General features: G+C 34.0%; 18 protein-coding genes and 2 long non-coding RNA genes across 36 annotated transcripts; 10 read left to right on the plus strand and 10 right to left on the minus strand.

The window, feature by feature from the left end:
• Positions 1 to 9,285: 9,285 nt before the first annotated feature.
• On the minus strand, positions 9,286 to 132,338 carry LOC101893028 (sodium/potassium-transporting ATPase subunit alpha). Of its 8 annotated transcripts, XM_005185688.4 has the most exons (11): positions 51,226 to 51,633; positions 46,357 to 46,417; positions 30,214 to 30,294; positions 27,251 to 27,382; positions 26,913 to 27,179; positions 24,383 to 26,164; positions 24,100 to 24,315; positions 23,055 to 23,149; positions 12,203 to 12,377; positions 11,903 to 12,135; positions 9,286 to 10,116 (listed from the first exon to the last, which is right to left on the minus strand). In XM_005185688.4, exons 2-11 carry the CDS (start codon positions 46,366 to 46,368, stop codon positions 9,996 to 9,998), a joined length of 3,114 nt encoding a protein of 1,037 aa, XP_005185745.1. In that variant the 5' UTR covers positions 46,369 to 46,417; positions 51,226 to 51,633; the 3' UTR covers positions 9,286 to 9,995. The 8 variants fall into 8 exon arrangements, with proteins under 8 accessions (XP_005185745.1, XP_019893098.1, XP_011293419.2 ...); XM_020037539.2 differs by lacking the exons at positions 46,357 to 46,417; positions 51,226 to 51,633 and adding an exon at positions 132,209 to 132,338; XM_011295117.3 differs by lacking the exons at positions 23,055 to 23,149; positions 46,357 to 46,417; positions 51,226 to 51,633 and adding exons at positions 20,118 to 20,212; positions 132,209 to 132,278.
• An 88,432-nt stretch (positions 132,339 to 220,770) lies between these two features.
• On the plus strand, positions 220,771 to 224,789 carry LOC131804305 (uncharacterized). The gene is made up of 2 exons (XR_009343069.1): positions 220,771 to 221,156; positions 224,600 to 224,789. It is a non-coding gene; the product is annotated as an uncharacterized LOC131804305 (long non-coding RNA).
• A 232-nt stretch (positions 224,790 to 225,021) lies between these two features.
• LOC101894880 (transcription factor cwo) lies at positions 225,022 to 274,783 on the plus strand. 4 transcript variants are annotated; one of them, XM_059126973.1, is made up of 4 exons: positions 225,022 to 225,608; positions 270,084 to 270,207; positions 271,360 to 271,681; positions 271,744 to 274,782. In XM_059126973.1, exons 1-4 carry the CDS (start codon positions 225,547 to 225,549, stop codon positions 273,270 to 273,272), a joined length of 2,037 nt encoding a protein of 678 aa, XP_058982956.1. In that variant the 5' UTR covers positions 225,022 to 225,546; the 3' UTR covers positions 273,273 to 274,782. The 4 variants fall into 4 exon arrangements, with proteins under 4 accessions (XP_058982956.1, XP_058982957.1, XP_011293704.1 ...); XM_011295402.3 differs by lacking the exon at positions 225,022 to 225,608 and adding an exon at positions 263,482 to 263,627 and having other exon boundaries at positions 271,744 to 274,783; XM_020037769.2 differs by lacking the exon at positions 225,022 to 225,608 and adding an exon at positions 269,313 to 269,498 and having other exon boundaries at positions 271,744 to 274,783.
• A 2,655-nt stretch (positions 274,784 to 277,438) lies between these two features.
• On the minus strand, positions 277,439 to 279,571 carry LOC105262011 (uncharacterized). Its single transcript, XM_011295403.3, has 4 exons — positions 278,872 to 279,571; positions 278,679 to 278,811; positions 278,362 to 278,566; positions 277,439 to 278,302 (listed from the first exon to the last, which is right to left on the minus strand). The coding sequence occupies exons 1-4, from the start codon at positions 279,398 to 279,400 to the stop codon at positions 278,084 to 278,086; spliced, it is 1,086 nt and encodes a 361-aa protein (XP_011293705.3). The 5' UTR covers positions 279,401 to 279,571; the 3' UTR covers positions 277,439 to 278,083.
• A 4,627-nt stretch (positions 279,572 to 284,198) lies between these two features.
• On the plus strand, positions 284,199 to 286,347 carry LOC101895150 (GDP-fucose transporter 1). The gene is made up of 4 exons (XM_005186350.4): positions 284,199 to 284,423; positions 284,507 to 284,711; positions 285,327 to 285,845; positions 285,964 to 286,347. Exons 1-4 carry the CDS (start codon positions 284,338 to 284,340, stop codon positions 286,177 to 286,179), a joined length of 1,026 nt encoding a protein of 341 aa, XP_005186407.1. The 5' UTR covers positions 284,199 to 284,337; the 3' UTR covers positions 286,180 to 286,347.
• A 3,791-nt stretch (positions 286,348 to 290,138) lies between these two features.
• Positions 290,139 to 299,538, minus strand: LOC101895322 (protein cutoff). Its single transcript, XM_005186351.4, has 4 exons — positions 298,925 to 299,538; positions 294,880 to 295,027; positions 294,608 to 294,809; positions 290,139 to 290,416 (listed from the first exon to the last, which is right to left on the minus strand). Exons 1-4 carry the CDS (start codon positions 299,442 to 299,444, stop codon positions 290,207 to 290,209), a joined length of 1,080 nt encoding a protein of 359 aa, XP_005186408.3. The 5' UTR covers positions 299,445 to 299,538; the 3' UTR covers positions 290,139 to 290,206.
• LOC131804349 (uncharacterized) lies at positions 297,281 to 298,918 on the minus strand. The gene is made up of 2 exons (XR_009343098.1): positions 298,676 to 298,918; positions 297,281 to 298,612 (listed from the first exon to the last, which is right to left on the minus strand). It is a non-coding gene; the product is annotated as an uncharacterized LOC131804349 (long non-coding RNA).
• Positions 299,539 to 305,249: 5,711 nt separating the features above from the next.
• On the minus strand, positions 305,250 to 319,152 carry LOC101895847 (uncharacterized). The gene is made up of 4 exons (XM_005186354.4): positions 318,507 to 319,152; positions 315,163 to 315,310; positions 314,902 to 315,103; positions 305,250 to 305,949 (listed from the first exon to the last, which is right to left on the minus strand). Exons 1-4 carry the CDS (start codon positions 319,009 to 319,011, stop codon positions 305,740 to 305,742), a joined length of 1,065 nt encoding a protein of 354 aa, XP_005186411.3. The 5' UTR covers positions 319,012 to 319,152; the 3' UTR covers positions 305,250 to 305,739.
• Positions 319,153 to 326,406: 7,254 nt separating this feature from the next.
• On the plus strand, positions 326,407 to 330,602 carry LOC101895493 (decapping nuclease DXO homolog). Its single transcript, XM_005186352.4, has 4 exons — positions 326,407 to 327,089; positions 329,886 to 330,018; positions 330,084 to 330,288; positions 330,355 to 330,602. Exons 1-4 carry the CDS (start codon positions 326,564 to 326,566, stop codon positions 330,547 to 330,549), a joined length of 1,059 nt encoding a protein of 352 aa, XP_005186409.2. The 5' UTR covers positions 326,407 to 326,563; the 3' UTR covers positions 330,550 to 330,602.
• Positions 330,603 to 330,926: 324 nt separating this feature from the next.
• Positions 330,927 to 332,580, minus strand: LOC101895673 (large ribosomal subunit protein uL1m). Its single transcript, XM_005186353.4, has 3 exons — positions 332,256 to 332,580; positions 331,875 to 332,184; positions 330,927 to 331,622 (listed from the first exon to the last, which is right to left on the minus strand). The coding sequence occupies exons 1-3, from the start codon at positions 332,450 to 332,452 to the stop codon at positions 331,026 to 331,028; spliced, it is 1,104 nt and encodes a 367-aa protein (XP_005186410.1). The 5' UTR covers positions 332,453 to 332,580; the 3' UTR covers positions 330,927 to 331,025.
• Positions 332,581 to 342,070: 9,490 nt separating this feature from the next.
• LOC101891289 (uncharacterized) lies at positions 342,071 to 380,579 on the plus strand. Its single transcript, XM_059127023.1, is given in 19 exon segments — positions 342,071 to 342,648; positions 367,512 to 368,128; positions 368,191 to 368,342; positions 368,430 to 368,690; positions 372,327 to 372,481; positions 372,544 to 372,812; positions 372,966 to 373,131; positions 373,199 to 373,381; positions 373,462 to 373,590; positions 373,593 to 373,823; positions 373,886 to 374,075; positions 374,950 to 375,176; positions 375,250 to 375,571; positions 375,632 to 375,893; positions 378,044 to 378,164; positions 378,219 to 378,289; positions 378,291 to 378,465; positions 378,582 to 378,611; positions 378,614 to 380,579. Coding segments are annotated over 18 exon segments (5,319 nt in total). The 5' UTR covers positions 342,071 to 342,648; positions 367,512 to 367,543; the 3' UTR covers positions 380,404 to 380,579.
• On the minus strand, positions 345,241 to 350,772 carry LOC109613195 (myosin heavy chain, non-muscle-like). The gene is made up of 2 exons (XM_059126995.1): positions 349,968 to 350,772; positions 345,241 to 345,287 (listed from the first exon to the last, which is right to left on the minus strand). The coding sequence occupies exons 1-2, from the start codon at positions 350,770 to 350,772 to the stop codon at positions 345,241 to 345,243; spliced, it is 852 nt and encodes a 283-aa protein (XP_058982978.1).
• Positions 380,580 to 385,058: 4,479 nt separating the features above from the next.
• On the plus strand, positions 385,059 to 391,538 carry LOC101891117 (uncharacterized). The gene is made up of 2 exons (XM_005183064.4): positions 385,059 to 385,215; positions 390,414 to 391,538. Exons 1-2 carry the CDS (start codon positions 385,171 to 385,173, stop codon positions 391,458 to 391,460), a joined length of 1,092 nt encoding a protein of 363 aa, XP_005183121.1. The 5' UTR covers positions 385,059 to 385,170; the 3' UTR covers positions 391,461 to 391,538.
• Positions 391,539 to 398,674: 7,136 nt separating this feature from the next.
• Positions 398,675 to 444,317, plus strand: LOC101890597 (transient receptor potential protein). Its single transcript, XM_059127036.1, is given in 17 exon segments — positions 398,675 to 398,915; positions 404,264 to 404,547; positions 416,738 to 416,978; positions 417,066 to 417,208; positions 428,113 to 428,174; positions 428,177 to 428,313; positions 431,258 to 431,434; positions 432,422 to 432,656; positions 432,720 to 432,872; positions 435,029 to 435,174; positions 435,239 to 435,606; positions 435,668 to 436,025; positions 438,739 to 438,967; positions 439,123 to 439,279; positions 439,407 to 439,567; positions 439,641 to 439,804; positions 443,494 to 444,317. Coding segments are annotated over 16 exon segments (3,507 nt in total). The 5' UTR covers positions 398,675 to 398,915; positions 404,264 to 404,413; the 3' UTR covers positions 444,136 to 444,317.
• Positions 444,318 to 454,821: 10,504 nt separating this feature from the next.
• LOC101890253 (cardio acceleratory peptide 2b) lies at positions 454,822 to 468,672 on the plus strand. Its single transcript, XM_005183059.4, has 5 exons — positions 454,822 to 455,244; positions 465,698 to 465,874; positions 466,511 to 468,040; positions 468,121 to 468,346; positions 468,400 to 468,672. The coding sequence occupies exons 1-3, from the start codon at positions 455,166 to 455,168 to the stop codon at positions 466,738 to 466,740; spliced, it is 486 nt and encodes a 161-aa protein (XP_005183116.1). The 5' UTR covers positions 454,822 to 455,165; the 3' UTR covers positions 466,741 to 468,040; positions 468,121 to 468,346; positions 468,400 to 468,672.
• Positions 467,926 to 468,640, plus strand: LOC101890943 (kinetochore protein Spc25). Its single transcript, XM_005183063.4, has 3 exons — positions 467,926 to 468,040; positions 468,121 to 468,346; positions 468,400 to 468,640. Exons 1-3 carry the CDS (start codon positions 467,926 to 467,928, stop codon positions 468,638 to 468,640), a joined length of 582 nt encoding a protein of 193 aa, XP_005183120.1.
• A 1,654-nt stretch (positions 468,673 to 470,326) lies between the features above and the next one.
• Positions 470,327 to 478,791, minus strand: LOC101890089 (probable cytochrome P450 304a1). Of its 2 annotated transcripts, none has more exons than XM_005183058.4 (5): positions 478,595 to 478,786; positions 474,018 to 474,269; positions 472,134 to 473,008; positions 470,732 to 470,876; positions 470,327 to 470,666 (listed from the first exon to the last, which is right to left on the minus strand). In XM_005183058.4, the coding sequence occupies exons 1-5, from the start codon at positions 478,686 to 478,688 to the stop codon at positions 470,482 to 470,484; spliced, it is 1,551 nt and encodes a 516-aa protein (XP_005183115.1). In that variant the 5' UTR covers positions 478,689 to 478,786; the 3' UTR covers positions 470,327 to 470,481. The 2 variants fall into 2 exon arrangements, 1 of the variants encoding a protein (XP_005183115.1); XR_009343089.1 differs by having other exon boundaries at positions 470,527 to 470,666; positions 470,732 to 470,899; positions 478,595 to 478,791.
• Positions 478,792 to 492,191: 13,400 nt separating this feature from the next.
• Positions 492,192 to 500,005, minus strand: LOC101889924 (probable cytochrome P450 304a1). Its single transcript, XM_005183057.4, has 5 exons — positions 499,785 to 500,005; positions 494,118 to 494,369; positions 492,873 to 493,747; positions 492,623 to 492,767; positions 492,192 to 492,560 (listed from the first exon to the last, which is right to left on the minus strand). The coding sequence occupies exons 1-5, from the start codon at positions 499,876 to 499,878 to the stop codon at positions 492,376 to 492,378; spliced, it is 1,551 nt and encodes a 516-aa protein (XP_005183114.2). The 5' UTR covers positions 499,879 to 500,005; the 3' UTR covers positions 492,192 to 492,375.
• A 3,556-nt stretch (positions 500,006 to 503,561) lies between these two features.
• On the plus strand, positions 503,562 to 508,135 carry LOC101890769 (endonuclease III-like protein 1). The gene is made up of 4 exons (XM_059127115.1): positions 503,562 to 503,828; positions 505,253 to 505,885; positions 507,078 to 507,248; positions 507,313 to 508,135. Exons 1-4 carry the CDS (start codon positions 503,703 to 503,705, stop codon positions 507,784 to 507,786), a joined length of 1,404 nt encoding a protein of 467 aa, XP_058983098.1. The 5' UTR covers positions 503,562 to 503,702; the 3' UTR covers positions 507,787 to 508,135.
• A 4,014-nt stretch (positions 508,136 to 512,149) lies between these two features.
• Positions 512,150 to 576,008, minus strand: LOC101889065 (rho GTPase-activating protein gacU). Of its 6 annotated transcripts, none has more exons than XM_059127113.1 (10): positions 574,932 to 576,008; positions 549,365 to 550,306; positions 524,263 to 524,471; positions 524,008 to 524,196; positions 523,563 to 523,804; positions 523,292 to 523,491; positions 518,871 to 519,014; positions 518,598 to 518,764; positions 517,856 to 518,535; positions 512,150 to 513,957 (listed from the first exon to the last, which is right to left on the minus strand). In XM_059127113.1, the coding sequence occupies exons 2-10, from the start codon at positions 549,615 to 549,617 to the stop codon at positions 513,519 to 513,521; spliced, it is 2,523 nt and encodes an 840-aa protein (XP_058983096.1). In that variant the 5' UTR covers positions 549,618 to 550,306; positions 574,932 to 576,008; the 3' UTR covers positions 512,150 to 513,518. The 6 variants fall into 6 exon arrangements, with proteins under 6 accessions (XP_058983096.1, XP_058983095.1, XP_058983094.1 ...); XM_059127112.1 differs by having other exon boundaries at positions 524,008 to 524,199; XM_059127111.1 differs by having other exon boundaries at positions 524,008 to 524,202.
• Positions 576,009 to 576,716: the final 708 nt, after the last annotated feature.

Below are 576,716 nucleotides of genomic sequence, written 5' to 3' on the forward strand. Positions count from 1 at the left end.
TTTGGGATTATTAGATTCCGTAAGGACAACTTCGGAGCCGACTATACTCATTGGAAGTCACTCATATTCCGTTAAAGTCGTTCAAACACCTTTGAAGTCGTCTTGGCCGCTTGAAAGTATTCTCGACTTCTTTGGAATTGTTGAGACCCCTTTTAAGTAGTACTGACTCAATCAATATCATCTTAGTTCCATGAAACCGTCTAGAATCCATTAAAGTCGTTCAGACTCATTTGAAGTCGTCTAGATTCCATTTAAGTCGTCTAGACTCCTTTGAAGTCGTCTAGACTCCTTTGAAGTCGTCTAGACTCCTTTGAAGTCGTTCAGACTCATTTGAAGTCGTCTAGATTCCATTTAAGTCGTCTAGACTCCTTTGAAGTCGTCTAAACTCCTTTGAAGTCGTCTTGACTCTTTTGAAGTCGTCGAGACTCCATTAAAGTCGTTCAGAATCCTTTGAAGTCGTCTAAACTCATTCCAAGTGGTCTAGATTCCTTTGAAGTTTTGTAGGTCCCATGAAGTCCTCTAGTCTCCAAAAAGTCATCTATGTTCTATGGACTCATCCTGATTTCAACGATGACGACCCAGTAAAGTGCTCCATTGAAACTTCCGTGATGTCGTTCATTAATACTCCTTTAAAGTCGTGCCATAAGACCACCTAAAAGCCGTCCATTGAGATCCTCTTAAAGACCTTCATTAAGACTTTTTTTAAATCGTCTATTGAGATGCCTTAAAGTCGATGATTAGTACTCCTGTAAAGTAGTCCCTTGAGACTGTTAGTAGTGTTCAGAGACTCCTTTATTAGGCTCTGCTTAAGTCTGTTCATACCCCATTACAGTACACAGTTCGAGTCCCATGCCTATTGAAACTATTCCAAGTTGTCTATTGGACTCTAGTTGGTAATTTGGACTCATTCCATTTTTGACTCTCCACAATAGCTGAATATTAAAAAACCATTAATCTGATATTTTAGCAGGCTCTATTGGGAATACATCTTTTTTGTCATCGTCAAGATCATGTCACACAATTCCTTTTGATGTATTCTATGGATTTTTTTTTATTCAATAACCCTATTTATTTATAATTTTTTCCGCGTTTTTTCTTTAGAGAATGCCTTCCTCTATGGGAGATTGCATTGTGATTACGTTTAAAAATGTCTTTATAAATGGTAATATTTAAATATTTTAAAGTTGTAGCTTTAATTTGTTAATAATAAACATGCAAACATACACAATTCGTGATGAAGAGAATAAACAAAACATATTTTTCTATTCATTGGCTCTTAGAGGAAAATCAATAGTAAAGCTTTCATGGTGATAATTCAAACATTGTATTTTAATTAGTTTAAATTGCTGTTATTGTTGTTGATTTTATTTATCATTTGTTAAGTAGTTTACTTTGTTGACAGTTCTAAGTTTTTCTTTCTTTCATGGTTGTCCTTCTCATCGGTTGTTCGGTTATTGTTGAGTCCTTCGGTAGTTATAGTTGTTATAGTTGTTTATATAATGTTGCCTTCTCAGCTGTATTAAGAGCTGTGTTTTATAAACTTTTATTGTTGCATCCAGTTCACGTTTTTCTTCACTTTTTGTTAAAAGAAAATCATAATTAATTCGTTTTCTTGTTATATCATTGATGTAATAGCATGTAAAGTAATGTTGTTGATTCTCGTCGTTCAATTTATAGATTATTGATGTGTTGAAATCATTGTTGTGGATAAATGGTTGATGATTTTCTCATCCAGTAGTTTTTATATATAAATATATATGCTGGTTTAAATGTTATGTAAAATATTTTATTTTATTCGAACAACAGTCAAATTGTCAATTAACGAAAAAAAAAAATTATTGCATGTAAGTAAAGTGTAGCCAGAGAGTTTCCACCTATATTAATATATCGTGTTGAAATATTCTTTTAATATATATTTTGATATCTGTATGAGATTAATATTGTATTTCATCTAAATCATCAACTACATAAACATTTGAATTGTGTATATTTTTTTGCATAAATAATAAGTTGTTATGTTGCTTCTTTTTCTTTTTTAATTAAGAAACAAGAGTCCTGATGTTGTTTGACTCTTGAGTAAAATTTTATTCGGTTGGCGTCGATTCAAAGCAATAAATTTTTTTTAACTTTAATTTTTCATGTTGTCAACTTCTAAGTAATTGAATATCTCTCTAATCATATTTGAAACTAAATATCTTAAGTTTTCCTTAGTAATTTTTGTTATATTGTTGATATTTAATATATTTCTTAAATATTGATAAATATGAATGTTGTTTTTAAATTGTGTTTTTTGCCAGGAATTGGCCTTCCAGAATTTATTTTCCTTTAACTCCATGTTTTTTTTTTTCCTTTCAACATAAATCATTTTTTGCGAGTTTCTATTTATGATGGATGGCTGTGAATAGGGATAGCATTCAATTTGATATTATATCCAATCCTTAAAAAAATAATTCTTGTAATTTAACAATCCTAACATATCTTAATGTCATTCGTATAGACTGATCAGATTCTTTTTGTTCCTTCTACTTTGTGTTTTTGGCTTATGCTTCTTGAGAACTTGCCTCTGAAATTTTCTCCGTTATATAGTTCTAATAGGAAAGTCTTTAAAGGTTTCCAAATAACAAGAGAGGGATTTGATGTCACATATGGAGGAAGTTGTTCATTTAAGGTTCCATTTAACACCCATTAAATTCCTCCATCGAGTCTCTGCAAATTGTCAATATCGAATTTTATTGTGTCTCCTTCATATTTAGACTTGTATAAAGAGGCCCTTCAATCCCCTTGTGGATAAATGAAGGTCCCATCAAACTCATCTATAGATACCGCGCATATTCAGAGTACTTTTAAATAGTATAATGAATCCCTTTTAAAGGCGCATACCGAGAGTCCTTTTATATTGTTCATTGGGACACCCAAAGAGACTCCATTAAATTCTTCTAAAGGTGTCCATTGAAACTTCATTAAAATCTTAATAATGACGCTTCTTGATCCTGTATTACGAAGCTTTTTAAAGTCATCCTTCTCCTTTAAAGTTGCCTATTGATACTCTTTTAAGTCGTGTTTTGAGACAACTTCTAAGAACTCTTAAATGGATTTCAAGAGTCGACATTAAAACTCCTTTAAAGTCGTATATCTAATCTTCTCAGAAGTCATCTGTTAAGACCCCTTAAAAGTCGTCTATCGAGACCACTACAAACAGTCTATTAAGACTTCTTCAAAGTAGTATTTTGAGACAGTATTATAGTTGTCCATTGAGACTCCTTTAAAGTCATCTTATATTACTTTACTTAAGTTATCTATTGAGACTCCTTTAAAATTTTCTTTAATTTGGTTTCCTACAACCTTCAAAGACGCCTAAGGACACCTTTCTAGGGATACATGAGTCGACTATTGATTGATCTATTAATCGATCTTTTGTGTGAAAAAAAAAAAACTAAAATTCGGTTTCAACTTTTGTCTGTGGCGAAAATCGAAAGTTGACTTTTTTTAATCGATTTTTGTCGAATTTAATACGAGGCTGTAATTGGCTCATTATTTTTTTATTTTCTATACTTGTAAGCAAAACATTAGAAATTAGCATCTATGTTTGCCTCTAAATATAGTCTTTGGTGTAAAAAGTCAAAATCGATTTTTAACTAAGTTCCCAAAATCGAAAAATTAACTTTTTTTAATTTAAAACCTTTTTTGTTTTTGACTTCGTATCCCTAGACATTAAGAATCCGCCTTTGGACGTAGCAATTCTTTTTAAACTCTTTTTTCTTAAACACTCCTTACATAAACATCAAATTGTTTGTTCACCTCCATCCAAGGCCATCCTACTTTCCGATCTTTTTGAAAGTAATTATTTAAAAAATAAATAAATTATATTTATTTGCGCTCTCTGATTTTGCTGAGAGGACCTTAGAGAAATCATAAAATATTTTGGTCATACATATTTATTTAATACTTAATTCTAATATTTTTTCTTAAAACTACAAATATTGAATGTGTTGTTTTGTCAACATTCAATTGGCCGTAATTCAGATGGTATTGTCGGCGTGTATTTTCTGTATGGTATCTTATTATATGACAGGTTTGAATATATATTTTGAATAATATGGTATTATATTTGATATTATAATATTTTGATATAATATGTGGTTATCATTTCGGGTATTGTTAATATTTTGAATATTGTTTTTTTTTATGTAATGAATTACTTCAAAGGATCTAAGATGTTGTCTGGATCCTCAAAATTGGTATATAAGTTTGTCTGTATTTGTCGTACATTTTTTGTTAAATAAATATTTGTTATATTTTAATATTGTTTCAATGTTGTTGAATTTGTCTTATATGGATAATAATAAGAACAATAAACATGCATTTTTAAGTTTGAATATTCTTATGTTATAAATATTAATTACATTGAAACTGGACTGTCTATGTCATTAATTCAATGTGTATTTTTATTTTCCAATATAAAGCCCCTATTCATCATTCATTATATCTCATTCCATTTCTTTCAATACTGTCCCATTCCATTATATCATTCACCGTTTTTTTAGCTCATTACATTTTCACTTCTCTTATATCTTCTTTTCATTTCCTTCTCTTTGAATTCTAATAATTTAATTCCATTCCATCAATATACTACATTTCGCTTCTTTCAATAAATTTTGAAATCGGTTACATTTCACCTTGACCAGCTGTTTCATCTAAATCATCTGTTTAATCTGTTTAACTACCGGTAAATACCCATTAGGTTTCTTGATGATTTATTAGCTTCATTTACCATGGATGTTACTCAATTATGTTATGTTCCAGAACCTGCATTACATTGTCGTTCACTAGAATACCGTTGTCGTACACCAGAACTCTTAGGCAAATTTAGGAGAAAACACACTAATATGGCTTTTTCTTTTACTACTTTTACTTGGTAGTCTTATACGTGTAAAAGTAGCAGCATTGTTGCCAGCTCCTGATTAGATGTTATGCTGATTTTTGAAGGATTGACATATCAGTTTAACATTTTTGCTAATTTCTCGTTTCTTTATGGGGACACAATATTAATTAACAATCTTTTGAAATAGTTTTATTAATTTCAGATCAGTTTCTCAGTCATAGATGTTAATTTCTTGTTTCCTAAAAAAGCCAATTCATTAATTGTTTAATAAAATTCCATAGTTTACGTTATTTGCCAAATTAATCCGAAGATTTATTAAAACATGCTCGGTGAATGTAAACATGATTCTTTACCGGCAAAATCGTTATATCACAATCCATTTGTGGTTACATACAAAATATTTATTCAGGTTACCGTAATTATTGATCAATAACTATAAACTTCAGGTATATTTTCCGAGGTCAAATCTATTGTGAACCTTCAATTGTAGATTTAACAGGAATAACAAATTGTATGTAAACGTACTCTAACTGAGGGATCTAGTGATCGATAATGTAACATCGCCTATATATTCAATTAATTTCCTTAACCTTTTCAAATCTCAAACTTTGCATAGCATACTTTTAGGGGCCTTTTCCTAAACTTCTTCACATCATCTTTTAACTGATAATAAATATTTTTTTTGTAATAATTTATAATAATAACAATTGTATGTAATATTGCATATATTGAACTCTCCGGACTACACTAACATCAATTTGTGTTTGGGGGTGCTAAATCACTAAGTGTAAGTAATATTGTGGGTCCCGTGTTTGGGACTTTATTTGAAATATATGTGTAAGTTTTAAATATTGTTGTGTTGCATTTTAATATTAAGTTGCAAATAATGATTAATAATTAATACGTATATTGATAGTTAAAATACATTCATTCTGTGTCCATTTCGCTATTTTTCCATTCCATTTTGGCGGTTTAACTTGAATTAACTTGAGAATAACTTTTTTAATTATTCACTTTTGCTTTCATTGCATTTCACTTTTTCACTTGGGATTGCCTTTAGAATTTCGTCTTTCATTTGGTTGGAACTTTGTCTCTGCATTTTTCGCTTTGACTTCCTTGATTTTTCATATCATTTGAGTTTTCGTTTGTTATTTTATTTTTTTCTTTTTTGGAAACTTTATAAAATATATCTTCAAGAATAAATAATTTGAGTATCCAACTCAGATTTATCTTTTCTCCTTAAGACGAGAAGAGTTGAAGTCATTGCTTCAAATGTCCCATGGTTTTTTGAAATTTTAAAACGGAATTTTCTTGGCAAAAAATCCACATGGTGTTAACGTCTTCGATGTTATTTCTATATTTTGCGATAAGAAATGTTCATATTAGGTTTGGCGGTAAAAAATCAGAGTAATCATATATGAAGTCCAATTAACTCCATATATTTTCGTAATGCTTTAAATTAATTATTGAATTGTAAGTTTTCGTCAATGGCTTTAAAATATGAGCCCACAATCGTGTCTATGGTTTGTTATTTCAATTTTGGAATAGAAAAATAGATTTTCGAAATTTAGAAAAAAAATTGTTTTCTTATTACATATTTTTTTAAATATTGTCCGTAAAGGATCACTTTTAATGTATGTTTGCATTTTTAATATTTAAAAAAAATTGTAGTGCAGCTTTAAAAGTAATCATCTTTTATTAAAAGCTCTCAACTAAGACGTTAATTAAAGGAACACCATTATTTCTTTCTCACTTCAAAGGTATTGTCCAAGGGAATCCTTCTTTTTTACTTTCCCTAACTTTGACCACAGTTTTTTATATGTCTCATCAGGTATTAATTAACTTGCTTATGTTAATGTCAATGCCAAAAATGACACTAAATGTATTAAATTTTTATCACTGATCCCAGGAATGATGTCTGGTGCTTTGAAAGGTCCCTCTCTATCTTTCATAAATCTCATTTTTTTATAATAATTTCTGTTTGAAAAGAATTTGAGCCATCGACTCCTCCACAAGAAAAATACAATTCCCAAGATCTGCATTCAAAATGTTATAGGATCTACACCAATGCTGGACCTTGATCTTGAAAATATGAGAAAGGCCTAGATAAAAAAAGAACATTTGAGAAAAAGTTGTGAACGAAAACCCGGACATTTCGGAACACAGACAAACAGACCATGGCAATACCATAAAAAATTTACAACATTGCTTACAGTTCAATACATTAAAAAACTTGAAACGATATACCCTCTTTTTTCATTCCATTTACATACACAAATCGTGTGGTAATAACAAGAATTACAACGAACGGGCAGACTATGGCTCCCCCCGTACCATAGTAGAGGGTATACAAATGTATCATATCTGGTGGCACCAGAAAAAAAGGAAGAGAGGGGGAATGTTTAGTGTACACTTTATCCAACTACCTCAATTCCTACTAATCTTCAGTCAAACGTATAAAGGCGGACTTTTTTATACCACCCAAAATATATCATTTAAACCGAACGTAGGAATTGAGATGGTTGCTCAGAGTGTGCAAGGAGCTTTCACATAGTTCCAATCAAAAAATGCCTTTTTCCAGGTCCTAACGGAAAAAGTTATGCCAACTTTTATGAGACATAATCAGTTTCAAAACTACAGGGAATATCGCATACCAGCGTTATAAAAATTGATTTAAAACAACAAATATCCACTGTTAAATAGAGACCCTTTCATTAAAGCATATTTTTGTTTAGAATTTAAAACTCGAAATTAATGATGTAATTAAATTTGCTTCTTTAAACCTTTAAAAAGAATTAATTATCTAAGATTGAGTTAGATGTCCTTTATTACAGCTTATAAAATGATCTTCAGAAGTTTATTTGTATATGTGAGCCAGAGATTTCGAAGCACATTAGAGAAAAACTTTCTCGATTACCTTTATTCCTATTAAATATAAATTCAGATGATGACTTAAGTGAGGACATTATCTCCTATCTGCCTAGAGACCTTAAGACAAAAGGTCACATAGGAACATTTTAATTGACATTGACAATGGAGAAAAAAATCTGAAGTTGCTTTTACACCAACATGAAATACAGTATGGTTCTGTAATTTTTATTATAAAACAGATGCATTTTTCTTTTCAAATCTGTAGATAATATATTCTAATATATTCAAAACAATTTTTCGATAATAGATCTGACATCTCTTCGGCAGCATTGGAATACTTTGGTTAGCATTGAACTCATTTTTCAGACACAGTGGCCATAAAAAACGCAAAAGCAAAGATAATTTAGGAAATCCAATTTGATACTTTCTGATATCTTGTCTCCACCCCAAAGGGGAAGCACAACATTTTGTCTCCACAATAACAGACTTCTAATTAAAAAAGAGTCGTATGTACTTAGAGGATTATACTACACAAATCGAAATTGAGTGAAGAAAAAGGTTAACATAGTTTTTCTTAGGTTTTTTTAGTTTTTTTTTTGTTTTGTTTTTATTTATTTCATTTAATTTAAATCTTATTTATGTTTTATAATTTAAATTTACTTAATCGTTTAAATAATTATCTTTCTCTTTTTTGTTTTCTTTAATTCTGTTTTTATTAAATAATAATAATTAAAATTAAAAAAAATCTTTTTATTAATAATAATTAGATTTGCTGGATTTTGTTTTGATGTCACTATTCTGCGGGTTTAGTGTTTGGGGTGGCGTTGATGGAGAAAGTAGGGTAGATTGGTGGCTAGCTTTGTTTTGCAGGGCCTAGCTTAAAATAACTGGCCCCTTAAAAGGGTGGCGCATGAGTTATTGTTTTTTAGGCTGTTCTACTATTATTAATTCCAGTTTATTTAATGTTCTAAATTGGTTTTCACTCCAAGGAGCCGTCGTGAGAAATGGTGGAAGGATATTATAAGGTTTTTTTTTGTTTCTTCTTTTTCATTATTAAATATGAAACAAAAACAGAAAATTCAAAAAAACAAAAACTAGTTTCTAAAACATTTAAAAATTACTTAGCATTTTCTTTTAGTTGTTGTTACTAATGCTGTTTGTTGTTGTTCTGCATGTGGTTGTTGTCTGTATGTATTGATTTTACAAATTAATTAAAACTGTTCATTAATTAATAGTAATAATAATAATAGATTTAAACTAGATTTTTAGTTTCTTTTTTTGTTTTTGTTTCTTTTTAACTTTTAGGGTTCTTGTTTTTTCTTTCTTTTATTCATTTATTATTAATAATATTCATCATAACATAGAGGCGGCATACAAGAATAATGCTCCTACTTATTCTTCTAAAAAAACATCTGCATCTTCCACCAAAATAGCGTCTTCCTTTTTTTGTTTTGCTAATCCTTCTCTCTGACTTTTTCACTTTAGTTAGGGTCTCTACATCCAAAAAAACAAAATTTATAAAACATTCGTAGTTGTGTATTCTTTTTTTTCAAGATAGATTCTTGGGTTTCTTCTTGATTTCAAAAATGTCATTCTATTATTGATGATGTTCATTTGTTGTTGTTTTGTTGCATCTTAATTTTAAGTTATAGCAGTATGGTTTTTGTATTTTCTTTTTTTGTATTTTTCTCTAAAAATCCTCTATTTCCTTTTTTTATCTCCTTATTTTTGTCCTTTTTTTCTTTTTGTGTTTTAAAGGGGGCAGAGAGGGAGTTTACTTTTTTGTTTTTATTTTTGTTTTTTGTTTTTATTATTAATCTTTATTTATAATAATTTAAATAACACCAAACATCGAGAGCCATATGTATTTATGTGTGTGTAAATCGTCGATGTTTCCATGTGGTTTTTTAATTCGGTTTCCTTGTTGAAGAAGCTGATTTGATTTTTCTTCCATTTGTTGTTGTTCTAAAAGATGGTGACGTTTTTCATGGTGGTTGATGTAGTTGATTTTGATGTAACAAAGTTGAGTTTGTTGAGGCTTAGCGGGCGGGAGTGGTGGTGGTATGGAGAATAGTGTAGTTGTTTTTTTATTACTTCGTGGATGGCAGCAGAGCTGGATAACTTGAAATGGATGAAGCAGCCATATAACAAAAATAGTATATGTAATAATATAATGTGTGGGAGTGTAGTGGTGGTGGTAGTGTTTCTTTTTTGTGGAGGAGAAGGATGTTTGCTGATTTGTTTAATAGTAGGTTTCTTGTTCCAACCAGCCTCCGGGATTGCGACGCAAGTAGAAACGTCTAGTTTCATCATAAATGAAGATGGCCAACATGAATGGAATGGCTGGGAACCACCAAACGAGTCTGAAATAAAGCAAAACATAGAAATACGAATTAGTAATTTGAAAAACGAGCAATAAATAACAATAATAAAAATATGCTATGACGCTAGCGGCATTAACTGCGGATTTTAAGAATATTTCCTTAAAACTTACAGCCCTAAAGGGTGGATTTTTAAGATTAATTGGAAGTTATAAAATGTAAAATATTTATGAAGAAATAGCAATCATAAAGACTTGATTTTTAAAGGACTTTTTAAAGACTTGATTTTTTAAAGCTTGAACTTCTAAGAAAATTTTTCAAAATTTAACCGCCTAACAGTCGCCTTCGGGGAACATATTACTATCGGAAGTAAACTGCGGATAGTGTAAAGATATACTGGGTAGCTACGAATTGAATAAGCAGTCGCGGACAGTCAGCGACATCAGTCCCTTCACAAGACAATGACGGCAGATGCTGGTGTGGACAACTTGCCACCCTCGGCCAACAAAGCTACAAAAGCAAAAACGATTCAAGATAGTCTGGTACCACTAGCAGGACGGAGCGGCCGCGAAGCCAGGGAGAAAACGACCTTACACTTGACATTGTTGACGACAACAGATCATTTTGGATATGGGACCGTTAAGGCTGAGTCAGGAAAGTATCCCTACAGACTTCTCGACAAGCCCTCTGTCTAATGAGTAGTCCAGGCCTTTACCTGAAGCCAGGGGGTGGACTCCCAAGAAAGACGACCAGACACATTCGCCTGGCAGAAGGCTATCGAGGTAGAAGCAGGACAGAGCGGCGTCTCCATTGACAAAATAGAAGTGTCACTAAGGTCTCCCGACACCAAATAAGGGATGAAAAGGTCGATACGTCGATGGGGATCCATCTAAGTCCATGGATAGGGAATTGATGGATGTATTATAAAACAACATTATGGGAACTCTCGATAAGAAGGATCCTCACAAGCACAACAGTGGTGAAACATTGGTCTCAATAAAGGCGACGGCTGTGGGAAACCCTAATCAACTGGAAAGGTGACTTCGAAGGAAACTGTAACAGAAAATCCTTCGATGTGCCTCTGATGTGCCAAACCGGAGGTAACACTCCCAAGCAAGGGAAGGCGAGACTGTGGTTAAAACTTGGGAACCGCAGACCACAAAAAGGCTGCAAAGAAGAATAGGAAATCAAAGCCTCTTAAAGCCTCGAAATTGATTCAGCCGATTCCATCAGTTGGTTCATCAACGTAACACGTTACTACGGAGAATGTGGTAAAACAACAAATGGGCAGAGCAAAGTCAACCACTACAAAAGCAAGAGCGAGCGGACATAAGGGTGTGTTGTCTGCTGAGTTGCCGATCTCGCTGAAGGAGGCAGCATCAAAGATGACAGTGGCTGTGAAGAGGTTGCGGTCTGCTGACAAGCAGCAACCCAAAGCGAAGAAAATGATGCAACAGTCCGCCTCGTATGGTTTAGTGACGGCAAAGAATGATAGTGGGTAAATGTTTAATCCACAGGATATCGTTTATAAGGACAAAAATGTTCAATCGACACTTAGTGACCTAAGTACTCAATATGAGTATCCTATATATTATATTAACATAGTGATTTAGTTTTAGGAAAATGTATATGCCATAGAGGAGCAATTCTGTTTAAAATCTAGACTCCAGATTTAAATCGAATTTGTGTTAATGAACGGGTAATTTCCTCGGTGAAAAAAATGTATATGTTAAATATGATCACATAGGCCCCATTTTGTTATCTTTAAGATTTTTCTCAAGCTGAGCAGCCTTGATTGTTTTGTGATTTTCTTTTTCTTTATACTTACTTGAGTGGGTACATACGAAGACCCTTCTCCATACCGGGGCAGTATGACAAGAAGGCAGCCAAAATGGTTTCGAACACCAAACCAAAGTTCAAGGCCCAATTTCTCATGCCTTGTTGGAAAATGGAGTTTCGTCGAGTCTTGCAAATAATCAAATCAGCCCATTGTACAACCACAATGGAAACGAAGAAAGCTGTATGGCAGGTGTATTCCAAAGTTTTGCGATCGCGATAGGTCTGCAACAAAGAAATAAACAAAGATTAGACTAAATCCAAATGCATAAATAAAATTCTGCAAACGTACCCATTCTTGACCATAGGAATCGGTTAAATCATTGACAGCCTTGGAATCCCACATCTTACGGATGCCGAACAATGTCAGTGGCAAGAAACCATTTTCAGCCATGATGACAAAGTAGACAAAGAAGCCGGCAGCAGCTTGGATCATACCAATTTGACCGTAGGCCATGGAAATCAATCTGTTTGATTTTTACACGTAATTGGGGAAATAATTGGAATCATTAATAATTGTGTTGAGATTAAGCATATGTATATATATTTTTTGTTATAAGATTTATGTTTAAAAATGTGTTAGTATTTGTTTTAAGTAAAAAAAGGTATTTCTTTCACTTTATCTGGTTAGTTTTGAAATGAGTTTAGAATTTAGCATTTTTTTTATTAGTAAAGGAAGGAAGTTTTTATTTCAAAAAGAAGAAAATATTTTTAAATTTTATGTTAAAGTATTTATGAAATATTTAAAGAAAATTTGTTTTTTGTAATTTAATACTTTAACATTACCTGAATATTTTTTTATTTAATTTTTGTATTATTTTATTGTATGCAACCAACACCAATTAAACAATTTTGGTTTTTTTAGAAAATGCTAAATTTTCTTTAGAATTTTGAACAAATGGTGGATTTTTTTTTTGTTAGTGAATCAATCGAATCGAATTTGTATTACAGGTGAGAATTTTTGGTTCTGTTTGAGGGGGTGGTGAGTGAACAAGAAAATTTGCTACACTTTGTACAAAGTAAAAAAAAAATAGTTAGAGTGATATACAAAGTTCAGAGTTCGACAGAGCGAGTTACGGGGTGAAAGTATTTAGAAAAAAGCTTTTTAAATATTTTCTTTAGATTTATTTTTCGACTCTTTCAAATTGTATGCGAAGCCTTTACTTGTTATTTTTCTTACATACAAAGACATGTTTAAAATATACACTAGGACAAGGGTGGCATTGATTGAAAGAGTTCCATTTTTAAAGCATTGTTGTTAAAAGCTTTGTTTTTTTAGTTTAAGTGAGGAATTTGTTACAAATGCGTGGTGGTGCCATTAGGCAGCGGGCGGCTTTAATTAGCGGCAAGAGCAAAAACAAAATTTCAAATGTTGAGTACCATATTCATTTTTTCTTTGAACAGTAGAAATGTAGTATATTTTTTTTTTTGGTTTTGTTGGAATTTTGTTTTTGGAAAAATAAAAAAAGCTTGAAGATAATATAACGGTTTCTCCATCGCGAACAAATCATGTTTTGATTAAGAAAAGCGATTTTTAAATTATTATTAGAACTTTAGTCTTCATTAAAAATTTGCTCGCCATAGAGAAACGCTTTACAAGAAATAAAGGTGAAAAAAGCAAAGCACGTTTAATTAAAGCAATAAAACAAAAAATGTGATGATTTATTTTAAATATAGAAAATATAAGCTTGAAATATTTGCATCATGCCATAGGTGTTTGTATTTACATTGAGAGATGGTGAATGAGTTTTTTTTACTAGAAAGCTTTTCATGCCTTTCATATGCTTAGAATTAAAAAAGGTAAATATAAATAATAATAAACAATGTAGATGATGAACAACAAGAAAAAATACAAATAGTAGAAGAAAAAATCGTGCAATTTATTTTTGTACATCTCTACACCCAAGAATATGGGCGAAGAGAAGATATCCCATTTTTTAGAGCTTTATTTTCTGTGTATGAGCTTTTTGACTTGTTGAAATTGAAATAGAAGGCATTTGATTTACTTACGCTTAAACCTGGTCATTATTTTTTCGTATTTTTATAACTCTTAAAATAGTTGATTGAAATAAAATTAAAACAATCATCCAAAAAAAAAGAAGAATATTTTTAGGTAAAGAAACGTCTCAAGGGAATATAGAGCCTATATTTCTATACATCAACCACACACAAAAAGAATACCAAAGGTGGAATATTGAAATTGATTTCTAAGACTAACATCCTAAGCTTAAATTCAGAAACAGATAATATTCATCAGGAGAGCAAAAAGGAAATATTAATATTCCTTTCTTATTTATTCCGAAAAATATTTTCTGTATCCTTCTTTGAAATATATTGGAATAATTTGTTCAATTCAGTGTGATGTTACTAATTTTATCTGAGAGTTTTTATTTTAGTGTTAAAAACCAAGAAGAGCCTAAAAATACTAAGAATGACATTTTTAAAACTAAATTCCTAAATTGTAAGAATAAGATTATCTAATATACAATTTTGTAAATGTTTGCAACTATGTATAATTTTGAGAAATTTTGCCTATAAGTGTATGTTGATAGTTGAATCATGCAATAGAAGAAGGAATTGGAACTGTGTAAAATGGACTTTACTTTTAGGAATTTGACGAAAAGTACGTGTTGATATCAACCATATTGGCGTTCATTTAAATTTACAATAACACACATTACGAATGGCGCCTAATGTGGTAAGGAATGTGTTCCCAAAGAGCTGGAGTAAGTATTTAAATTCTAATTGAATGTATTTTTGGCAGATTTTAGCTACGTCGAGTTTCCTAAAATATTAAGAGCTGAGAAAGTATTTATTTTAAAGTTTACAGAAACAAATCCTCCATAATATGTTTTATGGATGACTGGCGCCCAATGAAAAGTTTTAAACAAATGGTTGATTTTAAAGGGACTTATCATGTTTATGTCCCTAAAAATATTTATAAAAACTATGTAAAAAATAAACAAATAAAAATAGATAATAATTTAATAAAATATCTAAATTTTCTAAAATTCTAAAGTTTTTTTACAACATGGGGCTTTTTCCTGAACGAAGTCGAAAACACTTTTTTTCTAATTTTTTATGTTCTATGCTTTTGAGTATACATATATAAATATAAAAATAAAAATTATCAAAAATATTTTGTTTTTTTTTTTAAATAAAATATTAAGATTTTCTGAAAAAAGCTGCAACAAAATATTTCTATATTTTTGGACTACGCGTTGTTCACTACTTATATTAAAAATATTGTATTTTTTATATTTTTGTTGCTATGCATTGTTGACTGCTAATGTAACTAAAAATATATATTTTTAAGGGGGGAATTAAAATATGTATTTCGCTATATAACCAAAGCTATGTATGTAAAAAGATTTTTACCTAATAATAATAAGTTTCTGGTTTTTTAATTTTCTACCCAATTTATTTTTTCAATTTTATATAGACAGGAAAAAACATTTAGAATTTTGACACCCATAAAGAAAATGAAAATTGAGTGAATCGAGTTATCAATCTTAATCCAATATAGTAACCAATGAAAATTTAGTTTCCATAAAAAAAACATTCAGAAAAATTGGTGCTTGTTATGAGAAAACAGATTTGTTGTGGTGGAGAATGAAGAATGATAAAGAGAGAGAGAGTAAGAGAGAATAACATTTTTCTGTAAAAAAATTACATGTAGAAACCAATTTTGGATTGAAAAAAATTTAATTTAGAAAAATGTAATTGTTGTTATTTATGTTTATATTATTGTTTTAATTATTGTAATAGATAAGAATTCTCTTTGTTTTACGTTATACAGAAAGTATGAAGTATTTTTTTTTTTTTTTTTGGCGGAAGATATCTTTTTTACAACTTATGTAGACAACAATTACAGTTTTTTTTTTTTTTTTTTTTTTTTGATGAAAACCATGAAAAACTTGAAAACAATGTTTTTTCCATTCAAACAATTAGAAAATATAATGAATATGAAAAAAATCTGCGAATGAGATTTTTTCGTTTTTGTTGCTGTAATTTTAAAGTGTCTAACGGTCAAGTTGAACGGAACGACAAATGAACAAAATTTCGTAGACACATAACTGAAATCAATGAAAACGTAACGGGGGAAAACTACAAAACATATACAAACAAAAGTTGTATTTGGTCTATTTTTGGGGGTGGGGCAACTGTGTGTGGTTTTTGTTTTGTATGCCAATTTTCGGGAGTTGTAAAATATTTTTTCAATTTAACTTTGTCTTTTTGTGGTTCGACAGGGAGGGTGTGACTGAGGCTGTGTCAAACTTGTATGCCAATTTCGTGGGAAGAGATTTTGAAATTTATTTTGTTTTTGGGTTTTGTGTATTTTTGCGGTAGTGTATTGGTTTTGGATGTGAATTTGAGTTTTTTCGTTCTCGAACAAAACAATATCTAAATTTAACAATGCAACTAGAGAACACTCTAAAGTAGGCAACTTTGTTTTTTGCAACAAAAAAATTGGTTTGATTTTTTTGGAACTAAGTTGTAGTTGTTTGTTTTGTTATTGTGTTTATTTATGTTTTTGTATTTTTTTCTTAAATTTCTATAATTCTGACCTGCGATTGACCAAGTTATCACGATAGGGATCTCGGGGTTGTCGTTTCATAATGTCACTCTCAGCTTGCTCATAGGCAAGTGAAATGGCCGGTACCTTTTTTTTTTGGGTTATTGTGGTGGTTCGTTTTGTTTTGTTGAATGTTTATGGTTTTCAAGTGTTTTGATTTTGTAAATGATAGTTTTGACGTTTCGAGTTGAGTTTTATCATTATTAATATTTGTATATTTATAAAGAGAAGAGTAAGGTAATAATAAAACAGTGCAGAGTTGGTTTTTTTGGTTGGTTGATTGGTTCGGATAAACATTATAGGTAAAAAGAATTTCAAGAAAAATGTTAAAAGGAAAAAAATTCATAAGAAGAAAAATAGTATAATTAGAATGGTTTCTAATTTAAGGGGCGTGTGTTAACTGGTTTTCAATTTTGTTTTTGGTTTTTGGTAAAAGTTTTCAAAAATTATTAAAACTAAATAGTTACTATGATAGTTTGTTTTTTAGGAGATTTTGCAGTTGTAGCTAATACTTATCGACTTAAAAACGAAGAAGTTTTGGTTTTCATTTTATGAGATTTTTTCTAATTTCTAATAGTATGTGAGTCTTAGAATTTTATAACGATTTTAATGTTTAATAATAGCCTTAGATAGTTTCTAAAAATTAGTATTTCTTTCAAAATAATAAAATTTCAAAAAAAAAAAAAAAAACTATGTTTATGCATTCTTTTGTTTAGGAAAAAGAAACATAAAAAGAAATATTGTTATGACATCACTATAAAGGAACAAAATTAGGAGACTTGCACGAAAATCAGAAATGAAGAACCCAAGACGAGAGATAGAGGTAAATATGTTTGAATATCAGGGAGTTGTTTGTGGGTGTAATTGTAAGATATGAAATATTCATTGTGGAGGTATATTTAATGAATGTTGTAGATGTATTACTTTTTATCATTCTATATATAGTCTAAAAGTATATATCATATATTATTTGGCTAGTTTACCTACTATGGTCGGTATAAAAAACGCTACAAAAGGGAAGACTTTACTTGTAGATCTATATACACACACTAGGGGAGAAGATAATTGTGTGAAAGTTGTCCATACTTTCCAAATTAAAACTACTTAAAATTTAAAAAAAAAGAAACTTGAATTTTCGAAGTACATTTTTTGCGATTGAAATTACAAGTGTGGATATTTTAGATAATATTTCTCAGAGCCACAAACTTGGATTTAAAAAAATATGTTTTTCCTATATTCGACATTTTTTGATTTTAGGAGTATTTTTCAAAGAATTCGTTTAAATTTGCAAATTCCTTCCAAATGGTGGAGGGTATTTAAATTTAGGATCTGTCGAACCCACTGCGATTTTACTTGTTTTTCTTATTCTCTCCTATAAAATATTTGTTTTGCAGTTCAAATTTATGATTTTGAAAATGACTTTCATGGACATTTCCTCACAATTATTTCTCTACACACCTATAGTTTATAGGTTTATATTCGATGCTATTAGAAGAACAATTATAGAAACTGATCCCAAATTGAAGTTTTCTTGATAGTGAAATTAAAAAAAATTAAATGAATAAAAATCATTTCGAACTGAACTTACCTTAACACAATTGTGGATATTGTGAGAAGAAACATTTGTTGAAGCCTTTATAGTGAGATTACTTTATGTTATGAAATACAATGATTTCAAGGCAAATCAAATATATTTGCCTAAAAGTAGAATACATAATTTTGACATTTTTTTAAAAAAAAAAATGTTTAGACAGAGATTTTTATTTTTGATTTTTTGAGGAAATTAATTTTTTGACGAAATCTTTAATTATTTTAATTCATTTGCATTTAACTTTTTATTATACTTCAACAAATGCTAATCTTTTTTGTTATTTCTTGGGTTAGGGGATGGATTTCCTAAAAAATCCATTTTATAGTTACGTTAAAAGCCAAAAGAGTAGACAAATATTTTGAGGCCGAGTATATAAATAATAAATATATGTATATATAGGTATATGGCAAATTCTATATATAATATTTAACAAAATTCGTATATTTTATTCAAAAAAGGCTAAGAAAAATGGGGAAAGAGAGACAGCATGGAAAAAATATATTTTCTTTTACTGATAACGAGCATAAATATTCGAGTAATAAGAGTAAAAACAGATTGTAGGTATGGTTAAATAAGTATACGTTATTGTGGTAGGAGGGAATATACATATTTTTGTTGGGCGGGGTGAGGTTCGATTAATCAAAAAATTTATTGATTTAGAATGGGGAGTTGGCTGGTGAAAGAAATTGGACAGCGCAGCTTGCAATTTGAGAGGAAGAAAAAATTGTATATGAGGCAATTTGGATTTTGCCATAAAAATCTTGATATTATTGAGCTGAGTATAATTATATGTATATATGGTGAGAAGAGAGAAAGACGAAATAGAGAGAAAATTTTCTAGCAAAAAAAAAATATATAGTATGTATGAGAGCTAACAAATATATATTTTCCTTAAATAAGAACATTTTTTAATGAATATTAAAGAAGATATTATAGTTTTTCTTTGTGTTTCTAAATAGAAATTATTTTTATAATTGAATTACTTCATTTTAAGTAAAGAAGTTTGAATTTAAAAAAATGTAACACAAAAGTTCAAAGCAATAAATTAAAGCACAAAAAATTAAGCTAAAAATTGATATAAATTTATTTTAAAATATTCAAAGCAAAACAAAGGAAAGCTACACAAAAATTAAGGTATATATTTTTTAAAAAATATATTGTAATATCTACACAAAAATAATAAAAACCAACGCAAATTTAAGTTTAGAGAAAATAAAAAAATGAAGTTGATAACATAGAATTTTAATAAAAAAATTCAGAGCCCAATAAAATTAATTTTACTTTGATCAAATATTCATTGGCTAACACTAATTTTTTTAACAACAATGTATATATTTTTTAGATACAAAATATCATATACAAAAACTTGAGATTTTTAAAATATAATTTTTTTGGAAATATATATATATATTTCATATATATATTTTTTTAATCGAAAGATCATTGAAATTTTAAATGGAAAAATATCTGTTATTTTGGGCTAATATAAAATTGTTCTAGTCAGCTGTAATTTAATATATTTTCGTTCAAAATATTATAAATGACCATAAGATTATGTTTATTGGGCGAAAAAGACAAGCATAAATAATTAGGATAAAAAGTTAAATGCTCAAAAAAAAATTTATTTTTCAGGAAAATGTACTTTGCTTTTAAGTTAGAAGAAAATAAAAATATAAAAAAATGTTTAACTTTACTCTGTTGTTGAGAGAGAGCTCAAAAGGGAAAAATACGCATTTGTTTTTTAGAAAGAAGAAGGACCCCTTTTGCTTTGGGATTGTTTTAATTTTACTTAACTGGTTTGGGGTGTCAAGAAAGAAATCGAAAAAATAGTGTTTCAAATAAGAACCCCAATGCCCCTAAGGGCTTGTGGTGTAAGGCAAGGGTGCTAATTGTTTAGGCCTATCTTGGTTGGTTGGTTTTTATTAATAAAAATTATTTTAAAGTGAATTTCCTTTTTTGAGATACTTTTCAAGCTGTATATATATATCTTTAAATAAATTCGAATAGAAAACATGATGATGACACAAAGAAAAACTTTACCTTTCATTGACCAGCTTATCGCTAAATGGATTTCTGGGCTGACGTTTCATAATATCTGATTCAGCTTCTTCATAGGCTAGGGAAATGGCGGGTACCTATGTTGTTGTTGATTTGTTTTTTTTTTTTGTTTTTACAAAATATATAACACAAGTTTTCACGCATTTTGGGGTGGTATCGAGGCGGAGGGGAGATGGGTGGTCGTTCAGCGTTACAAAGTTTTTTTTTTTATTCAGTTGATAATTTAGCAGAGAGGGTTTTCGGGTAATTGTACAAGTTTCAGTGTTTGGTATGTATTTTTTCGTTTTGTGGATGGGGGAATGATGAAATAGATGGTATCGTATGGAAGTTTTGGTAAATTTTAATAAATCGCAAAAATCAAATCATTTGTGTTGTTTTATATGAAATCAAACAAATTTTCGGTTCGTAACACAAAACGATTGAACGTAGAGGAGGAAATGTGTAAAAAAAAACAAAGAAATGAAATATTAATATTATTTGGAAAAAAGCTTACTGGGTTCTGCTTTACACAAAAAAGGAACACAGTTAAGGATCATAAAAAATCATTTAAACGAAACTTACAACAAACGCATAGTTCATTTGTTCTCACAAACAATGGATATTTGGTAACACCTAAAGTATAAACCTAACCTATACAAATATGCCTAAAAGTAGGCAACACTTCCTATAAATATTATTTATAATCTTATAAGCTAACTCATTGGAACGTAAATAGTAATATTATTTCAAACATACATACAGAACTATTTATAAATTAACTTAACCTTAAAAGTGCATACAAATTTTATACGGGGAGTTATAATGGGGCATAAGAATAAATTTCATATACTTTGTGTGTATTTTTCAGTTTATAGGTAAATATAAATTTATATTTTTATAAATGATAATTTATTATAAAAAATAAAAAGCATATTTTTAACAGAAATATTTCTAAAAGCCAATGAAAGAAATTTTGGAAAAGTTTCGCTCTAAGCATTTTTGCCTAAGCTACACAAAATGAGTGATAGGCACCAGCTGTTGTATTTAAACTGGTCTCAGATGAAAGTAAATTATTTTAATTTAGCGTTGCCAAAATTGATTGAATTGAATTTATTATTCTGAAGATAAAACAACTGTTCCTATTCACAAACGTTTTGCTTCTTCTAGCTGTACTGTTAGGAAATCTGCCACCTGTAATGGGATGTTCTAACTACGTTTTTATTTATCTACAAATATCAGAAACTAAAAAAACGAGAAAGAAAACCGCTTTTCTTGGCTTCTTAAAACGGAGTAGTTATCTCGTCTTTCATATGGCTTCAACAGTTAGTGCATTTTCAATTTCTTAGCTGTATTTTATGGAAGACTTTTACGAACAATAATGTCCGGACAGAAATGGAATTTTTATAAAAATTAAAATGGTTGAACTTTAAACGTTTTTGGTTTTTTATGTTATGGGTTTCCTATGGGTTTCTTTTACCAAAACAGATTTTATTTGAGAAATTGACTCGTAACTGTATATTAAACATTTTGATTGTTTTATTTTATTTTTTTTTTTTGTGTTTGGATCATTCCGGCCATTTCAAATATTTTTTCTATATATGTAGATAGAAGAATATTCAGTCAAGACATATTAACATTCTATTTCTGGTGCTTATGCCTGAATCTTTTCAATTCTTAATATACTATCCCAAAAACCCTATTTTTTATTTTTATTATTATTTTTTGAAAATACTCAAAATTTTATAAAAATGTATAATTTTTGAAAAATTTAAAGTGCAAACATTTCTAACTACTTAATGTTCTAACAAATATTTTAAAAAATACACACAAAATTGATTTAAAAACAAATCCAATAAAAACCAATTCAATTTCAAACATTTCAATTCATTTAACTCAAATGGAAAAGAAATAATTTTTCACGTTTTTCTTTTTTGTCACAAGTGCAAATTACAGCTTAATACATACTTAGAAGATAAGATGATGACAACAACAAAAATGATGTTTTTTTTATATATCTGCATATATATATAAAACTTATTATATACATTTAAATATATATGATAAGGTGATTTGAATGGAAAAACGGAAAACAAAATGATAAAAGTACAATTTGAAAATAAATTATCTTTTAAGGTTATGTGCAGGTGGATTTGGATTACAACGTAGATGAGAGAATTTTACACCGTTTGTGAACACTCAATGTAGATTCCAAACAAAATATTTTGGAATTACATTCGCATTACCCATACAGTGTCAGTCTTAAAATTGATAAGATGAAACTGAGATGAAATGAGGTGAATGTTCATAAAATTAATATTTTTATTTGTAATTGTTAAGACAAAAAAAGGTAATCCACAACACCAAGTTTAATATAACGTAATATACAATTCGAAATAAAAATTGAGATTTTTGATGAAGTTGCTATGAATTAAGAGGGGTTAGAACTAAATATATATGAAATGCTTTTTGGTTGAGGTTATTTTGTGTGTTTAATATGACCTTTTTGTTGTTAGTTTGGTGTTAGAATTTAAAGAAAAAATGTTGTAGAAAACGGCTTTTGTTTTGCTTCTTGGCACGTTCACACACACATATATGTATTATAAAAATTAACAACATCGATGATTTTTATGTGAATTTACACACACACTTATATTGATTGACAATAGATAATTATGAAGAAAGTTAAAATATTTATAAAATCCAGCCATTTGGTGTTCATTATTTTCTTGGTTAGGGAAAAGGGAACTTCTTTGGAAGAAGACCAAAAGCATGACATTGGTAAATGCCAACAAAATGTTAGGGGGGTTATGGTTGTTGTTAATTTTTTTTCAAGTTAAGACATTTTGTGAGTGATTGAGTGGGACGAGCATGGGGCGAGTTGGTTTTTGGTTAGAAATTTTGTGTTAAAAATAAAACAAATAAACAAAAATGTATAGGCACCTTGAATTGACCAATTTATCGTTGAATGGATCACGGGGTGGACGCTTCATGATATCGGCTTCAGCAGCTTCGTAAGCCAAAGAGATAGCAGGAACCTACAAACGGTTTATATTCAGAACACAACAAGCGTAGTAGAAATGTTCACAGTTTGTACAGGTACACACACAGTTTTCACACAATTTCACAAAATATATTTCATTTTTGTGTATCGGGTATTGAAATTGTGTTGTGGAATATATGTTTGTTTGTATGTTTTTTTTTTTTTTTGTTTTTTGTATGTTCAGGAAGGTAGTGTGCAATTATTGTTTGCAAATTCATTGGACCCCAATTTTGTTATAAAATAAAGCCAGGGATAAGAATCACAAACAGTATACACACACGTACAGGTTTTTGTTTTCGCAGTAGAGTAGAGCACGATAGTATGGTAGCGCAGTAGTAGTGGTAGATGTAGCAGAATTACAATAGAATAAAAAAGATATAATAATGAGTAAATTTTGTTTTTATAAGAACTTAAAAATAATTCTTAAAAATCATAATAATTAACATAAATTAAGAACAAAATATAACAAAACATAAATAATAAATTTCAAATGAATCTAGACCCAACTAAAATGGAGGCCATGACTTATAACTAGCTTAAATATTTCAAAACATCTTCTTTGCTCAATTACTAGCCATTAACGTCTTGGTCTTGCTAGCTTGGTTCGGTCTTCTAGCATTACTTGATTTCCAAAAAAATACAAAACATGTATACCTTTCATTGACCAAATTATCAATGTCTGGATTACGTGGCCTTCTCTTCATGATATCCGCTTCAGGTCCTTCATAGGCCAATGATATGGCTGGTATCTTGTGTTATAACACATTATCATATTTAAAATTTCCATAGAATAATTATACAAAATAACAGTATTTTTTATCTTACATCTATGAACAACAAACCTATATCTCTTAAAACTTTAACTATAAAAATACTTTTAGTCTTAGGCAAACTTTTATATATCAAACAGAAAGGTGGCAAAACAAATAATAGCCTTCTACTTACCATATCAGTACCCAAATCAATGCACAGAATTGTAACAGTACCCAAAGGCAAGGGGATATCGCACAAGATGAAAGCCAAGAATGGTGAGATTTCAGGAATGTTGGAGGTCAAGGTATAAGCAATAGATTTTTTCAAGTTATCGAAGATCAAGCGACCTTCCTCAACACCGGTAACAATGGAGGCAAAGTTATCATCTAACAAGATCATGTCAGCAGCCTAGAGCAAAATCAAAAAGTCAATTAGCTAAACATTACAACATTCCACTTAGCAAACAAGCACTCACCTGTTTGGATACATCGGAACCAGCAATACCCATAGCAACACCAATATCAGCCTTTTTCAAAGCAGGCGAATCGTTGACACCATCACCAGTCACAGCGACAATAGCACCCATACGTTGGCAACCCTCAACAATAATCAGCTTTTGTTGTGGTGAGGTACGAGCGAACACAATTTCAGTATGGTAGCGTAAGATTTCATCCAATTGATCGGAACTAACATCACGCAATTCAGCACCATGTACAACGGCAGCCTTGGCTTCACGTGGATTAACCTCCGAAACGGGAATGTTCAAACGTTGGGCAATATCTTCCACGGTCTCGTTACCTTCGGAAATGATACCGACGGATTTGGCAATGGCCTTAGCAGTAATTGGATGATCACCAGTAACCATGATAACTTTAATACCAGCAGAACGACACTTGGCAACGGCATCGGGCACAGCAGCACGAGGGGGATCAATCATGGACATAAGGCCAACGAAACGCAAATTGTCAATGGGGAAGTTGACATCATCAACGTTGAACTTGAAGCCGGTGGGATATTTATCAGATGGCAGCATATAATCACAGAAACCCAATACACGTTCGCCCAAACCTCCCAATTCCATGTAGGCGTTGTTAAAAGCTTCCTTCATTTCTTCGTCCAAGACCTTTTCTTTGCCGTTGATAAAGATGGTTGAGCAACGCTCCAAAATACGTTCGGGGGCACCCTTCATTACGAGCAAGTAACGGGGATCTGAGGGATCTTCGGTTTCGTGAATTGAGACCTGATACTTGTTGGTGGAGTTGAACGGAATTTCGGCCAATTTCTTGTTGCGCTTGCGAATATTCATGACATCACCGAGGGCCAATTCCATACACTTCAACAAAGCAGCTTCTGAGGCGTCACCGCTGACTTCCTTCTTCAAAATTGGAACGCCTTCTTGGCCGCCTTTGAATTCAGCACGATTGCAGAGAGTGGCAATGCGAGAGAGCGCCTTGAATCCAGGGCTAGTTCTATCGTATTGGACACCCGACTGATCCTCTGTTGTATCGGCCTCAATGATCTGATTATCGAACCACATGTGGGCGACAGTCATACGGTTTTGGGTCAAGGTACCGGTCTTATCCGAACAGATGGTGGAGGTGGAACCCAAAGTTTCGACAGCTTCCAAATTCTTTACCAAACAATTCTTCGAAGCCATACGTTTGGCAGTCAAAGTCAAGCACACAGTTACGGTAGCCAATAGACCTTCAGGTACGTTAGCGACAATAATACCAATCAAGAAAATAACAGCATCCAACCAATGGTAACCCAAAATGAAGGCAATAACGAAGAAGGTCACACCCAAGAAGACAGCGACGCCGGTAATCAAATGAATGAAATGGTGAATTTCTTTGGCGATGGGTGTTTCACCGGTATCCAAACCGGAAGCCAGACCAGCAATACGACCCATGACGGTGTGATCACCACAGCTAATGACGACACCCTTGGCAGTACCTTCAACAGCGTTGGTCGAGAAGAAAGCTAAATTTTTCGTTTCCAAGGGATTCTCGTGAGTAAATTCGGGGCCACGGGACTGGGGCTCAGATTCACCAGTCAACGATGAGTTATCAACCTTAAAAGTACGAGCCTCAATAATGCGAATATCAGCTGGGATACGATCACCGAATTTCACTTCGACAACATCGCCCAAGACTAAATCTTCGGCACGGAGAGTCAATTTTTCACCCTCACGTATGACAGTGGCAAATTGGGGAACCATGTTTTTGAAAGATTCCATAATTTTTGAACTTTTAGATTCCTGTAAATAGAGAAAGAGTGAAGTTGGGATTATTAGGACTATTTGTCAGGCCGGTGGAATTTGTTGAAGGAGAACCTCTGGAAATTTTAATTTAAGAGCCATATAATCGAAGAGTTTCTGGTTGTTTCCATTGAAAATGATCGGAGCGACCTGGATTTTTATGGAATTACATTGGGCCTCCGATACATTCCCAATATCCTAATTTTTCTTAAAAACTTAGTATAGCTTAACGCGAGAAGGTGTTTGAAGTATTTTTTACCAAAATATATGAGCCACAAGTGTATTTTTTGTGAAAAAAAAGTAACAAAATCAATTTCAAGGATTTTGCGAATACTTTTGAATAATTTTGGAAGCCATAAATGTGGATTTTTGTCATTTTTTTTTTTTTTTGATGTATTGGAAGCATTGTTAAAGATTTGTTTTGAAGCAGTATAGACTCAACTATTTGGATTAAAGCTTTTGAAAGGATTCCAATTACAAACACCAAAGTGGATTTTTAAGCTTTGAACGTTCTTCTAAATATATGTTTGAAAAATAATGAGTAGTTTTAAGATTTTTAAAGGTTCATTACAGATATAAACGTTTTTCAAGGATTATCCGAGTAATAATCAAGGATTTTTGTAAGTTTCTTTTATAGAGATTTTTGTGTTATTCGTGGATGTATATTCGATTCGATTATTTCTTTTCGGAGTTAATTTATGGAGAATCTAGTTGATTTATAATAATACAAGATTAAAGCTAAATTTACCTGATAGTATGAGAAAATACCGGTAACTATAACTACAGCTGACAGTACGATACCCAAATATAAATTATCATCGGATGGCTCTTCACTGGTACTGGCTTGAATAGAATAGGCCACAAAACATAAAATAGCACCAATCCACAATAACATGGCGAAACCACCGAATAAATTCTTACAGAATTTCACCCATTCGGGTGTTTGTTTTGGTGGTGTGAGAGCATTTGGGCCATCACGTTCTAAATTTTCTTTAGCTTTAGCATGACTTAGACCCTGGAAGAGAAAAGAAAATTGTATATGAATATGTTATAGTTTTTTGAAGAACAATTACATTCAATACTTACATTTTCAGGATGTGTCTGAAAGCGCTGATACAGCTCCTCAGGAGTGATTTTATGATAATCGATATCTAACTCCTGTTTGAGATCATCTAAATTTTCTTTTTTCGCCCCTTTAGCCGGCATCTTGCGTTTTGTCTGGATTAAAAAAAAATGTTTTTGATTAGTTTTGTATAAATGAAAAAAGTGTTGAAAATTTTTGATATATATTTTTTTTTTAGTTTTAAGGTTACTCAAAGCAATAGAGTTATTTGTAGACCATTTGACCCAATTTTATCATGCCATTTTGGTGTAGATAATTGTTTTTAAATATAGGTGTTTTATTATTTTGATTTTACAAGGTGTTTTTTGTATAAGACCCAAATACCATTTTACATTAATGTATATTCATACCAGTATTATTATTTTGTTTGTATAAATAACCTAAAATTAGTCACGTTAATATTACCTCAACACTTTTTACCGTTTTTTTTTTGTGTTTTGGATTCCCACAGGAAATGCCAACTTACCCCACAATTGTTAAATTTTGTTCAAAGCTTTTGCTTTTTGTTTTAAATAAATAAAAAGTAAAGCATTAAATCCAAAAAAAGCAGTAAACGGAAATTTACATTTACATACATACAAATATACATGGATAAACACACAAATTTTGCTAATGGAAAGCAATTAAATAAACAAAAATGTTGGGATGCTATTTTCAATATCGAAATAAGCACTGGGCTTTTGATTTAATTACTGTCTATTTTTTGGCGTGAGAATATTTCAAAAATGGTTGGTGGAATATGGATAAGGCGATCGAAAAACAGAAAATTTAAAAAAATATGTAAACAAACAACAAAAATTGTCACGTTTATATGGTGGCGATGGTGCAATCATGGCAGACAGACAGGGAGATGAGTTTGCCAAATCAATCTTTCAAATTTGTTTTTATTTTCTATTTATTTATATTTTTAAGAAAAAAGAAGTGACCCTAGTTTACGTTGTTTTCCATTTGCCATTTCGTTGTAGTTTTAATTTTAGAATTTAGGTGAGACAGCCGGGGCGCGGCGGTGTCAGCAGCACCTTCATTTCGTTTGTCAACATATTTAATTCAATTCATACACAAGTGTAAGAGGGTAGCGTACGTAGTGTGGATGGCCCACATGGCGTATTTAAAATCTAATTTTGAAACAACGTCATTGATTAAAAATATAAATTGGCAAGTCCTCTTATCAGTTGTGTGATGAGAAGGCCCGAGAAGGGAGAAGAGAAAAAAGCAAACAATTTGCAAGTTATTTGAACTCAATTGGTACGGGAAAGTAAAAAGCGGATTTAATACATTATGAAGGTCATTATGATACTTCAGCATAAAAAATAACTTTTTTAGGGATTAGAAATGTCAAATATTGTGAATTTGATGGAATATATTTGAAGAGTTTTCAAAAACGTTAATTTTTACGAATTTTGCTTGATGAAACTGGAATTCTAAAAACATGCAATTTAAAGAATTATTTTAAGAGCTATATCGTTACAGAAACTTTTTGAGGGTCCATCAGGGTTCCAAACATGAATAATTTTGTTTCGAAGATCTATCAGAGCTTCATGGGTGGATTTTTAAAATGTTTATTTAATGAACTACCAGATGTGTCAATTAAAAAAAAAATGGACTTTTTAAAAATATTTGAAGGACTATCAAAACCTGTAATGTGAGTTTTTAAGGACTCTTAGAGTTTTTTAAGGACTCTTTTTACGAACATATTAGTGAACTATACTTAATGTTTTTAAAAGGGTTATCCGAGCTTTATGAGAGCAGTTTTAAAGATTTTTTTCTTTGTCCAATATAACTTAAAACATGTACTTTTAAAGATTTTTTTGAGGGCAAAGTAAGGCATTTTTGAAATATTAAATAAATTGTTTTTTGATGGTTATGCGTTTTTTAAGACATTTTTGAAGGGCTATTATGTTTTTAAAGCGGATTTTTAAAGTTTTTTTCAAAGATTAGTATACATTTTAACTCACATTTTCTAATGAATTTGGTGAAGATTTTTATGAGCCTAAAGTGCAGATTTTTTTTAAAGAATTCTTGTAAAGGACTTTAGCAGTTATTTTAAAAAAAAATTTTGAAAGGTAATTTTGAATACAAATTTAATGCTGTTTAAGAATTTTTTCAAAGGAATTTTAGAGATTCATATAAGAATTTTGGAATTTCTTTGTGAAGGACTGTTATAACTTTAAATACCGGAATATTTTAAATTCATACGTGGATTAAAGCCTGGAATTTTTAAAGATTTTTCTTGTAAAGGACTTTTAGAGCTTCAAAGTAGAGTTTTGAAAAAGCTTTTTCTAACGGAAAACTTTTAAAGATTTATTGTAACGAACTTTTGGAACATTAAATGTAGGGTTTTTTATTTTTTTCTTAAAAATGACTATTAGAACGGTTTAAAAGTTTTTTTTTTCTGTGAAGGAATGTAAAAAACTTGAAACGTGATTTTTTTAGATTTTTTTAAGAGCTTTAGGGACTTCAAACGTAGAGTTTTTAAAGACGACTAGAGTAACATTTGTTTCAAGGACTTTTAGATCTGCAGACTTTGTTTTTTTTTTTTAATAAATATTTAAGAAAGATTTTTTAGAGACACGATTTTTTAAGATAAAGGTCCTCTAATACCCTTAATTTTTTTTTTACAATTATGAACTTTGTAAATTTGTACATCTTTATGGAAACTATTTGGGCAATTTATAGAATTATTTTCGAGCAGTATGCAAATCATGGATGATAAATTCACTTTAAATAATTATAAAGTATGCAGCTAATACCCAAAAACATGCATATTAATATTGACAACAAAATAATGTTAAATGGGTCACAAAATTAAGAAAATAATAATAAAAAATGTTAATGAAAAAATAATAACAAAAATACAACAAAAGACATAAAAAAAAAAAACAAAACATAAAATACAAAAAGGAAAAGAAACCAAAAGAATATTTACCTTGTAATGACCATCGGCTGTAAGATTGTCGTCATCGGTTGGTACAACCGTTGCGACCCGATAGGAGTCCGCTCTCCCATGCTATCAAATGAATATATCATATTTATAGTAAAATTTGTGTATATAGATATGTACACATATATTTTATTCATATGATCAATAAGGAGAGGCAGCGCCAACAACAATGATGACAATCGGCAATTGGTGGTACGCGGCACGAATCAAATCATAAAAAGGGAGATCAAAATGCAAAATGGGCAAAACAAGCAATCATAAGGGCAGGCAGGCGGGCGGGCAGTCGTCCATACGGGCATTTGTACGTTCGTTCATTGGAGCGTTTTTGTATGAACATTTTGTCACAATACAAATTTTGTTATTGATCGATCACAACATAAGACACATGAGACAGGTGAGCGGGGGCACACACACACAAAGAATTGGCGCAAAGTATAACAACACATATGATGAGAGTTTGTAAAAATGCAATGAAAATGAAAGAAAACGGAAAAAATAAATTTTAAGAAAAATGTGGTGTAAAAATAAAAAAAATTAAAAAAAGCACAAGTGATGATGACGATGTCTAGGTAATAATAGTGTTATATAATAAATACATTGTTAAATAAATACATTGTTAAATAAAAAATATACTTCATATATTAAAAAATATGGCATATAATAAATATGCTATGACTGTCATATCATAATTACATTGTAATGTAAGTAATAGTAATAAAAATATATAATCTTTATATAAATATATATGCTATGAACCATTAACTATTTGGGAAAAATATTCTAATTTAAATTCTATTCTATTCTATATATATTAAAATTCTTGTAAAATTGTTAAAATATATATACTGTTTTTATAATTTCTGGTAGTTTATATTTCAAATTCAATACCACCAAGTAATCCAATACAAATAGAAGTAAGAAAAGGTCAAGATACATACATACATATTTAGCAGAGCTACGCGCAACAAAAAACGTTCATATTTGGAATAAATGTGAAACAGATCATACCAACTATGATATACCAACTGAATACGCTACAGCGAACTGCTTTAGAGCAGTAATAATTTAGAATCAGATCGAACTTATATTATCCCTATGTATATTTAACTCGAAATCGATTGACACTATGTTTGACGGAGTCGTACTAAAAGACATTGCTGTATGATATGACTACGAGAAGGAAACCTAGTTTCACAAAATGGAAAAATTCAGTAGAATGTGCAAAAATGCATCCAACTTGGGCTTATATTACATATTTGGTAGACAAAACCTGTAAAGTTGTATTAAGATTATATCTGGACAGATCTGGCTAAAATATGGCAGAGGTATTTCTGAGCTGTTCTGATATTACAAATTTGGTGGACCACAACTGTTAAGTCGCAAATTCAAGTCCAAATCTGGACCGATCGACCGAGCTGTATCTGATTGTTGTGGAGTGCATATTACGAATGTAAGGAACTGAAACACCAAATCGAATGAAACGTATATGTAGGAGACTTAGCTATATCTGAATCGATTATCACCAAAGTTGACCCACTTTCTTCCAGGCTGAATTCGATCGTATGTACCATAATTCAATGTAGGCCTAGGCATTTGGTGCACGATGAACTTAAAATTCGATAAAGAAATATATCGGAGCTATTTCTTAATCTAAACCGATATTGATATAATTTAGCAAGGATATTTCTGAGCTGTAATTTATATCTTTCCCGAATATCGTTGTTTTGGAGTTCAAACTACGGTTGTGAGTAAAAAAGTAACACAACACATTTCTCAACCGATTTTGCCAAATTTTACATACTTGCTTCTAGGATCAATTTAGTTGCATGTGCCAATATCCATCTTATTTGAATTCATATGACACATTTGGTGCAAACTGTTCTTTTAGTTCGGACATAGGACTTATATATAAAAATTTTCCGAATATCTTAAATTGGGTTCGTCCTTAGTCCAAACAAATGAATTGTGAAAAATTTAATTTCGATCGGGCAATACATTCGACCTATATTTTGTTCACAAAATACATGGTGAGACAGGCGTACGGACATTCATATATCGATCCAGAAAATTATATTATGAGGATCCTCAAAAGTAACAATGAGCCAAAGACATAATACCCTTGTAAAAATAATAAGAAAATATTATGGTTTTTATAAACCAGATTATTGTTAAAAACAAAAAAAAATCTTTGGTGAAATATTATTTGGGGCTTTATATTTCAAATTTCCTTTCCACGAAGTAAACCATTAAAATGTAAATGTCTGTTTTTATATACATTCTAAATATTAGTTGTCCTTATAATAAGCTCTCCAAATGCTTTTTATACACTCCCAAAAAAAAAAAAATTACTCATTGTCCCCGTACCTCTTGCTATAAATTTCTTATCAAACAAACAAAAAACAAAAACAAAACCATTAAACAAAGACCTTCCCTAGCAACACACCCTACCACCATATATTTCCGATATGACTGTAACGAAAAAAAAACAACAAAAAAAAAGGAAAATCAATTTAGTTTAATGCCTTTGTCCTTGTGCCCATTACATAGTGCGATGAGTCATCATCGCATTAATGGCAAAAGTTTGTTTATTTTTTGTCTACTTTCCCCATTTTCCTCTTTGGGAGTTGTAAATGTTGTTTAGTTAAGGGGTTGGTTTGATAGGGTTGGCTGGGCATTAGATTTATTTTGGGGGTAGGAAGTTATTTTTGTGGAAATTTATTTATTGGGGGAAAGTGGATTGGAGTTTTTTGATATACTCCTCTTTTGATAGCAAAATAATTGGAAAAATGCCAAATGAACAAATGTGTTTTTTTTTTTTTGTTTCTGACGCATGAGCTTTGCTTGCAAGGAATTTGGTGGGTTGCTGCTAAGGACATTGGTTACACAATTGGGTATACGAAATAAGGTACAAAACACTTTATGTAATAGGGTAAAATCTATTACGATTTTTTTTTCCAAAGCAATAAATTTAAAATGAAAATTTCTTTTGGGAAAATTGTTTTAAATAGGAGAAAGTTATTAATTTCAAGTTAAAAATATTTTCCCATCAATAGATTGTGGAAAAACTTTGATGGTGTTGTTAGCCTTATATTTCAAAGAAGTACTTAATTGTAGTGGATTTTCTTTTAACAGCCATTTTATCACAAAAGGATGATAGCTAAGTAGAATACTATGTTAGAAAAACTGATGAGTCAGTGTTTTTTCTTCAAAAATTAGGAGTACTGCATAAGAATGATTATTCAATTCAAACATAATTGGCAGGTAACACCAAAATGGCATTTAAAAGAATAACTTATACTTTTTTAAGTGCAAATTTCCTTTTGCGGACAGCAAAATTTGAATTAAATGAATGCGTAATTATTTTATGCTTCCTCTTTAGCAGCCATGTTCTCGTACCAGCCATAAAATTATAACATAAAGTATTGATGTAGCAGCTAAGTTAAATGGTTTCCCTTTGGGAAACTTGACTCAGGTTCAATTGGAAAAAATTAGCCCTGTTTTTGAATGACTAAATTACCACATGATTTGTCCAAGTGACACACACACATCTACATTCATAAAGAAAAAACTTCTGCCTACTGCTTCAAATCAATTATGTGTACTTTGTTATTAATATCATAAACTAATGAAAACCACAGCAACAACAACGAAAAAACATTAATCATTTCTATGCGTCCGACTGCCTAGACCAAAGGAAAGAAATTGACCAAATTGAAGCTTTTTTGTCATTAAATTTATTATCGCTTGCGTTTTTTTTTCTTTTCTACGGTGTTAATGTCCCGCGACGTCATTGTCATTGAGACAGACAGACGGTTGTCTTCAAATGGAGCAAAAAAAAAAAAACACACACAAATCAACAAAAATCCAGTCAAAACAGCACACAGCAAATAAAACAAAAGCGCATCGACTGACATTCTGACAGTATATACACCATAATTACAAATCATTTATCACAATAAAATGTTCTTGGAATTATATTCTATATACGCATACATACAAACATACACATACACATGCTGAATACATGTGTATATGCAGAGAGACGATTTCGAAATTAAATCAGAGATATTTCTGTACGCCAATAGTACCAACAAAAAAAAATTGAAACAAAAATTCCAAGCTTGTATTTCTATACAAATATAGGTAAATATGTATGTAGATAGACATATTTACTTTTACATTAATAACATGACTGGAAATTAATGAATCATTTATTTAATTTAAGCCCCGGCGAATGTTGACCAAACACAAGATGATCAAGTCTCATGAAAAATGTAGATTACGTTTTTGTGATAAAAGGTTAGCAATTTTAAATAGCTTTCCTACAAAAAAAAAAAAAAAAATGAAAATATTGCGGCGTGCTACAGTCATTGTTCTTGAAATAATAAATATAATAAGTATTACTTGTTTATGTGTGAGTTATTGATCAGCTGGTTTTAGATCTGACAAGGTTACATACATTGTTCATTGAAGAAGTGGGTTCTTAGCTATGGTTGGGATTTCTGAACATTTTTACACATTTTTAAAATCACCTCCACATTTTAACCACAGACAACAGGGTAATATCTACGCTAAATTTCAGGATTTCGTCTCTATTTGTATTATTTAGTACTTTTCGTACAATTATAGTATATATTTCCGAAACCTCCTCCATATGTCCAGGCTACACATGTATATCGACCCTAATACTAAATTTTAGATTTTGAGTTCAACAATACCAAATTGTACCAAATATAGTACTATTTAGTACTTGTAGTACACAACCGCCTCTTTGTCAAAATTCTACCACCAATCGAGATCCCGCTTCATCCGTTCACTGTAAGCCAAACTGTACCAAATTTAGTACCATATAGTACAGTTCGAACACTTATTAGTTTTTATACCTCCAAGTTAGTATTTCCAAAACAACCATCATGTATCAAACTTACTTTCCAACCTTTATTCTCAAACAAAATTTCCAAATTTTCACTTTCTGTTCACACAATACCAAAAGGTACCATTTTTCAAAAACTTCTTGGTATATCTATCCTGCTCTCCATTAGTGACTTTCATTTCTAAATTCTAGCTCATTCCGTTTGTCCACTATAAAGTATTCAAATTGTTGTATATTTTAATACTTTTCGTATCCTTTTAGTACAAAACCCGAGCTTTATGACATGCCTACGCATCAATATGGACCTTTGTGCAAAATTTCATGATTTCACATTTCGTCTGGGCATAGATTCTAGATCAGTCAGCTATTTCACTATCTTCCATATATATAAATAACCTACCCACTTTGAATATCAACATATATTCTAAATGCAAACTAAGTCTAATAACCTAATTTAATTTCTGAATTTTTCCATACATCATTTCATTAGATCATTATTTTTATTCCTTAAACTATAGACGTCCATTTTTCAATGATGTCACAATTTTCAATGCCATCATCAATTTTGCAATGACGTCAAAGAAAACCTAAAAGAAAATATACTACATGCATACATATACACTTGGCTTGTTTCTGTTGGCGGCGATCTGTTCTAATTTTAAATTTGCCCGCCTTAAGAAAAAATCATAAATTTTCTTACATTGCCAAGAAGATGAAGAAAAAACAACAAAATAAACGACATTTTCCGATGACATTCAGAAAACGGATGTTTTTGCTTTGGATTTTTTCTTCTTTCTTCTTTTTTCTTTTCTCTATTTCAATATTTGTTGTCATATTCATAAATAGAGCAAAAAAATCGAGACGTATATACCTACATAGGGGTATAAGGAGTTAAGAGGCCTATTTTTTTCTCTTAATTGTTTTTTTTTTAACAAAATGTCATCAAACAGGGGTAATAAAGAAAAATGAAATAATTTCTAATTTTTATGTGTGTCAAATTTTTTCAGAAAAATATTTAATATTTTTCTCTGGAATATTTCTAATTTATTACAAAAGGTTGTAATAATTTGTAGAATATTGCAAATATACCCCTCCTCCTCCAAAAATAAAACAAACAATATTTCATGAAAAAATCACGTAAAATTTGTTTAAAACGTAACACGTCTTCTGAATTACATTCAAATGTGGGTACTTACGAAGAGTCATAATAACAACAACAATAAAAAAAACCAAAAAATGCGCACTTATTGTAGCGAACTAGAAAAATTCCTTCAGTACACGTGGTAGAGCCAGCAACAACAAAAAACTCATTACTCTGCATAATGACTATGTTCTTATTTGTTTCTTTTTTCTGCTTTTATAACAAAATATTGTTGATTTAGTTTCACTTGTTATTGTACAAAAAATATATATATTTTTGCTGCTGTCTTATTTTTATCTACAAAAGGTAAATAAAAAAAAACGCAAAAAAGAAACATTCAAGGTTTTGGAAAACCGACTCACATAATAATTCTAATTATAGCGCACGCCCCATGAAAAGGCGGTGGCACACGCCGCGGTCTTACAATCACAGATAGTAATTTGTTCAATCCAATTTTCAAAAAAACTGAGATATTTATTTGATTAAATCAACCACTGATAATTAATATCTAAAAATAAAAGCATAAACCAACAAGAAAACATATTAGCAGTTTACCCCGAAATTTAGCAAGTACTTGCAAGATGGGAAGTGTGTAAATTGAATAAAAAAAAAACTGGTAAATGGAAAAACTCCATTAACGTCAAATTTCACGATATAATAAAGGTGTGATATTTTTTATTTGTAATTTATATTCATAAGAAGGGTTGACGTCATTAAAAATGTATCAGAAAGACATTTTTTCCAAAGGAAAACAAAAATAAGAGCTCAAAAATAAAAAAAAAAAAAAATAAAATAAAACAAGGAAGGAAAATATCAGTAAAAAATTATTTTATTAAAAAATATATGTTTTTCTTTCAATTTCAGATTGTTGTTCTGTTTTATAATAATATAATTTTTTAAGAAAAAGATCTAATAGAAAAGCAAAAATGAAAAAACACTTCTTAATTTCATTTAAAAAATTAAAACTGTTTTGATTCAAAAAAAAAAAAAATGTTTTTAATTATTTTTTTCGACAATTTTCAATTTCTTAAAAAATACATATTTTTGTTAGAAATGTTTATTTTTTTGTTTTAAGTTATTCTAATTCTTCACTTTATATAACATATGTGATAATTTTTGTAATATTTTGAATAAAAATATTGGCATGACAAAAATTCTGAAAAAAATCGAAAATTTAATTTCAATTTTAGGCGAATAAATAATAACCGAAATGTTGAGCTTTTGTGCGAGGAGTTGATCCATAGATTTCATATTCACATTAGATCTCTGATTGAGAGAGTTATTCGGATATGCCAAATTCGAAAATCAACGCAAGTTATGAGAGATATAAATACTGAAAATTGTGACCCTTTATTGACCGGAACCAGAAAGGCCGATATGTCCCATCTTCATACCATAAAATATTTAAACTGGCGAAGTTTCGAAGGAATCAATTGCTTATTTTGCATTCCATGAGAGACTTAATTATTCAAAATTTTGAGCCGTTGTGTTGGAGGTCCGATATATTTCATCTTCATACCATATCTTGTGTTGGTAAAAAATATTGAAATGCATAAAATTTGAAGGCAATCGGGCTCTCATTTCACATTTTTTAAGATTTATAATTATTCAAAATGTTGACCCTTTGTGGGGGAGGTACTTGATGAAGTGAAGTGAAGCCCTAATACAAATATTGGGATTTGCAAAAACTTTCTTGTTCTATACCGTAAAATATTTCGCGTGAAAATGGTGACCAGAAAGAGTGGGCTGATATTGCCTAATGATATTGTCCGAACTTTATCTAAGTTTGTTTGTGGACAACATTTTATTTAGAGAATATTTTCATGCAATTATAACTGTAATAACAACTTTATTTCAGAGGTCTGGATGATCTCTGTTTATACAGTCCTACAAAAAATAAGGTTATGGCTTTCTACGAACCCTGACTTTTAATCATCACTTATCTTAACAACCATACAAAACACAAATATTCTATCTAGACTATTTTATCTCATAGTTAGGTAATTTCAGCAATCTCCAGACAAACTGGCACGCATTAAAGATACAACTAAAGAAAAACAGACATAAACACATCATAAATACAAAAAAAAAAATTCTTTCGTTTCATAACCTTGCAACTAATTTTTCTTCTCTTATTGGAAATAGTTTCAAAATTTTACTTTCCAATGTATTCTCTATAAACAAATAATTCGGGGAAAAAGTCGGTGTTTATTTTGTCTTATGTTTTGTTTGTGTTAGAAATAACAAGATTCAACTACTCTCTTGACTTTTATATTGAAAATTTATGGGATATTTACACAACTGGCCCCCTTTGGCTATATTCGCTATTATCGTGAGGCAAAAGAAAATAACAACAAAACTATTTGCATGGTTTTTGTTTTTACCAAAACTAATAGAAACATTGAAACCGAGAAAAAATACCTCTCCACTGTACGTACACACATTTGTTTTGTATCAAAAAATTTTAAATAATTGTTTTGAGTATTGTTGTATAACCTGAATTTTGGCAACATCAGCGGCAGCAGAGAAACAAATAATTGTCATTCAGACAATGTCTCGCAGCCGCCATACGTACATACCTACATACATGTGTACATCCACCATACATAGTTTCTCAACCCATAATTCTTGTGTCTGAAGATGTCTCTGCTGGCTGACGTAGTATTATTACCAAGCAGTTTTTTGTGTTCGTCTTCTTTAATTTGATTTGGGCGAGACTAGACGTAACGTAACAACGAAATTCTGCCATCAACACAATTTTTCTATGAAAATTCTCTTGTCTGCTGCCACTGGTGTGGTGTTATTGTTTTTTTTTTTCATTTTTTTCTTTCATGGGTGCGATATTGTATATCTTCTTTACTGCCCACCCCAACCCATCATCCACGTATAAGCGGACAAGCACATATCTCAATATTTTATGATCTATATTGTTTCAATATTATACAAAAATTTGATGATATACTTTTTTTTTGATTTTCACTGTTTTTATATGTCTGGCACCACCAACATGTGGTAAACAACACAAAGAAATTCACATTTTAAATACCTGTTTCAAAATTCCAAAAAAAATGAATTTTCGTTGTCGTTTCATGCGAAACAAAAATTAATGAATGACAAATTAATTTCAATTTACTTTTGTTGTTTATTTTAATTATGAGGCTTAAACTCTGTTATTAACAAAATGTTTATTTTTTAATCTGCATCTAATTAACGGTAGCTCGACAGAAGTCAAGTTCGAAAAAAATCCTACAAAAACTGGTTTCTATTTCATGGGAAAGAATGAATTTATTCAATCAAATTAATCAACGATTTTTCTAGGACAAACAGCAAAAATAAATGCACAATAAGTTTCCAAAAAAAAAAAAAATATATATTTTTTATTTTTTATAAACTAAAAAATATCTTCTTAGTATAATAAATATGCTAGGTTTTTATACCCTACAACACTATATGTTGGGGGTATTATAAGTTTGATTGGGTCAAAAGTTATGTTACACCTCGAAATATTAGTTCCCGACATAGGAAAATATATGTGGATCTTCCTATCTCGCCGAGATGAGTCTATCTAACTATGTATGTCCGTACGTCCGACTGTGCGTCTGTCCATGTTAAATTGTAATCACTCCACAGGTCCGATCCTCAAGAAATTAAGCATGGAGGAGATGATCGCTTAATATTGATTCAAAATTATGATTATTGTCCATTTTCGCACCTGACTTAGCACCAATACAAATATTGGGATTTGCAAAGGTTGCTCAAAATTTGATGATTCTTTGTTGCCATATAGGGTAAATTAATTTCTGTGAAAATGCTGACCTTTTGTGGGTCAGGTAACACCCTCTCCGAACTTGAATTACGTTTAATAATAATATTGCGATGTGCCAAGTTTTGACAAAATCGGATACTCCCTTCGATACGATAACTCTATCGTGCGCATCAGCCAGACAGTCGGACTAACGGTCGAACAACCCTAGATCGGCTCCAAATGTCCTGAAAGATATTTGGTCCAAAAATACCCAAGGTCTAAAACCGTTATTTCGATGAGACACGTTTTGGCCGTATCAAATGATATATACCCTCTGTAGCCAACGGCTGAGAGTATAAACAGGGAATCAAATCAGCCTGGGTATCAAATGTTTATTTTTTTATTTATTTATTTTCTTTAACGAAATTTAAATTGAAAATATTGCAACAAATACATTGATTTGATATCAAACCCATCTAAACCTGACATCAACTCTCGATACTGCCACGACAGACATTTGATTTGAAAATTTTGTAGCATAAACAAATGATTGTAGTTCATTTATTTATTTATTTTTGCTATTTCTCTTCTTCTTTTTTTCTTTTTAATTTATTTTATTTAAATGTGTTCTACTCTTTTCAGTTTAGTTTATTTAACGGTTTCTTTTCTCTTTTTTTATAAAAAAAGACATATAAAACAAATTCAATACCGGCAGCTGTCAATAACATTTAACTTCGAAACTATTGTCTTAGGAGGCGGACGGCATCGTCATACTGATTCTTACAACAAATGTCTATCATGATGATACCTCTCCCGCCATTGATGTGGACCTAACAGCAATCATTTGGTTTGACCTCCCCAACCGCCGCCTGGCTACTGGGATGCACGCGTCGCTCCCTATGTCTGGGGGGATCAATCTTATCAATTGACTTTTTTGTTTGGAATTTTGTGTTTGACAGAAAAAAAAAGAATTAGAAATTTGTTGTTTCAATTTGTAACTACACAAAATAGGGTTTATTGGATGATCTATCTTGAGAATTTTAGGTTGATTTAATTTTGCAATTTTTCTTTTCAGACTTTGAGCTTGATTATCTGAAAATCATATGTATTTAAATTAAAAAACGTTTTTTGACCTATAAACCCGAATATTTTTGGGCAATATGTTTTGCTTCACAACTTGTGGGATTTTTATTACTTAATTTAATATTTTCCGGATTTTTCACATAATTTTCCAATGAGTGAGTACTCATTCCAAAAATTGCAAAAACCAAAACATGTCTGTTTAAATAAATCTCGTACTGCAACAATGTGTGTGTGTGTTTCAATATAAAATTGTTCGGCATAACTCTGCTTTGTATAAAAGCATTTTTTTGTTTTAGTTCATGTGCCACAAATGGGCGGGGGATTAGAGAATGGGGGATGGGACGAAGTAGAATTTTTTTGTATTACGTTCTCGACTTTGTAAATTGATTTTCAAGTTCATCATTGAAACATAGTTTGGAAAATGTACATTTGTACACATATACATGCACACATACATACGTATAGAATGTACTAATGTGAGAATGAATGATTCGAATTCAAACAAGCACATTTCATCACTTATGGGTGCTGCTGCTGCCGCCCGAGGCCTGTTTGTGCTACTACTGTGTTGAATTCGTCGTCCATGAATGCTGCTGGCAGGCATTTCCATCCATCCGATGGAAGCATTCATTTTTTTTGTTTAATTTAAACATTTAACAGTTATTTAATTATATTAAGCATATTGCTCGGTATGTATGTATGTGTGTGGTTGTGGGCCTCTGTGTTAAATATTCTACCCGCATTCACAGCAGTAGCCATTTATTACAACAATAGTAACCAGGCGGCGCTGAGAGGTTAAATCGCCAACAAAACGTGTTTTAAAGGTCTTTTTCGTTATGTCGACCCCCCACTCTCCCCTTACTGCCCGATTTGTTTGCTGTATGTACATTTTGTCATTCGGGTTTGTGTTGTTGTTTTTCAATGGGGATTTTTTTCTGTTGCGTTTCAAAAATGTGTTTCTGGACATGTCTTGATGTATGAAAAGTAATTTTGTAGTTTTTTTTAATGGTCACTTAAAATATTTTTTTTTTTTTTTTTTTTGAATTTTATTTTAAAGAGGCCAAATTTGAAAAATAACATATTTATTGGGAAACATCAAGCATATGTGGCAAATTGTTTTTTCGAATATTTTATATAAAGGGATGAGAAAGCAAAAATTATCAATTCAAGTGAAAAAATTCAGAGTTTTCCAAAAAGAAAAAAAAAAAACACACTTGCAACGTATTTTGCAAAAGATCCTGGGTCTTGAACCAAAAAGCTCATAAAGTTCAGTTAAGACAACAGCTCAAGCCGGCCGATCATATCATCAATAACATATTTTCTGATTGGATGTTTGAAATTCATGAATATGATCCGGAATTCCTTCGATGAGGCCCATTTCCAATAAAATGAAGAATCTGGTGCTGAAAACCCCAGAAATATTGTGAAGAAGCCTAAAAGTGCAACTTTTTTGGTTAGATCAACAATTACATTGAATGGAACACAAAGAAACAATGGCTTTTTTATGGTGAAGTGAAAATTTTATCTCTCGAAGAGTTGATCTCGAATGGCGCCCAACGTGACGAAGTCGAAGTTCCTATAAATTTATTTATTTTCTTTATTTATTTATTTTGTTTTTTTTTTTATTTATTTATTTATTTATTTATTTTTTTTTTTTGAATCCTTAAGTCTGGAGTCATGATTTCATCTCGGCGAAGGGAATAGCGAAATATTGGTACAAATATTGCAAAGCTTTTTTAAATTCATTTTTCACATTATAAAACAGGAAAATTGTTTTTTTTTTTTTTTTTTTTTTGGAACTGAGCTTTTTTCTTTTTCCATATTTTTTAGAATGTATATCTTTATTATATAAGAAAATATTTGATTTCAAGAGAAAACTATATTTTTTTTATCATTTTATTATATGCTTTGAGGTCCAAAAATATTTTTCGCTCATTTTTCAATGTATACCTTAAATAATCTTCATTTACAAGTCACGAAAATTATATCAGTTTTCAAATTAACCCATATTTCTTATCAATTTAAAGCAATGACCTTCCCTAACAAAAATTATCTTTAATACAGAAGACCTTCATAAATAACACCCTCTCCCCTCCTTTTCACTTTCTGGTTTAATCACCTAGAAATTTCTCAGAAATCAAACACATTTTCCAATCATTTTTCAAAACAAAAGGGCAGGGGTGGGGTATATTACAAAAAAAAAAAAAAAAATAAACAAAAATAAAAAACCCCCAAACAACACAAAAATCGCTAAACGTTAATACCATCAACAAATCACGATCATGATCAAAAATGAAAAAAAATACTCAAAACCATAACAAACATGTTGGCTGTTGAAGTAGCAACATGCCGACCAACAAGATTAAGCGACAAGTTTTAACCAGTTTTCGAACCAGAATAAACCAACTTTCAACAATGACGACAACAGCGATGAAATAACAAAAATAAAAAAGTAAATATACAACTCCCTCTCAATACGAAAAAATATTTGTTATTATTAATTGCCAGAACTTGGGTAGCCGAGAAAATTACGAAAAAGAAATTATCGTTTGGCGTCTAAACCATTAAACTATCAATCACACTAAAAGCACACACAAACAATTGATAAAAATCACATCAAGTAACAAATCTTGTGGAGTGGCTCATATATAAGACCGAAAACGTTTTGCTGTTATTATTATTATTGGTAATCGTTAAATATTCATAGATACGACTGGCTTGTGTTGTTTGGATTTACGTTTTGGAGGAGATCGACAGCTCACAAAGCTGTTGTATTGAGTTTGTTAGGCTGTAAGCCGCACCGCACCACACCTTCACCTCGTACTACTCCCTGCTGTTTGGTCCCAACTGTTTTTTTTTTCTGTTGTTCGATTGCAGCTCAAACACCAAACGCCAATGAATTCATAATAAATATGAGACAGAAAAACCGGCTCAACCCAAGTCACATGGTTGCTAGGTTTCTTCACACTGTCGTCGTCTGGGCATTCCGAGCGATAATCAAAGCTACGACATTTGGGTGGCTGCTTAAACGCCACTTCTTTAGTAATCGAGAAATTTTGGAATGCAGAGGCGGGGGCGGGGAGTGATGGAGAATAGGGATTATTTCTTAGATAAATAAAAAAAAAATAAAAACAAAAAGAAAGCAAATGGCGTCAAATTGGTCGAGTCGTCCACTTCCAATCGAGGGAGGGAAAGAGTTTACCAACCAAGTAATATACCAAAGCATTTGGAAGGCTCTAGAGCCTTAAAATGTCTCTAAAAGCTTTAACATACCCTAAGTCTTCAAAATATATTTTATCCGACCACAAGGTGGAAGAGGGTAATCCTAGCGAACTTATCAAGAGACATCAAACCAATTGATGAGGATACATCAAATAAAATAATTTGATTTTTGCAGGCCTTGGCGCCCAGCGAAGGCTGGCTGGTCCAACTTTTTTAAGTCTCAAACGTTGTTGCAAATATTTTAAAGTCTTCAAAATATCTTTTATCCGACCACAAGGTGGAAGAGGGTAATCCTAGCGAGCTTATCAACAGACATCAAACCAATTGATGAGGATGTATCAAATAAAATAATTTGGTTTTTGCAGGCCTTTGCGCCCAGCGAAGGCTGGCTGGTCCAACTTTTCTAAGTCTCAAACGTTGTTGCAAACATTTTAAGTTCAGGAAAAAAAGGGGGCTTGAGGCGAGGTAAAATTTTAGAAAGGGAACAGTGATGGCTTTGCTGAAGAAAGAACAGGAGGTCAAAATATGTAGATACATGAAATCTAGTAATGTAACTTTTAATGGCGTCAAACGTAGCCAAAGGCGATTTTTTTATTTTAAATGTGAGACCCAAAGAGAAGGAATCTTGAGACATAAACATTAAACATTAAAAATCCCTCGAATTTGGTCAATTATTTCAATAAGGTACCCAAATGGCGCCCAACGTTATATAGCTGATGTTTTTAAATTTCTTTTTATTAGAAATTAAAACAATGAGAAAACTTCAAATCAAATAATATATTATTATGGAATTTCTTTTTTGGAGCACAACGTGGGCAAAGCCGATCTTTTTAAATTTAATATTAAAATAACTTAAACAAGACAATTTTTATAAAAGGGAACCAAATTGCTCCCTACATTATACAGGGTGAGATGAAACTGCAACCAACTTCAGACTGCTGTCATTTCTAAGTTTCTCGTCCAACAGCTGTTAAAATTATTATTATTATTTTTATTTATTTTTTTTGAAAAAGGTTCAAACACCTAGGAAATGGTTTGCATTACAACAAAAAGGCATATTCGTAAATAGCAAAGTGGTGGTAAATTAAAAATGTGTAAAGTGTTTATAAAAATAAACAATTTCAACCGCATGGAAATTTTACATTGGTTGCAAATATTTATTTGTTATCACGCTTTAAATAAATCCATTTTTTTTGCAAATCATAAATGAATAGAATAATGCAAGAGATTTCCAAGAAATTGTATATCTAAAGAATTCTCCGTGGAAAGAAAATCCCCTTTTTTAAAACGATATGAAATTGTGAGTTCTTCTCTGTACAGCATTGCAACTCAAACTTTGCTAAAGTTCAATGGAATTAACAAACGTCACGTGTTGCCATTAAGTTGAGGTGGGGGCAACAACATGAACAACTTCGAAACTGGAATTTTTTGATGAAATATTACACAAAGTAAATTATTTTGATTGCAAAAGCAAAATTGACAACTGTACACATGGAGAAAATATTTTGGTAAATATAATTAAATATATAAAATATTTTAATATTATAATTAATATTTTTCTTATCATTGAAAACAACAATATTTAATATATAAAATATATTTTCTTTCAATATTTAATAAAAATATAATATAAATATATTAAATTATATAATTTGTTATAAATTTCAATATTTCATAAGTATATAATAAAAATCAAATTGTTTTGCCATCGCAAAAAATACTTAAAAATCATTTTTATATTATTTGAAGCAAATTTTTAGTATAAATCTAATATTTTTTCTAACCTTGATACTTATCTCAAAAAATTAACAATTATTTTTTTTTTTGCAATTTTCCTATGTATTTTTTTTATTTTTGAATCGTTTGTTTATTTTTCCATAAAAATGCTCATAAAAATTAAACAAACAGAAACAAGATAAAGAAAAGATAATTGTTAATTTTTCTTTACGAAAAAGGTTGAAACTCTGATACAATAAAAATATATAACAATAAAATAAAATAAAAACATGACAAACAATGAAAATAATGACAAATCAAATAAAAAAACAAAGCATTTTTACTAACCTGATCATTCATTTCGTTCGTTTATTTGTTTAAAAGAAAACTCTTTGCAAAAATAATAATACTGGATTTTTTTTTGGTTGGGAAAGAGAGAAAAAGTAATATGTTGTAGAATGTTATGCAATCGAATTTGTAAGGCGACACCAACAACGAAGTTTGGTAAATGGATTAAAAAAATAAGGAGAAGAAGAAGAAAAGGATAATGTTATGTAGTTTCGGAGCGCATTTATTCTGCATAGGCAACCAACAATTTAAAGGGATTGTGTAACAATTTTAATAGAAGAGACAAAGCAGGAGAAGAGTGTAAACTTAATTTTGCAAGTGAGAAAGAGGGAGTACCTCATAGGCCTCAAAGCGAATTCATTAAAGGAAAACTGATTTTCCACTCCTTTCTCTCTTTTTCTCTCCTAATTGTAGGTGTTCCTTTGATTTCTTTTAATATTTACAAAACTTTTATTCTCTCCAAATTGTGGAGTAATTATGTCAGTAGCAATGAAGGAATGTTGAGTAATTTCAAGGAAAGAATGAGTACACATTCTTGTTTCTGTAGTGAATGAAAATTAATATTCTCTCATTTTAACCGGGAAAACCCCGAATATATTTTATTCCAATAAGAAGATTATGACTTTTTATGCAATGTTTAGTAGAATATTGTACAATTATTTGAAGGGGGAAAATGTAAAAATCTTTAGAATTAATTGGGAGAAACAAATCTGTCCCATAAAAAAATGTGAAACCCTCTATTATATATTTTTATGAGAAGTATTTAACAAATTTGTTATTCTATAAAATATGTCCTATTTATTATTATAAGGTGAGAGAAAAAGAGAGAGACAACTTTATAAATAAATCCCTATTACATATTGTTTAGTATCTATTGCAAATATTTCTTAAGAGAGACAGCTCCTGGAATATTTTTTTATTGCGGAAAATGCTAAGAGAGTCGTTGACGAGACAAAAGAAAGATGACATCTTTTAAGTAATCTCTTCTAATGCCTGAGTATTCCATTAAAAGCAAGGAGATTATTCTCTTAAGGAGCTCAGTAAATATAAAATTTATTTTAAGCTTATATTTAGTAAGTGTGAGGATTCTTTGTGGTATTTCTATATTAAAAAAAAAAAGAAAAAATCGGTTTCTTTGTGAAAACTAATTCTTACTTCTCCATGAAGTCTCACAAGTCAGACAATACAATTTTAATTAGGTTTACCTTGATTGAATTAATGAAAATGGAATGACAAAACATTAGTTTCTTAATTAAACCAGTAAAGAGAGATCGAATGTCGGGCGAGGTCGATTATAAATATTTGGTAGAGCTAACCCTAACTAATAATGCGTACGTATTATGACTTTAAATGGAAGCTATATACAAATATAAACCGATCTGACCGAATTTGAGAGAGGTATTTCTGGGCTGCATCTGATATTTGGTACCAAATATAGTTATATCTATATCTGAACCGGTTTTCACCAAATTTTAAGTACTTGCTTCTAGGCTGAATTCGGTCGTATGTATCAAAATCCACTCTATTGGGGCTGATGTGATGCACAATAATCGAAATTTAAAATCTGATTTACAAGATTTAGAGAAATTTAAGTTCAATTCTTACATGTTAGACCATAGGTATTTATTCAGAAAAATTAATTGACCCTTACAATCAATTTAAAGAGCTTGAAATTTTAAATTGGAATTTGGTATGACCTCCTTGACATCTTTGCAGTCAAAATAATTATTTAAAATTACATGTAATTTTAGTTCAGATCTCGGGGAAAATAATTCTAATGTTTTACATTAAAGTTCACAAATAATGAATTGAAAAAGTTGAGTTTTAAATTCTTGTTTTAAGATTAGATATAAAAACATTTGGACCGGTTTCAATCAGAGCATTTTATCTAAGTTATTTAAAAGAGAATGGGGATTAGAATTGATGTTTTTAGTAATTAAACTATTGTATATTTCATGATTACATATGAAGAGATTTGAGACGGGGTTAATCAAAAAATATAATGCAATAACAGTGAAACTTTTTTATATATTTTCTTGTTCCGTTATCTATTATTTCTTAACAATTTTAGAAAATGTTAGAAAAACAGAACAATATAATGTTAAAGAAACTAAACTACGAACTCCTTTTATGATTATGTAATGTGAAAATTTTCACATCATAAAGAACACTCCCACAGAAGGATAACGAAATGAAAAAAAAAAAAAAAAACAAATCCTAACTAACAACTACTCTTCACCAATTGGTGGTTTCTCCCCATTGGAAGAGAGTTACATAGATTATTTTTCAGAGATGTGAGCTTTGCAAAGGAAAATAAATATATTTATTTACATATAACAAATTTCTAAAATATGACAATTTTATGGAGGAATTACTATTTCTTTTATTTTTTGACGAGGCAAAGTTATAAAAATAATACACTCAAATTGTATCAATATCGCTGTCTACACTTATGCATTAAAATAAAATGTAATTTTTAATTTCTATTAACTAAAAGGGATTCTTTTTAAATACAAGCTTTGCAGTTTTTTTTTTTCCTACAAAACAATCCCTAAGGGCTTGTAAAACGTAACATGGTCATGGAATTGCTCTCCTGGAATGCGTGTATGTTTTGGAATAAAAGAGAAAACTTCCTTAAGGGAACAATAACCCCAACTCTCTGCTTAACTCTCACATAACATTCAGCATCAATTTTATATATTTTTTTAAATATTTCATTTGTATTTACTTCCATTTATTTAATGTACTACATATAAAAGTAAAACGACTAAAATAATTTAAAGAATTTATAGAATGAAAAAAATCCATAAGCGAATCCCAGTTTTACTCCCACATTCTAGACAATATAAATTGTATTATTATTATTATTAGTTTTTTTTTTTTTTTTTTTTGAATACTTAATTTATATTTACTTCCGTTTATTTTATATGCACTATAATTTTTTGAACTGAAATAATTTATTTCCCTATTCTCTTCTATTTCTCTTAATGTATCTTCTCTGCTCAAAGAGAATATTCCTTTATTGAGAATATTGGTCCCAATTTCTTCTTTAACTATTATCTTATCGACAACATTACTTTTTAATTACTGAGTTGTAATTTTTTAATTCCTAATTTCTATTATTCTGGATATTTCCAATAATATTAAAAAAAAAAAAAAAAAAACATCTGCAAATAACTTAAATGTTACTCTTTCATGATTCTCAATAGCTCTGTTCTTAAGGAATTTATGTCTCCAATTGGGACAATATGATTATTTTATGTTAATGTTTTGTTTTTTTTAAGTTTATTTATTTTCCTATTTTAGTTTTTCTGATTTTTTTCTTTTTTCTAAAAAAACAGTACGAAATAATTTCAAAGTTACATTTTATTTCCTATTTCTCTCAAATGCTCTGCTCTTAAGGATTTTATGTAAATATTTCAAAGAAAAATTTCCCTTGTGGCTAAATGGAGCGCAAATCAAATGGAATTTATTTCTCAAATGGGGAAAAAAATATATGTCTCTCTTTACATTTTATATCTTCTTGTGGAAACAAAAAACAACTGGAAATAATTGTAATATTTCTCTCTCTCCGTAAGGTTTTGCTCTTAAGGATTTCCTACTCTTTCAGAGTGTACAAGTTTTTTTCTCCTTACTCTATATCACTTATTTGGGTTGGAAAACCCCCACAATTTTATTATCTCTCTCTCTCTCTTCAACTCACGTGTAACAAATAAGCTTTTGCGAGTGTAAAAAGGAAACTCTCCATCTAAAGAATTTATGAACAAATATTAAAGAGAAGCCAGAGAAAATTATTATGAAATGAAATTGTTTATTATGTCTTGTGTATCGAACAGATTTGAAGGCGATCTAAAACTGAAGAAAACTATAATCAATGATTTATAGGGCAAACACCAAAGAAAACTGGTGATGTGGAGGCAGGCAAGAGGACCAAAATGTGTGTTTCTTTTTTAATTTATTTTTCATCAATTCAGGGCCATAATGGACCGTCCGACAGACAAACAGATGGATGGATGGTTGGTTGGTTGGCCACAAGGCAAGCAATGTTTTCTGCGAAAATCGAACATAAAAACAGTCGTCAGAAATAATAGAATTTTTAACTAAGCATCTTTCCTTTTTCTTCTTCTTGCTACTTATTTCATTATAACTTTTTTAATTATAAAAAAAAAATAAAATGTAAATGTCGGAGAATAAGAAGAAAATACATGGGCGAAAATACAAAAAAGTTAAATTTTTATTTTGAAAAAAAAAAATTACGCATAGAAACAAAATTGGCGCATTTTTTCAAAATGGTATTCAATTTCGAATTAAAACAATTTGCACGTTAGCACTGGTCCTTAAGGCAATACACTAGTTCAATCTAATTGTAAAGTATTTCACATTTTCTTCCTTTTCTTCTTCTTCTTATTCTTGCCAAACCACACGAAAAATGTCCATTTTTGTAAGTTACACATTTTTCTTTTGGGCGACAAGAAAAATTAATCGATTTTTTCGCAAGGACATATTTTGCCTTGAGAATACCACTCTCTTTTCTTTTGGGACGCGCCGACAACGAGAAACGAACCCCTAACGAAGCGAAGCTGCAAGCCAAAGAAAAAACTTAATACCGTTTTTTTTTTTCTTTTTGTTCTCCTCTATTCCTTTCAAAGCTGTTAGCTGTAGGTACTTGAGGTTTCTTTTCAGTGTAGTACCAACACTTTTGTCCGTGTATTGTTTTTTTTTCGTATTAAAATTTGCTTTCGTTTCTTTTCGCTTTTAGTTGTCTCTGTTTTCTTTTTTTTGTATCTATGTGTTTTGTAGGAGAAGGAGATGCCTGTGCGGCGGCTATGTGGTGAACAAGAAGTGAATGTGTGTGTATGTGTTGGTTACCTTTCTGTAGTGGCACTGGTGTTACACAATTTTTCTCGTTTTTATTTCGTTAGGGGTTAAAACTACCCCCTTTTGAGGAATAATTTTCTGTTAGGTAGCGAAACGTTTTTCTTGCGTTTTGTTTCTTATTTCAATAAAAAAATTAAACACTTTTTTAATATTTTTCTTTTTTTCCAAAACTCTGTAAATTAAATTAAAAACATATTTAATAAAATTATAACTCTTTGCTTTGAGATATCCTTTTTTTCAATACACGGGTTGTTGTATTTTTTCAGATTTTTGTTTCTTTCTTTTTTTCGAAATGTTTCAATCGATTTTTTGTGTTTTATTTTTAATTTTCTTTTTAAACAAGCAAAAACTTGTGCTTATGTTTTTTTATTCTTTCTTTTTTAGTTTAGTTTATACATATATAAGATTTTTCTTTTCAATATATATGTATATATAAAATTTTTCTTCTACTTTTTTACAAACAACCCGGAGACGTGTAAGAAATTATTATTATTTTACTTATTCCAAGACCGACCTCTTCAGTACGGTATCAGCGCTCGACTGATATTTTTCAACGAGTTGCGAGTGCTTAAGCTTTCATCACCGTCACACAAAATCGAGACAGCCAGCCCCACACCGTACACAGATACAGAAATTCTCTCACACACAAACACACATGCACAGGGACTGACGTGCCCGTTCTCAGCTGAGCTATAGGAAAAAGCCAACAAGAACACACAAAGAGGAAGTTCATGTTGTACACATAGCTCACACAAATGGGGGCTGCTATGCCGTAAGGCCGCTGTAGTAGAAGTTAGCTAGCCATACTCACTCATGCAAACATGTATCAAAATGTTGTTGTTCTCACACTCTCCAACTATCTACATATCTCTTAGATAAAAATGTAGTTCTCATCCAAAAAAAACCCCATTAGGTGGGTACTTGTCTAAACACACGAGAATGACTACAAAATAATTTCCATATGAGAAATTCTTGCTCTTTCACAATTAGATTAAGTGTGGGCAACTTTGAGGATTTGGAAAAATCGCTATTAAAATAATGTACCATACATCTACAACTTTATTTAAAGTGGTTGAATCCAGCAAAAAATTGGGAGCTGTATGAGCCAAATAACCCATTAAATGATAATGCAAACAAACTGTCATCTACATTACTAGAAGGTTAGAAATAATCAGAGATGGGTATAATGCACTGTATTTTTAGTGCACTAATAATTCCACTATCTCTGTTCATTTAGTGGTAGTGAAAAATTAAATTGCACTACCACTAACCATTTGGTGATATTTAAAAAAAATGCACTGTATTTTTAGTGCAATTCACTTTCACTTAATTTCATTATCACTGTTCATTTAGTGGTAGAGAACTTTTTTATTCCACTACCACTAAATGGTTAGCGGTAGTGAAAAATTAAATTGCATTACCACTAACCAATTAGTGATATTTAAAATAAAATCCACTACCACTAAATTTTAGTGGAAGTGACATTTCAATAGCACTACCACTAAATTTAGTGGTATTTAAAAACATTTCCACTAAATTAGTGCTATTTAGAAAAGTAATCAAGTTTTATGAATATGTACTATATATTCTGGATTGTTGTTCGCTATTCACTTTAATACACATTAATACTTATATACATAGGCCGGTTATTACATCTTACCGATAGATAAAAAAGTGATGTTGTCGGACACATTTATCGTTTTTCGTTATTACAAGTTTCATTTAAGTATGGACTGTCCGATAAGCAAAAGGTCAGACCAGCTTCCCTTTATCTTTTAACGTAAAGTTTACTGAATTCATGTTGCCATATTTTTTATTGATAATAGAGCAATAACAGCAAAATTTTTGTAAATAAAAAATGGATAACGCAAATCGTTTATTTTATATTGAAGAACTGAATTATAAATTTATTTCACGAAATTAATTACAAATTCGCATCTTTTATTATATTTAAACTAAAATGAAGATGCCATTGTGACAAAAATGCATATATTTTAAAGGAAAGATGTAATAATGAGAGCCCGATAATGTGAACTTTATACCTCACTTTTCCTAAAGTAAGGAATAACCAAAGTGGACTATAAAGGAAAGATATAAGAACGGGCCATAGTGTTTTTTTTTGGCTTCGCTAAAATTTAAATTCGCTAAAAAATGGTAGTGCATTTTTTTTTTGTTTGAAAAATCACTAAATTTAGTGGTAGTGCATTTTTTTAATATCACTAAATAGTTAGCGGTAGTGCAATTTAAAAGGGTTAGTGGTAGTGGAATAGAAAATTGCACTAATACTAATTATTTAATTCTTAGTGCACGAAAAATTTGCAATATGCCCAACCCTGGAAATAATGGGCTATTTCATAAAAAAATAAAAAAGCAAAACAACTTATTTTTATACCCTCAGCCATATGCCTAAAAAGCATATCTATCATTTGATACGGTCAAAACGTGATTAATCGAAATAACGGTTTTAGACCTTGGACCAAAAACCTTTAGACCAAAATTTTTAAAGAAAATAATTTACTTTATAAAAAGAGACCATGCCAATATTTTTGTTAGTGCTAGACCATGTGCCAAAAACACTTGGAATAATTATAAATCGTATAAAATATGAAATAAGATCCAGATAGATTTCAAATTTCCCACATCTCGATATCTTTATTAAAACAAAATGTAGTATGATGACGGACCAGAGGCCTGCCCACAAAGGATCGACATTTTGAAAAATCATAACTGTTATAAAATGAGAAATAATTGTTCGAGTTTCTATGAATTTCGTACAGCTCAATATAGGATAAAATCTAAAATCTTCCCCACAACGGGTAAACATTTTGGATAACAAAACGCTCATAGAATTCTTTGTAAGATTTCCTTTAAATTTCACACATCCAGATATTTATTAATATTTTTTAACGAATGGTACCTGAATCACAATTTTCAATAATTATATTTCTCATAATTTGCGAAACAATACAGAGATTCTTGGAGTATCTTAATATGTCTCAAGCAGAAATCTGATGTAGAGAATGGAGAATGTTTTTGTCTCTGACGTCATCCACCTGCAATGATGCTTTATAGAAGATTCTGGCATAACTCACATAAAGACGGCCAAAAGACGTATAACTTTAAACAATTGCTTCTATATAATAGTTTTGAGCTTAACTCTATGTCTTGGGGGTATTATAAGTTTGATTGGGCAAAAAATTATGTAACACCTCGAAATATTGGTCCCCGACATAGGAAACTATATATGGAAACTATGTTTGTCATTCCGTCTGGCCATGTTAATTTGTAACCACTCTACAGGTCACAATTATGGCCCGATCCTCACGATATTTAGCATGGAGGTGGGGCTAGGGTCAGAATATGAGATCGGAGATGATCGCATATTATTTAGGGGTTGGAATGGACCAAAATAGAAAAATGTTCTGATTTTGCAGTTGCTCTACAGGTCACAATCATAGACCAATCGACACGGGGTTTAGCATCGGGCTAGTCAGAAGTCTACCATTATGTTTGGTCATCGGACGATATTTAGCGGGTAAAATAGACCAAAACTTTCATGTAAAAAGTACGAAAATGTCCACTAAACCACGAATATTTTTAATCCTGGCGAAATCACAAATGCACGGAAATATCACTTTTGACCATTACATTGATGCTCATATCCAAGATATCGAACATATAGCAAAATATCATATATCAATGAAGGGGGTGTTAGTTAGACCGCTTATAACTCAAGACAGGACGGCTGGACCGATTTTGACAATTCTTACAAATTCGGAATGGCCTCCTGCCAAAAAAGGATAAAATTTAAGAAAATCGAGTGAAAATATGCCAATAAAAAGAGAATATTTTTCATATTTGACTTACAATATTGAATTTCATGTTTGGTAATATTCACCTTACAATACTCGCAATTATAGTCTGATTTTCAAGAAATTTTGCATGGGAATATAGTTTGGATCGGAATATAGTTAAGATCTGCTTTTCAAGATGTTAGGGGTTCAAATTGCGTTAATTCGACGCAATAATGTTATCATATAAGTTTCTATTTTATAATTAGTTAAAAAAAATCGTCCCATTTTAAACGCCGCATTAGCATCACTGGTCGTATTCAAGTACATTTGCTCAAGCAAAGTTCCCATTGATAACGTCATCAAATGAGAATCAGGAAAAGAGCGCGAGAGTGTGAGCGAGAAATTACATCGATTCCAGTTAAACAAATAGCAGAGCAACAAAAATGTTAACAAAACAATTGTAGAGAAAGAACATTAATTTCTTAGGTATGCAAAATTAATTTCATTTTAAACCCGTAAATATAAAAAAATATACCAAAAATTTTAAAAATGATGTAGCTAATAACATTTGCACAATTATAAACTTTTGAGATACTGTAAAACAGTCATTTTACATGATTTGCAATGGTCCCCAACGCCCCCACAAGAAAAATGTGTCAAATTATCTTTAAAATAACAATAAGGGAGTGTTATTGTGGGGCTCATTTCTTGTTCTCTCTCGATCTCTCATCCCTCGTGTTCCGTATTTGATGGAAAAATTTTGTACAGAGCCTAATTTTCCTACGGTCTTGTAAAAGAAATGTCTGGAAATTTTAGTATAACAAGAACTACAATAACAACAACAATAACCACACTAGCAATAGTTAATAACAAATCTAGAGATTATAAATATGTTTTATTAACATTAAACCACAATACATACACACGCCACAGGCCAATTTTGCCCTGTAATCAATTACTTTGTGCTCTCCAATATCTCCCCCACTCTGCCAACAAATTAGCCTCTTCTTCGGCGAAGAGAATTTGTATTATTTTCAAATGTAAGGCACTGTGACAAGTGCCACCGCACACACATTTCGACAAAAACAAGAGGAAAAAACACAACAATTGTCGGAGGAACAACAAAAACCACACATTAGCACATTTTGCTTCTTCTTCTTGATATTTCATATTTGTATTGCTGCATTTGTTGGTGGCTAACAGAGTAAAGTAAAAGAGAATTGAAATAATGGCGCGCGCAATTTTTTTTTTTTTTTGTGCTGGGAGAAGGCTCTCTTTGTCGAACACACTGTGCAGCAAGAAGAAGACCTTAATGCGAAAATGAGGTATTTCAAAGGGGAATACTAAAATCATGTATACGTCTTTTATAAATATTAGACGTTGCTTTATGGATAGTAGGATATATGGGTCTTCTAGGGGCAAAATGGTATGACACAATGACAAGCCCTTTCCTTTCTCTCTCTCAGAAGTGGCTTAGGTTCAGCTGAAAATAGAAGACACGTGTGTTTTAGAAAATTAACAAAGCCTCTATATAACCCTAATACAAGGATTCCAAAAAAGCTTTATCTGAAAATTTCTAAACATGTGTAAGAGTGGGAAATTTGCCCCCAAAACGCCGATATATATAATATATAACACTTATTTCAAGCTCCGCTGAGTTGTTCCACTGATTATTTTTTATGTCATACTTCAGTGCTACGAGAAATCACCCCCATGAATTTACCTAACCCACGAAAGTTGAGACAAAGACTAACGAAAGTAGAGGAGCTTTACGTGGATATTCGCCAGAAATTACTTCGCCATATAAAGACAATAATTGTCTGGTACTAGGAGATTTGAATATCCAAGTTCCCAGTAAATACATCTATAACTAAATAATCAGCTTCCTATTGCATTATTTCAACTCGCAGCCTTGTGATTTGAATTTATATACTCTGCTCACGGTGCCTCTGTTGCGAGCCTAAGTTATTAATAAAAGTCAATCATCTACATCAACATTTCATCGTATTTTATTATTTTTCGTTTGCCAACGCCGAGTCTCGAACTCAAAACTTTCGGTTTTGTAGTGGAGTGGAAGTAAGAAATTTTGCCTTGTATTTTTCAGAAATATTCCATTATTTTTAAACTACTGGTAATGCAACGATTGGGATTATACAACTTTCAAGTTTTTGCTGCTTTGTGGCATTCTGTGCTAAGTAATGACCAGACTCTACCATATTATTACCAGGCCGGATAAATTATATTACGTTATTTCCCTTGAATCAGACCATCTTTGTTTTATAACCGTCTTCATCAGTAGATTCTGATTTCATAAACCCTGAACGCCGCATTTTCCTTAACCATAGGAAAAATCACGAGCCCGAATTTAGAGAGTTTACCAACATTCGCTTCGGAGAACTGCCCAACTCTTCTGAATTTCGGAAAGCATTTCAAATACCTGAAATAAGGCTAAATTCTCAAGCGCAGACAGTATATCTTGAGGCGGTTCAACCATATCCAGCAAAAATTTGATAACCTTATATGCCACTTTCAACATTTGCGGTAATACCTACCGCAAAACGACTGTTTTTATATCCCATGTTAGGGGTAATTTCAGAATAGAAGCCGCCAGAACTCAAGCGCCGGCCATGGTGTGGTGTGGGCCGCCATAACAGCCGATGGTCGTTCTACGATCATATTAATCGACCGTTGCATCAGAATAAATACCGAATATTATCGCGAAAATATTCTGGAGGGTGTAATAAAGCCTTGGGCACGCAAACATTTTGGCCGGAGAACTCAACGCGCGCCACCCAAGAATGGTTAAAAAATGAGGTTCTTCGCTTCATTTCCAGCGCACAATGGCCACCAAAATCTCCGGATACTAATCCGTTGGACTATTGTGTTTGGAATATTTTGGAAAACAAGGTTGGCAACAAAAAATACAAAAGTGCCGATCACCTCAAGCAAGCGCTTCGTCGGGTATGGGCCAAAATACAGCAGAGCAACATTCGGGCAGCGTGTGACGGCTTCACTAGTCGTTTGAAGGCCATAATTCGTGCAAAGGTAACCAATTCGGACAAATCTAAACTTATTTTAAAATTTAATGCAATTTCCGACATTTTTTGCTTTCAATCAATAAAATTTAAAAAAACAAGTTAAAAAGTATCAGTCGGTATTGCCGCCAGAGATATACCCTCAGCCTATGTTCGATTATCTAAATATATTTTGACTAGTGTTAAGGTTATGTCAAGTCTAAATGGAATCGGATGTTAATTTGGCGATTTATGAGCTTCATGGATACTCAAAATTTCAATACTTTGTGGGGGAGGTACTTGATGGAGTGGACCGATATTGTCCATTTTCACACCTGTCCTAGCACTGACGCAAATATTAGCATTCGCAAAGTCGGAGCAAATTCGGATTAGCCTTTCTCTTTCTGTGCAAAAAATTTGTTTTTTTTTTTGAAAATTTCGACCTTTTGTGGGGGAGGTACCAGAAGGAGTGGGCCGATTTTGTTCATCTTAACACAAGACCTTGGGTTAATATAAATATTGGGATGTGTGAAATTTTAAGACAGTCGGACTCTTACATAACATTTAATGAGAATTGTAATTATTCAAAATTTTGACCATTTGTGGGGGAGGTACTTGATGGAGTGGACCGATATTGTCCATTTCCACACCTGCCCTAGCACTGACGCAAATATTAGGATTTGCAAAGTTGGAGCAAATTTGGATTATCCTTTCTCTTTCTGTGCAAAGAATATATTTTTGGACATTTTGACCTTTTGTGGGGGAGATACCAGAAGGAGTGGACCGATATTGTTCATCTTAACACCAGACCTTGGGTTAATATAAATATTGGGATGTGTGAAATTTGAAGACAATCGGACTCTTACATAACATTTTATGAGAGTTGTAATTATTCAAAATTTTGACCATTTGTGGGGGAGGTACTTGATGGAGTGGACCGATATTGCCCATTTTCACACCTGACCTAGCACTGACGCAAATATTAGGATTTGCAAAGTTGGAGCAAATTCGGATTATCCTTTCTCTTCCTGTGCAAAAAATATATATTTTGAAAATTTCGACCTTTTGTGGGGGAGGTACCAGAAGGAGTGGACCGATATTGCCCATCTCCGAACTCGATCTAAGTTTGACAAAAATATTACGTTGTAGCCAGTTTGGACCAAATCGGATACTCCCTTCGAGAGTCATCGTGCGCACCAGCCAGCCAGACAGACAGACAGACAGACGGACGGACGGACGGACGGACGGACATCGCTAGATCGACTCCAAATGTTCTGAAACGGATTTGGTCCAAAGAGACCTAGGGTCTAAAACCGTTATTTCGACTAGGCACGTTTTGGCCGTATCAAATGATATATACCCTCTGTAGCCATATGGCTGAGGGTATAAAAATGTAAAAATTATGGCGTTTGACTTTGTTGCAGTTTTTTATCTCACACTGTATATTGTTCAAAATCCACGATATTACCTCTCATACTTTCCCCTTCTTTCGTTTGTATTTGAAAGTTAGGGAATTCTGTAGTTACGGGCAAAAAAAAGAGTTAGAGAATCCCATAACAAATGGGGCCTATAATCTATTTTCTAAGAAGTCAACGATTATTGTTCTAATGGGGCTCTAAAAATATTCCCATTTTAAAAGATTTGCTCATTAAATAACCCTCTCAACTTCTTATAAAATATGCAATGCTTTACAAATATTAGTATCCCTCTGAAAAAAATATTCTGATTATAGATGGCTCTTTCTATTTTTAAAAGTACCTCCAAAATGCGGTACTCTAAAATCAAAAATTTCAAAAATCTTCAGGAACATTTTTTAAAAAGATACTAAACTCTCAGGAGAAAAAAAGTATGCAAGATTATCGATTTTAAAAACATTTTAAAAATAATTACTGGATAATAGCTGAGGCTGGCCCTTCCACTTCGATTATAGCTCAAATGAGGTTTCAAACTATTAATTTAAAAAATCACGATCCATGACTATAGTACAAATGACGATTAAGAAAATATTCTTAAAGATTGGTTTTATTATTGATATTCCCTAAATAAGATATACTCAATACATCATCAATTTAATTATGTTGTTCTCTTAAGAAAATGTTTTAAGACATACATAAAATTACTTTCAATATTACCGATTAAAACAGATTCTGATAATCTTACATACATATTTTCAAAATTACTCTGGTATATCTTGAAAACATCCTTCAAAAATCCTCAAATATAGAAACAAAAAAAATTCTCAAAAATTCAACTTTAAATCGAAATTGTGTGTTTTTTTTTTCAAACACTTCCCTTTTAACCAGTGTCCAAGGATTAGATAACAGAAACCCCTGTATCGCTTTCAGCTGGTAAAGACAACACACATTTGTATTTCCTTCATTGGAATGTGACTAAACAGTCGAAATAAAATCGTTCAGGTCATTTTCAGATCTGCTTCTGCGCATTTCACACCATCACAGGTTCAGGTTCACTAAAAAGATAAATGAGAGCGAGCGAGCCTCTTTATGGCGGCGCTTATCTTTGTATCTATCGGAAAAAGAACAACAAAACAAACATGAAAAAGGATTAGGGGTGGTTTTCTTTCTTCTTTCTTCAAGGAATACATTTTTTCCTATGTTTCGTCTTTGGGTTTATGGCTTATGTAAAGGAATTTTTATTCTATGGCCGCAAGAAAATAATCCGGTTTAAGACAACCGCTGCGATTTAAAAGCCGTTAAGAAAAAAATGTTCGCCTTTTGCTTGTTTAACCATATACTGCTGTTCTGCGTTCTACAATGACATTTCAATATTCATAAAAATAGTTTATTATCACTAGATAGGATTGATTTTCATTAGCACTTTTGTTTTATTTCATAAACTCAAGTGTTTATTGGCGGCTATTTTGTCCAAATGGTATTAACCATGAAAAAAGAAAAAAAAAAACACAAAAAGTATGACGTCACACTGCGTCAATAATGATGTCAATCACAGCCCCCTCCGAACAATACAACGAAAGACCATTGCCAACCAACGAACCAGAACCCCAACCACCCTTCTTCGTCACAGCCCAGCCATCATCATCAGTCAATACCACAAACACTCAACGTCTCGATTTTGTTGTCTCTGTGCACTTGGCTCCTCACTTGATTTGCTATAAAAAAAAAAATAAAATATAAATCAAATCATATCTGCCTGCCTGCCTGTCGACCGGTCTGCCTGCCTAACATGGCCTATAAATATTTTCCTTGGTGGGAATGTTTAAAATTGATGACCAGTAGAGAGAGAAGATAAATTTCTTGTTTTTGAATGATCGCAATAAAGGTTAACATATTGTCACAAATGTAAGTGACAACCCACTAAAAAGGATGATTGCATCTCAGATACTGGCTAAATGATTACTACTAAAAACCCTATGCTTAAAACTCAGATGGATAGGATTTTCTTTGAAAAATCGTTAAAGATATTAAAAAAACGACAGTTATAGGTCAAAATTAATAAAAAATTATTTCACACAATTACGACGTCGATGAAATTTGAACCACAATTATTGCTGGTCTTTTGATTTTTTTTTTTTTTTTTGAAATGATTAAGTTTGGCTATATGAAAATATTGCTAAAAATCCACTGTATAAAAAATATTTAAAAATACATACTTGAAGGTGGCACTCTAATTGCTTTCATCTACGATTATAGCTGGTCTCAGATTCCAAAGTTTTTTTTTTTTTAACGAAGCTGACTCACAGATTCCTCTGATGCATAATATATTTACCATAGATCTCCCTGTTGCAGTGTTAAGAGAAATAAGGGTGGCAAAAACGTCAATAAGCAGCTGATTCACAGAGGTCACTTCTATAGTCTAGCTGGTCATTAAATGTCACTACTGTGAAGTAGCTGACCTAAGAGGCCACTTATGAAGATAATCTGACTTTAGGGATCACTACGAGTATTAACCCGAACTTTTTGTTAGATGCCACAATTGTGGTTCAGCTGTCTTCAAAACCTAATCCTATAAACCATCTGATCCATAACAAATGGGACTACATCAAATATCTAGTCAACGACGTCAGAGACCACTTCTGCGGAATATCTGGCCTACAAAGGCACTGCTGAAATGTATCTGACCTTTAAGGTCATTACATTAGTGGGCCTACTGCCCTCAAAGGCTGCTACTTTAGAGTCATAGCTCCATAGACGAACTGATCAATAGATGTCTCTACTATCAAGTAGGTGACTTAAGAGGACACTGCTAAAGAGTAGCTGTCTTATAAGTCCACTGTGGGTATTTATTCACACTTTGATGTCATAACGATAGACCAGCTACCCGCAAAGCTTATGACAATTACAATAAAATGGCTGCCCCACAAATACAACTTCTAAAATTAACTGGTCAATAGATGTCACTACTGTAAACTAGTTGATCTCAGAGGCCATCGTTGTAGAGCACATGTCCTCAGAAGCCACTGCTGAAGTGTATCCGACCTTCGAAGTTCTACTTTATAGTAATAGCTCCATAGACAAACTGATCAATAGATGTCTCTACTGTCAAGTAGGTGACTTAAGAGGACACTGCTATAGAGTAGCTGTCTTATAAGTCCACTGTGGGTATTTATTCACACTTTGATGTCATAACGATAGACCAACTACCCGCAAAGGTTAATACAATTACAATAATGTGGCTGCCCCACAAATACCACTTCTAAAATTAACTGGTCAATAGATGTCACTACTGTAAACTAGTTGATCTCAGAGGCCATCATTGCAGAGCACATGTCCTCAGAAGCCACTGCTGAAGTGTATCCGACCTTCGACGTTCATACATCGGTGTATCTTCTATCCTAAAAGCCTAATACTTTAATGTTACTGATAGGTAGATGTCATTACTGTAAAGTAGCTGCCTTAAGAAGTCACTGCTATTCAGAGACCACCGAGGGTATGAATATTAACAATGATGGCAAATCGGTAGACCAGTTAGCTTCCAACGGAACATTTCGTGGCATTCTGCACTTATTGTACGTTCATAGTACGAAAAACCAGTTGCATTTTACAACTACAGGCATCAACAGTGACATCTATATCAAACTTCAGGATTCAGCTCAATACCAAATTTAGTACAAATTAGTACACTTCGTTCAAGTATAGCACAGATTCTCAGACCAATCTCCATATCTCAATTCCAGATACCATTAGTAATCGAAATATCGAATTTCAGAATTTTATCTCTAACCCTTCATTCAATACCAAATATAGTACTATCTTGTACTTTTCGTACAATTATAATGCACACTTCCAAAGCCACCTCCATATGTCAATTTCAGATACCATAAATAAACTAAACATCAAATTTGAGAATTTTATTTCTATTCCTTCACCTATTGGTACTGTGTTTGGTTTACCCTTCAGTACTTTTCGTACAATTATAGTACATATTTTTAAAACCACATCCTTCTCACAACCCAGACAACAACAATGACATCTATATCAAACTTTAGGATTCTATTCCCTCACAATAACTGCACACATTTTCAAAACAATTTCGATATCTCAATTGCAAATACTAACATAGACCTCAGTATAAAATTTCAGGAGTTTAGCTCTATGCCTTTACTCAATACAAAATTTAGTACCATCAGTACTTTTCGTAAATTTGTAGTACATTTATAAAACAGCGACCCTTAATTCCCATTCCAAGTTTCAACATTTTGCATTTTATAAGTTTAGTACCATGTTAGAACTCATCTTAACCTTAAAGTTTGAATCTCAAGCCCTATCTGTTCACCCAATACCAAATTGTACAAAACGTAGTACTTTTCGTGCACTTGTAGTACCCATTTCCACCTCCTTATCACAAACCTACCAGCAATAGGGATTACAATACAACATTTCAAAATTCCTGGTTCATCCATTCACCCCAAACCAAGCTGGTCGTAATCCAGGAACATTTAAGACAGTTCTCACTCTTGGTACATACAGGGTGAGGTGAAAAAACTGCAACCAACTTCAGACTGCTGTCATTCTAGGCCACTCGTCCGACAGCTGTTAAAACTATGCCAGTGACAGCTCATTATATTGTTTACAAGCGTACAAAAGCACTTTGGTGAGAATTTTCCAGAAAAAAGTTTTTCGTGATGGAATTCAAGCGTGATAGTGTGATATCTTTATATTTGGCTGGAAACACTCCAGCATATAAATGTGAATAAATCTTTTGTGTCTCGTACCATCACTTGTTATCGTGATACTGGTAGCGTAGCCCGACGTCAATGAAGTGGACGGAAGAAAACAGCAACATCGGAAAAATGGCTCGTGAGCTGAATATATCGCAATATTCCATTCGGAAAATATTGAAAAATGAGCTCGGCGTAATATCATTGAAATTCGAAAAAGTGTAAGAACTTACACCGAAACAGAATTAAAATAGATTAAAAAGAGCTAAAGAGTTGTTCCGCTTGGCCGAAAGTGGTGAACTGCCGAATTTGGTTTTCTCCGATGAGAAAACATTCGTTGTCCAGCAATTTGAAAAGAAACAAAATGATCGTGTTTACTTGCCAGAGAGGTCAGCTGAAAATGTGCAACTTTGGTTGGCCACCAGTACTCAAGCGCCGGCCATGGTGATGGTGTGGGCCTTCATAACAGCCGATGGTCGCTCTCCGCTCGTATTAATCGACCGTGGCATCAGAATAAATGCCGAATATTATCGCGAAAACATTCTGGAGGGTGTGCCTTGGGCACTCACACATTTTGGCCTTGGACCTTGGACATTCCAACTGGACTCAGCACCATCGCACTCAGCACGCACCACCCAACAAAGGTTACAAAATGAGGTTCCTCGCTTCATTTCCAGCGCACAATGACCACCAAAATCTCCGGATACCAATCCGTTGGACTATTTGTGTCTGGAGTATTTTGGCAAGCAAGGTTGGCACTAAAAAAATACCAAAGTGTCGATCACCTCAAGCAAGCAATAAAATTAAAAAAAAATGTAAAAATTATGTCGTTTGATTTTGTTGCAGTTTTTTATCTCACCTTGTATAGTTCATATGCCATACTGAATATAAATGTAAACAAGTTAAAAAGCAGTAAGTTCGGCCGGGCCGAACTTTTAATACCCTCCTCCATTTAAAAAATTCTGTTAAAATTTTAAAAATACCGAATATAGCCGTTATATTGGGTCTGATATGAGTATTTCGAGGAGTTACAAACGGAATGACAAAGTTAATATACCCTCCATAGTATGGTGGAGGGTATAAAAAAAATCCTTAGGATACTTAAAATCTTCTGGGGATTTTTTTTTAATTGCTCAATTTTTGATCCCTTTTAACCTCATTTAAAAAATAAAAGGGTTCATAGGCCGCTGTTGCATTAAAGCTGTTGGAGACAACTTTTTAAAAAAAAGCTCGATGGTAAACTCACTTCCAATTTCAGACTACAGACTATTTTTAACACTTTTTTCAAGTCCACGAACAATTTGCTCTTCTTATTGATATAAAACTTCAGATTATTCAAATGGTACAACACCCATTGTATAGGGTTAACACAACAATCTATGGAAATTTCCTTGCTTGTTCAAACCCCGATACCAGTAATAGCATTGTTATTATTATTATTATTATCAATGGAGTTGTTGAACATTTTCATAAAATATTGACAGTTCTGAGATGTTTATTTTGTATTTATAAATATTATGATGACTATTGAAAACAATAAACAGTACACAATTATGCAAACTTGGGGGAAAATGAAATTATTTTAAAATAAAAGTTATTATTGTTATTTAGCAGAAATAAAGTAGAAACAAAATACTAAAAATAAGTTAGTAAAAATATCCACAAACGTCACTTACCTTTCTGAGTGGTTTCAAATGTCCGTGGATAAAGAAAACATTATCCACCCCAAAATGGTTTTTTATTAAATTTTTTAAAATTAATTTAAATTTAGTTATTATAGTTTTTCTTATTGTTGTTATGCTCGTTTCTGGTGCGTTAGCGCCATTTAGTCGCCGCAAGCCTCGAATTATACTAGCCACAAGAGTCTAATTGTTGCCAACCCTTAGTGTCCCCGTGTGCTGCATTAAATGTGTGCATGGGTATTTGTGTACGTACGTATTGGGTGAGAGAAGACCTGGAACCACCATCCAGGTGAAATTTTCTTCTAATGACACTACAATAATTTGCATGTTCTCACATGACCTCACACCATTTTTCTAAATTCTTTAACTGTGTCAGCTAATGTGGCAGCAAAATTGCGCCACAGAAAGTACAGTTAATAGCCAGTGCAAATGTTCCCGACCTAACCTGATCGAATTTTCAAGCACTTGCATGTAATGTCTTATAAAATCTATTCGAAAAGTAAGGTCCAAAAATGGTCTTAACAGATTAAGTGTTTTAAATAGAAAGAAAAAAGGAAGACCAAAAAAAAAACCATAAAAATAATAAAATAGTATATTTTAGCGTTTTTTTCTTAGTTTATAATGGATATATTATTTCTTTTCTTTGGGGCCTTATAGCCATATTTGATGAATAATAGTTTTGGAATTCCAATGGTTTTACCCCGTGTTCATTTTTCAATATTTTCCGAATGGAATATTGTGATATGTTCAGCTCACAAGCCATTTTTCAGCCACTGCGACGCGGGTTTCGAGTCGCTTCTTAACTTTTCGAACCATTTCTGCTGATGTTGCTGTTTCCTTCCATTCACATCATTGACGTCGGGCTACGCTACTAGTATCACGGTAACGAGCGATGGTACGAGACACAAAAGATTTATTCACATTTAAATAACCACTTGTGGTTTTCCAGCCAAATATAAAGAAATCACACCATCACGATTGAATTCCATCACGAATAACTTTTTTTCTGGAAAATTCTCACCAAAATGGTTTTGTACGCTTGTAAACAATATAATGAGCTGTCACTGGAATATTTCTAAAGCTGTCGGACGAGTGGCTTGGAAATGACAGCACTCTTAGCATTTTGTGTAGCAGTTTTGTTATCTCACCCTGTATAAAAGAGTACTGAAATAAGCAGATTCAAAGGCCAGACAAAACGACTAAAACTAGAACTTGGGGCGTAAAAAAATGCTGGGTTACGAAACAAAAAAAAATGCTAAAAATTGTATTTAGCTAGAATTCTAAAATTTTGAGCTTTACGGTTACAAAAAGTTCTAAAATGGCCCTAAACTTCTAAAATTTTACCATTTAGTATTATCTGAATGGATAAAGCTTGGAAATGTGCACTTAATGTGCGAATTGTACTTAATGGTACTAAATTTGAAACAGTTTAGTTTTGGGAGGACAAATGAAGGTGGAGTTCTAAAATTTTATATTAGGGTCTCTGTTGGTGGTAGGTTTGTGATAAATAGGTGATTTTGGAAATATGTTATAGAAGTGCACGAAAATTACTAAATAGTACTATATTTGATACAATTTGATATTGGGTGAACAGATAGTGCTTGAAATCTGAAACTTGTTATTATGGTCACTGTTCATGTATAGCCTGGACATATGGATGTGGTTTTGGATATATGTACTACAGCTCTACGAAAGCACTGATATTTTAATATTTGGTGAAGGGATAGAGATCAAATTCTGAAATTTTATATATGTACGAAAATTACCAAATAGTACTATATTTGGTACAATTTTCTATTGGTTGAACAGATAGTGCATGAAATTTAAAATTTGTTATTAAGGTCGCTATTCATGCGAAGTTTTGATATATGGAGGTGGTTTCGGAAATGTGTACTATAATTATACGAAAAGCACTGAATGGTTCTATATTTCGTATTGAGTGAAGAGATAGAGATAATATTTTGAAATTTGATATTTAGATTACTAATGGTATATGTGTTTGAGATTTGGCGGTGGTTTGGATATGCGTCATTTATTTGTACGAAAAGTACCAAATAGTCCAATAGGGCTGGAATCCGCATATTTGATGTTGAGGTCTCTGTTGGTATATCAAATTGGTTTTGGAAATGTGTACTATAATTCAACGAAAAGTACTAAATGATACTAAATTTGGCATTGGAATAAAGCCGAAATCCCTAAATCCACTGTTGGTGTCTGCAGTCAAGACATGGAGGTGGTTTTGGAAATGTGTACCACAATTGTTCGAAAAGTACTAAATATTACTATATTTGATACAATTTGATATTGGGTGAACTGATAGTGCTTGAAATCTGAAATTTCTTATTAGGCTCGCTGTTCATGTGTAGCCTGAACACATTGAGGTTGTTTGGGAAATGTGTACTATAATTGTACGAAGAGCACTGAATTGTACTATATTTGGTATTGTGTGAACATTTTAAAATTTGATATTTAGATTATTAATGGTATCAGTGTTTGCGACTTGGTGGTGGTTTGGAAATGCAACCTATACTTGTACGAAAAGTGCTAAATAGTATTAACACAATTATTTTACTAGAAAAAGTGGGCTTTTATTGTCTCATGTAAATATTACCAGATACAAAGTTTGAACTACATAACATGGAGGGTATAGTCACTTTGTCATTCCTCAAAATATCTTAAGGTATATATGTATTCGGTAAAACCAATAATATGTATACCTATTCGTGATCCGCATTCTATTTAAAGTGGATTTAAAGTCAAGATCTAGGTTAAAATTTCCAAGAATAATTAAATAACTCTGACACAGACGTTTGTGGTATTCCAAAAATGTTTGGAAAATAGATCCACATTTAATTATAGCCCCCCAGTGCCACCTGATTTTAAGTATTTCGAAGATTTTGGTCTGAACTTCGAACCAAATCAGCTGCAATTTGATATTTCTGTCCTTGAACGAGAGTGTTACTTCGATGAGCCCCCTTTAAGCAGTATCGAATATTATATATATATATATATACCTTAAAACGGGAATAGGGTATTAAAATATATACATTCATACACATGTAAAATTATGTAAGAATTCAAGACACCACCTCCAACAACAGTTCTTAATAAAATAGTTATGGCCATAGAAATCCCTTGAAAGGACATCGCCGTCATATACTGCAACAATGCAATGGGGTCATGACAAAAAAAGTGCAAACTTTGCTCCTTAAGACAGCCATCTAAAACATGCAAGAATAACAAAGGGAAAAAAGAAAGAAACACTAAGTATATTTTTTTATGTAACGTTACTCCTCACAAACACAAGCACGTAGCACTCACACTTACAGCCATCCCAAAAAAAAAATGCTTCCAATGGAGGCACGATGACGCCACAACGAATTTGCACAACAAATTGGCAACAAATGTAAAAGAAAAAATGTGTACGAATGTATAATTCCATTTATAGCCTCCTTTTTTACATTGACCCAAACCTCATATAACGGCTAAGTGGTGTTGCCATGGCAATAATAAAACACACACACAACACTAATACTGCCAAGGAGATGAAGAAGAAGAAGAAGTTTGAAAAAAAGGAGCAACCGTCGCCGTCGCCGCCGCCATGGCAGTTAGTCAATGACACTATATTTGTTATTTTTGCCAAAACGTATAAAGTTCCGCAGTTATGTCGGATTTGTTGTTTTTTTTATTATTGTGGGTAGTGGGGGTTGTGGGTGGACTGAAGTTATATCTTCTTCATTTTTCACCAAGGAATATGTTTTGGTGACAGCGAGAGACCAAATGGCCTAGATTGAAAAAAGGCAAGAGAGAGAGAGAGAGACAAATGGTGAGGAAGAGGGTAGTATAATGATAATGTTGGCCATATACACATACACATGCATATATACTATCAATATTGGGTTCCATAACCTCAACCACACTTTGGGCGTATGATGTGTTTTATAACAGGTGAAAAATGAATAAACGAAGTGGTAGATGAAGTCGGCTTTTAGTACAAGGATAACTCAAAGTGATATAATGAATGGAAAACGGCAAAATATTACCAAGATTAATGTGTTATAAAAAAGATCTAAATTAACATATAGTAAAAAATAATAATTTGTAGTTTTCTATGTACCAAATATGGTACCACATAGAATGAAGACAATGGACCAACGATCTCCAATTGAAGTAGCTAGCGACTTCAGGTGTAGGACCACATAAAAATCTATAAAAAGGATGTACGTTTTGAAAACAATTTTTTGCAAAATGCTGCGTTTTTGGAAATCGTATCTAAATGTATTAAAAATTTAAAACTTTGTATTAGACAAACGGAATGAGCTAGAATTCGGAATTTTGAATGAGAGTCCCTAATGGAGTTCACGGGATAAGTTAACCATTTTCATAATCATTTTATGTGAATGAATCAATATTAAAATTTTGAATCTTTGTGGGTGCCGAATTTGAAAATAATCGGATAATATTATTCAATATTGCTTGTGGGGGAGGTACATGATGGGGTGGGTCGATATTGTCAATTTTCGCACTTGACATAGTACTGATACAAATACTGGGATTTGCAAAGTTTGCACAAACTTAGATGATACATTCTTGTTCTATACGGTAAATTATTTTTTGTGAAAATGTTAAAAGTTGTAAAGAAAGAGGTACCACAAGGGTGGACCCTCTCGGAAGTCGATCTAAGGTTGATTATATTAGGATGTACCAAGTTTGGATCAAATCGAATACCCCCTTCAAATTTTATCGTGCGCACCAGTCAGACAGACGGATGGACGGCTAGGACACACCTAGATCAACTCCAAATGTCCTGAAACGGATTTGGTCCAATATATATATGTATATATATATTTTTTTTAATTCCATTGTAGAAATGTAGATTTCGAATTGGTTATTATGGCTAAATAAAATATCCAATTTTGGTTTGCGCTCGTTTTGTTATTGCGTTCACCTCTGCGGTCAACTGGAACTCTGCTCTATTTATGAATTTTATTAACGTACAAATGCCAAGTATTGAACAATAGCTTTCGAATTTTTTAAACGTCTGCACGTTTTTCACACTTAACAAGCGAAAAATCTTTATCACCTCCATCAAACTCATAACACAAAATATAAATATGTGTAGTGCGAAATTGCCATTAGCGGGTGTGGGCCTGTGTGTCTGACTTGTGGGAGATTAATCAGGGGCGTAAAGGAGAAAATATTTTAGTAAATCTCATGACAAATAATCAACGATTCGAGCACATCAATATATTCTTATCAAAATTTGAAAAAAAATTAAATAATTTTTGGGCGAGTAATGTCCCTTTGTTCAACAACGGCTGACATTTGTTATTACGACAACGTGCATGGATGGACACAGATGTTCTAATTCATTCTTCGCAAATATCATGCAACGGATACAACCGCTTTGGGAATAATCTATTTTTAAGAGAATTTGAAAAGAAAAGAAAATAGCTTCTCTGATAAAATTATTTCTACAAAGTTTATGTCTTCACAGAGTCAACTTATATAAATTTTGAATTTATTTCAATATTCCGCAAAAAAAAACTCTTCCCAACAGAGAGTCTGCCTAAATTCTTAATATCTCCTTAGTTTTATAATAAAAACCACCACCGATTAAGGTTAAGCCTCCTCATTTGGTTTGTAATATTTCACTACCTTCCATTACGATTTGATATGACATCATAAATTGGAATTACAATGGCATACCATTGCACACACACACACACAGACACTAACACTATCAACGGCAAAACATCAAATATACATTTAACTTCAAGGATAGTCTATTTTTGGTAAATAACATTGTTGTTGTTTTTTGTAGTGTTTTATGGTCCTTATACCAAAAATAAGGGCAAATCATTAAAAGCCATTTGTAAGTGTTTGTATCTGTGTGTGTGTCTGTACGTAAACAATCATTTAGAATTCAAACAACCACACCAAGAAGTAATGGTAGAAATATCGTTAGTTGGACTTTATTTCCCATTCCATTGAAAGTCCTTTTTTGTGCGAGCAAGTTGTGAATATCCATCCATTTTAAAAATAAATAAAATAAAGAAAAATAAGATAGAACGTTTCAGTTGGTGTTACGACAGATATGTACAAAGTTCACAGAAAATTGGTAACAGTTTTCAAATTTTACTACACCTTTTCCGATGTAATTCGGAACATTTCAATTGTAATTTGAGAATTTCATTTGTAATTCATAAAATTCCATTCAAAGTTCAATATATTTCACTTGTAATTCGAATTTATCCTTTTTTATTCGAGTTATTCCATTTGAAATTCGAATTATTTCACTTGTAAGTCGAATCATTTTTTTGTAATTCGAAAAAGTAAATATGAAGCCAATGTAAAACATTTTTGCGATTTTTATACCCTACAACACTATGTGTTGGGGGTATTATAAGTTTGATTGGGCCAAAAATTATGTAACACCACGAAATATTGCTTTCCCACATAGGAAAGTATATATGGATCATCCTAGCTCGCCGAGCTGAAGTCGATCTAGCTATGTATGTCCGTCCGTCCGTCTGTCCGTCTGTCCATGTTAATTTGTAATCACTCTACAGGTCGCAATTATGGCCCGATCTTCACGAAATTTGGAATGGAGGTCGGGGTCGGGCCAGAATAGAACCCTATTTCTTTTTGAGATGATCGCCAAATGTTTAGGGGTTGAAATGGACCAAATACTGAAAAAATGTCGGATTTTGCAGTAGCTATACAGGTCGCAATTATAGACCAATCGACGCGGAATTTCGCATGTAGCTAGAGTTTAGGACGGGGAAGAAGCCTACCAATTTGGGTGGTCATCGGATAATATTTAGCGGGTAAAATAGACCATATCTTTTTTGTTGAAAAAATTCAAAAAGAACGGCTGAACTGATTTCCACAGTTCTCATCAATTCAGAATGGCCTCTTGGCAGGGAAGAAAAAACGACTAAAAAAATCTCATAAAAATATCTCTCTAAAGATGAAAATATTGATTTTGTAAAATTTTCTCATATTTTTTCAATTTTGTCATATTGTTGGCATATTTTCATTTTGAATTAAACATTTGGTAATATTTCTACAGCTAACAAAACTAAGTAGTTAGGATATCAGGATATCATATACAGATCGCATTTATGGCCCGATCCTTACGAAATTTTGCATGGGGATAAGATGAGATTCAGAAAAGAAGCCTACTCTTTTTGGAGATGATCGCCATATATTTAGGGGTTGAAATGGACCAAAAACTGCAAAATTGTCAGCAGGTCGTAATTATCGCCCGGTCCTCACACATATTTGAGTGGGGGTTACCGGACATTGCAAAAGCCAAGCAGTTTTGGATGGCCATCCAAAAATATTCAATGTGTGAAATAGTTTGCCAACTTTTGTAGACAAAATACGAAAATGTCCATTCCAGTAACTTTTTGGAGAATTCACAAATAAAGGAAAGACGTACTTCTGACTATTTCGTTAAGGCTGATTTCGTTGAAGAATATAGTCAAATTTCTGTATCTCATACAGATGCGATTCAGTCAAAAACCTATAATAAATGTTAATCTTTTGCCACTTCTGAGAGATTATAGGTCTTTGGGAAATATTGGTTCCAGATCTAGGAAGACCATTTAAGTGCAACATCTACCAATAAATTGGAAATGAGCAAATTAGTTTAAGTTGCTATTATTCGAAAATTAGAGAACGAAACCTGATGGTTTTCTTTTATAATTTGTCACAATATCGTTTATTATAGTGTTGTAGGGTATTCAACGGTCGGCCCCGCTCGACTGTAGCCTTTGCTTACTTGTTTTTTTTTTTTTTTTTTTTTGTTCCAAATTTCAAATGGAATAATTTGTATTACAAGTGTAATAATTCGAATTTCAAATGAAACAATTTGGTTGGAAATTAAAAAAATTCGAATTACAAATTTAATAATTCGGAATTTAAATGGAATGTTACGAATAACAAACGGAATTCTGAAATTACAATTACAACGTTACGATTAATAGATGCGGATCTGAAATTACAATTAAAATATTACGAACTATAATTGAAATATTACGAATTACAAATGGAATTCTCGAGTTTCAAACAAAGTGTTTCAAATTACATCTGAATTATGTGTAGAATTATCATTTTTCAAAATTTATTTTAAAACAACTGAATCGTTCAAAATGTTTACATTTTGGGAAGAGGTACGGAAGCAGTGGGCTAATGTTTTCCGTGATAGCTTCTGACCAAAGTTTGATATGAATTTACTAGGGACCATGTTTGGACTCCATTCATCTAGAGCAGTTGGCAAATGATCCGTTGTTTTATCGCAAAATTGTGTTAAGCGATGAGGCGCACTTTTGGCTTAACGGGTTTGTTTATAAGCAAAATTGCCACATATGGAGTGAGACCAATCCGCAAAAGACCCTAAGCTGGTGGCATCATCGGACCTTATTTCTTCAAAAATGAGACCGGAGCTCGCGCTACGGTCAGTGGAGATCATTACCGCACCATGATCAATGATTTATTGTTTAAAACTATGGATGACATTGATCCGGAGGAGATGTGGTTTCAACAGGGTGGCGCTACGTGCCATACGGCGAACGCAACCATTGACTAATTTAAATCCAAATTTTGCGATAAGTTGATTTCGAGAAGTGGACCTGTCAATTGGCCTCCAAGGTCGTGCGATTATTCCTGTGGGGCTACGTGAAGTCACTGGTTTATGCTGATAAACTAGCAACAATTGACGCCTTGGAGGCCAGCATTGTTCGTGTTATTCGTGACATACGGCTAGCAGTGCTCGAAAAAATGGCCAAAAATTGGACGTCCAGAATGCACTTCGTCAAGAACAGCCGCGGTGCCCATATGCCCGAAATCATTTTCAAATGTTAATGTCACGTATTGATCTTTCGAATAAAAAAAAATTGATTAAAATTTAATTTATTGTGTTATTTTTTACAATTTCAAGTTCTATCGGGCTTAAAAAAACACCCTATACATGAACGAAGTTTTGTAGGGACGGTCAATAAGGAGTGAACCAATGTTGTCCACATCCAAATGTCCTCAAATCGATTTCGTTCTTTATTTCGATCTTCATTTTTGGTCGTATGAAATACTCGCTCGATTTTGAGTAAGGAGTGAAATTTGCTCAAATAAATTCGAGGAAAGAATGAAATTTCCTCAAATTCGAGCGGGAGCACTCCTGGGAGCATATCAGGTATTTATTTATTTGGTTTAAGCCTAGCACAACTATAATGAAATTCATATGAATTAGTGCTAGTGGTATATAGCAGTATAACAGCAGTAGATGGGAAAGAGGTAACATTACATTATAACCAAGATTCAGTATTATAAATCATTTGTAGTAAGAAACATTTTTAGATCATTTTTAAAATGCAGGTGGTTGCTTATAGTCTGAATATTTGGTGGAAGACAATTCCAAAGACATATTATTGGTATTAGGTATTGTTTTTTCTGATTTTGAGCTTTTAAATTTTAGCTGTATGATTCTTCTGCCTCGACTTAACTGAGCGAATTTTATTCGTTTTATTAGATAAGACGGTTCGTTGTTTGTAATAACTTTATGTAACAATATAAGACTTCTGTACTTGAGATAATTTTCAAAGGTCATGTTAAAAAGCTTATACGCCAAATCTGAAATTCGATCATTGCGTTTGTTTTGTTGAATATATATCTTGCAATGTTGTTGAATGCAATTTTCAATTTGCGTTGATCGGCATAGTCACAGCTGTAAACCAGTAAAGAAAGTCTTAAAGTCAGGCGGGGCCGACTTTATGATACCCTACACCACCTTGCTAGTTTAGTAGAGCTCCACATAACAATTAAAAGTTTTTTATGGGAGAATTCAATCATACACGCTATGATTATAATTATAATTTCAAGTTCAAAGGACTAAATATGCCGAAGCATTTGTGTCTTTTAAATTCGGAATTGTATAGCCCATTTGGTGCACAATTAATTTGAAATCGGATAAAAATATATATGGGAGCTATATCCAAATCTGAACCAATCTCGATAAAATTTGGCAAAGATATTTCTGAGCTGTATTTGATATATTTCCCTGAATATCGTTGTTACGGAGTGCATATTACGGTTGTGGATAACAAATATAACAAATCGGATGAATAATATATATTTGCTATAGCTATATCTGAACCGATCTTCACCAAATTTGACATACTAGCTTCTAGACTCAATTCGGCCGTAAGAGCCAAATTCCATCCGATTTGGACAAATATTAGACGTTTGGTGCACAATAAAGGGTAAATCGGACGAAGTTATATATGGGAGCTATATCCAAATCTGAACCGATCTCGATAAAATTTAGCAAATGTATTTCTGAGCTGTATTTGATATATTTCCCCAAATATTGTTGTTGCAGAGTGCATATTACGGCGGCGGTGGACAAAAATAACAAATAGGATGAACAATATATATGGGAGCTATGGCCATATCTGAACCGATTTCGATCAAATTTGGCATACATATTTTCAGGCCTAATTTGGGTGTATATGCAAAATTCCATACAATTCGGGCTGATATTACACGTTTGGTGCACAATAAAAGGCAAATCGGACGAAGATATATATGGGAGCTATATCTAAATTTTGACCGATTATTTCCAATTTCAATAGGGTTCGTCCTTGGGCCAAACAAATGATCTGTGCAAAATTTCATTTGGATCGGGCAATAAATGCGACCTGTACTTTGTTTACAAAAATACATGGACAGACGGACGGACGGACGGACATGAATAAATCGACTCAGAATGTGATTCTATGCAGATCATCAAAAGGAACTATGGGTCTATCTCGTTTCCTTCTGCCTGTTACAAACAAATGCACAAAGACATAATACCCTGACCACCTTGTGGTGTAGGGTATAAAAACTTCAGAGCAGTGTTGGAACGAGGTAAGATTTTGCTAGTAACATGCGTATTTCAATGGGAGTAGCAGATTGGACGGTCCACAAATTAAGTAACATTCCATGTACTTTTCCAGCTGCCTAATTTACGTGACTTGACCAAGAAAGCTTTTCATTAAAAATAATACCAAAATTAGAAGCGGAGCTTACATACTTGATTGTGGTTCCATTTATTTTTAAGGAGTCGACATCATTTTCTTGGTTGCCTCGCAGAATCGCGGAGAGAACCCAAGACTGATCCTTGGGGAACGCCACTGTTCACTGACAATTGCGTGGAAAATTATTTGTTATTGTTATAAAAAACGGTTTGTGTTCGGTTTGTCAAGTAGGATTTGATAAGGCGGCAGGCAGGCAGGCGCAGAAAAGTTAAAAAGTTTTTCAAGTTTTAGTAGAAGAATCGAATGATTTACTGTGTCAAATGCTTTGCTGTGGTCCAAAAGAATGAGAAATGAATGTAATTTGTTATCCATATTACAACTGAGGTCTTCAACAACATTTATGAGAGCGGTTATGCAGCTTCTGTTTTTCCTAAACCCCGATTAATGCTGAGTTAGCAAATTGTTTAAAAAGAGATAATTATTTATTTGCTTGTACATCAAACTTTCCATGACTTTAGATATTAATGGTAGTAGTGTTATAGGACGAAAATCATTGTTAGACTTTGGAATCGGCACAATTTTTGCTTGTTTCCATGCCACCGAGAACACAGACTTAACGAGAATGGTGTTCAATATATATGTCAAGTAGGGAAGAATTTTTTGCAAAATTAGTCTGAGAAGCTTGGGGTTGATACCATCCATACCTTCAGCATTCGACGACTTTTTTACTCTTTTTTTCGATGCCATTAGAATAAGAGCGAGCATGCTTTGCCCGAGAACATTTACTCTTGCTAAGTACTCTTTTAGTTTTTACCATAAAGTTGTTGCTTTTATAAGTATGTGTATTTTCTTAATCCGCAGTTGGAAACGAAATAAGGCACAATATGCTGAAGATCATATCAACAACAAAAACCACTGTTAGAGTAATCTTCGTCTATTTCGAGTAATTAGCCTTCCACTCTAATTTTTTGATCTAAGGAGTGGAGAGTAAGCTTCGTATATAATACACTCTCTTTGAGTAAAAACCAGAAAATCTAAGCTCTCTGGCATAGGTTACAATTTCGAGACTCATCGTATTATACATTTTAGACCCCATAAAGCATATAAATATAAATATATATATATATATATATATATATATATATATATATATATATATATATATATATATATATATATATATATATATATATATATATATATATATATATATATATATACATTTTAGACCCCATAAAGTATATATATATATATGTATATATATATTCTTGATCAGCATAAAACGTCAGTCGTCAGTCTGGCTGTCTCTCTGTAGATATCACTCTAGCTTCCGTATGAAATGAAGTAGGTTGATAAAATTTTACTCAAATGTGTTGTAGGTCTGCAGGACTTTTCGTATTGAATATGACTTAACGAAAATGGCTACATGAGTCCACGTTTTGGTAGAAGGTCCCATATAAATGTACCTGCAGATTTAAGTTTTTTTCTTGGGTGTTTAACCTACTATTTCAAATAGAATTTGCTGTAAATTAGCTGTTAGTGTTCCCATTATGTAGGAAAAATCATTGCAGAGAAGTGTAGATATAGGTCCAAGTTTTGGTATAGACCCCGCATAACTGTAACTCTATATATTCGCTATTTTGATGATTTGTGACACAGTTTCAGCGGAATTGTTTAAAACTTAATATTCAGAGTTCGTAAGAGGTACTACCTTCTATGATAGAAAATTTGCTGTACAGGTCCTCACCTTCTCATAGCCGGTACTTCACAATATTCCGCGTTTTAATGATATTAGCCACATTTTTCAAACTTGGCATTTGCAGTTCATAATAGGCATCACCTTCGCCAGCAGAGAATTGATTGTAGGCCCCACATAACTCCTGATGATTTAATTTGACAGAAAATTTACAATACAGGTCCACATGTTAGTATAGCTCACACATAGCTGTACCTCCCTATACCCCCTTTGGTGGCTTGAAGATTTTTGCCACACCTTTCTCCAAAACCGGACGACTGGAATCATTAAACTGACATAGAATTTGATACTGATCAATAAGATATACTTTATGGGACTCTTCTCGAATAATTCGACGAGTAATAAACAAGAAGACAGAATTTAAACACTCTCTGTGTTATAATGGATGGTATGGAAATCACTTGATGACCTCATAACAATGAACCCATTACATCTTACGAAGGCTATGGACTATTGGAACAAAGTCCAAGACCTTCCATTCCTCTACCCATGGTTACATAATTTCGATTCCGTTTTAATAACAGGAAAAGCTAGTTGATGAGCACATAGTGACTATGATCCCCATCCACCCCCATAATCATCGACCTAATGTTTCGTTTTTTCGATCTTTTTCTCTGCCTTTGATGTGCCTGATGTTGTCTGTCTGTAGCTTAAGGATGACACTCACAGATGCCAAGCGTCAGAAAGAAAGAAAAAAGACAAAAAAAAACACAAAACGAATCATAGCGACAGCAAGTGTCTGTGATCGTCTTGATTTATGCTGATTAAAAATAATAAAACTAAAAGATATCACGGTAAATATGAATGACACGACGAGTGAGAGAATAGTGACAATTCCGACCAGGGCCAGGTCATAAAATTCGTATATGGATGGATGATGTACTTGAATGTGGAAATGTACGAATCACATCTAATCTAAGCATGTATTTCTATGAGTTTTTATTTGCTGCGATGGTCAGTCGTTGGTTTGTTCTTTCATAAATATTTCTTTTAAGGAAGATCTAATTATTGATCTTGTTCTATCCAGAATAAACTAACATAAATTCTAATTTCAACTAAATTTTAGTGACTTTCAGATATGAAATGAGCCAACAAAACGACAACAGTTTTCATTGCCATTCATAAAAAACAGACGGAGGAGGGTGTGTGTGGGTGGGGAATAGATGTCTGTTTTGAGACGAAATCCATTCACAGCATTTAAAAATATTTGGACGGACTGCCGGCCGTCCGCCTGGCTAAGCTGATCTCCATTTGAATGTTGATCATGACCATGGAAAATTAGAATCATTAACTGCTATTTTATTAGTGAGTATTGCTCATTTTGTGTGTCGTGCTGTCCATCCTCGAAATTCAGACCCCACTGCGAAGTCGTCCGTCGTCCAGCTCACACACACACACACACCACCACCACCACATCAGCTAATGCAAACATCACACTTGTTTACAATGGCCAGAGAAGAATGTACCCAGGTTAAGCATTTTTCTAATGTTAATAGAAATATTTAAACATGTATTTGAATGTGTGTAAACAAAGTATTAAGTTCGTGGTTTACAGATCAGTAGGGTGGCAGGCGGCAGACACAGTGTTTCGAACTTGGTGAGAAGGTGCAAAAAGTCCACCTTCTAATTTTAGATTCGTTGCAAGAGTTCGGGTTAGGCCTTTTTTAGTACACAAAATGCACAATTTATCAGTTTAATATTTTTTAATCAAAACTTCATACAACGTTATAAATTTTCAGAGTTCAGTCAAGGATGAAAAATAGGGTGAGATAAAAAATGCAACAAATTCAAACGCCATAATTTTTAAATTTTATTGAATGAAAGCAAAAAATGTCGGAAATAGCATCACATTTTAGAATAAGTTTATATTTGTTCGAATTGGTCGCTTTTGGCACGAATTATGGCCTTCAAACGGCCAATGAAACCGTCACACGCTGCCCGAACGTTATCCTGCTGTATTTTGACCAATTCCAGCAAAGTACTTACTTGAGGTAATCGATACTTTGGTGTTTTTTAATGCCAACCTTGCTTTCCAAAATACTCCAGACACAATAGTCCGACAGATTGGTATCCGGAGATTTTGGTGACCATTGTACGCTGGAAATGAAGCGAGGACCCTCATTTTGTAACCATTCTTGAGTGGCGCGTGCTGAGTGTGATGGTGCTGAGTCCTGTTGGAATGTCAGAGGTCTGCGGCCAAAATGTTTGCGTGCCCAAGGCTTTAATACACCCTCCACAATATTCTTGCGATAGTGTTCGGCATTTATTCTGATGCCACGGTCGATTTATACGAGCCGAGAGCGAGCGGCTGTTATGGCGGCCCACACCACCACCATGGCCGGCGCTTGAGTTCTGGTGGCCAACCGAAATGCACATTTTCAGCTGACCTCTTTGGCAAGTAAACACGATCATTTTGTTTGTTTACAAACTGCTGTACAACGAATGTTTTCTCATCGGAGAAAACCAAATTCGGCAGTTCACCACTTTCGGTCATGCGAAGCAACTGTTTAGCTCTTTTGAGTCAATTTTCTTTCTGTAGCGGTGTAAGTTCTTCCACTTTTTGGAATTTCAATGGCTTTACGATGGTTACGATGGTTTAATCAGCTCATAGTTCATGAGTCAAATAAAAAAAAATGGAAATTAGAAGAACCTATACTTACGATACGTCCTCTATTGCCAGCTCTCTCTTACTAGTTTTATTAAAGCATAATCAATAGTTCATTCTCTGTTGTTATTTGTCATGACTCATTTGACAGATTGTCAAACTTTGGCATAAAATAATTTGTCTTAATTCAAAATGTCGACAATATCAAGATTTTAATTCCACAAAAAAGCAAGAATTCATAAACACAGTGTCAGAAAGGAAGAAAGAGAAAAAATTGCTGGAAAAAGTTTTTCTTGTTTAATTGTTGGGCGAGTCTGTGGAAGAATTTTGTTATTTAGCTTGTCTTACTAAATTATAATATTTATGTCTTCCGGCTATTTAAAAACCAAAGACAAAACTATTTTTTTGTGCAAGGAATTTTAGAATATTTGCTAAGCGGCGGCTAAGTTTTATCTTGACAAATACAAGTAGAAGTTTTTTAATTGCTTTGAAATCAAGGGCAAGAGGAAAAAACTTGAAAAAAGTTACATAACCAAATACTGACCCAATGCAAAAGCCCTTAATAATGAATTCGAATAAAGTTATCCCCAAAAGTGGGAGAGGGAAAATATGCAAATTAAAAAATCGTTTTCCACGAAAAGAGAGTGAACAATGAGAGATTTAAAACAAATAATCAAACAATTATTTTCCAGTTTTTTTTGCCTTTTCAAGGACGCGGCCTCATTGAATATCCTAGAAAATTATTTTCTAGTCTTTCTTCTCACTCTCTCCCCCCACCCTCTACATTGCCTGTTTGCTTGCCCTGTCTCCAGCACTGACTTTTTAACCTTATTGTCATTTCCATGATGATAATGTGAAAATTCATATTTTACACATCACAAGGTTTTCTTTCTATACTCTAAACGAAAAAGAACCAAGAGACAGCAACAACGACAGCGTTCTCCATGAATGAATGATTATTTGAATTTATTGCGCTGATTTAAGTGTGAAATGTTTCTTAATGATGTGTCTACAAAAAAAACAACAAAAAAAAACTAACAAAGATTTCACAGCCGCTTTTTGTCTCTATTAAATTGGATACACCTCCGCTATGATGTTGGTTATGAAACACTAGGGTGGACCTCTCAGGGAATACTATGTAATTCTAAGTGGGAATGACGTAAATTTCATAATATAGGAGAGTATCTTTAGTAGTATTATCCTTTCAAATGTCATGTCATGGTAGTTATGAAATAAGATGTAGGCTTCTAGTAGAGAATATTTCAGCTGTAAGTGATGATGTCGCTCAAACTCCATCCACCCTATTTCGACACAGAGCTCAGCAAACTGGACGAAAGATTTACATCGAATAATTTGCATATACAGGGTAGGATGAAGAAATTGCACCCAACTTCAGACTGCTGTCATTTCTAAGCCACTCGTCCGACAGCTGTTAGAATTATTCCAGTGACAGCTCATTACATTGTTTACAAACGTACAAAAGCATTTTGTTGAGAATTTTCCAGAAAAAAAGTTATTCGTGATGGAATTCAAGCGTGATAGTGTGATTTCTTTATATTTGGCTGGAAAAACACAAGTGGCTTTCGTTAGAGAACTCCAGCATTTAAATGTGAATACATTTTTTGTGTCTCGTACCACCGCTCGTTACCGTGATACTCGTAGCGTAGCCAGACGTCAAGGAAGTGGACGGAAGAAAACAGCAACATCAACAGAAATGGTTCGAAAAGTAAAGAAACGACTTGATCGAAACCCGCGTCGCAGTGGCCGAATAATTGCTCGTGAGCTGAACATATCGCAATATTCCATTCGGCAAATATTGAAAAATGAACTCGAGGTAAAGCCATTGAAATTCCAAAATCTGCATAAACTTACACCGCAACGGAAAGAAAATAGACCCAAAAGAGCTAAAGAGTTGCTTCGCTTGGCCGAAAGTGGTGAACTGCCGAATTTGTTTTTCTCCGATGAGAATACATTCGTTGTCTAGCAGTTTGTAAACAAACAAAATGATCGTGTTTACTTGCCAACTTATTCGTGTCAAAGGTGACCAATTCGAAAAAATCTAAACTTATTCTAAAATGTTATGCTATTTCCGATATTTTTTGCTTCCATTCAACAACATTTAAAAAAAGTGGAAATTATGGCGTTTGACTTTGTTGCAGCTTTACTATCTCACCCTGTACTTCAATTGACTCAGGAACTAGAGCAGAAACTATTTTTTTCATAATCTACACACTTTTTCCAGTATTATGGAAAAATGTTTGGGTGTGGCAAGGAATGCCCCATGGTACAATTGGCAAGGTAATCTCATGATATCATCGATTAAAATTGTTTCTACCCTCCAACTTTACCCTCTTTGTATATTAACTTTGTCACTCGGTTTATAACATCCCTAAATATTCACCCTAGACCCCATAAAATGTATATATTCATGATCAGCACAAAATTCTAGGCCGATTTAACGATGTCCGTCGGTCTATCCGTCCGTACATCCCACATTATTTGACGTGGAGCTTCAAAATTTGGCACAACAATTTGTATTGTGTCTAGGACTGTTGGTATTGAAAATGGTCCACGGTTTCGTATAGCTACTATATAACGGTAGCTCCCGATATTCGGTATTTTGATTATTTTTGCCACATTTTTTTCACGGATTTGTTTACAAAATATTAAGTTGGACTTTTCGCGGATGAAGTAGTGGATACTTTCTCGTGTTTAAAAAAAATTTGAGATGTGATTTTGAGATGTGATTTCTAAAACAATTGCCACTGATCCATCTGTCAAACATTTGGTTGTATCTAATAAGTACGAATTTAGCGCTTCTACACAACTACAACTCTCTAGGCTTTTAGGTTCCCAACATTTCGAAGTAATCGATCATTTAATTGATTTTCAGAAGCCATAATTTAGGGAAGAGATCTCCCGCATTTGATGTTCCTCTGTTGATTTTTACGGAATTCTCTCAAATAATTTTCAACATATCATCAATATAATCAATGATGATAGATGTTGCTCCACCACTAAGAGCATTTTAAATTGATTCCAAAAATGTTACCCAAATTATTATCCCAATTATTGCTTACGACACATAGTCATGATATATACACTCAAAATTGTTTATTCTATTTTATTGCAAGGGCCTGTTTAATTAAAGTTCAACTTATTTTCTATTGTTTTCCCTCAAAAATGTTTATATTTTTTTTAGGAAAATGTGATTTAGTTTTTGAACAGACCTCGCAGATATTGCATTGGCATCCTAATATTTCACAATCCAAACAATCACACATCTTTGCTGTAGTTTTTTGAATTTTCGAGGGTGGTTAGTTCATCCTCTATCCTCAGCATTTGGCAAGGATTACACCGAGCCTTACATATATTTTTATCTTCAAAAAACAACAACAATAAAGACTTCGCTTTAGACAATAACCAAAGTTTAGCTTGGATACAAATCCGATATAAAAATCAAAGCTAAAATTCAGTAAAAGCTTTTCAAGTACTCGAAGAGAAAATTGTTCATTCTTTTCTGTTGCTAAATGAAATTTTGCTGTCTACTTGTTTAGAATTTGTTGTTGTTGTTGCTGTTTTTCACTTTTTTTGTTGAATTTGCAAATTTAAAAGTCACGACAATTGAGGTTTTCCGGACACAAAATTGTGCAAATTACCAGCACTGAGATACAACAATGCCGTGGCTAAAATCATCTTCAGTGATAGTTATTTGAAATATAATCGGGTCTATATTCAGGGATTTTTTTAATAGAAATTGAATATTGTTTATATTTCATATTTAAGGTTTTTTCTGCAAAAATATTGGAGATTAATTTCAGAAAAGGTTTGACATAGTCCAGGGACAAAAATATCTACAAAATCATTGGCTATCCGTAACAGTACCTTTAACGAATAAAAAAATTGGAAATCTTTACTTACAAGTACGTATTTTCTCAATACTTTTGTATATATTAACTTTTCTTAGTTATTTTGGCTTATCGTATCTTGAACAACTTGTTGAAATCAAAACGCCAAGTATCTTCCAGGTCATTGAAAATACATTTTTATCAACCTCTTTAGATAAGCCTTAGCGGATGACGATGATAATAGCGAACTATGTTATGTAACCAAATATTTGGTACGTAGTTAACGACGAAGAGCAGAAAATTCCAATGGCAAAAAAGTACAATATTGTTTGACCAATCAAGACGTCACATCGAGTCGTTAAATTTAATCGATAATTGATTTTTTTTAGAAAAGTTTTAATCAGAGAGCAACTTTGCAGGCATAGCCACAAGAGATATAATCTCGGGAACAATTGGAGGAAAATTTCAACTATTTTCTATAACATCAATTTGTAATTGGTAGAAATTCAAGATTTTATAGATTTAGCTTGGAAAACGTACAAATTATCAAAATTTTATAATAGTAAAGGGTTTAGTTTTGACCCTTTATACTGAGAAGGTGGGTGCTAGTTGTGTCATTTTAGGGTCAACAGAAGATTTTTCTGCTTTTGATTTTAAATTGAAAATACTCGATTTTCATTAAAAATATTGAAATCCATTCGCAAAGGTAAAAATATTAAGGATCTTTTTCAGACAGTAAATGTTGTTATAATAATGTCAACGTTGTAATCGACCATATTTTTCTGGTAATTATTTTCGTCGAAGAATTGTAAATGACAACATTTTCTATAGAAAATATGGAAATTGTTGTTATCGACAATATTTTCTACAGAAATTGTTGTTACCGACAAGATTTTCTATAGAAATTGTTGTTACCGACAAGATTTTCTATAGAAATTGTTGTCATCGACAAGATTTTCTATAGAAACTGTTTTACTTTAAGTCACGCCAAACAAAACAATATTTTCTACAGAAATTTTTGTTATCGACAATATTTTCTATAAAATTTGTTGTTATCGACAATATTTTCTATAGAAATTGTTGTTACCGACAAGATTTTCTATAGAAATTGTTATTATCGACAAGATTTTCTATAGAAATTGTTGTTATCGACAAGATTTTCTATAGAAATTGTTGTTATCGACAAGATTTTCTATAGAAATTGTTGCTATCGACAAGATTTTCTATAGAAACTGTTGTTATCGATAACTTTTTTATAGAAATTGTTGTTATCGACAACATTTTCTATAGAAATCGTTGTTATCGACAACTTTTTTTATAGAAATTGTTGTTATCGACAACTTTTTTATAGAAATTGTTGTTATCGATCTCATCGAAAATTATCGACATTTTTCATAAAATATTGTTATCGACAAAATTTCCTATAGAAATTTTAACTATAACGAAATTGTTGTTATCGTAATATCAAATAGCTCTTAATTTTATGTCACTATACTGACATAAAATTAGCACAAACTTTTGTTTAATTTGTTATGCTCTATCGGAATCTGGCTCTGTCGCAGGTATTGTTATCTTCAATATTTCTATCCACAATTTTGGTTTTAACATATTTGATAATGTATTAAAATAAGACGTCATTTTTATGAGTGATTTTAAATTAACGTCATTCACACGTTTTGCTTGGAAAATAACATGTCTAGCTATAATAAAATGCTGTTCAAAATAAGCAAAAAAGCCATATAAATTTGGCTAGGGATTATTGGTTTAAAATAAATCAAAATCTAATTTTTCGATAATCGCACATAGCTTCCAACATGCAGGGTTTAGAGGTTGGACAATTGGTTCACTTGTACGAATTTGTTTTTGTTATTAATGTGGTGTCAAGTTAAATGCTTATTTGGTTAGACTGTTGATTTTTGAGATATGATAAGTGAAAACGTGGTTATAAGAAATGTAGTGATTACAAAATGTATTAATAGGGGACGAGGTGATATTTTCACATACACTCACTGACGTATATTCTGGGAGGAAATTCGGTAAGATGTATCTAGGACGTTAACAAATTATCTAAAATTTCTAAATATATATCCAATATCAAATTTTTTATGGACACGTTTTGCGAATAAGATAAATCAATAATTCAAATTATGTGCCATTGGACGTATAAGTGTTGTCGTAACTCATGTGCCATATACCCGTTTCTTTAATAAATACATGTATTTGCAATAAGAATTACTATCAAGTTAGACTCCACCTGCATTCCAAAATTAATTCCATTTAAATTTTTATCTTGCCCTGCCAAGAGTCATTGTATGCTCGCCTAACCAATGTGTATCGATAACAATGATAATCTCTTGCCAAATATAATTTATTGTTATTTTGTTTGTTTTCGTAATTTCTTTACACCTACTTTGTTTTCGGTTTTTTTTTTTTTTTTTTTTTGACAAAATGACGTACATCTTGGCCCAAAATTTTATGATAAGAACTGGTGAGCCACTTCAAGAAGTCGTCAGCAATGATTTTGCAAGAGGTAATTTTTTTAGCAACTGTCAATACTCGTCCATGCTCCTCTCTCATGCCCAGCTGCTATCAATTCATCACACAAACATTGAAGGTGATAATCAAGTTTACTAATTTTATTTTTCGTTAGAAACCAATAAATGCTTCGGTGACGTTGAATCAAAACAATGCTTTACGAAAATTATCGATATATTTGATTTATATCATCAATGACGTCAAATTTAGTGGGACGATACCGTTTTTTTTCCTTTCAGCAAATGTACGTCATATTAAAGAAATATTTTCTTTCAATAAAAAACTGTCTTTTTAAGCTGCTAAAAACCGGAATTCGAAAGCATAATACCCTTGTCAAAATAAATTAAGTGAATTCGGTATTTAAACAATATTTCAATCATTCACACTGTCATTTTGTGAAGGCTGGTGTTTATGAAAAAAAAAGGAAACTGGAAAAAACCTGTTTAAACAACTCGGTCTTTTTTAAGTTTTATTTTTGAAGAAGTTATTAATGTGTCATATTAAGAGTCAATGCAGATTGATTACCTATCTACAAATAATGAAATTGTTTATATTAATATGCAAATATTTTAATCGAATAAATAGTAAAGTAGTTCATACGTCATCATTTCATTCAATTAAAAATAAGTTTACAAAATGTATAGAATTTTCATATAAATCGTAGTCATAGATAATATAACAAATAGACCATACTGTTATCGACAGCATTTTTTTTACATTTTTGTATTCGATAAAATTTTCTTTACAAATTATTGCTATCGATAACACTTTCTACGGAAATTGTTGTTATCGACAATACTTTCTGTAGAAATTGTTGTTATCGACAACATTTTTGGGGGAAATTGTCGTTATCGACAAGATTTTCTATAGAAATTGTTGTTATCGACATCATTTTCCATAGAAATTGTTGTTATCGACATTATCGACAACATTTTCTATAAAAATAGTTGACGACATTTTCAATAGAAATAGTTATAATGGACAAGATTTCTATAGAAAAGTTGTTATCGAATCTTCTATCGAAGATGTTGTTATCGACAACATTTTTTGTGGAAATTGTCGTTATCGACAACATTTTCTGTGGAAATTGTCGCTTTAGACAACATTTTCTATAGAATTGTTATTATCGACCACATTTTAAATAGAAATTGTTGTTATTAAACACTTTCTATAGAACTTGATGGTGTCGACAACATTTTCTATAGAAATTATGGTTATCCACAACATTTTCTATAGAGATTGCAGTTATCTATAGGAAATGTTGTTATCGACCACATTTTCGATAAAAAATTTCTATCGAAGTTGTTGTTATCGACAACATTTTCTATAGAAATTGTTGTTATCGACAACATTATTGTTATCGACAACATTATTGTTATCGACAACATTTTCTATAGAAATTGTTGTTATCGACAACATTTTCTATAGAAATTGTTGTTATCGACAACATTTTCTATAGAAATTGTTGTTATCGACAACATTTTCTATAGAAATTGTTGTTATCGACAACATTTTCTATAGAAATTGTTGTTATCGACAACATTTTCTATAGAAATTGTTGTTATCGACAACATTTTCTACAGAAATTGTTGCTATTGACAACATTTTCTATAGAAATTGTTGTTATCGACATCATTTTCCATAGAAATTGTTGTTATCGACATTATTTCTATAGAAATTGTTGTTATCGACATCATTTCTATAGAAATTGTTGTTATCGACAACATTGATGTTATCGACAACATTTTCTATAGAAATTGTTGTTATCGACAACATTTTCTATAGAAATTGTTGTTGTCGACAACATTTTCTATAGAAATTGTTGTTATCGACAACATTTTCTATAGAAATTGTTGTTATCGACAACATTTTCTATAGAAATTGTTGTTATCGACAACATTTTCTATAGAAATTGTTGTTATCGACAACATTTTCTATAGAAATTGTTGTTATCGACAACATTTTCTATAAAAATAGTTGACGACATTTTCTATAGAAATAGTTATAATGGACAACATTTCTATAGAAAAGTTGTTATCGAATCTTCTATCGAAGATGTTGTTATCGACAACAATTTCTATAGAAATTATTATTATCGACAGCATTTACTATTGAGATTTTAATTATCGAAAATACTTTCTATAGACCTTGATGGTGTCGACAACATTTTCTATAGAGTTTATTGTTATCGACAACATTTTCGATAGAATTTTTTTTTACTTTCAATAAAAATCTCCACTGAAGCTATTGTTTCAACAACATTCTTGGTAAAAATTGTTGTTATCGAAAACATGTCTAGGGACTTTTGTTTTATCGATGACATTATCTAGAATAGTTTTTGTTGTCGGTAATATTGCTTGCAGAAAATAAACATTTTTGAGAGAAAATGTCGTTATCGATCGATTTATAGATGAGTGTTTATATGGGATCGTGGGAAGGTACCCCGTTCGTATACTTCTTGACATACATTATATATCATAGAGACTTTCTTGTAATACCCACAAAAAAAAACGTTAAATTTATTCAAAAATTCGAAATCGTAATTTAAAACATGGTACAGTTAATTGAAATTCATATCTCATTTTGATCGTGATAACAAGGATGACGATAACGATGCTGGTCGCTGGCTAATGATTGTCTTCATCTTGAACACGTTTCAAGATGTCAATCATTTCATTAAAGGGGCCGTGTTCGTTCAAGCGATCTACAAAGTTGGCTGCCCAGCTTTTTGATTTTGTCTGGCCAGGCATCGTAGATGAAGATTCTGCTGCTGCCGCGCTGATGATGATGATGGCATGTCGTGCAATTCCATTCATTGAATCATTGAAATGTGTTACAAATCACATACAATTGGAAAATTGTACAAATAAAAAGCCAGCAATCCTCGAATGAGAAACTAAAATTGAAGCAAAAAAACGCTTTCAATATCACAACACGAGTAATGGCTTTATGGACCTCAACAACACGCTACATTCATCGACTGCAGGAAAGTGAGTGGCAACAATGACAACCCGCCTCACACAATCATTTCTCACTACGAAAATTCGTAGACAACCGATCTATCTATCGCCATGGACTGGCATTGTGGAGAATGTCGCGCCAGTGTAAACATATTTCAATTCGTAAAGCAAAACAGTAAAAAAAATACGCAGAGAAAGATTCTTAAATTATAATAAATTTTTATTAAATTTAATGCCTTGTGACGACAATTGTCAGTCAAACACACGGCGATGATAACGACATGAACACACTGTTGCAATACATAAAACATATATGCATACACATGTATGTAAGTATTAAGCGCCGAAGCATTTCCAGATAAAATTTGAAAAGCTTTACGTTCATGGGTTGAATAATCCTTAAAAAATGTAAAAAAACATAGCACAAAATTCGTGTACTTGATTCTGATAGTAGTTCAGAAAATAGTCTTAAAAAGTCCATGATTGTGGGGTTGCGAGAAAAATATTTTTACAAAATGTAGGATTTATATATACTTAAAAGAGCCTAAAGTTTATAGTTGAAAGGTTATTTAAAAAGCGTGATTAAAAAATTCCTTGATTAAGGCTCTGGTAGTTGTTCATAAGATGTTGTTTCAAAGTCCTCGTTTTGTAATTGAAAAATATCCTTAAAAATTTCTTGAAAACTATTCTTAAAAAGTCACGTTGGGACTCTGATATCCGTTGAAGAATATTCTATAGTTTTAAAACCAATATTTTACGCTCGGATAGTTCTCGAAGAAATATGACAAAAAAAAAATGTCATTATTCGCCTAGAAAGTCCTTGAAACGATATTAAAAAAATGAAATCTACATTCGAAGTTATGATAGTTTTTGAATGAATATTGCTAAAAATCGCATGCGGAACATTTAGAGTCCTCAAAGAAATATTCTTAAGAATAATTGTCTGGGATGTCCTTGAAAATTAAAAAATAACAAGTTCCTGCTCCTAATTCTCCTTCTATAAAAATTCTTAAAAACTACATTTGGGGATCGGGAAGACATATTCTTGAATTCCGATGTTCGGGTTTCTGATAGTCCTTAAAAATGATTACCGGCTTGTCACAAACGTTAATTTTTAAAGAATTTTAGAGAAATTTTTGCAGATACATCAAATTTTTAAAGATATTGATTTTTAAAGAAATTTGATGATTTCTGAAAGAATTTTTAGCAGAGCAACAAGTTTAAAAAAAAAAAATAGCTGAGACACCAACCTGGATTTTTTTAAGAAAATTTAAAAAATTTTTGGCAGATTCACAATTTGGATATTTTAAAGAATTTTTAAAAAATTTAGCTGAGCCACAAACGTGGATTTTAAAGAAATTTTAGTAGAGCAAGAAACGTGGATTTTTTTAAAGTATTTTTAAAAATATTAGCAGAGCCAAAAACGTATACTTTTTAAGGAATTATTGAATAATTATAGCTGAGCCACAAACGCGACTTTTTAAATTTTTTGTTAATAAATTTTAGCTGAGCCACAAAATCATTAAAAAAAATGAGCAGAGCTAAAAACGTCGATTTCTTAAACATTTTTTTTAAGAAATTTTGCAAAACCACAAACGTGGGGTTTTGAAGGCATTTTCTCAAGATCTTAGGTACACAAACGCAGATTCTGATTTTTTTCTCTATGTCCTTGGGTACCTTTTAGGGGAAGTTTGGAAGCCTTTCATCTCCACAAATGTGCAAGGATTTATTTAGGACTATTTGGAGCCACAACAGTGGAGATTTCATAACTGGAGGCCTTTATAATGCTCCACCTTGCATTTGTAATGATTTTTAGAGCAATTTAGACTCATAGAACTGATTTCTATGCATTTTCTGAAGAAATTTTAGACTATAGATATTTAAAGGACCTTAACTTCGAAATTAAGGATATTTAAAGGACATTAACTTCGGTTTTTGGGATTATTTAACCCTTAATTTTTTAAGGATTTTGTTTAGAAGGATTCAAACTCAAATTTTATTGAAGGGCTATTAAAACCATAATTTTGTTTTTTGTAGACCATACAGAGCTATAATTATCTATTTTAAAGAATTTCATTAAAGATCTTTTGAAACTGGAATTTTAAATGTTCGCAGACATTTTAAAGCCTTGTTTAACGTTTTAGCGCAGCTGATTAATTCTTCTAAGGGTTTGGTTCTAAAGGACTCTTAGAACCACGAATTAGAGGGTTTCAAAGTCAGATGTGAAATAATCAATTCTTTTAGCCTCTGCCAAATGGCTACAGAGGGAATATATCATTTGATACGACCAAAAACCTGTAACGACTTTGATAGTTCTTAAAATAATTTCGTAGGCCTTTCAGAGCCACACATGTAGATTTTATTCAAAGTTAAAAATGTGTAATTTTTAAAGAACTTTCAAACGTTTTGTTTTAAGTGCTGAAATCCTAAAAAAAATCCACATTTTTATGTTAATTTTAAAGAACTTTAGGATTCAGGATCATAGACCTTGCAAGTATTGCTCGAAGGCTCAAAGTATCCATAAGCGTGGATATTAAGGATTTTTGAGAAAGGATTTCGAAACGATAGTTTTTAAAGTGCTCCAATCGTGAGTGTTTTAAGTATTTTTGAAGACCTTTTCGAATCCAATTTTGATTTTCGAAAGCTTTTTTGAGTCACCAACGTTATTTTTTAAGGGAGATTTTTTAAAGTCCTCTTAGAGTGTTTGCGTGTTATTAAAGTAATTTTTTAAGCATTTTCCAAAGGTTCTTATAACGAAAAACTATTTTGAATAGCCACAAAGGTCCATTTGTATGAATTATTTAAGATTACTACAATCTTTTATGGCTACAAGCTTGAATTTTTTAAGGTTTTAGACTTTGGGATCATTTGCTCTTGATGCCTTGAAATATCCTTAAAATCTACCTATGCAGCACCTTGATGAAATATTCCATACTATTTTATGATAATCCAACAAAAAAAAAAGAGTTTGTAATGTATTTTCTAGGCTGTCTAACCCACCCACAATCATACAGCACAGTTTTCCCATAATTTTCACAAAAATGGAAATTCACAAAAAATGAGAAGAAAATCGACAAAATATGCAAATGCTCTAACGCATAAGAAAAATCACACTACAATCTTAATAGGGGACTACTCTTTAATGAACAATTTTCGCCTGGCGGAACAAGGTCAACATAATTTCATTGTATCTCTCAGATAGTTTAGTTTGTGTACTAATAGTTTTGTTCTTGTTGTTGTGCTACTGTCGTTGTTCTAGTTTACATTTGTTAAATATTTATCATGTTACTGAAAATTGTACGTATGTGTGTATGTATATTTGTGGATAGGTGGGGGTACATATGTACGGAGAATTAGTGCTACGGATGATGATGATGATGTACCATCCCATGTTCACATGTATTCGAAATACAACTATACAAACAAAATAAGGGTGTATATGTGTGTGTGTATTGGAAACACAACAACTACCGGCCGTTGACGCGGAGATGATGTTTGGATAGTTGTAAACTAGCATTGAATTTGTGTACTTTTTAATTTTGTCCATATTATGTATGAAACACCTGAGAGAGGGGGTGTTGGGAGGAGAGAGTGCATTTTGTTAAAAACCACACTCGGCTCCACACCCTAAAAATTAGGTGAATTGAAATCTAATCTTTTTCGGATTATAATTTGCACTCTCACAATGCTGACATTGAAAAATAAAACAAAAACAGTTGTAATGATCAGGGTACAGACATTGAATTGTTTTCTGCTTCTTTTTTATATCGACTTGCTTAGACTGCATACTTGAATTTCTAAGGAATTTTTAAGGCCTATAAAAAGCCTCACACCTCTTAGAGCCAAACTCATGGATTTTAGAAAGGAAGGCTTTTAAGGGTCTTTCAGAACAAAAAAAAAGAATTTTGTTAATAGAACTTAAAGAATTTTTAGAGCCACATGGTATTTTTATAAAACCTTCTATAGCTGCACTTGAAGGCCACAAATATTTTAAGAGATTTCAGCAGAGCCTCAAACGTGTTAAAAAAAAATAAAAAAAAGAAATCTTTGCTGAGCCAAAATGTGTTTTTTTAAAGAAATTGAAAGAAATTAAAAACTTTTCAACATTTTTGAGCCACAAACTTGGTTTTTTTAAGAATTAAAAAAATATTAAGAATTTACAAAAAAAAAATTGAGAATTTTATGGAAATTTTAGCTAAGCCCCAAACTTGGATTTTTTAAAGATTTTTTATAAAATTTTAGCTGACTGAAAAGTGGAATTTTCAATATTTTTGCTTTAAGCATTTTAACGAAATTATGGCTTTGTTTTTAACAACTTTACAAAAATTAAGAATTTTTAGCTGAGCCTCAAACCTGGATTTTTAAAAGATTTTTAATTTCCTTTAAGAATTTAAAAAAAAAATAAATAAAAAAATTTAAGAAATTTTAGCTGAGCAATGAACCTAAAATTGTTAACGATTTTGTCAATTGTTTTAAGAAATTTTAGCTGAGCAACAGAAGTGGATATTTTTATACCCTACACCACAATATGGTCAGGGTATTATGTCTTTGTGCATTTGTTTGTAAAAAGTACAGTTCGCATTTATTGCCCGATCCAGATGAAATTTTGCACAAATCATTTGCTTGGCCCAAGGACGAACCCTATTGTAATTGGAGATAATCGGTAAAAATTTAGATATAGCTCCCATATATATATCTTCGTCCGATTTGCCTTTTATTGTGCACCAAACGTGTAATATCGACCCGAATAGTATGGAATTTTGCATATACAACCAAATTAGGCCTAAATATAAGTATGCCAAATTTGATCGAAATCGGTTCAGATATAGCTATAGCTCCCATATATATTGTTCGTCCGATTTGTTATTTTTGTACTCCGCAGCCGTAATATGAACTCTGTAACAACAATATTTGGGGAAATATATTAAATGCAGCTCCGAAATACCTTTGCTAAATTTTATCGAGATCGGTTCAGGTTTGGATATAGCTCCCATATAAAACTTCGTCCGATTTACTTTTTTATTGTGCACTAAACGTCTAATATTTGTCCAAATGGTATGGAATTTGACACATACGACCGAATTGAGTCTAGAAGCTAGTATGCCAAATTTGGTGAAGATCGGATCAGATATAGCTATAGCTCCCATATATATTGAACTTTAAATTATAATTATAATCATAGCGTGTTTGATTGAATTCTCCCATAAAAACTTTTAATTGTTATGTGAAGCTCTATTAAATTAGCAAAGTGGTGTAGGGTATCATAAAGCCGGCCCCGCCCGATTTTAGAACTTTCTTTACTGGTTAATTAAAAAAAATGTTTTGAGAATTTTTAAGAAATTTTAGTAGAACGTGGATTTTTAATGATTCTTTTAATTGTTTTAAAACGTTTTAGCTTTGATTTTTTAAAACAACTGTTTTAAGAATGGTTAAAAAATATTAGCAGATCACTTGGATTTTTTAAAGAATTTTAAAGAAATTTTAAGTAGAACCACAAAAGCGGATCTCTTAAAAATTTTCCAACGAGGATTTTTTAATCATTTTTGAAGAAATTTTTGAAAGGATTTTTCTTAAAGTCTCTGGATACTACAAACGTGAGCTTTTAAGGACATTTTGGCGACATTTCATCGTCACAAAAATAAGGATTTTTAAGCCCTTTCCAAAGATGAACCTTGACAGACACATAGAAGTTAATTGTATACATTTTCTCAAGAAAACTAAAGTCGCTGCTTTACTTTTTTTTCCATGGTCTCTTGAAGTCATCACCCTGTATTTAAAATGAATTTAAGGGTATTTAAAGGACATTTAACTTGTTCTTAGATCTTTAAAGGTGTCTGCTAAAAAGTATTAATTTATAAACTAATTTTATTTAATAGCTTTTTTATTTAAAACCATAAATTCATCTTTTTATAGACCATTCAGAGCTACAACTGTCAATTTCAAAGAATTTTTTTAAAGAATTTAAATGTTTCAAAGATATTATTGGAAGCGTTTCGCAGACATTTTAAAAGTCTTAGCGATGCTTATTAATTGGTTTAAGGGTTTTGTTCTAAAGGACTCTTAGAGCCACGAATTTGGGTTTTGGAAGGATATAGGTCTCTTTGGACCAAATATCTTTGAGGACACTTGGAGTCGATCTAGGATCCATCCATCTGCCCATCTTGCTGGCTGGCTGGTGCACACAATAACTGTCGAAAAAAGTATCCGATTTGGTCCAAACTTAGTATATCGTAATATAATTGTCAAACATAGATCGAGTTCGGAGATGGGCAATACCGGTTCATTCTTCCTGGTACCTTCACCACGTAAAGTCAACATTTCTTTCTGGAACTTCCCAAGCATCCGATTTTTTTTCAAACTCGGCACATGTCAATATTTCTACCAACACAGGATCTAGTACCTCCCACACAAAGAGTCAAAATTTTGAATAACCAATGATGAAGACATCCAATATAGGATGAACATTTCTTTTACTAAAGGGTTATCCTCATAAAAATTACGATTTAAATTTTTATATTTTACTTTTTTTTCACTGTCTTATCAAATAGTATTCCACTGAACTGATCGATAGTTTTTTATCATCTCCAAAATTCTCCCCTCTAATGCCAGCCTCTTCTCCTCAACCTTCGTATCGTGCTAATAAACCTTAGATGTGTGGGCTGTATTTTTCCTAAGCTTGGCTGACTGGCTGCCTGTTTGTTTCTTTGATTATCGTCCACGAATACGATACGATATCTTTATAATAAATTCCATATAATAATCATTTTTAATTATTACTAATTTAGGACTTCCTAATCAACGCTACTACTACGGTAATGGTGGCAGCATTAAAGATGTCACTGCTGTAGCTTCTTTTTGCTTCTGTGTTAGTGTATGTGTCTGTGTTTTTGAAGAAATTTAAAACAAACGTAAATTAATAACACCCGCATTTTCTTATTCAGATGTCTGGAGGAAAAATTAATTAAGACAATTTTTGTTTTTGTTGATACTAATTAAATTATGATTCATCTTTCTAGTTGTTTTCGTTTTTGTGTGTCTTCACACCTGCAACTACTATCAGGGGGAGGTGAAAATGCAACTCCACTCCAATCTTTACCGGTCGTATACCTCTTAAATCCAGTTTATCTGTTTCAATTGGTTTTTACCGGCTATTTCCGAAATATTTTGGAAAATGTTTAGATTTTCAATATTAATTCTTTTACGGCTGTTCAAACATTTTATGGTGGCGGATGGTTGTTCGTCATGCACGAATGCATGAGAGAATATAGTAAATAATGTGTTGTGTAAGAAGACCAACCAAAATATACAATAGAAAGGAGCCAGGTTCTAACTTTGTTCGGGAAGCACAAAGTCAGATTATCGGCTTTACATACATTTTTATACGAACCAAGTTAAATACATTGATTTTGAGTTTTTACCTTCGATTTTATTATACCCTCCACCTTGGAAAGGAGGGTATATTAACTTTGTCATTCCGTTTGTAACATCCCTAAATATTCGTTTTAGACCCCATAAAGTATATATATTCATAATCAGCATAAAATTCTAAGTCGATTTAACGATGTCCGTCTGTCTGTCTGTCCGTCTGTCTGTCCGTCTGTCTGTCTGTTGAAATCACGATACAGCCCACATTATTTGACGTAGAGCTCCAAAATTTAGCAGAGCTATTTGCATTGTGTCTAGGATGGTTGGTATTGAAAATGAGATATATCGGTCCACGTTCTGGTATAGTCCCCATATAACGGTACCTCCCGATATTCGGTATTTTGATGATTTATGTCACATTTTTTCACGGATTTGTCTTAAAATTGGTATTTGTAGGTCATAGCGGGTCCCTGAGCGTGTGGCAAAACATTGCATGTATAGGTCCACGTTGTGGTATAGCCCCCATATAAGGGTACCTCCCGATATTTAGTATTTTAGTTTTTTTACCACATTTTTTCACGGATTTGTCTGAAAATCGGTATTTTTTTGTCATAATGGGTTCCAGCTCCGGTGGCGAAACATTGTAATTATAGGTCCACGTTTCGGTACCTCCCCATAATCGGCATTTTAATGGTTTTTGCCACATTTCTTCTAATGTTTCTTTTACCCTAAGGTGGAGGGTATTAAAAGTTTGGCCCGGCCGAACTTAATGTTTTTTTACTTGTTTTTTGAATAAAGCCTACCAAACGTTCTTATCATCCGTGGGCAAAACAACGCAGCAAAAATGATAATAAGTATAGTTAGAATGCTTTGATTTGCTACGATCCATATGAAAGGGAGTTTTGGGAGGGCATTTTACAGAATGTTTTGATTTTCTACGATCCCTTTGAAAGGTAGTTTTTGGTGCCTCGATTGAGGGTTAGAATGTTTGAACGAGACACCTTGTAAATCCGGTATACCTTAAAAGCATGGATTCCAAATCATCTTTATGCGAAAAAGTTCACAAAATATGAAAGAGGAATGGGGGTCTTTGATGACTCGCTGAACGATTAAGGTGTTCGGACGAAATAATCTTCACATAAAAGAGTAGTGTAATAACTGACTGACCTAGAATCAACGCCCAGAATTTTGAAATTTTATACGAGGGTCAGTCTTGATGCGTGGGTTTTTGGTTTGAAGGTTGAATTTTTGGAAAAAGGATGCGAAAAGTACTAAAATATACATAAAATTTAATGCTCTGTATTGGACAAAAGGAATGAGCTAGAAGTCTGAAATTTTAAATGAGAGTCACTGATGGAGAGCAGGATATGTGATGCATTTGATATTATGTGAATGGATAGAGCTAAAAACTTGAAATTTGGTATAAAAATCAAGGTTGGAAAGAAAGTTTGATATATGAAGGTGGTTTTGGAAATGTGTACTAAGTGTAGGAAATGGTACTAAATGAAATGAGTTGAAGCTAAAATTTCGAAATTTTGTATTGAGGTTCCTGTTAGTGATAGGTTTGTGATAAAGGGGTGGTTTTGGAAATGTGTGCTACAAGTGCACAATAAGTACTAAATAGTACTATAATTCGTACAATTACAATTACGGTATTGGGTGAAGAAATAGTATTTGAAATCTTAAATGTGATATGGGGGTCATGTGTAGCGGTATTGGGTGAAAGGAATAGACTAAAAAAATTCTTAAATTTGATATTTAAAATCCTTTAGGAATCCTTAAATTTAATTTTGAGGTCTGTGTTGGTATGTGGGATTGAGATAAAAAGGTTGTTTTGAAAATGTGTACTAAAATTTTACGCAAAGCACTATATTTGGTATTGGGTGAAAGAATACAGCTGAAATTCCGAAATTTGATACTGAGGTCACTATTGGTGTCTGTGGTTGAGATATGATGGTGGTTTTGGAAATGTGTATCACATTAGTTCAGAAAGTACTAAGTGGTACTATATTGGGCATTGTGTGAAGGTATAGAGCGAAATTCCGAAACTTTATATTGACGTTTCTGTTGGTGTCTGGAATTTAGATATGGAGGTGGTTTTGGGAATGTGTACTATAATTGTACGCAAAGTACTAAAGAGTACTAAATTTCAGTGAAAGAATATAGCTGAAATCCTCATATTTTATGTTGAGGTCACCGTTGGTGTCGGTTGTTGAGGGATGGAGCTGGTTTTGGAAACGCGATCTATAATTGTAATAAATGGTACTAAATTCCCTAATAGTGGAAATTAAAGAACTGAAATGCTGAAATTTGATATTAAGGTCCGTGTTGGTAACTGAGATTGAGATATGGAGTCGGTTTTGGAAATTTGTACTATAACTGTTCGAAGAGTACTAAGTGGTATTAAGTTGGGTATTGGGTGAAGGGATAGACCTGGAATCCCGAAATCTGATAATGAGGTCTTCGTTGTGATCTGGGATCCAGATTTATGGGTGGTTTGGAAATACGTCCTATTTTTATAAATTTGATTCTGGGTAAAGGCAAAGACCTGAAACCGAATTTTTATATTGCGATAACTGTCTAGAATTGAGATTTGGAATGATTACTAAAATTATACGAAAAGTACTGAATTTGGTATTGAGTGAATGTATATATAGAAGTGGAATCGCGAAATTTTGATATTGAGGTCTCTGGTCGTATCTGGTGGTAGTATTGAAATGCATACTGTAATTGTTTGATAGAGAGATTCAAACTGTTTTGGATATGTGTACTAAACATTACCAAATTTGGTGTTGGGTAAAGAAAAAGATCTAAAATTTTAAAATTGGATATTGAGGTTACTTTTGGTTTCGAGGGTTTACATATGGAGACGTTGAAATAGTTTTGAACACAAAAATTGGATGTGGGTCCAAAAGGTAATATTTTTCTCCTCGGTAAACTTCAAAATTAAAGATTTTGAAGACTTTTTGGTGTAAAAGGTAAACATTTTCTTTTCTTTCCGAAAAAGAAAAACTTGAATTACATACATAAAACTTTGAAATTCTGAAAATTTAGTAAGATGTATGAATTTCTGATCAAAAAATTTTGTCAAACTGAACATATTGGACATTTTGACGAACTAACACGAACTGTTGAAACCAATTCAATATTTTAAGGTAGACTGCACTTGCTAGACATTTTGGGTATTTTGAGTACTTAAAAAGCCTAACACGAACGGTTGAAACCAATCCAAAATTTTAAGCTGGACTGCTCTTGCTATTCAGTAAAATTACCGAAGACACTACATGCCTAAAATTCAAGGATTTCAAGAAATCTTGAACCGAAAATTGGAAATAATGTTAAAGAGAGTTGTGATGTTTACTTTCAAAACGTCAATACACACGTCTTCTCATTTTAGCTCTACTTTCACAACCTGTTGAACTTTTCCTGCAATAGATTTTTTTTATGTTGCACAGGGTAATTATAACAAGACCATTCAACCTTGTAAGAAGGGTCTCAAATGCATTGAATATCTTTGAAATTACTCCACATTCACTATGGAATTTCCCCATTATATTCACAAAGCTACGAGAGTAAGTTTTAACAATTTGTTTTTCAATTTGGCAATAATTTATTTTCACTGTTTTCCCTACCTTGTGGGGAAACTGTAATTACAAATTTCCGAATTTTTTCCCAAGTTGTAATAAAAAAATAAATTTGTTGCTAATAAATAAAACTAATGAAGTGTTTATGAATTTTTTAAACAACAAAACAAGTTGTTAAATTCGCGCACTTAAACCCTAAACCTTGGAGAGAAACTGTAATTACAAGCGGATTGCTAAGCTAGGCGTTTTCGCCCATTTAATGATCATCGACAAAAAAAAAAAACGTATTTGTATAACAGTTCTCCATTGGCCGGCCAGAGCCTTCCCTGTCAAAACAATGTTTGTCTTCATTATTTGAAATAGAAATTTGAGTTACGACATTTGTTGGTGCCGCCGTCAATGGATATTAGCAAAAGCCAAAGCGTCGTTAGTTCGTTCATTCGCCACGTATTTGCACTTGTTTTTTTTTTTCGATATGATTGTAATCTTGTATACAGTTTTGTTATTATTTTGTTTAATTATTGATTTGCGTTTCCAATGAAGTGTAAAATGATCACTCTAATTTTTTTCTGCCCGTTGTTGTTTTTCTGTTCATTATAGACAGATTCCATTTCAATACACTTGACCACTTAACGACGATTTTTTCGACGTTTGAAATTTTGCGATGCCGTATCTGCCTCACCCCCTAACAAACGCTCGGGTTTGGCCACCAATGATTTGTGTTTAGTAGTTTTTTTTTTCTTCTCGTTGTCAGTAATTAATTAGTCGGAGAATAACATTGTCACATGTGTGATAAATGACATTGAAATAAAATTTGAATTTTAGTTTTAAGCCATTGGGGGCCTTGTATATATGTATATATGTTCGGATGTAAACGATTTGTGGAACAGCAAATCAGTTTATAATCATTAAATAGATTTATTTTTTAAACTTTTCACTGGATATATACAGGGTGAGATAAAAAACTGCAAAAAAGTCGATCGCCATAATTTTTATTATTTTTCTTTTTTTAATTTTACCGAATGAAAGCCTTGAAATTGCCAATGAAACCGTCACACGCTGCTCGAATATTGCTCTGCGGTATCTTGGCCCATTGTCGGATATAGCAAAAAAATGAATAAGATTAGATTTGTTCAAATTGGCCATCTTTGGCACGAATTATGGCCTTGAAATTGCCAATGAAACCGTCACACGCTGTTTGAATATTGCTCTGCGGTATCTTGGCCCATTCCAGGCGAAGCGCTTGCTTGAGGTATTCGACACTTTGGTATTTTTTAGTGCCAACCTTGCTTTGCAAAATACTCCAGGCACAATATTCCAACGGATTGGAATCCGGAGATTTTGGTAACCATTGTGTCCAATGGTTGGAATGTCCAAAGTCTGCGGCCAACATGTTTAGGCTTTAATACACCCCCAAAATATTTTCGCGATAATATTCGGCATTTTGTATATTCGGAGAGCGACCATCGGCTGTTATGACGGCCCAAACCATCACCATGACCGCTTGAGTTCTGGTGGCCTACCGAAGGTGCACATTTTCAGCTGACTTCTTTGGCAAGTAAATACGATCACTTTGTTTGTTTCTAAACTGCTGGACAATGAATTTTTTCTCATCGGAGAAAACCAAATTCGGCAATTCGCCACTTTTAGCCAAACGAAGCAGCTCTTTTGAGTCTATTTTCTTCCTGATGCGGTGTAAGTTCTTGCACTTTTTGGAATTTCAATGGTTTTACGCCGAGCTCATTTTTCAATATTTGCCAAATGGAATATTACGATATGTTCAGCTCACGAGCTATTTTTCGGCACTGCGATGCGGGTTTCGATCAAGTCGCTTCTTAACTTTTCGAACCATTCCTGCTGATGTGGCTGTTTTCTTCCGTCCACTTCCTTGACGTCGGGCTACGCTACCAGTATCACGGTAACAGCGATGGTACGAGATACAAAATATTTGTTCACATTTAAATGCTGGAGTGCTCTAATGATAGCCACTTGTGGTTTTCCAGCCAAATATAAAGAATTCCACTATCACGCTTGAATTCCATCACAAAAAACTTTTTTTCTGGAAAATTCTCACCAAAATGCTTTTGTGCGCTTGTTAACAATTTAATAAGCTGTCACTGGAATAATTTTAACAGCTGTGGCTCAGAAATGACAGCAACCTGAAGTTGGTTGCAGTTTTTACATCTCACCCTGTAGTTTGGACCAGGATTGTTTTAACTATGTTTTCAGAATACTATATGAACTCTGAGGAATGTTGTTTAAGATTATTTATTAAAGGGCTATCAAGTCTTCGTATATGGCTTTAGAATGAGTAATCTTTCGAAAAGCCACAAAATTAAATTTTTAACAATATTATTCAAGGGCTATAGTGGATCTGAAACAATGACTTTTTTCCATTATTTTCAAGGACTACGGGAACCCAAAAGAATACTTTTCCAAGGATTGTTTTAAGTTCTTTGGACAAGAATTTTTTTAAGGATATTTTTGAGTCCTCCGCAGGAATAGGAAAATGTGTTTTACGCCTTTGAAAGAAAACTATTTTAATAATATTTCTTAAGAACCGTTCTGATGGTTCTGAACATAAAATTTTCGAACTATTTTTAGAAAACTGCAATAGCCCCGGATATTGAATTTTTAAGCATTTTCAAGGGTTATTGGAGCCCCAATGGAAAAAAAACATTTTTTATAGTTTTTTACCCTACAACACTATGTGTTGGGGGTATTATAAGTTTGATTGGGCCAAAAATTATGTAAAACCTAGAAATAATGGTTTCCCACATAGGGAAGTATATATAGATTATCCTATATCTGATCTAGCTATGTATGTCAGTCCGTCCGTTTGTCCATGTTAATTTTTAATCAAGCTACAGGTCGCAATTATGCCCTGATCTTCATTTAGAATGGTGGTGAGGCTAATCACAAATAGACGAACGGGTCAATTCTGATATATAGCGAAATATATACAATGTGTATGTAAAAGGAAGGGGATGTTATCTATAATGCTTATATCTCAAGACAAATTATGTCAATTCAGAATGCCCTCTTGGCATAAAAGAATAAAATGTAAAAAAAGATGCCAATAATGGTGTTAATATCGATTTTGTAGTATTTTGTGACATTTGTTTTTTCATATATTTTATCGCATGCGATTTTTTCAATTTGACTTAATATTGAAGTGTATTCTTTGTAATATTTTTTCACCTTACAATACAGATCCGGGTTATTTTATACAGATTGCAATTATCGTCTGACCCTCACCAAAATTTTCACAAAGGTAGGGTTAGGCTCAGTAGGGCTAGGCCTATTGTTCTCAAAGATGTCCGCAATATATTTGGAGGTTGAAATGGACCAAAAAATAGACAAAAATTCCTGATCACACAATTGAAGACAATCGACACGCCTGAGAAGAGAGTTAAGGACAGGGAAGAATTCTAGTTTTTTGGATGATCATTGGTTTATATTTAGCTGTAAAATAGATCACAACAACTAACAGCACGACGGAGTGCGTAAATATTGGCCAAAAGTCCCTGTTCAAAATGCTAAGGGCGAAATCTTCCAAAATGGATGTGGGCTTCTAACATAATGTAGTGTTATAGGGTATCACATGGCCTGCCCCGCACGACCAAGCCATTGCTTACTTGTTTTTTTTTTTATAAACAAATAGATTTTTCCATGCATTTTTTATACCCTACACCACAAGGTGGTCAGGGTATTATGTCTTTGTGCATTTGTTTGTAACAGGCAGAAGGAAACGAGATAGACCCATAGTTCCTTTTGATGAACTGCATAGAATCACATTCTGAGTCGATTTACGCATGTCCGTGCGTCCGTCTGTCCATGTATTTTTGTAAACAAAGTACACGTCGCATTTATTGCCCGATCCAGATGAAATTTTGCAAAGATCTTTTATTTGGCCCAAGGACGAACCCTATTGAAATTGGAGATAATCGGTCAAAATTTAGATATAGCTCCCATATATATCTTCGTCCGATTTGACTTTTATTGTGCACCAAACCTGTAATATCAGCCCGAATTGTATGGAATTTTGCATATACAGCCAAATTAGGCCTGAAAATATGTATGCCAAATTTGATCGAAATCGGTTCAGATATAGCTATAGCTGCCATATATATTGTTCATCCGATTTGTTATTTTTGTCCACCGCCGCCGTAATATGCACTATGCAGCAACAATATTTGGGGAAATATATCAAATACAGCTCAGAAATACATTTGCTAAATTTTATCGAGATCGGTTCAGATTTGGATATAGCTCCCATATATAACTTCGTCCGATTTACCTTTTATTGTGCACCAAACGTCTAATATTTGTCCAAATGGGATGGAATTTGGCACTTACGAGCGAATTGAGTCTAGAAGCTAGTATGTCAAATTTGAAGATCGGTTCAGATATAGCTATAGCTTCCATATATATTATTAATCCGATTTGTTATATTTGTTACCCACAACCGTAATATGCACTCCGTAAAAACGATATTCAGGTAAATATATCAAATACAGCTCAGAAATATCTTTGCCAAATTTTTTCTAAATCGGTTCAGATTTGGATATAGCTCCCATATATATCTTTATCCGATTTCAAATTAATTGTGTACCAAATGGGCAATACAATTCCGAATTTAAAAGATGCAGATGCTTCGGCATATTTAGTCCTTTGAACTTTAAATTATAATTATAATCATAGCGTGTATGGTTGAATTCTCCCATAAAAACTTTTAATTGTTATGTGGAGCTCTACTAAATTAGCAAAGTGGTGTAGGGTATCATAAAGTCGGCCCCGCCCGACTTTAAGACTTTCTTTACTGGTTTTATTTTGAATTTTTGTTTTACTTTGTTTACTTTGGCTAGTACATTGAAAACTGTTGAGTATTGGTTCCTACATCTGCTGGAACTCGTTAAATTTGTACAAATTCATTGAGCGGCAAAATAACGTAATACCTGAGTTTTGCAATGAATTAATGACAGCAAGTTTAAAAACAAAACAATTGCAACAATAACAAATTATGACATTTCTATATGGAAGAGTTTTGTAAACAATCATATTGGAACTAAATAAAACTACAACAGCATTCAATTGAACAACAATTAAATTGAATTTTAATATTTTTTTTTTTCAAAATTGTAGGGGACAAAATTTTTGTTAATATGGAGAACTCTCAAACCTGACAATATTTCCCCTATAACGTTTTAAATAGTAAAAATTAGGTCTTCTCCGCGGTACCGTTATGTTTGAAAAGCACCAAAAATTGAATTTCCAGGGATACCATGAATTCCAGTGCGTACTCAGTGACTAATTACGAAAAATCACGTTGATGGGGTGTGTAAAATTTTCCAATTTAGTGATTTTGTTTTCTTTGCCTACTCAAATGTCTATGTCACCTTATTTGCTCAGCCGTCCCGTCACCGACAATGAAATCAAAGAGCAAATAAAAAAATATTTTTTTTTTATCAAAATAACAACAAAACTAAATGATTTTTTAATTGAATTATAATTCAATAAAAAATCTAATCAAGTGACAATGAATTAATGACGATAAACTCTCGAGTTGCCACACATATGAAACCATAGAACCATAGACGGGGGACAAACAGAAACCCACACCCTCAACCACATCCACATCCACAGGTTACTACCGTCGTCCGACAAGTGGAAAATTCTATGGATAGCTAGTCAGTCTCCAACATTTGTGGATAGCTAGTCAGTCTCCAACAACAAATAGTGGCACAAATATGGAAGAATCAGGGAAGATGGAACTGCATGGTGTCGGATCGGGGTTCAAATGGGTACTGGTGCGGATGATGATGACGGCGATGGCGACGAAAAAACAATGCCAACGACACTGAGTCGGCGGGAGCAAACCTGCAACTAAACGATGAGATACCAAACAGATAATCATTGCTCTTCTAGCTGGGATAACCCTGGCGGGGTACCATTGCCATGGGGGATAGAGGCGTAAGGCTTACCGTCATTTAACAATGTTTGGATAGTTGATAAAAAAATGCCGAATATCTAGCAAACACTGTGGGTGGGTTGACTTTGCTGCTCATTAAGCGAGAGATATTGTCGACAAAGATAATACTATTCACAACGATTGCGGAATCGTTTGTTTTGTTTTGATTTGTTGCTATTGCTGTTGTTGTGGTGTGTTCGTTGTTGTCAAGTGGTCCAGACCCACAAAAGAACGGAAAAATCGAGTATATAAATTGCATTGGGGGTAGTTCGTAATTGTGGAATTAAACGATGACAATAGAAACGGCAAATGTTTACAGAAAACACTCTCTGCGAACGATTTTATAGTGGATTTTTAAAGAATGATATGCCTAGGATTATCCGGACCACAAACGAGATTTTTTTTATTAAAATAATGTTAAGGACTATAAGAAAAACCTCCATGACAATCAAGGCCGGAACGTGATATTTTAAGAAAAGTTCTTAAAGAACTATCAGTGGCTCGAAAGCGAATTTATAAAGAAAAAGCAAAATTTCCTCAAGATCTACCAGAGCTTCAAAAGTGGATTTTTATAGAAAATTTTTGACGTAGCAATCCTTCAAGGACCAACAGAGCCACAAACGTGGATTTTTAAACAAAAATTTTTTAAGGACTATCAAAGCCTCAAACAAAAACAAGTAAGCAAAGGCTACAGCCGAGCGGGGCCTACTGTTGAATACCCTACAGCACTATTATAAACGGTACAGTTTATATAGGCGAGATACTCGAAAGAATTCCACAAGATATTGTGACATATAATAAAAGAAAACCATCAGGTTCCGTTCTCTAATTTTCGAATAATAGCAACTTAAACTAATTTGCTCATTTCCAATTTATTGGTAGATGTTGCACTTAAATGGTCTTCCTAGATCTGTAACCAATATTTCCCAAAGACCTATAATCCCTCAGACGTGGCAAAAGATTAACATTTATTATTGGTTTTTGACTGAAACGCATCTATATGAGATACAGACATTTGACTATATTCTTCAAAGAAATCAGCGTTAACGAAATAGTCAGAAGTGCGTCTTTCCTGTATTTGTGAATTCTCCAAAAAGTCACTGGAATGGACATTTTCGTATTTTGTCTACAAAAGTTGGCAAACTATTTCATACATTGAATATTTTTGGATGGCCATCCAAAATATTTGTAATGTTCGGTAACCCCCGTTCAAATGTGCGTGAGGATCGGGCGATAATTACGACCTGCTGACAATTTTGCAGTTTTTTGGTCCATTTCAACCCCTAAATATATGGCGATCATCTCCAAAAAGAGTAGGCTTCTATTCTGACCCTCATCTTATCTCCATGCAAAATTTCGTAAGGATCGGGCCATAAATGCGATCTGTATATGATATGCTGATATCCTAACTACTTAGTTTTGTTAGCTGTAGAAATATTATCAAATGTTTAATTCAAAATGAAAATATGCCAAAAATATGACAAAATTGAAAAAATATGAGAAAATTTTACAAAATCAATATTTTCATCTTTAGAGATATTTTTATGCGATTTTTTAGACGTCTTTTCTTTCCTGCCAAGAGGCCATTCTGAGAACTGTCGAAATCAGTTCAGCCGTTCTCGACATATAAGAAATCTTTCAAGCATATCTTCATTGATAGACATATATATCGCACATATTTTGCTATATATCCGTCTTGTTGGATGTTAACATCAATGTAAAGATCAGAAGTAACCTTGTCATGGCTTTATGATTTCGCCGGAATTTAAAATATTCGCGGTTTAATGAAAAATTTTGAAATTTTTTAAACACAAAAGATATGGTCTATTTTACCCGCTAAATATTATCCGATGACCACCCAAATTGGTAGGCTTCTTCCGCGCCCTAAACTCTAGCTACATACGAAATTCCGTCGATTGGTCTATAATTGCGACCTGTATAGCTACTGCAAAATCCGATATTTTTTCAGTATTTGGTCTATTTCAACCCCTAAACATTTGGCGATCATCTCCAAAAGAAATAGGGTTATATTCTGACCTCAACCCCACCTACATACTAAATTTCGTGAAGATCGGGCCATAATTGCGACCTGTAGAGTGATTACAAATTAACATGGACAGAAGGACAGACGGACGGACGGACATACATAGCTAGATCGACTCAGCTCGGCGAGCTAGGAAGATCCATATATACTTTCCTATATGGGAAACCAATATTTCGAGGTGTTACATAAATTCTGGCCCAATCAAACTTATAATACCCCCAACACATAGTGTTGTAGGGTATAACTATCAGAGCCAATAAGGTGGATTTTTAAATAAAAATTCCTCAAGGACTATCAGAGCCACTAATGTGGATTTTTAAAGAAAGCTTCTCTATGACTATGAGAGAGCCATAAGGGGTAGTTTTTTTAAACAAACATCTTTCAAGGACTATATGGTTAATTAAACATAAATTCTTCAAGGACTATCAGAGCCAAAAACGTGGTTTTCCAAACTAAAATTATTCAAGGACTATCAGAGCCACAAAGGTTAATTTTTTAAGTAAATTTCTGCAAGGACTATCAGATCCAATAATGTGGATTAAAAAAATCTTCAAGGACTATTAGAGCCACCATTGTTGATTTTTTAAGAAAATTTTTGTTAACTTTTAAACAAAAATTATTCAAGGACTATCAGAGCCACAAACGTAAATGTTTAAAGAATTTTTTTCAAGCTTTATCAGAGACACAAACATGGAATTTTAAAGGCAAATGTTTCAAGGACTATTGGGGCCACAAACGTGATTTTTAAATTAAAATTATTCATTGCATGTCAGAGCCATAAACGTGAATTTAAAAAAAATCAGAGGTTGGTTTTAACCGGCCAAAACTTTCCTCATTGAAATAACGGTTTTAGACCCAAATGAACCAAATCCGTTTTCAGACGCCACTCAAAACGTGAATATTTCATGTTCGACTTTAACGAGCATAATGCCATTTACACTTGTTTCCGATGTTAATACAACACACGGGGTATGAATGTTTTCAAACTGCCACCATAATGAAGAAGCTAATGCCGTGCAAAACAATCGTTTTACAACCTTTGTACATCTGCTTGACCGACCAGTGGTAGCTACATGTGATAGACTAGGGCATCGTAAATTATGATTTTCATTACACTATACGACAAAATACATTTTTTTGCTTGATAACAAAAACCCAGTAGATTATGTAGAACTAAAAATAAAATATGTATACTAAATAGAAAGAGGCGACAAGCTCCGACGTTCTCTTCTATTCTAGTTTATATATATCCATGTAGCCGCCAGATTCTGATTTCGTGTTTGTTGTCACAGATAATAAGTGGTGGATACTAAGCTGCTGGCATTTGTTCGGAATACCAATACTCCAAAAGGTTTTTTTTTTTATAGTTCTTCCAAAGGTTTATTGATTAAAAAATTGGCATTACAATAGTTCCCAGAACAATTTTTCGCTTAGAAAATATAATCAAGACCCTTGAAATAACTTAGATCAGGAATAACCTCAAACGCCATAAATTTTACATTTTTTTAAATTTTGAATGAAAGCAAAAAATGTCGGAAATAGCATAACATTTTAGAATAAGTTTAGATTTGTTCGTATTGATCACCTTTGGTACGAATTATGGCTTTCAAAAGGCCAATGAAATCATCACACGCTGCCCGAATGCTGCTCTGCGGTATTTTGGCCCATTCCCGGCGAAGCGCTTGCTTGAGGTGATCGACACTTTGGTAATTTTTAGTGCCAACCTTGCTTTCCAAAATACTCCAGACGCAATAGTCCAACGGATTGGTATCCTGAGATTTTGATGGCCTTTTTGCGCTGGAAATGAAGCGAGATACCTCATTTTGTAACTATTCTTTGGTGGCGTGTGCTTAGTGCGATAGTGCTGAGTCTTGTTGGAATGTCCAAGGTCTGCGGCCAAAATGTTTGCGTGCCCAAGGCTTTAATACACCCTCCAGAATATTTTTGCGATAGTATTCGGCATTTATTCTGATGCCACGGTCGATTAATGCGAGCGGAGAGCGAGCGGCTGTTCTGGCGGCCCACACCATCACCATGGCCGGCGCTTGAGTTCTGGTGGCCAACCGAAGTGCACATTTTCAGCTGATCTCTTTGGCAAGTAAACACGATCATTTTGTTTGTTTACAAACTGCTGGACAACGAATGTTTTCTCATCGGAGAAAACCAAATTCGGCAGTTCACCACTTTCGGTCAAGCGAAGCAACTCTTTAGCACTTTTGAGTCAATTTTCTTTCTGTTGCGGTGTAAGTTCTTCCACTTTTTGGAATTTCAATGGCTGTACGCCGAGCTCATTCTTCAATATTTGCCGAATGGAATATTGCGATATGTTCAGCTCACGAGCAATTATTCGGCCACGACGACCAAGTCGCTTCTTTACTTTTCGAACAATTTCTGCTAATTGTGCTGTTTTCTTCCGTCCACTTCCTTGACGTCGGGCTACGCTACCAGTATCCCGGTAACGAGCGATGGTACGAGACACAAAAGAGTTATTCACATTTAAATGTTGGAGTGCTCTAACGATAGCCACATGTGATTTTCCAGCCAAATACAAAGAAATCACACTATCACGCTTGAATTCCATCAGGAATAACTTATTTCCTGGAAAATTCTCACCAAAATGCTTTTGTACGCTTGTAAACAATATAACGAGCTGTCACTGAAATAATTTTATCAGCTGTCGGACGAGTGGATTAGAAATGACAGCAGTCTGAAGTTGGTTGCAGTTTTTTCATCTCACCCTGTAAGGACTACTAACCGAGTTTTTACTGCAATTTGGGGAAAATTTTAATTTTGTTGTACAGTGTTATTATAAAGCAATCAGTCTGTACAAAAGCATGACCTTTTGTTCTATAACAGTGGAACCTTTCAAACCGTGTACCACTATCTTGAATGAAAGTTTCTATTATTGAAAAATCTGTAAATGGTGTTTTAGTATGGTTAGACTTTTTGAAAACTTTTTCCTTTTAGAGGACCTTTAAAAGGTTTTCCACCTACAGAAGAAGTCCTTTCTTCTGCCAGTACACAATCTTTAAAAGGTCTTAAACTTATAAAATGCATGTATAATGATTCTATCCATAGGTGATTTTTTATCTATAGAAAAGTCCATTGTTCCCTTGGAGATTAAAACCAAGAAAACTTCTTGTCGACCTTCACTTATGCAAGATTCCACTGTGTATATCCATTGTTATTGTTGTTCTTGTTATATGGGTTTATATGTTAATTTCCTGTATTTATGTGAACTTTTTTTTTCTTTCACATGCTTCTGTGATTCTTCATCTACCTTTTCCATAGTTTCATGGGTTTTCCTGCACTTGCGCTGTTTTTTTTTTCGGTTTGTGTTCGTCATAACAACAACAACAAGAATATGTTTTTCCATTTGATAGTGAATACCAACGACCTTTAAAAGTTCTCACTGTGATGTTGCTGGGGGGGTGTACATGTGTGGTGTGCCCAAGGTACAATTGAATTGGATGCGATTGTGGAAGATTTTGGATAAGGTCGCACAACGACGAGAAATTGCATATTTTTCGGTTTTTTTTTGTGAGTTCAATTGTTGTTGTTATTGTTGCAAGGGCACGGCAAGTCATCACCATCACTACATTGGAAGCCAACAAAAAGGACAAAGGCAACAACATTTAAGTACAATATGAAATTGGTATAACAATCGCAAAGACAAAAATTATGTAATTTTTCATATTTTTCAATGGAAAATGGGAAAACAACTAACAGAGATATTCAGTGGAGGTTAAATTGTTTATAATAAAACGCATAGATTGATAACAATGAACAACACAAAAAAAACTACAGGAAATTTCCAGCAAGTTAAGATAGTAAAACTAAATATAAAAGACATGTTTAGCGGCATTTTGAAAGTTTCCATCTAAGTAGAAAAAAAAACAAGTTCCCCCTTTCCACCTAAGTAGAATAAAAAACAAGTTCCCCTTGTTCCTTCCCTAAATTCCAAAGTTTATACTATTTAGTACTTTTTCGAACTTTTTATTATGTATTTGCCAATTCCCCGCCAAGTATCAACCAAACCACACAAAAGTTGATCCTAAAGCCAAAATTTAGACTTCCAACTCAATCCCTTACCCAAAAACCAAATTTAGTAGCATTAAGTACTTTTTAGTACGTATTTCCAAAACCTCCTCCAAATCTCAGTAATCCTAATGCCAAATTTCAGATTTCAAGCAGTATCCGTCAACACAATACCAAATTTAGTACTTACCTTTCGTGTACGAAAGTACGAATTTCCAAAACGTCCTATATACACCAATCGTATACTCCAACATATATTTTATTTCCAAATTTTACGGTTCCAGCTCTATCGGTTCACCCAAATCCAAATTGTACCACTTTTATTACTTTTGAGTACATATAAGTACAAATTTCCAAAACTACCTCTATATCCAACACTCTGATCCTATTTTCAAATTTCAAGATAACCACCTCACCCAAATCCAAATTGTACCAAATTTAGTACCATTTAGTACATATAAGTTAAAATTTCCATAACTACTTACAGGGTTGCCCATATTCGACGGACCTTTGGGCCCTTTGGGCCCATTCCAATCGACGAGGCTTGTCCGCAGGCAACATTCTTTGCGTCAATTGAATTTTGTACGGGAAAAATGCAAATCAATGCGAATAATCCGTTGTTAAGTGGACCGAGCCATGCCCAACTGCTGAGAACGGCGTTTTTGGGATGTTCTTGGGGACCTCTCAACACTGGCTAGTACGGCAGCGATATTCTCGGCCGATCGCCTTGGTCGACTTTTGTATGGCCTCTTCGGATTAGAAAGAGCCTTACCAGTCGAAAATTTTTCGTATAAACGCTTAATGGTGTTCTTAGAAGGCGCACTTCTCACATTTTTAATGTTTTAAAAGCACGTTGGGTTTTCACAATTGACTTCTTCTGTTGAATGTGAATTTCAGAGCGCTCGCGTGGTATTGGTTCATGTTAAAAATCTGCTTGAACTGACGCTTCAAACGCGGTATGTCATTAAGCGATGTGACATCTCTGTCAAAAGTTATGGCGTTGCCAGATGGGTCCGTCGAATATGGGCAACCCTGTACATCATACAATCCAATAGAAATCTCATTTCCCAAATGCAGCATTCCAACTCTAACGGTTCTCCCAAAATTTAAATTGTACCAAATTAAGTACACATAAGTAGGAATTTTTAAAATTTTTTACATACCCCAAACCTAAAATGTAATTGTAATCTTATTTCCAAATTTTATGATTCCAACTCTACCGGTTTTCTTGTACCAAATTAAGTACCATTTAGTATACTCAAGTTCGAATTTTCAAAACAACCTACATACCTCAGTCCTTCAATGCAGGATTCCAGGATCCATTAATTCTTCCAAATTTAAATTGTAGGAAATTTTAATACTGGTTAGTACTTTCCGTATACATGAGTATACACTTCCAAAACTACCCTCTTACATTGACTCTGCTCTATAACCTTGATTCATATACCAAATTTCAAGTTTTTAGCTCTAATCGTTCACATAATACGAAATGGTACCAAATGTTGAGAGTTCTAGCTGTACTGATTCGTAAAATAAAAGGGTGCCACATTTAGTACTTTTTCCAAAAACCCAACCTTAAAAGGGTGCCATATTTAGTACTTTTTCCAAAAACCCAACCATACCTGACACCTTCGGAGTAAGAGTGACCCTTAGCCACCATTTCGTACTTTAACATTGCAGAATACTTTATAACTAAAATAATACTCTTCTAAAAATTTGAGAAAATATAGAAAAGGAGAGGAACTTGCTCCCTCTAATTGAGTTTCTTTGCGAGGTAAACTTTCAAATTGTCAATACACGTGTCTTTCAATTATAAGTCTACTTTCATAATCCATTGGATTTTTCCTGTAATTATTGAATCATTGAAGTCTGTAATAGTGGCCCAGTTGTGGTCTTTTAAAATCAGGGCCGGTCAGAGAGTCACACCTTTTATTTTTTATGCCTCAGCCATATCGCTACAGAGAGCCAAACGTTTCTCATTGAAATAACGGTTTTAAACCTATGTTTCTTTGCACCAAATCCGTCCGTCTGGCTGGCTGGTGCGCACGACAACTCTCGAAGGAAGTGTACGATTTGGTCCAAACTTCGGAGGTGGGGCACTCCGTCTGATACCTCCCCCACAGCCGGTCAACATTTTCAAATAAAATATCTTGTTTCTTAGAAAGAGAAAGGATCATCCAATTTTGCTCCAACTTTGCAAATGCTAATATATGCGAGCTAGTGCTATTTTCAGTGCAAAAATGGACAATATCAGCCCACTTGATCAAGTACCTCCCCCACAAAGGGTCAACATTTAGAATGATTATAACGCTTATACTATGTGAAAAAGAAGTTCGATTGTTTTTAAATTACACACATCCTACTATTTTTAACAGTACAAGATCTGGTGAAAAGATGCGCGGTCCACGCCTTATGGTACCTCCCCTACAACGGGTCAAAATTTTGAATAGTCAGGAAAGATCCTGTGGGAAGATGGTAGGTATCGGATTAAACAGACCACTTGTTTAGCTCAGAGGGGCTCCGCCGATGGGAGTAAAACGCCGAATGCGTCGAGCAGTGGACCATAGGGGGGTAATATAAAAAGAAATGAAACACAAGGGTTTTTCTTAATATATACAACTATTTATTCTTAGTATGGTTGGTGGTAACGATATTACCTTTGGCAACAATATGCCTCTCTATGCACAACGATATGTGCTGCAAACGATATTGCCGGGTGTTGTCTGTCCGAATGACAGCGAAATACTACTTGATGTCTAAAGGAGGCGGCAAAACAAGTGACAACTAATTACTCGTTAAAATGTCAAAGGCGCATTTTAACGAATAATTAAGGACCAAACCAGGGGTCAATAAAAAGCAATATTTAATGCAATTCTAAATTAAACATGCCGACCACCTTGAAACATCAAAGCATGTTTCAACACAATTAAACTTAATCTAATTTAGTTCCGATGGTAGGTACTGGATGCATAGTGCAGTGTGAGCTTTTTGTTCGAACAAAATGTAGGGAATGGAAACGCAGATGAATCTGCAGTAACAGATTCGGGATCCAACTCCGCTACAACGACAACATGAAGCCGCAGATGAATCTGCAGTAACAGATTCGGACTTCAATCAAACTATTTTATTACACGAAATATAATACTTTGAAGCCGCAGATGAACCTGCAGTTACAGATTCGGACTTCAGTCGAGCTACGGTTTTTCCCGAAAGGATATTCGCTAGGCCAATTTCATGCGGAGGTCGTTTTACAACATTGTTTACAGATTTTAATTTCTCTTCATGATTTCCACTGATAAATTGGTTTTTATGAATTTAATTAGGTTCCTCTTCGACATTTGGTGTAGTGATTTTGAACGAACCAAATCCGATTTTTTATTTTGGGCTCCAACCGATGTGGAGGATGTACATTTCGAGGGACGAAAAACGGGGGCTGAAGCTGACAACAACGATTTTGCTGCGCTTGACGAAGTCTTTGGAGTCAGAACCGGAAACGCACTATTCGGTTTTAATGACTCGCGATGTAGTAACGTGTGATGACGTTGACCACACTTTAAACAACTATTCTGACTAGTACAATTTACTAGTTTATGTCCCTTTACCAAACAATTTATGCAATGGTCGTGGCGCTTTACAAATGCAAATCTATTTGCGGGGGACAAATTCTTAAATTTTGAACAAAAACCAAGTCGATGGCATTTCTCTCGACAAAGAGGACATGATTTTCCAATTGAAGGGGAAGATGAACATTTGGAATGAGAATTCCTAGCAGTATTAACCGAATTTGAATTAGGCAAAGGAACCGATTTGTCGCTATAATTTTCCAAACACACAAGCGTGTTTATCCGCTCTGAAAGAAATGTGTCTAAATCTTTCCACGAAGAAAGAGCCGATTTGTTTTTGATACCTTGTTCCCACAGCAGTGTCGTTTCTTCCGGTAAGCGTTGCAGGCAAAGAAAGACAAGTATCGGATCCCATTGATCCGTGGGAACGTTATAAGTCGACATGGAGGAGATACAACGATTAATTCCAACTCTAATCTCTTTCAAACCAGAGATTGTTTCCTTATCGAGAATCGGAAGACAAAATAGCGACGACAACTGATGATGTACCAAAATTCGAGTATTGTCGTACTCATCATTTAATGCTTTCCAAGCGAAAGCAAATCCACGATTTGTTAAAGGAAATTGCGAAACTATTTCCCTTGCATCACCAGCAGTCTTTTGCAGCAAGTAATATAGGCGCTGCACATCACTCAAACGAGAGTTATTTATATAAATGGCGCTAAACAAATCCCGAAAGGAAGGCCAAGAAGAAAAATCTCCCTCAAAAACATTAATATCAATTGGGGGCAATGCCATATTGTGAACGATATCACAACCAGAAGAAATATTTGCGGCCATATTTTCCTGCGATTCAGGAGCCAAAAGTAATTGAGCCGATTGCTCTTGATTTTTATCCGCAATTTTATTTGAATTTCTTGTTAGGCAACGATATTTTATAATTTTTCTATTAATTGTTGCCATCATACTAGAGTAAATGTTAATAGAAACGTTATATTTACTTTCTGCCAAATGCAGATATTCTTTGGTTACATTTTCCGAATTTTCTAAGCGACGCAACGATTTGTTTACCGATTGCCATAATTTTTCGAACTTGCTCTTCCTTTCCTCTAAAAAACTAATATCTAAATCATTATCTTCTATTGCACCTATTTGTGCACCAAATTCTGTCAGAGCGTCAGATGCTCTAATGAAAGTTTGTAGAGGAGCGAAGGCCATACTTATAACACGAAACGCCGAACAAGTTTGGGGAAAAATACAAAAATAAATAAAATAACAATTTTATTTTTATTTATTTAATTAGTCAAAATGACCGTCTATAGGGTGTATAAGTTTACTAAAGGATAAAAAACAACGATCAAAATTTAATACACGATAGTATTAATATTATTCTTACTTGAATAATAACAATAATTTTACACCCAATACCAACTAATATAACAAACAGAGGTGACCGACCAACGTAGTGTAGCTACTCAACCTAAGCGGACACGACAGAAAGAGGAATACACAAAAATATTCTTCCTTCGTTTGTTATGTTCGTTCACTGATCTAACAATGCATAAACAACAAGTGCTGATCAGAGAACGACGACAAAGCAAGCAAGCAGCGGTGGGGGTTCAAACAGTGTTGTTGTTGTTTGCGACAAACAAAACAGAAAATGAATTTGACTGTTGTTACAACAAGAAAAAGAGAATAAATGTAACAACAACAATATGCAATATTAAAGCGGACAGACCAAACAAAAAGAATAATATTGCGATCTTTGCTTTATGTAGTAAAGCACACCAAACTAAGAAATAACAACGACGACGTTTTTGTTGGTATCAACGAAAGAAATATTGAATGTTTTGTTGTTTGAAACGAACCAAAACAAAAAGAAAATTAGCGAACGATTTTTGCAACAGTTCTACTTTTGAGTTTTGTTTTGATTTTGATGCTGCCGAATACAAGCATCCAAATTAGAAGCCGACGATTGGCGGGAAACAAAACAAAAGGGAAAGAGGTGACGTTGTAAAACGACCTTTGTACCCAAACAAAACCGATTGTTTTGTTGGTGTCGCGGTAATTTAATAACGCGAGCTCACTTAAAAACACTGCACTATACGTACCTTGTAATGCAGGATTAATGGACTGTATGTTGTGGTTTCCAAAAGCGTCCAAGAGGGCTGGAATATCCGGCTCGAAGGACCAATGTTTAGCTCAGAGGGGCTCCGCCGATGGGAGTAAAACGCCGAATGCGTCGAGCAGTGGACCATAGGGGGGTAATATAAAAAGAAATGAAACACAAGGGTTTTTCTTAATATATACAACTATTTATTCTTAGTATGGTTGGTGGTAACGATATTACCTTTGGCAACAATATGCCTCTCTATGCACAACGATATGTGCTGCAAACGATATTGCCGGGTGTTGTCTGTCCGAATGACAGCGAAATACTACTTGATGTCTAAAGGAGGCGGCAAAACAAGTGACAACTAATTACTCGTTAAAATGTCAAAGGCGCTAGCACAAGGTTGCAATAAACCGTAGCGCGTACATTTTAACGAATAATTAAGGACCAAACCAGGGGTCAATAAAAAGCAATATTTAATGCAATTCTAAATTAAACACCACTCCTTTTAGTACCTCTCCCACATCGGGCCAAAATTTTGAATAACCATTAAGCTTATATAAAGATATCCTTGGGATAGAAAACCATTTGTAGGTTTCCTATTCGATTATACCTTATTAAAACTGGGCAATATGATTTTCCGTACTTTTTTGAAATTTTTACAAATAATTTTCCAAACATCTACAAATGTATCAAGTCTTGTTTTTCGATTACGAAATCAAACACAAAAACGTTGAAGATAGAACAGCACACCCACTTGATAGTTACGTACAAATTGTCATTTGAAACCACCTTGTTTTCCGTCGTTCAAAAAGCAGACGACGACCAAGGCAAAAAAAAAAAATACTACTCGAAAAGATTTGTGGAACATGATAAGAATGCCGGGCACATTATGCGTTGAAAAAATAATCACAGTTGTTAATAAAAACGAAGATAGTTTGGAGTAGTTGATAAGCTCGAGTGATATAAAAATCAGGGGATTTTCAAGGTAATTGCTGAATTATTTATTTCATAATATGGAAACTAGTAGAACTGAAAATCCCAAAATTTATTTGACGATTTCGAAATATGAGAGATGTTTTATTTTTTGTGTTGTGTCGCAAGAATCAATGCTTTAAAACTATTCGATGGGTTCTAAATGATAATTATCTACAGGGTTCCACTTGAGAATTCAATGACAATTGATGAGACGACTCCGCTTCACGGCCGCCCATGTAATAATTGTGTTACATTTTAAAAGTGTGGGCTGGCTATGGTAATCTTTAGATATTGCCGCTATTGGCACCGCCAGTGCTTTAGATGTCTAGTCTACTCCAGGCTGTAATTGTTGAGGGTTCTCAAAAATTATGAAGGAAAGGTGTTGACACACGCAACGTGCAGTTTTTATATAAAACATTTTTTTTTTTATTAAAATGTAAATAGTAGTATTAGTATTATTTATTCATTTTTTTAACATTTTCACATTGTTTTTTTAAAATTCTTTTTTCTTTTCAAAAACCATCCAAAACTGGTTATTTTCGTTTATGCCTGTAAATCACTCTGGTGGGCCGTAGATCATTTGGTATTTTTTCGTGCAAAGCCATCACCACTGACATCTGTCAGAGATACCTTAAAAATGACATGGCAAAAATTATCCACTCAGATAAAACAAAATAAATTACTGTGACAAACAACAAGTGGCCGTTAATCTCTTATTTTCTAGACTTTTGTCTGGAAACCTTTGTATCCAAACTAAGAAGAATAAAAAAATCTAAATGGTGTGAGAAAAATTTAAAATTTTCATAATGGAAGGGCTTCTTGTCAGTGTTATATTAACACGTGCGTTGATGATAACAATTTATTGCCGGGAAGTTCCATATTTGTATACCCTACACCATATATCGATAAGGGTATTATGTCTTTGTGCATTTGTTTGTAACATGAAGAAGGAAGCGAGATAGACCCATAGTTACTTTTGAGGACCTTCCTAGAATCACTTTCTGAGTCGATTTATACATGTCAGTCCGTTTGTTCAAGTATTTTTGTGAGCAAAATGCTGGTCGCATTTATTATCCGATTGGGATGATACAATATTTGTTTGGCCCAAGGAAGAACCCTATTGAAATTGATGAGAATCGGTTCAAATTTAGATATAACTCCCCTATATATATCTTAAACCGAGTTCGGTTTAATTGACCTGAATTTTGACACATCCGGCCGAACTTTGTCTAGAAGCAAGTACAATAAATGTGGTGAAAATCGGTTCAGATGTAGCTATAACTCCCATATATATGTTTCATCCGATTTAGCGTTAAAGTCCCTCACATGCGTAATATGCACTCCACAATAAGAATAATTGATACAGGACATTAGATATAGTTCGAAAATACCTCTGCCAAATTCGGAGATCGGTTCCGAATTGTATATACCTTCGATATCCATCTTCATCCGATTTTACGATTATTGTCCACCATATATGTAATATCAGCCCATATTGGATAGATTTTTAATATTCAACCGATTTTTTTCCATTTGGTGAAACTCGGTCCGGTATATTTTTTGCTCCAATAAATATTTTTTTACTAAAATTCTTAACAAAGTCATATGATACACTATGCAGCAGTGTTATTTGGTACTAGAGGTACAAAAGCCTCCGTCGAATCAGTTGAAAATCGATTCAGAGTTAGATATAGTTCCCAAATATTGACTACTCCAAAGCAATGATACGCATTCAAATAGGGTTCATAGTTGGTATGACCTACTTAACGTTAATTCCCAATATAAATTTTTTGTTGTGGGTGTAGAGTATCATGAAGTCTGCCCCGACCGACTTTTGACCTTTTCTTAAAGGTTATGTATCAAATTAAGCGGAAGATGTACATAAACGCTCACGTATTTGCTATATTTTAAGGATACACTCACGAATTGCGCGAATATGTGTCAAAATCTCCCAGATTGATAAACGATGTGTATAAAAATTGTCTGTATCTAATTTGTACCCAAATTAACTTATAATTGCATCAGTATCGGCCTTGCTTTACTCGTCATAGCATTACTACTTCTACAGTATTTGTTATAGCTTCACTAAATGCTTTTATTAAATTTTGTATTATCTAGAGTATCGCCATTATCCCGCTTTTTACATCAGCCGTTAGAGAGTTGGAGGTTATAAACCACTATTATTGATTTTCATTGTCAGTTGAAACTTACCGTTACCGTGATACTGGTAGCGTAGCCCGACGCCAAGGAAGTGTACGGAAGAAAAACGCAACATCAGCAGAAATGGTTCGAAAAGTAAAGAAGCGACTTGATCGAAACACGCGTCGCAGCGGCCGAAAAGTGCGCTGAACATATCTCAATATTCCATTCGGCAAGTACTGAAAAATGAGCTTACCCCGAGCTATTGAGATTCCAAAAAGTGCAAGGTCTTACACCGCAATAGAAAGAAAATAGACTCAAAAGAGCTTCAGAGTTGGTTCGCCATTGGTGAACAGCAGAATTTTCTTTTCTCCGATGAGAAAACATTCGTTGTCCGGCAGTTTGTAAACAAACAAAAGGATCGTGTTTAAGAAGTCAGCTGAAAATGTGAACCTTCGGTTGGCCACCACAACTCAAGTGCCGGCCATGGTGATGGTGTGGGCCGCCATAATAGCCGATGATCGCTCTCCGCTCGTATTAATCGACGATAAATGCCGAATATTATCGCGAAAATATTCTGGATGGTGAATTAAAGCCTTGGCCACGCAAACATTTTGGCCGCAGACCTTGGACATTCCAACAGGACTCAGCACCATCACACTCAGCGCACGCCATCCAAAAATGAGTTTCCTCGCTTCATTTCCAGCGAACAATGGCCACCAAAATCTCAGGATACCAATCCGTTGGACTATTTGATGCTATTTCCTGCAGTTTTTGCTTTTATTCAATAAAATTACAAAAAATATATATAAAAATTATGGCGTTTGACTTTGTTGCAGTTTTTTATCTCAGTATACCCTGTATGTTCATTAGCGTTATGATTACTCAAACATTTGAGCCTTTAGGTTTCAAAGGAATGGTCCAACGTTGTCCACTTCGTATCTGATCTAAATCCGATATAAATGTGCCTAATACTACTACTTCGACTACTTCATTCACCTTTACATGAGAAATGTAATAATTTCTGGAAAATTAGGAAATGCGTGTGAGATACCAGATATAATGGACCGAAGTATTCCACTTCGTTTAATATTGAAAAAAATATTGGGATGACCATCCAACATTTATTTTCATGTTTAATCCAAATTTAAACCTTTTGTGGGGGAGGTACCAGAATTCTTTATTTACGTCAAATCGAAGGTTACCAAATTTTAAAAGAATCGGTGTTTCACAATTATATGAAATATAAATATTGAAAATTGTGACCCTTTGTGGGAGAGGTACCAGGAAGAGTGGTCTGATATATTTCATCTTCACACGAGATCTTGTTTTAATAGAAATATTGAAATGTGAGAAATGTGAAGAGAATCGGAGAATACTGGTTATTCAAAATGTTGACCCTTTGTGGTGGAGGTACCAACAGAAATGACCCGAAATATTCCATCTTCACACCAGATCTAGTGTTACTAGAAATATTGGGATGTGCCAAGTTTGAAAATAATCGGATGCTCATTTCGCGCATTATGAGCTTCATGGTTATTCAAAATGTTAACCCCTTTGTGAGAGAGGTACCAGAAGTGGACCGCTTTATTCCAGGTCTTGAAGTGAATCGAATGGTTATTTTCGGATTTTATAATCATTTTGGTTATTCAAAACTTTGACACTTAGTGGGGGGAGGTACCTGACGAAATGGTCCGATCTCTACCATATTTATAACAGATCTTGTGTTGATAGAAATATTGAGATCTACCAATTAAGATGTCTAAGTGGAATCAGATGTTAATTTCGATAGAAAAAAGTACGAATAAAAAAAAATGGGAAATTAAATGGAATTCCATGGAATTCCAAGGAATCTTAATCCAAAAATTTGAAACAATATGGAAGAGGGCGGAGCTTGAACCTTCAATTTCGATTACTTAGCAATGTAAACCTACATAACGCCGCTGTTATGTTCTACTTTCATAGTTGATTCAATTTTCCTATAATGTTTTGTTTTGCACAATATAATATTGTATTGTTTGCTAACTCAAGGAGACCACTCCTAGGGTATTATCAGTTGAAAAAATTTCCAAAATTTCCATAGATAATTAAAAAAAATCCAAGCAAAGAAATTATCTTCTTTTTCTTTTCGCTGACCTACTTCTTTTTCAATTAACAAAAAATGTTCGACACAAGAATGTAAGGGAAAATTCCAAATATTTTATGGATATATTCCCAAATAAAGTAACTATCAGTGGTGTTAATAAAAATCTGTAAACGTAGGCGTTAATTACGGGCAATTTGCATTGCTCACTATGCGCGCCGATCTACTTCTTCAAAAGGAAAAACAGTGAAAACAACAAAAACAAGACTTTGAGAACAATTAAAAGCGTCAAATTATGATTATGCCCTTAAAGACTTAATTCCGGCAATTGGCGACGAAAATGCTGATTCATAGAAAACGAAAATGAAAATCACAAAAGAACACACAAACAAACACCACGGGCGGCTGAGAGGTATGTCAACAACAATTAAGACGCCAGCAGATGACGACAACGCCAAAGAACATATTGAGGAAATACAGAAACCGTTGATTAGATAACAGGACAGAAAAAAACAGACTGAAAGAAGAAACGACAAAGAACAGCAAAGAATTAAATCAATACTAGGTAAATGAACAGCGAATGAAAAAAAAAACGAAACGTGGAAAAACATTAACATACTTTTAGGCGGTAATTACTAAATACAAAAATAATGCCTATCTTTTTGGAGGAGGGGTAGCCACGAAAAACTTCAAATGACATTTTCGTGTCGTTCTATTCGTGTTTGTTACCTAAACTTGAAGGGAAAGGGAATATTAGGAGGTTAAAGTATTAGAACAACAGCTGCACTTGAGGTGGTCATTTCCTTTACTTTTTTCTTTGGTGGTCAATCGTGTATTCAATAATTAGCCATAAAAACCAAAGAACCAAAACTCTTTGTCGCAGGCCAAAAGTGACACTTAGAAGTTCCTCCTTTCCCAACATAGGTTGCCACCACCACCACCAACCACAACGAATACATGCTGACGACGCGCCCCAATGACACAAATAACCGTCAATGTTGCTACTGCTGCTATTCAGGATAGAAAAAAAAAACGAATCGAATTAAGTGAGAGCGAGAGAGAGCAAATTCATCGAACATGACACGAACAAGAAAATACAATAACCGAATCGATACGTGGCCGTGTCAGGGATGGGAAGGTAGGTAAAAAAGTATATTATTTGTTATACCAGGAACGTTTGCACACCCTTCGGAGATCTTAAGACCTTTCCCATACATAAAATATATTCCAAAGAACTTCCTCTGGGATTAGACAATAATCAAGGAGTATTTTAATGAATATCTATGGATAGACATCCTTAGTTTATAAATAGAAGAGCTTTCAGAGGTCTTTACTCCGTCGAATTCATCCGGTCCGTAACCAGAGCAAATAAACCTGTTATTTATGTTCTATATCAGGAAGATATTTAACAGCTTTTCTATCTTTAAGAGCACCTCTATCATTGTAAAAATTCGGAAAGCTTTTTTTTATCGATAGAAGATCTCTGAAAGGTTGGTAACCAGGGCTCATCTGAAAGATCTTCTACCTCTAGATATTCCATTCCTATGATAAGCCTTAAAACTCTTCTTCTATCTCTAGAAGACCTCTGAAAGCTCCTATATAGATAGAAGTCTCTGGAATCTTTTTCATCTCTAGAAAAGCCTCTTGAAGGTATTCTATCTGTAGGATAACTCTTAAAGCTCTTCTTCAATCTCTAGGAGACCTCTGCAAGCTCCTATATTGATAGAAGACTCTTAAAGCTCTTCTATCTCTAAAATACATCTCTATGATATATCACAATAAGTCGCCGGGCTGCTTTTTATATTTCTAGAAGACATCCCTAGTTGTTTTTGGAAGACTCTGAACAGCTCTTCTGTCTGTCTAAAAGCTCTTCTATTTCTTTGAGTGCTAGAAAAGGCCCTTTGTCACTTGTAAACCTCTGCAAGCTCTTCTTCTGAAAACTCATCTATCACTATAAGGCCTCTGAAAGCGACTCCACAGCTTGAACACCTTGGAGAGTTTTTTTCTAGAACACCTCTATTTTGATAGAACCTCTGAAAGCTTTTAGATCTCTAAGCGATTCTTGATTTTTTCTTACCTCCAGAAGGCCTATAACACAGAACACCTCTGAAAGCTCCCCCATCTCTAAAAGATTTCTAAGAGAGATATTAACAACAGATGACCTCTAAAAGTTATTTCATCTCTTAAAGTACTCTACAAACTATTGTTAGAAGGCATCTTTATAAGACCTCTGGAAGATCTTCTGTCACTAGAGAACCTCTCAAGAACGCCTCTGAAAGCTCCCCCATCTCTAAAAGATTTCTAAGAGAGATATTATCAGCAGATGACCTCTAAAAGTTTTTTCTTCTCTTAAAGTACTCTACAAACTATTGCTAGAAGGCATCTTTATAAGACTTCTGGAAGATCTTCTGTCACTAGAGAACCTCTCAAGATTCGTCAATCTCTAGAATACCTCTTTAAGCTCTGAAAAGTATCTGCGAGAGGTCCTTTGAGATGTCTTATATTTCATTGAAATGTTTCCTATCTGAGGAAAACTTCCAATATATTCTCTAGAACACCTCTGGAAGCTCCACTATCGCTAGAGATTTCAGAAAGGCATTTTATCAGCAGAATACCTCTAAAAGCTCTTTAATCTCTAAAATAGGATTAAAATCTCTTCGATAGTTGAAATACCTCTAACGCGTGAAAATCCGTAAAAGCTTCTCTCTCTCTCTTTAAAAACCTCCGAAAGCTTTTCTATCTCTAGAAGACTTCTGAAATATTTTGTCTACCTCGAGAAAGGATATCTGACATAGAAAACTCCTCTTCGAAATCGTATATTTTTAGCAGAATAAAAGCTCTTTTATCTCTAAAGGACCAAGCTTCTATCTCAAAAACATTTCAAAAAACTCAAAGATTTTTGAGTGATCTTCTATAGTTAGAATTTTTTTTTAAATCTAAAAGACATCTTAAAGCTCTCTTATATCTTAAATGGTTGCTTCTACAGCTAGAAGCCACCATCTTTAGAATACCTTTAAAACTCTGAAAGGCATACTATCTACAAGATCCTTCATCACCAGAATACCTCCTCTCTAGAAGACAGTCTTAGAATACCTCTAAAACTTGTCTATATGCTTATAACACCTCTGAAGGTCGCTAAAGATTTCTGAAAGATTTTTCACCAGAAGACCTTTAAAAGCTCTGCAATCAATCTTCCTCTATAAGCTGCTCTATCGCTAGGGTATCTGTAAAATTTCCTAACTCACTAGGAAGTTACTGAAAGCTCTTCTCTCTACGGGACCTCCAAATGGTCTACTGTCTCTAGAAAATCTTTTCTATCGTTAGAAAACATCTAAAAACTCGTTTATCTATAGAAAGCTTGAGAAATGTAGTTTGTCTCCAGAAGATCTCTGAAAGGTTTCGTCTGTCTAAAAGAATGATCTGAATGGTCTTCTTTGCATTAAAGGTTTACTATCTGTGGAGAATGCTGGAAGGCTTTGGGTCTCCGGAAGATTTTGGAAGAGCTTCTACCTCTCAAACAGAACTAAAAGATCGTTAAATATATATAGAAGACACCTTGAAGATATATCTTAGTTTCTCTTTTGAATAGGTATCCAATACATAGTTCACCTTTCAGATGTCTGCTATCCAATAAAAATCTCTTTGTATCGCATTTCTGAAAAAGTACAATTATGTAAAATTTTCCATTCCCGCTCTGTGTGTCAGAAGAGAAATAACACACGATATTTGAATTTGCCCCCTCCATCTTCCACTTTCCACTTCTATGGGAACACGTGAAATCAGATACTAGAACAGGCTGACTGATAGATACAGACACAAGTTATGTGTCAGGTTTTTTTCTCAACTATTCCATAGAGGGTGTTAGTGGGTGGATAGTTCGATTGGATAGATGAACAGATGGGCTTGCGAGGAGCATTTACAGAGTCCGGGAGGGGTGGGAGAAACGAACGAATAAGTAAGTGTGGTCATTACATTTGCATTGAACGTGCCGTGTATTGTATGTGTCAAATATAGGTGATATGGTAGGGCGTGGGCAACGAAATGGGGGGTGGACAAAACCGTGAGTGGATGGTTGTGCGATTTGTTCCGAGTGCATACAAGAGAAATTCTCCAACGATGATATAATACCTCAAAGTGAACTTAACAAACGAATTCACAACTACCGAGGACGACAGACGACGAGTAATAGCTGCTGCTTTCAACGAAAAAAAGAAGAGGAGGCACAAGCAAATTCTCAGCTAAGCACATTGCCAGCCAGCCAGCTAGAATGTTATATAATCAAACAGGCAAGTATCCAGCAAAAGAAACGCTTTTTTCTGTTCCTAAATTCCGTAGGTAAAAGAAAAGCTCTTTGTTGTTATTGTTATTGCAGAGAGTGAGAGACAAACACAACAAGGGTGGTTTTTTAATTGAATTGAAGCTTTTGCTTGGAGCGCATGTCGTAAGCCCCAATTCGCACACATGTACACCATTGGGAGAGTCCCAAGCTCTCTGTTCGAATCAAAATTATTAGTCGAGAAAAAGAGTATTGGAACTTAAGAGTTAAATTGTGAACTTCTCTCCATAACAAGAGAAGAGAATGACACATTTCGTTTTCCAGTCAAAAGTAACTGCCAGCCGCAGCAGCTGTCACCTCCATTGTTATTAATCATATGTCGCGTGTTACACAAACACATTCCAATGTGAGTAAATATAATTCACATACAGAATTAAAAATAGCAGCAATATACAATGATACACTGTCAGAAATAAACCGAAGAAATGTTTTCTAACAATTTTTAAAAATAAAAAAGTGCTATATAAAAGTGCTCCAATGTGAGTAAATATAATTCACACACAGAATTAAGAATAGCAGCAATATACAATGATACACTGTCAGAAATAAACCGAAGAAATGTTTTCTAACAATTTTTAAAAATAAAAAAGTGCTATACTATTTGTCTGTTCCAGAACCTGCAAGAATCTACCATTTTTGTACAATTTTTCGATATCATAAATGGAAAATCTGTTATCGTAGTAAAAAGTTTAACATTCTAGCAGTACAGGGAAAGACCGTATATAAACTACATAAGGTGCATCATATAAACATACTATGTTTACACACTAAATATATAAATTCATACCGCAAAGCCTGTCATATTACTTTAAAATTATGTGTAGAGCCTAAAAGTATGTTACAAATATTCTATAAATGTGAAAAAACACAGAACCTTGTGTGTCTATATGTTAAGACCAAATCACACATATCAGAATCATATGCCCAGCTAGCATTTGGAAGATTGTTTCTGAAAACAATCACTTCGGTGAGTCTTCTTCGAGTCCTTTTGGTGATCAAAAAATCACTTGTATCATCGAAAAGCAACTCGAAAATGTATCTTCAGATAATTTAGCCTGCCAATATAGCTGGAAGGGGACCTGTGTAAAGCCGAGTGCAGTAAAGTGCGCTCGAAGTGACAGTAATCAAAAGTAAATTTGTCTTTTTAACACGTATATAAAAAATTAGTAAAATGGAAAAACTTGTACATATTTTATTTCAGATAGTTGTCATACCAGATACAAAAGCAACGACAAGGATATGAACACAATCCTTCAGAAACATGAAAAATACTAGTGCAAATTAAAATTTTAAAAGCTGAATTATTTTTCATTTAAATATTCATATTATATAAACATATTTTTTTTTCACGGTACATCCGAATATTTAGAAATCACGTACGTGATTCGTAGAATCGCAAAAGCTCATATAAGACTCATAAATAAATCGAATTTAAGACAAAGGTGAATTAAAATAGACTCCTAAATAAATATACATATGAGTGATATATGACACTTAAAAGACTAATAAATTACTTACTAAAGACTCATAAATGATTAAAAAAGACTCGAAAAAGATTCGCAAATTCAGGGTATTAGCACAATAAATGATTAGAAAACAATCCAAAAAAGACTCGTAGAACGATCAGAAAATGGTCGATAAAGACTCTTAACTAATCTAGAGGAAGACTCGTCACGTTTTTTCCCGACAAATGTGCTTTTTTATGATCAGAAAATGCGCTCATATTCCAGCTTTTTATCGCGCTACAGGATCAAAAAAGACTCGAATATGATTAAAAATTTCAAAAAAAAAATGCTGACTCTAGCTTTATAGTACGTTTACGGATTTAGAAAACCCAGTAGGTTTAAATTGTCAATTCCATTTTATATACCTCAAATAAATCTCCATAAAGAAGGTTAACCCAGAAAAAAGCTCTAACGTAAACATGCCATTACTTACAAATATTATAAGCTTGGTTTTACGGGGTTGTTTTAGTAGGAGCACTGCTATAAGTAATCAGAGCCATAACATAGAACCTTCATATTAGAATTAGGAATAAGCGTTTTTGGCCATTAAATATCAATCAATTCCAACTACATATTTGTCGATACGTTTTATCCATATCCAGCAACTGTTATTAGTTTTTTTGCCAACGCACTTTAAATCTAACTTTTTTCATTAGATCAATCTGTGAAACGCCTTTTAATGTTTCATAAAAAAAACACTTGCTACTCGAAATTGTATTAATTTGTATTATCCAATGTATTTGTAACTGAGAAATTCACTGTATGAGCTGATATCACTTTACTGTGAATGCCGTCTTCAGTGAACCAAATATGAAGAAGCATTGTTTTGGTTTTTACACACATACGCACATACTCTAATAAATTGTTTTGAATTATTTTTTTAGGTTGTAGGATCATGAAAGTCTTGGGTGGGGATCCTACCCGCTCGATTTACCACGGGAGAACCTACGCGGATTTTATGCGGCCCAAAAATGATTGAGATTCAAAGAATTGTGGTTATAAGAATTCGAAGATGATTCCCCCCAACAAAATGGAAATATGTACATGCCATAAGATTGTTGCGGTATATAAAGATTTCTGAGACGACAAAATTGAAATGGAAAGCTATAAAAAAGAGTGATGCATATATGGTCTAGCACACCCCAATTAAGTCGCTAGTTAAGCGGATAGTCATGCAGTGCAAAATTTGACACAGAGGTCAACCCCTGTGACGACAAGACCATCACTTGAAATGAAGAAGTTGGAAAAGAGGAGGCGGGATGAGATAGACAAATCATTTTGGCAGAACAAAAGTGCAAAATAAAACCATGTAGGTTATTTAATTATCCCAATTAAATGCCTTGTATTACGAAGCTGTGGTTTAATTCGTTTAGTCCAACAGTTTAGTAAATAATTTGTCAATTGTAGATTCTAAGATCGCCTAAACGAAGACATGCCATTGCTTTTTATGTGTGCTTTGACAAAAGGGCGTCAACCATATCGACGACACTGCATGAGTTGGTCAAGACGAGCAACGCATGGCTCATAACACCACAAACAAATTGTTTATTGTATTTATGTTTAATGTTTTAAAATTTTTATTTACTCAGCTCGCAAAACATATTGTGCAATATTGAATATCCATCTTTCGCTTCAGGGGGAGCCAGAATTCAGGTAAACAATGAATTTCACTTTTCATATTAAACCATGCTTTAACAAAACCCCAGACGTAAACCGAGGTATTTTAACAATTGTTTGGCTTTCTTAATGCTTTGTTTATAAACAAATTCATGATCGTCATACATACATACAAATATAAATACCTTTTGACATACAAAATAAAATAAATCTTAGTAATCATCACTTACTTGCTTTAATAAAAAGCGAGATTTACAACTAATTCTGGGAAAACAAAAACTTACCTCGAAATCCGAACGACTCATAATTTTTGACACAAAAACAATACAATTAAACGAAATGCAGTAACTAAAAGTTAAAAAAGACCTGCCCAAAAACAAAAAACACTTAAAATATTATTGCCACTGCTTCTATTTGAACAAGAAACCAATAATGATGATGGCCGATCGTCGTGTTGGTTGGATGTTGAAGCCAAGATTCAAGATGTCAGAAACAAAAACAAAGCCCAGATAGAATGTTGAAGCCAAAGAACGAAGAATAAAAAAGGGAGAGAATAAAAACAAGAAAACATAAAATAATTAACAAAACATTCAACTGAGGTTCGCAGTTGTATTCTTCAAAGTTGATGAAATATTTAATGTTTTTTATCATTCTAGGCATTTCGAAAGATTTTGTTGGAATTTCACTTACCAAGCAATGAAACAGGTAGTTGTTTTAAATTTCTAAACACTTCAATAAACTTCTTTTTGTTTTTGTTGGATTTTGTCGTTCCACCATATTCTTGTTGTCGACGAATTTTGTGAACAAAGCAGAAACTGTGATAAAAGTCCGCTTGAAGATGGAGTTTAAGACGGGTTTTGTAACTTAACATACCGTTTAGACGATGCATGTTTTTCCGTACATAGTTTTCATGGTAGAAAAATATAGGTAGATGCATCAACGGTGGGGAATAGTGGTATGCCAAAACTTTTAAAATGTGTTTTCAAAAATAAGTAGATTTTTATATGTTTTCTTATACGACGCCAGTCTGAGGTTGTTACAATAAGCCTTTTTCAACAGTTTTAACGAATTTGAATAGTTTTTCATTCAAAATTTTAAATTCCTAATTTGGTTTGACTGTCCCAGCAGATTTGTCGATGCGACTACCTGTAATCTTCTACCATAATAGTTTGTGTTCGTCAGAATTAATAGTAAGAGCCGAGTTTATTCAGGATTTGCGTCAAAAGATAAATACGACGGCATAAAGGCATGGTAAAGAGTATATGAGTAATACATCGTGGTTCAGCTGGAAGATGCGAACACATTTAAACAAACAAAAATGACCGAAAAAGCCTAATGGGGCTCATTTAAAATCGTGGACCTATTTCTTTCATGTGACAATAATCCGTCCAATGAGAGCTCAAAATGCAAAATTCTTTGGGAGTACAATCAGTAAAATACCAAATTTAAAGGGTAAGAAAAAGATTTCTATCCTTCCAGAAATTCTTCCCAAACATTTAAGATACCTTAAATCGCTTTTGCAGGTTATGATATCGATCATAACTCACGGATAAGGGCACAACCCGATTTCATATTTATATAACCATCGTATGATTTAAGCTATTGTTGGGGTCTTGGCCACTTTTTTCATATTTTGGCTATTATTTGGCATCTTTGTTTCTAAGGGGTAGAGAACCACTTCGCATAAAATTTTTAATTTTCAGAGTGGGCCCATTTTTGTCTTGACCACATTCATCAATTGATTTGGCTAAAAATTGTATTTATGCTACCCTGAGGTAGGGAACCATCATACAGATAATTGCCACATCGGAATTTATTTAAGTGAAGTCCCCACATTGGAGTATCCCCAAGTCCACATTCACATCTAATGTGTGGTCAGAAAAGAAAATTTTGTATTTTATTGAATTTGTAACCCGCAAAGAGAATATTTGGTTGGGCTACGTTTTGGTATAATCCTCATATGAATGTATCCCTGATTTCAGCTATGACCGTGGTCTTTGCCACGTTTTTTGACTGATTTGGACTCTATTTGGCATCTTGGCTTTTCTTTTTCGAGTGTCTTGACCACATTTTCCAATCGATTTTGCTGTATTTAGGCTACTTTGTGAGTAGAGAACCATCTTACAGAAAAATGTCAACATAGGTAAATATTTTGGTACAGTCCCCATATAGTCTCCAGGGCCGCCGATCTATAGTGATTTTTACCGATTGGCGGACAACAACACGGGCATTGTTGATTCGTCTTTGAATTTTACTATGAACAAGAACATAGACTTCTTGGGGACTCTAAAGCGCAATCTGAGGTGCTATGGTAATGGGTGTAAAAGCGTAATTAACTTTGACTATTCAGAAATAATTGTGGCCTCCTTCCATAGGTATTTATTTCTATTTAGTCGGATCAATATTTATGTTAAAATTTGTTCACCTTTATGAGCCAGATTTGTGAAATATTATGCTATACAAAATTTGCATTAAGGACTAAAACTACGGGCCGGCAACGCGGACCGGGCCAGCTAGTTATATATATCTTACATACTCACAGGTTCCTTGGTATATTCTTCAAATTTTATAGCATAAATTGCATTCAAGTACATCGGTAATCATTTTATATTTTGAAATTAGATGTATATCCACCACTAGTTTCAGATGCCCTAGTTGAGAAAAATACGATCCTATTAAGTCTTTGACATTCCTAACTGTATGTTCATGCATGTAAACCAGTAAAAAAATAATACATTTCTACAGGAGTAATTTAAATAAATTAAAACAAGTGTTAAGGTGTGGCTTCACAAGCAGCTTAAAGTCTTCGCATGGCATACTCGATTCCTGCAGTCGTTTCCCCTTATAATATGCCATTAATGTGCTTAGCCTTGATATTAAGCTGCTTATGTATTCTCACCTCTAGGCTGGCGGGTATAAAAGTATTTAATATTTAAGCGCTGCCATGATTTAATCAAATAATTCTTGAAGGCAAGTACTAGTGTTTACTTAAAAAAAAAAAAAAAAAAAACAATGAAAACAATTTATCACAATGGGAATATTGTTGTTTATAGGAGCATGCCATGCCGACACCTTCTTATATTTCGAGGTAATTTTTTGTTGTTCTTACTTTTAATATGTTTAGTAATGAATCCCATATAAAAATTTAAAATCGGTGAGAAAAGTTTGGGGTCTTGGCCAGGAAAATCTATTTCTGAAACATTGTGCGATGGAAATTCAGCAACTATTGTTTCAACAAATATTTCCCGACAATAATGAAAAAGATTTAAATTAAGTATCAAATCCCTGCCTAATTATTGTAAATATTTTTTTTTATTTTCCAAACATTTGAAAAATAGGAATTTTTTAAGCAATTTGGTCTGTTCCAAAACTGCAAGAATGTAAAAGTTTTTACTACCATTAATGATTTTTCCTTTATGATATCGAATTGCAAAACTATTACATTATTGGTCTGTTCCAGAACGCAAGAATGTAAAAGTTGTTACTATGATAACCAGTTCTCCCTTTATGATATCGGAGAAAATTGCAAAACTAGTAGATTCTTGCAGGTTCTGGAACAAACCATATTGTTGCTTCTGGAAGAGAGCGATTGTTATATAAAACAACTTAATTTCGAATGACTACAAGTGAAAATTTATGAATCAGAGAAATTGTTTCTCAATTGGAAACTTCACTTTACCTTTAAAGTTTGTATCCGTAGCACTGTTAAGAAGGCTTACGTGCGGATTAAAATTAAAAAGACCTAACTAAAAGTAATATTTATAACAACCTTAATTAATTTCTCTTTGGAACCGACCTGTTATAAACTTCTCCAAAATGATTTTTCAAACAATACAATTTTTCTCTGTTGTCAGATACCTAAGTCGATATTACTAGCATTTTTCATATTTTCCAAAATACGTTAATTTACCTGCATGTTAAGTCTTTCTCAAAATAATAGTTTGGAAATACTAACATATCAAAAGTATTCGGAAATGTACTGAAGATTTTCAAATGTTTAAATGGTCATCCGAATCCTTTGTAAAAAATTTGGATCTTGTAAAAAATGTAAAATCTTTCGTTTATACTGGCATGCCATTAAGTTTGTTTCTTAAACATTGCCGCTTGATGGCAATCCTAATAAATGTAAAACAGTAATGTAACTGTAAAAAAGAAAACGTATTTTTTAATTAGTTCCATGTAGGTAAACCATTCTAGCGCCCTCTAGATGCCAAATACTTTGACTAATTTATTCAAAGCTGAGTGAGCCATCTATATCTTTATTTGAATGATATGGCAATGCCTTTGTTAGTTTCTATTTCATGCTAGCGCCATCTGTTCGTAATGATTTAGAAATTTGTCTTTGCTTTACGGAAATGATGAGTTATTGCCATAACAAAGAAAAACAATATACAAAAACTGAGTTAGATTGCAATGGCAACTAATATTTACTACTATGGGCAGTGGCAGTTCAGGGACTTGAGTACTTGTGTGCATTCACTGGTGCATGAAGGTGAATTATATCGCTAATGCGACTGTCTATCACACTCTTCTATCCCAATTCTCACGTGCAAAGTTTGAGGGATATAAAAGTGAGTTTAAGTAGAGAGATGTGAAGGAAATATGACATCTACCTCCCCCGAACCCCTTTTTAAACCCTTCACTATGTTGTGGAGGGCATATTAAGTTTGTCCTTCCGTTTTTAACACCTCGAAATATACATTTTAGACCCTATAAGGTATATATATCTATATATATAAAAGGAAGTTGTGTTAGTTACTACGCTTATAACATAAGAACGACTGGACTGATTTTAACGATTCATACAAATTCAGAATTGTCTCCTGTCCGAAAAGGATAATATCCAAAAAAATCGCGTAAAAATGTGATATATTAACATTTTCATTTTGACTTTTGAAATGTACAATAGTAATGTTTTATTTTACATGATTTTTTCCATTTTGACTTACTTTTTTCTAATGTACATTTGTAGTGTTTTTTATATTTTATTTTTGAATTCGAATAGTAATACCAATTTATTAAATTGGCTTGATTTCTTGAGAACTGAAATTGATGGCGGGTTACATGGAAGTGTAGTACCGAATTATGTGGTGGCGAAACGGAATATCGAAATAATTTAACGCGGTCACACCAAAGTTAAAAGATAATTACTTTTTCAAAATCGCTAAAAACTCACGAAAAAGAGATCTCATTGCAAAAATTCTCAAATCGGGAAAAAATCGAAAAAAAATTTTCAATGGAATCGAATTTTAAAATAATGACAAACTTTGTAAGGATCTTTAAACATTTGCTGTAAAAAATCAGCGAACAAGTTGAAGATTTTTTCAATTTGTTATTTTTCTTTTATCAATTTTTTTCAATTTGTATTATCATATTGAATTCAGTGGAATTTTTGTGAACAAAATAAATAATAAATTTTCACTACATTCAATTTTCACCAAAAAAATGAAATAAGTGCGAAATACGATGTTAACTGACATCTACCTTTCAACGCCAGGGCCTACATCGTGGTTCAGCTGGAAGATGCGAACACATTTAAACAAATAAAAATTACCGAAAAATCCTAATGGGGCTCATTTCAAAGCGTGGACCTACTTCTTTCATGTGACAATAATCCGTCCAATGAGAGCTCAAAATGCAAAATTCTTTGGGAATACAATCAGTAAAATACCAAATTTAAAGGGTGCAAAATAGTAGAGCGAATGGGACTTTTAGTAAGAAAAGGTTTTATATCCTTCCAGAAATTCTTCCCAAACATTCAAAATACCTAAAATCACTTTTGCAGGTCTTTATATCGATCATAACTCATGGATAAGGGAACAACCCGATTTCATATTTATATAACCATCTATGATTTAAGTTATTTTTGGGGTCTTGGCCGGCCACTTTTTTCATTTTATGGCCCTTATTTGACATTTTTGTTTCTAAGGGGGTAGAGAACCTCTTCGCGTAAAATTTGAAATTTTCAGAGTAGGGCCCATATTGGTATTGACCACATTCATCAATTGATTTGGCTAAAAAAATTTTATTTATGCCACCCTGGGGTAGGGAACCATCATACAGATAATTGCCACATAGGAATTTATTTAAGTAAAGTCCCCACATTGGAGTATCCCCAAGTCCACTTTCACATCTAATGTGTGGTCAGAAAAGAAAATTTTGTATTCTATTGAATTTTTAACCCCCAAGAGAATATTGGTTGGGAACGTAGATTTGGGATGTGCATCCATATGAAATAAATTGTGGAAACATGAACAAATTACAAATATAGGAAAGTAGCACGGGACCGAATATTTGTTTAATCATCATTGAATTATCCTATGATGAAAAGGGGTCTCCAACTTACAATTTAAATGGCAAATAAAATTAATTCCCATCTTATCATTCTGCCCTCAATTATGAGGTGGATAAAACTATTTTTACTTATTTAAATCACGCGAAACGCTATGACATGCTATATTGTTCTGCTATATTTTTGATTTGGCCTCTATTTGTCATCTTGGATTATAAGGGGTAGAAGAAAGTTTTCAATGTAGGTCGATGTTTCGGAGTAGTGCCCATATAAAGAAGGTACCTCCTAATTTAACCACATTTCAAAGAATTTGGCTAATAATGCGTATTAGGGGGGGTGAAAATCTTACACTAAAATTTCAACATATCTACAAATTTTAGAATTTTTATCCATGTTATAATACCCTCTCAAGTCCACCTTTTGGCGGACAAACAGACTGACATGGTTAGGGGGACTTATGAGGACTCTAATGCACAATCTAAGTTGCTAATGGGTTTAAAAAAGTAATTAACTTTGGCTATTCTTAAATCATTCAGCCCTCAATTATGTAGTATACAAAATACAGCAAATTCCAAATTACTGCTCATTTGACTGGAAGATTTTGCTACGATTTTTACCATATTAAAAATTAATTTGATCCTTTATATGGCGATAAGATTGATATACACTTTTTAATAGATTTGTATAGCACATCCACACAGTTGAAGCCCACGGGTTAAAAATGGGTACAGGTATTTTAAAACACTTTAAATCGACCTGTACGTGAATAAGTCAGTCATATCTGTGAATAATTATGCTTGGGAATATATGCATAATAGACAAAAACTACGGGCCGGCAACGCGGACCGGGCCAGCTAGTATATATATATATATATATATATATATATATATATATATATATATATATATATATATATATATATATATATATATATATATATATATATATATATATATCTATACATATATATATATATATATATATATATATATATATATATATATATATATATATATATATATATATATATTCGTGAAAATGAAAATGCGCTATGTATGTCCACGTTTTGGTATAGACCCCATTTAACTGTACCTCCCTATATATATATATATATATATATATATATATATATATATATATATATATATATACATATATATATATATGTATATATATATATATATATATATATATATATATACATATATATATATATATATACTAGCTGGCCCGGTCCGCGTTGCCGGCCCGTAGTTTTTGTCTATTATGCATATATTCCCAAGCATAATTATTCACAGATATGACTGACTTATTCACGTACAGGTCGATTTAAAGTGTTTTAAAATACCTGTACCCATTTTTAACCCGTGGGCTTCAACTGTGTGGATGTGCTATACAAATCTATTAAAAAGTGTATATCAATCTTATCGCCATATAAAGGATCAAATTAATTTTTAATATGGTAAAAATCGTAGCAAAATCTTCCAGTCAAATGAGCAGTAATTTGGAATTTGCTGTATTTTGTATACTACATAATTGAGGGCTGAATGATTTAAGAATAGCCAAAGTTAATTACTTTTTTAAACCCATTAGCAACTTAGATTGTGCATTAGAGTCCTCATAAGTCCCCCTAACCATGTCAGTCTGTTTGTCCGCCAAAAGGTGGACTTGAGAGGGTATTATAACATGGATAAAAATTCTAAAATTTGTAGATATGTTGAAATTTTAGTGTAAGATTTTCACCCCCCCTAATACGCATTATTAGCCAAATTCTTTGAAATGTGGTTAAATTAGGAGGTACCTTCTTTATATGGGCACTACTCCGAAACATCGACCTACATTGAAAACTTTCTTCTACCCCTTATAATCCAAGATGACAAATAGAGGCCAAATCAAAAATATAGCAGAACAATATAGCATGTCATAGCGTTTCGCGTGATTTAAATAAGTAAAAATAGTTTTATCCACCTCATAATTGAGGGCAGAATGATAAGATGGGAATTAATTTTATTTGCCATTTAAATTGTAAGTTGGAGACCCCTTTTCATCATAGGATAATTCAATGATGATTAAACAAATATTCGGTCCCGTGCTACTTTCCTATATTTGTAATTTGTTCATGTTTCCACAATTTATTTCATATGGATGCACATCCCAAATCTACGTTCCCAACCAATATTCTCTTGGGGGTTAAAAATTCAATAGAATACAAAATTTTCTTTTCTGACCACACATTAGATGTGAAAGTGGACTTGGGGATACTCCAATGTGGGGACTTTACTTAAATAAATTCCTATGTGGCAATTATCTGTATGATGGTTCCCTACCCCAGGGTGGCATAAATAAAATTTTTTAGCCAAATCAATTGATGAATGTGGTCAATACCAATATGGGCCCTACTCTGAAAATTTCAAATTTTACGCGAAGAGGTTCTCTACCCCCTTAGAAACAAAAATGTCAAATAAGGGCCATAAAATGAAAAAAGTGGCCGGCCAAGACCCCAAAAATAACTTAAATCATAGATGGTTATATAAATATGAAATCGGGTTGTTCCCTTATCCATGAGTTATGATCGATATAAAGACCTGCAAAAGTGATTTTAGGTATTTTGAATGTTTGGGAAGAATTTCTGGAAGGATATAAAACCTTTTCTTACTAAAAGTCCCATTCGCTCTACTATTTTGCACCCTTTAAATTTGGTATTTTACTGATTGTATTCCCAAAGAATTTTGCATTTTGAGCTCTCATTGGACGGATTATTGTCACATGAAAGAAGTAGGTCCACGCTTTGAAATGAGCCCCATTAGGATTTTTCGGTAATTTTTATTTGTTTAAATGTGTTCGCATCTTCCAGCTGAACCACGATGTAGGCCCTGGCGTTGAAAGGTAGATGTCAGTTAACATCGTATTTCGCACTTATTTCATTTTTTTGGTGAAAATTGAATGTAGTGAAAATTTATTATTTATTTTGTTCACAAAAATTCCACTGAATTCAATATGATAATACAAATTGAAAAAAATTGATAAAAGAAAAATAACAAATTGAAAAAATCTTCAACTTGTTCGCTGATTTTTTACAGCAAATGTTTAAAGATCCTTACAAAGTTTGTCATTATTTTAAAATTCGATTCCATTGAAAATTTTTTTTCGATTTTTTCCCGATTTGAGAATTTTTGCAATGAGATCTCTTTTTCGTGAGTTTTTAGCGATTTTGAAAAAGTAATTATCTTTTAACTTTGGTGTGACCGCGTTAAATTATTTCGATATTCCGTTTCGCCACCACATAATTCGGTACTACACTTCCATGTAACCCGCCATCAATTTCAGTTCTCAAGAAATCAAGCCAATTTAATAAATTGGTATTACTATTCGAATTCAAAAATAAAATATAAAAAACACTACAAATGTACATTAGAAAAAAGTAAGTCAAAATGGAAAAAATCATGTAAAATAAAACATTACTATTGTACATTTCAAAAGTCAAAATGAAAATGTTAATATATCACATTTTTACGCGATTTTTTTGGATATTATCCTTTTCGGACAGGAGACAATTCTGAATTTGTATGAATCGTTAAAATCAGTCCAGTCGTTCTTATGTTATAAGCGTAGTAACTAACACAACTTCCTTTTATATATATAGATGTATATATATATATATATATATATATATATATATATATATATATATATATATAAATATAAAAAAAAATATATATATATATATATTTATATATATATATATATATATATATATATATATATATATATATATATATATATATATATATATATATACATATATATATATATATATATATATATATATATATATATATTCGTGAAAATGAAAATGCTCTATGTATGTCCACGTTTTGGTATAGCCCCCATTTAACTGTACCTCCCTATATTCTGTACTGACATTGTGAGCGACATTGTTCACCAGAATCGTTTCAAATTTCGTATTGATAATTCGTAATGGGTACTATTGTCTGCGACGGAAAATTGGCTACGCAGCTCCACGTCTTTGTATAGCTTTCATATAACGGTACCTGATTTGATGATTTTAGTGAGATTATTCACCGGAATGGTTTCAAATTTCGTATTTGAAGTTCCTAATGGGAACTTCTATCTATGACAGAAAATTGGCTATGCAGGTCCACGTCTTTGTATAGCCTCCATATAACGGTACGTCCCCATATTCGGCAATTTGATGATTTTAGTCACATAAGTCACCGGAATTGTTTCAAATTTCGTATTTGGAGTTCCTATAGGTATAGTAATATATGACAGAAAATTTTCTATGTATGTCCAGGTCTTCGTATAGCCCCCCATGTCGGTACCTCCCTATATTCGGTATTTTGATGATTTTACAAACATTATTTAAAGGAAGTGTTTCAAATTTCGTATTTGAAGTTTCTGATGGGTATCTCAGTATACGACAGAAAATTGCATATGCAAGTCCAAGTATAGCCCCCATATAGCGCCCCCCCCCCTATATTCGGTATTTTGATGATTTTAGTTACATTATTCTCCGTAATTGTTTCAAAAATTTCGCTTTTGCACTTCGTAACGGATACTACAGCCTGTAAAAGAAAATTGCCTACGCCGGTCCACGCCTTCGTATAGACTCCAAAATAACGGTAACTCTCTGTATTCGGTATTTTTATACCCTACACCACATAGTGGTAAGGGTATTATGTCTTTGTGCATTTGTTTGTAACATGGAGAAGGAAGCGAGATAGACCAATAGTTACTTTTGAGGATCTCCATAGAATCACTTTCTGCATGTCAGTCCGTCTGTCCGTCTGTCCATGTATTCTTGTGAACAAAATGCAGGTCGCATTTATTATCCGGTTGAGATGAAATTTTCCAAACAACATTTGTTTGGCCCAAGGACGAACCCTACTGAGAGATAATGCGTCAAAAATTAGATATAGCTCCCATATATATCTTCGTTCGATTTGCCTTTCATTGTGCACCAAACGTGCAATATCAGTCCGAATAGTATGGAATTTTGCACACACAACCAAATTAGGCCTGAAAATAGGTATGCCAAATTTTATCAAAATCGGTTCAGATATAGCTATAGCTCCCATATATATTGTTCATCCGATTTGTTATTTTTGTCCTCCGCAGCCGTAAGATGCACTCCGTAACAACAATATTTGGGGAAATTTATCAAATGCAGCTCAGAAATACCTTTGCTAAATTTTATCGAGATCGGTTCAGATTTGGATATAGCTCCCATATATAACTTGTTCGATTTACCTTTTATTGTACACCAGACGTCTAATATTTGCCCAAATGAGATGGAATTTGGCAAATACGACCAAATTGAGTCTAGGAGCTAGTATGCCAAATTTGGTGAAGATCGGTTCAGATATAGCTATAGATCCCATATATATTGTTCGTCCGATTTGTTGTATTTGCTACCCACAGCCGTAATATGCACTCCGTAACAACGATATTCAGGGAAATATATCAAATACAGCTCAAAAATATCTTTGCCAAATTTTATCGAGATCGGTTTAGATTTGGATATAGCTCCCATATATATCTTTATCTGATTTTAAATTAATTTTGCACCAAATGGGCAATACAAGTCCGAATTTAAAAGATACAAATGCTTCTGCATATTTAGTCCTTTGAACTTTAAATTACAATTATAATCATAGCGTGCATAATTAAATTCTCCAATATAATCTTTTAATTGTTATGTGGAACTCTACAAAATTAGCAAAGTGGTGTAGGGTATCATAAAGTCGGCCCCGCCCGACCTTAGGACTTTCTTTACTGGCTATAATGGTATTTGAAGTTCGGCCTGCCCGATCTTATTGCTTCTTAACTTGTTTTTCATAAAAGCTAATTCCCTGCTATTTTTCCCGCCGGTTTACGAAATTTTTAATTCTTTCGGCTTAACTATTTGTTTTCAACGTGCTAGTTTTGTGCATGTATATGTTTGCATTTACGAAACGATTTTTAAGCTTATAACATCAAATAAGCACGGGTCCCTGTTCTTAAATTTGTTGATCGTGATGTAAGAAAAACGTTTTTGTATTTATTTATTTTCGGATTTGTTGCTGCTGTTTTTGTGTTACACGTTAATCGATTATTTTATTGATTTTCTTATTTACATGCCAATGCTAATTTTTTCTTCGCATTATTTTTATTTTCCTAGGGGAAAATTTTTCCTATCACTTGCTCAACTCTCTGTCTACCTACACATACTATACGCACACAAACAAACACACCGTATATAAGCACACGTGTGAACACAGCCACTTTGCCTTGATTACATGACAAAAATAAAATGCACGTTTCTAGAAGAAGAAAAAAAAAGAGAAATATTCCATTCTATTCTTGTGTTGTTTAGTCGTTAAAGTTCATTGTTATGGATTGGCGTACAATATAAATGCTACATGTGAAAGCTTGCATATTTGTAATGCACATGCATATATATATTTTTTTATTTCTTTATGTACATTTTTGTACATAAATACATGTGCAAACGAAAAAAATATAAATATAATGAAGAATATAAAGACAATTTTATTCAAGGTATGAGTCATATAAGACTGGGAAAGTCATGGGCTCAAAGACCTCATAAAAAATTCTATTTCTTGATTGCATTAATTTTCAAAAGCAAATATGAATCTATATCTAAAAAAGAGGAAAATGTTTGTACGTTTGATTGTTTGTTTGTGATGCATGGACTCGAAAACTGCTCAACAGATTTTCCCATATACATTTTTGAAATTCCACTTGGAGCTGGAGATAAAGCTTCAAAATCGAAACTCCAAACAATTTAGAATTTTTAGGCACATATATATTGATTTATTACAGATACAGTCTCTAAACGGAATTTGGCACAAAAATAAATTTGCCAAATTATATTGAAATCGATTCAGATTTGGATATAGCTCCCATATATATTTTCCCATATATATTAGATTTGTAAAATTATATTGAAATCGGTATAGTTTTGGATATAGTTCCTATATAAATTTTTCGCCTGATTTCTTATATTTGATGCACCAAACACGCCATGTATGCCAAAATTTCAATGAAGTTAGGAATGTGTGACAGAATTTGGCTAACTGTAAAAAACTACACAACAACTTAATTGAGGTTACGATTATTACGGGGAAGTGTGTAATGCCATGTTTACGTTAGAACTTTTTGTAGGGTTAACCTACTTTGAGAGGATTTATTTGAAGTGTAAGTAATGGATATGACAATTTTAATCCAAATCCAGTCGGTTAACCCATTTATATATAAACGTACTGTAAGTTGACATGTATTGCTACCTAGAATCCCTCCAATAGCCTTTTAAATTGAAAACCGTTCCAAATTGTGGAGGGTATTCAAAGATCGACAGAACTTCTTTTTTACTTGTTTTAATTCTTGAATTTGTTTTAGTATACCCTACACCACAAGGTGGTCAGGGTATTATGTCTTTGTGTATTTGTTTGTAACAGGCAAAAGGAAACGAGATAGACCCATAGTTCCTTTTGATGATCTGCATGGAATCACATTCTGAGTCGATTTATGTATTCCGTCCGTCCGTCCGTCTGTCCATGTATTTTTGTGAACAAAGTACAGTTCGCAATTGTTGCCCTATCCAGATGAAATTTTTCACAAATCATTTGTTTGGCTCAAGGACGAACCCTATTGAAATTGGAGATAATCGGTCAAAATTTGGATATAGCTCCCATATAAAACTTCGACCGATTTACGTTTTATTGTGCACTAAACGTCTAATATTTGCCCAAATGTTATGGAATTTGGCCCTTACGATCGAATTGAGTCTAGAAGCTAGAATGTCAAATTTGGTGAAGATCGGTTCAGATATAGCTATAGCTCCCATATATACTGTTGATCCGATTTTTTATATTTGTTACCGACAGCCGTAATATGCACTCCGTAGCAACGACATTCAGGGAAATATATCAAATACAGCTCAGAAATATCTTTGTCAAATTTTATCGAGATCGGTTCAGATTTGGATATAGCTCCATATATATCTCTACCCGATTTCAAATTAATTGTGCACCAAATGGGCAATAAAAGTCCGAATTTAAAAGATACAAATACTTCGGCATATATAGTCCTTTGAACATTAACTTATAATTATAATATATAATTATTTTTATAATTATGATTATAATTATAATTATAGCGTGTATGTTGAATTCTCCCATTAAAACGTTTAATTGTTATGCGGAGCTCTACTAAATTAGCAAAGTGGTGTAGGATATCATAAAGTCGGCCCCGTCCGACTTTAAGACTTTCTTTACTGGTTTTTATTTAGCGAAGCGCATCGGGTTCAGCTAGGTTTATATAAAATAAAAAAATCACATGTATAGACTTGATCTATACCTATTTATGTTTTTCTTAACAAAGACTACATTTTCTTAAACATTCCCATTCTTAAAAAAAAAACATTAAAATCTAAATATGTAATTTATAGTTTTCTAAAAACACTCATTATAGAGCGGAAAATATTCTTCAAAAATAGTGTTTAAAATTTTCCATTATTGGCATGGGCGAATCTTTTCTTAATACCTTTGATAGCCACGATTATGAATATATCTGAATGGAAGTGATCCCCATTGAATTCCTTTTTGTTTCAATTCCATTTTGTTCCTATAAGAAAAAAAAAACGCACTGGTGTATCTTTATACATTTCAAAAGGTATTTTCTAAATTAAACTAAATAAATGGTATAGTTTTGGCACAGAGGGTAATTGAGAGCTATAAGTACAATTTTCAAATAAAACAAGTAAGCAAAAGCTACAGTCGAGCGGGGCCGACCGTTGAATACCCTACAACACTATAATAAATGATACAGTTTATATAGGCGAGATACTCGAAAGAATTCCACAAGATATTGTGACAAATAATAAAAGAAAACAATCAGGTTTCGTTCTCTAATTTTCGAATAATAGCAACTTAAACTAATTTGCTCATTTCCAATTTATTGGTAAATGGTCTTCCTAGATCTGGAACCAATATTTCCCAAAGACCTATAACATCTCAGAAGTGGCAAAAGATTAACATTTATTATTGGTTTTTGACTGAAACGCATCTATATGAGATACAGACATTTGACTACATTCTTCAACGAAATCAGCGTTAAAAAAATAGTCAGAAGTGCGTCTTTCCTGTATTTGTGAATTCTCCAAAAAGTCACTGGAATGAACATTTTCGTATTTTGTCTACAAAAGTTGGCAAACTCCTTTACACATTGAATATTTTTGGATGGCCATCCAAAACTGCTTGGCTTTTGCAATTTCCGGTAACCCCCATTCAAATGTGTGTGAGGATCGGGCGATAATTACGACCTGCTGACAATTTTGCAGTTTTTTGGCCCATTTCAACCCCTAAATATATTGCGATCATCTCCAAAAAGAGTAGGCTTCTATTCTGACCCTCATCTTATCCCCATGCAAAATTTCGTAAGGATCGGGCCATGAATGCGATCTGTATATGATATCCTGATATCCTAACTACTTAGTTTTGTTAGCTGTAGAAATATTACCAAATGTTTAATTCAAAATGAAAATATGCCAAAAATATGACAAAATTGAAAAAATATGAGAAAATTTTACAAAATCAATATTTTCATCTTTAGAGAGATATTTTTATGCAATTTTTTAGACGTTTTTTCTTTCCAGCCAAGAGGCCATTCTGAATTAATGAGAACTGTCGAAATCAGTTCAGCCGTTCTCGACATATATGCGATCTTTCAAGCATATCTTCTTTGATAGACATACATATCGCACATATTTTGCTATATATCCGATTTGTTGTATGTTAACATCAATGTAAAGTTCAGAAGTAACCTTGTCATGACTTTGTGATTTCGCCGAGATTTAAAATATTCGCGGTTGAATGAAAAATTTTGAATTTTTTGAACAAAAAAGATATGGTCTATTTTACCCGCTAAATATTATCCGATGACCATCAAAATTGGTAGGCTTCTTCCCCGCCCTAAACTCTAGCTACATGCGAAATTCCGCGTCGATTGGTCTATAATTGCGACCTCTACAGCTACTGCAAAATCCGAATTTTTTTTAGTATTTGGTCCATTTCAACCCCTAAAAATTATGCGATCATCTTCAAAAGATCACCTCTGTTCTAAATTTCGTGAAGATCGGGCCATAATTGCGACCTGTAGAGTGATTACAAATTAACATGGACAGACGGACGGACGGACATACATAGCTAGATCGACTCAGCTCGGCGAGCTAGGAAGATCCATATATACTTTTCTATATGGTAAACCAATATTTCGAGGTGTTACATAAATTCTGGCCCAATCGAACTTATAATACCCCCAACACATAGTGTTGTAGGGTATAAAAATTCAGAAAAATTAACGAAGAGTTTATTTGAATCTATTTAATTTACTTTTAAAAGATTACTAGCAAGTGCACGCTAAGCGAAAAGTCCTCCTTTAAATTTTAGATTCGTTCCAGGATTTCGTGATAAGCCTTTTTAGTGCTCAAAATGCACAATTTTTTCAGTTTGACAAAAATTTTTAATTAAAATTTCATACATGGTACTTAATTTTCATACTTTAATGTTTTTATATATTATCCAGTTTTTACATTTTTTTGAAAAAATAATAGGAAAGTCTTTACCTTCTGCACCAAAAAGTCTTCCATATCTTTCATTTTGAAGTTCAAAGAGGGGGATATTAGTAAAACCATCGCACAATAGACCCAAATCTAATTTTTCACTGCAAACCTATTTCAACGTCTCCATATGTAAACCCAAAGAACCAACACACAAATTTCAGAATTTCTTTTTATTTATTCCCTTACTCAATACCAAATATAGTAACATTCAGTACGCAGATTCAAATCAATCTACATCTCACCATCCTATACACCAACAGTGAGCCAAAATTAGTATAATTTAGTACTTTTCGAACAATTTTAGTACGCATTTGCAAAACCACCACCAAATACCAACAGATAACTCAATAACAAATTTCAGGATTCCAGTTCTATGCATTCACTCGGGACCAAATTTAGTAGCATTTAGTACTTTTCGAAAAAGTACAATACGCATTTTCAAAACAATCTCCACCTCTGATACCAACATTGACCTTAATATCAAATTTTAGTCCTTTACCAAATTTAACACCAATACAGTGCGCTTATCCAAATCCAGTTCCTTCTCTAATCCACAGACGCTAATAATGACATCCATATCAAATTTCAGAATTTCTTCACCTAATACCAAATTTAGTACGTTTTGAAAATTAAACTACACATTTCCAAAACCACTCCATATCTCAATTCCAGATACCATTATGGGATCCCAGTTCTATTCCGTCACCCAATACAAAATTTAGTACCATTTAGTACTTTTTCGTAAAACCACCATTTTAGAAAATTTTAAAAAAATTTAGTATCATGTAGTTCCCCTTAGTAAATCTACCTTACGTATTTTCAAAACCACCTTCATATCTCAACACTACACACCAATTTTGACTCCTGCACCAAATTTCAGAAATCTAACTCTATCCATACAATCAATACTAAATGTTGTTCCATTTGTTACCTTTTGTACTGTTGTAATCCTTTTTTACAAATATAATTCCAAATTTCAAGACCCAAGCTCTTTAGGTTCACCCAAATCCAAATTTAATACATCCCACAATTATACACAGTAAACTTATTCCAATTTTCAGGATTTTACCTCCACCGGTTTACCCAAATTCAAATTGTACGAATTTTAGTACATTTTAGTAGATATAAGTGCAAATTTCCAAAACTCCCTCCATATCCCAATCCTACCCTCCGACAGCAATCTTATTTCCAAATTTCAGAATATAAGCTCTATTGCTTCGCTTAAATCCAAATTATACCAAAATTAATACCATACAGGGTGAGATGAAAAAACTCAACCAACTTCAGACTGTTGCTGTCATTCCTAACCACTCGTCCGACAGCTGTTAAAATTATTCCAGTGACAGCTCATTATATTGTTTACAAGCGTACAAAAGCATTTCGGTGAGAATTTTCCCAAAAAAAGTTATTCGTGATGGAATTCAAGCGTGATAGTGTGATTTCTTTATATTTGGCTGAAAAACCACAGGTGGCTATCGTTAGAGCACTCCAGCACTTACATGTCAATAAATATTTTGTATCTCGTGATACTGGTAGCGTAGCCCGACGTCAAGGAAATGGACGGAAGAAAACAGCCACATCAGCAGAAATGGTTCTAAAAGTAAAGAAGCGACTTGATCGAAACCCGCATTGCAGTGGGCGAAAAATGGCTCGTGAGCTGAACATATCGTAATATTCCATTCGGCAAATATTGAAAAATGAGCTCGGGGTAAAGCCATTGAAATTCAAAAAGTGCAAAAACTTACACCTCTACAGAAAAAAATAGACTCAAAAGCTAAAGAGTTCCACCGAAAGTGGTGAACTGCCGAATTTGGTTTTCTCTGATGAGAAAACATTCGTTGTCCAGCAGTTTGTAAACAAACAAAATGATCGTGTTTACTTGCCAAAGAGGTCAGCTGAAAATGTGCACCTTCGGTTGGCCACCAGAACTCAATCGCCGGCCATGGTGATGATATGATAACAGCCGATGGTTGCAATCGGCACGCGCCATTCGAGTATGGGTACAAAATGAGGTTCCTCACTTAATTTACAGCGCACAATGCCCACTAATATCTCCGGATACCAATCCGTTAGCCTATTGTGTCTGGAGATTTTTAGAAAGCAAGGTTGGCACTAAAAAATTCCAAAGTGTCGATCACCTCAAGCAAGCGCTACGCCTGGAATGGGCCAAAATACCGCAGAGCAACATTCGGGAAGCGTGTGACGGTTTCAAAGCCAAAATTCGTGTCAAAGGTTACCAATCGGAACAAATCAAAACTTATTCTAAATTTTGATGATATTTCCGACATTTTTTGCTTTCATTCAATAAAAATTAAGAAAAATGTAAAAATTATGGTGTTTGACTTTGTTGCATTTTTTCCCCTGTAAATAAGTTCAAATTTCCAAAACTCCTTTCATACCATACACTCCGACAGCAATCTTATTGCCAAATTTTAGAATACAAGCTCTTTTTTGGTTCACTTAAATCCAAATTATATCAAAATTAGTACGCATAAGTACAAATTTCCATAACTACCCAAATCATACTATTCAATAGAATTCTTATTTCCAAATTTCAGATTCTCCCAAAACTTAAATTGTAAATAAGTACGAATATCCAAAACTACCTATATACGTCAGCCCTACAATGAAATAGTACTCTTATTTCCGAATTTCAGCATTCCAGCTCTATCGGGTTATCTAAATCGAATTTGTACTAAATTTAGTACTACTTACAAATTTTGTATTACTTACTTACCTGTAATACTTACATATCTCAATCCTACTATCCGCCAGTAATGTTAACTTCAGGATTCCAGCTCCATTCGCTCCTCAAAATTCGATTTGTACCGTTTAGTATTTATACCCTACACCACAAGGTAGTCAGGGTATTATGTCTTTGTGCATTTGTTTGTAACAGGCAGAAGGAAACGAGATAGACCCATAGTTCCTTTTGATGATCTGCATATAATCACATTCTGAGTCTATTTATGCATGTCCGTCCGTCCGTCTGTCCATGTATTTTTGTAAACAAAGTACAGGTCGCATTTATTGCCCGATCCAGATGAAATTTTGCAAAGATCTTTTGTTTGGCCCATGGACGAACCCTATTGAAATTGGAGATAATCGGTCAAAATTTAGATATAGCTCCCATATATATCTTCGTCCGATTTGCTTTTTATTGTGCACCAAACGTGTAATATCAGCCCGAATTGTATGGAATTTTGCATATACACCCAAATTAGGCCTGAAAATATGTATGCCAAATTTGATTCATCCGATTTGTTATTTTTGTCTACCGCCGCCGTAATATGCACTATGCAACAACAATATTTGGGGAAATATATCAAATACAGCTCAGAAATACATTTGCTTAATTTTATCGAGATCGGTTCAGATTTGGATATAGCTCCCATATATAACTTCGTCGAATTTACCTTTTATTGTGCACCAAACGTTTAATATTTACCCAAAGGGGATGAAATTTGGCATTTACGACCGAATTGAGTCTAGAAGCTAGTATGTCAAATTTGGTGAAGATCGGTTCAGATATAGCTATAGCTTCCATATATATTATTCATCCGATTTATTATATTTGTTACCCACAACCGTAATATGCACTCCGTGACAACGATATTCAGGGAAATATATCAAATACAGTTCAGAAATAGCTTTGCCAAATTTTATCGAGATCGGTTCAGATATGGATATAGCTCCCATATATATCTTTATCCGATTTCAAATTAATTGTGCACCAAATGGGCAATACAAGTCCGAATTTAAAAGATACAAATACTTCGGCATATTTAGTCCTTTGAATTTTAAATTATAATTATAATCATAGCGTGTATGATTGAATTCTCCCATAAAAACTTTCAATTGTTATGTCGAGCTCTACTTAATTAGCAAAGTGGTGGAGGGTATCATAAAGTCGGCCCCGCCCGACTTTAAGACTTTCTTTACTGGTTTTCGTATACATGAGTACATACTTTCAAAACTACCTCCTTACATCGACCCTACTCCTCAACCTTGATTACCATTTTAAATCTCAAGTTTTTAGCTCCAACAGTTCTCGTGATACGAAAGAGAACCAAATATAGTACATTTTAATACTTTTAGTACAATTATGGTACACATTTCCGAAATAATCTCCACATGTCCAGGCTACGTAAAAACAACCCTAATACCAAATGCCAAAGTGTAGTACTATTTATTACTTTCCGTGCACTGTAGTACACACGTATCCAAAACCATAATTTAGGTAAACTCAAAAATGAGAATTAAATTTATCACTGAATAAAAATGTCATTAACATAACAGTTAAATTGAAACAAGTTAAATAGTATCTGTCGGGTTTGCCGACAGATGTATACCCTCAGCCAATGTACGACTATTAAAAATATTTTGACTTCTGGGGCTGGATTCTTGTTCTATGAAAATATGAAATAAAAAATATTTTCTTTCTTTCATTTTCATAGAACAAGAATTAAGGCTCTGTAATGATTATTCAAATGTTTAACCCCTTATGCAATAGGTTCCGAAGGAATGGGTCAATATTGGTAATTTCATATCGGATAAATATGATATAAATATTGCGACGTGTTAGGTTTGGACTATATCGACTACTTCCTTTACTTTACATGACATATTCAATTTATGGAAAATGGTAAATTCCATATTCATCTCAGATTTCTGGCAAAGAGAGATATATTTAGATGTAGCAAGTTTTAAAAAATCGCTGACTTGTTCCGTAAGTTATGACAGATAAAAAAAATGGAAAATTGTGACCCTTTGTGAGTGAGGTGTGAGAAAGGGTTCACAGATATATATCATATGCAGAACAGATATTGTATTACAAAAATGCCTGTATGTGTGAAATTTGAAGAGTGTTGATTGCTTATTTCGCTTTCTTTGATCGTTGTGTTTTTAAAAATCTTGAACCCTATGTGGGGCAGGTAGCAAAAGAAATGGTCCGATCTCTACCATCTTTATAAAAGATCTTGTGTTGATGGAAACATTGGGATGTACCAAGTCTTGAATGGAATCGGATGTCAAATTCGCTTTTTATGAGCTTCATGGATATTTAAAATTTTGAGTCTTTGTGGGAGAGGCACCAGAAGGAGTGGACCGATATATCCCATCTTCACAACGGATCTTTGAGGTCTTAGTGGAAATAATGGGATGTATGAAATTTAAAGAGAACCTGATAGTTAATTCAGATTTTATTCACGTTTTGGTTATTCAAAACTTTGACCCTTTGTGGGGGAGGTACCAGAAGGAATAGTCCGCTCTCTACCGTTTTTTTAACAGATCCTGTGTTGATAGCAATATTCAGATTTGTCAAGTCTAAACGGAATCAGATGTTAATATCGCCTTTTATGAGCTTAATTGATATTCAAAATTTCGACCTTTTGTGCGGGATGTACCAGAAGGAGTAGACTGATATATTTCAACTTAGCACCAGATCTTGGGTTAATACAAATATTAGGGTGTGTGAAATTTGAAGACAATCGGACTCTTACATCACATTTTATGAGAGTTGTAATTTTTCAAAATGTTGACCATTTGTGGGGGAGGTACTTGATGGAATGGACCGATATTGTCAATTTTCACACCTGACCTAGTACTGACGCAAATATGAGGATTTGCAAAATTGGAGCAAATTCGGATTATCGTTTTTCTTTTTGGGCAAAAATATATTTTTTGAAAATTTCGGCTTTTTGTGGGGGAGGTATCAGAAGGAGTGGACCTATATATATTCATCTTGACACCAGACCTTGGGCTAACATAGATATTGGGATCTGTGAAATTTTAAGACAATCGGACTCTCACATTACATTTTATGGGAGTTGTAATTATTCAAAATTTTCACCCTTTGTGGGGGAGGTACTTGATAGAGTAGACCGATATTGTCTATTTTCACACTTGACCTAGCACTGACGCAAATATTAGGATTTGTAAAGTTGGAGCAAAATTTGACTATCCTTTCTCTTTCTGTGCAAACGATATATTTTTTGAAAATTTCGACCTTTTGTGGTGGAGGTACCAGAAGGAGTGGACCGATATTGCCCACCTCCGAACTCGATCTAAACTTGACAAAAACATTACGATGTACCAAGTTTGGACCAAATCGGATACTCTTTTTGAGAGTTATCGTGCGCACCAGCCAGGCAAACAGACGGACGGACATTGCTAGATCGACTCCAAATATTCTGAAACGGATTTGGTCAAAAGAGACCGTTATTTCAACTATGCACGTTTTGACCGTATCAAATGATATATACCCTCTGTAGCCATATGGTTGAGGGTATAATTTTTAAAGTTATTGCAATGTAGTACTTCAGTTTAATGTTATCTTTAGGTCCCTACACCACAAGGTGGTCAGGGTATTATGTCTTTGTGCATTTGTTTGTAACAGGCAAAAGGAAACGAGATAGACCCATAGTTCCTTTTGATGATCTGCATAGAATCACTTTCTGAGTTGATTTATGCATGTCAGTCCGTCTGTCCGTCCGTCCGTCCGTCCGTCCGTCTGTCCATGTATTCTTGTGAACAAAATGCAGGTCGCATTTATTATCCGATTGAGATGAAATTTTGCAAACAACATTTGTTTGGCTCAAGGACGAACCCTATTGAAATTGGAGATAATCGGTAAAAATTTAGATATAGCTCCCATATATATCTTCGTCCGATTTCCCTTTTATTGTGCACCAAACGTGTAATATCAGCCCGAATAGTATGGAATTTTACACATACAACCAAATTAGGCCTGAAAAAAAGTATGCCAAATTTGATCGAAATCGGTTCAGATATAGCTATAGCTCCCATATATATTGTTCATCCGATTTGTTATTTTTGTCCTCCGCAGCCGTAATATGCACTCTGTAACAACAATATTTGGGGAAATATATCAAATGCAGCTCAGAAATACCCTTGCTACATTTTATCGAGATCGGTTCAGATTTGGATATAGCTCCCATATATAACTTCGTCCGATTTACTATTTATTGTGCACCAAACGTCTAATATTTGTCCAAATGGGATGGAATTTGGCACATACGACCGAATTTAGTCTAGAAGGTAGTATGCCAAATTTGGTGAAGATCGGTTCAGATATAGTTATAGCTCCCATATATATTGTTCATCCGATTTATTGTATTTGTTACCCACAGCCGTAATATGCACTCCGTAACAACGATATTCAGGGAAATATATCAAATACAGCTCAGAAATATCTTTGCCAAATTTTATCGAGATCGGTTCAGATTTGGATATAGTTCCCATATATATTTTTATCCGAATTCAAATTAATTTCGCACCAAATGGGCAATACAAGTCCGAATTTAAAAGATACAAATACTTCGGCATATTTAGTCCTTTGAATTTTAAATTAGAATTATAATCATAGCGTGTATGATTGAATTCTCCCATAAAAACTTTTAATTATTAAGTGGAGCTCAACTAAATTAGGCCGACTTTAGGACTTTCTTTACTGGTTTTGACCTAAGTTAATGAAAAATTGGTTAACGTGTTTTGAGAACGTTTAAAAATTGTAAATAATTCAATCATTTTAGTGCCTACATTTCCATATCAATAGCTCACAATAATTTTCTACAATCTTGATATGAACAATAAATACATTTTAGTACTTTCCCACACCGTCAAGACCTTCGTAATGTAACTTATAATGTTACGTAAACATTTTTTTTTCAATTATCTTTGCCCACACGTGGAAATGTGGTAGGTTGCATTTTTTCACTGCTGTTGTAACTAATTACAGGGGAGTTGCAATTTGTTTTTGTGTTACGAGACAAAGTGTTAGAGTATGATGCGTCATTGCCATTACTTACAAGCTGTTATATTGTGTTTGAATTTATTTAATGTAAATCGTTTAAATTGTATACAGGTATGTATTTCAATGTCAGGCTAATAAATTACAATCATTCCAGTAAACAATTATCAACACCAAACCAGAGGTCCAGACGTCATTAGATTTCTATCAATTCATTGTTTTGATTTGTAAACAGTTGTCAGTGTGCTCTACATCACAGACCAGGAGTATATTAAGTTTGTCATTTTATTTGTACATAAGTGAAAATGGAAAAGTACATAATTCGATTCAAATGGTCGCTTTTCATTATTGCGAAAGGTTAAAGGGATTTCAGAGCCAAGGGAGAGCCAGAGGGGTGAAATCACAAAAACGGAGATTAATTAAAAACAAATGGACAAATTCGTTGAATTTGCCAATTCATAAAAAAATAAATATCCTTAATATGAATATGTATATTTGTTTGAATTAACATGAATTTTTATTATTATAATTTAACTATTGTAAATCTATTGTGAATTATCATTATGAATTGTATTGACCTACTGAATACTCTCGTTAAGTTGCCATTGATTTGAATAGAATATCATTATCGTTGTTACCATGGTAGAAGAATATATGTAGACGCGTCGACACAGCTGCTGGGACAATGAACTAACAAACCAATTTTGGAATTGAAAATGTTGAATGAAAAATTATTTAAATTTGTAAAAATTGTTGAAAACTCGAATTATAATAGTCCCCGAATGACGTAGTATAAGAAAATATATAAAAATCTACTTATATTTGAAAAAAAAAAATTAATTTTTTGACATATCAATGCTCCCAAGCGTTGATGCATCTACCTGTATTCTTCTGCCATGGTTGTTACTCAGTGCAGTCTTTTATATGCTTAACTCACTTTTTTCCCTGACTCGCATCGGTAAGCATCTCTCCTCAATAAACCATTATTTGATGCGTTTTGTAACGTTTAAGAAAATTTCTAATTGATTTATTTGTTCTCTTCTCTTTTCCTCCAATTATTCCTCATTGGCTATGAGGAATAATTTCATCAAGCTAAACCCTAAATACATTCTGGGTTTTCGTTGACGCAGTTTACTGACCTCTCTCTTCTTACTTACCTTCAGCGGAATCCAAACCTACCAACAAAGAGCTATCGTTTTTTGCAACAAGTAAGCAAAGGCTATAGTCGTGCGGGGCCGATTATTTGCTACCCTACAACACTACAATATGTTAAAAGCCCCCTTATATCCAAATCCATTTTGGAAGATTTCGCTTTTGAAATTATGTCATAGAGCACTGCCCAGATATAATTCTTAGCTTTTTGACCAGGGACATTTGCCGCACTCCGTCGTATTGTCAGTTGTTGTGGTCCATTTTAAAGCTAAATATAATTCAATGGTCATCAAAAATGATAGATTTCTTTGCTTGTGCTTAACTCTCTTCTCAGGCAAAATTCCGTGTCGACTGGTTTCAATTGCGTGATCAGGAAAGTATTTATGTTTTTGGGTCATTTGAACCCCTAAATATTTTGGGATTATCTTCAAAAGCGAGAAGCTCCTCTATATCTCCAAATTTGGACTCATCTATATGATTTGCTTGTCTACCATGCTATATTTGTCAATGACATCTGCATAAAAAACCAGAGGTTCGCCTTTTGTGTATTTTGGATTTAGCCTGTAAGTTATTTTCAGCGTTTCGGTAGTATGGAAATATTGGTATTTTCACACAAAAGTAGTGGTCCAGTAGTAGTGCGAGATTTCATGTTCTCTGGTTTCTATTTGTGACCTTTGTTATGGCTTCAAAATCAGGATTTTTTTTTTTTTAAATTTTTGGTCCATTTCAACGCTTAAATATATTGCTGACATTTTAAAAATAATAGGCCTAGCACTTCTGAACCTAACCCTACCGTAATGAAAATTTTCGGACTATAATTTCGATCTGTATATAAAAAACCCCAACCTTTGTTGTAAGGTGAAAAAATATTACAAAATGTGTACTTCAATATTATAAGTCAAATTGAAAAAATTGCATGCGATAAAAAATATGAAAAATATCACAAAATACTACAAAATCTATATTAACATCATTATTGGCATGTTTTTATGCGATTTTTTAGAATTTATTCTTTTATGCCAAGAGGGCATTCTGAATTGACAAAATTTGTCAAAATTGGTCTAGCCATTCTTGAGATATAAGCATTCTAGCTAACATCTCCTTTCTTGGCATATACACATTGTATGTATTTCGCTATACCTATCCGATATAATTACTATCGGCATATACGTAACGGTCAGAATTGACCTCATCGTCTATTTGTGATTTCGACGGGAGTAATGGAAAATTTGACTTTTATTTAACACAAATGTTATGGTCTATTTCATCCACTAAATATAACCCGATGACCATAAAAATTGGAAGGCTTCTGCCCAGCCTTTAGCTCTAGTCCCATGAATAGCGTTGATTGGTCTATAATTGCGACCTGTAGAGTAACTAAAAATTCAGGAAATTTTTCAGTTTTTGGTCCATTGCAACCCTTAGATATTATGCGATCATCTCCAAAGCAGTGGGCTTCTATTCTGACAATAACCACACCTCCATGCAAAATTTTGTGAGGATTGGGCCATAACTGCGACCTGTAGAGTGATTAAAAAATTAACATGGACAGACGGACGGACGGATATGCATACATAGCTAGATCGACTGAGCTCGGCGAGATATTAAGATCCATATATACTTTCCTATATGGGAAACCAATATTTCGAGGTGTTATAAAATTTTGAATTACCTCCACCACTTGGAACGAATTAGAAAATTTTCAAAAAAATAAAATCCCTTGAAAATTCAGTTAAAATGGTTAAAATACCTAAAATCGGAAGGTGCCGATATATGGGGGGATATACGATATTGTTGACCTATATAGACAAATCTATGTCTGGGGGTAAAGTACTCACATGGAACTCCTTGTGTGGATTTTCAGATAATTCCATTGGGAAATGTGGCTAAAATCATCAAAATACCGAATCTCGGGGGTACCGTTATATGGAGGCTATTCGATATCGTGGACCTATATAGATAATTATCTTTCAAGGGATAAAGTACGCACAAGGAACTCCTTGTGTGGATTTTCAGACCACTTCATTAGAAAATGTGGCTAAAATCATCAAAATACCGAATATCGGGGGGTACCGTTATATGGGAGCTATACGATATCGTCGACCTATATAGAGGTATAAAGCACCCACATGGAACTCCTTGTCTGGATTTTCAGGCAATTCTGTTGAAAAATGTGGGTAAAATCATCAAAATACCGAATATCGGGGGGTACCGTTATATGGTGGCTATACGATATCGTGGACTGATATAGCCCATCTTCAAACTTGACTGCAGACAAAAGAGATATCTGTGCAAAATTTTAGCTTCCTATCTTAATTCGTTTAGGCTGTAGCGTGATTATAAGAGACGGACAGGGCTAAATCGTCTTAGAATTTTACGCTGATCAAGAATATATATACTTTGTTCGGTTTAAAAAGATTATTTCGATGAGTTACAAACGGAATGACGAATTTAATACACCCTCCATACTATGTATGGTGGAGGGTATAAAAATTGGAATAAATGTTTATACCCTACACCACATAGGGTAAGAGTATTATGTCATTGTGCATTTGTTTGTAACAGGGAGAAGGAAGCGAGATAGAACCATAGTTACTTTCGAGGATCTTCATAGAATCACTTTCTGAGTCGATTTATGCATGTCAGTCCGTGCGTCCATGTATTCTTGTGAACAAAATGCAGATCGCACTATTATCCGATTGAGATGAAATTGTGCAAATAATATTTTTTTGGCCCAGGGACGAATCCTATTGAAATTGGTGATAATCGGATCAGATATAGCTCTCATATATCTTCAACCGATTCGGGTTAATTGTGCATCAAATGGCCAATATAAGTCCAAATGGCCTGAACTTTGGTACATCCAACATCTAGAAGCAAGTAAATCCAAATTGGTGAAAATCGGTTCAGATATAGCTATAGCTCCCATATATAGGTTTCATCCGATTTGGTGTTTAAGTCCCTCACATATCTAATAAGCACTTCACAACAATGATATTTGGTACCAGATATAAGATACAGCCTAGAAATGCCTCTGCCAAATTTGATCAAAATCTGTTTAGATTTGGATATAGCTCCCATATGAAGATATATATGAGCCGATTTCGGGTTGATAGTGCACCAAATGGTCCTGAATTTTGATACATCCGACCAAATTCAGTCTAGAAGTATCGAGTTTATCGAACTCGGAAAAATCGGTTCAGATATAGCTATAGCTCCCATATATAGGTTTCTTCCGATTTGGTGTTCAAGTCCCCAATATCTGCCCAAAAGTTCTAAATTTTGGAACATCCGACTCCGGAATTCAGTCTAGAAGCAGGTACATCAAATTTGAAGAAAATCGGTTCAGATATGGCTATAGCTCCCATATATATGTTTCATCCGATTTGGTGTTTAAATCCCTCAAATTCGTAATATCCATTGATATAACGGAAATACATTTGCCAAATTTTATCCAGATCGGCTAAGATTTGGTTATAGCTCCTAAATATCCTTACTTCGATTTCAGGTTAATTTTGCAAACAATGGCTAATATCAGCCAAATGGAGTGAATTTCGGGACGTACGTTTCCATTTTGTGGAACTCGGCTCCGATATATATTTTTATACCCTCCTATTCTATGAAAGGTATATTAACTTTGTTATTCCGTTTGTAACTCCTCAAAATAGTTATGTCAGACCCAACAAAGTATATATATTCTGGATCAGCGTAGAATTCTGAGTCGATTTAGCGATGTCCGTCTGTCTGTCTGTCCATCTGTTGTAATCACGCTATCTTTCGAACGAATTGAGATAGAAGGCTAACATTTTGCACACATGTTCATTTTGCCAGTAGGCAGGTTAAGTTCGTAAATGGGTCATGTAGGTCTACGTTTTCATATAGCCCCCATATAACGGTACCTCCCGATATTCGGTATTTTGATGATTTTAACGACATAATTCACCGGAATTGTTTCAAATTTGGTATTTGATTTTCGAAATGGATACTACATCCTGGGACAGAAAATTGTCCGCGTCTTTGTATAGCCCCCATATAACGATACCACCCCATATTTGGTATTGTGATGATTTCAGCGACATTATTCACCGGAATCGTTTCAAATTTGGCATTTGAAGTTCGTAATGGATACTACAGCTTATGACAGAAAATTGTCTGTGCAGGTCCACGTCTTCGTATAGCCCCCATATAACGGTACCTCCCAATATTCGGTATTTTGATGTTTTTAGCATCATTATTCACCGGAGTAGTTTCAAATTACGTATTTAAAGTTCGTAATGGAAACTACAGTCTGTGTCACACATTTTTTATGCAGGTCCACGTCTACGTATATGCACCTATACATCAGTACCTCCCTACATTCGGTATTTTGATGATTTTAGGTACAATACTCACCGAAATTGTTTGAGATGTCGTATTTGAAGTTCGTAATGGATGCTACAGCCTGTGACAGAAAAGTGTCTATGCAGGTCCAGGTCTTCGTATAGCTCCGATATAACGGTACCTCCCTATATACGGTATATTGAAGATGCTACATTATACCCGTTTATAATATGGTAATAGCTTTTAAAAAAACATTGCCTATGTAGGTCGTATAGGCCCCAATATAACGGCTATATTCGGTATTTTTAACGGAGTATATTTTTGAAAATTTCCAAATTCGTTCCAAATAGTGGAGGGTATTTAAAGTTTGGCGCGGCCGAGCATACTTCTTTATAACTTGTTTAATATAATCCTTCTCATGCACTCTATATCAATGTTATTTTGTATAAAAGATTAAAATGTCTTCGTCAAATTTAGTGAAAATCGATTCAGAATTGGATATGCCTTCCATATATTAGTTCCTTCTGAAACCAAACTATAACGGCTCTAAAGCAAAATGTTAATTGCCGGAGCTCTACTAAATATCCATAGTGGTGTAGGGTATCATACAGTCGTCCTTCGAAACGAACAATTTTGAAGCCTTTTTGGTGCAAAAAATAATTTTTTTCTATAAAGGAAAATATGAATAAATGTATTTTCATTAGCTTTCGAATGATACCTATATTGTCGATATCAGTTTAGTAGGTCCGGATCTTGGACCCGGACTTTCGGATCAAATATCTGGGTCCGTCCCGGAATGAGGTTGCAATTACCTACCTCTGGAAAAAATGTCAAGAAAATCTAAGAGTTTTTATTAAACTAGAGCTTAATACTATATTTTAAGATAGTTTTTGAAACTTTCTGGTCGTAATGTCCCACAGGCAAACTTTGTTGCATTGACAACAAAAGCATAAACTCAGTGGTTATGTTTTTTTGTATTCGATTTTCGAAATCAATAATCAAATAATTTCTAAAATTGCAGTGTATTGCAGGTTCAATTTCACCTCCTCTAAAATGTCTGTTCTTGTTCGGCACATTTGAACATGTGCGCTGAATTGGCCGTGAGTTATTACCAACCTGCAAATCTTATATAAGGTAAAATAGAATATCAAATGACGGCGAGAAGGCTTTCGAAGCCATATTGGTCTAGATGCATTTATTTAGATAAGTAATTGTTAATAACTTATTTGAAGGAATGCATGTAACAGAGAGTACATTGAAATGACATGCAAACTATTTCTTTGAAGTGAAAACAAAAACAATAACTAATAAATATTCTTGAAGGTAAAAAAAGAACAAAGTAATGATTAAAATGATGTCGGCGACAAGGCAGAAATTTGATAGTGTACAAGCAATGATAAAATAAATAATTGTTTAGTAATCAGATTCAATAGTTTAAACACAGAAGGTCGTGACAAGTGTGCTTGTAGTTATTTAATTGTATTTTTTTTATTTCTTTGTACATTCACGTGTTGAATATCACATGATTTAAAGCATTACATACTGTTGAATAACCTGTCATCATTCTAATAAAACATATTGTTTGCAACAGCTAATAGACTTATTCTATGGTCTTCGTAGCGTTACAGAGGGGATATATATTATTTGTTACGGTCACAACGTGTCTCATGGAAATAGTGGTTTTAGACCCTAGTTCCCTTTGGACCAGTTCCATTTCAGGACATTTGGAGTCTACCTAGGGGTGTCCGTCCGTCTGACCGTCCGTTTGTATGGCTGGTGTGCACGAAGGGAGTATCCTAGACACATCGTAATTATACCCTCAGCCATATGGCTGCAGAGGGTATATATCATTTGATACGGTCAAAACGTGCCTAGTCGAAATAACGGTTTTAGACCCTAGGTCTCTTTGGACCAAATCCGTTTCAGAACATTTGGAGTCGATCTAGCGATGTCCGTCCGTCCGTCCGTCCGTCTGTCTGGCTGGCTGGTGCGCACAATAACTCTCGAAGGAAGTATCCGATTTGGTCCAAACTTGGTACATCGTAATATCTCTCTCAAACTTAGATCGAGTTCGGAGATGGGCAATATCGGTCCACTCCTTCAAAAGGTTGGAATTTGCAAAAAAATATTCTTTGCACAGAAAGAGAAAGGATAATCCGATTTTGCTCCAACTTTGCAAATCTTAATATTTGCGTCAGTACTCGGTCAGGTGTGAAAATGGACAATATCGGTCCACTCCATCAAGTACCTCCCCCACAAATGATCAAAATTTTGAATAATTACAACTCTCATAAAATGTGATGTACGAGTCCGATTTTCTTCAAATTTCACACATCCCAATATTTATATTAACCCAAGGTCTGGTGTAAAGATGAGCAATATCGGTTCATTCCTTCTGGTACCTCCCCCACAAAAGGCCGAAATTTGCAAAAAATATATTTTTTGCACAGAAAGAGAAAGGATAATCAGATTTTGCTCCAACTCTGCAAATCCTCATATTTGCATCAGTTCTACGTTAGGTGTAAAAATGGAAAATATCGGTTCACTCCTTCAAGTACCTCCCCCACAAATGGTCGAAATTTTGAAGAGTTACAACTCTCATAAAATGTGATGTAAGAGTCCGATTGTCTTCAAATGTCGGACATCTCAATATTTATATTTACCCAAGCTATGGTGTTAAGATGGAATATATCCGTCCACTCCTTTTGGTACCTCCCCCACAAATGGTCGAAATTTTCAAAAAAATGCATATTTTTTGCACAGAAAAAGAAACGATTATCCCATTTTGCTCCAACTTTGCAAGTCGTAATATTTGCATCAGTGCTAGGTCTGGTGCGAAAATGGACAAAATTGGTTAACTCCTTCAAGTACCTCCCCCACAAATGGTCGAAATTTTTAAGAGTTACAACTCTCATAAAATGTGATGTAAGAGTCCGATTGTCTTCAAATGTCGGACATCTCAATATTTATATTTACCCAAGCTATGGTGTTAAGATGGAATATATCCGTCCACTCCTTTTGGTACCTCCCCCACAAATGTTCGAAATTTTCAAAAAAATGCATATTTTTTGCACAGAAAAAGAAACGATGATCCAATTTTGCTCCAACTTTGCAAGTCGTAATATTTGCATCAGTGCTAGGTCTGGTGCGAAAATGGACAATATCGGTCCACTCCTTCAAGTACCTCCCCCACAAATGGTCAAAATTTTTAATAATTACAACTCTCATAAAATGTGATGTAAGAGTCCTATTGTCTTCAAATTTCACACATCCCAATCATTTTATTAGCCCAAGGTCTGGTGTAAAGATGGAATATATCGGTCCACTCCTTCTGGTACCTCCCTCACAAATGGTCGAAATTTTAAAAATATATATTTTCTGCACAGAAATGGAAGCAATAATCTAATTTTAAAAAACATAACGCTAAAAGAAAGCGAAATAAGGATCCAACTCTCTTCAAATTTCACACATTTGCATTTTTGCTAACACCAGATATGTTGTGAAGATGCTATATATCTGCGAACACCTGCTGGTACCTCACCCACAAAGGGACACAATTTTCAATATTTTTATCTGTCATAAATTGCGAAACAACTAAGCGATTCTTTACAATCGATTTATCCATCTGCTATTATAATATTTATATCATATTTATTTAGGTCCGATACGAAATGAACAATATTGACCCATTCTTCAAAACCCACTCCATAGAGGGTGAAGAGGGCTGAGGGTATACATCTGTCGGCAAAACCGACCAAAATTTTTTTTACTTGTTTTATTATCAAATATAGATCTTGTTCGGCCAACTCCTTCTGGTTCCTCCCCAATAAATGGTCAACATTTTCACAGAAAATAATTTACCTTATAGAACATGTTCCTAATCAAACTTAACCTAATCGCAGTCACACAATTGTTCTTATTTATACTAATATTGTATGGAGAATATTGCAGGGCTGTGTGTTCTTTCATTTAAATGGTCTTGCATATATACTGAGCGCATCGATATCTGTGTGTGTGGGTCATAACCTTAACAAATTTGTTATCTCACACATTATCGTATGCGGCAGCGCATAAGATCACTGAATTGTACACATGTTTGGAATGTTTATTTGTATACCCTCCACCATTCTAAGATGATTTAGCCCTATCCTTCTGCCTATCTGTCTGTTGTAATCACGCTATCTTTCAAACAAATTGAGATAGAAGGCTCAAATTTTTCACACATGTGTATTTTGCCAGTAGGCAGGTTAGGTTCGTAAATGGACTATGTCGGTCCGCGTTTTCGTATGGCCCCAATTTTCCACCCAATATTCGGTTTTTTTGATGATTTTAGCTACATTATTCACCCGAATTATTTCAAATTTTGTATTCGAAGTTTGTAATGGGTACTACAACCTATGCCTAAGAATGTCGAATGCAGGTCCACGTCTTCGTATAGTCCCATATAACTGCATCTCCCCTGAAGTTGTTTATGGGTACTACAGTCTACGACAAAAAACAAATTACTTATGCATCTCCACGTCTTTGTATGGCTTCCGTATAAAAGTATAATGGTATTTTTCGAAATTTTCAAGTTTTTTCCAAATGATGGAGGGTATTAAAACTTCGGCTCGGCTGAACTTAGCTTCGTTTTTACTTGTTAATTGTTGGATTTTCTCAGCGCCTAATCCGCTCTCAAAAGTATGTATAAACTATTTTGTACATCAGGCGCAAAAATGGACAATATCAGCCCCCTCCATTATGTACCTCCCCCCAAAAAAGGTTCAACATTTATATATGTAAACAAGTAAGCAAAGGCTACAGTCGAGCGGGGCCGACCGTTGAATACCCTACAACACTATAATAAACGATACAGTTTATATAGGCGAGATACTCGAAAGAATTCCACAAGATATTGTGACAAATTATAAAAGAAAACCATCAGGTTTCGTTCACTAATTTTCGAATAATAGCAACTTAAACTAATTTGCTCGTTTCCAATTTATTGATAGATGTTGCACGTAAATGGTCTTCCTGGAACCAATATTTCCCAAAGACCTATAATTTCTTAGAAGTGGCAAAAGATTAACATTTATTATTGGTTTTTGACTGAAACGCATCTATATGAGATACAGACATTTGACTATATTTTTCAACGAAATCAGCATTAACGAAATAGTCAGAAGTGCGTCTTTCCTGTATTTGAGAATTCTCGAAAGAGTCACTGGAATGGACATTTTCGTATTTTGTCTACAAAAGTTGGCAAACTATTTCACACATTGAATATTTTTGGATGGCCATCCGAAACTTCTTGGCTTTTGCAATGTGCGGTAACCCCCTTTCAAATGCCGACAATTTTGCAGTTTTTTGGTCCATTTCAACCCCTAAATATATGGCGATCATCTCCAAAAAGAGTAGGCTTCTATTCTGACCCTCATCTTATCCCCATGCAAAATTTCGTAAGGATCGGGCCATAAATGCGATCTGTATATGATATCCTGATATCCTAACTACTTAGTTTTGTTAGCTTTAGAAATATTACCAAATGTTTAATTCAAAATGAAAATATGCCAAAAATATGACAAAATTGAAAAAATATGAGAATATTTTACAAAATCAATATTTTCATCTTTAGAGAGATATTTTTATGCGATTTTTTTAGACGTTTTTTCTTTCCTGCCAAGAGGCCATTCTGAATTAATGAGAACTGTCGAAATCAGTTCAGCCGTTCTCGACATATAAGAGATTTTTCAAGCATATCTTCTTTGATAAACATATATATCGCAAATATTTTGCTATATATCCGATTTGTTAACATCCAACATCAATGTAAAGGTCAGAAGTAACCTTCTCATGGCTTTGTGATTTCGCCGGGATTTAAAATATTCGCGATTTAATGAAAAATTTTTTTCGAAAAGGATAATATCCAAAAAATCACGTAAAAATGTTATATATTAACATTTTCATTTTGACTTTTCAAAATGTACAATAGTAATGTTTTATTTTGCATGATTTTTTCAATTTCGACTTACTTTTTTTTAATGTACATTTGTAGTGGTTTTTATATTTTATTTTTGAATTCGAATATTAATACCAATTTATTTAATTGACTTGATTTATTGAGAACTGTAATTGATGGCGGGTTACATGGAAGTGTAGTACCAAATTATGTGGTGGCGAAACGGGATAGATGAGGTGGTCACACCAAACTTAAAAGATAATTACTTTTTCAAAATCGCTAAAAAATTGCCAAAAAGAGATCTCATTGCAAAAACTGTCAAATCCGGAAAAAATCGAAAAAAAATTTCAATGGAATCGAATTTTAAAATAATAGTACATTCTACTGACAAACTTTGTAAAGATCTTTAAACAATTGGGGTAAAAAATTAGCGAACAAGTTGAAGATTTTTTCAATTTTTTTCAATTTGTATTATCACATTGAATTCAGTGGATTTTTTGTGAACAAAAAAAAAATAATAATTTTTCATTATATACAATTTTTCACAAAAAAAAAAAAAAAAAATGAAATAAGTGCGAAATAGGATGTTAACTGACATCTATCTTTCAACTCCAGGGCCTACATGGTGGTTCAGCTAGAATATGCAAACACATTTAAATAAACAAAAATTACCGAAAAAGCCTAATGGGGCTCATTTCAAAGCATGGAACAACTTCTTCCATGTGACAATAATCCGTCCAATGAGAGCTCAAAATGCAAAAATTGTTGGGAGTACAATCAGTAAAATACCAAATATAAAGGGTGCAAAATAGTACAGTGAATGGGACTTTTAGTAAGAAAAGGATTTCTATCCTTCCAGAAATTCTTCCCGAACATTCAAGATACCTTAAATCGCTTTTGCAGGTCCTGATATCGATCATATATAACCATCGTATGATTTAAGCTATTTTTGGGCTTATTTGGCATCTTTGTTTCAAATATAAGAAAGTAGTACGGGACCGAATATTTGTTGAATCGTCATTGAATTATACTATGATGAAAAATATAATATGGACTTTATGGGGTCTCCAATTTACAATTTAAATGCCAAATAAAATTAGTTCCCACCTTACGATAATGGTTGTAAAATAGTAATTATATTTGACTATTCTGAAATCAGTCTGCACTCAATTAATGTGAATTTTTTTTCAGTTTGACATGCTATGTTGTTCTACTATATTTTTGATTTGGCCTCTATTTGTCATCTTGGATTATAAGGTGTGAAGAAAGTTTTCAATGTAGGTCGATGTTTCGCAGTAGTGCCCATATAAATGTACTTCCTGATTTTACCATACTTCAAAGGATTTGGCTATCATAACATATCTACAAATTTTAGAATTTTCTCCATGTACCCCCTCAAGTCCACCTTTTGGGGGACAAACAGACCGACATGGTTAGGGGGACTTATGAGGACTCTAATGCACAATCCGAGGTGCTAATGGGTTTAAAAAAGTAATTAACTTTGGCTATTCTTAAATCATTCATCCCTCAATTATGAGGTGTACAAAATACAGAAAATTCCAAATTACTGCTCATTTGACTAAAAATTAAAAATTAATCGACCAGTACGTGAACACTTATAACAGTCATATCTTTGAATAATTATGCTTTGACAAATATGCATAATAGACAAAAACTACGGGCCGGCAACGCGGACCGGGCCAGCTAGTTTCAAATAATTATCGATTTTTTTTTAACTTTGCACATTTCAATATTCCTACCAACGCAAGATCTTGTATAAAGAAAGGATAAAACAGATCACTTCTTCTGCTACCTCCCCCACAAGAAGTCAAAATTTTCAATAGCAACGAAGCTCTTAAACGCAACATGAGCTTTCGAGCCCCATACTTCTATTAAAATAAGATCTGGTGGAATGATGGAATATATCGGGCCACTCCTTATAGTACCTTCCCTACAAAGGGGTCAACATGTTTAATTTTTAATTGACTCTCTGCGAAATAAGCATTCAATTCTCTTTAAATTCGCACATGGAAATATTTTTTTGAACACAAGATCTGGTGTGAATATGGAATATATCGGACCAATTCTTCTGGTACCTTCGCCAAAAAGGATTGTAATTTCAAATACTTATATCTCTCAAAACTTACAAAACATGTCAGCGATTCTAGTCAAACTTGATATATCTAAATACTTCTCTCAATGAAAGACATGATGTGAATATAGAATAAAGGGTGAGATGAAAAAACTGCAACCAACTTCAGACTGCTGTCATTTCTAAGCCACTCGTCCGACATCTGATAAATTTTTTCTAGTGACAGCTCATTATACTGTTTACAAGCGTACAAAAGCTTTTTTTGGGAAGAATTTTCCAGAAAAAAGTTATTCGTGATGGAATTCAACTGTGATATTGTGATTTCTTTATATTTGGCTGGAAAACCACAAGTGGCTATCGTTAGAGCCCTCCAGCATTTAAATGTGATTAAATCTTTTGTGTCTCGTACCATCGCTCGTTACCGTGATACTGGTAGCGTAGCCCGACGTCAAGGAAGTGGACGGAAGAAAACAGGAACATCAGCAGAATTTGTTCGAAAAGTAAAGAAGCGACTTGATCGAAACTCGCGTCGCAGTGGCCGAAAAAAGGCTAGTGCGCTGAACATATCGCAATACTCCATTCGGAAAATATTGAAAAATAAGCTCGAGGTAAAGCCATAGAAATTCTAAAAACTGCAAGAACTTACAGCGCAACAGAAAGAAAATAGACTCAAAAGAGCTAAAGAGTTGCTTCGCTTGACCGAATGTAGTGAACTGCCGTATTTGGTTTTCTCCGATGAGAAAACATTCGTTGTCCAGCAGTTTGGAAACAAACAAAATGATCGTGTTTACTTGCCAAAGAGGTCAGCTGAAATTGTGCACCTTCGTTTGGCCAACAGAACTCAAGCGCCGGCCTTGACAGCCGTTGGTCACTCTCCGTTAATCGACCGTGGCATCAGAATAAATGCCGAATATTTTCACAAAAATATTCTGGAGGGTGTATTAAAGCCTTGGGCACGCAAACATTTTGGCGGCAGACCTTGCACATTCCAACAGGACTCAGCACCATCGCACTCAGCACGCGCAACTCAAGGATGGCTACAAAATGAGGTTCCTTGCTTCATTTCCAGCGCACAATGGCCACCAAAATCTCCGGATACCAATCCGTTGGACTATTGTGTCTGGAGTATTTTGGAAAGCAAGGTTGACACTAAAAAATACCAAAGTATCGATCACCTCAAGCAAGTGCTTCGCCGTGAATGGGCCAGAATACCGCAGAGCAACATTCGGGCAGCGTGTGACGTTTAAATTGGCCTTTTGAAGGCCATAATTCGTGCCAAAGGTGGCCAATTCGAACAAACTTCGAACCACTTATTCTAAAATGTGATGCTATTTCCGAATTTTTTTTCTTTCATTCAATTAAATTAAAAAAAAAACAAATGTAAAAATTTGTATCTCATTTTTTTATCTCATCCTGTATATCGGCTTACCCTGCTCGTACATCCTCCCAAAAGCTTACAATTTTGATTAACAATCATTCCCATAAAATTGATAATAGATGTTCGATTTCTTTTAAATTTGCACATCCTAATATTAGTATCAGTGTTAGATGAAGTGGAACCCTTCCGTCCACTATATCTGGTAACCCACGCCCACGCATTTTCAAAAAATTATCGTGTATCATATATAAAGTGAAGGTCTATATAGTCCAAATCGGGTACGTTGTAAAGTTTTATATCAAAATTTGTTCGGTGTCACCTCCATAAAGGGTCAACATTTTGAATTATCATGATATCAGTCAAGACATATTTTATAAACCGACAAAAGCTGAGGGTATATCTATATATCTGTCGACATAACCGACCGATACTTGTTATAATAAGATTCAATTATATGCAAGCGTTCTTCGTTTGTAAGAAGATTAATAGTTAAATCATTCCAGACTGATGTTTCTTGACAGTGAAACAAAACACGAAAGTGTGCGAGCTGTTTAAACCAAAGTTGTCAAAAAAGGAACAAAAAAAAAACGCACTTTTAAAGGTTCAAGACTTTGACATTCCTTTCTTTCTGTAGAGAAACAACAAAAATAACATTTAACTCTAAAGTCTTAGTGCCAATAGTCTTGAGATCTCATCTTACCATCCCACCTTCTTATCACCTTAGCATTTAAGACACGTGTCTTGCATTACGTATTCTCAAGCATACTCGTATGTGTTTCTCCTTAAATTGCAACCGCATTGGCAAAGAATGTCTTGTGGTACCACACAAGACATTTGAAAAACTGTTGGAACCCGCCCCGCCCCATATATCGATTTGTTGGTTGATGTATTGTTTGGCACGCCGTCTCCTCTGTATACATTGTTGTTGCTGATGTTTTGTGGTTGTGCCTGCCAATCATGCCACATGCAACAAATAGTCTTTTGTCGTTGCGTTGCGTTGTGACGTTATGTAAATGTCTCATTCATTTCATTTGACTATTGTAATTCGCTTAGAACATGGGCACACACATAATCCAATTCTATTGGGGTTTTCCAGTGTTCCAGCAACTACGTTGTTAGCAAAAACATAGGCAAAGGTTAATAAAATGTTGTAAATTAACAAAAAAAAAAAAAAACAAAGTTAAAAAGCAGCAAGTTCGGTCGGGCCGAACTTTGAATACCCTCCACCATTTGGAACGAATGTGGAAATAAAATCCTTAAAAAATTCTGTTAAAATTTTAAAAATACCGAATATAGCCGTTATATTGGTGTCTATACGACGTGGAGCTACATAGGCATTGTTCGTCATAAGTCATTACCATATTCAAATTCGAAACTTGAAATAAACGGTAAATAATATAGCTAAACTCATCAAAATATCGTATATAGGGGGGTACCGTTATACGGAGCTGTGCGAAGACCTGGACCAGTATAGACAATTTTCTGTCATAGGCTGTAGCATCCATTACGAACCTTAAATACGACATCTCAAACAATTTCGGTGGGTATTGTACCTAAACTCGTCAAAATACCGAATATAGGGAGGTACTGATATATGGGGCCTATACGAAGACCTGGTCCTGCATATACAATTTTTTGTCACAGACTGTAGTTCCCATTACGAACTCTAAATACGTAATTTGAAACAATTCCGGTAAAAATTGACGCTTAAATCATCAAAATACCGAATATTGGGAGGTACCGGAGGTACCGTGGGGGCTATACGAAGACGCGGATCTGTACAGACAATTTTCTGTCCCAGGCTGTAGTATCCATTTCGAAAATCAAATACCAACTTTGAAATAATTCCGGTGAATTTTGTCGTTAAAATCATCAAAATAGCGAATATCGGTAGGTACCGTTATATGGGGGCTATATGAAAACGTGGGCCTACATGGTCCATTTACGAACTTAACCTGCCTACTGGAAAAGTAAACATGTGTGCAAAATTTTACACTTCTATCTCAAGTCGTTCGTGATTACAATCGACAGACCTACATCGCTAAATCGACTTAGAATTTTACGCTGATCAAGAATATATTGGGTCTGGCATGAGTTGGGTCTGGCATGAGTATTTCGAGTAGTTGCAAACGGAATGACAATGTTAATATACCCTCCATAGTATGGTGGAGGGTATAAAAATAGGGATTTCTCAAACCACTGCAGCTATTACATTGGAAGACATATGGCTTTTCGAGGCCTGGTTTGTCCTTTTATTTGAAAATTTGACTCAATCTTCGTGTAGTTCTCCAGCAAAGGGTAAAGATTTTTAAAAACCGTAACTTTAAATAACTTAAATGAAATATTCCCCAGCACTCTTCTAACATCGGACCTTACATTATTTCTACTACCAATATATCATTAATATGGTACATCCCAAAATGTGGATTTTTTATTCATTCGGATTTTACGCTAAAGAAATAGCGGAAATATGCAACACTTTACAAATTTGATCATGTGCAGGCCTATGGCTTCAGATGACGAATTTCATAATTTCTTGTAATCCATGTCAAAGTTCAGTTCCATAGAAAAACTAAGTTGTGTGTGGTAATGTGTGAAGACTGTAATTATGCCAGACATACGTTGTTTGCTCATGAGACTGGTTTTCATACCCTACACCACACTGTGATCAGGGTATTATGTCTTTGCGCATTTGTTTGTAACATGGATAAGGAAGGGAGATAGAACCATAGTTCCCATTGACGATCTGCATAGATTCACATTCTGATTCGATATATGCATGTCCGTCCGTCTGCCCATGAATTTTTGTTAACAAATTACAGGACGCATTTACTTTCCGAACGAGATGATTTTTATACAAATCATTTGTTTGGCCCAAAGACGAACCCTATTGAAATTGGAAATAATCGGTCGAAGTTTTGATATATCTTCCATATACAGGGTGAAATAAAAAACTTTAACAAAGTCAAACGCCATAATTTTTACATGTTGTTTAACTTTTATTGAATGAAGGCAAAAATGTCGGAAATAGCATCAAATTTTAGAATAAGTTTAGAATTGTTCGAATTGGTCACCTTTGGCCTTCAAACGGTCAATGAAACAGTCACACACTGCCGAATGTTGCTCTGCGGTATTATGGTCCATTCCCGGCGAAGCACTTGCTTGAGGTGATCGACACTTTGGTATTTCTTTGTGCCAACCTTGCTTTCCGAAATATCCCAGACACAATAGTCCAACGGATTGGTATCTGGAGATTTTGGTGGCCATTGTGAGCTGGAAATGAAGCGAGGAACCCCATTTTTTAACCATTCTTGGGTGGCGCATGCTGAGTGCGATGGAGTCCTGTTGAATATCCAAGGTCTGCGGCCAAAATGTTTGCGTGCCCAAGACTTCTATACACCCTCCAGAATATTTTCGCGATAATATTCGGCATTTATTCTGATGCCACAGTCGATTAATACGAGCCGAGAGTGACCATCGGCTGTTATAGCGGCCCACACTATCAGCATGGCCGGCGCTTGAGTTCTGGTGGCCAACCGAAGGTGCACAATTCCAACTGACCTCTTTGGCAAGTAAACACGATCATTTTGTTTGTTTACAAACTGCTGGACAACAAATGTTTTCTCATCGGAGAAAACCAAATTTAGCAGTTTACCACTTTCGGCCAAGCGAAGCAACTCTTTAGCTCTGTTGAGTCTATTTTCTTTCTGTTGCGGTGTAAGTTCTTGCACTTTTTGGAATTTCAATGGCTTTACCTCGAGCTCACTTTTCAATATTTGCCGAATGGAATATTGCGATATGGGTTTCGATGAAGTCACTTATTTACTTTTTTACACTATCACGCTTGATTTCCATTACGAATAACTCTTTTCTGGAAAATTCTCACTAAAATGCATTTGTACGATTGGAAAGAATATAATGAGCTGTCACTGGAATAATTTTAACAGCCGTCGGACGAGTGGCTTAGAAATAACAGCAGTCTGAAGTTAGTTGCAATTTTTTTTTATATCACCCTATATATTATTCATCCGATTAGTTGTTTTTGTCCTCCATGGTCGCAATATGCACTCGGTGACAATGATATTCGAGGAAATATATCAAATACAGCTCATTAATACCTTTGCCAAATTTGATCGAGATCGATTCAGATTTGGATATAGCTCCCATAGATATATTTAATCGATTTAAGTTTATTGTGCACCAAATGGTTAGTATATGCCCGAATTGAATGGATTTTGGCGCATACGAACTCAGAGGGCTGCAATGAGTATGATTGAGTAGGCTTGATCACACACAGTGGAAATACAATCAAACTCAATCAGTCGGTCAGATGCAACATGTTCATTCGAGTTACTCAAGCCAAACGAAAAAGTTGTGATCAAACATGTATTGATCGAAGTTTTGTGATCGCAATCAAACAGCTCACATGAGTTATTTGTTTACGAACTTATGTTGAATTGTTCATAACGGGTCGATCATCTATGATGAGTCTGATCGGTTTTATTTATCCTAGTTAAGTGAGTGATTTGATTTGATTAAAACACAAATGTTCGAATTTGAGCGATGATAGTAATGATCATGATAGTAATTTTACTAAGGATTTCATAACTAAAAGATGTCCCCATTAAAGAAACTGGCACAAATTATATTTAACTAGCTGGCCCGGTCCGCGTTGCCGGTCCGTAGTTTTTGTCTATTAACCCATTAGTGGACGAAGTTCCCTGAGCACTATCTTTAAGCGATTTACACCAATTACAAATAAAAATGGTCTAGTTAATTTGTTTTAAAAATAATTTATTCAAAAAAGCTTATGGTTTTGGATTTATGGACCGTCCCTTATAAGGGACGCTGCGCATTGGGTACACTTGGCTTATGATATTCCTTAAAGCAATTTTTAGGGTGGAGACCTTTGTCACACTTCTTACAAGTAAAGTTAGACTTTTTGCCGCATAATCCACAGCGTTTATCTGTTTTTGAATATTCAATAATGTGGTTTCTGCCATCATATCTTGTATCTGCAGTGACATTGCTATTGCGTAAACCTCTTGATGCTGGGGTACCATACGATTCCAGATATGATGTTGCAATTTAGAAGAGTTGAACATGCCGCATCATTGGGATGTAACTTCTTCATTAACAACCATGCATTCACTACTGACCATCAAGCAAATATGCAAATATGGGCCACCACCATCAGTATCTTCATCAGTATCTGCACCATCTATTGGTGGGATCGCGTAAATTTCAATGTCGTGCAACTCATTATCGCCAATAACATCCAATTCAGTCAGTATTTCAGAAACTGTAAGTCTGCACATATAAGATTCATTACTCAATCAGTGGATTACAATTGTACTACGGGCGCAGTGTCCCTCTTAGGGGACGTTGCATTCATAGTCACTTTATGCACGTGTCACAACAATTTATTTTATTTTTTGGGCATAAACTAGTATATTACACTAACTTACAAATAACAATACAAACACAATCATAAATATTCACAGAATCATAACTTTATTGAAATTTTATTTGCCCAGCTCGATATTTTTGTTTTTTCACAAATTGGTTTTCCATATTTTGCACAAAATACAACACACAACTCGCAAGAAATTAAATTAATGGGATAGAACATAATTCGTTGGAGTGTCAGTAACGGCATAGCCTACTTGTTTACAAAAAAAGCGAGTATTGGAAAGTGCTACAGTGCAAAATGTGAGAGTCCCTTATAAGGGACACTGCCCACTAATGGGTTAAGCATATTTGTCAAAGCATAATTATTCAAAGATATGAATGTTGTAAATGTTCACGTACTGGTCGATTAGTTTTTAATTTTTAGTCAAATGAGCAGTAATTTGAAATGTACACCTCATAATTGAGGGCTAATTGATTTAAGAATAGCCAAAGTTAATTACTTTTTTAAACTCATTAGCACCTCAGATTGTGCATTAGAGTCCTCATAAGTCCCCCTAACCATGTCGGTGGACTTGAGGGGGTACTATTACATGTAGAAAATTCTAAAATTTGTAGATATGTTGAAATTTTTGTGTAAGATTTTCACCCCCAAATACACATTTTTAGCAAAATCCTTTGAAATATGCTAAAATGCGAAACATCGACCTACATTGAAAACTTTCTTCACCCCTTATAATCCAGGATGACAAATAGAGACCAAATCGAAAATATAGCAGAACAACATAGCATGTCAAACTGAAAAAAAAATCACGTGATTTAAATAAGTAAAAATAGTTTTATCCACCTAATAATTGAGGTCAGACTGATTTCAGAATAGTCAAATATAATTACTATTTTACACCCATTACCGTAATATGGGAACTAATTTTATTTGTCATTTAAATTGTAAATTGGAGACCCCATAAAGTCCATATTTTTCATCATAGTATAATTCAATGACGATTCAAAAAATATTCGGTTCCGTGCTACTTTCTTATATTTGTAATTTGTTCATGTTTTCACAATTTATTTCATATAGATGTACATCCCAAATTTACGTTCCCAACCAATATACTCTTGGGGTTACAAATTCAATAGAATACAAAATTTTCTTTTCTGACCATACATTAGATGTGAAAGTGGATTTGGGGATACTCCAATGTGGGGACTTTACATGAATAAATTTCTATGTGGCAGACTCCAAAAATGGCTTAAATCATACGATGGTTATTTATGATCGATATCATGATCTGCAAAAGCGATTTAAGGTATCTTAAATGTTCAGGAAGAATTTTTGGAAGGATAGAAATCCTTTTCTTTCCCATTCGCTCTACTATTTTGCACCCTTTTTATTTGGTATTTTACTGATTGTTCTCCCAAAAATTTTTGCATTTTGAGCTCTCATTGGACGGATTATTGTCACATGAAAGAAGTAGGGCCACGCTTTGAAATAAGCCCCATTAGTCTTTTTCGGCCATTTTTGTTTGTTTAAATGTGTTCGCATCTTCCAGCTGAACCACGATGTAGGCCCTGGAGTTGAAAGGTAGATGTGAGTTACCATCGTATTTCGCACTTATTTAATTTTTTGGTGAAAAATTGTATATAGTGAAAAATTATTCTTTATTTTGTTCACAAAAAATCCACTGAATTCAATATGATATTACAAATTGAAAAAAATTGACAAAAGAAGAATAACAAATTGAAAAAATCTTCAACTTGTTCGCTGATTTTTTACAACAACTGTTTAAAGATCCTTACAAAGTTTGTCAATAGAATGTACTTTTATTTTAAAATTCAATTCCATTGCAAATGTTTTTCGATATTTTCCCGTTTTGAGAATTTTTGCAGTGAGATCTCTTTTTTCGTGATTTTGTAGCGATTTTGAAAAAGTAATTATCTTTTAACTTTGGTGTGACCGCATTAAATTATTTCGATATCATCTATTCCGTTTCGCCATAATTCGGTACTACACTTCCATGCAACCCACCATCAATTTCAGTTCTCAAAAAATCAAGTCAATTATTTAAATTGGTATTAATATTCGAATTCAAAAATAAAATATAAAAAACACTACAAATGTACATTAGAAAAAAGTAAGTCAAAATGGAAAAAATCATGCAAAAAAAAAACATTACTATTGTACATTTCAAAAGTCAAAATGAAAATGTTAATATATCACATTTTTACGCGATTTTTTTGGATATTATCCTTTTCGGATAAGAGACAATTCCGAATTTGTATGAATCATTAAAATCAGTTCAGCGGTTCTTAAGTTATAAGCGTAGTAACTAACACAACTTTCATTTATATATATAGATAAGCATACAATTTTTCATTTTATTTGGGTTTTTGGTATGCTAGACTTCAGTAACTTATTTGAAAAAAAAAAAAAAAAACAAAATTAAATTTTTTAATAAAGAAACATATCATTGGTATTTAGAAAACTAAAAATGTTTAAATATTTTTTTTATTTTACAATATTGGTCAAGATTTTTCACAAACTTCGACCTTTTCGTTTACATACACCTGTATAGTTTCTACTTGTAACAATTTCGGTCGCACTATTACAATATTCTTCCATTTCAAATATTAAAAAAGTCAAAATAAACTGTCCCAACTTGATTAAATGGTTGAATAAACAGTGACGCTGAGCGAACTCGATTCAAAGAAGACAATCACGGTTGTGATTGCTCATTTACATTCATGTGTTCGATCAACTCATGTTGCTGAACACATCAAACCGTCTCGAACGCTCATGTTTGATTGTGAGTGAAGTGATTCAAACTGAGCGTTTGATTCGATCAGAAGCGAAAACGGTCATTTCATTCAGATCAAACTAAACGACTGCATCAACAAAAATCATGTAAGAAACCGAGTATGCTTGAATTTTTGCATACTCGTTGCAGCCCTCTGATACGAACGAATTCGGTCTAGAAAAAAGTGTATTGAATTTGGTGAAAATCGCTTAAGATATAGCTATAGGTCCCATATATATGTTTCATTCGATTTTGTATTTAAATTCCTCACACCGCTCAGATACAGCATAAAAATACCTCTGCCAAATTTTATCGAGATCGGTTCAGGTACGGATATAGCTCCCATACATAACTTCATCCGATTTCACGTTTATTGTGCCTAAAAAGCATAATATCAGTTCAAATAGGATGGATTTTGATGAATATCGGTTCATACACAAATGTTGGTAGTAGAAATTAAGGGGAGTATATATCTTCCTATATAAGTTGGTTTTGGCTTTAAATTATAGCTACTTTGATATGCATTCAAAAACTATCATTTTTGGTATGATTTAATTCTCATGAACTCCTGATAAAACGTTTATTTGTTTGCTATCCATAGCTCCACGAAATATGCAAAGTGGTGTAGGGTATCATAATGTCGGCAAGCCCCATTTTTTGCCTTTCATTACGGGTTTATTTTTCATTTCTCTGCTAATGATTTTTATTATTTTTTTTTGACATTCATTACGCTTCGGATTTATCTATTTTCGGCCGAAGAGTTTGTTAAACTTTTACGATTATTTAAACTATTAATTTTGTTTTGACAGCTATTTTTAGCAATTACTTCAACGAAAAACGTGAATGTGGTAGACACAAAACGTTTTCATCCAAAAATATCACATAATGGTCTGGTTAATTTAAGCTTGGCCAGCATCTGTGTACCTATTTATAATACGTATGGCTGTGTTGCTAATTTCAATGTAGACATAGACCAAAAAAAGTGGCAATTCAAAACGTGAGATTTCAAGAAGCTTCTCTTGCCAAAAGCAATTTGAAAACATGTGATTGAAATAAAAACACAAAAGTCCACAAAGTTATTTGAATTGTCAGATAAAATGGAATGCTTGTAAATCATTACTTCAACGCTACCCGATAAAATTGTTTGCTACCGTTCTGATGTCAGAATGTACGCAGGTCTATTGATATGTACGACTGTAGCTCTTAAGAACAAAGAAAAGTTAGAAAAAATTTTTGTACATACATACGTTATTACAAAACAAGTAAGCAAAGGCTACAGTCGAGCGGGGCCGACCGTTGAATACCCTACAACACTATAATAAACGATACAGTTTATATAGGCGAGATACTCGAAAGAATTCCACAAGATATTGTGACAAATAATAAAAGAAAACCATCAAGTTTCGTTCTCTAGTTTTCGAATAATAGCAACTTAAATTAATTTGCTCATTTCCAATTTATTGGTAGATGTTGCACGTAAATGGTCTTCCTAGATCTGGAACCAATATTTCCCAAAGACCTAAAATCTCTCAGAAATGGCAAAAGATTAACATTTATTATTGGTTTTTGACTGAAACGCATCTATATGAGATACAGATATTTGACTATATTTTTCAACGAAATCAGCGTTAACGAAATAGTCAGAAGTGCGTCTTTCCTGTATTTGTGAAATCTCCAAAAAGTCACTGGAATGGACATTTTCGTATTTTGTCTACAAAAGTTGGCAAACTCCTTCACACATTGAATAATTTTGGATGGCCATCCAAAACTGCTTGGCTTTTGCAATGTCCGGTAACCCCCATTCAAATGTGCGTAAGGATCGGGCGATAATTACGACCTACTGACAATTTTGCAGTTTTTTGGTCCATTTTAACCTCTAAATATATGGCGATCATCTCCAAAAAGAGTAGGCTTCTATTCTGACCCTCATCTGATCCCCATGCTAAATTTCGTTAGGATCGGGCCATAAATGCGATCTGTATATGATATCCTGATATCTCAACTACTTAGTTTTGTTAGCTGTAGAAATATTACCAAATGTTTAATTCAAAATGAAAAAATGCCAAAAATATGACAAAATTGAAAAAATATGAGAAAATGTTACAAAATCAATATTTTTATGTTTAGAGAGATACTTTTATGCGATTTTTTAGACACTTTCTTTCCTGCCAAGAGGCCATTCTGAATTAATGAGAACTGTCGAAATCAGTTCAGCCGTTCTCGACATATAAGAGATCTTTCAAGCATATCTTCTTTGATAGACATATATATCGCACATATTTTGCTATATATCCGATTTGTTGGATGTTAACATCAATGTAAAGATCAGAAGTATCCTTGTCATGGCTTTGTGATTTCGCCGGGATTTAAAATATTCGTGGTTTATTGAAAAATTTCGAATTTTTTCAACACAAAAGATATGGTCTATTTTACCCGCTAAATATTATCTGATGACCACCCAAATTCGTAGGCTTCTTCCCCGCCCTAAACTCTAGCTTCATGCGAAATTCCGCGTCGATTGGTGTATAATTGCGACCTGTATAGCTACTGCAAAATCGGATTTTTTTTCAGTATTTGGTCCATTTCAACCCCTAAACATTTGACGATCATCTCCAAAAGAAATAGGCTTCTATTCTGACCCTAACCCCACATTCGTGCAAAAGTTCGTAAGGATCGGGTCATAATTGCGACCTGTAGCGTGATTACAAATTAACATGGACAAACGGACAGACGGACGGACGGACATACATAGCTAGATCGACTCAGCTCGGCGAGCTAGGAAGATCCATGTATACTTTCCTATCTGGGAAACCAATATTTCGAGGTGTTACATAAATTCTGGCCCAATCAAACTTATAATACCCCCAACACATAGTGTTGTAGGGTATAATTAAAAATTGTTTTCCAGCGATCAATAAAATGTATAGGAAATTATGTGTTGTTACAGATGTATACCTTCCGCCAATCTTCGATTATTTAAAAATGTTTTGAGTTCTATTATGATTATTTAAATTTTTGACCCTCTATGGAAGGTTCCCAAGGAATGGGTTAATATTGTACATTTCGTATCGGATCAAACAAAAAAATTTGTCAGGTTTGGTTTGGACTATATTGGTTACTTCATTCACTTTATATGAGATATGTGAACATTTCTAGAAAATGTGCGTGAATTACCAAATATAGTCGACCGAAGTATTCCATATTCATACGTTATCTAATACAGATAAAAATTTTATGCGAAATCATAAATTCCATATTCATTTCAGGTTTCAGCTTGAGAAGAGATTTTTAGAATCTCCGACTTGACAAAGTATTAAAAATTGTGACCCCTTGTGGGGTCACAATCTTTACAATAGATATTGTGTTCGCAAACACTTCTTATAAGAGTTATAATTATTCAAAATTTTGACATTTGAGGCAGGTACTAGAAGAAGTGGGTCTATAAAGGGTGAGATGAAAAAACAGCAACCAACTTCAGACTGTTGTCATTTCTAAGCCACTCGTCCGACAGCTGTTAAAATTATTCCAGTGACAGCTCATTACATTGTTTACAAGCGTACAAAAGCATTTTGGTGAACATTTTCCAGGAAAAGAAGTTTTTCGTGATGGAATTCAACAGTGATATTGTGATTTCTTTATATTTGGCTGGAAAACCACAAGTGACTATCGTTAAAGCACTCCAGCATTTAAATGTGAATAAATCTTTTGTGTCTTGTACCATCGCTCGTTACCGTGATGCTGGTAGCGTAGCCCGACGTCAAGGAAGTGGACGGAAGAAAACAGCAACATCAGCAGAAATGGTTCGAAAAGTAAAGCAGCGACTTGATCGAAACCCGCGTCGCGGTGGCCGTGAGCTGAACATATGGCAATATTATATTCGGCAAATATTGAAAAATTAGCTAGGGGTAAAGCCATTGAAATTCCAAAAAGTGCAAGAACTTACAACGCAACAGAAAGAAAATAGACTCAAAAGAGCTAAAGAGTTGCTGCGCTTGGACGAAGGTGGTGAACTGCCGAATTTGGAATTCTCCGATGAGAAAACATTCGTTGTCCAGCAGTTTGTAAACAAACAAAATGATCGTGTTTACTTGCCAAAGAGGTCAGCTAAAAATGTGCACTCGATTCGATTGGCCACCAGAACTCAAGCGCCGGCCATGGTGATGGTGTGGGCCGTCATAACAGCCGATGTTCGCTTTCCGCTCGTATTAATCGACTGTGGCATCAGAATAAATGTCGAATATTATCGCGAAAATATTGTGTATTAGAGCCTTAGGCACTCAAACATTTTGGCCGCAGACCTTGGACATTCCACCAGGACTTAACACCATCGCACTCAGTACGGACCACCCAAGAATGGTTACAAAATCCACCGCACAATGATCACCAAAAACTCCGGATACCAATCCATTGGACTTTTGTATTTGGAGTATTTGGAGGTTGGCACTAAAAAATACCAAATACCTCAAAATACCGCAGAGCAACATTCGGGGAGCGTGTGACGCTTTCATGGCCATAATTCGTGCCAAAGTTGACAAATTCGAACAAATCTAAACTTATTCTAAAATTTGATGCTATTTCCGAAATTTTTTGTTTTCATTCAAAAAAAAAAAAAAAAAAAAATAAAAAATGTAAAAATTATGGCATTTGGCGTCGTTGCAGTTTTTTATCTGACCCTGTATATGCTATTTATTACCCTATGCCACACTGTGGTATTTTTGTTAACACAAATTATTTGGTTGGCTCAAGGACGAACACTGAGATAATCGGATCAGATTTGAATATAGCTCCCATATATAATGCCGTCAGATTTCATAAGTATTGTGCATCAAAAGCGTAATATCAGTCCGAATCAAATGAATGTTAGCACACACTGAAAGGTTCAATCCAGAAGTATGTCAGGAAATTTTGGTGAATATGGGCTCAGATTTAGAGAAAACTTCTTATATATATCTTTCATTCGGTTGGGGGTTTAAGTTTCCCACATTAGTAATATGCATTTCACGACAATGATATTGGACAACAGATGTCAGATATACCCCAAGAATACTTCTGTCAAATTTCATCAAGATCGGTTCAGATTTTGATATAGCTACCGTTTATATCATTATTATTATTCGATTTGAAGTTTAAAGATGGTGAAAATCGCTTAAGATATACTATAGCTCCCATATATATGTTTCATCCGATTTGGCAGTGCCTCACATTCGTAATATGCACTCCAAAATAATGACATTTGCTACCAGATATCAGATCCAGCCAGAAATATTTTTGACAAATTTTTATCGATATCTAATTGGATTTTAATATAGCTCCCATATAAATCTCCATCCTATTTGTCTGATTGTGCACCATACATGTAATATCAGTCCAAATTGCATGGATTTTTATACCCTCCACCATACTATGGAGGGTATATTAATTTTGTCATTCCGTTTGTAACTCCTCGAAATACTCATGTCAGACCCAACAAAGTATATATATTCTTGATCAGCGTAAAATTCTAAGACGATTTAGCCATGTCCGTCTGTCTGTCTGTGTGTCTGTCTGTCTGTCTGTCTGTCTGTCTGTCTGTCCGTCTGTCCGTCTGTCCGTCCGTCCGTCTGTCTGTCTGTCTGTCTGTCTGTTGTAATCACGCTATCTTTCGAACAAATTGAGATAGAAGGCTAAAATTTTGCACACATGTATATTTTGCCAGTAGGCAGGTTAAGTTCGAAAATGGGCCATGTAAGTGCAAGTTATCATATAGCCCCCATATAACGGTACCTCCCGATATTCGGTATTTTGATGATTTTAGCGACATTATTCATCGGAATTGTTTCAAATTTGGCATTTGAAGTTCGTAATGGATACTACATCCTAAGTCAAAAAATGAGCCATGTAGGTCCACGTCTTCATATAGTCTCCATATAACGGTACCCCCCGATATTCGGGATTTTAATGATTTTAGCGACATTGTTTACCGGAATCGTTTCAAATTTGGTATTTGAAGTTTGTAATAGATACTACATCCTAAGTCAAAAAATGAGCCATGTAGGTCCACGTCTTCATATAGTCCCCATATAACGGTACCCTCCGAAATTCGGTATTTTGATGATTTTAGCGACATTACTCCCCGGAATTGTTCCAAATTTGGTATTTGAAGTTCGCAATAGATACTGCAGCATAAAACAGAAAATGGGCCATGTAGGTCCACGTCTTCATATAGCCCCCATATACCGTACCCCCCGATATTCGGTATTTTGATGATTTTAGCGACACTATTTACCGGGATTGTTTTAAATTTCGCATGTGAAGTTCGTAATGGATACTTCAGCCCATGCCAGAAAATTGTCTGTGCATATAAACAGATTTTTCTTCAAGTTTCGCATTTAAATATTGTAATAACTTATGACAAAAGTTGCCTATGCAGGTCCACGTCGTCGTATAAGCATTCGGTATTTTTAAGATTTTAACAGAATTTTTAACGGATTTTATTTATTTATTTATTTATTTATTTTTTTTTTTTTTTTTTTGTGGAAATTGCCAAATTTGTACCAAGTGGTGGAGGGTATTAAAAGTTCGGCCCGGCCGAACTTACAGCTTTTTTACTTGTTGCACATTCACCTGTATTTATCCTGGAAGCAAATACGCATAATTGGTACTCTGAAAATGCATAGTAGTGTAGGATATCATAACCAACATTTCTTTACTGGTTGTTTCTAGGAAAATTTAATACCAGGTTATATGGAAGCTATAGGAAAATCCGGACCCATGTTGATAATTTACTGCTACAGTGAAGGGCGCCCAATACGAAATTCAAATAAAATATTTCAAGTAAATCAAAGGTATGCGCGCTAGTATTTATATCTCTTATTCTCTGCCATGATTAAAACTTCAATAAACAGAAATAAATAGATTATTTTAAATATGCCACTATACGAAGTTAGAAATAATAGCGTAGAATATTTTGACTTGTTACGATCCTGTTTAAATGGTGTTTAAAAGAAAAAGACCGAAATGACCCCTTTTGGTGACTTGCAGGAGGTTAAAATTTTGAACGAAAATAAACCCAGTATTGTTATCATTAACATGCCGAAGACACTGTATTCGTAAAATTAAAGGATTTCAAGAAATCTTTAAGATTTTACATTTTGTCCGACTTCTATAAAATGGTTGAGACTTCATTTCAACAACATTGCCAAGTTCCAGAAAATCGTATAGTACCATTTCCTTATTAAATTACACAATTTCAAATAATTGATACAAAGTAATTCCGTATATATGTATATGTTATCAGTCGTCCAATGGTATGTATGTGCCGTAATCAGGTTTGTTACTTTAATCAGAGACACGTGTCTGGAATTTACTTCTAAGTCGATACGAATAGTTGGTGTGTTGTGCAACGAAAGCACGATTGTGTCATGATTTAATACTTTTTTCTCTCTCGATTTCAATTGCCATCTAAAGCAACAATAGATTTTGCAATTGAGGCGTTAGTGTATTTGGGTGGAACGAGAAAAATCTTACAAAAAGGTTATGGAAACAAACAAGGTTCTGCGTTACCAGTTGTTTGAGAATAAGGGGTTATTCCTTTAATCAAAAAGTAACCAGTAAAGAAAGTCCTAAAGTCGGGCGGGGCCGATTTTATGATACCCTACACCACTTTGCTAATTTAGTTGAGCTCCACTTAATAATTAAAAGTTTTTATGGGAGAATTCAATCATACACGCTATGATTATAATTATAATTTAAAATTCAAAGGACTAAATATGCCAAAACATTTGTATCTTTTAAATTCGGACTTATATTGCCCATTTGGTGCAAAATTAATTTGAAATCAGATAAAGATATATATGGGAACTATATCCAAATCTGAACCGATCTCGACAAAATTTGGCAAAGATATTTTTGAGCTGTATTTGATATATTTCCCTGAATATCGTTGTTACAGATATTTGCCCATCCCATTTGGGCAAATATTAGACGTTTGGTGCACAATAAAAGGTAAATCGGACGAAGTTATATATGGAAGCTATATCCAAATCTGAACCGATCTGGATAAAATTTAGCAAAGGTATTTCTGAGCTGCATTTGATATATTTCCCCAAATATTGTTGTTACAGAGTGCATATTACGGCTGCGGAGTACAAAAGTAACAAATCGAATGAACAATATATATGAGAGCTATAGCTATATCTGAACCGATCTCGATCAAATTTGGCATACTTATTTTCAGACCTAATTTGGTTGTATGTGCAAAATTTCATACTATTCGGGCTGATATTACACGTTTGGTGCACAATAAAAGCAAATCGGACGAAGATATATATGGGAACTATATCTAATTTTTTACCGATTATCTCCCATTTCAATAGGGTTCGTCCTTGGGCCAAACAAATGTTGTTTGCAAAGTTTCATCTCAATCGGATAATAAATGCGACCTGTATTTTGTTCACAAGAATACATGGACAGACGGACGGACGGACGGACAGACGGACTGACATGCATAAATCAACTCAGAAAGTGATTCTATGCAGATCATCAAAAGGAACTATGGGTTTATCTCGTTTCCTTTTGCCTGTTACAAACAAATGCACAAAGACATAATACCCTGACCACCTTGTGGTGTAGGGTATAAAAAGCCTTTTATTGTTTTGCGAAGCAGAAGTGAGAAGGATAGAGATGCAAAAGTGAGGTTTATAGAGAGAAGTAAAGTTAGGAGGTTGGTCTGCCTAGCCAGAGAATGATTTTGGAAAATTTGTAAATGACGATGGGAATTATGTCTGAGAAGAACGTTAGAGATTCGATCTCTCCCTGATTATATATCTTGATGGTTAACATCGACCATGTGTAAAGTAGATGTTCGATTATCTCTACTTCCCTTCATTTTCACATAGCCTACAGTAAACAGGAACACTGTTGTTCCATCTTAAGGTCAGATATCTGTAGCAACAGGTACCGGTCGGTATGCCCACCACGAGTCTTAGATCAGACCTAGTAAGTGATAAAATGGAGATGACCTTAGATAACATTCAATCGGTCTCAAATCAGACGATTTATACACCGATTGATGGGACTGTTTAACCAACAAGAAACTATTACTCTTCAAAAAATCTCTTATCGAAGAAGTTTTTCAATAAGAGATTTTTTGAAGAGTAATAGGTACTTGTTGGTTTAACAGTCCCATCAATCGGTGTATCAATCGTCTGAATCCTATTACCTTCACCTAATATATTCCAATTAATCGGTAAGTGTAGGATTTGTGCATGACCAATATGTGAAGAGCGCCATCCTCCAGCTTCCCGTAGTATCAACGCACTTGCTGGCTCGAATTGAGCCAAAATATTTAGTAACTGGAAGTTAAGCAGCACATCCAAGGCAGATTAAGAAGTGCTCTTAAGAATTCCGGTTGTCAGTAAGGACGCGGCTCTCTGAGCTGTGGTGAATTGGGACATGAGTGGCCTGGAATTAATACCACCAGACGAAGCACCTATATGTCGGAACAGGTAAGACCACTGTGACATATATCCAGTGTACTGCTTGTGGTCTTCCCTATGGCGTTCATGAATAGAATGTAATGAGACCATTTTTAGTACGCTTCTTGATATTCTTGTTTAATGTTAAACGCAGGTCCAGGATCATACCGAGGTATTTGGAGTACGAGGAGAGGTTTGGATTCAGTCTATTCAGCAGTGACAGCGAAAATCGATTATTCTGCATTTCTTTGTGCTTAGTACATGTTCTCTCCATGCAGGGTTTAGCCCCAGACAATTGTCCAGGGTCTAAGCTTACAACTATACTCGTCTACTTTGTATTAGGTTAGAAATAGTGCCTCGGTTTGTCGTACGAAAAAAAGTTTATTTACATATAGAAAACATTTTGAAGGACTTCTGGACCTTTGGAAGGGTCTTTTGTAAATAGATCTTCTGCGAATAGAATATGTTTTGGTCCCGAAGGTCATCAGAGGTAAAGTGGTCTTTATAAGTTCTTCTGAGTTGGAAGATATTTTAAAGGTCGACCCCGTTAAGAAGAACCCTCAAAGTTCCTCTGAGCTTCGAAAACTTCCCGAGGACTTTTTTTGTTTAGAGGACATGTTGAGTATATCCTGTTTATAAAACGTCACAAAATTTTCCAAACGGTTTTCTGTATTTAGAACACCCCTAATAGCTATTCTGTTTTCATAAAACCTCTCCTATGTTTACCTTTTTAGAAAATATATCGCAGGTCAAAGCTATCTGCAATTAAAATAAAATTTAAAATACACCTTGATCTCTAAATAGCGCCCTATTTCAAAAGATATTTAAAGAGGTTTCTTCGTTGAGAAGACAAGGTTTTCTTTTAGAAAATCTATAGAAGAACGTCCGCGTTTAATAGACTTCACAAAGGAATTTTGTGTTTAGATGTCACCTAAATTGTTTTCTGTGTTGAAAATACTGTTCGAAGGTACTGTAGAGGGTCTTCTATATTTAGAAGACCTTTAGAAGGTATTTTGTCTTCGGTCTCGGTGTTTAGAATATCTTTTGAAGACCATCTGTCCTTCTTTATTTGGAAGACCTTTTGAATGTTTTCTGGGTTAAGTAGACATTTACAAGGCGCTGGGGTTTTAGAAGTCCTTTTGAATGCCTTCTGAGCTTAGAAGACATGGCAAAGGATTTTGAGAATCTTTTTTTTGATGACCTTTAAATATCTGATTTTTTAAGAAGAGCTTTCAAGGTCTTCTGCATTAGAAGACCTTATCTTCCTTTTCGGAATTTGGAAGACCTGTCAAGGGTCAAGGGTTCAGAAGTTATTATTCTGTTCTTAGAAGATCTTTTGAAGGCCTTTTCCGTTTATAATACATTTTGAGGGCCTTCTTCTTTTAAAGGCCTTAATAGGTCCTTTGGATGTAAAGACATGTCGTCTTAGTCTAGATGACCTATTAAAGGCTTTTGCAATTAAAGAACCTGTTTAAGGACCGTGAACTTAAAATATACTATTTTGTATGCTCTTCTATACATTAGTTTTGCTCTGGGAACACGTGAATATCTCAGTTTACACTTCAATTTTTTTTTGGTTTGTTTCCAAGCAATAAAATTTGCCCTTTTTGCACTCTCTCACACACTAACATTTATTAATCTATGTTTGTCAGTCTGTCGGTTTATCTGCACCGTCATTGATATCCGGTTTCACTTCATTGAAACAAATGGTCTGTTCAGCAATTAACGGTTCGGTAAGCTAAATTTAGCACATTTTTTTTTTTTTTTTTTTTTTTTTTTGATTGGTATTATAAATTTAACTCAAATCAGCCATTCAACCACACCCGTGCTCCAAAAGTCACGAAAACAAAACAACAAAAAGAGTTAAGACAAAAAAACAAAACAAAGAAGAAGAAGGGGAATGAAAACAAAAAATGTTATCGTCAGTTTTTAAATACACGGATCACGTGTACAGTGTGCTAACCGGTTCTGAAGTTGTTGGAAATTTTCCACTCTTTCGGTTGTTGTTGTTTGAACGTCAATGTTTACATAAATATTATTGAATGTAATATAAAATAAAATTGTGGGCGAAGTGTTTCGGAAATAAGAGGGGGATGAGTAATAGCTGTCATTGCTCCAAAGAGTAAACCGTGACCATAATTACTACCTCATGTTGTTTTTCTTAATTTTTTTATTTTTTTGTAGTTTTTCGTATTCGTTTTAATTAAAGTTGTCAATTTCTAAATACACTATTTAACAATAGAAGGTCATCGATGTGAGGTGATTATGTGAGGAAAATACTTCTTACTTCTATATCTATAAAAGAGGAAAATGTTTGTATGTATGTTTGTTTGTTTGTTTGTAATTTATGGACTCGAAAACCGCTGAATAGATTTTCCTGAAAATTTCCATATATACTGCAACATCGCCTGAAAGTAACATAGGCTATATACATTTTTGAATTTCCACTTGGAACTGGAGATATAGCATAAGAATCGGAGGTACCTCCCAAAAATTTAGATTTTATATGCACATATATATTGATTGGTTGAAGATACAGTCTCCAAATTTGGAATAAGTAACGGAATTTGGAACAAAAATAAGTTTGCCAAATTATATTGTAATCGGTTCAGATTTGGATATAGCTCCCATATATATTTTCGACCGATTTCGTTCATTTGATGCCTCAAACACAATATGAATGTTCGATTCCAATAAAATTTGGAATGTGTGACGGGATTTAATCCGAAAATAAATTTGTCAAATTATATTGAAATCGGTTCAGATTTGGATATAGCTCCCATATATATTTTCGACCGATTTCATGTATTTGATGCACCAAACACGCTATGTATCTCTAATTTCAATGAAATTTGGAATGTGTAGCGGAAATTAAAACAAATATACATTTGTCAAATTATATTAAAATCGGTTCAGATTTGGATATAGCTCTCATATATATTTTCGACCGATTTCATGTATTTTATGCACCATACACGATATGTATGTTCCCATATATATTTTCGACCGATTTCGTTCATTTGATGCCTCAAACACAATATGAATGTTCGATTCCAATGAAATTTGGAATGTGTGACGGGATTTAATCCGAAAATAAATTTGTCAAATTATATTGAAATCGGTTCAGATTTGGATATAGCTCCCATATATATTTTCGACCGATTTCATGTATTTGATGCACCAAATACGCTATGTATCTCTAATTTCAATGAAATTTGGAATGTGTAGCGGAAATTAAAACAAATATACATTTGTCAAATTATATTAAAATCGGTTCAGATTTGGATATAGCTCTCATATATATTTTCGACCGATTTCATGTATTTTATGCACCATACACGATATGTATGTTCGATTCCAAAGAAATTTGGAATATGTAACAGGATTTTGATTAGAAAAAAATTAGTCAAATTATATTAAAATCGGTTGAGATTTGGTTATAGCTCCCATAAATTTTCCGCCGGATTCACATATTTGATGCACAAAACACGATACGTATTTCCGATTCCAATGAAATTCGTCATGAGTGGCTAAATTTGGTACAAAAATAAATTTGACAAATTATATTCAAATACGCTCAGATTTGATTATAGCTCCCATATATATACTCAGCCGATTTCACATATTTGATGCACCCAAAGCGAGAGAGACAAAGAATTCCGGTTGTCAGTAAGGACGCGGCTCTCTGAGCTGTGGTGAATTGGGACATGAGTGGCCTGGAATTAATACCACCAGACGAAGCACCTATATGTCGGAACAGGTAAGACCACTGTGACATATATCCAGTGTACTGCTTGTGGTCTTCCCTATGGCGTTCATGAATAGAATGTAATGAGACCATTTTTAGTACGCTTCTTGATATTCTTGTTTAATGTTAAACGCAGGTCCAGGATCATACCGAGGTATTTGGAGTACGAGGAGAGGTTTGGATTCAGTCTATTCAGCAGTGACAGCGAAAATCGATTATTCTGCATTTCTTTGTGCTTAGTACATGTTCTCTCCATGCAGGGTTTAGCCCCAGACAATTGTCCAGGGTCTAAGCTTACAACTATACTCGTCTACTTTGTATTAGGTTAGAAATAGTGCCTCGGTTTGTCGTACGAAAAAAAGTTTATTTACATATAGAAAACATTTTGAAGGACTTCTGGACCTTTGGAAGGGTCTTTTGTAAATAGATCTTCTGCGAATAGAATATGTTTTGGTCCCGAAGGTCATCAGAGGTAAAGTGGTCTTTATAAGTTCTTCTGAGTTGGAAGATATTTTAAAGGTCGACCCCGTTAAGAAGAACCCTCAAAGTTCCTCTGAGCTTCGAAAACTTCCCGAGGACTTTTTTTGTTTAGAGGACATGTTGAGTATATCCTGTTTATAAAACGTCACAAAATTTTCCAAACGGTTTTCTGTATTTAGAACACCCCTAATAGCTATTCTGTTTTCATAAAACCTCTCCTATGTTTACCTTTTTAGAAAATATATCGCAGGTCAAAGCTATCTGCAATTAAAATAAAATTTAAAATACACCTTGATCTCTAAATAGCGCCCTATTTCAAAAGATATTTAAAGAGGTTTCTTCGTTGAGAAGACAAGGTTTTCTTTTAGAAAATCTATAGAAGAACGTCCGCGTTTAATAGACTTCACAAAGGAATTTTGTGTTTAGATGTCACCTAAATTGTTTTCTGTGTTGAAAATACTGTTCGAAGGTACTGTAGAGGGTCTTCTATATTTAGAAGACCTTTAGAAGGTATTTTGTCTTCGGTCTCGGTGTTTAGAATATCTTTTGAAGACCATCTGTCCTTCTTTATTTGGAAGACCTTTTGAATGTTTTCTGGGTTAAGTAGACATTTACAAGGCGCTGGGGTTTTAGAAGTCCTTTTGAATGCCTTCTGAGCTTAGAAGACATGGCAAAGGATTTTGAGAATCTTTTTTTTGATGACCTTTAAATATCTGATTTTTTAAGAAGAGCTTTCAAGGTCTTCTGCATTAGAAGACCTTATCTTCCTTTTCGGAATTTGGAAGACCTGTCAAGGGTCAAGGGTTCAGAAGTTATTATTCTGTTCTTAGAAGATCTTTTGAAGGCCTTTTCCGTTTATAATACATTTTGAGGGCCTTCTTCTTTTAAAGGCCTTAATAGGTCCTTTGGATGTAAAGACATGTCGTCTTAGTCTAGATGACCTATTAAAGGCTTTTGCAATTAAAGAACCTGTTTAAGGACCGTGAACTTAAAATATACTATTTTGTATGCTCTTCTATACATTAGTTTTGCTCTGGGAACACGTGAATATCTCAGTTTACACTTCAATTTTTTTTTGGTTTGTTTCCAAGCAATAAAATTTGCCCTTTTTGCACTCTCTCACACACTAACATTTATTAATCTATGTTTGTCAGTCTGTCGGTTTATCTGCACCGTCATTGATATCCGGTTTCACTTCATTGAAACAAATGGTCTGTTCAGCAATTAACGGTTCGGTAAGCTAAATTTAGCACATTTTTTTTTTTTTTTTTTTTTTTTTTTGATTGGTATTATAAATTTAACTCAAATCAGCCATTCAACCACACCCGTGCTCCAAAAGTCACGAAAACAAAACAACAAAAAGAGTTAAGACAAAAAAACAAAACAAAGAAGAAGAAGGGGAATGAAAACAAAAAAATGTTATCGTCAGTTTTTAAATACACGGATCACGTGTACAGTGTGCTAACCGGTTCTGAAGTTGTTGGAAATTTTCCACTCTTTCGGTTGTTGTTGTTTGAACGTCAATGTTTACATAAATATTATTGAATGTAATATAAAATAAAATTGTGGGCGAAGTGTTTCGGAAATAAGAGGGGGATGAGTAATAGCTGTCATTGCTCCAAAGAGTAAACCGTGACCATAATTACTACCTCATGTTGTTTTTCTTAATTTTTTTATTTTTTTGTAGTTTTTCGTATTCGTTTTAATTAAAGTTGTCAATTTCTAAATACACTATTTAACAATAGAAGGTCATCGATGTGAGGTGATTATGTGAGGAAAATACTTCTTACTTCTATATCTATAAAAGAGGAAAATGTTTGTATGTATGTTTGTTTGTTTGTTTGTAATTTATGGACTCGAAAACCGCTGAATAGATTTTCCTGAAAATTTCCATATATACTGCAACATCGCCTGAAAGTAACATAGGCTATATACATTTTTGAATTTCCACTTGGAACTGGAGATATAGCATAAGAATCGGAGGTACCTCCCAAAAATTTAGATTTTATATGCACATATATATTGATTGGTTGAAGATACAGTCTCCAAATTTGGAATAAGTAACGGAATTTGGAACAAAAATAAGTTTGCCAAATTATATTGTAATCGGTTCAGATTTGGATATAGCTCCCATATATATTTTCGACCGATTTCGTTCATTTGATGCCTCAAACACAATATGAATGTTCGATTCCAATAAAATTTGGAATGTGTGACGGGATTTAATCCGAAAATAAATTTGTCAAATTATATTGAAATCGGTTCAGATTTGGATATAGCTCCCATATATATTTTCGACCGATTTCATGTATTTGATGCACCAAACACGCTATGTATCTCTAATTTCAATGAAATTTGGAATGTGTAGCGGAAATTAAAACAAATATACATTTGTCAAATTATATTAAAATCGGTTCAGATTTGGATATAGCTCTCATATATATTTTCGACCGATTTCATGTATTTTATGCACCATACACGATATGTATGTTCCCATATATATTTTCGACCGATTTCGTTCATTTGATGCCTCAAACACAATATGAATGTTCGATTCCAATGAAATTTGGAATGTGTGACGGGATTTAATCCGAAAATAAATTTGTCAAATTATATTGAAATCGGTTCAGATTTGGATATAGCTCCCATATATATTTTCGACCGATTTCATGTATTTGATGCACCAAATACGCTATGTATCTCTAATTTCAATGAAATTTGGAATGTGTAGCGGAAATTAAAACAAATATACATTTGTCAAATTATATTAAAATCGGTTCAGATTTGGATATAGCTCTCATATATATTTTCGACCGATTTCATGTATTTTATGCACCATACACGATATGTATGTTCGATTCCAAAGAAATTTGGAATATGTAACAGGATTTTGATTAGAAAAAAATTAGTCAAATTATATTAAAATCGGTTGAGATTTGGTTATAGCTCCCATAAATTTTCCGCCGGATTCACATATTTGATGCACAAAACACGATACGTATTTCCGATTCCAATGAAATTCGTCATGAGTGGCTAAATTTGGTACAAAAATAAATTTGACAAATTATATTCAAATACGCTCAGATTTGATTATAGCTCCCATATATATACTCAGCCGATTTCACATATTTGATGCACCCAAAGCGAGAGAGACAAAATCTGGCACCAGCAAAAATTGCCAAATAATATTGAAATCAGTTGAGGTTTGGATATAGCTAACATATATATTTCGGCCGATTTCATATATGTTATGCACCAAACATGATATATATGACCGATACCAATGAAATTCAGAATGTGGGGTGGAATTTGGTTACAATAATAAATGTGACAAATTAATTGGAAATTAGTTAAGATTTGGATATAGCTCCCGATTTTACATATTTGACGCACCAATTTCAATGAAATATGAAAGGTGTGGCGGAGTTTGGTGTAAAAGTATTTTTTTTTTTAAAATTATATTTAAATCGGAATTCACTAATTGCAATAGAAATGCCACTCAACTTCAAAAGATTGCAGTTTACTGCACGCTTGGTATTTGCTATGAAATAAATAAATCCGAAGGACAAACCCTTCGTGTAAGTACGTCATGTTACTGCTTTTCTAATGGTTTTGGTTATTTACGCATTAAAGTAGTGCAATAATTTTTTTTAATTTTTAAATTTGTTTTTTTTTTAACCAACATATATTTGTAAATAAAACTTTGAATGCATATAAAATCAAAAGGGGTAGCGAAGCGCACCGGGTTCAGCTAGTCTTCTATATAGCAACACAATTTTAAAAGATTCTCACACTAAACAAATAAAAACGTCGTTAACTTGGACCTCGTCGAACTTTTTCAGTTAAAACTATAATATTTGTTTATAATATTAATTAAAACTAGCAAGTGCAAGCGATATTTCGTCAGCGAAGAAACCACCTAAAAATGTTAGATTTATTCCACCAATTCATTATAGTACTCAAAATGCACAATTTGTTCATATTTTCTTGGACAACATTTCTAAAGAAAACTTCAAACATCGTACTAAATGCAGCTGAAAAGCATCAATATCTATTTTCAAGTTTGTCCTTTGTCGAAAAGGATATTCGAAATATGATTACTTTTTGCACAAAAAAGTCTTTAAAATCGTTGGTTTTGAAATTTACCGAAGATCATATTACTTAAACCCTTGCACAATAATAATTCCACTCCATTTTTTTTGGCCAGTACTATTTCAACGCATAGTCATAATAAAACATGACCACCACCATATGTACATTCTAGAAGCTAGCAGTGACCTTAATATTAAATTTCACGATTCTGCGTCAAATTTAGTACCATTTAGTACTTTTCGAATAATCATAGTACGCACTTCCAAATTTACCCCCTTTTCTCAAAACTATTTACCAACAATGGCCTACTTATCAAATCTCAGAATCTCAGCAATATCCTGAAACCCAATCCCAAATTTATTACCATATTCCTTATCTTCAATCTGGACACCAACAGTGACTTCGATACCAAATTTTTAAAAATTCCGTTTCAATCCCAACCCTCAACGGCACATCTTGTGACATTTTGCGTTTTTCGTACGTTCATAGTTCGAATTTCCAAAACCACAGGGTGAGATGCAAAAACTGCAACCTATTTCAGACTGCTGTTATTTCTAAGCCACTCGTCCGACAGCTATTAAAATTATTCCAGTGACAGCTGATTATATTGTTTACAAGCGTACAAAAGCATTTTGGTGAGAATTTTTGTAGGAAAAAAAGTTATTCGTAATGGAATTCAAGCGTGATAGTGTGATTTTTTTATATTTGGCTGGAAAACCACAAGTGGATATCGTTAGAGCACTCCAGCATTTAAATGTGAATAATTCTTTTGTGTCTCGTACCATCGCTCGTTACCGTGATACTGGTAGCGTAGCCTGACGTCAAGGAAGTGGACGGAAGAAAGTAAAGTAGCGATTTGATAAAAAAAACCCGCTTCGCAATGGCCGAAAAATGGCTCGTGAGCTGAACATATCGCAATATTCCATTCGGCAAATATTGAAAATGAGCTCAGGGCAAAGTTCAAAAACTTACACCGCAACAGAAAGAAAATAGACTCAAAAGAGTTAAAGAGTTGCTTCGCTTGGCCGAAAGTGGTGAACTGCCGAATTTGGTTTTCTGCGATGAGAAACATTCGTTGTCTAGCAGTTCGAAAACAAACAAAATCATCGTGTTTACATGCCAAAGAGGTCAGCTGAAAATGTGCTCCTTCGGTTGGCCACCAGAACTCAAGCGCAGGCCATGGTGATGGTGTGGGCCTCCATAACAGCCGATGGTCGCTCTCCGCTCGTATTAAGCGACTGTGGCATCAGAATACATGCTGAATATTATCACGAAAATATTCTGGAGGGTGTATTAAGGCCTTGGGCACGCAAACATTTTGGCCGTAGACCTTTAACATTCCAACAGGACTCAGCGCCATCGCACTCAGCACGCGCCACCCAAGAATGGTTACAAAATGAGGTTCCTCGCTTCATTTCCAGCGCACTGGTCATCAAAATCTCCGGATACCAATCCGTTGAACTATTGTGTCTGAAGTATTTTGGAAAGCAAGGTTGGCACAAAAAAAAAAAAAATACCAAAGTGTCGATCACCTCAAGCAAGCGCTTCGCCGGGAATGGGCCAAGCGCAGATCAACATTCGGCGTCAGCGTGTGACGGTTTCATTGGGCGTTTGATGGCTATAATTCGTGCCAAAGGTGACCAATTCGAACAAATCTAAACTTATGCTAAAATTTGAGGCTATTTCGCGATATTTTTTTTTTTTTCATTCAATAAACTCAAAAAAAAAATGTAAAAATTATAGCGTTTGGCTTTATTGCAGTTTTTTTTATCTCACCCTGTAAGTATATTGCGAAGTTTATAAGGAATCAGATGCTTATTTCACATTTTTTTAGCATTTGGAAGAAGTGGACCGACACATCCCATCTTTTGTTAATAAAAATATTGGGATGAGGGAAATTTAAAGAGTATCGGGTACTCATTTCGCATTTCATGAGCGTATTGTTTTCCAACATTTTGACCATTGTGGTGAAGGTATCAGAAGCAATTGATCACAACAGTTCTTGTGTTAGTAAAAATATTATAATGTGTGAAGTAGAATGAATTACATGCTTATTTCGCATTTTTGAGAGATGTAAATATTCAAAATTGTGACCAGTTGTGGGGGAGGTACCAGAAGGAATGGACCGATATTGCGCATCTCTGAAATCGTTCTAAGTTTGATAATAACATTATGATGTACCAAGTTTGGGCCAAATCGGATACTCCCTTCGAGAGTTATCGTGCGCACCCGCCTGACAGATGAAGGAACGATGGCTGAGAGTATAAGAAGTGAAAAACGGTTATGTTGGTCCGGGCCATTCTTTTTAATTCCCCCCGCCTTTCGTAAGGTATTTGCAAATTTTCATAAAAATCCGTCGAAGAATACTGCGAAAATCATAAAAATGCCTAATGTAGAGCCTATAGGAAAACGTGGACCTTTATATGTTATACGATATTAAAATACGAAACTAAAAAAAATTCCGGTGATTAATGTCGCTAAAATCCAATACGATATTTGAAACAATTCCGTCACTAAAATTAACAATTTACGAACTTCAAATTTTATATTTGAAACATTTCCGGTGAAAAGTGTGACGCAAATCATCAAAACACCGAATACATGGAGGTACATTTATATGGGGGCTATACCAAAACGTGGACCTATAGACCCAACACACATCTGAATAAAATTTTATCAACGTAATTCACCGATTTTCGGAGGATAGAGTGATTCCCAACACACATCTGAATAAAACTTTAGCAACGTAATTCGCCTATTTTCGAAAGCTAGAGTGGACAGACGAACGGAACGGAACGAATCGAATGTGGGATCTAAAATTTATATTTCGATGATAGAGGATATAAAAATAATGGATTATTAGGTTTAATTGTATGTAGTTATTATTTGGCAATATAAATGTTTGCTGGGAAATTTGTTGTTGGTTAAAAACTATTTAAGAAATACATAGCCCTATATCTTCTCCTCCGATTTTTTTTATGAATAATCTCTTTGTTGCACAGTGCTTTAAAATACGTTGAGAATATATTCTATGTACAGAAGAACTTGACAAGTACACACATTGTCTGCTGTCCAAAGAAGATCCGTAACGTAAAGTGGATTTTTAGAAGGTTCCATATCTTAATAATGTCCTATATGGCAAAAAGGATGAAAATTAGCCAAGATAATGGTTATATAAAATTCTCTGATTTTATTTACTTTCACTTGTTGATAGATAGCGCCTCGTCATTTTGTTTCACTAGTCTACTTAAATTTCACTTTTTGTTTCAGCCTTTTGTTCGTAACTATAGAAATGTTTGTGTAATTAAGAAATTTTCGCTAAATTGTCTAACATCCGTCACCATCAACAGTTATTGCTATTGTTGTTGCTTATTTTTGTTTTTGTTGTTGTTGTGGCTGTTGTCGATTACGTGTCTCATGCAGTCACCATATGTATGATAGAAGAACGTGCAGAACCTCAAAAATAAAAACCGTTATTACCGAAATGGATAGGAAATATAACAATAATCGTTAGACGGAATAGGAATAATGGCAGCATGTTAAGAATTTCCGTTGCCTCAATGTGAGTGTGAGCTATTTTAACGGCTTATTTGCTATTTGCAATACCATAACCACCCATCATCATTTATCACTGGGTCACATGGCAATTTTGTATTGAAAATAAACATAAATGTACGACAAAATTTTCCAGGTGAGACTGAGAAACGAGCGAGATGGACATGTGTACTTTAATAGATGGTGAAAATTCAAAGCTTTCAACAAATATGAAACTTCCAACAAAAATGTTCCCCCGTTTTGTGTCTCCGTGGCAGTTTATACATTTTCCTGTCACTTAAATGTTATTTTATCTGGACCCCAAACACGAGCTTCCCACTTCTTCCGCTAATTATTTCCCAATCCTTCAGCAAGTGCAGGCAGCCAACCAACTGTTTGTTGCGTCCTCTTACAAGCCGACGTAAAAAGTTTCCATTTACATTTTAAATACGACTTTTTACATTTCGTTGAAATGAACCTAAAAATAAAGACACAACAAATTAAATCCCCGCAACAACAACAACAACACGCATTACACAATTGCACACGAGGCGGCACACACAAAACCGAATCGTTCGGCGCGCCATTCTCATTGACTCACTACTCCGTTGAGTTGGCGTCGTCGAAAACGTTAGCTAAAAAGTAATGAAACACGTGTGACCGTGTGGATACGTGACAAATGCTTTAAAAACAACTTGTGGTTGTTGTTGCCGGTCGGCTGAATAGAGGGCTGTGGTCGTAAACCGACGTCCGTCTTCGAGCCCCCACTTCTAACAAAAAAGCACGTTTCAAAATTAAAAAAAAAAATCCAAAAAAACATTTGGCCAACAACTGTCTTAGCGGTCTATTTGTAGCGCTCATCGTTGTAAATGTATGAGCGAGAGTTGGTTTGATGGTGTTTGTGAATGTTTTTTTTTTTCGTACAAGTTGCCTTGCCCCACTTCAAACATATTGTGTTCGCGTGTGTGTGTGTATTGCGTTACGAAGTTTTAATTTCAGTATTTTTGTTGCAAGTCATTGTTTGACGTTTTATTAGCTACAAATTTTTTTGTGTACAAGCCACAAACTTAAAAATAAATTAAACCACCATATGTTTCAAACATACTCTTAGCCTCTAATAGAAAAGAAAAAGATATTCTGCTGAGAAGATAAACAAAATAGGTAGAGCTTTTCTGACAGAAGATTTATGGATCTTATCTGAGAAGAGCTGTACATCTTCTTCCAAGGAGATATTATGCATATCTGCATTTCTTCCGTTAGAAGATCTATATCTGGAAGAAGATCCACAGTACTTATGCGAGGTCTATACGAAGTTCTAAAAATCATCAATGGAAAGATCTGCAGATACTTTGATACTTTGAAAAAAGTACCATATTTTCCGAAAAAATACTGAACCATTATAAGAACATCTGTGGGAAGAACTACTGATTTTATTGGAAGAAAATATCTCTGAATCTTACCTAACGTCAAGTGAAAACATCATTGTTTTATTTTTATAATTTAGATTTTCCGAAGATCTGCATTTCTTTAGAAGGTCTGCATAATATATTCTTTTAACAAATTTACAGACTCTCCGTTTTAAAAGATTTACATATCTTTTATAAGAAGATAGGAAGATTTTCCATAATAGGATCTACAGCCATTTAGGAAAATAGGTTTAGAAGTTTTTTTTTGAAGATAAGAATATTTTCTCTTGAAAACGTGTTGATCATATTCGAAACGACCGATACATATTCCATGAGAATCGTCTTTGAGAAAATCTACAAAGTGCTTCTATAAAATATCGTCCGAAAAAAATCACAAACCTTCAAGTGTTCTTCTTTTTTTATGAGAATGTAGATCAATTCTATCAGAGAATAACTATACGAATCTTCTACCATATAAGTGTAAATCCTGCTTTAGAGATCCTTCTGTAGAAGATGTTATGTGTTATATGTTATATGGAATGTTAAAGTTAATATATCCTTCATAGTACAGGGTGAGATGTAAAAACTGCAACCAACTTCAGACTGCTGTCATTTCTAAGCAACCATCGCTCGTTACCGTGATGCTGGTAGCGTAGACCGACGTCAAGGAAGTGGACGGAAGAAAACAGCAACATCAGCAGAAATGGTTCGAAAAATAAAGAAGCGACTTGATCGAAACCCGCGTCGCAGTGGGCGAAAAATGGCTCGTTAGCTGAACATATAGGAATATTCCATTTGGCAAATATTGAGCTCGTTTTTTTTTTTTTTTTTTTTTTTTTTTTTTTTTTTTGAAATTCCAAAAAGTGCAAGAACTTACTCCGCAACAGGAACAAAATAGACTTAAAAGAGCTAAAGAGTTGATTCGCTTTGCCGAAAGTGGTGAACTGCCGAATTTGGTTTTCTCCGATGAGAAAACATTCGTTGTCCAGCCGTTTGTAAACAAACAAAATTATCATGTTTACTTGCCCAAGAGGTCAGCTGAAAATGTGCACCTTTGGTTGGCCACAAGATCTCAAGCGCCGGCCATGGTTATGGTGTGGGCTGCGATAACAGCCGATGGTCGCTCTCCGCTCGTATTAATCTACCGTGGCATCAGAATAAATGCCGAATATTATCGCGAAAATATCGCCTTGGGCACTTCAACATTTTGACAGCAGACCTTAGACATTCCAACAGGTCTCAGCACGCGCCAACCAAGAATGGTTTCAAAATGAGGTTCCTCGCTTCCAATCCGTTGGACTATTGTGTCTGGAGCATTTTGGAAAGCAAGGTTGGCACTAAAAAATACCAAAGTGTCGATCAGCTCAAGCCAGCGTTTCGCCGTAAATTAGGCAAAACACGCAGAGAACATTCGGGCAACGTGTGGCCGTTTGAAGGCCATAATTTGTGCCAAAGGAAACCAATTCGAACACATCAATTCAAAAAATTTGATGCTATTTCCGACATTTTTAGCTTTCAATCAATGAAACTTGAAAAAATGTAAAGATTATGACGTTTGACTTTGTTGCAGTTTTTTGTATCACCCTGTTGGTGGGGCGTATAAAAAGAAAGTGTGGTGTTCTATAAATAGAACTCTTTTTTCTTTGTACTCATTTTTAATTACCCATTTTTTAATTACATCTGCCAACTGAGACCACCGACATTGTAGATTCGACTCATCTAGAGGCTGTATGTAATTGCAATTTACATTTACACAGCGATGGCCCGGGCCGTCAAACGATTCTGAAATCCACCGACAATTAAGCGAATATTGGATGGTTCCGAAATTTACCGACCCCACCAACATTGTAAGCTAAACATATTTAAGCTTACGATCTCGTCACTTGGGTAAAAAAAGTTTTTTTTTTTTTTTGTAATAAAATTAATTTTTAAAATAACTTCTGGGGAGAATATCCCAGACATAAAACAAGGATACTGATGAGGATTGGTCGCTCTTTCCGAAACCTAGGTATTCCCTGTCTTACCCCCTGGTAAATATTACCATCGTTTTCCACTAATAAACAAACGTTGTTTTTATAAAAAAACAACTATAATGGGATTATGCCTGACCATTTTGCAACAACAAAACAAGCCAACACTGTTATACTTAAAATTCATAAAAAACACGCAAAATTTGGTAAGACGCAAACAAAATTGTGTTTTAAGGTTTATTTATACGAAAATAATATATGCTATAGAATACACTAATGCACTTGCTTATATAAAAAACTGAGTTTTAAGGTTTATCTATACGAAATTAATATATACTGTAGAATAGAATAATGAAATAATGAGTAACATCAGCACAGAATGTACGCGCCCGACTACAAAACCGAAGCTTTGCTTTCGATACTCGACGTCGGCAAACGAAGATAAAAATAAAATAAGACGAGTTGTTGTTGTAGATACATGTCTCTTAAAAACCATCATTATTTATAACTGTTGAGCTGTATAACTAACGTGACCATACGTCCCGCTTTGAGGTTATCTGTCCCGCTGTCCCCAGCGAGAGCAAAAATGTCCCGCTTTCGAAAATACTGGATATTGATATTGATGAAAAATACATGAGTTATTTTTTTCCCCGTGAACATATAATTTATTTGCATAGTTTTTTTCAAGCAACATTAACATTAAAATTAACTCGAAAGATTTTGTAATGCTAATGCTGGAGTTAATGTCGACGTCGTCGACGGCGTCAAATGTCAAAAAAATTGAATCGAATGAAATTTTATGAGAGCAGTTAATCTTAACGCCGTAAGAAATTCGACGCCGAAAAAGTTCAATCTGTTTCAACCTTCAACCGTCGTCGACGGCGTTAACATTCGGCCCAATTACGGTTGTCGTTACTATAGTCGTCGTCGACTTTATGTGTGAGTCGCCCTCGCCGTCGCTTTGATTCAAAAATAGTATTATGGTAAGGCATAGAAGCGACATCGACAGTTTAAAATAAAAGTTGGCAACAATTAAAAAACGTTGGCAACACTCCCTTGTTATTGACAAAAAAAGATAATTTTTTTGGTATTTTGAATTCTAATTTCGACTCTTTCGGAAAAATAAAAAATATAGTGAAAAAATGAAGATTATAAATGCGTTACATATCTTAAGTTCAAGTGATGATGAAGAGAAGAATGTATTAAAAGTGCAGCGGCGAGTGTTAAGGCAGCCAACAAACATATTTGCATTGCCTGGCTCTTGATTGTGTTGTTTCAAAAGTTTACGCCGCTTTTTCAAGAGTTCAATAGTTTCTACTTTCCTTTATGACTTTTTACCATTGTTTTTTCTGGGCGATCGAGAAGCTTCAATAGTAGGTTACATCAGTCTCGTCATCAGCATTGTCCACTTGCTAATTTTCATGAATAGACGTTAGTCTATTACACTTATGTTTTCCTTATTTTCTATTCCAAGTGCACGACCTGGTGGATTCAATAACTTTTGAAACTGCATTATATTCGCGACAGACTCCTCCTAAGGCGACAAAGACATTTGCTTAAAAATGCCACCTCCATTGCTGCTGGTTTCACCCTTGTTGTGCACAAGTTTCTTTTTAGTTTTAAATGTTAAATCTTTCCAAATCTAGAAGAAATTTAGAAAAATATCTAACAAAAACATACAAAAATAATTTTAATTATTATATACTTTTTGCCAGCCATCGGAGTCTCTAATCGGAGGCCCGTTTACATTTAATTTTGTAGGAATGGATTCCCAATCTGAATTAAAATTTGCTGGAACATGACCTTTGGTAAATCCTTTTGCCAAACATGGATTTTTCTCCAATTCGGAAACCAAAATTTCAAATTGTTTTGCAATTGTTATTTTCATGGTCAAATATCAAATACAAAATGCTCACAATATCAACGTCGACTAAAAAATACTAGTCGTCACAATTTTTTACGGCGACAGATATTCTCAAAAATCGACATCACGTCGACTGTTGTATCGACAATGATAATGGCAACCATTTGTCGCTATCGACAAAAAACGACAACCCTAATATCATTATTGTCGCTTCGACTTCATTTTGCGACGCCGACGATAACCGTAATAGGGCCGATTAACTCCAGCATAACAAGGGAAATCACCAAATTAAAAATGCTTATAAAAACAGAAAAAGTTTCTGTCACTCTGTCAGTACCCTAAGCATAGACGCTCTAAATTGTTCTGGTATCTTTTCATCGCGGAGTCGGAGAAGGCGAGCAAAGTCAAACAATTTATTTTCAATGTTAGTGATTGTAACATTACAATAATGCATAAACGCAAGTGTACTTTTAACATTTCTTTGCAAAATAAGTATCCATTTATAAAACAAAGAAGTGGTGAATCAGACGTTACGTGTGAAAAATGTCGTACTGATTTTAGTGTTGGACATGGTGGTGCCAGTGATATTGAGAAGCATATAAAATCGGAAAAACACAAGCTTTCTGATCAAGCTGCCTCTTCAAGCTCGTCAATGCTTTCTTTTTTTAAAAGAACAAATTTGGCGACTTCCAAAGACTTGGATATAGCTGCAGCGGAGGGTGCGTGAGCGTACCACACAGTGCAAGAAAACCACAGTTTTCGTTCGAATGACTGTGCTTCAAATCTAATACAAACATGTTTTGAGCAAAAATTTAGATGTGCCCGTACAAAATCACAAGCTATAGTTGTAAAAGTGCTGGCACCTATGGCGATGGACGAATTGAAAGAACACCTTCACGAAGCCCACTGCATATCTTTATTAACCGATGCTTCCAATCATGGCTCAATAAAATTATTCCCTGTTTTAGTTCGCTATTTTGTACCATACGAAGGCGTGAGAGTCAGGATTTTAGAGTTTCAAAAGCAGCCAGGCGAATCATCTGATATAATTGAGGATTATTTGAAAGAAGTATTATCTTGCAATGATTTGAATGAGAAAATTGTGGCATTTTGTGCAGACAATACAAACTGCAATTTCGGAGGAAAGAATAGAAAAGGGATAAATAATGTTTACGCGAAATTGAACCTATCCGTCGGAAGGCAGCTCATTGGGATTGGGTGTGGAGCCCATATAATTCATAATGCTATCAAAACAGCCGCAGATTGTCTCCCTGTTGACTTCGAATGCATCATTGTGAAAATTTATTCATTCTTCTACATCTACAGCATTCGGGTAGAAGTTCTGAAAGAGTTCTGTGATTCCACCGACACAGAGTATCAGAAACTGTTGGGCTACAGTAAAACAAGGTGACTTGCTTTAATGCCGGCGCTTGAGAGAATTTTAAAAATGTTTCAGCCTTTGAAAACCTATTTTCTGAGCATAGATAAATGCCCTACTATTTTAAAAACGTTTTTCGAAAATCCCAGCTCCGAATTGTGGTTATATTTTTTGCACGCACAGACAGCGATTTTTCATCAAGCCGTGTAGAAAATCGAGGGACAAAACGTGTCTGCAATAGAGTCTGCGAATGAAATTAATCGTCTCCGAGATAACTTAGAACTTAAAGAGAATTCGATTTTCCTTCCTCATTCCGTCCGCAATCTACTGGTAAAATTACAAAAAACTGACGTTGCTGTTGATGAGCAGAATGTGAAAACTGCGGAAGCGGATTTTTATAAGACAAGTAAAGAATACTTGGAACAGTGGTGCCAGTTCAATGCACAACTAGTAGTATTTGAATGGTCAAATTTGAGAAAAGTCCCTACTTGGGAAGACGTACAAAATGTGACGGATTTGCTGATCACACAAAGATTTCTTAGCAGTAGCCAAGATACGGAGGTGTTCGATGAGTTTTCGTTTATTTCCAGTTACGTCACAGTTGAAAAAATCAAAAGCTGGAACGATGAGAATGTTGCTACTGAAGACCGTTGGGTGGAGCTGTTTAAACACTTCCGTGCTAATAATCTCAACTGCACAAACTTTCGCACAATTATTGAGTATGTTTTATGTATGCCTGGAAGTAAGGCACCTGTCGAAAGAGTTTTTTCCCTAATGAATAAAATATGGACAAGTGAAAAAACTCAGTTAAGTGTGACAGTTTTAAAAGCTATTTTAATTACTAAGACTAACATCAACAAACAATGTAATCAGCTCCGTCCCGTTCTGACGAAAAATATAAATGGTCACATTATGTATAACGCATCAAAAGGTCCTGTAAATAACCGATGCTGTTGCTAGCCACCCACATCGCTTCCGATGCTTGGAAAATTGGCTGGGTGGTCCCACTACTTAAGCCAGGCAAACATGTCAGCAAAGACGAATTATACAGGGCAATTTCGTTTTTGTCGCCAGTAACAAAGGCTCTCGAGGCTTTACTCCTTCCCAGCGTCGGAGAAAGCTATCCAGTCCAACCATCAACATATCGACACATATCAGTCGAAGACAAAACCAGAACAGGATTAATGGACCACACCTTATGCTAATATAATAGTACTCTTCAATAAATATGTAAGAAAAAAGCTAATTTACCGAAAAAGGTCATATTTAAAATTGTAAATTCCTTAAACGCCTTCTTAACACATACTATATTTTTTTTTTTTCAAACTATACAAAATAATGAAAAGGCATCCAATTCAGATGTTTTGTTATTTAATGCAAATATGGATTTTATTTCACAATGTAATAGCAATACGACTCATCTGAATCGGATGCTAGTTGTATGCTTCTACCATGGTTATTTTATTTTTCTCTTTTGACATAAAAGCATACACTTGGATAGATATTAAATTGTAATGACCAGCGGGCTGCTGGGCAGTTTGGGAAGTACTTAGTTCCTATGATATGCCTGTGTTAAAATAAGGGTATTTCCTACCTTAGGTTTTTAGTCGGACGTGGTTACTTATTGATTGGTATGACAAAAGTAAATAATTTTGAATTGTAAATGTTACAGAACTAGTCATTACTTTTTGGCTTTCTGGTTATGCAGACATTACTACTAATGCTAAAAGTGGCACATACACACTTAGCAAATTTTTGGGGGGCTCCTTCTTTTAGATTCGACACAATTGTCTGACAATGGAAAACAGCTGAATTTCTTCATCTTCTTCTTTATATTAGGTGTGTCTGGTTACCCTAAAATTTGTAACAATTGTTACTGGAAGTCGTCTGTTAACCCGAAAGTTCTGCAAAAGAGAGCGGTTGGAGAGAGAAATTTTGACAGTTCTTTCAGTGAGAGTTTGCAAATTCTTGCTGGACAAATTTCTTCTTGCAATCACTTGCAACTCTTCTTCTTCTCATTCATCGACATTCAATCAGATATTTTCTATTGTTTGTTTATTTATTTTTGTGCTTTCAATTTGAAAATATTATTTTGGAATTAGCAAGACTAAGACTGGAAATACATAAAGCGCATATTTGGCTGGCTTAAGTCATCGGCTGGCTTCTTCGGAAATGAACAAAGGAGCCTAGGGCCAAAATCGAACTAGGTCAACCTAAAACTCCTTTGTTCATTTACGAAGAAGCCAGCAAAATATGCGCTTTATGTATTTCTAGCCTAATAGTTTTTGGAGAACAACTTTAAAAATTGTGAAAAACGTAAATGTTAATATGTAATAAGAAAATAAAAGACTATTTCCAACATTTTTATTTAAAAAACTTGTAAAGTTAGTATTGCTTCCTTTGTTTTAATTCTTCTTATGGGGGACAATATGGTTTGTTTTGACAAATCAGCTGATTAGTTGCAAGCTTCTGCAGGAATACCGTCTGTTTATTTTTCGCCTTTTCCTTGCAAAAGAGAATAAAACTACCTTACTCTCTCAGAAAGAAGTTGCTGGACAATTCTTGCTGGAAAAGTAACCAGACACACCTATTCTCTTTTGCACTCCAGAAACGTAAAAACAAGAAAATTCTTTGCCATCTAAGATTGTCTAGAAAACTTCAGATGAGTCATGTGACAGATTTATCAACGGCATAACTACCGCCATAGGTTGCACAATTTAGTGGATGAATCATCGGCTCTGAGAATTGCATTCAAGTGAATTTTTTTTAATCTTTTAGAAATCGAAATTAGTCACACACACACTCAATCATATACATACATACAAGCTACATATTCACATTAACATGCCCACCCGAAATTCCAATATCAATGGAAAAAACACAAAAAAAAACCTTATTTCGAAAAGACCTTAAAATGATTCGACTTTACGATGTGAACACTACCAAGTCGTAACGAAATGATTGCTGGCGATCAACAACACGTGACTTTTGAATGAGGCAGCAGCAACAACAACAAGAGTATTGAGAGTCGAAAAACACAAAGATAATGCTATTTTTTTTATTGCTATTATTTTCGAATACTAAAACCGAAACAAAAACAATGCTGCTGACACACTGGAATCGCGTGAACGAACGTATTACGTCAGTCCAAATGAATTCGACGGATGGATAGATGGATAGTTGGGGCGGTACGGCCAAAGTAGCTGAAGTAGAGATACAGAGTAACAATAAAAACGTTTCAACAACAGATACATGCTCTCTCGCTCTCTCGTTTTATAAAAAAAAGACCATACAGCTAACCAAGCCCCCTTTCCCCCATCACAATTGAATTACACACCCACATCGAGCAGCACAATGCGTTTTGTTGGCTCTCCTTTATTCATCACATCATTGTCCGTTGTTGCCTCTGCCCTTTCAATTTGAAGGAGTGGAATAGCATTGCGTTCGTTTTTTTTTTTTTGCAATCACGTCGCATGGAAACACCACATAAAAGCTGCAGTCTTGTTAACGTGAAACGAATGCGAGAAATCCAATTCACAATGCGTGACAGCGTTTTGTTGTTGCCAACTTAACATTTCTAATACCCAAATTGGCAGTAATTGCAATTGATAAAAATAAAAAGGGTTAACAAAGGTTTTCAATTATTCACTTACGCAGCAAGAACTTGGCAGCTATATGAGCTTAATAACTCATTACATGATAATGTAAACAAACTTACTTCTGTATTACTATTAGACTGAAAAATGGGTTATTTAAAAAAAAAAATACAAATTACCACGTAATGAGTAACATCAGCACAGAATGTGACCCTATGAAAGTTCTCAACCTGTTGCTAGCCACCCATATTGCTTCCTAAGCCTATATAATTGGCTGGGTGTTCCCTCTACAGAAGCCAGGCAAGAATGCCAGCAAGACGAATCATACAGGCCAATTTCGCTTTTGTCGCCAGTAACAAAGACTCAGTCAACCACGCCACACTGTTTCAGGATGTGGAGAGTGAGAGGGAGAGCAACCCACCGACAGATCAATGCATTTGATACCGCCAACCACGCCACTTTATTTAAGGATGTGGAGAGAGAGGGAGAGCAACCCTCGGACCAAGTTTGAAATCAACTATATGAGTGGACGCCGTATAAAAAATTCCGAAACAGGAAATCCAAACCCCGTATAGTGAAACAGGGAATTCTCCAAGTTGGGGTGATATCTCCGGAACTGTTTAACATCTACCTTACTGGAATTTCTCGACATCCAGACGGCATAGATATAGTAACGTATGCGGATGATTGTACTATCATGGCTTCTGGTCCCGGTGTTGAAGACGTATGTGCAAGGTTGATCACCTAACTCGCGAAGTTTGCCGGCTACTACCACGCGAGGAATATGAAAATATTCGCCATTAAATCAACAGTCACTCTCTTTACCCCATGGTCTGCTAAGATGAGCTCAGAGCTGAATGTGCAGGTCGAAGGATATACAATACCGACCATGAACTACCCCAAGACCCTAGGGTGTTACATTCGACAGCATGTTCATGTCGTCCGCGCAAGCCACATCTATCTATCTACAGCTATGTGGTCCAGTCTGGTCTGCGAATATAAGTGCTATCCAGTTTGAGAACATCCAGACCTGCCAGATTGCTCCGCTGAGAACTGCGGCGGGGGCCTCCTCATGACAACAGTGGACCATCGACATGAGGAGGTGGAGGTCCTTCACTAATGTCAACATAACCATATGCTTTCGTTGCAGTACCTGCTTGGATGTCATCATGGGAGTAATCCAACCATTATATGTTGGATAAAACTCCGCCACCCCGGCGTGTTAGGAAGGACATACATGACTTAGAGAGGGAGATCCGCCGCTTCGAGACAATACGTTATACCTCTTTATTTGACCTCCCAATCCTATCCCACTCACTCTAGAAGACCTCTGGTTACAATCCGTGAAAGGAGACGAATTTGTGAATCTGGAGTTTGGACTATATCGTCTACTTCCTATACTTTATATGAGATATGTACAAACATTTGGAAAATGTGGAAATATGCGTGAGGTAACAAATATAGCCGACCGAAGTATTAAATTTTCATACTGCATCTAATACAGATAAAGGAAATCGAACAATTATATCCTCATGGAGCTTTATGGATATTCAAAATTTTGAGCCTTTGTGGGTGAGGTACCAGAAGGAGTTGACCTATATATCCCATCTTCTCAACTGATCTTTGGTGGAAATAATGGTATGTGTGAAATATAAAGAGAACCCGATCTCTATCGGACCATTCTGTTTTTATGGAAATATTCCTGTGTTTACAGACATTTTCATATGTGGCAAGTCTAAATAGAATCAGATGTTAATTTCGTGTTTTATGAGCTTAATGGATATTCAAAATTTCGACCTTTTGTGGGGGAGGTACTAGAAATCCACCACCAGATCTTCGGTTTATAAAAATATTGGGATGTGTGTAATTTGAAGACATTCGGACTCTGACATTGCATTTTATAAGAGTTGTAATTATTAAAAATTTTGCCCCTTTGTGGGGGAGGTACTTGATGGAGTGGACCGATATTGTCCATTTTCGCACCTGACCTAGCACTGACGCAAATATTAGGATCTGCAAAGTTAGAGCAAAATCGGATTATTGTTCCTCTTTCTGTGCAATTTTTTTTCTTTTTTGAAAATTTCGTCCTTTTGTGGCGGTGGTACCATCTTAACACCAGACCTTGGGTTGATAAAAATATTAGGATGTGTGAAATTTGAAGACAATCGGACTTTTACCTGATATTTTTTAAGAGTTGTAATTATTCAAAATTTTGACCGTTTGTGGGGGAGGAGTGGATTTGCAAAGATGGAGCAAAATCGGATAATTCTTTCTCTTTCTGTACTGTTAATTATTTTCTTCGAAAATTTTGCCATTTTGTGGAGGAAGTACCAGAAGGAGTGGACCAATAATTCCCATCTCCGAACTCGTTTGGATCAAATCGGATACTCCCTTCGAGAGTTATCGTGCGCATCAGCCAGACAGACAGACAGACGGACGGACATCGCTAGATCGACACCAAATGTCCTGAAACTGATTTGGTCCAAAGAAACCTAGGGTATAAAATCAAAGCGTTTTGACTGTTAAATTCAACATTTATTGTGTTGTGGAGGCAACTAATATATATTAGATTTAAACCGTTTGCAACTCTAAAAAGAAATACAGTACCAAAGGAAACGTTTGAATTTGAAAGAGTTAAAATGAACGCTAAAACAAAAACCAGTAAAGAAAGTCTTAAAGTCGAGCGGGCAGACTTAATGATAACCTACGCCATTTTGCTAATTTAGTTGAGCTCCACATAACAATTAAAAGTTTTCATAGGAGAATTCAATTATACCTGCTATAATTATAATTTAAAGATCAAAAGACTAAATATGCCGAAGCATTTGTATCTTTTAAATTCGAACTTGTATTGCCCACTCTATATATATGGGAGCTATATCCAAATCTGAACCGATCTTGATAAAATTTGGCAAAGATATTTCTGAGCTGTATTTCATATATTTACCTGAATATCGTGATTACAGAGCGCATATTACGGCTGTGAGTAACAAATATAACAAATCGGATGAACAATATATATGGGAGTTATAGCTATACCTGAACCGATCTTCACCAAATTTGACATACTAGTTTCTACAATCAATTCGGTCGTAAGTGACAAATTTCATCCCCTTTGGGTAAATATTAGACGTTTGGTGCACAATAAAAGTTAAATCGGACGAAGTTTTATATGGGAGCCAAATCCAAATCTGAAGCGATCTTGATAAAATTTAGCAAAGATATTTCTGAACTGTATTTGATATATTACCCAAATATAGTTGTTAAAGAGTGCATATTACGGCTGCGGGAGCTAAAATAACAAATCGGATGAACAATATATATCTGAACCGATTTCCATCAAATTTGGCATACTTATTTTCAGGCCTAATTTGGTTGTATGAGCAAAATTCCATACTATTCGGGCTGATATTACACGTTTGGTGCACAATAATATGCAAATCGGACGAAGATATATATGGGAGCTATATCTAAATTTTTACCGATTATCTCCAATTTCAATAGGGTTCGTCCTTGGGCCAAACAAATGTTGTTTGGAAAATTTCATCTCAATCGGATAATAAATGCGACCTGCATTTTGTTTACAAGAATACATGGACAGACGGACGGACTGACATGCATAAATCAACTCAGAAAGTGATTCTATGCATATCATCAATAGGAATTATGGGTCTATCTCGTTTCCTTTTGCCTGTTACAAACAAATGCACAAAGACATAATACCCTGACCACCTTGTGGTGTAGGGTATACAAATACACATGTATCAACTTTTTATTTGTTTTTAGAAAAAATTTCTATATTACACAATAATTTATAGATCAACAGGTAAAAAGACAGCAAAGACAGGCGGGCCGAACTTTTAATACCCTCCTCCATTAGAAAGGAAATTGAAAAATGTACAATATTCACAAATACAAAGTTCAAAAAAAAACGTAGACCTATGCTGTCAATTATCTGTTAGAGAAGGAAGTGCTGTTTACGAACTAAAAACACCATGTTTGCAATCATTCTGATGAAAACTGTGGCTTAAATCGTCAAAATGCCGAATTCCGGGAGTAATGTTATAGGAGGGCTTCATGAAGACGTGAATTTGGGCAATTTTCTGTCGTAGGAGGTATTACCAACTGCGAACTCCAAATTCCTAAGTATAGTAAGCAGGGCTGCCAACAAAATTTCAAGAAAAATTTTCAATTTTTCAGAAGAATAGCGGAAAAAACAGGATTTATATTTGTGAAAATCGGCAACGTATAATTCATTAAATTAAATTATATTTTTATTTATTATTAAAGATGACGATTGTTCCCCGTAAAGGAACCGAACTATTGTTGGACATATTTTTTAAAAGCTCTTGCCAAAAAAAATAGCAAATATAATTACAAAAACTCACATGCAAGATAAAGCCAGCTCCCAGACAATTTGCAAACATTTGGCAATTTAATTTTTTTTACTCTACCCCCTTTAGAGGTGACAATCTTGAAATATGTCATGCACACAAACACACACGTATATGCATATACACACAGCCGTTCATTGTTTATTTTATCCATTAACATATCTGAACTTTGTCACAGACAAAAAAAACACACACACACAAAAAAACTGATTTCATTCACAGGTCGTTAAAATGCTCTTCATTATCCAATGACGTTATTTGGGTTTCCCATTAGCGTTCCCGCTATAAAAATTCCACAAATGATAAATACATTTATGTAGAGAGTTCAGTTGGGCCAGTATTTCACCACACCATTAAATCTTCCACAAATACTTACCTTCTATAGGTCCCCAGGTCTTCTGTTGAAAAATACCAACCAAAAATATTAAGAAGAGTCCCAGGTCACAGATTTTCTGAAGATAGAAGACATATTCTTTAGAAGCCAGGAAAATCTTTGGAATACTCCGGAATACCTTTGGGTCGTAGAATTTGTTAAAAATCCTTCAAATGAAAATCTATTCAAAATAATTTGCAGCTTGTTTATAAACAGAAGAGCATCTACAAGTCGTCGGGTAAACGACCTTCTAAAGGTCTCTTATAGGTTTTATTTCTTCTACAAGTTTTAAATGTAATTTCATTCGTCCCTTGTTGAACTCACTCTGTTGATCCCTTGATCCTTGCAGACATTGTGAGAAAAAAATCGCAATTGACAATAAAACAAAACGGATTAGTTACCCTCCCTTAAGAAAGGTCAATGGCATACTTTTGAATTTTGTCAAGATATTCAAGTTTTATTCTTAACAATCTTATTTGAAATTTCCAATTGGGTATTGTCGAAATTGGCAACATCAAACCGTTACATGTATGAGTTTGATCTCGTACATAATTTACTTCACAACATTGTAAGGGTTTGGCAAGAATGGCAGAGCATGTATGTTAACAAGGTTGCCATTTTTCCGCATTTGTTGTTAAATCAAGTAAAAAGCAGCTAAGTTTGTCCGGGTCGAACTTTTAATACCCTCTACCATTTGGAAAGAACTTAAAAAAATCAAACAAAAAAATCCTTAAAACTACTTCTTAATTGGAAACCGTTATGTGTGGACTATACGAAGCCGTCAACATTTTTTTGTCATATCCTGTAGTACCCATTACGAACTTCAAATACGAAATTTGAAGCAGTTCCGTTATATTAGGGATATACAATATAGGGATTACGTGTACCTGCATACGACATTTGTGTGTGATAGGCTGTAGTACTCATTGCGAACTTTAAATATGAAATTTGTTACAATTCCGGTGAATAATGTCGCAAAAATCATGAAAATACCGAGTATAGGGAGGTACCGTCATATGGGGGCTATACGAAGACTTGGACCTGCATACGAAATTTTTTGTCATAGGTTGTAGTACCCATTAAGATCTGTCAATACGGAATTTGGAAAATCAGTCTTTTTTGACGCATATTCTCAATACTATAAGTAACACCTAAAAATTATTTGAAAATAATCTACTGGAATTTTTACCAAATCCAATGAAATTACTTTTTGGAACCATTTAGAGTAATTTTATCAAACAGGACGTTATAAGAAATAATATTCATTTAACTGACTTTGTGGACACCAATTTTTATATCCTCAGGCATATGGCTAGAGAGGGTATATATCATTTGATACGGCTAAAACGTGCCTCATCGAAATAACGGTTTTAGCCCCTAGGTCTCTTTGACCAAATCTGTTTCAGAACTATTTAGTGAGAAAAGAAACACGACCGCTTCGTTAGGTTGTTATTTCAATTCTGATTTTATTTGAAAAATATGTTCCTTACGTACTACTGAAACTAATCTAACTTAACCTAGACGGAGCCACACAATTGTTCTTGTCTATTCTAATATTGAATGGAGAACATTGCAGGGCTGCTTGACATCTCATTCAAGTGGTCTTGTGCATCTACTGAGCGCATCGATATATGTGCGTGTGGGTCATAACCTTTATTATCTCACAGTAAAAACAACTTAAATTGCAGCGATCATATAAATGTACAACAGAGTTTCTTTTGTTTGCCATTCTCCTTGTAATTTGTCATTCTCCTTGTAATTTCAGTTGCTTCAGTTTTGGCCACCAGCGCACATCCTCCTATAGTTTTATTCGAGCAGTCGATTAGGGAGGTGATGCCGGATATTTTTTTGAATACACCGTTAGAAATATTGATGAATATAATGCTAGGAACACAATTGGAGCGAACGACGAAATTCGTTGTATGGAACACAATACCTACGAATAAAACAGCTGATGAAGTTGTTTACTTTTTGCTCATTTGTTGACTACAATGAATCAGAGAATTGTAAAATTTATTAAAATTTTTAAAATAATTAACATAATGTATATTATAGTAAAAGCTTATCTGCTCGTGCGAAAACGTTTACGGAGAAGATTTTGGGTACGGCCAGTGAACATTAAAAGAAACACCGAAGGATTCCAGAGAATGGCTTTTCTATTATAATTTCACTTATGTCCATCTTCTCTATTACAAATTCACTGATATCCATCTTCACTCAGGCGCAAGTACACAAATAAATAAACAAATTAATTATGTTTTTTTTTTTTTTTATACGAGTAACAGATAGTAGAGTGACCATAACAAATTTTAAAGTAAAAAGTAACTTTATTTACTAAAATACATAAAATTCGTGCAAGTATGTCCACCTTGTACCTTTTTTTCGCCGTTCGCCGGCGTATGAAATAGAAATAAAGCTAATTGAGTTCGCGGCGTCCGACGAAATTTTCGACGGCGCCGTGATTGTGTGCATTTCCATACACACATATGTTTTTTTATTTTTGACTACGAACATACGCCTCATGGTAGAAAAATATAGGTAGACGCGTCGACACAGCTGCTGGGACAATGAACTGTCAAACCAATTTTGGAATTGAAAATGTTGAATGAAAAATTATTTAAATTTGTAAAAATTGTTGAAAAACGCGAATTATAATAGCCTCCGAATGACGTAGTATAAGAAAACATATAAAAATCCACTTATATTCGAAAAAACATTTAAATTTTTTTGACATGTCAATGCTCCCAAGCGTTGATGCATCTACCTGTATTCTTCTGCCATGATACGCCTCGAAAAATTCGTCGTTTGCTCCAATTGTGTTCCTAGCATAAATTTAACTTTCTATATATTTATGCTCTCCCCAAAAAATTAGTTTAATTTGCATAGTGAATGAGAAATGTTCTAAATATCCTTTTGTTTCACACATATCTATAAAAAATTACTGAATTTTGGCGAGCCACTCATTTATAATTTTTCATTAAACCATTATCCACGTCCGAAGACTCTTCATAAAATATTCTTTAAAAAATCCACGTCCCGAAGACTCTTCATAAAATATTCTTTAAAAAATCCACGTCCCGAAGACTCTTCATAAAATATTCTTTAAAAAATCCACGTCCCGAAGACTCTTCATAAAATATTCTTTAAAAAATCCACGTCCCGAAGACTCTTCATAAAATATTCTTTAAAAAATCCACGTCCCGAAGACTCTTCATAAAATATTCTTTAAAAAATCCACGTCCCGAAGACTCTTCATAAAATATTCTTTAAAAAATCCACGTCCCGAAGACTCTTCATAAAATATTCTTTAAAAAATCCACGTCCCGAAGACTCTTCATAAAATATTCTTTAAAAAATCCACGTCCCGAAGACTCTTCATAAAATATTCTTTAAAAAATCCACGTCCCGAAGACTCTTCATAAAATATTCTTTAAAAAAACCACGTCCCGAAGACTCTTCATAAAATATTCTTTAAAAAATCCACGTCCCGAAGACTCTTCATAAAATATTCTTTAAAAAATCCACGTCCCGAAGACTCTGCATAAAATATTCTTTAAAAAATCCACGTCCCGAAGACTCTTCATAAAATATTCTTTAAAAAATCCACGTCCCGAAGACTCTTCATAAAATATTCTTTAAAAAATCCACGTCCCGAAGACTCTTCATAAAATATTCTTTAAAAAATCCACGTCCCGAAGACTCTTCATAAAATATTCTTTAAAAAATCCACGTCCCGAAGACTCTTCATAAAATATTCTTTAAAAAAATCCACGTCCCGAAGACTCTTCATAAAATATTCTTTAAAAAAATCCACGTCCCGAAGACTCTTCATAAAATATTCTTGAAAAAATCCACGTCCCGAAGACTCTTCATAAAATATTCTTGAAAAAATCCACGTCCCGAAGACTCTTTAAAAAATCCACGTCTCGAAGTCTCTTCAAAACTATTCTTTACAAAATCCACGTCCCGAAGGTTCCTCAAGAAATATTCTTTAAACAATTCACGTATCGAAGGCTCTTCAGAAAATATTCCTTAAAAATCGACGTCTTGTAGACTGTTCAAAAAATATTCTTTAAAAAATTCACGTATCGAAAGCTCTTCAGAAAATATTCTATAAAAGTTCCACGTCTAGAAAGCCTTAAAAAAATATGAAAATAGATATAAAAATAAAAAAGCAATAAAGTATTTTTCACAGTGTATAGAGAGGTAGTGTCTCTTTACCTCTCTATACACTGTGTTTTATTTCAGAGATCTCTGCCTAGCCCTGCTGTAAACAATCTTTCAGATTAAGTTGAGAGAAATAATAATTTTTGAAAATTGTTACCGCTTCTATGGGATGTGCTTCGAAATAGATCCAAAACTGGTAGGAATAGTTTGGACCAGTGAAATAATCACTACAAAAGTTATCTTGGGGACTTAACAGCCGCAAAGGCAGACAGACGGATTGATGAACATAGTTTCCAACAGTCTAGAAATGAATTTTGGACATAGCTGTCATATCAGATGATGAACTCACTCTCATGCTTATCCCATTATTTTTTTCAATATTTCCCAAACAGTGGCAACTCTGGTCATACAAAACACGAAATATGTTGTTCCCCGTTACCCAAAACCCCAAGATATAGCAACCTCCCTATGTATGTGTGTTTGTGTATCTATGTAGTTTGTTTGGTCGGTCAACGTCGTCGTTGTTATCGTAGACGATGTCGTCGTGTACTCTCTCCCCGTCGTATGTGTATGTGTGCGTGCATCTGTGTGTTTTGTTTGGGTTTCTTCTTCTGTGTGTTTTCTTTCGTGTTCGTGTCTCGTGTTAATTTTAGAAAAAATTTAATTCATTTCAATTCAGTGACTGGTGGCAAACGGGTGAAGTTGTTTTTTGTAAGCGGAACGTTCTCGTCAAGTCAATGCTGTTGAGAGTTCAAATAATAGTAATAACAACAACAAGTGATTAATTTTATGTTTCTTTTCCTTTTTTGCTTTCTTTGCAAAAAAAAATAAATAAATAACGTGGGAAGCAAAGTGCGGCAAGTGTTGAAAGAGTCAAAAGAGAAAATCATTTTTTGAATGTGAAAATGCCAATGCCAAAAAAAATTAAATAAAAAAGGTGTTGTGAGAGTGTTACAGAAAATTTATTGTGTATTTAAAGGTAATTAAAAATAATTTTAAAAGATTAAAAATGCATTTATTGCAAATTCTGTGACAAAAAATAAATTTGAATAAAAAACCGGGCGTTGCCTCTTACGAATCGAAGAAAATACAAGAAACAAAAAAATTAATTTATAAAATAGTTAAAAAGAACAACAATCATGAGATAACATGACAACAAAGAAATAAATACAACACCAAAAAAAGATACGTTGTTCGTGGTGTAGTTAACAATAAAAATCGAAAGAAAAAATAACAACAAAAACAACATAACAGCAACAGTGTCAATGACGACACCACAGAGCAGCAATAACAACAACACCAATAATAATAAAACGCATGGAAAATTCCAAAAAGTGAAATATTTTTACAAGTAAATAAGTTTTTGTGTAGTTACTCTACGATCTACGAAGGAGAAGAAAATAATAATAACAGCAGCAGCAACAACAACAACACCCAGTTATCACACACCAAAAAAAAATTAAAGAGCAATCCATGGTGCCGCTATTCTCATAGATGAGATACTTATTAAAAAAACACATATTTTCCATTCGAGATACACACATGCACACACAGATACATCTCCGTTCAGCCAGCAATGTAGTCAGCAGCCTGTGTGCGTGTTTGTTCGTGTATGTGTCTGTCGGTGTTCGACTTTGCATGGTGTCATGTCTTCTTGTTGGAATTATAAAATGATCACGTTTTTCAAGTGACAAAGCAAAAAGCCCCACAATATAACACATTTTTGGGAACCTGTCAAAAATTCCAAAATGTTCGAAACATGTTTTTAGTACAATTCAAAAAAAAAAAAAACACAACAGTAGTAATAACCAAAACAGCAATGAATGATGTGAACAAAATGATGTGTGATTTTTTAATTTAATTTTTATAAAATTGAGGGAAAAAAAAGGAAATACAAAACAAAGTTCAAATTGTTAATCTCCCATATGTGTGTGACTCGTGCTCTCTACCTCTCTCTATTTGTGTATTTCTCTCTCGCTCATTGTAGTAAAATAATGCATAGACTCGGCATTCATGTGTAGCCAAACAAAAGCCGTCTAGGTTTTTTTTTTTTTTTGATAAGAGTTTCACGACACGAAGACTACGTGCTGGCCGAATGTGAAACACCAGCAACAATAATAACAACAACATAATATCTGGTAACACATACACCAACAACAGCGGCCTCACTTCATACACTCGTACAACACTCAATATCTCATTGTATGCTATTTGCTTGTTTTTTTTTTTGTTTCTTCTTATTGTTTTTGCCGTTCTTTGTTTTGGTTGTTACAAGTTGTTGTTTTTGTTGTCTCTCTGTGCAATGCGTGTAACCGACGTGTGAGAAATTTACGTGCTCGCCACGTTCGATTAACTAAACATAAACGTGCAGTGAATGGAAACGTTCAGTGAAAAATCACCAATGGAAAAAGTTTTATTGAAAAATAAAAATTTTAATACTATTCAAATTAATAAATAATACCTAGATGCAACCAAAATAAATTAATACCCACCTTTTATAAAATAAATAAATAAAAAAGTGTAAAAAATTGATTTTTTGGTGAAAATAGTATTCGATGTTCGAAAATGCTCTCGATATCGGTTATTAAATAAGTAAAAGTACTATTAGGCAGGGACGTACACAAGGGAGCACTAAAATACTATTATTGAATTTAAAGGCGACATGCAGCTATGACTAATGTGGCATAAGTTGTCAATTTGGGCTCCGTAATATTACGTTTGATTCATCCCACAACGCCAGTTCTGCCACTAAAAGTGGCGCACTGGGCACCACACCAAAAAAGGTGCTGTTCTTACCCATTAATAGTATTAGAATGGGTTAAGGTCGTTTCGACCCTAAGGCCCCTAATCATTCGCTTTACCAGATTCGATTATTTTACATAATTTTTAAATGCACGAGTTATCCTGAGGGAAACTTGGGAGGGAAGCAACTACTAGATGATTCGATTGGTCTTTCGCCCCTATACTCAATCCTGACGATCGACTTTCACGTCAGATCTGTGTCGGTCTTCCATTAAGAGTATCCCTGACGTCAGCCTGATCAAATATAGTTCATCATCTTTAGGGTTACAGCATATATGCTCAAGGTACGCTCTGTAGTGGAATTCTCTAACTCATTTTTTGAGTTACCGACAAAAGTCGGTAAACTTAAAATGCAATGTAATTAAGGAAATTTTTCGTTAAGCTAGCGACGAAATCAAAGTAGTCGTTAAGACCAATATTGCCGACTTTTTATATCAAAAATTTGGGTTTTAAAGTTACCGATTTTTGTCGGTAACTCAAACAATGACTTAGAGAATCCCACTAACGGTTAAATTTGCAGCGTATATATCCAGGAAATATCTCGTTTTTTTTTTTGTAAATTAAATATATTCTAGGTGTAACAAGCCCAAAATATATTAAATAAAGTTAAAGGAACCCTTTGAGAAAAAGAATGGCTTATTCATTGGAAATCTAATCGATAATACCTATAACAAAAAATGTTTAAAAGAAACTTGGGATGCAACCTTAAAAATTAAATATCGATAGTGTGTCATCTCTGTGGTCTAGACTTAAGCCCTGTTCCCATGGCGATTTGAATTACGTTGTTCACTCTCAAAATTACGTATAGAAATTAAATCGTACCTCTAGATATTCAGAATTTTTATGATTTCACCTTTTCACCTGAAATTTTTTAAACTTGGAATTTGAAGTTCCTAATGGGTACTACATCCTATGACAGAAAATTGCTTATACACATCTTCGTATATATATATATATATATATATATATCTGTACCTCCCGATATTCGGTATTTTGATGATTTTAGCGATATTTTTGCCGGAATTGTCTAAACTTTCGTATTTGAAGTTCCTAATGAGTACTACAGCCTGGAACAGAATATTGCCTACGCAGGTCTGCGTCTTCGCGTAGTCCCCATATCACGGTATCTCCCTATGTTTTTTTTTTTTTTTTTTTTTTTTTGATTATTCCAATTGTTACTACGATATTACTATCAGTTAAATTAGCTGACTCTTACAAGTTTTCGAGCAGGGCCTTAAAGTGAATTCGATTTGAAACCAAATAATAACCAGCAACGCAAATGAAAAAATGGAGTTAAAAATACTATATAATAATACATGAAATCTAATTATTAAACAATAAATTAAATTTAAATTTAAATTTTAAAATAATAAAAAAATGAAAATTGTTGAAAGAATATAAATGTTGTAAAATTTTAAATAATAATGATATGTTGTAAATTTTAAAATAATAATAACGCCAATCTTTAACAAAAAATCAATCAAAAATCAACGAATGTTTATGGCAGCTGTAACTATTTATTACAAAAGAATAAAAAATAATTTATTTAAATTAGTTTTTTTTATTAATATTATATTTTTATTTACGCCAATTAATATTTTTTGTTTCTTTTATTTTTAGAAATCGCCAAAATATTGAAGCATTTATACCTAAAGAGTGTTTAAAACAAAATCCCACAAAAAGAAAACAACAAACCTAAACAGTGGCTGTATAAATTATTTTCAAAATATTGCCAAAAAAAAATAAATTAAAATAAAATGTTTAAAGAAAACAACCCACCTGTGAAATAAAATTCAAAAAAAAACAACAATAGTGTAAATTGAAAAAAAGCGAAAAAACAAGTGTTCCATTACCCACAAAAAGAAAGATTATCTACCAAGATACATATGTTTTTACAACAACTAAATGCAGTATATATTTTAAATATTTTCATCAGAGTTTTGTTGTTGACTTCCTTTGAATGAGCATTTTCGGTTGTGTGATACTGTCACCCAAAGACGACGACAACAACAGCGCCATCGTTCTGCGCCAACAAATAAGAAATACAGCAAAAAATACAAACCTCCCCAAAACATAACAACAACCTGTTTGAGTGTAAAAACCAACAAACAACAACATCAGTGAGAACAGAAAAATCAAAAAGAGAACGAAAAAAATATATATCTCTTTCCCCTGTCACGCAGTGTACCTGTAAACATTTAATTCATTTTTTTTCAATTCTGGATATATCAACGAAATTTTTCAACATTCCACCACAACAGCAACACATCTTAAAACCTTTAATAATATCCTCCAACAATCCTTCGTCATCGTCCTGCAACCATTTAGTTGATGTCAAACAACAGAGTTTATGTTCCCGTAGCAGCCACCATCTCCCAACAAGCAACGTCATCTCTTCAAAATTAACAGCAACAACAGCAGCACCTACGCTCAGTTGCTCCAGCTTTACATCTTCGTCATCGTCAAAAATTCCCGAAATTGTCCAGCAAACCAGCCTCACCATTAACGGCAAAATCAGCAACACGAACCTTAGCGGCAAACGCCCCACAAAAATTAAAAACGAAATTATGGAACCGTCGTATTGGGGTGATGCCAATGGACATGCTCCACATTCCGTCAAGTATGAAAAGTAAGTGTTGGTGTTGTTGTTTAACCTTTCCTTGGAATCGAACAAAAATGTTCGAATTGAAATTAATTTGGAAAGCATTTCTGTTTTTTTTTTTCTATGGTATACCTTTTTCTGTTTTTCTTTTTCCATCGTTCTCAATTTGTAGCTGTGTATACCCATGTATTTTTATGTGTCCTTAGAATATCAAGGTCGTCTGGCATCAGAAAAACAAAGAAGCAAGGGTCTATATTATGTGGAAAAAGGAGACCACAGATTTAGTTTTCACGGAATTTTAGGCAACATTTTCAATGAAAATCGTGAAAAGAAGTCAAGAGTCAAGGTAATCATATTGGGTCTTCTTTTGTTCAGCAGGTGGAAGGAAAAAGGTTAGGGGGTCTCGTATTCAATGCCACCTTTTAAGAATGGAAATTTCGGTGTTCCTCTAAGCGATAGGAGACCTTTGGGTCTTTTTCTGTACTACGGAAAACCTTCGACTCTTCTATTTAGTTCTTAAGAAGACTTTCCCGAATTTTTAGTACTAAAAACTTCTGTACTAAAACACATCTTCTTCTGTACTAAGAATAACTTTGGTTTTTTATTTAGTACAAAAAATACCCTCGTGTCATTTTCTTTAGTACCACAGTTTTTCTTATTACAGAAGAAGATCTACGGGTCGATGATCTGTACTAAAGAATATCTATAGGTCCATATTTCAGTGCTAAAGAAGATATGCAGATCTTCATTTGTACTAAAGAAGATGTACAGATCTTCTTCTGTACTAAATTAGATGTACAGGTCTTCTTTAGTATTAAAGAAAATCTATAGATCTTCTACTGTACTAAAGAAAATCTATAGATCTTCTACTGTACTAAAGAAGATCTATAGATCTTCTTCTGTACTAAAGAAGATCTATAGTTCTTCTTCTGTACTAAAGAAGATCTATAGTTCTTCTTCTGTACTAAAGAAGATCTATAGTTATTCTTCTGTACTAAAGAAGATCTACAGATCTTCTTCTGCACTAAAGAAGAGTACAGAAGAATTAGATCTGTACTAAAGAAGGTGTACAGAACTTCTTCTGTACTAATGGAGATCTACAGATCTTCTTCTGTACTAATGGAGATCTACTGATCTTCTTCTGTACTATTGGAGATCTACAAGTCTTCTTCTGTACTAAAAAAGACCTAGAGATCTTTTTCTGTACTGAAAAAGATGTACAGAGCTTCTCATGTACTATATCTTCTTTATTCAGTAGAGTACAGAAGAATTAGATCTGTACTAAAGAAGATGTACAGATCTTCTTCTGTACTGATGGATATCTACAGATATTCTTCTGTACTAATGGAGATCTACAAGTCTTCTTCTGTACTAAATAAGATGTACAGAGCTTCTCTTGTACTATATCTTCTTCAGTCAGATCATCTTCTGACCCAAAGAATATCTTCTTCATCTTCTTCTATACTATGGAAGATCATCAGATCTGAACAGGAGATTTCTGTAAGAAGTCCTTCTTATCATATAATCTTCTTTGGAAGTAGACCTTCTGCTTTTCTAGAAAATTTATAAAATATTCAAAAGAATATGCCCTTTTGCCAAAATTATTTCCATATGAAAACTTTTTATCAGATTTCTTCTTCCATTCGGAATGTTAACGCTAAGCCCCGGTTTTTAATGTCTTGAATTATATTTAAATGATAATTATTTAAAATAACAAACTGCCTAGATATGTATGTGTAAACTTACACATACATATGTATTTGAACCGCTTGATAAACAACTTTCATAGTGTTATCTAGTGGCCGATTGACGTCAGTCTCTACGAGGTGTTATTTTATGAAAAAAAAAAAAACAATGAAGAAAAACAAAAACGTGCCCTATTGACATTGTGAATTAGCTTATAAAACACTGTAATTTCCCCCACTTTGCGACTATCCTCCGCCCCATAACTGAGTCTCTTGTTACTATTTTTATGTAATTATATATCCAGTTAATCAACAACAACAACTATTGAATGAACTTAGGCGTAAAGGTGTTTGTTTGTCTGTCAAATGGCCCTAACGTCTCCGCGCCAAAGAACACCCCTTGAATGAATTAAAACGACAACTTAATATAATTAAAATATTAGAAGTGGAAATGAAAGACTGTCTGTCTGTCGGTTGGTTTATATAAATATTTGAACGAAAAAAAAAAACATTGAATAAAAAAAACGTTTGTCAGGCATTTCAATTTCGATAACGATAACCAACCAGCCAACCACTTGGCTGGTCGTATCTCTACACAAAATTAACAAAAAAAAAAAAAAAAAACATTTTATAGGTTGGGCCATATTTTATTTTTTTTTTTCGTTAGATTGTGTCTGAACTGAATGTTCGCAGCGAAGTATGTATGTCGCGCGTCTCAATGTGGCCCACACATGGGTGCATAACAAAAAAATGTGAATGTGTGTAATCAAAACAAAATAGCACATTCATAACAAATCACGTTTTATATACTTTCGCCCATATACAAACGAACTCCCATATACATATGTACATATTGATGTATGCATATACGTATCTGTGTGTGTGTATTCTGAATCAGTTGTTGTTAAATAAACACAATTAATATTAAAATGTATGCCTGTGTGTGAATGGCGTACGTTCTCCTCTTTATCAAATACCCTACCTTAGCTTACCAACAAATACCCTACCAAGCAAGCCAGGCCAACCAATAAATACATTTACACGTTTTTCTATTCCCTGCTAGAAATTTCTGTTCTCGCTTGCCGTTTCGTACGTAGGTACAATCGTATAAATTATAATAAAAATAATAATAAAAAAATGCCAGAAAATAGCAAACATTCCCCTAGCAGATAACTTTAATAACAAAATACCCGACGACGACGACGTCGACGGACCGGACAACAACATTAACGGCCTGACACGATTGTTGTGATGCGGTATGGATGGCAAAGTCACATCAACTAACCAACCAAACGGCTGGCTGGCTGGCAAACAAAACAAGCCAACCAACGAAAGAAAGAAAGAAAAAACATTATTTTTGTTGATAAGAATCGTTGTTGCTATGTCAGCACAGAATCGAAAGAATTCTCCTAGTCATTCATTGAGATTTGAATTTTTATGGGGTTCTAGATTTCAATTTGATTAGGATGTTGAAACAAAAAAAAAAAAAAAACAAATAATAGGGACTATTGGAAATTAATAAATATGTGGATAGGAAAGTTAATTTAAGATCCCTTGGAACGGAGTTTAATTTTCAGGGATCAATGTTGCCAAGATGTAAGCTTAAGGTCTTCTGTGCCACACAGAAGGGTCTTAAGTCGACCTTAAGCTCTTCTCATCTATTCTCGTATAGAAGAGCTTAAGGTCTTCTCTTTTCGTATAGAAGATCTTAAGGTCTTCTCTTTTCGTATAGAAGAGCTTAAGGTCTTCTCTTTTCGCAAAGAAGAGCTCAAGGTCTTCTCTTTTCGCAAAGAAGAGCTTAAGGTCTTCTCTTTTCGCAAAGAAGAGCTTAAGGTCTTCTCTTTTCGCAAAGAAGAGCTTAAGGTCTTCTCTTTTCGCAAAGAAGAGCTTAAGGTCTTCTCTTTTCGCAAAGAAGAGCTTAAGGTCTTCTCTTTTCGCAAAGAAGAGCTTAAGGTCTTCTCTTTTCGCAAAGAAGAGCTTAAGGTCTTCTCTTTTCGCAAAGAAGAGCTGAAGGTCTTCTCTTTTCGCAAAGAAGAGCGTAAGGTCTTTTATTATCCGATAGAAGACCTTAAGTCTTTTATTATCCGATAGAAGAGCTTAAGGTCTTCTATTATCCGATAGAAGAGCTTAAGGTCTTTTATTATCGCATAGAAGAGCTTAAGGTCTTTTATTATCGGATAGAAGAGCTTAAGGTCTTCTATTATCGCATAGAAGAGCTTAAGGTCTTCTATTATCGCATAAAAGATCTTAAGGCATTCTATAATCGCAAAGAAGAGCTTAAGGCCTTCTGTAATCGCGCAGAAGAGCTTAAGGTCTTCTGTTATCGCATAGAAGAGCTTTAGGTCTTCTATTATCTCATAGAAGAGCTTAAGGTCTTCTCTTTTCGTATAGAAGAGCTTAAGGTCTTCTCTTTTCGTATAGAAGAGCTTAAGGTCTTCTCTTTTCGTATAGAAAATTCTAAGTTCTTCTATTTTCGTATAGAAGAGCTCAAGGTCTTCTCTTTTCGCAAAGAAGAGCTTAAGGTCTTCTCTTTTCGCAAAGAAGAGCTTAAGGACTTTTATTATCGCATAGAAGAACTTAAGGACTTCTATTATCCGATAGAAGAGCTTAAGGTCTTCTATTATCCGATAGAAGAGCTTAAGGCATTCTATAATCGCAAAGAAGAGCTTAAGGTCTCCTATAATCGCGCAGAAGAGCTTAAGGTCTTCTGTTATTGCATAGAAGAGCTTTTCGTATAAAAGTGCTTAAGGTCTTCTATTATCGCATAAAAGAGCATAAGGTCTTACTTTATCGAATAGAAGAGCTTGAGATCTTCTATTTTCGTATAGATGGTGTTTCCGATGGTAGAGCTCAAGGTATTTTACCTTCGCATAGAAAAGCTTAAGGTTGTCTATTTCCTATAAGGGAGATTGAACTATTTTGTACAGAAGAGTTTAAGGTCTCCTTGAATATCACATGCGATCATTTATTTGCTCTTCATTTTGATAGAACACAGTTTTAAGTCTTCTTTTTATTGAGATGGTTCCTTAGAGAAGACCACTTGGTATTTTTTTTATCACAGTCTGTCATGAAGCTTATTACTCAGAGAAAATCAGGAATCTCATTCTATTCACATACGTAAACATCCTAAGATCCTTAATGCATACATAATTTTTAAACATTTTGATAAGACCTTCTCAAACAAATCAAAATAGTCCCGCCATTAAACTCGCCTGATCTTATCTTCAAACTGGCAATAATTAATCAAAACGATTCTAAAATTAAATACACCATTCTTAGAAATTAAAAATAAAAAGGAAAACAAACTTGTGTATCATGCCCTGGCATCGTGATACATCGACACATTTTAATGAAAAATTTGACGAATCACGCTTTATTTGAAATGTGAGTGTGGCGTGAATGACGAAACCACTGTGAATGTTAAAAAATATCACGTTTAGTTAAACGTACGAATACGTTAATTGGGTCCATACGCCGAATGCGGACTCATTCGTTTTGTATAAATCACTGGCATGGACGAATCTCCGGGCACAACGGACGCAGACAAGTGGCGGCAGGCACATACACATTTTTTTCTGGCAACTAGTTAGCCATCGGAATGGCCTAAGGGGCAAAAATGTGTGCGGCGGATTGCACATGTTTTAAAAATAACTCGGATTTCTTTTTCGGATGGTTTGTTATTGAGGCCCACGTTTTTTTTTTCTTTTTCTGTTTTTGTCTTTTTTGATATTCTTTTTTAATTTGTTTTGTTTGCAAACAGGAAAATTGCTTGCAATTCGTTGGTTGTCATCATCATCTCTATCGTCGTCGTTGTTGTGTGGGCACGAGAGTTTTTTGTTTTCGTAATTTTATACACGAGTGAAAATATATTATTTTTCCGATTTTTTTTTTTTTTTTTGTCGAGAATAGATAAGTGTGGGAAAGTTTTGTCACTAAAAGAATTGGGGAATAACTGACATTTAAATTGAGCAAACAATTAATGTAACCCAAGACTTAATGAAATTTCAGCTGTTGAATTTTCTACTTCTTTGTCATTACTGAAAAAAAAACGTTTCTTTTTACCTGTAGGTTTTAGCGATTATATATTTTCGTCGCTTTTCCACCAACAAATCTCATTTACTACCGACCATGGCGCCATGATAAGGTTTTCCTGCAAATTTTAAAAACCAGATGATATATCAAACATTTTTTTTTTTAACTTTTCTGGGTATTGTTTGTTTTCCGATCTGTGATTTCAAACACAATAATTTATTTTGGCAATACATTCGGTAGTCAGCTGGCTTGGCAGGGGAACCTTATACTTTTTCTGTCCATGGTAGAAGAATATTTCAAAATAATTTTGGAATTGAAAATTTTGAATGAAAAATTATTGAAATTTGTAAAAATTGTTGAAAAATGCATTGTGCCGTATAAGAAAACATATAAAAATCTACTTATTTTTAATAAAAAAATACATTCTAAAATGTTTGACATATCAAGGTTTCCAGGCGTAGATGCATCTACCTGTATTCTTCTACCATGCTGGGTCTTATTCCGTCGATAAATTGTTAACGAATCGCACAGCTGGGGTAAAATGCACGCATTCAATATCGATCTCATCGGCTTTTCGTTGATGGTATCGCAAAAACATAGAAATTCCCATTATTTATTAAATAATTTGAATTTCTTTGTATGTTGTTAATCTTAAGGTATGTGTGTGTGCCGTTTATTTGTTTATTATTTTATAGCTCAAAGTTTATTTTTAAATTTCAAATAAATTTCTATTTTCGCCTCGCCCGCCTTCGCATCTCCCCAAAAGCGATTTCCCATTAAATGATCAACAGAAAAATAACAAAACAAAAATTTACAAAAACAAAATTAATGTTCACGAAATGCAAATATTTTTTTGGTTTTATTTTGCGAAACTTATCGTGCTCACGTTTATTCGACACATGCCACCATACACATATGAGCGAGCGTGTATGCAGATGTGGATTTTATAGCTAACAAGCGAATTGCAAAAATAATAATAGAAAGAAAAACAAAAACAAGAAATTTATATCAGAAATTGACCCAAACAAAACCGCTCTAAATTTCGTAAAACAAAAAATTAACAAGAAATCCTCATTCGACCCAATTGTTTTGAAAATATTTCACTCGCACATTGGGCCAAAAATTATGTAACACCTCCCACATAGGAAAGTATTTGTTGAAAAAATTCAAAAATTTTCATTAAAACGCGAATATTTTAAATCCCGGCGAAATCACAAAGCCATGACAAGATTACTTCTGATCTTTACATTGATGTTAACATCCAACAAATCGGATATATAGCAAAATATGTGCGATATATATGTTTATCAAAGAAGATATGCTTGAAAAATCTCTTATATGTCGAGAACGGCTGAACTGATTTCGACAGTTCTCATTAATTCAGAATGGCCTCTTGACAGGAAAGAAAAAACGTCTAAAAAAATCGCATAAAAATATCTCTATAAGGATGAAAATATTGATTTTGTAAAATTTTCTCATATTTTTTTCAATTTTGTCATATTTTTGGCATATTTTCATTTTGAATTAAACATTTGGTAATATTTCTACAGCTAACAAAACTAAGTAGTTAGGATATCAGGATATCATATACAGATCGCATTTATGGCCCGATCCTTACGAAATTTTGCATGGAGATAAGATGAGGGTCAGAATAAAAGCCTATTCTTTTTGGAGATGATCGCCATATATTTAGGGGTTGAAATGGACCAAAAAACTGTAAAATTGTCAGCAGGTCGTAATTATGGGGGTTACCGGACATTGCAAAAGCCAAGCAGTTTTGGATGACCATCCAAAAATATTCAATGTGTGAAGGAGTATGCCAACTTTTATAGACAAAATACGAAAATGTCCATTCCAGTGACTTTTTGGAGAATTCACAAATACAGGAAAGACGCACTTCTGACTATTTCGTTAACGCTGATTTCGTTGAAGAATATAGTCAAATGTCTGTATCTCATATAGATGCGTTTCAGTCAAAAACCAATAATAAATTTTAATATTTTGCCACTTCTGAGAGATTATAGGTCTTTGGGAAATATTGGTTCCAGATCTAGGAAGACCGTTTACGTGCAACATCTACCAATAAATTGGAAATGAGCAAATTAGTTTAAGTTGCTATTATTCGAAAATTAGAGAACGAAACCTGATGGTTTTCTTTTATTATTTGTCACAATATCTTGTGGAATTCTTTCGAGTATCTCGCCTATATAAACTGTATCGTTTATTATAGTGTTGTAGGGTATTCAACGGTCGGCCCCGCTCGACTGTAGCCTTTGCTTACTTGTTTTTAATAGGGTAGAACTAGCGAAAGAGATTAAAAGTCAGCTAAAATCATCTAAATACCGAAGATTGGAAGGTACCGTTATATGGAGGTTATACGAAGATGTGGGCCTGTATATGGAATTTTCTGTCGATGGAGGTTGTATCCATGACGAACTCCAAATACCAAATCTATCGGCTGTATAGTTATATGGGGACTCTACCTAAATTTGGATCTACAGGATGAGATGAAAACACTGCAACCAACTTCATTTCTCATTTTTAAGCCACTCGTCCGACAGCTGTAAAAATTATTCCAGTGACTGCTCATTATATTGTTTACAAGCGTACAAAACCTTATTCGTGATTGAATTCAAGCGTGATAGAGTGATTGCTTAATATTTGGCTGAAAAACCACAAAAGGCTACCGTTAGAGCACTCCAGCATTTAAATGTGAATAAATCTTTTGTGTCTCGTACCATCGCTCTTACCGTGATACTGATAGCGTAGTCCAACGTCAAGGAAATGGACGGAAGAAAACAGCAACATCGGCAGAAATGGCTCGAAAAGTAAAGAAACGACTTGATGAAACCCACGTCGCAGTGGCCGAAAAGTGGCTCGTGAGCTGAACATATAGCGATATTCCTTTCGACAAATATTGTAAAATGAGCTCGGGGTAAAGCTATTGAAATTCCAAAAAGTTCAAGAACCTACACCACAACAAAAAGAAAATAGACTCAAAAGAGCTAAAGAGTTGTTTCGCTTGACCGAATTTGGTTTTCTCCGATGAGAAAACATTCGTTGTTTAGCAGTTTGAAAACAAATAAATTGATCGTGTTTGCTTGCCAAAGAGGTCAGCTGAAAATGTGCACCTTCGGTTGGCCACCAGAACTCAAGCCACCATAACAGCCGATGGTCGCTCTCCGCTCGTATTGATCGTGGCATCAGAATAAATGCCGAATATTATTGCGAAAATATTCTGAAGGGTGTATTAAAGCTTTGGGCACGCAAACATTTTGGCGGCAGACCTGGGACATTCCAGGACTCAGAACGCACCAACCAAGAATGGTTACAAAATGAGGTTCCTCGCTTTATTTCCAGCGCACAATGGCCACCAAAATCTCAGGATACCCATCCGTTGGACCATTGTGTTTGGAGTATTTTGGAAAGCAAGGTTGGCACTAAAAAATACCAAAGTGTCGATCACCTCAAGCAAGCGCATCGCCGGGAATGGGCCAAAATACCTCAGAGCAACATTCGGGCAGAGTGTGACGGTTTCATTGTCCGTTTAAAGAGCATAATTCGTGCCAGTTCGAACAAATCTAAACGTATTGTCTTTACATCACTTACATTTCCAGTTTCTTCAATTTTATCGGTTAATCTCATTTTAAGTTAACCTTTTTGGAGCATAACTGTGACCCCAAATTGGTCACAATAAAGCGCTCCATCTTTACTAACGTCATACCTTCTTCAGGCAAACAATGGCAATTGTTCAAATGTCACTTCGAATGACTCCAAAATTAAAAATTGCGTTCTAGTTGGGAATCCCCTTATACACAGTTCTGCTTAATTTAGGTTCTTTAGTTCATCCCGGTCTTTCAAGTTATTTCGATGTTTTCGTTCTTTGCCTCTACTTCTATCCAACTCTACTAAGCTCGGAAAATCTAGACGGAAATGTTAATAAACTGACGAAAATATTGGTGATGTCATTCGGAGAAGATATGCCTACCCCATGTGATCCTTGGCTTCGACCAAAAATCTAAATGAATTTTAAATTATTGCTCTGTTTCAGAAACTCCAAGAATCTAGGAAAATTCGGTTATCGTCGACAATTTTTTTACATTCTTACAGTTTTGGAACAGAGCAAATATATATAAGATGTACCGAATTTTATGAAATACAAATAACTATCGAAATTATTAATGTCAACATCTAAATTGTCTATAATTTTATCGACTAAACTTTTTATCTATAAAAATAAAACGTGACAATACTTAATTTCGATTCTATATTTATAAGACAACAACATATGGTCTGTGTGTATCTATCCATGTATGTATATCTATAATAATCTATAATAATAAAAAAACACAACAAGAAGGCGATATCAAACAATTAACATACACAAACAAAGAAAATCAAATGAAATTAGAAAAAAAGCTAATAGATATTTTCGGACAAATTTTGGTCAGGAGGGGGTTTTATTTGTATATTTGTGTTTTGATGCGACCTTGTAAAGGACATTTGTGCTACGCACTTGAACAATGAACTAGTTATACAAACACACATATATCAATAGGGATAGATGGGTATGTATTTGTTTGTAGGTTAGTTGTATGTATGTACGTCATAGATGCCCAGTAGTGGCTGATTTCAGCAATTTCAACTCACACGTATTCTTACGCTCTTTTGTTTGATCGCCAATCAACCAATAAGAAAGCAGAAATATGAGTGGGAGAGATAAGCTACACAGGCAGAAGTTTTGTGTAATATTTACATTTAATCGTAATCGAGACTGGCGTTAGTGAACACATAAACTGAAAATTATTGCGATATGTCAATGATGTCTTTTGAAAAGTATTTTATGCTACAAAATGCTTTTGATGATATGCAATGTATTGTATGTTATAAGACATTTAAAAAAAAAAGAAATATAATTTAAAAAAACTGTTCATAAAGACATGAATTTTTTGCAGGGGGAAGAAAAAGAAAAACAATTTAAAATGTATAAGAAATTTTTTATAAAAAAGTTGAAGGAATGGGTAAATCAATATAGAGATAATGATGAAGATATGGTGGAGGAGAATTTAAACTTAATAAGTTTATATATTATAAAAAAGGGAAGGCCATTTTCAGATGGGCCGTTTGTCAAAAATATATTGTGTCAAGTTTTTCAAAAAATTTTATTCATTACTTTTTAATTGCAAATTGAATAGTGATTAATTATTTCTGAAAAAAACAATAATTTCCATTTCTTTTTTTTTTTTTGGTTGTTTGTTATAATTACGTATTTTATTTATATATATATATATATATATATATATATATATATATATATAGAAAAAGAAAAAAAAATGACGACACCCGCCACACATGTGCTTTCGTCGCTATCTCGTTGACGACTAAATAAAATGAATAGAAAAATCTTTTCTTCCAGTGTTATTTCGTCGCTCTCACCAATACTACTACATTGGGCATCTATGATGTACGTGTCTCTCTCTCTCTCTCTCTCTCTTTTGACAAATACACACCTGAAGCTTATATTGCTCTCAATGTCGTTTCTCTTTTGTTGTGGTGTTATTTATAGAAAACGAAAATAAATACGGACCAAAAGGTTGCAGACACAGGAATATTAAGCTTGACTTAATGAATTCAAATGCCATGTGATTTTCTTTTTTATAAGTCATAATTTTAACATGTTTTGACAGTTCAAAGAAGATCAGCTGTATGGTTAACGAAAACAAAACTTCTAAGAAACAAAAGATCTCATCCAGAACCTAAAACAATCTACTAGTTTTGCAATATTTGTCGATATCATAAAAGAGAAAAAGTTTAAAAAAAGGTTGTACATTCGTGCAGTTCTGGAACAGAGCAAGAGTGATTGGAGGGAGAAATTTCGACATATCTTTTTGACAGTAACAGCACTGTTGCTATCGTTAGGACTTGTCGGCTACTTAAATTTGGCGGTAGTTGGCCAAAAAAATTGTTTATGGCCGAGATTATAAACGTTCTAATTTTAACGATTTTTGGTGGTAATTAAAAAAATTAATTAAAGAAACCAACTACAGATCCGTAAGTCGCCCTTTTCATTTAAGACAAATAAGTATAAAGGTCGACCTATACATTGGGCTAAATAAATAAGAATAATTTCTCATAAAAGAGGTTAATCCGGCAAAAGGTTTCAATGTAAACTTACTATTTCTTTTTAAAACAAAACAAGTAATATATACCTAATTTCACCCAGGCTGTGAATCTCAAATACCATCCACCATTTGGAAAAAAAACTTTCAATAAATAACATTGTAAACATTTCGAATATCAGATCTCATAAATTCTCATAGAAGAGGTTAACCCGCAAAAAGTTTAATGTAAACATACCATTACTTTTTATAACAAAACAATTAAAAACCCATAAGTCCGCCCAGGCCGAATCTCTAATATCCTCCATCACAAACTAAAAAAACGTGAACCACTATAACCAAGCGAGGGCGGTACCCATTACGAACTACAAATTCCAAATTTGAAATAATTCCAGTGAAAAGTGTACCTAAAATCATCACCATACCGAATATTGAGAGGTACCGTTACATGGGGGTTATACGAATTATATGCTATTTTCTGTCAAATACCAAATTTGTTACGATTCCGATGAAAAATGTTACACAAATCATCAAAATACCGAATATCACGGGGTACCGTTATTATATAGGGGTTATACGAAGACGTGGGCCTGTATATGTGGAGGTAGTACAGATTACGAACTCCAAATACCAAATTTGTTACAATTCCGGTGAAAAGTGTGACACAAATCATCAAAGGGGGTACTGTTATATGGGGACTATACCTAAACTTGGATCTATATGGGCAGTTCTTTGCGAAGATGTTTTCTACATTTAGGGAACACCAACCATGAATTTACATCAAATTCTTTTTATAAATAAGACTTTAACAGGCAAAAAAACCTTGAATCTGGCGGTGCTATTATATGGGGGTATATCAAAATGTGAATCTATATAGCCCATTTTCAATACCAAAAATTCTGCGGACCTCTCATCTCAACTTAATTTCATCAAATTACTTCACTTCGTTCGGAAACTAATGTGACGGACATATACATACTTTGTGGGGACTAAATTTTTTATTTTGAGGAGTTACAAACGGAATGAAAAACTTAATATACACTCCGAACTATGGTGGAGGGTACTAAAAGTGTATATATTAAAATAGCTTTATCTGTGGTTAGCGCTTATGGCTTTCAAAACATTTTCTTTTTTTTTTGTATTTTGTCCGCATTTATCGAACTTTTTATTAATATATAATTAAATTGATCAAGTTAATATAATTAATTTTGTTTCATATCACTCTAATGAATCTGACCCCAATTTTCGGCCAACACACCGAACAAGAGACTAAAATAATATAAATAAGAATAGCATGATTAATGATCTCTAAAGAAAATATGAATCACTTTTGTTGTCGTTTCCTGAAAATTCATTGAAAATTTCTTAGAACACTTAATGACGGCAAACGTCATGCCCGCCCAGCAACTCATTGAGAATGTGTCAACAGTTTTGAGTACTAATATCTGTGACAGATTAAGAAACCCCGTACGTCATAACACGGTTGTCATTTTTATTTACGTTTTGTATAACACTTTTAAAGAGAGCTGTTTTCATTAAAAGTCAAATTATGTGTCTCATTATTTGTTTTTCGTTTCAGCGGGTTTGAATCGATAAAGATATTTTTTCATAAAGATTTTTTTTTTAATTTTTTGTTCCGATCACAAGTTGTAAATTAGAGTTTTTTGTCGGATTAACCATCTCTCTAAGTTGTAAAATGTAGTTAACTTCAGTGAGCGCCCCTCAGTTTAGCTGCTTCAATTGAACTAGTTCGTCGTTCACCATCTAGTGCAATCGTTCGGATTTGAATTGTTTTCAATAAATCGTCCGTGAGTTATGCAAACTTACGGAAAATTTATTTTTATATGGAGGGCTCGTAAGTGGGCCATGTAGGTCCAGGTCTTCGTGTAGCCCCCATATAACGGTACCTCCCGATATTCGCCATTTTGATGATTTTAGCGAAATCATTCACCCGAATTGTTTTAAATTTCGTATTCAAGATTCGTAACGGGTAGTGCAGCCTGTGATAAAGAATTTCGTATAAAGTTCCACGTCTTAGTTTAGCTCCATATAACGGTACCCTCTTGTATTCGGCGTTTTGATGATTTTAGCGACATTATTCACCGGAATTGTTTCAAATTTCATATTCAAAGTTCGTAACGGGTAATACAAAATATGTCTTCATATTGCCCCCATATAACGGTACCTCCCTACATTCGGTGTTTTGATCACTTTAGCGACATTATTCACCGGAATTTGTTTCAAATTTCATATGGGTACTACAGGCTATTGCCAAAAATTACTTATAGCCCACGTATAAAGGTCATCATTTAAACGGAATTTTTGAAAATTTTCAAGTTCTTTCGGCCTGGCCGAACTTAGCTGTTTTTTTTTACTGGTTTCGAGGTAAAGTCATTTCAAATAAGATTATCCAATTTTGCATTTTTTGTAATTTAACTTGTCAAATTTCATTGAATTTAAAATAAGTTTCCATGTATGTATAGTATAATATTTGTGTGTATTCAACGGATTTATAAACGTGCATTCTGACAATGATACGTTGTCAAATGAATAATTTAAAAGAATTGAAAAGATATGATTGCATGATTCTACCTTCTTAATAGTACCATAAATAAACCTTTCTTCATTTGTTGGTCCTTCGAGCTTGTAATTTCTATAAAATTTTCAATTTTGTGATACTTTGAGAGGAATATCCATGGTTCAATAAAAAGGTAAGGTAGAGCTATCAGCTGTTTACAATTTTTTTCTAAGTGTGCCCGACTTCTGCCAATTTTGTGTATGTATTTATTGTTTTGAAAATGAAAAATAATATTTTCAAAACCAATAGTTGTGTTCCAGAACCTGCAAATTAGTACTAATTAGCACTAATTCTGCTACAACGCGTTCCCGTACTCCAAAAACTAGCAAAACTTGCAGCTCTCTCGAGAAAAAATGGCGCTGAGTGGTGCACATTTCTGCTTGTTTTAGCTACATGAATTTGGCCGAGCAGAAATGTGCATATTGTAAATTTGACATTTAATTGGCAGGGCTAATAAGGTTGAAAAATGTATTGATACATTTCAATAAAGAAAATGATCAACTTGAAAACTAAAGGAAAAACTAATATTTGTCGTGCAAAAAAACAAAAAGAGAATATATGGAGCAACTGATGGATGATTCCAGCAGTGAAGAGCACTGGCTGAATGAGGAATCAGATTATTAATTATTATTATAAAATATTAATTTTAACTTATCGTCTTCAATACTCATTTTTTAAATGTTGGCGCCCTTTTCAGTAAGGTTTCACCAGTCCGATTTAGGCTGTTTACTTTTGGAATTTTGACATTTTATCGCATTTCTGCTAATTTTCCGTTCCCTTATTTTTTGAGCAAACCTAAATGAGAATGACATTTCGAACTGTTCTCTCTTCTGCTAGTTTTACTACTAAAAAGTACTGGAACACAACTAATGATTGGAAGACATGTACATTGCGGCTCGCGTATTAAAGTTATTAACCAGCTTAGCCATGAAATTTAAAGATTGAACAGTTTGGATCATGTTTTTGAGAGAAAATCCGGTCATTTCATTCATTGTTCGCGCTATTTGACTCATTAAAATATGAGGGAAAGTATGAAAAAATGAAAATATAAAATTTTGAATGAGGGCTGTATTTCTGTAGTTTTACGAAGCTTTTCTACCTCCTTATTGTACCATGGGAATATCTAACAAAAATTATATTTTTTTGAAGAACTTAATGGAAACCTTTTTTTGCTTATCACACCATCTTCAAATTTTCTTATCACAATATTAACACTTTGAAAAAAAAAATGAATAAATTTGAAAATAATGACGACAGGTAATTCAAGTCTTATCAAGAACATTATGAAACATACAGACGCACACTTCACCGGAATTTTATTATACATTTGATTTTTATGTAGACACGTTTGTCGTTCGGAATAAATGTTAGAATCTGTCTGATATCGCAACACAAAATGCATACTACGTCAATGGAAAGTGTAGCGCCAATAAATTCATGCTTTGTACGAACGTTTAGAAGTGTGTATGGGTCTGACGTGTTGAAGTATTCTATCTCACACACACGCACACGCTATGCTATATAGTATTTTTAATGGGAAAACAAATAATTTTTTTTGAGTAATTTATGGCCGCATAGTCATGCGACTGGAAGCAAAACAAAAGAAAAACAAAATGTTGAAATCAAATAAAATACTAAAATGAATACTTTCCTTCCATAAATATTTATCTTAATTAATACAAAAAAATATTAATTTAAAAAAATATAACAGAATGAAGGAGACAATGACACAAAACATGACTCAAAATAGAAGTATTATCTTTTATACTTAGGAAGAAGAAAATTAAAAGGAGTTTTCGATCTTTTGAAAGCCCACATTTCTTCTTAAGGAAGATTGAACCACCAGTAACTGCTTACCACACAACACCCATGTTGAAAGAAGTAAGTACTTACTTCTTTTAGGCAATAAAAGAAGTCGTTCCAATTTTAAAACATCGGAAATAGATACGTGTATGTATGTCGGCAAATATCTGTGTACTTTCCTTTCAATAGTATGGAGTTTGACAGTCCGTTTGCAACACCTCGAAATATAAATTTTAGACCCCACAAAGAATATATATTCTTGATCTGCATAAAATTCAATTTCGCTTTAGCGATGTATGTGGCAATCACTCTGAAGTAGGTTGATCGCATTATACTCAGATGTATTTTATCTGCCGGCCAATTAGGTATTTTGGTTGTTTTAGGCCCAATTTTAACAGGAATTTGCTGTTTGTGTTCTCAGCATGTTGGCAAAATCCTTGAATAGAATTGGTTATATAAATCCAAATTTTTGGTAGAGTCCCCACATGACTGTACCTTCAGATACTCCGTATTCTGATAATTTGTGTCATACTTTTTTCACCGGGATTATTTCAAATTTGGTATTTTAAGTTCGCAATGGGTACTACCTCCTATGACAGAAAATAGCCTGTACAGGTCCACATCTTCGTTTAGCTCCCACATAACATGCGGTATTTTGACGACGTTTGCCACACTTTTCACCTGAACTATTTCAAATCCGGAATTTGGAGTTCGCAGTAGATACCGCTTCCTATGACAGAAAATTACCCACACAAATTCACGTCTTCGTGCAGCTCCCGTATAACTGTACCTCCCAATATTCGATATTTTGGTGATTCAACAGAATTATCCTATACTTGGTGCTTAGGGTTCGTAAACGGCCCACAGACAATTGGCATTTTTATATAGCGGTATATTTTAACAGAATTGTTTTACGTTCATCAATTGCCTTCCATATGGAGGAGGGTGTTAGGTTAGATTTTGTATTCGGGCGTGTTCACTCTGTGCCGCCTTTACACATTACATGTGTGTGTCTCTTGTGAATGAAACAAAAGGAGCAATGTCCTGCGAAAAACTAAATCGAGCCACTGAAGGTTGTGAGTATGGCTGTGGTTCCATTCCCATTTTCCCATTTCTTTCCCTCTCTAACTTATCTCAAATAAAATGAACATAAGTTGCGACAAAACAAAAAAAAAATAATTTTTTTTTTAATTTAAAATCATCCTGAAAAATGTCAAAAACGTCATCTAAGATCTCGGGTTTGTTGGGCGGTGAGACAATTGTTCAGTTGATAATCTCCACTCAAAATCTCTGGCACTCCTACTGGAGGTCTCTGTGATATTGAATTCTCCAGAGATTGTCAATTGTCCAATACAAATAATCAATTGTCTCTCGTTATTTTCGATTTCGGGATCTTATTAGCAACAATGACCAAGGAGAATCAATGACTACGTCATCATTATCATAACAGTTTTTGCTAACAGGAAATTAATCTCAAAAGTAAACATTAAGAGATAGTTAAATAAACAATAAAATGACTAAGAAAAGTAAAGATAATGACAAAAAAAATATATATATATATACATGACAAACTCAGATTTTTATATAAATATTTATTTTTTTATAATAAAGACAAGATAAAATATAAAAAATATATATATTTAATTAAATGATAAAAAGTGAAATGAGTGTAAATAAATAAAATGTGAATACTTGATAATATTAACGTTAAGATGGAAAAACAATAATAAAACAGAGTAATTTAACAGCTTACAGTGGCAAAGTTCATACAACAAAGTATAAATATGAGTGTTTTCTTAAAAAAATACGGAGAAAATGTGATACAGGCAAATAAAAAAAAATCTAGAATAGGAGCTTATCTTTGACTCACTGTACAAAAAGTGGAAAAAATAGTAAGAACTTTAAAAACTCTTTGTAGGGTTATTCAAATCACGTTCGACAAAAACTATACAAAATCATTGTGAGACAATATTCTGTAAAGCAGCAGTGACGATTCCATGCAGAATAAACCAAAATAAAAAATGTCAGACTTCCTATTGATATAAAAATCAGGCCTCCGAAAATCTCGCTCGAACTTTTTTAAAGAGTAAAACACACTCGATTTCTAACGAGAGAGACACAAAGAACTGAGAGTACACAAAGAACTGCGCCTAAGTATGTACTCTCAATAAAAACAAACCTGAGATAACCAACTAAAATACAGCAGACATCGGAAGTAAACATGAGAAAATTGGCCAATGATCGCAAACTATTGATTGCAAAAATTATGAAATAATTACAACAATAACGAACGAGAGATAAATATTAAATGTGTGTTTGTTTTTTGTTACATTTGTTTAATATTTTTCACATGCTATTTGGAAAAACCATGATTTTAACATGGAAAAATTAAACCTTAATCCAAAATTGTGTAAAAAATATTAAATTTGATATGGCAAATGTTCAATAAGACAACACGTAAAGGAAGCAACACAAAACGGAAGTAAATACGTTTAACGGTAAATAAGAAACGAATACTAAAAATAATATAAACAACACAAAAAATATAAAAATTATGTGATATTAAAAATTATAACAGTGCAAGACCTACAGTCAGCGAAAATATTTTACAAATAAAAATTATAAACCACAAAGCTTAGGCAGGAGACGTTTACACGTCAATGTGATAGTGCATAATGTGAAGAATTTATACTGCATTTTGGCATTTGTTTCTGTTCTCGTTGTTACTGTGGCATTTAAAAATGCAGGCACGTAGGCCATGCGCCACGCCACCAATAATCAGAATGGTGGCAAGAATAACGAGCGACAACATGTTTTTGTACACGCAGGCACCAACCACATCGCTCCCTGGCTCACTGACTTGCTCATTCACTTATCGTTTCCAGTCAAGTATGTCCATAAATTCCTGAGAAATAAGCGCAGGCATGTAACAGACAATGGGTGGATTGTTGGCTAATGACGATGACGACGATGATGATGATGATGATAAAGCTGATGATGAGCATCATTGCTTCCTCCAGCCAACAACAATACATGCTTTTTTATTTACTTCAGATGACTGAGTTTGTTTTTCAGTAGTTATTGCTGTTGCTGTTGTTGAAAATTAAAAATAACTCAAAAACACTTGAGACAATGACATCAAGATCATCAGTCGTCAGTCTGAATGCCAGACAGTCATCCAGCCAACTAACCAGTTACTCAGTGGCAGCCATCACTTCGAGGCACACAGAAATACACATTTATTCACACACACACACATACACACACGCTTCTGTACAGTTGCGTATAGTTGGGAAATTTGCTTTTGACTTGGAAGCTATAAATAGTTGTCATAAATTTAAATAATGGCAATTTATGAGAAATTGCCAATAAATTAAATTGTTATTAGCTTCACAAGAATTTCTTAGAAAATGTCATTAAAATTGGCAACACCTAAAGTGAGTTGCAAATAGAAAGCAATTTTTAAAATTTGGCGCCTTGCGAAGTGTCATTGTTTGACATTTGGACAATATGATACGATTGTGCATTATAACCTGAACTTTTCGCTTAAAAATTTCTTTATGACTTGAAAGCTATAAATAATTTTCATAAACTAAAATTAAAGCAATTTATGAGAAGGTGACAATGAAGGTTTAGCGAGGAGAGATGAAGGGGTTGTATTTCACAAGAATTTTCCAGAAATTCGACTTTTCGTGACGACGTGGCTACTGAAAAAGTTTAAAATTTATAATTTTTGAAAAAAGTGTCACATAGCCTCTGAAAAAGTGGTACATTTTTTTTACTTTTTATTACAAAGAAAACAACAATATAAAACATAAAATACAATACATTTATATGTATTATTATTGTATTATTATTCTTTCAATATATAATTGCTTTTACAGTAAATTGTTATTGATTAACATTTATTTTTGTAAATATTTCTATTTTGTGGCGTCTCTTCGGCACCTTTTATAAGATCTTTATTTGGATTCCAGTCCTCTAATTCACAGTCGACTAACCTCAACTTCCAAATATCACGTTTAGCGCAAGCACTACTATGAGGCAACATTTTATTGTTTTTTTTTTTTTTTTTTTTTAATATCTAGCGTTGTGCCAGAAAACTTTATATGATTTTGGTTTTGATTTGTTTTGAATAGTTTGAATCCATTAATAAAATCCTCTGGATCGTTTACAACGTCCCACACACATACACTGGTGGCCAAAACTAAAGTAACTGAAATTACAAGGAGAATGAAGGCCCTGTAAATTTTGTAAAAATTAAGAAAACAAATTAGGCACTTAATTCACTTTTTAAAAACTTAAAACAAAAAAACAAAATTCATTTTTATATAAATGTATGGTAAAGTCAATTAACCCTATTTTTCGTGGACAAAACAAAAGCAACTCTGTTGTACATTCATATGATCGCTGCAATTTCAGTTGTGGTTACTGTTATATTTATCGCGTTTTCCTTCCCTCAACAATTTCACTTGTCATAAATCATTTTTGAGAAGTTTTTTTTATAACAACACGTGTTTGTTTTCGTTTTTTAAGTACTACCCAAAAAAGTATAAAAATGGCTAGGAGCAAATACAGTACATGAATAAAACAGTAAATTATCAGTGTCTATGAAAACTAACTATTGCAGAAAATGATTTCCGAGAAATATTTCATAAATATTTCTGTGATTTCTCGTATACTAAGTCAGTTTTAAGAAACTGAATCAGTAGTAACAGTCTATAACGGATGAAGGCCGTGATAACTTCAGCCCGTTCTAAACAACAAATTGTAAGAGAAATAAAAAAACAACCATTTAAGAGTTCAACTGGATTGGTGAGAGAGCTATGATTGGATATAAGCTCGAGATCAGTGCGTAGACGAGTAGTGGCAGCTGGTCTGCATGCCCGTAAGCCATCAAAAAAGCCATTTATATCTGAAAAAAATCGGAACGCTGGGATGGCTTTCGGAAACGATAATATTAATTGCAATCCAGCTCAATGGAAAAATATTTTATTCAGGGAAGAGTCTACGTTTAATATTAAAGGCTCAGACATGAAAAATTTTACGGTGAGAAGACCAAAAAAATATACATTTTAGACCCCACAAAGTATATATATTCTTGATTAGCATAAAATTCTATGTCGATTTAACGGTGTCCGCGCGTCTATGGAAATCACTCTAGCTTCCGAACGAAATGAAGTAGGTTGATAAAATTGTACTCAAATGTATATATATATATCTGCAGGACTTTTGGTATTGAAAATGGGCCAACGTGGATCCTTTTGGTATAGCCCCCATATAACGGTACCTCCCGATATTCGGTATTTTAGAGATTTTAACGACATTATTCACCGAAATTGTTTCAAATTTGGTTTTAGAAGTTCGTACTGGATACTACAGCCGAAGACAGAAAATTGTCTGTGCAGATCCACGTCTTAATATAGCCCCCATATAACGGTACCTCCCGATATTCGGTATTTTTGAGTTTTAGCGACATTATTCACCGGAATTGTTTCAAATTTGGTATTTGGTAATGGATACTACAGCCTATGACACAGAATTCTCTGTGCAGGTCCACGTTTTGGTATAGCCACATATAGTAGTACCTTCCTATATTAGGTATTTTTATGATTTCTATGATGCAAGTCCACGTTGTCCTATAGAATATTAAGGCTACATTCGGTATTTTTAAGATTTTAATAGAATTTTTAACGGAGTTTATATTTTTGAAAATTGCGTGGAAGGTATTCAAAGTTCGGTCCGGCCGAACTAATAGCTTTTTACTTCTTTTTAATAAAAGGGGTACCAAGTACCAACAATTTGCACAAAAATTCAGAAAGTGGTCCATTTGGTATCAACACGAAAAAGTATCACAAGTAGCAAAGCCGTAAATAGTGTTAAAATGTATACATTTGTAGCACAACGGTCATGCTGCATACGGGTCTATATTTCCAATGTAACTAATGTTAGCAAAACACGTAACATTTTAATAGAAATAAAAGTGTTAAAATGTATACTTTAGTAGCACAACGGTCATGCTGCTTACGGGTCTATATTTCCAATGTAACTAATGTTAGCAAATCACGTAACATTTTAATAGAAATTAAAATCCCATATTCGATGGTCCTCGGAAGTATGTAGTACTTGCATCAGAAATTGTATTAAATTATTTTTCAAAAAAGACACCAACATTTCCCTTAAAATCTTTATGACTTAATTTGATTAATCAAAAAAAAAAAAAAATAATAAATAAAATATAAGCAAAATGTAAAAAATCCAATTTATTGACAGACAGACTCAACAATAACAATAACATGCAATGGAATATTTTATCCCCGTTCCATAAACAATCACGGCGTTCAGTATTGAAATGATATGAATTAGTATTAAATAAATACAAATAAAAGGTTAAACACATATGGGGAAATCTTTTGCAGCTGTGTTATGGGCTTACTAATAAGAGAGCATGATACGAGGGGGGTCGCAAAAATTTCAAGGACTGTTATGGATGAGCAATTAAGGGTTTAGAAAATTGGTGATATTTTTGCTAAATTATCAGAAAACCTTTATTTCTTTCTCTAGAAGGCATTGCTGAAGGTGTTTCACGTTTTCGAAAATTTGTACAATATTAACAACCGTTGATGATAGTTAATTTTTAAAATAACTTGACGTTTAATTTTTTTATATTCCCAGAAGATACAATTTTTCAACTGCGAAATTCCAAACAAAAATAAAACTACACACTGGCCCATAGCTCGAATAAGTCCTATTAATAAATAGAAGATTTTTTTTTTTTTTTTTTTGAAAAAATTGTTGCTATTTTGACATTTATAGTAGTAGTTGGCTTTGGGCTACAGAAATTCAGTTTTAATCCACTTCTCTCACTAAATTTGTGTAATGTTTTCAATGTCATACACCGGCGCGAATACGTTGCAACAGCACATAAACATGGTTGTCTCATTCTTTCACAAAAGAGTATAGCTCAGTTATTTTTTCCGGAAACGGCCTTAGAGTAATATGCGTATACGTTGTGACATCAATCATATACCATTGTTTATCCTTTAATTAAAATCCGAAATAATTACTGATATTAATCTTGGAATTTTATGATTGGCTAACTCAGACGCATGGTAGAATTAAGAAGGTAAAGTCATGTTATCATATGTTTACATTGTTTTAAAAATATTCATTTGACAACATTTTACTGTCAAAATGTATACTTATAAATCCATTGTACATACACAAATCCGAGATGGGAACCTGTTTTCTATGTAATGAAATTTGACAAGGTAAATTATAGAAAATGCAAAGATGGAAATGATTATTTAATTGCATGGTAACGCAGACGCAAAAAATAGACTTTCATGAAAATTGTCCCAAAAAATCATGCGTATACGTTGGGCAACACTTATACGCCATTGTGTTAAAGTACGTTTACACTTACTATTTCGAGTGGTTTAAACTGTCAATTTACGGAATGGAAATATGCCATATAGAATCGCCTCCCAAAGGCATTGGATTTCATTTGACATAAACGTGCACTTGAATTTTTTTACATATATAATGTCAAATTTTCCAAATGTAGAAGTTGCACACATCGTGTGATACACGAACGACGTTTAAGTTGTGTAACACATGAGTAAATTATATATGTACTTTTTCGATCACAGCGGGAACTATTTGCATCAGAAAAACATAATTTAATCAAAAGAGGGTCACTCTGCATAGGCCGCTTATTACATATAGCCATTACAATATTTAAATGCGAAAGTCGGTGAATAATGTAGCAAAAATCATCAAAAAATATAGAGAGGTGCCATTATATGGAGCTATACCAAAACGTGGACCTGTACAGACAACTTTCTTTCGTAGGCTGTAGTATTCATTACGAACTTTAAATACTAAATTTGAAACAATTCTGTTGAAAAATATCGCTAAAATCATCAAAATATCGAATATCGGGAGGTTACGTTACATGGGGGCTATACGAAGACGTAGACCTGCACAGACAATTTTCTGTCAAAAACTGAAGTATCCATTTGGAACTTCAAATACCAAATTTGAATAATGTCGCTTTAATCACCCAAATACCGAAAATAGGGAGGTACCATTATATAGGTGTTATACCAAAACATGGACCTACATGGCCCATTTTCAATAAAAAAAAGTCCTGCAAACATACTTTATTTCGTTCGGAAGCTAGAGTAATTTCCACAGACGGACGGACATCGCTAAATCGACATAGAATGTTATGCTGATCAAGAATATACATACTTCGTGGGGTCTAAAAAGTATATTTCGATGTGTTACAAACGGAATGACAAACTTAATATACCCTCCATACTATGGGGGAGGGTATACATATGGATAACGCTAATCGTTTGTTTTATATTGAAGAACTGAATTATAGATTTATTTCACGAAATTGATTAAAAAATCGTTTTGTTTATTATTTTTAAACTAAAATAATGATGCCATTGTAAAAATTGCAGTGACTACCAGTTACTTTTACAAAAAGCATGACATGACTCTGTAAAAAATCATCTATTTTAACGGATACATGTAATAATGAAAACCCGATATGTGAACTTGATCCTTTACTTTTCCTGAAGTTAGGGATAACAAAAGTGGACTATAAAGGAAAGATAAGAACGGGCCACAGTTGCGTAGAGCAAAAACAGGCACGCGTGTATTGAATGAGCAGAATTTTCTCAGAGAATAACAAAATTGAGAGGCCTTCTGCCTGACTCTACAGTGTAGAGTCTACACTAACTCTGCTGTTGAGTATCACATAGTCGGACTTTTTTTCCTTTCCCTACTGGAATTCTGTGCCCTGCTTACTCAATTTTATTATAATCTCAAGAATTTCCTCATACAGCTTAGGTAAATTATATTTTAATTACGGCATTTCCAAACATTTTACAATCATGCCGAGTAAAACTTAGAAATACAAAACAATCATAATGTGTTATACAATTGCACCTGTTGGGTATCAAACACATACACACACATTCACATGAATTACAAAACAAATCAAGAAAGGTCGCCAAATACAGCTACACGAATGAACGAACTACCGCCGGCCGAACGAACGAAACGAACAACTAAACTGCGATAAACGTCATCACCATACTCACGCTTTGGAAAATGATTAATAAGCCAAGTGTGGTTATATCTACAAACTTGATTGCATACATAAGCTACAACAACAATAACAACACGATGTTATTAACATACGATACACTTACAACACAACACATGTTTCGCTGAGTGTATAGTTTTCGAAGCCAAAAAGTGAGCGCAGTGTGAGAGTATACAATTTCACGTAACTTAATCTACGACACCGCCTCAATCTGATATACGAATGCGAGTGTGTGCGTGCGAGTATATATATGTGTGTGTTTTGTTTAAAAATCTCATGAGAGAGTATACACACGACACAAATTCTTTTCGCCACCAAAGAGCCATAGTTCAGTGTGTGTTCGTTTGCCTGTTTTTTGTTTCGATTGTTTAGCTTGAGTCGTTTTTGCCGACGCATCGTTGGCGTCAACGCAACCTATCTATCGATGTTTTGAGTGTTGTTGTCAAGTACTAACGTTTCACGATTACGACACGTGCACACGTTTTTGCAGCAGTTGTATGTTTTTTTGGAGGGGATGGGAGAGGCTTACGAATGTGAATTGGCATGATAAACGAATGAGCGGACGAACGACGATAGAAACGAAGTGTCATGTGAACAAATACAAAACAATAACCCACACACACAAGCCATACCATGTTCTTCGGGTAGTTTGTTGGGGTTTAAAGGGGTTACAGGAAATTATATATACAGACATTCCTACATAAATGCGATATAGAGGCAAATATGTAAATATGTGGCTACACAGTGATGAAAATGAAAACATTTCCACTACGTAGGCGACATCGATTGTTTTGTTTATGACTCTTGAATATTATAACTGGCAATATTTGGTATATGTGTATGTATATAGAATATTGCCGGTTGCAAAAAGAAACAACAACAACAATAATAATAATATTAATAATAAACAAAGCAACCACTTGTATTAATAAGTAAACAATATGTTTTATTATTTTTTTATATTTATTATTATTTATTTACTATTAATTATTGATACTGGAAATCCACGATGCTATGTCTGTAGACTCCAAAAAAAAAATACGTTTAAACCACCAAATAAAGTCGAAAGTTATCTGAAATAATTTTTAAATATTACGTTGTTTGATGTATATCCAATGAAATTGGCAATTTAAATCCACACAAAATTGCTCATATAGGTCATCAGTCATCTGCACATAATACATAACCTTACGATATAATAAAGTTTCACGATTTGTTTAATTATTTGATTGCCCCTAAAAGTATACTTTAGAAATATACAAGGCTAGCTCAAAAAAGTCCACGATGTAAGTCTCTCCGTTCCTTAAACATTAAATAAAAAGCAAAAAATACAAGTCCCAAAAAAATGTTAAAAAGTCCTATGTTTAAAGTCCTATCAAACTAGTTTGGTACAAAATAAAGTCTTCTTAAACAATAACGATCCTAAAACATCCATAATATCCAATAAAAATATTTTTGGAAACCTCGATGTGAAGACTGTCTCTTACAAAAACTTATTTAAAAAAAATCTTAATGGTTTGATGTACCCATCGATAGTCTCGCTAAAACTTCTTCAAAAACTGTGAGATTATCCGAAGATAATACGATTAAAAAAATAAATAATCCAATTATAAATAAATAATAATAATTATTGCTCAATTTTTTTTTTTTTTTCGAAAAAAATCTTTTTAGCGATTCCTCGATAATCCATAGAATCCATGACAATCCGAAGATCATCAAACAAATTCTTTTTATAATTCGCCATTATCCGAAAGTGAAATACAAAATACCAATTCAAAATTCTAAAAAAATCTATAATCAAAGCTTTGATGCCTTAAAAATATTCAAATCCAAATAAAAAATACAGTGACTCTTACATTCAACTTCCAATGAACTCGAGTTCAATCATTGTTCCACATTCAAAAAATATATCAAATCAAATTACCCCGAAAAAAATACAACCACAAAAATAATTTGCAAAGAAATTTAAATATTATTTTCGCTTTGTTTATTTTCTTGCCTTTTTTACCAATAAATCTCGACGAAAAACAACTTTAGCGAGAACAAAACAAACATCACGTTTTCATTTAGTATTCGATTGCGATTTATAATGAAATAATGTGCGCCACAAATCAGAACAAAAAAGTATCCGGTTTCAAAACATGATTTTTTCGATATTCATTCTGAGAAAATTCTTAGAAATTATTATTTTTCAAATTAAAATTCATCACGTTTTTGCATGAAATAGAGACATTTTACGTCAGCGACAAAACTTTTAGAGGTAGGAAGTTGCATGAATCAAAATTTGTAGGTTATTTTTAAATATTATACGGAAAAATATTGCTATTGCTATTACTATCACGAACACAAATCTGCATGCCCTCTATTTCAGTTGTTTTTATATTCAAAACTCTCAAAATTCCAATCCCTTATGAATACAATAAACAAGTTCGTGTTATATCAGCACAATGCTTAATCGTGTGTATACCAGTTCAGAACAGCTTTAACCGCTTAATTTAATTCGAAACTATTCGTTTTCCCCATATCTCCTATTTATTGCCCACTGGTTTTGTTAATTGTTTCAACAAACATACCTAGGAAAATATTTTGTATTGAGCTTTCGCAGGTGATTAGGCCAGGTGATAGCGTTATGACATTTAATTAGGTGTTGATAGCCCTCTTAAAGGTCTGAACCTGAATAAATATATATATATATATATATATATATATATATATATATATATATATATATATATATATATATATATATATATATATATATATATATATATATATATATATTGGTATTTGTGGATCATAATCGGTTCTAGCTTGTGTGGCGTGTTCGTAATGGGTTGTAGCGGAACATTGCATGTGTATGTCCACGTTTTGATATGACCCCATATAATGGCCCTACTCACTTTATGGTTTTAAAAGGTTTAACTGCATTATGCAAACGGTCCTACTGGTATATGAAGTTTAAAGTGAAACACGCTTGAATTCAGATACTTTTATATAAAAATGTTTCCTTTACCCTAAGGTGGAGGGTATGAAAAGTTCGTCCCGGCCGAACTTAATGTTTTTTACTTGTTAAAGCTCACACACTTACGTATGTTTGTGTACGCGCGCACACACACACTCATTATATGGTGACACGTGTAGACAAACTACTTGCAAAAAATACATATTTGAAAGAAAGGAAAAGGAACAAATCTAAAGGAGCCATAAACTGAAGATATGAATGATAACACGTTTACTCGCGACATGGAACACGTGACACGATCCCCTATATTACTTACAAATTGTTTTGAAATACCTGTTGGTGAATAAAAACATTAGGTATTCTTGGTTTAGTGTTATTCCAAGGCAATCATCAAATGAAAAATGTCCACTGATAGTCAACGAACGTAAAGCTGGACACCGATTTAATATATTCTTATAATTTCAAAATTTATTGCGTAGAATACCCCGTATTGCGAATCATAACAAAAATCTATATATATAAAAGGAAGTTGTGTTAGTTACTACGCTTATAACTTAAGAACCGCTGGACAGATTTTAACGATTCATACAAATTCGGAATTGTCTCTTTTCCGAAAAGGATAATATCCAAAAAAAGCGCGTAAAAATGTGATATATTAACATTTTCATTTTGACTTTTGAAATGTACAATAGTAATGTTTTATTTTGCATGATTTTTTTCAATTTTGAATTATTTTTTTCTAATGTACATTTGTAGTGTTTTTTATATTTTATTTTTGAATTTGAATATTAATACCAATTTATTTAATTGACTTGATTTCTTAAGAACTGAAATTGATGGCGGGTTACATGGAAGTGTAGTACCGAATTATGTGGTGACGAAACGGAATAGATGATATCGAAATAATTTAACGCGGCCATACCAAAGTTAAAAGATAATTACTTTTTCAAAATCGCTAAAAAATCACGAAAAAGAGATCTCATTGCAAAAATTCTCAAATCGGGGAAAAAACGAAAAAAAAAAAAAATCAATGGAATCGAATTTTAAAATAATAGTACATTCTATTGATAAACTTTGTAAGGATCTTTAAACATTTGCTGTAAAAAATCAGCGAACAAGTTGAAGATTTTTTCAATTTGTTATTCTTCTTTTTTCAATTTGTATTATCATATTGAATTCGGAGAATTTTTTGTGGACAAAATAAAGAATAATTTTTCACAAAAAGAAAACAAAAAAAAAAATTAAATAAGTGGGAAATAGGACGTTAACTGACATTTACCTTTCAACTCCAGTGCCTACATCGTGGTTCAGCTAGAAGATGCGAACACATTTAAACAAACAAAAATGACAGAAAAAGCGTGGAACTACTTCTTTCATGTGACAATAATCTTTCAATGAGAGCTCAAAATGCAAAATTCTTTGGGAGTACAATCAGTAAAATGCCAAATTTAAAGGGTGCAAAATAGTAGAGCGAATGGACTTTTAATAAGAAAAGGATTTCTATCCTTCCAGAAATTCTTTCCAAACCTTATTTGCCTTATTTGGCATCTTTGTTCCTAAGGGGGTAGAGAACCTATTCACATAAAATTTTAAATTTTCAGAGTAGAGCCCATTTTGGTCTTGACCACATTCATCAATTGATTTGGCTAAAAATTGTATTTATGCTATCCTGGGGTAGGGAACCATCATACAGATAATTGCCACATCGGAATTTATTTACGTAAAGTCCCCACATTGGAGTATTCCCAAGTCCACTTTCACATCAGCTATGACCTTGGTCTTGGCCACGTTTTTCAACTGATTTGGCCTTTATTTGGCATCTTCGCTTTTCTATTTCGAGGGTCTTCACCACATTTTCCAATCGATTTTGCTATATTTAGGCTATTTTGTGAGTAGAGAACCATCTTACAGAAAAATGTCAATATAGGTAAAAATTTTGGTATAGTCCCCATATAGTCCCCAGGGCCGCCGATCTATAGTGATTTTTACCGATTGGCGGACAACAACATGGGCATTGTTGATTCGTCATTGAATTTTACTATGAACAAGAACATAGCAAAGACATAGAAGTATAAAGATGGGACAAGACAGAGTCAAAATATTGTCACCAGGTGTAAATACCTCTGTTGCTACGATATCATAACAACATAATCACCAATGTTAAGTTGTTTTAACAGCAAATGCAATATTCAAATGTCAGTGAAATGCAATTTTTAGTTCAAATTTTTGGTTTACAGAAAATTTTATTCTTAAAATTGCTCTGTAAATATAATTTTTATGCTAACATGTCACTGTTGTGATCAGCGCATCTATATATTTTTCACATTAACTATTTTTCCATTATGCATTTTGTCCAGTCTTTACCATTTTAGGTCTTTGAACATAGACTTCTTAGGGACTCTAAATCTGAGGTGCTATGGTAATGGGTGTAAAAACGTAATTAACTTTGACTATTCAGAAATTATTTTGCCCTCTTTAAATAGGTATTTATTTCTATTTAGTCGGATCAATATTTATGTTAAAATGTGTTCACCTTTATGAGCCAGATTTGCGAAATATTATGCTATACACAAGTTGCATTGAAGACTAAAACTACGGGCCGGCAACGCGGACCGGGCCAGCTAGTAATTTATAAAAGAAAAACAAACAGAATAGTGAATAACTATTGGCTTTCTTTGACTTTGTCAACAGTAGTACTGACAAAGAGTAGACAAAAATGTTTTTTCCTATGAAGAATCCCTAGTGAGTATTTTCAGTAGGAAGTAAGTAGCGGCACACGGAGACATTAGTATTGGGGGACGTGTTATTTATTTCTCTCAATTTCCTAAGAGAAGAAGATGACTTTTAAATATACCATTTTTTAATTTATCATTAAAATCATTCGTTGACTCCACAATATATTAGTTGTGTTCCAGTACTTTTTTACTAGTAAAACTAGCAGAAGAGAGAACAGTTCGAAATGTCATTCTCATTTAGGTTTGCTCAAAAAATAAGGGAACGGAAAATTAGCAGAAATGCGATAAAATGTCAAAATTCAAAATTTCAAAAGTAAACAGCCTAAATCGGACTGGTGAAACCTTACTTAAAAGAGCGCCAACATTTAAAAATGAGAATTGAAGACGATAAGTTAATATTAATAATTTATAATAATAATTAATAATCTGATTCCTCATTCAGCCAGTCCTCTTCACTGCTGGAATCATCCAAAAGTGAATACATCAGTTGCCCCATGTTTTCTCTTTTTGTTGTTTGCACGACAAATATTAGTTTTTCCTTTAGTTTTCAAGTTGGTCATTTTCTTTATTGAAATGTATCAATACATTTTCAACCTTGTTAGCCCTGCCAATTAAATGTCAAATTTACAATATGCACATTTCTGCTCGGCCAAATGCATGTAGCTAAAACAAGCAGAAATGTGCACCACTCAGCGCCATTTTTTTCTCGAGAGAGCTGCAAGTTTTGCTAGTTTTTGGAGTACGGGAACGCGTTGTAGCAGAATTAGTGCTAATTAGTACTAATTTGCAGGTTCTGGAACACAACTATTGTTAGTGCTCCACAAAGTTAGAATCTCGACTCCTACACACATGTTTTTTGCCGCCTCACGAATTATATTTTGGTATAAAACTTACTGTTTTAAACTGTTTTTCATCTTAATTTCCGTTGATTTCACAACTATTAACCGAATTTACAAAGAAAGAGGAAGTAGAACCTATCAGCTGTCATTGGGAGAAAAATCAAGTTTGTAAACAAAAACCAGTAGCGACAAGGCAACACATAACCTCAGCCATCGTACAGAGCATGGTAGAAGAATACAGGTAGTCGCATCGGCACAGCTGTTGGGACAATGAACTGTCAAACCAATTTTAAAATTGAAAATTTTGAATAAAAGTTCATCCAATTAGCAGACATTTAAAAAAAATGCAGATTATAACAACTTCCGATTCGTGTCGTATAAGAAAACTTATAAAAATCTACTTATTTTTGAAAAAAACATGTTAAAATTTTTGACATATCAATGTTTCCAAGCATTGATGCATCTACCTGTATTCTTCTACCATGGTACAGGGTAATGAAAGAGAGAATTGTTAAGTGGATTGCCCAGATAGAACGGGAACGAAAAGATGCAAAAAATTTAAAAAAACTACTACCAAATTGAGATTATAAAAGAGAATGAACATTTTTTTAAAAATGGTGCAAATTTTACAATTTTTATTGATATCCATGGTAAAATTAAGAAGGTAAAGTCATTTCAAATAAGGCTATCCATCTCTGCATTTTCTGTAATTTACCTTGTCAAATTTCTCTGAATAAAAAACAGGGCCCCATTTCTGATTTCCGTGTATACAATGGATTTATTAATATAACTTTTGACAATGAGATGTTGTCAAATGAATAATTTTGAAAAAATTGTAAACACATGATTGCATGACTTTACCTTCTAAATTCTACCTTGTTTGATATCATAAAGGGAAAATTGGTTATTGTGGTAAATAATTGTTCATTTTTGCAGCTCTGGAACAGACCAATAGCATATAGCAGGTTCTGATGCTTCTGATTTAAATATCAAAAGCTCATATTTAAAAATATCGCGATTATAGAATTCTTTTTCACGACTTTAGCTTAGAGGAGGTGGGCTAAAAGCATAAACAACAAAATTTCAAAATTGAGGAATCTAAAAAATTCAGAATTTTTGGTTTGATTTTCAATAGGTTTCTTCAAAAATATTTTTAGAAAATCCACGATTATTGTTTCTAGTGTTTATATCCGCATGTATATATTTTAAAAATATTCTTGAACACTAAAGCTATACCTTTCCTTTTTCTTAAAAAAAATTCTCAAAACTCGAATATAACGAATGAGAAAATGATTTTAAAACATAAGGATATAGGATTATGGTATAAAAAGTGTTTCTTTATACAGTTTCTCTTTTGTCACTCCATTAATTCAAAAAAAAAAACGTCGATTTCGTTTTCTCAAAAATGTATTTTTTTTTAACTTTTATGCATGTCATCGCCAACATCTATTTATTATATCAATAAAAACTCGTCTAGTCTAATCGATTATCACGTGTTTGATTAAACGAAATTATATTGCGTGGGTTTTTTCGATTTTTAATTTTAATAATTACTGAATTGAAGTAGACACTTATAACAAACACATAAAAACATAACATAAAAAAAATTTATGGAAATGAAAAATAATCGAATTTCATTAATTTTAATACAAAACGCATGTTTCCGCCGTCAAATTAATGGTAATCGACAGCTATTACTATACATGTAAATGTGGCCTGAATTCAAAGTATTTTTATTTAGGGATTTGTGATGTTCTTATGCCATGTTCTCTGCCTCATGGTATTTTGTTTGCTCTGCAATGAGAACATGGTATTAGCATTTTTATTTCGATACATTTTTGTGCAATATAGCGTTACCAACAATTCGGCTTAGCGTACACAAATGTTAAACTTCGCATGGCAGAAGAATACAGGTAGATGCATCAACGCTTGGGAGCATTTATATGTCAAAAAATTTAAATGTTTTTTCAACTATAAGTAGATTTTTATATGTTTTCTTATACTACGTCATTCTGAGGCTATTATAATTCACGTTTTTCAACAATTTTCAGAAATTTAAATAATTTTTCATTCAACATTTTCAATTCTAAAATTAGTTTGATAGTTCATTGTCCCAGCAGCTGTGTCGACGCGTCTACCTATATTCTTCTACCATGCAACTTCGTAAACATAAAATGTTTATGTTAGGTCAATATCTTGAAATCCACCAAATAATAACGTTTTAAATTCGTCCCATTGTAATATTTTCCAATTACAAACATTCACATTTTTTGTATTTTTTCATTTATATTTTCCATACACGAAAAATAAGTAGTTTCAATTGTCAACGTATTTGGGTAACTTTCATATAAATACTTGTCGACTGTTGTGGTCAAAAGTAGCCTTCTTGTCCGATATTATGTAGTCTTTATCCAATATTTTTTCTCTTCGCTTACTTTTCGTTCAAAGCATCCATTCACAATAACCGCGTTTACAGTTTTGGTGTTGATTACTTATTTTCACTCTCGACACTCGTTTGTTTATGTATGTATACATAAAACTCAATAAATTTCAATTATTATTTATTTACCATTAGCTAAAAGATAAGATATGATAAGATAACGAAAATATGGTCACGTTATTTGACAACTCTGCTGGAATATGAACTCATTCATGTGAAATACATTCAAGTGATTAGATTCGTTACAGTTTTTTTTCATAAATTTTCCTCTTGTCAAATCAATTTCAAAATAACATTTATTTATGGTTCGTGTGCAAAACCATACAAGCAAATATTTCCGTGAATGGTTATTTGAGTATATATTTTTTTTTTTTTTTTGCATTTGACTCAGTACTGGATACAGTAAGCAATTCCCAAGACCTTTCATTTGATATGCTTGGCCGGATACATTTATTATTCTCAATAAGTAAATTTTGAAATTCCAATTAATTTCAACCATATTCAAGGTATTCACGCATATTCTCACATGTCACGTGAATAACATGAAAATTATGACTAAACATGGCGTGTTGAGGATGTTGTTGTTGTTGTTGTTGTTGTTTTTTTTTTTTTTTTGCTTGCATTTATCGCAATCACGATTGTATCTCGATAACGTAAATAAACAAAACAATTCATCCATCCACCTAGGCGAAAATCCATTTTCAATGATACCATCGACCTCAAACAAAACGTTTTTTTAATCATGTTTCGTTTTCTTGTAGTTGCTATTGGTCTATTTTAAAACCACAAAAGATACAAACGTCTATTTGAAACCACAAAAACAATTGTTTATCAATGCAGGTACAATAATAGTCCAACGTCAACAATATTTTGTAAAAAAAAAAAAAAAACAAAGAAAAAAGCACACCAGTGGGGGTGGGGGTAGTTTGTTTTCTTTTCGGAAAAAAAATAATTGAAAATACCCAATAGATGAGAAACATTGACATCATAGTATCACTCATTTAATTCATGAAAAATGTACGTTCAATTCTGATGGTATTTTTAACACAGAATATCGATGAGACGTCTTTTGCAATCGAGTGACAGCACTGTGGATTTGTAGTGGGAAACTAAACATAGAAAAGAGAAGGTAAACTCATGCAATCGTATGTTTTGCATGGCAATATAAAATTCCGATTTTTTTTGAAATCCAATGTTAAATCGAAATATTTTTGCCTTTGAAAAACTAGAAATATTAGTTGTGTTCCAGAACCTGCAAATTAGTACTAATTAGCACTAATTCTGCTACAACGCGTTCCCGTACTCCAAAAACTAGCAAAACTTGCTGCTCTCTCGAGAAAAAAATGGCGCTGAGTGGTGCACATTTCTGCTTGTTTTAGCTACATGAATTTGGCCGAGCAGAAATGTGCATATTGTAAATTTGACATTTAATTGGCAGGTCTAACAAGGTTGAAAAATGTATTGATACATTTCAATAAAGAAAATGATCAACTTGAAAACTAAAGGAAAAACTAATATTTGTCGTGCAAGAAACAAAAAGAGAAAATATGGAGCAACTGATGTATTCACTTTTGGATGATTCCAGCAGTGAAGAGGACTGGCTGAATGAGGAATCAGATTATTAATTATTATTATAAATTATTAATTTTAACTTATCGTCTTCAATACTCATTTTTTAAATGTTGGCGCTCTTTTCAGTAAGGTTTCACCAGTCCGATTTAGGCTGTTTACTTTTGGAATATTGAATTTTGACATTTTATCGCATTTCTGCTAATTTTCCGTTCCCTTATTTTTTGAGCAAACCTAAATGAGAATGACATTTCGAACTGTTCTCTCGTCTGCTAGTTTTACTACTAAAAAAGTACTGGAACACAACTATTATTAAAAAATTGATAATATGGATGCAGAAAAGATGGAAAAATATGCCTTTTATTAAATATAAGTTGTAAACTATATATTTCATAATAATTTGTCAGCGTATTAATCCCAAGAAACAAAAACAAACTCGTAATTGCTCATCATCTGTTGGAGAAGAGATTCTAGGAGCCAGAAAATATTTCCATGTATATGCGAATATTGTGGCTGTAATTGTCATTACGTAAACAAAGATCAGCTGATTGACATTTTATAGAACTAATCTAAACAAGTAGGATTTGAAAGTTGGATTTAGAAATCGAGTCGATCTAAAACATCTACTCCAAATGGGATGAGTTTACTGAACTCGGTAAAAAGGCAAACGTATTTTTATTGCACCACATTGACGAATTGATGGATATGCAATGGATTTCGCAAATTTGCTGGATTTCCACTTCGAGTACTATTCAATCTGAATTTCACGTGCAGTGTGAATAATGCATGAGCTTGAGCAAATAAACCGGTAAGCCATATTGTTTTTGTTTGGTGTTATATTATCAGGCATGTCACAAGAATTAATTCCCATTAACAGAATATTTTTCGCAAGTTATACTTCTACAATGTTTTCTAATGATGTGTTCTGGCACAGACTACATATTTCCACTTTTCAGATGCAAAAATATTTCGATTTAACATTGGATTTCAAATCTTTCATTCCCCTAATGTTACCATATTGAATATATAATGTTGCCACATTTACACTGAATTCGTAGTTCACTAAATCGTACGAAATCTGCAGAAGCTAAAACAAAATTTTACGATTTTGAATTGCGAAATTCAAACTATTTCGATACGATTTTGTGACATGCCTGTATATTGTCAACCCATTCGATTTTACATTGAGATCATATTATACAAACAAACAAACAACACTTTTTTTACTCATGTATTTCATAGCATAAATGTCGTCCATGTATCACACGATGTGCCCAACTACTACATATGTAAAATTTGACACTACATATGTAAATAACATATCGATATAGCCTTAAGCCAATAAATACGACATTCTCTCAAACACAACAGCTGAATGATGCTAATGTAAATGAGCTATACATCACTATCTAAATGGTCTCTTTAAATTACCTTCAAATTACATGGCAACACTATTTTTTAATGTGATCATATCCTATATGCAGCACTAATACTTGGGATGACTCGTATATCGTTTAATATCAGAATCCTCTCGTTTTGTTTTTGGCCACTTGTTTTGTTGTTGCCAAAGATTAAATAATTTTTCTTTTTTAATTTTGTCGTTGTTTTCTCTTGTTTTCACTTTGTGCCTTGTTTTGTTTATGTTGAGCGTTGATTTTAAAAGCTAAATACACAAACACACCGTACAACAACCAAGCACCCAAAAAAAGGGGGCGTACGACAGACCAACACCCGTTTAACTAGTCACAACCAACAATTTCGCGTCGGCGGTACTCACAGTGACGTCAAAGGCGCTGATCATTCAAATATTGTCTGTTCATCGCCGCAGACATGCAGCAAAAACGTGTTTCTCTGATGAGGCAAATTGTCATCCGCTAGCTGAGGTGGTGGTTGACGATATTTGATGATGCTGGCACTACTATTTGCTAACATGACACATATTTGCACATGTTGATTACATTCATACAGAGCATAGGGGCCCGATTGTTTTGAATGTACTTTGGCCTCATTGTTTTTGCTTTTAAGCGGTTGCAATACGAAATTCTATTCTATTTGTTGTTGGGAATTAAAATAAATCAGATTACAGATTAAAAACAAAAAAAAAAAAAAAAACAAGTGAAGTGAAGAAGAAAAGATGAATTTTCCAAGAGGACCTAATAGGTAAGAGCTTAGAAAATGAAACTTCATGAGATCTATAAAACCCTACACCAATACATGACAAAGACCTAAAATGGTAAAGACTAAACAAAATGCATTTTGAGCAAATGGTTTGTGTCTATACTATCCAGATAACAGCTCATGACAGGACCATGTTAATTTAAAAAACCCATTTATAGAAATATAAGACAAACAAAAATTTGAAAAATCCGAAAATTGGGTTTCAAAATTTTACTCCATAGACTTTCCCAGTTAATTGCATATGGCCTAAGCGGTTTTAATCGCTTAACATTGCTAACTATGTTGTTACGATATCATAACAATAGAGGTATTTTTACAGGGTTGCCATACCTTGACTCTGTCTTGTCCCATCTTTACACTTCTATATCTTTGTACATGAGTAACATGACGTTTACCCAAGACAATTTGTTTCGAATCAGAGTTGTATTTATTAGGTCCATTGTCTAGCATTATTATGATTGAAGTAACATTATCGAAATTTGTGACCAAAAAATGAAAAGTGCACACAAATGGAAATCAATGGAATTGACATCGAGGTGTGGGGTTTAATAGATAGGCTCGGTTTTTTTTTTTTTGTTATTTGTAAAGGCAGGATAAAACAAGTAAGCAAAGGCTACAGTCGAGCGGGGCCGACCGTTGAATACCCTACAACACTATAATAAACGATACAGTTTATATAGGCGAGATACTCGAAAGAATTCCAAAAGATATTGTGACAAATAATAAAAGAAAACCATCAGGTTTCGTTCTCTAATTTTCGAATAATAGCAACTTAAACTAATTTGCTCATTTCCAATTTATTGGTAGATGTTGCACTTAAATGGTCTTCCTAGATCTGGAACCAATATTTCCCAAAGACCTACAATCTCTCAGAAGCGGCAAAAGATTAACATTTTAATTGATTTTTGACTGAAAGGCATATATATGAGATACAGACATTTGACTATATTATCCACCAAAATCAGCGTTAGCGAAATAGTCAGAAGTGCGTCTTTCCTGTATTTGTGAATTCTCCAAAAAGTCACTGGAATGGTCATTTTCGTATTTTGTCTACAAAAGTTGGCAAACTATTTCACACATTGAATATTTTTGGATGGCCATCCGAAACTGCTTGGCTTTTGCAATGTCCGGTAACCCCCTTTCAAATGTGCGTGATGATCGGGCGATAATTACGACCTGCCGACAATTTTGCAGTTTTTTGGTCCATTTCAACCGCTAATATATGGCGATCATCTCCAAAAAGAGTAGGCTTCTATTCTGACCCTCATCTTATCTCCATGCAAAATTTCGTAAGGATCGGGCCATAAATGCGATCTGTATATGATATCCTGATATCCTAACTACTTAGTTTTGTTAGCTGTAGAAATATTACCAAATGTTTAATTCAAAATGAAAATATGCCAAAAATGTGACAAAATTGAAAAAAATATGAGAAAATTGTACAAAATCAATATTTTCATCTTTAGAGAGATATTTTTATGCGATTTTTTAGACGTTGTTTCTTTCCTGCCAAGAGGCCATTCTGAATTAATGAGAACTGTCGAAATCAGTTCAGCCGTTCTCGACATATAAGAGATCTTTCAAGCATATCTTCTTTGATAGACATAAATATCGCTATATATCCGTTTTGTTGGATCTTAACATCAATGTAATGATCAGAAGTAACCTTGTCATGGCTTTGTAATTTTGCCGGGATTTAAAATATTCGCGGTTCAATGAAAAATTTTGAATTTTTTCAACACAAAAGATATGGTCTATTTTACCCGCTAAATATTATCCGATGACCACCCAAATTGGTAGGCTTCTTCCCCGCCCTAAACTCTAGCTACATGCGAAGTTCCGCGTCGATTGGTCTATAATTGCGACCTGTATAGCTAATGCAAAATCCGACATTTTTTCAGTTTTTGGTCCATTTCGACCCCTAAATATTATGCGATTATCTCCAATAGAAATAGGGTTCTATTCTGACCCTAGCCCCACCTCTATTCAAAATTTCGTGAAGATCGGGTCATAATTGCGACCTGTAGAGTGATTACAAATTAACATGGACAGACGGACAGACGGACGGACGGACATACATAGCTAGATCGACTCAGCTCGGCGAGCTAGGAAGATCCATATATACTTTCCTATGTGGGAAACAAATATTTCGAGGTGTTACATAATTTTTGGCCCAATCAAACTTATAATACCCCGAACACATAGTGTTGTAGGGTATAAATACGTTCTGCCCTACCTTGAATTCATTGTACCATGATTGTACCATGGTACAATGATGTCAAGGTAGGGCAGAACTACCATATGATTTCAATTTTTTTATTTTCTTGGCCTAATACGTCATCATTTTTTGTTTATGTATGTGTTTTCTTTTCAATAACAAAAAAATTGTTCAGAAAACATTCAAATTCGGGTGTTTTCAAAATGTTCATTTCAACGCATGCATCCACAAAATCTAGATTTTTTGTAGCGAAATAATCCTTTAGAGTCATATAGTACATGATTTTGAAAAGAAGTGTTGACCTTTCATTCAGTTATCGCGGTTTTCAATTATTTATTCAAAATAAATGCAACAAGTTGTTTGATTTTTTATTGTTTTGATACTAATTCTGACATTACAAGCCAAACAGGTAGACCTCAATACTTGCAATTTTTTCGAAGTTGACCTACCTTCTCTTCATTGTACCATGTGTAAACCTATATTTACTGAAAATTTTATTTAGGTAAATAGTATACTAACACTGCGTTTACAATGAACAAGACAATTAAGTTAATGTAAATTACATTAATTATCAATAGACATACTAAGAGAACGTCATATTTAGAAATTGTAAACTTTTATATTAGGATGTAATATATCCTTCGTTTAGTTTTTCCTATTGTTATTAAAAAAAATGATATTGTTTTTCTTCGCAATTTATTAACAGCTCTTATTGAGGACAATTTGTTTTGTGACAGATAAAAGGTTACATAGACCAAACTGAGTTCCTGTTTCACGATTTTTTCTTTTGAATTTGGATAACAAAAATGGTAGAAATTAAAAGGTAGTCATGCATTCATGTGTTTGTATTTTTTTTTTTTTTCAAATTTATTCATTTGACAACATCTCATTGTATCAATGAGTATTTATAAATCCATTGTATATACACAAATTGGAGATGGGAACGTCCTTTCTTTTGTACATTCTAAAACGGAGCTATAAAGTAGACAGATTATGTCAAAAAATTAATAACATCATCATCCGGTTGGGAACATTACTGTATTAGGGTTAATTATTCCAAAAATCTGTCTCGTGCAAACGCTATGTAAGCCTTTCGAAAAAAAATCGGAAATATATTAAGTTCCCAAAAAGCTTCCAAAAACACTTATTCATACCTACACATTCGAACCATCGTCATCACGATTAGCATCTTAGCGCCATTCTTTTTTGACCAAAACCCAGCTTCTTCTACTCTATAATTGACTGGATACAATGACCAATGTGAGACCCATCTACTTTCCTCTTGTCTCAAATACCCACATTTGCCTTTGCCTCCAAACAAAAAATATCTACTCTGTAGATAGATACATACATATATGAGAAATGTAGAACGATTGGCATTGTTTATAATGTGCCAAAAAAAAAAAAAACAAAAAGCAAACACATATGAACTCTTTACAGTGGGACAAGAACCGGAAATTTTATTGACACGTATTTATTTAAATCAAGGTATGCGAATACTCTGTGTTTTCGCATTATTAACATTTTATTGTTTAGACTATTAAGGATTTTGAGATCAGCTGAGTTCTGTTGAACATCTGTTCATTGCGCCACTGGTATCCGTTTACATGCAAAATTTTTATCAGGTTCATTATATTTATCATTTAAATATAAAATTTTATCCGAATTAATTCATGTTATCATGAAGCATGGCTTAATCCAGATTTATTCAACCAGAAGCACCATACAAACATGTACAGATAAAATATACTGAATATACTAATGCGCTATACAATAAAGGTTAAAAATCCATGACACTTGGCCTTCTAACAAAAACCAAAAAAAAAAAACTTAAAATTATATTTGATCCATCTAAAACACATGACAAAACAATAAAGGTAGACACATTTGCTGAAACGAATATTACAACGTTTTTCTAAAGCACTCTACCGTGTAATTTTAAAAAAAGTTTAGTTTCATATTCAAAATTATTACGTGTGGCGAGTGGCATATTTTACAAATATAATAAATAATCTATTATTTTCGGCGTTCCTTGTAATGTTAAGACAGTTATATGTCACATATCTTAGGAAGACACATTTTATTTATCATGACTTAAGCTATGACTTATAAAAATACTGATTTTAAATTCAACATCCTAAGAAAACTTTCTCTGTAGTCCTCGAATGACGTTTAAAGTCACTCTTTAACGATCAAAGCTCAGAAAAATCAGCTGAAAAATATGGGCAAAATCTTAAAAATACCTGCTATATAAATTCTCAACTAAAGCGAAATCTTGCGCTGGCAATTTCCTGCAATGATAATTAGGCCAATTCGACTGAAATTTTGGTTTGACAATCCTCTACCAGTATTATAGCAAAATAACCTGCAATATTGTTGATCTTCATACTTGTCCTGGCTGACGCAAAATTACATTTTTGCATGATATTACCTTGGTAGATGTTAGTTTTCAAAACATTATATCTCCATATCAGCTTTTTCGCTACATAATTGTTGGCTATTTCTGGATTATCATTTGGTTGGCGGCTTTCATACCCGAGCAAACCTTGTGTAAATGTACTTTTATACTATGTACTAATTATGGTAGAAAAATACAGGTAGACGCATCAACGCTTGGAAACATTGATATGTTAAAAAATTTTAAATGTTTTTTCAAATATACGTAGATTTTTATATGTTTTTTTTTACGACGTCACTCGGAGTTTTATTATAATTCCCGTTTTTCAACAAGTTTTACAAATATAAATAATTTTTCATTCAACATTTTCACTTCCAGAATTGGTTTGACAGTTCATTGTCCCAGCAGCTGTGTCAATGCGTTCTATCATGGTACTAATCAAACCGATTTTGGAATTGAAAATGTTGAATGAAAAATTATTACAATTTGTAAAAATTCTTGAAAAAAAAATCATATTATAACAATCTCTGATTTGCGTCGTATAAAAAAACATTTAAAAATCCACTTATTTTTCATAAAACATTTTAAAAATTTTGACATATCAATGTTCTCAAGCGTTGATGCATCTACCTATATTCTTCTACCATGGTACTATTGTTTAAAACATAAAGACGAATTTAAAACAATATAACTATAATTTGTTTATTAACAATTAATACGTGTTTTAATTGTTAAAAATTATAGATTATTGGTTCACGCACAAGTACTCTTTAAACTTATTTGAATCTAGGCAGGAATCAAATTATTCCGTTCAATTAGTCAGGAATGTTGAATATAACTTTTCCGTCTATATTATTCACATTGGCAAGGCAACGTTTACATTGCAACAATTTACCCATTTAATTGTCTACCATGATCTATAGAACGCAGTTTCTCAACTTTATCATGGTGTAGCATTTAAATCGAACAAAATGCCTTAAATGTAAACACGGCCTTATGCCTTATCTTTACATGGAAAGTTTATTTTAAAAAGCAGTTGAGTTGACTGATGAGAGGAATAAAAACAATTTCTTCCTTCTCCTTTCTCATTCAAAAAATTTTAAAAGAGCTTACATTCTTATTGATAAAAGGATTTTAAATGTGTAGTATTTATTTGAAAATCAACACCTATTTATTATCCAAAAAAGGCAAGGTGGGTCAAGTTGGGAATCAATTGACCTGCCTGGCCAAATAACCGGTAAGTAAGAAAAAAACATTGTTGATTTGAAAGGTATTGTAGAAAGTTGTCATCATTCAATATTTTTCTTTTTCGTTTATGATTTAAGTTCTAGTGAAGAATTTGGTGATACAATTTAAGTTTTTAAAACGGGTATGTTTAAAATTTATTCTAGGGTCAATATGTCACTATGCCGCCAACAAGAGAAGCGTTACAGTTGCAATTAATTTCATTTCTGTTTTAAAATTTTATGTATTGTTTTCTTTTCTCAAAAGTATGACATGAATGTTTTGAGTGTCCTTGCGGATTGAAACTTAATATTCAAGCGCCCCCAAAACTGTAAGGCCCTGGTGTTAAACTGAGACCTGAGGGAGCATTGTTGAGTTTATCTGTGACAGTAAGGGTTTTATGCAAAAAACCCCAACGTTATTATCATACCATATATAATATTTTAACTAATATTTAAGAAATAAACACAAATGTAATAAACATTCAAACTAAAGTACATTGTTTTTCTTTATCTCTCTTTTATTTTCATAAAAATGATCAACCAAATAAAATCTACTTTTTAATCCTACGACGTATTCATCAAATACACAATTACAGCGATGCAGCCGTTTCCAGTTTTCCATACTGCACAGAATCTAGCCTAAATTTCTCAACAAACGCCACCGGCTACAGCGAAGATGATACAGAATATAATACCGGAAGACGTAACAAGACATCGAGGGTAAATATTTATTATTAGTTGTTTTCCTTTTATCGATTGCCACATATATGCAAATGCTACACGATTTTCGAAACGACATGGACATAGAACCACCTCTCCAAGACCGCTACATTGACGAAACATGGAAGGGATTTGAGCTTGTGAAGTCGTCAGGATGCCCACGCACTATTCACCAATGGTTTGCATCGCACCTTACACACAAAGATCGCTAGAAAAAGCTAATCTAAAGTTTTTAATGAAATAAATATTAAAGAAATATAAAATAAATAACTACAAAAAACAACCAGCATTTTTTCAACATTTTAATATTAGCATCAACACAAAACATAACCTTTAAAGTATTCCATGTCTTTTAGTATAGATATTTAACATATAAAAACAATAATCATGAAGAGCTGTTTGGTTTTGTTGGTGCAATAGAAAAGATGAAATAAAACTGATATAACTCAACGAAGGGCTTTTGGAAAGTCCCTGGCTTTGTAAAGCCACAAGAAATATCTTTAACACATCTTGAACAATAAAATCCTCAAAACATCAAAAGAAAATTATCTGTTCCCATTTTTCTTAATTTTTATAGGGGTACACAAATCGGTTTTTGAGCCTACTGACTTTTTCCATCTTTTAATTACTGCCTGATTCAAATTAAATGAGGTTTTTGGGTCCAAGAAAAATGTTGTTTCAATGCAACAGAACCTTTCGATTCCTTAATTGCGAACTTGTTGGATTATTTTAAGCAATAACACTCCCGCCGAAGCAAAGTTGAATTTTGGATTTAATTCGAATACTCATTTTTTTTGATCTGAATTACCAATAACTGACAACCGAACCACTATAGGGAAACAACAATTTTTCCTCTACAATGATCACAATAAAAAGTACAGGCAGTGTTCGCCAAAAAAATCTCATCTTCTCTTATTAAGTAAAATGGCTTTCGGCAAACCATAGCTTCAATAGAATAAGCTCCACGCAAAACCAAACATAGGCATTGATCCTCAGAAGGGATATCCTATACTGTTCATATGAACACATTTCAGGTTATGGTGTAGTATCTAGAATATTGATAAATATCTTGTCTACATTACATCAAATTTGCAACAAAAAAACGAACCTTTAAACATTTACTCTTTTTTCTTGTTCAATTTAATAATATAGCAAGATCCTCTATCGCATCGCATTATTGAGAAAAGACGACGGGATCGGATGAATTCATGTTTGGCTGATTTGTCACGTCTTATCCCACCGCAATATCAACGTAAAGGACGTGGTCGCATTGAAAAGACGGAAATTATTGAAATGGCCATTCGTCATTTGAAACATCTACAGAGTGAGTGCATGCAGAAGGAGAACGATTATCGGATGGGTTATACGGATTGTATGAAAGAAGCTGCTAAATTTCTATACGATAGCCAACAACAGGAGTTTTGTTATCGCTTGTTGGCCCGTCTACAAGAGCACTGTGAAGAGGTTATGAAAAGTAAGTGCTGTGTACTGTTAATGCAAGTGTTTGAATAATTGTTTTTTTTTTTTACTTTGCAGATGACTGTTTCCGTAGTCGTGGTTGTCATACAGCTGCCGACAATATCAGTGCGTCCAGTGGCAGCCCCCATCAAACGTTTCATGCTGTACCGCCCTTGTGCCAATTGCGCGATATGTTAGGTACCTCAGACATCGAGCATAGCAACGATCACAACGATGTCAAAGATCTCAGTTTCCGCAATCATTTGAATCAATTGCATCGTAATAATGCTGCTGCAGCGGCGGCAGCAGCAGCTGCGGCCTTGGATAACAGCACCAATGAGGCACATCCCAACAGTGCGGGTAATAATGCTGCGCCAGCAGCTGTCAATACCACCACAACAACCTCGAGCACAACAAATGCCAACAGCGGCAACACAACCAATATTCCTAATAATTCAACTGTATCAAATCCAGGTTCGGTAATAACCACATCGAATAATGCTACAAGTTCTACAGGACCTGCTGTTAGTGGTGCCTTGGGAGTCGCCACATCCACTCAACAGCCCCATCAAGCCCCAGTAATAACGTCCACCGCTCCAGCATCCCTCCATCATCACACAGATTCCAGTAATCATGATTTTGACTCATCACGTGAACCCATTTTGCATACTGACACCTCCAATATGCATTCGCCACCTCCCCGTGACACTCTATTGGGCTCACATCATGGCTCCCATAGCCTTCCACATTCGCATCACTCTGCCCACATGGCTCATCATCATAATCAGGACAGTCTGTTGCATGGTAGTCGGCTGCGCAATTTTTCGGAATCTTCTCATGATATTGAGCACAACAATAACTACAAGTACAAAAATCACATCAAGGAACGTTTCAATCATGAGCTGCACGACGAGGAGACATCATCGGAACATTGTCCAGCCCCACCAATGTTACAGAGTGAAAATTCACATGCCCATTCCGAACACTCGAAGGATGGTACCGAACCCGAAATTGCTCCAATTATGGCGAAAAAACGCAAGATGGCCGAAGCTTTAAATGCCCACTGTGAGAATACCGTTGATGACGCCGATCTGAGAATAACACCTGCCCAAAGAGCCAGCAATGTTGCTGCATCCGCTTCCTTTCTCTGCAACAATGCAAACAATAACAGCAATGCCAGAGAAGAGAAACCATTTACCCCGTTCAGTGATATAAAAACAGAAGCGACAACTGCCAGCAACGGACCGTCGAAGCCCCACCTGAGTGCTCCCACCAGTACCACCGCTCCACTGCCAACCCGTAGTTTTGCCGTACCCATATTTGCCCTACACAGTCAAGGCACGTATTATGTACCACTCAATGTTGATTACAATATACTGATACCATTCCTCAATGGTATTGATCTTTTGGAAAAGAATTTCAACAGTATGCCGGTTGTACATCCCATCAATATCAATGTCAATTTTATGCCCACCTCCTCAGCATCACTGTTGGCCGCTGCTGCCGCTGTTGTGGCCAGTAAACAACAACATCCAGCAGCAGCGGCGGCCGCGGCCATAGCTAAAGCAGCAAAGTTAGAAGCTATCTCCAATACCAATGGCTGGTAAAGAAAATACGAAAATACGTATGATTTCCTAACCATCAGCAGTGAGTATTTGTTGGAATCATGCCCATACACCCAAAAATGTACAACTTTTCATGCTATCCAACTGTTGAAGTTCAACAGAACGTTACAGTTTTTGTCTGCTATGTTCATATTTATCGTGGATATATATCATCAATGAACCTGACAAACCACAAATGAACCACCTACACAAGTGTACATTCATATATATTTATTAACTGTATGGCACATATTGTCGAGAAGTATATGGAACAACTACCTCAGATTTCTGTGAAAAAAATGAAGAAAAACAAAACTAAAAAATGTATAATAAAGTAATCATCAAATGGTTTGTTTTTTATATGTAGCTAGAATCTAAAGGTACATACACACCAAATAAATACATCATATATGTAACAATACAGGAACAAAACCTCCCACGTGCAAGGGGAATCTAACAATATATTCCAAGATAAATGTCAAATAAATATCATAGATTAATTAGATTATCAGAATAAACTAGCAACATTATTGGGATAATCTTGTAAAAATCTTCTAAAGATAATGTGTATAGGTTATCATATTAATATGAATTGACCATTCAAGTGACAAGTATAAAAAATAATATAAAACGTTTCATTTATTGTTCACCTTTAAGATCCACCCCCCCCCCCCTGCACAAGATGTTCAAAGGATAACATGCATATATTTGCCAAATTAATATGCAAATTTATTGTTCTAGAACCTGCAAGAATCTATTATTTGTACAATTGTTTTTCGATATCATAAAGGAAAAATCGGTTATCGAAGTAACAAGATTAACATTCTTGCAGTTCTGGAATTTGTAAGTTCGAGTTACACAAAGACATAAAAAGAGGAGAGTGTAGTCATCACTTAGCCTGAATGTTACTATGATGTCCGAACTTACCTCCAGCCATTAAGTTGTGTCTGCAAATGTTGCATCAACATCTCTTTTCAAGTATCCATTGGAGATTATGTCACCCAAAATACGCCTGACAAAACTGAAAAAAAGTTCTTTCAATTGAAATTCAGTTGAAGTTTTAAACTTCCATTGAATTGTTTATGATTTGAAAAATAGTAGTTTTGTATAAATATTAGAAAATATTATTTTTTATATTGAAAAAATGTATAACATAAAATCAAAATATACAAAATAATCTTAGAAAGATATAAAAATTATCCATATAGTACAGACATACATACATTGTAAAATTAAGAAGGTGTAGTCATTTCAAATAAGCATACCCATCTATGCAATTTCTGTAATTTACCTTGTCATAGAGAACAGGTTCTCATGTCTGATTTGTGTATGCATATTGGGATTATAAACATAAAATCTGACATAAGATGTTGTCAAATGAATTATTTTGAAAAAACATGTAAACACACGATTGCTGACTTTACCTTTTTAATTCTACAATGCATACATATTCGCATTTTGAAATTATAATAAAATTCATAAGCATAAATTTGTGTAGAAAATGTATATGTAAAAAAAAAACAAAAAAAAAAAAAAAAAAAAAAAAAAAAAAAGTATATATATATATATATATATATATATATATATATATATATATATATATGAATTTGAGTACCTGTTTAAATTTTATATTAAAAAAATAAATACACAACATTTTTCACTAATATTAAATTAATTATATAAGTTTTGTCTTCTAAAAATCTAAATGTAATTTTATATTATCATTAAAATTTTGCATAAGTTTGACACTTTACTTAAATTATTAAAATAAATAATTTTTTTAACTGGTTTTGACAAAACTGTAATCATTTTGCTCCATTGGGGAAGTTGAGCGGTTCTCCGGGTTTATACTCTATTACACTTTTTTAAAAATCCGATAGTTAGACACATGTTAGATAATCCTGCATTAGTTCATAAAACGCAGCATCATATGATTTATTAAAAAATATATATATTCAATGGCTAACAAATATTAAGTTCTAGCACAAAGTGTAATATAAAAGAAGCACAAATAATTATTTAATTTGTAAAATATAATACTTATCATCCCTTCGATAAGATTTTTAGTACTCTGGTCGTGCATCATTTTTGATCACTGCAAAATAACACGTTCTGAGATATGTACGTGATTTTGGAAGGAGGACGAAAAAATATAAATTATTTTTGTACTTTCTACCTATTGTCTCATCTATGAATTTAGAACGCAACTTCAATTATAAAATTACAGATATTTTTATAGTCGATTCCAGTTTTAATATGAATTAACGAAAAACAATATAAATAAACTTTTTGATAACTCAAAGCCATACTTTAGTTATTTCCGATTTTATCTTTAGGTATCTTTTATCAATGAGGTCAGAATTTAACACCGATTGTTACTTTCAGAATTCGTGTTAAAAAATAGGTCGGAGATGCTGTATCATAAAGTTTAAAACTAAGAAGAAAAAAGTCAAATTAAACTTCCTGCTGATGAAATATCGGAAAAATAAATTATAATATATAAATAACAAATTCGTCTATTTTTATATATATTCTTGAATTTTATTATAATTTCAAAAATGTTAAGAATTGAACATAAAAATTACTCACACATAATATTTATATTTTTGATTTTTTATTCAAATTTTGTGTGTACCAAAAGAAAAATCATTTGTTATCTTTGTAAAACAAACAAACCACGTATAAAAAATATGAAACTATTATATAGAAATTTTAAATGTTACTTTTGATGTTATTACATGTTATAAGTGTTATACTATGCAAATGCGTTCTAAATGTGTACTATATGTGTTGAAAAAAAATAAATAGGAATCTTTAAAAGATTTAAAAAGAAAAACAACCTATATACATATGTGAAGTCTCCAGAAAGCAACAAACTTAAATGAAGAAAGAGGAACCTAGTCATGATTGATAAATTTGAATTTGTTAAAATTAAAAAAAAAATCTATTTGGTAAGTAATTTACCAGTAACAACAACAAAACGGAGAAAAAACGTTGATATATTTGTGTAAAGATAATTATATATTGCTATGTGCTGAAAACAACAAAAAATGAAAAAAAAAATAAAATGTCAAGAAACAATTTCCCATCCATCTATAACATTTTTTAAAAAAATAATTTTGTTTTCTTATTTCTTAACCTTTTCATTTATTATATTCTTATCCTTTACTATATATTATTATTTAGTTTCAATCTTAATATATATATAAAAAGCTATTTAATAATGTATGTAGTTAGTTCTATGTAATCTAAATTTAATTTCTTCTTATACACCTTTTTTAATAATTACGTTATTGTGTTTTCTAATATCTCTACTATAGTACTATCATTTATTATTATACTGCTTCTTTTAAAGCTGTATGTTAAAATTTTCTTATGAAGATAAGTTGTTAACAATTTTTTATTTGTTTTAGACTAATTATATTTTTATTAATTAAATATAATGTATTTTTATTTTATTTTAGTTTTAATTATTAAAAAAGTAAACAAAAACAAAACAGAAACTAATTATAAATATATAACTTTATATTGAATGTTAAATAAAAATGTGTTTTTGTTGCAAAAACAGCCAGTATAGATAGCAATTTAAATATCACATTTATGTGTACAGTATTCCAGTTTTTATTCTGGTGCATGGGAATTATGTAAAAAACCCTTTATGAAGAAAAAGGGAAGAATGCGTTGAATGAATAAATGTTATGATAAGGTAAGTCATTAACTTATACTGGGATATTTGAAATTCTTCAGTAAAATTTTCTATCAACTTGTTGATCTAGTTCAAATTCTGTCAGTGTAGACGTAGAGTGGAATAACAACGGGCGATTATCATTTAAAGAATTTTGTTTTGACAAATCTGTAATTTTTAAATATGACTGGTGGTGGAGGGTGGCCAAACAAGGGAGCAATAGAACATTAATGGTTGAGAAATGCATTTACAAAAAAGTTTCTTGTTGTCGATGCCCAGTCTTATGACTCTTATGGCTGTTATTTGTCTGGTATGAGGCCCAAATATTTTACGTGTTTGCTCCATGTTTGGTTTTGTTTGATGATGCCCAGCTACACAGGAGTCGGCAACTGCTTCGCTCGGAGACCTGTGGTCTATTGTGTTCATTCTAGGAGGAATAAATTTGTGTAACGTTCTAGTTGTCGAGATGGATTGGCCTTTGCGGTTCTAACCATTGACAACGTTTCCCGGTGAAGAATATCGCTTCAGTTTTATTTCATTTCATATTTTATCCAAGAACATGTGCCAAAGACGACGACATTTTTCTCCGTTGCCAATGTAAAACTCATACAGAAAAAAAAAAAAAACAAAACTAACGTTCCTTTGTCTATATTTTCATTTGTCTATGCTAAAATGAAAAACAAACTTATTCATGAAAATACACGATCCTGTAAATTTTCCTGCCAAAAGTAGTCTTTCTGGCCGATCATATGTAAGCCTTGCTTATAATTTCAAATCACAATATGTCTTTGGATAGCAGGCTGAGTAACCATATATAACCATATCGAATAAAATTACAATCTTAGATTTTATTTGAAAGGGGTGCACTGCACTTTTTATTTCATTAAAATAAACAAAAGAGATTACTGCTAATTATTCACAAAGAAATGAAAAATAATTATCTCAATTGTAGGGCCAATTACATTAACAGCTTTATGATGTGTTATTTCAATTCGAATATTTTTAGTTGAGAAATAAAGTTTCACAACCAGACAAACGTATTTAAATCGTTCTATATCAAAAAAAAAAAAAATAAATAAATAATAATAAAAATATGTCATGAATTGGCCCATTATATTTAATTCACATTTTATGGTGCTTCGATATTAAGCTCGGAAAATTCCTTTGCTATAAATGTTTTGTCAGTTTTACCTTCAAACCTGACATAGTGTACTGTTTTATTTTTCGCATCAAACCTAACTTGGAAAACAGTATCCAATGAATTTACCCTTGACATTACTCGCTCGACATGTTCAAGGAAGTTATTTAAAAAAGTTGTACAAATGTTCGGTTTCCACGAAGTGCACATCTAAAAGGTCATTCACATATAAATTATATGGATTTTTTAAATAGAAAATGTAAAGTTACCTTGGGAATCTCGCAAGTATGTAGGCATTGAATTGGACTAGTGACCATTGCATTCGTATCTTTAATTGCCAAATAAATCTGTTGAACATTGGATAAATAGGCTTGTAGCCAATATTTCAAATATTTTTCATCTTTATCCTTTATATTTATCCACATTTGTTTGATTGATACCATACTGCCCATACATAAATCTTTTAAATAATTTCTGAAAAGAAAACAGGCACTATATATCTTTCGCCCTCGTTAACATTTAAAATGCTGAGGTTTCCAAAGTCGTCATAATCAGAATTATGAAGCAAATTGCATGTAATACCTACTTGGTTCCTTCCGTTTCCTTAATGGCATGCGCTCTTCCAATATAATGCAATTTAAACTTTTCAATTGTAGCCTCGTATACAGCCACTTGGAATATGTTTTCATCGTTCCAAGTAGTCGGATCCTCGGAAACGTCTTTAATAGAAGAAAACAATAACTTAACAAAAATAAATTTCAATGCGCATATTCTTATACCTTTTAATAGTAATTCACATAAACGTGTATAATGCGAATTACCCTGATTAATGTTAAACATTTTCTCAGTAAGTTGTTGTTGTATTATAAAAATTTGACCATTATAACGTGATATAAGGACATTTATATCATTCCTTCGGTAAGGAAATTCCATAATTTGTTCCAATATTCCGCGTCTTGTAAAGACATTAATCAATTTGTCATTTTCATTGCCTTTGGATATATTTTCTTTATTTCTATCACCGAAATAATTATACAATAAGGGTTTTAACAGTCCTAACTGTGTTTCTGGCTCATATTTTATCAAGGGTTTGTACTCCCCATTTAAATTTAGTGGATATTCATTTGTAAGAGGCTCTGTGAAAACATATCGGAGGCTTTGAGCTTCTTTGAAATGGGCGTGATTAATATCGTAAACATTAACAATGTTGGGTTTTTCCATATACCTTGGCTTCTTTTCTAATTTTTTTAAATATTTCGAAGTTATTGAAAGCATTAAGATCGGATTCCTATTGCTTTTACTTGTCATTTTTACATATAATTAAGAAAACTTAACTTGATTAATTTTCTGGGTATGTACACAGTACAGTAAGCTTTCTTTGTTCTTTCGGAAAGAGGGATTGCCCAAAACGTTGATTATTCATGTTTGGGGTTTACATTTTTAAAAATGACTTTTAACGCATGACACATTTTTCTAAACAAAACACGCATGCAATATGTTAGTGCGGTACACACCATGGTACCTTGATTTGAAAAGTAACGGCCACCAATGGACATGGTACAATATGGCCCGTTCTTATATCTTTCCTTTATAGTCCACTCATGGTAGATGAATGCATCAACGCTTGGAAACATTGATATGTCAAAACATTTTAAATGTCTTTTCAAATATAAGTAGATTTTTATATATTATCTTAAACGACGCCATCCGGAGGTTATTATAACAGGCGTTTTTCAACAATTGTTACTAATTTAAATAAAAAAACAGAGTTTGGCTTGTTTGTTCGGGATACCATAGTATTTTGTTGTTGCAAAATGGTCAGACCATGGTAGAAGAATATAGGTAGACGCGTCGACACAGCTGCTTGGACAATGAACTGTCAAACCAATTTTGGAATTGAAAATTTTGAATGAAAAATTACTTAAATTTGTAAAAATTGTTGAAAAACGTGAATTATAATAGCCTCCGAATGACGTAGTATAAGAAAGCATATAAAAATTTAGTTATATTTGAAAAAAACGTTTAAATTTACAATGATCCCAAGCGTTGATGCATCTACCTGTATTCTTCTGCCATGGGTCAGACTTAATCCCTTTATTGTTGTTTTTATAAAAACAACGTTTGTTTATTAGTGGAGAACGATGGTAATGTTTACCGGGGGGTAAGGTAAGTTCGTCATTCCGTTTATAACTCATCGATATAATCATTTTAGACCCAACAAAGTATATATATTCTTAATCAGCGCAAAATTCTAAGACGATTTAGCATTTTCCGTCCGTCTGTTGTAATCACGCTACAGTCAAAACGATTTGAGGTAGGAAGCTAAAATTTTGCACAGACCTCTCTTTTGTCTGCAGGCAGGTCAAGTTCGAAGATAACGTATAGCCCCCATATAACGGTACCCCCGATATTCTGTATTTTGATCAGTTTAGCCACATTTTTCAATGGAATTGTATGAAAATCCCCTGGAAGATAATTCTCTATATAGGTCCACAATATCCTATATCCCCCATATAACGGTACCCCCCCGATATTCAGTATTTTGATGATTTTAACAACAATTTCCAATGGAATTGTCTGAAAATCCACACAAGCAGTTCCTTGTGAGTCCTTTCCCATGGAATATAGTTTTTTATACAGGTCCACGATATCGTATAACCCCCATATAACGGTACCCCCCGATATTCGGTATTTTGATGAATTTAGCCACATTTTCAACGGAATTGTCTGAAATTCTACACAAGGAGTTCTATTTGAGTGCTTTAACCCCAGAAAGAGATTTGTCTATATAGGTCCACAATATCCACAATTTATGAATGGATATACATACATCGGCACCTTCTTATATTAGGTATTTTTAAGCTTTTTACAGAATTTTTGATGGATTTTATTTTTTGAAAATTTCCTAATTCGTTTTAAATGGTGGAGAGTGAGCAAAGTTCGGCACGGCCGCACCTACTGCATTTTTACTTGTTTTACAGAGATATGGCAAGCATTTTGCAAAAGTAACTGGTAGTCACCGCATTTTTTCACATTAGCATCTTCATTTTTGTTTAAAAACAAAAAAAAAACGAATTTGTAATAAATTTCGCGAAATAAATTTATATATTTGTTTTATCTATTTTTAATTTAAATAAATTTTGCTGTTATTGCCACATTATCAATATAAAATATGGCAACATGAATTTAGTAAACTTTACGTTAAAAAATAAAGGATAGTTCATACTTAAATGAAACTTGTAATAACGAAAAACGATTTATGTGTCCGGCAACACCACTTTTTTATCTATAGACAAAAAGTAATAACCGACCTATGTGTCCAACAACATCACTTTTTTATCTATCGGAAAGATGTAATAACCGACCTATGAGGGTAGAAAAGTTTCGTAAATCTACTTACAAATTTGCACACATCAACTTGTTTTCATTTATTCAATATTTTTTCTCATTAGAACAGTGTCGGCTTGTTTGTTCGGGATAGCGTAGTATTTTGTTGTTGCAAAATGGTCAGGCATTATCCCTTTATTTTTGTTTTTATAAAAACAACGTTTGTTTATTAGTGGAGAACAATGGTAATGGTTACCAGGGGCTAAGGCAGGGAATACCTAGGTTTCGGAAAGAGCCACCAATCCTCATCAGTTCCCTTGTTTTTTGTCTGGGATATTCTCCCCAAAAGTTATTTTAAAAATAATTTTTATGACAAAAAACATTTTTACCCAAGTGACGAGATCGTAAGCTCAATAGAATAGGAACCAAAGAATTAAATAAAACTAAAATTCTTTTGGAAAGCCTTCTAAATCTAAAGGTGCAAGTACATAATAAGCTTGAAGTCATGGCTAGGCATATTAATGTCAAATTATAATGGAAAACGACGGCAGGATTTTAGTCCGGCTCTGTAATTCCTTTATGAAATGCCACAAAATATGCCTAGCCAAGACTTCAAGCCTCTTATGTACCAGAGGGCTGCAACGAGTATGCAAAAATTCAAGCATACTCGGTTTCTTACATGATTTTTGTTGATGCAGTCGTTTAGTTTGATCTGAATGAAATGACCGTTTTCGCTTTTGATCGAATCGAACGCTCATTTTGAATCACTTCACTCACAATCAAACATGAGCGTTCAAGACGGTTTGATGTGTTCAGCAACATGAGTTGATCGAACACATGAATGTAAATGAGCAATCACAACCGTGATTGTTTTCTTTGAATCGAGTTCGCTCAGCGTCATTGTTTATTCAACCATTTAATCAAGTTGGGACAGTTTATTTTGACTTTTTTATTATTTGAAATGGAAGAATATTGTGATAGTGCGACCGAAATTGTTGCAAGTAGAAACTACACAGGTGAAGGTAAATCTTGACCAATATTGTAAAATAAAAAAATATTTAAACATTTTTAGTTTTCTAAATACCAATGATGTGTTTGTTTATTAAAAAATTTAATTTTGTTTTTTTTAATAAGTTACTGAAGTCTAGCATACCAAAAACCCAAATAAAATGAAAAATTGTATGCTTATTAAATATAATTTGTACCAATTCCTTTAATGGGAACATCTTTTAGTTATGAAATCCTTAGTAAAATTACAATCATGATTTCGCTCAAATTCGAACATTTGTGTTTTAATCAAATCAAATCACTCACTTAACTAGGATAAATAAAACCGATCAGACTCATCATAGATGATCGACCCGTTATGAACAATTCAACATAAGTTCGTAAACAAATAACTCATGTGAGCTGTTTGATTGCGATCACAAAACTTCGATCAATACATGTTTGATCACAACTTTTTCGTTTGGCTTGAGTAACTCGAATGAACATGTTGCATCTGACCGACTGATTGAGTTTGATTGTATTTCCACTGTGTGTGATCAAGCCTACTCAATCATACTCATTGCAGTCCTCTGTTATGTACCTAGACCCTTACAACCGCACTTATAAACATTTACATCTTTCTCCACTTATTATGTATTCGTTCAACCTTAACGAAGTAGCATAACCATGTAAGTTGCAACAACAAAATTTTTTCTCATTTTAAAAATCAGTTAAACAGGGCGAAAAAATTAATGAAATGTCTGGATGCAAGTCCCGCTATGACGCGTACATTGAATTTAAAATTATTTTGTTTTTATTTTTCAAATCAATAAATACGTACACAAAATTGGCAGAAGTCGGGCATACTTAGAAAAAAATGTAATCAGCTGGTTGCTCTACCTTACCTTTTAATTGTACCATACTAATAGAGTGAAGTTTAACAAACTGGATTTATTAGATCTACTGGGTTATGCCAAGTTATTTCTGAACATTTAGTTGGGGTAACCTAATTTAAGATGATTTATTTGAAGTATGAGAAAGGAAGTGGAAGAAATATATATAGCGGGAGCGCGTTAAAACTATTCGCTAGTTTTGCCATGGATTTGGGAGATTGAACTGTTTGGATCATATGTTTGAAAGAAAATCCAGGCATATTATTCATTTTTAGCGCTATTTAACTCATTTTAATGAGTAAAAATATTGAATAAATAAAAACAACTTGTTGAATGTGAATTTGACAGGAAGCGGGCATAGCCTTAGGACTGTATTTCTGTAGTTTTACGAAGTTACTGTACCTCCTTATTGTACCATGTCAAATCTCATTTATATGTAAACGTACTGTTAGAAGGCTACAAATGCCGCAAAGTTAATGTCTGCTTATCTATACAAATGTTCTGTTCCAGAACTGCAAGGATATAAAAGCTTTTACTACGATAACTGGTACAGGTAGTCGCTTCGACACAGTTATTGGGACAATGAACTGTCAAATCGATTTTGGAATTGAAAATGTTGAATGAAAAATTATTGAAATTTGTAAAAATGTATTCAGAAATGCATATTGTAACAACCTCCGATTTGCATCGTATAAGAAAATATATAAAAATCAACTTATTTTTGACAAAACAATTTTAAAATTTTAACATATCAATGTTCGCAAGCGTTGATGCATCTACTTATATTCTTCTACTATGTATCTGAAACATAAACCAATGGAAAATTCAAACAATAATCGTGTGAACAAGATATCATCACTGTCATACTACACCGGAGACCTAAATCCAATGGATCCATTTAGAGAATGGTGCTTTTGAACAATTTCGTTCCAGAGCATCACAACCTTCACAACTATGGATAAAATCCAAATCAATAAATTCAATAAATAAAACTAGTGTGGAAAATTCCGGCATTTTTATAAATTGAGTTATTTAGAAATGTATCAGAGGCTGGATGAACCAAAACAGCCCACAACTCTTGTGGGCAAATACATTAAAGTGTTTTTGGTAGTTGCGTTATATTGGTTTGTATTCACCACATTTTTTTGAAATCCATAAATTGCCCCACATTTATGTGCATTTACAATTCACATTATCTATCTTTTAGGTTTGTGTCGATTCTGACAGTATTCGTTAATAAGCATTTACTTAGCAGTGACAGTGTTAAACTGGAGGCACCACTATTTGTGACCTGGTTTCAGTGTGTAATTAGTGCTTTGATATGCTTCATTATTTCCCGTATATCGAAAGTATATCCGTCAGTTATAAAATTCCCCGAAGGAAATCCATTGGACATTGACACATTTCGAAAGGTTAGTCCATTTGATAATACTTGGAAGAAACTGTACGTACTTGTGTTGAAAGGTTCAAGACTATCCAGAGCCCTTCAACAAATTTTGTTTTATGAACACTGGAACAGGTTGGAATTGATCAATATTAATTCATTTTTAGTCATAACATTAAAAAACAAGTACAAGTACATACACAAAACTCGGATATGCAACCAAATTTTATTTTTAATCGTTGATGTAATACTTACTCCTATGAAATAACACCTAACTATTGGAAAAACTTTTACGCCCCTTTGTTTGTGGTATATCCATTGGAATTGGCAATTTGAATTCAATGGTGATAATAAATTTGGAAAACTGTTAACGTACTACAATACTTGAGAAACCACTAAAAAGTTAAAAGCTAATTTTGTAGCTTGCCCTTACGAAACAATTAAGGAAATATAAAATTTGTAGAAAATTATTAATTGAGGCAATTTGTATACCCCATCATGCAAGAGTCAAACACTAAGGGGATATTTCTTCGTTGAAACCGACGTTCTCGCAAGTAACTATCGGTGGCATACATTTATTTCTCTCTTATTAATTTTATCCATTCTTTTAAAAAAATATTTGTTTTTTCCTTTTTATTTCCAGATATTACCGCTCTCGGTACTTTTCACTTTGATGGTTGGTACGAATAATTTGTGCTTGAAATATGTTGGTGTGGCCTTCTATTACGTTGGACGTTCACTGACTACAGTGTTCAATGTAATACTAACATATATCATGCTCAAACAGAAAACCAGCTTTCCCAGCGTACTATGCTGTGCCGGCATTGTTGCAGGTTTTATGCTTGGTGTCGATCAGGAAAGCCTAACCGAATCGTTCTCTTGGCGTGGTACAATATTTGGCGTTTTAGGTTCATTAGCCTTGGCCATGTATTCGATACATACAAAAAAAGCTTTGCATCATGTCAACCAAGAAGTTTGGCTTTTATCCTATTACAATAATGTATATTCATCTATAATTTTCTTGCCATTGATTATTTTAAACGGTGAATTAGAAGCTATAATAACATATCCAAAATTATTTGAATTTTGGTTTGTTCTAACGATGTTGATTGGAGGCATGTGTGGATTTTCCATTGGCTTTGTTACAGCGTTACAAATTAAGGTAAATCTGCTGGGATTGTTACATTCCCTAAGAGTCTCTAGGTTCCCGCATTAACCAATTTCATAACACAAAGCGGTGCTTACATATTAAAAATATTATTGACAAATTTATATTTCAGATAACCTCACCTTTAACGCACAATATTTCAGGCACAGCCAAAGCCTGTGCACAAACTGTGATAGCCACTCAATGGTATAATGAAAATAAATCACCTCTATGGTGGACTTCAAATTTCGTAGTCTTAGGAGCCAGTGCAGCCTATACTCGTGTTAAACAATTGGAAATGCAAAGGCAACATAATCGCACAACAGGAACCATGACACAAAAAGCTTGATAGCTACTTACGCGACAAACATGCTGCAATTTTTAGGCATAATACCAAATCGATTGTACATTAAGACAGGTTTTAGGCTATATAAGTTCGTTTATGTATATAAGAAAGAACAAGTATTTCATTCCCACAAAACTTTATACAAAATAAAATACACGAGAAAATTTGTGATATATGTGTTTTTCATATCATTCTGTCAAATAACAAAACGAAAAAAAATAAATCAAATTCGATGATGGAAAAAATTGTCCAAACGGTAAATATTGTAGAAAATGCATTTCTTTCGGAGTGTGTGATTTGATTCAAGCATGACACATCGCAAACAAAAATCTTATAACGTACCTCCCGATATTCGGTATTTTGATGATTTTAGAATCATTATTCAGAGGAATTGTTTCAAATTTGGTGTTTGAAGTTCGAAATGGATTCTACAGCCTAAGGCAGAAAATTACCTATGCAGGTCCACATCTTCGTATTGCCCCCATATAACGGTAACACCCAATATTCGGTATTTTGATGATTTTAGCGTCATTATTCACCGTAGTAGTTTCAAATTACGTATTTAGAGTTCGTAATGGGAACTACAGTCTGTGACAGAAAATTGTCTATGCAGGTCCAGTTCCAGGTCTTCATATAGGCGCCATATATCAGTACCTCGACGAGTTTACGTACAATACTCACCGAAATTTTTTGAGATGTCGTATTTGAACTTCGTAATGGATGCTACAGCCTATGACAGAAAATTGTCTATGCTGGTCCAGGTCTTCGCACAGCTCCGATATAACGGTACCTCCCTATATACGATATTTTGATGATTTTAGCTCCATTATTCACCGTTTATTTCAAGTTTTCGAATTTGTATATGATAATGGCTTATGACAAACAATGCCCATATAGGTCCACGTTGTATAGACCCCAATAAAACGGCTATATTCGGTATTTTTAAAATTTAAACTGAATTTTTTAAGGATTTTATTTTTTCAAAATTTCCAAATTTGTTCCAATGGTGGAGGGTATTCAAAGTTCGGCCCGGCCGAAATTAATACTTTTTAACTTGTTTTTGTTCCATTCTAATCATTTAAAGAAATAAGATAAATTATATATATCGCTAACAAATGGGAGCATTTATCGAAAAAATAAATTATGAAATTTAAAAATTCAAAATAGAAGAATTTTATAAATTTTTCAGGAAAACTGAAAATTATGAATGAAAAATATAATGTCTTAACATTTAAATGAATGTAAATTTTGTTCTCTCCCTCATTCGAGGTACGCTTTTTGTCCATGAATTGAAATATTTGCAGAAAACTGGAAAGTAAGAGGCACTATTTTAAAAAATTTAGCATCGACAAAAAATAGATTGACAAGTTTCTATTTAGCGAAAATATATATAAAAAAAACAGAAAACACAAAAAAAAATATATGTTTAAAATGTCAAAATTTACAGAAAAAGAAAAACAATAATAGCTTCAATTCATATTAATGCGAATTTCATATGTTTTCATACAAATTTCCATTAAAATCAACAAAAATTTTCAAAAAATTATGTTACTAAGAATTTCGAACCGTGCCGTATGAACAGGTTAATTGGTGTATTCTTCATTTTCAGACCGAACAACCTAAATGGAATTGTAATGAGAACATATTATAATTTACGATGATCTAACTAATATACCAAGTAAGTAGTACCCTCGTTGTTTATTAAGAAAAGTTATTAATACCTACTTACTTTAAGGTAAAACTAAGCAATAAAGCCGTAAACGGTGTAGTTGTTATAGTCTTTGTGTCAATTTAATTATGTAATATTTTCTTAAACAAGGAAACACCATTCCTACAAATGGTTGTGTTAAAGAGATTTAAATTTTTCATATAATTATTTCAGTCCTTCAAATCCTTCGCACTGGACATGCCACAAAACGGACTGCAAGTACAAAACTCCTTTAATACCATAATTTTTAACAATAAAGAAAACATCGCGAAGAACTTATTTACCTTTCACCGTTTAGAAAAAGCATCCATTTGAAATTAATGGGATTCTGGTTCCCAGAGAGATTCGTTAGTCTGAAAACTGCAAAATACCGAATCTCGGACGATGCCGTTATGTGAGGGCTGTACAAGCAATAGGTGTGCTTGGTTATCCTTAAATTTGCAACAATTTTTGCAAAAAAGAATAAAAAAAATAAAATAAGGGTTTTATGTATTCTCACCTCAAATTTGTTTGTATCACTCGCATCAACACTAGAATAAATGGTCATTGGAAAACTTACCTGCGAATACGCTTTTCAACATTCCGGGCTTAAGTCGTTGGCTGGCTTCTTCGTAAAAGAACCCTGTATTATTTTACCCTGGTAGTGAGCATGGCAGAATTAAGAAGGTAAAGCCATGCTATCATATGTTTACAATTTTTTTCAAAAATTTTCGTTTGACAACATCTCATTGTCAAAAATTATTTTCACAAATTCATTATATACACAGAAATTTGAAATGGGAACCCATTTTCTGTTCAGTGAAATTTGAAAAGGTAAGTTACAGAAAATATAGAGATAGCTTCTTAATTTTACTATGGTAGTAAGTTTTATTGCAGTATTTTTTGAAAGCGTTTTGGTTTGTTGGATCCCTAATGTCAAAAGGGTGTTTTTTTAAGCTAGATAGAACTTTAAATTGTAAAAAGCAACACAAAAAACTAAATTTTGATGAAACTTTTTTTATTTGTTTCAGTATACTCGGACAAATCATCATGAGAGACCATTATATGCATCGTTCTTTCGCCGATTGGGCTTTAGAGCAGTTGGCAAATGACCCGTTGTTTATCGCATATTTGGCTTAACGGGTTTGTTAATAAGCAAAATTGCCACATATGGAGTCCATTACATCCAGAAAAATGCACCGTATGGTGCGGTTTTCACGCTGGTGGCATCATCGGACCTTATTTCTTCAAAAATGAGGCCGGAGCTCGCGTTAAGGTCTATGAAGATCGTTACCGCACCATGATCAATGATTTTTTGTTTAAAAATATGGATGACATTAATCCAGAGGAGATGTGGTTTCAACAGTATGGCGCTACGTGCCATACGGCTAACGCAACCATCGACTTATTAAAATCAAAATCTGGCGATAAGTTAATTTCGAGAAGTGGACCTGTCAATTGGCCTCCAAGGTCGTGCGACTTGACACCAATCGATTACTTCCTGTGGGGCTACGTTGATAAACCAGCAACAATTGACGCTTTGGAGAGCAGCATTGTTCGTGTTATTCGTGACATACGGCCAGCAGTGCTCGAAAAAGTGGCCAAAAATTGGACGTCCAGAATGCACTTCGTCAAGAACAGCCGCGGTGCCCATATGCCCGAAATCATTTTCAAATGTTAATGTCACGTATTGATATTTCGAATAAAAAAAATTGATTAAAATTTAATTTTTTGTGTTATTTTTTACAATTTCAAGCTCTATCGGGCTTAAAAAAACACCCTTTACATTGAAATCAAAGTACAAAAGTTGACCAATAAATAAACAAAAACTGTATAAATTTTGACTTTAAATTTGACATTGTTTTAATAAAAATGAATTATAATTAATAAAAAAAATTAAAAAATGGTATTAAAAAATTACAAAAACATAATATTTAGTATTACAATAAGCATAATACCTCACAAATAAGACTAAAGTAATACTAAAACTGTTAAAAATCACTTTCAAATATGCATGCATAGTAAAATTAAGAAGGTAAAGTCTTTTCAAATAGGCATATCCATCTCTACATTTTTTGTAACTTACCTTGTCATATTTCACTGCATAAAAAACAGGTTCCCATTTCTGATTTTTGTATATACAATGGAATTTTGAATACACATTCTGACAATGAGATGTTGTATACGTATATTTTTGAACATATTGTAAACATATGTTTGCATGCCTTTACCTTCGTAATTCTACCATGAACGCAAGGTTGTTTTAAAGAGCATATTTAAATTTCACATATTTATGTATTTGGTAACACTTGAATTTATTTATTAATCTTGTTGTAAATCACTTTAATTGTTAACAAAATCGGCATAATATTTTGGTATAAACGTCTTATCGGTTCTGCCATTGTATATCTCATATGTTATTTTTTTGGTAGGTGGATTAAGTTGAAATTCATACACTGTCTCCAGAGAGTTGACACCATGCATAAGATTCTCGACTTTCTCCAAAAATGCATGTAAAAAGCCGAAACAAACTTCTGGTTCCCAGGGATAATTCTGAAAAAAACGTAAATAAAAATGAAGGAAGATATAAGGATATTAAAAAGATTTTAATATAAACAAAATTGACAGCCCACATTATTTGACGTAGAGCGTCAAAATTTAGCAGAACAATTTGTATTGTGTCTAGGATGGTTGGTATTGAAAATGAGATATATCGGTCCACGTTTTGGTATAGTCCCCATATAACGGTACCTCCGGACATTCGTTATTTCGATGATTTTTGCCACATTTTTTATGGATTTGTCTAAACATTGTAATTTGTTGGTCATAATGGGTTCTAGCTCTGATGGCGTAACATTGCATGTATAAGTCCACGTTTTGGTATAGCCCCCCATATAACGGTACCTCACGATATTCGGTATTTTGATGATTTTTGCCACATTTTTTTTCGCATATTTGTCTCAGAATTGGTATTTGTAGATCATAATAGATCCTAGTTCGTGTGGCGAAACATTGTATGTATAGGTCCACGCTTTGGTATGGCCCCCATATAACGGTACCTCCCGATACTCGGTATTTTAATGATTTTTGCCACATTTTCCCACGAATGTGTCTAAAAATTGGTATTTGTGGGTCATAATTGGTTCTTGTGTTTCCATTACCCCAAAGTGGAGGGTATTAAAAGTTTGGCCGAACTTAATGTTTTTTTACTTGTTTTTTATACCAAATTTTATAAAATTTGAATAATTTTTTCAAAAAGGTCAATTTTAAAATTGGCTTGACAGTTCATTGTCCCTGCTGTTGTGCCGATGCGACTACCTGTATTCTTCTTGGCTTCTGCCATTGGCTGGCTTTTTCGTAATAGAACAAAGAAGTTTTAGGTTGAATTAGTGCCCTTATACTTTTTCACCCTTCGTTTTTTGTTGTTGTTTTGCGAAAAAGCTAGTAGATAACTTAAGAATACGTTTAAAAACAAAATCTCTACTCTCTGATAATTGACCAATCACAATTAATTTGATGCTGATGATATTAGTACATTTTTGTTTATATCTCTGCCAAATAGCCAAAAATGATCTATGGAGACATTTTATATGCAAGAAAATAATCATGGTAGAAGAATATAGGCAGATGCATCAACGCTTGGGATCATTGATATGCCAAAAAAAATTAAACGTCTTTTCAAATATATGTAGATTTTTATATGTTTTCTTATACGACGTTATTATATAACGCGTTTTTCAACAACGTTTATAAATTGAAATAATTTTTTATTTCCAAAATTGGTTTGACAGTTCATTGTCCCAGCAGCTGTGTCGATGCGTCTACCTATATTCTTCTACCATGAAAATAATACATCTTTCAATGTATTATCATGCGCAGATAAAATTTTAAAGCTGCAAGCATGGCACAAATATAGAAGCTAAAAAAAAGCTACCACCTAATACAAATTTTTCTTTTGGTCCCCCTCATGGTAGAATAATACAAGCAATATTTCGTATTGTTGTACAACAAACGTAATAACAATCACATACTAATTTGTTTTTGTACGTATTACGTACAGGGTTATATGTCCAAAAATGTAAACAAAACAAGTCATTTTCAAAAAAAATATTTTAATTACAAAAACATTCATTTTTGGATTATTGAATTGAAAACTGCAGAAGAATATTTCTTAACATACCTAATTTGCTAGCGAATGCTTTTATATCATTCCCCTGATTAGTTGTATAGTTGTTAGCTTTAGGTCCAAATTTCTCAACACTTCAAGCATTCGCTAAAAAATTCGTGGTAACATCCTTTTCAAATTGAAACCAAACTGCATATATAGATACAGTATTTTCCATATTGCAATTTTAAGAAACATATTAATCCGGTATGCAATCTGCATACTAACAGAAAGCATCACTGTGTCCAGCATTTGTACGGCATTAGTATTGCGGTACACTCCACAGTCGCAAATGTTTCAAGAATAGCGTTAAGCTGGGAATACATAAAGCGCTTATTTGGCTGGCTTAAGTCATCGGCTGGCTTCTTCGGAAATGAACAAAGGAGCCTAGGGCCAAAATCGAACTAGGTCAACCTAAAACTCCTTTGTTCATTTACGAAGAAGCCAGCCGATGACTTAAGCCAGCCAAATATGCGCTTTATGTATTTCCAGCCTTATTTATATTTTGCATTGAAACAATTATGGTAAAATTAAGAAGGTAAAGTCATTTCAAATAAGCATTCCCATCTCTGCATTTCCTGTAATTTACCTTGTCACATTTCACTACATAAAAACAGGTTCCCATCTCTGATTTGTTCGTGTACAATGGAGTTATAAATACAAATCTTGACAATGAGATGTTGTCAAATGAATAATTTTTGAAAAAATTGTAAACATATGATTGCATAGCTTTACCTCCTTGGTTCTACCATGGAAGCAATAAAGAAATAAAATTTTATTTGTTCATGATATTACCATGGTAGAACTAAGAAGGTAAAGTCATGTATACATATGTTTACATTTTTTTCAAAGTTATGCATTTAACAACATCACATTGTCTAAATTTATGTTCATAAATCCATTGTATATACCCAAAATCAGAGAAGGGAACTGTTTTTAATGTATTAAAATTTGACAAGGTAAATTACAGAAAATGCAGAGCTGGGAATGCTTATTTATTTCATTGTACCATGGATAATTGGAATATGCAGTATTTTCCTTGCAGAGGGTCACCACTGTAAATAAAAACTTATTTTCCGAGACCAATTGTCTCCATATTAGGTCTTTTGATATATCATCAAACATCAGCTGAGCAGCATTTATGGTCTACTGAGGGTGTATTTAAGCATACGGGGTTTATACTCTGGATCTAATGAAACCAGCGTGTTAAGGTGAGAATACAAGAAACGCTTTTTTGAGTGGCTTAAACTCCTTTGTTCCTCTACGAAGAAGCCAGCCGATGACTTAAGCTAGTCAAAAGAGGCGTGATCAAGTCAGATTGATTAAATCGTAAAAACATTTTTCACAATATCCATTTCTTATCATAACTATTATTCATCCCAAAATGTAAAATGTATTCTTCCCTATTTCAACAGAATTTGAACATTTTCAATATTACTCAAATCAATTCATCTGTTCCACAACCTGCGAGAGTATAACATAACCTCTTGCAGTTCTGGAACAGTCCAAATACATAAGGCTACCAGCTGGTTACAATTTTTTTTCTGATTGCCCGACTTTGAAAAATAAAAAAATCAATATCAATGACTAGAGAAATGTAGAATGCGCCGCTAAATATTAATCTGTTTTGCTATGAAGTTGAAATTTTGAACTATTTGGACCATGTTTATCAATGAAAATTTTAGGCTTTTCGTTCTATTTCGCCTTAGTAACTCATTTTAAAAATCAGGAAAAAATATCAAAAAAAGATGAGAACAAATTGTTGTATTTAATTTGAATATTTCTAGCCTCAGGGCTGAATTTTAGTAGTTTTACAAAACCGTTCTACCTCCTTGTTGTACCATGCATACACATATAGAGCATATGTTCCAGTACCTGCAAGAATGTACTAGTTTTGCAATATTTTGTCGTTGTCAAAACTTGTACATTCTTGTAGATCTGGAACAGAGCAACACAAAAACTGTGTATGTGTTTTGACATTACGAGACCACTATGAGAAAACATTCAGGTAATTTGTATGAATTGTCTGAAAATGGGTAAATGTACCATTTTCTCTTGTAGATAAATGTCGTATAACACCCACATAACGGCACCTTTTGATATTTGGAGTACCACAAGTTCCCGATAATGTATAGCTATTACATACACCGCTCAATTTAGCAGAAAATCATAAGATGCACGTAAGACCAGTCGATGAAAAGCTATACGTTTAAAAAAACCCAATTTAACTCGACGTCGAGTAACTTGCTTCCTGCTTTTCGGTCTCATTTCCGATTGCCTTAGAAAATGTGGACATAAAACAAATTGTATGTGCCAAAATAATTGATCTGCCCCAGAACTGCAACAACGCAACAATTTTTACTACGATAACCCATTTTTCCTTTATGATATAAAAAAATGCAAAATTTTAGATTTTAGCAGGTTCTGGGCTGGATTCTTGTTCTATGAAAATATGAAATGAAAAATATTACTATATAATATTTTTTATTTGAAACTTCTTTCCTCTATAAAAGTTTTCATTTCACATTTTCATAGAACAAGAATTGAGGCCCTGGAATATGGAAAATAATTATGATTACCTTTGGTATATCCGACACTTTACAGTGTTCAATGGGCTTTTTGACAATACCCTCTTTGTCCTTACATGCCACATAGATGTCGTCGACATTGCTTAGACGGGATTGAATCCAATATCGCAAAAATTTATATTCTTTCTTTGACCATTCCCACATTTGTTTTGAAAAAACAAAGCGGCATTGGTTCAAGAGGTCCATATCATTTCTAAAAAGTAAGACATGGAAAAATTACATGTTTTACACTGTGATCTGAAACTATTTTATAAACCACTTACATGTTTTCCAACATTTTGTCGGATATGATGCCCTGTACCTCTCCGGCATAAAGAAGAGAAAATTTCCCTAAATAGGCATGATGTAAACAGCTCAAAGCAATGTTCATATCAATCGGTTGATCCATTTTTGGTAGTTCATCGGGAGAGTCTGCAAACACCCATAGAATATGAATATTGTAGTAAGATAGAATAATAAATGTCCCAGCAACAAGTTTGCACAAACAAGTTAGAAAGTGCCAGACATTTATATATCCTCAACATTTGTACATCTGAACATGGCTAGTGCCATACAGATAGGACGTACATATTCATCTTAATACTGGATCTAGTTTCGGTAGACCAATAGTTATACTTTCGCTCCTGGCGTAAGTTTGTTGTATATCAATATGCTTGTATTATATCGGGGACTCGATTCGTTTTATAGAACATATACTATTAGTCACATATTACTTTACACCCTCTTACTCAAAACATTTCACATTTTTGAATTTGTTTCTTAATATGTCACAATTCATGGCATAAAATTGTCTGAGTTTTTACATTATTTTAATTCTGGATCATGTTATCTTAAATATAATGGGGAAAGAATTACAAATTTATACAAATTAGATACTAGATTATAACAAAAATAAAAACTACTACAATTTTTACGTGTCACATAATACTTTACACAAATGACATTTTTCATTTATTTTTCTAGAAATTCACCAAACAAAGCTTCTATTATAGTTTTACCCGAACTTTACAGAGCGGGACTGAATATTATACTTTGTAGGAGTTTTCGTGTAGAAAATATATCAACTTGAACACAGTTTTTAAATTTGATGCCATTCGAAGTATCATGGTTTGACATTTGAATAATTGTTATTGTTTGCTAGTGGAAGGAACGAGGTTAGTAAAAATGGAGCGCTAAACAAATGAACAACACATTCTTATTGTGAAATTGTATTACCTAAATGGTGAAAGTTTTTCGGTTACAGTTCTCAAATTTTGATCAATTTGTAAAAACAACAACGTGTTTTGCACTAGTTCGATCGATGGAAATATTAGGATTTGCAAAGTTGGACGGGTGTAAAACCGTTTTTTGAAGAGGCACGTACCAAATGAAATATACCCTCTCTAGCCATATAGCTGAGGGTATAAAAATTTAAAAAGTTTACAACGAATAGTAAACTTAATAGAGAGGGCAAATTCTCTGTCCCCAATTATTTTGGCATTTTCGGATTTAAGATTTCTTGAAATCCTTACATTTTAGGTATATACGAGAATTATTTCGGTAGAAACTTTTGGCCCTGTTTTAATAATAAGTTTAAAAACTCCCTATAATCGGGATCATAGCAAATCAAAATACTCACTTAGACATAAATACTTATCATAAATTTATGCACTCGGCCCAGATTACATTAAAACTTCAAATCTTACCAAGGAATTCATATATATTTTGAACACATTTTAGGCTTAAAGTCATACTTGTCACGAGTTTGGGCAAATTCATAAGGACGACGTTGACAAATGGCATTGTAGACCTTTTTTGTCGTACGAAAACCTTTGTAGATATATTTTCTGCATTTTTACACACTCCACCATTCTATGGAGGGATATTAGCTTTGCCATTCCGTTTGTAACTCCTCCAAATAATCATGATGGGCCCTACAACGTATATATATTCTGGATTAGAACAGTGTTGGCTTGTTTGTTCGGGATACCGTAGTATTTTGTTGTTGCAAAATGGTCAGGCTTAATCCCTTTATTATTGTTTTTATAAAAACAACCTTTGTTTATTAGTGGAGAGCGATGGTAATGTTTACCAGGGGGTAAGGCAGGGAATACCTAGGTTTCGGAAAGAGCCAATTCTCATCAGTTACCTTGTTTTTTGTCTGGGATATTCTCCCCAGAAGTTATTTTAAAAATAACTCCTATTACAAAAAAAAATCTTTTTTTACCCAAGTGACAGGATCGTAAGCTCAATAGAAGAGGAAACAAGAATTAAAAAGAACTAAAATTCTTTTGGAAAATCTTTTAAATCTAACAACCGCACTCATAAACATTTTCTTCTTTCTTCACTTGTTATGCTTTCGTTTAACATAACCATGTATGTTGGTTTTGTCTGTTACAACAAAAACTCCTTCGTCGACCGTGCCTCGTCTATTAATAGAACAGTGTTGGCTTCTTTGTTCTGGGTCAGCGTGAAATTCTAAGACGATTAACGCGATGTCAGTCTGTCTGTCAGTTGTAATCACACTATCTTCCGAACGAATTGAGTTTGAAGATTAAAAATTTGCACACATGTGTATTTTGCCACGTTAAGTCCATGTCTGTCCACGTTTTCGTACAGCCGCCATATATAGCGGTACCTCCCGATAGTCGGTATTTTGATGATTTTAGCGACACCAATAACCTGTATCATTTCAAATTATGTATTCGAAGATTGTAATGTGTACTACAGCTTATGCTTAAAAATTTCGGACGCAGGTCCACGTCTTCGTATAGCCCCCATATGACGGAACTCTCGAATATTAGGTATTTTGATGATTTTGTGCACATTTTTCAATGGAATTGTCTGAAAATCCTCACAAGAAGTTCATTCTAAGTACTTTCCCCTGAAATAGAAATATCCATATAAGTCCACGATATCGTATATTCCCCATATAACGGTACCCCCGATATTCTGGTTATTGTAGCTACATATCGTATAGCCCTCAAAGCCCGGCCGAACTTACTGCTTTTTTACTTGTTATTTCCTAGGATGCTGCATTTTGTTTAGAAAAATCCTCCAAAGTAAACTATTGAACCCCGTTTCGTAAAGCACTTTATTTTTATCGATACAACGAAAATTTGCGATAAAAGTTCTTGTAAAACTGTAAAAGAGAGCAATACAAAGCTTAACTAACGATAAAGTACCGTTCATCGACGATTTTCTGGAAAAACAAATGGACAAATCACATTGTGTAAAGTATTTTATAACACTCGAAAATTGCATAGTTTTTATTATACCCTGCACTTTGAAATGGAGGGCATATTAACTTTGTCATTTTGTCTGTCTGTCTGTTGAAATCACGACACAGCCCACGTTATTTGACACAGAGCTTTAATATTTGGCACAATAGTTTGTATTTTGTCTAGCATGGTTGGTATTGAAAATGAAATATATTTTGGTATAGCCGCCATCCTCCTGATATCCAGTATTTTGATGATTTTTTCCACATTTTCCACGGATTTTTCTAAAAAATATTTGTAGTTCGTAATGAGTTTCAGATGCGGTGGAAGAACATAAAATGTCTAGGTTCGCAAATATAACGGTAGCCACATTTCTCATTTACCCACGAAATTGTTTCAAATTTGGTTTTTATGACTTGCAATATATAACAATCCTTGTAGTATAAAATTGTCTGACGTCTTCACTCACTTTATGGCTTTTGAAAAGTTTAACTGCATTAACCAAACGGTCTTACTGGTATTTGTATTTTAAAGTGGAATACGTTTGAATCTAGATACTTTTATACAAAAATATTTTCTTTACCCAATGGTGGAGGGTATTAGCAGTTCGGCCCGGCCGAACTTAATGTTTTTACTTATTTATTGTATTGTAATTTAGTGCCTAATTTATATAAATTTATATTTTTTCCCGCATCTAAAATTCGACGTACCGTACACAAATATTCAACTTCCCCACTGTGGTAAAATTTTTTGTACGTCCGTATTACCCGAATATGCCGGGTGCTTATCTTTAAATCTACCAAATAAAAATAAAAAGTTGTAAAAAGGATCGGTTTCAATATTCTCCCGATTGCATTACCTGTTTTTACTTTTAACACAAAAAAAATAAAATTTTTCAATTGTCAATGTTGAAATTGTTCAACTATTCAAATTTCGTACGTCCGACGTATTTAGAGAACTTTCATATAAATACAACAAAACACCAGACAATTTTATGCCATAAATTGTGAAATCTTGACAGAAAATCGAAAAATATGCAATTTTTACAGTGTGCAAAGTAATATGTTACAGTATGTCACATCGTTAATTTTTATTTAAAATCACGTACCCGCAAATAAACACTGTTCTAAACGTTTATGATGGAATTGTTGCGGCGTATCCATATCAGCAGCCGGATCGCCTGCCATGTACAAGTTCCCATTGTGCCGGCTTACCAGTACATGGGAATTATATTTTCCATAGCAAAATTCCATCAATAATGTTAAAACACGGCGACTGGTGTACACTGTAGTTGCAGTAGTAGGCCTCTGATAAGTGGTCGAATCTTTCATGGCAAAATTTAAAGGCATATGAAGTCTAGTAGCTATACGCGAGTTAATAACAGGACACGCTTTCTCAAGGCCCACATTCAAATCTATTGGATAAAGAGATGGTTGCGGCTCTTTGAAGTACTTGATATGTTTGGACGGTTCAAAACTTTCGTAGATGTACGAATACAATCCCTCAATTTTTGGTGTTTCAAAAATAGTTTTGGATTTTTTAAACTCCAATAGATTATGCCCGTTAACTTGCATTAAGACATTTGGTTTTTCCAAATTTTCCATGACGCTGTAGTGCAATTTTTTCATTTTTGTTTTTAGTTCACTTTACCCGCACAGTTTAAGAGCAACGCACAGTCTATTTTTCAAAATGTTATGTCGCAGTATTTAAGCGGTTGGTATATATATATATACAAAACAGTCACTTTTTATCGGGGAATCACTCAATTGTAAAGAAATACATGACGCTAGGCAATAAACGTTTTACTCATTCTCTGATATGGAATTGATAATAATACATAATAGAACAGTGTGGCTTGTTTGTTCGGGATACCGTAGTATTTTGTTGTTGCAAAATGGTCAGGCTTTATCCCTTTATTGTTGTTTTTATAAAAACAACGTTTGTTTATTAGTGGAGAACGATGGTAATGTTTACCAGGGGGAAAGACAGGGAATACCTAGGTTTCGGAAAGAGCCACCAATCCTCATCAGTTCCCTTGTTTTTTGTCTGGGATATTCTCCCCAGAAGTTATTTTAAAAATAACTTCTATGACAAAAAAACATTTTTTTACCCAAGTGACGAGATCGTAAGCTCAATAGAAGAGGAACCAAAGAATTAAATAGAACTAAAATTCTTTTGGAAAGTCTTCTAAATCTTACAACCGCACTTATAAACATTTACATCTTTCTCCACTTGTTATGCTTTCGTAATAATATATTTCATAATAATATATGGTCAGGGCATTTTTCTTTTTCCAAAGAAAATAAATACAAAGAGAAACAAGTAAGAAAGCGGCTAAGTTCGGGTCAATACTTCTTAATTAATACCCTCCACCATTTTCAAGGATCTTGAACATTTTCCAAGAAATTCCTTCGAAAAATACCGCTCAAAGTAAAAAGATACCATGGACCTATATAGACAATTCTCTTCCAGAAGGTTAAGTGCTCAGAAGTAACTCCTTGTGTGGATTTTCTGACAATCCCATTGAAAAGTGTTGCTAAAATCATCAAAATATCGAATATCTGGAGGTACCGTTATATGGAAGCAATACGAAGATGTGAACCGGCATACGCAATTTTTGTCATAGGCTGTAGTACTCGTAAATATGAAATAATAAATACGTAATATGAAACAATTCCGGTAAAAAATGTAGCTAAAATCATCCAAATTGTGAATATCGGGAGTTACAATTCTCTTCTAGAGCGTAAAGTATTCGAAGTAACTCCTTGTGTGGATTTCTAGACAATTACATTGAAACCTTTGTCAACAATCATCAAAATACCGAATATCGAGATATACCGTTCTCTGGGGGATATACGATATCGTGGACCGATGTAGGCCATCTTCGACCTTCTGACTCTAGCGTGATTACAACAGACGGTTTCACAGAGCTAAATCATCTTAGAATCTTACGCTGATAAAGAATTCGATGAGTTACAAATGTTTTCGTTCCTTTAGTAAATTTTTTCGATCCTTTTGGAACTTGCTTCCCTGTTTATGTAGGTAAGACCTACATAAGGTCAGATAAGGTAGTCTTTTACAAATGTTCGTCCCCAAAATTGACTTTGCGGGAAAGTTAAAAAAATTGAAACAGCACCTTCTTGAAAACGTTTGGAGGATCTGCTATTTATTTTACAATGTCGTCATCTATATATATAAATGTAAGTTGTGTTAGTTACTACGCTTATAACTTAAGAACCGCTGGATTAATTTTAACGATTCACACAAATTCGGAGTTGTCTACTCTCCGAAAAGGATAATATCCAAAAAAATCGCGTACAAATGTGATATATTAACATTTTCATTTTGACTTTTCAAATGTACAATAGTAATGTTTTATTTTGCATGATTTTTTCCCATTTTGACTTACTTTTTTCTAATGTACATTTGTAGTGTTTTTTTATATTTTATTTTTGAATTCGAATATTTATACCAATTTATTTAATTGACTTGATTTCTTGAGAACTGAAATTGATGGCGGGTTACATGGAAGTGTAGTAGCGAATTATGTGGTGGCGAAACGGAATAGATGATATCGAAATAATTTAACGCGGTCACACCAAAGTTAAAAGATAATTACTTTTTCTAAATCGCTGAAAAATCATGAAAAAGAGATCCCATTGCAAAAATCAAAAAAACATTTTCAATGGAATCGAATTTTAAAGTAATAGTACATTCTATTGACAAACTTTGTAAGGAAGGATCTTAAAACATTTGCTGTAAAAAATCAGCGAAAAAGTTGAAGACTTTTTCAATTTGTTATTCTTTTTTTGTCAATTTTTTTTTCAATTTGTATTATCATATTGAATTCAGTGGATTTTTGTGAACAAAATAAAGAATAATTTTTCACTAAAAAAATTAAATAAGTGCGAAATAGGATGTTAACTGACATCTACCTTTCAACTCCAGGGCCTACATCGTGGGTTAGCTGGAAGATGCGAACACATTTAAACAAACAAAAATGACCGAAAAAGCTTAATGGGGCTCATTTCAAAGCGTGACAATGATCCGTCCAATGAGAGCTCAAAATGCAAAATTCTTTGGGAGAATAATAAGTAATATACCAATATTGAAATAAAAGGTGCAAAATAGTAGAGCGAATGGGACTTTTAGTAAGAAAAGGTTTTATATCCTTCCAGAAATTCTTCCTAAACATTCAAAATACCTAAAATCACTTTTGCAGGTCTTTATATCGATCATAACTCATGGATAAGGGAACAACCCGATTTCATATTTATATAACCATCTATGATTTAAGTTATTTTTGGGGTCTTGGCCGGCCACTTTTTTCATTTTTTGGCCCTTATTTGACATTTTTGTTTCTAAGGGGGTAGATAACCTCTTCGCATAAAATTTGAAATTTTCAGAGTAGGGCCCATATTGGTATTGACCACATTCATCAATTGATTTGGCTAAAAAAATTTATTTATGCCACCCTGGGGTAGGGAACCATCATACAGATAATTTCCACATAGGAATTTATTTAAGTAAAGTCCCCACATTGGAGTATCCCCAAGTCCACTTTCACATCTAATGTGTGGTCAGAAAAGAAAATTTTGTATTCTATTGAATTTTTAACCCCCAAGAGAATATTGGTTGGGAACGTAGATTTGGGATGTGCATCCATATGAAATAAATTGTGGAAACATGAACAAATTACAACTATAAGAAAGTAGCACGGGACCGAATATTTGTTGAATCGTCATTGAATTATACTATGATGAAAAATATGGACTTTATGGGGTCTCCAACTTACAATTTAAATGGCAAATAAAATTAATTCCCATCTTATCATTCTGCCCTCAATTATGAGGTGGATAAAACTATTTTTACTTATTTAAATCACGCGAAATGCTATGACATGCTATATTGTTCTGCTATATTTTTGATTTGACCTCTATTTGTCATCTTGGATTATAAGGGGTAGAAGAAAGTTTTCAATGTAGGTCGATGTTTCGGAGTAGTGCCTATATAAAGAAGGTACCTCCTAATTTAACCACATTTCAAAGAATTTGGCTAATAATGCGTATTAGGGGGGTGAAAATCTTACACTAAAATTTCAACATATCTACAAATTTTAGAATTTTTATCCATGTTATAATACCCTCTCAAGTCCACCTTTTGGCGGACAAACAGACTGACATGGTTAGGGGGACTTATGAGGACTCTAATGCACAATCTAAGTTGCTAATGGGTTTAAAAAAGTAATTAACTTTGGCTATTCTTAAATCATTCAGCCCTCAATTATGTAGTATACAAAATACAGCAAATTCCAAATTACTGCTCATTTGACTGGAAGATTTTGCTACGATTTTTACCATATTAAAAATTAATTTGATCCCTTATATGGCGATAAGATTGATATATACTTTTTAATAGATTTGTATAGCACATCCACACAGTTGAAGCCCACGGTTTAAATATTGAAGCCCACTGGTTAAAAATGGGTACAGGTATTTTAAAACACTTTAAATCGACATGTACGTGAACACTTATATCAGTCATATCTGTGAATAATTATGCTTGGGAAAATATGCATAATAGACAAAAACTACGGGCCGGCAACGCGGACCGGGCCAGCTAGTAATAGATAACAATAAATAATGGATATTTTGAATTTTCAAATAATAGGTGTGTCTGGTTACCCTAAAATTTGTAACAATTGTTACAAACTGTTACTGGAAGTCGTCAGTTAACCCGCAAGTTCTGCAAAAGAGAACGGCCGGAGAGAGAAATTTTGACAGTTCTTTCAGTGAGTGTTTACAAATTCTTGCTGGACAAATTTCTTCCTGCAATCACTTGCCACTCTTCTTCTTCTCATTCATCGATATTCAATCAGATGCATGGTAGAAAAATACAGGTAGATGCATCAACGCTTGGGAGCATGATATGTCAAAATTTTTTAAATTTCTTTTCAAATATAAGTAGATTTTTATATGTTTTCTTATACGACACAAATCGTGGGTTGTAAAGATATGAACAATTTTTACAAATTTAAATAATTTTTCATTCAACATTTTTAATTCCAAAATGGGTTTGACAGTTCATTGTCCCAGCAGCTGCGTCGATGCGTCTACCTATATTCTTCTACCATGATCAGATGTTTTCTATTGTTTGTTTATTTCTTTTTGTTCTTTAAATTTGAAAATATTTTTTTTGGAATTAGCAAAACTAATTGTTTTTGGAGAACAACTTCACAAAATGTGAAAACCGTTAATATTAACATGTAATAAGAAAATAAAAGACTGTTTCCAACATTTTTAAACAAACGCCAACAACACGTTTAAAGAATTCCGGGGGACACATAAAATCTATCTTTCTTTTATTGCTCATATTTTTATTTTATTGCTAAATTCCTTTTCATTTAAAAAACTTGTAAAATTAGTGTTGATTAATTTGTTTAAATTCTTTAATGGGGGACAAATGGGTTTGTTTTGAAAGTCCGGGTTCCAGATCCGGATCCACTTACCCGATATAGACAACATAGTTACAGTAAAATTATTGATTTTTTGCACACGGATTTTTTTTTATAAAAACCCCAAAAAGTCGAAAAAGGTCCCATAATGGAGGTCAACCAAATTGATGCCAAATTATTGCTGACACTCTTACCTTTTCAAAATGATACAATTTACGCTAATACCTTTTCTGGGTGCAGAAATATTCTCTTCTGGGTACGTCCAACCGACTACGCGAACTAAAGTTTTTTTTTTCGGTCAAGGTTTTTTCTCTGGGTATGTCCCAGGGTTTCTAAATTTGATTCTTTTTGTAAATAGAAGGCCTTTGGCCGAGGCTTGAGATTTTCTCCTCTGGGTATCTCCCACACCGGCTAACGCGAACCAAAGTTTTCTAAATTAGATACTTTTGTAATTCTAACGCCCGCTACGCGAAGTAAACCGTTTTTATTCAAAATATAATTTTAATGAACTGTTTAGAATCGGGTTATACGGGTGAAAAGATCCATATCTCTGGACCCAGAAAAGGTATTAGCACAAGTTGTAGCATTTTGAAAAGGTAAGAGTGTCAGCTAGGTATTTCAATAAGCTTTCAAACGATACCTATATTGTCTACATCAGGTAAGTGGATAAGCCCGGACTTTCGGGTCAAAAATCTGGGGTCCCGGGTCCATCCCCAAGAAAAAATAGAGTAAAGTCAAAAATTTAGTTAATTATAGAGAGTTTTCACTAAACTAGAGTTAAGTCAAAAATTGAGTTAATTATAGAGCATGTCATCTTAACTCAAATAAACTGTACGAATAGTGAAGTTGTACAAAGAGGTTCTACACAAAGTTGTATCGTTTGTGGCTGAAGCACACAACAGAGCTATGGCATAACTTGGAGGTACCAACGGTTGTATGGTGGGTGGCTTGCATAATAATAAAAAAAACATTACCAGTATAAAATATTCTCATTTATTTTTTTATTTTATTTTGATTTAAATTTTAATGCAAAAGATACAAAACATTAAAAATTAGGTGCCATCAAAAAAATAATAAAACATAAGATTTCATACAAAAAGAAAACTTAAAATAACAATTCAATTAGGTTCTTTTAGTAAGCGCATAGCACCATAATGTACTTTGAAATTTCATTGTCATAATGAAAATCTATCAAGAATACATTGCGACCAAAGAACTGTTCGTCTCTTCAAGTGCAGTTTTAAAGTCTTGATTATCTGCTTTATTATTATTTCTATTAATTTATTATCAATTCCGCGAAATATAATATTAGTATATTTGTCACTCTATAAAAAGGCATTAGTTGATTTCAAAGTTTCTTTTGAAAAGATTAGATAAAATATGCATATATGTATACTAAGTGACATCAAAATTCATTCAAAACAATGAGTAGTAATGCACTGCATGCAATCTTTTGGTATGTACTTACTTTACTTACTAACAAAATCGGCATAATATTTTGGTATAAAGGTCTTATCGGTTCTGCCTCTGTAAATGTTGTAGGTGATTTCTTTATTTCGGGCATTAGATTCAAATTCATACACTGTCTCCAAAGAGTTGACATCATGCATAAGATTGTCAACATTTTCCAAGAATTTATGTAAAAATCCGAAACAAATTTCTGGTCTCCAGGAGTAATTCTAAAAAATATAATAACAAATAGATAACAATAGTTAATTGTATAAGTAATATTCAAATTTAATTTTATGAAGAAACCAAACTGAGTCGATGTTTATGTATATACCTTCCTCCACCATGAAAAAACTTTATTTATAGGGAGTATGAAAATGCATTAATTTCGTCGCTATATTATAGCACGTAATATGTTGGGGGTAAGCATGCATTTATTAACACTAATCAACATGAACGACATAGAAATAGGAAACTGTTAAGGGCATGAAAAAGCCTATTCTCGTACACCAAAACAATATAATTTAAAATCAATATTAGAGGTACCAACCACAAACTATATACAATACCCTGAAAGGCAAACTCGGAAGAAACGTTGAAAGCTAAACACAAACTATTTTGTGATGCTTTGAAGCTATTAATCTCAAGCAGAGGCAAAGCTTTCTTAGCTTGAAGTCAATCTAAGCCGTATCAATTCTATGACAATTCTCATTTACCTTCACGTTGCTTCAATTGCAACTTTGCGGACTACAAACAGGATAAATACGATACGACTTAAAGTCGCCAAATGAGGAGAGCGTTTTAACTTAAATTTGAAAAATAAAAAACGAACCCCACTTTATCTATATACATAAAAGAAAGTTATGTTAGTTACTACGCTTATAACTTAAGAACCGCTGGACTGATTTTAACGATTTATACAAATTCGGAATTTTCTCCTGTCCGAAAAGGATAATATCCAAAAAAATCGCGTAAAAATGTGATATACTAACATTTTTATTTTGACTTTTGAAATGTATAATAGTAATGTTATTTGCATGATTTTTTCAATTTCGACTTACCTTTTTCTATGTACATTTGTAGTGTTTTTTATATTTTATTTTTGAATACGAATATTAATACCAATTTATTTAATTAACTTGATTTCTTGAGAACTGAAATTGATGGCGGGTTACATGGAAGTGTAGTACCGGTCACACCAAACTTAAAAGATAATTCTTTTTCAAAATCGCTAAAAAATTACAAATAAGAGATCTCATTGCAAAAACTGTCAAATCGGGAAAAAATCGAAAATAAAATTTCAATGGAATCGAATTTTAAAATAATAGTACATTCTACTGCCAAACTTTGTAAGAATCTTTAAACAATTGGTGTAAAAAATTAGCGAACAAGTTGAAGATTTTTTCAATTTGTTATTTTTCTTTTGTCATTTTTTTTTTTTCAATTTGTATTATCATATTGAATTCAGTGGATTTTTTGTGAACAAAATTAAGAATAATTTTTTACTATACACAATTTTTCACCAAAAAAATGATATTAGTGCGAAAGACGATGTTAACTGACATCTACCTTTCAACTCCAGGGCCTACATCGTGGTTCACATGGAAGATACGACACATTTAAAATAAACCAAAATGACCGAAAAAGCCTAATGGGGCTCATTTCTCTCATTTCCGTCCAATGAGAGCTCAAAACACAAAATTCTTTGGGAGTACAATCAATAAAATATCAATTATAAAGGGTGCAAAATAGTAAAGCGAATGGGACTTTTAGTAAGAAAAGGATTTCTATCCTTCCAGAAATTCTTCCCAAACATTCAAGATACCTTAAATCGCTTTTGCAGGTCATGATATCGATCATAACTCACGGATAAGGGTACAACCCGATTTCATATTTACATAACCATCGTATGATTTAAGCTATTTTTTGGGTCTTGGCCACTTTTTTTTTCATTTTTCGGTCCTTATTTGGCATCTTTGTTTCTAAGGGGGTAGAGAACCTCTTCGCATAAAATTTGAAATTTTCAGAATAGGGCCCATATTGGTCTTGACCACATTCATCAATTGATTTGACTAAAAAATTGTATTTATGCTACCCTGGGGTAGGGAACCATCATACAGATAATTGCCACATAAGAATTTATTTAAGTAAAGTCCCCATATTGGAGTATCCCCAAGTCCATGTTCACATCTAATGTGTGGTCAGAAAAGAAAATTTTGTATTCTATTGAATTTGTAACCCCCAAGAGAATATTGGTTGGGAACGTAGAATTGGGATGTACATCTATGTGAAATAAATTGTGGAAACATGAACAAATTAAACTATAAGAAAGTAGCACGGGACCGAATATTTGTTGAATCGTCATTGAATTATACTATGATGAAAAATATGGACTTTATGGGGTCTCCAACTTACAATTTAAATGGCAAATAAAATTAATTCCCATCTTACGGTAATGGGTGTATAATAGGAATTATATTTGACTATTCTGAAATCATTCTGCCCTCAATTATGAAGTGGATAAAACTATTTTTACTTATTTAAATCACGCGAAATTTTTTTAGTTTGACATGCTATGTTGTTCTGCTATATTTTTGATTTGGCCTCTATTTATCATCTTGGATTATAAGTGTTGTAACTATTTATATAGAGATGGCAACCATATCATTATTACACTTTCGTATGTCATTGTTATTATTCTTTCATGTCATCTGCATATCATACATACACTCATACATTGTAATTCATCATTCTCTTTTTATCATCTTCCTGTGTACAGATTGACACCATTTTGTATTAGTATGTCTTAAGCTTTTATTAAATAAAGTAATTCTTAAAATAAGCAAGCGTGCCGCATTTTTAACTCAACCATCGTTCCCACGAATACAACAATTTGGCGACGAGAGTAAAACAAGATTGATTAAATTAAAATTAGCCAAGTGCAAGGTTAAAATTTCAACAAAGTATAAGACGATGGATTCCACACAATTCCAAGCCTTTTTGAAAACGCAGGAAGCGTTGGTTGCGCAACTGGCGAGATTAACAACAGGTGGTAGTGCGCCACAGGGAAATCAGGGCAGTAGCAGCAACAACAGCATCAACACAGCGTTAGTACCCAATTTTGATATGTTTGACACAACGAAGGAAACATACCAAAATTACATCGAAAGGTTTTCGAATTACATAACCATGAAAGGTGTGCATGAAAATAAGGCGTACTGTGCAATGTTACTCCTTAATTCAATCGGGTCGAAATATTTTAACATGGTTACTGCGTTGGCGGCACCAAAGCATACATCACAGCTGAAGTACGACGAGCTGCTAAAGATTTTGGGAGATCATTTGGCCCCCAAAAGAAGTGTATTGGTTGCTCAACACAAATTCTTATCGATTTACCAGAGAGAAGGACAGTCTGTAGCCGAATTTGTGGCATCTCTTCGTGCAGAGATTGATGCATGCGAATTTGTCTCCCCGTGCGAATGTGGAATTTCCATTGCTAATGTTTTTCTAAGGGCACAGTTTATCCGAGGTATACACGACAACGGTATTCGGGAACAACTTCTCCAAACAAGTTCTGCGGAATTCGAAGAAATTGTTTTAAAAGCATTGGCATTGGAGGCAGCTAAGGTGGATGCTAGGGAATTGTCACAAGTCAACAGTTCTGTTGACATAAACAAAATTTTCAGCAAAAACAAGCCCCACAAAGCGAAATTCAAAAGGCCTGAAACTGTACGATCAGGTAAAATCAATTATGCGCAATTAGGAATTGCCGGGTTATGTTTACATTGTGGTAAAAATAATCATTATGCGAGAGAATGTCGATCTAGTAAAAATCTTAAATGTAACTTATGCAGTAAACGTGGTCATGTGGCTAAAGTATGCATAGCTACTCTTTTGGCAAATGGTCCTAATGCCGGACAAAATAAAAAGTTTTCGAACACCACAAATCAAGTTCAAAGTGTAGATCCCGGGTACGGAATTTTTAAAATTGTGGATGTGTACCAGAATGAATATACAGATGCACAACGATACTATGCTGATATTTCTATAGAAGGCAAGGTGGTAAGATTCGAAGTCGATTCAGGATCTGGATATTCATTTTTACCCAGAAGCCAATTCGCAAAATTAAATATGGATGACAAAATAACTCCAACAAAAATAGTTTTCCGATCCTATACGCAGAATAAATTCATTCCGGATGGAAAAGTTCGGGTCAATATTAAATTCAAAAACAGTACAATAAATGATGATATTTATATCGTTCCAGATGAGTGTTCTGCTTTAATTGGACGGACGTGGATACGCCGTCTAGGCATCAATTTGAATGAACTAGATGAGTGTGATTCAAATCCTGAAATGATTAATGTCGTGGGAAGCACAAACGATGTGCAAGAATTTGTGACCGAATTTGCTAGTGTTTTTCAACAAAACATTGGGTGCATTCCCAATTATAAAGTCACTCTAAAATTACGGGATAATGCTACTCCAGTGTACACAAAAGAGCGTCAAATTCCATATGCATTGACAGAGCGTGTCAATAAAGAGCTTGACGAACTGGAGAAAGCTTCTATAATTACAAAAATTTCAAACAGCGATTGGGGATCGCCATTAGTCGTAATTCCTAAGGCGGATGGTGGGGTACGTTTATGCGTCGACTACAAGGTGGGCGTAAATCAACGCCTAGTAGATGCACATTATCCAATTCGGAAAATCGATGAAATTTTCAACAGTCTAAGAGACTCTAAATTCTTTTGTCGTCTAGATTTATACAAGGCATATCTACATGTACCCGTCGATGATATGTCCAGCGAGATACAAACTATATCAACTCATAGAGGCACATATAAAATGAATCGCCTTTCCTTCGGGATTAAAACCGCACCCGCGGAGTTCAATAGAATAATAGATCAAATATTAAGGGAACCTCCTAAAACAGAATCGTACTTTGACGATATCGTTGTTCATGGTGCTACATTGGAAGAGTGCAAGTCCAATTTGAGAGCATGCTTGACACAATTGAGTAAATACGATCTGCATTTAAACATGGCAAAATGTAAATTCTTCGAAGAACAAATCGAGTTTTTGGGACACACCATACGTCACAATAAGGTGCAAAAGTCCTTATCAAAAGTACAGGCTATTTTGGAAATGCCTAAACCTGAGTGCGTAGAAGACGTTCGCCGGTTCCTCGGAATGGTGACGTATTACTCAAGATTCATACCAAACTCAGCTACGATTACAACTCCATTACGACACCTATTGCGGAAGAATGCTGTCTTTAAATGGTCATCCAAATGCAATAAATCTTTTGAAACATTAAAAGCAGAAATCGCTAGTGATCGTGTACTAACACTTTTCAACCCCGATTTACCATTGCAGCTTGCATGTGACGCTAGTCCCACAGGGATAGCAGGAGTGTTGTCGCACATCATAAACGATGAAGAAAGACCCATAGCGTTCGCTTCGAGGTCGCTAACGTCGGCGGAGAAAAATTACTCTCAATTAGATAGAGAAGCGTTAGCTATTGTTTACGCTGTACAACACTTCCATGAATACGTCTACGGCAGACTATTCAAATTGATCACGGATAACCAGCCATTGTCAAGAATATTCCACCAACATTCGAAATTGCCTCAAATGACATCTTCGCGACTTCAGCGGTACGCAACATTTTTAACAGGTTATAACTATGAAGTCGTCACTAAGAGGAGCGAGGAAAACGTGAATGCGGATTGCCTATCTAGGGCACCATTGGAAATAGGTACTCAAACTTTAAATTTTCTTGATAATGAAGTGCATTCTATATGCGTATCAACTATTCAACAAATCAATTCTATAAAATTAAACTTCAACGCTCTTCGTGAAGCAACAAAAAGAGATGAAAAACTCTCGAAAATCATCAACACATTGCAAAAATCGGATATTGTTGACTCCGAATTCACAATTGATTGCAACATTTTATTTAGAGGAGCGAGGGTAGTCGTTCCAGCCACACTTCAACAATCTGTTTTGGAAGAACTCCATTACACACATATCGGCATCACAAAGATGAAACAATTGGCAAGACGATATGTGTATTGGACATCAATCGATAGAGATATCGAAAACTTTGTACGGAAATGTTCTGCTTGTGCAGAAGTGAAGAAGAGCCCTCCAAAAGTGGTCCTACACCCCTGGGAAGAACCTGAAACCAATTGGCAGCGTATTCACATTGATTACGCAGGACCGTATCAAGGGTATTTCTTTTGGTAGTAGTAGATGCCAAATCAAAATGGGCTGAGGTCGGAGTATCTTCTTCTGCACCAACTTCATCATCAACAATTCAAATATTGGAAAATATGTTTTCAAGGAATGGTTTTCCAGATGTAGTCGTTTCTGACAACGCTACAATTTTCAAAAGTGAAGAATTCACAAAATTTTGTAGGCATCGCGGAATTTTCCAAAAATTTATTGCGCCAGGCCATCCTGCGACAAATGGCCTAGCCGAGAGAAACATCCAGACATTAAAACAACGTTTAACATCGATGTCAAATGACCCCGCGACAATGTCGACGAAAATTCGAGAAATTTTATTTAGATATCGGGCCACGCCTCTCCGAAATGGAAAAACCCCTTCAGAAATGTATTTAGGAAGGCAAATAAAGATTCAATTAGATGCACTAAAACCACTGAAATTAACATCAACCAAATCTACAATAACATCGGCAAGAAAATTAGGTGAGGGAGACCGAGTGCAAGCGCGATACTACACAGCCAACAAATCGATTTGGAAATTCGGTGTGGTAGCTAAGAAGCTAGGTAATCTTCATTATATAATCAAGCTTGACAATGGATTTGTCTTCAAACGCCACATAAACCAGCTCCGTTTATCTAATACGCCAATTCCAAAGACTGCGGAAAATTCACCTTCCGATTCGCCTTCAAACAACACTCAACAAATGGGTATACCATTTTTCCAGCAACCAGTAATAAGCTCATACGTACCACCAGATGGAAGCGAAGTTCCTCCAGATTTGGAATGCACAGATCCTACAACATCATCTTCAGCATCGCCCTCAAGAAACGGACAACATACCGAAGAGCTGTCAAACTCCAATGAAGAGTCTGAAGTTGCAGACACCCCAAGTCGTCGAACATCTGCAAGGCAACGTAGACCCCCCCAGTATTTTGGCGATTATATTCGACATTAAAATATGTTCCGTTTAAGTGAGGGAGAACTGTTGTAACTATTTATATAGAGATGGCAACCATATCATTGTTACACTTTCGTATGTCATTGTTATTATTCTTTCATGTCATCTGCATATCATACATACACTCATACATTGTAATTCATCATTCTCTTTTTATCATCTTCCTGTGTACAGATTGACACCATTTTGTATTAGTATGTCTTAAGCTTTTATTAAATAAAGTAATTCTTAAAATAAGCAAGCGTGCCGCATTTTTAACTCAACCATCGTTCCCACGAATACAACAATAAGGAAGAAGAAAGTTTTCAATGTAGGTCGATGTTTCGGAGTATTGCCCATATAAAGTTACCTCCTAATTTTACCACATTTCAATGGATTTGACCAAGTGAATATATGCCGCCTGTAATAGAAGCATGTTGACATCAACGTAAAAATATACACACACAATTGTAGTGCAGCAAGAGGAATAAAATGTTCAGAAAACTACAAAAAATTGGACTCGATATTTGTTACTCCAAAATTAAACGCTCGCTACCTGTTTCTAATCGGCTCTAATAATAACATAAACATAAGTGTTGAAACTTTTTTCACTTGTTAAGGCGAACTGGTCCTTACATATAATTGTTGGACAATACAGTAGTTTTCCGATTTAACGAACTTTTAAAAAAATTGCATTAAAAGTATTACGAACACTGTTAAAAACATTTGTACTCGATACAATGAACAAAAGCCAAAATTATGGTAGTTTACTAAATGGGAGAGTAAACGAGGCGATGTTGATGTCTACTCCGCGACTTAATGAGTGAGAAAGAATAAGTGTGAATTGAGCGAGGACGTTGTTCTTCTATATTAAAACCCTGTTATATGGAAGACGGGCATTCCATGACGTTGTTGTATTTTGTTCGATGCTGAGACTGATATTAATGATGATGACAGCATTCCTACGAAGAACAACAGAGAATTAAGTATGACAACGCTGTGAAATAGTTTGAAATGTGTGTATAATATGTGGAACAACATAATATAGATGCCACCAAATCTCTAATATAGAGAGAACTACAAGAAGAAGCGATACATAAAAACTACAAGTTCTTTAAATACAAAGAAAAATTAATATGTTTTTCGATTAAAGTCATTAAAAATAGAACAGTTTTATTAGATCCCAAAAAATGTAAAATTTAAAAATAATTTTTTGTAATTATGTTATTCCTTAGAAGTACAATTTCAAGCAAGATCTCAATGAAAATGTCTACCAATTCCATTTCTGTCATTGATTACATGGTTTTAAATGAAAACAAGTATGCAAAGGCTATAGCAAAAATTGTACAAAATGTAATGTGTTTGTAAAAGTTGTAAAGTCAGTATTACCGCATTTATCGTATATGCAACAGGAAGTTTTGTTAAGGAGTTTTTATAGTAAATAAACAAAAAACCCCAAAACAGTCAAGATTCATTTTCTAATTCTTGATCCTCAATTCTTGTTCTATAAAAATGTGCAATGAAAACTTTTATAAAGAAATGCAAAATGACAAATTTTATAAAGGAGATATTTTTTCATTTCAAATTTTTATAGAACAAGAATGCAGCCCCTGTTGTATGTATCTTAAAAACAGCATTACCTAGAATTCGACGCACTCGGTCTTCCTTTTTTACTAACCAAACCTAGGCACTTGCATGCAGGTTAGTTTTACCTAAATGCAACGCAGGTTTAAACCTTACAAGATTTCTAGGAATTGCTAGTTAAAATCAATATCACATTCAAATAGAATTCAAAATACACATATACATAAGATATACAGAAAAACGTGCAAAATACTTTTTACCTACGTAATGCAGTGCCAATGCATTGTTCGTGGCACTATACTCTTACTTTCCAAATCTATGGACTAACAATTTTTGGAACATCCAAATCACCATTATAATAAAAATATGAAGCATTGCTTCAAATAACAGTATTAATTTGTAAATGTTAATAGCAACATATTTTACCTTTGGTATTTCCGACACTTTACAGTGTTCAATGGGCTTCTCTACAATGCCATTTTCATTTTTATATGCCACATAGATGTCCTCGACATTGCTTAGACGGGATTGAATCCAATATCGCAGAAATTTATATTCTTTATTTGACCATTCCCACATTTGTTTTGTTAAAACAAAACGACATTGGTTCAAAACATCCATATTGTTCCTAAAATGTTATGGCATGAAAAACTGCTTAGATCTGAAAATAATTTACAAGCGTCATACAAACTGTCCAGTTTTTCATTGGATATTATGCCCTGTATATCACCAGCATATAAAAGAGAAAATCGCTCCAAATTGGTACAATGTAAACAGCTTAACGAAACATTCGTATCAATCGGCTCATTCCTTTTGGGTTCTTCGTTGGGAGATTCTAAAAAACATATGTACATATTAATAGAGCTGAATATAATATATAAATTAAATTATTGTATGATTAAATACACTTATAAAGCGTTAATTGTCGATCATATATTTTTATACCCTCCACCATACTATTTTGGTATTTGAAGTTCGAAATAGATACTACAGCCTAAGACAGAAATATAAGGGTACCTCCCTACATACGGTATTTTGATGATTTTAGCTACATTATTCACCGTTTATTTCAAGTTTCGAATTTGAATATTGTAACGGCTTATAACAAACAATGCCTATGTAGGTCCACGTCGTATAGGCCTCAATATAACGGCTGTATTCTGTATTTTTAAGATTTTAGCAGAATTTTTAACGGATTTTATTTTTTTAAAAATTTACAATTTTTTTCCAAATGGTTCGGCCCGGCCGAACTTACTGCTTTTTAACTTGTTCAGCTAAACTTTGGTTTAAAACTCTTCAATTTATTTTCTGAACTTGTGCTCAGGGGTAGAAACATTCATCTTGATTAAGGAATATTTTTTCATGCAAGACGGACCCGAGCAACTCTCCATATCTGACCAAAAAGTCCGGACGTAAAAGTCAGTCCCACCCAACCGATAAGTGTTATAGTACCATTTTGAAAGGTTTATAACATCAGCTTTAATTTGCACATTATTTGGGAATTTTACAAAAAAATTGACTTTAATACACGACTTCTTGTCTATTAACCCTTGAGTCGGATTAAACCCCCTTTCTATACCCTCCACCATTCTATGGAGGGTATATTAAATTTGTCATTCCGTTTGTAACTCCTTGAAATATTCATAATGGACCCTACAAAGTATACATATTCTGGATCAGCGTAAAATTCTAGAATTCTAGCGATGTCCCTCTGTTGTAATACCGCTATCTTTTTGAACGTATTGAGATAGAAAGCTTAAGTTTTGATACATGCAGTTTGCCAGCAGGCAGATTAAGTTCGTAAATGGGCCATGTCGGTTCACGTTTTCGTTTAGCCCCCATATAACGGTACCTCCCGATATTCCGCATTTTCATGATTTTAGCGACATTATTTACCGGAATTATTTAAGGTTTCTTATACGAAGTTCGTAATGGGAACTCCAGTCTATGACAAAACAAGTAAGCAAAGGCTACTGTCGAGCGGGGCCGACCGTTGAATACCCTACAACACTACAATAAACGATACAGTTTATATAGGCGAGATACTCGAAAGAATTCCACAATATATTGTGACAAATTATAAAAGAAAACCATCAGGTTTCGTTCTCTAATTTTCGCATAGTAGCAACTTAAACTAATTTGCTCATTTCCAATTTATTGGTAGATGTTCCACTTAAATGGTCTTCCCAGATCTGGAACCAATATTTCCCAAAGACGTATAATCTCTCAGAAGTGGCAAAAGATTAACACTTATTATTGGTTTTTGACTGAAATGCATCTATATGAGATACAGCCTATATTCTTCAACGAAATCAGCGTTAATGAAATAGTCAGAAGTGCGTCTTTCCTGTATTTGTGAATTCTCCAAAAGTCACTGGAATGGACATTTTTGTATTTTGTCTACACATTGAATATTTTTGGATGGCCATCCAAAACTGCTTGGCTTTTGCAATGTCCGGTAACCCCCATTCAAATGTTCGTGAGGATCTGGCGATAATTACGACCTGCTGACAATTTTGCAGTTTTTTGGTCCATTTCAACCCCTAAATATATGGCGATCATCTTCAAAAAGAGTAGCTTCTATTCTGACCCTCATCTTATCCCCATGCAAAATTTCGTAACGATCGGGCTATAAATGCGATTTGTATATTATATCCTAACTACTTAGTTTTGTTAGCTGTAGAAATATTACTTAATGTTTAATTCAAAATGAAAATATGCCAAAAATATGACAAAATTGAAAAAATATGAGAAATTTACAAAATCAATATTTTCATCTTTAGAGAGATATTGTTATGCGATTTTTTTAGACGTTTTTTCTTTCCTGCCAAGAGGCCATTCTGAATTAATGAGAACTGTCGAAATCAGTTCAGCCGTTCTCGACATATAAGAGATTTTTCAAGCATATCTTCTTTGATAAACATACATATCGCACATATTTTGCTATATATCCGTTTTGTTGGATGTTAACATCAATGTAAAGATCAGAAGTAACCTTGTCATGGCTTTGTGATTTCGCCGGGATTTAAAATATTCGCGGTTTAATGAAAAATTTTGAATTTTTTCAACAAAAAAGATATGGCCTATTTTACCCGCTAAATATTATCCGATGACCACCCAAATTCCGCGCCCTAAACTCTAGCTATATGCGAAATTCCGCGTCGATTGGTCTATAATTGCGACCTGTATAGCTACTGCAAAATCCGACATTTTTTCAGTATTTGGTCCATTTCAACCCGTAAACATTTGGCAATCATCTCCAAAAGAAATAGGGTTCTATTCTGACATTAACCCCACCTACATTTTAAATTTCGTGAAGACCGGGCCATAATTGCGACCTGCAGAGTGATTACAAATTAACATGGACAGACGGACAGACGGACGGACGGACATACATAGCTAGATCGACTTAGCTCGGCGAGCTAGGAAGATCCATATATACTTTCCTATATGGGAAACCAATATTTCGAGGTGTTACATAAATTCTGGCCCAATCAAACTTATAATACCCCCAACACATAGTGTTGCAGGGTATAAAAACTTTGCTCCCATATAACGGTACCTCCCGATATTCGGTATTTTGACAATTTTAGCGACATTATTCACCGGAATTGTTTCAAATTTCGTACTGGAAACTCCTAATGGGTACTACAACCTAAGACAGAAAATTGTCTGTTCAGGTTCATGTCTTCGTATAGCCTCCATATGACGGTACCTCCAGATACTCCGTATTTTCATGATTTTTGCGATATTATTCACCGTAGTCGTTGCAAATTTCGTATTTGAAGTTCGTAATGGGCACTACAGCCTATGACAAAGAATTTCATATACAGGTCCACGTCTTCGTATAGTCCCCATTCAACGTTTTTCATTTAAGTCTTAATTTTCGGAATTTTTTGAAATTATTCATTTTTTTCGAAATGGTCAAGGGCAATAAAAGATCGGCCCGGCCGAAATCACCTTCTTTTTTGCTTGTTAAAAGTCGAATTGGGTTTCTTTAAAAATAACCCCCGTTTTTAAGAATTCAATACCTGCAAATAATATTTTATCCAAACGCTCATGATGATTATGTTGTGGCTTATTATCAATATAGCTCAGTTCACCAACCATGTATAACATGCCGTTGAATCGCGTTACCCACAATTTAAAATCTTCTTTCGAATAACAGCACTCCAATAATTTTGATAGAACTCGACGACTGGTATATACAATTGTTTGCGTCCTTGCCTCAACCTGACTCATTTTGCCAACACCATTGGTCACAGCAAAAGTTAGGGGTGCATGAAGCCTGGAGTCATATGTACAGGGTAAAGTAAAACGAGATGTCGAATATCCTTCATTTAAATCCATTGGATAATCTTTTGGCTCTGGTTCTTTAAAGTATTTTATATATTTAGCCGGTTCAAAAATCTCATAATTGTATGAATAAATTCCAAGGAGTTTTGGCTTCTCGACTACAGTTTTGGTTTTTAACATTTCCAAAACGTTTCTACGTTGGAATTTCAATAAAATGTTCTCCTTCCTCCAATTTAACATGTTAAAGAAGTGTTGATTTTGAATATAAAATAGTAGTTTTGAGCGGAGTATTGGATTATTCAAAAATGACTTAAATAATACATCCAAGAAATTGCTATTCGGGGAATCACAAGAATAGTCAAGGGCGTCACAGATAATAGGGATACGTAAGTCAACTTCCGATTTTGGTAAAATAATACAGGTAGATGCAGTTGTCTACAAATTTAACTAATTGAAATAAATTTTCATTAAAAAATTTTAATCCCAAAATTTTTTGGCAGTTTATTGTATTAACCGGGCTTCATGTATCGTTTTATCAAGGATTGTTGAAAAGTCTAAAGGGTAAAACCATGGTATAATAACAAGATAAAGTAGAGCTACCAGCTGATTAATTTTTTTCTAAGTGTACCCGACTTCTGCCAATTTTAGTTGTGTTCCAGTACTTTTTTAGTAGTAAAACTAGCAGAAGAGAGAACAGTTCGAAATGTCATTCTCAATTAGGTGTGCTCAAAAAATAAGGGAACGGAAAATTAGCAGAAATGCGATAAAATGTCAAAATTCAAAATTCCAAGAGTAAACAGTCCAAATCGGACTGGTGAAACCTTACTGAAACGGACACCAAAATTTAAAAAAAAATAGTATTGAAGACGATACGTTAAAATTAATAATCTATAATAATAATTAATAATCTGATTCATCATTCAGCCAGTCCTCTTCACTACTGGAATCATCCAAAAGTGCTCCATATTTTCTCTTTTTGTTTTTTTTTTTGCACTACAAATATTAGTTTTTCCCTTAGTTTTTAAGTTGATCATTTCTTTATTTTTGTTATGACGCGGGAACATTGAAATGTATCAATACATTTTTCAACCTTGTTAGCCCTGCCAATTAAATGTCAAATTCACAATTTGCACATTTCTGCTCGGCCAAATTCATGTAGCTAAAACAAGCAGAAATGTGCACCACTCAGCGCCATTTTTTTCTCGAGAGAGCTGCAAGTTTTGCTAGTTTTTGCAGTATGGGAACGCGTTGTAGCAGAATTAGTACTAATTTGTAGGTTCTGGAACACAACTTTTGTGTATGTATTTATTGTTAAAAAATATATTTTTTCAAAATCAATGATTGGAAGAAAATTAAATTGCGGTGCGCACATTAATGATATTCACCAAATTTGCCATGTAATTGAAAGATTGAACACTTAGAATCATATTTTTGAGGTAATATCCAGGCATGTCATTCATCTTTCACGCTATTTGACCTATTTTAAATGTGAACAAAATATACCAAATAAAAATAAAAACAATTTTTGCATATAATTTTGAATAATTCCAAATTCGAACTAAAGGGCTAAGTACATAAGAAGCTTGAAGTCATGGCAAGGCATATTTTGTGACATTTCACAAAGGGATTACAGAGCCGCACTAAAATCCAGCCGTCGTTTTCCATTATTATTTGACATTAATATGCCTAGCCATGACTTCAAGCTTCTTATGTACTTAGCCCTTAAGTCAATCTTAAAATCCATTGTTCCTCTACGAAGAAGCCAGCCGATGAATTAAGCAAGTCCAAAAAGTGTTTATGCATGCTCACCTTAAGGAAATGCCCGCTTCCTGTTAAAAATTATTCAAATTTATATGCAACAAGTTGTTTTTATTTGTGGGTAACTAGCGCGAAAATAAATGAAATGACTATATTTTTTTAAAATAATATGCTATGAAATGTTCAATCTTTCAATGACATGACAAATCTGAATAATAGCTTTAATACGCGCCCCATGATAAAATGATACAGTTAGGGGCACCGACGCAACTGTTGGTACAATGAGCTTCAAAAAATTGAAAATTTTGTTATGAAAAAATATTCAAATTAATGAAATTTGTTGAAAATCACATATCATAAAAACCTCTGAATGGCATCGTATAAGAAAATATTTTAAAAACTATTTATAATGTCGCGAGTGTTGATGCATCTACCTGTACTCTTTTAACATGCGCACCCCGCAATGTACGTTTCTTCAGACCATTAAGTTTGTTATTGTTTGTAATTATTTTTTAAAACAATAAATACGTACACAGAATTGGTAGAAGTCGGGCACACTGAGAAAAATAGCGCGTTTAGATACAACATTTTATCTGGATTGACCCACATTATCAGGATTTATTCAACCAGGTCTACCATACAACTATATCTTCTCACTAACGGAAAGCATCACTGTGTACGCCATTGGTACTGTCGTTCTCTCCAAAGTTGCGAACGCTTCTGTAAATGCGTTTTTTTCATTTTACATTCGAACAATAAAAATAAACTTAAAAGATAGTACATTGAAAGATGCATTATATTCCTTTCAATTTGAATATACACTTATTACGCACCATCAATTGCCTCTATATTAGGTTTTTTGCCTATTTTTTGCATTCTCTTTTGGTTGTGTATGTATCATGGTAGAAGAATACAGGTAGATGCATCAAGGCCTGGCTACATTGTTGATATGTCAACATTTTTAAAATGTTTTATCAAAAACTAGCTAACCCGGTCCGCGTTGCCGGGCCGTAGTTTTTGTTTATTATGCATATTTGTCAAAGCATAATTATTCACAGATATGACTGATATAAGTGGTCACGTACTGGCCGATTAAAAGTGTTTTAAAATACTTGTACCCATATTTATGCCGTGGGCTTCAAAGAAGTGGATGTGCTACACAAATCTATTAAAAAGTATATCTCAATTGTATCCCCATGCAAGGGATCAAATTAATTTTTAGTATTGTAAAAATCGTTGCAAAATTTTGCAGTCAAATGAGCAGTAATTTGGAATTTACTGTGTTTTGTACACCTCATAATTGAGGGTTGAATGATTTAAGAATAGCCAAAGTTAATAACTTTTTTAAACCCATTAGCACCTCAGATTGTGCATTAGAGTCCCCATGTCGGTCTGTTTGTCCGCCAAAAGGCGAACTTGAGTGGGTACTATTACATGGAGAAAATTCTAAAATTTGTGGATATGTTGAAATTTTTGTGTAATATTTTCACCCCCCAAATACACATTTTTAGCCAAATCCTTTGAAATATGGTAAAATCAGGTGGTACCTTTATATGGGCAATACTCCGAAACATCGACCTACATTGAAAACTTTCTTCTTCCTTATAATCCAAGATGAGAAATAGAGGTCAAATCAAAAATATAGCAGAACAACATAGCATGTCAAACTGAAAAAATTTCGAGTGATTTAAATAAGTAAAAATAGTTTTATCCACTTCATAATTGAGGGCAGAATGATTTCAGAATAGTCAAATATAATTCCTATTGTACACCCATTACCGTAAGATTTGAATTAATTTTATTTGCCATTTAAATTGTAAGTTGGAGACCCCATAAAGTCCATATTTTTCATCATAGTATAATTCAATGCCGATTCAACAAATATTCGGTCCCGTGCTACTTTCTTATAGTTGTAATTTGTTCATGTTTCCACAATTTATTTCATATAGATGTACATCCCAAATCTACGTTCCCAACCAATATTCTCTTGGGGGTTACAAATTCAATAGAATACAAAATTTTCTTTTCTGACCACACATTAGATGTGAACATGGACTTGGGGATACTCCAATATGGGGACTTTACTTAAATAAATTCCTATGTGGCAATTATCTGTATGATGGTTCCCTACACCAGGGTAGCATAAATACAATTTTTTAGTCAAATCAATTGATGAATGTGGTCAAGACCAAGAGGTTCTCTACCCCCTTAGAAACAAAGATGCAAAATATGGACCGAAAAATGGAAAAAAAGTGGCCAAGATCCCAAAAATAGCTTAAATCATACGATGGTTATGTAAATATGATATCGCGTTGTACCCTTATCCGTGAGTTATGATCGATATCATGACCTGCAAAAGCGATTTAAGGTATCTTGAATGTTTGGGAAGAATTTCTGGATAGATAGAAATCCTTTTCTTACTAAAAGTCCCATTCGCTCCACTATTTTGCACCCTTTATATTTGGTATTTTACTGATTGTACTCCCAAAGAATTTTGTGTTTTGAGCTCTCATTGGACGGATTATTGTCACATGAAAGAAGTAGGTCCACGCTTTGAAATGAGCCCCATTAGGCTTTTTCGGTCATTTTTCTTTTTTTTTAATGTGTTCGTATCTTCCATGTGAACCACGATGTAGGCCCTGGAGTTGAAAGGTAGATGTCAGTTAACATCGTATTTCGCACTAATATCATTTTTTTGGTGAAAATTGTGTATAGTAAAAAATTGTTCTTAATTTTGTTCACAAAAAATCCACTGAATTCAATATGATAATACAAATTGAAAAAATCTTCAACTTGTTCGCTAATTTTTTACACCAATTGTTTAAAGATCCTTACAAAGTTTGTCAGTAGAATGTACTATTATTTTAAAATTCGATCCCATTGAAAATTTTTTTCGATTTTTTCCGGATTTGACAGTTTTTGCAATGAGATCTCTTCTTCGCAATTTTTTAGCGATTTTGAAAAAGTAGTTATCTTTTAAGTTTTGTGTGATCGTGTCATCTATCCCGTTTCGCCACCACATAATTCGGTACTACACTTCCATGTAACCCGCCATCAATTCCAGTTCTCAAGAAATCAAGTCAATTAAATAAATTGGTATTAATATTCGTATTCAAAAATAAAATATAAAAAACACTACAAATCTACATAGAAATAAGTAAGTCGAAATTGAAAAAATCATGCAAAAAACATTACTATTATACATGTACATATGTATCTTATAACGCGATAGGTCGGTCTGTGGTCAGCTATGCGGCTCCAGTGTGGTCTGCGAATACTAGTGCTACGCAGTGGAAGCATATCCAGACCTGCCAGAACGCTGCCCTGAGAACTGCGACAGGGTGCCTCCTCATGACACCAGTGGACCATCTACATGAGGAGGCGAAAGTTCTTCCCTTACGTCAGCATAATCATATGCTTTCGTTGCAGTACCTGCTTGGGTGTTACCGTGAGAGTCATCCCAACCATCATATGGTGGATAACTCTCCCCCACCCAGGCGTGTCAGGAAGGACATACATGATCTAGAGAGGGAGGTCCAGCGCTACAAGAGAGTGCCTCTAGATCAAGAAGCCTATCAGGCAGGTCTGAGTGGCATTCACACCGATGCAGTCGCGGATGCTATTAGCAGTTATAAAGTGAATGCGTCCTCGGAGTCCACCCCCATCCATTGCGATACAGGCCCGCACAATACGCTACACCTTTTTAATTGCTAAGCCAAACCTACCCAACTCACTCCAGAAGATCTCTGGCTATAGCCCGTTAAAGTAGCCGAATTTCTAAACCTGGAGCTGGAACCAGATTAGCAGAACGCAAACACATACATGTACTACTGCTACAACAACAACTATTATACATTTCAAAAGTCAAAATAAATATGTTAATATATCACGTTTTTACGCGATTTTTTTTTGGATATTATCCTTTTCGGACAGGAGAAAATTCCGAAATTGTATAAATCGTTAAAATCAGTCCAGCGGTTCTTAAAGCTGGGAATACATAAAGCGCTTATTTGGCTTAAGTCATCGGCAGGCTTCTTCTGAAATGAGCAAAGGAGCCTAGGGCCAAAATCGAACTAGGTCAACCTAAAACTCCTTTGTTCATTTACGAAGAAGCCAGCCGATGACTTAAGCCAGCCAAATATGCGTTTTATGTATTTCCAGCCTATGTTATAAGCGTAGTAACTTTTTCTTATATATATATATATATATATATATATAAACAACGCAAATCAGTGGTTGTTATAATGTGAATTTTTCAACAATTTTTACAAATTTCAATAATTATTCATTCAACATTTTCAATTTTGCGGTACAAATGTTTACTGGTAGCTGTTCGTTCAGCCAAAAGTCCAGTGAGCGAAATGCGAAAGACGTTTACACATTAGAGTTGCTGAGAGTTTGCAAATTTATACTGGGCAATTTCCCCAGTAGGAATAATCCATAGAAACCAGTTGTATTGTAACCAAAAAAAGTGTAACCAATTTATTTTTTGCTGAAAAAAGTAATTAAAATGACTAACAACAATGGAAAGGAAAAGATAAAAATGATTTAATAGCGCATGATGAGTCATTTCGTTTATTTGTGTCAAATTCAGCTAAAAAAATGTGCATCCGAGAACCACCATTGTCCATGCCGATATCAATTGGAGGTTCAGGAATAATAGTTATTTCTAGCAGACGGTATCTTTGTGCATGTGAACGATTGATGCACGGTACAATTAAAAGGTAAGGTAGAGCTACCAGCTGATAACAATTTGTTTCTAAGTGTGCTCGACTTCTGTCAATTTTGTGTATGTATTTATTGTTTTGAAAAATAAAAAAGGAATATTTTCAAAATCAATGATTGGAAGTCACCATGTAATTTAAAGATAGAACTGTTTAAATCATAATTTTGATAGAAAATCCATTCCATTCAATTTTTCACTGATTTTAAAAATGATGAAAAATATTGAATAAATGGAAACAACTTGTTTCATGCAAATTTGACGGGAAGCGGGCTTAGCATCAAGGCTGTATTTCTTTTACGATGCTGCTCTACATCCTTCTTGTACCATGGGTTTATGTTTTTATTGTTCTACCTCCTTCTTGTACCATGCATAAAGTTAATGTGACAATCATGTCAGAAGAATACAGATAGATGCATCAACGCTTGGGAGCATTGATATGTCAACAAAATTTAAATGTTTTTTCAAATATAAGTAGATTTTCATATACTTTCATATACTACGTTATTCGGAGGCTATTATAATTCGCGTTTTTCAACAATTTTTACAAATTTAAATAATTTTTCATTCAACATTTTCAATTCCTAAATTGGTTTGACAGTTCATTGTCCAAGCAGCTGTGTCGACGCGTCTACCTATTTTTTCTACCATGGTGACAATACATAGATCGCTTTTTTGACTGGCTGGCTTCTTGGGAAAAGAAAAAAGGAGCGCTGGCCCAAAATCGAACTATGTCAACCTAAAACGCGTTTGTTTCTCTACGAAGAAGCCAGCCGTTGACTTAAGCCAGTCAAAAAAGCGTTTTATTTATTCTCACCTTTAAACATGGTAGAATTAAGAAGGTAAAGTCATCCAATCATATGTCTACAATTTTTTCAAAATAATTCTGTTGAAAACATTTCATTGTCAAAATTTTTATTTACAACCCCATTGCAAACTCACAAATCAGATATGGGAGCCTGTTTAAACACTGTAATTTGACAAGGTAACTTAAAGAAAATGAAGAGGTCATTATACCATGCTTTTAAATCAGCTGAGGTTAGCTACTACGGGCCAAGATCCTAAGCACACGCAACTATTTTGGTAGGAGGCTATAGAAACCGCTTCGATCGAACTGGTTCTATTGCTCTTTTCAGTGAATCTTTCATTGTTAACCTTTGAATCGCAAAACATGACCATATCTATGGGCGCTAGCAACGTTGAAGCCCAAGTTGGGGGATTCACATTCTGATTATAAATAACTATACTCAGCGGAGTAGATAAGTTCTTTGTCCTAGTGAATCTTAAAAGAAAAATAAAAAAATACCAAACATGTCTCTATTGCTACAAATAAACGATTGTCAGTTGGTAAAATTGCAACAAAACCCTGAATATATGACAAGGCCCAAACTTGTGAAGATTTACGATATAAATTACACACGATTTTCACCAGCAAAAAAATTTCGCTATCTGTTTAAAGAGCCGAGTCAATATCCCCTGGATCTTAATAATGTTGTTGGTGACCCGATTGAAATAAAACACAGTACACAAAATAATTTATTGCATCCCTTGTTAAATACTTATTTTGAAGACTACATTGTTCTGCTGGAAGAAGATATTGATGATGATGACAATAGAAATGCAAACAAAGTGGAAATGACTGATGTTTATAGCAGGCGTGGTATTCTAGAAAGAATTATGGGTTTTTATTACGAGAAAAATGATTTTAGTGCGCTTGTGTCACGGTGCAATGGAAAGCTTTTTGTAGTGGAACTGCCACAGAGCGAAGATGCATTTGAAAGAAATCAGAGTGGAAATAATACACATCATAGGCGTTTTTGTCAAATTACATCCGTAGGTGAGTATGATGTAAAAATGGGGAGGTCGAGGAACATGACACACAGCAGGCCGACACACAAAAACCGATCAAACATATCTGCCGCAGCGGGTAAAATATTTTGCCAGCCTTGGATTAAATATATTTTTTGGAACATTTTAATATTATACTGTGGGAGTTTTTAGGACATGATTCCATCAAGGAAAGAAGAAAACAGGGAACCACTCTAGTTTAGTAAAAACTCTTCGATTTCTTCGAATCTTTTTTCCAGAGGTAGGTATTTTTCCCTGATTCCGGGTAACTACTCCGAGTTCAAGGCCCGAGCTAGACCTTGATCCACTTACCCGATATATTTTGAAAGATTTTGAAAATACCTATCCAACAAGTGGTCACATGCAATTCGGGATTTGTAGTCAAATTATCGATATTTGGACCGCGACCACGACCCCAAAAAGTCGAAAAAAACTTATTGCCAAATCAAAGCTGACAGTCTTACCTTTACAAAATGCTGCAATTTGTGTTAATACCTTTTCTGGGTCCAGAGACATGGGTTTTCCACCATCATAACCCGATTCTAATCAGTTCATTAAAAATTATGTTTTCAATAAAAAAAATCTCTATTTCACGTAGACAGCTTTGGACATACAAATGTATCAAATTTAGAAAACTTTGGTTCGCGGCGTGTAACCGAAATTTCACGCTAAGAAAAAAAAGAGTTTCCCGGAATTTGGGTGGTATTTGAACCTCTGGAAAATTTTTCGAAAAAAAAAAATTTTACTGAAACCAATATCAATAATGTCAATTCTTTCTAAAATGGTTGAGTATGTATTGAAGGATCAAATGTTAGAATATATAAATGAGCATTCACTATTGCACCCGAGTCAACATGTATTTAGAAGTAATCGTAGCACAACATCTCTTCTGGTTGGATTAACTGATAATATAAGAAATTCTGTCGGTGCTGGTGATTGCTGTATTTTATTATCACTTGGTTTGGAGAAGGCATTTGACAGGATTAATCATGCCAATTTAATTGGTAAGTTACATCGTCTCTTCAATTTTTCGTCCTCGGCTTGTAAGTTAATGTTTTCTTACTTGTTCGGGAGAAAACAGTATGTCTGTGGTAAAAATGTTGTTTCCAATCTGCTTCCAGTGGGTAGTGGTGTGCCACAGGGTCTGTTCTTGGCCCTCCATTGTTCGTTATGTATTTTAATGATTTGCTGAGTTGTATTAACGGTAGGAATTGTATGTCGTTTGCATTTGCTGATGGCATTCAAGTTTTGTTTAAAGGAGAATATGTGTTTATGGATGTGTTGCAGTAATCAATTGATTTTAATGTTAATATGTTGGTAACTTGGTTGTCCTGTAACGGTCTCTCAATAAATACTCAAAAATCTAAAGTTATGTTTTTTTGGGAACTTACAAGAGGATTCAATTAATGTTTCCATTTATAGGACGCAGATAAATGTTGTAAGCTCGATGAAATGTCTTGGTTTGTTTCTTGATTCTGGTTTGGTGTTTGATGTGCGTGAATTCTTTAGTGTCCAATGTTAACTTTATTTTAAAGAAGTTGTACTGTTTGTATATAGTTTTGCCTAAGAATATTAGAATTCAGTTGGTACATCCCTTAATAATGCCTCACTTTTTATATTGTATTGAGATTTTTGGGGGTAGCTGCGGTTTTGTTTTCGTAAGTTAAAACTATTGTTTCATAGTGTAATGCGATATGTTTTTGTGTCAAACGTTGTGATCATATATCTCCTTCTGTGAAGGAGTTTCTCGGTTTTCGTTTGAGTGTTTTGTGGATTTAGGGTCAATGTTGTTCTTCTACAAACATTTTAAATTGAGGACGTCTTCCATTCTTTTGGATCTTTTTAAGTTTTCGAGATCTGTAAGGAACCTGCAAATTGTTATACCACGCTTGACTCCTCTGTTGGAAAAATACTTCTATGTAAGAATTGCTCGCATTTTCAACAATCTTCCACCTAACCTTAAGACTACTTCTTCCCTAAAATGTTAGAGGCGTAAATTATATTACATTTCAATATTGTTTAAAATATATGGTTTTTTGTGTTAATTTGTTTTTTTTTTTTTTTTGTTTTCCTTGCATAGTTGATTTATCTAATGAATTGTGATTTTTGCTCATCTTTTCCTTTTTTTTTTAATTTTTTAATGTTAATTTTTTAATAAGATTTTAAAAATTAAGAATGTTATGAATAGTTTAGAGTAGTTCTTGGAACCGTCAATCAATTGCTAATTTTGTTCATTTTTTGTTATTTTTTTAGTGTTTAATTTTAAGTAAGTCTTTTAAGATTAAGGATATTATAATAAATTTAGAGTAGTCATGTATGGAAGTTTTCGGAACCGATTGTTTGGAACTAGATTGTTATTTCATTTGAGACTCGTACAGCCCCCACTCACTATCAATGTTGCTACACTTCCAATGAACCCCTATATGTGGGCTAGAACAGTTTATGGCCAAGTCTTGAACCCAATTTACACATTTTGCTGTTTGTAAAATGACAGAAAATAATGATTAAAAATTTTAAACAATCCAATCATCTATTAAGAACAATTATAGTAGAGAAATAAAGGGGTGCAGTCGTTTGATTTGGCTATCTTAAATGATAGACCCACATCTAAAATGAGAAAAAATCTAAAAATTATAGGGATGGTAAAAAATACATGATTATGGCCAGTGTTAAATTATATTAATTTTTTGTATATTACGATTGTTTTCTTTTCTTACATAAAATCATATTAAAAATTTTTATTTCTAACCGGCTCCTAACAACTCATCTTGTTTATCTTGAAAAGACACTATGCCGGAACTTTCTGATTGCAATGATGACAACATATTTCAAGTTGCAATACACGAAGCTAACTTGGGAAAATACAATCTACACTATGTTGCAAGAGCACCGGCTATAAAGGTCACTGAAGCATCAAAGTATGTATTTATGTATCAAAGTATATATAATTAATTAAAATATATTTTGTTACTCTTACCCTTAGGAATGATCTTAAAAATTTAAGAGATGTGGAATTTGTGTCCACTAAACAAATGTGGTCCTCGATACGAGATAAAAGTACAAAATTTCTAAAATATTGGCTGCAATCGTATCTGTCTAACGTAAGGGAACTGTACATTGCTTACAAAGACTCGAAGGGTATGGTTTCTAGTCCAATTGAATGTTGGAAAACATGCGACATTCCTAAGGTAATTTAATTTTGAATTCGATGACAACAACATGAAACGACAGATTACCCTTCCTTCTTTACATAGAATTACCTTTGGAAGCCGAGGGTTTGTACAACGTTTTTAAACGAATTTCTAAATAAGGTCGAGGAAATTATGGCAAACATAAATTCTTTGGATATTGTTTTTGAATTTGCATTTAATACATCAACAAGAAGTGTAACATATTTTAAAAAATCGGGCGTCGGCTTTATTCCAAAAGAATATGCTGATAGAATTTAAGAAAAAATTGTTTAAAATATGAGTTATATGTAAATAAACTACTTTCGATTTTATATTTTTTTTCGATATAACTTTGATCTGAATTTTGCAATGGGAAAAGGAACGCCAGGAAGACAGTATCAGTCACATTTAGATTGGATGACTTACATGTCTTGTTTCGGAAGGTAGTAATTATTTTAAAGCAACTATTATGAAGTGAAGACCAGAACAAATCAAGTTTCCACAACAACATTGCCTCCAATGCAATGTAAAGTATATGGTTTGTTTATATTGAACGTAAAAACCCAACACCGGGCTTCGGCTCATTTTTTTTAATTTTGCCTTTCGACACTTATCATATGTTTGACATTTTTCAGTGAGAAAAAAAGCCCAGGGAGTTTTTGTTTTGGACACGCAAGTAACTTCAAGGTTTAATTAAAAATCAACAACTGGTTTTATGGAAACAAAATATATAGTGTATGTTTATAGCTTTTAATTTAATTTACTGCTTTCTTTTTCTTTTCAATCTCCTCATCATCTTCCAGTTGATCCACCTCATCGTTTTCTTGTATTGCTGTGGTACTCTTTGTTGATTTTTTATTGCCACTACCCTTTTCATACATTTCTGGAACATACAAGAACGCATCAATTTTCAGTTGTTCGCTGCTAGGTGGACTCTTTAATAGGACTCTGGTTATAAAACGACCTTCACGCTTCGGTCTAACACTATTCACATCCTTTAATAGCGAACGTAAATTCTCCTCTAAATGTTTACTATCCATGTCGAGGGTACCTATGGTTGTTGTAATCAAACCAAAATCTTGCTGATGTTCATCTTTAAAGGCCTGGTAGCTAATACCGTCGGCAAAACGACGAATCATTTCACTTAGATTTGTGCCCAATGTTTCGGACTTAGGATTGGGAAATTTACGTTTCATTAAACCGCGCAATGCTACCAATTCTGGCAATATATTTGGATGAGCTATAACATATTGATAGTCAGTTAAAAGTAGTTCTCCATTGGTGATGTCCTTGATAAGTTCAACACCACCAACAAGAGTGGCACCAGCTTGACGTGCTTCGGTAATTTCATCCTAAAAAGAGATCATGTGTTGTTATGATGCAAATATACAATATAGGAGGTAAGTATAGGGAGATTAAAATGATATAAAAAACCACTTTGAGTGGTTTTTTCTTATAGATGCAAGTTTAATTTTAAGAAAAAAAAAATGGAGTAGGTATACCTTGGGAAAAAATGTGTTTTAGAGGAAACACATTTTCAATAATTTCTAACCAATCTACTCTATTTATGTAACCTATAAAATATACAATTGCTTTTTACTTACGTTTCCCTTTGTAAACACTAAAATCTTTCTCTCTTCTCCATGATCAAATTTATGTGGCATCATGGCCATACGTTGAAAGTTATCCACAAAACGTGTCGATTTTTCAGCTTTCATGTTTAGTTCAATATGAACTACAAGTGGAGAATTTGGTTCATTATACATGGTTGGATGATGGGTTTCGCGATGGCATTGTATTGCTTCGGCCACTGTGTAAACAGGCCAGCGATAATATTTCCTAACATAACAATTGTCTGTGGAGACTTGCTTCCAGGAATCATCGACATGTTTGTTTTCACGTAATAAATTGATTCTATATTTCAAAGGTTGAGGTATTAATACAAATTGTATAAAATGCAAAGAACAAGTCATGGCGATACGTACTTACTGTCTCTTTCATTGTGGGGTATGAAGCCAACCTTTTTAACTTCTACTTTTACCTTCTTTTTTCGAGCCTTCTCGCGTGTTCCCTTACGGGCAGCCTCACAGACAGCGGTGGTGTTTAGGGTTCGCAATGCCTCGGCGGTGAATTGTTGGCGCACCACTAAAGTCCGAATGGAAGAAGTAACTAACGACCACATTTTGGAATAATTTTCATACAAAATTACTTCATCCGCGAACTAAAAACAAAAACAGTTCCTATTATGACAATCGACTACATAACCTAGTAGAGTTGTGTTATTTCGAATTGACTAGTTCAATGGAATTATTCTGAAAATGGAACGGTCGAGACTCTCAGTCAACTAGTTCCATGATACATTAATACAGGTAGCCGACTCAAAACAATTGGTGATACAATGAACTGCCAAAGCATTTTTGTAATTGTTTTTTTTTTTTTTTTTTTTGACATTTTAATGTTGATAAACGTTGATGCATGCATGGCACAATTACGGATGGTAGAACAAAGCTACCCCCAAAAACAATTTTTTTGTTTTGGTGCCCTTATTATGTCAAAACATATACACATTTTGTGTATGTGTGTGTATAGTTTTGAATAAAAAATACAATAATTTAAAAGTATTTCCAATTTGGTTGTAAAATAAAAGCAAAATTTCGACGTAAATGGGTAAACAAATGGTGCAATTTTGTGATGACACTGCATTGTCCTACTATTTTAGATTACATCTCGTGGAATAACCCCAAAATTTCATTCTTGTTTCGCGGGTTTTTCCCAATATAAGAATTTTGTTAAAAAAAAATTAAAAAAAAAAAACAAAGCCTACTGTTGCATATTTTAAATCCTATTTGACACTATAAGACTCCAGCACATGGTTGCATTTCTCTAGTTTCTTTGAAGTTGAGCAACCTCTCTTATTGAGCCATGGATGCATGTACCTGTATTCTTCTATTATGAGTATATATGGCAGAAGAATACAGTTAGATGCATCAACGTTTGGGAGCATTGATATGTCAAAAAATTTAAATGTTTTTTCAAATATAAGTGGATTTTTATATGTTTTCTTATACTACGCCATTCGGAGGCTATTATAATTCGCATTTTCAACAATTTTTACAAATTTAAATAATTTTTCATTCACATTTTCAATTCCAAAATTGGTTTGACAGTTCATTGTCCCAGCAGCTGTGTCGACGCGTCTAACTATATTCTTCTACCATGGTAGTATATTTCATCAAGCTTTGCAACGTAACCATGGTACAGTAAAAAAGTAAATTAGGGCTACTAGCTGATAACTAGTTTTCTTTTTCTAAAGGCGAGAGTACATAAAACGCGTTTTTGACTGGCTTAACTCATCGGCTGGCTTTTTTAGATAAGAATAAATGAGTGTAGGGTCAACATCGAACTAAGCTAAGCTAAAATTCCTTTATTCCTTTACGAAGAAGCCAACCATTGACTTTAGCCAGTCATGCATAAAAACAGTTCCAATCCCTGATTTTGTGTGTATACAATGGAGTTATGAATATAGATTTTAACAATGAGATGTTGTCAAATGTATAAATTTGAAAAAATTGTAAACATATGATTACATGTTTTTATCTTCTCAGTTCTACCATGCTGATGATTTTTAAAATTTTCTCACAAAATTTAAGTTGTATGGATTATGACAATTGATATGGTATGGTATACCAAACCCATGGTTCAATTAAAAGGTATCGTAGAGCTACCAACTGGTTACATTTTTTCTATGTATGTCCTCCTTTCACCATTTTGCCGAGTGTATTTAAGTCTGCCAAACTTCTGCCAATTTTGTGTATGTATTTTTTGTTCTGAAAACTTAACATTACATTACAGTACACAGAATTAAAACAATTAACCAGTTTTTTTCACGGAATTGAAAGATAGAGCCGCTTAGATCATATTTTTGAAAGGAAATCTAGGCATGAAAACAACTTGTTGCATATTATTTTAAATAATTCTGACAGGGAGCGGTCTGTATTTCTGAAGTTTTAAGAAGTATGTATTGTCACCATAAATGTCAAGGAAGAATGACTTTGTTGACTGGCTTATGTCATCGGCTTGCTTCTTCGTAGAGGAACAAAGGGGTTTTAGTTTGACCTAGTTCGATTTCGGTCCTACGCTCCTTTGTTATTTTTCGAAGATGAATTAAGTCAGTCAAAAAAGTGTTTTATGCATTCTTTTCTTAAGTGTGTCCAATTTCATTTTGTGTGTGTATTTATTGTTTCGAAAAAAAAAAAAAAAAAAATAGGGTAAGTGCGCCTAAGTTCGTCATGTCCCAGTAGTCGGTAGTTTTGAAATTTAAACTTAAATAACTAAGAATAGAAGTGATCAAATAATGAAATAATTGCAAAAAAACGTCAACAGTGTTCTCTGCTCTCTTTCTGTAAAAAAGAAACAATGAGCTCCGATCATTTCAAGGTAGATCTAACAGGTAACCGCATCGGCGAATTGCTACAACAAAGCAACTTTTGTGGTCCCCTCAAATGTCAAAATTGACATCTAAGGCGAAAAACATAGATTCGCCATGACATTTAAAGGTTGCGGCAAATTTGTTTCAACCAATCAGAAACGAGGTGTTTGTTTACATTTTATTTTGTGTGTCTCTCGTCGTAAACGAACTTCGCAATAAAGTTTTTATTGTAAAACAAATAAGAGTAAAATAAGTATTAATTGTAGTATTGCGATATTTTTTAAGCCAATAAACTTATAATGACTATATTTTACTGGTTTAAACCGAAAGTTTTCTGGAACTGCAAATGACAAGAGTCGAATTCTTGCATTACTTCCCGTGATGTGCTTTGGGAATCTTAGATGTTGAGGCTTAAAGCTGCGCTCCATTCTAACCTCCTTCCTTCATTTTCTTTTAATTTTTTTTACTGGTTTCACTCTTAACTTGCTCTTAAATTATTTGAAATATTATAAAAAGGTACTTTTGGGGAAGACAACATAAACAAATTTGTTGTTGCATTCATTTAGGGCGAATTCTTCATTACAACAATTTGTTTTGACATTTAATGGTGCCGTCAGCTGGGCTGATGCGATTACCTAGTACATCTACCTTGGATCATTTATTAAGAGAGAATAACGGTTTCGTCAGTGAGTGTCTTCTAACGCGTGCGATAGTGCATGTTTGTAAAGAAAAAACCAGTAAAGAAAGTCCTAATGCCGGGCGGGGCCGACTTTATGATACCCTACACCACTTTGCTAGTTAAGTAGAGCTCCACATAACAATTAATTTATGGGAGAATTCAATCATACACGCTATGATTATAATTATAATTGAAAGTTGAAAGGACTAAATATGCCGAAGCATTTGTATCTTTTAAATTCGGACTTGTATTGCACATTTGGTGCAAAATTAATTTGATATCAGATAAATATATATATGGGAGCTATATCCAAATCTAAACCGATCTCGCTAAAATTTGCAAAGATATTTTTGACTTGTATTTGATATATTTCCCTGAATATCGTTGTTACGCAGTGATTATTACGGCTGTGGGTAACAAATCGGATGAACAGTCTCAATTCGGTCGTATGTGCCAAATTTCATTCCATTTGGGTAAAAATTAAACGTTTGGTGCACAATAAAAGGTAAATCGGTCGAAGTTATATATGGAAGCTATATCCAAATCTGAACCGATCTCGATAAAATTTTGCAAAGGTATTTCTGAGCTGCATTTCATATATTTCCCCAAATATTGTTGTTACAGAGTGCATATTACGGCTGCGGAGGACTAAAATAACAAATCGGATGAACAATATATATATATGGAAGCTATAGCTATATCTGAACCGATTTCGATCAAATTTGGCATACTTATTTTCAGACCTAATTTGGTTGTATGTGCGAAATTCCATACTATTCGGCTGATATTACACGTTTGGTACACAAAAAAAAAGCCAAATCGGACGAAGATATATATGGGAACTATATCTAAATTTTGACCAATTACCTCCAATTTCAATAGGGCATTGGGCCAAACAAATGATTTGTGCAAAATTTCATCTGGATCGGGGAATAAATGCGAACTGTACTTTGTTTACAAAAATACATGGACAGACGGACGGACGGATGGACGGACATGCATAAATCGACTCAAAATGTGATTCCATGCAGATCATCAAAAGGAACTATGGGTCTATCTCGTTTCCTTTTGACTGTTACCAACAAATGTAGGGTATAATTAGTGGTGGCGTCAACTTAATAATCGATTTAAGTAAATTAAATTTAATACTTTCGGAATCAGAAATATTTAATAATAGTAAATAACAGTCTGAAGATTACTTTAATAACTTAAAAACATACAAATCAAGCATTTTTCTGTTATATTATTTAATGCCGATATTAGAAACAGAAAAATAGAGATTTGCCGGTAGTCAGCAGGGGGTGCCGATTACTAGAAAAATATCATTTTTCACAAATTTAACTAAAATTTGAGAAAAGTATTAAAAAATAATCCAAAAACTACTCAAATAAATAAATAATTTTTAGTCGGCAGTTGCTTTTATTTTTGCTTTTTGACGAACTTTTCAAAATTAAGTAGGTTTTTTAAATAGGAGTGGCAATTTTGAAAGAAATGTTGCCTATCTAACGGAAAGAGATCAATTCACAAATTCCAAATGTAAGAAAGGTAATTCTTTCTGTTTTTATTTAATCTCATTTTTATTTTAATTGAAAATCCATACGTTACTGAAAGTAACCATACTATTCTTGATTTTCTACCTATATTTGGTTTAGAATGATAATTAAACAAAACACTATTTAACAACGAAATTAATTATCATTGTTTTTTACTATTTAAAAAAATATACAAAATAATATTTTTTACCGGAATACCATATGCCGACTACTGGCAAATAGACATGCCGAGCATTGGAAAATGGTGCCGACTACTGGAAAAAAACTCTATTTTAGTAAAATTGCAAATTTTGCCAATTTAATAAAAACAAATTCAATTGTTGTTTATTATTTCGAAAACTGAACAAAATTTGGATTATGAACAACTTTAATTTTCTGCAATTGAAAGATTTCACTCAGAGTGTTAAAAGATTGAAAAATCGAAAATCCTAAAAGTGCCGACTACTTGTTTGTTTGTTTACCTGTCGATCTGCCATTCGATATTGAAGGAGAGGTTTAACGCAGTACACTTCATTTGTAAAGGTGTGAGTACATAAGCAGCTTTAAAGGTTAGAATGCGTAAAACTCTTTTTTTAATGTCTTAAGTCATTGGTTGGGTTCTTCGGATATGTCACAAAATATGCCATGCGAAGACTTAATGTGAGTGTACATAAAATGCTTTTTTGACTGGTTTAAGACATCAAAAATTAAAATTAGGAAATTGTGGGGTTCCATTGCTAAAACCATTATTTCCTTTGCATTTTGGACAAAAAGTGTATCCTATTTGAAATGTTACTTCTGACACCCCACGAGTTCATGAGGTTGGCAATTTTATTATACCCTCCACCATACTATGGAGGGTATATTAATTTTGTCATTCCGTTTGTAACTCCTCGAAATATTCATGTCAGACCCAACAAAGTATATATATTCTTGATCAGCGTAAAATTCTAAGACGATTTAGCCATGTCCGTCTGTCTGTCTGTGTGTCTGCCTGTCTGTCCGTCTGTCTGTCTGTTGTAATCACGCTATCTTTCGAACAAATTGAGATAGAAGGCTAAAATTTTGCACACATGTATTTTTTCCCAGTAGGCAGGTTAAGTTCGTAAATGGGCCATGTAGGTCCAAGTTATCATATAGCCCCCATATAACGGTACCTCCCGATATTCGATATTTTGATGATTTTAGCGACATTATTCACCGGAATTATTTCAAATTTGGCATTTGAAGTTTGTAATGGATGCTACAGCCTAAGACAGAAAATTATCTGTGCAGGTCCACGTCTTCCTGTAGCCCCCATATAACGGTACCCCCCGATATTCGGTTTTTTGATGATTTTAGCGACATTGTTTACCGGAATCGTTTCAAATTTGGTATTTGAAGTTCGTAATGGATACTACATCCTAAATCAAAAAATGAGCCATGTAGGTCCACGTCTTCATATAGCCCCCATATAACGGTACCCCCCGATATTCGGTATTTTGATGATTTTAGCGATATTGTTTACCGGAATTGTTTCAAATTTGGTATTTGAAGTTCGTAATGGATATTTCATCCAAAGTCAAAGAATGAGCCATGTAGGTCCACGTCTTCATATAGCCCCCATATAACGGTACCCCCCGATATTCGGTATTTTAATGATTTTAGCGACGTTATTTACAGGGATTGTTTCAAATTTCGTATGTGAAGTTAGTAATGGATACTTCAGCCCATGCCAGAAAATTGTCTGTGCAGGTCCACGTCTTCGTATAGCCCCCATATAACGGTACCCCCATATTCGGTATTTTGACGATTTTAGCTACATTATAAACAGATTTTTCTTCAAGTTTCGCATTTAAATATTGTAATAATTTATGACAAAAGTTGCCTATGCAGGCCCACGTCGTCGTATAAGCATTCGGTATTTTTAAGATTTTAACAGAATTTTTAACGGGTTTTATTTTTTGGAAATTGCCAAATTTGTACCAAATGGTGGAGGGTATTAAAAGTTCGGCCCGGCCGAACTTACAGCTTTTTTACTTGTTTGATTTTCGATTTTGACACAATGAAATGGTTCCACTCTATCCAAGAATTCAGTGAGGCAACTGTAAGCAAATGAAATGATATGAATTACCACTCCCGCATGCAAATGATCTACTTCCGTAGATTTTTGATCCTCATAACATTTCATCGGATATTTTTTATCCTGGCGAAATCACAAATACACGAAAATGTTACTTCTGACCGTTACATTCATGCTCATATCCAAAATATCAAAGAAGGAAATGTTAGTTAGATCGCTAATAAGTCAAGAACCGCTGGACTGATTTTCACAATTCTCATCAATTCGGAATGGTCTTTTGCCAGAAAAGGATAAAATCAAAGAAAATCACGTAAAAATATGCCAATAAATATTTTGAATATTTTTTGTTACATTTTTTAAATTTTTGTCAAATTTTTTATCGCGATTTTTTCATTTTGACTTACAATTTTGAATTGTAAATTTTTAAAGTTTTTCTACACCCCAACACTGTGTTTAAGGTATTATATACTTGTCGCAATTATTGTCCGATCCTCACGAAATTTTTCATGAGGTAGCGTTAGGGTGAGAATACTGTTATGGAGATTTAAATTCAGAGGTTCAAATGGACCAAAACAAAACATTTTCCTTAAAGAGAAAAGACGTCGAGCATATTGGATGACTATTGGATTTACTTAGCTGTAAAATGGACCATGGCTTTTGTGAATTTTTTTTTGGAATACATAACAAAACGACGGATTGCGTAAATGAGGGTAAAATCTGGGCAGGCCTCTATGTCATTATTTCAATATCGAAATCTTCCAAAGTTAATTTGAACATAAACGGGCTTCCAACGTATTGTAGTTTTTAGGGTATCACATGGTCGGCCCGCACGACTATAGCCTTTGCTTACTTGTTTTTCTAATAAAATTTATTATACCCTCCACCATACTATGGAGGGTATATTAATTTTGTCATTCCGTTTGTAACTCCTCGAAATATTCATGTCAGACTCAACAAAGTATATATATTCTTGATCAGCTTTAAATTCTAAGACGATTTACCCATGTCCGTCTGTCTGTCTGTGTGTCTGTCTGTGTGTCTGTCTGTCTGTCTGTTGTAATCACGCTATCTTTCGAACAAATTGAGATAGAAGGCTAAAATTTTGCACACATGTATATTTTCCCAGTAGGCAGGTTAAGTTCGTAAATGGGCCATGTAGGTCTAAGTTATTATATAGCCCCCATATAACGGTACCTCCCGATATTCGGTATTTTGATGATTTTAGCGACATTATTCACCGGAATTATTTCAATTTTGGTATTTGAAGTTCGTAATGGATACTACAGCCTAAGACAGAAAATTATCTGTGCAGGTCCACGTCTTCATATAGCCCCCATATAACGGTACCCCCCGATATTCGGTATTTTGATGATTTTAGCGACATTGTTTACCGGAATCGTTTCAAATTTGGTATTTGAAGTTCGTAATGGATACTTCATCCAAAGTCAAAGAATTAGACATGTAGGTCCACGTCTTCATATATAACCCCCATATAACGGTACCCCCCGATATTCGGTATTTTAATGATTTTAGCGACATTATCGCATGTGAAGTTCGTAATGGATACTTCAGCCCATGCCAGAAAATTGTCTGTGCAGGTCCACGTCTTCGTATAGCCCCCATATAACGGTACCCCCCATATTCGGTATTTTGACGATTTTAGCTACATTATAAACAGATTTTTCTTCAAGTTTCGTATTTAAATATTGTAATAATTTATGACAAAAGTTGACTATGCAGGCCCACGTCGTCGTATAAGCATTCGGTATTTTTAAGATTTTAACAGAATTTTTAACGGTTTTTTTTTGGAAATTGCCAAATTTGTACCAAATGGTGGAGGGTATTAAAAGTTCGGCCCGGCCGAACTTACAGCTTTTTTACTTGTTTATATCTTAGCTCGATTTTAGCTCTACGCTCCCTTGTTCTTTTCCGTAGAAGCCAGTCGATGATTTAAGCCAGTCAAAAAAGCGTTTTATGTATTTTCACCTTTAGGAAGAGGAATTTTATTTATGTGGCTTCAATCTTAAGCATACAAAAAAATGAGTTTTAAAAAGTTCTCGGTGTTAGTTCTTATGTAGTTCTCGAATGGCGTTCTATTTTAAATCAGTCTTTAAGGATCAAAGCCCCAGAATAGGCAGTTAAAAATATTAGCAAAATCTTCAAAATATCTTTTTATGGATTCTGCATAAACATGAATATACATAAAACGCTATTTTGACTACCTTAAGTTATCGGCTTGCTTTTTCGAAAATTAACAAAGGAGCCTAGGGCCAAAATCGAACTAAGTTGACCTAAAACTACTCTGTTCCTCTACGAAGAAGCCAGCCGATGACTTAAGCCAGCCACAGAAGCGCTTTATGTATTCCCAAGTACATAAAAAGCTTGAAGTCATGGCTAGGTATATTAATGTCAAATTATAATGGAAAACGAAGGTCGGATTTTAGTGCGGCTCTGCAAAATACACATGTGTGCAAAATTAATTTTTCTAGCTAGATTTCACGGAATGCTGTTCGACAACTTTGACAAATTTTGCACCTGAAAAATTCTCCCAGCACAGGTTACTGAGTAATATTTACGGGAACTATGGTATGAGTAATATTTACTGGAATAGTTATCGTACATACTATGGTACAATAAAGAGATAAGGTACAGATACCAGCTGATTATAATTTGTTTCTAAGTGTGCTCGACTTCTGCCAATTTTGTGTACGTATTTATTTAACTCATTTTAAAAATGAGAAAATGAAAACAACTTGTTGTATATAATTTTGAATGAGTCTGACAGGAAGCGGGCATAGCCTCAGAGCTGTATTTCTGTAGTTTACGAAGCTGTTCTACCTCCTTATTGTACCATGGTACATACATATTTTGCATATATTTTTTCAAATCGTACACACCCTAAGTTGCACTTTTGTGAAAATCCAACAAGTTGTTGCTATAATAGAGAGCAACAACTAAGGCACATTTGGTTGAAACTAAAAAATGCAAATGCTAAGTAGAAGCTTCAACATTCAACTGCGACAGCTAGTAACGGTCGGACATTGTAAAGTGGAACATTCAAAATATTGAAAATAAACACAGGAGATATTTTTAAATGCAGACAGTCGGAAGATAACAAAGCAACTGTCAAAGAAGAGAGAATAACAGGGAGCGAGCGTTATACAAGGAAAGAGACTAAGAGATTAATCAAATGTATCTCTAACACCTTCATTATCACCATCGCACAAGTCAATGAGGGAGAGAAGAGCTTTTTGCCGAAAATCGAAACGGATGCTGCAGAGCCTCTTCAGCTGCCTTCCTCCGATAATTCTTGCCCAGAGAGTTCGGAAAAATTGTTTTCCTCCAATTAGATTAGTATTGAACGTTTAACTTGGCAGACGTGTGTTTTTCTGAAAAACAAATCACTTTTTCGTCTGTGCGCGTGGTGCAGCAGCGGTGCGGAGTGGAAGTGTATCGATCGATCGCTTGTTCTTTTTTTTTCAAAATTCTCGAAATACGTTCTGTGATCAAAAGAATAAGTTCTAAGAAAATTAAAGGCAAAGATAAAGAAAACAAAAATAAAGAAAGAAAACGACAACGGCGAAAACGACAAATCACAACTTTATGGCGGTGGTGTTCGGATTACAGATATAGATGTTATTGCCACAGAATATATGTCAACTTGAGAGTCAATATTGTGAGATATCGTTTCAAAATCCATTATAAAATATCACTAATTTTAAAAGTAAATAAGAATTCGAAAAAATGGTTATATAAAAAAATTAACTTTTTTCTAAGTAAAAAATGCGAAATTTATGTATTTATTTTTTTTTAAATAGAGAGCTAGAAGAAGAAACGTTCAGTGAAAATTGGAATTTTCTTTTGGTGTGTGAAACAAAAGTGGTCATTAAAATAAAAATGTGTATACATACGTCTAATGGAACAACGACCAAAGTTAGACGCAGCATCAGACGGTCAGTCAGTCAGCCTCTTTGATAATAAGTGGTGTATGTTCTTTGATGCTTCTGCTGGCGACTTTGCCGACGAACTAATTTAACAGACACGATAGAAGAGAAAAAATAACAACAACGACAAATTGGGAAATTTAGTCGAAAAGTGAAAAAAAGAAAAACAGTTTTGGAAATAAAGAGTGAAAGTGTTTTGCTCTTCTTAAGGCGCTTCCACCTTACCCGTTACGCTTGGTGTCTACATATTTCCCTGACGAGATAAATTATTGGCTAAAATTTAACTAAACTAACATAAGGACATGTTTACGTTAGACATTTTTGCAGGGTTAACTTACTTTAAGAGGATTTACATGGTACAATAAAATAAAGGTAACCTCATTTAAAATTAGCATTACCAGCTCAGCATTTTCTCCAATTTACCTTGTCAAATTTCAATGCATAAAAAACAGTTCCCATCCTTGATTTTGTGTGTATACAATGTATTTATGAATATAAATTTTGACAATGAGATGTTGTTAAATGTATAAATTTGAAAAAATTGTAAACATATGCAAAGACATAGTAGTATAAAGATAGGGCAAGACAGAGTCAAAATATGGCAACCCTTTGCAAATACCTCTGTTGTAACGATGTCATAACAACATAGTTACCAATGCTATATACAAATTTTTGGAAAGAGCTATGAAATAGAATTTTGAAACCAAAAGTTTGGATTTTTCAAATTTGTATTTGTTATTCGTTTCAGTAATTGTAGTTTTTATATTAACATGTCTGCCATGAGCTGTTACTCTATGTATTGTAGACACAAACCATTTGCTCAAAATATATTTTGTCTAGTCTTTACCATTTTAGGTCTTTGACATATGATTACATGACTTTACCTTCTTATTTCTACCATGAGTATGTATTTGAAGTATATATAATGGATATGACAATTTTAACCATATTCAGTGGGTTAACCCATTTATATGTAAACGTACTGTAAAACTCTTGTGTTATTTTATGTTGTACAAAATACAGCACATTGTACAAAATATTTCAAAAGTCCGGTAAGTGAGAGCAATTTTGACAGTTGAGTTACTGAGAGTTTGCAAAGTTACAGAAAACATTTACCAAGCAATAGCGCACTTATACTATTAAAGGGTAACCCACTGGGTGTAATTGATTCCGTGGGTTAACCTTGCTACAGAAATTGGCGACAAATCACTATATCTGACAACCCTGCATCAGATATAGTGATTTCTCGCCAAACGTGGTAATTTTTCATTGCTTTTGGTGCCTTTATTATAGATTTGGCGGCATGGCATTTTTGCTGTCCCTATTCTCTCCACACATATTTACAGTCTGTATATGAGTGTGTATTATTTGCAATAATAAAGAAAAAAATTTGAAATTGTTTCAAATTCAGTTGCAACAAAAATGCATCTTTTCGATATTAATGGGCAACTCAAATTTTTGGAAAACCCCCCAAGATTTCATTTTTGTTTTGTGGTGAAAAAATGTAAAATAAACAAAACCAATCGTTGAATGTTCAAATGTGTATTTGACACAATAAGAATCCAATACAGAGTTGCATTTTCCTAGTTGCTTTGAATTTGAACAACCTTTCTTATTGAGCCATGGATATATCCACAGTTTTCAATTTAAAAAAATATGGCAGTCAATTATCGCAAAAAGAATTTATGTTCTACCATAGTAAAATTAGGATAGTAAAGTCAATCCAAATAGGCATAGGTGTGTCTGGTTATCCTAAAATTTGTAACAATTGTTGCTAATTGTTACTAAAAGTCGTCTCTTAACACAAAAGATCTGCAAAAGAGAGCGATTTGAGAGAACAATTTTGACAGTTCATTCACAGACAGTTTGCAAATTCTTGCTGAACAAATTTCTTCTTGCATTCACTTGTAACTTTTCTTCTTCCCCTTCCGGTGACTGATATTTGGACAAGCAATTTTAATTTTTTTTTTGTGTTTTTTTCGGCTTATTTTTAATTTCTGCATGATCTATTTATGACGTGCAAATTGTTTTGTTTTGCTGATTGCTTGTTTGTTTTTGAAGGTAATCCGCTCATTTTCCCAGTTTTCTTGCAAAAGAGAACAAAATTACATTGCTCTCTTATAAAGAAGTTGCGGGACAATTCCTACAATGCCTGCATTTTCTGTAATTTACCTTGTCCAATGTTATTGCATAGCAAACAGGTTCCCTTCTCTGACTTCTGTTTGTAAAATGAATTCATAACTCATACATTTTGACAACGAGATGTTGTGAAAAGAATAATTAAAAAAAAAAAAAACAACTTGTAAACAAATTATTGCATGACTTTACCTTCTTAATTGTACCATGCGTTCAACTTGATGTGTATGAAACCCTGTGTAGAAAATTAGAATATAATTTTGAATACATATTTTAACGATGAAATTGCAGACAATATATATGAAACAGAAAACAAAATAATATCAAAAATGCATGTATTTAGTCCTGATTTAGACTAGGCGAGCTTACTCGCAGTAATTTTTGTCGTTCCCTTTTTTGCTCGCCCATTTCATTTATACAAGGCCTTTTTTGTCATTTTTTTGTATAAAAATAAAAACACTAAAGAAATTGACAGTACGATAATTTTGTCCTTTTCATTCATATCTACTATGCCTTAAATAATTCTTTAAATTAACGTGAACCTTGCTAGATTCGGGTGAATTGAATTGCCTTTAATAAAAAAAGTAAAAAAACATTAAGTTCGACCGGGCCTAACTTTTAATACCATCCAAAGGAAACATTAGAGCCCATTATCACCCACATATCCCAATTTGAGACATATTGGTGAGAAAATGTGGCAAAAATCATCAAAGTACCGAATATAGTGAGGTACTGCTATATGGGGCTATACAAAAACGTGGACCTATACATAGAATTGCTTGGCCACAGGAGCTAGAACCCATTAGGACCCACAAATACCAGTTATTAGACAAATTTGCGAAAAAATGTGGCAAAAATAATCAAAATATGGAATATCGGGAGGTACCTTTATATGGGGGATATACCAAAACGTGGACCGATATATCTCATTTTCAATACCAACCATCTTTGACACAATCCAAATTGTTCTTCGAAATTTTGAACACACAAAATGCTTTTTCGACTGGCTTAAGTCATCTGCTGGCTTCTTCGTAAAAGAACAAAGAGTCAAAATCGAACTAGGTCAACCTAAAACTCCCTTGCTTTTTAACGAAGAATGACAAAAATGAAGAATGGCGAAAAAACGTTTTATATATTCTCACTTTATGAGCTCAAGGTTTATGAGCTTTCGAACGAATTAAGATAGAGGGCTAAAATTTTGCACACATGTTTATTTTGCCAGTAGGCAGGTTAAGTTCTTAAATGGGATATGTTTGTCCAAGTTTTCATATAGCCCCGATATAACGGTACCTCCCGATATTCGGTATTTTGATGATTTCAGCGACATATTCACCGGAATTATTTCAAATTTAATATTTGAAGTTCGAAATGGATTCTACAGCCTAAGACAGAAACTTGTCTTTGCAGGTACACGTTTTCATATACACCCCATATAATGCTACCTCCCAATATTCGGTATTTTTATGATTTTAGCGCCATTATTCACACAAGTAATATGAACTAAAGTCTATGTCGGAAAATTGTCTATGCAGACCCAGGTCTTCTTATAGGCCCCATATATCAGTACCTCCCTATATTCGGTATTTTGACGATTTTAGGTATAATACTCACCGAAATTGTTTGAGATGTCGTATTTGAAGTTCGTAATGGATGCTACAGCCTGTAACAGAAAATTGTCTATTCAGGTCCAGGTCTACGTATAGCTCCGATATAACGGTACCTCCCTATATATGGTATATTGATGATTTTATCTACCCTATTCACCGTTTATTTCAGCTTTTCGACTGGCTTAAGTCATCGGCTGGCTTTTTCGGAAATTAACAAAGGAGGCCAGGACCAAATTCGAACTAAATCAACCTAGAACTCCTTTGTTCCTTTACGAAGAAGCCAGGCGATGACTTAAGCCGTTCAAAAAAGCGTTTTATATATTCTGACCTTAAGGGTATACGTAAACACAAAAATTTAAGCTACTAGATTAATTTAATCCAGATCAACTCCTCCAATACTGTAATCGCACTTTTATTTCTATACCTTTTCCAAGCTCATTGTGTTATTCATCTTTGTACTATTAATTTACTAACAATATACTCCATATGGTAATTTTTGTATGCTTATTGTACACACATAGAATCAAAAATTACCAGCAAAAAAAATAGAACAAGTAAATAAGCAATTAAGTTCGGCCGGGTCAAACTTTTAATGCCCTCCACAATTTGGAAAGTAAGGCTGGAAATACATAAAGCGCATATTTGGCTGGCTTCTTCGTAGATGAAAAAAGGAGTTTTAGGTTGACCTAGTTCGATTTTTGGCCCTAGGCTCCTTTGTTCATTTCCGAAGAAGCCAGCCGATGACTTAAGCCAGCCAAATAAGCGCTTTATGTATTCCCAGCTTAACTCATGTAAAAATATGTCTGTGAATACAGAAATTCCAGTATTCGAGCGGCATGCGTCATTTTTGTTCTTAGGAAATTCAATTCAAACATCAAACAATTCCGTAAAAATATCAAACAATTCAGTCATCAAACTACCGAATATTGGCAGTATAGGGGCTACAGAAAAACTCTGTCTTATATAGAAATTGTTCAATGTAAGCAGAAACACCCATGACGGAATCAATAAACTGAATTTTAAGTAATTCCGTTGGAAAATGTGGCTTAAATAGTCAAAATACCGAATAGCGGGAAGTATCTTTTTATGGGGGCTATAGGAAAACGTGGAGTACTCTGCTACAGGATATAGAATCCAATATGTACTCCAAATACAGACTTTTATGCTATTCCGCTAGAAACTGAACCTAATTTCATCAAATTATCGAATATGGGAAGGTACAATTATATGGGCGCTATAGGAAAACGTGGACGTAGGCGATGTTCTGCAACACAAGGTAGAACATATTTGCTTTGTTCTAGAACTGCAAGAGTTTAAAAGTTTTCAATACAATAACCGATTTTCTCTTTAGGATTTCGAAAACAATTACAAAGTGGTAGATTCTGGGACAGAGCAATTACGAACTCTAAATACCGAATTTGCAACTATTATGTTAGAAAGTCAAATCAAATTGCCAACATACCGAATATGTAGAGGTACAATTATGTGGGGGCTATATGAAAACGTTGACCGATATAGCTTACCTTCAAACTTGAAAAGACAACTCTGTGCAAAATTTAATCTTCCTACCACATGCCGTTTGGTCTCTAGCTGATCAAGAATATATATACTTTGTAGGGTCTGAAACGACCACTTCAATTAGTTGCCAACTTAATATACCCTCCAGACTTTGTATGTCGAAGCTATAAAAAGCCCCTAAAAGTGATTCTCAACATTTTCGAAATATTTTATTTGTTTTCAACAGAACCAGAAACAATCGCATGCGTTTCAAAATGATTATCAACAATTGGCTCTTGTGTGTTCGTGAGAGTGTATGTGTGTTCTGTTATAAACAAATGGTTTGGAAATGGAATGGAAAAAGAAGAGAAAATAATAAATCTTTTACAATTTTTGTTTTGTATAAATTTTCTGATTAATCAGAATATTGAATATTTCTGCCTTACTCCTGCGCCCAAGGTAGGACATTTGTTACCTATTATAAGTGCGCATGAATTGGAAAATATGGACACGAACTTTGCAATAACTAAAATCTGGAGTACCAATATATAATTGCTGTACCAAAAGATGGTACCACAAAGTCGACCGATATGACCAATAATTCCGGATGTAATCCAAAGAATCCAAGTTTCAAAGCTTCATTCTAAGGAACAACAAAGAGGGTAAATAATTTTGAAAAAAATGTAAACATATGATTGCTTGATATGTTTACAATTCTTTCAAAATTATTAATTCGACAACATTTAATATTTATACATGACAACATCAAAATATTTATTCATGAATATATTGTATATACTCAAATCAGAGATGGGAAACTGTTTTCTATGCAGTAAAATTTGATAAGGTTATTTACAGAAAATGCAGATTTGCATTCGCATAATGGGTTTATAAATATACATTTTAACAATGAGAAGTTTTCAAATGAATAATTAAAAAAAAGAAACCAGAACCCCATTGGGGGACTGATATAAGCACAAGTACTATCAATTTTTCACAACTCAAGGTGGAAACACATGAAACAAGTTTTTACTGGCTTGAGGCTGGAAATACATAGAGCGCATATTTGGCTGGCTTTTTCGTAGTTGAACAAATGAGTTTTAGGTTGACCTAGTTCAATTTTGGACCTAGGCTCCTTTGTTCATTTCCGAAGAAGCCAGCTGTAAACCGGGATCAATAATTAAAAGACGCAAAGTCTTTACAATTTAAATTTGTTCATTAAAAATATTTCTTAAGAACTACTTATGATAATATGACTTAACCTAAATTATCATTAAGTGTAAATGAGAGAGAGAGAGAGATAGATACCAACTGTACACATGCATATATGCACCATAAACCTTAGGGGGAGGTCATAAACACGCATAGCTATCTCACATGTAGCAACCAAACATGCTGCACTTGCTTATCAGTCTGAGTAAAGATTACATCCCGTAATCTAACTCCACCATAACACATGCAGCAATTGAAAATTCTGTATTATTTATTTCTAACTGGAAGGTCTGCTCACATTTTCTTATCTTATTTAATGTGGACTGTATTAAGAAGATCCCTGTTTAACAAATCCCTCTCATCTACACTAGGTAGCCCGCTATTCTCTTTTATTATAAAAACATGTTCACTTATCCGTGAACATTCTTGGCAGGGGCAAAAATACATATAAAATATAAAAACTACAAATATGAACAATTAAATAGATCTAAGAGAATATACATTTAAAGAGAAAAGAAGTTAAGTTATAGCACCCAAGTAACTCCTCCATCTTTCCAGCTGACTGAAGTTCTCACCCTTCTCTGGCAACGCCATCTTACCGGCTTTGGACAGTTTCTCATTCCAGCGTTCATAATTTTCTGTCATTCCGGCTTGTATTATACTCGCTGCACCACTTTCACTAGGCATCTTCTTCACAACTTGAGCTTCCTTCTGCATCTTATTATTCCAGCGACTCAGATTGCTTTTCTTCTTAGTCTTCATCTCGCTGGCAATTATCTTATTGACTTCTTCCAAGCTCCCTGTGTCCAGTTTTCCCGAGAGCTGTCCATCTACCTTTTTCAAAGTTGATCTTTTTTCGGCAATCGGGTCTTCCATATAAACCTCTTCAACCATCATATCTTCGTTGATATTGACCACTAATTTTGCAGCCAATTCATCAGCCTCGTTTTTGGATGTTTTGGATGCTTTCTGTGATATGAGCAAATCTTCTTTAAGTTGCAATATATCAGCCTCCAGTAGAAATATCCTTCTATCTCTCTCTTCTCTAGCTTCTAGATTTGGAGCCAACCCGTCACGTTCGCTTGCAGCTTCAAGTCGTTCTCTTTTTGCACAAGACAACTCATCACTAAGTTTTCTTATAACCGCCTTCAACGGCTTTCCATCGCGTTCTGCCTCCTGGTTAGCCGCTTGTAATTTGTCCTTAGTATCCTCGGCTACACACACAGCATTTTCGACTTCCTCCTTTAATTTCGAGAAAAGTTTGAGGGCATCTTCCTTTTGATTTTTCTGTGAAATCAAGGCAACCTCCATTTCCTTAAAATCACCTTTCATTTTTCTCATTTCGTCTACTGCTGCTTCGCGCCCCTCTCGCTCGTTGTCCAATTCGGATGTTATGTAGGCCATTTGTTTCTTCAAGCCAAGGACTTTCTCTTTGGTCTCCACATTAAGAGCCTGCGTGACTTTAAGGATGACCTTAACATCTTCCGAATACAGCCTCGCTGTCGCATTCGGCTGACTTGCTCTGCATCTATGGCTTCTTCCGTCTTTAATGTACTCACTATTTCCATAATTGTACCCATCATTTCGAGAAGAGTGGCAGCCTTTTCCTTTATATTCATCATTGGCGGCCATTTCGCCGATTCGTCCTCCTGGGGATATGCCTCACCCCTTCTGTCTGAAGACTTCAAATAGAAGCCTCCTCGGTGTGCACCGCCACCACAGTCTTCAGCGCTGAAGTCTCCTTCTGACTCAGCATCCTTTTATTTGGCTTATAAATTTCTTCTGTATGGGAACAGTTCCAGCTGTAGTTTTAGCTCGGTAATTTTCCACTCTTGAAGATCAATTTTAGCCTGACAGAATTTCCTCGATGTTAAGGCAAATTCTTCAACATTTATCCTCTACCGATCCGGCTCGATGGACCAATGTAAACCGGGATCAATAATTAAAACACGCAAAGTCTTTACCATTTGATCGTTTGTAAGACACTAAATTTGTTTATTAAAAATATTTCTTAAGAACTACTTATGATAATATGACTTAACCTAAATTATCATTAAGTGTAAATGAGAGAGAGAGAGAGAGAGAGAGAGAGATAGATACCAACTGTACACATGCATATGCACCATGCCACCATAAACCTTATGGGGAGGTCATAAACACGCATAGCTATCTCACATGTAGCAAGCAAATATGCTGCACTTGTTTATCAGTCTGAGTAAAGATTACATCCCATAATCTAACTCCACCATAACACATGCAGCAATTGAAAATTCTGTATTATGTATGTATAACTGGAAGGTCTGCTCACCACATTTTCTTATCTTATTTAAGGTGGACTGTATTAAGAAGATCCCTGTTTAACAAATCCCTCTCATCTACACTAGGTAGCCCCGCTATTATCTTTTATTATAAAAACATGTTCACTTATCCGTGAACACCAGCCGATGACTTAAACCAGCCAAATAAGCGCTTTATGTATTCCCAGCTTAAGTCATCGGCTGGCTTGTACATAAAATAACAAAGGAGCATAGGTTAAACAAGTATAAATTATGGACCGAAATTGAACTAAGTCAACTTAAAGTTCCTTTGTTCTTTTACAAAGAAGCCATCAGCTTTTTTGACTGATATCAGTCATCGGCTGGCTTCTTGGCATGGTAGAAGAATATAGGTAGACGCGTCGACACAGCTGCTGGGACAATGAACTGTCAAACCAATTTAGGAATTGAAAATTTTGAATGAAAAATTATTTAAATTTGTAAAAAATTTTGAAAAATGCGAATTATAATAGCCTCCGAATGGCGTTGTATAAGGAAACATATATAAATCTACTTATATTTGAGAAAACATTTACATTTACATGACATATCAATGCTCCCAAGCTTTGTTGCATCTACCTGTATTCTTCTGCCATGCTTCTTGGTAAAAGCACAAAGGAGTTTTAGGTTGACCTAGTTCGCTTTTGGTTCATAATTTATACTTGTTCGCCCTACGCTTCATTGTTCTTCTGCGAAAAAGCCAGTCGATGACTTAAGCCAGTAAAAAAGTTATTTAAGATGAGAGTACATAAAATGCTTTTATGACTGGATGGAGTCATTGGCTGGCTTCTTCGTAGAGGAACAAAGGAGTTTTAGGTTAACTTAGTTCGATTTTCGTGTTCTTTTCCTATGAAGCCAGCAGATGACTTAAGATAGTAAAAAAAAAAAAACGTTTTATGTATTCTCACCTTAAGTGTGTTCCACTTCTGCCAATTTTGTGTATGAAATTATTGTTTTTAAAAACAAAAACCAATTATTTTCAAAATCAGTGATTGTAAGAAACGTACATTGTAGAGCGCGCATTAAAGCTATTAACCAGTTTTCCCATGGAATTGAAAGATAGAACACTTCGGGTCATATTTTTGAAAGATAATCCAGGCAATTTAAAACGAAACGAAAAAATAATCAAATGAATTAATAATTCTGGTTGCATAAATTTTTGAATACTTCTGAAAGGAAGCGGGCATAGGCTCACGGTTGTATTTCTGTAGTTTAACAAAGCTGTTCTTCTTATGGTGCCATGCTTTTGAGAATGAAATGTTGTCGAAGGTATAATCATGGTAAAATTAAGATGGTAAAGTAATTTTGAAAAAGTTTAGGATGAGAATACATAAAACGCTTTTTTGACTGGCTTAAGTCAGTAGCTGGCTTCTTCCTAGAGGAACAAAGGTTGAATTAAGCTGGGAATACATAAAGGTCTTATTTGGCTGGCTTAAGTCATCAACTGGCTTCTTCGGAAATGAACAAAGGAGCCTAGGGCCAAAATCGAACTAGGTCAACCTAAAACTCCTTTGTTCATCTACGAAGAAGCCAGCCGATGACTTAAGTCAGCCAAATATGCGCTTTATGTATTTCCAGCCTTAGTTCGATTTTGGCCTTAGGCTCCTTTGTTCTATTCCGAAGAAGCCAGCCGATGACTTAAGCCAGTCATTAAAGCGTCTTGTATATTCTCACCTTTAGTCTTTAAGAATCAAAACTTCGGAATAACCTGCTGAAAAAAGTTGGCAAAATCTTAACAATACCCGCGATATGTGTTCAATATAAAACTACATCTTAGCCTAATAATGTCCTGTAAGGCCAATTCGATTGAAAATTCGGGATGACACATTTAAACTTGGTGTGGCAAGATGATACTGTGAAACAAAATCCAACAATTCTATAATCAAGCGTAACAGACTTATGACGATAATATTTTAGTTTTTATATTTTTCCATGACTTGTATACTTCCTAAAATTCGTGAAAATGACAAAATATTTTGTAGGAAATAAACCGTTATTTCTTGCCACAAGAAGAACTAAAAAAATTTAAATTTGACAATTTATGGGTAGTGTGACATGTGGCATCGGCTGGCTTTTTCGTAAAATAATAAAGGAATCAGGGTGATCTAGTTTAAACTATGAATCGAAATTGTCCCAACTTGACCTAAAACTCATGTCTTCTTTTGTGAAATAGCCAGTCGAAGACTTAAGTCGGAAAAAATCTTTATATATGTGCTCACCTTTAGTTTCAAAATCGCCTCTTGTGTGGCCTTATTATATACGCCTAGGCAATGTAAAGTTATGTGTTTATATATATATTGATTTTATATCTTTATATGTTGAATTCTAAGTCGATTTAGCGATGCCCGACTAATTTGAGATAGAAGGCTAACATTTTGCAAACATGTGTATTTTTGTCAGGTTGAGCTCTTAAATGAACCATGCCAGTCCATTTTTTCGTGTAGGTCCCATATAACTGTACCTTCCGATATTCGGTATTTCAACGATTTAGATCACATTTTCTAGCAGAATTTTTTGAATTTCGGTACTTAGACTTTGTAACGGGCTCTAGCTCCTGTGACGGAGCTTTGTCTATATAGGTTGTTGAGTAATATAAGCCACAATTTTAAAGAGAATTGGTTAAAAATTGGGTTATATCCTCTTCTGGAAAAAGTTGCCCATATAGGTCCACGTTTTCGAATAACCCGCATAAAACAGTACCTCCCGATATTCGGTATTAAGATCACATTTCCTAACGATTTAGATCACATTTCCTAACGATTAAGATCACATTTCCTAACAGAGTTGTTTACAATTCTGTATGTAGGGTTCGTATTGTATTCTACCTCATGTGGCAGATCAATCATGATAGAATTAAGAAGGGAAATTCATGCAAACATATGATTACATTTTTTTTAATTATTCATTTGACAACATCTCATTTTCAAAGTTTATATTTACAAATACATTGTATACACACAAATCAGAGATGGGAAACTGCTTTTATGCAGTGAAATTGAACAAGGTAAGTTACACAAAATGCAGAGATGGAGAGAATGTTAACTTTACCTTCTTAATTTTACCATGGGATCAACGGTGTGGTTACATAAGCAGCTTGAAGTCTTTGCATGGCATATTTTACAACATATCATAAAGAGATTCCAGAGCCACAATTGAATCCCTCCGTCGTTGATGCCAAGCTGCTTATGTACCGTCACCTTAAGAAAGGTTGCTCAACCCCAAAGAAACTAGGAAAAATGCATCTCTGTACTGGTGCCTTATTGTGTCAAATAGATTTTTAAACATGCAACAATTGGTTTTGCTTATTTAACATTTTTCCATGGTAGAATTAAGAAAATTATTCCGTTGACAATATCTCATTATCAAAATGTATATTTTTAAACCCTCTTTTTTTCTTTTGGTTAAATTGACAAGGTAAATTACAGAAAATAAAGAGATGGATATGCTTCTTTGAAATGATTTTACATTCCTCATTTTACCATTATTTTTTTATAAAAAAATTCCACATTGGGAAAAATCCACAAAACATGAATGGATTATTGGCTTTTTGCACAATTGAGTCCAAGATAGAGAGGGACGATCTTGTTTTATCCCGATATTATACATTTCGTCGCCCATAAACGTGGAAATTATTCCTTTCTCTTTCATTTAAATTGAAATAATACACACACATTTATGTTGTTTGTAATGGGTTCTTATATGGCAGAAGACTGCTGGAATAGAATCATTAGTCCGTTTTCACTCATAAGGCAGTACCTCTGAATATTTGGTACATTGGTTATTTTATCAAATTTTTTTGACAAATTTTTTTATTTGATATTTGGAACTCGTAATGGACCACCATCGATCTTACGACATTTTTTAAATTTTTGCCCAAGCGATTTCACTGGCAAAAAGAAGAAGCGGACCCAATATTCAATCTCGATTACTTTTTTGTTTACTTCATGGTGGAGGGTATTAAACACGTTTTTAATTTTTTATAATGTTGCTCTCCCAGTGGAGCTACATTGATAAAAATTCTATAGATTGAAGAACTTAAATTAAACTTATCAAGGTCATATCAAGGTAGGGCTATGATACCATATGATTTTAATTTTTTTTAGTTTCTTGGCTTAATATGTCATCTTTATTTGTTTATGTATGTGTTTTCTTTTCAATAACAACAAGATTGTTCAGAATGTAACATTATAAAGTCTCTCATATTCAATATTCAAAAAAGAAAAAAAAAAAATCCCCAGTTTCTGGAAGCACTTTTCAAAAATTTCAGTTGAATCAGTGAATTTTTGTAAATAATTGGAAAGAATATATAATGGCATTGTTGGTGCCAACATAAGACGCACAACAATCGCCAAACATGTTTGACTGTCTATGCATGTCGGGTGTATTTGTGTGTGAGTAAACAAAAGAATTGTAAAAAACAAATACAATATACAAAAATAAAAATGAAGCATGCCGCCGTAGATCTATTTTTATAAAATTTTCCACATTTTCACAAATCGACGAAGCCAAACTAAGTCGTAAAAAAAAACACAAAATATTTTAAAAAAATATCATTATTTGCAAGTGGAATTTAAAAAATATGAAAAAATTGTAACAGCCATTGCTGAGAGTCTGTGAATATTTATTCATTGACGTAATTGAGAAGATTTGAAACATCCATAAATAGCAATAAATTAATTTACCTTGTACAGCACAATTGGGTGGGTGATGAGAGGAGTGAGCGAGGGCAGGTACACTGGCGGAAAGCTATCAAAACAAACATTCCACTTGGAGATGTTATGTCGGAACCTTCAACACAGAAAACACAAATTAAAATCAAATATCACCCGTGCCCGGGGTAATGACACTGTTTATATTATACATTAAAGGAGGTGGGGATGATTTGGAATATTCGATCTTGAGGGCAAAAGTGTTGCCAAAGCTGTTCAAGTCATTTATCTATAGAAGAGCGCTATATTAAAACTTTGATCTATATATACAATGTTTTGCCACTCTACCATATTTGGAACAATTCCGTGGACATTTTTGGCAAAAGCTACTAAAAAACCCAATATCGGAAGGTACCGTTGTATGGGGACTATACGAAAACGTGGCACTATACATACAGTGTTCCGCCATCGGAGCTAGAATTCCGTTTACAAAATTGGCTAAAACCAATACCGAAAATCGGAAGGTACCTTTATATTGGGACTTTACCAAAACGTTGACCGATATACCTCAATTTCAATACAAACTGTTATCCAAATTTTAAAGCTGTACGCCAAATAATGTGGCATGTATAGTGAATTCAATAGAAATACAGGTGGATATAATTTAATCGATTTCGAATTATATGCTGATCATGTATGCTCTCGCCATCACTGTGATGAATATTTAGATTTGTTACAAACCATGGTAGAAGCATATAGGTAGACGCGTCGACACAGCTGCTGGGACAATGAACTGTCAAACCAATTTTGGAATTGAAAATGTTATTTAAATTTGTAAAACTTGTTGAAAAACGCGAATAGCCTCCGAATGGCGTTGTATAAGGAAACATATATAAATCTACTTATATTTGAAAAAACATTTAAATTTTTTTGACATATCAATGCTCCCAAGCGTTGTTGCATCTACCTGTATTCTTCTGCCATGTTACAAACGCAACGACAGATTTAATATATGTATACTCCTTGTCATGGTGGAGGGTATAATAATTGAGCGTTTTGTCTAAGTTACAGTGCGTCCAATGTGAAAAATGTCAGAGGAGCTAAAAATGTCTTTAAACATTAATTGGTTCTCTGAGCGTCTTAAAAAGTAAATGTGGTTCTATCTCGTTTCCTTCTCCATGTTACAAACAAATGCACAATGCCATAGTACACTGACCTGACACTGACAGTGTGGTGTAGGGTATACAAATGTAAAGGTGTTAAATCGCACGATTTAGACGGCCAATTCTAGTCTCCACAACACGACCAGAAAATGAGTGATGAAACAAATTAATTATTTCTCTGGATGTATGGCATGTGGCGCCGTTATCATTTCACGGTACGAAACAACATTGTCTTTTTGCACTTGACCTGCCTCATTTTCATAAGAAAAAATGTGAAATGATTTCTCCTACTCAAAAACGCACCACACAGTGACACATTGAGGATGCATTTGCTTCTCGCGAATCACTCAAGGGTTTTTGCTCATTCCAAATTCGACAATGGTGTTGGTGATTTAAAAGAACTAAAAGTAATTAGATAGGCGAGGGAGCTCTGTTCTTTAACAAGATACACTCATGGCAGAAGAGTACACTTGGGAACATTGATGTGTCAAAAAAATTTAAATGTTTTGTCAAAAATAAGTAGATTTTTATATTTTTGTTATAGGACGTAAAACGGAGGTTGTTATGATATGCATTTTACAACATTTTTTACAAATTTAAATTTTTCCTTCAGCATTTTCAATTTCAAAATCGGTTTGACAGTACATTGTCCCAGCAACTGTGTCGATGCGACTACATGTATTCTTCTACAACGGATACACCCTTAGGAGAATATAAATACCGCTCATCTCATGTTTGTTTACGTAAACCTACAAAACCAAGAGGGCGTGCCAAAAATGATGAATGATATATATATATATATATATATATATATTTGTATATATATATATATATATATGTAGATATATTTTATATATATATATATATATTTTTTTTTTTTCATATTTTTTAGAGAAAAATCCAGACATTATATATATATATATATATATATATATATATATATATATATATATATATATATATATATATATATATATATATATAATGTCTGGATTTTTCTCTAAAAAATATGATCCTAACTGTTCAGTCAATCAATTTCATGGCTATATTGGTTGTGAAAATATTTTGATCTATACTCTCTGTAGCCATATGGCTGAGGGTATAATGAGTTTTTTTTTTTAATTGGTGACTGTCTGCAAGGAAAATATTGGACCTTCCTACGTATTATCACGAGCAAATACAATTTTGGTTAAGGTAAGGGTACAAAAGCAGCTTGGCATCATGGCTGGGCACATGGTACAACGATATCGAGGTAGGGCTATGAAACCATATGTATGTGTTTTCTTTTCAATAACAATAAAATTGTGCAGAAAACATTCAAATTTGGGTGTTTTCAAAATGTTTATTTCAACATATGCATCGACAAAATCTAGAGTTTTTGTAGCGAAATAATCCTTTAGAGATATATAGTACATGATTTTGAAAAGAAGTGTTGACCTTTCATTCAGTTATGGCGGATTTCAATTATTTATTCAAAATAAATGCAACAAGTTGTTTGATTTTTTATTGTTTTGATACTAATTCTGACATTACAAGCCAAACAGGTAGGCCTCTATACTTGCAATTTTTTCAAAGTTGGCCTACCTTCTCTTCATTGTACCATGGCTGGGCATATAATGACAAACTATAAGGGGAAATGACTAATATTTGGGAGGCATATCCAATTCTGAATCGATATTCAATACATTTGACGGAGACAGTTTTCATTGGGCCAAACAAATAATGTTTTGAAAGTTTCATCTCAAACGTATAATAAATGGGACCTGCATTTTGTTCACAAACATACATGGACAGACGGATTGAAATGTATAAATCGACTCAGAAAGTGATTCTATGAAGATCCTCAAAAGTAACTATGGGTCTATCTTGGTTCCTTCTCCCTGTTACAAACAAATGTACAGACATTACCACTTTGTGGTGTAGAATATAAAAATGATCATATACAGACATAACTACCTAATAAACTTTCCAAAAAATTACCAGTTCGGGAAACACGGATCTTTTTTAGTCTCCTACGACGTATTGCTGTGCATGTAGGATTATACTTCCATGGCCTAATGACTCTGTTATACGCAAATCTTAAAGATCTCTTTATAATAGTATTCGTTAACATTAATATTTATGTTCTTATGCTGTTATTTTTTTACTAAAGTAAATTTGTTATCCTATTTTTATTGAAGTGCGTAGTTGTGCGTATTCATTTTCTGTTATTTAGATGAAATAAGCACTTTTTGTTGTAATAAAAATAAAAATATAATTTCATTTAATGAATTATACGTTGCCGATTTTCACAAATATAAATCCTGTTTTTTCCGCTATTCTTCTGAAAAATTGACAATTTTTCTTGAAATTTTGTTGGCAGCCCTGCTTACTATACTTAGGAATTTGGAGTTCGCAGTTGGTAATACCTCCTACGACAGAAAATTGCCCAAATTCACGTCTTCATGAAGCCCCCCTATACCATTACTCCCAAAATTCGGCATTTTGACGATTTAAGCCACAGTTTTCATCGGAATAATTGCAAACACGGTGTTTTTAGTTCGTAAACAGCACTTCCTTCTCTAACAGATAATTGACAGCATAGGTCTACGTTTTTTTTTTGAACTTTGTATTTGTGAATTTTGTACATTTTTCAATTTACTTTCTAATGGAGGAGGGTATTAAAAGTTCGGCCCGCCTGTCTTTGCTGTCTTTTTACCTGTTGATCTATAAATTATTGTGTAATATAAAAATTTTTTCTAAAAACAAATAAAAAGTTGATGCATGTGTATTTGTATAACCTACACCACAAGGTGGTCAGGGTATTATGTCTTTGCGCATTTGTTTGTAACAGGCAAAAGGAAACGAGATAGACCCATAGTTCCTTTTGATGATCTGCATAGAATCACTTTCTAAGTTGATTTATGCATGTCAGTCAGTCAGTCCGTCCGTCTGTCCGTCTGTCCATGTATTCTTGTGAACAAAATGAAGGTCGCATTTATTATCCGATTGAGATGAAATTTTCCAAACAACATTTGTTTGGCCCAAGGACGAACCCATATATATCTTCGTCCGATTTGCCTTTTATTGTGCACCAAACGTGTAATATCAGCCCGAATAGTATAGAATTTTGCTCATACAACCAAATTAGGCCTGAAAATACGTATGCCAAATTTGATCGAAATCGGTTCAGATATAGCTATAGATCCCATATATATTGTTCATCCGATTTGTTATTTTTGTCCAACGCAGCCGTAATATGCACTCTGTAACAACAATATTTGGGAAATATATCAAATACAGCTCAGAAATACCTTTGCTAAATTTTATCGAGATCGGTTCAGATTTGCATATAGCTCTCATATATAACTTCGTCCAATTTACCTTTTATTCTGTACCAAACGTCTAATATTTGCCCAAATGGGATGGAATTTGGCACACACGAACGAATTGAGTCTAGAAGGTAGTATGCCAAATTTGAAGATCGGTTCAGATTTAGCAGTAATATGCACTCCGTAACAACGATATTCAAGGAAATATATCAAATACAGCTCAGAAATACCTTTGCTAAATTTTATCGAGATCGGTTCAGATTTGGATATAGCTCCCATATATATTGTTCATCCGATTTGTTGTATTTGTTACCCACAGCCGTAATATGCACTCTGTAACAACGATATTCGGGGAAATATATCAAATACAGCTCAGAAATATCTTTGCCAAATTTTATCGAGATCGGTTCAGATTTGGATATAGTTCCCATAGATATTTTTATCCGATTTCAAATTAATTTCGCACCAAATGGGCAATACAAGTCCGAATTTAAAAGATACAAATGCTTCGGCATATTTAGTCCTTTGAATTTTAAATTATAATTATAATCATAGGGTGTATGATTGAATTCTCCCATTAAAACTTTTATTTGTTAAATTAGCAAAGTGGTGTAGGGTATCATAAAATCCGCCCCGCCCGACTTTAAGACTTTCTTTGCTGGTTTCCCAAATGTATAATATTTTCATCCTCCGTTATATGAAGTTTTCTTGTGGCAACACTGGCAACCGATTTTCCCCTTGATGTCAACAAATTTGCAATACTAGTAGGTTCTGGAACATAACATAATATTTAAATCATACATTAAATGAACGTGAACCTTACTAGTTTCAACACAAGATCTGTTATAAAAATGTTATAGATCGGACCATTTCTTCTGGTACATCCCCCACAAAGGGTCAAAGTTTCGAATAATCAAAACGATTATAAAATTCGATATAAGCATCAGGTTCTCTTCATATTTCACACATCACAATATTTTTATCAACCCAAGTTCTGGTGTAAAGATGGACTGGTATCCATTCCTTCTGGCACCTCCCCCACAACGGGTCAAAATTTTGAATATTCATGAAGCTTATAAAACCCGAAATTAACATCCGATTCCATTCAGACTTGGTACATCTCAATATTTCCATCAACACAAGATCTGTTATAAAGATGGTACAGATCGGACGAATACTTCCGGTACGTCTCCCACATAGGGTTCAAGATTTTGAAAAACAAAACCCTCAAAGAAAGCGAAATAATCATCCCATTCTCTTCAAATTTAACACATACAAATCTTTTTACTAATACAAGATCTGTTGTAAAAATGGTATACCCCTTCTGGCACTTCACCTACGAAGGAGCATCATTTTGAAAATTTTTATCTGTTATAACGTGCGAAACAAGTCAGCGATTCTTTACAACTTGCTATATCTTAATATTTCTCTCAACCAGAAAAAGGAGATGTGATTATTCGGGTCCGATACGAAATGGACCATTGCTTTGGAACCTACTCCATAGAGGGTACTTGTCATTATAAGTTTAAAAATAATCATAATCATATACATAAAACAAAAAAAAAAGAAAAAACAATCATTAAAATACGAACGGCCTTCCGAATAAGTATTTATTTTCTGGGAATTTCGAGCCTTAGCTAGGTTAAAACAAGCCTGGGTCCTCATTGACCTCTTGTAAAGTTTGCTTCAGTTTCATGACAAAACAACGCAAATTGTGACCTCTAGAAGGGACGGACATGTGACAGCATCAATCCATTTTATAAATAAGTGGTATCGCCTCACCACTGTCAGTCACCCAACAACGCAGAGAACACTTAAATCTCGATTGCTTCGATGTAAATATATATACATATATATATGTGTGTGTTTCCATAAAATTCATTCATCGACCCTTATGTGGGCCGGTGATCGAGCACTTTGGCCTAGTCTGATGTGCTTGTTTTTGTTTGGGGGTTTTTCATTTTTATTTTCATTTGCCATTTTAAATTGCCTCAAAATACACAAGCACACAAACATCATCAGGTACATGCTCACATAGGTATGTACGCACATATGTATATACATTCATACACAATGGGGGAAGTTTCATTTTTATTCTCTACGCTTTAATGATGCATTAAGTTTTCCCCAAAAAATTCTCAACAAATATGCGTACTTCGAATGATTTTACATGGACTGGAAAATTTGTTGTATTTCGTTGCTGTTTCCATATTTATTGGATTTGGGTCTTCGGGTTTTGTTTTTGTTCGTCTCTTCTTTTTTTTCTTTGGAGGAAAACGTGCTTTTCCCCAAAATTGCTTTTGCAAGAGTGTCTGTGGCTGTGTATTGTGCGGATGAAGGTTGGCGAGTGACGGACGGTTGCTCCCACAACTGGTAATGCTGTTTGGAACGTAATATTTATTTACGTTACGTTTTGCCAAGCCATGAGCTGTTTTATATGGACCATATTGTTTCGGTCGACTATGAGAATGATCACATTCTTGACTTAAGTATTTTTCACACTTATATTATTTTGTGTGTGTGTGTGTCGGTACATTCAAATGGGTCGAAGTGATTTTTTTTACAAAAATTATTTTTTTAGCCATCAAATGAGAATACACTAAATGATAATGGCGAACATGAAATTAGATATATGTATTTTGCCAGTAGTCAGCCTCCATATAGTAGTCTATGTAGCATTCGATGAGCGTAATTTTCTGCACCCTCAAAATCATGGCCATTAAGAAGCAATGTAATCAGAGAGTAACAAAATTTGGAGAGCATCTGCACATGTTCAGGAACTGCTGGGCTGATTTTGACAATTAGCACTATTTCTTAATTGTCTCTTGGCAGAAAAGGATCAAACACAAAAAAGAAAAAAAAAAAAAAAACGAGTCAAATAGAAATGTTAATGAAAACTATCCTTGTGACATATATTTTTATACCCTACAACACTATGAGTTGGGGGTATTATAAGTTTGATTGGGCCAAAAATTATGTAACACCTCGAAATATTGATTTCCCACATAGGAAAGTATATATGGATATTCCTATCTCGCCGAGCTGAGTCGATCTAGCTATGTCCGTCTGTCCATGTTAATTTGTAATCACTCTACAGGTCGCAATTATGGTCCGATCCTCACGAAATTGAAAATGGAGGTGGGACTATGGTAAGAATAGAACCCTCTTGCTTTTGGAGATGATCGCATAATATTAAGGGATTGAAATGGACCAAAAACTGAAAAATTTCCTGATTTTGCAGTTGCTCCACAGGCCGCATTATGGACCAATCGAAGCGGAAGTTAGCATGGGGCTAGAGCTTAGGGCTGGGTAGAAGCCTTCCAATTTTGAAGGTCATTGGGTAATATTTAGTGGGTGAAATAGACCATAACGTTCGTGTTAAATAAAAGTCAAATTTTCCATTAAACCGCGAATATTTTTTATCCCGACGAATTCACAAATTGACGAACTGGTCAATTCTTTCGATGCCGATAGTAAATATATCGGATATATATAGCGAAATATACAGAATGCTAGAATGCTTATATCTCAAGAATGGCTGAACCGATTTTGACAAATTTTGATAGACCCATAGTTACTTTTGAGAACCTTCATAGAATCACTTTCTGAGTCGATTTATGCATGTCAGTCCGTCTGTCCGTCCGTCCGTCCGTCCGTCCGTCTGTCCATGTATTCTTGTGAACAAAATGCAGGTCGCATTTATTATCCGATTGAGATGATTTTTTCCAAACAATATTTTTTTGGCTCAAGGACGAACCCTATTGAAATTGGTGAGAATCGGATCAAATTTAGATATAGCTCCCATATATATCTTCATCCGATTTCGGGTTAAATGTGCACCAAATATCCACTATCAGTCCACATTACCTGAATTTTGGCACACCCAACCGAGTTCGGTCTAGAAGCAAGTATATCAAATTTGGAGAAAATCGGTTCAGATATAGCTATAGCTCCCATATATATCTTTCATCCGATTTGATCTTTAAGTCCCTCACATTCCTACTATGCACTCCACAACCGTGATATTTGGTACCAGGTATTAGATGGAGCACAGAAATAGCTGTTTTATATTTTATCGAAATCGGTTCAGATTTGGATATAGCTCCCATATATATCTTCATCCGATTTCGGGTTAAATGTGCACCAAATGGCCAATATCAGCCCAAATGGCCCGAATTTTGGCACATGTGACCGAGATTAGCCTTAAAGCAAATACAACAAAATCGGTTCAGAAACAGCTATAGCTCCCATATATATCTTCATCCGATTTCGGGTTAAATATGCACCAAATGCCCACTATCAGTCCAAATTACCTGAATTTTGGCACACCCAATCAGATTTTGATATAGCTCCCATATATATTTTCATCCGATTTCGGGTTAAATGTGCACTAAATGGTCAATATCAGCCCAAATCACCAGTCTAGAAGCTAATACGTAAAATTTGGAGAAACCCGGTTCAGAGATAGCTATAGTTCGTAAAATGCACGATAGAATTAGATAGATTTTGATTTTGTACCAAATATCTCATAGAGCTCTGAAATGCCCTGTATAAACCTTTTTACGAGAGCTCTACTAAATATGCATAGTGGTGTAGGGTATCATATAGTCCTTACTGGTTTCATTTTGACTTATAATATTGAAGTGTATATATTTTGTGATATTTTTTCACCGTACAACACAGGTTGGGTTTATTATATACAGATTGCAATTATCGTCCGATAGGATAGGATTCGGCTCAGAAGGGCTAGGTCTATTGTTTTCAAAGATGTCCGCTATATATTTAGGGTTTAAAATGGACTAACAACTAAAAATTTTTCTGATTTTGCACCCGTTATAAAGGTCGCAAATAGAAACCAAAGGACACGAAATCTCGTATGAAGTTGGAGTTTAGGACAGCGGGTAGAATGGACCACTACTCTTGTGTGCAAAAATACCAACATTTCCATTCCAGATGATCGCAAAATATTTAGGGGATCAAATGAACCAAAAACAGAAAAAATTTCCTGATCCCACAATTGAAGCCAATCGATACGCGGAGAAGAAAGTTAAGGACAGGGAAGAAGTCTAGCATTTTGGATAACCATTGGATTATATTTAGCTGTAAAATGTACCACATAAATTAATAGCACGACGGAGTGCGTAAATATTGGGCAAATGGCCCCGGTCAAAATGATATCTGGTCTGTGCTCCGTGACATAATTTCAAAAGCGAAATCTTCCGAAATGGGTTTGGACATAAAGGGGCTTCTAACATATTGTAGTGTTGTAGGGTATCACATGGTCGGCCCCGCACGACTTTGCTTACTTGTTTTTTTAATTTTTCGTAAATGTTTATATCGTATGACATTTTTTCAATTTGACATGCTATATTGGATTGTACATTTATTATTGTTTTTTTTATACACTCAGCTATATAGCTAGAGAGGGTATAAATCATTTGATACGGTCAAACGTGCCTGATTGAAATAACGGTTTTAGACCCTAGGTCTCTTTAACCAAATCCATTTCAGGACATTTGGACTCGATCTAGCGAAGTCCGTCGTCCATCTGTCTGTCTGTCAGGTTGGCGCGCAAGGTAACTGTTGAAGCGATCATGGTACAATAAAAAGGTAAGATAGAGCTACCAGCTAGTTACAATTTGTTTCCAAATATGCCCGACTTTTATTTATGCACAGTGTAGGGTGCACATTAAAGATAATAACCATTTTTTTCATGGAATTGAAATATGGAGCAAGTTGGATAAAATTTTTGAAAGAAAATCCGGCCTTGTCTTTCATCATTTGCGCTTTTTTAACAATATTCAAAATAAGGAAAAATATTAAATAAATTGGAACAACCTGTTGAATCTAATTTTGAATAATTCTGACAGAAAGTGGGCATTTCCTCAGGGGTGTATTTCTGTACTTTTACGAAACTGTTCTACCTCCTTGTTGTACCATGGAAGGGAGTATCCCATTTTTTCCAAACTTGATACATCGTAATATATTGACTTAGATCGAGTTCGGATATGGGCAATATCTGTCCACTCGTTCTGGTACCTCCCACACAAAATGTCACAATTTTCAAAGAAAATAATTTATTGCACATTAAGTGAAAAGATAATCCGATTTTGTCCCAACTTTGTGAATCCTAATATTTTCATCAGTGCTAGGTCAGGTGCGAAAACGGACAATATCGGTTCGCTGCATCAAGTACCTCACCCACAAAGGGTAAAAATTGTGGATAATTATAAGTCTAATAAAATATGATGTAAGTGTCCGATTGTCTTCAAATTACACACATCACAATATTTTTATTAATCCAAGGTCTGGTGTGAAGATGTTGTATATCGGTCTACTCCTTCTGGTACCTCCCCCACAAAGGGTCAACATTTTGAATATCCATGAGGCTCATAAAACACACAATTAATATTCTATTTTGGCACAGACTTGGCACATCTTTATATTCCTATAAACACAAGATCTGTTATAAAGATGGTAGAGATCGGACCATTCCTTCTGGTACCTCCCCAACAAGGGGTCGAAGTTTTAAATAACCAAAACGATCATAAAATCCGAAATAAGCATCTGGTTTATAATAAAAATTGTGGCACTTATGTGAGTCCCATCTGGGAATTATCATGCTTTGAAAAGATATGCATTAAAGACTAAAAGTATTAGATTTTATTGTTATATATAATTAAATTGCTTTAACCTTCCTTTCAGTTCATGCTCTAATCTCATCATAAGCTTACATCATGGAAAAATCACACATGGATAAATCCCAGCTCAGTACACCGACATCGACGACCACGACAACACCAACATCTCGCCCGTCGTCACGGCGTACCTCAACAATCATTCCTCGTGATTCGCTACCTTCACCGCCACCAGATCCCCGTGGTGGTGCCAGTCAAAGCGATAACGTCTTTGTCTATCCCACACCCAGTGAGAAAAGTCTACCCGCCGAACTACAAGGTCTACTGCGTTGTGCCGAACGTCAAGAAGAATTCCAACAAATCTTCAGTAAGAAAATTGCAAACGATTGTCGGACATTACACCATATGGATGATGCCTCCGCTCAGGGGGGCGGCGACGGAGCTGGTGGTGGTGGTGATAAACACACCTGTAGTTGTTGTGAAAAGCTCAGCAAAGAATGTGCTGAATTTATGGAGCCATTGCATTTTCGTTTAAATGGCGCTGTGACAGCTGCTCTGGCCGCCTACGGAGTCATAGAACAACTGAATCATCTCTACTCCATGTGGGAGCATTACATTAGCAAAGAGCGTGAGTTGCGTGAACGAAAGGAGTGTTTGCGTTATGTCAAATTATTAGAAAAAAAGGTGGGTGCTAGCTATTCAGTTACTCGGAAAAGGAATTTTAACATTATTTCCATTTTTCATAGCGGGCCGATGCTACCAAAGCAAAACCTTTGACTGGTGCTCCCTTATCGGACAATGAATTAGATCATCAGGATATGGAACAATCAATTGCCTTATTGGAGACGATCTTAAGTCCTGATATATTGGCCCGTTACAAAACTCAGGATTCCAAATTGTAAGTATATCCAAGAGAGGATATTGGAATGTAGAGTTGATTGACAGCTCTTTCTCTCTCTCACTCTTTTCCTTCTGTCTCTCTCAGACAACGTGAACGCAGCAAATCATTTATGATTGAAGATATGCCCAGCATCAGGGCTGATCGTGAGGCTTCCAAAAGTCACGGCGGTATACCACAACTGCTACGGCGGCAGAGCACATATTGCGATAGCAAATCCAAAGTATCAAAATGGACTAAGGTCAAGGCGGCCTTTAAGTGGGAGAAAGCCAATGTTCCAATAATGTATGAAACGAGTCGCGATGGTATCCATGTAGGCTTGCAGCCGAACAACAATGAAGTGGCTAGGTAAATCAGTGAAATTACATTTCTTTATGGGTGACATTGTAAACCTTAAGGAGGATTTCGATAAATGGAAGTTATTTTTAAGTCATCTATGGATAGTAGGTCTATGAAGATGTTCTATAGACAGAGGACTTGGAAGAGCCTTCAATACATATAAAAATAACTTGTTTGAGTTTTTATTCTCAGGAGACCTTGCTGTGGTCTTCCACACCCTTTAGGGGGTATTCTGTGCACCGAAGCCTTTTTCAAGACATTTATGGATAGACTATCATATCAAAATCCGCAATGGTTATAATTACATGAATTGCTATCGAAATTCTGTGCCCAAAAAAGATTCTGTGTATTCATTAGTTGAGAAGTGGTGAAGAGATGTTTTTTTCTAACCACAAAAATTCGAGAGATCGTGCTAAATTTAGTCCGCATACACCAAGGGGTTGTCCTTCGGATTTATTAATTTCATAGCAAATGCCAATCGTGCTGAAAACTGCAAACTTTTGAATTTGAATTTAGAGAATTGGAGGTAGGAACATATTTCCAATAATAATCATATCCCCAATTAAAGTTTGTGTAGTATGGAGGGTATATTCAGTTTGTCATGATTTAGCGATGTCCATCCGTCTGTCAGTCTGTGGAAATCACTCTAGCTTCCGAACGTAATAAAGCAGGTTGAGAAAATTTCACTCAAATGTATATTATGTCTGCAGGACATTTGGTATTGAAAATGGACCATGTAGATTTACGTTTGGTACAGCCGCAATATAACGGTACCTCCCAATATTCGGAACTTTGATAATTTTAGAGACATTATTCGGAGACATTTAGAGACATTAACCGGAATTGGTTCAAATTTGGTAATTGAAGTTCGAAATGCATACTACAGCCTACGACAGAAGATTGTCTGTGCAGTTCCACGTCTTTGTATACATTCGGTATTTGTAACATTTTAAAACACTTTTTAACGGATTTTTTTCTTTGAAAATTGCCAAATTCGTTCCAAATGGTGGAGGGCATTCAAAGTTCGACCCGGCCGAACTTTCAGCTTTTTTACTTGTTTACTGTTAGCCTCATACCATTGCAAAGGCGTTGTGGGTCAGTGCATCTTAATAAAATCATATTCCAATCTGTCACATGCCATATTTCATTGAAATTGGAGGTACATACCGTGTTTGGTGCATAAAATATGTGAAATCGGCCGAGAATATATATGGAAGATATCTACAAATTTTAACCGATTTCAAATTTGTTATTGTGTCCAAATTCCGCCACACATTCTGAATTTCATTGGAATAGGACATACATATGGTGTTTGGTACATAACATTCATAAGATCGACCGAAAAGTATATATATGAGAGATGTATCCAAACCTCATCCGATTTCAATATAATTTGGCAAATTTATTTTTGTACCAAATTTAGTCACTCATGCCGAATTTCATTGGAATCGGACATACGTATCGTGTTTGGTGCATCAAATATGTGAAATCGGACGAAAATATATATGGAAGCTATATCCAAATCTGAACCGATTTAAATATGATTTGACAAATTTATTTCCTGATCAAATCCCGACACAAATTTCAAATGTCATAGAAATCGAACATACACAGCGTGTTTAATGCATCAAATACATGAAATCGGGCGAAAATATATATGAGAGCTATACCCAAATTTGAACCGATTTCCATAAAAATGGCAAATATATTTTCTAATCAAATAAAATATATATGGGAGCTATATCCAAATCTGAATTAATTTTCTAATCAAAATCCCGTCACATATTCCAAATTTCTTTGGAATCGAACATACATATCGTGTATGGTGCATAAAATACATGAAATCGGTCGAAAATATATATGAAAGCTATATCCAAATCTGAACCGATTTTAGCATAATTTGACTAATTTATTTTCTAATCAAAATCCCGTCACACATTCCCAATTTCATTGGAATCGAACATACATATCGTGTTTGGTGCATCAAATAAACGAAATCGATTTAAGATATATATGGGAGCTATATCCAAATCTGAACCGATTTCAATATAATTTGACAAATGTATATTTGTTTTAATTTCCGCTATATATTCCAAATTTCATTGAAATTAGATGTTTGGTGCATCAAATACATGAAATCGGGCGAAAGTATATATGAGAAAAATGGCAAATATATTTTCTAATCAAATCCCGTCGTTTAATCCAAATTTGCAGAATGTATCTGTAATCGATAAAATCCAAATTTTTGGGAGGTACCTCCGATTCTGACGGCCCCGAGTGGAATTTCAACAAGTCAAAAAGTAGTAAGTTCGGCCGGGCAGAACTTTGAGTACCCTCCACCATTTGGAACGAATTTGGAAATTTTCAGAAAATAAAATCATTACAACATTCTGTTAAAATTTTAAAAATACCAAATATAGGCATTCAATTGAGGTGTATACGATGTAGGCCTACATAGGCATTGTTTGTCATAAGCTATTACCATATTAAAATTCGTAACTTGAAATAAACGGTGAATAATGTTGCTAAAATCATAAAAATATCGTATATAGGGAGGTACCGTTATATCGGAGCTGTACGAAGGCCTGGACCTGCATAGACAATTTTCTGTCACAGGCTGTAGCATCCATTACGAACTTCTAATACCACACCTCAAACAATTTCGGTGGGTATTGTACCTAAAATCGTCAAAATACCGAATATAGGGATGTACTGATATATGGGCCCTATACGAAGACCTGAACCAGCATAGATAATTTTCTGTCTTAGGGTGTAGTATTCAATTCGAACTTCAAATACCAAATTTGAAACAATTCCGGTGAATAATGTCGCAACAATCATCAAAATACCGAATATAGGGGGGTACCGTTATATAGGGGCTATACGAAAATGTGGACCTGCACAGACAATTTTCTGTCTTAGGGTGAAGTATCCAATTCGAACTTCAAATACCAAATTTGAAACAATTCCGGTGAATAATGTCGCTAAATTCATTAAAATACCGAATATCGGGAGGTACCGTTATATGGAGGATATAAGAAGACGTGGACTTGCACAGACAATTTTCTGTCTTAGGGTGTAGTATCCATTTCGAACTTTAAATACCAAATTTGAAACAATTCCGGTGAATAATGTCGTTAAAATCATTAAAATACCGAAAATCGGAAGGTACCGTTATATGGTGGCTATATGAAAACGTGGACCTACATGACCCATTTACGAACTTAACCTGCCTACTGGAATACTAAACATGTGTGCAAAATTTTAGCCATCTATCTCAATTCATTCGAAAGATAGCGTGATTACAACAGACAGACAGACGGACATAGCTAAATCGTCTTAGAATTTTACGCTGATCAAGAATATATATACTTTGTTGGGTCTGACATGAGTATTTCGAGGTGTTACAAACGGAATGACAAAGTTAATATACCCTCCATAGAATGGTGGAGGGTATAAAAATATGTAAAGCCTATGTTACTTTCAGGCGATGTTGTAGTATACTTGGAAATTTTCAGGAAAATCTGTTCAGCGGTTTTCGAGTCCATTACCCATCAGACGGGAAGATATTCACATTTTATTATTAGCCCAGGAATACCTACGATATCTCACATCCATTTCTTATTTATTTTCATTCCATTACAGATATTTGCGTGTACCCTCCGTACCCTGCGGCAACAGTTCGGCTGACAGCATCTTAAGTTCATCATCTGGACATTTGCTAAGTGAAACAGGCACGCCGGGCACTATCAGCTCAGCCAGTTCAATGGACGATATTGATAACACCGGCTGTCCAATGAGTATTCATATTTGTTATTGTTGTTAAACACAGTAATTTAAATTTGCTCTGTTTTTCCATTAGGAAGAGACTCATCAAAAAGTGAAACATTGGAAACATCAACTGAACGGTCAATGTCCCAGCCAACGGTGCAGGAATCCAAGTCGGCCGATACTTTAATAGTGGATGATATCAAATATGCAATGCCACCGAAATCATCGTCGAATAAATCGATACGACGCAGTAAAATGGTGTCTGACTTTGAGGTGGTGCCCGAGGATGTTGAGGCGGTTATAAAAACTCAAACAAAGCGTAAAAATCCTCCACGACCCTTAGATCTAAATCTGAGACAGGTGAGGCACGAAATTTAATGTGGGAAATTTTTCCACAAAAAATAAAGGAAATCTTCTCTACACTTACAATGCCGACGTTGGGCGCAATTTAAAATTGTTATTCTTATTCCAATATTACAATATATCTTGAATCCTTTCCATTTGGCACCTTAGGATCTAAATGACTCGGAAAACTATTTTGCATCATCGCAGTTGCTAAAAGCCAGTCCCCAGGAGGGTACCCAGTCCTTGCATCGGGCTCTCAAGAAAGTTAACTCCCCCGTAAATTCCTCTGTACCATCTAGTCCTTCACGACATTCTGATTTCTTTGCTGAATTTGGTTGGTATTCAAAGCGTTGAGGAAACCACTTCTGTTTACATATATCTCTTCTCCCCTTCCCACGCAGAGAGTGAAGAACAGTCTAGCGGAGATTTCTCCGAGCCGAATTCACCGAAACACACAACTTCACGTCAAAGTTTTGAGTTGCAACAGGAGGAAATCAATCGTCGCTATCAGATACTACGAGCCAAACTGGATCAAGAATTCGAAACGAAACGCAAGGAATGGGAAAAATTGCAATCGAAACGAGGTAGGTATACAGAGACCCGAACAATCCACCGCAAGATCGTGTTGTCCCCTTTTGTATTATGAACATATGATTGTTTTTAGCTGTAGCTTTAGTTTCTGCTCATAAACCTCCAGAACCACTGTCACCGACCACCCACTCACCAAATATGGCCAGCAATTTTTCGACAAAAATGTTAGAGGAAAATCTAACACCTGACTTCAAGAAGAAGCTGCAAAATGGCGTGTCAAGAAACAGGCTTCGATTGGAGGTATACATGGAGGACCACCGGTGTCACCGATTTCCCCCAAGGACACAACCACATCCTGTTCAAGCACAAATGTGCCAAAGGATGCTAAAATCGATTGGAACCTGTGGAAAACTGGGCAATTGAAATTGGAGGGGCAGGGGTTGAAACCATTGCCAGACCAAAAGGATTTACCGGAAGAATTTCAAAAGAAGTTGGGTAAGTTGGGCTGAAATACCTAATAGTTTCCGTTACAAAACAACATCTCCCCTTTTTTACAGAGGAATGGAATAAAATCAAACGTGGAGGCTCTGCCACGAATTGTACCGATTCGCTTAAGCGGCACAAGCATGGCGGTTCGGGAAAGAAGGGAGAGTCTGACGATGATCGTGGTGGCGGTGGAGGTGTCAGCAGTGATAAAGATAAACGCACGGATAAGCATAAACATCACGATAAAGAGAAATCGGAGAGGTAGGTAAATCGAGGCAGCACGTAGTTTTTCTGTAGAAGACCATTCGAAGGTCTTTTGGGTACAGGAGACCATCAAAAGGGGTTGTCTTTAGAAGAGATTTTTTGGAGGTCTTCCGTCTCCTGGAGGAGACCTTCCGAGGGTATTTGTCTGTGGTTGACTTTCTGAATACCTTTTGCGTATAAGGAATATACCTGTTTACAATAATTTCGAAGGTCGTCTTATGGAAAACATCTTTAAAAGATCTTCCAAAGGGTTCTTCTTTTTATAGAACACATCCGAAAGTCTTCTGTCTTCTTTCGTTAGAAGATCTACTCACTTTCTTTACTTATAGACGATATTTTGAAAATCGGAAGAAGAACTTCCATCTGTCCATAGAAAATCATGCGAAGGCTTTCTTTCCATAAAATAATTCCCAAAGATCTTTTGTCTATGAAGTACTTGCCGATAGACTTCTGATTATAGGAGACCTTCCGAATGACTTGAATCTATGGAAAAGTTTTTAAAATATAATATATATAGCGACCTTCCAAATGTCTTCTGTGTACAGGAAAGTATTACGTCTGCAGAAGATTCTGAAAATGTATATCTATGGAAGTAAATATGAAAATCTTCTGTATAAAGAATACAGCACGAAGATCTTCTGTAAAAGAACACAATCTACTTATAGACGACCTTCCACAGGTCTTACGAAAAACTTCTTTCCCTTTAATATGTCCTTCCAAAGCTCTTCTGTCTGTAAATGGCATTCCTTCTGATGATTTTCTGTCGAAGGGAGTCATTTAGAAAGTTTCATATCATACAATGTCTTCGAAGATTTATCCATGTTGTGAGTTTCTACTTAACATTTATCTCCCACAAATACTTTCTCTGCAGATTGGCAAAACTAAAAGCCATCGTCAGTGATCATCCAGCCAAGGAGATTGAAGTGAAGACCTCTGCCGGGGTTATGAAATTCGAGGGTATTTCCCGCAAGTTTACACGTAAACTTTATGAATGGGAAAAAGCTCGTGGTATTGGACCAGAATCGTCAACATTCGCACTGCTACATCCGGGCTACTGTCCCATTGATGTGAAACGCATTTCCAAGGAGACACATAATCGTAAGAGTTAGTTGGTGTTGTTGCTTTCTAGTTGCTCATTTATAGCTGAACTCCATGTTGTATCTTTCCATAGATGAAAATTCTCCTACGCTCAGCCGTTCGTTGTCATTGGACAGTATTTCGCCCAGTATTGCATTGCCTGTGATATCGCAGCAAGCTTCCAGTCTCTCATTGAACGATGTCAATGAGTTGAAGGAAATGGAAGGTGTTGTTAGCAGTACCGATGCCCTGGCCATTGACAGCGATTACAAGAGGTGTGACGAGCCCGAAGCTGTTATGGTCGAGGTGGAAGATCACATTGTGGAAACGGCCTCGCCGCTGGTGGTAGCCCATGCAATGGGCAAGCAGGAAACGCCCGTATACAAATATGAGGAGAAAGCTTGTAAAGATTTTTGGTATGCCAAAATTACGTTGATTATGATGATGCAATTTGTTAATCCCAATTTTCTACGCAGCAATACAAGAAAAATACAAAGTTTTGAGTCTCATACCAACATTGCTCCACTTTTGAATGTTTTGAAAAATTCGGAAGAGTTGTTAAAGTTGCTGAAGAAGAAATCACCCGAAATATCGGAAAATACGGCTTTACGTTTTTGTGAAAGCACTTTGGCCCTGATTCGCAGCAGTTATACATATTATTCGGCCAATCTGGTTAAACCAAATGTTCTGAATGCCATTTCCGATGTACAAAACGAATTGAGTCGTTTGAGAAGTTTGGTAAGTAAAGAATGGAATCTATCATAGGAAGGAAGTAGGTGAAATCTATTGTGCATCATAGGCTGTAGTATTCATTACGAACTTCAAATACCAAATTTGAAACATTTCCGGTGAATATTAAATGTCGGTTAAATAACCAAAATACCGAAAATAGGGAATATGGGGGCTAAACCAATATAAATATAGGACCTATACCAACACGAGGACCTACATGGCCCATTTTCAATACCAAAAGTCCTGCAGACATAAAATACATTTGAGTAAAATTGTATGAACCTACTTCATTTCGTTCGGAAGCTAGAGTGATTTCCACAGACGGATAGACGGGCGGATATCGCTAAATCGACATAGAATTTTATGCTGATCTAGAATGCCAAATTTTATATAACCTCCATACTATGGTGGAGGGTTTTAATATAATTGGTAACTGGCTTTCAGGGATGCATATAGGTGGGAGCTTCTGAAGCCCTGGATCTGGCTTTGCACAAGTAGCCATAGGGCAGTAAATACCTGTGTAAATAATTGTTTAAGATTGTACTTTAAGAATCACAGCAGAGATGCATCCAAAGTCTTTTAAAATTCCGATTACTTTGCGGAAAATGCCCACATGTTCGGGGATTAAAGTGAGAACTAGCTTTAATAGTCTAACCATCTAAAGGTCGATGCAAGAGGATTCAGTTGCGGCTAGTTTGTAACTATTTCATTACGGAAAGGTTAAATTCGGCGGCGACGACTTTATAATACCCTACACCACTTTGCATATTTAGTAGAGCTACCCATAACAAACACACGTTTTTATGTGGAATTGATGAGAACTAAATCATACAGCTATTATCGTATTATCGCTACATCCAAATCTGAACCGATCTCGATAAAATTTGGCAGAGGTATTTCTATGATGCATTTTATAGTTGACACCAAATATCCTTGTTAAGGAGAGCATTTTGCGGGTGTGAGGGACTTAAAAATGAAATCGGATGAAACATATATATAGTACCTACAGTTAAAATATAACTGATTTTCACCAAATCTGATACACTTTCCCGGCTAAATTCGTTTGTATGTGAACCGATCTGTGTTTGATATATTATTACGGATGTGGAGGAAAAATAATAAAATCGTATTAAAGATATATATGAGAGTTATAGCTATATTTGAACGGATTTCCACCAAATTTGACAAATGATCAATTTGATCGTATGTACCATTCTATTTGGACTAATATTACGCATTCGGTGCACAAAAGATGGTTAATCGATCGAAGATATCTATGAGAGCTATATCTAATATTAACTCCAATGACCCATGCAAAATTTTATGTCGATGAGGCAATAGATTCGACCTGTACCTTGTTTACAAAAATACATGGACAGACGGACTGGCGTAAGGACATGCATAAATCAACTCACAATGTGATATATGCAGATCATCAAGGAAGGGAAGATGTTCTGAGAGCAAATCTACAGATCGGCTATATTTACCGAGAATATTTACCGACCTTCTATGACTGACGGGTTCTCGATGCAGATATCTACATAACTTCTAAGTAATGAGAAAATCTACAGACCCTTTATGAGAAGATCTACGGATCTCCTATGAGAAGTCTTACGGGTCGTTAATGAGGATATCTATTGATCATCTAATAGAAAATCTTCCGATCTTCTGGAGACGATCTAATAATCCTTTTAGGGGAATGTCTACCGACAACATACCCACAAATCTTCTCTGAGAAGTTCTTCAGATTTTCTTCGGTTTCTTAATGAAAATATTTGCTGATATTCTAAGATAAGATCCAGAAGATCTAATGATTTTTTAAGGGAAACACTATTGATCTTCTAACAGAAGGTCTTCTCTGAGAAAGTCTGCAGCTCTTCTGTGAACAGTTTTCCTGCGAAAAGACCTTCGGGTATTTTAAGAAAAAAAAACTACAGATCTTCTGCAGAATTTCTACAGGTAAATCAGAGGATTTTCAACGAACAATACCCAGATTTTCTATTAAAATAACTTTTGGTAAACTACGATAAACTTCCAAAACAAGATCTACATATCTCCTTAGAGAAAGCACATATTTATGACTCTCATTCAATAAAAAAAAAAAAAATCTACACATGACCATTATTAAGAATAGTTTCAAACTTTTGGATTTTCAGTGCGAGAAGAGCCCTTTGGATGAGGCCTGCTGTCAGGAACTCATGGAGGAACGCAATGCCGAGTACAATGAAGAATTCGAGGGATTACACGAAACTTTGGATATACTAAAGCAAAATATACGTGAGTCTTTTTATTATTATGAGGGATAAGACCGTTAAAACCATTTTCTTTCAGAGGGTGGTATGCCACGCTATTCCAAGGACATGGTACCGGATATCAACATAATTTCCGAAGAAGGATTCAATTCGTCATCGTTTTGTAGCTTCGGGAGATAATCGCAACGATAATCTGTCAACAACTTTGGAGGCCACAGATGAGTTGAGTACTTCTATGGTGGAAAATGATGCCGAAGGTCCTTGTCCACCTGATGCCCACACTTCTGTCATAACTGAAAATGTTGCAAACACTTTGGTTGGTGGCAGTTGTGTAGGTGTGGCAGCTATGCGTTTTGTAAATGCAAACGGCAGTGGTAACGGGAATGGAAATAGTAACGGAGCTGGTGCTGGTGGCGCCGGCAGCATTGGCAGTGGGACCAAGAAAAAATTCGTCTGCGTAAAATGGGTTCCCGACAAACAGTAAAACCGAAAGCGACAGCAGTGATGAGGACAATTTGAATGTTTTGGAAACGCCACGTCGTTTGAAGCGGAAAAACTATCGCCTCAAACAAAGATCCTTTGATGAGGATCCCAGTTCGACCACCATTGCCGAAGAGGTTGGTGAACACATTCTAAAGAGCATGGAGCCGGTAAAAACACCACGACCCATGAGCCTGCCACTGTCCACGTCGACATCATTGCCCAGTGTATTCGTGAAAACAAAACGAAAAGTATTCACCACGGTACAGGAACCCAGAGCCATAGATGGCCTGGCAGTCATCGAACAGGAGGTGGTACATTCGCCTACCGAAAATGAGGATAAATCACCCATCAAGGATGGGGCGCAGAAACCACCCAAACTTCAGCGAGATGATACCTTGAAGGCCAGTGATAATAACCCCGAGAACTTGATTGCAAATATGCCGAATGAAATCAAGCCACGCCTATTGCTTGTCCATAAATCCATTAGTCTGGAAGATTTGCGCACAGAAATAGATTTTGAAGATAAGCGAAAATCACACAGCATGGAGAGTCTAAAAAAATCCGATAAACTGTGGAATCCCAAAGAACCCAGAGCTCCCCTGGCCTCGGATAGTTTTCGCAAAATAAATCGCAGTGTTGAGAATCCTTCGCGGCTTTCGAACATTTCCAAATTCCAAGCGCTCTTGGGTACAAACAAAAAGAAGGATCATATGTTTAAGAAACACAGCGATAAACCATTCATACCTCACCCCGTGGCCGCCAACAAGGGGGCCACAATGAAAAAAATTGAAAATAAAATTGCCAAAACCCAGTCAAGTCCCTACGTCAGTGAAACGGAAGGTAGCCCCGCCAAATACCTTTCCCCTGATAAGTTCGATAACACCATGCCGAGGATTGCTCGTAAATGGGATCGCAAGTCTCTGACGCCCACAACTCAACAAATTAAATTTGATTTTCCACCACCAAATATATCCGAACCTACTACACCAGTATTTGAGCAATATAATCGCCCTCTGACCCCTCTTACCCAAAGGGCCTTGCGTTTGCAAAAGGCCAAAGAGGAATTTTTGCGAGCCAAACCTTCGCCCAAGGCTGTGGTGAAACTACGTGAAAGCAGCACAAGAAGTGAAACATGGTTTGATAATCGTCAAAGTGATTTAAGTTTAAGTTCGACGACCGCCGACGAAGTGTCGCTGCAGGGCGATGTAAGAACGTCCCTGGAATCAGATTTACACAAAAGTCTAAGTGCGGATACAATTCGAGCTGAGTCGCCACCAAATTTGTCCGATGCTGGTACTGATCAAGATTTTGGTGGCATCTATGATTCCTTGCCACGTCAGGTGACAAGGTCAGGTAAAATTTCCAGTAAATTGGGATTTGCCACGTTGGCCTCGAAACTGCGCAAAGTCAAGGCCAAAAAACCCAAAGAACCTAAAAGATCGGTGGCTTCACTGATAGGCGGAACCACTGCCACCGGCACCACCTCTGGAGGCAGCGCTCTGTCGGCTCTGTGTCGTCAAAGTCTTTTGGCGGACATCATTGCGGTACCCCAACAAATGGTGGCATCCGGCGAGAGTTCACGTAAAAGCAGCCTATCGAAACCACCATCACCCCTACTAGCCACCAAAGATAACGTCAGAAAATCCCAATCATCGCCACATGCAACATATAGAGGGGGACCGGGTTCCTCGGCAGCGGGAACACATGATATAGGACGTCCCCCAGTGCACAAGTCGCAGAGTGAACAATATGTTAAACGTCACAAAGAGAGTTATGTCTAGTCAGTGTTAAAATTAAAAACACATTAACAGTAATTCAAATAATTTATTTCAATTTATTTATTTTTTTTTTGATGTTTTAAGTGCCATACACACATCTAAATATTATTAATTATTGCTATTTACATAAATATAAATAGATTTTTTAATGTAGTTTTAAAAATTTTTACAGAAGCCTATTTTCTGTTGTGTTTTTTTATTTTTTTTTTAAGCCATCGAACGCCGAAACCATTTTTTTTTTTAAATTGTAATATATGTTGTTTATTAATTTGATTACAAATATTTATTTCATACACAATAAACGACAAAAAATATGAAAACAAAATGTTTTGTACTTTTCTTAAAAATCTATACTAATAAAAGAGTAAAATAATTGACTGACTGACTAAATGACTCTAGAGCTAAAAACTTAAAATTTGAAATGACAGTCAAACTTGAGTAGTATGGTCGATGTAAGGTGGTATGTTTGGAAGTGCGTTCTTAAATATACGAAAAGTACTAAACGGTACTGCATTTGGTACACTTTGAATTTGGAGGAATGGATGGGGCTGGAATCTTGAAATGTGCTAAATGGTACTAAATTTGGATTTGGGTAAAGCGATAGAGACATTTGGAAATAAGAATACTATTGCATAGTAGGATTGGGGTATGTAGGAAGATTTGGAAATTCGTACTTATGTGTACTACATGGTACAAAATGTGGAACAATTTAAATTCTCTGAGAGTGTAGGAGTGTAGGGGATATGGAGGTACTAAAATGTACGTTTCGATTTGGGTGAACCGGTAGACTTGGAATACTGAAATTTGGAATTAAGATTACTGTTGGAGTGTAGGATTGGGGTATGTAGGAAGTTTTGGAAATGTTTGCTTATGTGTAAAATTTGAATTTTTGTGAACCAATAGATTTGGAATCCTATAATTTGGAATTAGGATTAGGTTAGGTGTACTAAATGGCACTTAATTTGCTACAAATTGGAATTGTGTTGAACTGATAGAGCTGGAAATCTGACATTTGGAAATAATTTTTCTATGGGACAGTATGATTGAGGTATGCAGGTAGTGTTTGAAATTTAGGATTGGGTTTTCTAGGAACTTTTGGTAATTCGTAATTATGTTTACTAAATGATAATAAAATATGGAACCAATTGTATTTAGGTGAACCTATAGAGCTGAAGTTCTGAAATTTTTAATCGTAGATTAGATTTCTGAACTTTGGCGTTCGGATCAGAATTGGTGTATAGTTTTGAAATATGGAGGTGATTTAGGAAATACATACCGCACATGTACGAAATGTACTAAATGAACAATATTTGAATTATCGTCGATATTGGTATGTGGAGATGAGGAAATGAATACTTACTTAAAGTACAAGTGGTACTAAATTTGGTATTAAGTATCCATAGAACAATAAATAATTAATGATTGATTGACTAATTCATCAACGACGAGGCGAAACGGCAAAAACTAAAATCTTGAAATTTTGCGGGTGGTCCATGTTGGTGGGTAGGTGTTCGATAAAGCTGAGGCTTCAGAAATTCGTTAAAGTACTAAAAATCACTATGTTTTAAATTCTTGAAATTTGGTATAAAAATAAGTTTGAGAAGTGGTGTTGGCATAAGTGATGTTTTTGGAAATGTTTACTAAGTGCAACAAATGTACTAAATGTTACATAATTCGGTACAATTTGGTTTTGATAGAACAGATTGATGTGGAATTTGTATACCCTAGACCATAAGGTGATATCATATTCTGAGTCCATTTATCAATGTCCGCCTGTCAATGTCTTTTTGTAAAAAAAGTACAGGTCACATTTATTTCCCGATCCAGATAAAATTTTGCACAAGTCATTTGATTAAACCAAGGACGAACCCTGTTGAAATTGGATATAATCGATCAAAATTTAGATATAGCTCCCATATATATCTAAATTTTGCATATACGACCAAATTAAGCCTAAAAACAAGTAAGCAAGGCTACAGTCGAGCGGGGCCGACCGTTGAATACCCTACAACATTATAATAAATGATACAGTTTATATAGGCGAGATATTCGAAAGAATTCCACAAGATATTGTGACAAATAATAAAAGAAAACCATCAGGTTCCGTTCTCTAATTTTCGAATAATAGCAACTTAAACTAATTTGCTCACTTCCAATTTATTGGTAGATGTTGCACTTAAATGGTCTTCCTAGATCTGGAACCAATATTTCCCAAAGACCTATAATCTCCCAGAAGTGGCAAAAGATTAACATTTATTATTGGTTTTTGACTAAAACGCATATATATGAGATACAGACATTTGACTATATTCTTCAACGAAATCAGCCTTAACGAAATAGTCAGAAGTGCGTCTTTCCTGTATTTTTGAATTCTCCAAAAAGTCACTGGAATGGACATTTTCGTATTTTGTCTACAAAAGTTGGCAAACTATTTCACACATTGAATATTTTTGGATGGCCATCCAAAGCTATTTGGTTTTTGCAATGTCCGGTAACCTCCATTCAAATGCGCGTGAGGATCGGGCGATAATTACGACTTGCTGATAATTTTGCAGTTTTTTTTTTGTCCATTTCAACCCCTAAATATATGGCGATTATCTCCAAAAGAGTAGGCTTCTATTCTGACCCTCATGTTATCCCTATGCAAAATTTCATAAGGATCGGGCCATAAGTGCGATCTGTATATGATATCCTGATATCCTAACTACTTAGTTTTGTTAGCTGTAGAAATATTACCAAATGTTTAATTCAAAATGAAAATATGCCAAAATAAATATGACAAAATTGAAAAAATATGAGAAAATATTACAAAATCAATATTTTCATCTTTAGAGAGATATTTTTATGCGATTTTTTAGACGTTTTTTGTTTCCTAACAAGAGGCCATTCTGAATTAATGAGAACTGTCGAAATCAGTTCAGCCGTTCTCGACATATAAGAGATCTTTCAAGCATATCTTCTTTGATAGACATATATATCGCACATATTTTGCTATATATCCGATTTGTTGGATGTTAACATCAATGTAAAGGTCAGAAGTAACCTTGTCATGGCTTCGTGATTTCGCCGGGATTTAAAATATTCACGGTTTAATGAAAAATGTTGAGTTTTTTCAACACAAAATATATGGTCTATTTTACCCGCTAAATATTATCCGATGACCATCCGAATGGTAGGCTTCTTCCCCGCCCTAAACTCTAGCTACATACGAAATTCCGCGTCGATTGGTCTATAATTGCGACCTGTATAGCTACTGCAAAATCCGATATTTTTTCAGTATTTGGTCCATTTCGACCCCTAAATATTACGCGATCATCTCCAAAAGAAATAGGGTTCTATTCTGACCCTAGCCCAACCTCCAATTTAAATTTCGTAAAGATCGGGCCATAATTGCGACCTGCAGAGTGATTACAAATTAACATGGACAGACGAACAGACGGACGGACGGACATACATAGCTAGATCGACTCAGCTCGGCGAGCTAGGAAGATCCATATATACTTTCCTATATGGGATACCAATATTTCGAGGTGTTACATAAATTCTGGCCCAATCAAACTTATAATACCCCCAACACATAGTGTTGTAGGGTATAATAAGCATGCCAAATTTGATCGAAATCGGTTCAGATATAGCTATAGCTCCCATATATATTGTCCATCCGATTTGATATTTTTGTCTCGCACAGCTAATGTGTGCTCTCCATAACAACGATATTCGGGGAATTATATCAAATGTAGCCCAGAATTACCTATAATGAAATATCTCAAAATTAATATGTACAACAGTGTAAGGTATAATAATGTCGGCTTTGCCCGACTTTTCACCTTTCCGTACTGGTTAAATGTGATATTGGGGTCTCTGCTGATGGATAGGGTTAAGATAAAGAGTTGGGGCTGGAAATGCATTCAGCAAGCGAACGAAAGGTACTACGTGGTAAATATTATAAAAAATCAGCATTGATATTTCGGATAAATCTACGTTAATAGTTTTGCCCGTCCTTGAAATTAATACTCTTAAAAATTCATGTTGAAATTTCTCAAAGTACATGAAAAATAATCCTAAAAAGTCCTTGGAAAGAGAAAATATTTTTTGGAGCCAAATGATTCCTTTAAAAATATTGTTCATAATTTATGTATAGAATTTTAAAAAATCGTTCTTGATACCTCTGATATTCTCTCAAATCCACGTTCATAGCTCTGATTTCCCTTCGAAAATATTCTTAACAATTCTCATAGATATCTCTGATAGTCGTACATATCCTATAATCTTTGATAGTGTTCTGAACGAATCTACGTAGCTAGTAATTTATTTTATCAAAAAATTATTTATATTAAATGCACGTTGGTAGCTCAAAATATGTTTACCCTCATTACTTCCGAGTAGAAAATATATTCCTAACTCCGACTGCATTAACTTACAACAACTACTTGACTTATCAATTACGAAATATAATTTTGAATTTTTGTTATAGTACAACAATAGCAATAACAATATCGTTAAATCGTTAACTATTGCTACCGTTCTGATTAAACCAAATTAAGCTAATCTAAGCTGAGATAACTAACAATAGCTGCGATAGTGTCTTTATTGCTCCCACTGGGTGGTTGTGGTGTGATAAAGAATTTATAAAAACAAACAGAATGGGCTATCGGCAAGCTATTGAAAAAATAAGAGTTAGCTCCTATTGCAATCTAATCGTCCAAAATAGTTGGCTAAAATTATTCAAGGCGTGTGGATCAAGGTGCAAGCGGAACAACCAAAAGAAATATGAATTTTTGCAAATTGATTTTTCTATTGGTGGCATTAATATGTGTAAGTATATGAAAGTTTTTTTTTTTTTTTTATGCAGAAGACTTTTAAAATTGGATTGCAATAAATCAAGTATTTGGTTGACTCGGATTTAAGAAAACCGTGTACTTTGTTTTTTTGAATGTGTTTGGAATTGAATCAATCTATTCCACAGCAATAAAAATCTTGCAACATTAGGGGAGAACGATGGTAATGTTTACCAGGGGGTAAGGCAGGGAATACCTAGGTTTCGGAAAGAGCCACCAATCCTCATCAGTTCCCTTGTTTTTTGTCTGGGATATTCTCCCCAGAAGTTATTTTAAAAATAACTTCTATGACAAAAAACATTTTTAACCCTAAGTGACGAGATCGTAAGCTTAATAGAAGAGAAGAATTAAATAAAAATAAAATTCTTTTGGAAAGTCTTCTAAATCTTACAACCGCACTTATAAACATTTACATCTTTCTCCACTTGTTATGCTTTCGTTCAACCTGAACGAAGTAGCATAACCATGTATGTTGGTTTTGTCTGTTACAACAAAAACCCCTACGTCAACCGTGCCTTGTCTATTAATAGAACAGTGTGGCTTGTTTGTTCGGGATACCGTAGTATTTTGTTGTTGCAAAATGGTCAGGCTTACGATCTCGTCACTTGGGTAAAAAATGTTTTTGTCATAGAAGTAATTTTTAAAATAACTTCTGGGGAGAATATCCCAGACAAACAACAAGGGAACTGATGAGGATTGGTGGCTCTTTCCGAAACCTAGGTATTCCCTGTCTTACCCCCTGGTAAACATTACCATCGTTCTCCACTAATAAACAAACGTTGTTTTTATAAAAACAACAATAAAGGGATAAAGCCTGACCATTTTGCTGACAACAAAATACTACGGTATCCCGAACAAACAAGCCACACTGTTCTTTTAATTTTTACATCAAAATAATTTCCAACAATTATAGTACGCATTTGCAAAATCGCCACAGATACCAACTAATACCTCAATTTTAAATTTCGGGATTCCTGTTCTAAACATTCACTCAATACCAATTTTAGTGATATTAGTAGTTTTTGTGTAATTACCAACCAACAACCAACAGGTTTCAGCTCTATCCTATCACCTAATACCAAATTTAGTTCAATTAAGTACTTTTCGAACAACTACAGTACTCATTTCGAATCCCACCTCCAAATCCCAACCTCAGATACCAACAGTTAGAATTTCATCTTTATGCCTTCACCCATTACCAAATTTAGAACTTTTCGTTCAATAATAGTACACATTTCCAAAACCATCTCTAGATCTCAATGCCAGATGCCAACAGAGACCTCTATATCAAATTTGAAGATTCCAGCCTTAATCCATCACCCAGTACCAAAATTAGTGACTTTTTGTACAAATAAAACACACATATCCAAAACCACAGACACCAATATTGACATATATATCCAACTTCAAGATTTATACTGGATTCCTCCACCCAATACCCAATTTAGTACTTTTCGAATAATTATAATACACTGTTCCAAAACCACCTCCAGATCTCAATACCAGATGCCAACAGAGACTTCAATATCAAATTTGAAGATTCCGGCCTTAACCCATCACCCAGTACCAAAATTAGTGTCATTTAGTACTTTTTATACAAATAAAACACACATATCCAAAACCACCTCCATCTCTTAAGAACAGACACCAGCAGTGACATATATATCAAACGTCAAGATTTAAACTCTTTTCCTTCACCCAATACCCAATTTAGTACTGTTCGTACAAATAAAGCACACATATCCAAAACCACTTCATCTACACACTTCTATATCAAATTTCAAGCTTTATACTATATATTTTCATCCAATACCCAATTTAACATTATTTAGTAATTTTTGTATAATTATAGCACGCATTTGCAAAACCAGTTTAAAATCTCAATATATCAATACCGTAATACCACAGTATCAAATTTCGGGATTTCAGCCCTATCCTTTCACCCCATACTAAATTTAGTACAATTTAGAATTTTTCGTACAAATGTGAGACGCATTTCTAAACCTCTTCTATCTCTTAACCACAGACACCAACAGTGACATCTACATCAGATTTCACGATTTAAAATTTATTCCTTCACCCAATTTGTTACTGTTTAGTTAGGGGTTCAAATGGACTAAAAAAATTAAAAATTTCTAATTTTGTAGTCGCTCTATAGGCCACAATTGAAAACTAATCGCCACGGAATTTCGCATCAGAAGAGGGTTAGGGACAGGGAAGAAGTCAAAATTGTAGATGACTATTGGATTATATTTAACTATAGAATGGACCACAACTTTCGTGTGAAATTGTTTTGAATACAACACGACGGAGTGCCTAAATATTGGCCAAATTCTCCGAGTCAAAAACCTAAGGCAACATCTGGACAGGGCTCTTTGACATTATTTGAAAAACGAAATCTTCCAAAATGGATTTGGATATAAGGAGACTTCGAACATATTGTAGTGTTGTAGGGTATCACATGGTCGGCCCCGCACGACTATAGCCTTTGCTTACTTGTTTTTCATATAGAATGCATTTCTAAACCACCGCCAAATATACAGGGTTGCCCATATTCGACGGACACATGTTTTTTTTTTTTAATCAAAGAAAAAAATAAAAATTTGGCGGTTGGCAATGTTAATCATTTAATTTGTTCCAAGTAGATTGGTTTACATCAATTTTTGAATAAGATATCTCTCAAATGGCCGTCTCTGGCGTTGATGACGTATTGTGCCCTTTTTGCTGCATTTTCCATCGTTTTTGCCAACATTTCGGCCGGAATAGCGGCTATTTCTTCACGAATGTTGTCCTTGAGCTCATCTACGGTCCTTGGCTTGTTAACGTAAACCGTTGACTTCAAATATCCCCACAAGAAGAAGTCAGGCGGCGTCAAATCGGGCGAACGCTGTGGCCAGTCCAAATCACCACTTTTCGACATCAAACGGCCCGGAGACAAATTCTTCAGAAAATCGATTGTTTCGCGACTTGAATCGAAGCGCCGTCTTGTTGAAACCAGAACTGCCTCATACGCTTTCGACGAAGAATTGGCATCACAAAATTGGTCATCATGTCGCGATAACCTAATTGATGGTAACAGCATGGCCATTTTCATTTTGGAAGAAAAACGGCCCAAAGACCGTTTTCGCACTAACGCCGCACCAAACTGTGACTTTTTCGTCATGAAGAGGCACTTCATGAATCTCCTGAGGATTCAGTGGTGTAAAAACGGCAATTTTGCTTATTTACGGTCCCATTCAATGTGAAATGGGCTTCATCAGACATGATAATTTTGTTCCAAAATTGCTCGTCATCTTCGGTCCATTTCGATGACTCTTTGGGCCCATTCCAATCGACGAGGCTTGTCCGCAGGCAACATTCTATGCGTCAATTGAATTTTGTACGGGAACAAATGCAAATCAATGCGAATAATCCGTTGTAAAGTGGACCGAGCCATGCCCAACTGCTGAGAACGGCGTTTTTGGGATGTTCTTGGGGACCTCTCAACACTGGCTCGTACGGCAGCGATATTCTCTGCCGATCTCCTTTGTCGACTTTTATATGTCCTCTTCGGATTAGAAAGAGCCTTACCAGTCGAAAATTTTTCGTATAAACGCTAAATGGTGTTCTTAGAAGGCGCACTTCTCACATTTTTTAATGTTTTAAAAGCACGTTGAGTTTTCACAATTCACTTCTACTGTTGAATGAAAATTTCAACTATTTCAGAGCGCTCGCGTGGTGTGTATTTGTTCATGGTAAAAATCTGCTTGGATTGACGCTTTAAACGCGGTATGTCATTAAGCGATGTGACATCTCTGTCTCTGTTATGGCGTTACCAGATGGGTCCGTCGAATATGGACAACCCTGTACCAGATACCATTAGTACTCTTAATATCAAATTTCAGAATATTGTCTCACTTCCAACATCCAATACCAAATATAGTACCAATCAGTACTTTTCGTACAATTAATGTACACATTTCCGAAAACACATTCATATTACCAGGCTAAACATGAACAGTGACCCTAATATAAAATAAAACCTGAAAGCACTCGCTGTTCACCTAATACCAAATTGTACCAAACGTAGTATTATTTAGTATTTTTCGTGGATTTTTAACACATTTCCAAAACCATCTCTTTAGCAGAAAACATACCACCAACAGGGATTCCTATAAAAATTTTCAAAATTCCAGCTTCAAAAAATTAAGAACCATTAAGTTCTCATAATAATACCATCGAATTTCTAAAACCTTTTGTTACACTTTTCCTTACTCCTATGTGACTATTATTCTAAAGTATTCAGAATTTTAGCTCATTTTCGTTTTTCAATACCGAGTATTAAATTTTACTACTTTTAGTACACATTTTCAAAACCCCAGCCCTATTACATGCCTACGTAGCAAGACTGGCCATGGTTTCATGGTGGTGATATCAAGATTCTAGCTTCAGCCGTTTCGTCTGGGGGTTGATTCTATGTCAGTCAGTTATTTCACTGCTATTTTATATGTATAGACAATGTGTACTGGAAAAGTTAGGTTTAACTCTAGTTTAGTAAAAACTCTTCAATTTGCGCGAAATAAACCTTTTTTATTGAAAACATAATTTTAATGAACTGGTTAGAATCGGGTTATGCGGATGGAAAGACCCATATTTCTGGATCCGAAAAAGGTATTACCGCAAACTGTAGCTTTTTGGAAAGGTAAGAGTGTCTGCCATAATTAAGCATCAATTTTGTTGACCCCAAGAATGGGCCCTTATTCGATTTTTTAGGGGTTTTATAAAAAATTCGGGTCCAAAAAATTAATAATTTGACTATAACTTCTGAAATATGACCACTTACCCAATCATATGACCGCTTGTTGGATAGCTATTTTCATTTTCAAACGATAACTGTATTGTATATATCGCGTAGGGGGATCCGGGTCCAGACCGGGTATTGAACCCGGACTTTCTGGGGTCCCGGGTCCGTCCCTCAAGAAAAAATCGTTTCCCGGAATCAGGGCAAAAATACCTACCTCTGAAAAAATTTTCGAAAAAATCAAAGAGTTTTTACCAAACTAGAGTTGCTCCCCTTTTGTCTACTCGAATAAGTTCTGCTGGTCGCATTGGATAATCTTAAAAATCAGCCTTTAAACCTATTAAGGAACTATATGACTGTACTAAAATTAGTGAATTTCCCCTTTTCATTTACAGCTTTCTCATTCATCGCTGGCCTTTAAGGAAATCGTTGGCATGTTAGATGGAAATCATGATTTGAAACGTGAAGAAATTAATGCTCTGCGTCCCCTCTTCGAAGAATTGCAACGTCAATATGACTTCATTATGACAGAATCCGAAAAGGAAGGTAACAAAGTCGATGAAAAATTTACCGAAATCTATGAGACCACCGTCAAAGATTTCCATGAACAATTTGCTGCACTTATGCAGACGGAAGCAAGCACCGTTTATGACACCTCATTGCCCAGCGTTGAGGAATTAATTGGAACACCTGATTTTAGCCAAATGACAGAGGAGCAAATTAATGAATTCTTAGATATGCAATCTCTGCTCCAGGACACATTAGATGAAACGCAGGAGAGCCTCAACGATTTGGTTCGCCGTGCTTTGGAAATCGAGAGTAGTCTATTGAAGCTCAACAAACCCAAAATTGTTATGGCCGTCTTAAATGCCCTCGGTGCCATGTATAATGTGGCCGGAAGAGTTGGAAGAGCTGCCTACTGTACCTATTCCCATGTACCACAACTGAATGCATCGTTGCATCATGTCTACGATGGTGTTGATTGTTATCTCTTCACCACGAAAATGATTGTAAAAATCCAAAATGAAACCTATGATACAGTGAAAGTGGTAAGGAAGACCATATCCGATTTGGCTTCAGTCTATAAAAATGTGGCCAGTAAAAACTCCATAGTGGGAAAAATTGTCTCTATGCTACTGAGCTTGAAAAAGATTTTATGGAGTGTTGGATCTACTTTACGTCAAGCCAACCATGTTATCGACGAGATTGTTACCAAAATGCCTGATGCCACTCTGCATGTCTACGATTGTGGTACCACATTTGTGGATCGCATTCCATTTGTTGTCCAGTCGGTGGCCAATGTCACCGAATGCATTATGTTTGTGGACGATATGAAAAATGATTACGGTTTCTTGGATCCAGAAGATTCGACACGCATTCCAGAATTATATCCCGATCCGGAAAGTGGTGAAGATAGTAATGAAAGTTTTGAAATGCCTTAAAATTAAGAGGGTGTTCTTTTCTGTGTAAATGTTATAATTAACTGAAATTGAAATACAAATCTGTAAATAACTTTATAACTAGGAGGTCGAGCATTTATTTGACTAACTGGAATTAATAGAACTAGTTGGTTAATTCTTCTTGACCCTTTGGGTTTCATAGATCTAGTTTGTTACAACGTCGTGCGTTTAGATACACATGTTATTAATGAAAGGGTTTGTTTATTTTTATACCCTCCACAATACTATGGAGGGTATATTAACTTTGTCATTCCGTTTGTAACTCCTCGAAATACTCATGTCAGACCCAACAAAGTATATATATTCTCGATCAGCGTAAAATTCTTAGTCGATTTAGCGATGTCCGTCCGTCTGTCTGTTGTAATCACGTTATCTTTCGAACGAATTGAGATAGAACACTAAAATTTTGCACACATGTTTATTTTTTCAGTAGGCAGGTTAAGTTCGATATTCGGCATTTTGATAATTTTAGCGGCATTTTTCAACGGATTTGTTTTAAGTTTGGTATTTAAAGTTCGAAATTGATACTACAGCCTACGACAGAAAATTGTCTGTGCAGGTCCACATCTTCGTATAGCCCCCATATAACGGTACCTCCCAATATTCGGTATTTTCATGATTTTAGCGCATTATTCGTCGGAGTATTTTCAAATTACGTATTTAGAGTTCGTAATGGGAACTACAGTCTGTGACAGAAAATTGTCTATGCAGTTCCAGGTCTTTGTATAGGTCCCTGATATATGGGACCTACCTACCTCCATGTATTCGGTATTTTGACGAAACGGCTGAAGCTAGGATTTTGATATTTTGGTAAAGTATATATATTCTCGATCAGCGTAAAATTCTTGGTCGATTTAGCGATGTCCGTCCGTCTGTCTGTTGTAATCACGCTATCTTTCGAACGAATTGAGATAGAAGACTAAAATTTTGCACACATGTTTATTTTTCCAGTAGGCAGATTAAGTTCGTAAATGTGCCATGTAGGTCCACGTCTTCATATAGCCCCCATATAACGGTACCTCCCTATATTCGGTATTTTGATGATATTAGCGACATTATTCAACGGATTTGTTTTAAGTTTGGTATTTGAAGTTCGAAATTGATACTACAGCCTATGATAGAAAATTGTCTGATGCAGGTCCACGTCTTCGTATAGCCTCCATATAACGGTATCCTCCCAATATTCGGTATTTTGATGATTTTAACGTCATTATTAGTCGGAGTATTTTCAAATTACGTATTTAGAGTTCGTAATGGGAACTACAGTCTGTGACAGAAAATTGTCTATGCAGTTCCAGGTCTTTGTATAGGTCCCTGATATATGGGACCTACCTACCTCCATATATTCGGTATTTTGACGATTTTAAGTACAATACCGACCGAAATTGTTGAGATGTCGTATTTGAAGTCCGTAATGGATGATACTGCCTGTGACATAAAATTGTCTATGCTGGTCCAGGTCTTCGTATAGGTCCGATATAAAGGTTCCTCCCTATATACGATATTTTGATGATTTTAGCTACATTATTCACCGTTTATTTCAAGTTCGAATTTGAATATGGTAATGGCTTATGACAAACAATGCCTATGTAGGTCCACGTCGTATATTTTTAAAATTTTAACAGAACTTTTTAAGGATTTTTCTTTTTTTTTTTTGAAAATTTCCAAATTCGTTCCAAATGGTGGAGGGTATTCAATGTTCGGCCCGGCCGAACTTACTGCTTTTTAACTTGTTATTAATAAAATAGTACTGACTGACTGACTGCCTTAAAGATTCATCAATACCCAGACGAAACGGTTGAAGCTAGCATCTTGATATTTTGGGTGAGGGTCAGTCGTGGTCCGAAGAAGTTAGTTTTCGAAGTGAAATATTTACGAAAATTACTAAAATGTACTATTTATGGTACAATTTAAATTTAGAGGAACGGTTGGAAATGGAATCCGGAAATTTTAAATTAACATTACAGGCGGAGTGTAGGTTTGGGATATGAAGGAAATTTTTGAAATTTGTACTTACAAACACGAAAAGTACTAAATGGTACTAAATTTGGTACAATTTGGATTTGCGTGAACCGATAGAGCTGGAATGCAAAAATTTGGAAATAAGATTACTATTGCATTGTAGGATTGGAAACTCGAACTTATTTGTACTAATTGGTATTAAATTTTGTACAATTTGCACTTTGCCGAATCGATAGGTGTGGAATCCTGAAATTTGGAATTGCGATTACTGTGGGAATGTAGGACTGTGGGATGTAGGAAGCTTTTGAAATTCGTTCTTATGCGTACTGAATGGTACTAAATTTAGTACAATTTTGATTTGAGTGAACCAATAGTGATAGAATCCTGAAATTGGGATATAAGATTTCTATGGGATTGTATGATACTTAATGGTGCTCAATTTAGTACAAATTGGAATTGTTGTGAACCGATAGAGCTGGAGATGTACAAAAGAGTTTTTTGAAATTCGAACTTCAAGGTTACGAAAACTTCTAAAATGGTACTAAACGTCTACAATGGTTCCATTTGGTATGGATCTAAAAACATGCAATTTGGGATGATAATCATGGTTGGAAAGTAAGTTTGATATATGAAGATGGTTTTGGAAATGTGTACTAAGTGTGCAAACTGCACTAAATGGTACTAAATTTGAAACAGTTTGGTTTTGGGGGAACGGATGAAGCTGGAATTTTGTATTGGTGGTAGATTTGTTATAAAGAGGTGGTTTTGGAAATGTCTACCACTAGAGCTGGAAAAGTACTAAATATTATATATTGAAATTTTGTATCAAGGTTATCATTCATTTGCAGATGGAAGTGGGCTGGACACATGGAGTTTGTACGAAAATACTATATTTGGTATTGACTGAAGAGATAGAGGCAAAATTCTAAAATTTGATCTTATGATTATTGATGACATCTGTATTCTGTATACGAAAAGTACTAAGTGGCACTAAATTTGGTGTTGGGTGAAGGAATAGGCCTGATATTGAGATCTCTGTTGGTATTTGGAATTGAAATATGTAGGAATTGCGTACTATAATTGTACGAAAAACACTAAATAGTGCTAAATTGGGTACGGGGTGAATATTTGGTACGGTATATATTTTGGTAATGGGGGTAAAAGAATAGTTAAAATCCTGAAATTTGATATTGAAGTTGCTGTTGTTTTCTTGGGTTTATATATGGAGACGTTGAAATAGTTTTGTAAAGAATAATTGGATATGGGTCCATTTTGCAATGGGTTAACTAATATCCTCGGTAAACTTCAAAATGAAAGATAGGTAAATATGAAAGGTAAATATTTTTCTATTAGAAAATGGAAAAACTTGAAAGACTGTCAAACTGAACCAATAGTGCATTTTGAATACTAAAAGTTGGAACGAATCTAAAATGTTAAGGTGGACTTTTCGCTGACGACGTTGCGGTCACTTGCTAATAAACGTTATTTCGTTCAAATGAAATTATTTGTTATACATTTTAAACTCTAAGAATGTGTTTTAGCAACAGAGGAGATCAGTTACCTCAATATTTCAATTAATGTAATCGAGTAGGGAAGGTGAGTTGGATAGCTCAGTACCTGGGATTTGCCATGGTACAATAAAAAGGTAAGGTAGAACTAACAGCTGATTACAATTTTTTTGTAAGTGTGCCCGACTTCTGCCAATTTTGTGTATGTATTTATTGTTGTGAAAAATGAAAAAAAAAAAAAAAACAACCAATAACCAATAATTGAAAGACACATGAATTGTTGCTCGCGCATTAAAGCTATTAACCAATATAGCCATGAAATTGAATGATTGAACAGAAAAATCCAGACATTTTATTCATTTTTCGCGCTTTTTAACTCATTTTAAAAATGAGGAAAAATATGAAAAAAATAAAAACAATAATTTTGAATGAGTCTGGCAGGAAGCGGGCATTGCCTCAGGGCTGTATTTTTGTTGTTGTTGTTGTAGCAGTTTTACACGTTCTGTTGTTTTTTTTTTTCGACTAATCCGGTTCTTCCTCAATGTCCAGGTTTAGGAATTCTGCTACCTTTATGGGCTGTAGCCATAGATCCTCTGGACGGAGTTGGGTAGGCTTGGCAGGCCAATTAAACAAATGCAGCGTGTTGTGCGGACCTGTATCGCACGCTGGGCAGGCGTTCCGCACATCCTCATCAATTCGTGCCCAATACGTCCTGAACGTAGTTGGGCCAAAACTACCCTGGTTTGCCTAGGCAGCCGACGTTCTTCAGCTGCAATGGATGGGGGTCATCAGTATGAATGCTACTCAGACCTGCTTGATAGGCTTCATGATCTAGAGGCTCTCTCTTATATCGCTGGACCTCTCTCTCTAGATCGTGCAGGTCCTTCCTGACACGCCTGGGTGGGGGAATTCTATCCACCATATGGTGGTTAGGGTGACTCCCGCGATAACACCTAAGCAGGTACTGCAACGAAAGCATATGATTATGCTGACGTAAGGGAAGAACCTTCGTCTCCTCATGTAAGTGGTCCACAGGCGTCATGAGGAGGCACCCTGTTGCAGTTCTCAGGGCGACATTCTGGCAGGTCTGAATAAATTTCCACTGCGTTGCACTTGTATTCGCCGACCACACTGGAGCCGCATAGCTAACCAGACCGACCTATCGCTTTATAAGAGGTCAACAAGGTTTCCTTATCCGCACCCCAAGTGCTGCCGGCTAGCGCCTTGAGGACCTTGTTCCTACTTTTCATTTTATCGCAAATAGCTGTGGCTTGCGCGGAAGACTTGAACATGCTATCGAATGTGACCCCAAGAATTTTGGGGTAGTTGGTGGTCGGAATTATATGCCCCTCGACCTGCACATTCAGCTGTGTTCTCATCTCCGCAGTCCATGTGGTAAATAGTGTGGCCGTCGATTTAGTGGCGGATATTTTCATATTCCTCGCGTGGAAGAAGGTGGCAAGCTCCGCGAGATAATTATTCACCCTGACACATATGTCATCAACTACAGGACCCGACGCCATGATCGTACAATCATCCGCATAAGTTACGTCCTCGAACAGCGTGGCATGGTTGACCGTATCAAAGGCCTTTGATAGGTCGAGAGCCACCACTACTGTTCTGTGGCACGGCCTGTTCTGGTTGAGTCCTCGACTGATATGTGTGGATATGGCGTGCAATGCTGTTGTAGTGCTATGTAGTGGACGGAAACCGTGTTGATGGTTAGCAACTGAATAGCTTCCTCTGATACTGGGGAGGTGTAAGGCCTCGAGAGTCTTTGCTACTGGCGACAAAAGCGAAATTGGCCTGTATGATTCGCCTTTGCTGGCATCCTTGCCAGGCTTCAGTAGCGGGACCACCCTGCCCATTTTCCAGGCTTGGGGAACTATGTGGGTGGCTAACGACAAGTTAAGGACTTTGGTTAAATACTCAACTCCCGGCGTATCCAGTTGCTTCAACATTACCATTGATATTCCGTCCGGGCCCAACGCTTTAGATGACTTAGCGTTTCGGATGACATTCGCAACATCACTTATCGTAAACTGTGGAGGTACATCCTCGGCGGGAAGAGCTCTTATACGACGTAGTACTCTTCGCCTCGCCCTATCACTCTCGGGGTGCTCGACAAATTGGCGGTTAAAACAGCCAGCGCACCTCTTCGGATCAGTCACCGTTACGTCGTTAAAAGTGACTGAGGTCCTATCATCCTTTTTTCCAGGGTTCGAGAGTGACTTTACCGTTACCCATAGTTTACTCAAATCGGTTCCGATGTTGCAACACTTCAGATGGTCTAGCCACTTTTTCCGCTTATGCTCCTGTACCAACCGGTTGACTTCCACTGTCAGTTCACTGACTCTGGGATCAGTAGGGTTGGTACGTCGGAGCTCATCACGCTCATTCGCTAATCCCGCTGCCTCTGCTGGGAAATTTGGTCTTACTTCGGGTATTCGGGCATTTTTTTTGTTTTTACAAGACAATGCGTCATCGTATACACCTGTTCTACCTCCTTATTGTACCATGGGATTTGCAAACAATAGGTGTATACGATGGCGCATTGTCTTGTAAAAATGTTAACACAATGTTATTGGTTAATCCAAAAGTCTAGTGAAGGAAAGCGATTGAAGAGAATAATTTTGACAGTTGCGTTACTGTGAGTTTGCAAATTGTTATGATAAAATGTGCTCAGTTAGAATTATCCGGCATCATCTAATTGAAAATCACCATTTTTGTAACCTATATAAAAATGTTTTGAAATTTCAAGCTAGAACTCAAATTATATTTCAGATAACAATTAGCTTATTGCCGTGCTAGCACCAGTAAAAGCTATGGATAATATTAGATTCGTAACCATATTTTACAATTTCCAGTAATATAATAAATTCTTTTCGTAGGACACGTTTAGAACATTGTACTATGGAATTAATAAATTATAATGGCTTGTATTACGTTTGTCTACCATTATATACATTTTACCACTGGGATAATGCTACTGATTGCGTAGAGTTCACTCAACTATAGAGCGAATAACTGTTTAAAGCTACCGAACAGTGAAATGTATTTAAATAAATTTAATTATTGATGCATGGGCCAATTTTTTTATTTTAGTACAATACTAAAACGTGCGATTATTAAACATTTGTGGATTGAGAAAACTGAATGACAACGACTTAGACCTGTAAAAAGTACCTCGACAAAGCTGTCATAAACAAACATTTTCTTTTTATGTTCTTTTTTTAATAAAAAGTGCAAGTATCGGTCATTTCCTGAAACACTCTTTTTCTAAGGTTTCAATCAATCTTGGACAAATAGATTGCAACTAGACTTATTGGCCTGATAGACAGTCAGTCCATTGGTCTTTGTACGACATATGAGTTCACGTGTTGTGCGACTCTAGGCAAGGTAACCCACCGCAACAAACACAAGAAGCATTGAACAATTTCCAGCAACGCAGCAATAGCAAAGCTCAAGCTCAAATGTTTAAATTGGAATAGATTAAAGTGAGCAGAGGTCACTCGAATAAGGTAAACTGGCAAAACAGATAAATGTGACCGGCATTTAATTCGAGTAGTAGTAGTAGGTTTTCATGTTTTTCAGCTATTCTTCTTTTTCACGTTGTCGTTAGTCTTTTGCAATATTTTCTTCAACACTTCCAATGACCGATTTCACAGCTAATGCTAATGTAATTAATGGCATATACCAAGGCGTTATGGCAAATTTCGAATAGTTCTTCGCGAACTCTTAAAGAGTAACCATCGGTTGTTGGGAAATACAATTCCAAAATTAAGGAATTAGAAAAAAATTGAAGAAAAAAAAAACAGAAAAAAGGATTTTTTGTCAAAATGGAATTTCAAACTAAACGTGATTTAATGACTTCATAAGGATATAAATATTCAAGGATATCACCTCCATAAGGTGTCTAACGGAGATTACAACATAGCTTTAGTTAAATAAAAACAACAAGAAAAAAGTAACAAACATAAAATGATTACACAATAGAAATTTTTTGATGAAACCATAAAAGTGCTGCGAAGGATGATGCAAATTTTATTCGTAAAACATTGAAAAAAAAGAAAAACATCTCGAAATGAAGTTAGTGAACAGTGAAAAAATTGTGTGCAGTGAAAATTAAAAAAATTTTTTTTGCATTTCTTAATAATATGAAAGACTTCCTTAGGTTTTTTCAAATCAAATATAGATATACAATATTAGCTACATTCTAAAAACATTTTTCGTATGGTCCTTCGTGAAATATTTAATGCAATTAAATTATCTTTTTATGTCCTGGATTATAAAACACAAATTGCCACTTCACATAACTACATAGTATTAAAGAAAGAAAAAATTGCTAGACGAGGCTCAATGTAAACCATGACAGAATCAAAGAAATATTGTGATTTGCCAAATTGATAATGACAACCTTTTTTTATTGAAGCTAATCTATAATTTTGTTATTTTGTTAATATTAATTCCATAAAACGAGTGGCATATTTGTTTTCTAAAAATAAAATATAACAAGTAAGCAAAAGCTACAGTCGAGCGGGGCCGACCGTTGAATACCCTACAACACTATAATAAACGATACAGTTTATATAGGCGAAATACTCGAAACAATTCCACAAGATATTGTGACAAATAATAAAAGAAATCCATCAGGTTTTATTCTCTAATTTTCGAATAATAGCAACTTAAACTTATTTGCTCATTTCCAATTTATTGGAAGATGTTGCACGTAAATGGTCTTCGTAGATCTGGAACCAATATTTCCAAAGACCTATAATCTCTCAGAAGTGGCAAAAGATTAACATTTATTATTGGTTTTTGACTGAAACGCATCTATATGAGATACAGACATTTGACTATATTCTTCAACGAAATTAGCGTTAACGAAATAGTCAGAAGTGCGTCTTTCCTGTATTTGTGAATTCTCCATAAAGTCACTGGAATGGACATTTTCGTATTTTGTCTACAAAAGTTGGCAAACTATTTAACACATTCAATATTTTTGGATGCCCATCAAAACTGCTTGGCTTTTGTAATGTCCGGTAACCCCCATTCAAATATGCCTGAGGATCGGGCGATAATTACGACCTGTAGACAATTTTGCATTTTTTTGGTCCATTTCAACTCCCAAAATTTATGGCGATCATCTCCAAAAAGAGTAGGCTTTTATTCTGACCCTCATATTATCTCCATGCAAAATTTCGTAAGGATCGGGTCATAAATGCGATCTGTATATGATATTCTGATATCCTAACAACTCAGTTTTGTTAGCTGTAGAAATATTACCAAATGTTTAATTCAAAATGAAAATATGCCAAAAATATGACAAAATTGAAAAAATATAATGTTAGAAAATCAATATTTTCATCTTTAGAGAGATATTTGTATTCGTTTTTAGACGTTTTTTCTTTCCTGTCAAGAGGCCATTCTGAATTAATGAGAACTGTCGAAATCAGTTCAGCCGTTCTCGACATATAAGAGATTTTTCAAGCATATCTTCGTTGATAAACATATATATCGCACAATTTTTGCTATATATCCGATTTTTTGGATGTTAACATCAATGTAAAGATCAGAAGTAACCTTGTCATGGCTTTGTGATTTCGCCGGGATTTAAAATATTCGCGGTTAAATGAAAAATTTTGAATTTTTTCAACACAAAAGATATAGTCTATTTTACCCGCTAAATATTATCCGATGACCACCCAAATTGGTAGGCTTCTTCCCCGCCCTAAACTCTAGCTACATGCCGCGTCGATTGGTCTATAATTGCGACCTGTATAGCTACTGCAAAATCCGACATTTTTCAGTATTTGGTCCATTTCAACCCCTAAACATTTGGCGATCATCTCCAAAAGAAATAGGGTTCTATTCTGACCCTAGCCCCACCTCCATTCTAAATTTCGTGAAGATTGGGCCACAATTGCGACCTGTAGAGTGATTACAAATTAACATGGACAGACGGACAGACGGACAGACGGACGGACGGACATACTTAGCTAGATCGACTCAGCTTGGCGAGATAGGAATATCCATATATACTTTCCTATGTGGGAAATCAATATTTCGTGGTGTTACATAATTTTTGGCCCAATCAAACTTATAATACCCCCAACACATAGTGTTGTAGGGTATAAAAACCCATTTCCGTTCTTAGTGCTAAAGCACGTCTCTATTTTTACACCCTCAGCCATATGGCTAGATAGGGTATATATCATTTGATAGGACAAAACGTGCCTAGTCGAAATAACTGTTTTAGACCCTAGGTCTCTCTGGACCAAATCCACTTCAGAACATTTGGAGTCGATCTAGCTATGTTCGTCCGTCCGTCTGCCTGTCTGTCTGTCTGGCTGGTGCGCACCAAAACTCTCGAAGGGAGTATCCGATTTGGTCCAAACTTGGTATTTTGCAATATTTTGGTCAAACCTAGATCGTGTTCGGAGATGGGCAATTTCGGTCTACTCCTTCTGGTACCTCCCCCCCAAAAGATTGACATTTTCTCCACAAAAAGAGAAAGGATAATCCGATTTTGCTCCAACTTTGCAAATCCTAATATTTGCGTCAGTGTTATGTCAGGTCCGAAAATGGATAATATCGGTCCACTCCATCAAGTACCTCCCCCCAAAGAGTCAAAATGTTGAATAATTACAACTCTCATAAAATGTAATGTAAATGTCGAATTGTTTTCAAATTTAACACATCCTAATATTTATATTAATCCAAGGTCTGGTGTTAAGATGGAATATATCGGTTCACTCCTTCTGGTACCTCCCCCACAAAGGGTCAAAATACACATGAAGCTCATACAGCGCGAAATCAATATCCGATTCCATTCAGACTTGGTACATCTCAATATTTCCATCAACGCAAGCTCTGTTATAAAGATGGTAGAAATCGGACCATTTCTTCTGGTACCTCCCCGCTAAAGGTTTCAAGATTTTAAAAAACAAAACGCTCAAAGAAAGCGAAATAAGCATCCAATTCTCTTCAATTTTGACATATACAAATCTTTTTGCTAAAACAAGATCTGTTGTGATATATGATATAAATATATATATATATATATATATATATATATATATATATATATATATATATATATATATATATATATATCATATATTTTTTGACATATACAAATCTTTTTGCTAAAACAAGATCTGTTGTGATATATGATATAAATATATATATATATATATATATATATATATATATATATATATATATATCTGGGAACCCCTTCTGGTATCTCACCCACAAAGGGTCACAATAAATCATTACTTTTATCTATCATAACTTGTGAAACAAGTCAGCGATTCTTTACAACTAAATATTTCCCTCAACCAGAAACATGGGATGAATATGAAATTTATGATTTCACAATAAATTGGATATAAATGTTCAATTTTCTTGTAATTTTGCACATACCAACATTTTTATCTGTATTAGATGGAGTGTGTAAATGGAATACTTTGTCGACTATATCTGGTACCTTACGCACATATTAACATATTCTACAAGTTATCATATATCTCATATTTATTTAGGTCCGATACGAAATAGACAATAATGGCCCATTTCTTCGAAATCTACTCCATAGAGTGTCAACAATTTGAATAATTATAACACAAGTAAAAAAATATATTTAAGGAATCGAACAAAACAGTTGTCCAATATTGCCCAATTCGTATCTGACATAAGGCTGATATAAATGTTACAACGTGCCTTATTTGACTATATCGTCTACTTCCTACTTTGTTTGAGATACGGTTGAGATAAAAAACTGCGACAAAGTCAAACGCCATAATTTTTACATTTTTTCTTAAATGTTTTTAAACGAAATATTCAATATGAAATTTTAGAATAAGTTTAGATTTTTTCGAATTGGGCAACTTTGGCACGAATTATGACCTTCAAAAGGCCAATGAAACATTCACACGCTGACCGAATATTGCTCTGCGGTATTTTTGCCCATTCCCGCCGAAGCGCTTGCTTGATAGCGATCGACACTTTGTTATTTTTTGGTGCCAACCTTGCTTTCCAAATTACTCCAGACAGAATAGTCCAACGGATTGGTATCCGGAGATTTTGGTGGACATTGTGCGCTGGAAATGAAGCGAGGAGCCTCATTTCGTAACCATTCTTTGATGGTGCGTGCTGAGTGCGATGGTGCTACATCCTGTTGGAATGTCCAAGCTCTGCAGCCAAAATGTTTGCGGGCCCAAGGCTTTAATACACCCTACAGAATATTTTCGCTATAATATTCGGAATTAATCTGAAGCCACGGTCGATTAATACGAGCGGAGAGCGACCATCGGCTGTTATGGCGGCCCACACCATCACCATGGTCGGCGCTTGAGTTCTGGTGGGCAACCGAAGGTGCACATTTTCATCTGACCTCTTTGACAATTAAACACGATCAATTAGTTTGTTTACAAACTGCTGGACAACGAATGTTTTCTCATCGGAGAAAACCAAATTCGGCAGTTCAACACTTTCGGCCAAGCGAAGCAACTCTTTAGCTCTTTTGAGTCCATTTTCTTTCTGTTGCGGTGTAAGATCTTCCACTTTTTGGAATTCCAATGGCTTTACCCCGAGCTCATTTTTCAATATTTGCCGAATGGAATATTAGCGATATGTTCAGCTCACGAGCCATTTTTCGGCCAATGCGACGAGGGTTTCGATCAAGTCGCTTCTTTATTTTCGAACCATTGCTGTTGATGTTGCTGTTTTCTTCCGTCCACTACCTTGCCGTCGGGCTTCACTACCAGTATCACGGTAACGAGCGATGGTACGAGACACAAAAGATAGCCACTTATGGTTTTCCAGCCAAATATAAAGCAATCGCTTCATTGCCATCCCAAAATTTTTTTTTTTCTGGAAAATTCTCACCAAAATGCTATTGTACGCTTGTAAACAATATAATGAGCTGTCAGTGGAATAATTTTAACACCTGTAGGACAAGTGGATTTGAAATGACAGCAGTTTGAAGTTGGTTGCAGTTTTTTCATCTTACCCTGTACATTATGGACCGAAATTGAACTAAATCAACCGAAACTCCTCTATTCTTTTACGAAGAAGCCAAGTGGTGACTTAAGGTGAGATTACATAAAAACCCCGTTTGATGACTGGCTGTTAATCATCGGTTGACTTCTTCATAAATGATGACATTGATAATACCAGCCAAAAATGGCTTCTATATATTCTTCCTTTAAGCCAGTATTTTTATGGATGACACACTGCGTACACAGTTCAGAGTTCAATATTGCTTCCGTATATAAGTTTCATGTGCAATCTAATTATTTGTTTTACTAGAAAATTAGAAAAAAAAAACAATAAAAAAACTCCAAGAAAATTAACATAAAGATAGAGAGGTGATAAGCCTAGTCTTTCGAAATAAAAATAAAATAAAAAATATAAATTAAGTGGAAAGAGAAAAAAAACCAAATAACTTCAACAATAAACATGGCAACCGATGCTGAAAAAGGTGAAAAAGAGGAGCAGTACGATATCCAATATTCGGAGGAGTATATTTTAACCGATGTGGAAAAATCATTCATATTGGCTGCGGAGCGTGGTGATCTTGCTGGTGTTAGAACGTAAGTTGCAAAGTAATTCAAATAATCTTAATAAAATTAATTTTGTATTTTTTTTATATTAGAGTGTATATGTCAATTTGTCAATTTGTCAATTTTACCTCATTTCTGTTTTTACTATGGTAGATACGAAAGAAATTTTGATCAAACAAACTTGATAGGCATAGGATAATACAATCAACTTTACATACATTATTTCTTTCGTTATGCCATGTTTACGTTAGAAGTTTTTGTACGGTTAACCTATTTTGAGGGGATTTATTTGAAGTAAAAGTAATGGGTATGACAATTTAAATCCAAATCCAGTGGGTTAACCCTCATATATATAAATGTACTATTAGTCTTGTAATGTCAACACCCATATACAGTTTTGAATAATAAGCATAATTATTTTGAATATTTTCAAATTCTGTTGAAATTTTAATTCATATTTCCGGGTTTTGGGGAGAAAATTATTTTTTGCGTTTTAGGATAAAAAATGAATTTAATCGTATTAGGAACTCGATATTGGGAAAAATACGCGGCGTACCATTGTTTTTAGCGTTTATCTTCGAAAAAATCGAATCTGCAGATGTCGTCTATATCGTTTCAGGGGTTTGAGTGGGAATATTGAAGTCACTCAATTCTAAAACGTTAAAAATAACAAAAACTGTATGATATTTGTCAGTTGAAAATTGTTCTACAATAAAAGATAGATAAGTGAAAACTATGTAGTGACATCGAAAAATATGGGAATATTCCAGTAAAATTCTTGAAAAACGATAAAATGTGTGTTTCGAAGTCAAGTGGGTTGAACGCGGAAATAAGCATATTGACTATGCAAAATATGATGAGAGCCACCTGGATAAAAAGACAAAACTAACTTTTCATTGTCCATATCTTCAGTCTATGACGGTACCTTCCATTGATTTCATTTCCTTTTAAAATGTTTTTGTTTGAACTTCAAACATTGCAGAGCTAAGCAAATATGAAGAAGAGAATACTTAAGAGAAAAATACAGCTTTATTTTTAGTTTGTTTACGGTTTATTTTAGCCTTTTTTAAACGAATATAGTCTGAAAAGAAAGTTGTGTTAGTTACTACGCGTATAACTCAAGATTTTAACGATTCAGACAAATTCGAAATTGTCTCTTGGCAGAAAAGAAAAAAATCCGCGTAAAAATGTTAAATTCCCTTTTCTTTTTTGTTTTGATTTTTGGAATGAATGTTGAAATGGGCCAAAAAACTGAACAATTTCCTGATTTTGCAATATAGGTCGCAATTATAGACCAATCAAAGCGAAAGTTAGCATGGGCCTAGAGCTTAGGGCTGGGCAGAAGCCTTCCAATTTTGGTGGTCATCGGGTAATCAGACGATATAAATGAATAGACCATAACATTTGTGTTAAATAAAAGTCATATTTTCCATTAAACCGCGAATATTTTTAATCCCGCCGAAATCACAAATAAACAAAAAAGGTAATTTCTGACCGTTACGTAGATGCCGATAGTAAATATATGGGATATATAAAGCGACATATATACAATGTATATATATACAGGAAGGGGATGTTAGCTAGAATGTTTATATCTCAAGAATGGCTGGCCCGATTTTGACAAATTTTGTCAATTCAGAATGCCCTTTTGACATAAAGGTATAAAATTATATTTTAAGGACAGGAAAGAATTCTAGCAATTTTGATGACCATTGGATTACGTTTAACTGTAAAATAGACCACAAACAACTAACAGCACGACGGATTGCGTAAATATTGGGCAAATTTCCTTAGTCAAAATGCTAAGGGTAATACCTGGGCAATGCTCTAGGACATAATTTCAAAAGCGAAATCTTCCAAAATGGATCTGGACATAAGGGGGCTTCTAACGTATTGTAGTGTTGTAGGGTATCAAATGGTCGGCCCCGCACGACTATTGCCTCTGCTTAGTTGTTTTTTAATTTTTTTTGTAAAGAAGAAAATATCCTTTCAAACAATTATAAGTGACACACTTTTGGTATAGCCCGCATGTGAAGGAATTCCACTGATACATATTTTGGTAGAGTTCCCATATATCAGTACCTCCCAGGTCCATAGTGATTTTAACCGATAGGCGGATGAACAGAAGGATGTTGTTTAATCAATACTGAAGTTTACTAAGACGAAAAACATAGACTTTATGGGGACCTTGACGCACAATTACAGGTGTTATGATAATGGGTGTACAAGAATAATTAACTTTACTTCTATTCTGAGATCATTCCGCCCTCAATTATTTGGTGAACAAAACTAAATACCACGTTGCACGATCTTCTTAACGTAGCAAATTGTAAGTTACAGCTCATTTGAATGAGAAAGTAAACTTAAGCTGAGTAAGTAAAGTAAAATTAAGCTGAGCTCTTATATATAGCTACTATAAACAGTTGATAAATTTTTTCATAGATTTGATATATCATTCAGCTCTCAACCTAAAGTCAGTATTTTTAAAATCAAGCTTTGGGTTAGCGTCACTCTTGGACCGAGGGTTTCAGATAGGGCTGAATTTCTGGAAATTCGTACTAGAACGGTATGAAAACTGCTAAAAGGTACTAAATGTGGTACCCTTTGTATTTGATTGGAATTGGAACTGATGGATGATGTACAAGAAGGTTTTTGGAAATTCGCACTATAAATGTATGAAAAGTTCGAAAATGTACTACTGAGGTTAAAACTTGAAATTTGGAATGAGAATCAAGGGCCGACGTAAGGAGGAGGATTTATATGTACTAAATTTGGTGGAATTTGAATTTGGGTGAACCGATAGTAAACGGTACTAAGTTTGGTCCATATTGGATTTGGGTGAACTTGTAGAGGTAGAGTCCTGAAATTAGGAATTATTCTTGGAAACAATTACTTAAAATAATAAAAGTACAAAAAATAATAATTGGTACAAAATTTAGTATTGAGTGTACGGATAGAGTTAGATTCCTGAATGGTGGTGTTGGTGTCAGAAGTGGTGTATAGTGTTGAGTTATGGAAGTTGTTTTGAAAAGGCGTGCCACAGATATACGAAAAGTACTTAACGGTGTGGGATTGATATATGATGTGGTTTTGGAAATGGTATATAGTACATTGTGTACTCTTCTTCTTATTTATTCTTATTTTAACTCTCCATACATACACCTAAGTTTGTTTTTACACGGTCTTTTTGTACACGGTTTTGATATAACACGGTTTGAAAATTGAATATTTTTAATTTTTTTACACGATTTTATTCCATTTAGCACGATTTGAAATGTTATGTACTTCAATTTTTAAATTTAAATTTAATTTTAACACATTAACATAGACAAATGAAAATATAGACAACGAAATGCTCTCACCGTTCATCTTCGAAAAAAATCGGATCAGCAGATGTCGTCTATATCGTTTCAGGGGTTTGAGTGGGAATTTTGAAGTCACTCAATTCTAAAACGTTAAAAATAACAAAAACTGTAGGATATTTGTCAGTTGAAAATTGTTCCATAATAAAAGACAAGTGAAAACTATGTAGTGACATCGAAAAATATGAGAATATTCCAGTGAAATTCTTGAAAAACTATAAAATGTGTTTTCGAAGTCGAGTGACTTGAACGCGTAAATCAGCATGTTGACTATGCAAAACATGATGAGAGCCACCTGGATAAAAAGACAAAACTAACTTTTCGTTGTCTATATCTTCATTTGTCTATGGCATTAATGTGGCGTTTCCACTGCACTTGATTCGCTCTCTATTCGTTGTTTGACCCTTAACTATGAAAAAACTACATAATTCTTCACACAAAATTTCCTGAGCGAACACTCATATTTGTACATTGTTCAAACATAGACAAATGAAAATATAGACAACGAAATGTTCTCACCGTTCATCTTCGAAAAAAATCGGGTCAGCAGATGTCGTCCATATCGTTTCAGGGGTTTGAGTGGGAATTTTGAAGTCACTCAATTGTAAAATGTTAAAAATAACAAAAACTGTATGATATTTGTCAGTTGATAATTGTCTCATAATAAAAGAAATGTGAAAAGTACGTGATAACATCGAAAAATTCAGGAATAATCAAGTAAAATTCTTGAAAACCCATAAAATGTGTTTTCGAAGTCGAGTGGCTTGAACGCGTAAATAAGCATGTTGACTATGCAAAACATGATGAGCGCCATCTGGATAAAAAGACAAAACTAACTTTTCGTTGTCTATATCTTCATTTGTCTATGGTCTATATTTTCATTTGTCTATGCTGAGAGCATTTATCGAAAAAATAAATTATGACATTTAAAAATTAAAAATAGAAAAATTTAATGAAATTTAAAAATTTTTGGGAAGATTAAAAATTATGAATGAAAACTACAATGTTGAATGGCGTATGTACATTCAAACGAAAGTAAATTTTGTTTTCTCTCTCTTTCGGGGTACGCATTTGGTCCACGAGTTGAAATTTCCACAGAAAACTGCAAACAAAAGAGGCAAAATGTTTCTATCGGCAGAAAAAATGTTTGACAAGTGTCTCTCCAGCAGAATTTAAAAATGGAAAAACAGAAAAATATGTTCAAAATGTCAACATTTACACAAAAGTTGAAAACATGAATGAAAATTATAAAATTAATGATATAATAAATCTTTGGGAGAAAAACAATCATTTCTTCTATTCATATTAGTGAGAATTTCATGTATTTTCGTATACATTCCCTTTAAAATCAACAAGCAATTTTTTTGAAAAAAGAATTATTTTACTATGAATTACGAATCGTGCCGTATGAACGGGTTAATTCGTGTACCTAATTCTGAGAGCGAACAACGTTGTTCGGTTTCCAATGGAAACATGCTATAAGATAAAAGGTAAGCCAAAAAATATTTTGTATTTATTCAGTTATTTATGTTTTTTAATTTTGTTAAATATTTTATGTATCCCTAAAAGGAAATGTCAGATAAAAAACTAAAAGAGAAGGCAATTTCTTTGGAAACCAAGATTAAAATTTTAGATCGCCTTCGAAATGGAGAAGGCTTAACTGCTCTTGGTAAAACATTCGCTTTAAATGAAGCCACAATAAGAACTATAAAGAAAAATGAAATTGCAATTAAGCAATCGGTGATTTCATGAATTCTTGTTCTTAAAAATTCTTGTTTTTCACTAATTTTAATAGGTTTTAGAGATTAGGAACAAATCACCCATTTTTGTATAAGACCAATGTCTTTTTTACACGGTTTTTTTTTTACACGGCTTCTTCTGGAACCAATCTACCGTGTAAAAACAGACTTAGGTGTATATCAAAAAGTACCTCCTTACATCGAATCTACTCCTTAAACTTGATTTCCATTCTAAATTTCAAGTTTTTAACTCTAACGCTTCACTTATACGAAATAGTACCAAATGTATTACATTTTAATATTTTTCGTACACTTATAGTGCGAAAACCCCTTGTAAAAGCCTTTGGTACATTTATCATATACTCTATCAGTGACTCTTATTCAATTTAACAGTTCTAGTTCTGCTGGTTCGTCTAACGCAAAAGGCTACCATATTTATACCATTTAGTACTTTTCGTACCTTTCTGGTACGGATTTCTAAAAACCCAACCTTATCATACACCTTCGGACCAAGAGTGGCCCTCACCCAAAATTTTAAAAGTATAGCTTCCGTCGTTTCGACACGGCGTTGATGAATCTCTAAGTCAGTCAATCACTTTACTCTTAATATAGATTATTTTCTTTGAACATGTTGACTTTGTTGATGAGGTCCGATTTTTCCATCTCAGAACTTGATCTTAGTTTGATAGATTTACAACGATATACCAAGTTTGGACTAAATCGAATACTCTTTTGACAGTTATCGTGCGCACAGACAGGCGTTCCAACGGATATTGCTAGACCGACTTGTAATTCTACCATGGCTAGAAAAGAATTATCAAGGTGTGTGCCCATGTTAGAACAATACAGGTAACATCAAGTGTTGTTGTACAACAATCGTAAAAACAACCATAGCATAGTTCCTCGATTATTTAATTTGAATGCTTTCACATCATTCCCCTGAATGTATAGTTGTTAGCTGTAGATCCTACTCTCTCAACACTTCAAGCAATCGCTAGAAAATCGTGGAAAATGATACCTATATATATGTCATACCTATTGTATATTAAGAAATCTAATTAAATCACAAAACGTCAAATCGAGCATGACACTAGTATTACTATAGAATCATATCAGCTGGGACTTGCTGTTACCTGTAATAATTATACCATGGTTTGTGCCTTGAGATTTATTAAGTACTAGCTGGTCCGGTCCGCGTTGTCGGCCCGTATTTTTAGTCTTTAATTTATATCTTTTAAAGCATAATAAATTACCTTTTTATAACTTCCACCATTGTATGGAGGATATATTAAGTTTGTAATTCCGTTTGTAATACCTCAAAATATACATTTTATAGCCCACAAAGTATACATATTCTTGATCAGCATAAAATTCTATGTCAATTTAGCGATGTCCGTCCGTCTGTGTAAATCACTCTAGCTCTCGAACGAATTGAAGTAGATTAATAAAATTTTACTGAAATGTATGTTTTGTCTGCAGGACTTTTGGAATTGAAAATGTGCCACGTAGGTCCACATTTTTGTATAGCCCCCACATAATGGTATCTCCCGATATTCGGTATTTTGATGATTTTCACGACATTATTCACCGGAATTGTTTCAAATTTGGTATTTGAAGTTCGCAATGGATACTACAGCCTAAGAACAGCCTAAGACAGAAAAAATGTCTTTGCAGGTCCACGTCTTCGTATAGTCCCCATAGAACGGTACCTCCCGATATTCGGTACTTTGTTTATTTTAGCGACATTATTCATCGGAATTCTTTCAAAGTTGGTATTTGATGTTCGTAATGGATGCTACATCCTATGACAGGAGATTGTCTGTGCAGGTCCACATCTTCGTATAGCTCCCATATAACGGTACCTCCCGATATTCGGTATTTTAATGTTTTTGACGACATTATTCACCTGAATTGTTTCAAATTTGGTATTTCAAGTTCGTAATAGATACTACAGTATTAGACAGAAAATTGTCTGTGCAGGTCTACGTCTTCGTATAGCCCCCATATAACGGTACCTCCCGATATTAGGTATTTTGGGTGATTTTAGCGACATTATTCATCGGAATTGTGTCAAATTTGGTATTTGAAGTTCGTTATAGATACTACAGTATTAGATAGAAAATTGTCTGTGCAGGTCCACGTCTTGGTAGAGCCCCCATATAACGGTACCTCCCGATATTCGGTATTTTAATAATTTTAGCGACATTATTTACCGGAATTGTTCCAAAATTGGTATTTGAAGTTCGTAATAGATACTACAGCAGTAATTGATGCTACAGCCTATGACAGGAGATTGTCTGTGCAGCTCCATGTCTTCGTATAGCCCCCATATAACGGTACCTCCCGATATTAGGTATTTTGGGTGATTTTAGCGACATTATTCATCGGAATTGTGTCAAATTTGGTATTTGAAGTTCGTAATATATACTACAGCCTTAGACAGAAAATTGTCTGTGCAGGTCCACGTCTTGGTAGAGCCCCCATATAACGGTACCTCCCGATATTCGGTATTTTAATAATTTTAGCGACATTATTTACCGGAATTGTTCCAAAATTGGTATTTGAAGTTCGTAATAGATACTACAGCAGTAATTGATGCTACAGCCTATGACAGGAGATTGTCTGTGCAGCTCCATGTCTTCGTATAGCCCCCATATAACGGTACCTCCCGATATTAGGTATTTTGGGTGATTTTAGCGACATTATTCATCGGAATTGTGTCAAATTTGGTATTTGAAGTTCGTAATATATACTACAGCCTTAGACAGAAAATTGTCTGTGCAGGTCCACGTCTTGGTAGAGCCCCCATATAACGGTACCTCCCGATATTCGGTATTTTAATAATTTTAGCGACATTATTTACCGGAATTGTTCCAAAATTGGTATTTGAAGTTCGTAATAGATACTACAGCAGTAATTGATGCTACAGCCTATGACAGGAGATTGTCTGTGCAGCTCCATGTCTTCGTATAGCCCCCATATAACGGTACCTCCCGATATTAGGTATTTTGGGTGATTTTAGCGACATTATTCATCGGAATTGTGTCAAATTTGGTATTTGAAGTTCGTTATAGATACTACAGTATTAGATAGAAAATTGTCTGTGCAGGTCCACGTCTTGGTAGAGCCCCCATATAACGGTATCTCCCGATATTCGGTATTTTAATAATTTTAGCGACATTATTTACCGGAATTGTTCCAAAATTGGTATTTGAAGTTCGTAATAGATACTACAGCCGTAATGGATGCTACAGCCTATTACAGGAGATTGTCTTTGCAGCTCCATGTCTTCGTATAGCCCCCATAAAACGGTACCTCCCGATATTAGGTATTTTGCGTGATTTTAGCGACATTATTCACCTGAATTGTTTCAAATTTGGTATTTGAAGTTCGTAATATATACTACAGCCTTAGACAGAAAATTGTCTGTGCAGGTCCACGTCTTCGTATAGTCCCCATATAACGGTACCTCCCGATATTCGGTCTTTTGATGATTTTAGCTACATTATTAAAGATTTTTTTTAAGTTTCGCATTAGAATATTGTAGTGGATTATGATAAATGTTACCTATTCAGGTCCATGTCATCGTATAGACCCTAATATAACAGCTACATTCGGTATTTTTCAGATGTTAACAGAATTTTAAACGTATTTTATTGTTTTTGAGATTTGCCAAATTCGTTCCAAATGATGGACGGTATTGAAAGTTCGTCCCGGCCGAACAGCTTTTTTACATGTTTTATTGAATTCTAATATGATGTGTTTTTTTAATTCTAATATGATGTGTAGTCTTTCTGGGTAGTATAAAGCGACAACGGATTAAATTGTTATTATAGATTGTATGTATTTATTGGATAAGTGGAACTATGCGAAAATACCTTTTCAGAAAATAATAAGCTATGAACAAAAAAAATCAATATTTTACGAACGGTATTTTCAATTTGATAACCTTTTTACTTCAAATTCCAAATATTTTTTTTTTCGGCGAATAATGTCGCCTAAATCATAAAAATACCGTAAATAGGGAGATACCATTTTATGGGGGCTGTACCAAAACCAGGACCAACATTGGTCCATTTTCAAAAGTCCTGCAGATATAATATACATTTGAGGTATTTCGAGGTGTCACAAATGGAATGACCAACTTGATATACCCTCCATACTATAACAAAAATTGTGACGGTTACATAAGTCAGATCTGTGCTTTAAAAAATATGCTTTGAAGACTAAAACTACGGGCCGGCAACGCTTACCGGGCCAGCTAGTACTTAAATAAATGCCTATGTGGACAATTATCTGTAAGATGGTTCTCTACACCAGGGTATGGGTCCTATTCCGCAGAATTGAAAATTTTATGCGAAGAGGTTGTCTACCCCCTTAGAAACTAAGATGCCAAATAAAGGCCACAAAAATGAAAAAGAAATGTCCAAAAACTAGAAAATAGCTTAAATCATATGATGGTTATATCAAAATGTGATAATCTTTTGCAAGGATGGTTTCTTCGCAAATCACCAACATTTCCGGAATTAGTATGAAAAATATGGTGAAAATATAAAATAAATTTGAAATCGGGTTGTACCCACTTCGTGACCCGCAATAGCTATTTAAGGTATCTTGAAAGTTTAGGAAGAATTTCTGGAAGGATAAAAATCCTTTTCTTACTAAATGTCAAATTAGCTCTACTCATTTGCGCCCTTTATATTCGGTATTTCACTGATTGGAGTCCCAATGAATTTTGCATATTGAGGTCTCATTGGACGGAAATGAGCCCTATAACTATTTGTCGGTCATTTTTATTTAAATGTGGTCACGTCTTCCACCTGAAGACCGATGTAGGTTCTGGTATCGTATTGCGTACTCATTTCAATTTTGATATTATTTATTTAGAATTCAAAACAATAAATAATGTAAATTTTAATATAGTATGTCAAATTGGCATATTTTCACTCGATTTTTGCCAAGATATGATAACCCAAATTGAACAAAAATCTTACATTATATAAAATTTACAAAAAAGAAAAAAATTGAAAAAAGAAAAAAATCTTCACCTTGTTCGCTGATATTTTACAGCAAATGGTTAAAGGTCCTTACGAAGTTTGTCAATAGAATGTACTATTATTTTAAAATTCGATACCATTGAAAAATTGTTCTCGATTTTTCCCGATTACAGAATTTTTGCCATTAAATAGTCTCTTTTTTCGTAATTTTAAAAAAGTAATTATCCGTTAACTTTGGTGCGACCGCTTTAAATGATTCCGACATCATATATTCAGTTTCGCCACCACATAATTCTGTGCTACACTTCAATGTAACCCGCCTGTAATTTCAGTTCTTAAGAAAACGAGTCAATTAAATTAAGTTAATCAAATTGAAAAAAACCGTTTGTACACGATAAAAAATTGATTTTTTTGTTCATAGCTTATTCTCTTCTGAAGAGTTCTCATCGTAGAGTTCCGCTTACTCAATAAATACATAATATCTATAAATAAGAGTTTTGTTCGTTGTCGCTTTATAATACCCAAAAATGACTACACTTCATATTAGAATTCAAAAACAAGTCAAAAAGTAGTAAGTTCGGCCGGGCCGAACTTTGAATACCCTCCACCATTCGGAACGAATTTGGAAATTTTCAGAAAATAAAATCATTAAACATTCTGTTAAAATTTTAAAAATACCAAATATAGGCATTATATTGAGATGTATACGATGTAGGCCTACATAGGCATTGTTTGTCATAAGCTATTACCATATTCAAATTCGTAACTTAAAATAAACGGTGAATAATGTTGCTAAAATCATCAAAATATCGTATATAGGGAGGTACCGTTATATCGAAGCTGTGGGAAGACCTGGACCTGCATAGACAATTTTCTGTCACAGGCTGTAGCATCCATTACGAACTTCAAATACCACATCTCAAACAATTTCGGTGGGTATTGCACCTAAAATTGTCAAAATACCGAATGTAGGGATGTACTGATATATGGGCCCTATACGAAGACCTGAACCAGCATAGACAATTTTCTGTCTTAGAGTGTAGTATTCTATTCGAACTTCAAATACCAATTCCGGTGAATAATGTCGCTAAAATCATCAAAATACCGAATATAGGGGGTAACGTTATATAGGGGCTATACGAAGACGTGGACCTGCACAGACAATTTTCTGTCTTAGGGTGAAGTATCCAATTCGAACTTCAAATACCAAATTTGAAACAATTCCGGTGAATAATGTTGCTAAATTCATTAAAAAACCGAATATCGAGAGGTACCGTTATATGGAGGCTATATGAAGACGTGGACTTGCACAGACAATTTTCTGTCTTAGGGTGTAGTATCCATTTCGAACTTTAAATACCAAGTTTGAAACAATTCCGGTGAATAATGTCGCTAAAATCCTTAAAATACCGAATATCGGGAGGTACCGTTATATGGGGGCTATATGAAAACGTGGACCTACATGGCCCATTTACGAACTTAACCTGCCTACTGGAAAACTAAACATGTGTGCAAAATTTTAGCTATCTATCTCAATTCATTCGAAAGATAGCGTGATTACAACAGACAGACGGACAGACAGACGGACAGACAGACGGACAGACAGACAGACAGACAGACAGACAGACAGACGGACATGGCTAAATCGTCTTAGAATTTTACGCTGATCAAGAATATATATACTTTATTGGGTCTGACATGAGTATTTCGAGGAGTTACAAACGGAATGATAAAGTTAATATACCCTCCATAGAATGGTGGAGGGTATAATAAAAAACACTACAAATGTACATTCGAAAATAGTAAGTCAAAATGAAAAAAAAATCATGCAAAATAAAACATTACGATTGTACATTTTAAAAATCAAAATGAATGTGTTCAAATTTCAAATTTTTACTCGATTTCTTTGGGTTTTTATACTTTTCTGCCAAGAGACAATTCCGAATTTGTATGAATCGTTAAAATCAGACCAGCGGTTCTTGTGTTATAAGCGTAGTAACTAACACAACTTTCTTTTATATATAGAATGTATTTTTATTTAAAAAGAAAAGAAGAAAAAAGTATGGGCTCCCTGGGTGCTTACGTTTTATTTTTAACAATCTCATTTACAATTGCCTTTCAGAATTATTCACGACAACAAGAACAATGCCAAGCAGTTCAACATTAACTGCAAAGATCCCATGAATCGTTCGGCCCTGATTTCCGCCATTGAGAATGAAAATTATGATTTGATTATGTTATTGCTTGAAGAAGGTATCGAAGTGGGTGATGCTCTACTGCATGCCATATCGGAAGAGTATGTTGAGGCCGTAGAAGAATTGCTGCAATGGGAGGAACAACATCACAAGGAGGGTATGCCATATGTAAGTAGCCCCCGCACTGCTCATAGAATTTTTCGCATACATTTTAAGTACTTACGTTTTGCTTTGCATTTTTATTTTATTCAACAGAGTTGGGAAGCTGTGGATCGTGCTAAATCAACATTTACTCCGGACATTACACCCCTTATATTGGCTGCACATCGCAATAACTATGAAATTCTAAAAATTCTATTGGATCGTGGTGCCACCTTGCCCATGCCTCATGATGTCAAGTAAGTTCTAATGTGTGCATGGTTGTGCGTTCGTTGAGGATTTAGCTTCGACCTGGTAATTTAGCTGGTCCACTAAAGAATTGACACGTCCATGATGATATGTTGGCAGTGTTCATGTCATCGGATGAAAACTGCAGACAACAGACATTAGGTATAATAGGTTGGCGGGTGTGTATGTGCATGTGTGCTGAGGACAATTTCTATTTGCCCAAAAACTCATTCACTCCTAACTGCGAACTGAAAATAGAATGATAATGAAAGGTGTCAGTTCTTCTGGACAATTTGACATTTTTAGGCAGAACACTTGGTCATTGGCCAGTAATCTCTGCTTGATGGCTAAAATGCTAAAGGGGGTGGTTGGGTTGGATACTGGCATATTTTTAAAATTACTACATTTTGGAAAAGGTTTGAAATATGTTAAAGGTCAATACATCAATCATATTCCATTGTAATATGCTATTCTAAAATACATTGAGTAAGGAATTATGAGTTGTAGAACTTTTGACAGAAACTTTCGAAAACTGATATATTTTTTTCTGATAGTTTCTTGAAAAATATACTCCTTAAGTCGTTATATTGTACTAAAAAAGTAGTGTCAAAAATTATTTTCTACAGCTGATATAGTCCTTTGCAAATATTCCTAAAAATCAGCCTTTCTTCTAAAAAAAGTCTTTGAAATTCGTGGTTCTTCAAAGAACTAAAAACATTGATTTCCCAGGATTTGATTTTCCATAGATATTTTTTAAAAAAATTTCTTTAACAATACACGTCTAATAAGCAATATTCTCAAAACCTTCACGATCATGAACAACATTCGCATAAATTCACTTTCTTCGAAAATTAACTTAGAAAAAATCAATGTCTTTAAAATTTTGAATAGGTAACTTCAAGTTGTTCGAAAATGTACTTAGAAAAATCAATGCCCTTAAAAATTTGAAAATATTCTTAAAAAATCGCTCCACTATAAGTCCATTGGAAATCACTGTCAAAAATAGGTAAATTCACGTTTTTCGAAAATGTACTTAGAAAAAATTTGAAAATATTCTTAAAAAATCGCTCTACTGTAAGTCCATTGGAAATCACTGTCAACAATAAGTAAGACCTCTGGAAAATATTCTTAAAAATCTATGACTTTTGGCAAATATTCATAAAACCCTACTCCAGTGAAAGAAAAAAAATCTTAAAAAAATCCACCCTAAAAAAGTCCACGTCCTTAACAAATATTCTTAAAAAGTCATGTCCTTTAAAAAAATGTTTTTAAAAAAACTTCGTGTATTTGAAAATATATTTTAACCAATTTAGATCCTTTGAAAAATATACTAAAGAAATCTTTAAAAATGTACACATAAAAATCTACGTCATTAAAAAAAATCCATGACTTTTGAAAATATTCTTAAGAACATCCTCCTTTGAAAGTTTTTCTCAAAAAAACGCCTTGTTCCTTGACTCAAATTTTCTTAAAAAAACTATATCTTATAAAAAATGCTTTTTTTTAAATCCTTGTTTTTTTGAAAAATATTCTCATCAAAATTATATTTCAACCAATATATTTTTTTTTAAATCCTTGTTTTTTGGAAAATATTTTCAACAAAATTATATTTCAACCAATTTAGGTCTTTCGAAAAATATACTAAATATTTGCAAATATTCTTAACAACCTCCTTTGAAAGCTCTTCTCAAAAAACGCCTCGTTCCTTGACTCAGGGAATCTTCCTTACCAAATTTTCTTAAAAAAAACTATATCTTATAAAAATGTTTTTAAAAAATCCTTGTTATTTTTAAGGAATTTTCTCAACAACATTAGATCATTTGAGAAAGATACTAAAGAAGTCTTTGAAAAAGGATCTTAAAACCTTTACGACTATCGAAATCTTGACTTAACAAGTAAGCAAAGGCTACAGTCGAGCGGGGCCGACCGTTGAATACCCTACAACACTATAATAAACGATACAGTTTATATAGGCAAGATACTCGAAAGAATTCCACAAGATATTGTGACAAATAATAAAAGAAAACCATCAGGTTGCGTTCTCTAATTTTCGAATAATAGCAACTTAAACTAATTTGCTCATTTCCAATTTATTGGTAGATGTTGCACTTAAATGGTCTTCCTAGATCTGGAACCAATATTTCCCAAAGACCTATAATCTCTCAGAAGTGGCAAAAGATTAACATTTATTATTGGTTTTTGACTGAAACGCATCTATATGAGATACAGACATTTGACTATATTCTTCAACGAAATCAGCGTTAACGAAATAGTCAGAAGTGCGTCTTTCCAGTATTTGTGTCCAAAAAGTCACTGGAATGGACATTTTCGTATTTTGTCTACAAAAGTTGCCAAACTCCTTTACACATTGAATATTTTTGGATGACCATCCAAAACTGCTTGGCTTTTGCAATGTCCGGTAACCCCCATTCAAATGTGCGTGAGGATCGGGCGATAATTACGATCTGCTGACAATTTTGCGGCTTTTTGGTCCACTTTTTTTACTTTACTTTTAAATTTGTCATTTATTTGTTTTAAATTGTCAGATTATACATTATATACTTAATGGCTACAGTATAAAATAGTTTAGTAAATAAACATTCTCCTTTGCCCTAGGGCTTACAATGTAGGAGACTACGATATTAAGATTATATTAGTGCCGCATTTTTATGCTAAGCAATCATTAAATTATTTTAGTGTTTTAACACTAAATAAAAGTGTTTAAAAGTTTAAAAAAAGGCTAATACAAAAAAAAATAAAATAAAATAAAAACTTAAATCTACCTTAAAACTATATAAACTTAAACTAATCTATTTACAATTATATTATTACTGAGCTGTGTTGTAGACAGGCTCAGAGTCAGCGTCGAATCTGTTATACCTACGATGGTAGTACATTAGGCGTTCATCATCGTAGAGCAATCCTTCGTCGCGTAATTTTAGTAGAGCTGCGGGTGGCAGATGCTTCCTTCTTTGAATATTGGGGATTTCCTCTTGGTAGTCCAGGAATTGTTCCACTATCCCATTTTCCACGTTTTGGCTTCTCTCCAGAAAGTTTAGTGCATTCTTCATCATGAAGACGTCTATCCGGCTAAATTCGATGGCGTTGTAGATATTCCAGTTGAGTGGTCGTCTGAATATTCCATTCTCGTCAATTGTTGGCCTCATTCCTAAGCACGATGCCAAGATCCTCCTTTCCCATTTCCTTAATCTTTCCATTTGGGCCGAAGATATGTCAGCCCAAGCGGCAAAGGAATAGGTTATTATGGGCCGGATAACTTGCTTGTAGATAAGCAGTTTTACGTCCGGCGACAGTCCTCCTCGCATCCTGAATAGCCTCTGGTAGGCGAAATTCATCTTTTTGGCCTTTGACAGCACATAGTCCACGTGGCGGCAGAAGTCAAATCTGTCGTGTAGGATGATTCCCAGGTATTTCATCCTATCGGAAGTTTCAATTAGTTGGTCACCAACCTTGATCGTAGGGATGTATTTTCGGAAGCTCTTTGCCGTAGACTGTGGTTTCCCTTTGTAAACCACAGATACGCATTTTCCAACGTTGAGGTTGAGTCCCCATTTGTTGAAGTAGTTGTGGAGCGTATTCATGTACGCATTCAATCTTCTTTCCACAGTGCTTCCGAAGCGACCTCGTAGCGCCAATAAAATGTCATCGGCGTACATGAGCAGTAATCCTCCTTCAGGTGGTCCAGGGATGTCGCTGACAAACAAGTTGTACAATACTGGTCCCAGCAGTGATCCTTGTGGAACCCCTGCTTTTACCAGTCGTTGTTCAGACAGTTTGTCATCAACTCTGACCCGAAAGACTCGATCCTGGAGAAAGCTTGCTACCATGCGACAGGTTTGTCCATCGAATCCAAACGATTGCATTTTGTATAAAATGCCATGTTGCCATACCGTATCAAAGGCTTTGGTGAAGTCCAGACCAATTGCAATTGTTCCCATTTTGGTCTTGAAACCGTCCGTGACGTATGTTGTAAAGGCTGCTAGGGCATGGGTTGTGGAGTGCTTTGCTCTATATCCGAATTGGCAGTCCTTTAATATCCTCTTCTCCTCGATGATCCTGTTGATTCGGCGCAGAAGGAAGTATTCAAGAAGCTTCCCAAAGGGCGATAGCAGGGAAATCGGTCTGTAGCTCCCCCTTAGGGTTGCGTCTGTTCCGGGCTTAGGAATTGGTACCACTAAAGCCTCTTTCCAGGCTATTGGGAAATAGCCAATGTTGAGGCAGTGGTTAAACAATATGGTGAGAAAAAGAATGATGGCTTCACCAGCCTTTTTTACAGCAATATCAGGGACCTTATCGATGCCACAAGACTTCTTCGGTGCCCTTCTTGCTATAGTTGATCCGACCATGTCTGGATCAACGAATCCATTTTCTTCCCATCGGTGTGTGTTATAGATGGACCCATTTGCTTTGAATTCATTGCTGAATTCAACAGAGGGCGATGCCACAAGACTTCTTCGGTGCCCTTCTTGCTATAGTTGATCCGACCATGTCTGGATCAACGAATCCATTTTCTTCCCATCGGTGTGTGTTATAGATGGACCCATTTGCTTTGAATTCATTGCTGAATTCAACAGAGGGCGAGTGGTTTCTAATTTCTTCCGCTGCTGTGTTGACCATGTTGCGGAGGGAATAGTCTATTGTTCCCTCGGATTGATGGTTATCCTGTATGTAGTCTGCCAGGATCTCAGCTTTTTGTGTATTATCCGAGGTAATTACACCGTTATTGTCTATAATTCCCTTTATTGGTTGCCGGAATGCCAGGCCAGCGGCTCTTTTGACCTTCCCGTATGTTTTCGAGTTCACCTCGATGCTTTCCAAGTAGCCCTTGAAGCGTTCTTTCTCGTGGATAATAATCAGTTGCTTGATTATTATGCTTAGGTTCCTTATGTCGGCCTTGAGGATTGGGTGGCGATCAGGATCTGCAGTGCGTCTTAATATTCCCCGTAACCTTTTCCGCTCGGTGATGAATCTTTGGATGTTGGGTGGGAGATCTCCAAGGAAGGAATTTCTGACTTCCTGAGTTGGCACGTTGCTTTCTATGGCCGATCTGAAAACGGAGCTTAGGCCATCTACAAATGCGTCTACCTCGGCTATGCTGACGTTTCTATCCAAAGGAAGGATGTGCTCCTGCAGTCCTTCTTGTAAATGTCGTCTGTAGCGGCGAATCCTTGTTCGCTTTTTGGTCCATTTCAACCCCTAAATATATGGCGATCATCACCAAAAAGAGTAGGCTTCTATTCTGACCCTCATCTTATCCCCATGCAAAATTTCGTAAGGATCGGGCCATAAATGCGATCTGTAAATGATATCCTGATATCCTAACTACTTAGTTTTGTTAGCTGTAGAAATATTACCAAATGTTTAATTCAAAATGAAAATATGCCAAAAATATGAGAAAATAGAAAAAATATGAGAAAATATTACAAAATCAATATTTTCATCTTTAGAGAGATATTTGTATGCGATTTTTAGACGTGTTTCCTTTCCTGCCAAGAGGCCATTCTGAATTAATGAGAACTGTCGAAATCAGTTCAGTCGTTCTCGACATATATGAGATCTTTCAAGCATATCTTCTTTGATAGACATATGTATCGCACATATTTTGCTATATATACGCTTTGTTGGATGTTAACATCAATGAAAAGATCAGAAGTAACTTTGTCATGGCTTTGTGATTTCGCCGGGATTTAAAATATTCGCGGTTTAATGAAAAATTTTGAATTTTTTCATCAAACCTATTTTACCCGCTAAATATTATCCGATGACCACCCAAATTGGTAGGCTTCTTCCCCACCCTAAACTCTAGCTACATGCGAAATTCCGCTACTGCAAAATCCGACATTTTTCAGTATTTGGTCCATTTCAACCCCTAAACATTTGACGATCATCTCCAAAAGAAATAGGGTTCTATTCTGACCCTAGCCCCACCTCCATTCTAAATTTCGTGAAGATCGGGCCATAATTGCGACCTGTAGAGTGATTACAATTTAACATGGACAGACGGACGGACGGACATACATAGCTAGATCGACTCAGCTCGGCGAGATAGGAAGATCCATATATACTTTCGTATGTGGGAAATCAATATTTCGTGGTGTTACATAATTTTTGGCCCAATCAAACTTATAATACCCCCAACACATAGTGTTGTAGGGTATAAAAATCGTTATATTTTCAAACTATTTGCAAAAAATCCACGTTCTTAAATAAAGTATAGAAAAAACCCACGTCTTTCTTAGAACCCATTGCCGAAAAACTCTATTTCTAATTAAAAGTATTCTCAAAAACAGTTTTTGGAGAAATATTAAAAAAAATCACTTCCATTGAGAAGCATTGACAAAACATTGTGTGTCCTTCGAAAAATATTTTAGTAAATGTCCTTCTAAAAATATTTAAATATATTTTTAAACAAGTAAGCAAAGGTTATAGTCGTATGTTGCCGACCATGTTGGAAGCCCCCTAATGTCCAAATCCATTTTGAAGATTCGTTTTTGAAATAATGTCACAGAGCCCTGCCCAAATGTTGCCCTAAGATTTTTGTCCGCCCTACTCAGTCTGTAGTGTTGCTAGGTATTCAAAACAATTTCACACGGAAGTTGTGTTCCATTTTACAGCTAAATATAATGCAATGGTCATCCAAAATGCTAGACTTCTTCCCTGCCTTAATTCTCTTTTCAAGCAAAATTCCGTATCTGGAAAATGTTATTATTTTGGTCCATTTAAATTCAAAAACAACAGGCTTTAATTCTGACCCTAACCCTCCCCCTTTGCAAAATTTCGTGAGGATCGGACGATAATTGCGAAATGTATGTAATGCCCTCAACAAAAAAAAAAAAAAATTATAAAATATACAATTCAAATTTTTAAGTCAAATCAAAAAAATCGCATGCGATAAAAAGTTTGACAAAAATTTCGAATTGCTGAGAATTGTGAAAATCACTCCAGCGGTTCTTGACATATAAGCAGAATAACTAAGATCTATTTCTTTTACATATATATTGTACCTATTTTAATATGTATCCAATTTCTTGGCTATCAGCATCACTGTAATGGTCGGAAGAGAACTTTTAATGTATTTGTAATTTAGCCGGGATTAAAGATATTCGCGGTTTATTGGAAATTTTCATATTTTTTGACCCAGCCCAAAACTCTAACTCCATACAAAATTCCGCGTCGATTATTATCGTTATCAACTGATAACTGTGGAAATTTTTCTGTTTTTGGTCCATTTCTTCAATAGGCTTTCACAACAGGCTTCTATTTTAACCATAACCCCACTCCATTTTTAATTTCGTAAGGATTGGCCCATAATTGCGACCTGTAGCTTGATTAAAAATTAACATAGACAGACGGACATACATAGCTAGATCTACTCAGCTCGGCGAGATATGAAGATCCATGTATACCTTCCTATGTGGGAAACCAATATTTCGAGGTGTTTCATAATTTTTGGCCCAATCAAACTTATAATACCTATAACTATAATAGGGTGCATAATAGTGTTGTAGGGTATATAAAAAAATCCACGTCCTTCGAAAAAGATATTAAAAAATTTCATGTTCTTCAAATATATACCATGCCATCGTAAAATATACTTAAAAGGTCCTTAAAACTATATTCTTAAAATTCTACATCATTAGAAAATTATTATCAAGAAAAAAAATCAACGTTCTTCAAAAATTGTATTAAAAAAACTCAATTCAAAAAATATTTTGTCTTTTGAAAATATTTTAAAAAAATAAAATATAAATTGATAAAAATTGGAGGAATGTTTTGGTCAAAACTTTAAACCTTCAAACGTAAAGAGTCAAATCTTACCCAAACGCCATCAATTCATATATAGAGGCATATAGGGTTAAAGCCGTACTTTGTTTGAGTTTGTGCAAAAATCTGCAACAAAGCATGCTTTCGGACGATGATGCTAAAGACAGAACTATTATATTGAAACAAACCAAAAATATTCTATAATGTCAAAGGGTCTTGATAGTACTCGTTTTTAGAATAATACCTCAAAGGAGTTTTGGATTCTCAGACCGTATGTTTTTAAAGCCCTTATACAGTTGAGAGGGGGAAACTTGTCCCCTCTATTAAGCTTACTTTGTGAATTAAATTTTCAAAACGCCGATATACTTGCTTTCTTTTTTTAGCTTTAGCTCTTTTAGCTTTTAGTTTCTTATTCTACTGGATTCTCCCCGTAATTATTTTTGGTTTTGCTCAGCGTTATATATTATACGGGTGAGATAAAAAATTGTAACAAAGTCAAACGTCACAATTTTTATTTTTTAATTTTATGAAAGCAAAATATGTCGGAAATAGCATCAAATTTTAGACAAAGTTTAGTTGTTTCGAAATGGTCACCTTTGGCACGAATTATGACATTCAAGCGGCCCGTGACACACTGCCCGAATGTTGCTCTGCGATATTTTGGCCCATTCCCGCCGAAGCGCATGCTTGAGGTGATCGACACTTTGGTATTTTTTAGTGCTAACCTTGCTTTTCAAAATACTACAGACACAAAAGTCCAACGGATTAGTATCCGGAGACTTCGGTGACCATTGTGTGCTGGAAATGAAGCGAGGAACCTCATATTGTCACATTCTTGGGTGGCGGGTGCAGAGTGTGATGGTGCTGAGTCCTGTTGGAATGTCCAAGGTTTGTGGCAAAAATGTTTTCGTACTCGACGCTTGAATACACACTCCAGAACATTTTCGCAATATTATTTGGTATTTATTTTGATGCCACGGTCGATTAATACGAGCGGAGAGCGACCATCGGCTGTTATGGCGGCCCACTCCATCACCATGGTCGGCGCTTGAGTTCTGGTGGCCAACCGAAGGTGCACATTTTCAGCGGACCTCTTTGACAATTAAACACGATCATTTTGTTTGTTTACAAACTGGTGGACAACGAATGTTTTCTCGTCGGAGAAAACGAAATTCGGCAGTTCACCACTTTCAGCCAAGCGAAGCAACTGAATAGACTGAAAAGGCTTAATTTCAGTCTACTTCCTTTATGTTGTGGTGTAAGTTGTTGCACTTTTTGGAATTTCAATGGCTTTACCTCGAGCTCATTAATATACCCTACAACTACACAAGGTGGTCAGGGTATTATGTCTTTGTTCATTTGTTTGTAACAGGCAAAAGGAAACGAGATAGACCCATAGTTCCTTTTGATGATCTGCATAGAATCACATTCTGAGTCGATTTATGCATGTCCGTCCGTCCGTCTGTCCATGTATTTTTGTAAACAAAGTACAGTTCGCATTTATTGCTCTACCCTGATGAAATTTTGCACAAATCATTTGTTTGGCCCAAGGACCCAAGAACCCTATTGAAATTGGAGATAATCGGTAAAAATTTAGATACAGCTCCCATATATATTTTCGTCCGATTTGCCTTTTATTGTGCAAAAAAAAGGTGTAATATCAGTCCGAATAGTATGGAATTTTGCACGTATGATCAGATTGGACCTGAAAATAAGTATTCTAAATTTTATCGAGATCGGTTCAGATTTGGATATAGCTCCCATACATAACTTCGTCCAATTTACCTTTGATTGTGCACCAAATATTGGATGAAATTTGGCATTTACGACCGAATTGAGTCTAGAAGCTAGTACGTCAAATTTGGTGAAGATCGGTTCAGATATAGCTATAGCTCCCATATATACTGTTCATCCGATTCGTCATATTTGTAACCCACAGTAGTAATATGCACTCCGTAACAACGATATTCAGGGAAATATATCAAATACAGCTCAGAAATATCTTTGCCAAATTTTATCGAGATCGGTTCAGATTTGGATCTAGCTCCCATATATATTTTTATCCGATTTCAAACTTTAAATTATAATCATAGCGTGTATGATTGAATTCTCCCATAAAAACTTTTTATTGTTATGCGCAGCTCTACTAAATTAGTAAAGTGGTGTAGGGTATCATAAAGTCGGCCCGCTCGACTTTAAGACCTTCTTTACTGGTTTAATATTTGCCGAATAGAATATTGCAATATGTTCGATCAAGTCGCTTCTTTAGTTTTTTCTGACTTCAAATGTAATTTTCAAAAAATGCAGTTACTATGAAATTTAAAATATTCTTTTAAAAAATATTTACTTCCTTTAAAAACGTTATTAAAAATATTACATTCTTTATTCTGAAAAAATCAGGACCCTTCCAAAATATTCAAAAAAAAAAAAAAAAAATCCTGAGGAAATCACAATTTTTTTTCATAATATTCTTTTTAACATTTATAATAAGAAATCCAAATTTATTAAACAATATACTCACCAGAATTCACATCCTTAGGAAAATTTTCTTAAATATTTTACGTTCGTCTTCGACTTTTCTTTAATTCTTAAATAAGCTGCTTTACATCCATAGAATTTCAAAATCCATTACTTCATTACAATTTGTAGGTCAGTTTTGACAATATTTCGATAAAATTTGATTATCTATTGCGTGAAAAAAAAATCATTACATCTTTTCAACATATGTTTCATTTGGGGGTTTTTCCTGTCACCATTACATCGCATGCTTACATTTTATGTGGTCAGATATGTAACTTCTTCCCTTTCGGTTTGTAAAGGCAAGACCAAAAAAAAAAACTAACATAAAAAGCTTGGGGGTTGAAGCGGAACCACCTAATGGCCATTAGCCTAAGTGAAAAAAATAAAAATATGTTTCAAGCTAAAATACATTTTCGACATTCGCCGCAGTGTAATGGCCGCCTTATGGATGCAAATTGGATTTATTAGCTGGACCAAGAATAACCAGAGACTGTTTTCTATCGTTGCATTTTTTATTATGCCTAAAAGTGTTTCTTGGCAACTTAAATATTTTGTTGAAGACACGAAAATGAATTCTTATTTTGCTTTTCGTGCCCCCATTTCGTTACAGATGCGGCTGTGATGAGTGCGTTACATCACAGGAAACCGACTCTTTGCGCCACTCACAATCACGTATAATGCCTATCGTGCTCTATCGGCCAGCTCTTTGATTGCCCTCAGCTCACGTGATCCTGTCCTGACAGCATTCGAATTGGCTTGGGAGTTGAAACGTCTACAAACTATGGAATCGGAATTTCGTGCTGAATATGGGGTAAATAATTTAAAATACATTTTTATCCCGCAGTGATGACTTTCCAATCACGACAATAACAAAGCAGTACTTAACGAATCGAAAAAAATCAATATTTTTCACTTATTGCATAGATTTGATCCTATGTGTTTAGGGCTAAAATTGTCATTGAGAACTATGAATGAGCTAATTAAAGCTTAGAAATTCCATTTGAAACTCTGAAAATTATAGGACACTCTAATTGGAATTCAAACTTTTCAGTTGGAATTCAAAAAAATGTCATTAAAATTCTGAAAGATTCTAAAATTATAATTCATAATATTCAAACCAATTTTAAGTAAATCTCGACTTAACAAGGTGTATGGAGAAAATTATCAGAGGAAACGATACAACAGTGTGTCTATATTGCTGGTTTTCTTCACACGGATATGTTTTTTAAGCCCTCTGTAACTGTTCTAAGCTTAAAAATTTTCATTTCAAATTCAAGACACGCCAATTGGAATTTAAAATTTTCAGTTGAAATTCACAAAATTTCATTTAAATTCTGGAAGATTCTGAAATTATAGTTCATAATATTTAAAATATAAAATCCACTTTAAATAATTATCGAAAAATCAAAATGTATTAAGAAGTCTTTCAGAGGATATAAAAATTAATAATAAATATACAGAGGATATAAACATTGTGTCTACGTTTCTGTTTTTCTTCACATGGATGTATTTTTCAAGTCTTTGTGCCTGTTTTTAGATTTACATTTTATGGAGTAAAATCGTATGCAATAGACCATTTAAGTGCTTTAACACAAAACAGCGGTCATAGCTGGAGCTTTTTGACTATTAATGTCGGCATATTTGAAAAATAAATTATGTTCTGAATTTCGATTGAAGAAAACCAAATTTCTAATGAAATATCTATATATATGAATATCAAAAACAAATTCTGGAATTTAAAATGATTTTCTGAATTTCAGATGGAAATTCCGATTTTAAAATTCCAAATATCAAATGACAATGTCATTTTTGTAACGTAATTTTGAATAATTTCTGAATTTTGAATGAGTCATCGGAATATGAAATGAATTGCGAGGAACTTCGAATGAATGAATGAATGAATTACAAATGTATTTTTCAGTTGAAAATCTCCTGAACTAAAACTACTCTCTCATCAATGAATTGAAAATTGTTCCAATTATAAATGCTTATTCTTATAGCCCTTTCAGCAAACAGACAAATAGAATTTTTGATTTCCATACGTAACTAAACAAGAAGAGCTTTTTTCTATAGGCAAATCTTAGTTCACCTAACTCCAACACAAACAAAACGAAGTGCCAAAGTAGACAATCCAAAAATATCAATTGTTCATTCGCAAAATTTAAATAAAGCAAAATATTGTGTTTGAAAATGAATAGTTCACAAAAAAGGTATGGTCCATTTTAACCGATGTGCTGCGTCGATCACAACAGATGCGCTTCTTCGCCGTTCTAAATTATGCGCCAATTGGCATATAATTATGACCTGAGAGACTACAAAAACTTGTTGGTCCATTTCAAGCCCTAAAGATTTCTACTCTGATCCTATCCCTGACTCAAAGCAAAATTTCGTGAGGTTTGCGTTATAATTGTGAGCTGTAGCGTGATCACAAATTAAAATGGACTGACGGACTACACATAGGTAAATAGACCCAGCTCGGCGAGATAGGAAGATAAATATGTAATATCATGAGGTCTAGAAAAAATATTTCGAGGTTTGTGGCATCACCTAACCTTTGGCGGATTAGGTTGATATTTCCGCTACCCTCATTTAGACTTTTATTTAAATGAGAAATTCAAAACCGACGTCCGGACATAATTCCCGCGGTCATAGTCCCCATTGAATATATGTCGTAATCCCCATAATAAAGTGGGAAGTATGGCCGCTACAAAAATATTAAATGTAGTAAACTTGTGTTCGCGTTGTGCGGACATACCCATTGTTATGGGAGTTATGGGGGTTACCCATTATTATGGGGGTTATTAGCTTTTGTTTTTTTTTTTTTTTTTTTTTTTTTTTTGTTGGACATAATCCCCATTCCATTGTAGTGGTTCGGTCGCAATCCCCAGAGAGTTGCGGACATAATCCCCATAATAATGGGTATGCCCAAAACGATTGGGTGTGCCAAAAAATTAAGATATTCTACTCTGGGTATGGCTAGACAGCCTTTGGCCGTTGCTCGAGATTTTGTCCTCTGAGTATGTCCCGCACCGGCTACCGTGATTTAAAAATTTCTAAAATTAATTTTTTTTGTGTGTCCGTTTTGGAAGCGGTTATGACCAAAAACAAACCGAACATAGTCCCCATAATAGCAACGGGATTTTGTCCGGACACCAACACGGCACCTCCAAAACCAGCGGAAGCAATAATTTTTAAAAAAATAGAAAATTTAAAAAAAAAAATTTGACAATAGAGCAATAGGTGAAATGAGCTTTTACTCCCAGATGAAAAAATATATGAACTGAAATAAAAACTTGATTGTCTGGATAGCAATTGCTTGTCTGCCTTAAATAAAAGTTCTGTAAACAGGCTAATAATCACCATAATTGCAATGTGGATTATGCCCGGGCAACTAGACGGCACAGAGAAAACCAACGGGCGCAATCATTTCTAAAAAATTAAAACATTTTCTTTTTGGAAACAAAAAAAAAAATCTTTTTGGAAACAAAAACAATTTTTTTTACAGCAGAGCAATACGTAATAAAAGGTATTCCTGGACGAAAAAAGTAATTGAACTGAAATAAAAACTTGACTGCTGCCTTAAACAAAAGTTCTGTCAACAGGCTATTAATCTGGACTACCTTTGAGATTTAAATATTTCGTTAATATTTCAATTTGATTTCGTTATTCATTATTTCGTTTACGAAACTCCGTTTCAAATACAAAAATATGTTTACTTCCATGATTTAATCCAAATTGCTTTCATCACTCTTCAGGAGATGCGACAAGGTGTTCAAGAGTTTGTAACGTCTCTGCTAGATCATGTGCGAACATCTACGGAACTGGAAGTTATGTTAAATTTCAATCACGAACCATCGAATGAAATCTGGTTTCCTGGAAAGAGGCAAACATTGGAGAGATTAAAGTTGGCAATTCGTTTCAAACAAAAAACGGTGAGTACATGAAGAATATTTGAAAAAAGAAAGCTGGCAGTCTATATGGGATAGCAAGAAGTCTATATAATTGCGATCTTTAACTAGGATTCAACATGTGGATGAGGTGGCTATTTGTGCATTTGTTTGTAACAGGCAAAAGGAAACGAGATAGACCCATAGTTCCTTTTGATGATCTGCATAGAATCACATGCTGAGTCGATTTATGCCGTCTGTCCATGAATTTTTGTAAACAAAGTACAGTTTGTATTTATTGCCCGATGCACAAATCATATGTTTGGGCCAAGGACGAACTCTATTGAAATTGGAGATAATCGGTCAAAATTTAGATATAGCTCCCATATATATCCTCGAACGATTTGCCTTTTATTGTGCACCAAACGTGTAATATCAGCCCGAATAGTATGTAATTTTGCACATACAACCAAATTAGCCCTGCAAATAAGTATGCCAAAATCGGTTCAGATATAGCTATAGCTTCCATATATATATTGTTCAACCGATTTGTTATTTTTGTCCTCGGCAGCCGTAATATGCACTCTGTAACAACAATATTTGGGGAAATATATTAAATACTGCTCAGAAACACCTTTGATCGGTTCAGATTTGGATACAGCTTCCATATATAACTTCGTCCGATTTACCTTTTATTGGGCACCAAACGTCTAATATTTGTACAAATGGGATGGAATTTGGCACTTATGACCGAATTGAGTCCTTACTGGTTTATAAACGTAAATAGCAATACATCAAGGAGTCTCGTTATAGTCAATGTGAGAAAGGGAGTCGATAGAAGGGTATTATATGAATACTAATCTTATCAAATATTAAGGTCCCTCTAAAATATTAAATTAAAAATGTGCTGCTCTAGTAGTATTTAAATGTGTTCGTTAATGATTTGAGGAATATTGTTTAAATAGATTTCAATTATTCTTTAAACGTTTTATTTTATTTTTTATTTTATTTTATTATCGACAAAATATCCAGTTTGTTGCCCATCCCAACGTACAACAGCTGCTTGCTGCCATTTGGTATGAAGGTCTACCCGGCTTCCGTCGTAAACAGGCGTCACAGCAAATTATGGAGGTGCTAAAACTGGGTTGCATGTTTCCCATCAACAGTATGAATTATTTGATGTCACCGGACTCTGATGCTGGCAAATTTATGAAGAAACCATTTGTAAAATTCATATCACACTCTTGTTCGTATATGGTCTTTTTGAGTGAGTCTTCATGGAGAAGATCTCTTCGAAATAATTGGAGTTACATTATAATTTTGTTTTTAGTGCTATTGGGCGCCGCTTCTTTACGTATCGTCCAGATAATGTTCGAATTGATTGCTTTTCCCTGGATGTTGGCGATGTTGGAGGATTGGCGAAAACACGAACGTGGTTCCCTACCCGGTCCCATTGAATTGGGTATTATTATGTACATAAGCAGTGAGTATTAAAATCTATAAAAAACGACTTTTTTGTGCATGATATGGTGGTGAGTAATGATAATGTTGGTTTGGACTGACTGCCTTCTCACTCGTATTTATATTTCCTCATCTAAACATGGACGTTTCTAGAATCCGAATACAGGATATTCTGCAATATTCTAACGAAATAGGAACTACGCATATATGTTCCAATAAACATATACAAACCAACCAAAGCATGTAAACAACTAAGGAAAAAGTATTCATAAATACGAGTGAGTGACAGAGAACGATTAATAAAGTCGCTAAAATAACTATAAAGCTAAGGCTGAAACATAGAAAAAGATGTATGGAAAAGAAAATATAAATAATAATTGCTCTGTCCCAGAACCTGCAATTTGATATTTTTCGATATCATAAACGAAAAATAGGCTGTAGTAGTAAAAACTTTTACATTTTTTATACCCTACACCACAAGGTGGTCAGGGTATTATGTTTTTGTGCATTTGTTTGTAACAGGCAAAAGGAAACGAGATAGACCCTTAGTTCCTTTTGATGATCTGCAAAGAATCACTTTCTGAGTTGATTTATGCATGTCAGTCCGTCCGTCTGTCCATGTATTCTTGTGAACAAAATGCAGGTCACATTTATTATCCGATTGAGATGAAATTTTGCAAACAATATTTGTTTGGCCCAAGGACGAACTAATTGGAGGTAATCGGTAAACATTTAGATATAGCTCCTATATATATCTTCGTCCGATTTGCCTTTTATTGGGCACCAAACGTGTAATATCAGCCCGAATAGTATGGAATTTTGCGCATTAGGCCTGAAAATAAGTATGCTAAATTTGATCGAAATCGGTTCAGATATAGCTATAGCTCCCATATATATTGTTCACCCAATTTGTTATTTTTGTCCTCCGCAGCCGTAATATACACTCTGTAACAACAATATTTGGGGAAATATATCAAATGCAGCTCAGAAATACCTTTGCTAAATTTTATCGATGTCGGTTTAGATTTGGATATAGCTCCCATATATAACTTCGTCCGATTTACCTTTTATTGTGCACCAAACGTCTAATATTTGCCCAAATGGGATGGAATTTGGCACATACGACCTAGAAGGTAGTATTCCAAATTTGGTGATGATCGGTTCAGATATAGCTATAGCTCCCATATATATTGTTCATCCGATTTGTTGTATTTGTTACCTACAGCCGTAATATGCACTCCGTAACAACGATATTCAGGGAAATATATCAAATACAGCTCAGAAATATCTTTGCCAAATTTTATCGAGATCGGTTCAGATTTGGATATAGTTACCATATATATCAATATAAGTCCGAATTTAAAAGATACAAATTCTTCGGCATATTTAGTCCTTTGAATTTTAAATTATAATTATAATCATAGCGTGTATGATTGAATTCTCCCATAAAAAAAAAACTTTTAATTATTAAGTGGAGCTCAACTAAATTAGCAAAGTGGTGTAGGGTATCATAAAATCGGCCCCGCCCGACTTTAGCAAATAACCATAGGAAAAAAAACATGAAATGGACCACTACTTTTGTGTGAAAAAAATACCAACATTTCCATTCTACCGAAACGCTGAAAATGACTTACAGGCGAAATCCAAAAAATACACAAAAGGCGAACTTCTGGCTTTTGTATGCTGATTTGGTTGACGAATATAGCCAAATATCGTAGACAAGCAAATCATATAGATGCGTTTAAATTTAGAGATACAGAGGGTCTCTTGCTTTTGGAGATGATCGCAAAATATGTAGGGATTCAAATGACTCAAAAACAGAAAAAAAATTCCTGATCACACAATTGAGGCCAATCGACACGGAATTTTGCAGGAGAAGAGAGTTATAGCATTTTGGATGACCATTGGATTATGTTTAGCACGACGGAGTGCGTAAATATTGGGCAAATGTCCCTGGTCTAAATGCTAAGAGTAATATCTGGGCAGTGTTCCGTGACAATATTTCAAAAGCGAAATTTTCCAAAATGGATTTAGAATTAGGGAGCTTCCAACATAGTGTAGTGTTGTAGGGTATCACATGGTCGGCCCCGCATGACTATAGCTTTCACTTACTTGTTTTGGTATATTTTTCTTTTTGATGTTTCTATCATATTTTTTATTCTTTCCATATTTTGCTAGGTTTAATATTTGGCGAATTGAAATCACTTTATTCGGATGGTATTTTCGAGTATATTCAAGATCTTTGGAACATTGTGGATTTTATATCGAATATGTTTTATGTAACCTGGATTCTTTGTCGTGTCACAGCCTGGATTGTGGTTCATGTAGGTTGTTGAATAAGAGACTCAACGATTTTTCTATATTTACCTGCTTTTTTGTCTTCTACAGCGTGATCTTTGGTATCGTAATATAGATCCCTATTTTCCACGAGAACATTGGCATCCATTTGATCCTATGCTTTTGTCCGAAGGTGCCTTTGCCGCCGGCATGGTATTTTCCTATCTCAAGCTGGTTCACATATTCTCCATAAATCCACATTTGGGACCACTGCAAGTATCGTTGGGTCGCATGATTATCGACATCATAAAGTTCTTCTTCATCTATACCTTGGTCCTGTTCGCTTTTGGCTGCGGTCTCAATCAGTTGTTGTGGTACTATGCCGAATTGGAACAACACAAATGTTATCATCTTCATCCAGATGTGGCCGACTTTGATGATCAAGAAAAAGCTTGTACCATATGGAGACGTTTCTCAAAGTAAGGATGAAGCCCATCAAAAATCCAGGAATAGAATTTTAACTAATTTATTTCATTTCAGTCTCTTTGAAACATCCCAGTCTCTGTTTTGGGCTTCTTTCGGTTTGGTCGACTTGGTGTCGTTCGATTTGGCTGGCATTAAAAGCTTCACCCGTTTTTGGGCCCTACTCATGTTCGGTTCATATTCCGTAATCAATATTATTGTCTTGCTCAACATGTTGATTGCCATGATGTCCAATTCATACCAAATCATTTCGGAACGTGCTGATGTTGAATGGAAATTCGCTCGTTCCCAACTATGGATGAGCTATTTTGAAGATGGTGGCACTGTACCACCACCGTTCAATATGATGCCCTCGGTGAAGCTCTTGAAGAAGGCATTCGGTAAGGTGTCACGCAAACGGTCGAAGAGTTTTATGGTAAGTTTTGTCAAGATGATTTTTCTTGTGAATACATTTTTAATCAGATTTAAAAAAGGTGTCTAAGGAGGAATGCCATGAAATATCTTATAGGTGCCATTTGATGCCCTTTTAGAAATGACATCCAAATGTTGTAATACAAATTTAGAAATGCTCAGATTTTTAAAAGGCGTTTGAGGGGGAATGTCTTGAAAATTTTTTGACCTTTTAGATATTGTAAGGCATTTCATATCACCCTAATGTTGTAGAACAATTTAACAAATCTGTTGATGTTCAGTTGGGATCTTCTCCCCTTCCTAATGTGGGTCACTGGTTTCTAAAATGTCGCCACGTGCGGTATGCAGAGTATATGTTGAAAAATCGGAATACCAAGATGGAGTTACATGGATATTCATTGCCTAGAATGAAGTCAACCAGGTTTCCGTATCAACGTCTTGTGGTAACATATTTTAGGCTGACAGGGCTTCTTTTTGCCTTTTAATAATCTGAGTGCTCGACAATAGCCTTTGCTTACTTGTTAAAAATACAAACTTATTTTCTTTTTTGTGAGTCTCAATGATTGATGTTGAATATTTCTTCCTTTGACACCTTCCCATCAAACTAAGAAAGGAAACATGTTGTATTAACAGTAAAACCCACAAACACATAATATATAAATTTGAATGTTTCCCGTCTTCGAACCAAACTTGGTTGAAATCAAACCTCATATTCCCTTCGAGAGTTATCATGCGCACCAGCCTGCCAGTCGGACGGACGGACACCCCTATATCAACTCCAAATATCCTGAAATGTTATTTCGTGTTGTATACAATATATGCAAAGATTCCAAGGAATCTTTAAATTTCAAGAAATGTGGCAGAGAGTGGAACTTTTAAGCTAGTTTACGGTGTAAACTTTCAACACGTGTTACCTATTTTATGTATACAATGTACTAGATTTTTCCTGTAATTATAAAAAATTAACTTTGTCGCATAGTGATATTAACAAAAGTATTGTGTTTTCTTGGCAAAAAAATCAATCTTGGCAATCAATCAATGAAGCCGTTTATCATAAGTCCTTGAAAATTCATCAATAAGAATCCCTTTAGAGTATTTTTATTTAGCTGCTGACAAAGAACTCAAATTTGGGAATAATTTTGGATATACCCCTGAAAAAGGTGATATTATTGTTTCTAGATTTGACATAGTATTTGGGAAAAACACAAGTCCAAGTGTTGCTTTGCCGTTAGGAAAAATTATAAATACAGGTTATGATATGTCGTTGGAAAGACTTATCATTCCAAAAAAAAGATACATAGTAACGTTAAGTAAAACAAGTAAAAAAACAGTAAGTTCGGGCGGGCCGAACTTCGAATAGCCTCTACCATTTGGAACGAATTTGTGTACCGTTGTATGTGGGCTATACGATAACTTGAACCTATATAGATATTTCTGTTCGGGGGAATAAAGTGCTTGGAAACAACTTCTAGTATGGATTTTTAGATAATTCTATTCAAAAATGTTGCTAAAATCATCAAAATGCCGAATATAGGGAGGTACCGTTGTATGGGGGCTACACGATAGCATTGTCCTATATAGACAATAATCTCCAGGGGATGAAGTACTCAGCAGCAAATCCTTATGTGGATTTTCAGACAATTTTATTGAAAAATTTGGCAACAATCCTAAAAATGCCGAATATCGGGGGTACCATTTTAAGGGAGCTATGATAAAGTAGACTTATATAGACAATTCTCCTCCATACGGTAAATTACTCAGAAAGAACTCGTTGTTTTAGACAATTATATTGGAAAATGTGGCGGATGGAGAGGGCTAAATCGTCTTATAATTTTACGCTAATTAAGAAAATATATAATTTGTTATGTCTTAAATGATTATTTCGATGAGTTACAAACGGAATGACGAATTTAATATACCCTCCATACTAAGTATGGTGGAGGGCATAAAAAATCTACAATATCCTTGAAAAAAATGTCATAAAGGATACTTGTTATATTATTTTCTTGCAAACAACTAGCATAATAGGTCCACGATATACAAAGACTACAAGGACTATACAGGATATTTATGACAATATCCAATTTCTTAAAAATTATATACGTAATTCTCAAAATTGTGTTCATGCCCTTTGGACGATGTAAATACATGTTAAAATTTTATAGGTTTTTTTTATAAGAAATATGCTCTTAAAATTGAAGAAAATTATTTTTTTTAATTGTATTTTCAAATGGTTGTTGCTTTGTCCATTTATGGAACCCCATACACACGTCCCTTTTTGATGGCTGGTAATATCTTTGCTTAAGGATACAAAAATGTTGGCTAGTCTTGCTTCAACGCAAACGGCAAATAAATAATAAACATTTTGAGCTGCTGTGATTGAGTGCTGTGAGCATCAAAACAACACTGGGCCAACGGAACTAAAATTGTTTGCAAATTGTTTTAAAGGGATTAACGATAATAAATTGAGGACATTATTCGTAATAAAGCAACCCAACACGGCTCTATGAAGCTGTGACAAAGAAAACATTGACAGACGTCATAGATAAAAATGGGAAAACACTATCTCAGATGAAAATGTTCAAATGAATGCAAATTTTGCATTTGCGGTATTTTGTGAGAGAAGGGGGGAGTTTGGGATGATTGCTGCTTGCTTTTTTTCAATTTATCATCTGACTTAGCTCTTACCTCTCCCCTCTTCTTTATATTTCACACAGCGTAAATCAATGGAAAAGGCATTGGCTCTCCATGAAAAGGTAATGAAACTCTTAATACGACGTTATGTCACTGCCGAACAAAGGCGCCGTGATGATTTCGGTATTACCGAAGATGACATCATTGAAGTGCGTCAGGACATCAGTTCGTTGCGTTTCGAATTATTGGAGATTTTCCAGAATAACAACTATAATGTACCGGATATTGAAAAGAAAACAGCAGCAGCAGCAGGTGAGTATGACACACAATACGAAACACACACAGACACACGCACTGACAAAAAACATAGATGTACTGCCAGTGCATTCGTGTGGCCTTGTTCTAATTAACGGAAAGTGAGAAATTGGAAATTTTGTTAATCAAATATTTACTGTTTTCGGTTACAGCTGGAACCAAAAAGGGCAAAGTTTTGGAAAGACGTATTCTCAAAGATTTCCAAATTGGTTTTGTTGAAATTCTAAAGGAGGAAATGGCTGCGGAGGGTGGTGGCGATATATTCTCTTCATTGGCCAATGTCATGGGTAAAAAGAAGTCACAAAAGGGGTAAGAATTTTCAGAGTAAGAGAAATGCAACATATGTTGTCCCCCCTCTCTCCCTCTTTCTACAGAATATCAATTAACGTGCTCATTTTTATTTAAAAAATTCTTCTCTCTCTCTCTGTATTTGCAGTGAAAAAGATTGGAATGAAATTGCTCGCAAAAATACAATGAGCTCAAATCCCATTGGCAGCAAAAGCTCATCGTTGCAGCGTCATTCACAGCGCAGCTTGAGACGTCGCATTATCGACGATGCCAATGAGGGCTTGAGAATGGATCAAAATCAATTGCTTGGTATGCCAATATTATAACTCCATCATATTAAGAATTTAATATAATGTGACCTGTCGTTATTCTCTTCCTATAGCTTATAAACCAGAGCTGGGTGATGTGACAAGAGCAACACGTGTAGCCTACGTTAAATTCATGAAAAAGAAGATGGAACATGATGAACAAACAGCTCCGCCTGAACCAGAACCTGCAGCAGCCGCCGCCGGCAATGATACAAGGAAGACCATAAAGAGAGTACAGGTAAGGAAGTTTTATAGAATTCACAGATTTTTTTGTGGAAAAAGTTATCCACTTTTGTTGACACCAGCGTACGAAAACAAACGAAACTATTAACATATCCCTCTCACGAAGACACAAACTTTTAAAAATTTTCAATCGTTTTGTACTCCAAGCAAAACCTTAATGTACTTCGGTTATGAGTTGCCGAGTTGTATCGTATACGAATCGCGTTTACCAACGTTTGTTATGCAAATGATGACCGGTACATTAAGAGTTGTTATTCTTAACTTTGTGTTTTGTACTTTTTAGATTTAATGATGAGCAAATAAATGCATAAGGAGTAAAAAAGCTGTAAATTAGCCGGGCCAAACTTTGAATACCCTCCACCATTTGGAACAAATTAGCAATTCTCAAAAAAAAAAACCGTTAAAATCTTAACAATACCGAATGTAGCTGTTACATTAGGGTCTATACGACGACATGGACCTGCATAGGTAACTTTTGTCATAAGCTATTACAATATTCAAATGCGAAACTTGAAAAAAATCTGCTTATAATGTAGCTAACATAATCAAAATACCGAATATAGGGAGGTACCATAGGGGTCGTAAAATGTAGACCTGCACAGACAATCTTCTGCCACAGGCTGTAGCATCCATTACGAACTTCAAATACCAAATTTGAAATAATTCAGGTAAATAATGTCGCAAAAATCATCAAAATACCGAATATCTGAAGGTACCGTTATATGGGGGCTATACGAAGACGTAAGCCTACTTGGCCCATTTTCAATACCAAGTCCTGCATACATAATACGTATTTGAGTAAATTTTTATTAACTAACTTAATTTCGTTCGGAAGCTAGAGTGATTTCCACAAACGGACGAACATTGCTAAATCGACATAGAATTTTATGCTGATCAAGAATATTTATACTTTGTTGGGTCTAAAATGTATATTTCGAGGTGTTACAAAGGGAATGACAAACTTAATATACCCTCCATACTATGGTGGAGGATATAAAAATGAATAATTTTAACGTTGAATTAGTTTGTACATTATTTGTAATGAGTTAATATACAGGCAAACGTCTGCAATGAGTATTGTACTGTTTCGTTTCCAATGTTGCGTCATCCAGCAATGTACATTTATGTTCTGCTTTTGTTTCTACACAAACAGTAAAAAAAATAAACAAGTGCCGTTATCTTAATATCGGTTTTGTTTCGTTTCGTACTACGAGGAAATACAAAACGAACCGATTGTAAACGTTTCCAATAGGTTATTTTCGTTCGCTGGTGGATATTATATTTGGGGTTGGTGAATAAAACTATCCAAATTAGGAGATAAAATTGTCGGTCGGGTGATAAAGTTTTTCACGGTGATCAGTGTGACCATTTTAGCATTTTTGCAGCAAAATTTTCATTTAGCATTCTTCTTAGCTTTATGAAATTATTAGTTTAGCATTTTTTAGCTTTTTTTTGGTCAAAAAATTTTCTTATATTTTAGTCCTTTTTATAAATCCAATTTTTCTTAAACCTAAACAATTAAATTACATGAACATTTTGAACGAAATTACTATTTTAGAAAAGCAACTGCAAAAGCTAATTACATATGAATGGGCAAACATAGACTCAACGATTTTTTTATTGTATAACAAATTAAAAGTGTTTTAAACGAAAACCCGTTCAAGGAATTTTCTTCTTTTGTTATGAATTGTCTAGTTTTACCTTTTAGTAGCGCAGAAGTTGGAAGAGTTTTCAGTGGCATGAACCTTATAAAAGCAGAAATTAGAAATAGAATATTATACACTGTGAAGTCACATCTTTACATTAGGTTAAATAAAGGTTGCGAAGGTTTTAAGATTACAAACGATCTCATTCTAATCATCATTCGGTCTCTAATTTTCAAGTAGCAGGACTTAATACATTTTAATAACATCATATTAAATTTAAAAACAGATGATGGACCTTATTGGTCCTCCTTCGGAATAACCTTCATGGATCTGGATCCAAATTATTTTTTCAAAAACCTGTCATCTCTAAAAAATTTCATGGTTTGGACCGAAGTAATGCATATTCTTATAGAATTTGCCCTATAGTAAAGCTTAAGAAAAGAGAGTCATGCTGGTGGCTATTCAGAACAATATTTGTAAATTAAGGTTTCTCTATATGAATTGTTGTAAAAAAAAATCCGAAGTGCGCCATTCGTATATTTCTTAATTCGCCTGGAATTCACTTTCAGCATTTCGGTGGAATAGACATTTTGGTATTTTTTCCCACAAAAATTGGGGCTCATTTTATCCGCTAACTGTTATCCGATGACCATCCAAAATGCTTGGCAGGGCCGATACCGAACTCCCCCTTTAAATTTTTTATGGATCGGACGATAATTATGACGTGTCAGAAAAATTTCAATTTTAGGTCCCCTGAATATTTTGCGATCATCTCCAAAAACATCAAGCTTTTATTCTGACATTACCTCACCCTCCATCCTACATTTCGTGAGGATCGGACCATAAATGTGCCCTGTATATAATGTTCTCAATATATATAGTGTTGTAAGGAGTAAAGAGCAAAATGTAAAATTCAATATTGTAAGTCAAAATGAAAATATCAGCATTTTAGCAAATATATATCGCTATATTTATCCGATATCTTCTCTATCAACATTTACGTAACGGTCAGAATTTATCTTTTCGTGTATTTGTAATTTCCCAGTGATTAAAAATATTCGCAGTTTAATAGAAAAATTGTTTTTTTTTTAAACAAAACTTATGGTCAATTTCACACGCTCGATATTATCCGATGGAAAGCTTCTTCCCAGTCCTAAGCTCTAGCCCCATGCTAAATTCCGCGTCTATTGGTTCATAATTGTGACCTGTAACGTGATTGCAAATTAAGATAGGTAGTTCGGCTCAGCTTAGCGAGATTGGAAGATCAATATATACTTTCCTATGTGGAAAGCCAAAATTTCGAAGTGTAACATATTTTTTGGTCTAATCAAACTTATAATACCCCCAACACATAGTGTTGCAGGGTTTAAAACGTATTTATATTTAGCATTATTTTTTGGCATTTTAATTTTTTTTGTTTGGCATTTTTTAACATTATTTTTATGCTGTTTTAGCTGCAACACTATTTTAGATCTGGTCACACCGTCGGTGATGCATAAAATTATCTACGGTGGTGGATAAAATTATCCATGGTAGTGGATAAAATTATCCATTATCCACGTAGGTGGATAAACTTTTATAGGCTGCGTGAAGAATTTATCCACTTTACTGTTCACAATTATTTGCATTTATGGATAAAATTGTCCATATTTGTGGATAAAATTATCCGGGTTGGTGGTAGGAGTAAAATGATCTACATTGGTGGAAAGAACTTTTATGGTTGGTCAATAGAATTATCTACATCGATGTATTAAATTATTACTTTGATTGATTGGTGGATCGAATTATCCAGTTTTGTGAATAAAAAAGAACCATAATAAAAAATACTAGGATAAAACAACATCCGCTATAATCGGATGAATTTACCCTCGTCGGAAAAAAACTGATCCCCGTTGGGGGATAACCTAATCCAGTTTAGAAAGTCAACTTGGTGGATAATAGTAAAAAAATATTCGAATCCATATATTGCATTTTTTCCCTTTTAAAGATAAATATATTATTACATTTTTATAATTTATTTTGTGATTACTCCACACAGACTCGCAAAGAAGACGGCAAACCCAAAGAAGATGGTAAACCCCCAGCAGCGGCCACCGGCGATAAACCAAAGCCAGGTGATGCCAAACCCGGAGCACCTAAGCCACCCGATGGTCCTGCACCGGCTGCTAAACCGGATGCTTCTGCAGCCGCCAAGCCTGCTGTTGCTAAGCCCGGTGAAACTAATAAACCTCCAGCAGCGGCTGCCAAAAAAGATGAAGCTGCCAAAACAGATGCCGCAAAACCACCAGCTGGAGCTGAAGCTGCCAATAAAGCTGCCGCCCCCGCTGCACCCGGTAAACCAGATGCCAATGCTAAGTCTCCAGCCGGTGATGCTGCCAAGGCTGCCGCTGGTGCTGCAACCAAAGCTGCTGGTGGTCCCGGCGATAAGCCGGCAGATGGCAAAAAACCCGACGAGAAAAAGCCTGACGAAAAGAAAGCCGATGATAAAAAACCCGATGATAAGAAACCGGATGACAAGAAACCGGACGACAAAAAAGCCGACGACAAGAAACCAGACGAAAAGAAACCTGATGATAAGAAACCCAAAACAAATATTAAAGTGGGTCAGAGTAGTGCTGCTGCCGGTGGTGATCGTGGCAAGTCGACTGTTACCGGCCGCATGATATCTGGTTGGCTTTAAGTAGAGCTTAGAGAACAAAAACAGAAATGCAACGAAAGAAAAAGAAGAAAATTGGATAAGGATATTCTCGTTCACTTCTTTATGGCATTAAACATTGAGACTAAAGACATATAATTGATATTTTTTAAATAAATAACAATAAAAAAGAAATTGAAATAAATTATAAATATATGAATAAAGGATTTGAGTAAGACAAAAAGAAGTTAATTACTAAAATTAGATTTAGAAATAAAAATAATGAATAAACAAACGATCATTTAGAAAAGGAAAGTCGAGGACAAAAAAGCAGATAATGAAATGAGATGTTTTAACTTGCCGAGAAAGATTAAGTTATTAACTTAAGATAAGACATTTATTTAAGTCCTGCTCTTTTACTTCTGTCGTCGTAGTCGTAGCATGATTGACAGCTTCTGATATATGGATTTTGAAAGATTGCCATTTAGTTAACTCATTGGAATAATGATGATTTGTAGGTTATAAAAGTTTCAAAATTTTGATAAGCGTAAAAACCTAAGACGATTTATCAATGTCCGTCAATTTTGCACAGATCAGTCTTTGGCCTGCAGGTAGGTAAAATCCGAAGATGGGCTATATGGGTTCACTATATCATTTAACGATACCCCCCGATATTCAGTATTTTTTAATGATTGAAGCCACACTTTTAAATAGATTTGACTGGAATGCAATGTGTTAAGTTCGTAATACGCACTTGTTAAACTGACGAAAAATTGTGTAAATAGGTCTACAATTGCATATAGCTCCGATATAAAATTACCACCAGATATTCGGTTTTTTCATGATTTTGGTCAAAATTTGTATGGAATTTTTTTACCCTAGCCAAGTATTACCTCATCTCTATATAATGGTACCGTCTCCATAGCCAACATTTTTATGAGTTTAGTCAGATATTTCAATGGTTTTGTTCCTAACAAAGCCAGCATATTGGTATTTCGATGTGTTTCTTGAAACATTTTACGGTAGTTTTAATAAACAATAATCATCTAGCAATGATGGATCTATTTAGATTATATTTTTCAAATTTGCCATTTTAAATGGATATCTTACGAAAAATTTAGAAAATATCTTAAGAAAAATGAACAAGTAAAAAAGCAGTAAGTTCGGTCGGGCCGAACTTTGAATACCCTCCACCATTTGGAACGATTTAGAAAATTTTCAAAAAAAAATAAATATTTTAAATCTTTACAATATCTAATATAGGAAGGTGCCGATATATGGGGGTATATATGATATTGTGGACCTATTAAGACAAATCTATGTCTGGGTGTAAAGTACTCACAAGGAACTCCTTGTGTGGATTTTCAGATAATACCATTGGAAAAAGTTGAAAAATGTGGCTAAAATCATCAAAATACCGAATATCGAAGGTACCGTTATATGGGGGCTATACGATATCGTGGACCTATATAGATAATTCTCTTCCGAGGTATAAAGTACCCACAAGGAACTCCTTGTGTGGATTTTCAGACAATTCCGTTGACAAATGTGGGTAAAATCATCAAAATACCGAATATCGGGGGATATACGATATGGTGTACCTATTTAGATAATTCTCTGCTGAGATATAGTGCACCCACAAGGAACTCCTTGTGTGGATTTTCAGACAATTCCGTTGAAAAATGTAGGTAAAGATATCAAAATACCGAATATCGGGGGTACCATTATATGGGGGATATACGATATCGTGGACCTATATAGACAATTCTCTCTCAGGGGGTAAAGGAACTATTTGGAACTACTACAAGGAACTACTTGTGTGAATTTTCAGACAATTCCATTGAAAAATGTGGCTAACATCTTCAAAATACCGAATATCGGAGGGTACTGTTATATGGTGGCTATACGATATCGTGAACTGATATAGCCCATCTTCGAACTTGACCTGCCTGCAGACAAAAGAGAGATCTGTGCAAAATTTCAGCTTCCTATCTTAATTCGTTTAGACTGTAGCGTGATTAAAACAGACGGACAGACGGACGGACAAGGTTATATCGTCTCAGAATTTTACGCTGATCAAGAATATATATGCTATGTTGGGTCTAAAATGATTATTTCGAACATAATATACCCTCCATACTATGTATGGTGGAGGGTATAAAAATAGAAAATATAACCAAAATAATTTTTCCCCAATGGTGGAGGGTAGGAACCGTTAGGCCCCGCCGAACTTAACTGTCTTTTTTCTAGTTAGTACTCAAAATGCACAATTTGTTGTTTTTAACAAAAAATTTTTAATCAACACTTCATATATCGTGCCAAATGTTTAGCCTTTCAAGGTTTTGTACAGGGTGAATTGAAAAAACTGCAATCAACTTCAGACTGGTGTCATTTCTAAAACACCATCGCACTCAGCACGCGCCACCCAAGAATGGTTACAAAATGAGTTCCTCGCTTCTTTCCAGCGACAATGGCCAACAAAATATCCAGATACCAATCCGTTGGACTATTGTGTCTGGAGTATTTTGGAAAGCAAAAAAAAAAATACCAAAGTGTCGATCACCTCAAGCTCGCCAGGAATGGGCAAAAATACCGCAGAGCAATATTAGGGCAGCATGTGGCGGTTTCATTGGCCGTTTGAAGGTCATAATTCGTATCAAAGGTGACCAATTCGAACAAATCTAAACTTATTCTAACATTTGATGCTATATCCGACATTTTTTGCTTTCATTTAACAAAATTTGCAAAAAAACAAGTAAAAAAGCTGTAAGTTCGGCCGGGCCGAACTTTTAATACCCTCCACCATTTGGTACAAATTTGGCAATTTCCAAAAAAAAAAAAAATAAATAAAACCCCTTGAAAATTCTGTTGAATTCTGTTAAGTTCTGCATAGGCAACTTTTGCCATAAGTTATTACAATATTTAAATGCGAAACTTGAAGAAAAATTTGTTTATAATGTAGCTAAAATCATCAAAATACCGAATATAGGAGCTACCGTTAAATGGGGGCTATACGAAGACGTGGAAAATTTTCTGGCATGGGATGAAGTATCCATTCCGAACTTCGCATGAGAAATTTGAATCAATTCCGGTAAATAATGTCGCTTAAATCATCAAAATCCCGAATATCGGGGGGTACGGTATATGGGGGCTATACGAAGATGTGGACCTACATGGCTCATTTTTTGACTTAAGATGTAGTATCCATTACGAACTTCAAATGCCAAGTTTGAAACAATTCCGGTGAATAATGTCGCTAAAATCATTAAAATACCGAATATCGGGAGGTACCGTTATATGGGGGCTATATGAAAACGTGGACCTACATGGCCCATTTACGAACTTAACCTGCCTACTGGCAAAATATACATGTGTGCAAAATTTTAGCCTTCTATCTCAATTTGTTCGAAAGATAGCGTGATTACAACAGACTGACAGACGGACATGGCTAAATCGTCTTAGAATTTTACGCTGATCAAGAATATATATACTTTGTTGGGTCTGACATGAGTATTTCGAGGAGTTACAAACGGAATGACAAAATTAATATATCCTCCATAGTATGGTGGAGGGTATAAAAATATATATAAAAATTATGGCTTCTTACTTTGTTGCAGTTTTTTTATCTTACCCTGTATATTATTAAGTATTTCTCTTTCTGATAGAATAATAGAAAAATGTTTATCTTTTGCACCAAAAACTCTTCAAAATCTTTCATTTTTGAAGTTTAACGAGAAGGATATTTGTAAAACCATTGCATAATCGACCCACATTCAAGATTTCTGTGCAAAACTATGTCAAATTCTTCATATGTAAACCCTGGTAGTCAGCAGTGACCTCAAAATTAAATTTCGTAATTTCAGCCTTATCCCTTCAACCAATACCACTTTGTGTACTATACATTTCCAAAGCAACCTCCATATCTTAAACACAGACACCAACAGAGACGAGATTCCAGTTCAATACAAAAACTAGTACTATTCAGAGGTTTTCGTACAATCAAAGTACACATTTCCGAAATGACCTCCATATGTTCATGCTACACATGAACAGTGACCCTAATTCTCCCAATACCAAATTGAACCAAATATAGTTCAATGTAGAACTCTTCGTGCACTTGTTGTATACACTTCAAAAAAAACCAAAACCACTCTTTTATAACAAGCTTACCAACAACTGGGACCACAATATTAAATTTTATTTTCTTCCATTCACTCTAAATCAAACTATTCCAACTTTACCTTTTCCCCACCACCACCTTTATGTATCAAATTTACTTTCCAACTTTGATTTTCATGCCAAATTCAAGTATTCAGCTCCATTAAATGAGACGATTTTATAAGTTAAACTATACCAGTACAACCAGTCCTTTGGTAGATCTATTGTTCAGTCCATTAGTGACTATTGTTCCAAATTTCAGAAATCTAGCTCATTCCCTTTGTCCTATACAAACTATTATTTTTTTTTTTTTTTTTAGAACATTTAAGTACTTTTCGTACCCTGGTTTTGGTTTAGTACGAAGTAATAAAAACGAGCCTTACCACATACCAACGCACCAAGACTGGCTCTCAAAATCGTGTCTTCAGCCATCTCTTCATGACGTTGATTCTACGTCAGCCATTCAAATTTCAAAGAGTGTGGAAGAGGAGGGAACTTTTGGTTCTATTTATTCTACTTTGCGACGAAACTTGCAAAACGCCGATACACGTGTCTTCTTTTTTTAGGCCTACTTTCATAATCTGCTGGATTTTTCCGGTTGCACAGTGTAGTTATCGCTTTACAAACAAAATGTTTCAAACTACATGTGAATAGGGTGTAGCTTCATTAAAGGGTAATTTTATCATTTTTTATTTCATTTAAGCGTTTTTTCTAATTTAAGTGTTTGTTTTCTCTTTCGAGACGAGCTTAATGATCTGAAATTTGCAGTGAAAAGGAAAGCCAGATAGACACTATCACACACTCACCACTATGCGACGCGTTTCGCCGTTGGTTAAGCGGCTCATCAGGCATATTTGATGTGGATGATGGCTTTCAAGGGCCGTTCTCTGGAAAGTAGTATATATTTCGAACTTATTGCAAATTAGCATATGCGAATTATACACTAGAAACTCTCCAGGTTCGACTCAAGTTCTATTGGCAGATCTTTTTCACAGCAACGTTTTGTTTTTGTAGTGATGGATTTTTTGTCCACAACAACTACATTGCTTCCAATGCATACACTTGTTTTAGTGCTGCTTTAGGAAGACGGGTTAATGGCTCTGAACGTAGAGACGGCAACTTCTAGTTGGCTGCACACAGAGGTCCGCGGTTCAAATCCCACAGCCAGGCTCGGCTGAATTTTTGAGTTTTGCCTTGTTAAGGCGAAGATCATATGTTTTATGATTTAAGTGTTTGTTTTCTCTTTCGAGACGAGCTTAATGATCTGAAATTTGCAGTGAAAAGGAAAGCCAGATAGACACTATCACACACTCACCACTATGCGACGCGTTTCGCCGTTGGTTAAGCGGCTCATCAGGCATATTTGATGTGGATGATGGCTTTCAAGGGCCGTTCTCTGGAAAGTAGTATATATTTCGAACTTATTGCAAATTAGCATATGCGAATTATACACTAGAAACTCTCCAGGTTCGACTCAAGTTCTATTGGCAGATCTTTTTCACAGCAACGTTTTGTTTTTGTAGTGATGGATTTTTTGTCCACAACAACTACATTGCTTCCAATGCATACACTTGTTTTAGTGCTGCTTTAGGAAGACGGGTTAATGGCTCTGAACGTAGAGACGGCAACTTCTAGTTGGCTGCACACAGAGGTCCGCGGTTCAAATCCCACAGCCAGGCTCGGCTGAATTTTTGAGTTTTGCCTTGTTAAGGCGAAGATCATATGTTTTATGATTTAAGTGTTTGTTTTCTCTTTCGAGACGAGCTTAATGATCTGAAATTTGCAGTGAAAAGGAAAGCCAGATAGACACTATCACACACTCACCACTATGCGACGCGTTTCGCCGTTGGTTAAGCGGCTCATCAGGCATATTTGATGTGGATGATGGCTTTCAAGGGCCGTTCTCTGGAAAGTAGTATAAACAATATTCACAAATATAGAAAACTTTATATTTTTTCTCACCCGCGACCATAACTAAATATTTGTTCTTCCGTCATAAAACAAAAAACTAACAAGTCTTTGTTTTCCATCTCCTTAGCCCATGAACTAACTTGTTGTAGGAGATGTAGCAATCAACATGTTGGGAAAACAAGTGTGTTTGCAACAAAATCCTGCCCACAACCTGTTGCTGCTGCAAGCAACCAAAGAGACTGACAATATGCTCGAATATAGGCAACATTTGGTTGAAACGCTTGCGCATTGTTCCCCCCTCTAGGTGAGCGAGAGTCTCAGGGTGCTGTAGATGTATTCAAATGAAATTACTTAATTTATTCATCTGTTGTTCAATTAAAACAACATTCCGCATTTACAATTAACTTTAAAAGGTATATCATTGTTATGATAAGGTTATTTATGTATTTTTTTTTTTGAGAATCTTTAACATTTCCCACGAAAATTTGACGATAATTGATTATTTACAAAACAATAACAAACAACAAATTGCTGAGCATTGTAACCTTTACAAGAACGAAAAAAAAGGATACCTTCCAATGTCAGATTGTATGTTGGAGGCTGTTTCTATTGTTGGCCCAACAACATAACATGGCCAAGTCAAAATGTGGCATCTCATTATCCCAAATATGTTCGTACATTTGTTAGCCTTTTTGGGTCTCTTCGGTCAGAGTTCGTCAGAGTGCATTTACGTAGACGTGTGGGTTTGTCGTTTTTGTTTATGTAGTTCTTGTGTGGGGAAAACCGGAACAGTGTTGTGACAAAATAAATGGTGTAATAGCGCATTTATGATATTGAAGATTAACCCACTGGATTTATTAGATCCAGTGGGCCAATCTTGTGTATATAAATACATCCTTAGGTGGATACAAATGCCGCTCAACTGAATGAGAATGCAAACATTTCCAATATTGATGTATCAAACAAACCTAATATAGATACAATTAATATTGAAGGATCATGATGAAATAAAAGTTTAAGTTTTTATCTTACTACGCGAATGAAAAATTTAAAAAGTGATGTTTTTCCTTAGTATGTAGATTCCACATCAGAATCTGGTCATGAGAAGATCTATTTTTGTATGGTAAATATGGATTGATCCGGATAAAATTTTTTGTCTCAACGCATTATAAGATATATATCTTAATTGTGTTCCAGTATCTGCTATATTATACTAGTATACCATTTTTTACTTGAATATCGTTCCCGTACTCGAAACCTTTGTATATTTTGAGGATAAAATAAAAAGAAACTTGGGCCAATTCACTTATATAATATTGACATTTTTACAGGTTTCCCGTTCCTGTACTTTCTGCTCAAAGCAAATTTAATACATATGAGACATTCCAAAAAGTGCAAGAACTTACACCGCAATAGAAAGAACATTGACTTAAAAGAGCTAAAGATTAGCTTCGCTTGGCCGAAAGTGGTGAACTGCCGAATTTGGTTTTCTCCGATGAGAAAACATTCGTTGTTCAGCAGTTTGTAAACAAACAAATATTATTGTGTTTACTTGCCAAAGAGGTCAGCTGAAAATGTTCACCTTCGGTTGGCCACCAGAACTCAATCGGTGGCCATGGTGATGGTGTGGGCCGCCATAACAGCCGATGGTCGCTCTCCGCTAAATAAATGCCGAATATTATCGCGAAAATATTCTGGAGGGTGTATTAAAGCCTTGGGCACGCAAACATTTTGGCCGCAGTCCTTCGACATTCCAACATGACTCAGCACCATCGCACTCAGCTCGCGCCACCCAAGATTGATTACAAAATGGGATTCCTCGCTTCATTTCCGGTGCACAATGGCCACCAAAATCTCCGGATACAAATCCGTTAGAAAGCAAGGTTGGCACAAAAAAATATCAAAGTGTCGATCACCTCAAGCAAGCGCTTCGCCGGGAATGGGCCAAAATACCGCAGAGCAGCATTCGGGCAGCGTGTGACGGTTGCATTGGTCGTTTGAAGGCCATAATTCGTGCCAAAGGTGACTAAATCGAACAAATCTAAACTTATGTTGTTGCAAAATGGTCAGGCTTAATCCCTTTATTGTTCTCAATAGAATAAAATTATAAGTGCGGTTGTAAGACTTAGAAGGTTTTCCAAAAGAATTTTATTTAATTTTATTTAATTTTATTTAATTCTTTGGTTCCTCTTCTACACGCTATGAAAATTATAATTATTTAAAGTTCAAAGGACTAAATATGCTGAAGCATTTGTGTCTTTTAACTTCGGACTTGTATTGCCCATTTGGTTCACAATTAGTTTGAAATCGGATAAAAATATATATGGGAGCTATATCCAAATCTGAACCGATCTCGATAAAATGTAGCAAATGTATTTCTGAGCTGTATTTGATATATTTCCCCAAATATTGTTGTTACAGAGTGCATATTACGGCTGCGGAGGACAAATATAACAAATCGGATGAACAATATATATGGGAGCTATAGCTATATCTGAACCGATTTCGATCAAATTTGCCAGACTTATTTTAAGGTCCAATCTGATCGTACGTGCAAAATTCCATACTATTCGGACTGATATTACACGTTTGGTGCACAATAATAGGCAAATTGGACGAAGATATATATGGGAGCTATATCTAAATTTTTACCGATTATTTCCAATTTCAATAGGGTTCGCCCTTGGGCCAAACAAATGATTTGTGCAAAATTTCATCTGGATAGGGCAATAAATGCGAACTGTACTTTGTTTACAAAAATAAATGGACAGACGGACAGACGGACGTACGGACATGCATAAATCGACTCAGAATGTGATTCTATGCAGATCATCAAAAGGAACTATGGGTCCATCTCGTTTCCTTTTGCCTGTTACAAACAAATGCACAAAGACATAATACCCTGACCACCTTGTGGTGTAGGGTATAATAAAGGGATTAAGCCTGGCCATTTTGCAACAACAAAATACTATAGTATACCGAACAAACAAGCCAACACTGTTCTAATCTAAACTTATTCTAAAATTTGATGCTATTTTCGACATTTTTTGCTATCCTTCAAAAATATGAAAAAAATGTAAAAATTATGGCGCTGGACTTTGTTGCAGTTTTTTATCTCACCCTGTATAAAATTTGTTATGACTCACATTATGATTATTCAAAATGTTGACCCTTTATTGTGGAGATGCCGAATGAAAGGACTAATATTATACACTTCTCATCTAAACTAACCCTAATATATTGACCTTCCCTTTATATGAGATACGCGATAATTTTTTTGGAAATTTTACTTGAGGCTCCAGATATATTGGACTGATAAAATAATTAAATGTGCAAAATTTGAAGAAAATCAACACCTAAAACAAATTTTTTTAGGAATAATTGTTAATTATAATTTTAACCTATTTCACATTCACATCAGATATCTGGTTGGCAGAAATATTTAGATATACCTATTTTGAATAGAATCTCTGACTTTTTCGTAAATGTATGGGAGATGTACCAGAAGGAGTAGTCCGATACATTCCATCTTCATACCAGATCTTGTGTGATCAAAAATGTAGGGATGTGTGAAATGTAAAGAGAATTGAATGCATCTTTCTCATATTATAAGAGTTATAATTCAAAATGTTGACCCTTTGTGGGGGAGGTACATGATGGAGTGGGCCGATATTGTCCATTTTTGCTCCTGACATAATACATGATTCTTGTTTCTATGAAATCGGATGCTTCTTCCAAGAATTATCGTGCACACCAGCCAGACAGACAGAGAGACGGATGAACGGACACACCTAGAACGACTCTAAATACCTTGAAACGGATTTGATCCAAAGAAGACCTAGGGTCTAAAACCATTGTTTCGGTGATGTACGTTTTGGTCTTATCAAAAAATGCCTATATTAAAACAGCATTGCTTGTCTACACTTCGGCAGTAGAACTTGTGATAAAGTCAATCTACCCAACAGGTCCAGTAACTAATGCACTGTTCATTTCTTCCCACACTCGATTCCTGTCCGATCCTTATTGCTGTTGTACTCGTTGGTAACTCTAAAATGAATCCGAACAGTTAAACATTTCGGTTTACCCCAACAAAATTATACATTCATACATATTGTTTAAGCAAAAAGACAACACAATAATATTTTATACATTTTTTGCTAAACAAGAAGCTGTGATTGTTGTAATGAACACAAGACCCTGCTTCCCCTGCCCGAGAAAATTGCACAAACCCCCACGAAAACAAAAAAAAATGAATGAAATGTTACAACATCATAATCATCGTCATTCGTATTTTCAACACCACGGAGGAAAATGTCTTTCCAATTGGTAGTTTGCATTACAATTTAGCATGTTTTCGCTGTTGTTGTTGTTGTTTATGTGTTTGCTGTATTTATCCTAAATGTTTCGAGGATGTCTCTGTGTGTGTGTGTGTGTGTGTGAAAGTGTCCTCTATGATAACATGTTGCGATGGAGTATGAGAATCCTGTTGCTGTGCGTGCGTGGATGGATGGATGATGTTAATGATGCTGTAGCTGCTATTTTCTGTTGCTGTTGTCACTGGTGCTGCCGCCATTGCCGCTTAGGGCCATACCTTTTGTCTTTAGTTATTTTTCCCTATAAAAGGACATTTTTGAAACAGTGTCCAAGCATAATTTGTTCGAACGTTACAAACGACACAACACAAGAAACCTCAAACGAAACAAAACAAAAAAAAATACCAAAAATAACAACAACAATTGCTTCTGGACAAATCCAACACAACCAATATTGAAAACGAGGAATACCATTGATCCTTTGTTGTGTGAAAAAAACTAGGATTATTTTCGTTTGTGATTTGTTTCTTTTGTGATTCAAATACCCTATTAACTAAATCTCAAAACCTAAAACACGCACACACTCACCATCACTTAGACACAGGGATTATCCTCTGAGTGTTTAGGAAGTTACTAGTGTAATATCGTTTGTAGTGTTAATTAAGTGCCCCCAGCAACAAAATAATCTCTAAAATGATGAAATCATTGAATTGTGCTGATCTCGTTTTCTGTTCCGTTTTGTTCTTGGCAATTTGTTCTTATTCGAAAGCTGGTAAGTGAAATAAGAAAAGTGTGAAAAAAATTTAAAAATGTGTTATAAGTCCTGAAAAACAATATTCGAAAGCGTCTGCAACTCCGAGAAATCAAACGTTTTTTGCCAAGTTTGGTAGACGGATTGGTCTAAAAGAAAGTCAATTACCTCGATTTCGAAATCTGTAAAAATATGATGATTTTAAACTCCAACCCACGAAAACTATGAAGGCGGAAAATCAATAGTTTTATCACAATAATCTAAACTAAACTTCTGAAGAGCACTGGCCTGAAAATAAAGTAATTACAAGACAAGATAGATTGAAATCTGCATTACCTCCCACTCCAAGTGAAATAAGAAAGTTGTGAAGTACTTCAAGTAGGCTATGTCTGTAATTAATCGAAAACATCGTAAGGAAGTTGCTCACACTTTTAGAACTCGCTCAATATTACATTACAAGTAAGCAACGGCTATAGCCGCGCGGGGCCGACCAACACTATAATATATAGGATATATAATTTGACTTTTAAAAAAAATCATAGTACTTTTCGATTTAATGAATAGGATTTTGTAATTCTTACATTCATCCGTCCAAATATCTAACCTCAAGCAAAATTCCGTGTCGATTGTTCTTTAATTGTTACTTCTAGAATTTTTGGTCCATTTCAACATCTAAATATTTTGCGATCATCTCCAAAAACAATAGGCTTCTATTCGGACCCTACGCTCATGCAAAATTTCGAGAAAACCGGACTATAATTTCGACTTGTATAAAGTACGCCCTCACATAATGTTGTATGGTATACAAATGTTTTTTTTTTTTTTTTTTTGTTTTGTTAAATGTACAATTGAATATTGTAAGTAAACTGAAAATATGAAAAATGGCAAAATATCGCAAAATATAACAAGAAATATTCAGTTTTTTATTGTAATATTTTATGCTTTTATTTAGATTTTATAGATTTATTGTATGGTGAGAATTATCAATTGGCCCAGCCGTGCTAGAGTTTTAAGCGTTATAACTACATATTTCCTCATACATCCGATATCTTGCCTATCGACGCAATGGCCAAAAGTTACCTTAAAGTGTATTTGTGATTTCGCCGGGATTAAAAATAGTTTTTAATGGCAATTTATGAGTTTTTGTATACAAAAGTTATTGTCCATTTCACCTCTATATATTATCCGGCATCAGCATTTTTTCTGTTTCCGACCATTACAATATTCCGATCATCTCCAAAACAAATAGGCTTCTATTCTGACCCCACCCTTACATCCATATGAAATTTGGTTACGATCGGGCCATTAGTGCATTCTTTAGTATAATTTCAAATTAAAATGGACACAACGCTAGATCGATTCAGCTCGGCGAGCTCCAAAAACAATATTTCGAGGTGTTTAATTAAGCCCCATGTGAAAACTTGAATTGTAGCCAAATCAGTTGTCCCCATGGTCATACGCCAATATAAATACGAAATATTTTCCCAAGAAAAACTGCTGCCGCGGTGCGTACCGAAGTGATCAAATTGTAACCCATTCAGTGGAAAAGTGTAACTTTTTATGAGAATGTGTTCTATCCATTCAATATCTATAGCAGCACCCGATGTCCATACCCAAAATATGGACTTCTTTGCCTATTTTAAATACCAAAAGTCCTGCAGTCTTAAAATACATCTTAGTACAATTTGATCAACCTACTTTATTTCGTTCGGAAGCTAAAGTAAATTCCCGAGATGGACAGACGAACATTAAATTGTACGCTAGTCAATAATATATATACACTGCGGGATCTACAATTTATATTTCAAGGTGTTACAAACAGAATGATGGAGAAACTAGCATATAATTTGTTCAAGTTTAAAATACAACTTATATTCAATTGAAAAATGTGGATAGGACCTTTAACATAAACTCTTTAATTAGGAGATGCTACGAAACCTATGGGGGCAATACACAATAATGAAGCTATTATAATAATAATAATTTGTTGAAATAGTTGAAAAAAATGTGTCAACAATCTTCAAAATATGTCATATCCGTCAATAACGTACATAACGAGAGCCAGATATAACACATTTCTGCTAATTTGGTTAGAAATGGTGGCGGGTTCTGCAAACGGAATGACAAGTTTAATATATTTTGCATCTTGTGATTGAGGGTATAAATATACTTTAATTATCTTCTCTGTGATATTCCATAATAACCTTGGTACATATTTGAGAATGGAGCAAGCAAAAAATTCCGAACTTTTAATACCCTACTCCATTTGGAAACACCTTTCACAATTTGTCTATATGTGTCGAAATCAAGTGTTTGCGCGGCGTAAGTTATTATTAAACATTATCCAATACGAACTACTACACTTCAAACAATTTTAAACTCAAAGTGGATAAAATTAATTAATTCACAAATTAATACATCTTACTAGATTTTCAGACATTCGAGGTTTTGCATATTATTCAAACTTTTTCTTTTTTCGGAATGAATAATACACTAAAAAGTCTTCAAAATCTACCATTGCACAATGGACCCACATCCAATTTTTCCGTCCAAAACTAGTTCAACTAGAAACCAAAAGTGACCTCAATATCAAATATCAGGATTTAATGTCTATCCATTTACTCAATGGCAAATTTAGTATCATTTAGTACTTTTGGAACATATTACGTATTCTCAAATCCACCTCCTTTTTTCAGAACTATATGCCAACATTTTCCTTCTCATCACATATCAGAATTCCAGCCCTATCAGTCCAATATCCAAATTCCATTTTTTGGTTCTTTTCGTATCCTCTCAGAACGAATTTCCAAAAATCCAGTCTTATCACACGCCGACGCAACAAGACTGATCATTCAATTGTAGAGTGTACGTTCATAAAATCACGCAAATGCCGAATATCGGGGTTACCCTTATATGGGAGCTATATGAAAACATAGACCTGCATAAAAAATTATCTTCCAAAGAAGTTCCAAAACCAACATTGAGCAAATTATTTTAAAAAAATGTTTCTAAAATCGTCCAAACACCGAATACCACAATCTGGACCTATAAGGACAGTTCATTGCAAAGATGTTTTCTGGGCGCTGGAAACACAAACTGCCGATATACAGCTATTTCGGATGAAAAATATGACTAAAACTCAAATAAGGGGGTTATAACAAATCGTAGACCTTTATATCCCTTTATATATATATATATATATATATATATATATATATATATATATATATATATATATATATATATATATATATATATATATATATACGCTGCGGGATCTACAAGAAACTAGAATACAATTTGTTCAATTTTAAAATACAACTTATATTCAATTGAAAAATGTGGATAGGACCTTTAACATAAACTCTTTAATTAGGAGATACTACGAAACCTATGGGGGCAATACACAATAATGAAGCTATTATTTTTGGCAGGGATAATTTGTTGAAATAGTTGAACAAAATGTGTCAACAATTTTCAAAATATGTCATATCCGTCAATAACGTACATAACTAGAGCCAGATATAACACATTTCTGCTAATTTGGTTAGAAATGGTGGCGGGTTCTGCAAACGGAATGACAACTTTAATATATTTTGCATCTTGTGATTGAGGGTATAAATATACTTTATTTTTTTTTTTGCATCTTGTGATTGAGGGTATAAATATACTCTAACCGTTCGCCTAATACCAATGGTAGAATAAATAGTACAAATGAAGCTTGTTCGTCCCTTTCGAGCATGAATTTCCAATACTTTTCGAGCATGAATTTGCTCTGTTGTGAGCCAGTTGATAATCATATAGCCTTCCTACATCAAACAATTCAATATAAAGCTCTTCCCAGGTATTCGATCGGTTATCCACAATAATGAAAATGGTTACCTATTAACATGGTTATATATCTAAATATCAAGAAACAGGGGAATGCTTGGTTCCAATAGCACAATGTTTGGTAATATTTTGTTCCTTTATAGTACAAATTTCTTAAATTTCAAAACTTATGAAACATCTATCCAAGGTAATTGTTATTTGACATTTTATACAACAGAAATAGAACATCCACTCCATATTGGCACAGAACCTGAAATAGTTCTCCCATAAAATTTTCCAGCCAAATTTGTCCTCGAACCATTTGTCCTCCCATCTTCTCATAGGCTTGATTTTGCCTTTACATCCTCAAGGTTCTACAAACTTTCAAACACATTTCATGACTTCAATGAACCATCAACGATGTGCATTACCCTGTCAACTGGCGCACCACCAAGTTATCGCCTAATCCACATAGTTCAAAAATGTTTCATTTTTTCTTCCACCCCCAAACAACTTTTCTGTTTTTGGTCAGGTTAATGTCATTATTGCCATCCTTTGTCTGCAGCAACGTTTTAATTAGTTAAGCTTAATGTGTGACTGCATTTACCGTCAGATGCAAAACAAAACCTGGTCCTTTGCTAATGTGTTTGCTGACTTGTGTTGTTTGAACCGTAGTCAGCTAACGTAGTGCTCGGTAAATGTATTGTGGAGGTGTTAAAGTATCCATCAATTGCCTTGCAGTAGCTATCGCATCACCAAGAACAGGAGCAATGATGCAGTTCTACGGAGAAATATGGAACTAAATGCGAAAATATTATTTCTAATCTTCTTTAAATGACATTACGTGTCATTTTAGTCAATTATTGGTAGCTATATTAATGCCAGGAACTATTATGAGATTGAGCTGATGATAGGTATATATTTATGAAGATGGCAACTGGTTTGCTTTACAGATGTTGGGGATTTGTTTCATACGAAGGGAATACTTGATGCAAAAATGGGTTAGTTCGATTAAACGTGATGTTAAATCACATGTAAAGTAATTTTTTCCACAATTTAGCATATTCATAGTATACTTATAGAATTTTTAAACTACAAATGTATTTATAGTACCTTCAGGTTGAGAAAAAAAAACTGCAACAAAGTCAAACGCCATAATTTTTACATTTTTTTTTAATTTTATTGAATGAAAGCAAAAAATGTCGGAAATAGCATCAAATTTTAGAATAAGTTTAGATTTGTTAAAACCGACACACTCTGCCCGAATGTGCGCTATTTTAGCCCATTCCCGGTGAAGCGCTTGCTTGAGGTGATCGACACTTTGGTACTTTTTAGTGCCAACCTTACTTTCCAAAATGCTCCAGACACAAAAGTCCAACGGATTGGTATCCGGAGATTTTGGTGGCCATTGTACGCAGGAATGAACCGAGGAACCTCATTTTGTAACCATTCTTGCGTGGCGCACATTTTCAGCTGACCTCTTTGGCAAGTAAACACTATCATTTTGTTTGTTTACAAACTGCTGGGCAACGAATGTTTTCTCATCGGAGAAAACCAAATTCGGCAGTTCACCACTTTCGGCCAAGCGAAGCTACTCTTTAGCTTTTTTGAGTCTATTTTCTTTAAGTTACGGAGTAAGTTCTTGCACTTTTTGGAATTTCAATGGCTTTACCCCGATTTAATTTTTCAATATTTGCCGAATGGAATATTGCGATAAAACAGCATAAAAATAATACTAAAAAATGCCAAACAAAAAAATTAAAATGCCAAAAAATAATGCTAAATATAAATATGTGTTTAAACCCTGCAAAACATTGTGTTGTGGGTATTGTAAGCAAAGACCTAAAATGGTAAAGACTAGACAAAATGCATTCTGAGCAAATGGTTTGTGGCTATACTACCTTGAATAACAGCTCATGACAGAAGCATGTTAATATAAAACTACACAATTATAGGAAAGAATGACAAATAAAAGTTTGTATAATCCAAAAGATTGGTTTCAAAATTCTATTTCATATACCTTCCCAAATAATTGGATACTGCCTTAGCGGTTTAAGTTGCTTAACATTGGTAACTATGTTGTTACGATATCATAACAACAGAGGTATTTTTCACAGGGTTGCCATATTTTATTCTGTCTTGTCCTATCTTTACACTTCTATCAAAGACATAGAAGTGTAAAGATAGGACAAGACAGAATAAAATATGGCAACCCTGTGAAAAATACCTCTGTTGTTATGATATCGTAACAACATAGTTACCAATGTTAAGCAACTTAAACCGCTAAGGCAGTATCCAATTATTTGGGAAGGTATATGAAATAGAATTTTGAAACCAATCTTTTGGATTATACAAACTTTTATTTGTCATTCTTTCCTATAATTGTGTAGTTTTATATTAACATGCTTCTGTCATGAGCTGTTATTCAAGGTAGTATAGCCACAAACCATTTGCTCAGAATGCATTTTGTTTAGTCTTTACCATTTTAGGTCTTTGCTTCTATGTCTTTGTTGTAAGTTTGATTGGGCCAAAAATTATGTAGCACTTTGAAATTTTGACTTCCTACATAGAAAAGTATATATTGATATTACAATCTCGCTGGGGTGATCTAGCTATGTTAATTTGCAATCAGGCTTCAGGTCACAATTATAGACCAATCGACACGGAATTTAGCATGGGCTAGAGCTTAGGACTGGGCAAAAGCTCTCCAATTTGGATGGTCATCGGATAATATTGAGCGGGTGAAATAGACCATTAGTTTTGTTTAAAAAAAAAAACAATTTTCCCATTAAACCGCGAATATTCTTAATCCCAGTGAAATTACAAATAGACGAAAAAGCCAATTTTGACCGTTTCGTAGATGTCGATAGTGAAGATATCGGATATATATAGCGACATATATTCGCTAGAATGCTTACATCTCAAAAATAGCTGGACTGATTTTGACAATTCTTGTCAATTCAGAATTGACAGGAAAGAAAAAAATCTAGACAAACACACATGAAAAGATCCCAATAAAGATGAGAGTATTGATTTTGTGATATTTTCTTATATTTTTCCATTTTGTCACATGAGATATTTTCATTTTGACTTACAATATTGAATTTTACATTTTGTAATATTTTTACTCCTTACAACACTATATAGTTAGCATATTATATGCAGGGCACATTTATGGCCCGATCCTCACGAAATGTTGATTAGAGGTGTGGTTAGTGTCAGAATAGAAGCCTGATGTTCAAATAGACCAAAAACTGAATGTTTTCTGACACGTTATAATTTTAAGTGGGGGTTCGGTATCAGCCCTGCCGAGCATTTTGGATGGCCATCGAATAATAGTTAGCGGAAAAAATACCAAAATGTCTATTCCACCGTAATGCTGAAAGTGAATTCCAGGTGAATTAAGAAATACACGAATGGCGCACTTCTGATCTCTTTTACAACAATTCATGTAGACAAACCTTAATTTACAAACATTGTTCTGAATGTTCTGCCATTAGCATGACTCTCTTTCCTTAAACTTTAATATAGGGCAAATAAGAATATGCATTACCATGAATTTTTTAGAGATGACAGGTTTTAAAAAAAATAGGTTCCAGATCCATGAAGGTTATTCTTAAGGAAGATCAATAGAGTCCAACATCTGTTTTAAATTTAATGTGATTTTAATAAAATGTTTAAGTCTTGCTACTTGAAAATTAGAGACCGAATTATGATTAGAATGAGATCGTTTGTAATCTCAAAACTTTTGCAACCTTTATTTAACTTTTTCAATCCGCATCTAATGTAAAAAAGTGAATTCATAGTGTGTAGTATCATTCTATTTCTAATTTCTACTTTTATAAGGATCATTCTACTGAAAACTCTTTCAACTTCTGCGTTACTAAATGGTAAAACTAGATACTTCATAACAAAATAAGACAATTCCTTGAACGGGATTCCATTTAAAACATTTTTAAATTCTTATATACATATCCAAAAATAAATAAAATAAATGTTCATGTAATTTAAATTTTTTAGATTTAAGAAATTTTTGATTTATATGAAAGTACTAAAATATAAGAATATTTTTGGACAAAGAAAAATGCTAAAAAATGCTAAACTCATAATTTCAACAAGCTAAGAAAAATGCTAAATGAAAATTTTGCAGCTAAATACAAAAAATAAATGCTAAATTTAGCTGCAAAAATGCTAAAATGGCCACACTATTAGTGTTACTTATAACTTTAAACATTTTTGGGAGCTCCATAAAGTATGCTTTAATAATAGTAAAATATGAAAGTCACTCTACGTATTATAGTTGTGCTAATCTAGTTCGTCGATCGATAAAAAATAAGCAAAAAAAACTTGGTTTTTAAATGTTTTCAGCACTTTTAACCAATATGGTTCGACATTTTATTGTACCGACAGCTGTGTTACCTGAATTATTGCATCATGATGTGCACGAGTTGTAAAATGTTTTTTTTTTTTTTTGAGTAAGGTGCATCCATTATTTCAACTATCCAAACCAACGCTCACGCAATCTCTCAACATTTCCATAAATTGTCCTACATTCGACTTATTAAAATGTCCACACATTTAAATTTATTAGCAATTCACCTTAAGCGTCCTTCCCTAATTCCATTCAATGTAAGTGCCTAATTTATATCAATTGAATAATATGTTAGATGCTGCTGCAGGCTGGCTTAATAAAAATCTCTGAAATATAAACAAATCGCCAACAATAACACTCCTTAACTTATGTTTTGAGCATTTTTACGCCTCCACTTCCCTGGGGGAGTTATTGATTGTCATGGCTTAATAGTCCATCAACAGCAAATCAAAGCAACAAGTATAGTGTATGGAGTGGTTGGGAGGGGTCGGATGGAGAATGTAGGTGTGGATGGCAGGCAAGATTTATGGCAGGTCATCATTTAAATTTTCATTGGTGGTCTTGGAATTAAGCATAGCCCGAGGATTGCAAAGAATTTAAATATATGAACAAGAGGTTTTAATTTTGACATAAAACGTAAATGTTGTTGGTGCTATTTCTGTACCAGCGAAGAGATCAACACCTATTGTTGGTTGTCATTGGTATTTGAATAGACATACATTTTGTCCACAAATAACACAGAAATACCTAAAATTCGTACGACTTATAATGTTGCATGGTAAAATTAAAAAGGTAAAGTAATTTCAAATAAGCATTCCCATCTTTGCATTTTCTGTAATTTACCTTGTCAAATTTTACTGCATAGAAAGCAGGTTCCCATCTCCGATTTGTGTATGTACAATGGATTTACAAATAAACATTTTGACAAAGAGATGTTGCCAAATAATTAATTATAAAAAAATGATAAACATATGATTGCATGACTTTACCATTTTAATTCTACCATGTAATGTCATGTCATGAGTTCTTAAGAACTTAACATAAACTAATGGCGATACACTATCTCTTGGCAACAATGTAATTAAGAATTTCGAGACAATGCTTAATAGAAAAGTAAAAGCTGGTGTATCTTAAGCTTATAACACAATCAAAGTTTAAGCCGTCTTATATAGTTTTGCGTTGAAGCCGAAATTTCAAATGAATGCGTTTTGCTCAGCGCATAAAACAAAGCAAAAGATAAATGTATATTTGTTTTGGACATTATATCGCGTTTATATACAAATCTCTTGTGATTCGAAAAACAGATGCACTATGTCTGATGCAAAAATGTTTTAAGATTTCGGGAAAAAACATCACATATTTAAATTATTTTTTAGATTATAGGAATTTAATATTGTATTATACCATAAAATAATTTATGTTTTCACTACAATAATTGTAACTTGCATTCTATTTTCTCAACAAAATAAATATATAACGCGTTCATGTTCAAAAGAGCTGTTTTCTTAAAAGATTTTACGGTAACTTTTTGCAAAATTTGCATACGAGACAAAAACAACAATTTCTCAGAAAAGTCTACTATCTAATGTTTGTTTTCTACCATGGTAGAATTAAGTAGGTAATCTTGTGCTACCATATATGTTTACATTTTTTTCAAATTATTACCTTGACAAAATTTCATTGTTTATACACAACTCAGAAATGGAAAAATTTACAAAGTAATTTGTAGAAAAATTCAGAGCTGGATTTGCTAATTTGAGATGAGACTACCTTGAAATAATTGTTCTTGTGTTTTCTATCAATGCCCTTATAAGATCGGACAAGAAAACTGCTTTTGACAATAAACACAGTTGTTTTAACAGAATTGTGATTTGGTCATAATTATGAATTTTAACGACAAAATTAATAATAAGATGGTCTTACAGGGCCACCTTGTATAGGTCTGGGAGTAGATTCTTGTTCTATGATAATATTTCCTTTATAAAATTTTTCAATTGACATTTCTTTCCTTTGTAAAAGTTTTCATTTCACAGAACAAGAATTGAGGGCCTGGTCTTTTCTTGTCAAGTTTATTGTGATTGGTCAATTATCACTCTGAGTCTATTAAACATCTAAATCTTCAATTTTATAAATGCTCTATAAGAAGAGTCTATCACCTCATAGTACGTTTACAGTTTACCGGATTTAGACAACACATAAACGAAGTGTACCCAACTCTAATGTAAACATATTAATAACTGAGTAAATGAATAACGTAAGTAATTATGATTTTGGTTTTTTATCTTCCCCTAGAACTCGAACAAACCAAAAATCGACGAGCTGGTGGCACATCTGGCCTTTATGCCTTCCCTCGTGTGGGACGTAGTGATCCAAGTCTAACCATGGGCAATGTTCATAATTCGGAAGCAGAAAATGCTGCAGCGGCAGCATTTGATGCCCTATACGCGGGTTCTTTTGAAGAATACGAAGGTAAGTATTTTATGGAAATCGTTATTATTCAGGAAAAACATATTTTAACTGGTATCAATTATTCTATACCAGAACTGAAAGAATGTAAACGTTTTTACTACGATAACCGATTTATCTGTTATGTTATCGAAAAAATATAAAGGCTAAATCGGTTATTGTAGTAAAAATTTGTAAATTCTTGCAGTTCTAGAACAGACCAATTAAAGGTAAGATTTATGGTCTTGCACATCTGGCAAGAATTGCTCTGTTCCAGAACCTACAAGAATCTACCATTTTTCAAATTTTATTCGATAATATAAAGCAAAAATCCGTTATCGTAGTAAAAACTTTAACATCCTTGCAGTTCTGGAACAGACCAAATATAAACGTTTTTACTACGATAACCGATTTATCTTTTATGTTTATGAAAAAAATAAAACTCGTAGATTCTAGCAAAATCTCATTGTCAAAATTTGTATTTATAAATCCATTGTTTACACAGAAATCAGAGATGGGAACCTGATTTTTTATTCAGTGAAATTTGACAAGGAAAATTACAAAAAATGCAGAGATGGATAGTCTTATTTGAAATGAATTTACCTCTTTAATTTTACCATGGTTTTTACATAAAAATTCATAATCATCTTTACTTTCCAGAATATCCCAAATCCGATTTGAAACGTGCCAGCCTCTTCAATGCTCCTCGCGTAGGCCGCATGGATCCTGAAGTGCGTAAATGGGCACGATTTTTGGCGATGCAACAATCTCTGGACAAGCGAGCTGGTCCCAGTGCCACAACTGGTGTTTGGTTTGGACCCCGTTTGGGTAAACGCAGTGTAGATAGCCAAAGCGTTGATACCACAAAGGGCCAAAAGGAAGAATATTAAATATAAACAACAAATTATGTTTTAAAACACAAAGAGAAGAAAATCTAATGACGATGACGACCCCTGGCAAAATTCATCAATGGCTTTGAGCGAAATGGCAACACACATACTTACACTTATATAAATACATATATACACACAAAACACGAAACTAAAATATATAAATGCTACTTAAAAAAAAAAAAAAAAAAAAAAAAAAAAAAAAAAAAATACAGTCAAAGCAAGAAGAAAAAGAAAACTGAAGAGGTGCATTCGTAATTTGCAAAGAGATCAATTTTTGAATTTTATTATTATTTTGAAATTAACACATTATTATTAGCCTTATTATGGACCCCCATATTATTATATATTCAAACAAAAGTCGTAATTATCTGCGTATGTATAACGGCAAACGATTATTAAGGGTTTAGTCTTTAAAAAACTCTAGCTTTAGTCTTAGGGTTGATGTTTTCTTCTCAAAAAAAAAAACAAAAACTCACATGGGCTGGTGTGGGCTCTCATTTGATATCACATGGGTGGCCTTAAGTCAACCAAAAGTCTGGTATCTAATGAAAGTCCTAACATTTCTTTATTTATATTCTATCTCTCTAAACATCAACTTAACTCTAAAAGAAATATGAAATATTTTATTGTAAATAATATTTATAATGGATAAATTTGATATAGGTGTATTCGGACAATTATACTAAGTTATATTGTTACAAATCTTATACGGATATATGTATATTTAACTATACTAAAAAATGCCACACATTAGTAGAAAAAAAGAAATAACAATAAACAATTAATAACAAAGCGCAAACTGAACAAACAACAAAATATTTGGTTTTATTAGAAACAGTTTTAGTTTTCAGTTGAGCCCAATAATGATTGAATGTACGTTTATAATTAAGGAACATTTGGAAGAAAATAAATTATTTTTATTTATATTTATTCATGCTACATGTCCGTCGGTTCAAATTTCCATAAAACCAAGGAAACAACAAACAAAGCCAATGCGAACATGCTATTAATGCTGGCTTTCCGTCCGATTTTATCGATAGAAAGAGCTATCAATCGATAGTTTCATCGAAAAAAAACTATCGGTATTGTAATTGGTTATTTGTCAGCTCTAAATTGGCGTCCTTTTTAATACAATTTGAATTGTTTTCCTTAATTGTTTTTAATTTAATTATTGAAATTATTATGAGTAAATACGAATATGCTAAACGTTTGAAACGTATGCTTAATAATGAGTGTGAAATTACCGAAATGGAAACAAACATCGCGCGCAAATGTGGCAAGCATTACGAACAGATGAGTGAGTGGCAAATCTAGATTTGAATTTCAAGTTCCAAATAAGAACAATTTTTATCTTATATTAATCACTCCTATTTATAGCCAAATTAAAGACCATGTTAAACAAACAGGAACATGAACTTAGTCGATACCGAGATCAATTGGAAAAACTGAGGATACAAACAGAAAAATTTGAAGATTTTGTGCTGGCCGAAGAGGAACGCTTGAAAGGTATTCATCAAAATATTGAAAGATTACGTAAAGAATGTGATGAGACGGAACAACAACGTCTGGCACAAAGAAAACAGGAATTGACCAGAAGGAGATTGTAAGTGCAAATTTGAAAAAATGTTTTTCTCAATTTAAACCTTACATTTTCAGTATTCATGAAATAAAGGAGACCACACAAATGTACTTTAACGAGGATGCCCTGCCGCACAGGTTTCAAGGTGTTTGCATCGAACGTACAGAGACATCCTGCGAATGGAAACCGTTTTGTGTTGATGCCAAACAATGGCTAGAGTTTCTAGAAGAACAATGGAAACAGCAACAACACGAAAATAAAGAAAACAATGCCCCCAATCCAATGGAATGTGATGAAAGTGCACAAAAAGGGAAATAGTTATAGATTTTAATATAAGATTTGTTTTTTTAGATTATGTTAAGGGCAGAGGTGCACCCCTGTCCATTGTGTAGTTAAATTAGTTAGCGTCTTTATTGTGTGTCTATTCTATGTTCTAATCTATTATTTATTTTCTATAAGAAAATCCGTATTGCAATATCTTCGCATGTATTTCCAGTAAACTGTTTAGTCTGTCTCTCAAATATTTGCAGAACATAGCATAATTAAACATAAGACACTTGTTAGATATTTATATTTTTTTCTGTAAAAACGCCAAAAATATTGTAAATAAGTAATACCTTCCCAGTTTGTAAGAACTGATTGCATAGTAATTAAATCAATTTTATGATAAACTATAGAAATTTGAGTTTATATGCGAAGAACAACTTGTAATGACCAATGCGTTGTGAAACCGGTCGCGATCCAATGCTCTTCTTCAAATGCATTCTCGTCGTTTCCGTAGTAGTCAGGTTTTTTTTTTTGCTTTTCTTCTACGGACATCTGAACTGCCCCTTAGCTTTTAAAGTACGGTCAAGATGCATGACATGCATTTTGTGGTGTTGCATTAAGCAATATCAAATTTTTTTAATTTTTCTCGAGCATGATATTCTCATGCGGTTGATATTCTCATTTGTGACTTTTTTCAGAGCGAAAGGGTGTATAGAGATCTTGGATACTGAAAAAAAATGTTATTGAGTTGTTAGAAGTGTCTTTCTTTTTAAGCACACGCCAAAACTGTGTCGTCCGTTATCGACATTATCTGTGCAGCACGAAATAAAAAGCATAATGAATGCATGAACCATGTGCGTTGAAAGCTTCATGCACACGTACACGATTTTGATGTCATGCGTTTTGACTGTGTACGGGCCACTTAAGATTCTCCTTAAAATGTTACGATCCTATTTCTTGCCTTTTTATAGACTAAAATCGTAGCTAAGCATAAGCTTTTCAATTTTACAAAAATACAAAACATGTATAAAGTGAGCGACGGGCTAAGTCTTCTCTTCCAACGCATATTGTCTCAAGAGACCTATATCGACTAATTTCATCTGGGACTTGCACATTTAATAAATTCAATTTTAAATAACACGGGCCGACTTCACGATAACCTACACAAGTATTAGTAACATATAAACGTTTATAATAGTTATTTATTGCTTGTTATGTCTTTTGAGCGGTTAAATCTTGACGTCGTATAGAGCCACTATAAAAGCTATTTCTTAATCGATTTTCACTAAATTTGAAGCATTTATTTTTCCACATGAGGACTGACATTAACCAAAATCGACATATTTGTTTCTACGATAAACTCGGTAGTGTACCACAATCCATCCGATGCGGGCAGATATTACACTTTTGATGCATATCAAATGATATAAAATGTATGGGAGTCTAGTCATATCTGAGTCGATTTTCAACAATTTCATAAAGTTAATTCTAGTTTTTATTCGGTCGAACATATAAGGGTGCAATACCTAAATTTAGACGGACTATCACCATTTCATTAGAATTCGCCCTGGGGCAAACAAATGATTTGCTTACAAAAATGTATGACGGACATACAAATATAGATTCAGAATGTGATTCTATGGAGATCCCCAAAAGCAACTAGTTCCTTCTGGATGTAACAAACAAATGCAGAAATGCATAATTCCCTGCATCTCTGGGTTGTGTATATTATAAAAATGATTTTTTTAAAAAATATTTATTCAATTGAAATTGAAAAATGATTAAACTTAATAAAAACAAAACATTACTTTCATAAATATATAAGGTTCATTAACTTCATAATATTTACTCGAATAAATACCCCTAAAACTTAGAACTGCTTTGCTCATATTTTACATCCTATCTTCCAATTGAACCCAAAAATCTCTGGGCGAGGTCGACAAACCACTAAGATTTGTTCGCAAATCGGGTAGTTTATCATTTGGACCCAATACAAAGCTGAAATTTTGTAATATTGTTGCGGTCATCAAGAATAGCATGTTACGGGCAAATGTTTCACCAGCACATAAACGTTTGCCTACAAGAAGACGTAGCCGTTGATTATAGGCTCAGTGTAAATAACTGATCATGATTTGCACTTACCTGCTCCAAATGGCAACGAGGCATCTTTCTTAAGGCACAATTTTCCACTGTCGTCTAAAAATCTTTCGGGACGAAAATTTTCCGGGTCGCCCCATACACGTTCATCTTTATGTAAGGCATACAAACTTGTCATGACGAAAGTATCCTGTAAAATAAATTAAGGGAGGTCTGAAAAGGGTAGAACTGATTTAGGAAGAGAGAAAATCGTATATGAAATACTGGAGCAAATTAATCTCCTTTACTATAATAGTATTCAATATCAATCAATATTTACAGAAAATTGCAATATTACCGCAATCAATTGTTATTTTCAATCATCCATGAAGCTATAACCGGGTCATTAGTCATGCATCAGGGACTTTTCTTTAAAAATGATAATACGAAATTAAAACAGTGGTTTCTTTTAAACAATGTGTATATTTTAAAACGATGAAATATTTGATTTAAAAACTAGACTATACCTTACACATCAATTGACAAGAAGAGAGCTAATGCAGTAAACTGTCATTTAGCCCAGCATTAAAGCCATCTTGGAGAAATTTACTTTGGCATAGACAAATGAAAATATAGACAACGAAATGCTCTCACCGTTTATCTTCGAAAAAAATCGGCTCAGCAGATGTCGTCTATATCGTCCCAGGGGTTTGAGTGAGAATATTGATGTCACCCAATTCTTAAACGTTAAAAATAACAAACACTTTAGGATATTTGTCAGTTAAAAATTGTTCCATAATAAAAGAAAAGTGTTTTCGAAGTCGAGTGGGTTGAACTCGTAAATCAGCATGTTGACTATGCAAAACATGATGAGAGCCACTTCTCTCTCCTAGAGAAGTGAGGACAATTAAAACACCTCACTTCTGAATAACTTGTCGCACTAAAAACGGGAAATAAGAACCTAATGCTACATTAACTTGTTTGCAAATGGCCAATGAAATTATTATATACGCAAACAATGTGAAGGTTCATATTATCGAATTTGGTTTCATGCGCGTTGTTTCTTATTATCCCAAAAATAATTAGCAAACAATTTATTCCAAGTAGTGGCTTAGAAATCGTATTATACACTACCAAAACCAAACATTTGAGTTTAATTATCCATGGGTATGAGTTTCCGCCAAGTGACATGAAATACGGAGCTTATCAAGTACTACAAATGGACCGATATGGTGTTGTTACAAATTGACCTTGGGTAAAAGTGCAGAATTTTTATGCACTTCATCATGAAGGTATAAAAATTGGTCTTTCAGATAAAAAACCCAAAAGTATGGAAAGATATCTCGAAATTTAAATTTTTAAATTCGTTTGGAGCACCATGGAGATATGTTGTTATATAATAAAACAATTACACGGAATATATGTACTGAATTTTTGTTTATCAATACGTAAGTACGATATTACTTACCTTTGGCACAATGTATCCCATTAGTTCCGTATCGACTTTAGCCCGGTGTGGAACATTCGATGGTACGAGCGTTTCAATTCTCATAATTTCTCGAATAGATGCTTCGGTATAAGATAAATCTTTACGATCATCTAAAGTCGGCAATCGTCCAGAGCCAACGACATTATCAATTTCTTTTTGGATTTTCTTCTGCACTTCTGGATAGAGCAACATATATTGCACAAAAAATCCCATTGTCATACCGATTGCGGTAAATGCAGGAAATGTAAAATCCACTAGACCCAATATAAATTGATTATGTTCAAATGATGTAGTATCAGTTCTACCCTCCTCTTCGGCCCGTTTCATTTCCTTGATATATAAATCGACAAAATTCCTTTCCGCCGATTCATCATACGTCTCAATATAATGATCAACTAATTTTTCATAGAAACCATACATATAACGATTCGATTCCATTAGTTTGTTATATGAACTCCAATTGGGAAATATGTGACGGACCCATGACATTATACTCAACATTTTTCCATAATCATCACTTTTCCGTTGAAATTGTACACCCAAACGAATTAATTTCCAAAGATCGGCCTGTTCAACCCGTGGATATCTTTCGTTGAAAATTATATGATAAACGCTATTGGCCGAGAAGGGATTAAACAAATACGGCATTAGGATACGATAGCCACCTTCTTTAACGAATTCTCTTTCATGATCAAATTTTGGTCCGTTGCGTATTAAGTCAAGCATATCTGTTAATTCTTCGTGTATAACTGCCTCCAACTGTTGGAAGCGACGGCCAAATCCAAAATCTCTTAAATAACGTAAAATGAAACGCCGTTGCTCTTCCCATGCTGGACCATCTTTAAAGAAAATTCCTGTAAAAGAACAAGAGAGACTTTTTTACACAATGAGCTCTAGGCTGCATAGCTTAGTCCTTAAAACATATGTAGCACTTATTGTTTCTGATCAATGAAGAATTTTATAACTTCAACCTAAAATAATGATAAAAACCATACAGTTTTTAATTTAGCTTTTAAGCTTTTAGTTTTTAAACGTTTGAATTCCTCAAAACGTAAGCCAAAACTTGTAAAACCAAATTCTTCTAGGTTTAAGAAATAGAGCTAATTGCAAAGGTTTGGATTCATACATATAAGAAGACTTTATTGGCAATTTGATTTAGACCTGCATGTGGCATTGCTGAATTCTTCATATAAATCAAGCTTAACGAACATGACAGTATATCAATGTTCAATAGAATAAGATCATCAACGTTGGACCGTGTCTAACTTCCGAACGAAATGAAGTAGATTAATTTTACTCAAATGTATATTATGTCTGCAGGACTTTTGGTATTGAAAATGTGCCATGTAGGTCCACGTTTTGATATAGCACCCATGTAGCGGTACCTCCCGATATTCGGTAATTTTATGATTTCAGCGACATTATTCAACGGAATTGTTTTAAATTTGGCATTTGATGTTCGTATGACAGGAGATTGTCTGTGAAAGATCCACGTCTTCGTATAGCCCCCATATAACAGTACCTCCCGATATTTTGATGATTTTAGCTACATTAGTCACCGATTTTTTAAGTTTCGCGTTTGAATATTTAATGGTTTTTGACAGAAGTTACCTATGTCGTATATACCTTGTCTAATATAACAGCTAAATTCGGTATTTTTAAGATTTTAACAGAATTTTGAACGGATTTTATTGTTTTTGAGAATTGCCAAATTCGTTCCAAGTGTTGGAGGGTATTCAAAGTCTTTTACTTGTTTTTTTTTTTTTAATTGCCAATTGAGCGAGTTACGAAGTTACTGAAATACTTTCCATCATAAATGTAAATCTTTTAATTCGTTTTTGCTAAAATAAACAACATACATACCTGCAATATTTTCATTGGGCTCACGCATTTTTGCCACATATAATGCAGGCCGACCATCGAATTCAGGACGATTTAATACTTCACGTATGGTTGTGGGATTGTGTACCACTACCATGGGATATATACCCATGTGTAAACCAATTATTTCTGATTTAATCCACTTAGAAAATTTGAAAACGGCTTTGTGCAAATAACGAAAATTTACCATCATCATAAACAAATAACTGCCAAAGAAAGGTATTCGGGGAATCGCTGGAAATAATAACAAATTATTAAAAATTGTTGATATTATTTGGTAATATTGTAAATATGAACGCAAAGAAATCTATATATTAATATAAAACAAGTTTAATATAAACAAGTAAGCAAAGGCTATAGACGTGCGGGGCCGACCACTACAATATCTTAGAAGCCCCCTTATGTCCAAATCTATTTCGGAAGATTTCGCTTTTGGATTATATCGCTTTTGAAATAACCAGGGCCATTTGCCCAATGTTAGTCATCTTAAATGCAATGGTCATTCAAAATGCTAGAATTTTTCCTTGTCCTTAACTCTCTTCTCAGGCGTGTCGATTTGCATCAATTCTGTGATCAGGATTTTTTTCTTTTTTTGGTTCGATTGAACCCCTAAATATTTTGCGATTATCTCCAAAAGTAAGAGGGCCTTCATAAATCCAAATTTAGACTCAACTATACGATTTGCTTGTCTACGATATTTGGCTATTATCGTCAACGAAATCAGCATAAAATAGACAAAATTTCGCCTTTTGTGTATTTCGGATTCGGATAAATATATTGCGGACATCTTTAAAAACAATAGGCTCAGCCCTTCTCAGCCTAACCCTACCCTTGTGAAAATTTTCGTGGGGATCGGATGATAATTGCAATCTGTATATAACAACCCCAACCTGCGTTGTAAGGTGAAAAAGTATTACAAAATATACACTTCAATATTTTAAGTCAAATTGAATGCGATAAAAAATATGAAAAAAATGTCACAAAATACTACAAAATCTATATTAACATCATTACTGGCATATTTTTATGCGATTTTTTTAGATTTTATTTTCTTATGCCAACAGCGCATTCTGAATTGACAAAATTTGTCAAAATCGGTGCAGCCATTCTTGAGATATAAGCATTCTAGCTTACATCCCATTCCTTTGAATATATACATTCGCTATATATATCCGATATATTTACTATCGGCATCTACGTAACGATCAGATTTGGACTTTTATCTATCCCAAATGTTATGGTCTATTTCACCCACTAAATATTACCCGATGACCACCAAAATCGGAAGGCTCTAGACCCATGCTTACTTCCGCTTCGATTGGTCTACAATTGCGACCAGTAGAGCAACTACAAAATCAGGAAATTTTTCAGTTTTTAGTCCATTTCAACCCCTAAATATTGTACGATCATCTCCAAAAACAATAGCGTTCTATTCTGATCATAACCCCACCTCCATTTTTTATTTCGTGAGGATCGGGCCATGATTGCGACCTGTAGCGGGATTACAAATTAACATGGACAGACGGACATACATAAATCGACTCAACTCGGCGAGATAGGAAGATCCATATATACTTTCCTATGTGGGAAACCAATATTTCGAGGGGTTACATAATTTTTGGCGCAATCAAACTTATAATACCCCCAACACATAGTGTTGTAAGGTATAAAAATCTTCATTTACGGCATGATTTTGTAAAAAATTGTTTTCTTTTAAATCGTTTGTATTCAAACTTTTTCGTTTTAATTTGGGTTTTTATGTACATTTTGAAAGCTCACGCTCATTGCCGAAAAGCTTCGATATGTCAGTGTTTTCGTTGTTAAGTTTTTGAAATGATTTCATTATGAGTTGCGCTGCTTGTCGCAACCCCGATAGATTCAAAATGTATTAAAACATTTTAAAATAATATTGAAAAACGTGGAGAAAGCATTTGAAGAATATGGACCTGCAAGATGCGCCAGTAAAATGTTGATGTATTTAAACAGTTCATATGTAAATTCCCCAACATACGCATACAATTTTGGTGTAATTCTCTATCAAATGGCCAATTTCAATTCTGTTATTTTCCTATCGTTTTTATACCCTCCACCTTGGAAAGGAGGGTATATTAACTTTGTCATTCCGTTTTTAACATCCTTAAACATTCGTCGTAGACCCCATAAAGTATATATATTCATAATCAGCATAAAATTCTAAGTCGATTTAATGATGTCCGTCTGTCTGTTGAAATCACGATACAGACCACATTATTTGACGTAGCAGAGCAATTTGTATTGTGTCTAGGATGGTTCGTATTGAAAATGAGATATATCGGTCCACGTTTTATAGTCCCCATATAACGGTACCTCCCGATATTCGGTATTCTTATTATTTTTGCCACATTTTTTCACGGATTTGTCTGAAAATTGGTATTTGTAGGTCGTGTGGCAAAATATTGCATGTATAGGTCCACGCCTTGGTATAGCCTCCATATAAAGGTACCTCCCGATATTCGGCATTTTAATTATTTTTGCAACATTTTTTTTCACGAATTTCTCTACAAATTGGTATTTATAGGTCATAATGGGTCCTAGTTCGTGTGGCGAAACATTGCATGCATGTGTCCACGTTTTGGTATAGCCCCCATATAACGGTACCTCCCGATATTCGGTATTTTGATGATTTTTGACACATTTTTTACGATTTTTTTTTTTGAAAATTGGTAGTTGTAGGTCATAATGGGTTCCAGTTCGTGTGGCGAATCATTGTAATTATAGGTCCACGTTTTGGTATAGTCCCCATATAATGGTACCTCCCGATATTCGGTATTTTGATGATTTTTGACACATTTTTTCATGGATTTTTCTGAAAATTGGTATTTGTAGGTCATAATGGGTTCTAGCTCCTTTGGCGTAAAATTGCATGTATAAGTCCACGATTTGGTATAGCCCCCATATAACGGTACCTCCCGATATTCGGCATTTTAATGGTTTTTCCCATATTTCTTCGCGGTATTTGTTGGTAATAATGGGTTCTAGCTCTTTTGGCGAAACACTGTATGTATAGGTCCACGTTTTTGTATAGCCCCATATAGCAGTATTTCCCGATATTCGGTATTTTGATGATTTTTGGCACATTTTCCCATGAATATGTCTAAAAATTGGTATATGTGGCTTTCCTTTATCCTAAGGTGGAGGGTATTAAAAGTTTGGACCGGCCGAACTTAATGTTTTTTTACTTGTTTTTTCTTACGTTCTCTCTCTCGTATTTGTTACAAAAAACCCAAAAATACAATGGGAAGTAAAAGCTTTGGTGTGTATGCCACTGACATAAAAAGCATTTGCTTAAAAGAGTCAAATATTATTTTCCGTCGACAAATTTGCGAACGATTGGCAAAAATATATGGCATGTTCCAAAACTGTAAGAGTGTTAAAAGTTTTTACTATGATAACCAATTTTCCCTTTATGATATCAAAAAAATTGCAAAACTAGGAGATTCTTGCAGGTTCTGGAACAGAACTATAGTTACACATACAGGCTGTTAAATTGACACTTCTTTTGATTTTTGCTCTATTCCAGAACTGCAAGAACGTAAAACATTTTACTACCATAACCGATTTTCCCTTTATGATGTCAAAGAAAATAGCAAAATAGCAGATTCTTGCAGGTTTTGGAACATGTCATTCAATTCAAATAAAACAAGTTCGGTTTAAATGAATCTTTAAATCAAAAATTATTGCTCTATCCCAAAACCGAAGAGTTTTGCATTTCTTCGATATATAATGGAACAATCAGTTATCGTAGTAAAAGGTTTTACATACTTGCAGTTCTGGAACAGAGGAAGTACTATTGGCAAGTTTCAAAAAATATTTCTTTGATAAATGGTCTGTTCCAGAACTGAAAGAATGTACAAGTTTTAACTACGATAACAGATTTTCACTTTATAATGTTGAAAAAAATTGCAAAACTAGTATATTCCTGCAGGTTCTGGAATAGAGCAAAAATTTATTGGAAGCAATAGCTCTGTTCCAAAAATGTAAAACTTTTTACTACGATAACCAATTTTTCCGTTATGATATCGAAAATAATTTCAATCTTGTTTTACAATTTTTTTTTCGATATCATAAAGGGAAATTCGTTTATCGAAGTAAAAAGTTGTACATTCTTGTAGAACACAAATGTTTCCTTAATAATATTTTTTTATTTGACATTTCTTTCCTTTATAAAAGAATGTCACTACATACACGATAACCATTTTTCGCATTACTGGTCACTCATGGTTTGTTCCAGAACCTGCAAGAATCTACTATTTTGCATTTTTTTTTCGATGAAGCGAAATTCGGTTATCGTAGTAAAAACTTTTACTTTCTTGCAGTTCTGGAACATACCATTGTATTGTTCTTCACATTATCACAATAAACTGAAATTTTTATAATCGCACATAATTGAATGCCTCAACAAACAATATATTGAATTTAATCTTTTAATCAGTACACAATATACCAGCACAACTGAAAGGATAGCCGTTACTTGTTTTGCTACTTTTACCACTTTGAAAAGTATAGTATCGTTCGATTACCTGGAGGAAATCCTTCTGGTTTCGAAACAACATATTTGTATGAAGCGTATATGTACAGAGATATGCAAGCAAATAACAGCAAATATGTCAACATTTTTAATCCGCTAGGATTCAAAATTTATTTATATATTTATTTCTTTTTAAATAAAAACAATTATAACAGGAATTAAGGCGCCTTCACCGGATTAACTGTTAATGTGCAACGACTTTTGGTACTCAACTGAAATCGCATTGCATTGTTCCTTATATGTGCATTTTTATTACAGAATACGATTAAGATAGACAGAGAGGTTGATAACACATTAACTGAGCAATTTTAGCCGAAGAGATTGTGTATGCCATTTCCGATTGTTTGCGTGTAATAGATGAAGTAAAAATAGGCACGAAAACAATTAAATGTGACGATAAGTATGGCCGACAAGGCCTAGTATATATTTCCCCCTAGATTATTAGTAATATTAAACTCTAAAACTAAATGAAAACCAAAGTATTAAATTATAAATTACAACAAATTCTGTAGAAAATGTGATTTTTACGCAAGGACATAGTAGATTGATAAGACAGTCGTACCAAAGCAGCTTGTAAAGTTTGTTTTTGCCTTAGCTAATACGGAAACTTAAAGGCTCAAAACACATATTATAAACCCATGGAATTCAATTGTCATTACACAAAGAGCAAGTAAGACCGATAAATACATTTGGTCTGTTGTTGGCATAAAAAGTGTTTATTAAAGGCATTATTATAATTAAGAAGATAAAGTAATTCCAAATAAGCATACCCATTTCTGCATTTTCTTTAACTTACCTTGTCAAATTTCACTGCAAAAAAAAATAGGTTCCCATCTCTGATTTATTTATGTACACTACATCCTGATAATTAGGCTTGATATTGATATAGATCTGTTGTAAAAAATTGGATTGTATAGATCCTAATAGTTTAGATGATATGAATGTCACATGTTTTTACAAGACCGAAAATGCTAGATTTGCATCAACTTGAACGACTAAGCACTAATGTAATTAACTTTCGAATAATATGGAAACATCTGGTTGATAAAACAATTATTATTTATATATGTGCGCTTTACTTGTCCGATAAGGCAATAAAAACAATAAGCTGTCTTTAAACATAGTAAACACATAAAGATATGCATAAAAATAAATTTAATCAGATTTCAAAAAAAGAAAAGAAAAAAACAAAAAAAAAAGAAAGTCCTAAAGTCAGGCCGGGCTGATTTTATGATACCCTACACCACTTTTCTAATTAGTTTAGCTCCACATAACAATTAAAAGTTTTTATGGGAGAATTCAATCATACACCCTATGATTATAATTACAGGGTTGCCCATATTCGACGGACCCATCTGGCAACGCCATAACTTTTGACAGAGATGTCACATCGCTTAATGACATACCGCGTTTAAAGCGTCAGTCCAAGCAGATTTTTACCATGAACCAATACACGCCACGCGTGTGAGAAGTGCGCCTTCTAAGAACACCATTAAGCGTTTATACGAAAAATTTTCGACTGGTAAGGCTCTTTCTAATCCGAAGAGGCCATATAAAAGTCGACCAAGGCGATCGGCCGAGAATATCGCTGCCGTACGAGCCAGTGTTGAGAGGTCCCCAAGAACATCCCAAAAACGCCGTTCTCAGCAGTTGGGCATGGCTCGGTCCACTTTTCAACGGATTATTCGCATTGATTTGCATTTGTTCCCGTACAAAATTCAATTGACTCAAAGAATGTTGCCTGCGGACAAGCCTCGTCGGTTGGAATGGGCCCAAAGGTCCGTCGAATATGGGCAACCCTGTATAATTAAAAATTCATAGGACTAAATATGCCGAAGCATTTGTATCTTTTAAATTCGGACTTGTATTGCCCATTTGGTGCAAAATTAATTTGAAATCAGATAAAGATATATATGGGAGCTATGGGATAAAATTTGGCAAAGATATTTCTAAGCAGTATTTGATATATTTCCCCGAATATCATTGTTACGAAGTGCATATTACGGCTGTGTGTAACAAATACAACAAATCGGATGAACAATATATATGGGAGCTATATGGGAGCTTTATCTGAACCGATCTTCACCAAATTTGGCATGCTACCTTCTAGACTCAATTCGGTCGTATGTTCCAAATTCCATCCTATTTGGGCAAATATTAGACGTTTGGTGCACAATAAAAGGTAAATCGGACGAAGTTATATATGGGAGCTATATCCAAATCTGAACTGATCTCGATAAAATTTAGCAAAGGTATTTCTGAGCTGTATTTGATATAATTCCCTGAATATCGCTGTTACGGAGTGCAAATTACGGCTGTGGGTAACAAATACACCAAATCGGATGAACAATATATATGGGAGCTATAGCTATATCTGAACCGATCTTCACAAAATTTGGTCAGTTCAATTAATTCGGTCGAATGTACCAAATTTCATCGCATTTGGGCAAATATTAGACGTTTAATGCACAATAAAAAGTAAATCGGACGAAGTTATATATGGGAGCTATATCCAAATCTGAACCGATCTCGATAAAATTTAGCAAAGATATTTCTGAGCTGCATTTGATATATTTCCCAAATATTGTTGTTACAGAGTGCATATTACGGCTGCGGAGGACAAAAATATCAAATCGGATGAACAATATATATGAGAGCTATAGCTATATCTGACCGATTTCGATAAAATTTGGCATACTTATTTTCAGGCCTAATTTGGCAGTATGTGCAAAATCCCTTACTATTCGGGCTGATATCACGTTTGGTGCACAATAAAAGGCAAATCGGACGAAGATATATATGGGAGCTATATCTAAATTTTTACCGATTATCTTCAATTTCAATAGGGTTCGTCCTTGGGCCAAACAAATGTTGTTTGGAAAATTTCATCTCAATCGGATAATAAATGCGACCTGCATTTTGTTCACAAGAATACATGGACAGACGGACGGACTGACTTGCATAAATCAACTCAGAAAGTGATTCTATGCAGATCATCAAAAGGAACTATGGGTCTATCTCCTTTCCTTTTGCCTGTTACAAACAAATGTACAAAGACATAATACCCTGACCACCTTGTGGCGTAGGGTATAAAAAATACAAACGTCTCAAAAACAATCACCTTTTATTATCGAAATATAATGATAATAATTGATGTCTTAATTTAACTAGAGTGTTCTTTACCACTGTAATTTACCATTTGCAATACTTGAAATGAAAATAAGTTTCTTGAGTGCGTTAGACAAAATACTTCTCGTTTAAAAGTCTGATATAAACAACGACATACTAGCCTACATAAGAACAAGTAAAAAAACATTAAGTTCGGCCGGGCCAAACTTTTAATACCCTCCACCTTAGGGTAAAAGAAACATTAGAAGAAATGTGGCAAAAACCATTAAAATGCCGATTATGGGGAGGTACCGTTATATGGGGGCTATACCAAAACGTGGACCTATAATTACAATGTTTCGCCACCGGAGCTGGAACCCATTATGACCCACAAATACCAATTTTTAGACAAATCAGTGAAAAAATGTGGCAAAAACCATCAAAATACCGAATATCGGGAGGTACCGTTATATGGGGGCTATATCAAATCATGGACCCATGCATGCAATGTTTTGCCACCGAAGCTGGAACCAATTATGACCAACAAATACCAATTTTCGAACAAATCCCTGAAAAAATGTGGCAAAAATCATCAAATTACCGAATATCGGGAGGTACCGTTATATGGGGGCTATACCAAAACGTGGACCTATAATTACAATGTTTCGCCACCGGAGCTGGAACCCATTATGACCAACAAATACCGATTTTCAGACAAATCCGTGAAAAAATGTGGTAAAAAAAATTAAAATACTAAATATCGGGAGGTACCTTTATATGGGGGCTATACCACAACGTGGACCTATACATGCAATGTTTTGCCACACGCTCAGAGACCCGCTATGACCTACAAATACCAATTTTAAGACAAATCCGTGAAAAAATGTGGCATAAATCATCAAAATACCGAATATCGGGAGGTACCGTTATATGGGGACTATACCAAATTATGGACCCATACATTCAATGTTCCGCCACCGGAGCTGGAAACCATTATGACCCACAAATACCAATTTTTAGACAAATCGTTGAAAAAATGTGGTAAAAAAAAACTAAAATACTAAATATCGGGAGGTACCTTTATATGGGGGCTATACCACAACGTGGACCTATACATTCAATGTTTTGCCACACGCTCAGGGACCCGCTATGACCTACAATAACCAATTTTAAGACAAATCCGTGAAAAAATGTGGCATAAATCATCAAAATACCGAATATCGGGAGGTACCGTTATATGGGGACTATACCAGAACGTGGACCGATATATCTCATTTTCAATACCAACCATCGTAGACACAATGCAAATAGCTCTGCTAAATTTTGGAGCTCTACGTCAAATAATGTGGGCTGTATCGTGATTTCAACAGACAGACAGACAGACGGACAGACAGACAGACAGACGGACAGACAGACAGACGGACATCGTTAAATCGACTTAGAATTTTATGCTGATTATGAATATATATACTTTATGGGGTCTAAAACGAATATTTAGGGATGTTACAAACGGAATGACAAAGTTAATATACCCTCCTTTCCAAGGTGGAGGGTATAAAAATACACATGTAATGGAATTCTGTAAATGGTTATCTACTGAATTAGTAACAATATTGAAAACTGTAATTTTTATACCCTCCACCATACTACGGAGGGTATATTAATTTTGTCATTCCGTTTGTAACTCCTCGAAATACTCATGTCAGGCCCAACAAAGTATATACATTCTTGATCAGCGTAAAATTCTAAGACGATTTAGCCATGTCCGTCTGTCTGTCTGTCTGTCTGTTGTAATCACGCTATCTTTCGAACAAATTGAGATAGAAGGCTAAAATTTTGCACACATGTATATTTTGCCAGTAGGCAGGTTAAGTTTGTAAATGGGTCATGTAGGTCCACGTCTTCATATAGCCCCCATATACCGTCCCCCCCAATATTCGGCATTTTGATGATTTTAGCGACACTATTTACCGGGATTGTTTCAAATTTCGCATGTGAAGTTCGTCATGGATATTTCAGCCCATGCTAGAAAATTGTCTGTGCAGGTCCACGTCTAGGTATAGCCCCCATATAACGGTACCCCCCATATTCGGAATTTTGATGATTTTAGCTACATTATAAACAGATTTTTCTTCAAGTTTCGCATGTAAATATTGTAATAAATTATGAAAAAAGTTGCCTATGCAGGTCCACGTCGTCGTATAAGCACTCGGTATTTTTAAGGTTTTAACAGAATTCTTAACGGATTTTATTATTATTTTTTTGGAAATTGCCAAATTTGTACCAAATGGTGGAGGGTATTAAAAGTTCGGCCCGGCCGAACTTACAGCTTTTTTACTTGTTTTATTATAGCTTGTCCCAAGTTTGCTTGCAAATTCACTTTTACTGCATCTGCTGCTGCAATTCTCTTTGGTGGAGCAATTTCAAGTACTCTGTTAGTATCTCCAAGGTTTTCCTATTATTTACAAATGCAATTGTGAGAATTTAGCACGTGTAAAAATCTAAATTTTACTAAGATTGCTTTTACGAAAAATTGCTGCGAAATTTAAGAGAAAACAAGTAAAAGTGGTTTTGAATGACAATCTCTAGGTCCGTAAACAGACGAGGAAAGTAAATGATAAGAAAAGTGACTTCAATAGAAAAAATACGTTGAATGAGCTTAATGTCCTTTTTATACCCTCCACCATACTATGGAGGGTATATTCATTTTGTCATTTCGTTTGTAACTCCTCGAAATACTAATGTCAGACCCAACAAAGTATATATACATATATTCTGGATCAGCGTAAAATTCTGTCTGTTGTAATCTTTTGTAGGTCTACGTGGTATAGATCCCAATACAACGGCTATATTCGGTATTTTTTAAATTTTAACAGAATTTTTAAGGATTTTATTTTTTGAAAATTGCCAAATTTGTACCAAATGGTGGAGGGTATTCAAAGTTCGGCCCGGCCGAACTTACTGCTTTTTAACTTGTTTTCTTTGGGAATCTTTCCCATAAACTCACTTCTCTTTTCGCAAACTTTGCAAGTATGAATTGGAAGTAATTCAAACTGTTTACCAGACAACTTAAAACGAGTTAAAAATAGTAGCATGAATGCCAACTAATGATGTGTCATCTAATTTTTAAAGGGTTATTTTTTTGCTATTATTTTTTTGGTAACACTGGTTCAAAGAGGTCATACTTGTTTGATGCTATGTTTTACTGTCAAACACATTTAGTTTCGTCTAATCGTTTGCAATTTCTTTTGGTTGTGTATGTATACGAAAAAAAAAACAACATCTGAGCTGCACTTATATCCTCCTAAGGATCCTTCCAGTGGTTTAATCTGTAATAAATAAATCAATTTTGGAATTGACAATGTTGAATGAAAAATTATTCAAATTTGTAAAAAATGTTGAAAAACGCGAATGACGTCGTATGGGAAAAAATATAATTATATTTGAAAAAACATTTAAATTTTTTTAACATATCAATGTATCCAAGCGTTGATGCATCTACCTGTATTCTTCTACCATGCCCTAAACTTATTGTTAAAGTACGTTTACATATAAAGGGGTTAACCAACTAGGTTTGGATTAAAATTGTCATATCCATTACTTATACTTCAAATAAATCCTCTTAAAGTAGGTTAATCATACAAAAAGTTCTAACGTAAACATGGCATTTTTTAGAATTTAGAAGGTAAAGTCATGCAATCTTTGGTCTGTTTCGGAACTTCGAGAATGTGAAAGTTTTTACTACGATAACCGATTTTCCCTTAATTATATCGGAGAGAATTGTAAAACTAGTAGATTCTTACACAAATCAGAGATGGGAGCCAGTTTTCTATGCAGTGAAATTTCACAAGGTAAATTACAGAAAATGAAGAGATGGGAATGCTTATTTGAAAGCTTATTGTGATTGGGCAATTATCAGGGTTCATCCGTGCAGAGATGCAAATGTAAACGTACGTTCAGACTTTTTTTGGGAGTTAAGCTATGTTAAGGCTCTATCAGATGAAATGTTTTTATATACCTCACCATTTTATAGAGGGTATATTTTTTCATTCCGTTTCAAATTTTTTTCAAAGTAAAGCTTTTCAAAGTACTCATGAAAGACCCATGGTAGAATTAAGAAGGCAAAGTCGTGCAATCATATGTTTCTATTTTTTTTTCAACAATAGTTTTTTGACAATATTTCATTGTCAAAATTTATATTTATAAATCTATAGTATACACAAAAATCAGTCCTACTTTGTAATTTTTGTACCATGAATGGTTCAACATGAAAGAATGCTCATCTCCAAAGAAAATTCAACGCTGTATCGGAGCCTTATTGTGTCAAATAGACTTTTAAACATGCAACAATTGGTTTTGTTTTTTACATATTTTTTCATAAAAATACTGTATTGGGGAAACCCACCGAACTTGCAAGGAATATTGTAATTTATCTACAAAATTGAATCCAAGATAGGGGGACAATATTGTTTTATCCCAAAATTATACATTTCGTTGCGCGTGGAAAACATACATTTTTTCCATCTAATAGTACGTTTATATATATATGAGGGTTAACCCACTGGATTTGGATTAAAATTGTCATATCCATTACTTATACTTCAAATAAATCCTCTTAAAGTAGGTTAACCATACAAAAAGTTCTAACGTAAACATGTCATAAATTTGAAACAATTAGAAAATATTTTCTTTTTTATTCAAAACAATACACACACACATATACAAACTATGCTTATGTTTTGTCAGAATTGGAAATCAACAGAAAAAATGTGTTAGGGAGGCAGTCACAGGCTGTAGCTTCTATTACGAACTTCAAATACGACATCTCAAACAATTCCGGTGAGTATTGTACTAAAATCGTCAAAATACCGAATATAAGGAGGTACTGATATATGGGGCCTATACGAAGACCTGGACCTGCATAGTCAATTTTCTATCACGGACTGTAGTTCCCATTACGAACTCTAAATACGTAATTTGAAACTACTACGGCGAATAATGACGCTAAAATCATCAAAATACCGAATATCGGGAGGTACCGTTATATGGGGGCTATACCAAAACGTGGACCTACAGAACCCATTTTCAATACGAAAAGTCCTGCAGACATAATGTGCATTTGAGTAAAATTTATCTAACTACTTCATTTCGTTCAGACGCTAAAGTGATAGACGGACGGACATCGCTAAATCGACATACGCCTTCGTACAGTCTTCCCGATATTCGGTATTTTGATGATTTTAGCGACATTATTCACCGGAATTTTTTCAAATTTGGTATTTGAAGTTCGTAATGGATTCTACAGCCTCAGACAGAAAATTCTCAGTGAAAGTTCACGTTTTGGTATAGCCTCTATATTATGATACCCCCTGTATTCGGTATCTTGATGATTTTAGCAACATTATTCACCGATTTTGTTTTTAGTTTCGCATTTGAATATTGTTATGACTTATGACAAAATATTAACTATGCAGGTCCATTTAGTCGTAAGGACCCTAATATAACAGCTAAATCCGGCATTTTTAAGATTTCAAGAGAATTTTTAATGGATTTTATAGTTTTTGAGAATTGCCACATTCGTCCCAATTGGTGGGGGGTATTGCAGTTGCAGTTTTTTAATTGTTAAATTTCATAATTATCGTGTGTAAAACACTTTTATTGTGTTTATAATTATCCTTGAAAATATATATACCACTTTATTATTTATTTTGAAGCCAAAAAAAAGCGAGTCATGCTATTTCTACCATTCCCAATTTTGTTTACTGCAAACCATGTTTTCTTATACGACGCAAATCGGAGGTTGTAATGATATGTATTTTTTAACAATTTTAACAAATTTAAATAATTTTCATTCACGATTTTCAATATCAAAATCGGTTTGACAGTTCATTGTCCCTGTGTCAGCTGTGTCGATGCGACTACCTGTGTTCTTCCGCCATGCTGCAAACACATTCCCATAAAACAACCACTATCTGACTTAAACTGTGAATGATCATATAGTTATGTGAACGATCTGTATTTATTTCAAGACTTCATAAAACGAGATTATTTAAAATATTTCATGCATATGCGAATTTAAAAGATAGAACACCTACATTTCCTACCGCCAACTTCTTATAATAGCCTAAAGTAGTTTCATGCCAATATAAAAATAAAATAATACAATCGATCAATGCGATACGAATAATTATTGTGGCCCACAGCCAACAAGCCGTAACACATGGCTTCCCTACAGATAATGTCTCATTATGCATCAGATAACAATATTTTGGCTTGCTTTTGTCCAAGTTTAAGCGTACTTTTGCAAAACTGATAACCACCATTGATTATCATACGTTTAAGTCCACATTCTGAAGACAAAAATTGAAATGGAAAATTCTATTGAAAGCAAATTGATAACAGCGTGGAACTTTTTCAGCTGCCTGTGTCAATTTTTATTTTATTGCGTTTTGATTAGGATAGGCAAGGAATTATTTTGAGGCCGAAAAAACGCAAGTCATGCCCATCATAAACATTTAATCTCCCTGTCCACTGTAGCGGTGAATTTAAATGTGTTTATGGGCATGACTTGCCTTTTTTTGCCTCAAAATAAATCCTTTCCTATCATAATCAAAACGCAGTAAAATTAAGTCGAACAAATAGAATTATTAAAATGATTTTTCAAATAAATTCAAAGGATAATTGGGGACACAATAAAAGCTTTTTACAATAATTTTATCATATGAGGAAAGGATTACTTATATGAAGTTTAAAGATAAGATAAATATGAATATAAACTTAGCATGTTTTATTTATTTGGTTATAATCGTGCCTCTTTTATATAGTTCTTATCAATGATAAGGAGTCATATTCATTAGTACATTAGTAATATATTTAAAGAGATAGAGATCAGAGTGGACAATGGTGTGTCTTCAAAAGAGCTTGTTATCGATTATAATCACGTGAATATATTAAATGATTCTGTTTGTTGAAAACAGACACGTTTGTTGACTTACTCGTGGCTGTATTTCGCCAAAACAGATTATTGACATAAACAATAAAAATTGGGATGAATACATCTCTTATCAACACAACGATCTATACATATTATAATTTAATATGGAATATAGTACGCTTGCACATTTAGCTTTCCTGTGGAATTGAGGTCATGAACACATAACAAAAATACAGTCGGTTCAATGATTTCGAAAATCTATATATGTCAATAAAAGCAAACTCACAGCAACATATATCATATTTATTATTTAATATGTAAAACTCAGAAAAAAATTTTATAATGTCACTGTCATTTACTTTAGGATACTTTTTTGGAAAAACGTCAAATTCTCTTTATAGTACGGATAACAGCGTGTTTACATACATATATTTTGAAGTGATTAACCGTAATAATTGACTGATCACAATAACTTAAACATATATTTTTCTTAGTCAAATTTATTGTGATTTGTCACCTATCACAGTCATCAACGATACAAATTTGTTGTAAAAGTACTTTAGAAGTATGTTTTGATTATTGATTTAATAATTATAATCGATTTAAAATTGCAAGTGATAAAGGCTTTATCAGACGATATGTTTTTTACATGTATTTCCATATATAGAAGTTGCACACATCGTGTGATACATGGATGACATTTCAGTTGTGAAATACATGAGTGAAGTACATACGTGCTACAACAGCGAGCCCTATTTTCATCGGAAAAATATAATTTAATCATAAGTTTGTTTTTTCTTTTTGTGTGAAAACATATAAAATTTAATTTCCGGAAAAATCAACCATAAAGTATCATACCATTTTAGAAAATATTATATAATCACAATGTAACCAAATGAATAAAAACAAGTAAAAAAGCAGTAAGCTCGGCTGGGCCGAACTTTGAATACTCTCCACCATTTGGAACGAATTTGGAAATTAAAAAAAAATAAAATCCGCTAAAATTTCTGTTAAAATCTTTAAAATACCGGATACAGGGTGAGATGAAAAACCAGCAACCAAATTCAAAATGCTGTCATTTCTGAGCCACTCGTCCGAACATATCGCAATATTCCATTCGGGGTGAACCATTGAAAATCCAACAAGTTAAAAAGCAGTAAGTTCGGCCGGGCCGAACTTTGAATGCCCTCCACCTTTTGGAACGAATTTTGAAATTTTCAAAAAATAAAATCTGTTAAAATCTTAAAAATAACGAATATAGCCGCTCTATTGGGGTCTATACGACGTGAACCTACATAGGCTTTGTTTGTCATAAGCCACTAACATATTCAAATTCGAAAATTCAAAAAAAAAAAAAACGGTGAATATGCATAGACAATTTTCTGTCACAGGCTGTAGCATCCATTACGAACTTCAAATACGACATCTCAAACAAATTCGGTGGGTATTAAACCTAAACTCGACAAAATACCGAATATAGGGAGGTACTGATATATGGGCCCTATGCGAAGACCTAGACCTGCAGAGACAATTTTCTCTCACAGACTGTAGTTCCCATTACGAACTCTAAATACGTAATTTGAAACTACTCCGGTGAATAATGACGCGAAAATCATCAAAATACCGAATATAGGGCGGTACAGTTATATCGGAGCTATACGAAGACATGGACCTGCAAAGACAATTTTCTGTCACAGGCTGTAGCATCCATTACGAACTTCAAATACGATATCTCAAACAATTTCGGTGAGTATTGTACCTAAACTCGTCAAAATACCGAATATAGGGAGGTACTGATATATGGGGCCTATGCGAAGACATAAACCTGCACAGACAATTTTCTGTCACAGACTGTAGTTCGCATTACGAACTCTAAATACGTAATTTCAAACTACTCCGGTGAATAATGACGCGAAAATCATCAAAATACCGAATATTGTGAGGTACCGTTATATCGGAGCTATACGAAGACCTGGACCTGCATAAACAATTTTCTGTCACAGGCTTTAGCATCCATTACGAACTACAAATACGACATCTCAAATAGTTTTGGTGAGTATTGTACCTAATATCGTCAAAATACCAAATGAAGGGATGTACTGATATATGGGGCCTATACGAAGGCCCGGCCCTGTACATACAATTTTCTATCTTAAGGTGCAAGTACATAAGAAGCTTGAAGTCATGGCTTCGGTCCGTTATTTATACTAAAGGGTGAAACTTTGTTCTTTTACGAAGAAGTCAACCGATGACTTAAGGTGGGAATACATAAAGCGCTTATTTGGCTGGCTTCTTTGGAAGTGAACAATGAGCCAAGGGCCAAAATCGAATTTAGTCAACCTAAAACTCCTTTGTTCCTCTACGAAGAAGACAGGCGATGACGTAAATCAGCCTAATAAGCGCTTTATGTATTCCCACCTTTAAGCTTGTCAAAAAAGCCTTCTATGTTTTCTCAAATTTGCAGCTATTTTAAAATTTAAATGAACGATATGCGAACACAGTTGACTATTGCGGTAGAGATTAGAATAAGTTGTGTCTGATTACCAAAAAATTTTTAAAAATTGTTACTGGAAGACGTCTGTTAACCCAAAAGTTCTGCAAAAGTGAGCAATTTGAGAGAGAAATATTGACATGTCCTTCACTGAGAGTTTGCAAATTCTTGCTGGACAAATATCTTCTTGCAATAACTTGCAACTCTTCTCCTTCTCCTTTCGGTCATTTACATTTGGACAAACGTTTTAAAAAGAACTTTATATTGCGAATCGCAAGCGTAATAGCTTTGTTTTCTTGATTCATTTTTAATTTTTTCATGTTTCATTTCTGTTGATGGCACACAAATTGTTTTGTTTTGAAATCATAAAGGTGTGGGTACATAAGCAATTTGGTCTCATAGCTAGGAATATTAGTGTTAAATTATAAATACAAAATGACGGCAGGATATATGTCACATAATATGCCATGCGAAGACTTCAAGCTGCTTATGTACGCATTTAAGGTGCTAGTACATAAAGAGCTGTTTTATTGGATTAAGTCATCGGCTGGCATGTCCACAAAAGAGCAAAAGAGCGTCAGGTTGGCTTAGTTCGATTTCGTTTCGTCCATAATTTATACTTGCTCACTCTACGCTCCTTTGTTTTTGCCCATTTACTCTCTCTTGGTCTGTTCCAGAACTGCAAGCATCTAAAAGTTTTAATACGATAACCGATTTTCCCGTTATGATATCGAAAAAATCTCGCAAAACTAGTATGTTCTAGCATGTTCTAGAACCAAGCATTTGAAAGAAGCTACTGAACAATTTCTGGAGGAAAAGTAAACAGACACACCAATAGTTTCATTTGTTGAATAAATATAATAAATCATTGTAAATTTGGTATAATAAAGCACGTGGATCGAGATAATGCATTTAATCAACGTGTAAATGGGCTGCAAAGCTCTTTTAATTATCTTTTCTGCTTTTGTTTGCATGTGTTCAGTCTAAATTGTTCAGTGGTTAAATCGCAAAAATAACATATTTATGGGTTCGGGAATAAAGAAAAAAACACAATAATTTAAAAAAAATCCATTTTTATTAAAAGCAATGTAAAAAATTAAAGCCATACATATAATGACAACCAATTGTTCAAAATCGCAACACGATCTGAAAATTCATTCTAACCTAATATAATACACATCTTAAACTATAAATGCTTGTCTCTGTTCTCTGTTCTCTTTTTTTTTTTTTTTTTTTGGTGTTACATTCTGTCTTCTAATTGCACCCAATAGTCCATGGGAGCCGAAGTCAAACCACTCAGACGTACACTCATATCGGGTAATTTGTCATTTGGACCCAATACAAAGTTGAAATTTTGTAACATGGTTGTGGTCATCAGGAATAACATGTTGCGAGCAAATGTTTCACCAGCGCACAGACGTTTGCCTGGAAAAGGTATAAGGGTTTTATTACAGCGTTTTTGAGACCCAATTTATCTTTATGTTTACCAGCAGCAAATGGTAGCGAAACGTCTTTCTTTAGGCACAACTTTCCATTGTCATCTAAAAATCTTTCAGGTCGGAAATTCTTCGGATCACCCCATATAGTTTCATCATTATTAACGGACTTTAAGCTAGTCAAGACTATTGTATCCTGAAAAAAAAAAAAACATTTATAATAAGTTGGTATTATGACAGATAAACTTGTTTAATATTAGTTTCAAAGAATATCATTACTACATTAATATAATTTCCTTACCTTTGGCAAATGATATCCCATTAGTTCTGTATCTACTTTTGCCCGATGTGCAACATTCGAAGGAACCAGCGTCTCAATTCGCATAATTTCTCTTATACATGCTTCGGTGTAAGATAAATCTTTACGATCATCTAATGTTGGCAAACGACCTGAGCCGACAACATTGTCAATTTCATTTTGGATTTTCTTCTGAACCTCCGGATAATGCAACAGATATTGGATTAAAAATGCCATTGTTGTACCCATATTGGTGATGGCGGGGAATGTAAAATCGATCATTGCCATAACAAGTTGATTGTGTTTAAAAGATGTTGTATCGCCTTTACCCTCTTCCTCGGCCTTTTTCATTTCTTTGATATACAAATCGACAAAGTTGCGATCAGCCGATTCATCATACGTCTCAATGTAGTGATTTATCATTTTCTCATAGAAATTGTAAACATAACGATTCGATTCCATTAATTTATTATATGAACTCCAGTTGGGGAATATGTGTCGGATCCAAGGCATAATACCTAAAACTTTACCATAATCATCACCGGTGCGTTGGAATTGAACAAGCATAAGGATCAATTTCCACATATCCGCTTGTTCAGCTCTTGGAATTCGTTCGTTGAAAACGCACTGATAGATACTGTTGGCTGAGAAGGGATTAAAGAAATAGGATAGTAGGATACGATAGCCGCCTTCTCTGACAAATTGCTTCTCGTGTTCATATTTGGGTCCATTGCGTATTAAACTTAACATGTCAGTTAATTCTTCTTGCATCACGGCTTCTAATTGATCGGAACGTCGCCCAAACCCAAAATCTCTTAAATAGCGGAGAATGAAACGTCTTTGCTCCTCCCATTCGGGACCATCTATGAAGAAAATTCCTGTTTAAAAAAAGGAAAAAAAAAGCATTGTTTCAATGAATCTTATATAATGGCAGCACTTTTCCTATTAATTCCCATATTTAGTGACATAGCAATTAAGTTCATACACTCATTGTCAAAATACTAAAATTTGTCTCCATGACGTAGATGTCCCGAAAATTGTAAAAACAGTGGTACTTTCAGTAAAGAAAAACTTATATTTTATGTTTAAATTCAACTGTTTATCCTGCTCTTTTGTTTTACAGTACAATTAAACTTTATTCATGTGTCTTTAAAGTTTCCAATCGAAACAATAATTTGTCCCATGTAAACGCTAGCTTAGTTTGGAGCCGGTAGTATGTGATTTGTTGATATACGTGTATTTACTTACCAGAAATTTTCCTATTGGGCTCTCGTATTTCGGCAATAAACGACGATGGACGGCCATCGAATTCAGGCCGATTTAATACTTCACGTACAGCATCAGGATTGTGGACAACAACAAAGGGAAAATTACCCATGAACAGACCAATTATATCCGTTTTCAACCATTTTGCAAATTGTGAAACAGCTTTGTGTAGCATGCGGGAATTCACCATTAACATGAACAAATAACTGCCAAAGAAGGGAACGCGAGGAATAGCTGTAAATAGCGAAAATAGTTAAAATTATGAAAAAATTAAAAAAAAATAATTTCTGTTCTACACTTGTAAAAAAGTAAAAATTTGCAGAAACCCAATACTTGATATATCATGATTTATTTAAAGTAAGGCGTGTTTAAATAAAATCTTTACCCGTGTTAACCGTAGCGTTTTCAGTGGTCACTTATTGTGACTGGCCCATTGTCAGGTTAAGCCGGATAAAGATTTACAATATTAATGTCATATTACCTCAAAAAGTCTTGCTAGCTAACGTTACATGCAGATCTTTATCCGTTTACAATTAATATGACTATGAAAATCATATGTTAAAACTACTGTGATTGGTAAGTTATTGGTGTTAAAGATATATAAAATTACATAGGTAGCCGCACCAACACAGCTGGTGGTACATTGAACTGTCAAAACATTTTTGAACTAAAAGTTTTAATTAAAAAAGTATTTAAAATATTTTAAAAATATTTTTTGCAGAAATTCTTTGATACTTTATGAATGTTCACAAGCTACAGGGTGAGATGAAAAACTGCAACCAACTTCAGAATGCTGTCATTTCTAAGTCCCTCGTCCGACAGCTATTACAATTATTTTAGTGACAGCCCATTATATTGTTTACAAGCGTACAAAAGCATTTTGGTGAGAATTTTCCAGAAAAAAGTTGTTCGTGATCGAATTCAAGCGTGATAGTGTGATTTCTTAAAGCACTCCAGCATTTAAATGTGAATAAATAAAGAAAACAGCAACATCAGCAGAAATGGTTTGAAAAGTAAAGAAGCGACTTGATCGAAACTTGCGTCGCAGTGGCCGAAAAATGGCTCGTGAGCTAAACATATCGCAATATTCCATTCGGCAAACATTGAAAAATGAGCTCGGGGTAAGCCATTGAAATTCCAAAAATTGCTAGAAATTACACCGGAACAGAAAGAAAATAGAAAAGAGCTAAAAAGTTGCTTCGCTTGGCCGAAAGTGTTAACTGCCGAATTTGGCTTCCTCCGATGAGAAAACAATCGTTGCCCAACAGTTTGTAAACAAACAAAATAATCGTGTTTACTTCCCAAAGAGGTCAGTTGAAAATGTGCACCTTCGGTTGGCCACCAGAACCTTAGACACAACATTTATTTTGGCCGTAGGCCTTGGACATTCCAACAGGACTCAGCACCAAAAATGGTTACAAAATAAGGTTCCTCGCTTCATTTCCAGCGCACAATGGCCACCAAAATCTGCGGATAGCAATCCGTTGGACTATTGTGTCTGGAAAGCAAGGTTGACACTAAAAAATACCAAAGTTTCGATCACCTCAAGCAAGGGCTTCGCCGGATATGGGCCAAAATAACGCAGAGCAACATTCGGGCAACGTGTAACGGCTTCTTTCGCAGTTTGAAGGCCATAATTCGTACCAAAGGTGACCAATTCGAACCAATCTAAACTTATACTAAAATTTGAAGCTATTTCCGACATTTTTTGCTTTCATTCAATAAAATTAAAAAAAAATGTAAAAATTATTCCGTTTGAATTTGTTGCAGTTTTTTATCTCACTCTGTATATTTTATATTGCTATGTTATTATATTTATTGTGATTGTAAATTGTCAGGGTTAACCCAGGTAGAGATTATGTATGAAAACTTACTTTTAGCTTTTCTGAAAAAAATATCGTTCACATCAACTTTGAAATCGTCAAATAATAGACATGCACATTTTTTAAATGAGGTTTAATTGATTTTTAGCAATAATTGTGGAACAAGTGTTTTGGCAATCAGTATGTCATAAAACACTTATACTATCAGAAGCTAGCAGGCTACAACTTTACAACTAAAAGTTGTAAAATAAAACTATATATTAGTATTCATTGTCTTGCCCTGGGATAACAAAAGATAAGACAGCTTTTCTTAGTGTTACGTAGTCAAATCATGAATTAAAAGTCATAAATTATATTTGGTACCGTTTACATATTCCTTTTTTTTAATTTAATGTGAAAAACTATTGGCTTTTTCTATGGTCAATTGGGAAGGAAGTTTTATGCAATCATATGTTGACAGCATCACTTTGTCAAATCAGAGATGGGATAAAAGAGATATTTAATACAATTTTGTCGAAAACTCGACTTTGCTACAGAGTTGCATTTTTTCATATTTATTTCAAAGGTAAAATACCTTTCTTAAAGGCAAATGTTTCTTATAGGATCTATAAACAGCTTGCGAAGGACGCGAATAAATGAAAATATTAGCAATTTAATGCCAATTATATTGCGGTAACAAATGCAATATTTCGAACAAAATTTTGCCATTTTTAATTTGAAATCAAATCACAATAACGTATTTTGACCGCCAAATATCAGTAGTCATTTGCACTTTTTGCGTATTGAAAGCTCTCGATTTTTTTTGCGGAAGCATGTTGAAGCAAAAAACAGCTTTCAAACATTTATTAAAGGTGTGAGTACACATGCAGCTTGAAGTCATCGCATGGCATATTTTGTGACATATAATAAAGTAATGCCAGAGCTGCATTCACACCATGAAATACTCGTATAGGATTCGTATCGGGAGGTATGAAATACAGCTACTTTCAAACAAGATACGAAAGCTTTGCGAACGTGGTTGTTATCAAAAATATTCTATGAATAAAACTTTCCACAATATAAAAAATGTTGATATAGGTTTGTTTTTTATTTTCGTACACATATGCCGAAATAAATGTGTACTCATTGTTAGTTAAAATACATGCAGACAAGAAGGCGGCGTGAGAGCGAGTGTGAGAAAGCGTGTTTGGGATCATTGTTAATATTTTGATAATTGTTATTGCTACTGTTTAGCCACACTCCACACTTTTAATGATTAAACATCGAAGAAAACCAAAACAAATTTGTTTTGTTTCTAAATGGGCGTGCTGATATGGTTCATGCAAGGGGCTTGTGTATTCTTTGTTGAGAGATATCAAAGGAATATTATTGAGATTGATTACTCGATTGTTAGGCAAATTTACTGGATGTTGTCTCTTAACCCAAAAGTCCAGTAAATAAGAGTGAATCAAAAGAGAAATGTTGATATTTGTTTACTGAGAGTTACTGGATTTTACTGGAAGAAATTTGTCCAGTAAACTTTTAGCCTTTTTCTTTGCACTGGCACATCAGCTGATAACATGGTAGAATAAAAGAGTATGTTAGCGCTAGAAGCTGATTACATTTTTTTCTTAATGTGCCCAATTTCTGTTAATGTATTGTGTGCATTTATTGCTTTAAAAATATCGAACAGTTCGGATCATATTTTTTTAATAGTTTAACGAACCTGTTTTACTATTTTATTGTACCAAAACAAAACCTATGTCCTGTAAAATTTTGCACATTTATTTTGTTGTTTCTTCGATCAGCTGTTTTTCTTCGATCAGTTGGTTAGGTAACGAGTTTTTTCACACAAAAGTTGATCACATGTGTTTTTATGAATTTTATTATTGGGGTTTCGGGGTTCTTTTTATCCATGGAGAAATTAACCATGCCACGATCAACGGAACGGGTCTCACTGGAGGAGAAGATGAATACAATACTGACTTTATTCTCCGGAATAAAAAAATATTTTTAATGTCTTACAAAATTCTGCATATTTTAAATTCAAACAGGTAGTTGGGCCTTCCGTGGTATTTGTAATGGGTCATGGTATGGGACTCAACAAACGGTTTTGTCTCTCTCTCTCTTTTTTTTTTTTGAAAATCACACATGAGCGCAGTGTGCAAAATTAAATGGCGAATTAATTTGTATTGGTGAATTAGATTATAATTGTTGCTATTAGCCTTGCTAAAAACACCATTTTACGGAAATTTAAATTTATACGAGCCACGAGCAGCCATGAACCGATAAACAATTCGTTCTGGCATTATTAATCAATTGTTTGCTTTCGCTGACTATTGATATATCACACACGGATCGCTTAGCATCTAGCAGACCAAAACACATTGTTTTAAGGTGTAGGTACATAAGCAGCTTGAAGTCTTCGCATGGCGTATTTTTCACGTATCATAAAGGGATGTCAGAGCCGCACCCAAATCGTGATGTCGTTCCCTATTATAATTTGACCTTAATATGCCAAGCTGCTTATGTACCCTCACCTTTTTTCGTCGTAAGGACACCATAAAAATACGCCATTGAATATGAAATCTGCAAGATTAAAATTTTTTTCATTCAAATTATTTTTTATGGAATGAATTCCAATTTATGTATTTTGAAATATAATTTATTTTAAGAACTCAGGCGCAAACATAACAAGCTTAATAATTTCAAGATTCACAAATATAAAAAACAGAAAATGGCAATAAGAAACAAAACACGAAGTTTTCACTTTATTCAATAAGCTGCCATGATTGTATCCTTTGTACAATAATACTTTTTCACAAATTTAGAAAAAAGGTTTCAATTTTTTTCTATGTATCTTTGATTTTGTTATATCCTTGACTAGTTTTATTTTATATTTTCACTAAAAATATGTATTGGAGGATAATTTGCATTGCTAATTGCTCTTCCACCGTTCACACAAGACAGGACTCAAGTCAAATTTCAGACAATGAATTAGATTTTCAATTTGCCAACACACTTAATTTTTCACTTTAAATATTCAAAAAAATTAATAACACAAAAATTACTTTTTTATTCAAATTGTTGCAATTCCTAAAGTCATTTCAAAACGCCTATATCTGACTTATCCTGTCACCTGTAGAAGTTCTTAAAATAATAAATTAATTAAGATTTCCCCAAATGATTGCAAACTCGTGAATACAAATTTCATTTTTGTGTTACTAGCATTTTAATATTTAAATGGTTTCATTTTTTTCACACTTTAAAATATTTGTTTTTAGTTTTGCCAATAATAATTGCTGTAACCGAAATATTAAAAAAATACACTATTTTTCTAAATGTCCTGTGCGAACATTATCTTTTAAATATACAGAGACTACAAATTATGCGATATATTATATTTCCACACTTTCTCTAAAATATCAATGAGAACTATCTAACGATTCTTCTCAATCTGATAAACGCTTTCACACTTTCTCTTAAACATCAATGAGAGCTAACTCACGGTTCTTCTCAATCTGAGAAATCAAAATAATTGTATATATTATATTTTATTTTCCATTTTCCTTTATTATTATGTGAGCTGGGATTTTTTTTTATTTTTTCAAAAAAAAAATCAAAATAAGTCGTAGTTTTTTTCGCTTTTGTAGTTTCTTCGTTTGCATTCAATGGATTGGTTAAAATCTATAACCAATTATAAATTCGCACACATAAACCTTCCACACATTGATACTTAAAAAACAAATTATTTAACATCAGTGATTACCATAAACATCCCAATCGGGATAGGGTAAACTTCTCACCAATGTTTTTTTTTTCTGCTTTTTATCTTAATTATTATTACCGGGTGGAAATCCTTTTGGTTTCGACACAGCATATTTGTATAAACCGTATACGAAAAGAGTCGTACAAGACACCAATAACAAATATGTTAACATTTTGAATCCTTAAGGATTAAAAATATTTTTTTTTAATTGTGTTATTATACAACCAAACGAAAGCGGTTTAAACCGTTTTAGGTAACTGTTGCTTTGCGACGACTTTCACTACTCGACTAAAATGTGATTTCAGGGCCCCTTTTTATTTGAATATTCGTTACGACTAATACTACAATAGAATGAGTATTTGATAACAATTTTCGTGCCGAAGACATGACCGAAGACATTTTGTTTTGTGTGTGCAATTTCGGCTGTTTGAGTTTATTAGAAGCAGACACGAAGATACGTTTAGCCGAAAAATTTTGGACCTCGTCATTAAAGAGTAAAACTTCTCGTTGGCCATTGAAAGGCTGATAGGTGATAATGAAGACCAGCCTATAAAAATTTAAAATTAATAATATTTTCTTTACTTTTTTTCTTTGACATTTCATATCTTTATAAAAGCTTTCACTAAACATTTCTTTTAAAAAAAGTTTACTTTGATTTTTTTTTCTTTATACTTGTTGTCATTTCACAGTTTCATATAACAAATTAATTGAGCTACGCAAATGTGTATTTAATTTGAAATATTGCTAATATTTTGAAAATATTATGGAAGAGATTTTTATGATACCAAACTGTAAAAATATACATGATATTAAATTTTATTTGAAGCATATGCTAAGGCAGCTCATTTTATGAGCATATCCCATTACACAGATTCTTTTAAGGAACACTTGGCCATAGACTAATAAAAGTACTTAGTCTATAATTACAGTTGATGTTATATTTCGGACTTCTAAAACTTCTAAATTTAGTTCTGTTCCTTACGTGCATGTATCTTCCAAATTTCCTACTTGCTACTCCCTTACACAAAAAGCAGCACAATTCAAAGGAGGGTCGTTCTACATACTCGACACAACTTTGCATATTTAGTAGAGCTTCACATAACAAATAAAATTTTTACTGGGAATTATTTGAGAATTAAATCATACCATCTACGATTATAGTTAAATTTAAAGTCCAAAGGAATATCCTCCTCTGAATCGATTTCTACTAAATTTGCCGAGGCATTTGTGTCTTCCCAAATTGGGCTTGTATTACCCATTTGGTGTACAATTAACTTCAAATCGGATAAAGATATATATGAGAGCTATATCCAAATTTTAATCGATCTCGATAAAATTTGGCAAATGTATTTCTGAGCTGTATTTGATATGAAGGTATATATATGGGAGCTATATCCAAATCTGAACCGATCTCGATAAAATTTAGAAAAGGTATTTATGTTTTGTATTTGGTATTTTTCCCCAAAAAATCGTTGTTACAGAGTGCATATTACGGCTGCGGAGGACAAAAATAACTAATCGGATGAACAATATATATGGGAGCTATAGCTATATCTGAACCGATTTCGATAAATTTTGGCATACTAATTTTCAGACCTAATCTGGTTGTATGTGCAGAATTCCATAATGTTTGGGCTAATATTACACGTCGTTGGGTCCAACAAACTATTTCTGCAAAACTTCATCTGGTTCGGACAATAAATGTGACCTGTACTTTGTTTACAAAAATACATGGACAGACGGATTCTATGCAGATCATCAAAAGGAACTATGTGTCCATCTCGTTTCCTTTTGCATGTTACAAACAAATGCACAAAGACATAATACCCTGACCACCTTGTGGCGTAGGGTATAATAAAACACGGAAGAAAACGAGTCGAAAAAGACTAGCGATTTCCAAAATAAAGACGTTTTAAAATTGATTGCCAAGCTGAAATTAATGTGATTGCAAGAAGAAATTTGTACGGAAGATTTGTAAACTCTGAGTAAAAGAACTGTCAAAATGTATCTCTCTTTTGTTGAATTTAACACACGACTTTCAGAATCACAATTTTAATGTAACCAGGCATACCCACTTAGTTAAAAAGATCTAGGCCGGTTATTACATCTTTCCGATAGTTAAAACAATGATGTTGTCGTACACATAAATCGCTTTTCATTATTACATGTTTCATTGGAGTATGAACTGTCCGATAAGCAAAAAGTCAGACCTTCTTCCCTTTATCTTGTAACGTAAAGTTTACTGAATTCATGTTGCCATATTTTATATTGATAATTTGGCAATAGTAGTAAAATGTATTTAAAAAAAATGGATAACATTCATCGTTTATTTTATATTAAGTTTAAGCAATAAATCCTGAAAATGTGGGTTAATCCGAAACAAAATTTGTATCTAAACGCGCTAGCGAGCTTGCATAATTTTACTTGAAAAATGTACTCATTAAAATTCATTCATTAATATCAGTTGAAGGATAAGCATTGTGGCAGATGCTAAAATGTTTACAACTTTTAGGCAATACTTTACATATTTAAGTTATTTTTTCAGATAATAAGTATTTAACATTGTATTATACCCATGGTAGAAGAATATAGGTAGATGCATCAACGCTTGCGAACATTGATATGTCAAAATTTTAAAATTGATTTGTCAAAAATAAGCACATTTTTATATATTTTTTATACGATACCATTAAATAATATATGTTAAAAACTAAGACTGCAATACGATTTCATTGTCTCAACAATTTGAAAGTACAACCCATTTATTGTTCGAAATAGCTGTATTCTTGCAAGATGAATGTCGATCAATAACTTTTTGTGAAATTTGCACAGGAAAGTTAACTTTATTGTAAACTAGAAAAATCGCACATACTTTATAGCTATCAAACATGGTAGAAAAATACAGGTAGATGCATGTTACAATGAATTCAAGGTAGGGCAGAACTACAATATGATTTAAATTTTTTTATTTTTCTGGCTTAATATGTCAACTTCATTTGCTTATGTGTGTGTCTTTTTTTCAATAATAAAAAATTGTTCAGAAAATATTCAAATTCGGGTGTTTTCAAAATGCTTATTGCAACGAATGCATCGACAAAATCTACAGTTTTTGTCGCGAAATAAACCATAAGAGATATATAGAACATGATATTGAAAAGAAATTTTGACCATTCATTCAGTTTTCGCGGTTTTAAATTATTTATTCAAAATCAATTCAACAAGTTGTTTGCTTTTTTGTTGTTTTGATAGTAATTTTGACATTAGAAGCCAAACAGGTAGACCTCTATACTTGACATTTTTTCAAAGTTGACCTACCTTCTCTTCATTGTACCATGGGTAGATGCATCAGCGCTTGGGAACATTGATATGTCAAATTTTTTTAAATATTTCTTCAAAAATAAGTATATTTGTATATGTTTGTCTACACGACGCCAATCGGAGGTTGTTATAATATGAATTTTTTAACAATATTTACAAATTTTTCATTCAACAATTTCGATTCCAAAATTGGTTTGACAGTTCATTGTCCCAGCAGCTGTGTCGAAGCGTCTACCTATATTCTTCTACTATGCTATCAAAACACGAATATAGCCGTTGTCTGAACGCAACATGAATGGGTTTTGTTCGTAAACCTCAAAAGTTGTTGTTTGACCGACGGTCTATACAAAAACTGTACAAATAAATCACACATTTTGTTATATTGCTTATTCTTCTATTCGTAAAACGGCGAGTTTTAGTATAGATGGCGTGCATCGGCTGTCAACTATGAAACATCCTCCTGTTTAATTTGTAGCTAGTTCTGCGCTCTTTCAGTGAATGTGTTCAGTTTTCCTCATGTCTCCTTCGTCTCATTCGTAAACAACAGAGGTCCCTCTTTTTTTCTTTCTGTTCATTTTTTATCAAGTATTCCTTTTTGGCTTTTATATTCGCTTCGTTTCCCAATCGCTCCGCATCCGTTCTGTTCAGCAACACAACAACAGGACAGAAGAGAGATGTATGAGATGTATGTTTCGAAAAACGATTTCATTTGCGCTGAGAACTATGAGCACCAATCAATCTAAACAAACATTGGCCAAAAAATTGAGTGCCTCTGCGAGGAAGGTACCAGTAAGACTCCAAGACGTAAGTCAGTTACAGCTGTTTGAATATGTCAACGTTCCAGCAGATTGGTCCGAGATCAGCGCGTTCATTGTATAAAAACTCATTCTTAAATGAAAAGTGGGTTTGTATTGTGCAGCCATAGATGTCATAAATCAATATCGTATAAAACGTCGCAGTATTTTGATGATTTCAGCAACATTATTCGCCGGAATTGTAACACATATCGTATTTAAAGTTCGCAATGGGTACTGGGTACTATGACAAAAAATTTCGTATGCTTTAAGTTACGTTTTCGTATATCCCCCATATAACGGTACCTCCATGGTACAATGATATCAAGGTAGGGCAGAACTACCATATGATTTTAATTTTTTTATTTTCTTGGCTTAATATGTCATCTTTATTTGCTTATGTATGTGTTTTCTTTTCAATAACAAAAAAAATTGTTCAGATAACATTCAAATTCGAGTGTTTTCAAAATGTTTATTTCAACGTATGCATCGACAAAATCTAGAGTTTTTGTAGCGAAATAATCCTTTAGAGATATATAGTACATGATTTTGAAAAGAAGTGTTGACCTTTTATTTAATTATCGCGGTTTTCAATTATTTATTCAAAATAAATGCAACAAGTTGTTTGATTTTTTATTGTTTTGATACTAATTCTGACATTACAAGCCAAACAGGTAGACCTCTATACTTGCAATTTTTTCAAAGTTGACCTACCTTCTCTTCATTGTACCATGGGTACCTCTATATATTCCATATTTTACCGATTCTAGCCACATAATTCACTGGAACTGTTTTAAATTTCGTATTTGAAGTTTGTAATGGGTACTACAGCATATGACAATAAATTTTGTAAGCAGCTTAACGTCTTCGTATAGTCTCCATATAATGGTTTTCAATTAAGTGGTAGTTTTCGTATTTCTTTTTTTTTTAATTTTCAAGTTCTTTTCAAATGGTGGATGGTATTAAAAGTTCGGCCTTCGAACTTAACTGCTTTTAACTTGCTTATTTTTGAATTTTTCCTTTTTTATTTATGCAATATTTTTATTTTATCCGAAAATCATCTTCAGGGATATTTTAAAGTAAAAGCTCGTCGATTCAGTTTAAATGTCACTATCAAACTGGAATAGAAATCTTGAATGTCTAGACAAAACGTTTAGGATGATGCACTGGAATTGAAAGTTACCCTGCCAAAAAATACCCTACCCATTTGAAATCTTTATGGTTACATTGAAGTTACTGAATTTTATGGTTTAGAATCAGATCCCGATTAGCAGCAAAATACACACCGATATGACTGCAACAAAAAATAAATTAAATATTTAACCGAAACTAATGTAGTCCTCCTAAATAAATTGCAAATCTAAATTAAGTTTTAACTAATATTTATGTTACCTTAATGTTTTTAAATTAATTTATATTCGTTTTATATTTCAGGGAACAAGTTCTAACCTCACCACCGAAATTAAGGCAAATACAAAATCGAACTTGAAGAGATCATCTAAGAATAAAAATGATTTGAAAGATTCAATAGGAAAAGAGTCAACAACTAATAAAATTAATGCAATCCCAAAAGATGTAATAGATGTGAAAACTAAGGAGCCCAAAAGAATTTCCAGAAACAAGGCGGAAAAGGATTTAATCGAAGAGAGTCCACTGGAAGTTCTACCCAATGCTACAAGTTTTCTAATAAAGCGTCAACATAATGTTGAAGTACCATCTACCTCAGCTTTATGTGGAAAAGAAGTCGTTAAAAGCCGTAAAAAGTCAACAAAGAAAAGTTCCAATAATGAAATTAAAGATGAAATAAAAACAGAACACAGTGTTGATGTACCATCGACTTCAAACGTATTAGAAACTGACACTAATAAGTCAGTTAAAAATAAGAAGGTCACAAAAAAAACTCCACAGGAAAACCCCGAAACATGCAAAGAGGAAATTGCCGACAAATGGGAACCAGAAAATTGGAAAACGATTTTAGAAAATATTCGTATAATGCGTTCAAAGGATAAGGCACCTGTTGATACCATGGGTTGTCATAAATGTGCCGATGAAAATGCAGATGAAAAGGTAATTAAATTTGTAGGGTATAATGTGAGTTACTATTTATACTCTGTTTTGTGAGTAATAAAATAGTTCTTTCTTATTTTTAGCTCGTTTCTGCTACACTTTTTCACTGCTCTACTAGATTATTGTTTAGTTGGTGATGGTAATTCTCGTGAATTATTAAGATAAATTATTAGGTTTAATTTGTTATTTGTTAAGTTTGAATTAATCATTGAATTTGTATTATGTTAGGGTATTGTAGATAGATAATATAAGTTATGGGCCCTGTGGGCTTATTTATATTTCTTTGTAAGGTAAATAAATGAAATGAAATTATGTTCTATATATAAATGAAATTCTTCTTGTTAAAGTACCATAAAATTGTATCCTCATAAAACAAAAAGTGAAAGAACCTTTTTTTTTATTAAATAATGTATATTTTCTGTAGATATTCTTCATTCATTTATGACCTCTGAAACATGTATTCTTCTACAAAATTATATGGTTTACAGATCGTGAAATATCACACAACATAGGCGAACTTCCCTCTACAACTCAGTTGGATGAGTTTTGAGCATTTCTCTAGCGCATTCTCTGAAAAATTACATTATTTAATTTATTTGCCTTCCAAATGAAAATAATGCATATTCCCTTTATATATAGTACTGTAATGTCTATTCTACTTGTATCTATTACATTTCCTTGAGAAAGAGTTGATGGCGTTTTGACAAACCGAACAGAAGGGCTTTTGACGACTGGCACGGACCAAGGGAATTCGTAGCAAGACGAATATATATATTCTGTGTATAAGTTTGATACGTTCCACCTCAACTTCCCAAGTCCAGTGCTGACTGACACCAGTAGGCGGAGACCCTAGTCTCCAGATGTCAACGTTCAGTGGTTGTTGAGTTTGCTCTCCTTGCTTTACGCTTTCTATCATTGGAATATTTGCTAGTTAGTAATCGACATGGCGATCCTCTGCGATTGCAGAAACCTTTACTTGTAATTTTGTACTCGAAGTGTACATTTTTCGCGTAATAAACACTTATTGCTTTATTATTAACCAATCCGCTGATGAATCTCAAATAACTAAGGTAATGGGGTTAATTGGAAAAGATAAAATTCACGAATAAAATATGAAACAATTTACAACTTAATACAAAATCTTGCTTGTGTTTTATACAGTTTACTTTTCACTAAACATTAATATTTACAGACACAACGTTTTCACAAACTGGTAGCCCTAATGTTATCCAGCCAGACGAAAGATGACACCACCTATCATGCTATGCTGCGTTTGAGAGAGCATACCTTAACTCCAGAGTCTATATGTGAAATTAAGTTAAATGTTCTGGAAAATATATTGCATCCGGTATCATTTTATAAGGTAATAAAATATCCTCAAGAAAATGTCACCATTACTTCTTCCTACAAATCTTTTGAACTTTCAGAACAAAGCAAAATATTTACAACAAACATCTAAAATACTCATTGAAAAATACAATTCCGACATTCCGAATAATATAAAAGAACTCGTGGCTCTACCTGGTGTTGGACCGAAAATGGCTCACATTTGTATGGCAACAGCATGGGATATTACCACGGGCATAGGTGTTGATGTTCATGTTCATCGTATCTGTAATCGTTTGCGATGGTTGCCAAAACCAACAAAAGAACCTGAGGAAACACGAAAAGCCCTAGAGAATTGGTTGCCTCGTGATTTGTGGCAGGAGGTTAATTATTTGTTAGTGGGATTTGGTCAAACCATTTGTACGCCTCTAAGACCGAAATGTGTAAAATGTCTCAATTGCAGTATATGCCCAGCGGCACCGAAAACAAAGGACACCGCGGATAAAAGAGAAAACAACGAAGTTTCGGAATTGTGTCAAAAGGCTACGTTTAAAAAGAAGAAGATGCATATTTAGTTTCCATTATTTATGTGGTGTATACATGTGTTATAACAAATCTCAAGGAGATCGAATCTTACGTACCGTGTATGTGAATAAAATAAAAATGTATATGTATTATTTTTTAGATTAATAATTAAATCTGACTTAAAAATTCAACATGTTTGGTGATTATTAAGCGTGCAAACGGAGATCAAGGAGATCGAATTTTACGTACCGTGTATGTGAATAAAATAAAAATGTATGTATATGTATAATTTTTCAGATTAATAATTAATTCTGACTTAAAAATTCTACGTATTTGGTGATAATTAAGCGTGCAAACGTGAAGATAAATTGTAAAATGTAGTGGCAAAGATAAAACGCACTTGAAATTTGTGTTGGCTTACAAAAGGTTAGTTGAACTTTCTATATAGTTGATAAATCAGCGCTTTTGTTAAAATGCTATAAAATGGTTCTCCTGAATTAGTTTATCACATCTGGATAGAAATGCTTGATTACACAAAAACTATAATATGGTATGAAGTGCTTTAGCTTTAAAGTGGGCAATAATACCTATACAAAATATAAATATTGTTTTCGTATTATCCCATAAATTCTACTGCCCGATTTTTTATACCCTCCACCATACTATGGAGGGTATATTAACTTTGTCATTCCGTTTGTAACTCCTGGAAATACTCATGTCAGACCCAACAAAGTATATATATTCTCAATCAGCGTAAAATTCTAAGACGATTTAGCATCGTCCGTCTTTCTGTCTGTCTTAATCACGCTATCTTTGGAACGAATTGAGATAGAACGGTAACATTTTGCACACATGTTTATTTTGCCAGTAGGTTATATTCGTAAATGGGCCATGTAGGTCCACGTTTTCATATAGCCCCCCAATAGTAGTACCTCCGATATTCGCTATTTTGATAATTTTAGCGACATTATTCACCGGATTAGTTTCAAATTACGTATGTAGAGTTCGTAATGGGAACTACAGTCTGTGACAGAAAATTGCCTATGCAGGTCTTCGTATAGCTCCGATATAACGGTACCTCCCTATATACGTTATTTTGTTGATTTTAGCTACATTATTTACCGTTTATTTCAAGTTTCGAATTTGAATATGGTAATGGTTTATAACAAACAATGCCTATGTAGGTCCACGTCGTATAGACCCCGTATTTTTAAGATTTTAACAGAATTGTTAATGGATTTTTTTTGAAAAGATCCAAATTCGTTCCAAATGGTGGAGAGTATTCGAAGTTTGGCCCGGCCGAACATACTGCTTTTTAACTTGTTAACTCTCCCTCTATACTTGGAGTTTGTCGTCATGTTTAAACATTCGTCAAAATTCGTTATTCTTTTCGAGTGTAAAAAATCGGCAATGAAATTTCTGAAAACCAAAGGAGTTTATTTCAATTATTTTTTGTGGTTTTTGATGGTGTTGGCACTTTGCTCCCACATAAACTGCATACATAAATAAAAAGTACACTTTTTATTATTATTATTTTTTTTTTTGTTAAAATGAAAATATTTATTTTGATTTATGATTTTCAATATAGTTTTTTTATGAAATGGCACTTAAAAATATATAATTTCTCAATACATATAATGGGATATATATTGTAGTAATGGTGTTAAGAATAAAAACTAAACCGTGTTTCGGCCAAACCATCGCACAATTTCATATTAATACAGAAATATTACTATTTCAATAACAAATTACTTTTCTATAAAACATTTTATAATAAAACTCGAATTTACGATGATAAGTTTTTAACGTTTCTATATTCGATATCCTTATTACTTTTATTACTTTAATCACTAATTTAATTACTATTCTTATTGTTAATAATATTATTATGTTTCATTAATTACCCTTATAGACTGGCTACATATTTCTCAAAATAGTAATATTCAATAGCTAGTGTGTAGAGGAGGGAAGTTTCAAAGCAATGCTGGCTTTATATTTCCATTTTGCGTAGGATCAATTCAAGTGGTATCAGCTTGTATAAGATCCATAAATTCGGAAGTAGCTTCTTAAACTTCTTAATAAAATGAGAATTACATTACCTGCATTTTACCTGCCTCCCTGAAATCTAAATTTGTTCGATTTTAGTGTGTGTTTTTGTTCGTGTTGTGTTTCAGTAATGTAAATATTTAAGGAATATTAGAACAATTTTGATTATGTACGTTACATTGTTTTTATTACATTTATGTTACAATAGACAAAAAAAATACAAACAATACGAGTCATATAATGTACATTGAAAGAACTGCGTAAATAATACATCAAGAACTGTTTTTTACTTTAATTAAAAAATCAATGGCCTACAATTTTATTTGAACAGATCGAGATCGGAAGATCGAGTGCAACAGAAGAACAGAATTGTTAATGGATTTTTTTTGAAAAGATCCAAATTCGTTCCAAATGGTGGAGAGTATTCGAAGTTTGGCCCGGCCGAACATACTGCTTTTTAACTTGTTAACTCTCCCTCTATACTTGGAGTTTGTCGTCATGTTTAAACATTCGTCAAAATTCGTTATTCTTTTCGAGTGTAAAAAATCGGCAATGAAATTTCTGAAAACCAAAGGAGTTTATTTCAATTATTTTTTGTGGTTTTTGATGGTGTTGGCACTTTGCTCCCACATAAACTGCATACATAAATAAAAAGTACACTTTTTATTATTATTATTTTTTTTTTTTGTTAAAATGAAAATATTTATTTTGATTTATGATTTTCAATATAGTTTTTTTATGAAATGGCACTTAAAAATATATAATTTCTCAATACATATAATGGGATATATATTGTAGTAATGGTGTTAAGAATAAAAACTAAACCGTGTTTCGGCCAAACCATCGCACAATTTCATATTAATACAGAAATATTACTATTTCAATAACAAATTACTTTTCTATAAAACATTTTATAATAAAACTCGAATTTACGATGATAAGTTTTTAACGTTTCTATATTCGATATCCTTATTACTTTTATTACTTTAATCACTAATTTAATTACTATTCTTATTGTTAATAATATTATTATGTTTCATTAATTACCCTTATAGACTGGCTACATATTTCTCAAAATAGTAATATTCAATAGCTAGTGTGTAGAGGAGGGAAGTTTCAAAGCAATGCTGGCTTTATATTTCCATTTTGCGTAGGATCAATTCAAGTGGTATCAGCTTGTATAAGATCCATAAATTCGGAAGTAGCTTCTTAAACTTCTTAATAAAATGAGAATTACATTACCTGCATTTTACCTGCCTCCCTGAAATCTAAATTTGTTCGATTTTAGTGTGTGTTTTTGTTCGTGTTGTGTTTCAGTAATGTAAATATTTAAGGAATATTAGAACAATTTTGATTATGTACGTTACATTGTTTTTATTACATTTATGTTACAATAGACAAAAAAAATACAAACAATACGAGTCATATAATGTACATTGAAAGAACTGCGTAAATAATACATCAAGAACTGTTTTTTACTTTAATTAAAAAATCAATGGCCTACAATTTTATTTGAACAGATCGAGATCGGAAGATCGAGTGCATCAGAAGAACAGTTAACAACATGGAAACGTTAAGAACTCTTGGTAAGATCAGTTTAATAAAATAACATAGATTCGTATGTTAGTCGTACCAAGCATGTAGTACGAAAACATGAAATTTAAAAGTTTTGTGGAAAATTTTATCAGAAACAAAATAAGACAATTTGTTTGTGGAATAAAAACGGAACCATATCCTTGTTAGAGTGACAATTTAGAAGAATGTAGTTCGTTGCAAAATCTAGTCAAGAAATTGATCGCTGGAAACTTTAAACTGTCCTTGTGCAAAATCTGAATTATCTCAAGACAAGACAAGTATTGGAAGTTTTTGAGGCACCAAACGAAAATTACATTCTAGATTACACTGTGCAACACAAAAAATAATTACGGGGAAATTTCATCAGGTTATGAGAGTGGAATTAAAAAAGGAGACCAGTGTATCGGGGTTTTGAACATTTTCATCGAAAAGTTACCAAAATAGAGGAGACAAATTCCCCCCACTTCCACACTTTTAGACATTTTTGGATTAAGATTCCCCGGAATCCTGCAGATAAAAATGCGAGAAATATTTTGGTAGAAAATTGTAACCATTAAGGTAGTCAACAAAAATCAGGGTGTATCATTATAAAAGAGCTGTACAAAATGGTGGACCTATATCGACATTTTTTTTTGCCAAAAATTGGAAATGGATAAAACTAAAAAAAATAATTTAAACGGGATTCGATCTAGATTCTTACTTTGGCACTTTTCCCAAAAAATTAAATATAAAAGGATATTTTGACCGGGATTGGATACGATTTAAATTAACAGCAAAAAAGCAAGGACATAATTTTAACTTTTAGTACATACATTTTTAATGTAATTTTTATAAAAACTACTGTATCTGATTGTACCTATATATATGGTTTGTTCTGAGATTTACAGTGAAATTTTGTGCAGAATATTTCTTCTGCCTAAAATGACATTTTATGTTACTCGATAAAAGTCAGAGGGAAAAATGATCAAAAAATTATTTTCGGTTTTTATTTGGGAATATTTGTGCAAATGTTTTTTTATTTAGTACAGTTTAAATCATCCTTCTCAAATGATGATTTGTTGGAAAACTTTGACAAATTAAAAAAGTCCATGATTTCTCTAAATTACAATATGCCAATGTTTCTTTTGAAGTTAGATAAAACTTCATCTCCCATAAACAAGCAACAAGCGGAGGTACTGAAACATGGTGATACATTCTAACTTGTTGTTAATTTAATTATCCACAGTTGGTGGTAGTTTTGTAGGCACGCAAGTTAGTAATTTTAGAATTTGAAACTAGAACGACTTATTTTGAATTATATTAAACAAAATAAATGTACATTTGAAAAACAACTCATACTCTAAATTATTTCTTTTCATTGGTTTTATCAATTTTCTATTTTGCAATCTTGAGTAAGATTTGTTGAGAAAAAAATAAAACAATACACATTTCAATTGATAGTTAATTTTCACAATAAGTATGTTAAGGGCTAAGTACATAAGAAGCTTGAAGTCATGGCTAGGCATATTAATTTTAAATTATAATGGAAAACGACGACTGGATTTTAGTGCGGCTCTGTAATCCCTTTGTGAAATGTCACAAAATATGCCTAGCCATGACTTCAAGCTTCCTATGTACTTATCCCTTTAGGCTTTCCTCAGTCCAGTTATAAAACCTGAATCCTCAGTCGTTCTTGTGCTAAAAAAAAACGTTTATTTTGGCAATGACATTATTTTACATGTACGTTCGTTATATTATTATTTACACAGTTCTTTCTTATTAATTAGTGACAAATAGTTTAACGAAAGAACTTTACGCATTACAAATAACTTTTTTTTTTAAATTACACAAACAAATTAATATGGAAATAATAAAAAACATATACAAAATTTGTAGTACACTCTAATTTTTGAAATGTTAATTCTATTAGTTGTATTTTTAAATATACCACAAAATTCAAAATATTTTTTTAAATATTCTTTTTTTAGGTTATCTGTGTATTCGGTTTTTTTCGTTGCTTTCGTTTACACAATAAAGGTTATGAAGTGAATTTACTACAAATTCAAATGTTTTTTTTTTTTTGGCAACTTTTTGTATTTGTTGTTCAAAAATGTGATATTCTTATGCCCGACCTTTTTCGTCTGGGTGGTTTACGCACCGGTGGTGTTACCGGTTGTTCGCACTATAAATCGGTAATGGGTCCAGCAACACTTAATTTCACCGGAGAACTGTGGGCAGCTGTTGTGGCACTCTGATGATGATTACTATGATGATGGTTTGGATGATGTGCTGATGTCGATGTGGACCATTTAGGTTTATGTGTAGCAGCAGTTGTTGTTGCAGCAGCGCTACTGGTTGTTGTCGAACGTCTATTAGGGGTTTTACTATGATGATGACCGCCACCACTGGTTGCTATTACTCCACTATTAGTTTTACTTTTATTAGGAACACTGCCACCCTCACCATTAGCTAATTGCGGTTTTTGCGTTTTACTTTCTATGGTTGTTGTTGTTGTGGTGGTGTTCGTGGTATTGCTATTATTATTATTACTGTTATTATTAGCCATGGAGGATGGGGGATGAGTTGCATTTACTTGTAGAGTTTTAACCAATTTCTCAAGTCTAAAATTGAGATCAAAAAAATAGAACACAAAAAAGAGAAAGAAACAGTTCTATGGTCAGTTAAATAAACACACAAGTGGATTGTGAGTGTGAATTAAGCAGAATATCTATGTAATATGTTATGGGATGTGAGGTGTTGTTGGTTGATTTAAGATGTGAGGGGTATGGTGGTAACAAACACATTAGCAACTTAAAAACCAAAAAAAAAAATATTTTAAATAATGGTGCAAGTTACACAAATTGTTAAGACAATAGAGGTAATTGGAGGTACGAATAATAATGCCATAGGTTTCAAATTATTATTGAAGGTTTCAAAAAGTTGCTAGTGCCATCAAGGAAATAATGCCAATGATATGAAGTTAAAACTATAATACAACTATGAGAATAACTAGTGCTATGAATAAACATACATAATTTTTATATAGATTTTATAAACTTAAATATACGAGTTTTTGATTGAATTGTTTGTTTTGTTTTGGTTTAAAATAAATGAAAAAAAATATATCACTCAGCTTTAGAAGAGAAGTTACATAACCATAGCAACAGTTCGAATATAAAAGCAAAAATAAAAAAAATTGGATACCAAATAGGATATTTTCCATTGAATCTGTTGGAGACTTAACATCGAACAATGGCCAAAAGATTGGAATCATGTGGGACAAAATGAAAAAAGGAACAAATTTTCAGTAGTCACTTGGTAGATGGTTTGCCTGAAAACAGTGCTGCAAACTATGTTCACACAACAATCTGGGCTCTGAAATGACCCGATTTGTAGTCGGACAGTGGCTGTCACCTCAGCCAATTCTGTTACAACAATAGGAGAAAGATATGTAGGGAGTAAGAGGGGATCTCGCTACTTTGATAGATACACCTATTGGGCACAAGCCCACCTTATCAATCAATCCTCCTATTTCGACGAGCTGAGTCGATCCATATATGTGTTCGTCTATCTGTTTATGTTAATCCCTCTACAGTTATGGTTCGAACTTTACAAATTCTTGCATGAAGTTAGGGTAGGATTTGATTTGGATTTGATCGCAAAACATTTAAGGGATGAAATAGACCAAGAAACAATTTTTTTTTTATTTTGAAGGTCACTATTATATACCAAATGACGCGGAATTTTTTTTTGCTTAAAATCACTTTCCGCAGAAATTACAAACATTTGAAAATTGCCTTATGACCTTGAATTGATGAACAACCTTTAATATTTGAAATGATTTTAAAGTAGTCCAATTTCAGAGTTAGATAAAAAAACTGCAACCAACGTTGCAGGGCTTAATACATTTTAATAAAATCATATAAAATTTAAAAACAGATGTTGGACCTTATTGTCCTCCTTCCGAATAACCTTCATGGATCTGGTACCAAATTTTTTTCCAAAAACCTGTCACCTCCAAAAAATTTCAAGCTTTGGACCGAAGTAATGCATATTTTTATAAAATTTGCACTATATTAAAGCTTAAGAAAAAAGAGTCATGCTAATGGCCATTCAGAACAATATTTGTAAATTAAGGTTTCTCTATATGAATTAGATCATTAGTGTGCCATTCGTGTATTTCTTAATTTGTCTGGAATTCACTTTCAGCATTTCGGTGGATTAGACATTTTGGTATTTTTCCCACAAAAATTGGGGCCCATTTTTTCCGCTAACTATTATCCGATGGCCATCCAAAATGCTTGGTAGGGCCCATACCGAACCGCCACTTAAAATTTCCTAAGGATCGGACGATAATTATGACGTGTCAGAAAACTTTCAGTTTTTGGTCCATTGGAACCTGTACATATTTTGCGAACATCTCCAAAAACATCAGGCTCCTATTCTGACACTAACCCCATCTCCATCCAACATTCCGTGAGGATCGGGCCATAAATATGCCTTGTATATAATATCCTAACTATATAGTGTTGTAAGGAGTAAAAATATTATAAAATGTAAAATTTTGTATGTATTTATTGTTTAACAAAATACTTTCAAAACCAATGATTGGAAGACACGTAGATTGCGGCTCTCGCATTAAAGCTATTAACCAGTTTAGCCATGAAATTGAAAGATTAAACAGTTTGGATCATATTTTCGAGGGAAAATCCATACATTTCATTCACTTTTCGCGCTATTTGACTCATTTTAAAAATTTGGAAAAATATGAAAAAAAGAAAACAATTTGTAGCATATAATTTTGAACGAGTCTGATAGTAAGCGGGCATAGCCTCAGGGCTGTATTTCTGCAGTTTTACGAAGCTACCTCCTTATTGTACCATGCAAAAATGTGACAAAATGGAAAAATATAAGAAAATATCACCAAATCAATATTCTCATCTTTTTTTTTTGATCTTTTCATTCGTTTTTGTATAGATTTTTTTCTTTCCTGTCTAGAGTGCATTCTGAATTGACAAGATTTGTCAAAATCAGTCCAGCTATTTTTGAGATGTAAGTATTCTAGCGAATATATGTCGCTATATATCCCAAATCTTCACTATCGACATATACGTAACGGTCAGAATTGACCTTTTCTATTTGTAATTTCACCGGGATTAAGAATATTCGCGGTTAAATGGCAATTTTTTTAACACAAAACTTATGGTTTATTTCACTCGCTCAATATTATCCGATGACCATCCAAATTGGAAAGCTAAATTCCATGCTAAATTCCGCGTCGATTGGTCTATAATTGTGACCTGTAGCGTGATTGCAAATTAACATAGCTAGATCGGTTTAGCTCAGCGAGATTAGAAGATCAATATATACCTTCCTATGTGGGAAGCCAAAATTTCGAAGTGTTACATAATTTTGTGGCCCAATCAGACTTATAATACCACCTGCACCTAGTGTTGCAGGGTTTTAAAAAAGGTATTTATATTTAGCATTATTTTTTAGCATTTTAATTTTTTTTGTTTGGCATTTTTTAGCATTATTTTTATGCTGTTTTAGCTGCAACACTATTTTAGATCTGGTCACACTGCCACTGAGCAATATTCGAGCAGTGTGTGACAGTTTCATTGGCCGTTTAAAGGCCATAATTCGTGCCAAAAGTGACCAATTCGAACAAATCAAAATTTATTCTACAATTTGATGCTATTTCCGAGAGTCTTGCTTTCATTCAATAGGGTATCACCTGTTGGCCCCATCGACTAGAGCCACGGCACAATCAATAGGTACGTAATTACTGCCGCTGAGCATCTAGATTATTGGTCAAACAGATATTGTAAAAAGAATTGCAGTACGAAAGATAGACAAAAAATTAATTTTGATATTGAGTCTGGTTGGTGTAACACCTAATTATCCCAACGTGACTAGAGCATTAGCTTAATTGTTATAAATGGTTTTCATCAAGTTGTATATGTTAATGGATTTTTGGTAAAAAAAGAAGAAAAACGCCTGAGACGTATTCAGACTTTTGTCTTCTTTTGTATGACCTTTTTAAATTGACCTTGGTTTTCATCAATAGTTTTAAGGCTTAAGTAATGTTGCTTCTTCCAACAGGATTATGCATATTAAAAATTGACAATATATTTAATATCAGATAGAAATTGGAATATTTCGTTCAGCATCACTTTTTAACCACAACTCTTTAAAAGGTCCAAGAACATTTCAAACAAAAACTCAAATAAATACATATAAAACTTATTACTACATTTATCTAAGCCACTCTAACTAAAGCATTTCAAATCTAAGTAATTACGAATAAAAATATCTTGTGACAAATAATACAATTTAGACTAGTTGCATAATAGAATATTAAACAAAACGAAATAAAACAGGGTACCAATTGACTTAAAGTGCATAATTTTCCTACGCATACACTGGCTCAATGTATTAAACGTTGATGAAATGATAGGAGAATGCAACTAAAAATATCATTTAAGGATCAACAAAAAGAGATAAATTTAAACCCACGCTATAATACGATCATCAGCTTCTTTACGGGCAATAACAGCTTCATTTAATTCTCGGCGTAGATCTTGATTTGTCGTAACATTCGTAATGGCTGGCAACATATCTCCGGTATCCCCCTCATCCGAGGACAATTTCTTGGGATTTTTGTCTTTTTTACGTTTCACATCATCACTGGCCGATGAAATTAAAGCAAAATTGGGTGGAGACATTATGGGACCGGATAGTTTACCCGAAGTTGTGGTTGTAACACCACCGCCACCAACACCACTACCACCTCCACCATTAATACTACCACCATCTGAACTGGAAAAGGAATGACGCATGTCAGATGATCTTTGACCTGTAAGGGCTGCAATATCTGCGGTTGATGTGGTCGATGGTGTCTCGATAATATGTAGGGGTTCCTCCTCCTGTTCATCCAATGACGAAGTACCTTGCTGTGACGACTGATGATGTACGGTGCCATAGTGTAAATTTAATGCTGGCTGATGGCTACGTCGTGTATGGGGAAATGATTTACGGGTACGTAAGGTTTCATTTTCATAAATAATATCGGGAACGGAATTGCGGTTGTGATAGAGGGCGGCCAGCATTTGGCGCATATATTTATTTTCAGCCTCCAAGTGATTGAGACGTTTGTTGGTTTCCTTGCGATCGGAACGTAAGTGATGAACTTGTGACTGTAAGTGGGAACAATAAATAAAACGTTATAATTTATTGCATTTGATATTTTTAGGCTTACCTTCAATTCTTCAATATCTCTCATCATACGTAAATTGGATTCATTCATTGACCATTGGCGTTCCTCTACCAAGGCTTTGACTCGATTTAAGAGGGCATCTTCCCGGACTCGTGCCGCCTCCTTTACCTCACGTACCACATCAGTCATTATGCCTGGAGTGTAGGCACCTGAAATTAACACAGCAACCAAAGAAGGGTGTTGTTATTAAAATAAGATTTACTTAATGCATCCCCTGCATCCTCTCTTTATAGTATACCAATTTGAAAAACGCACCTGAATGATATGATGGCGCTGGACTTTGGGTTCCAAATCCACTGCCAAACACCATCGGCTGACTATGGGTACTTAATCCACTTATGCTATCTCTACGGTGCCTCATACCCAAATTGGGAGCGTGCTTTAAAACTTCAATACAAACTAAAAAGTTGTCGTAACAACACCAACAAAATCAAATGTACGAAATTGGGTGGAGAGATAAGGCGAGTAACATAAAACAAGATATGTAAAAAGAAAAGACAAATAATAACAAATTGAACAAAAATACAAAATTAATAATTTTAATTTCAGACAAAGGACATACAAATCAATAAAGAAATCAGAAATACAAATGATATGCAATAGATGAAGAATATTTTTGGGAAATATTGAATAAATTGAGAGATAGAGAAAGACCGAAAGAAGATAGTAGAGTTATACAAAAAGAAAGGTTTTAGAAATTAAGGTATATTGATAATACCTTGGTAAGGAAATATAGAAAATTACACATAATATATGTATATGTACAGAAACGAAGAAAAATTAATAAGATAAATGTGTATGGAGATATAAGGTAATAAATTACAATACAAAATGTGAATGAAAAACATAATGAAATGAAAACAAAATGTTAAATAAAAAACTTTTTACACATTTTCAGATTCTGCAAGGTTATAATTTTAAATATTTGAAAGCCTTTTAACTTCTGAATCAGATTTCAAGCAGCTTCTCACCGGCCATACTATGTTTTTAGTTCAAATGTATAAGAACTAATTTTTCTTTTGAGTCTGCTGATTCCGTTTACTACACTTATGATATATATATATATTGAGGTGTGTAAATGTGTCTCTCCCCCACTACGTTTCCCCAGCTAGTGCTTCAACAAGTCTTGACAGGTTCCGTGGGTTTAGTTGTTAATTTTTAAAAGTAAAGAGACAAAATAACTTATTTCCTCAAAAGAAATACACATACACGGTGAGATAAAAAAACTGCAACAAAGTCGAACGCCATAATTTTTACATTTTTTTAATGCTATTGAATAAAAGCAAAAAATGTCGGAAATAGCATCAAATCTTAGAATAAATTTAGATTTGTTCGAATTAGTGTCCTTTGGCACTAACTATGGCCACGCTGCCCGATTGTTGCTCTGCTGTATTTTGGCCCATTCCCGGCGAAGCGCTTGCTTGAGGTGTTCGACACTTTGGTATTTATTAGTTCCAACCTTGCTTTCCAAAATATTCCAGACACAATAGTCAAACGGATTGGTATCCGGGGATTTTGTTGGCCATTGTGGGCTGGAAATGAAGCGGGGAACCTCATTTTGTAACCATTCTTGGGTGGTGCGTGCTGATTGCGATGGTGCTGAGGCCTGTTGAAATGTCCAAGATCTGCGGCCAAAGTGTTTGCGTGCCCAAGGTTTTAATACACCCACCAGAATATTTTCGCGATAATATTCGGCATTTATTCATATGCCACGGTCGATTAATACAACCGGAGAGCGACCATCGGCTGATATGGCAGCCCACACCATCACCATGGCCGGCGCTTGAGTTCTGGAGACCAACCGAAGGTGCACATTTTCAGCTGACCTCTTTGGCAATTAAACACAATAATTTTGTTTGTTTACAAACTGCTGGACAACGAATGTTTTCTCATCAGAGAAAACCATATTGGGCAGTTCACCACTTTCGCCCAAGCGAAGCAAATCTTTAGCTCTTTTGAGTCTATTTTCTTTCTGATGCGGTGTAAGTTCTTGCTTTTTTTGGAATTTCAATGGCTTTACCCCGAGCTCATTTTTCAATATTTGCCGAATGGAATATTACGATATGTTCAGCTCACGAGCCATTTTTCGGCAACCGCGACGCGGGTTTCGATCAAGTCGCTTCTTTACTTTTCGAACCATTTCAGCTGATGTTGATGTTTTCTTCCGTCCACTTCTTTGACGTCGAGCTACGCTGCCACTATCACGGTAACGAGCGATGGTACAATACTCAAAAAATTTATTCACATTTAAATGCTGGAGTTCTCTAAAGATAGCAACTTGTGGGTTACCAGCCAAATATAAAAATTCATACTATTACGCTTGAATTCCTTTACGAATAACTTTTTTTCCTGGAAAATTCTCACCAAAATGCTTTTGTGCGCTTGTAAACAATATAATGAGCTATCACTGGAATAATTTTAACAGCTTTCGGACGAGTGGCTTAGAAATGACAGCAGTCTGAAGCTGGTTGCAGTCTTTTCATCTTACCCCGTATAAAGCGCACTTACCCCAATACAGAGTAGGGAGTCCGCTATGGAAGGGAAGGTATGTTGAATTTTTAATTCCGTTTGTAACACATAAAAATATCTCTCAGAGACCCCATATATTCGTGATAAACATAATGTTCTTAGTAGATTTAACAATGTCCGTCTGTATGTCTGTGTCTGTGTGAAATCGAGATACAGGCATAATATTTAGCTTTAAAAATTTGGCATATTAATTTTCATTGTGTCGAAGATGATTAGTATAGAAAGTGAGTGATATCGGCCCACATTTTCATATAGCCCCCATATAACGATACCTCCCGATATACGATATTTAGACGTCCTCATTTCCTGATGAAATTGCCAGATAGAACCCATTCAATGATAGAACATTGTCTACCCAGTATTTTGAAAATGTAAGCCACATTTTCCATTGAATTCGCTTAAAATTTGGGTTTTGTAGCTTATGATAGGCAGAACACTCGAGCTTCGACGGCAGAACACTCTCTATATATTTCCCAATGGCATCCATCCTTCCGGTACCTCCCGATATTCGGTATTTTGTTGAGTTCAGCACCATTTTCCGCGGAAAATTTTCAAACCCTGTAGGAGATACGTTCATACAGGCTCTTCTAACATAATAAATTCCTCTAAATTCTGATAAATGTTTTTTTTTTACATTATGGTGGATAGAGTGTGGACCAATATATTCCATTTTTACTCTTACTTTAGCATAGGCAATTATTAAAATGTTTGCTCTAAAAGGCGTGGGTCGGTAATTCTGCATGCAAATACTCTTATTTATACTTAGAAGATCTTCTCTATATACTTTATGGAGATCTTACATAAGATGTCTACATGTTAATGTTTCTATACACATATAGAAATTCTAGAATTCTTCAATGAAGTAATTATGTTTTTTAGAAGTAGAAAAGCTTTCTATGAGTCGTTTATAATGGGATCTTCTATCTCATATGGAACCACTTTTAAAAGCTCTTTATACATCCGACCTCCTCCTCACTATTCCATACAGATTTTCCATAACAGAATGAATTTTTACTAATCTTTTGGACCTTCTTCTGGTGATCTCTATATAATCACATACCGAGCCGATTTATGAATGTCTCTGCTCGTTTGCTCAAGTATTTTTGTAATCAAATAAAAATCGAGTTTACTTTATGGTTTGCAGTTTTGTCCATAAGATCCTTTAATAATTGTTTTAACAATCCGCGAGCTCTTTATAACAATTGATTGACAAATCCATGATTTTGCGTTAAAATATCAGTCGATGTATTGGTCCATAATGTTTTTTTTCCAAAATCAAGCTTTATAGTCCTCGTGTATACTCCCTAAAGATCTCATACAAGTTTTGCTATTATGGTCCTAATTTCTGTCATTAAAAATTCTTTTAAAAATCAATCAATAAAATATATTTTATTTATTATTTTTGACCGTAATGTTTATTTTAAAGGTTGACCCTTTATGACGGAGGTACTTGAAATCTTGCGTTAATAGAAATATTAGAATGTGCGAAGTTTGAGAAGAATTGGGAATTTATTTTGCATTTTATGAGCTTCATGGTTTTTCAAAATGTTGACCCTTCGTGGTGGAGATACCAGAAGTAGTGATCCGTTCTATCCGTACTTCATACCAGATCCCGCGTTGATAGAAATATTGAAGATAATCGGATTCTTATTTCCCATTTTATAAGACTCTAAATTATTCAAAAATTTGACACACTGTTTGGGAGGTACTTAATGCGAAATTGTTTATTTTACAATTTGCAAATTTTGCACAATGTTAAATGATCCCGTCTCGTATAGTACCGTAAATTTTTGTGAAAATATTGACCTTCTTCGGGGGAGGCACCAGAAGAAATGGACCGATATTGCCAACATCCTAACTTGAACTACGTTTGGTAAAATTGTTACGATGTACCAAGTTTCGACCAAATCAGATACTCCATTCGAGACTTATCATGCGCACCAGCCTGACAGAAAGTCGGACGGACAACCCATTATTTCGTATCTAATAAATTCAAGAAAATGCATTACATTAATAAATCCTGCAGAATCTGAAAATATTTTCAATTTAGGTATTAGGACATATTGTATATCCTATTTTGGAATAACGAGGCATGTGAATGGATGGAAATACGCACACACACAAACAACAGATCCTATTCCACTTACCTTTGGCCTCATGTAAGTCACGGCATATTTTGCTATTCGTTTCGTGCAACAGTTGTATCTGTTCCATCAGGACATTAAAGAATTTATTACTTTGATCCATGTCATTGGGTAGGTTAGCGCGACGATCTGGTGTATTTTGGCCACTCACTTTCGAATCATTATCTGAGGGATTCAGCAAGCATGGGTCGCTGAACCGGAAGCTGTGACGAAAAACATTTTTTTTGAGTTAATAAGAATGATTTGCGTGAGTGTTTTGAATGAGACATATTACCCTCTACTTATGTTTGGGTTACTGGCACTGCCATCTAGAACATCTGTAGAATTATTTTCATGTTCCGATGAATTACCACCACTGCCGCCACCCATGATATTCACCATTGGCGGTAGGCTGGCAAAATCTTGAGAACCATCATTTTGTGGATAATAACCTCCGGTGGACATGGATGGAAACATCATGGAATAGCGATTGTTGAAGGCATTCATCGAGGAGGGTTTCATAAAGTTGGGCATGGGCTGCAAAAACGATAGAAATTAGTATTGGAAATATGAGTTGGAATTATAAATCAAATCTTGATTATTCCAGACTTTTAGATCAGATCTAATCGCGTCCATAAACCTAGATATTTATGTTTTGATTGGAAACTCAAATCTTCACATATGAAAAATGAAAATTGATGGATTTTCATTTTTCGGAACAATTCCCATGCTTTTCTTACCCTTTGGAAACCCTGACTGAATGGGAAATTAAAATTATTTGTATTTGGCAGATTATTGCTGAGGGGATTACTGGATGTACGCATGGCAAACTGCTGTTGTTGTTGCTGCTGCTGTAAGTTCATTGCTTGCTGTTGTTGTTGTTGCTGCTGACCCATATTGGCCATATTGAAAATTGGCGATTGCTGCTGCTGCTGCTGCGAGAGGAGATTCTTCTGATTTAAATTATTTGCAGAGTTAGATGTGCTGGTCTTTACCGTCGGATTATAATCGAGAAATTCCGATGATGACGATAGCTGGGTGGTTGATGCATCTTTCAAGCATGTCTCCAGCCAGGCATCCAAGTGATCTTTAGAATAACCACCACCACCACTTCCAATACTGCTATTCAAAATCGATGCTGGCAATGTCGTGCTATTGCGAGATTTTAATTTTTTTCGTTTTCCCATTTCACTGATGGCTGAAGCTGAAAAGAAACAACAAAAACAATAACAAAATTAATCGATTAGATTCCCACATGAATTAAATTGAAAATAATTAGGGGTGGTGTCATTGTGTTAATACGACCTTGGAGTGTTGGAAACAATTTTCTATTGCATCCGCTTCACTTGTCAATAATTGATCTTTTGTTCCAATTCTGGTTTTTGGGGACTTTTTTTATCTGTTTGAAATAAGTTGGAATAGAAATTGAATGCGTGTTGGAAACTAAGTCTTATCAGTACATTTAATGACCATCCCAAATGCATTGTCTTCCAGGGCTTTGTTGCGAGAAAAAATCAGCAACTTCCGCTTTAGGAACTTTAGTTTGAATTTGAATTGTATTTTTTTAGATATTTAAATCATAGCTTTCAATAGATCGAAAAATGTTTTTTTTTTATAAAAAAATTTTATTTATAAAAGTGGTATTCTATATATACACATGACCAATCAGGTGAATTCTTTAATTAAAAATGTGTCAGTGAGGCCTTCTATAGACAGAAGGTCCGGGGACTTCTATAGACAGAAGGTCCGGGGACTTCTATATACAGAAGACCTGGGGTCTTCTATAGAAAGAAGACCTGAGGTCTTCTACAGACAGAAGACCTGAGTTTTCTATAGAAAGAAGACCTAAGCTCTTCTACAGACAGAAGACCTGAGTTTTCTATAGACAGACGACCTGATGTCTTCTATGCCTGCCTGTGGTTTTCTTATTTTTATACCCTCCACCTTAAAAGAAGAGTATATTAACGTTGTCATTCCGTTTGTAACATCCCAAAATATTCGTCGTAGACCCCATGATCAGCATAAAATTCTAAGTCGATTCAACGATGTCCGTCTATTGAAATCACGATACAGCCCACATTGTTTGGCGTAGAGCTTTAAAATTTGGCACAACAAAACGAGGTATATCTGTCCACGTTTTGGTATAGTCGGCATATAAAGGTACATCCCGATATTTAGTATTTTGATGATTTTCGCCACATTTCTTTCACGGTTCTAGCTCGGGTGGCAGAACATTGTATGTATAGGTCTATATTTTCGTATAGTCCCCACCTCCGAATATTCAGTATTTTGATGATTTTTGCCACATTTTTCCACGGGTTTGTCTAAAAATTGTTATTTGTAGTTCATAATGGGTTCTCGGTCCGATGGCAGAACAACCTAGAACCTAGATATTCTAGGTCCATGTTTTCTTATAGCGCACATACAACGGTATCCACCGATATTCGGTATTTTGATAATCCTGATTTTTTTTCAAATTTGGTATTTAAGACTCCAATCGATAACAATTGTTGTAATATAAAGTTGTCTATATAGATACCCGTATACCCGTATAACGGCCCCACTCACTTAATGGTTTTTTGATAAGTATAACTGCATTATCCAAACGGTCTTACTGGTATATGTAGTTTAAAGTGGAACACGCTTGAATTCAGATAGTTTTATATAAAAATGTTTTCTTTACCAAATGGTGAAGGGCTTAATGTATTTTACTCGTTTGACTAAAATTCGGCAAATTAATAGAAAAAAATTATTAGTGTTATTTTCATAATCCATTCCGTATTTTCATTTCGTTCTCGGACTCGCACGATTTTTGCTGACGTTACTTATTACTTGGTAATGAGGTTCTTTGTATTTTCAAGGAAATTACCTATTATTGGGTCATACGTCTCATACAGCCCCCAATTTCTCAAAGAGTCTGCTTTAGACTGAGTGAATTTTAGTGGTACCCCATGGATAAAGGGATTCAAAAACGTTGCAGATATGTGCCCTACATTATTTTTCCATACATAAAATTATATGTATGTATGTGCTGTTTGATTATACAAATCTAATCCGGAAATTAATTTAATCTTCAATTTCATGCACTTATTCCTCCCTCGTTTCTATCCAGGGCATTCCTTGGAATTTGCAATTTCTTTTTGTAAATTTCTATTCCGGATATTACCGTTACAAAGCTAGAGTATTTATGTCGCCTCGATTTCAATTAAAAAATCTCCCCTCCACACAAAATGATTATGGCGCCCAATGTAACGGCGCGAACACAAGAAATATCTCAGAGTTACAATTGTATGAATGACTTTTAATTTTACTGTCGAACACCGACCCCTCTGCACCGCTTTACATTAATACTTCTTTATCTATTCATTTCGTTTTTTTTTTTTTGTAAGAAAAAAACTGGGAAATGGTACTTGAACGCCTGAGACAAGTATACGATTTTGCCACAAATCGTTTGTTTTGTTCCAAAGAACAGCAAAAGAGGAAAATACGTTGAGGGTGTCAGCCATTATACGAAATGGGAATGCGTTACAGAAATATACAGACATTGTGAGACATCAATTGTAGGATGTGATAATTAAAAATTAAGGTTTTTTTTTCTAAAGAATGTACAGTGATTTTTTTGAATTAAAAGTAGAAATGGGACATCTTTTAGAACCCCCGAAGAGTGTCCCTATAGACGAGACAAAAGGTATCTTTACAGGCGAAGTAAATGTTTTCTCTGCAGACTAGTTGAAGAAAGAGGAGCAGAGGAGCTGGAAGACCTGTCTTCAATGTTTGTATGGAGTTGTTTGTCTAACGTGTAATTCGTTACGAAGAGCGTCTTACATGTGTTCCCATTATATTTATTCGAACCACTGCTTCACGAATGCCTACCCCTCATTAATATATATTAAAATCGGCCACAAGAACGGAGGGCATATCTGAATAATGAATGCATTTGTGCGTTGCATTCTTCGACACAACCCCACAACCCCACACGCTCTCACCCACTGTCCCTATGAAAAGCATCGTTCCAATATGTAATTCTAAAAATAAAGTGCCAAGTGCCACCAGTTTCTTATTCATTTGAGTGTCTGCTTGGCGGCTGGGTCTCGTCCTCAGCCCCAGCAACACATGTTGGTCTGAATACCAATAATTGTATCATTGGTACCCCTTCTCTCTTTAAATCGAATTTAATTTCTTAGTCTTGTGCTTATTTGTTACACGAACCAGCCAATCCAATTGGAAGGTCGAGTTATGTACGGGTGTACGGGGCAGATCATAGAATTTATTCCGTTACTAATTTGATTTCGTTTTGTGAAGCCAGATAGAGCTGCCATTACATCTTCCCTGCTTTGAAAGATGGAAATGGAAAAGAAGAAATACGATTGTGATCACAAATAAATCAACGACCCATAAGATGATTTGTCGATCTTGTGATGGGGATGGGTCATTGAACCGTGAATGCGCGAAGATTCTTAAATGAGAGGCACATTTTTAAAATGATCTAGAAGTTTTTGAGAACAAGCTTCGTCATTTGGGGAAAAAAAAAAAAACAAATTGCAAAATTGTAATTTTGCGGTACATTTCAAAAATTTTATGGTTAGTTAACCTGCTATTATTATTGGTATTTGAAACCCTAGTTAGAACTAACAATACCTTTTCGAAATCAAATGCATGCATGTCAGACATACACAAGTCGCAAAAAAATTCAATTGAAAAGAATTGCTCAGTTATTAGATAAAAAACAATTGAATTACCGCCGAATCGGGTCATATAAAAAGACACGCAACAACTGGCCATGAAATGTAGATATGAATAAGAAGAAGAACAGTTTCATAAAAGACAAAACATTTATTTCGATTTCTATAACAATCATTATGAATAAAGTGTGGTTTTACAATGAATTAAAATATTCGGGCCATATTTGAAGATTTTCAAAGAATTTTTGAGGACCATCCACACCTTAAACTTTAATTTTTTAAGGAATATTATTAAATGACCAAAGATGGAAAATAAACAATTTTTTTGTAAATGTTTTAAAGGAACACACTTGAGACTTTTAACAAACGTTTTTTATATCCTCCACCATAGTATGGAGGGTATATTAAGTTTGTCATTCCGTTTGTAACATCTCGAAATATAATTTTTAGACCCCACAAAGTATATATATTCTTGACCAGCATAAAATTCTTTGTCCCCATATACTTTACTTCTCTATATTGGGCATTTTTGTGATTTCGTATTTGAAGTTCCTAATAGGGCCACAAACTATGACAGAAAATTTTCTATGCCGGTCAGGTCTTCGTATAGACCCCATATAACGATACCTCCCTATATTCGGAATTTTGCTGATTTCAGTGACACTATTCACACTATTCACTGGAATTGTTTTAAATTTCGTATTTTATTGATCCCAAAATAACATTAACTCATCCTATTTCGGCATTTTTAAGATTTTAAAAGAATTCTATTTTTTATTTTTGAAGATGTCCAAATTTGTTTCAAATGGTGGAGCGTAATTAAATTTAATACTGTCTTTTAATAAAAATCTTGGAATTTTAAAGAATTTATTTAAAGAGGCCATTGCAGCAAAATCTTGAATTTGTCAATGATTTCTAAAGAACTTGGAAGCCATAAACTCGGAATATTTAAAGAATATTTTAAAGGGCTAAAAATATATTTTCGCGAATTTTGAAAAAAATATTTTAAAGGACCGAAAAATCGTGGATCTTTTAAAGGAATATCGAGACAATATCGGGGAATTTTTAATGATTTGTGTAAAGAATTCTTGAAACGACTACCGAGGATATATATATATCCTCGCCAGAAAAACAGATATTCGTAATGGAATTCAAGCGATCTCTTTATAATTGGCTGGAAAACCACAAGTGGATATTGTTAGAGCACTCCAGCATTTAAATGTGAATACATCTTTTGTGTCTCATATCATCGCTCGTTACCATGATACTGGTAGCGTAGCCCGACGCCAAGGAAGTGGACGGAAGAAAACGGCAACATCAGCAGAAAGAAGCGACTTGATCGAAACCCGCGTCGCAGTGGCCGAAAAATGTCTCGTGAGCTGATTATATTGCAATATTCCATTCCTCAAATATTGAAAAATGAGCTCGGGATCAAGCTATTGAAATTGCAAAAAGTGAACGAACTTACACCGGAACAGAAAGAAAATAGACTCACAAGAGCTATAGAGTTGCTTCGCTTGGCCGAAAGTGGTGAACTGCCGAATTTGGTTTTCTCCGATGAGAAAACATTCGTTGTCCAACAGTTTGTAAACAAACAAAATGATCGTGTTTACTTGCCAAAGAGGTCAGTGGCCGAAAAATGGCTCGTTGCTTAACATATCACAATATTCCATTCCGCATAAAGCCATTGAAATTTCAAAAAGTGAAGAACTACATCGCAAAAGAAAGAAAATAGACTCAAAAGAGCTAAAGAGTTGCTTCGCTTGGCCGAAAGTGGTGAACTGCCGAATTTGGTTTTCTCCGGTGAGAAAACATTCGTTGTCCAGCAGTTTGTAAACAAACAAAATGATCGTGTTTACTTGAAAATGTGCACCTTCCGTTGGCCACCAGAACTCAAGCGCCGGCCATGGTGATGGTGTTGGCCCCATAACAGCCGATGGTCGCTCTCCGCTTGTATTAATCGATCGGTAGGTACATCAGAATAAATGCCGAATATTATCGCGGAGGGTTTATGGATATTGTATTAAAGCCTTGGGTACGCAAACATCTTGGCCGCAGACTTTGGACATTCAAACAGGACTCTGTACCATCGCACTCAGCACGCGCCATCCAAGAATGGTTACAAAATGAGGTTCCTCGCTTCATTTCCAGCGCACGATGGCCACCAAAATCTCCGAATACTAATCCGTTGGACTATTATGTTTGGAGTATTTTGGAAAGCAAGGTTGGTACAAAAAAATATCAAAGTGTTGATCACCTCAAGCAAGCGCTTCGCCGGGAATGGGCCAAAATACAGCAGAGCAACATTCGGCCAGCGTGTGACGGTTTCATTGGCCATTTGAAGGCCATAATCATGCCAAAGCTGACCAATTCGAACAAATCTAAACTAATTCTAAAATTTGATGATATTTCCGACATTTTTTGCTTTCAGTCAATAAATTTTAAAAAGAAAAATGTAAAAGTAGTGGAGTTTGACTCTGTTGCAGTTTTTTCATCTCACCCTGTATAACTTTAAAAGGACTGTCAGTGCGAAAATCGTCGATTTTTAATGATTTTTTTAAGGAATATTGATATCAATCGCGGATTTTTAAATGATTAGACTATAGAAGTCATAATCGTGGATTGCATGATGTTTTTTTTCAAATTATTCACTTTTAAAATATTTTTTTATTTAAATAATCGTAGATTTTTTAAAAGGAATATTTTAAATTAAAATAAACGTGGATCTGTTAAAGAAAATTTTTAAATTAAAATCTTCTTATGATATTATTTAAACTTAAATAATTATTATTTAAACATAAATAAAAATGATTTAAATATTCGTCGATTTTCTTAAAGAAAACTGTTATATTTAAATAATTGCGGATTCTTTAATAAAAATTTTTTATATTAAAATCGTGGATTTTTTTTTAAAAAAATTTTATGTTTAAATAATCGCGGATTCTTTATATTCTCTATATTTTTTTAAGAAAACTTTTAAAAACATTAACCATGGACAATTTATAGATTTAATTAAGTTTTAAAAAATTTATTAAATTTAAATAATCGTGGATTTGTTTAAAGAAACTTTTTTTAAGATTTTTTTTTTTTAATTTTTTTAGGACAACTTTAAATTTAATTAATCCTGGAGATATTTAAAGAATAACTTTAAATTGAATTAATCGTTAAATGATTTTTTTCATAATTTAAAGTAGAGTTTTATGAGTTTCCTTATTAAATAATCGTGAATTTTTAAAATTTGATTTGAAAATCGAGATATTTAAAGAATAACTTTAAATTGAATTAATCGTTAAATGATTTTTTTAATAATTTAAAGTAGAGTTTTATGAGTTTCCTTATTAAATAATCGTGAATTTTTAAAATTTGATTTGAAAATCGAAGATTTTTTAAAAATGTAATAATGACAGATTTTTAAAGACTATTTTTTAAAGTCGTAAATGTTTCATTCCTGGAAAGACTCAATAAACGAGGACGTTTAAAATATAGGTTTTAACGAAATTTTGTTTAAGATTCTTTTAAATTATTGTTTCTTGATTTTTTTATATTTTAAAGGACTTAAGGAAAATGAAGGTCATAATCATGGATTTGTTAAAGGAGTATTTGGCCATAAAACCCCTCTTTAACATATAACTAACAACATGGTGCGACTCTCCTTCCCATTTTCACACATCATGTCTCTTCACGTTCAGATGCAACAGTTCAACATATCATGGGAAAGAAAATCTAATAATTTGCATTTTCCTCTAATCACATATAAAAGATCAATGTTGTGATTTGAATACAAATTATTATGGTTGCTAGAGGAAAATATCAATATCGTGTGAACCACATGTCCTATCACCAACATTACATACGTGTGTGGGCCTAACATTTTTAAAACTAATTGAGCAGAAAATTATAGGTTTCCACCTATAATCAAATTACATAAACAACATCAATTGGTGATGGTTGGTAAATAGTGGTTAGTTTTTTTTTTTTTTTTAATTTTCCTAGTTACAATATTTCCCGCTTTCCTAAGCGTTTTCAAGGCATAGTTTAAGTAAAAAAGGGTGTTGCATTTAGCGGGAAAGAATGTGTGTGTGTTTTGTACCCTCCACCTTGAAAAGGAGGAGCATAAAATTCTAAGTCGATTTAGCTATGTCCGTCTGTTGTAATCTTTCGAACGAATTGAGATAGAAGGCTAAAATTTTGCGCACATTTTTATTTTCGTAAATGGGCCATGTAGGTCCACGTTTTCATATAGCCCCCATAAAATGGTACCTCCCGATATTCGGTATTTTGATGATTTTAGCGACAATATTCACAGGAATTGTTTTAAATTTGGTATTTGAAGTTCGAAATGAATACTAGAGCCTAAGACAGAAAATTGTCTATGCAGGTCCAGGTCTCGGTATTTTTATGATTTTAGCTACATTATTCACCCTTTATTTCAAGTTTCGAATATGAATATGGCTTATGACAAACAATGCCTATGTAGGTCTACGTCGTACAGACCCCAATATAACGCTATTTTCGGTATTTTTAAGATTTTAACAGAATTTTTAACGTATTTTATTTTTTGAATATTTACAAATTCGTTCCAAATGGTGGAGGGTATTCAAAGTTCGGCCCGGCTTTTTAACTTGTTGTATTGTCAAACCAAATCGCCAATACAAAATAGATAGAAAAAATTTTAGGGGTATACGGTCTGTCCATGTACCTAGGGGGGAATAGGACGGTAGCCTTCTACTGGGTAATCTCTACTCGGGGAGATTCAACTTGAATCACTCTTATCAATTAAAGAACAGTTGCTGTATATTTCAAGCAATGTGTGCAAATCAGTGCACCAAAAAAGACACTATAATTAACTGCAGCTCTGGATACTGAGATCATTGAACTAGTTATGTTGAAAGATATCTATAGAAAGAATCATTGTTTTCATGTTTTATATCAACCATAAATGGAAGACCCTGTTATAGGTCTTCCACCTTTTATTATTATTACCTATCAATCGAATCTTATCACTCCAAAAAACGGTTACCACGGTCAATTATACAATCCGACATTTAATTACGGGCCATAAAAGTAAATTATTCATTGTGCATGACAGATTCCAATCGCTAGTTTTGCCAGTTTTACACGCCTGTCTATTGTCAAAATGATTTGCTATTACGTTTTTTCCCTCAACTTTTATTTCAGGTAATGACTGCATTAATCGATGAATAAAAATTGTTGCCAAAATCGAAACTGAAAACCGCAAAACAAAAACAATGAATTCAATGAAAAAACAAACAAAATATCATCATCAATTTGTTAATTATTTCACTTTGCATTCGTCGTTGATGACTCAAGTTCGGCCGTTAAAAAAAAACACGGCCAAATATTTATGTAAATCGTTTGTATTTTCTGTTGTTGTTTTTTTCCTCTCAAAGAAATTTCATCGCAGGTATTTTTTCTGCTGTTCTTTATTCCCACCGTTTAAAGGCAAGCAAATTTCTACGCAAATGATGTCAATTTCATAGCCTCAGAACAGTTCGGCACAAAGACGTTTTTCTCTTTCCGCTGAAACTTTCAAGGCCTGCCTACCTAGTTAACACCACCCTCATCGTCATCACTCGTAGTGAACATTCCTGTTTAGCAAATGAGCAGTAACTGTGAAAAGTGCCGGCCACATTTTAATGAATCACGATCCGAAAGTTTGACGAGATGCAGAGAGAAATATTTACAATAGAGAATATCAGCTCAAATATCTTTTGCAATTCTTTCTTTCACATAATATCTTTAAATGGTCACAAAGGCTCTCCTATATATAGAAGACCCTAAAGCATATCTTATTTACAAAATAACTCGAAAGGTATTCTATTTATAGAAGACCTTGAAGCATCTACTTTCTATGGAAAACTTGAAAGAATTTCTTTTTATAAAGACCTTAAAATTGCTTCTTTCCAAAGGGTTTCAATGTTTAACATAACACAAAGCGTCTTCTTCTTACATATGACCCATATGAAGGGTCTTCTTTTTATAGAATGCCTCTTAAGTTCATAGAATAACTTAAGGCTCTTCTTTACCATAATGATATAGAAGAAAAAAGTGTATTCTTTCCATCTTCAATCTACAGAAAAATTTTAAAAAATTTTTTATGGTAGCCGAAGGCATAGCCGTGGATTTTTTAAAAATATTTTTAAAGGACCAAAGATGTCATAATTGTGGTGTTTTTAATAAGAAAATTGTTAAAGAACCGACATAGGTCTAATCATACATTTTTTTAAGAATTTCATTAAATGGCTTTCGAGGTCAAAATATTGGATTTTTTGTAGACAATCGGGGCCATTGATTCATTTTGAAATCATAATCGTGAATTTTATTTAAAGAATTCCTTTGAATGACTATCGAGGCCATAATCTTGGATTTTTTTAAAAAATTCTTTTGAAGGACTATCGAGGCCTTAATATTGGATTTTTGAAAGAATTCTTTTGAAGAACTATTGTGGCCATAATTGTGGATTTTATAAAAGAATTTTTCAAAGAGCTCTACGATTATAGATTATTTGAAATATTTTTCAAAGAACTCTGAAGTCTATTTTGGTGGCACTTTAAAGAGTTGATTTTTATAGAGTTAAGTACAGTGTGAGATGATAAAACTGCAACCAACTTCAAGTATTCTACAGACAGAAAACCTTAAGATAAAGAATTCAAAAGGTTTTGAAAAGTTTTCTATTTATGGAAGATCTAAAAGAGTTCCCAATCTACGGATGGTGACAAAGAGTCGTCTATGTATGGATGAAGATTCTTTCTTCCTTAGGACGTTTCTGTAGAGGACGTCAATTTGTGATATAGCTTAAAGACGGAAATGTGCTTCTACAAACAGATTATCTTGTAAAGGTGATCGGTATTAACAATATTTCAATGTACTATGCTGTTGTTAAGACATTTAAAACTCTTTAAAATGGTAGATTATGAACATTTTAAAAGTCAAAATAATTTGCTTTAATTTCCCCAAGTAATGAGTAGCGGCTTCACAGGTGTGGACTTCCAGTAACTGTTTACAAAATAGCTTATTTACTCCTAATTCTATGATGAACATGTTATAGAAAGTAATTTTTTTTCCAAACAGTCACCAAGAGAAAATAAGTTCAAACTAGTAAAAAATTAGGTAAGCAGGGCCGAATTTTTATACCCTCCACCATTCAGAAGGAACTTGAAAAAATTAAAAAAAAATCCGTCGAAAAATACCTCTCAAATGAAATAATGCTAAATAAGAAATTTTTTGTCAAAGGCTGTAGTAGCGAAGGGAGGTACCGCTGTACTAAGACGTGGACCTGCATAGACAATTTTTCGTCATAGGTTGTAGTAACCATTACGAACTTCAAATACAAAATTTGACGCAATTACGGTGAATAATGTCGCAAAAATCCTGAAAATATCGAATATCTCAGAATTTTACGCTGATCAAGAATTCATATACTTTGTTGGGCCTAAAATTATTACAAACGGAATGACGAACTTAATATACCTTCCATACTATGTATGGTGGAGGGTATAAAAAGTTATTATACTATTTTTAGAACACTAGAGTTGAATTTGGGTTTTAATTTCACCACCCTTATCTTTTTGTCTTGGTATCATCTTTGCCCGATGGGTTAAACTGGTAAACCGCAGATTGGTAGTCGGGCACACCGTTGACCCAGCCGACGTCAATGGTTTATTAACAAGGCTCATGTGTGTATCGGCAAACCCTTCGTATTTTTATGCTAGCACGGAGATTCGAACCAATGTCCTTAGGTTTTTTGGTCGGGCGTACCGCCGCTGCTCATTACATTTATTTTAAAAGTAAGTCATATTTCCTTGGAATATCTTTCCGTTTTTTTTTTGCATTACTGGGTATGTAGATCTCACTGTTTTGTTTGCTTACTTATAATAATGCATGTGTCACATACGCCACCAAATGTTTCCTGGGATAAAATGCCTCAAAACCGAGCTCTCCTTTTGAGACGATTGTCGCTAATTTTAGAAACCAAGACCAATCTACCATCCATCTTCCACTGTGCCAAAAGAATTTGAAACCCCAATCCATTTGCTGCCATTGAAACAAGTCTTGGGTGAAAATAAAGAAATGAAAAACAATCTCTACTTGTTACTTTTCAAATGTCTGCTGTAAAATTTAAACATTTTTAGTGTCATCATCGTCATGCAACTAAAGAGAAGAAAAAAACTAAAACAATAAACCAAATAAAAGTGAAACAAAATAGAAAAAATCGTTTTTTTTTTTGCTGTCTCCTTAGACAGCGTATGCAACAAGTATTTAATTACTGTCTACGTTTTTCTGCTGCTCTGCATTCAAACTTGAGACAAATGAAAGTACTCTGGCCCGGTGCGGAATGTGGGGTATAAACGAAAGTAACCAGTAATTAAATATTTTAATTGATAGTTTTGAAATAAAATATATACTTTTTGTTTTCAACAATTATACAACTGGTTGACATCTGAAAATGGAGAAAAATCGGTAGCTCTGATTGTAGTGTTATGGCTATTTGAACAAAAATTCAAACGAATCGATGGATATCGGAGACTTAATGATTTTTTTTTAATTTTGCAACAAAAACAACATCAATTATTGTTTATGACAAATTAACCACATGCGATTATTGCAAATTTTACTCAAATTTCAAGTAAATAGAAATTTCCAATGGGAAAATGTGAGTTCTAGAGAAAAAGTAGATAAATTTCACAGTTTCTAGGTGGAAGTTTGGGAACAGTTATCATATCACTCTCTGACTGTTGATTTGTTCATTTGATATTTAGTAGAATATTATAGTTCAACACAAAACTTAAAATAGCTGTGCTAAATTTTGTGTTTCTTTTTAAAGGAAGGACCAGTGAGTACTTGGTAAGTACTTACTGTGTATTAGAAAGTATTTATAAAAACTCATTACTTGGTAATGAGTTTTTTTTTACTGGGTAGCGAAGATTATAACCGGTGTGACCACAAAAGTGAACCCTTCTAGATTTTACATACACATATAGAGAAAATTTTAGATTTTTTCATCTCAACTCGAAACCAAACAATTTAACATTCAATAGTGCAAAAATACTCCCACATCGCCATCTAATAAGACAATAAATATAATCCATGATAAACCAAGTTACATTTGTATATTAGCATGTCCAACATGTTTATTAACCTTCCCCTTTGTATTTGAAATGGAACCTGTCATACGAAGAGGCCAAATCAAAGATAAGTTCATTCACCAACAAAAGAAACAAAATGAAAAAATAATAAATAGAATGCAACAGAGTATTTATATAGTTTTTTGTTGTTGTTTAGGCTGCTGCTGGCGGTATAATCGCCACCACCACCGCTGCGGCAACAACAAATAATGATTTAAAGTATTTTTTTACTGGCAACGAATGGCGGATGGCGCCTCCACAACTTAGTGTCAGCACTTAAAATAAAAAAACAAAAATAGAATAAAAGAAACGAATCTTCATTCATTCCAACCGTCAATCTTTCATTTAGTCCAGACAGACATTCTCATTCATAGTTTTATTTTCATGTTATCGTTGTGATAAGTTTTAAAGTGCTCACCAGAAGTGAGATGTCATGAACACGATGTCAACAGTAAGTTATATCACTTAGAGTCTAAGTACAACGAGAGTGGGAAAAATGCTTTAAAGGTCTCTCGTGAAAAGGGAAATTATCGAAAAAGTATTTTTAAAGTGAGTAAATAGATTATACAAACTCTAGACTCTAGGCCTTGTCTTATTCTATTTCCATCTTTAAAACCAGTAAAGAAAGTCCTAAAGTCGGGCGGGGCCGACTTTATGATACCCTACACCACTTTGCTAATTTAGTAGAGCTCCACATAACAATTAAAAGTTTTTATGGGAGAATTATAATTATAATTTAAAGTTCAAAGGACTAAATATGCCGAAGCATTTGTATCTTTTGAAATTCGGATTTGTATTGCACATTTGGTGCACAATTAATTTGAAATCAGATAAAGATATAGATGGGAGCTATATCCAAATCTGAACCGATCTCGATAGAATTCGGCAAAGATTTGTCTGTGCTGTATTTGATATATTTCCCTGAATATCGTTGTTACGGAGTGCATATTACGGTTGTGGGTAACAAATATAACAAATCGGATGAATAATATATATGGAAGCTATAGCTATATCTGAACCGATCTTCACCAAATTTGACATACTAGCTTCTAGACTCAATTCGGTCGTAAGTGCCAAATTCCATCCCATTTGGACAAATATTAGACGTTTGGTGCACAATAAAAGGTAAATCGGACGAAGTTGTATATGGGAGCTATATCCAAATCTGAACCGATCTCGATAAAATTTAGCAAATGTATTTCTGAGCTGTATTTGATATATTTCCCCAAATATTGTTGTTGCATAGTGAATATTACGGCGGCGGTGGACAAAAATAACAAATCGGATGAACAATATAAATGGAGCTATAGCTATATCTGAACCGATTTCGATCAAATTTGGCATACATATTTTCAGACCTAATTTGGGTGAATATGCAAAATTCCATACAATTCGGGCTGATATTACACGTTTGGTGCACAATAAAAGGCAAATCGGACGAATATATATATGGGAGCTATATCTAAATTTTGACCGATTATCTCCAATTTCAATAGGGTTCGTCCTTGGTCCAAACAAAAGATCTTTGCAAATTTTCATCTGGATCGGGCAATAAATGCGACCTGTACCTTGTTTACAAAAATACATGGACAGACGGACGGACGGACATGCATAATTCGACTCAGAATGTGATTCTATGCAGATCATCAAAAAGAACTATGGGTCTATCTCGTTTCCTTCTGCCTGTTACAAACAAATGCACAAAGACATAATACCCTGACCACCTTGTGGTGTAGGGTATAAATACAATATTATAACCCCCCATCTAATAACATGCATCGATATTTATTATTTGTCTCATATTAGACGAAAGCAATCATTTAAAAAGTCCATAGTTATAGTCCATTTAACCTGATTAAAAATTTCCGATTTAAGATTTTATCTTAGACCATATAAATCCTATAAGGGTTGCGTGGTTGGTTCGTTTAAGGATGCGCAGTTACACTGCATTCGGCAACTGCTTTACCCGAAGACCTTTGGTCCATTGTGTTCATCCTAGGAAGAAATGAGAAATTTGAGCATAGGAGAGATGTAGAAGCGAGAAGAAAAAATTAATATAGAGAAGTGTAGTTGGTAGGGTGGTCTGTCTATGCAGGGATTGGCTTTGTCAAATTTTTTTATGTTGTTTACAAGCGTACAAAAGCATTTTGGTGAGAATTTTCCAGAAACAAAGTTATTCGTGATAGAATTCAAGCGTGATAGTGTGATTTCTTTATATTTGGCTGGAAAACAACAAGTGGCTATCATTAGAGCACTCCAGCATTTAAATGTGAATAAATCTATTGTGTCTCGTACCATCGCTCGTTATCGTGATACTGGTAGCGTAGCCCGACGTCAAGTAGACGGAAGAAAACAGCAACATCAGCATAAATGGTTCGAAATGTAAAGAAGCGACTTGATCGAAGCCCCCGTCTCAATTACCGAAAAACGCCAAATATTGAAAAATGATCTCGAGGACAGAAAGAAAATAGACTCAAAAGAGTTAAAGAGTTGCTTCGCTTGGCCGAAAGTGGTGAACTGCGGAATTTGGTTTTCTCCGATGAAAAAACATTCGTTGTCCAGCAGTTTGCAAAAAAAAAAAAAAAAAAAAAAAAATGGTCGTGTTTACTTGCCAAAGAAAACGTGCACCTTCGGTTGGCCACTTGAACTCAAGCGCCGGCCATGGAAATGATGTGGGCCGCCATAACAGCCGATGGGCGCTCTCCGCTCGTTTTAATCGACCGTGGCATCAGAATAAATGCCGAATATTGCCGCGAAAATATTCTGGAGGGTGTATTAAAGCCTTTGGCACGCAAAGATGTCGGACGCAGACATTCCAACAGGACTCAGCAACATCGCACTCAGCACGCGTCACCCAAGAATGGTTACAAAATGAGGTTTCTCGCTTCATTTCCAGCGCACAATGACCACCAAAATCTCCGGATACCAATCCGATGGACTATTGTGTCTGCAGTATTTTGAAAAGCAAGGTTGACACTAAAAAATACCAAAGTGTCGATCACCTCAAGCAAGTGCTTTGCCGGAAATGGGCCAAAATACCGCAGAGCAACATTCGGGCAGCGTGTGACGGTTTCATTGTCCGTTTGAAGGCTATAATTCGTGCCAAAGATGACCAATTCAAACAAATCTAAACATGTTCTAAAATTTGATGCTATTTCCGACATTGTTTGCTTTCATTCAATAGAATTTAAAAGAAATGTAAAAAATACGGCGTTTGACTTTGTTGCAGTGTTTTATTCGGACCCTGTATATCCACCATATAACAATTTTCGTTTTAACCGTAGTTTTCGACTAATTTTTTTTTAAAGTTTTTCAAGTTCCTTCCAAATGGTGAAGGGTATTAAAAGATCGGACCGGCCGAACTTCGGTGCTATGTAACTTGTTTAATAATTGCTCTGTTCCAGATTTGCCTCTATAATATCAAAAAAAAAAAAAAAAAATGCAAAACTAGTAGATTCTTGCAGACTCTGGAGCCGAGCAAATGTGAAGATAAACATCAAAGAATTTATCATATTATCTGCTGGCTGAACTATACATCAACAAATTTTAAATCAAAATCGACTGTGATTTGAGAAGACTAAAATTGAAAGTTGTGTTAAATCCATGATTGGTTAAATCCATGGATCGAACAGTTTAAATTCTTTCATTTTGACTTCAAAAGCCTGATCCCTTATTGAAGTCATTATTATGCCCCTCTTCTCCATCACGTTCCCGGGTACAAATAACCAACAAGTCAGAATGAAAAGGCTAGGCAGACCACTCTTTGTATTTCTTTCAATTTCAAACGCTCTTTGCAACGGAAATCCTCCATCAATTTATGCAATTTTTTCAAATAATTGAAAGGTTCGCTCGCCTTCGTATGGAAATTTTAAGACTGGATTATTGAAGTGTCCATAAACACGGCTCAATTGTATGTTCTCAGGCCCATCGGCAATGGTGATAGACTAATAAACAGGCAACTACTATTCCAACAACACATCAAGTCTTATGACAACAACAATAAATAATATTGTCGATATGTGCAACAATATTCTAAACATATGCACAGAAATCTAGGTATGCAGCCGGCTTGGGAGGAGTATTTAGACAAACACACACTCACACACATGGAATATGTTTTGGATTCCATAAGACATTGGCTACAGACTGTTTAATATTCCACATGTGCGACATGCTAAACATATTTCTTTTATGGAATTATTGGCCTCCGGGGGATCTTTTGATGGCGTTGTCATCGTAATATTATTCGTTGTTGTTTTTGTCGGTGTAACATTCTATGCAAGCCTAGCCAGTCATGTTATGCATTTCTAATACCAGCCAAAGGTTTGGAAAAACTTCATGTAATGCAAACACACACGGGAAACAACAAATCTACTCCATGGTGAAAATCTGTCATTCACCACCCCCGAACTAAAGTAACACCACCATTACCCGAACTAAAGTAACAAAACAACAAAGAAAAATCAACAAACAACAGCACAACAAAAAGGTGTGTGCCAAATTAGTTCAAGATTCAGTGAGGGTTAAAGATTGGGACAACAACGCGCCATTGCCAAAACAACAACAACAACAACCAAAAAGGAGTTTTATTTAGGAGTGCCACGGCGACAGCCGCAACAGCTGAAACTACCGTCCCCCCTCCACTCCATTTGCCGGCAAAATTATCATGAAAACCCCCATCTGCGTGTTTATCACCAATAAAACGCAAATGGGATTTGTCCACTGACCAATGAATGACTCAGTCTCAGTCAAAACCAGCCAAAATTATTTTGTTAAAAAAATAAGAATTCAAATAAATTCCGCTTGAATTGTTTCTTCAAGTATTTCTAGGATTGCTCTTTTGAAAATTGTCATATAAATCTGGGTAATGCTTTCGAATTATTTTAGGGGACCAAAAATTAATGAAATTTAATAATCCGTAAAAAACGGATCATATTTATACCCTTACAATGTGAGGCTTAGAAAAACAACAACAACAAATCAGAAAATAACAAAAAAAAATTCACAAATTAGTCATTAGGAGAATAAATTATAAAAATAATGAGAACGATATTAGTTTTTTTATGGGCCCAGACATGGACTGTAAGCGGGATTTTTGGATATTTAAAGGGTTATAAACGGGAATTTTCATGGGTACTTTGTGAACCAAATTAGCGGACTTTTTAGGTTACTTTATGAACTAAAATTAAATAACATTGGATGGACTTCTTAAGGGTGTTTTATGGAACAATATCATTTTCATATCCGTGGAAGCAAAAAAATATATATATAAAAAAAAATAAATATTTCTGAACAACAATTCGTGAAATTATTATGGATATACAATAACTTTAGATTTGTTCGAATTGGTAAGCTTTGGTGCCAATTATGGCCTTCAAACGGCTAATGAAACCGTCACACGCTGCCCGAATGTTGCTCTGCAGTATTTTGGTCCATTTCCGGCGAAGCGCTTTCTTGATGTGATCGACACTTTGGTATTTTATTTTTAGTGCCAACCTTGCTTTCCAAATCCGGAGATTTTGGTGGCCATTGTGAGATGGAAATGAAGCGAGGAACCTCATTTTGTAACCATTCTTGGGTGGCGTGTGCTAAGTGCGATGGTGCTGAGTTCTGTTTGAATGTCCAAGGTCTGCGGCCAAACTGTTTGCGTGCCCTAGGCTTTAATACACTATCTAGAATATTTTCGCGATAATATCCGGCATTTATTCTGATACCACGGTCGATTTATACGAGCGGAGAGCGACCATCGGCTGTTATGGCGGCCAACACCATCACCATAGCCGGCACTTTAGTTCTGGTGGCCAACCAAAGGTGCAATTTCAGAAAACAAAACAAAATCCGGCAGCTCACCACTTTCGGCCAAGCGAAGCAATTCTTTACCTCTTGTGAGTCTATTTTATTTCTGTTGCGGTGTAAGTTCTACACTTTTTGGAATTTCCAAGGCTTTATCCCGAGCTCATTTTTCAATATTTGCCGAATGAAATATTGCCATATTTTCAGCTCACGAGCCATTTTTCGACCACTGCGACGCGGGTTTCGATCAAGTCGTTTCTTTACTTCTCGATCCATTTCTGCTGATGTTGTTGTTTTCTTCCGTCCACTTCCTTGACTTCGGGCTACGCTACCAGTATCACGGTAACGGGCGATGGTACGAAACACAAAAGATTTATCACATTTAAATGCTGCAGTGCTCTAACGATAGCCACTTATGGTTTTCCAGGCAATTATAATGAAATCACACTATCACGCTTGAATTCTATCACGAATAACTTTTTTCTGGAAATTTCTCACCAAAATGCTTTTTTTTTTGCTCGTAAACAATATAATGAGTGGTTTAGAAATGACAGCAGCAGTCTGAAGTTGGTTGCATTTTTTCATCTAACCCTGTATATAGAGCAAAAAAAGTTTTATGATCCTGGATGTGAAGGATAATATATGCTCCGAAATCTCTTCCCGGATTTTTTATGAGGAACTAGCTAAGGTTTTAGGATATTTTATGAAAATCAGTTCTAAAATTCTCGATAATAAAGTTCATAAGTGCCAACCTGAATTTTATGGGCCAAGATGGAAACTACATCCATGATTTTGAGAATCATATTTTATGGGGCTATTTATGGACTATAGTCGGGGACTTTTAACTTTTTTAATTCTGGATTCTTAAATGATATTTTTTACCCTGTGGTATAGGGTATTAGGAAACGAAATAAACCAACAGTTCATTTTGATGATCTTCAGGGGTTTCAAATTCTGAATTGATTTGTGCATGTCCGTCCATCTGTCAATGTATTTTTGAAAAATAAAATTACGGATCTCATTTATTGTCTGATTGAGATGAAATTTTTCACAAATCATTTTTTGTGGCCAAAGGTCGAATCCTATTGAAATTGGTGATAATCGATCCAAAATTAAGTTAAGCTCCCATATATGTCATCGTCTGATTTCAATTTTGAAAGAGAATAGCCCATATAGGTCTACTTTATCTTATATCCCCCGTACGACGGTACCCCCAATATTCGCCATTTTAATGATTTATACAGCCTATGACAAAAAATTGTATATACTGGACCACGTCTTCCTATAGCCCACATATAATGGTTTTCCTTTGAACGGAATTTTTGGAAATTTTTCAAGTTTCTTCAAAATGGAGGAGGGTATTAAATGTTTGGCCCGGCCGATCTTTGATACCTTTTTACTTGTTAAATTTACACAACTCTGTTAATGACTTTTTTATAAAGCTGGACTACGTTTACTGCTGGTAATAGCCTAAGTTAAGAATTTGAGAAGCACTTTCAATTATTATTATTATTATTATTATTATTATTATTATTATTATTATTATTATTATTATTATTATTATTATTATTATATTATTATTATTATTATTATTATTATTATTATTATTATTATTATTATTATTATTATTATTATTATTATTATTATTATATTATTATTATTATTATTATTATTATTATTATTATTATTATTATTATTATTATTATATTATTATTATTATTATTATATTATTATTATTATTATTATTATTATTATTATTATTATTATTATTATTATTATTATTATTATTATTATTATTATTATTATTATTATTATTATTATTATTATTATTATTAGTATTATTATTATTATTATTATTATTATTATTATTATTATTATTATTATTATTATTATTATTATTATTATTATATTATTATTATTATTATTATTATTATTATTATTATTATTATTATTATTATTATTATTATTATTATTATTATTATTATTATTATATTATTATTATTATTATTATTATTATTATTATTATTATTATTATTATTATTATTATTATTATTATTATTATTATTATTATTATTATTATTATTATTATTATTATTATTATTATTATTATTATTATATTATTATTATTATTATTATTATTATTATTATTATTATTATTATATTATTATTATTATTATTATTATTATTATTATATTATTATTATTATTATTATTATTATTATTATTATTATTATTATTATTATTATTATTATATTATTATTATTATTATTATTATTATTATTATTATTATTATTATATTATTATTATTATTATTATTATTATTATTATTATTATTATTATTATTATTATTATTATTATTATTATTATTATTATTATTATTATTATTATTATTATTATGATTATTATTATTATTATTATTATTAATTATTATTATTATTATTATTATTAGTATTATTATTATTATTATTATTATTATTATTATATTATTATTATTATTATATTATTATTATTATTATTATTATTATTATTATTATTATTATTATTATTATTATTATTATTATTATTATTATTATTATTATTATTATTATTATTATTATTATTATTATTATTATTATTATTATTATTATGTTATTGTATTATTATTATTATTATTATTATTATTATTATTATTATTATTATTATTATTATTATTATTATTATTATATTATTATTATTATTATTATTATTATTATTATTATATTATTATTATTATTATGTTATTATTATTATTATTGTTATATTATTATTATTATTATTATTATTATTATTATTATTATTATTATTATTATTATTATTATTATTATTATTATTATTATTATTATTATTATTATTATATTATTTATTTATTTATTTATTTTTTTTTTTTCTGTTTTTTTTTTTTTTTGAGGTCATAATAGTGGTATTTAGGAGGGTTTCCCGAGGTTAGAGGATTTCAATCATAAAATCTATCCTACACCAAACTCTATCCTACACCAAACTCTTCTTTAGCAGAAAATTGATTCTCTTAATCCCCCGTTCTTCCATCAATTGTTTTTCTAACCCATATCTTCGAAACCTGTATCCAACACCAAAAAAAAAACACCTAATCGCTTTAGGTGTAAAACACACCAATGGAAAATGTGTTAACATCATTTATTGAAAATAAAAATAAAACATAAAGCTTGCGCTCTAGCCACACATTCATCAATTCCATTTCCGGACCCTCGAGGGGTATGGGGCCGAAAACATGGAAACATCTTGCCAAATTGATTCAATTTCTGAATCCGTCACTGCGAAACGTTTCTCAAGAAGGAAATGACGTTGTTACAAAATCATCGAACCATTTAATTCATACTTTGTTTCAAATCTTGCCGTTGCGAATGATGGTTTCGGATTCGGTTTGGGTTGTTGTTTTTTTTTTTTTGAAAATTATACGCTTCTTTGATTAATGTGTTTTTCCTCACTTGCCGCATTTCGCAATTGCATTGAGCACTTGTCGGCACGCAATCCACGCCATGATGATCATCACCATTCTCTCTCATGATCGCCATAAAGAAACAGGTGAAAAAGTTTTTAATCGTTCCGATTAGATGTAATTTCGTCAAAATTCAATGTTTTAATATAAATTGATTGTTGTTGTTGTTGCTGCTGCTGCTGTGTTATTGGATTTCGTGGCCGGTATTTAGCGTTAACAAATGTTTTATTTTCTGCCAACATTTCGAGCCTTTGTGATAAATGAAAATGTTTCTTGTTTTATGGTGAAGCTTGGAAAAAAGTGAATGGGGTCCGTGAGAATTGATTATGCGAATAAATATTTGCTTTAAAGTTATTTTTTATTGTTTATTAAATGTTAGCAATTTAGTTGTTTGTTTGTACTAATGGTGAATCTTTATTCAACAAAGAAGATTAATTGGCAACGAAGATGAAGAAATACTAAGAACCATATATGCCCGTAGATTACAAAAAAGCTCAGTGTCCCGACAGATAGTTACCATTTAGGTAAGCCCTTTTTCGGAGGCGTACCAAAAAGGTTGGACCTTTCTATGAAAAGTACAATTTTTATTAAAAATTTGAAAAAAAATTTTGAAGAAAATCGAAAACTCATTTTAAATTTTACTAGAGTTTTTGACGAGGACTCAACAGGGTGAGATGAAAAAACTGCAACCATCTTCAGACTGTTGTCATTTCTAAGGCACTCGTCCGACAGCTGTTAAAATTATTCCAGTGACAAGCGTACAAAAGCATTTTGGTGGGAATTTTCCAGGAAAAAGTTCTTCGTGATGGAATTCAAGCGTGATAGTGTTATTTCTTTATATTTGGCTGGAAAACCACAAGTGGCTATGGTTAGAGCACTCCAGCATTTAAATGTGATTTATACCATCGCTGGTAGCGTAGCCCGACGTCGAGGAAGTGGACGGAAGAAAACAGCAACATCAGCAATTTCTGTTCGAAAAGTAAAAAAGGACTTGATCGAAACCCGCGTTGCAGCGGCCGAAAAATGGCTCGTGAGCTGAAAATATCGCAATATTCCATTCGGCAAATATTGAAAAATGAGCTCGTGGTAAAGCCATTGAAATTCCAAAAAGTTCAGGAACTTACACTGCAACCGAAAGAAAATAGTCTCAAGAGGGCTAAAGAGTTGCTTCGCTTGGCCGAAAGTGGTGAACTGCCGAATTTGGTTTTCTGCGATGAGAAAATATTCGTTGTCCAGCAGTTTGTAAACAAACAAAATAATCGTGTTTACTTGCCAAAAAGGTCAGCTGAAAATGTGCACCTTCGGTTGGCCATCAGAACTCAAGCGCCGGCCATGGTGATGGTGTGGGCCACCATAACAGCCTATGGTTGCTATCCGCACGTATTAATCGACCGTGGCATCATAATAAATGCATAAATAAATGCTGGAGGGTGTATAAAAGACTTGGGCACGCAAATATTTTGGCCGAAGACCTTGAATATTCCAAAAGGACTCAGCACGCGCCATCCAAGAATGGTTACAAAATGAGGTTCCTCGCTTCATTTCCAGCGCATAATGATACCTATACGTTGGTCTGGAGTATTTTGGAAAGCTATGTTAGCACTAAAAAGTCCCAAAGTGTCGATCACCTCAAGCAAGCGCTTCACCGGGAATGGACCAAAATACCGCAGTTCAACATTCAGGCAGCTTTTTACGGTTACCAATTCGAACAAATCTAAACTTATTCTAAAATTTGATGCTATTTCCTATATTTTTTGCTTTCATGCAATAAAATTTAAAAAATTTAAAAATTATGGCGTTTGACTTTGTTGCATTTTTTTTTTCTCACCCTGTATGGGAAACGATTTTCAACAAATGTCGTATTTACGATATCGATAAAATTTGTCAGAGCTATTTCTCAGCTGTATCTGATATCTTATACCAAATATCATTGTCGTGATTTGTATATTACGAATGAGAGGGACTAAAACACCAACTCAAATGAAATACATATGGGTGCTATATCCAAATCTGAACCGATTTTGATGAAATTTGGCAGAGGTATTTCTGAGGTATATATGTTGTCTGGTTTTATATGTCATTTTTGTGGGGTGCATATTGGGAATGTGAAGTATTTAAACACCAAATCGAATGAAACTAATATATGGGAGCTATAGCTGTATTTAAACCGATGTTCACCAAATTTGAAATACTTGCCGACATCCATCCCATTTGGGGGAATATAACCCATCTGGCGCTATATCTAAATCTGAACCAAAATTGCCAGATATACTTTTGAACTGAACGTGGCCATGTGAGCTAAAATAAATTTGAATAGGACTGATATTACGCATTTGATGCACAATACTTATGAAATCGGACAACACTAAAGGGTTTCCCTGGGCCAAACAAAATAAAAATTTTCGGACATAATCCCTTTCGGAAAAAATCTATTCTTCTTTATATTTATCCCTTCAATTCAATTGTTTTTAAACTTGGATGTTGTCCAAAATTATTAATAAAGCGAATTATTACAAAAAATGTATAAATTATTGTTTTACATGATTTAAAAAAAACTAAGAGAAATTGGGCTGGTGAGCGAGGTCTGCTTTTGAGCAGCGCTGGTTTAAGGAATTTTGACTCCTGCATTTGCCTTTTCTCCCGTTTGTTTGTTGGTTGTTGCTCCTTAAATTTACATCAATGGACATAAAATAATCCTTGATTGTGGAGTAACGGCAATTGTGAACATTTGCCATGAATTTGAAGTCAAGACTGAATTTTGACGTTGTCTAAAACTCTACTGTTTTTGAGCTCAAAATACACTTGGGAAAGTTCTTCCATCTATAGGAATTTGTAAGTGTATCATCTATCTTAAACCTATTTGTATCTATGAATACTAAATTACAAATTTCTCTCAGTGTAAAGGTAACATGCATTCCAAGCAGAAAACAGAAACGTTTCATTTAATTGTTTATTTATGCCAACCAAATAAAAAGAGAACTCACCACTGTTGGTGGCAACGGTCGATCCATTGCTATTGATATTCATCGATGATAGGTTGGTGGTTCCACCAGTAACTGCTGCACCACCACCACCGCCGCCGGCACTGCTGCTGCCACCGTTACCACTGTTACCCCCACTACCACCAACAACAGCATTGTCAACACAGTTCATGCCACCGGTACTATTGTTGGCCATGCCGGCGGCAGCCGTCGAACTGTTTGAATTTGTGTTTATGTCCGCTTGTGACGTTGTCATATTTGTCTTCTTCGTTTCTTTGTTGCTGTTCTGACCCTACAAAAACGGCACTCCCTTGTTATTTGTTCTATCTACCGCCTTACGTTTTTTTTTTTATGTTGAAGTTTGTTTTCTTTGTGCCACGGTTTTGCCTTTTTTTTTTGCAAAGTCTTGTAGAACAGTTTTTTCCCTCGCCAAACTTGTCTAAATAAGCTAAGAGGAAATAAACAAGTTTTTTTTTTTTTGCTTTTCTGTACTTGTAATGATGGCCAACAACAATAAATGGGAGAAGAATTTGGTTGGCAGAAAAAAACAAGCGAAAACCAAAACAAAAAAAACGAGACAAATGAAAACGCTAACTGGGATAAAATAGTCAGTCAAGTTAGTTCAGAAGTAACAGCTATGAATTTGTAAACGGCGGAATGTAGGAATGTTTTCAAGATGTTCTTTTTGTTGTTGCTGTTGGTGGTGGTGATCAGTATTATTTGCATTTATTGTTGTTGTGGTTGTTGCTGGTGGTACGTAGCTTGGCAGCTGCTGTTTGGCTTAAACAGATTTTTGCATATTTTCCTTTATTCGATTCGAGCGTACGTGTGTGGGGTTAGTTAGAAGAATTGGTATTGAAGAATTCGATTCGCACTAGTGTTCGTCGTTCAGTGGTTTTGATTTCGGCTCATTTTTGTTGTTGATGGACGGAGTGATTTCTTTGTCTGAAATGAAAAACAAATAAAAAATTAATTATGTTATTTTTTTTTAAGAAATTAATTAATGGTGTGGGAATATACAGTTCACATTTAAATTGTACAATGAAGAACACTTTAAGAAAAATCAGCTTTAACTAAAATAAAACAAGTTACACATTTTTTAATTCGGTCGGGACGAACTTTTAATAGCCTCCACCATGAGTTAAAGATACCCTTTAAAAAAGTATCGCGATGCAATACTCCAACGAATCCTATTTAAAACTGAAAATACCAACGAAATCGGTTGGATAATGCAGTTATACTCTTTAAAATGGTGAATATCTGAAGGTATGAGGACTATAGGAAAACGTGACATATGTTTACATTGCCCACTCTAAATACAAAATAGAAACCCATTAAGTTTAAAAATGTGGCTTAAATCGTCGCATTACCGAGTATCGGTCTGTAATATGATATGGGGGCTATACAAAAACTTGGACCGACATGACACATCATAAACTGGACGTGTCTATTGACAAAAACACATATTTTAGTATTTTATCTCAATTGGTTCAAAAGATAACGTGATTATAAGAAGGACCCCCAATATCTATGCATACAGGGTGAGATGAAAAAAAAAACTGCAACCAACTTCAGACTGCAGTCATTTCTAAGCCACTCGTCCGACAGCTGTTAAAATTATTATAGTGGCAGCTCATTATATTGTTTACAAGCGTGAAAAACCATTTTCGTGAGAATTCTACAGTTATTCGCGGTGGAATTCAAGTTATGGTCAAGCTGATAGTGTGATTTATTTATATTTGGCTGGAAAACCACAAGTAGCTATCGTTAGAGCACTCCAGCATTTATATGTGAATAAATCTTTTGCGTCTCGTACCATCGCTGGTAGCATAACCCGACGTTAAGCAAGTGGACGGAAGAAAACAGCAACATCAGCAGAAATGGTCCGAAAAGTAAAGAAGGACTTGATCGAAACCCGCGTCGCAGTGGCCGAAAAATGGCTCGTGAGCTGAATATATCGCAATATTGCATTCGGCAAATATTGAAAAATTAGCTCGGGGTAAAGCCATTGAAATTCTAAAAAGTGCAAGAACTTACAATAGAAAGAAAATAGACTCAAAAGAAATAAAGAGTTGCTTGGCTTGGCCGAAAATGGTGAACTGCAAAATTTGATTTTCTCCGATGAAAAAACATTCGTTGTCCAGCAGTTTGTAAACAAACAAAATGATCGTGTTTACTTGCCAAATAGGTCAGCTGAAAATGTACACCTTCGGTTGGCCACCAGAACTCAAGCGCCGGCCATGGTGATGGTGTGGGCCGCTATAACAACCAACGGTCGCTCTCCACTCGTATTAATCGACCGTGACATCAGAATAAATGCCGAATATTATCGAGAAAATATTCTGAAGGGTGTATTAATACCTTGGGCACGCAAACATTTTGGCCCCAGACCTTGGACATTCCAACAGGACTCAGCACCATCGCATTTAGCACGCGTCACCCAAGAATGGTTACAAAATCAGGTTCCTCGCTTTCTTTCCAGCGCACAATGGTCACCAAAATCTCCGGATACCAATCCGTTGGACTTTTGTGTCTGGAGTATTTTGGAAAGCAAGGTTGGCACTAGAAAATACCAAAGTGTCGATCACTTCAATCAAGCGCTTCGCTGGGAATGGACCAAAATACCACAGAGCAACATTCGGGAAGCGTGTGACGGTTTCATTGGCCGTTTGAAGGCCATAATTCGTGCCAAAAGTGACCAATTCGAACAAACCTAAGCTTATTCTAAAAATTGATGCTATTTTCGACATTTTTTGCTTTCATTAAATAAAATGTACAAAAAAATGTAAAAATTATGAAGTTTGACTTTGTTGCAGTTATATCTATATATATAAAAGAAAGTTGTGTTATTATTTGATTTTAACGATTCGAAAAGGATAATATCCAAAAAAATCGCGTAAAAATGTGATATATTAACATTTTCACTTTGACTTTTGAAAAGTACAATAGTAATGTTTTAATTCGCATGATTTTTTCCATATTGACTTACTTTTTTCTAATGTACATTTGTAGTGTTTTTTATATTTTATTTTTGAATTCGAATATTAATACCAATTTATTTAATTGACTTGATTTCTTGAGAACTGAAATTGATGGCGGGTTACATGGAAGTGTAGTACCGAATTATGTGGTGGCGCAACGGAATAGATTATATCGAAATAATTTATCGTGGTCACACCAAAGTTAAAAGATAATTACTTTTTCAAAATCGCTAAAAAATCACCAAAAAGATATCTAAAAAAAAATAAATAAATAAATAAAATAAGTTCGAAATACAATGTTAACTGACATCTACTTTTCAACTCCAGGGCCTATATTGTGGTTCAGCTGAAAGATGCGAACACATTTAAACAAACAAAAATGACCGAAAAAAGCCTAATGGGGCTCATTTCAAATCGTGGACCTACTTCTTTCATATCCTTCCAGATATTCTTCCCAAACATTCAAGATACCTTAAATCGCGTTTGCAGGTCATGATATCGATAACTCACGGATAAGGGTACAACCCGATTTCATATTTATATAACCATAGTATAATTTAAGCTATATTTGGGGTCTTGGCCACTTTTTTCATTTTTGGCCCTTATTTGGCAACTTTTGTTTCTAAAGGGGTAGAGAATCTCCTAGCATAAAATTTGAAATTTTCAGAGTAGGACCCATATTGGCATTGACCAGATTCATCAATTGATTTGGCTAAAAAAATCTATTTATGCTACCCTGGGGTAGGGAACCATCAATCATCCCCACATTGGAGTATCCCCAAGTCCACTTTTACATCTAATGTGTGGTCAGAAAAGAAAATTTTGTATTCTATGGAATTTGTAAGAGAATATTGGTTGGGAACGTAGATTTGGGATGTACTCTATATGAAATAAATTGTGGAAACATGAGCAAATTACAAAAATATAAGAAAGTAGCACGGAACCGAATATATGTTGAATCGTCATTGAATTATACTATGATGAAAAATATGAACTTTATGGGGTCTCCAACTTACAATTTAAATGGCAAATAAAATTAATTTCCAGTTTTTTATATAGTTGTTCGAAAAGTACAAAGTGGTTCACAATTGAATTGAAATATGAAGTTGGTTTCGGAAGTATGTAATATAATAGTACGAAAAGTACTAAGTCTTTTATGTGCAAGACGTAATTATTTTTCGATAAAGAAAAACATGAATATGAAAAAATATATGGTAACAGCTGCAGCTGAAAAGTTAGTATGATGTATAATTTTGTCCAAGAAATAATTCCGTTATTTCGATTAGAGACATTTTTGCCGTATCAAACGATATATACCCTATGTTGTCATAAGGCGGAATAAATGAAAAAAGGTTTTAAATATTAAAATTAAGGTCGTCTTTGTCAAAATTTCTTCTTGACATACCGCAGAAATATTACAAATAAATTAATATTTTCGAAACCCTACCCAAAATATATTCAAAACTGGTTTTAATCTTTCAAATTTCTAGACAAACGTATTGCGTAGAAATTTGTTTAAATTGTAATCAAAGAAATTTCCATTTGAGAAATTGAATATAAAATGAATGTATTTATGTCGGTCTTTTCTAAATGACTACACACATAATGAAAACAATTTAGTAAATGTATCTATAACACCTGTTTTAATGAAAATGTATCTATATATTTTAAAATAATCTTAATTTGAAGAAGATTGGCGCCCAAATGACTTGTATCACAAAGATTGTGTACATGATATCATATTTGCAATTCCCCCCGAAAATATTACCCCGTATCAATTCTGACACACCTTGGACACACCTCGCTACCACAGAACTTCCCCATACCCCATTCACCTAATTCCAATCACATTTGCCGAAAAGGAAAAACAGAAAATTAGTTTCACTGCCAAAAATAATTTTCCTCACTAGATTGTGAAGTGTTGTTTGAAACACATATCCCTGTTGCTCTTCGAGATTATCGCCTTCAAATGAAAGTTGATTTGAAACATAAAATAAAATTGGATTTTCTCCAAAAGAAATCTTACAAAAAGCAATTATCAACATAACTGTTGCATTTGGTGGGCGACACTAACAGGTAGTTTTCAAACAACTTCAGCTCTTTGAAGCCACACAAGTTGTTTTCAAAAGTTGATAGCATAGCTGTTGTTCAATGTCAAATCAAATGCTTTTAATGTCACTGTCACAAATGTTTATTAATTAGCGTTAATTGACATTGACAACGGTTTACACTGCGCCACTTGTCTGCTGCTATCATATTCTTGATTTCCTATTAGAGGTGTTGTTGTTGGTGTATCTGTTAATTGCTCTAATTTATTGGGCTTTTGAAGTATTTTTTAATTTTTGAAAAGAATTAAAAAACAACGAAGACCCTTCGGCAAGATCATACAGAGTGATATTCCACAATTATGTATCTGTACTACAACAGTTTTTGAAATTAAACAAGTAAAATAGTAGTTAAATTCGGCCCGTTTGGAATTTCAGTACCCTCAACCATTTGCAAAGTAACTCTTTTAAAAATATGTCTATAAGAATCGAAGGCCAGGATTTGAGAGGTATATGTTGTTTTTTTTTTAATTTTATTGAATGAAAGCAAAATAAATCGGAAATAGCATAAAATTTTAGATGAAGTTTAGATTTCTTCCAATTGGTCACCTTTGGCACGAATTATGGCCTTCAAACGGCCAATAAAACCGTCACACGCTGCCCGAATGTTGCTCTGCGGTATTTTGGCCCATTTCCGGCTAAACGATTGCTTGAGGTGATCGACACTTTGGTATTTTTTAGTGCCAACCTTGCTTTCCAAAATACTCCAGACACAATAGTCCGACGGATTGATATCCGGAGATTTTGGTGGCTATTGTGCGCTTGAAATGAAGCGAGGAACCTCATTTTGTAACAATTCTTGGATGGCTGAATGCAATGGTGCTGAGTCCTATTGGAATGTCCAAGTTCTGTAGCCAAAAATGTTTGCGTTCCCAAGGCTCTAAAACACCCACAAGAATATTTTCGCGACAATATTCGGCAATTATTCTGATGCGACTGTCGCTAATACGAGCGGAGAGCGACCATGGGATGTTATGGTGGCCCACACCATCACCATGGCCGGCGCTTGAGTTCTGGTGGCCAACCGAAGGTGCACATTTTCAGCTGACTTTGGCAATTAAACACGATCATTTTGTTTGTTTACAAACTGCTGGACAACGAATGTGTTCTCATCGGAGAAAACCAAATTCGGCAGTTCACCACTTTCGGACAAGCGAAGCAACTCTTTAGTTCTTTTGAGTCTATTTTCTTTCTTGCATTTTTTTAAATTTCAATGGCTTTACCCCGAGCTTATTTTTCAATATCCACCACCACCCTTCTATGGAGGGTATATTAACATTGTCATTCCGTTTGTAACTCCTTGAAATATTTATAATAGACCCTACTAAGTATATATATATTCTGGATAAGCGTAAAAGCGATCTGGAGATGTCCGTCTGTCTGTTGTAATCTCGTTATCTTTCGAACAAATTGAGATAGAAAGCTAAAATTTTGCATTTTTAAATGCATAGTTTACCAGTAGGCAGATTAAGTTCGTAAATGGGATATGTCGGTCAACGCTTTCGTATAGCTCCCATATAACGGTACCTCCCGATATTCGGTATTTTGATGAATTCAGCAACATTTTTCATCGAAATCGTTTCAAATCTCGTATTGGGAGATCTTAACGGTTACTACAACCTATGGAAAAAAAATTCCGTATGCCGGTCCACGTCTTCGTATAGCCTCCGGTAGCTCTCGATATCCGATATTTTCATGATTTAAGCGAAATAATTTACCGAAATTATTTCAAATTTCGTATTTGATGTTTGTAATGGGTGCTATAGCCTATGACAACAATTTTTGTATGCAGGTCCACGTCTTCGCGTCCATACGACGGTACCTCCCAATTCTCGGTATTTTCATGATTTGTGCGACATTATTAACCGGAATTGTAACAAATTTCGTATTTAAAGTTGGTAATGGCTACTACAGCCTACGTACGTTTTCGTAAAGGGTGAGACGAAAAAACTGAAACCAACTTCAGACTGCTGTCATTTATAAGCCACTCGTCCGAGAGCTGTTAAAGTTATTCCAGCGACAGCTCATTATATTGTTTACAAGCGCATTTTGGTAAGAATTTTCCAGAAAAAAGTCATCCACCCAAATCTCCGGATACCAATCCGTTGGACTATTGTGTCTGGAGTATTTTGGAAAGCAAGTTTGGCACTAAAAAATACCAAAGTGTCGATCACATCAAGCAAGCGCTTCGCCGGAAATGAGCCAAAATACCGCAGAGCAAAATTCGGACAGCGTGTGACGGTTTCATTGGCCGTTGAAGGTCATAATTCGTGTCAATGGTGACCAATTTGAACAAATTAAAAATTAAAAAAAGTGTATGTATAGCCTTTTCATAATGTCCCTTAGGTTTCCGTTGTTCTTTTTCATTTTTTTATTTTATTTATTCTTTTTTTTTTTTTTTTGTTTTTTGAAAATGATATTTTTTGTATATATTTTGGCATAAAAGTCATCTATGTCGGCCGCAAATAGGCCTCTATGTATAGATATTTTACATTCGTTTTTCACTTAGTGGCTTCTTAATTGGTATGGTGGTGGTCCGAATAAAGTTTTGTTTTTATGGTTTTCATGCCATTTTACAATGTGTCTCATTAAAAGAACTGGTTTTTGGCACTACAAGGCAAACAAAAAAGCACACACACAGATAAAAAGCGAAAAAACAGATAACGACAGACAATAAAATTCACTTTCAGTGCCCCCAACTGAAAAACCACCGAAAATGAAAAATTCATTTCGTTTAGGAAACTAAAACGCAAACAAACAAAAAGTCCATTCATTCATTCACAGCGCACACATGTCGTGCGGCAAAAGAAGGAGAAGAAGGAGATTGTTGTCGACTGATATATCATAGCCCTGCCGCCGATCGTTGGATAGCCAAACAAGCCATATCTAGGTTTAACGCCAGCCAATGATGACGATTTGCAGTGTGATTTCTGGTAGTTGTTGTTTTTTAAATTTGTCTCTCAACATTGCTATATGTATCCAAACTAAACAGTCGTTATATTTACACTCAACAAACCACATTGCGAATAGTGTAGATTTGTTCAAACTTGGCATTGTACACAAATTTCGTATTCAATATTGGGACAACATACATACACACGCAGAAAGTCATACAAACCGATATTGAATAGTGAATTCGTTTTTTTCTCTGCTTAAATAGCTTAACGAAAACAAAAATCGGAGCACTGACAAGCTGAGACAAAAAATAAACACGATTTTTTTTGTCTTCCAAAACATTGCTCAAATAACTTAGGCCGGCCACACACTTTTGGAATCTAAAAATAAATACTTTCGTTTTGTAAATAACTTGCAATCGGATCAGATCGCTAGATAGAAATAGTTTGGCAATGTCAATGTACAAGTTTGTGCATGTACACGCCGTAGAGTTGTTGAGGATATTTGCGTGCTAATTTTAGTCGTTTTTATACCCTCCACCATAGCAGGGAGGGTATATTAAAATTGTCATTCCGTTTGTAACACCTCGAAATATCCATTTTAGACCCCATAAAGTATATATTCTTGATCAGCATAAAGTTCTATATCGATCTAACGATGTCCGTACGTCTACCGTCTATCCCTCTGTGGAAATCACTCCAGCTTCCGAACGAAATGAAGTAAGTTGATACAATTTTACTCAAATGTGTATTATGTCTGCAGGATTTTTTTTCATTGAAAATGGGCCAAGTAGGTCCACGTTTTGGTATAGCCCCCATATAATGGTACCTCCCTATTTTCTATATTTTGTTGATTTAAGCGACATTATTCTCCGGAAATATTTTAAATTTAATATGTGAAGTTCACAATGGATACCAGAGCCTATGAGAAAAAATTGGCCGTGCAGGTCCACCTTTTTGTATTGCCCCCTTCTGATATTCAGTATTTTGATGATTTTAGCGACATTATTCATCGCAAATGTTTCAACTTAGGTACTTTAAGTTCGTAATGGATATTACATCCTATGACAGCAAATTGTCTGTGCAGGTCCCCGTCTTCGTACAGCACCCATATAAAGAAACCTCCCAATATTCGGTATTTTGATGATTTTAACGTCATTATTCACCTGAATTGTTTCAAATTACGTATTACGAGTTCGTAATGGGAACTACAGTCTGTGACTGAAAATTGTCTGCAGGTCCAGGTCTTCGTATAGCCCCATATATAAGTATCTCCCTATATTCGGTATTTTGACGATTGAAATTTTGTATTTGAATATTGTAATGGCTTATGACAAAAGATACCTATGCAGATCCATGTCGTCGTATATACCAAAATACATAAAGATTGCATCGGTATATTTAAGATTTTAACAGAATTTTTAACGGATTTTATTTATTTATTTATTTTTTTTTTTTTTGAAAATTGCCAAATTCCTTCCAAATGGTGGAGGGTATTCAAAGTTCGGCCCGGCCGAACTTACAGCTTTTTTACTTGCATATTTAGAATTCGTTTCATTTCTCACAATACACTGTGATACCGTTGCAACTGGTATCGCTCCTGCAGCTTAACCGAATTCCAAAAAGAAACAAGTTATAACGTGAGATTGTTGTTTTTATACCCTACACCACAAGGTGGTCAGGGTATTATGTCTTTGTGCATTTGTTTGTAACAGTCAGAAGGAAACGAGATAGACCCATAGTTCCTTTTGATGATCAGCATAGAATCACATTCTGAGTCGATTTATGCATGTCCGTCCGTCCGTCTGTCCATGTATTTTTGTAAACAAAGTACAGGTCGCATTTATTGCCCGATCCAGATGAAATTTTGCAAAGAATTTTTGTTTGACCCAAGGACGAACCCTATTGAAATTGGAGATAATCGGTCAAAATTTAGATATAGCTCCCATATATATCTTCGTCCGATTTGCCTTTTATTGTGCACCAAACGTGTAATATAAGCCCGAATTGTATGGAATTTTGCACATACACCTAAATTAGGCCTGAAAATATGTATGCCAAATTTGATCGAAATCGGTTCAGATATAGATATAGCTCCCATATATATTGTTCATCCGATTTGTTATTTTTGTCCACTGCCGCCGTAATATGCACTCTGCAACAACAATATTTGGGGAAATATATCAAATACAGCTCAGAAATACATTTGCTAAATTTTATCGAGATCGGTTCAGATTTGGATATAGCTCCCATATATAACTTCGTCCGATTTACCTTTTATTGTGCACCAAACGTCTAATATTTGTCCAAATGGGATGGAATTTGGCACATACGGTCGAATTTAGCCTAGAAGGTAGTATGCCAAATTTGGTGATGATCGGTTCAGATATAGCTATAGCTCCCATATATATTGTTCATCCGATTTGTTGTATTTGTTACCTACAGCCGTAATATGCACCCCGTAACAACGATATTCAGGGAAATATATCAAATACAGCTCAGAAATATCTTTGCCAAATTTTATCGAGATCGGTTCAGATTTGGATATAGTTCCCATATATATCTTTATCTGATTTCAAATTAATTTTGCACCGAATAGGCAATATAAGTCCAAATTTAAAAGATACAAATGCTTCGGCACATTTAGTCTTTTGAATTTTAAATTATAATTATAATCATAGCGTGTATGATTGAATTCTCCCATAAAAAAACTTTTAATTATTAAGTCGAGCTCATCTAAATTAGCAAAGTGGTGTAGGGTATCATAAAATCGGCCCCGCCCGACTTTATGACTTTCTTTACTGGTTTTTTTATATATTTGTTAAACTTGATGACAAATACTTTTGGAATTCAAATGAGTTGTTTAACTTTCATCCAACGGTGTGGAATATCATTATTTATAGATCGAGCTTAGCTCATACTAAATAGATACAAAATAGAATAACGACCTCATTCCCAAGAAAACAATAAAACAAAGGTACAAAATTTGCAGAATGGTTCGAAGATATGGGAAAAGTTGATCCATTTCCGTAATAAATTAACATTTTTATTTGTATCAAAAATAGCTTCGTATTTTTTCATGGTGGTTCTACAAAAAATTCAGTTTTCATTTAATAAATAATACTTTAGAGCAGTTTTTATGGCTGCACTGAAAAAGTTCCATATCGTTACATGGGGGATACCTAGTTTACTCCTATACTATACACGTTATAGGCAATAACTATTATGTAGAGAGTAAAATTAGGGCTCACTCTGTAGGTAAATCAATAGCCCTTCAGCTCGTCAATAAAGTCGGGATTCACAGCTTGTCTATAAAGACGTCCTGCGACTCGTCCATAGAGAAGTCCTTCATCTCGTCCACGAAGGCGCCCTGTGGCTTGTTTATAAAGACGTCCTGCGGCTCGTCTATAAAGGCGTTCTTCGGCTCGTCTATAAAGACATCCTTCGGCTCAACCAAAAAACCGGCCTTCAGCTCATCCAGACGGCATGCAGCTCGTCTATAAAGGAGACGCCCTTCCGCTTGTCTATAAATTTAAGAAAGTTAAAAACAATTTTCAAAAGTAAACTCTTCATTTCATACTTTAGCTAGCCAGCATTTCCTACTTGAGATTGCAATCTTATCTCTCTTTTTTAATATTTGTTAAGAATTTAATATTAACAAAAAAATTCCAAAGATATGGTGATGTCGTCAGAGCGGCAATAAACCGAAATTGCGCAAATGTTCTAATTAAAAAAACGTGAGCTTCAACCAGCAACAACAAAAATTAGACCAACTAACAATTGTTGTTTTTATTAACAAATTTGTGGAATATTCTAAAATTTCGCAAATGCCACTTCGGAATTTTGTATTTATTTTATGATTGCCGATATCTCCATCTCCATGTTATGCGAAGCGTTTTCGTTGATTGCGGCAAAGCGCGCGGGCCAAGCCAATAACAATTGGAAACCCAAACAATTGCCAAGATTATTTGTTGTTCAAATAAATAAAAGACGGTGGGGAAACGAATCTGTGACTTTTGTTTACATTTCGCATTTGTTGTGGCCAATAGTAAAGCTCTGAGCGAAGTGACCTCTTTTGGTGTTGTTTACAATTTTCGTAATGCAATATTTTGAGTTTTTTTCTTTAAGTAACACAAGGTCTCCATGGTGAAGATGGAAGTCTTTGAACATTGATGACCAAGGAGTTGAGGGAAGAAGAAGCTATATAAAGAAAAGTGACATCAAGGTGTCTGCATAGAGAAGTTAAAGTACAGAAAATCTTTATCTAGAGGAGCTAAAGGGAATATTATTTATTATCCACCAAAATTTCCCTGAGCACATGTGTGGTGAAATTAAGTACAAATTCAACGCTAGTATGCCAAAAATGGAAATATTGTCTTAGTCTTGGATCTTTGTTTTTTGGTAAGTACTTGCTCTGTAAGACATGCCCGTGTTAAAATAAGGGATTATGATGAAGTTTTGTAAGTAGTTACTGGTGTCAAAAATGTTTTTAATAAAACCATTATTTGCATTAAGATTCTTTGCTAAGTTTAGATCAGCAGAAAAAAAAAAAAAGTGAATAATGGTCTAAAAATAAATGGTCTTTGCCAAATCAATCTTTGATCTTCTTGGTATCCCCGTACTCGTTTAAATTGAGGTTAACGAAGTCAAAAAAAAAAAAAAAAATCAAATAAAAACCGATTAAAATAAATGAATGAAATACGCCAAACCTCCTCTGGCTTACTGTCAATCATACTTTCAAATAAACAGAACTGCTTTCTATGAACACACATAGCTTTTGGCAGATTGTGGTAATAGGAGACGACGAATTGTGAGGAGGGAATTATTCCATCATACCGGAATAGAAGATAAAACTAGATTTCCATTTTGTTTCTCCCAAAAAGAGCAACAACATATCGGCTTATATCTAATACAAAACTCAAAAAAAAACAAAAACTAGTGGTTGCTACTAACTTAGTCTTAGTACCTCTAAATCCAATGCAGTTGAGAGACAAGGCAAAGAAATGCTGCAACGATTTTCCCAAAATCTACATTCAAATACAAGAGAAATTTCCGGCATATTTATGGAACTTCGGTATGTGAGTGTGGTTCAAAATTTTCTTTTCTTTGGCGCAAAGAAAGTATCTGGTAGCAGAGAAAAACAAAAACGAAAACTGTCACAAATCTGTCAGACAAGACAGTCAGTCTTTGCTTGTAGAACAAGTTAGCCTCAGGTATTAACGTGAATAACAAGCATTTGTAATCGGTTTACATGAATGAAAACAAAAAAAAAAAAACACATTTCACTCAACCAAAGGAGAAGAAGAAGAACTGCCCATCAATTACAGATATAAATGTTGGTTGCTGGTAAATGACGGACAGGCATATACAATTTTCACTGTCAAAATATGAAATGATGTCTTCATCTGTTGAAGACATTAGAAAGGTCTGCTATGTGGTTTTTAAAACTACTTGACTCTGTGTAGGTCTTAAGTAAATACGAAAATTTCTTTAAGTCATCGCTTCAGCTTGTCAAAGAGTCCCCCTTCACGATCGTCTAAAGGGACCATTTTCAGTTGTCTAAGACACCCTTCACGGCGCGTCTAAAAACCTCCTCCAAAGCGTCTAAAGGAACCCCCTTGAGTTCGTGCATAGAAACTAACAGAAGCTTGTCTATAGTGACTCGCCTATGGATCTTTTTATATATTAAAGCTCGCCAAAAGAGACACACTTTCCGGTCGCCTAAATAAACTCCCTTCAGCGTGTTTAAAGCGACCCCCTTCAGCGAGTATAAAGAGACCACCTTCAGCTTGTATAAAGAGACTCATACATTGATGTTTGCATATAGAAGCTCGTAAAAAGTGATATCCTTTCCGGTCGTCAAAATATAATCTTTTCGGTCGTCTAAGGAGGCCCCTTTAGCGTGTCTAAAGAGTTCTCCTTTAGCTCGTCTAAAGATAGCTCCTTCAGCGCGCCTTAAGTGGCCCCCTTTATCGAAGCTTAAGAGACCCCCTTTAGATCATCTAAAGTCACCAACTTCAGCTCGTCTAAAGAGGCTAACAGCAGCTTGTCTATAGAGACTCATATATGGATGTTTGATTAGGGAAGCTCGTCAAAAGAGACCCACTTTCCGCTCGTCAAAAAAACTTAATTCAGCGCGTTTAAAGACACACCATTCAGCCGTCTAAAGATACTCCCTTCATTTCGTCTTAAGATTCCCCCTTCTGCTTATCTAAAGAACTCCCCTTCTGCCAGGCTTAAGAGATCATCCAAAGATACCACCTACAGCTCGTCTAAAAACAACAATGTTTATACCCTACACCATTTACCATTTGTTTGTAACAGGCAAAAGTTAACGAGATAGACCCATAGTTCCTTTTGATGATCTGCATAGAATCACATTCTGACTCGATTTATGCATATCCGTCCGTCCGTTTATCTGTCCACTTATTTTTGTAAACAAAGTACAGGTCGCATTTATTGACCGATTCAGATTAAATTTTGCACAAATAAGTTGTTTGGACCAAGGGCGAACCCTATTGAAATTGGAGAAAATCGGCCAAAATATAGGTATAGCTCCCACATATTTTCGTCCAATTTGGCTAATATTGTGCACCAAACTTGTAATACCAGCCCAAATAAGTATGCCAAATTTTTCTTTGTTTTTTTTCTCTTAAATGATCTCTTTTTGGACAGCGACACCAGTGGATGTTCGTGTGCACCATTTATATGGGAGCTCGTCAAAGGAAAAACCCTTTCCGCTCGCCCAAAGAGACCACTTCAGCGCGTCTAAAGATACCACCTTCAACTCGTCCAAAACAGCTCTTCTATGGAGGCTGAATGCTTGTCTATGGAAGCTCCCTGCTTCAGCTCGTCTACAGACTAGAGACGAGTCCCTGTTTCAGCAGTTGTCGATGATGAGTCGACTGTCAGCTTCAGCTAATCTATGAAAGACGACTCTCTACTTCAGCTCATCGATGAGAGACGACTTCCTAATTTAGCTCGTCTATAGGAAATTACTCCCTGCTTCAACTCGTTTATTAGTGAGTAGACCCTTCTTCAGGTCGTTTATAATCAGTTACTCTCTACGAAACTCCCCCTTGGAGATCCTTGGAGAGAGACCCCTTCTCTGGTCTACAAAGTCGCTCTGGCTTATTAAGCTTCTAATCAGTTGGTTTATAAAGCCTTAATTAAGCTGTTCTCTAGCGTCTTTTGGTCTATTAAGTTTCCCACTTACCAGCTGATCTTTAATGACCCCCACTTCCCCTCCTCCATATGTTGATCTATAAATTCTCTTACAGTCCCATTTCATCGCGTCCACTTTAAGTTAGTTTCTAATGTTTGCTTCAGCTGGTCCTTTTCAAGTGGGCTATAGAGCCTGCGTTAAAGCTTGCTTTAAAGCATTTCTTCAGATCGGATGTTTAGGTCTATTTTAATTCGACTATAAAGCACCTTTTCAGCTCGATTATAATCCCCCTTTAGCTTACCATTACCTTAATTCGCCTATTAAATTCGCTTCAGCCGACTCCAGTTCGGCAATAACGATATTTTTCTCTTATCTTATTTCATTGCAATTTGTTCAACCTCCAAGCTGTTTATTTATAATTTGTATAAAAATTAGAAATCTATGACAAAATCTGAAAAACTGTATCTTGCGTAGCACGGGAGTAAAATGGGAACCTACAATCAAACATCATCTACCTATCTATCTACCAACTAACCGACGAACCAGCCAACCTTGCCTTCTAGCAAATGCAGGAAAATACTCGACAACTAAGTACCTACATGTGATGAACAATAGCCAACGAAGCGTGTATAACAAGCCAGCCACTCAGCCAGTCATTCAAAAAAGAAAACAACAACAACTGGAGGGAAGAAAAACATGTGAATATGGCGCAGTGGTGGTACTGGCCCTCAGCTGTTGGTGTCATACTACACGGCCCCTGACTGCTCGTGTTTGTTGCCCAAAGAAACCTTGAGAATTCCAAAAACAAAGCAACAACAACAGACAAACAGACATCCAACAATACAAGAGTTATTGTGTGAACAAGAGATTTATATGGCATATTTTTATTTCGTTGTCTTCCTCTTCCACCTCCCTTGGTTGGCTATTATTTTAGCTGTGGCTGCTTTCACAAGGAAAATTGCAGACAGCAGTCAGGAATGAATATTTTCCCGCATTATAATCAAAACATCTCAATTTTTTTAATTAAAATTTTACAGTTGGAAAATTCAAGATCACTTTTCTTGCTCTGTCTCTGGCCAGTGAGTGTGGCAACATGAATGAAAGCGTGGAAATGTGAAAGGGAGGACGTTTTCAATTGCTATCTGAGCTTAGGAGGAGAATCGTTTTCTTTTAAAGTACAACTATATACCATTCCCCCCTCTCCCCTCTCCTATTCCTATATTTGACTGGAGCAACATAAAAATGTTCTGTAGAATAATTATGATAATGGCTTTTTTGTTTTTTTCTCTCGTCTACTTCTTCTAATGCACTTTTCATTGAAATGCTTTTAGTTTACATTTCCTTATTAGGTTCTTTTTTCACGGGAAATCTATTTCAATAATGACAAGATAAACAACAAGCGGATCATTCATGGTCTCATTACTTATCTACGTTGTTATGCGCCGAAATAGAGGGGCGAGAAGAGGTGGGGGATGAAATTAAGCTTTCCCATTAAAGGCCAGATCAGCCTAATTATTCCAAACAATTTTAATGGAAAGAAAAAAAGATGCTGAGAATACCATAAACAACAATAAAACTTTATTTAATTACATATTAAACATGTTCTTTCGTGTCTAATGTGTTGTTTCCTTTGCCTAGACAAGGGTGATTGCATGTCATGATTTATTAGTCTTTAAATTTGAAATAATATTTACCTCCTTAATCACGCTCGAAGGGAAGAAGATTTGTTAAGAATTGACCCCAACAGTAATCAATGGCTCAGACTTACTCAGAGAGATGATTTGATCTTTTCGATCAAAGTCGATTCGTATTCTGAGAATCTATTTTCAATGCGTCGGACCTGGGGTTACTCTGTATATGATCAAAAACCAAATCACAATTCACAAAAAATCATAACTAACCTGCCAAGGGAGAACTGCCATCAGATACGGCCTACAATTACGTTATTGGCAAATTCATACAATCATAACATCGAAATAAAATGGCATCGCTTCTGAGGTAACATCCCGACTTAATGAAAAGGCCACACTTAGCAAATCAGCAATTCCCGTTTTCCATATCTTGTCCCCACTCAAACTTTATATAGTTTTTTTCCTATTCTATATAAGCATAGGAGGGACCTGACAACTTTGGGATAACACAGTTCAAAGCTCAAATTGTAATTTCGGTGAAATAATACAACACTGTTTTCACTTGTAGCTGAGCTGTATACCTTCAGCTAATGTCCCTTGCGAAGGTGTGGGCAAATATTGTCTATTTCGTATTTGATCAGATTTGAACTATATCGACTCATCGATTTATTTGAAAAAATGTTGAAATGAGCGTGTAGACCAAAGTAGTAGACCAAAGTACTCCTTTATCTAATACAAAATAAAATCATTGTGTTGTAAAATCAAACATTTATTTTTAATTTTATAAAAATAATAAAAATTAACATTTTAGCCTCTGTGGGGGAGGCACCCGAAGGAGTGGGCCGATATATTCCATATTAACATCAGATCACTGGTTGAGAAAAATATTTAGATATACCAAGTTTTAAAGAATAGCTGATTTGTTTCGCAAGTTATTATCGTCCCTTGTGGGGACGCATAAGATCATTGGTTAATAAAATGTTGGAATATGTGAAATTTGAAGAGAATCAGGTGTTTATTTCGTTTTTTAAGAGAGATATAATTATTCAAATAAACCGCGCTGGGGAAGGTGCCGGAAGGAGTAGTCAGATGTATTTCATCTTCAGATTAGATCTTACGTAGGTAGAAATCTTGAATAGCTCCTGGGGAAAATATTTTCAAATGAAAGCTAAGAGAACTGATGGGGAAAAGTGTCTATCAAAATTTTCCAAAATTTTTGCCTTCTCTGCCTTGTCCCTTATTCTTATGCAAAAGAAAAATACTACAAATAAATGTTTGCCTTCGATCACAACTGAAATGTCTCTCATCTTACCATCAGCTTTGTGTGTCATCATTAATGAAACATCTTTGCACATTTACCATTCTGACCTGCATTGTATCTCTTTATGGTTCATTTAACTCATATTTATTGCTATTATCGATGTCTTTAGCACACTTCCCCAAATTTATGACATAACTAATAGACTTTTTATACCCTACAACACTATGTGTTGGGGGTATTATAAGTTTGATTGGGCCAAAAATTATGTAACACCTCGAAATATTGGTTTCCCACATAGGAAAGTATATATGGATCTTCCTAGCTCGCCGAGCTGAGTCTATCTAGCTATGTATGTCCGTCCGTCTGTCCGTCTGTCCATGTTAATTTGTAATCACTCTACAGCTCGCAATTATGGCCCGATCTTCACGAAATTTAGAATGTAGGTGGGGCTTGGACCAGAATAGAACCCTATTGCTTTTGGAGATGATTGCCAAATGTTTAGGGGTTGAAATGGACCAAATACTGAAAAAATGTCGGATTTTGCATTAGCTATACAGGTCGCAATTATAGACCAATGGACGCGACATTTCGCATGTAGATACAGTTTAGGGCGGGGAAGAAGCCTACCAATTACGGTGATCATCGGATAATATTTAGCGGGTAAAATAGACCATATCTTTTGTGTTGAAAAAAATCAAAATTTTTCATTAAACCGTGAATATTTTAAATCCCGGCGAAATCACAAAGTCATCACAAGGTTACTTCTGACCTTTACATTGATGTTATTATCCAACAAATCGGATATATAGCAAAATAAGTGCGACATATATGTTTATCAAAGGAGATATGTGTCGAGAACGGCTGAACTGATTTCGACAGTTCTCATTAATTCAGAATGGCCTCTTGTCAGGAAAGAAAAAACGTCTAAAAAAATCGCATAAAAATATCTCTCTAAAGATGAAAATATTGATTTTGTAAAATTTTCTCATATTTTTTCAATTTTGTCATATTTTTGGCATATTTTCATTTTGAATTAAACATTTGGTAATATTTCTACAGCTAACAAAACTAAGTAGTTAGGATATCGGGATATCATATACAGATCTCATTTATGGCCCGATCCTTACGAAGTTTTGCATGGGGATAACATGAGGGTCAGAATAGAAGCCTACTCTTTTTGGAGATGATCGCCATATATTTGGGGGTTGAAATGGACCAAAAAACTGCAAAATTGTCAACAGGTCGTAATTATCGCCCGATCCTCACGCACATTTGAATGGGGGTTACCGCACATTATAAAAGCCAAGCAGTTTCAGATGGCCATCCAAAAATATTCAATGTGTGAAATAGTTTGCCAACTTTTGTAGACAAAATACGAAAATGTCCATTCCAGTGACTTTTTGGAGAATTCACAAATACAGGACAGATGCACTTCTGACTATTTCGTTAACGCTGATTTCGTTGAAGAATATAGTCAAATGTCTATATCTCATATAGATGCGTTTCAGTCAAAAACCAATAATAAATGTTAAACTTTTGCCACTTCTGAGAGATTATAGGTCTTTGGGAAAATTTTGTTTCCAGATCTAGGAAGACCATTTACGTGCAACATCTACCAATAAATTGGAAATGAGCAAATTGGTTAAAGTTGCTATTATTCGAAAATTAGAGAACAAAACCTGATGGTTTTCTTTTATAATTTGTCACAATATCTTGTGGAATTCTTTCGAGTATCTCGCCTATATAAACTGTATCGTTTATTATAGTGTTGTAGGGTATTCAACGGTCGGCCCCGCTCGACTGTAGCCTTTGCTTACTTGTTTATATTAAGCTTAGAACAAATATGCATATTTTTGCTCGTCTCTATTAGCTACCCACTTGTTCTGATAGCTGCCCCACAATGCAAAAACATTTAAGTAGTCTGTGCTTGGTCCAAGGAAGAACCCTATTGAAATTGTTGGTAAACAGTTTACATTTGGCTCCCGTATGTATCGTCATCCGATATCATATCCATTGTGCCACAAAATGCATAATATTTGACATTGTAACAGACGTCTAAAATCACCCTGGAAGCAAGTTCGTAAAATTTGATGAAACTCAGTACCAGATATATTCATTGCTCTCGTTTATATGTTTCATTCGATTTAATAATTAGGACCCCTAAAGACAAATACCTTTGTCAAACGTTGGCGAGATCGGCTCAGACTTGGATATCGCCAGATCCCGAAAAATTCGCTGGAATTTGTACAAAGAGTGAAATTTACTCGAATTCGAGCTAGTGCGCTCCTGGAACAGAAAAATATCGAGCAAACTCAATTTTTCGATGTCGCTCGTATATTAGTGAGCTTATTTTCCTCGTTTTTGAGTGAGCATAAAATTCGTTCAAAATAGAGCAAATTCTACTCTTGCCGAGCACTCTTTTTGTCACATCATTGTTCTATATCTATGTATGAGTATTTTTCCGCTTCGTACACTTTTGAGCTATTCTGCTCTTACTCTTATTATTCAAACTGGAGTGACTCGGGAGTGCTCCCACATAAACAAATGAGTGAAGAGTAGACTCTGTAAAGAAAAACTCCCAATCTTCGAGAAATCCTGCTCGCGAGCAAGTTTCGCTTCCGGGCGAGCAAATCTGTGCTCTGGATATATTTATGTATGAGTATTTTTCCGCTTCGTACACTTTTGAGCGATTCTGCTCTCACTCTTATTATTCAAACTGGAGTGACTCGGGAGTGCTCCCACATAAACAAATGAGTGAAGAGTAGACTCTGTAAAAAAAACTCCCACTCTTCGAGAAATCCTGCTCGCGAGCAAGTTTCGCTTCCGGGCGAGCAAATCTGTGCTCTGGATATTGACCGATTTAAGGTTTATTGAGCACCAAATATTGAAAATTAACCCACATAGGAAGGGTTTCCACACATACGACCCATTTTGCTACTATAGCTCACATATATATTTTCTAATATTTCATTTTGAATCATACTATAAATTTACTACTAGAATGAAGCCGTTTAATTTTTTAACAAATCGATCCACACATGGTAATAGCTCTCATATATACGTTTCATCCGATATTATATTTATACCTCCATTCAATTCAGTGTAAATCAGATTAATAATATTCTATGTTCGTTCTATCTGATTTCAAATTTCCCCCGTTCTCGTAAATACGTATTCAATATTGATCGTTGCTAAGTTTTCTTTAAAAAAAAATCTTTTTAAATTTGATATACAGTAATGCACATAAATATTGGCACACCGACAGTTTTCAAATTAACAATTTGTATTATGCTCGGCATGCAATGTGTAGTGGCTGAAAATTATATTTTTACGTAAATGAAAGAATATAGCACCACATACAACTTTGTTTTTATATCAAATTAGTAAGTATTATTTTCTTTAATGCATAAACTAATAAGTCAACTTTTTGTGCACAAAAGTATTGGCACACCTGTATTACTATGTGGCAACTATGTAAAAATTTATATTCTGGCAATTCATTTGCTAGAAAATATGAACGGCTATTTACCGTTTTAAACAACCAAGCTAATTTTTTCCAGAAATTCGAGCAGTTGTGAAAATTATTGGTTGAAAATAATATATGAAGCAAGTATAGGTGGCAAACTTAAAGAAACCACAGAATCCCAGCGTAAAATTATTATTAATTTACACAATCAAGGAAAATCATATGCCGAGATTGGAGAAATTATGGATAGAAGCCGATTTACCATTCGAAACATCATTCATCGATTTAAAGAGGCACTTAATTTGGAAAATATAAAGCGCTCTGGCCGGCCCGGAATTTTTAGTGATCGAGAATGCATGCAAATTGTTAGAAAAGTCAAAACAACGTCAACGCAAATTGCTGCGGAAGTTAAAGAAGATTTTGCCATGACGAAAAGACGAGTGCTGCATGAGGCTGGCTACAACGCGCGAGTTGCTAGACGTAAACCACTCATTTCTCAAACCAACCAAATGAAACGTTTAGAGTATGCAAAGGAGTATAAAAATAAGTCAACTGAGTTTTGGGACCAAGTGCTCTTCTCCGATGAAAGCAAATTTAATATATTCCAGTCGGAAGGAAGAGTTACTGTGTGGCGAAAACCAAACACTGCCTATGACAAACAAAACCATGCACCAACTGTTAAACATGGTGGTGGGGGAGTTATGGTATGGTGTTGTATATCTGCTAGAGGTGTTGGAGAACTAGTTTTTATAGATGGAATAATGAACAAAATAATTTATCTCGATATTTTAAAGGGAAATTCGAAGAAAAGTACCGAAAAGCTGAACCCAACTAATTTATTAACCTTTCAGCATGATAACGACCCAAAGCACACATCTCATATTGTGCGAATGTAGCTAACATACAACACCGCACACGTACTGCCACACCCACCACACTCTCCAGACCTCAATCCAATTGAGCATTTATGGGAAGAACTGGACAGACGGGTTAAAAAACCTGAACTTTCAAATAAAACTGAGCTGCAAATAGCCTTATTGAAAGAATGGTAAAATATAGGCGAAGAAACGACCAGAAGATTGGTCCATTCCATGCCAAAACGACTGGATGATGTTATTAAATATAGGCGAAGAAACGACCAAAAGATTGGCCCATTCCATGCCAAAACGACTGGATGCTGTTATTAAACTGTAGGGATTGCCAACAAAATATTAATTCGCAAATATTTTCTATATTCATAAGATATAATTTAGGTGTGCCAATACTTTTGTGTTCTGAAAATATTTTTTGGTATTAAATAAAATAAAAAAAATTGATAATCCAAAATCGCATCATATAGCATCAAATTCATTCATTTATATATCTTCTTCTTCTATATCTATAAAAGAGGAAAATGTTTGTATGTTTGTTTGTTTGTAATTTATGGACTCCAAAACCGCTGAATAGATTTTCCTGAAAATTTCCATATATACTGCAACATCGCCTGAAAGTAACATAGGCTATATACATTTTTGAATTTCCACTTGGAACTGGAGATATAGCATCAGAATCGGAGGTACCTTCCAAAAATTTAGATTTTATATGCACATATCTATTGATTGGTTGAAGATACAGTCTCCAAATTTAGAATACGTAACGGAATTCGGAACAAAAATAAGTTTGCCAAATTATATTGTAATCGGTTCAGATTTGGATATAGCTCCCATATATATTTTCGAACGATTTCGTTCATTTGATGCTTCAAACACGATATGAATGTTCGATTCCAATGAAATTTGGAATGTGTGACGGGATTTAATCCGAAAATAAATTTGTCAAATTATATTGAAATCGGTTCAGATTTGGATATAGCTCCCATATATATTTTCGGCCGATTTCAAGCATTTGATGCACCAAACACGCTATGTATCCCCAATTTCAATGCAATTTGAAACGTGTGATAGATTTTATCTAAAAAATTGATTTCCCAAATTATATTGAAATCGGTTCAGATGTTTGGTCCACCAAATACATGAAATCGGCCGAAAATGTATATGGAAGCTATATATACATTTTCGGCCGATTTCATGTATTTGGTGGACCAAACACGACATGTATTTCCAATTGTAATGAAATTTAAAATAAGTAACGGAATTGGGAGCCAAAATGAATTTGTCAAATTAAATTGAAATCGGTTCAGATTTGGATATAGCTCTCATATATATTTTCGACCGATTTCATGTATTTTATGCTATGTATGTTCGATTCCAAAGAAATTTGGAATATATAACGGGATTTTGATTAGAAAATAAATTAGTCAAATTATATTAAAATCGGTTCAGATTTGGATATAGCTCCCATATATATTTTCCGCCGATTTCACATATTTGATGCACAAAACACGATACGTATTTCCGATTCCAACGAAATTCGGCATGAGTGGCTAAATTTGGTACAAAAATAAATTTGACAAATTATATTCAAATACGCTCAGATGTGATTATAGCTCCCAAACATATACTCAGCCGATTTCACATATTTGATGCACAAAACACGATACGTATTTCCGATTCCAACGAAATTCGGCATGAGTGGCTAAATTTGGTACAAAAATAAATTTGACAAATTATATTCAAATACGCTCAGATGTGATTATAGCTCCCAAACATATACTCAGCCGATTTCACATATTTGATGCACCCAAAGCGAGAGAGACAAAATCTGGCACCAGCAAAAATTGCCAAATTATATTGAAATCAGTTGAGGTTTGGATATAGCTAACATATATATTTCGGTCGATTTCATACATATTATGCACCAAACACGATATATATGACCGATTCCAATGAAATTCAGAATGTGTGGTGGAATTTGGTTATAATAATAAATGTGATAAATTAATTGGAAATTAGTTAAGATTTGGATATAGCTCCCATATATATATTCTCGGCCGATTTCACATATTTGACGCACCAATTTCAATGAATTATGAAAGGTGTGGCGGAGTTTTGTGTAAAAGTAATTTTTTTAAATTATATTTAAATCATTGACCCACAACGCCTTAGGCTAACACTAAAAAACAACACAACAATTTATTTGAAATACGCTTATTACGGCGAAGTATGTTGCTATCTCGAATTCACTAATTGCAATAGAAAAACCACTCTACTTAAAAAAATTGCAGTTTCCTGCACGCTTAGTATTTGCTATGAAATAAATAAATCCAAAGGACAAACCCTTCGTGTATGCATGTCATGTTACTGCTTTTGTAATGATTTTGTTTATTTACGCATTAAATTAGTGCAATATTCTTTTTTTTAATTTTTAAATTTGTTTTTCTTTATCCAACATATATTCGTATATAAAATTTTGAAAGCACATAAAATCAAAAGGGGTAGCGAAGCGCACCGGGTTCAGCTAGTAAAAATATATTTATGCAAACATTATTACGCGCAGGTAATGCTTACAAGGTTACAATTCTTACTATTATTATTCCCATAAAATTGGCAATAGGATTTGATTTTCTTCAAATTTTTGACATCCCAAAAGTTTTCAATATTAAATGAAGCGGAACACTTCCTTCCACTATATCTGGTAACTCAGGCATATTTCAAAATGTTCCAAAAAGGATCACATATTTCATATAAAGAGAAAGTAGAGGTTGGTATAGTCCAAATCCAGTATTTATACTCTTTCGGAACCTCCCACATAAAGTGTCAACAGTTTAAAGAATCATAACGCAAGCCAAAATATATAAAAATAAACGGACATTGTCTGAGGGAATACATTTGTCGGCAAAACCGACCGATACTTTTTAACTTATTCTGTACGTTAATTTGTGTTATTTGTTATTATTTATGTATCTTTGCGTTTTTGTAATCATTGTAAACTATTACCTGTATATAGTTATTACTCAAAATGCCCTTCAATTTGAACCAACATGAACTTTTGACCTCTAATGGAGGTAATGAATTAAATATCTACGAAGGTACTTATTTGTCAAACGAAATTAAAGAGAAAACAAGCAATCAGAGGAGACACCACGAAAATGCAATAAAAAAGATAAAACAATAACAATATTTACCAACCTATGATGAATGGACAGATGATCCGTTGCGGTATTATACCAAATAGCTTCTGTTGTTATTGTTGCTTTTAGCAAATTCATTAGTGAAATGCCAATTTAATATTTTACACGAGTCGCGAGCTAAGATGGAGATGGAGAAAGAGAGCGCGCGATAGACGAGGCGGGACAAACGTTTTACACAATCACTTTTTTAACAATTAATAAATTTTAATGATTTTTTCCCTTTAAACTAAACGATTTTTTCTCTTTCTCAATACAAAATAATTTGTAATGATGTTGCTGACAATGACAATTATTTTCTATTTTATTTTCTTATTTATTTTTCTTTGCACAATTCTTTTTTACTTTTCCACCAAGATTTCTTATGTATTTCTGCAATATTTAATTAATTAATTGATTTATTTCTTATGTTTGCAAATTTTTCATCATGTTTTATTTGCTCCTTGTTTACTCTTCCTCTCTCTCTCTCTCTCTCTCTCTTGAATTGCTTGTTTCTCAAGGGGGCGATAAGAGCTGAAAGATTTTCTTTTGCACTAAGTGGTATTTTTTAAATTTTCTTTAAAATTTATTCTATTTGAATAAAATAATTTTGTTGTAATAGCCCGCAACTATAGCTTTTTGTTCTATAAAAATAACTTGTTCTCTCCAACAACTCCTCTCCTTGCCATCAATGGACCTTCAAAGGGGGTCAATTGTTGTTAAATTAAAATGATTAGATTTTCTCTTTTTTCTTGATGATGTTGCTGCGGCTGTTATTGCTGTTTTTTTTATTTTTTATTCTCCTAATTCTACCATCACATGCGGGTGGCAGTAGCTGTTGTTGTTATTACTGCTGCCATTACCATAAATGTTTTGCACAACAACAATTTTAGTTAGATTTTGTTATTATTCTTTACTTGTTTCATTTACTATTAGGGTTGTTGGTCAATGCGGGAGGCGGTGTTGGATAGATGGTCGGGTTTCAATGAAATAAAACAACAAAAACAAATGCCAAATCACATCAAACACAACGAAAAATGTAATGCGCGCCTTCGTACACTCACGAATTTTGTACTTCAACGGCCAGCGAGAGACTGAATTAACTCGGCACTACGTGAGATTTAATTCACCGCTAAGTGAGTGAGTGAGACAGACTGGTTGGGAGAAAGAGAGTGCCTGACAGGGAAGAGGAAATACACAGAGAACCTGGGGTTATGTTTTGTTGTGTAGCCAAAATGGAAACAGTGTTGCATGTTTTGGTATTTAATACACAATACAACAACTGTCATATCTAATGACAGATGGAACAAAAGACAACCGTTACTAGCCGACAGATTTTAAATGGTTCAAAAATGAAGAGGTGAACAATAACTAAGTGGTTTTCAGAGCAATGATTAGCTCTCGATCATTTTTATTTGATAACATTAATAATCACACGTTCATCATACCCCGAGTTAAGCTTTTAAGGAAAAAATATTGAGCACGCCTACTATTACGCCCACTATTTCGATTTATCTAAAATCCTTAGTTTTACCACAATAATGAAGATATCGGTTTCAATATATACACGAGATACTGTTGACTTTCCATCCAACGCTAAGTATTTATTTGGGGCTGCGGAATTGATCACACCTACTTTTTAATCTATATGTATAAAAAAATCAATTGTTGTTCGTTGGTAATTGAATCAGTAGAGAACGACTGGACTGATTTGGATAATTTTTTTTAATGTACCCCTTCCCCGAGTTTTGTTTTTTTGCCAAGAAAAAGTGACCACGCCCAATTATACGCCCATTTTTTCGATTTA

The sequence above is a fragment of the Musca domestica genome, unplaced genomic scaffold (genome assembly GCF_030504385.1).
Source record: "Musca domestica strain aabys unplaced genomic scaffold, Musca_domestica.polishedcontigs.V.1.1 42, whole genome shotgun sequence".
Taxonomy (NCBI): Eukaryota; Metazoa; Arthropoda; class Insecta; order Diptera; family Muscidae; genus Musca; species Musca domestica.

What these genes read in the sequence shown, in the direction of transcription:
- LOC101895150 (XM_005186350.4), top strand. Translation starts at nt 284,338, where the DNA reads ATGTATCAGAGGCTGGATGAACCAAAACAGCCCACAACTCTTGTGGGC. An exon ending in TTGGTAGTTGCGTTATATTG is followed by an intron (nt 284,424 to 284,506) that starts GTTTGTATTCAC and finishes TCTATCTTTTAG; the next exon opens with GTTTGTGTCGATTCTGACAG. An exon ending in ACATTGACACATTTCGAAAG is followed by an intron (nt 284,712 to 285,326) that starts GTTAGTCCATTT and finishes TTTTATTTCCAG; the next exon opens with ATATTACCGCTCTCGGTACT.
- LOC101894880 (XM_059126973.1), top strand. Translation starts at nt 225,547, where the DNA reads ATGGAACCGTCGTATTGGGGTGATGCCAATGGACATGCTCCACATTCC. An exon ending in CATTCCGTCAAGTATGAAAA is followed by an intron (nt 225,609 to 270,083) that starts GTAAGTGTTGGT and finishes ACACAATTACAG; the next exon opens with CGATGCAGCCGTTTCCAGTT. An exon ending in CTGTGAAGAGGTTATGAAAA is followed by an intron (nt 271,682 to 271,743) that starts GTAAGTGCTGTG and finishes TTTACTTTGCAG; the next exon opens with ATGACTGTTTCCGTAGTCGT.
- LOC101893028 (XM_020037539.2), bottom strand. Translation starts at nt 132,229, where the DNA reads ATGAGTCGTTCGGATTTCGAG. An exon ending in CAGCCGATGGTCATTACAAG is followed by an intron (nt 27,383 to 30,213) that starts GTAAATATTCTT and finishes TTTTTAATCCAG; the next exon opens with ACAAAACGCAAGATGCCGGC. An exon ending in GTATTTTCTCATACTATCAG is followed by an intron (nt 26,165 to 26,912) that starts GTAAATTTAGCT and finishes CTCTATTTACAG; the next exon opens with GAATCTAAAAGTTCAAAAAT.
- LOC101895673 (XM_005186353.4), bottom strand. Translation starts at nt 332,452, where the DNA reads ATGTGGTCGTTAGTTACTTCTTCCATTCGGACTTTAGTGGTGCGCCAA. An exon ending in CACAATGAAAGAGACAGTAA is followed by an intron (nt 332,185 to 332,255) that starts GTACGTATCGCC and finishes TTTGAAATATAG; the next exon opens with AATCAATTTATTACGTGAAA. An exon ending in TAGTGTTTACAAAGGGAAAC is followed by an intron (nt 331,623 to 331,874) that starts GTAAGTAAAAAG and finishes ATCTCTTTTTAG; the next exon opens with GATGAAATTACCGAAGCACG.
- LOC101889065 (XM_059127109.1), bottom strand. Translation starts at nt 549,617, where the DNA reads ATGACAACGTCACAAGCGGACATAAACACAAATTCAAACAGTTCGACG. An exon ending in AACCCAAACATAAGTAGAGG is followed by an intron (nt 523,492 to 523,562) that starts GTAATATGTCTC and finishes TTTTCGTCACAG; the next exon opens with CTTCCGGTTCAGCGACCCAT. An exon ending in AGCGCCATCATATCATTCAG is followed by an intron (nt 518,765 to 518,870) that starts GTGCGTTTTTCA and finishes TGTTAATTTCAG; the next exon opens with GTGCCTACACTCCAGGCATA.
- LOC101890943 (XM_005183063.4), top strand. Translation starts at nt 467,926, where the DNA reads ATGAGTAAATACGAATATGCTAAACGTTTGAAACGTATGCTTAATAAT. An exon ending in CAAGCATTACGAACAGATGA is followed by an intron (nt 468,041 to 468,120) that starts GTGAGTGGCAAA and finishes TCCTATTTATAG; the next exon opens with CCAAATTAAAGACCATGTTA. An exon ending in GAATTGACCAGAAGGAGATT is followed by an intron (nt 468,347 to 468,399) that starts GTAAGTGCAAAT and finishes TTACATTTTCAG; the next exon opens with TATTCATGAAATAAAGGAGA.
- LOC101890253 (XM_005183059.4), top strand. Translation starts at nt 455,166, where the DNA reads ATGATGAAATCATTGAATTGTGCTGATCTCGTTTTCTGTTCCGTTTTG. An exon ending in TTGTTCTTATTCGAAAGCTG is followed by an intron (nt 455,245 to 465,697) that starts GTAAGTGAAATA and finishes ATCTTCCCCTAG; the next exon opens with AACTCGAACAAACCAAAAAT. An exon ending in TTCTTTTGAAGAATACGAAG is followed by an intron (nt 465,875 to 466,510) that starts GTAAGTATTTTA and finishes TTTACTTTCCAG; the next exon opens with AATATCCCAAATCCGATTTG.
- LOC101895493 (XM_005186352.4), top strand. Translation starts at nt 326,564, where the DNA reads ATGTCTCTATTGCTACAAATAAACGATTGTCAGTTGGTAAAATTGCAA. An exon ending in AAGGTCACTGAAGCATCAAA is followed by an intron (nt 330,019 to 330,083) that starts GTATGTATTTAT and finishes TCTTACCCTTAG; the next exon opens with GAATGATCTTAAAAATTTAA. An exon ending in AAACATGCGACATTCCTAAG is followed by an intron (nt 330,289 to 330,354) that starts GTAATTTAATTT and finishes TTCTTTACATAG; the next exon opens with AATTACCTTTGGAAGCCGAG.
- LOC101895847 (XM_005186354.4), bottom strand. Translation starts at nt 319,011, where the DNA reads ATGTTAAATTGGAGGAAGGAGAACATTTTATTGAAATTCCAACGTAGA. An exon ending in GGATAAAATATTATTTGCAG is followed by an intron (nt 315,311 to 318,506) that starts GTATTGAATTCT and finishes TATGTTTTTTAG; the next exon opens with AATCTCCCAACGAAGAACCC. An exon ending in AAGTGTCGGAAATACCAAAG is followed by an intron (nt 305,950 to 314,901) that starts GTAAAATATGTT and finishes TATATTTTTTAG; the next exon opens with AATTACTCCTGGAGACCAGA.
- LOC101890089 (XM_005183058.4), bottom strand. Translation starts at nt 478,688, where the DNA reads ATGTTGACATATTTGCTGTTATTTGCTTGCATATCTCTGTACATATAC. An exon ending in ACCAGAAGGATTTCCTCCAG is followed by an intron (nt 474,270 to 478,594) that starts GTAATCGAACGA and finishes TATTATTTCCAG; the next exon opens with CGATTCCCCGAATACCTTTC. An exon ending in TGGGATACATTGTGCCAAAG is followed by an intron (nt 470,877 to 472,133) that starts GTAAGTAATATC and finishes TTTATTTTACAG; the next exon opens with GATACTTTCGTCATGACAAG.
- LOC101889924 (XM_005183057.4), bottom strand. Translation starts at nt 499,878, where the DNA reads ATGTTAACATATTTGTTATTGGTGTCTTGTACGACTCTTTTCGTATAC. An exon ending in ACCAAAAGGATTTCCACCCG is followed by an intron (nt 494,370 to 499,784) that starts GTAATAATAATT and finishes CGCTATTTACAG; the next exon opens with CTATTCCTCGCGTTCCCTTC. An exon ending in TGGGATATCATTTGCCAAAG is followed by an intron (nt 492,768 to 492,872) that starts GTAAGGAAATTA and finishes TTTTTTTTTCAG; the next exon opens with GATACAATAGTCTTGACTAG.
- LOC109613195 (XM_059126995.1), bottom strand. Translation starts at nt 350,772, where the DNA reads ATGGCCTACATAACATCCGAATTGGACAACGAGCGAGAGGGGCGCGAA. An exon ending in TGAGAAACTGTCCAAAGCCG is followed by an intron (nt 345,288 to 349,967) that starts GTAAGATGGCGT and finishes TTTTCTACACAG; the next exon opens with GGTTTCATACACATCAAGTT.
- LOC101891117 (XM_005183064.4), top strand. Translation starts at nt 385,171, where the DNA reads ATGAATTTTTGCAAATTGATTTTTCTATTGGTGGCATTAATATGT. An exon ending in TATTGGTGGCATTAATATGT is followed by an intron (nt 385,216 to 390,413) that starts GTAAGTATATGA and finishes TTTCATTTACAG; the next exon opens with CTTTCTCATTCATCGCTGGC.
- LOC101890769 (XM_059127115.1), top strand. Translation starts at nt 503,703, where the DNA reads ATGAGATGTATGTTTCGAAAAACGATTTCATTTGCGCTGAGAACTATG. An exon ending in TACCAGTAAGACTCCAAGAC is followed by an intron (nt 503,829 to 505,252) that starts GTAAGTCAGTTA and finishes TTTATATTTCAG; the next exon opens with GGAACAAGTTCTAACCTCAC. An exon ending in ATCCGGTATCATTTTATAAG is followed by an intron (nt 507,249 to 507,312) that starts GTAATAAAATAT and finishes TTGAACTTTCAG; the next exon opens with AACAAAGCAAAATATTTACA.
- LOC101895322 (XM_005186351.4), bottom strand. Translation starts at nt 299,444, where the DNA reads ATGAAAAAATTGCACTACAGCGTCATGGAAAATTTGGAAAAACCAAAT. An exon ending in AGAACAGTGTTTATTTGCGG is followed by an intron (nt 295,028 to 298,924) that starts GTACGTGATTTT and finishes GGGTGTTTGCAG; the next exon opens with ACTCTCCCGATGAACTACCA. An exon ending in AAGTGTCGGATATACCAAAG is followed by an intron (nt 290,417 to 294,607) that starts GTAATCATAATT and finishes CGTTTTTTTCAG; the next exon opens with AATTATCCCTGGGAACCAGA.
- LOC105262011 (XM_011295403.3), bottom strand. Translation starts at nt 279,400, where the DNA reads ATGACAAGTAAAAGCAATAGGAATCCGATCTTAATGCTTTCAATAACT. An exon ending in ATGTGAATTACTATTAAAAG is followed by an intron (nt 278,812 to 278,871) that starts GTATAAGAATAT and finishes CTTCTATTAAAG; the next exon opens with ACGTTTCCGAGGATCCGACT. An exon ending in AAGGAAACGGAAGGAACCAA is followed by an intron (nt 278,567 to 278,678) that starts GTAGGTATTACA and finishes TTTTCTTTTCAG; the next exon opens with AAATTATTTAAAAGATTTAT.